This window comes from Rutilus rutilus (assembly GCF_951802725.1).
Source record: "Rutilus rutilus genome assembly, chromosome: 2".
NCBI lineage: Eukaryota > Metazoa > Chordata > Actinopteri > Cypriniformes > Leuciscidae > Rutilus > Rutilus rutilus.
This window is the reverse complement of record NC_140210.1, coordinates 15,566,982-16,095,156: the sequence shown is the minus strand read 5'-3', so window position 1 is coordinate 16,095,156 and position 528,175 is coordinate 15,566,982. Positions and strand designations below refer to the sequence as shown.

The window sequence follows — 528,175 nt, the reverse complement described above, 5'->3', positions numbered from 1 at the left end:
CTCATAACTTGGCTAAAAAAAAAACATGACTGTATTTTTGTGTATGTGCAATATCTGTATGTAGGCCCATGTATTTTTATTTTATTTTTATTGTTAACATGTTGGCCTATAGCCTAGCCTACATATTTAAGACAATTTCATTTTGTAGCTAACAGTTATCCAAGACCTAAGCTGGCATTTCAAGATATTTTTTTACTTGAGATGTGAACTTCTTGTTATCTTTATTGCTGTGATAGAAATAACATGCAAAATGTCATTTTATCAGTATATGTTTGGCCTCTTCTGAGGTCCAGAATTTACATATCTTAACCGCAGCAGCAGCATATCTGTCACAAACATATCTATTTGAATATAAATCACACATTTGTGTTCTTTCTTGCTTGCTTTTCTTTCTTTCTTTCTTTCTTTCTTTCTTTCTTTCTTTCTTTCTTTCTTTCTTTCTTTCTTTCTTTCTATTTTTGTGAAATCACAGGCTATACCTTTATCATCTCCAGAGCCTATGACATGAACAGAGCTGGGAATCATGGTGTGAATGCCATCTGATTCTGAAGACGTCCCCATGCGTGTCAGTGTCAGAAAAGGCCATCAAAGCAGTGGATTGTTTTCTTTCAAAAGGTTACATTTCCTAAATGAAGCCAAAAGCCCACCACATATGCCATATTTTGGGAGAAAGCTATAGAAGTAGGGATTGCAGCTGGAGAACGGAATGCCTGGCTGCTCTTGCCATATTGGACGTATTTGTTGATCGTTATTACTATTATTGTTTTAAAAGGAAAAGGGAAGCGCTTGTTCATCTGTTAATCTGCACAAATTCAAACCAGTCAGGTGTTGAAGATGGAGTCACAAGCGAGGATGCAGGCTTTCCCATTCCAATATCTGATTTCACATGGCTGTTCTGCATGAGAAAGATTTTCATTTGGAAAATGAAGCCAAATGGCCACCTTCACCTACCCCTGCGCTTATATTGCTGATGTCTCCAGTCTGCACCTTCAGTGTGTTATTCAAGTGTAACATTGCCCCATACTGTGCTATGATCAATATTTGAGCATACAATTATCATGGCATTGAAAGTTATAAGTCTATTTGGGTGCTATATACAAACATAATAGCTTTATTGCCGTGTAGGAACCAAGCTATAAAGATGGGGAATCCCTAATAAAAACAATCATATGAACGTTACACATATTGTACCAGATTGTACACTAAATAATGGGTTAATAACAAATGTAAATAATAAATACGTTTTTTTTTATCTTCAGATAAGGTTCTCTCTCTCTCTCTCTCTATTTTGTTTGTGCAGGCAATATAGAGCCTTTGATTCTGATCATTTATTATAAAGGGTGATGTCATTCGCCTGTTTGATTGTTTTCCTTTTTGAGGGTCCACTTAGAATATCAAGGCACAGTTTGACCCCAGCATGTCGCTACACGTCACATGATCTGGAACAAAACATTGAGTGAAGAAACCCATGTCCTCTTTGTGTGGTCTGGTGTTGTGCCAAGTGTTGACAGGTCTAGAACTGGCACTGTTTCCTGCTGAGGCTCGGGGTTCACTACTTCAGGAGACATTTTCACAGTTGTTGGCAGGTTAATACTTAGAATGCATCATGATAATAAATCACTCAATTAGATCATTTCCAATTTGATACAGATTTTGGCATAACACCAAACACGGCGTGTTGCCGAATAAGAAAAACCTCTTTTAAACAGATTTTCAGTATGAGGATTCTGTTTCTCCTGCTGACAATCACTTCTGCACAAGTTATTAACACACAGGCTATCCATGTTTAATAATAACACTCTAATAGGACAATAAAAAAGGATAGCACATCAATGTTCTCTGCATTTCTAACTAACAATACTGTTTAAATATGGGGATAAATGTGCATGTTAACTGATAATAACTGATAACTGATATTGTTAAATAAGCCCTATAGTTTTTGACAGCTCTGCAACCAAAGCTTTTCTTTATGAGGTAGTTATTATAACCAAGCAAATTCCAATTTCAGGTTTTTGGGAGATACAGATAAGATATGCAAAGTAATTAAGTAGGCCTAATATGTAAAGTAATTGCTTACCAAAAATATAGTCTGACGAAATACAGGTATTAGCTATAGGTGGATCCAAAAGGAGATCTCATCAAACTGCATATTTCTGTAAATATTTTATTTAGCCTACTTTTTTTAATTCTTTTTTTATGACAGTGTAGAAAAAAATCCTTGTATTTTGAGGAAACAAAGAGCGAGCTATTAAGAAACACGTAAAAAGTGTGTTTCTGCATAAACATTGAGGGTCAGAATTTCTTCTGTTGTTTTTGTTTTTAAATGTTTACTGATAAGACGCTTTTTGATTATGTAGATTGTTTTATGGGAGCTTGCGGGGAAAGCATTCGATTATTGGACTGCTATAACACCATTCACAGACCAAATGAGTTGAATGAAAACAGAGGCGTCATTAATGTTGTTGATTTTCTCTGTGTATTTGTTTACTTTTTATTTTAATTGTCCTCATTGACTCCCGCGTCTCGGTCAAAAGCGATTATTTCCGCTTCCAGCAGGGCAACAACCAAAATCCCCCTTACCAAAAACTCTCCGCGCTTTAATTAGCCCACTTTATTAATTAAACCAAGAAGGAGCCTGAAACACCACATTTTGTAATCCTATCACGTTAACACTGCATGAGCGGTGCAATGCTGCCAATCGAAATATTAACAGAGTCGGAATTTCAGACAAAAAAACTCTTTAGAATTTTGTTTTAATAAAAAAAAGTATTACTTAAATATTATTATTACTATTTTTTACATTTGCATAGGCCTAAATATATTTCCAAGCATATTTGAACGTTTTAGTTACAGAGCAATTATGCCTTGCAAATTTTTCATAGTAGCATAGTTTCTAAAATATGTTGTTACAGCCATTGTAAATTATATGGGACAGCCTTCATACTGTCAAAATATGCTATAAGACTTTTGAGAATCTTTCTAACGTTTCTTTTATTTTAGTGGTAGCTCTACCAGGGAACAATAACTGTATAGGCTATAATAAATTTTAGGCTGTTGTTGTTGCAATAATAATGATAATAATAATTCTGTAATTATACATTAAAAGGCTTACATGTAAAATGACATGGGCCTATGTATAGGCTATAGATTTTATTTCGTTTTTCAGGACTATTGTAGCTGCAATAAGATTAAGCGGAAACGGTGTCATTCGACTAATAAATCCATTAGAATAAAAATCACAGCGCAATTTTATCGTCCTTGATGTCTTAAGAATTATGCCTGTGGTTTGACCATCGTGGATACAAAACTTGGGAAATAAATTCTATGATTTTAAAGTCTATTATTAAATGGAAAAAAAAGGAAATGCTGTGGTCTCATGCATGTGTTAAAGGAGGCGATGTGAAGGGAGGAAGGGGAAGAAAGAGTGGACGTTGATGTAAGTTGATGTAGGACAAGCTTGGCCTTTGATCTTCGAGCGGAGAGTCGTGTGTAGCGATGCGGTTACATCGCCTCAGGTCACCGTGACAACAGACACCTGCACAGAAACAGCCAGAGCTTCACAACTCACACAGGGCAGTTCAAACTCTGCGTGGGCTTTATCCTCAAAATATCATTCTTTTATTTATGTGTTGCAAAATGAATACGGGCTTTCCGTCATGCGCGAAAAATGTTGTAATTAAATAATTGACCTCTGGGCCAAAATTATCTGAGACAAGCCACGGGCCACTCTGAATTAAATTAATAAGGTCTAAAGCTTCATTCATTATTCTGCCTTTAGCCCTCTATCAATGGAACATGGCTTTATGGGGCGCGATTAAATGAGCTACATTTGTTGTTTTCTGAGAAGAGGTCAGAGAGTGCTGAACGGCGCGTCCATCGCATTGTTCCGCGCTCAATTGTGTCTGTGTCGCCCATGAACCTAGAGACCTCGAATCATCGCCTGGCGTCATCCAGCGCGTGCGTTCACGTGCATTGTCGGTGCTATACGGGGGGAAAAAGCAAAAACATTCAGCAGAAGTCTTGTTAGGTTGACCAAATTATGCTTTAAACAGTCAAATCAATGCAACCAAAAGGCCTCACCGACTGAAACTTTTTTTGTTGTTTTGGCAGATAGCCTACATTTGTTTGGTAACACTTCTCACTCAGGATAGGCCAACTATAAAGCATTGTTTACACCTGCATTATTAATGCTTTATAGACCATTGGTGAATGTACATTCAAATAGCCAGTAGCCTAGCCAATGAAATGTAAAAAAATAAATAAATTATTATTCAAGCATAGGCTATATTTTCATATATTATATCTCATTGATTAAGTTATACATGGATTTTATAAATAAATAATTTAATAAATACATGTTTTATTAACTGAATATTGAAAAATATTGTAGGCTAACTGTTATTTGGCTTTCTCGCCGTAACCTAAAATTCACGCACATGTTTAGAGTGATTATTTTATTATTATTAGCTATTATTTAACTAATCATGGTCTGTATTTCACTTATTTATTGAACCCAAAATCACCTGACGCACTTAAAGGGATAGTTCACCCAAAAATGAAACTTCTGTCATCATTTAGGCCTACTCACCCTCAAGTTGTTCAAAACCTGTATGAAAAGGATTATTTTGAAACATATTCGCTACAGATTGACTTCCATAGTATGAAGGTAAAAAAAATATATACGAAAAAAAAAAAAAAACTACATATCTTCTTTGATGTTTCACATAAAGAAATGCATACAGGTTTGGTACAACTTGAGGGTGAGTAAATTATGAATGTTCATTTTTGGGTGAACTATCCCTTTAAGCGAGGGAGCGAAAGTTAAGTTTGAAAAGTATTAGGCCTACCAACAAATGATCAGATCTATGGGCCTACAACCACGCCACTGAAGAGCATCTGAAGAGGGGGAGCGGTTGTGTGTGTGTGTGTGTGTGTGAGTGAGAGAGAGAGAGAGAGGAAGAAAAAGAGAGAGTGAGAGAGAGAGAGAAAGAGGAAGAAAGAGGGCATGAGCGCACGGCTCTTTCTTGACTTTGCCCCATAATCGTTTCACGCTTCCTTCAGAGTCTCTTTTCCACCTAAAACGTTTAGTCTCACTCCAGTGAACAATTGCAACGGCGCAACAGGGAGCGGAAGAGTCACATTATTTCAAACTACCATTCGTCAAAACCACTGTTACAAAAAAAAAAGAAAAAAAAGAGAGAGCAGAGAGAACAGCAACAGAGGATATAGGAGAGGGAACTTTTTCTGTTCTCACCCCCCCCCCCGCTCATCCCTCTGTCCAACCTCTAGCCACGGCATGGACTTGGACCAAAAGGGTCCATCTCTGCGCATCGGACGGTCGGGTAGGGCCTTGTCTGTTTCTCCATTTCACTTGAACTATTGTTTGTTCAAAGTAGTCTACTAGGTCTCTGTTTAACAAAACTTTTTACAAATACAGCATTTGTGCACTTGCTAAACGAGCTAGATGTCTTTTATAAAACTGTTTTTGTTTTTGGGATTGATCCTTATATTGAGATGAATGTTGGTGGTCCATCTTTTGACACTTTTAACGTAAGAAAAAGAAAGAAAAAAGAAAGAACAACACGTTGTAATGGGTCTATAAATTCTACAAGCTTATTTTGGCCACACCTTTGCTGACTCTTTGATTTTGACAGCAATGTGTTTTGAGCTTGAAGTGTGCTGGGTTTGGGCCTATTTTTCTGGCCTACAGTCCAAAGAACATAATCAAAATTCAAAACCGTCAGGAATTTTAAAAACTAGGCCTACGCGAAAATGGATGACGTTTCCTGTCACACAATGGGGTTCTTGAAAGATGTTTGTTTCAATGGAAAATAAAAACGCTGAGGCTTGTGAATCCCTGCAGATGTTTTAATTATGACCCAGAAGCATAAATTATATTCAGCCCTTGGATTCAATAAGAAATATTTTTGTGTTTTCATAAACGTCCCTCGTTCACGCGTCACATTTAAAACTCCCAATGAAATGGCGCGTGCAGTTGAGATTTCTGCGTCAAATCTGTCGGTGTTGTTGCTGCTTACTTGGCTCAACGTGAGATTGAGCTTCACAAATGTAGCAGTAGTCAAAATTGATTGTTTACATGTAGAATGTGTTAGTATATTGGCTATATAGGCCTAAAGGGAATTTTTATAACAACGAGAAACAACACGTTCTGTCTTAAATAGACCTGTTTAAATGAGCTAAGGTGGTTCATCTCACCTGCGTCAAAACGGCTACGCCCAGATTTCCTTGAAGACTAAATCATATTATTATGAGACATCGGACATCCCAGTAGGCCTATATTTGGTTCTCGTGTTTTTATATGAGCATACAATTTTTATAGTAGGACTAGGCTACTGTTGTTAATTTGTTGTGTCAAAATATAGGCTACCTAGGCTATCTTTAAAACTTGCATTCGTCGAAAAGCAATGCTCAGCCTATATGCATTGTCATCCACCTGACGTTCTGAGGGTTTCCTTTCCTCAATGATAGCGCCCGGGAAATAACTTCATTTAACTCGAATAAAACTAAACAGTAATCTAAACTAAACCGAACAGAATACGAGTTTCTGTCAATGGTGTAAATCATTAATCGTCAACTTGGAGTGGACTGGAAGCTTGTCTTTGGCTTTGACTCTTGATAGGCTCTGAACTATTCAGAATTATTATTCAAATTTGTGCTCACCGACTTCTGAACACTTCTATATTTTTGTTTTAGTTTGTGTGTATTTTTTGTTTTTACTCTCTATTATGTAGTCTAGCCTATTTGGTTTTTTTTTTATAACCCAAGTGATTTCTTTAATAACCCGAATTCTAAATCATTTTGTCTTAAAAAACAATACTAGCCTATCTCAATAATGGATTATATTAATGATTTAGAAAAAAAAAAATGTTTTGAATCATGATAGAACTTTTATAAAAAAAATAAAAATAAAAAATAATTCCAAGATAGAGCCAAAAGCAAACTGTAGGCTACAAATTATTAGCTGTGTTTTAGATTTACCTGTTTTTATATTTAATTTGCGAAGTAGGCTATAGCAGAACATTTGGGCAACTGTTATAAGCAAGCATTTCCTCAAGAAAGACAGAATATGAGAGCATTTAATCACGTGAGTCACAGTTAAACACGGGGAAATTGAAAGACAAAAAGGAGCATAGGCATAGCCTACAATAATTCAAATTTATGCGACAAAATTAAATCTATAAATCATCATACATTTATAAAATAGGCCTACTTAATGTTTATTTGTGAGCTGCGTTTGTCTCTCAAAAACAAAACAGCGACACAAATATTTAAACATTAAAAAACGGAATACAAAATATCTGCAAATAGCGCTAATGCCTTTTTTAGCATTGCAAAAACGTCTATAATTTCACAAGTTTATAAGTGTGCTTGTGCATTTGCTGTGTGCGCGCGCGCTGTGTGTGTGTGTGTGTGTGTTTGCACGCGATGGAGCTTCTTCATAAGAGACCAAAGGTTCGCCCCCTCGTGGCACTTATGGCGCACCACGGAGGAATCTCTCCTTCACAGAATGCAGCGAATATGTGTGCTGAGCACATGCATTTTGAGCATGTAGGATTTCAGTGACTTAAAGATTACATTATTCTGACCACACAGGCAAATACATATAAGATAATTGTATCTTTGATCTCTAGAATAACAATGTGACTAGTCGCAGAATATGCACGCAAATTTTCCCCAAAGTGTTCTCAATCAAAACATTAAAATGGAGTTTTAAAAGAGTTAAGGTTTGGGTGTTCCTTTAAATATATAGGTGGGCAATGGAACATCTGAATGTAACACACTGAATAACATGATGTAACAAATTTATAAGGTTGTTTTATGTTTTGTCTTTTTGTATATAAATTAATAAAGGACGTAAATAAATAAATATACACAACGGTAATTATATATATATATAAAAAATCAATAGGTGTTGAAAATACTCCCAAGTTAATTCATTATAGGCTGACTGAATCAGTTAAATTCAAGTAGCCTATATGTTTTGTTCCTTTTTCGTTTTCATTATTGATCTAATAATGAAATTAATCTAAAATGAACGAATGAATGAAATAATATTGTTTTTTTTATATAATTAAAAGTGTATGACACTGATTACAATGATGCTAGACACCACGACAATTATAATCACTATTATTTAAAAACACACCACAGTTTCTAAGTCAACTAAACTTAACATGACTTAATATCAAGTGCTTACTAATCTGTTGTTAGGGCTGGTAATGAAAAATGATTTAGCATAGCGCAAAAGTCTGTGGAACAGCGCTCGTGTCCGTCAAACACGTAGGGAGATTTTTGTTGTTGTTGGAAGCACCAATAAACCTCATAAATAAAAACGAATAGATTTCATTGTGAATGCAGAATTGTTAAACCTTTAAAGTCGTTTTTTAAAATTAACAATATTAAAACTTTTGTCGAAGATACTAAACAGCAGTTGTACTGCACGTGCAAGTGGGACATCATTTATAATTTCTAATAATGTGAAATACAACAGAGTGAGAAAATATGTTCATTTATTTTTTATGTATCATTATCTTTTATATGCACATGTAGCTCAGTAAAATGCTGCAATACGTCAGTTGTCATAAGCATTTTAAAAAAAATGTTTTTTAACAAAGCTTATTCACAATTGAAAACATATTCTGACGCAATACCTAATTATTAACCATTTATTAATTGAATGACTGAAAAAAAGTGCAAACGGATATTTAAAAATTTAAATTTTATCACGTTCCTTAATTGAAATTAGACATGGGATCAGCGAAGCCAGAGAACCAACTTCGATTCAAGACTCCCTATTTGTCGGTGCACAATTGGGACAGCATGCCACTCTCATATTGGCTCGGTGTTAGCCAATCGGTGTCGTCTTTATCTGAGCGCGACTCAGGGCGATTGTGACGGCAGAGGTGCAGTGCTCGGATAGGTAGACTTCTCTTGATTGACAGTCTCGCTCGGGCTCGGTAGTAGATTCAGAGCGCTGTAGCTTTGGCGCTGTCCACAAGAGAGCAGGTTCTGAAACGCGCCGTGCGCTCGTGCAGTGTTTGCGCGGTACGGACTGGAGGCTCGACCACTGCTTCTCACACTGGAAGAACACCGTTCGGCGGACATCGATTGCGACGAGAGAGAAAAACTACACTACCGTACCAGTCATCTGAGACTTTCCGTGGATTTTTACGCGCGTCAAAACTTGATAAAGCCTGTTTCTTCTTCACGACATTTCTTGGACATTTTTTTTTTTTTTCAAGTTCAAATGCTTCGCGCAATGGCTATTTATCATTTTCTGTTTAACTTTGGCAAACATTTGGATTCGGGGTTCACACCAAGTACTTTTTAATTTCATGTGTCCACGGTCGTATGTCTATTGTTTGGGGATCTTCGTGCTGTCGGAGTAATCTGAATATTTTCTTTCTTTTTTTTTAAAAGAGAGTCTGAGGGCGCGATTTGAGCAATTAGAAGATCAAGATGCAAGGAAATCGCGTTTATGTGAAGATCCGTTAAACATGAAGTAAATGTTTGGGTTTCTCAGAAACCTCACCAGGATTTTACAGATCCCTGGAAGGGACGCGCTCTGACAGTGCGAGCCTCGGTCACAGTTCACGGGTCACGGTCAGTGGAGCGAGGATGTCAAGATAGAGCTTGGAAACGAGACTTCTACATTTTTATCTAAAGCTTAAGAAGACTGTTCGGACTAATATTAAAATTGGTACATGCCAGGACTTTTCTTGATATGCCATTTTGATGAATCCCTACAGATGTCTTGAGTTAGTTCACTCTGGATGTTGGGCCGCAGAAGCAGTTGTGTGACCCTGCAGGATTGTGCCCTGACCGCCTTTTTGCTTATTTTTGTAGACTGATTAATGACGGAAAAGATAAATGATTATTTATGAAATTATCATTTTTTATTCCCTCCTCGCAATTCACAAAAACTACTTTTACTCTTGACCTAATAGGCCTTAGGTCTTCAGGGTCAATTGTTTATTTTCCAACCAAAGTTTCTTTGGACTTCCAAACAGCTGAAACTGCGTTTTAAAAGAGACATTTCCGAGCAGAACGGACTGACTACAAACGCACAAACCTTTAAAAGAAAAAGTACAGGACATTAAAGACTTTTTGCTTCATTTTAACGGAAGGCCTGTCCTGCTAAACGATGGAAATCCACTGCAAACACGACCCGTTCGCAGCGATGCACAGTAAGTTCCCCGTAGTCTTTGACTAACTGCTTGTTTGAAATGTTTGATTTCTTTCAAAGTTCCCAGAATGTTTTTTTATTTTATTTATTTTTATTAAAGAAATAGGATAACAAAATACAGGCTACATTCTTAAAAATAACGGTTCTTTATTGGAATTAGTTCCATGACGAACCTTGGAATGTTTCCGTTCCACAAAACGTTCTTGAAAAGGTTCTTTCGATTTTTTAAATGTTCTTCACACTATGAAAAAAATATGGTTATTTGAAGAACTGATGACCTGAAGGTTCTTTGGGGAACCAAAAAAATGGTTCCCACCTTTTGAAACCTTTATTTTTAAGAGTGTACTCGGATTACATCTAAATGAAATCAAAGCATGTGCATTATAGCTGGTAAACTTTAATAAGGCAACTGTCTTAAATAAATGTGACGTTTTTTTGCTGTTTGGTCCGATTGTTTTGGCATTCTAAGAACCGGATTGCTTTGTTAGAGCTTTAGCCTGCTTGACACAATCCCTGGGGGACAGAGAGGGGGGAAGAGATCGCGGCCAAGGCCAGCAGCCAGCGGACACAAACTGAACTTGAACCGCAGCTGAGAATATGGCAAACAGGCTCCGTAACCTTTAAATACATTGCTTGAGGGTAGCTGTAAACAGGCCACTCGTGAGGTTAAAAACGAGAGCTGAAGTTGCTCACTGTGGCGGAGAGATGTGTGGTCACTCATTCGTGACATGGCGGACACCGGTGGTCCCCCAAGATACCAGCGTTGAGGGCCCCTTTTCTCTTTCCCTCCTCCTTATTTTTTATTCGTGTTGCAGCCATGCAGCGTACAACCCGCAAACAACAGCTTCATTTGAATAGTCTGCTACACATTTGACTTTATTATGAATTAGCATTTTCAGTGTGCAAGACTTTAATTTTTTTAATTTATTTTTTTATAATCATTAAATATATATTATTTATGAAAAATCAGCGTATATCTTCAATTTGTAAGAAAATATTTTCTGGAAACCGAAAATTGCAATGTCTTTGTTACCAAAACCAAGCTGCCAATCACATATTATGCACCCTGAAAATGCAATTGTGATCTCTCTCTCTCCTCCTGTTCCTCGCTCGCTCGCTCATTCTTTCTTTCTTTCTCTCCCTCTCATCGATGAATAAACCCGCAAAACTCAAATATGCGCGCACCCACCCACTCCTACACGCACACGCACGTCTATGTGAAATGACATCTATTGGCACGGTGAATGAAACGGTGGATTAGATGTATACACATTTCAGAAGCTAGAACGAATCACGTTTCCTCTCTGCCACAATATCTCAACACAATCCGCGGGGTAAAACGATTACACCGAAAATGTCAAACGGTGCGAGCCTTAAGAATGGACTGTGCCAAGAACCTGCGAGACTATTAGGAAAGAAACTCCAGTGACGTTGCAGAGACAGGAAGACGACTTTAGGATGTTTTAAACTCATAGACAACTTATCTTTCTCATGAATATTAATACGACTTTGCAGGTTTTAAATGATCATAAAAAAGTGTGAACTCTCGTACAATGTAAGTTACAATATTTAACACTCCCACTGGTGCAGTAAATTATATGTTACAGTTGTTATTAGGCCACTAGTTGGTCGTATAAATTGGTTACAGTTTTACCCTAAATTGCCACGAGCAATGAATGCGCATACTAGTCATATATTATGCTAGTGTATGAATTTTGCTAAATATTTCTAACAGTGTTTTATCTGTTTTCATTTAAACACGAATTAAATACTTATTTTAAATACGAATACATTTTCATTGTCTATCGAAAAAATGACGAATTCAGTCTTATTTAGGAGTGAAGCACTGAAGTTTGCTAAGATTTATTTATTTATTTTTTGCTGAAATTTCTGAAGTGTCACATTGTTTTGTTTCTGTGCTCTCGAGTTTCCCTTGGTTGTGTGATGTCGCTTATTAAAAAAAAACAGTATTCTTTTCTTTTTACAATTTTACATTTTAGGTAAATTATGCCAAAAATTCCTTATTAGAAAATAAAACAAAGAATAGGCTTCTAATCAGGCAGTGAGGCATTAATTACTAATAGGTTATGATAGCCTATGCTACGTGATTAATTTGAGTAAACTATGACAAAATATTAATAATCAACCTGTCGATAATAATATGATGTAGGCCTACATAGTCTAGACTAGAGTAATGAAATTGAAGATTGAATAATAATAATAAATAAAAAAAACATCTCTTTAAAACTTTTTTAATCCAGGAACCCAAAACGCTTAGGCTGCACTTTATACCCTATGTTTAAACGTATTTTTTTAATATAGCCTACAAGATAAATCAAACTCTTTTTTTTATTTTTAAAACGTAAATATCTGTGAATTTATTTCCAAATGCTGCATGCATTCATTCTCGAAACCAATGCATTTACCCTGCATGAATGAAGGTAGTCCCTTACTTGTTTCTTTCTTTCGTTCTTTTTTTTTTTCTTTTTTCTGTAGTGTGTTTGTTAAAGCACGCCTGATGTCACGTCGCTTTGCTGGCGTTTGGTTTAATCGTAGCGGCCGATAGCGGATCGTAATGGAGCAGCGTCTCTAATCGGGTTTATTTTCTGGATGGGGGAGCATGAATGTCTTTCAGCCGCTCTCGCCATTTCTAAACGGAACCTGCCTCGAAATCAATCAAAGCTCCAGGAACACTTCGATTTATAAGCCAGCAGTATTTGCTGAAGAAACGGGAGAAAAGTCTGGGTCAGATCACATCTGAATAGCTTGTTTCGTTTAATCCTTACTGCAGCCTTATTTCTCTGCGCTCTTATATTCAAACAAACACATATCTCATACACACTTAAACACCTGCTCAATGCATATATTACTATGTATAGTCATAACTATAGCCTAAGTAACTGGTTGCAGCTGAAAAAGTTTCCATCTTTTCTAACTAAAGTATTAGACATTCAACATAAACTGATCTAAAAACTCTCTGAGTTATGCATATTTAAAAACTTAAGGCCTTCCACAGGAAGAATCATTTTATACTCGACTTTCATATGTGTTTGTCTGATGTATTTCAATGTGTGTTTCTTTTGTAGAAGGACACATGTGATGCTGTTTATCACATTAAAACAGGGGATTAAGCAAAACATGTTTGTTTTTTTATAATTATACATTTGTTAATAAAAAAAAGTTTGCACACCTAATTTTTTAATGTACATCTTTAAAATCAATCGAGCTAGTTGACTACATTGTCACTTACGTTTTTAAATAAACTAACTGAGCGACAGAAGAAGAAAGAGAAAAGGAAACTGAAGCAAACTAGCATTGATGGAAACGAAATAGAAAAGAGGTCAAATGAAACTGAAATCAGACTTCCACAGACCTCTCAGAGGTCAAATCACTCAGTAAAGGAACTTCATCAAAAAGCAGCTCACTGCTTTGAGAGAATGAAAATGACACGTAGCTGGGTATTAATTTTCTTTTAGCTGAACTTATATATAGTTATGAGGACACAGGGCCAGTTAGGTCTTTTTGATATTGCCTGCCCGGATGTATTTAAGATCCATTACCCTGTAGCTCGGATTAACAGATCCCCCCCCCCCCAGTCCCTTTGTGTGTGAAAATGTGTGTTTGTGTGTTCCCCTTCTGAAGCAATCAGTATGTTAATATGACAGATTGACTGGATTACCACAAAGACTTCTGCACTGAAATGATGATAAGATACTGAATTCTAATGAATATATATATATACAGTACAAGAATGAAAGAAAGTCTAAGCCCATCATGGAGGTCCAGCCCACCACCCACTGTGCAAAAAAGACTCCACTACAATTATAGACAATATACAAAAACAAACTTGAGTGAGGAGGTCATGTGCAATTCTCTAGGTGACCACCAGGGGCAGATATGATAAAGAGGAGAGGAAGAGACTGCATAATGAATCGTAACCTTCAGGTCAAAGACACGCGTGCACACACGCCAGGGTGGGGCAGCAACACCTTTTGCCTGCAATGTGACAGCTTCTGTATTTAAGGATGATATGATTTGCTCAGTGTCCTTTTATTGCTGTCTGTGTCCGCAGGGCATGGAGGGGTGAATCAGCTGGGTGGGGTGTTTGTAAACGGGCGGCCCTTGCCTGACGTGGTGAGGCAGAGGATAGTGGAGTTGGCCCATCAGGGCGTACGTCCATGTGACATCTCCCGCCAGCTCCGGGTCAGCCACGGCTGCGTCAGCAAGATACTGGGCAGGTGAGTTCTGCTTATCATAAGAAAATGGCAAACAGAAGCATGTATATATATATAAAAAAACTCATATCACTAGAAAAATAGTACCAAAAATACCATGGTACTAACATATTTTCCTAGAGATTCTTTTATAGTACTTTGCATGTAACATTTTATAAAAGAAAAATGTATATAGCCATCATTCAGTATCATAGCACCACAGTATGTGTGTGATTTCTTGTTGGTCCTATATATTCACGCTGTTTCTATATCACATTTAAACATTGACAAATACACTATACCATTAAAAAGTTTGGGGTCAAGGACACATTAAATTGATCAATTGTGACATTTATAATGACGCAAAATATTTATTTAACATAAACGCTGTTCTTTTGAAATGTCTATTCCTCAAACAATCTTGAAATAATCACTCTTTCTAGAAAAATATTAAGCAGCACAACCGTTTTAAACATTGATAATAATAAGAAATGTTTCTTGAGCATCAAAAAGATGTATATAAAATGGAAAATAATCTATTATTATACCGTTTTACTGTATTTTTGATCAAATAAAGGCAGCCTTGATGAGCATAAGAGACTTGAACAAACAGTATAGAGTTTCACTTTATGAAACTCACTTCTCAAACTGTAAACACATTAGCATTTGAGCTGTACAATATCGTGGATGAGTCTTGCAACTATAAGCGAACATGTGACTAGACATGCTATAGAGCTCTCATGTGTCAGTATAGGGATGAAAAGAAATTATATGATTATTTCATATAACAATGTATTGGTGAATAATATGGATTAGTTCCCACAGATAGAGTTTGCCTAGTCCCAGACCGAAGAGGATTTTGAATGGAGAATCTCCATTGGCTGTGTCATTTTATCCAGAACTAGGCTTAATCATTGTCTGGGAAACCAGCTTAATGTCCTCTACTGCATTCAAACAGTGGAGCCAGTGTCTGTTTGTAGTCTTGCCTTTAAATGCTTTCCAACCCTCCTTCCAGTCTTTCATCAAGTCAACTTATACGTGATCCATAATAAATATCAATTTCTAAAATATCCGTACGCTGATGAATGCTGGCCGTACGGCTGATATTCTCTCTGCCGTTGGTTCAACTTGAGGCTGACTCAGCGCTTCCTTTCAAAGGAGACACGTTGAAATTCAGTAATTCTCAAATCTCGCACCGAAGCCAAAGTCAAAGCGCCGGCTTTTCTTTCTGTCTTTCTGGGACAAAAAAGAAAAGATTCATCACATTTTACATTTGCATCAAAATGACACCGGGCACCATACGTCTCCCGAGGAGGAAGGGGTGGCTGGAAGGACAGAGAAAGGGAGAGAGAGAGGAGGAAAGAGAGAAGGAGAGGGAGGAAGGGGTTAAGGGGGAGGACAGAATTTGAATGGATAAAGGTGTGGATTAGTGCTAGAGCCTTTAGCTATATCAAAAAAATGTGTTTCGCATTGTTCTCCTTTGCCTCAACCCTCTTCCCCCAGCCCCGGTCCAACTCACTCAACCGTTACTGCAGCGCTCTCTGTGTGTGTGTGTGTGTGTGTGTGTGTGTGTGTGTGTGTGTGTGGTAATATCTTCCCTCCCTCTTACTGCTCAGGCAGAAAACACACTAATATGTGGGCTGCAAGTGAGGTTTGAGTAAATAAGGCGTATGACTAACTCGGCTCTCTTGTAATGAGGGAATTTTCTGCACGCTCATTTTGATGAACGCTCATCATGGCTGTGCTGTATGCTTTATGTTTGTGTGTAAGGCATTAACTAAATCTAGCCACGCAAGATGAAGCAGAGCACCTAAAACCCCCTTTACCGTGGTAAAATTCTGTAATGCTTCATAAAACACTATATGAGACACCAATGTTCAATAATTGTATAATGTTAATAATCCAAGATCACATTCATTTATTAATATTAATCATCAGATTTAATGTAATTATTAATAAATAATTAATAATATCATATATCACTAATATCATAATATACACCTCAGTTCAAAAGTTTGAGGTATGACTTGTTTTATTTGTAATAAATTAATACTTTTATTGAGCAAGGATTGAATAATAAACCATTTACAATGTTACAAAATATTTTTATTTCAAATAAATGCTGTTGTTCTGAACTTTCTGTTCATCAAAGAATCAGAGTTTCCACAAAAATATTAAGCAGCACAACTGTTTTCAGCATTTATAATAATAAGAAATGTTAACCTAATAAGCGTATTAGAATATCACAATAATAATGCATTAATATGAATCATTTAAATAATGATTATTCACCAAAAGATCTAATTTTCAATATATTTAAATATTTTCAATAAATATAAAAATATATAATAATTTATTAATATTACTAATTTAAACCAATGATTATTCCACCATGATTTGCTTAAAGGGATAGTTAAAATTCTGTCATTAATTAGCCTACTCAACCTCATGTCGTTCCCGTAAGACTTTCGTTCATCTTCGAAACACAAATGAAGATCTTTCTGATGATATCTGAGAGCTTTTTGTCCCTCCGTTGACAAGTCTGCGCGACTACCGCTTTGATGGTTCAAAAAGTTATTAAAGAGTTTGTAAAACTAATCTATAAGAATTGAGCGGTTTAGTCCAAATTTTCTGATGAGACTCGAACGCTTAGGCTTATATTCACATATAAATCAACTCACACATCAGTTGTGGTAAACAGAAGCTCAAGCATAATCGCTTGACGTGCAAGAACCAATGATGTTCATTCCCGTGTGTTACGCAGCAGGTTCGAGCTTCCGCAAGAGTTTTGTTCTCGCACGTCAAGCAGGTTCGGTTGAGCTTCTGTTTATGTTCGCTGATCAATGTTTATATGCGAATAAAAGCCTAAATTCAATCTGTTCGTCATATAAACCGATCGTGTCTCTCCAGAAATTTTTGACTAAACCGCTCAATTCACACGGATTCGTTTTATGATCTCTTTATGAACTTTGTGGGAAGTGGTAGTTGCATAGCTGTCAAAAGAAGGACAGAAAGCTCATAGATTTCATCAAAAAGATCTTCATTTGTGTTCCCAAGATGAACTTAGTCTTAAGGGTTTGGAGTGACATAGAGTGAGTAAAAAAAATTTTTTTGGGTGAACTATCCCTTTAAATTTAGGCTGTTTACGCTTACCATAGATGCATTAATATAGAATGTGCGGACACAGGTGTGCATTTATCTGCATGGCTGTGAAGTGTCTCATCCAATCAGAATTTAGACCAGGGTGTATTTCAGAATTACCCGTGTGTATGGCTTAAATATTTCTTTATAGGCTGAACAGATTGATCATTTATTTCAGGTTTGTGAAATGTGTTGTTCTCGGTGTCTGTGTTACAAGTAACCTACCGTGCGCTGACCGCAAGGCATTATAGACCTACATTGCCAGATAAGCATATGTTCTAACTCTCTGTTTATCTTGCCTGGTGAAATACAACTCTCTATCTATTTGCTCCACAGGTACTATGAGACAGGCAGCATCAGACCAGGGGTGATCGGAGGCTCCAAACCAAAGGTTGCTACACCCAAAGTCGTCGACAAAATCGCTGATTACAAACGCCAAAACCCCACCATGTTTGCCTGGGAGATCCGAGACAGACTGCTGGCAGAGAGAGTGTGTGACAATGACAGCGTGCCCAGTGTCAGCTCAATCAACAGGTGTGTGCACTGTTAAAATATTTTCATTATTATCCATTCAACTTGACACAAAAATGTCCGTTTAAGTGTCAATTTGAATTTCTTCATCAGTAAGTTAATTAACTTTGATTTCCTTAAAATGCAAGGGAGTGACTTAAGATTTAACCCTTTAAGATTTGATTGGGTTGAAATTGTTTAAAGTGTGTTTTTCCGAATTTGTTTCTGCACTTTTCTAACATGCATAAAGCACGTTTGTGTACATATATTACTGTTCAAAACTTTGAGGTCAGTAAAATTAGCTTTTTTTGTGGAAATGAATACTTTTATTGAGCAAGGATGCATTAAACTGAACAAAATTAACAGTAAAAATGTTCTTTTGAACTTTATATTCATCAAAGAACCCTGATTTTATTTTATTTTATCACAGTTTCCACAAAACTATTAAGCAGCACAACTGTTTTCAACATGGATAATAATAAGACATTTTTCTTGAGCACCAATTTAGCAAATAAAAATGATTTTTGAGGGATCGTGTGACACTGAAGACTGGAGTAATGGTGTTGATCACAGGAACAAATTACATTTTAAAATATAATCAAATAGAAAACAATTATTTTAAATTGTAATCATATTTTACAATATTACTGGTTACTGTTTACAATATAACTGTTTTTGATCAAATAAATGCAGCTTTGGTGAGCATAAGACTTCTTTCAAAAACATTTAATAATTTCTTACTGACCCCAATGTATGTGTACAAACCATTACATTTTTGTGAACAAGTTGATCACTATAGAACAGGGATAGAGCAATGCATGGAAAAGAGATAGAAAGAATGGAGGGGGATAGAGAAAAACAACACGACTGACTGAGTTGGTGGAGTAAAAAGACACATATTCATGAGCAGTGTCTGGTTCAACAGCATGTGTACAATGACAATCTTTCTCAGAGAGAGAGAGAGAGAGAGAGAGAGAGCGCGAGAGAGAGAGAGAGAGAGAGAGAGAGAGAGAGAGAGAGAGAGAGGACGCAGAGGAGAGGGGAAAGGTGCTTTGCTTGAGCAGCCATGCAGGAAGTGTGAGACTCTGCTGCCATGTCAGCCTGCATGAGCCACTTCACACACACACACACACACACACACACACATCACGTGCTTGCATACTTATATTAAAGCATATACAGTACCCACACACCCCTACACATAGCGCCTTCCTTGCATGGTAAACCTCAAACACACCATAATGTCTAATTCCCGTTTGCTCTTTCTTTGCCGCAGGATCATTCGCACTAAAGTCCAGCAACCACCTGGCCAATCAGGAGCTATCTCTGCCCATAACTTAGGTAAGAGTCAACGTCACATTTACTTTTGTCATATTTCTCACAATGGATAACTTTAGTCCTTGGTAGGATTGAAATATATTTGGATTTTAAAAATAAATAGAAATGTAGCTTCTGGAAATAAAATTACCATTTTTTTTAAAATACTTTTATTCTGCAGCGACACATTCACTTGATTAAAAGTGACAGTAAATGCATTTAAAATGTTATAAAATAATCCTGGAATTTTTTTTTTTTTTATCACAGTTTCCGTAAAAACAATGTAAGCAGCACAACTGTTTTCAACATTTTCAACACTTTATTAGAATGATTTCTAGTGATTTCTAATGATTCAAGTGACTGAAAACTGGAATAATGGCTGCTGAAAATTCAGCTTTGCCATCACTGGAATACATTACATTTTAAAATATATATTTAAAATAGAAAAGAGTTTTTTTTAAATTGTAATAATATTTCACAATATTCCTGTACTTTTGATTAAATAAATGATCATAAGAATTAAGCATTAAAAATCCCCAAACTTTTGAACAGTAGTTTGCAGTAAGAAAGCAATAAAATGAATTTGGATAGCATAGACAATATGGTAAAATAAAGTTAAATTTGTCATATACCAAACTTATCTGGGCAAATCTGAGCACAATTTGAGACATTGTTGAAACGCCAGAGGAGATGCATGTGAGATCGTGTGAGAAGAAATCTGAGAATCAAACAACCTATTAGCAAAAGTATCAATTTACTCTCTACTTAATTTCATTTATTCCCTGAAGGTTTCACCATACCAGTAACCCTATGAAACTTATTTAGGCAGTGTAGTATACCAATCCCACAGACATTGAGGAGATTTTGAAACATTTACATTTAGATATACTCAATCTTCAACGTTTGATTACATCCTTGAATCCCTGACACTCAAAATGCCGCCTCCAAAAACCAAAGGGGAATCTCTAAAAACGGTCTGAGACCAGTTTAAGAGGAAAACTCCCGTCGGCAGTTAATAAACTATTGAACTGTGTTTGTCTCACTGTCAGTAATCTTCATAATCGCACACCTCCGCTTAATCTAAATTAATTTCACACGCACAACGCTCGCCAGTTCTCTGTCTCCTTCAGATTATGATGATAAATAGTTCTCATACTCAGGCGGAAAATTGAAATTTAGGGATTTTGAATATAAAGCGCTCGCTTCGGGTTTCCATTCCTTGACGTGAGGGGGAAAAAAAGTGCAAAAGAATAAGAGAATCAGATAATTGAAACGATAAATCAGGGGTAAAAAATGGATGGATATGCATTCATTACATTTTCCACCTGGTTAGCAAACGAGAGCGGCGGGCGAGCAAAGGCGTTTATCTTTTCTCCGCGCGATTTGTTTTTCTTTTTTCCCACCTTCTCCATTTTAGCACAGTCTGTTGGGATGTGGGATTAGCCTCATCTCTACACCTTAGTGTCCCCTTGGGGCCACTGTACTGTCACTCAGGCTGTACGTCAGCTGACAGGAAGTGAGATAAAGAGGAGAGAGAGAGAGAGAGAATGAAGGGTTGACAGAGAGAAGACTTTGTGGCCTCGTCCCTTACTGCCAAGACCTCACAGACAGCCAGACGTGTCGAAAAGCTGTTAGCTTGTTAGCATCTTATCCTTGGGCGGCGGCACGCTGCTAGAATAGAGTGACAGCAGTTTTTCGGTGAAAGGTCTTTAACAGGGAAACCGCTGGGCCAAGAACCACGAGAGGAAAAACAAAACTCAAAAACATACTACACGTCAACAAAAGACAATGGGCTGAGAGCTTTAACTAGGCAGAGGCTAGAATCACACAAAACCCTATTCTGTCCGGAGATATTTACACAGATACACACTTTCACATTACCTGGAAATCCAACCTATGATTAAAATGGACTAAAAATGGAAGATGCTACAGGTTACACCAGTTCAATACAAAATATTAAATGGATAATAGTTCATATTACAAATTCTGAGCGATTTATGTATAAGGGTTAATGACATGATGCTAATTTTCTTTTTGAACTAATAATATATTTTAATTTCAAATTTGGATATATTTTTGGCGCATAAAGTAAAAATGTTAGAGAGGTACTGTCCTGCTATTATAACAAAGAAAAAAAAAATTTATTTAAAGAATAGTTCACCCAAAATGTAAAAAAAAATGTCATTATTTATTTACCCTCGTGTCGTTCCAAACCTGTATGCATTTCTTTCTTCTGTGGAAAACAAGAAATATATTTTGAAGAATGTTGGACTCACAGGTTTTTAATATATGAAAAACTTTAAGTCATGTTGTGCAACCAAAAAAGTCATGTGGTGCAACCAACATACAGAAAAAAAGAAGAAAAAAAATTACATAGACGACACCTGCAGTTTAATAAATCCTAATAAATTAACTTTTTTATGACAAAGCAAGATTAGTTTGGGTTGTAAAATGCTATTAATTAAAAAATCTACAAAATTTGTTAGTATAATGAAAATAATGATTTATATATCATTATATCAAATATTCAATGTGCAAGCATTTTAAAATAGATTTTTCTTTATCACAGTATATTCTTTCCAATGTTAATGTCCTGTCAGCGCAATGAGCAGCACTTTGTTTTGGGACATTTGTGGTCTTCATAACCTCTCTGTAACTTTCTAGCCTCTACAGTGGCAGTGACCCAGGTATCCTCAGTAACCAGTGACACTGCAGGCTCCTCCTACTCTATCAGTGGAATTCTGGGAATTAGCTCACCTGCCGATGCAAGCAAGCGGAAGAGAGATGAAAGTAAGTCGATGTGTGCGCTTTGCTTTCGGGAGCAGAAAATCTACTCTAATATTAGCTTAAAGTGTTATTCATGCTGTTGCACTGAGCGAGTTTATTTCATGCAGGACACTAATGAGACATTATGTATACCAGCAATTACAGAACAAAAATTAAATTACACCATGTATTCTTTCTTTCTTTCTTTCTTTCTTTCTTTCTTTCTTTCTTTCTTTCTTTCTTTCTTTCTTTCTTTCTTTCTTTCTTTCTTTCTAATGCACAGCGTCATCTTAATGCACACACACACATACACATACACACAAGCACACACAGAGCACAGATGGAAGTTGCTGAACATTGACAGATGCATCAGAGTAGGTGGGGGATTGGACACCGCTGGCACGTCTTAGATAAACATCTCTATCCAGGGGAGGCACAGTGTGTGCATGTGGATGTGCATGTGTGTGTGTGTGTGTGTTTGCACACATGTGTCTATTAAAAAGCCATTGCTTGGCAGACCCCTGCAGTACATGAGGGAACTCCAGATGTCACCCACATACTCTCACACACAATATGACTTATGAAATACCAGACATCAACAATAGAAGATTCCTTTCTATTTAGTACACTTTCATTTAGCTGTTTAGTAATAATTTATATGTAAATATGTAGATTAAATGTTTTGACAAATGAGATACCTATCTATCTATCTATCTATCTATATCTAAAATATAATATAATATAATATAATATAATATAATATAATACAATAATCCTCAAGGTTAAATTAAGCAACTGCATAAACTATAGATGCAATGCAACTTTGTAGGCTGACTACTGGCTTAGCTGAACACACACACACACACACACACACACACACACACACACACGCACGCACACACACACACACACGCATCAACGTTCATCCAAGCTCCAATTAGGCCGACGTCTGCCACTTTAATTAATGCAACACATCACATCCAGCAGGGAGGGAGGGGCGACTAAATGAATTTGTGTGTTTAATTGACGTGGTGAAACTGCGGGTGGTCAGTGCTGTGATGTTTAGCAGTGTGTGTGAGTGTGTCTGCACGCTTGCTGCGAGGGGCGTTCTCATGGGTTTGCTGAAGGCATAAAGTAACATAAGCGATAGTTTTGGCAGGTAGTCGCCTACACTGCTTGCAAATTTTAAGTATAAGGCACATGTTAAGGAGCCTGGTCATGATTTTGCGAAATTGAGAAAGAGTATGATGGACAAAAATTGTGATTTACAGGTCTTTTACAAATTTATAGGACCAATATTTTGGTCACTTTTTCAAACCTCTTCACACACTTAGCACAACAGCAGTCTATGTGGGCTAAAACGTGGATTATTTATCATTGCTTTGGAACAAAATGCATTCAGTGACTACATCTTTCAAATGACATGAATACTTTTCTCACTACAAATGACTCTTTGACTCTCTGAGTCAGTTCTTTTTAGTGAATCAAAAGCTTACCAGTGTAAACGATTCCTGAAGCGAATGAGTCTCATGTGCTGGTTCTTTTTAGTGAATCAAAAGCATAGAGTGAGACCAGTGTAGACCACTTACTGCAACGAATGACTCTTATAAGCTTGTTCTTTTTAGTGAATCAAAAACATACTGCATGACAAGTGTAAACCGATTCCTAAAACAAATGAGTCATGTGAAATGGTTCTTTTTAGTGAATCAAAAACACAGCGCAACCAGAGTAGCTCAATTCCGAAAATGATTGATTTTTGTTAGCCGGTTGTTTTTTAAATTAATAGTTTTAATGAATAAAAGATGAGTTACTCATTTCAATCAGTCTCAATCACTGCTCTAATATACAGCATTATGAGAGAGAGAGAATTTCTTTCATATGTTTGCAAAATGGACATTATAACTGAAATATACCATAAATATATATATATATATATATGTAAAACTTAAAGCTTGTGAATCAGCGATGAATTGGGAAATTTCTTTCTTTCTTTCTTTTATTCAACTTTCAGAAAAACATGAATTGGGAAATTTCTATTGATACCCAGGCCTTTGAAAGCAAAAGCGAGAAATTAAATAAAGACATTTTTCATGTACTTCGGTAAATTGCGTCTATGTAATACTAGGAATTTCTATGCTGAGTGGTAATGCTTTCAAAAAGGGAGAGGGAGACAAAATACATGTTTAGTGAAGCAAGACACTATGATTTCCAGCTGCACACAAGCAGGAAAGGAAGTGGCAGAGGGTTTGGATGGCTTAGTGTGTGTGTGTGTATGTGTGTGTGTGTGTGTGTGTGTGTGTGCTTGAGGAAAGCCTACTGATGCCCTTTGACCCAAGGGAAGTGATCTGAAAGAGAGAACTTGACTCGTGGGGCCTCTAGAACAGAAGCATTGTGTCTGCCCATTCTCTAAGAACGGAGGAGGAATGGACGAGGGGAGGAGTGGAGGAAAGGAGAAATAGAATAAAGGAAGACAGGAGGCCTGTGGTACGGGGCACAGGGGTCGGACAATGTTCTCTTTGCCCCCTGAAACAATAAAGAAACCTTCCTTTAATGTAAAAACTTCAAAAAGTGAAAAAAAAAAAAAGTAAAATAGAAAAATTATACAAATTTATGGTTGTTATTCTGTTCAGTTTAACAAACCAAACCTGGATGTTTGCATCGGCAGTGGACGTCATCAGGACAGACATGATTTCCTCTGCCGTTTAATATGTTCACTTCTTGTCCAGTTTCATTTCAGTCATTTTTATCTCGTTCATTCTGTGGAATATTTTGAATGGAAGATAGGGGAAATTTTTAATAAGGTGGGGGGATTGTGAAAGAGAGGGGGAGTGAGAGAGAGGGAGGGAGGATAGGGGATAGATGATAACAGTGGGATTTGTTAAAGGTTGGTATCCTCCTTTCAGAGACTTATACTTTGATCTGTCAAGGTTGGCACACGGACACACACACACACACACACACACACACACACACACACACACACACACACACACACACACACACACACACACACACACACACACAAAGTGTATCAAGTGCATAAGAAATCAGCCAAACAATTTTCTCTGCCCCAAAAACCTTCAACCTCACCCCTGAGAGAAAGAGAGAGGAAGACAGAAAAAGACAGAGGGGGCACAACGGTGATCTCATTGTTGCTATTGTCTCTGCTTTTGAAGCAAGGAAGATGCCTCTCCTCCGTTCTCCTTCTGTGTGTGTGTGTGTGTGTGTGAATAGTGGGGTTAACCCTGAATGCAGCTGGGCTGTATTGTGTCTGGTTACAGAGAGTGGTTCCCTAAAGCAGGTTCAGAGGCTGAAAGACAAAAGGCCAGAGAACATCTGAATACCTAAGACCAATGATTCTGTTTGTGTGCGTGTGGGTTTGTGGGGTTTGAAACTTAACACTAGGAAGGTTGGTTAACCGTGATGCTGGTATAGTGTGTTTCTTTAAATTTGGTGAAAAATAGCTTTATTGGCGACTTCTCTTCTTTCTGTCTTTCTTTTGCTCTGATATGGCTGAGTGGACTTCCAGATGTGTTTGAAATTGCATTTCACACATGGTGGCTGACACTGTGAAAGAGTTACACGCATAACATACACGCAAACAGTCACAGATAAACACATATCTGTGTAATAATAATACTAAAAAAAGTCCATTACATTGTTTTGACACTCAATGGCTATGTTTTAAGATATGGATGTTTGTGGACTCCTGAAGCTCTAGAAGAAATAATAGGCACTGCAGTCACATTTACAGTTGTTCTGCAAATTTTTGCAGGTGAAATCCAGTCATTTCAATAGGAATCCATGTCCATTGGGAATTTCGCATGAGGTAAAAAGATTTCCTCATGCAGATTTTGTAATGGGTTCAAGCGGCCATATTGACCAGAAAGCTGCTTGGTTTGAATGTGACTTGTGTGTGAGCTGTGCTTCATACATCATGACACTTTTGACATTTTTTTTTGCTTTGTGAAATTCTGGTGAAAGTTATGATGAAAAAAATAAAAATATATAATATATATTATATGTGTGCTTTGCTTATTAAGTATGATATATATATATATATATATATATATCTTGAGTGCTGCTGTCACTGAATGAAAAGGGGATAATTTCATGTAAATTCATATAATTTGTAATAAGGCAAACGTTGTATGAAATTAGAATGCTAAATAAATGCATTTTCACTAGTGGTCTCAGATGTTTTAGTCCCTACTGATGCATAAATAAACAACCATGTGCACAAATATAAGCAAAGCACACAAACACTCCAGAGAGCTGCGGTTTACAAACAGCCCTTTTTTTTTAAACCAAGATCCAACCTTTCAGCCATCTTTTGTGTGTGTGTGTGTGTGTGTGTGTGCCATCAGTGGACAGTCTTTGAGAAGAGTGGAAAGCAATAAACCTGCTGAAATGGTGCCATCTCACAGACATGATTGATCAATTGAATTCTATCAGACACACTGACCGCTGGGATTAAGAGGGTCAAAACACTGGAGATCATACACTCTCTGTGTGTTCTGTGTGTGTGTGTGTGTGTGTGTGAGAGAGAGAGAGCATTTAAGTAAGTCCTGGCGTTGAGGTGTATTAGAGACACATGGGACCTTCACGCCATCAGCGAGTCAGTCACTTGCAGATCTTTCTTTTAAATAACCGCAGGCGGCAGTAAACTGGATCTGAATTCACATTCAAATGGATCGATTTCTGTGTTCAAATGAAGGAGGAAAAAGGAATGTTAGGATAGCGGCTTTGTCTGCCTGTAATTTTATCCTTCTATCCCTCCATCTCTCTCTCTCTCTCTCTCTCTCTCTCTCTCTCTCTCTCATTTTGTGGGGATTGCTCTGGCCTCTGACTCAAACTCCCTAGAATAACCTCTCAGAGGCATTTTGAAGAAATGAATTGGCTCTATATCAGGGATTTTCGTTTCTATTCTTCTTTTTTCATCCCCCTCTCTCTCTCTCTCTTTTCTCACCTTGTAATCATTTGAGGGCTGTAGCTTTCTCAGCTCTTATAATTGTCTCTTCAGAAACTCAACAGCCCAGTAATAACTGACTCACACGCTGCCTTAACACTCGCTCAGAGAGGACGACGCAAGTCCAGGAATCTGTATGTGTGCTTGAGTCTCTGTCTGTTGGTTTTTAGAAAAGTTCAAGTATCTTTATGATCATGATGACAAAGAGAAATAAATCACTATTATACATTTTTCCCCAGAATGTAATAAGGAACATAAGTCAGGCCCTGTATCTCCACTTCTCTACTATATAGCAGGCAAAAAACTGAAGTGAATTGAGTAGTATGATCATTTTCAACCAAATTGGCGGTGATCAAACTGGGGAAAGTAACTGAATGACTTACTATGGTAAGGCCATGGCGAAAGCGAATTATGCCATAGGTCACATGACAATGCTAACATGACGATTGGCGAATAGTATAGGCACATTTTTTAATGGTTGAAAAGTAAGTTCATATAGGTACATGTAGTACATACTACATAGAGTATACAATTTAGGATGCAGCTACAGAGTTTCAGATTCTCACGATTATGTTAAAACAAATGAGATTAAAATGGTTGACTTGTAAAATGGTTTACCATTATTTAAGTCAACAGTTAAAGGGATAGTTCACCCATTTACTCACCCTTTCTCATATGAAAAATATTGTTTCAACTATTTACACAAAATTAAATAATATTTTCACACTTTTTGCATAATTTAGCAAAATTACAGTTTGATTGGATACAATGCCAATAAAAATATTCGGTAACACTTTATTTTGATGGTCCCTTTTGAACATTCTGTTGACTATAAGTAACTTTGCAACTACATGGCAGCTTACTCTCATTAGAGTATTAGTAGACTGTCTGCTTAAAGTAGACTTGATTATGATTTCACTTTTTTAACTTTAGTGTTAGTGTGTAATGTTGATGTTTGAGCATAAACAACATCTTCCAAGTCATGATGCTCAAAGTTCAAAGCAAAGGGAGATATATTATTTTAAAGAAATTGCTTTTTAAGGACTACAACAAATGGCTGGTAGGGACTACACAACATTCCTCATGGGTTAGTGACATCACTAACCCTAAAATTTACATAAACCCCGCCCCCGGGAATGCGATTTATAGATTATCATGACAGAATATGCTAATCAATGATTAGAAGATAGTTAACTCCACATCAGCTACATAAATTTAAACATAAACAAAAAAGATTTAGACATTTTCAGAACACAAGCTGTTGTAGCTCCGCCCCCCATGCTGGGAGCAGCTGCTCATTTGCATTTAAAGGGACAGACACAAAAACGGTGCATTTTTGCTCACTCTTAAAAAGTGACAATTTTAACATGCTATATAAAAATATCTGTGGGGTATTTTGCGCTAAAACTTCATATACACACTCTGGGGACATCAAAGACTTATTTTAAATCTTGTGAAAAGAGCATTATACCACCCCTTTAATATCTGCTAACTCTTTATGATGCTCCCTCAAAAGACATTCTACTGACTATAGGTAACTTTACAAGTACATGTCAACTTATTCTAACCCTAACCCTACCAGTCTACTAATACTCTACTAACACTCTAAAATGAGAGTTAATAGACATAGGTGTAACGTTACTTATAGACAAAATAATGTGTTAAAGGGACTATCAAAATAAAGTGAAACCAAATATTCTGCTCAAGGTATGTGCTTACTTTCATTATGATGCGTTTTCTTCAAACACCATGTCTCATTTTTCATCTCAAGCATATTTTTTATTGACACTGTTGTTTCCTTGGCATACAATACTTTTTCTTTTTTAATAGGAGCAGAATTGTTGGGTGTGGTGGAAATGACGTCAAAACTAATGGAGAGCTGTAATATTTTAAATATTTACAGAAATTATTCAACTTTTGTTTAGATTATCATAGTTCTAAAAACGTTATAATATCGTTTATGATGAATTTTCATTTTTATTATATTATTAAAATTCTGGGCTGGGGACAAGACTCCAACAATAAAATCTAAACTTAAAAGCCATTTGAAAATTTGCAAAAATAAATGATAAAAGGATCCTTTTAAAGAAAAGTTTAAATCTATTGGTTTAAATAAAAATCAAACCCTGGCACATAAAAGTGCCTGAAGTTGAAGCACCCATATGTTAACATTATGAATTAACAATGAACAAAATAATGGTGAATTCATGTATAGAAACTTATTGTAAGTTGGTTTATTGTTCTTATTACATCCAAAACACGGGCTTGTGCTTAATATGCACTCTTATGTCCTCTAAATGTCCTACTTTTGTAAATTTTACTTTGTATATTATTACTACTTCATGAAATCTGTGTGAATCTCTTTCCAGCTCTACAGGATTCTCCTTTGGCGAATGGCCACGCCCATTCAGGGCGGGACTTCCTGCGGAAGCAGATGCGAGGAGAGCTCTTTACGCCGCAGCAGCTCGAGGTATTGGACCATGTCTTTGATCGACAGCCCTATCCTGACTTTTACCCCGTCCCTGACAGCATCAGCTACAAGCCCGCCCAGGTAAGGGCTGGGGGGTAGGGGCGTGTATCCTGCCACGGTGGTTGTGTGCACCTCCTCTGAAAACTCACGCTTGCCCTTGCCTGGCTGCCAATATTGCTTGACCCTGTCCCAACCCTGCTGTTGACCTATGCGCCCCCACACTGAAGCTAATGCTGACCTTTCACCTCTTTAAGCTAATTCTGGGGCCTTGACCCCGCTGGTGCTGATCTGTCCTCTATCGAGTTTTAGGGTGAGGTTAAGTCCCAGCAATGTGTAGAGGTTTAGGGTTAAGTAGCAAACACTTGTTTATTAGCTTGCAAAAGTTACTCACACACATGGAATTATGTTTCTATGTCCACATAAGATACATTCTGCAATTATTACTGTCAAAAAAAAATTTTTCATACTGTAAGATGAGGGTTTCATAAATGTTCAGGTTTGATTTTGTATATATTATAGTGAGCTTTTTGGCTTCTTTATTTTAACTGCTGTCCACGTCATTTTTAAACAGGCACTAGTGGCAAGCCTGGGTCACTCACATATTTGAGATAAAACATAACATAGATCATCACCCAAGCACCAAATCGCAGTATCAGAATGATTTCTGAAGGATCATGTGACTGAAGACTGAAGCAATGGCTGCTGAATTTTCAACTTTGCCATTACAGGAATAAATTACATTTTAAAAGTATATTCAAATAGAAAACCTTTAATACTATTTCACAATATTACTGTTTTTACTGTATATTTGATCAAATAAATGCAGCTTTAAAACATTTTTTCTTTTGACCGGTAGTGTATAATTGCAAATAAACTGGACAGCTACTGCACATTGAATGAAAAATAGCAGCTTTGACATTCTGAAAAGAGTGACCTAAGTTTAGAGCAACATGAGGGAGGGTACATGATGACAATAGTTGCAGTTTAAAGCAAATGATCTGCGAATAGTGTGACTTTACTGGACTGGCCAAATTGTGAATAGAATATTTGTGTCACAGCATTTTAGACAAACACTTTTTTTGGAGAGGGGAATCCCTTTGGATAAAAATGGGCCTGTTGTCTCCATTCTGGGCAATGCTGGGTTTGTGTAAATGCTAACACATAGCAGATAAGATGCAAAAGTACAGCTGCATGCACAAACAAACGATCACATTGCATAAAAACTGTCTACAAGAATAGTCAGTCAAAGATGTCAGTCAAAAGTCAAATGCTATCACCCCCACATTCATTCAGGCACACACACACAAGGCCAGTGTCAGAGTTCTATAGACTTGTCTGAAAGACCCCATAATTCCTCTGTCCATTTCACCACTGAGCGCTGAGGCTGGCAGGGTCAAAGGCTACTGAGCAGGGCATTAACCCTAGGGTCAATCCACATCCCCTGAGTGTGTGTGTGAGTCAGGTTTGTTGTGGCACAAACGATCAGACAAACTGAGAACTGGGAATTTGGAGCTGTCTCTTTTTTTGGAAATTAGATTGTACGAGAGAGGTATATGCTAAGTGGTCTTAGGTGATTGACTGGCAGGTTGTTTTCCCTCCGCTGACAGTCTAACCTGTGAATGTTGCTGAAGGAGAGAGAAATGATAGAGAGCTTGAATCTGTCGAGTGTGTTTGTGTCTACCAGAGGCAGGAAATGAACTTGGGACTTGATTTAGTTCTTTTCCCTGTAGCTGCTGTTTTGATTCGGTTACATAAGGGCTCAATTATATATAAAAACAATGGTTTGATTACACCATTCATATGTTTTTCTTAGATAAGGTAAAAGTGTGCTTCATGTAGTGACATCAAAATTAATGAATTTTATTTAATATGACCAAATCAACCGGATTACATTAAGTTACACCAGCGAAAGAAACTTTAAAGAGTCAAATCAGGTGCCTTAATGTAACGATAGCACAGTTTCACTTTTTACAGTGTTCTAACAAAACCTACAACAATCAAAGAACCTGAAAATAGATGATAAATCAGCATGTACAATCAATCCCTTTTATTCTCAAATAATCTCTTTATTCAGCACCTGTCTTTTTAAGTCAAATCATGATATTTGAATTTTCCCTGCTCTTTTAAAATAAGAGTACCATGAAAACGAACTGCAACTTTCAGAATTCAAACTTCAAGTCTTCAAGGTCTTATTCCAAACTTCTGCAACTTTCTGATGTCAGAAATCCAACATGTTAACCCTTTTTTTTAGATGTTGTAACTAAACCTCATGGTGGCACAGCATGTCTTTCAGCCATTTAGAAGTAGCAATATTCATCCATCCATCCACCCATCCATTCTGCAAGGACGACATATTTTTTAGGCCAACCCGGAAATAGCTTCACTCTGTTTCCTTTGACAAAAAGCAAATAGGATTTTCCCAGTGGCTTTTGGATTATTGAAGAAAACAACTTTGTGACCAACAAAAGTTCATCTTACATAGGTTGTTCATATAATCCTCACAAATGAACAAAGTTTTTATGAATTTTGAAGCCTAAATACAATCGCCAGAGGTAAAAAGCTACATTTAGTCTATTAATGAACTACACCATGGTCACATGACTTCAACGTCACCACCACTAAGCTTCTGAAAAATCTTTCAATCTAATGTAAAATCTGCAAGTTGGAAAGTTTGAGTTAGAATAGTTTCTAAGAGTATAAAATGCAAACAACATAAAGCGTAGCGTTAGTTCTGGCAGGTCACGTTAGTCAAGCTTGCATTAGCTGACTCTCAGCTGATCCACATCTTCCTATAGGAATATGACGCCTATCACCGTATACATATATAAGCTCCTTCAGTATCCTTCAGCAGCTATCGCATTTCTCAGGAGCTAATTACCCTCCTCCATCCCCAGCTCCTCCTCTCATCAGTCAGGATTTGGCATTCTGATTCCCCTTGAATCATAATAAATTTTCGAATTATGTTGTACTTTAAAATCTTGAATTAAATATATTTGCAAACATTCATGTTGGTTCTGTTCTGTTTACCCTAAGGGGGGTTATTGCTGCTCTCCCTGCTCTTATCTATGCTAGGCTGCATGGATGCGCAGGGAGTTCTCGCTCAGAGCAGAACCATACCGCCAATCCAAACTGTATGCTAATTGTCAATCATATTTGACGGTAGTGGTCCTGACAGAAATGCATCAAATGGTTATTTATATATGTGTAAATATACAGGACTGTAATAATGGCAAGAGAAAGCCATGTAGATGTGTTAAAAAAAGAATATAACTTAACAGTCACTACAGCAATAGTTCTCAACTGTGGCAAAGTTTATACGACGAGAGAGTCCATTAATTTCCAATTTACGACTAGGAAATTCATATTTACAATAATTCCAATACTACGTGAAGGCAGCATAATTCCTATGGCCAATTAGTAATTGGTCACATGATATTTATGGCTCAGATGATTGGCTCAAAAATCTGAATATGTGAGTGTCTATTCGCAAATCCTGTGCTCCATGTATTATACCTCCTTGGATCAAATAGAAGTCTTGTATACACAGCAAGAAAAAAAGTAAAGAAAAAAAAAGAAAAACCTATTTAATTAAAATGAGTTCTTCAGCAAAATATATGAAGCAAAATCCTTGACTATTTTTAACTTTATTATTACTAATTAAAAGTGGAAACCATTTACAATATGACCCCAACCCCCCCTTTAATATGTATCTAATATCCTTAGCAATCTGTTTGTTATATACTTTGTAAAGTCGATGTGGTATGAAAGCATCTGCTGTGATGGTAAACATAAAATGTTATGTTTCTCTTTTCTCTCCACCCATAAATTTACCCTCAAGCCGTATCTATAGTGATGAAATTTCTTTTTTCATCTTTCATCCTCCCCTCCCGCACCCTTTCTCCGCCTCTTTTACATTTTTTTTTTTCACTTCTCCTCTCATTTGCTCTCTCCATCTCTCAGTTTGTGATGCTGGAAGGACCATTAAGCACTGGCAGATCTATTAATTAGTGTCCTGCACTTCAAGGGGGAGCATATAAAACTGCACGCTCGTGAGAGTCTTTTCATTTGAATTTCCTCTTTCCTTCTCTTTATATTATGCCAAAGATACATCAACAGCCCAATAACCCTTACACTGAACTAATTACTCAGCTAGACCAAGAGACTAGAGAGATAAAGGCACTGGAAAATATTCATTTATAAAAACAAACTTTAGAGGTAAATAGTAAATATTAAGAGATCAGAGCAAAAATGCATGCAGTTGTGTGACTCAAGCCAAAGCATTTTCATTTTGGGGGCTTTTGCTTTTATATTATATGAAAGTAAAGTACAAGTTTAAAGGGATGGTTCGGAGTAAAATCAGCCTAGGGTCCTTTGCACCATGACCTCGAGCCAAACACCCCCCACCAGAAGCCTTTTTTCCCTTGGTCGAACATTATTTAAGTTAGAGCTTATTTAGAGATACTTAGAGGACTTAGTGCAGGCGCTAATGGACCCAAGGATGTATCTCGTAAATTACCCCACTAATAATGCCCGGAATGGTACCAAACTTCTACAGTAGTACAAATAGGTTCTGTACTCATAAAACGAGGCATTGGAAAGTTTGTAAGTACATCAGGAGTTTATTTAAATAACACTTGCCTGACGGCTCATGCTACCGCTAACCCGGATGTCGAGGTCACTTCCATTATTAGGGAAAAGCACGTAAAAGTCCTGGCAGAAAGCGATGCATAAGGATGTAGTGTAACGACGCGCATTTCCAGGAATGCACTAATATTTTGTTGGTAGTACCAGTTTGCAACAATTATTAGTTAACACTAAGCTGTCAACACTTCGGAAAAATTATAATTTGTCGTTACACTACATCCTACTTTTACACGACAACAACTTTTATTCCTTTTCGCAAAATTATGATTACAAGGGGCAGATTATGCAACTTGCTTGGTAGCTCATCTGGTACAGCATTGCACTCCTGTCCTGTGTAGAAGCAAGCTAAAATGGCATGGTTGCTTCAGCAATGCATTTTTATTTTACATTTTTGTTAACACTATCGGTTTAGGTATAGAGTAGGGTTTAGTGTAGGTGGCATGTTAGTTTCAAATGCAATCGAGCATTAATATTTTAGCGCCACTCACAGGACATTTCATTTCCTAACTGCTGCAATACAGTATGTAAAACAAGTAAAAAAAAAAAAAAAAAAAAAAAAATTGTTCACATCTGTTACCAATAAAACTGAACATGCTTTTAGCACCACTCATAGGACATTTCACTTTGAGAGTGTCTCGAAACCTGCTAGAAGTACGTGATATAATTTTGCAGAAATTTAGCCATAGGCACAAGCAGGTGCTCAGTCCCCTGCACCATAGCAGTTACTGAGCCATGATGTGTATAGGGCCTTTCGCACCGGGTTCTAGAAACTTAGTTCTAGGCACTAGCCACCAAGGTAGTTCCCCGAGAACTAAATGTTCCCCTAGAACCATTTTCCTGGTTGCATTCGCACCGCCAGTAGGAACTCTGAAGTGACGTAAGCCGCGCTTGTTGTTGTGACTTTTATTTTGATAGTGCAGAGGACATTTATTTTGACGGTGCTGAGAACGCCAGAGCCTGAGCACACAGGCTCCCATTCTCCATCTTCATTAGTTTACGATCTGTTTAACAGTCCTGTCTAATATGTTATTAGATAGAATTATTATACAAAGAAAGTAGATAGTATATGAAAAAGTATACCGGTAAGCGTTTGCAGTGTGGTTGATGCCCAATGTTGCTAGCTGAGCTCAAACACATATCATGTTTTGCTTGGTCACCTAAAAGTCGCGTTGGATTTTCTTCTTAGTGTAAAGGTTGAAATGTCATATATCACCGTTTTCTATGTTAGTAGAAGTTAGGAGTTAGTTTGTGGAGTAAATAGGCTATAGGCTATGATCTGTGTGTGTACACAGCTTCTTCTTTTTTTAAATTCGCATGTGTTCGGCCAATCAGCGTACACTTAAGTCACAGGTAGTTCCAACTGTGGTGGGTTAGACCCTACTCTGAAGTAGGAGCTAATTTAGTTCCCCAAAAGGCGTTCCTGGAACTAAAATCGTCCCCAGTTCCTGTGGTGCGAACACGCCAAAAAGCAGGTACTTCCGCCAATAGTTCTAGGAACTATTGGCGCTTTTCCACTGCATGGTACGGTACGGCTCGGTTCGGTACGGCACGCTTTGGCGCATTTCCACTGCATGGTATGGTACGGCTCGGTACGGTACGGCTCACTTATGGCGCATTTCCACTGCATGGTACGGTACGGTACGGCTCGCTCGTCGAGTATAAACTTTAAAAAAAAAGAAATGGCTGAATCGTGGTCAGTGGACGAGGTGCAGACGTTCCTCTCGTCAGTTGCCGAGGAGTGGATCGGGAAACACGGATTTAATATGATGTCATGGTAGTAGAGACGGCAACTATAACGATCACTTTGAAGCAGTACTAACTGCAGTGGAAAAGCAACCGAGCTAAAGCGAACCGAACCGTGCCGTACCGAGTCGAGTCGTACCACGCAGTGGAAAAGCGAAGCGAGCCGAACCGTTCCGCGCCGAGTCGAACCGTACCGAGCCGAGCCGTACCATGTAGTGGAAAAGCGCCATATGAGAAGGTTCCTTCGGAGCGAAAGCCCTTCATGTGGAGGACATGAGTGTCCCGATCCTATTCTCTCTATCATTTCACATACTCTTTCTACTGTAATTATAAAAAAAAGAAAACTTAAGTGTGCTCATGTAAAAATTGTTACTTAAAGGGATAGTTCACTTTGAAATTAATTTTTGATATGTTTTAGCTTACCTCAAGGGCATCCAAGATGTAGGTGTCTTTGTTTCCGCAGTAGTTTCAATTTTGATATTTTTAGGTCAAACCGTTCTTGTCTGTCAGTCATATAATGCAGGTCTACGGTCACTGTCTCAAAACACAAGCACAGAGTCCAAATTAAAACAATTCCCCATCGTCCAAATGAAACAATTCCCCATCATAAGTACACATTGATGGCCTAAGACACGAAACGAGCGGTTTGTGTGAGAAAACGAACAGTATTTATATCGTTTTATATCGTTGTTATCTCTTGAAAACAGCACACGTCCAAATGATCTGACGGCGCGGGCAGCTATAGATATATACATAGAAGTCGCCTTGGCTACTGCAGTTCATTGGAACGAAACCGTAGCCTAGCGACATCTAGTGTATACATCTATACCCGCCCGCGGGCAGGTATAGATGTATACACTAGATGTCGCCTTCGCTACTGCAGTTCATTGGAACGAAACCGTAGCCAAGGCGACATCTATGTATATATCTATACCCGCCCGCGCCGTCAGATCATTTGGACGTGTGCTGTTTTCAAGAGATAACAACGATATAAATACTGTTCGTTTTCTCACACAAACCGCTCCTTTCGTGTCTTAGGCCATCAATGTGTACTTATGATGGGGAATTGTTTAATTTGGACGATGGGGAATTGTTTTAATTTGGACTTTGTGCATGCTCTTTGAGACAGTGACCGTAGACCTGCATGAAATGACTGACAGACAAGAACGGTTTGACCTAAAAATATCCAAATTGAAACTACTGCGGAAACAAAGACACCTACATCTTGGATGCCCTTGAGGTAAGCTAAAACATATCAAAATTTATTTTCAAAGTGAACTATCCCTTTAAAATTACACACCGTCAACACTTGGTGAAAGTTTGTATAACTTTTTTTGCAAGGGCAAATTCACCCAAAAATAAACATTCTGTTGTCATTTACTCAAGTCTTTTCAAACCTGTATGACTTTCTTTGTTCAGCAAAACAAAAAAGATACGGTGCAATACAATGTTGTCCAATGTTGTTTTGGACCCCACTTTAATTTTATGGACAAAAACTGCTGAAACATTCTTCAAAATATCTTCTTTTGTGTTTCTCAAAAGAAATAAATGCATACAGGTTTGGAATGAGGGTGAGTAAATTATGACAGAATTTCCATTTTTGGAGGAATTGTGCCTTTAAATATAATATTTCTCCCAAAAGGTATGGAAACAACATGGTCTCAAATGAAGCATTTAAAATTGTGTGTGTGTGTCATACGTGCTGAGAGCCGCGACTCTTTGCTCCAGAGGAGCTCACCAATAAATGCCTCCCTGCCAGTCAGGCTCATTTAATACTGCATGCACTGCTAAATACCTCCCCCATCACTCTGTCTCAGTCCCACACACACATAGTGCAGTTTACAGGCTCTTCTAGGAGACAATGCGTACAAGCTGAGGGAAAAAATAGAGGAAGGGAGATAGAGGGAATGGAAGAGAGAAAGAGCATCTGAGAGGAAATACTATTATGTAAATGTGGCTGCGGGTTGGGGTGAAATTATTTTGGTGTCGCGCGATTAGGGGCCTCATCTGTTATTGATGTGCGCGAAGAGGAGAGCCATTACAGAGGGGCTGTGTCAAAAACGACCCCCGAGAAAACTGTGACCCCAGAGAGAAATCGTGAGAACAAGGAATACAGTTGAAATGGAATTCCAGAAAGTTTCAGAAAGGCTGTGCGCTTGTTATTTAGTCAAAATCAATAAAAGTTGTTTTTTTCTTCATTTTTCTTTCACCCTCTTTTTCTTTTCATCTCAATTTATTTTACAAACTCCATTCCTTGTTAACAGCCATTTTTTCCCAACCTTATCCTCTCTCTACGTCTGGCCTCGCTCCAATCTTTGCCCCAGCTGTGGTGTGTGTGTGCCACGTCTATATGTGAAATGTGTGTGTGCATCATGGTCGCTGATGGGTTGCGTAGCTTCAGAATTGACAACATTTACAGGCTAAAATGAGAATCATCCATCTTCACTAGGCTGCTGTCAGAGGTAGGGCCAAACTTCATAATCCCCAATTACTAGCGCTAACCTTCCCATCTACATACACACATGATGAGGGGGTGGGTGCGAGCTGCATAAATAGAGAGGAAATGCCTATCTCAGACTGAATGACTGAAACAGAGAGAAATAGACAGTGGGAAGGAGTCAGGGATGGAAAGAGAGAGAGAGAGGGGAAGTGGACAGCGTGAGCTGTGATTGGTGAGGTCACAGTCTACTGCCCTCGCCGTGGTGATGAGCACTGAGGTGTTTAAGGGGTCACTGGGATACACACATACATTCACACACAAACACAAACAAACATTCTGCTTACCCTGTGTATTAGATTGGAATTTAACAGCTGTGGTTTTCGGTTGTAATTCTAGTAAAGAATTATGGTTCCATTAACAATTATCTTAGGTCGTTTAGAGGAACCTCCCTCCCCCCAATAATCTGAGCTAACTGTATACTGAACAGAAAAACAGGAATTTTTGTTACATCACAATTGATGAAAGCAATGAACTGTGGTTTAGTGAAGAATCTCTTTGACTTTTTTCCTGAAGAAAATGACTGCAAATTTTAAACGTGTTTAAAGCCACAACCTCGAAATCAAATTATGTGGTTCCAGTATTTTGTCTTTTTATCCCAAATGGAATCAGTTCTGAAAAAGATTATTTCCAAACCCTAGTATAAGAGCACAAACTGTACGGTAACAGCAGGGGCAGGTGTATCATCAGGATTTTGTTGAAGTTTAATTCACACCTAATCAGGGTTATTAATAACCTCCTCCTGCACTAAAACAGAAGCGACATCCACTTCCCAAACTCTGCCATCAAACCGCATCCACACCTGAGTGACAAACCCCATTACCACCAATGGAGATAAATCACTGTGGGTGTGGGACAGAGATCATTGTAAGTAATTGGTCATGAAAGCACACAAGCGGGGTCAGTCTGAGGTCGGCCACATACATCACCTGAATCTGTGCCACCTCTACTCATTAGTGTCGACTATGTACCTGTGTGTCATTCACAAATTGTGAATCATATTTTGGATACATGCAAACAGCGAGCAGAACACACACACACACACACACACGCGCGCAAACACAAAGATGAGGGTTAACATACAAAGTAATTGCATGAAGTTGATTTTCTTCCATTATAGCCATCTAATAAAGTCTGTTTCCATAGACGTCTGATTACTCAGCTATGGCATCTCTGGCTGGTGGATTGGAGGAGATGAAGAACAGCTTGGCCAATCAGACAGGAGCAGAGTTGGGTTCCACTGTTGCGGGACCTCAATCGTATCCACTAGTGTCCGGTAAGCAAACTATGTAAAAAAAACAAAACAAAAAACAACGTAGGTTTCACTTCTGTCTTCTTTCCAGATGTTTTGCAACGCAACCCATCCCAGTCAGCATGTGACCAACCTTTAAAGCTGAAATGTGGTTGAAATAATGTCAGTTGTTGTTTCAATGTTGAAATAATGTTTAATGCTAAATGGTTGTAAAACGGTAACAGTATATTTAACACTTAATAAATCAACATTGAAATTTTAAGACATTGTAAAAGTAAAATGTTGAAACATCATCGCAATATGTTAATTTGATTTGTAAAATCGAAACAAACTTTAACAGTGGTTCAACCTTGATCCATGATGTTGATTTACAAGTGAATAAATGTTGAAATGCCAGCTGGGTTAAAGGGGTACTTGACTGCTGGCAAAATGGGCTTTCAATAAAACTTGGCTGCCTATACAATGGAAAGGCGGAAACTTTTTTGAAATCGGTGCTACCTGAAAAAAGGCTGTTGTCTTCCCTTTTGCCAAATAGGTAGAAAAACTTCAATGCTCATAATTCACTGGGCATGTTGCCATCCAAGGCCACTCCCACCAGTCTGCTATGGATACGCTCACCATAGTCAAATTCCGACCTGATTTAGTAGGAAATACTTCTTAGCAAACTTTTAGTCATAATGGTGCCAACTTGTATTGTTCCCAGATCCAAGAATTCAAAGAGTAAATGTTTACTTTTGGTTCCCAGTAAACAAGTAAATATTGTTCATTTACTGTACACATACTACCGACATTGTAACAATACAAAGCGGGTTGAAAATCTGGGAAGTTACACTTTCATAAAGGGCATACATCAAATTTGATCATCATTTCTACAACAAGTAGTAGTAACTACAAGTAATTTATGTTTATGTACATGATACATCTATAGCTGTGTTTAGAGGATAAATAAAAATAAATGCCATTTGAATGCAAACAAACTACAAGCAAAACAGATAAGGCTTAAATTAGTCAAAACATGTTTACTTAAACAATTAATTAAACAAGTGAGACTAGTTTATTTAATTAATTAATTCAATTGATTTAACATCCAAAAGTAAACATGCATGCATCATGGAAGAATTGTCTCTTTCTTTACTGAGTAATGAAAATTCCCACTATAGTGTCATTTTCACCACATCTCAAATATTAATTAATAGCATTTTGTGATGGAAATTATTATTATTTTTTATTATTTTTTGCATTTTGAAATTTAATGGCCAACACCTTTGAGACCTATTTCCACAATTAAACAATATTTTCACACAATTTGCATAATTAGAATTTTGAGTTTGAGTTTAAGTTTGGAAGTCTAGGATAAGGGTACAACGTTAAAATCTATATATAAAAGGACCTCGAAAAGTAGAAAAATGTCAAAGGTATGGTACGGCATTTCTAAAGCAGTGTTAATGCGACCTTTTTTATAGCAAAAAGAAAAGTAAAATAAAAATCAACCTCTGGGAAATAAATAAAAGCCAGATATGTACTACATTCCTTCCAGTCTGCTAACGGCTGAAGTGCTGATCTGAGATCCGAAAGGCTTTCCTGTTATAATAGCTGTGTTAAACATGAAGGAGAACCACCTGATTGTGGTTCAGCTTGCTGTGGGCAGCCCAGGGGTGAGATGAGTGTTATCAGACCTGTTAAACAGTGCTCAGTGATTCAGATTCAGACTCTATTTCCTAAGGGACAGAGGGAGTGGATGGAGACCTGTAATTACTATATACACGTCTCCTCCTCTCCCTTACTCGCTCACTCCATTTGGGAGAAAGGGAGCGCTAATTAAGAGCTGCTTGGACAGGAGCCCTAACGAGGGAATCATGGAATTGGGATTTGTGCACCATCTGACAAGGTAGAGCGAAACCTGTACATCTACACGGTGTGTGTGTATGAGCGTGTGTGTAGAAGGACAGAGAGCCAGAATGGATTACAAGCAGAGCTCGTCTCATAATGGACCATGTGAAAAGACTGGATTGAGTTCCTCATGTTTGCATAATGGCGCCCCCTATTGGCAGATCACAAATTAAATTATACTTTACATTTATGATGACTATAATTTTTTTAATCAATTTACAAATGATACAGTCATGCAAATACAATTAGACATGAATGAATGGTGGTTGTTTTTTTTCTGGGGGACTCAAACTTACATTGACCACATTAGCACCACTGCTCAATGTGTCACAGCATGTGAACTACCCACCAGACCCAGATTTGATCTCTTTTGGACAAGAACATTTTTTTTCCTGTCTACCCTCTTTCATTCTTCTCTCTTCTGACAATGTCTCTCAGAGGACGAGGCCTTGTCTGTTCTACCTCTGAAGAGTCCATCTCTCTCTCTGTCCCTCGCTGTTGCCCTGTCCACTGACCCAGAGTGGATTAGTATCCAGTCTTCACTAATGTCTTCCTGTCACCTAACATGGACAACTCCCTAACATGGCAACCAGCAGAACAGAGAGAGAGTGAGACTCTCTGTAACTGTGTAAGGTCTGGGCAAGGTTCATTTTCAATGGGGAAAGTGGTCACATATACATTTTAAATGTTAGAAACTTTTACATTTTTGCTGCTCATTATGTTTTCGGTACAGCAGGAGATGATAATCTTTTATGCGAAATGGAAATACTTGCATGAATTTTTTTACATTTACAGTTCAGTACACACTGTATTCGTTCGATACACATGCGTACCGAACAGAAAATGTTCGGTAAGAATACGTGTACCATTACACCCCTAATAAGCAGTCTCACTGCAATTCAGCCGAAGGCATGATATTCAGAAAAACAGAATAATTGTGATTGTGATATTGCTTTTATACAACAGGTAATATTTAGTAACTTGCATTTTAGAAACAATATTGCAAGTTACTTTGTTTTTGTTCGGTAAATTAAAATAGTTTCAAATGACGTTAAAGCAGAAGAACTAACCATTGTGCAACTCTGAGCAACACACAGTAGGTGTGTTTTTTGTTCCCGTTTGTGAATGAATCGGGCTGGATTCATGAAAATCTTTTTAAGAGAGAAGTTAAGAAATTCTAAGAAATTTGTCAGAATGTTCCGGATTTTATTTTAATCTTAAGAAGAAAATGACTTTGGTGTTGTAATGTACCTCTTATATGTGTTATTTAAAAATCCTTGATATTCAAAACAGCCCAATGAATTCAGTAAACATCTAACATTTAAGAAATTAAGACAGTAATATTCTAACTTTAAGAGGTTATTTACAATAATTGATTTAAAGAGTCTTCTTTCAGAAAAAGAAATGTTTTTTTAGAAAACAAAATATTATTTTATAACTATTCTTAAAGGTATAGCGGAGGATTTTCTTTTTCCGGGTGGATCATCAAGACTATTGGTCCTCCTAAGTGTCAATCATTCGTAAGGTTTACGTAAGGCCGTCGTACGTGCTCGTGCACACGATTCACATGATGGCGTGCGCTCAAAACACAGGTTGGGCTTCCCACTGATGCCTCAGTCGCGAAGTTTCTACTTGACAGGTAAAGTTTGGCATGCTATTTGGAGGAATCCATTTAAAATCACTGTTAGTAAAAGTTAATGTAAGCTATGATTAGCTCGTGCATGCTCTCTCGTGCACACGTTTAATAGGCGTTCCCTCTCGGGAGCAGGTAGAGTGTTGCGCGTGTGCATTTTTTCAAAAAGTGGAGAGGGCGGTTCTTTTCTAAAATTCAGGAAAATCCTCCGCTATACCTTCAAGTTAGAAAATATGAGGAAAATGGCTGTTAAGAATTTTCAGAATGTTTTGTAAATCCAGCCCCTGTTGAGTGAACGATTCAATGACTTATTCATAAAGACAGTTCCCTTGAGTCATTCTTGAATTAATCAGCGCTTTTCAACCTCACTCATAAAGACAGTCACTTGCAGCCACCTACCGACGTAATGATGTAACCAGCAGAAAAAGGTACTAACATGCAGGAAAACAGTTATTTAATTTCAGTGCTGTTGGAACTCTGCTTGAACAATCAGATTCGAGGACCGGAACTAACTGTTGTCTTTTTTTATATATTTTAAAAATGTATGCGTTTTCTTGACTGTTATGTGAACTGTGACAATGGCATTTTCAACACTCACATTTCATTCGCTTTATACCAGCAAACATAGAAACAGTAACTGACCAATGAGTTTATTTTATCCAAAGGTCACACACTCGTGTTGCGCAAAAACTGATGGGTATTTGAAATATTTCCCTGTCCACACTTTTCACCTCTTCCCATCCTAATGCTCCTTTTCCTCCATCCCTGAGTTATTCTCTACCTTGCCTCAATCTCTCTTATTCCTTCTCTCATCTTCTCTATCATGTTTTTTAAGCTCTGATAAAGTATTCAGTTTCCCTCCTCTGACTCTGTTCTCGCCTGCCTCCACCTCACAGGCCCTACAGCGGCTTAAATGGTGGCTGTGTTGAAGAGGATGGATGAACTGAGGGTGATGGTGTTTATTATGATGAATGGGCTGCAGTCTACAGATCAGCACCATGTGCAGACTGAGAGATGATTCACTCTGACAGCCATGTCATGTAGCCTAATACAGTTATACATCCATACAACAGAGAGAGAGAGCGAGAGAGAGAGAGAGAGAGAGAGAGAATTAAATTTAGAAACTGCCCAGTGATCATTGTGAAATGAACAAGTTAAATCTCTTGTTAATATTTTCAATAATACATCCTTGTTTGTTTTTTAATTAACTCTAATCAATAGTCTATATAGGGTATGTGAGTTAGTTACCTGTGCCTAAAGAGCTTCATTTTTTACCTTTCAATTTCACTGACGTGATTCTCTCTTTAGTTCCTCTCAGGCCTGAGGGTGACACGGGACATGTATTTTTTTTTTTACACTAACAGTAGAGACAACCAGACCCTGTCATACATCAGTGCATAATTATACCAGAGACCCTATTACTGGGGCAAAGGCAGATTTGTGATCTGACATAAAGTAAGATGGCTGTATTAATCGGGATGGTTATGTCGCTAGTTTACCAAGCTCATGAGATGTCACTTATCAGATTTAATAAGCTACAGCACAGATCCAAGTTTCATTCGCTTTGAAATGTGAACGCTTTCTATAACAGCTTTTAAATTGCACTAGTCTTTAATTGAAACTTTATTAATAAGAAAAATGGTCGTAAATTTATGCACAATTATTAAAATGCTCCAAAGAGTGCTGACGTACAGTCCAGCAGGTTATATTAATACGCCAATTTGTGGCGAAAAGTGCACTGTCTTTATGAGTGAGCCATTAAATGTGATTTAATCAACAGATTCGTTCAAAAAGCCAGATTCATTTAGGTACATCATTACTGTGTCAGAGACTAAGAACTGTCAATTCGGTTTAGGCTTCATTTGGAAATTTTTCAGTTGTGGAACAAAAATACACAAAGTAACGAAGTATTTCAGTATTAACTTTTAGTTTTTTGCACTGTTGCATAAAAGCAATATATTACTCATACTGTTGGTCTGATTACCAGCCATGCTGAGTGGTAACACTAGAATCAAAACCTTCGTTCCGTGAAGACAGACTGTTGTTTTCAAATGTTTTATGTATTTATTTATAAAAAGTATTCCTTTGCGTCACAACTAACAAGCGGATAAAAAGGTTAAAGACTAGTTAACTGAACAATTATAGGAGAAATTGCTTCATAAATGGTTGTGGTGATTGGAATGACTCACTGACAAGTTAGATCAATAAACTTCTTCCCCTATGGAGTTGATGCTAATCATGCTAGAAATGCTCTTTTTTCTATCTTTACAGGTCGTGACCTGGCCAGCACCACGCTCCCTGGTTACCCTCCTCATGTTCCTCCAACTGGGCAGGGTAGTTACTCCACACCCTCCCTCACAGGGATGGTACCTGGTGAGTCCTCAACCAATTTTTAACCGCACAAACTACTTACGGTTTGCTTAAAACAGTAATATTGTGAAATATTATTACAATTGAAAAATAACGGTTTTCTATTTTAATATATTTTAAAATGCAAGTTATTCCTGTGATGGCAAAGCTGAATTTTCAGCATCATTACTCTGGTCTTCAGTGTCACATGATCCTTCAGAAATCAATGCTGATTTGGTGCTCAGAAATTATCGGCACTCGGTTATTAATCATGACGAAAATGGTCGTTGTTGAAAACAGTTTAATCGTTTTTTGTGAAAATCATGATGCATTTTTTTTTTGGATTTTTTGATGAAAGAAAATTCAAAAGAACAGCATTTATATGAAAAAAAAAATGTAATTGAAATTTAAAGCATCCTTGCTGAATAAAATATTAATTTTACTTACAGCAAACTTTTGAATGGTAGTGCAAATCACGATTTCCACAAAAATATTAAGCAACAAAAACTTAAGCTTGTTAATTATTGAACTGTTAGTTATTGATATAGCATATTAGAATGATTTCTTAAGGATCATGTGACACTGAAGACTGAAGTAATGATGCATTTTAAAATATATTCAAATTTGAAATTGTAGTATTTCACAATAATACTTTTTTTATTGTATTTTGATCAAATAAATGTAGCCTTGGAGAGCATAAGAGACTCTTAACAACATTAACAAATCTTAATTATTCCAAACTTCTGATTGTAGTGTACAGACAGAGACGGTTTTCCCATCATAGTGGATTGAGTTCTTTAGGCATAATGCTGAAGAAGGGATTGATGACAAAACTAATAGATAGGCTAATTTTCATACATGTGCCACCCTCATTCTTTCTCTCTCACCCTCTCTCGCTCTTCCTGCTGTAGTCACTCTCCCAATACCCCCTTTTCACCTCTGCTTTATTTCAGTTGAGGTCCCAGTGGGAGGGGGTCTTGTCTTTGCCACTTCCTGTCTCCCCCCATCTGCCAGGTTGACAGCACTCCCAGGGGGTTATGGGATGGAGAAGGGTGGGGGGGGTTGTTGGGTGGCTGGCAGAGTGTGGGGCGGGTGGACTGGCTTTGAGTCTTCAGCAGGAGTGGCTGGACTATTAGACCCCAGTCACACAGCTGTCCCTTCTCAACATCAGTAATTTGTTTTTAATGAGAATCATCGCTGACCCTTGACTAATTCATTCATTCTCCTGGAGACTCCCTCGGCCTCCTTTCTTTTAGCTATTTTTTAATCCACAGGCCACTTCAGAATCACAGAAATACACACGGATTTTCTCACTATAGGATATTCATATTCACAAACACAAATGGCTTTGAATACTGTTCGCATAGATGCATGTGGCTTTAAATAATACTAACGTGAACAAATGTTTTCTTCATCTGACATAATTTGAAATTAACTGAAAAATTACTTTTTTTTGTATGTTTTCTTTTTAATGGTTAAGGGCTACCTGATTTTTTTGTGTTGTCATTGGAACACATTTAACAGTTTTGAATCGTATTTTTGGGTTGTTGTTATATATAATTTAGTCATTTCTGAATAGCACTAGAAAAAGTAGGAGAATTGTAGTCGAAATTGCTTGACACCCTGCAGTATTTCAGTTGTTGTGTCTCCTGTTGAAGGCTGCACCCTCTGGAGGTCACAATTTTTAGCTGCATGCGTCATTGAGGCTGCCTCATTTCAGAAAAATAACCATTACATTCTAAAGTACAAAATAAATTACAGCAATTTACGGCTCATTAGGAATGACAATCAATTTTATAATGGCTACTTTCCTGAAATGAAACATCCTCGATGACGTATGCACCGACAGAAGCAGTACTGCAGTAAAGTTGCAGTATTGGTTGTTAAATTATATTTTAAAACAGGTATAAATAATTAAATATATTGACATTTTTTATCTTAAAGTGACATTGTTTTATAGCTAAATTCAACCTATTAATTATTTCGGCATCAGCGTTAACAAAAAAAACAAAAAAAAAGTTGCCAGCTACCAGCAGGATTTTTTGGTCATTTTCACAAAAGTTTCATGGCCCCCAGAATATTTAGTTGTATGAATATCTGAATATGCAAAATCAAAAGAAAGAACATACCCTCTGCTTTTAAACAACAACAAAAAAACAGTTTTATTCTCTAACTTCTTGCATTACTTTTTTATCAACTCTTGAATGTGGGTAAGTTCAATAAAAAAAAAACATAATGAGCAAAAAAGAAAAGAAAATCGTTTTTGTCAAAGATTACGTCTGGATGGGATTCAGAACGATGATCAAAACATAGATGGAGTGGATCGAGTCCATCAACACCCCCAAAGTCTGTTTATTAAGTTTATTAAGTCTGTTCCATCTGTACCATCTCAGTGAGCTTTTATAAGGTTTTTACTCATGCGCAGCGGGGTGAATTTGTGTTTCAGTGTGGATGAGAAACTTTTATAACATGCGTGAAAACTCTAGAGTGGACAGAGTATTTTGAAACGAAGACGCCATTTTCAAATGTTTCCCGATTAATGTAGACGTAGCCTAAAACGATGACCGACAAAGAACTGAACAAAACAGGGAGTATATACACAAGGTGACTAAATGAGACTTGTAACTACAGTAATTAGATTAGATTAGATTAGATTCAACTTTATTGTCATTACACAAGTACAGGTACAAGGCAACGAAATGCAGTTTAGGTCTAACCAGAAGTGCAATAGCAGCAAGTGCAGGATATACAGTGGTTCATAAGTGCAGAACATGGATATGTACTGAATAAATATAGAGTTGAATACTATTATAAACAAAAATTTACAGATAGATTGTCCTATGAATATAATATACAGATAACTATTACTGTGAACAGAATTTACAGCTAGATATGTACTGAATATAATAATATACAGATGGCTATTACTATAAACAGAATGTTTACAGATAGATATGTACTGAATATAATATACAGATGGCTGTTACTATAAACATAATTTTACAGATAGATATGTACTATGAATATATATACAGATGGCTGTTACTATAAACAGAATGTGAGCATAATATACAGATGGATATTACTATAAACAGAATTTTACAAATAGATATATGTATAAGTTAGGCTAATGAGCAGTATAACAATGGATTTAAAGTAGTGCAAATAAAGTTTGGACAGAAGCTATCCGAGTGAGTGCAGTGGAAAGTAATTGCATATTACAGTTAAGGTACGATATTGCAATGTATATATAACAGTCGGTACTGTAAATAACAGTCGGCAGTGCAAATGAGCATATTCCAGTCAAGGTAGTAGTGCAAGATGCATATGTAAACAGTTGTTACTGTAATAACAGTCAGCAGTGCAAATGAACATTATAGTATTGCAAATAACAAAATGGAGGCAGGTGTGAGGAGGGAGAGGAGAGTCAATCAGTATATAAGGGGAGTGGGATCAATGAGGGTTAGAGTTTAATAAAGAGACAGCTCTGGGGAAAAAACTGTTCTTTAGTCTGCTGGTCCTGGTCCGGAGGCACCTGAAACGCCTGCCGGAAGGCAGGAGAGAAAACAGTCTGTGGGCTGGGTGAGAGGAGTCCTTAAGGATGCTGCGAGCTCGATGCAGACAGCGTTTCCTCTGGATGTGCTCGATGGCAGGTAGTGGAGTCCCAGTGATGCGCTGGGCGGTTTTCACCACCCGCTGCAGTGCCTTGCGCTCTGCAACAGAACAGCTCCCATACCACACTGTAGCACAGTTGGTCAGGATGCTTTCTATTGCACAGCGATAGAAGTTCACCAGGATAGTGGAGGAAAGCTGATTCTTCCTCAGTGTCCTCAGGAAGAAAAGGCGCTGGTGAGCCTTCTTGACCAGGCTGGAGGTGTTGGTTGTCCAGGTCATGTCCGCCGAGATGTGGGTCCCCAGGAACTTGAAACTGGAGACACGCTCAACAGCCATTCCATTGATGTGGATGGTGTCGTGTGTGCCTCTTGACACTTTCCTGAAGTCCACGATGAGCTCCTTCGTTTTGGTGGTGTTGAGGAGCTGGTTATTTTCGGTGCACCATGTGGCCAGGTGCTTGATCTCCTCCCTATAGGCAGTCTCATCGTTGTTGCTGATGAGACCAATCACCGTAGTGTCGTCCGCAAACTTGACGATGGAATTAGATCCGTACACAGGCTTGCAGTCGGAGGTGAAGAGGGAGTAGAGGAACGGGCTTAGCACACAGCCCTGTGGTACACCAGTGTTGAGTGTGATGGATGTGGAGCAGTTGGAGCCTGATCGAACATTCTGGGGTCTGTTGGTCAAGAAGTAGCAACCAATGGAACGAACAAGGGAATTAACAAGACCAACCCTCTACGCACACCTTGGCCAGACTGATATACTATTATATATATATATATATATATAAATAATTCCACCAAATCAGCTTATCTTTGTAAAAATGGCACAGCTTTTTAAATATCTGATATTTATTTATTGAAGAGGAATAACCCCTTGAGATGAGCCATCTCGTTTTCGAGGGGGTCCTCGAGTCCAGGTACAAAAATTGACATTGACCTTACAGCGGCAGTCAAATAAAACAAAAAACACATATACACAAATGAAACAGAAAACACAATATGATAATGGTAAGTGCAGAAATATATAATACATAACTCATACAAACAAGACATTCACTCATACAAGACTCTCTAAAGGTTGCTCACTCATCGCTCAACAGAGTAGACACATGTAATATGTAATATGTAATGTACCGAACACACATATAGACAACAGTAAACACGTATACACACATAAATGTAAAGGATTGATGCACCATGCTTAAAATAGGTTCCATTTAATCAATTTTAAGGATATCAACTCCATCAGTGGTAACCATTGTAAAGCAGTAGTGCAGTAGTGACCACCGATAATGCTACAGAATCTGCCCTGACCTGTGCCCTCAAACCAGCACAAAGATATAAAAAAAAAATTAAAAAAAATTAAATTTTTTTTAAAACAATTGCATGATTTCTGAAAATGTTGAGCTAGGGCATTTTTAAACATTGGAAAGGAAGTCAAAGAGCGAATTGAAATTGGAAGGTTATTCCATTCATACGGTGCTTTATGTTGAAATGCATATCTTCCTATTTCTTTATTGATTTGAGGAATGAGAAAATAGATTTGGTTATTGTGTCGCAAGTTATAAAATGAGCTAAATGGAATTAGATATTGTTTTAAATAGGAAGGATAGTCCATAAAAATACATTTAAAAATAAATTGTAACCAATGAAAATGCCTTCTATCTGGTAGGGTCAGCCAGGACAGTTGATGGTACATTTCACAATGGTGTGTTCTGTAGGGGCAGCGGAGGATAAATCTACACAGGCTATTGTAGACAGTGTTAAGAGACTGAAGGCAGGAAGCTGTAGTATTTTGGTATACAGTGTCGGCATAATCCAAGATTGGCAATAAAAGTTGAGAAACAATTCTTTTTCTGACGGGAAAATTAAAACAGTTAATTGATTGGTATAAGATTCTAAGTGAGCAGTTGAGCTTATTAGTTATATTATGTACATGAGTGGTAAAAGAAAGATCAGAGTCCAGCCAAAGGCCAAGATACTTGACCTGCCTAGTAGGTTTTATGAGAGTTTGATCAAGAAATTTAATTTTTAGTAAATTTTCAGATGAAGGATTGGGCTTTTTTTGAAAAAGCATCAAATATGATTTGGATTTGTTAAGTAGAAGCTTGTTGGACAATAGCCACCGCTGGACTGAATCAAAACCATTTTGTAATGTAGTGCTGATGTCATAAATATTAGGTTTGGAACAATAAATGACCGTGTCATCGGCATAAAGTTGGATATTGCATTCAGTGCAGCTACGCGGAAGATCATTGATAAATATATAGAATATAAAATATATAATATATATTTGATATAAAATATCTAAATCTACACTCTTAAAATCAGTCAATCAAGCATTATATTATGATATTATGATAATCAAGTATTATTTAATGATAGAACTCTAGTAATTAGAACTAAAACTTCATAAAAAAGTTGTCATTTTAACTTAATTTTATTATTTTTTTATTTTTTTAATTTAGGACTGGTGGTGGATCTTAAGATATTGTTGGTCATTCACTGTTTCTGTAAAAAAAAAATAGAATTAAAAGATAATAATTCTACTACTAATAATGACAATATACAACACATGAGCTGCTGGGTTCATGAATTTTAAATCACATTGTCAGTGTTTGTTGATTTGCTGAAATTAAAACAGGGCTGAGTGCCATCCAATGAGATTGCCGTTTGCGCATTACCGGAGAACCCGGCATATCTTCTGCTTGTTCTTAAAAGCTGAATAATTCCAGATGAAAATACAAACAAGAATATCGTTTACATGTAGCGCGTCGATTTTGCGTGGTATGTAAAACTCTCGCACTTTCTCTCTCTGCAAAATATTTACAGATCGCTTGACGGAGAGTGAAACTCTCAAGCGCTCAGTCAGTGTTCAGCGAGTGCAAATATATCTCTGCTAAACTCATACTTGATACTAGCCAATGGCTAATAATAGACATTCTTTCACTCGCCCAGAGTGAAATTTAATCGCATACGCGAGTGAGGGTTGAAGACTAAACTGAAGGGAAAAACAAGAAACACAGGCACATGAATGAAAACTTTTCTAGTGTAATATGTAAAAGAATGAAAAATTGTTCAATCGACTACTGTTCTCTTCCCAAATGTGGCTTACCAAGCTAAATTGTAACAAAAATTTGAAGGAAAAAAATTGCCATTTTCTCTCTCAATGTCTCATCAAAGTGTAGGTAACAAATGTGTGCTTGTTTAGCTTCAATATCAAGTGCAAGGTAACAAGTGATATAGTGGAAAATCTCTTGTGCAAAAAGACAAATAGACTGGTATAAAAAAACAAAAGGTCTACGATGAAGGATTGTTCAGCAACCCTTGTATCAACTCCCTGAACACAACAAAACAAACCCAAGCCAAAACAACAACATGTCTCTTGTCGTGTCTCCAGTCTGTCACACGGGTGTCTCTGTCGATGCTCTCCCCGGTTGCCACAGTGACTCGTAGGGTCTTGTCGGGTCCCCTCTCTTCAGAACAAGATCCGTAACCTTGTCTCGTATTTCCCTCCGACTGAATCCCCCATGTTTCCCCCACTTCTGACAAGCATTTATGACCTTGCAACCCATCTCTCTCGCTGGGGAGACCCCATCCCTATTTTCTTCTCCGTCCATAAGTCATCCCCCTCGCTTTCACGAGCATCTTCCCTAAACAACCTGACACGGTTTAGACGCTGTGGCGCAGAGTTGACAGAGGAGAGGTAACCATGCCAACGATCCCATCTAAGAGCGTGCTGAAGGTTAAGAGTAGGAACAAAGCTCCAGACATGTACTTTAGATAATCCCATTTCATTTACCTTCAACTATTTTTTTTTCCCCCGTCTTTATGACGTCACATTTTAATTACTTTAAAGGCAACATTCTCATAAATAATTTCATGTTCACAAATCCCTATTCTTTTATAAAATATACACAGTATGCGTGAACTTTCTAATTACATTCTAATATGCTGATTTGGCACTCAAGAAACATTTCTTATTATCAATGAGACAAACAATAGTTTCCGCAAAATATTTGTGTGGAAACTGTGATGCCTTTTTTTCAGGATTGTTTGATGAATAAAAAGTTCAAAAGAACATAATTTATTTGAAATTTTATTATTTTGTAACATTATACACGTTTACCTTCACTTTTGATCAGGTTAATGCGTCAATGCTGAATAAAAGTATTTATCTATAAATTATCTTACTAAGCCCTCATTTATGTCTCTTCATTCTCAGTAGAAACAATCTTATTAAACAAGTCTCTTAAATTAGATGAGATTTAGATAACTAACTAGCTATTTTACTCTACAGAAACAATACAAATTGTGATGTTGCTTTAAATATATATTAAACTTCACTTTAGTTGTGGTTAGTTGTAATAAATAGAAATTATGAAAACTTGCTCTCTAAATTGAAATTTATAATAAACAAAATGAAAATGTAATTATTTGCTCTCCATCAAATGGAAGCTAATTTCTAGCTGTTTCTAACATTTCTTGTAATTGTGACTTTATACAATCTAAAAAATAAAGATTTTTCTTCGTTTGAAGAACATTTCATAACCTAAAGAACCTTTTTTCCAGTATGAAGATCCTTTTTTTAAATGAAAAGTTCCCATGGATGTTAAAGGTTCTTCATGGAACCATAAGTACCTTTATTTTTAAGAGTGTCTTGTTAGCTTCCTTAAAACCCCCGTTAGCATTTTGCACAGCTTGTATTTAATCAGTTATTTTGAGTACATTGATATCGTTAAAATGATCGGAAAAAAAGAAAGATGATATTTTTTGGTAAAACTCCCTAGCAAAAAAAAAAAAAAAAAAACCTGTGCATGAATGTCTTGAATGCTTATTAACTGCTCTCAGATATGATAGATTTATATATTTCACCGCCTTTTTTTGGGGAAAATGGATTAGTAGTGCCTTTTCTTCTCTCCCTATATCTGCTGGATCCTCTTCCTCCACTTTCTCTCAGAGTGTATCGCTTATTTCTCCTCTCCTTCTCTTTCGTTCTGTTGCTTCCTCTCTTTCAGCAGGGGGGCTGACACACAGGGGAGGGGGGCACAAAACCAGCCAGGCAGAACCGACAGAGCGAGAGATGGAAGGAAAGAGAGAGCGAGAGAGTTGGGGCCTCTGATTTTGTGACAGCCAGCAAAGGGAAAGTGTTCCCCAGGGAAAGGGAGAACGAGGGAGATGGGAAAAGAGGGAGAGAAAGAGACATGGAGATAAAGGGAAAACTACACTGAAGCAATGGAGGAGAAAAACTGTCACAAATCGACACTTTCACCTAGCCAATTGGAACTTTTAGGCTCCTACACACTACGTAGGATGTAAAATCAACCTGCTGACTGAACAATTTTACATACATATCTAATATTTTTATTGTCTTTTCTTAAATTTCAGGAGGAGATTTCTCTGGCAGTCCATACTCCCATCCGCAGTATTCGACATACAATGATTCTTGGAGATTTGCAAACCCCAGTCTACTAGGTAAAAGCTGCTGAAAGCACAACCGTCTGTGGACAGTGATGGAGCAAACTTTCTCAGCCCATGCTTTTGTAATAATGTGCTTTAAAGGAATAATTCACCCAAAATGAAAATTCTGTCAATATTTACTCACCATCATATGGAAGCCGGTTTCTGCCTCAGAATAAGAAAATAAATGAAAAGGTAATTGAGACTATATCTACCAATGTAACTTTATATTTCAAATTACGACTTTCTCGTAATTGCAACTTTATATATCACAATGAGACTTAATATGTAACACTTCCTACTTTATATCTCACAGTTAAACTTTTAATGCAAATAAAATAATTGGCCCTCATCTGCAAATTCATCCTCCATTCTGCATATTTGAACTGCCGCCATCACTAGTTAGGAGTCACGCTAGAACCAATGGACATGAATTCGATTTCAGGGTTTCAGTTGAAAGGGAAGATTATCGGAAAATTTAACAACTTCAGTCTGTTCCGCACAGAAAGGTTATGTATAACTTATATACTATCATTCAAAATGTTGTGGTCAATATGATTTTTTTATTCATTTTGAAAAAAACTAATAGGCCTAGTTTTGTTTTTATTATATTGTTTTCATCAAGGATGCAAAAGGTGACTGTAAAGACGTATAATGTCACACAAAAAAGTAGCACAACTGTTTGCAACATTGATAATAATAAGAGATTTTTCTTGAGCTCCAAATCAGCATGACCCAGTCATTGTATATGGAAAAGATTCTATAGATAACAAAATACCTGTTTGGATGGACATGTGGGAGACAGAATTCTCATTTTTGGGTGAACTATTATTTTAAGTGGAAAATAAAATGCATTGGCTTAAAGGGATACTACACTTTTTTTTGGAAATAGGCTCATTTTACAACTCCCCCAGAATTAAACAGTTGAGTTTTACCGTTTTCGAATCCATTCAGCCGAACTCCGGGTCTGGCGGTACCACTTTTAGCATAGCTTAGCATAGATCATTGAATCGGACAAGACCATTAGCATCTCTCTCAAAAAAATGACCAAAGAGTTTCGATATTTTTCCTATTTAAAACTTGACTCTTCTGTAGTTACATCGTGTACTAAGACCGACGGAAAATGAAAAGTTGCGATTTTCTAGGCTGATATGGCTAGGAACTATACTCTCATTCCTGCGTAATAATCAAGAAACTTTGCTGCCTTACCATCAGTGCAGCAGGCGTAATGATATGACGCAGCGCCTGAAAATAGTCGACCCTATAGTCTACCGAGCTGGGGACTATTTTCAGGCGCTGCGTCATATCATTACGCCTGCTGCACTGATGGTAAGGCAGCAAAGTTTCTTGATTATTACGCAGGAATGAGAGTACGATGTAACTACAGAAGAGTCAGGTTTTAAATAGGAAAAATATCGAAACGCTTTGGTCATTTTTTTGAGAGAGATGCTAATGGTCTTGTCCGATTCAATGATCTATGCTAAGCTATGCTAAAAGTGGTACCGCCAGACCCGGAGATCGGCTGAATGGATTCGAAAACGGTAAAACTCAACTGTTTAACTCTGGGGGAGTTGTAAAATGAGCCTATTTCCAAAAAAAGTGGAGTATCCCTTTAAGAGTGCTTTATAAAGGATTCATTTATAGTCACATTTCTGAAATAACTGCATTTTCTGTGAACTATAAACTTATTGTTGTATGTGTGTGCACTTTCTTCTCAGTTTTCCAGCAGGAGTACGGTTCTTTACTGGGCTCGGAAAGAGCAGCTTCATCGGGTCTATTCTCCGGCCAAACCCCACAACCCACAGGTACCAAAACACCCATGCCATCAGAGGGGGATGTGATGTTTAAAACATTGTTGGGTTAGCATTCCATGCGTTTCTGTATGTATGGTGCACAGAATAAGTGTTTTAGAAGAACCTGCCCCGATCAGCAAAACCTCAGACTGACACATCTGTCAAGAGCAAGGTGAAGGTGCATAGGCTTAAAAACAGTAATATGTGTGTAAGAGAGAGCCATAGAGCTGACCTTAACGTTCCCAATGGACAAGGGGTTCCTTGGAGATTTCATGATTTTTTGCTTTGTGTGTCAAGAAAGAGACCCTGATTTGACAGAAGTTTGACAGTGTTTGTCTGAAGTGCTCCAAGGCAAAGTTTAGTGTCTGGGATATATCGTTTTATTGAAATCTCTGTTTTAATGCTCTCATCTTAGTAGTGAGACAAGGAAGAATTGTGAATCTACTTAAACTTACGGGGCACAAAAAAGTGCTGTAAATAATTGCAATAATCACAATGTTGCATAATATTGTTGTCAGCAAAATAATTGTGAATATAGTTTAAAAAAATATTTGAAATATATCCCTATAGTAGCTACAGTATGACATTGTGATATACCTCACACTCTCAAACCCGGTTTTACCACAACACAAAAGCTACTTAATCACACTGATATAATCTTCATTTCCAGGGAAGACAAACACACACATCCACCATATTTCTCCCAATTTCAAACTCTTTACCTCCGGCAATAAAGACTAAGCAGCGTCGTTGTCCCTGTACTCTGTTATACCCTTCACTCATGCCCGCCGTCTCCGTGTGGAATAAAGAAAAATAATTCCTGCTAAAACTAAATATGATACTAAAGACATTTCTGGGTCTAAGGGGTCCATCAGCACTTAATGCCAACACAGCCTGATCAAGAAGGATCATGTGTCTTATAGAGCAGAAATGGTCTTTTCCCAGCAGAAACTGAGCTGATGATGATGGTGTCATTTCAAATAAGTGGAAGGGTGACATGATTGTGAGGGACTGATAAATCAAAGTACCCTGGGCGGTAAATCCATCATCCTGTAATCATATAGATTCTTTGTATTGAATGCATTGCTTCTTATTTAGCATTTATTTTAATGTAATCTTTAACTGCTGTTGATTTCAGATCATTTTAACAGGAGTGCATGGTTAAAAATAAATGCACCGCCACAAAATTTGGTAAAAATGGTTGAAAATAATACATTTAACATGACTCGTTACACTATGGTTAAAAAAATTGGGGCCAGTATGTGTTTTTTAGCAAAGATGCATTAAATTGATCAAAAGTTAAAGTAAAGATGTGTATAATGCTACAAAAGATTTCTATTTCAGATAAATGTTGTTCTTTCCATTCATCAAAGAATCCTGGAAAAAGCTATACAGTTTCAAAAATGTATATACAGAACAACTGTTTTCATCAATGATAATAATGACAAACGTTACTCGAGTAAAGAATCAGCATATTACAATGATTTCTGATGGATCGTGTGACACTGAAAACTGAAGTGATAGCTGCTTCAGCTTTGCCATCATGGGAATACATTACAAACAGCTATTTTAAATTGTAATAATATTTCACAATATTATGGTTTTTACTGTATTTTCCATCAAACAAATGCAGCTTTCAAAAACATTAAAAGCACCAATAAATCTTACCTACCCCAAACTTTTGGTAGTGTACAGAAATATTTAAAGTGAGGTTTAATCTGATCATATAAACAGAGTTGCAAAACCTGGATTAAATTTAATTATTAGATGGGGACCATTTGTATATCAAATGACTGACAGTTTTTTTTTTTTCCATATCCCTTTTAGGATCTCCATACTACTATAGCGCAGCCACACGGGGACCAGGAACGGCAGCTACAGCAACTGCCACCGCCTACGACCGTCACTGACCAGCCGAGCAGAGGAGAAGAGGAATGGTGAAGGAGTGGGAGAAACAAAAACAAAAAAAAGAGGAGTGAGAATGGATTGATAACGCCCACATGAGACTGCCTACATATGGAAGAAAAGAAGTGGAGGAGAAGCAGGAAGGAGAATGGAGAAAGAAAAAAAGAAAGAAAGAAAGAAAGAAGAGGTGACAATGTTTTCCTGCCAATTACAATCAATGGTCCAATCAGTAGCTTCAGCTGATGTGTCTAATTTCTGTCCATTAGTGGAAAGTATACACCCATTCACCTGTATTCCTGTGGTCTCACCTCACACTAAGGGGCTGTTTACATGTCACCGTTTTCAACTAAAAACGGAAAACTTTTTATGCGTTTTGACCATTCATTTACTTCCGGGGGCCCGAATACGCAAGCTTTTGAAAACGATACCGTTATGGTCTCCATGTAAATTACAAAAACGTGAATTTGTGAAAATGGTGACGTCATGCGCATGCATATTACATGTTCAGACTATAGGTGCGTAGTGTTTCTTAAAGTGACATCGCCAACTACTGGCCTGGCCTGCATAATACAGCTTTTTAGTCATTTTCGCGGATCCGTGTGAACGGGGATTGTTTTGCCAACATTGTTGCCTCTACGCGAAAAACGCAAAGGAAAAATGTTTCCGTTTTTAGTACATTGTTGTCGTGTAAACGTAGTACCCTAAATCTGTTATTGCTTTTAATTTATCTTCTGTCATTAAAGCCTTGCTTATCCTATCGTCTTTGCATCTCTATGCAGTCTGTTCTTATAGAGATGATCAGGTGTTGGGAGTTGGTACCAGACAATCTACTAGTGGCAGCTTGAGATGACCTACGTGATTTTTGAGTCATTTCATCAACTGTGTGAATGTGGCACATCATAATCTGTCTTACTAAACTTGACTAGACGGTTTTACTAGTCCGCTAAAACCATGAATCATTTTGGAGAGAACCTAAAGTATCAAGTGAATGGAGATTTAATAGAGTTGGACAGATAACTCAGGTCGGAATATTGGCATTATTTACTTTAAAATTAGCCAGCGTGAAGGACAGACCCATTTCACCATTGATCATGGGATGCTTCCATTTGAAATAGGAGTGTAATTACAGTAGAGTTAGGAGAGATATTACTGAAAGATTCAGAAATTAGCCCTGATGCGTAAGCACAAGAATATTTGAGCCCTAAGTTCTAATCTAGGTACCATTCAAGCATAATGGACTTCTTGAATAAGATGGAAGTTTAGCATTAGTGCGATGCGACGCATATAAATGGGACTGTTTTGTGATTTCAGTCATTAAGTTGGAAAATAGCAGCATTAAAGCACTGTTGTCATGAATGAGAGCACTGTATTTTAAAGACTCCTCTCCTTCCTCAGTGTAGATAAATACTATTTACGTATGTACAGAATACCCTTATTCAACTGTACATTAGTAAGATTTATAGCTATTTATGATGGAGAGTAATATATATAATTGTGTGTAAAAGTTTACTGCAGACAAATGCTACAATGCTACTGCTAGCTAAAGATGTTGCCGTGGAATACGTAGCTGGTTCTCTTTTCAAACCCCTGATGTTTCATTCCAAACGCAAATCAGTTGCAATTAACAGAGCTTGCTGGTATTGAAGCGCTTGACAAACTTTTGTAAAGTCGCTACATTTTAGAAGGGGAACACCGTTAGCGATGCTAATGTCCCTAACAGGAAGTGATGTCATACTGTCTGACCATTCAAAACATCTCCTTAGCCTCCCCAAAGATACTCTTTAGCAGTGCAAATAGACACTCTTAAAAGCACAAAGTGGCAAATCTGTTATCCGGAAATGACCTTTTTTGTTCATGCTCTATGAGTGCATTTGTTTTTGAATATTCCCTTCATCCATACTGCGCCAAGACAATGCATGAGACCAAGGTGGAGGCCTTACCAAACTCTCTATGTAGCAACATTAATGCTGTACATTCTTCCCTATTTGTCTGTCTGAGATATCCTGTACATCTATCATTTACGATGACAAGAGCTTTTGATATCATTATTGACTAATATATTGATATCTAACTTTAGATTCTAGTAGACGAGCAAAGACAAAAAGTGTGCTTTATTTAGCTATTGTCTGTGATGAGTGTTCCCAGTTCTTGATTTCCTTGTTTTCTTCTTTTTTTTCAATACACTGTGCATTGCTGAGTAGCTTTCGAAAAAGGAGAACACTGTAGTTGTAGTAGTGAGTCGCAAGCACCAAAATTTTGATGTGAAGTAATAAGAAAAAAAAAAAAAGACAAACCTATGAATATATATATATAGAAGTTGATAGTTTTTATGTTTTTATGTTGTTGCTCTGGACTGTAAAGTAGTAATAGGATTTTTTTGTAGACCATAAGTTGCAAGTTATGCAACTCTAAAGAAACCCTTGATGCCGTTTACCACTAATGACTACTGGTGAACTTTGACCTTTTAAACTTTTAGTCTGAGGCATTATGAACCTGAAGTACACCAGCTGAAATCAAGGACAGTGCCTTTATTTTTCTACCGAGTCATCCAGAATGACCACGCGTCACTAAATTGCGAAGCTGTCTGCATGACATAATGAGATCAGAGCTTGACCAACCAATCAATCAACCGATGCCACTGCCCACAATTTTTAACAGTGTTTTTTTATATGCCAATTTTACAAACTAATTAAAACCCAGCAAACAAACTAGAGGAAAAGATGATACTCATATTATCTATTAAATATTCTAACAGCAAGTAAGATATGATTATCCATAAAAAAAAAAAACATTGTTCTATTATATACAATATTGTACTGACAAGTAATTTACACTAAAAACAGATTAAATGAGACAAACATTTTTAGTAAACTAATAGCAAAATCCACATATGAGACCCAAAAGCTGTTTTATTTTCTGATGACATAACAGGGTACACTCTTAGAAGAAAAGGTTCTATATAGAACTTTAAAGGGTTCTATCAAGCACATCATATATAGAACCTTTTAGGGGTTCTCATTATGGGATCATTTTATGGATTTAGTTTTAATTCATTCGTTTTTTATTTTAATTACATTTTATGAATTAAACAGCTTGTTAACATCCTTTTTCACTATAAAATGTTCTTAAATATTAACCTTTTTGGCATAAAAGGTTCTCTAAAATTGAGTCAAGAACCCTAGGGTTCTATATAGAACCTTTTTTCTAGGAATGTACAAGAGACTCCTGATGGCAACATGAATTTCTTTGTCTTAAAGTGAAAGTTCACACAAAAATGAAACTTCTGTCATCATTTACTCACCCTCATGTCGTTCCAAGTGTTTTTTTGAATATAACATTGGACCACTCTGACTTTCATTGTATGGACAATAAAAACACTGATGAATTTTTCAAAATATCTTTGGAAATGTAAATGCAGACGGGTTTAGAATGATGTGAGGGTGAACTATCACTTTAAGCACTGAGAATGAACGTTAGATGAATTATGAAGGGATTGCCGTGCCATTTATCGGACAATTTTTGTTTAAATAGTGGCTGTGTGTTTCTGTTGGCTTAAAGTAGAGAGATACAAAATTAAATACACACATGCAGTCCTTTTGTCCTTCGTCAGGTCATGAACACGCCACACATCTCCATCGACATGATCAAAACCTGCTGCACCAGCAAAATCGAAGAACACTCCTTTCTCTTTTCTCATCCCCTCTTATTTCAATTTCTTATTTGCACCCCACCCCCATTTTGCTCCCGTTTCCTCTCCGGTGCACCTTTAATCTCATTAGATCTTCCTAACCCCTTCCTCCAATGCCATCAGGATTAGAAATTCTACAAGTTAGCCGTTGATCACCTTTATAAAAATCCCCCATTTTCTCTGAGAAGATTAAATTGTAATTGTAATTTTGGTGGCAAGGAAATATCCCATCTTATCAATATCTTTAAAAATCACCTCACAATACTAGCAGTTCATTTATTTAAGCCTTTTATTACTGGTTTCCCGTTGCACATTTCAGTATAAGTTATAAATAGCATTCATAAAATGATCTTGGTTTTAGATTATTGGCATGCACGTTCATTTAAGTAATCTTATTTTTCTCATTCTCTCTCATTCTCATTCACACAAATGTGGCTAAATATATAACAGGCTTTCAAATATACCTTAAAAACAAAGTAGTTTGCTGTTTAAAATGACTCCAAATTGAAAATGTTTCCAAAGTAGAAGCTGAGCATCCTGAATGATACACATTTATCCAGTGAACCTGCCTTGTGGGAACATCCCTCAATCCCTCAAAGCTATTTCCGAAATAAACAAAAAATTTGTTAACAATCCTAAAACTGTAATACATTTGGTAATTGATTCTACAAGCGGTATGGCCAGATCAACATTAAAGGTTTCCCCCATTAATAAAAAAAGCAGACTTTTCAAAACAGAGGACTTGGTTATCACCTTATTGTGGCCTTCTGTGTACAATCGGAAGCTCCTTCTGTAATTACTTGCTAATAGTTTATTTCCCAATGGGTTCATAAGTATTTTTTACTCGGTTTTTGAAGTAAAGATAAAAGATTTTAAGAAAGTTTGAAACGTTTTGACGAATTTGATAACAGCAATCAGTTCAATTCAAAAGAAAAAGAAAAAGAAAAAGAAAAAAATCAGACCAATAACATATCTGTAGCATCCACCAAAGTTAGAGATGCCCGGTTTAAAAGTATTCTCTGGTGCAAAAAATGTCAAATTATGAAATAACCAACATGACAGAAAGATGAAGGCAACAGATATTTGCAATGAGTAAATGAATGAACTGCTTCTTTAAGAAATGTATATGTTTTTTATTGAATTTTCTAGTAGTAAAAAAACTCTTGGTGTTTTTCTCTGCGTGTCGTGTGTTGTCTTAATATTTGAATGTATTTACTGCGGAACAAAATTTGCCAAAGATATCATGCCACTTGATTTCAATCTTTTTGGTTCTTCATGACTTAGCTTATTTCTTCATTTTATTAAAGTCTGTCCACAAGCTGGAAATAAATGTGATTTGATATTGATTTTCTAATGGAATTATATTGTTATAGTTATATTATTATTTGTATTATTATGATTTTATTTGTTTGTTTTACTGTTGTTCAGGGTTATTCAATTGTCTGGCATTCCTCCTAATCCCTGATACAGGGTCATAGGCTACTCTGTGTATGTGCATATGAGTGAATGTTGTTTGTGAATTATCAATTTACGTATATTGTAATGTGAAACTAAGAAGTAATTATTTGTAAATATTGGCCATAATTTTATTGGTTCATCAGAATAAAAGTAATTTTTTAAGTTCACAGGTTGTATTAGTATTAATGAAAAAAGCTTGGCTTTCATGATATGGGTCTTTCCCCAGTTATGTAGTAGTTCACACATAGAGGGAAGTTGAAATGTATCAGATATATGTACAAGATATTGAATTGGGGTTGTTTGTGGTAAAGTGAATGAGTTGCGAATAATACAATTCCATTAATACGGAGTTTATTATCAAGGATGCAAGCATATCTCCTAATGATGTGTGTAGAAATGAACAATTTTAACCAGAAATAATAATAAAAAATGGGTAAACAGAAAAGCACTCTAGCAACTATTTAAAAAATGTCTTCTTTCTTTCAACAAGCAATGAAGTTATGTTGCTACAGACATGTAGGCTAAGTAGAACTATATGATACAGGTTTCATAAACCTAATTAAAGAAAAACGTTTTTAAAAAGGCAACAACTGCAGTGTTTCTACACAAAAGTTGAAATGAATCTACTTCCCTCTATAGAGATGCATAAAAACAACCTCCCCACTTTGTGCGAATGGAGCTTACCAGCGCTTCAATTTTGGCTGGTGGCCTGGTCCACGGGAGGTCTTAACGGGGTGATAATGGACCACAAACTGCAATACAACAACAACACGCCACACACACACGAAAAACAGCTTCAGCCCAGCTGGATACACACTCAGCACCAGCTGGGATTTGGTCGCGTGCCAGGTTACCATGTCTCTCACACACATTCAGTAACAGTTTTGGGTCACTGCCCGAATACCTAGTTTGCCAGGTTGGCATTTCGGTGCTTGGGTGCATTCCCAGATTAGAAGCACAGTGGCAAATTGTGATTTCTGCAGAGCTTGAGTCTCAGCCAGATAACATGATGAATGAGCACTTCAAAGCAGAGGAGTTCCTCAGGTGTGTACTTTTGTGACTCTGGATATTCTGGATAGTGGATCATTCTCTCCTAGCAGCCCTTTCTAAAGCTCATTAAAGCCATCCAGAAGTTACTTAGCCAAATGTGCAGTTGTGTCCCACAAAACCTTATACGTAACTCCCAAATTGATTCCCCAAACCAAGCCAATACACCTTTTCTGATTTCTTACAGATATTTGCTCAGGGATTACTTAAAATATAATGGGCATAATTACCAAAGCAATGTAGTACCACCAGCTGAACATCCCTGATGAAAAGACCAGCATGACAACATGGAGTCCTGGTGTGAGTCCAGGTTGCATGAATTCCATTTGAGATTCAAAAAGTTAAAAAATTCATTCATTCATTCAATAGCTATTTTATTAATGTGAATATCACATTAACACAATTTGGTCAAAACTCGATCGTAAAGACACTATCGCTTTATATAGCGGAGCACATCAGGTACAGTAAACAAACTGGAATGCAAGAGATTTGTTCTCGTGCCTCAAGCATACACGATTGAGCTTGTTCACCATATTTGATGTGCTCTATGTGTATATACGTTAATCAGTGTTTATATGTGAATAAAAGCCTATATTATAACTTTTATGATGTCTTTATGTACTTTTTGGTGCTTGAAAATTTGGGGTTGCATGGACTTTCAATGGATGGACTAAAATTATAAGATAATATTCAGACCACCAGCATGATTAGGAGTGTGATATTGCCTTGTGTTTTGAGTGAAGTGGTTGAGTAAATTATTCAATGACTCACTCACTCATTGCCACCTACTGGTGTAATGATGTAACATGCAAAAAGATCCCCAAATGCACCAACTGACAGTCAACAGCACAAACACAAACAGTGAAAAGTCCAAGTGATGTTGAACTGTATACAAGGACTTTTTAAATGACGCTTGGCCATCCAAAACTTTGCATTATGCAGTTGATAATTATATCACAGTTACGCAAATGACATGTGCATTTAAAGTGCTCGGCATGCTTTAGTAAATATGGAGGAGGAAAACATATGTGAATATTATATCCACATTTGTTAATTACATCCACACCACACTAGCCTTAATAAGACACAGGGAGCTTTAATTGAGAGCATACACCAATATGAAGATAAATATAATTCAGAGCTGAATTTTAGTCTACAAACTAAAACGAATCATCTGTGTTGGACAAATTTTCTTTCTCTTCATTAGACTGGCTTCTTCAAGCCTGATTAAATAAATAATCATGACATTTCTATTTTTCCTGTCTATTTTATTTGCTCTTGCTCTGCGAGAAGAGCGCAAGTGGGAGAGATAGCCATTAGAGGGCCAAGAAGCCATGCAAATTAACGTCACTCACAGAGCAGCTACTTCTGCGTGTGTGTGAGTGGAAATGGAGGGTGCTGGTAAGGTAATTGCAAGAGTCTTATTAAGACAGGAGTATAAAGCTGACGTGCAGGTGAAGACACTTGCAGGCACACACATCAACGTACACACACGCTTACACGAGGACGCACATGTGCTCTTCCCCTCATACACAAGCAACTTGAGTAACTTGATTACTAAGAGTTTCTTTTTCCTCTCACATTCACACATGATGGTCGTGAGTGGGCCTTAGGGGAGGCCAAGAGGTGAACAGTCCTTTTCAGGAAAGTGAACTCCCTACAGTAATAAGTTTAGAAAAGTACTAGCGCTTATTTAAAACTGTTAAATGTCCAAAGACGTTAGTGGTTATTAAAATGTCTGTTCATATGTTCGGCAATTATAAGAGATGGACATTTTCTAGTGAATTACAAAGGATTTGTGTTGAGGGCATGTAGCATGTTTGCAACACCAAGGTTGTGGGTTTAAATCCCAATGAGCACGTGTTGATGAAAACGTATAACTTGAACCCAATGGAAGTTATGGAAGCCTATTTCTACCTTAGAGAGAGAAAAAAACAATAAAAAAGTAACTGAGAAAGTTTTAAATCAGAAATAAAGTCACATTGTGAGATATAGTCTCATTTGAAGAGATAGTTCACCCAAAAAAGAAAATTCTGTCATCATTTACTCACCCTCATGCCGTTCCAAACCTGTATGACTTTCCTTTTTCTGCGGAACACAAAAGATGTTTTGAAGACTGCTGGTATTCCTCTAAGAGAAATAAATAAGAAATGATAAGAAATAAAGTCACAATACTATATATTACGTGATATAAAAGCACGGAGAAATAAAATCACAATTACCTTTTTATTAACTCTGCATTGAAACAAACTACAACAAATATAATTTTTTGAATTTTCTATTTGATCCAATAGCAAAAGATAAAATCCACAATTTCGATGACTTTCAAAAATAGGATAAAAATATAGAGCGCTTTAATAAGGTAGTCCGAAGAAAGAAAAGTTGTCAAATAAGCCGTATATACTCCCTCAACCGTTATATTAGAAACACTCACTCAGCAGCGTTAACTAGTTTTCTGAAATATAATGGCAAGGCTATATATTGCACAGTATGGTTTTATAAATGTATATAATTCTATATATCACATATAATTCTATATCACAGTGCACGTCAGGCCAACGTTGGGTTTTGAAATCAACCCAATTTTCATCTACAGTGAATCACATGATGCAAAAGCATGCATAAAACAGATATAAAACACAAGCATTTCTGCAGTTTCCATGTGTCTCTAAAGACATGGAAAATGTAGATCGTTTCAAACATCAGGCATTTGCTGATAGGATGTCAGGGGACACGGACTACCTTACAGTGTGCACTGTGATTTAATACTACATTACTCACATGAGTAGCCATTGAGTTCTTGCTATCGTCCTGCTTTCACACAACCGTTCACTCTTCTTTAACCTACCTCTCCATTCTCATTTCTTAAATGCACAACAGAGTAAAAGTTTAGTTCAAGTGTGTGAACATTTGTGTGCACATTAAAGGGTTAAAACAAATGTTGATCTAATCGTCTAACTAATGCCCCAGTGAGCTGTACAATTTCCTTGTCTTTTCCTACGCCTGTAAAACTGACACTCATGACGAGTTGGAAAAAAGAAAGGAGGAAAAAAGAGGAGAGAAGTGAGCTGACAGGCAAAAGACCCTCTCATCCAGCTGTCTGACCCCCCTCCTTACTCTCTCTCTCTCTCTCTCTCTCTCTCTCTCTCTCTCTCTCTCTCTCTTTCCCCGTCTCTCCCAGAGGGTTTGTCCTTCTGGTCTCGTCCATGATGAATGGACCTGTCTAAAGAAACTCATCCTAGACCCAATTAGAGACAGAGAGAGGAAGAGAGACAGGGAGAGAGAGAGAGGGGATGAGTGAGAGTAAGAAAGAGTGACAGCGAGACTGCGAGAGAGAGAAAGAATCCCAAACACAAGTAAGCTATTCAGGAAAGAACTGTATTATTTTAGTCTATGCTTACTTTCAAAGCAGGGTTTCTATAGTGTTTCATACACTGTACGAGACTGCTGGTCTGAATTCATTTAAACACACACATGTACAGACAAAAAAATAAAAAATAAACACACAACACACAACACAACAATGTACCAGTAACCAGTTTCTGAAAAAAATACTATAGTTACAGTTACTACAGCAGGGGGTTTAAACTTCTTGATGCCAAGGTCCCCCAGTTATTTATTTTTATGCATTGTTTGACAATGAAAATATATAACTCGTTTTACATTTTAGGAGGGGGATCACAAAAAGATCATCAGATTTTGGAAGTGTTCAAAAAATACTGCCTTACAAATAATTAATTAACAATTTAAGCTAAAACTTTAAATTTGACGGTCTCAAAAATACATTTAGTAAAACCTTTTGTTTAAGTAGTATATGTGTGTGTTTGTGTATATAATATATATATAGGATATATAATATTGCATTATTAGCAACATGAGAAAATTAAATGAAACATTTACTTTATTTAGCAATCATTTTACTTTTACCTCTAAATGTCCCAAGGGGGAATTTATGCCAAGTAGAGCTAACTTATGAGAACAATTTCCCCAAAATATAGCTAAATCACACTCCCACACACACACGTACGTTGTGTTTTCATGTTTTATGGGGGCCCTAACCCTTTCCATAGACCAGAGGTGTAAAGTCCAGGGATCAGAAAGTAAAAGTTCTGCCATATGTTTATTCCACCCAGGAACTCAGCCAGCTGATTACACTAATTAGTTCTATCTCCTGGCTGAAAAACTGTGATAATTAACAAATCCAGGTGATTGGAACAAAATACTGAGGAGGACTTTTACTTTCTGAACCTGGACTACACCTCTGCCATAGACATAATGATTTTTATACCGTACAAACTGCATATTCTATCCCCTTACACTAACCGTATCCCTAAACCTTCCCATCACAGAAAACCTTCTGCATTTTTACATTTTCAAACAATATCACAGTATGATTTATAAGCCGTTTTATTCATAGGGACCAAACATTCTCCCCACAAGGACAAGGATTTCGGATACTGCCATCTTTGTGGGTACATTTTATCCCCATAATGTAAGTCTTACAGCCCCCCCCCAGACACACACCTGAAAGAGCTACTGGGAGCATTTTGTACAGCAGTGAATAGAGGGCTTTTCCTTGATGCTTCTCAATTTCCTCTGGGCTTTTGTTGTTTTGGTGTGTTTGTTTCCTGCTTACAAGTGGAGAGAGTGTGTGAGTATTAGTGGTCTGTAGCTCAAAGGCACACACACACACACACACACACACACACACACACTCTTGAAAGAGGTCTTAGGACTTTAACCTTGTCGGTTTAAGCTGTAATGTAACTGACAAGAAGACAGCAGGAAGTATGTGTGTGTGTGTGTGTGTGTGTGTGTGTGTGTGTATGTGTGTGTGTGTGTGTGTGTGTGTGTGTGTGTGTGTGTGTGTGTGTGTGTGTGTGTGTGTGTGTGTGTGTGTGTGTGTGAGAGAGAGAGAGAGAGATACACAAGGGAAACTGAGAGAAAATTACTCACAGACTTGGAGGGGATTGAAAGTTAAGTCCTTCATTTTAAAAGATTTAAAAAGATTCCCCTGTTAAAACACAAGGATGCATACATAATCCATTAATACTGTTTTTACATTAAAGGTAAACAACAACAACAACAACTCTGGATACCACAAATTCACAGAAAAAGTAAAGGTGAAAAAAAATTATGGGATGGCATTTTGGTGCATAAAAAATAGGTTTTACTGTAAAATTGTTAAATTGTTTTTCCATTAAACTAATGAACATTTTACGGGCATATGGGAGAACTTCCACAATCACCTTCGGAGTGCAGCCACTAAACAGATACATCCAGTTAGAGCGCGATAAAGACCAGGACAGATGGAGAGAGAAAAGTGAAGATTAGGGAGAGAGCCAGACCGATAATGAAAAAGTGAAAATGGCGGAGCTCTGAAGGTAAAAAGGGAGGAAAAGTAAGACAAACGTCATTCAATGGATAGAGAGAATTATACAGATATAGAGTGGAGGCGAAAACAGAGAGAGAAAGATGAGAGGAATAGAAAACAGACCAAGAAGAGATGGAGGAGATGAATGTGGAAGTTAAATTTAAAGACAGTAAAGAGAAAGTGATCAGACACAGAAGAGAGGAGAAACAGACAGGAAGAGAGGGTAAGAATGAGAGTTGGAGGGGGTCAGATACAAGGAGGGAGAGAAAAAGAGAGAGAGGATAAAGAGAGGATGACAGCACAATTAGGGATTTTAATTCTCTGCATGACTGAGTAAGTCCAGTCTACATGATAATGAGCAGTTTCAATGTAATAAATCTTTATGATACATTGACACACACATACACCCACACTCTCTCTCTCTGCATGGCATCCACCAGATTTACGTTGATCATTTCTCTTTTCACAAATATTCGGTGCATTTTTACACAAAGTAAAAAGACTAGTTAAAACTTGTTGGAAGTTTCAGAAATAAGTGGCAGAAATGATCTGTTCTGGAACCCTTAAAGGGATAGTTCTAAATAGAATATTCAGTCATCCTTCTATCATCATGTTTTTCCAACTTGTATGACTTACTTTCTTCAGAACACTCTCCTGTGCACCATCCAGTTCTTCACACTCCAGTCCAGTAGGTGGCAGAAATGTACACCAATTTTATTTTATTTTTTTATGGTGTTTTTATGCACCAATTTAACCATTTCACCAGAAGTATGGAGGCCACCTCATCAAAATAATTTATTTATTTTTTACCAAAACAGATCCAAGTAAATTGGAAAACAATGTGCAACCAGCATGTACATTGTCGCTTACACTACTGGGTGTTCTATTTAGCATTAATGGGATAGTTCACCCTAATTTCTGTCATTAATTACACTGAAAAATTTATGTTTTGTCATTTTACTGCATTCACCCAACCAGCTATTCATTAAATGATCTCCATTTATGTTGTGCATAAGAGAGAAAGTCATATTGTTTTTTTTTTTATATTGAATGTGCACTTGTAGTGTACTTAAAGTAGTATTTAAAATAATGTAAAAGTATAGCAGATAATATAACAATAATAAAATAAAATGCAACTTAAATGTACTTAGACAAGAGACCACTACAGTAAAACATAGTCATATTTACTAAATGAAATGCGTTTTTTTACTCAAATATTACTTAAAGTTTATTGTAGCCTACAACTAAAAGTTGTAAACTCAACAACTGGTTATATTAGCTTATTGCTTTATTTAAAAGCAACGGCTGTGCACACTGCACAGTTCAGCAGCACAGTGATTATATATTTACTTATTAAGCTAAAGCAGGTGCTTGTGCAAACTAGCAGTAAACAATAAAAGATAAGTTAAAGGGATACTTCACCTCTGGGAAGATGAATGTGTATTTAAAATAGGTCATTTAAGTAGCAGAAATGTGAAGACATTTTTGATTTCTTTCTAGACTGAGAAAAGCCAGAAAATGTATTTTTGGCTTATGTGGATGAAAGACAACAACTCCCAGAATGCACTTGCTTCGCTGCCTTAGGAGGCCACGCCTACCGGTAAGAGTGCGCACTGCAGTTGAAAACAACAAAGCTAGCCTACGTGATGAGTTTGCGAGGGATTTAGAGATCGTCCAAAATGTCCGGGATTCGGCTTTTGCGTTCTACAGTCGCCATTCATTCATCATGTTTACTGTGGCGAGCAGGACGAGGCTGACGGCCGCGGGAGAACGGCTCGAGGCCGGTGGCGTCATAACTGAGACGCGCCGGGTCTCGCATCTCTCACGGAGGAGCGGGAATTTTTCTTAGCAATGGTAAAACGCACATCAACCGATCACTTGTTTAGCGTTCATGTAAACACTACATTCAAATTCACCAATCGGAATGAATTCAGTTAGATTGAAAGGTGTGCATGTGAACAATGAATGGCGACCGCAGAAAGCTAAAGCTGAATCCCGGACATTTTGAACGATCTCGCCCGCCGGACAAGTCCGGGAAAAGGAGGATGGTTACTTACTCAGCTTTCTCCTACTATTCAGCTTTCTCCACAGAACAAGAGCCTGCTAGCTTAGCTTCCACAGAAAGAAGGCTGACTGTGTGTACATTCTGTGAGTGAGATCCCTCCCTCTATGGGCGGGCTGAAAACATGCGGAACAACGCCATCTACTGGCTGTAGTCTTTAGCCTCTGTCCAGAAAATCCTCCGATGACGCAAAATGACGATTTTTGCGTCATCGGAGGATTTTTTCCAGACAAAAAATAAATAAATCTCTTGTCTCAGGGGGATATGAGGGTGGAAAGCACGGTAATTCGAAAATACTACAGGTTTTCTACTAATACAAAGCTTAATGCTAAATCCTGAAGTAACCCTTTAATTAAAAAATTCTTAATTTAATTATGTTATGCAATTTATTTAAAGATACACTATAGGGGCTTTCGCACCGGGTAACGTTAGTTCTAGGAACTTAGTTCAAGGAACTTGCCACCAGGGTGGCTCCTCGAGAACTAATGGTTCTCCTAGGAACGTTTTCCTGGTTGCATTCGCACCGCCAGTAGGAACGCTGTCGCTGAGGTCAGGTGACGTAAGCCGCGCTTGTTGTTCTGACTTTTATTTTGACGGCGCTGAGAACGCCAGAGCCTGAGCACACAGTGCTCGGATTCTCAGTGTTTACTGTGCGTTCACACCGCCGCCGGCGAGAGCGGCAAAATTCGCCGATGAATGGCTTCCAGCCACTTTGACGCTCTCGCCGGTGGCGGTGTGAACGCACAGTTACGATCTGTCCGCGTGCGTTCAGCCAATCAGCGTACACTAACGTCACGGATAGTTAGATTCTGTGAAGTAGGAGCAAAAAAAAAAAAAAAAAAGGAGGAGCTAAATTGGTTCCTCCAAAGGAGTTCTTAGAACTCGTTCCTATGAAAAGGTTCAACCGGTGCGAAAGTGGTTTAACTCTAGCGGTTAAAAAGAAAACTGCATGCATTTTGCGGAAGAACATTGTTTTGGTTGTGCTTCAGCTCCGACACCATATGACTGAGCGGATGAATATGACCCTTCACTATAGATAATACTCAACAATATAGGGGAGAGCGGGGCACAACCTAACGCTTTTTGACTTTCTCAGTTTGTGTAAATCTACTTATGGTTCAGAGTATTTATTTTTTCCCACATTAATTTCCCACATGTCTACTACAATTATGTGTTTTTGTTTTATTAATACAGTATATACTTTTTTCTTGATATACCCCGAAAGAATGGAAGTGAAATGTGACAACATGCCCCATAGGTGGGGTACATTGTAACATGTGAGGGGCACATTGTAACATAACATATGGCAGCTTAAAATGTTATCTGATCTAATAAAAAAAAAATACAAAACAAACTAAAATATTTTCTAAATAATATACAATTAAAAAACTTTTTCATATAAAATAATGGCAATTTTTAATAATTAAATATAAACTCATTTTTGAGTTTTGACTACAAACACATGAAAACACAGCTATACAACATAGTTCAAAACAAATAAATAATTAGTAATTTCTGAACATTGACACTCAGTCTTTATTCACCCTTTTCTCACGTTTTCTCAATAAAATTAATAAAAGTTTAGAATATAATAGCATATTTCTAATAGGGGCACATTGTAACGCAGTGTTACAACATGCCCCCGCCTGCACAACTGGGATTTAAACCCGGCTAGTGTCTTCTGCTAGTTAGCGAAACATTAACAACATAACAAAATAACATCTTGGAGATTAAAATATCAGATTTGTCTTATTTTAAATAAACACAAAAAATAGAGATGATAAATTTACTTAAGTAAGAAATTTACTTTTGCTATGGTTTAATAAATGTGTATGGATATCTTCCAAAAATAAAATAATTTTGGCGGATTTTTTTTTTTCTATATAGTGTTGATATGGCAACTAGTAAATAAACAAAGTTTCGTCATCCAAGCATGTGCGGAAGTATTTAAAACAAGCGTGTTACAACTAACCCCGCGTTAGGTTGTGCCCCGCGCTCCCCTACTCTGTTAGTGAGGTAGCTACATATGGCAATTTATGTGTTCATTAAAATATTTTGCTCACCTGTCGAGTAATAAAAACACCATCTAAGTGTTGCTTTGTCAACATTTCAAATCCTGGTGCCATCTCCGAAAAGCCAATTCAATGTTGATTGTCGTTTTAAAATGAGCTCAGTCGCGTTCTCTTCGTGCCGACAGGTCTAACATTACACTCCTCTGTTCGGCGTTTTTTTAATGGGTGAAGATTTAGCGTGCTTTATGTCAACCTTTCTTGCTCGTCGTGACTCGTGACAAATAACGTTATGCCACAAATAACCTATGGCGAATTCCAAACGTCGTTTTAGCAACGTTGAAGGGCACTTCGGGAAGAAGACACCATTTGTAGGGGAGTTCCAAAAGAAAAGTGAACTGAATCTGAATCCCTTCAGGAAGGGTCCCTTCACAAGTCCGTTAGCGAAAAGAACATGCGATGGTCACTTCAAGGAAGCAGTTTATATTCATGTGACCCAGGGTGACAAGTCCTTGTGATTCATTTTAAATCTAGATATGGCGGGAGATAACGTATTATAAACAGAATAATTCATGTTGTTTTGTTGTGATTTAGGCTATTACACACATTTTCGCCATGCATTTCATATTAAGCTTTTAAAAGTTTCATAGGTGGCCGTGGGCGTTTCTTCAACTAGGGGCACTTTTAGCCTTGTGAAGTTGAATAAAAAAAAACTTGTTCAAAAGTCACGTAACACAGTCTCATATGTTTAAATAATTTGTCTAGTTTTAAGGTCTGTAAGAGGACAAACTTAGATTACAAGAGAAATTGTTCATATTTTAAAATTTTTCCGACCTGCAATGAACAAAAGTCATTTCCACCACATCTCAATATGCTGTTATTTAAAAATAGAATAACTTATGCCACTCAAGAATTGTCTAAGATCATTTTTGTAACTAGTTTTACCAGTTTGTCCACAATGTACAATAATTATACATTTGTCAATTAGATAAATTAACTGCCCTAAAGGACCAAATGCTGAACTGTACACCTGTCACACTCTGAAATTTAATATTGGTTTGGGTAAGAGCTTATTAGAAAATAAATAACTTGAATTTTGATATTAAGTAGAGCATGATCTCATAAATTGTGGATACATTTTTAATGTGTGATGAGAACTTTTTAAATATATATAAAAAAAAATGTGTGTGGTGGTGATGGAAATGACAGGGTGTTGTGGAAATGACAGGGTGTTGTGGAAATGACAATGAATGAACGTGAATGTATAGAAACAGTAGAGATACTTATTAGAAAAATTCTATCACACTCATTAAACTCAATTCACAAAGTCATTAAACATAACCACACCTGTTTTTAGTGTAGTGCTGAGTTTAATGTATAAAACTGATTTGTCTCACAGATGAACGGTTACAGTGCATACTAAAATAAAAATAGATAAAAATTAAATAAATCAATATAAAAGTAATAGAAATAAAATAGAATAGAAATAAAAATAATATCATAATCCATCCATCCATCCATCTTCTTCTGCTTATCTGGGTCCGGGTCGCGGGGGCAGCAGTCTAAGCAGAGACGCCCAGACTTCCCTCTCCCTAGACACTTCCTCCAGCTCTTCCGGGGGAATACCAATGCGTTCCCAGGCCAGCCGGGAGACATAATCCCTTCAGCATGTCCTAGGTCTTCCCCGGGGTCTCCTCCCGGTGGGACGCGCCTGGAACACCTCCCCGGGAAGGCAACCAGGTATCTGGAACAGGTGCCCGAGCCACCTCAGCTGGCTCCTCTCGATGTGGAGGAGCAGCGGCTCTACTCTGAGCTCCTCCCGAGTGACCGAGCTCCTCACCCTATCTCTAAGGGAGCGCCCAGCCACCCTGCGGAGAAAGCTCATTTCGGCTGCCTGTATCCGGGATCTTGTCCTTTCGGTCATGACCCACAGCTCATGACCATAGGTGAGAGTAGGAACGTAAATTGACCGGTAAATCAAGAGCTTCGCCTTGCAGCTCAGCTCCTTCTTCACGACAACTGACCGGTACATCGACCACGTTACTGCAGAAGCTGCACCGATCCGTCTGTCAGTCTCCCGATCCATACTTCCCTCACTTGTGAACAAGACCCCAAGATACTTGAACTTCTCCACTTGAGGCAGGAACTCTCCACCAACCTGAAGCGGGCAAACCACCCTTTTCCGACTGAGAACCATGGCCTCGGACTTGGAGGTGCTGATTCTCATCCCAGCCACTTCACACTCGGCTGCAAACCGTCCAAGTGCATGCTGAAGTTCCTGGTCTGATGAGGCCAACACGACAACATCATCCGCAAAAAGCAGAGACGAAATCGTGTGTTCCCCAAACCGGACACCCTCCAGCCCCTGGCTGCGCCTAGAAATTCTGTCCATAAAAATTATGAACAGAATCGGTGACAAAGGGTAGCCCTGCCGGAGTCCAACATGCACCGGGAACAAGTCTGACTTACTGCCGGCAATGCAAACCAAGCTCCTTCTCCAGTCGTACAGGGACCAGACAGCCGTAAAGGGGCCCGGACCCCATACTCCCAGAGCACCCTCCACAGGATGCTGCGAGGGACACAGTCGAATGCCTTCTCCAAATCCACAAAGCACATGTGGATTGGTTGGTCAAACTCCCATGCACCCTCCAGCACCCTGGAGAGGGTATAGAGCTGGTTCAGTGTTCCACGACTGGGATGAAAAACCATACTGTTCCTCCTGAATCCCAGGCCGAATTCTCCTCTCCAGTACCCTGGCATAGGCTGAGAAGTGTGATCCCCCTGTAGTTGGAACACACCCTCTGGTCCCCTTTCTTGAAAAGAGGGACCACCACCCTAGTTTGGCAGTCCAGAGGTACTTCCCCCAACCGTCACACGATGTTGCAGAGGCGTGTCAGCCATGACAGCCCCGCAACATCCAGAGATTTGAGGTACTCAGAGCGGATCTCATCCACCCCCGGTGCCTTGCCACCGAGGAGCTTCTTGACTACCTCTGTGACTTCAGCTTGGGTGATGGACGAGTCCACCTCTGAGAGCCCTCGGCCTCTGCTTCCTCAATGGAAGACGTGTCGGTGGGATTGAGGAGATCCTCGAAGTATTCCTTCCATCGTCCGACGATATCCCCAGTTGAGGTCCACTGTAAACAGTGTTGGTAGGGCACTGCTTCCCCCTCCTGAGGCACCGGACGGTTTGCCAGAATCTCTTCGAGGCCAACCGATAGTCCTTCTCCATGGCCTCACCGAACTCCTACCAGGGGCATATAGCCACGGACAACATAGCTCCTAGGATAATTTGGGTACTCAAACCCCTCCACCACGATAAGGTAGCAGTTCAAGGAGGAGGGGGATATATATATATAATATCATAATATAAATATAAATATAAAAAGTATTGTAATACATTATAATATAAAAAGTATTACACAAATCTAATCTCGCAAACCATATTAATTGAATTCTAAATAAGAGTATTTTGCATACATGAAATGCTAAGTATTAAGGCAGAGCTAATCAGTGAAGCTATCTTCCATTTTTTCACAAGGTAGTAAAAAGTTTTTAAGGTGGTTTTATTGCTAGTTTGACAAAGAAAGAGGAATTTGTCCAAAATGATATGTATTTTAAAAAATATGACCAAAGAACATAATAGTGCCCATAGTCTAAGAATCACCCAGGTAAGAAATGTGTTTAATGCTTAACTTAAGAGCAGATCGGAACACACATTCACACACAGCATATTTTACTTCATTATGTAGGCCTACATTCATTTGTACGTATTTACACCAACAATAAGATATTCCTGCTTAGCTTTGTTGTGGTAACTTTCCATGTGAAGCTAATGAGGACATTATGTTGTCTTTCATTGCTCCCTTTGCCTGCATACCAAACGGCTTTATTATGACACGTGCCCTGCTCCCTCCAAAGTCCCCACGTCAAGGGCCCTGCCCTTCGCAGTGAGAGCACCATGCTAACTTCCGATTGGAATTTGCCATGATTCATGCCTCAAAGTAGCTGAGCAACTGTTCTCTATTTATGGATATGATGACAACAGGCACTAGCGAGTGAAGTTACACAAATTCCCATGAAAACCGTCCCCAGACCCCAGGTCTAAAATAAACACAATATGCTTACCATAGTGAATCAGGGTATGACAAAACATGTTTTGGAAGAATGAGTGATGATGCATTGACTCAAAATTTTAATTTGGTTAATTTTAAACAAAAAATTAAAAAGTTACATAGTGCACCTTTTCAGTTATGCAACGTATTAAGTGGAATATAGTTTAAATAAAGATCTTAGAAATTAAATGGTTTATGGCAATTGGTTTCCTCAAATGGTTTGAGTTTTCACAGAATTTCATGACACTTGCAAGTAGCCTACATTTAAAATATTTTTGATGTAATAATAAAAAGTAGGCTATACTTATCTTGATGTGTTGGCTAACATATTAAAGCACATGTAAAGTATATATAATTATAATTTTAGCTAAAGTATGTTACTAAATATTGCATTTAAAGTTAATGTTTTAAATATACTAAATTGCAACATGCAATTTTTAAATTATTTAAACATGACATACAAGCTGACATTACAGTATATTTTAGATTTCCACAAATGCTTGTCAGTAAATATATTTCAAAGACAAGAAGTAATTATGAAATTAAATATAAAGATATCGATATTATTGATTTGACTGCACTGACACTATTGGATGAGAACTGAACTGAGCTGGACGACAACATCCCTGTTTTCTGCAGAACTGCTTTATAGATGAAATGAACTAATTTAATAATTGATCTTTACAACAGAACTGAATCAATACTGAACTGACTTTAGCTAAACAATGGCACTGTTTTCTTTTAGAGCTGCTGTAAAACCGAATTGAACTCTGTTTGCATCATTGAATCATTTTCCTTTTCCCAGCTTTGAAATGATCTATTGTATAAAGCGCTAGGCTATATAAATAAAGGTGACTTGAGATGTACTGAAGTCTAACTTAAGTGGGTCAACAAATTCCTCTATAGATTATTAAACTGCAATTTTGATATAAATGTAATGTTCATGATTTAACTCTTTAAGCTAACCTGTAGTCTTTGTATGTCTAAAAAAGGCTTGACATCCCTTAAAAAGCAGTAAAGATGTCATTCTGTCTGTATCTTCAACTATAATTTTAAACCTTGCTCTAACAGCAGTGTTTTACATGTACAAAGATCATGTCATTGTCCTGCACTGCTGGCATATTTGCCAATAGTTTTCTCAGGCTGAAAAGACATTTCAGCATGAGAATCAAACTCTTCATTTGTTCCTCAACCACTGGAACCAGTCGTCCGTTAACAAAACAACACGGCGAATCATTTTTCCCATTGGAGACATCACACGCCGCCATCTACTGTACATGCCCATTAGCTCTGGGTTTCTGTGTGTGTGTGTGTGTGTGATGGAAACCCACATCTCTGGAATATGAAGTCCCCTAATGAACAGGCACCATCAATGGAAAGCAAAATTCGTTAAAACTGAAGGAGGTAATTGGAAAGTGAGCCGTCACAGTGCAGCCGCCTTCTGAATCTGTCAGATTCGTAATGAAGAGAAACATCACTGCCTTCGTTGACCCAAGAAAACACACAAAGACAAGCAGAGGAAGGGGTAAACACATGTTCACCTCATTATGTTTAGCTCCTCAATGGTGTATAAGTGAGAGTAATGAAGGAAAAGACCTGGGGTCATGTGTTAGCAGACACTTTAGGGTACATGCACTGACATGAAATCAAATTCACCTTTTTTTAAGCACACTATACAGTCCAAGATTACTTCGGGTTATGAAGTAATTAATAAAAAGATTTTTGTCTGTATAGGCTACCAAATAACATTCATATGAAGAAGAGCAGAGTGTATGGAGAAACAGAAAAACAGAAAGAGACGGCTTAAGGAGATGTGTGAGATGACAGCAAGCGTCTGTTCCCACAGCTGGCCCTTGCCCCGCCTCTATGAAACGCACAGCAGGAGTCATTATCAGTGGGGGGGTTAGTTCATCCCCATATTACCACCTTACCCCCCCCCATTAACCATCCACCTCCCCAGCAGCTCACACACTTCATCTGATGTTAACTATGTAAGCACTCATATCTGTCACACTAATAGCTATTGTTATGCTGATATGCACAGTAGGACTGACACACAGGTTGCTCCCACTTCAATCATAATAGAACAGTTAAAGCAAGATAATACATGATCTTACCAGCATGTGACATATTGGTTTTACAGACATAACATACAATGATGGGAGGGGTTTCAGCTATTCAACTTTATTGAATTAATATTAAACAAGCCGTTTGACAGGCTAAAGTGAGGTTTTCTTCTCAAAGCCTATTTTTTTCTTATTCACATATTTATTTTGTTGAGTAAATATGTTTTGGTTATAAGATAAGCATGGAATTGAACTTGACTTTAAAGTCAGAAAATGAAACTTCACCCTATCTATTTTCTTAGTGCATGACCTTGTGATTTTTAATTAAAACAACCCTATCTTCTAATCTAGTGAAACAACAGACAATCATTTAGTCCCTTAAATCCCGCCCCTTTCATACAATCGACCGAAAGCTCTCATTCAGATCTGCCTCCATTCAACCAACAACCAATGGATAAAAGAAAAAGTCCCCCACCCTATATTTAGTCTTATCATAATCCATTCCATGTACATGTGAGTCACAATACAGAAGAAAAGATCCACTGCTACATCTGTTACATTGTGACTTTAAGTTACATATATGCAAGGGAAGTGTAGTTTTTTTTGTGTGTGTGTAGTGTGATTTAGGTTCTTTTTAGGAGCCTTCTTATAAATAGTACTGTAATATGACAAATATATTTTACATTTAACTACAAATATTCCATTTTGCTTTCAGTCAATAAATCATTGTGTATTAAACTCAATAAAAAAAATAATTCAAAATATTTTCATTTAGGAAAATGTAATTTGCAAGACATAATTTAGCATGAATTTGAATACCAACAAACTTTTTATTTCACTTAGAGAAGAAAATAGACTTTTAAAGTTTTTGTTGCCGGGATAATGTAAATGTTAATAAAGCTGAACTGAGGAAAATGTCTGATGACAAATAATTTTAAATACATCGGATACAGTGAGACAGATATTAAAAAGATTTATTTAATTACAAGTCAGATTTTCATTATTACAAGGCAAACATGAACAAAATGACAGACATCTTGAAAAGGGTAACAGATTAGAAGCTTTACATATTAAAACAAATAAAACATGACGCTAACACTATATCATGGAGACGAACGCAAAAACAAATAAAAGACAAGACAGACATGTGCTGCCATAATGCTTTATGAGTATTGCTTATTGCTAAATTAGAAGGATGTATAAAGTATAAAGAGACAAAAATATTTTTTTTTGCATTTCTAGCAAGAGAAGATTATAAAATAATACTGCACTGCCTCCCACACGTAAATGATGAAAAATGATGGACATGTTCATCAACTGGAGGGTCATCTATAATGTACATCAAAAATACTCTGTCCAAATCCTCTGATTTAACTCAAGGTGGGCCCAAGGTGACATCACAGTGACATCAGATGTTAGTGGAGGACAGGATGTCCTCTACCAGGTGTTTATACACCCATGCGTCACCTTTGAGACGCTGTCGACGGATCCCGACCACCTCAGGCTTCTGCAGGATACAAACCTCCAGCTCGAACTGCATGGTCACCTTTCCAAAGTCTGACTGTGTGTGGCACTTCAGCGTAAACCTAACAGAAAAGAGGACATGATGGCATTTAACAACTATACCAAGTTAATCGTTTAGAGCAGCGGTTCTCAACCTATCAAGCGGTTTGACACAAAGACCTCCTGTTGTCCGACACAATTTCTGAAGGACGCTCCTACGTATGCGCTACAATATATTCAATATTTCAGCTGTAATTATGACAAATCTGCTCATTTATAAACTTTTTATAGATATATAGAATAATTAACATGCAATTATGTTCCGTATTATAGAACTATATGTTCTTCAATTAAAATAATAGTTATTGATGTGAAAAAATAAAATTGATTTCAGTTGATTTCATGATTTTTAAGAACATTCATTTAGATTAGAGTCAGATTTTGTTTTAAATATAATAATATCAGTTTATTAATTTAAATACTTTTAATTTATTCTGAAGCTTGCTGAGGCCCCCTGCATGAAAGCACCTGGTTTAGAGGAAAAACAAATTTGAATTGCCATTTCAGGAAACAATTGATATAAGAATTTAACTTACCCTTTCTGAACAAAGTCCACATTCTTCTCTGGTAAGATGCTGAGAATCTGATTGAGCACTTGTTCAGCATTAGTCTGACTGGTGAATGTCACATTGTATTGAGCCTGGAAAACATTAACAGTTATGAAATCAGATGTAGTTTGTAATCACTGGCATACATCTACATCTGCATTATGGAGAGAGTTCCTGCAATGAACACATGAACAAGGTGAGGACTTAAAGCAAATGTGACAGTTCAACAACTTTTATCATCATTTACCAAGGGCCCTGTTTACACCTGGCGTTAAGATGCGTTTTGGTCGGTCGGATCACAAGTAGACGAGGGAGACACATTCCCGTTTACACCTTGTATTTTAATCTGTCTCTTTTGTCCACTTTCAACCACTCCTGTTCGGATTTCTTCGAGGGTAGGGTCTATGGGCGGGTAAATGTATGGTGTGGACAAAATAACCGTGCACAATTTACATATGAAAATGCCCTGAGACGGCGGAAAAACATTTGGAGAGCAGCAGCTTTCGTTTCTGCTCTGATAGCCACAAGACCGTGCCAATCGCTGTGAAGTGTGTGTTCGAAATCAGGAATGGTGAGAGAACATTGTGCTTGGGACATTTTTAGTCTTCAAATCAAACTTTGGTATTCAGCCAACAAAAAGTGTAAATCCCATCAGGCTAGCGCTCTTCCCATAATGTTTCCGTATTAGGTCAGTAGGCAGTGAGTCTTTTGTGGCTGTTTGAACACATTCGACCACATGAGTGTCTATACTAAGAAAGAAATCCGGTCAATGCATTTTCGACTACCTCTGGAAGTGGTCGAAGTGGACAAGCTCAAAACATTCTATCCCCGTTTTACACCTGTACTTAGCATCGTCCACTTGTGATCCGATCAACCAAAACGCATCTTAATACCAGGTTTAAACAGGGCAAATGTCTTTTGAAACCATTTTTATTCCATTGACCACAAAATGTTTTCAAGTTCGTTCTATACAATGAAAGTGAATGGTCACCACATCTGTCAAGTCAAGTCACCTTTATTTATATAGTGCTTTATACAATACAGATTGTTTCAAAGCAGCTTTAAAGTGATAAGAGGAACTTAAAGGGTTAGTTCACCCAAAAATGAAAATTCTGTCAGTAATTACTCACCCTCATGTTGTTCCAACCCCGTAAGACCTTCGTTCATCTTCGGAACACAAATTAAGATATTTTTTATTAAATCTGAGAGCTGGATCACTCCTCCATAGGCTTCTAAGACATTATAACTTGCTGGCCCAGAAAATGCATTAAAGACATCGTTAATATAGTCCAAGTGACTACAGTGGCTCAATCTTAAGTTTATAAAGCGACGAGAATACTTTTTGTAAAAAAAAAAATAACAACTTTATTCCACTATTCATTCCACTATTCATTTCCTTCTCTCTGGGCCTCGAGGTTTTTTTCACGTAGTATAACTGCGCAGCGCATCTGTGTTATACGTCACACGTAGGCTCACTATTGGCCGACGCTGGTCATGTGTGTGATGCGTGTGACGTATAACACAGAAGCGCTGCGCAGTTATACTACATGAAAAGACTCGAGGCCCAGAGAGAAGGAAATAAATAGTGGAATAAAGTCGTTATTTCTGTTGTTTTTTTCCGCACAAAAAGTATTCTCGTCGCTTTATAAACTTAAGATTGAGCCACTGGAGTCACTTGGACTATATTAACCATGTCTTTAATGCATTTTCTGGGCCAGCAAGTTATAATGCCATAGAAGCCTATGGAGGAGTGATCCAGCTCTCAGATTTAATCAAAAATATCTTAATTTGTGTTCCGAAGATGAACGAAGGTCTTACGGGGTTGGACCAACATGAGGGTGAGTAATTACTGACAGATTTTTCATTTTTGGGTGAACTAACCGTTTAAGCAACAAAGATCGTTTTGGCTGTACAGCAGCTCTAGAAGAAAGTCATTGTCCAGTATAAGTAAGTTCAGCGTTGCTTCATTACCGTTGTAAAAATCATTAGTTTTAAATGATGGGCCGTTTACACAAAACTGCTTTCAACTGAAAACAGAAAACTTTTTATGCGTTCTGGCCGTTCATTTACATGACAACGGCGTTTTGGTGGCCTGAGAACGCAAACTTTGAAATGGGTTTCTCCGTGTAAACTTCAAACACGTGAACCTGTGAAAACGGTGACGGCATGCACGTGCGTATAACACGTTTAGTCTATAGGCATGTGCGTTTGAATGCATATGTGCGTGGGGGCGTAGTCTTTCTTTACAAAGTGACATTGCCAATTACTTGTCTGGCATGCATAATACAGTGTTTTTAATACAGCAAGATTTACAGTGAATATTGACCTAAAATTCTGTCTGTTCCTCACACAAAGCTATCTTATGGCTTCAAAAGAACATAAAAGATGTATGGGCTATTTTCTTTATGCTTTAAGGCAGTGGTTCTCAATCAGGGGACCAGGGTCCACTTTGATTTAAAATAAGCATTAAAATAAAAACAAAAAGCACTAAAATAAGCACACAAAACAAAAAAACAAAAAAACAAAAAAAAAACAAAAAAAAAATCAAGATATTTCTTATTGTAATTCAACCTTCAAAAAAAAAATCATGGGAACTTCGAATAATGTTGTGGAGAATTGCTTTATGTTTTTTTTTTTTAGTTTACAGGTTTAGGACGACATGAGGGTCATCACGTCTATTCCTGTTAAACACATTTGCCCCCAATTTCACAAACAAGTCTTAAACCTAGTCCCAGACTAAAATGCCTGTTTGAAAGCAACTTGCACTGACATATCTTAAAATAAGTCAGTGCCATTATTTTGTCTCAAGATGCACACCAGTATGTTTTTTTCTAGGACAAGTTTATAAAAGGTACTTAAATGGCTTAGATTAAACCAGGATTAGGCATTAGTTAAATTAAGCCCTGTCTGTGAAACCCTCAGTGATGTGGTGATTGTGAGAGGAGTCGCTGTTAAAGCTACTGGTTGCAGCAGAGTGATAAACATGCAAAATAATAATTCTAAATCTTTGGAATATGGAAAAACAAGGGAAATTTTAGGCAGTCAAAAGCACAAACACCACAATCTTAAAAAACTAAGCTCAAATGTGAAAACAAGACGAATAATACCTTAATTTTGCGTGGTCCGTCTCGAGTTCCTCTCTTCTTGTTGGGTGTGAGCATTGTAATGACTTTATCCAGGCCTCTCTCCAGACTGCCAAACACTTTTCCTCCCTTACGCTTCTGCCCACTGTCCACTTGACAGCCAGCCAGGTCCAGAGATCGAGACCTGGACACATAGGAAATGCCGTTTAGAACACAATTGCACATTTCTGTAGTTGTACAATTATTACAAAGCAATACAGCCAAGAGGCAATTACTGGAGAATGGGGCAGTTAAAATTATAAATGGCTCGACAGAATACTCCAAGAGTAAGTGCAGCAAGTCCTGCAATTTATTTCACATGCAAAGAGGTTATTGACATCAAGTCATAAAGGTAAAAAAAAAAAAAAAAAAAATTATATACATATATATATACACACTCCTTTTTGAAAAGTTTGTGGTCAGTAAGATAAAAAAAAAAAAAATAATAATAATTTGTTTTCAGCAAAGATACATTAAAACGATAAAAAGTGACTAAAGACTTTTACATTATAAAAAAAAAAAGAACATTTCTACATTTCTATACTTTCTAAAAGAATCCTGAAAAAAATGGTATCACGGGTTACACAAAATATTAAGCAGAACATCTGTTTTCAACATTGATAATGTGAAATGTTTGAGCATCAAATCAGCATATTAGAAATATTTTTGAAGAATAATGTGACTGAAGACTGGAGTAATGATGCTGAAAATTCAGCTTTGTCATCACAGGAATAAATGACATTTTAACATATAGCTTACTCAAATAGAAAAAGGTTATTTTAAATTGTAATATTACTATTTCTACTGTATTTTTGATCAAATAAATGTAGCCTTGGTGAGTATTAAAGGCTTCTTTTCAAAACAAAAAATCTTTGAACAATAGCATATATATATAGCTGTTATTGGCTAAAAAAAAAAAAAAACGTAATTTGACTTAAAAAAAAAAAAAAGTGTGCTTTTTAAAGGTAAAGTGTCAATGATTATCTAATTTAGATTTAATGAGATTTCCCCGTCCATTTACAATTGTTTTACTTTTTAGCTTCGAGCTACTTTTTGAGCTTCAGTGGCGGCTCGTCAGGGGAGGCACAGCCTACACAAAATTTTGAGGTGGAAAATGGGAGAAGGATGATTTAATGTTTCATGTCTCAGAATGTGAATTTCTTGTTTGTAATTCACCATTGTAATACTATAAAATATTACTGAAGTCGGAACCACCGCTGCTCTTTCCCAAACGTGCCGAATCTGCCGTTAGGAAAACTGTGCTAAGTCTAAGGAGAAGGGGAGGGGGAGGCAAATCCTTTTGCCTCTGTTGGTAACAAAAATTAGCCAATAATCATAATCAAGCATTTGACTTTCAGCATTTAGTGTTGATAAATATATATTTATATAGCAGAGTCTAGCCTCCCTTGGTAAAGAAACGTAAATTCTATATTAGTTTGAACTGCTCCAGCTGATAATTTTGCAGCTATGGAGAGTAGAGATATTGAATATTTGATCGCCAACAGATTTACCATTCGAGCCGCAGCTACAAATTAAAAATGAAGGAAGACCCTACGCTGAAGTTGGACGGTGCAATCAGCTTCATTTAATGCTCTTTTAACGTGGATATTTAAAAGGACATGAGGATTCTTTTATCAAGTGATAGGCTAGGTGAGTGAAATTATATTTATATTTTCTTGCTGTATGTATTCTGGATCCCCAGACAGCTACAATTAATGTGCCTCTATTTTAAAATCTATGAGCCGCCACTGGAAAGATTCGATTGTTTTTTTTTTTTTTAATGAAGGGTCAAAAAGGATAAAGAATGCAGATCTATTTATTTTCACAGCCTTTAGCCTTCTTTGCTCATATTTATGAGGGTGGCAATAATACTGACCAGGATTATGTACATATATATTTAAAAAGCCCTTTGTACACTGAAACTGTGAAATCTGCTTGGAATGGAAACTATTTTTATAATCCCTTTTGTTCACGGGGCATAAATTACACACTTCACCTTTAAATCCCACAGTCCTCCTCTCCACTGTTAATTTGACCCGTCTCACAAAATACAGAAAGTTCTCTACCTTCTCTCGGGGCTGAAAGCCAGTACATCCAGTTCTCCTTGTTGGCCGCTCTGCTGTTGGTCCATCTCTCTCCTGTGGGACACTTCTTTAGTGGCACTGCCCGGTCCTGCACACACACAAAGGATAAACACGTGTCACTAAATGCTACATGCTGCCGGAGCACTGGGAACAGCGACACGTACACCTGTCAGTATGCGCTTCGGGAGTTGTCTCGTACACACGGGCATGCACACATACACACACGCTTCGTCCCCAGTGTGCTCCTGTCTGTTCCAGTGCAGGAGGTGGTGTGTGACAGTAACGAGGTGGACACAGTGGATGTTGGGACATGAAGACTTTTCCCCAGGTACATTGCGCCCATACAGAGAGACACACACACACACACACTCCGGTCAAAGTGAATCAAACTAAAGATGCTAGATGAATGAAAAGCACACAACACACACACTCTTTTTAGGTGTATTCTTAGATACTCTAGATGCCAGATGCCACTGAAGCATCTGCAGTAGTCACGCTACTGTGCAAAATGACACCTAAAATGCATCATTTGCACAAAATGAGCATTTAAGCTTTATCAGAATACATTATTTTGAAATTATCCAGGTTTTGTCACTAGTGAAGAACCAGAGAACCCCAATTCACAGATAAATCACTTTTTTTTTTTAGCTTTCATTTTGCTGCAATAGTTCACAATATTACTGTTTTTACTGTATTTTTAATCAAATAAATGCAGCCTTGGCGAGCAAGTCTTTAAAAAATAAAATAATAATAATTTTACCAACCACAAATTGCTGAACAGTAGAGTATAATTTAGTACACAAGCAAAAAGAATTTAATTTAGACAAGTGTGCTCTTCAGCTATATAAAGACATACAGACAAAGACATTATTTCAACACAGGATTGCAAAACTTAGCATGTTTTCAGAAAAAAACTTCAAAAGTATACAAAAGTCCATCAGTTGGACAGTTTTGGTGCCATGATGTGTAATCGATTCATTACCCAGCTTACCTTTGTTCGTGTCACTGCTTGTGTAAGTGATGTTGTTGTTGGGTGTTGTAACAGTTCTGTTGGATTTGACCTTTCTGCTGCACATTGGAGTTCGGGGGGCAGGCAGAGCAAAAACATCTCCATCTGTGCCAGTCACCACATTCTCTTTATTTTCTTTGGTTCTACCACGCCTCTCTGACTTCTGTTGGCGGGTTCTTCCATGCCCTATGATGGGGGAGTAGTTTACTTCATTCCATTTCTTCTCTGATGTTTCAGAGGTGAACTTCTGAAGAAGACAAGAGTTTCCACATTAAAGAGGTCATGACATGAGAAATCAAATTAGCCTTGATCTTTTGACATAAAAGAGGCCTTTGTACGATTAAAACATCCTCATTATGAACAAAGCATTTATTTATTCAAACTCCAAAAACTCGTTTGGATATTGCAGAAATTGTGACGTCACACTGATGCATATGCATATGACTGCCTCCAGAGCAAGACATCGACGAATAGTTTTACATCATCAAAACAATATTATGAATTTTAATGTGTTGCAATTACAGTTTAGCATTGCTGTAAATTGTTAATAATAGATTCATAATGGATCTGGGCTGCTAATACAAAGGATGCAAGTTCATAAACATTTATTAGCCTGACCAAACCCACTCCAGTTCTATCTACATTGCAGTAATGTAGGAGGACTGTTTTTCCAATTGGCGCTCTGTAAAGTATGTCACTTTGGATACCAAAAAAAAAAGTATACTAAATAACAAGTAACAATATTACTAACAAGACAAGTTAGTCACGGTCAGAGAAAAGAAGATTGCGGAGAAATAAAAAGGATGTAAAAAAAAAGACAGGCCGAATAAGCAGCACTGGACAAGAGGGAAGAGCAGACAAATAAAGAGAACATGGAGGCTAACCATGCGTGGAGTGTTTGTGGTCTGTGTGTTCTTGGGCGTGAGAGGGGTCCAGGGATTCTCGTCATCGTAGCAATCAGTGGGGAGGACCATAGAGCCAAGCACCACTGGGTGAACACCATCATCATCCTCACTGAAGCGTAGACTCTGCTTCAGCTGAGACACAGATACACAAAATTAAACTCCTGTAAATGACTGCAACTACACAAGCATTTATACATCAAGCAACACCTGACTACAGTTGTAAGTCACAGTATGTGTTATAATAATTTATCTATACACATTTTTTTTTTTAAATACATGTGCCTTCATAATCTTTAATGAAAATAACTCCTCCTCCCTCTTAACATCTCATCTATTCTCTAATGATGTGTTTACTGGCGCTTGGGTGGGACAACCTGTCACTCACATGAGATCACAGCAATAGCAAACCACAACGATCCAATGATCCAATCAATTCCTGATGGACAAAATCAAGTCCTAGCCTACATTTTTTTGTTTTGTTCGAGAAGCCGTTTCACTCAGATATACATCACAACAGGGGAGAAAAGAATTAAACAAACACATCTATCACTCCCGTGTGACTTAATGAATCTGAAATACCCTTTCAAAAAAAGTACTGCAACATTTACCATCACTGCATTTTTTTTCTTTTTATTAATGTAGCGTGAACTGACCATTACGCAATCATAAAGCATCTAATAATAGCTTTAGCCTTCGACTGTGTGAATATGGAAGACTTACTTGTATGTCCTGTAAAGGAGAGTACATGGGCTCAAGCATGGGGCATTCTGCTCTCAGACGCACAGGGCGGCCGTGACGCTTTTTAGCCAGCAGTAAAAGGTAGGTGGCGGTCATGTGATCATACTTCCACTGAAGAAACAGACACAAAGTAAAGATTTGTCTTTTGTGTGATTGGTGTATAATTCTCTTGTTTAGAAGTCACATTTCAGCTGTTAAAAGGCGAGCAGCATTGGCTGATGCTCTGGAATCTACTGACATCTAGTGGTCATAGTAATAAATTCAATAAAGTCAAATGTCACTTTAATTCTCATTACTCAATAAGAATTTTACATTCTCTACAAATAAACTTTCTTCAGTCAGAGACAAACAGTCCATGTTTATAAAGTGACAGTTTGCAACAATTTGCTTGAATTATTATTCAAATTACATGTAGAGAGTACCATTCAAATGTTTGGGGTTGGGGATGTTTTACTTCCTTTTAAAAATAAAATAAATTAATGATTAATAATTGAAATTAATTTAATCATAATTTAATAATTTCACAACATTACAGTTTTACTGTATTTTTTATCAAATAAATGGATCCTTGGTGAGCATAAGAGACTTGAAAAAAATAAAAAAATTAATAATAATAATATTATATATATATATATATCCGACTCTAAACTTTTGAATGGTCTTTGCAGTTAGATCTATACAATAAATACAAAAACAAATAAATATTTATGACTTATAATATTAATAAATATTATATTAATTTTAAATAACAGGAAACATTTAGTAATATGTCTTGTTTCTCTACCTCTGACACAAGTTTGATTGTGCGATGTCTGGACCGTTTAAAAGCCACTGCCATTTCAGTGATACAGTCTTCATCTATATGACCCAACTAAAAAAAGAACAACATATAAAGGAAATTATGCACAATAATTTAGTAAGTTAAAAACCTGGTTGCTTGTTTTTCAAAAGTAAAATTATGTATGACTCTTATACAGTATTCTCTACTTTTATTAGTAGTGTTCATCCATAAAGAATCAAACACTGCTGATCAACAAACATCCTGAGTCACGTTTGCTTAATTCATCAAAAGGACTAAAAGTATTAAAGGTCATATTAATCTGTTAAAGCTTCAAAGGAACAAAATCAGATACAATTTATGGACAAGTAATCAATAAGAATGACAACAGCATTTATGCAAGTCTTACAAGAGCCATATTGGTATCACTTGACTAACTGGATATTGGAGGCATGAAATGCAACTATAAGCATGTTTATCTTACAGGATATTTACTGTGCCACTCCACTGGTGTGCTGTATCCCTTCATAACCCAGGGGTGATCAAGCAACTGTTTCACTGTCAAACGCCTCTTTGGATCAACCTGCAGGAAAATAGAATAAACTGCCATGAAATTGTACCGACTTCCTAAAACACATCAAACAGACATACAAACCATGCACAGTACCTGCATCATCTGGTTTAGAAGCAGAATGCTAGCAGGTGAAAGCCAGTCCGGGTTTCTGTATTTGCCTCTCTGTCAAAACACAAGCCAACATATGAGATCACTTACTTCACAAAATTAGTCTACTTTTATTTTAGTAGCCCAATAAATGCATGGATGAACAAAATGTAGTGGTGTAATTAAATGCTCACATGCAACAAACTTACTGTGATTTTTCTGTAGAGGACCATACAGTTGTCATCATCAAATGGTAGAAAACCACACAGTAGAGCGTAAAGCAATACACCCATACTCCACACATCAGCCTAAAGCATATACACACACACACAAGAAATAATTTCTTAAACTTATAATTTAATTTGTCATTCCTTTTAAATATGCTGAAACACATTTGCCACACTGACCTCGGAGCCGATGTAAGCCTTGCCCTGAATGAGCTCTGGGGCTGCGTATGCTGGACTGCCACAACAGGTCAGCAATTCAAAACCCAAACCACCCTAATTAAAAGTAAAATTCAAAACTTTTAAAATGCTACTAAAACAAGGGACGTGTTACTTTAAAAAAACAAAAAACAAGTTTAGGTAAAATATTAATGACATTAATTGATTTTGCAACATTGACACTATTGAATTGAACAATCAAGATTGAGCTAACTTGAGCTGAATAATGACATTATTGTATTCTGTTGAGCTGTTTTACAGCTAAAACTGGGGTAGTTTTATAATTGTTGAATTTTAACTTTGTTATTTACCCGTTTATTACTGTCAAGCTTCTTTGAGACAATCTGTATTGTATAACGTGCTTTATAAATAAATGTGACTTTATTAATAAATAAGTAATAAATAAACTTGAATTTATGGGGCATAATAGATGGATACACACCTTAGGCTTTGCACAAAGGCCGAAGTCAATGAGTTTCAGGTTATGATCTTCATCAATCAGCAGGTTTTCCTAAGGTCAATAAGAACAGTTATTGTACTCTATTAAAGTAATAAATTACTGCAAAATGAAAATACCGCCATCATATAGTATCATATATGATACCATCATATCACCCTCTATTGTTCCAAACCTGAATATCTATCAGTCAATTTTTTCACACCAAGCTATCACATGGCATTAAAAAAAGACCATGTTGATGGTGCTTTTAAAGGGATACTCCACTTTAAAATGAAAATTCTGTCGTCATCATATACTCACCCTCATGTTGTTTCAAACCTGTATGAATTTCTTTCTTCTGCTGAACAGAAAGGAAGATATTTAGAAGAATGTCAGTAACCAGACAGTTTCTGGTCTCATTGACTTCCATAGTAGGAAAAAAATATACTATGGAAGTCAATGAGACCAGAAACTGTCTGGTTACTGATATTCTTCCTTTCTGTTCAGCAGAAGAAAGAAATTCATAAAGGATCGAAAGAACATGAGGGTGAGTATATGATGACAGAATTTTCATTTTAAAGTGGAGTATCCTGAATTTCTCTTTTGCGTTCCACAGAATGAAGTCTTATGGGTTTGGAATGACATGAGGGTGAGTAAACTAAGACACTTTTCACTTTTTGAGAGATCGGTTCCTTTAAATGGGAGAACTCAGTACACACAAGATTAAGCTATTTAAGTCAAGTTCTCATCAACCAACTCACAGGTTTGAGGTCTCGGTGGGCATAGCCTTGGCTATGAACATAGGCCAACGCAGCGATGATCTGACGGAAAAACCCTCGGGTCTCTTCCTCTGGTAACCGGTCTTTAGCAATGATGTAATCAAACAGTTCTCCTCCAGGACAGTACTGACAAAGTGACAAGATACAAGCATCTAAACATATGAAGCATATTAATCAATTTCTGTTAAGCAGCAGAATCACGTTCAGCAAAACATACCTCAAGTACCATGTAGATCTTGCTTGATGTCTCAATGACATGGTAGAGACGACACACGTGTTGATGACTGAGGTTCTTCATAGCCTCTATCTCTATCTTTACTCTGGGAAGATCATCCTAGATCCAGAATACACACTTTAAATGCGTTTAATCTAAATGTAGAATAAATTAAGCAATATTCCCATTCTTCCTCCATAACCATAACATATTTATGCAAATGTTGTTTTATGGTAAGGCCAGCCTGGCCAGGATTAAGGAGAATATCTTACCCCTAGGTCTTTCTTCTCCATTATTTTGATGGCCACTTTCTCACCTGTAAGTATGTGTCTGCCAAGTTTGACTTTGGCAAACCCACCTGTGGGTTAAAAATAATAATAAATAAATAAAAACGGCTCTTGATTAAAGGTGATTTTACAACTTTCTCTAATAAACACAATCTCTGAAGCAATCAAGAACGTTTTCCATAAAAGCATAATCAAGGGGCATTACCTGAGCCAATGGTTTCATAAACCTCATAGTGCTTGAGAAGTTCAGAAGTGCTGTCTACAGGCATACTGATGACACTTAGACCTGCATTAATAACAGCACATTTTTATTCAGATATATTAAGGGGACACATTTGTTTAAGAAAACCGATTCAAATGGCACTCATCATGTTCACTTGATGACAATGATCACGCCAAGGTGTACAAAACACGATCAAACCACAAAGTGTAGCTTTTATATTAAATTTTAACTCATTTAATTACTATCTTTAGAGAGAATCGCATGTTTTTTTTATTATTTAATGCTCTCGATTAGTTTTCTAATGTGACAAACTGGCAATACAGCTCATATTCCTAAAGCTGCATTGATTCGCTTAACGTTACTCGTGAATCAGAGTAACGTACTGATGCATCAGCAAATTCCAACCCACATAAATGTGAAAAATTGAACATGTAAATACGTCAAACTAACACCAGATAATAAACTGAACTGATATAGAATCAGTCATGCAAAATTGCTTGTACTGACTGACATGTTGAACAACAAACTCACCAGCTGTGCTCCAATGATTCACTTTAAAATGCCGATAAAAGAGAGTTCAAAACAACAAAAAACGTATAATTTAAGGTTAAAAAGAGGCAATCGTTTAATATATTACTCAAGACTACAAATATAATGAGATGTAAAATTAAAAGTGCCAAAACATCTTTCAGTCGAACATGTTTTAAAATTTGAATTTCCCACTTGCTACGTCAGACGAGTTCCTGTTTCCGGTAGAGATAAAAGTCTCTTAGCTCGGGTGGAAGGTGGGTCCCCCGAATAACGCGAGTATATATTTATTTATTTATTTACTTAATGTAGCAATAAAACATGACATGTTATTGTAAATGATCTGCTAGCACTGTTTATTTTACGTTATTTTACGTTTTTTCGGAAGACTAGGGGCAGGGCTAGTTAGTTGTCACAATTGTTTTTACTCAATTTCATACACATTGACTTAACGTTACCCCATGCAGTTACGTTGTCACAATGAAATATATATATATAAAAAAAACTATGTCCTAATTTACTAAACAGGGAAGGCAAACATTTACAACTTTATCTATGGCCAAGGAGCTCTAAAATACCTGACTTAACAGAGCTTGCGTGCTTATAGGCTATATGATGTCATGTGATCATGATGTGCCGTGGCAATGTAAAAAAGAGACAATGCTGGTTATTGAGATTTAATATAATGTTTTATTAATATTTTATTTATTCATATAAAAAAGTTTCAGATAGCCAATGAACATGCTTTATGAATTTCTGAACTCCATATAAGTCGTATATCAATATTAAATATTAAACAAAATTAAAGGCAGGGTAGGTAGGATTTATTAAAAATTAAAGATCCAAATTTGTTAAAACTTTCTATATATATCAATACATAATTAAAATGTAAGAACTCTGAAAAAAAGAGTATAAAAATCAAGTGACTCTAGACCGTTTAATCTGTATTAAACACAGCTCATTATTTCGATTCGGGACGAATCAAAGGATTGGCTTAGGCGACTGTCACTCTCTCGCAACCATGGCAACCACCCTTTTGCCACACAGCACCTGCCCACTTGCGCGCGACCGTTTGATTTGAGGAGTGCGAGAGGCACGGAACCTGATCACACCTCCGTCCAGTAGATGGCGGTAATGCACTATGTTTGCAAGCTGCCAATAAAATCTATCGAAGAAGAAGAAGAAGGCACTGAACCTAGGAATACCAAAACAATGGCAGAGAAAGAGCAATCTAAATTTACAGTACCAGCATATGCAGTTAGTGAAGGCAAACCAGGCAAAAAAATGCCCCTTCCCCTCCGCTTGTCTCAGGTAAATAATGCGTCCTCTAGCTCAGCGGTCGGAGTCGCGCGTTCATGTGTTTTGGGGGCGTGGCTTTGGAAGAAGCACAGAAATGAGGCGGTGGAGTGAATGGAAATAATGAGATGTCTTTAAAACAGTCGTGAGAGGTCTACAGACACTCGATTTTGATACTTTCTTTTTCAGAGTACTTACATTTTAATTATGTATTGATATGTACATAAAGTTTAAACAAATTAGAAAAATAAAATTTTTAGACCATTTCTACCTACCCTGCCTTTAATATTAGGCTACTTTTGAAAAATAGTTCAAATTAAATCCTATCAGTAATCTAATAAAATTGTATTTATTTTACATGAAGTGTGCTGTCTCATGGGGGTTGCTGTGTTAAAGTCGGCATGAAATGAAATCCATCATATTTTCTAATGAAATGCATGTTATTGATCTCATCTGTGCATGTTTCATAAAAAATAAAAAAAAAGTTTTGATGTTGTATTGTTTAATTATATAATATCATAACTGGACTTCTTTCTGGTGACATATGCTGGATTTCTCTGTCTGCTTAAACCCTGCCATTTCAAGCTTGCATTTTATCTGTCTCCACTTTTGTGTGCAATGCCCACATCTTAAAACAACCGAAGCATCGAACCAAATCCCCGCCATATTTTTTTTCCAATAATCCCTTTACACTTGGATGTAGGCTACGCCACAATATAAAGAAAAGATCTTCAGTTTCATTGCAACGTTAAGATCACTTGACTAGCCAATCAGCCTACCATTCACTTTATTTGGGCAATCCCAATTAGACATTTTCACTCTCTGAATAAATCAGTCTCAGTTGACAGGGAATATCACAATCGCACTCTGACTGAAAACTTTTGCTTTCATGAGTTTGCATCTGCAGCTAAGCTTCAGTGGTAAATCCACTGACCCACATCAGTCAGCGCAACATAAATATAAATTCCTGGCTGTACCGTGGCATTGATGCAAATATATGTTGGCATTGATAAGTCTAATTAATAAAACAAACTTCTCCAGTTGTTTAGAAGTCATTTTAATGGGGGTGAATGCTGCATTACAAAGCTGGTTTTCATTGTTATAACCATTCATTCACTCACTGGTCAATCTTTCAATCATGCATTCATTTTTGCATGCATCCCACTATTTCCAATGTATACAGTATGTCTATGAATTACAGCATGCCCTATAAGAAGAGAGCGCATGACAGCTTTTTGGTATTCAGACACGTACTGGACTGGTAGGTAATTACTTGGCTATTAATTTAGTCATTTTTATATTTTCTCAAACTCAAATTTGTAATTTTCCACTCCTGTCACCTTTCAACCATTTTCTACAATAATTTGATCATTGTATGATTATGTGCGCAGTGTTTTGTGAAGACTAAAATATTTTAGGGGGAGGAATGACTAAAAAAGGTATAACTTGTCAATGAAAAATAAATCAATGGCACCAAAAATTATACTGTTATTTCTCCACAAAGATAATCTAATGATCCAAATACCACCCCTTATTAAGCTGTAAAGCATATGCAAAAGTCAATGTAAAGTCTTTTGAATGAATCTGCATTCACTCTGCAAAATCATTCATCCGTAGGCTTTGGTATATTTTTCTAAAAGAACATGTAACATTACTGGCAACTCAAGTAAAATATTGTTTGTATTAGTAAACATTTATAACCCAGGTGATTACTGCAGAAAGCTTTCATAACATTCTCTAATAGACACTAGGTATTGAGAAGAGAATACTGTATGTGCATAACATTGGTGAAGAAGCAAGAGAGAGCAATTATGAGAAAGATAGCAGAAAATGTTGGAAGATACTATGGAAAATCCCTGTCTATGCTTTCCTCATGAAGCAGAATAAATAACTGACAACCATAGTACAAAGACAGTTATAGTTTAGAATTACATTCAATACTAAATACTTACATACAAATACTGCAAAACAAGCTGTTTAGTACCCTGTTTAGAAATTCTGTTCTCAGTACATTTGTCATTTTAGGCTAATCCATTCAATATGTTTAAATGGCAGGTTTTATGTTTCTGTGTCTGTATGTGTGTGAGTGTATGTATTAGTTTATGCTTATTACTGGTATGACAGTGCCTTTGGACACTGCCTCAATATTAATGTTGTATATCTCAACAAGTTTATCTAAACCACATTTGAGTTATTCTGACAGGTTTCTTGCGATTTGGGGTGGGGGGCTACTCAATGTAACAGTCCAAATGTCAAAGGGCAGTGAGAGTGCGAAAGAGCTGGGTGAGGCAGAAGACTGAGGTTGTCAGTGCAGTGCATTGGCGAGCCAGGAGTTTAATACTCAGATCATGACAAGTCTTCCTTTCGCTAGCACTTCCCACAAGCTCTGCCGCCCGAGCAAAGTCTTGATAAGTTTTTGCAACATTTGCTAGTCCTGTAAGTGCTTGGACATGGCGCTCCCTGCATCGCTGGCAACTAGAGAAACATAAGCATACAATTGTCAGCTGTACCAGTGAGCGGAAGCTTTCAGACAACGATTGAAGTGTTTCCTCTGGCGTCTGCCCAACTCTGACCACACGCTGGCATCCAGCTAAAAGCCCCCGAGCCTCTGCATGTAATCGCCTTTTGTTCTCTGAAAAGTGAGCCACACAGGTATCCCTGGGGTGCTCGTGGACCCTATCTTGGTTCTTTATAGCACCAGCAAGAACACTTAAGATGGTATCCACATCCCTTTGCAAAGAAAGGAATCCTGTTGGTGGTAAGGGATACCGGCGAGTCAGCAGTGAAGTCATGATATCTCCATGGGGGTTCGTTAGGAAGCAGTTCGGAGCATCCAGGGGAGACAGAAGAGGACTGAGCTCTGTAGATGACAAAGCAGGCAGTACTAGATGAGGGAATGAGGGCAATGGAGAAGATGGAGAGAAAGATGCAGGGGATGCAGAGAGAGAGGAAGGAGGGACAGATGTCAGCACTGTATCCCCTGTTTCACCCTGGCTCGTTCTGCGGGAAAACTCGTAGACAGTGAGTTCATCATCGAAGCTGGCACTGTCAAGAACTCCACTGAAACAGTTGGTGTATACTGTCTGGCAGACCTCTAAAGGTGTCTCAGCACTCTCCATTACAGTGTCACAACCCATAGCCAGTACCGAGCTGCAGCTAAGGTCTTGTTTCTTATGTTGATTGGGGCTGGGCAAGGATTGTGGCTGGGCTATGGTAGGTTTGGAATGGCAGTTTGTGAAAACCCCACAGCTAGACGTAAAGTTTTGGGGAGTTGTGCTTGAGGGAGGGCAGCTATATTCTTGTAATCCACCGGACGTTACCACCCCCCAGGGTCCATTTAGGTTTTGTGTAGTAACCACTACAGATGAGGGGCTGACTTGGAGAGAGTTGTCTGCTTTGGAACACAAGGGGGATATGGCTAATACAGAAAACTCTTTAGGTTCAGTTTTGGCTTTATGCTGTCCACATGCTTGAGGACTAATATGGTTGACCTCTCTTATCTCCTCAATGACTTCAGTTACTTCTTCAGATACTATGGTAACCACTTTTACCTCTGTTACTTCAGGAGCACCTACATTTAATGTCACATCCTCAGTTACTTCTTTTGCTACCTCAACTTCATTTCTTTGTAGTTGTGTTTCTGAAAGTCTTCTCACATTGCCACTGCCATTAGAACTGGCAGTTAGCATTTCCTGGGAACGTGATAAGTAGAGAGGAAGGCTCTGGATCTTTCCCCGCAATGTTGAGGCAGAAAGTTGCCCAAGGATGCCAGATGAACAGGGCATAAGAAGGAATCTCTGGGCTGGTTCATAAGAAGGAACGCCAGAAGACAGTTCTTGGATGGAAGCGTTACAAGAATTGTCAGTTTCATCAGATTCTGGTCCTACGACTCGCTGGGAAAATAATTGTCTTGATGGGCAATGTGGTGCACCACTGCCAAAGTAGGCAGACATGCTTTGACTTCTTGTCCTTTCCGTGGGGTCCAATGAGCATTTTCCCATCCCAGATTCTAGATATACAGTATCATCATCCTTGTCTATATTAGGGCTTGTGGTGTATGATATACTCGGGAGATGGAAGTAGGGTAAACTTGATGGGGATATCTGGCCTAGTCTTGGCAGTGAACTGCTCTTTTGGGTCACTAATCTGGCCTGGGATGAATCCTCCATTTGTTTGGTTACATGGTCATCTCTTTGACCAAATAAAACACTGTTATCACACTTTCCTCCAGATATATCAGAGAACAAGTGGCCTCCAAACAGTCTCTCAACAAGACCTCCAACTGCACCCTCCTCCTCATCATCTCTGCCATGGTTACTGGAACTACCTTTGTCCTGTAGGTCCATGCGGGAGCGTACTGCTACTATAGTTGGCGATACTGAAGACATTAGCTCAGAGACTGATTTGAACTCCATGGAATCTGGTTCCATCTCTATAAGTTGCTGTTTCCGCTGATATGCTTTGTTTGAGTGTCCCACTTGTGTATCAGTAGGATTATCTGGTCCTGATCCATTGACTTTGGATAGGTTGATGGGTTTTGATTCCAGTGGTGATGGTTCTCCTTCAGAATCGGTCAGAGATGAGACTGTTGGACATGGACCTTGATCTGAGCATCCGCCATCAAAACATGCTATTTGTCCAGCACCATAGTTGACTGATATAGAACCATAGCTTGGTATGCTATTTCCATAGCTGTTATCTAATTGATCCTGTTCTGGGAATGATACCAGGGATGTGTAATTTGTTTCCATAAATGAGCGACGCTTTTTGGATCTTTTATTGAAATTTGAAAATTCATCTTGTGTAATCATTTTTCCTTCCTCCTTTTGTTTCTTCTCTAGATCCTCTGCTTCTTGTTCACTGACACAGATGCCAATCCCACCTAGGCTTATGGTGCTTGGCTTTGCAGAATTTTCTATAAAGAGAAATATCAGCAAATACACATGGTAAGTATTTGTTAGCAAAACTCTACATCACTATTTTGGATATGATTTCTTTCTTTTTTTTCGATGAGTGCAGATAACAAATTTTTCATATGATTAACTAACTTCTTTAACTTCTACAACATTTGTTATAATAATTTGAGAACATTTCATAGAGAATCTTCCCTACGTCATACCTCTTGTCATCGTACTTGAGGAGGGTTCTTCAGGGGATATGAATCTTTCCTGAGCGTCAAAGAACTCATCATCTGAACTGCTGTCTCCAAACCCTGGTGGAGGTTGAAAAATTGGCACTGTAACTGTCTGATTTACTTCCCTTCCTTCCCGATCCAGTTGTGTTTCTATAGGACCTGGAGGAGAGAGAGGTTGTGGAAGGCTACGGGCACTGTCAGGGGTCACATTGGAGCAGATATTGTAGTAGTGTCTAGTGTCTCCTTGTTCAAAGGTGAACACATAGTCTCCAGGAGGGGGTAGGGTGGTTCCAGGACATTTTGCAGGTGACCTCTTTTCATGTTTTTCAGTCTCTGGCCCCAACTCCTCACAGTCCTCCTCTTCACTGGCTGCAGGGGGACTAGGTAGACATTCAGCAATATTTGAGAGTGCAGCAAAGCAAAAGAATTGGTCAATATCAGACTCACAATGGGAATCAGCAGAGCACAGGTCACTTTGAGAATGGGAATCTTGTGTGAAACTGCTGTGCAGTTGCTGTGGAGACAATGCTGGTGAATAGCGGTCTTCACAGCAGTAAGAGTCTTTCACTGGTAAATGGCATGGGCGTCTGGTAGAGAAGTAGGTCATCAGGTCGTCCTCTTCTAGGGCATCTATAGAGTCACTGGACATGCTGGTCATGAAATGTGATTCAGTTTGGTATGAATCAGATGCTTCAGATGAAGGGTCATCCACAATGATGATACACTGAGGTTGTTCAGGCTTTTTCTCTTGCTCTTTGTCTTCCTTTTCTGTGCCTACTCTCTCATCATCTGTTTCTACTGTCTTTCCATTATTACCATGTTCATGAATGGTTTCTTTATCCTCTTCCTTTTCCTTCTTCTCAACCACCTCCTCTTCTTTGCCTCCTTCCTTCTCCACCTCTTCATCTTTTTCATTGTTACTTTGTGTTTTTTCAGTTCCCTCTGGTAGCTTATCTCTGGGTTTAACTGCTGTTTTGTTGCTTTTAGCAGTGCTAGCAACATGAGTAAGGAGAGCATCCACATCTGTGTCTGAGTCGTCAGAGTCACTGCCACAGTGTGACACATAACCTACACAAAGGCGGAAGCAGAGACAAAATTCTGATAAATCGCATTGTGAAAATATCCTTTTTCAAACATGCAAAAACAGTAATGTGGTCACATTTTGTCGGCCTATCATACCCCACTCTCCTACTCGCGGTTAGTTCCAGTCGTGTTTGTCACTAAACTGTAACCACCTTTTTTTTTTTCATAGTAATGACATAAATGTCATATTCCTTTTGATTTTATAGACACTAGTAAGATGCAAACAGTTTTCACTGTGAAAGAGTCTATCTAATATATCACAACTTGCTATTTTTAGAATGTTGTTATAGTATATAACCAGTGTGGAGTGGAAGTGGAGTTCTGGGAATTTGCCTGAAGCATGGAAGATTTTTTGTTTTCTGCATTAGACTAGAATTTGCATTGATAATGTTAGGATTGATAGTGTTATTTTTGTGGCTCTGTAGAAATGCCTTTAAAAAGATCTTGAAAATCCTACCACATTCTAAAATTCTGTTTTTAAAGTTAAAAATGTAATGTTTCACCAGAACAAAGAATTCAGCAAAACAGACAAATAGGTTGTATACCCTCCTCTGCTGATATGCGGTGGCTCTTTGAATTAGTTGACCAGGGGAACACGCAGATCTGGGGGTCCACAAATAGTTTGCAGTATCCAGCAACCAGACACAATAAATCTTTTGCTGCCACTGACTCCATCAGCAACGTTATTGGCTGAAGACAGGAAAAGTGTGACCAATGTGAAACAAAGTCAGAGCAGAGAGTACAAAGAAAGGTTTATACTGAGTGTACGTATATGTAGATGGAAGTACGAGTGCATGTTTATTGTTTACCTTTATATCCTGCAGGTAGATCTTGACCAGACTAACTCTGTCAGACTCGGGTAATAGTTCCACTCTGGTAATGCAGCTGAATTCAGTTAGTGTGGTCATGATGCTCAGTTTATGGTTGATCACCTGACTCACCCCATACTGAGCTCCCACCAACAAACTCACCATTGACTCTCTGTCCTGCAGCTAGTTAAATAGAGAAAGAGCGTACAGTATGTGATAAAGCATGTGATATATGGAATGGACAGCAGTGAGAAAACCAAATAAACCAAAAAGATAAACCAAAAGAGAAATATGTGACCATTTAATCTCTTCTTTTTTTTTTCTTCTTCACTCTCACCTGTTTTATTTAGAAATACAGGCAATTTGAATTAAAACAGAAAGGTAACATTTGTATGGAAAGGAATTAAATAATGGCCCACTTCAGGGCTCAACATATACTTTTTAAATACATGTATTTGTTTTTCTGTGACGTATTGAATAGTGCTGTTATTGATTTGGATCAAGAAGTTAAAGATATTTTTCTAAAGTGTATACAGCTGCATCAATAAAATGTAAAAATATACTACCATTCAAAAGTTTGGGGTCAGTAAGTTATTTTTTTTAAAGAAAAGAATCCATCAATGAGACATTACGTGTCGTTGACAATAAGTAAGGGTGCATAAAGCGACAGTCAATACTTATAAATTGTTACAAAAATTATATTTCGCCTAAATGCTGGTCTTTTGGACCTTTTTAATTCATTAAATGTATCACGGTTTCCACAAAAATATTAAGTCGCGCAACTATTTTCAACTGTAATAATAATAATAATAAGAAATGTTACTTGAGTCAGCATATTAGAACGATGTCTAAAGGATCATTTAACACTGAAAAAAATAACAGGGCATAATTCTGCTTTGCTATTTTTAAATATCTTAACATAGAAAACAGTTGAATTAAATTGTAATAATATTTCACAATTTTGCTGTCTTTAATTTATTTTTAATCAAGTAAATGCAGGCTTGCTGAGAATAAGAGACTTTCAAAAACCTGCAAAAAAAACCCAGCCCCAATCTTTTGAATGACAGTGTAGAGTAAATTACATTTTTTGTGGTGTAGGCAGTGAATCTAAACTACTTGTCCGACTGGTGGAAAATTGTATGACTGAAGAGAGCATGTGCAATGTAGGTCTCTGACTTTCCAAAATGGCATTTTGGTGCTGATGTGTGAGTGGTAGCAATGCGGATGAAAGATGTAAAGCCATTGCATGTGTAAATGCACGTGGGGTACATTTAATGGCAATTTTTTTTTTTTACAGCAGTTTAATGGATTTCATGTCTGAAAGTGGATATTAAGTGCATCTCTTACCATCATAGTTGCACTAAAAGCCTTTCCTCCGTAGGACTTGAGTTCAGACATCTCATTCAAGTAGTTCAGTCTAGCACGATTCACTGAGATCACCTATGAAAACACCCATGGGAAATAATGTAAATACACATTGTACTGTACTTCACTAACAAAGAATACCAAAATATTCATGTTTTGAGCACATCTACCATGGGAATGCTACATGATACATGGATATAGTATTATTCTGTAACATGGCATATGTCACGATACTATCTGAAACCATCATTGCTCTATGGCAGACAGTATGGGTTATGTTTTTATTTTATTTTAGAGTTACAGGTATACTTTATACTGTGTACATGATTTACATTTTTCCACTCAATGCTCAGGACAGAACACAAACACAGTATACACATGCACACACCTTTTGCTTTGGCTCCTGAGATAGAATCTTTTTCATGTGGTAACTGATGGCTTTCTTCAAGTCCTTCTCTCTCATGTTTCGCAGTAAGGTGTGGGACACAAAGCTTTCAATACCCCACTCCTTCCTTCAGACAGAAATAGTACAGACAGAATAGTGTGAATAGTTTTTGATGACCAAGGCAGCATTTATTTGATCAAAAATACAGAAAAACAATAAGTCAAGTCAAGTCAAGTCAAGTCAAGTTTATTTATATAGCGCTTTTCACAATACAGATTGTATCAAAGCAGCTTCACAGTATTAAATTAAAATAATACATCAATGTTTGTTTCTAGTGGAAAACGTCCACGTTTGGTAATGCTGATCAATAGTATTGTTGATTGATTAATTAAATGAATATCCCCAAATATCCCCAACTGAGCAAGCCAAAGGCAACAGTGGCAAGGAACCGAAAAACTCCATCAGGTGACCTAATGGAGAAAAAAGAAAACCTTGGGAGAACCCAGGCTCAGTCGGGGGCCAGTTCTCCTCTGGCGTTTATGAACTAGAGGTCAGATTTAACTGTAAGATTAAAAGTATTATATGAATGCCTGGCTGAAGAGATGCGTCTTTAATCTAGTTTTAAACTGGGAGAGCGAGTCTGAGCAACGAACAGTATCAGGAAGGCTATTCCAGAGTTTTGGAGCCAAATGTGAAAATGCTCTCCCTCCTTTGGTGGACCTAGAAATCCTAGGTATGACCAAAAGCCTTGAATTTAGTGATCTTAAAGAGCGCAATGGATTATAGGGCGATAGAAGATCCGTTAAATAGACTGGAGCTAAGCCATTTAGGGCTTTATAAGTCAGTAGCAATACCTTGTAATTAATACGGAACTTTATAGGTAACCAATGCAGTGATGATAAAATTGGTGTTATGATCATATTTTCATGATCTAGTAAGAACTCTAGCGGCGGCATTTTGGACTAACTGTAGCTTGTTTATTGAGGATGCAGGACAACCGGCTAATAAAGCATTACAGTAATCTAGTCTCGAGGTCATGATTGCATGAACTAATTTTTCTGCATCAGAAACTGATAGCATAGCAATGTTTCTAAGGTGGAAAAAGGCTGTTCTTAATAAATAACTGTAATGGTTATGTACTGTTATGTCTTGTTATAGTTTTTCATTCTGTTTGATCTGTTCCTGTTTGCCGGATCTCCTAGTTAGTTAATTAGTTTCCTAGTTGTTTGTTAATTAGTCCCACACACCTGTTCTGTTTCATCCTGATTACGTTTCCTCATGTTTACAAGCCCTGTGTTTCCTCTTCGTCCAGTATTGTTTATGTTAAGTCTAGTTGCTATTCTCATTCCTCCTACGTGCTCACATTGTTTATTAAAAGACTCTTTATTTAACTTGGATTTTGTGCGTGTTAGTCTGCACGTTACAATATTGTTAAATATTATTACTATTTAAAATAACAGCTTTCAATTTTATCATATTTTTCTCCAGTACTTTACATTACACCAATCTTCAGTCATATGATCCTTTAGAAATCATTATGCTGATTTGGTGCTCAAGAAAGATTTATTAAATTGGTTGTGGAAACATGATTAAAGACATTTTTTCTTAAATAGAATTATTTAATAGAATTTAAATTTTGATCAGTTACTGTAAATGCAGCTTTGCTAAATAAAAGTATTTATTTGGAAAAAAAAGAACATCTTACTGGCCCCACACCTTTGAATAGTAGTGTACTTGCTAAGGACGACAACTAGAAAATGCAGCAACAAGTTTTCATTTATTAGTTAAAATAGCATGGACACTCATGTGTTAGTGTGTGTGTACTCACATCATGGCCTTCAGAGGTGTTTTAAGAGATTGTCCACTGCTTGCTAGTTTTTCCTGTACAAGTAGAGCAGCCAGTCTGAGAGCTGTATTACATTTCATCTCCACTGCAAACCTTTCCTGCAATACATCACTCACACTCTACACAAATACACACACACTATTAAAAACAATCTAAAATCAATCTGTGGTGATATTATTATTATTATTTAAATGCCTGTAGATACACACAGACACAAACGCACACCTGTAAGTATAGATACTCAAAGGCCACAGGATCTTCTTTGAGCATGCTCTTAAAGTCTCTCGGTAGAAAACAGACACGAAACAGACACCTGTAGTCGTGAGTCTCCTGCTTTTCAGCCACCTGTCACATATACTCAGAGTGTTAGATGTATACTGTATGTGAGTGTAGAAAGAAGTAACTTAACTCTTTAAAGGAACATTTTCACCCAACATTTAAATTCTGTTATTATTTACTCATCCTTGTGGTGTTTTAAACCTGTATGACTTTGCTTTTGCTGTGGAACACAAAAGGTGATATGAAGAACATACTCTTTTTAATGTATGGAAAGTGAAAGGGGAAAAGGACTAAAAAAAAGAAAGAAAAAAAGACAGCTTTGTGTAAGAAAGTCATAATCACTGAAAATCTTTCGGACTGCTTTTATGAGTTTTAGATCTTGACTTTCACCCCGCATCCTTATTCACCTCTATTATGTATGGAGGTAAGTGGCCAGTATATTCTTCAAAAAATAGTTTTTGTTCCAGAGAAGAAAGGAAGTCCCACAGGTTTGTAACTACATGAGGATGAATAAATGATCATTTATTGATTTTTTTCTTGTGTTTGTGTGTGTACCTTTTGAATAATCTCTTCCTCGTGTAGTAGATATAGTTTGCTGATGCTGTATTGTTGCTCAAGTACCAGAGAGAAGTGTTCGATCCGGGTGATTGATAGTTTCTCCTTCAGAGTCATCACTATGTCCTAAACCGTGATACATTTTTTCAGGATTGTTGAATACAAAATTCTAAATTGCCCCAGTTTTTTTTTAAACATTTGGTCAATTTAATGCATACTTGCTTTAATTTAATCTTACTGACCCTAAACATTTGAATGGTAGTGTATATAGCATTTCCAAAAAGTCCCTAATACTGCGATTGGATCATGCATGAAATTATCTTGAAATTATCCAATAAACATCATAAAAAAAGCAACATAATGAATGCTGACTGAAAAATAAGGCATCACATAACAACAGACTACAGTAAATATGTCTAAAGTACCTTAACAGTGGTTTTAGATTCAAATTTAAAAGCCTTCGTTTGGCCATTCTCCAGATAGACCTTCAGAACATTGGGCAGGAACAGCAGAGAGTTACCCTGGGGGCCAAAGGTCAATATATGGTCAATATATTGTAGCAATGGCAAAACAACTGCCCTGTTTCAACAGTGTTTAAACAATTCTAGTTAAGCCAGGGAATATTATCAGTCTCATTATCACATTAAAAAAGATTAAGCACTCAAAAGGCTGCATACAACAAAGATAAAACAGCTTTATCACTGCCTTAGTCATGTGGTGTGCCTGATAATGGGTCATTTTAATTAGACGTTAATTAAAAAACATCTTAGGTCGAGGGAAATGAATAGACTCACGGCACTCCACCTAAAGGAACAATTCACTGAAAAATAATGACAGAATTTTTACTTTTAGGTTAACTGTGCTCTATCTATTTTAATGTGCTCTATCATAATCACAATTGCAGCTATACTATACACCATGTCAGCACAGTTACACAGAGATTATGATTAATGGTTAATTGAATAATTAATAAATAAATGCTAAATTATTGACTAAGGTTTTTCCCAAGACTGGGTAGACTGCCAAACCTCTCCCTCTCAATGCCTCTCTATTGTTCTACATCTTTTGTTCATATTCTCTCGCTCTTATTTTCTTTATCGCTTATTCACGTTATCTTTTTTTTTTTGTAAATTAGTGAATGTGAATACTAACATAGCATGAATGAACAGAATGTGTCAAACCTGTGAGTGACCATTGACCGCCACCTCCTCTGCAAACCTCACTTTAACAGGGTTTGACTTCAGCTTGGCTCTCTTCTCTGGAGTTATGAAGGACGACTTTGGCCCCTATGGCACAGCCATAATGACAATCAGCACAAATATGGATCTGTTTGAACTTCAGTGACATATTCTTTCAAAAAACATTCATTGCAGAATTTCACTGGCATTTGCATTGACTGTGACATTTACCTGTCACTAAGAAACATGTATTATTTCCAAACAGAGTGACATTAAAACATCCTGAGATCAAACCATCTGTATTTCCTCTTTATGACCCTTACAAAAAAAGGTACTGTGGTGGTACCATGCTACAGGAACAATCATGGGACTTTAATATATATCATGGGACTGAATGATTACCGTATTCAAAGAATGCGATGGAATTATCATGGAAATATCATTATACTTCTTGTGTGACCTAACTGAAATCGCATTAACAAAATAAACCAGGGGCTTTTCTCAAACTTTAGCCATTTACATTATAAGGCATGTTTTCCAAATGAAATGATTAGCTTTTATTTGTCATTGTACTACAGCTGACTTAAAGTATTAATTTATTAATTATAAAAGTGAATACATTTTTTTCAGTTAAACACAAATTAATTTGAATTGCACCATTCGGAATAAACATTCGGAATATTCTTGTTCCACTCCTTTGCAGCCCATGAATAATTGTATATTGTCACGATCTGTGTGTTTAGTTTAATTTTCTTGGACTTTTAGTTTGTTTCTCTTCAGTTACCTGTTCCCTTTGTTCTTGTTTCCTGCCAGCTATTAGTGGTCATGGACATTCATTAAAGGGATAGTTCACTTTGAAATTAATTTTTGATATGTTTTAGCTTACCTCAAGGGCATCCAAGATGTAGGTGTCTTTTTTTCCACAGTAGTTTCAATTTTGATATTTTTAGGTCAAACCGTTCTTGTCTGTCAGTCATATAATGCAGGTCGATGGTCACTGTCTCAAAACACAAGCACAGAGTCCAAATTAAAACAATTCCCCATCGTCCAAATTAAACAATTCCCCATCGTAAGTACACATTGATGGCCTAAGACAAGAAACGAGCGGTTTGTGTGAGAAAACGAACAGTATTTATATCATTGTTATCTCTTGAACACAGCACACGTCCAAATGATCTGACGGCGCGGGCGGGTATAGATATATACATAGATGTCGCCTTGGCTACGGTTTCGTTCCAATGAACTGCAGTAGCGAAGGCGACATCTATTTATATATCTATACCCGCCCGTGCCGTCAGATCATTTGGACGTGTGCTGTGTTCAAGAGATAACAACGATATAAATACTGTTCGTTTTTTCTCACACAAACCGCTCGTTTCGTGTCTTAGGCCATCAATGTGTACTTACGATGGGGAATTGTTTAATTTGGACGATGGGGAATTGTTTTAATTTGGACTCTGTGCTTGTGTTTTGAGACAGTGACCATCGACCTGCATTATATGACTGACAGACAAGAACGGTTTGACCTAAAAATATCAAAATTGAAACTACTGCGGAAAAAAAGACACCTACATCTTGGATGCCCTTGAGGTAAGCTAAAACATACCAAAATTTTATTTCAAAGTGAACTATCCCTTTAAATCATCTCACCTGTTTATTATTTAGTCATCATCACTGTGTATGTAAGCTCCTCTTTGTGCTCCATTCATTGTTCCGATATTGTCATGTCAACATGCTGTTTTCTTGCCTTATTCATTCCTGTGGTTTACCTGAGTTTGTTTTATTTAATAAATACTTTTGTTTTGGAACCATTTGCATCTTTGTCATCTTCATCGGACATATGCAGTATATACTCTGATGCTTTGTATTTAATAGGTTTACTGAAAACTGAAAGCATAATCAAATTAGAAAAAAATATTTAATAAATGAACACATAAGAGGTGGGAGATTTGTAGAATTTTTATTATTCTAATAGTTATTTATCAAAAAATACTTTTTTGGTCATTTCCGCCTGCTGCCATAATGCATAACAACACCGCATCCTCCTGCCATGCCCCAATCAGAAGAAACAGTTTGTGTGAGTCTCTAACTATATGCACACATACACTTACCACAGTATTTCTCAGGACAGTCAGTATTATGGTGTTCTGACATTCTCTATAAATAATTGAAAAAGAGTACAACAGAATTAGTGGTACCGATAGCTAGAGCCACCAGATGTCCCATTTGTTCCGAAGATGCATTTGGCACATGAAAATGATCTAAAATATTTGGTAAAACTGGACATCTGGGAGCCCAGATACAGCTGATTTTGTAGTTTCACATAGACACTCTTACATGTCGCGTACCTGATGATGTCAGCAGCTTGCTCAGTAGATAGATCATCAACAGCAACATTGTTTATTTTGAAAAGTTGGTCACCAGGGACAAGCTTTCCATCAGCAGGGCCTCCTATAAAAAACAGACAAACATACCATGACACTGTAGCTGTCAATCTGTTTACAAGATTGTCTTAATTATGCTGAAGAGAAGGAATGTTTGAGAAAGAGTGTTTATGTCATCCCGTTTGGCTGTGGGGTAACCAGATGGCATCAGCCATTCCAAGAGTAGGGTTTCCTGTAGACATTGCTCCATGTGCCAAACCAGTCAGCCAACATGTTGCTGTCATTGCAGGCAATACATGCACATGGCTGCTTGGCCACATTTCAACCTTAAACTTATGTTCAGAGAACATTTATACAATGAATCAGTTTTTAAATTGCTCTATTAAAGATGACAGTTTTTAAGGTAACACATTACAATAAGGTCTCATTTGTTATCATTAGTCAATGCATTAAAGAAATAGTCCATCCAGAAATGAAAATTCTGTCATCATACTCCCCCTCATGTCGTTTCAAACCTGTATGTCTTTCATTCTTCTTTGAAACACAAAAGAAGATATTTTGAAGAATGTGGGTAACTAAACAGTTTTGGTTTCCATTGACTTCCATTGTATGGACAATAAATCCAATGGGAACCAAAATGGTTTGGTTATCAACATTCTTCAAAATATATTATTTTGTGTTCAGCAGAAGAAGGAACTGCATTCAGGTTTGGAAAAACATGATGACAGAATTTTCATCTTTGGGTGGACTGTCCCTTAAACTAACATGAACTAACAATGAGCAATATATTTGTATAACTTTATATAAAAAAAGTTTATGTTCACAGTGCATGTTAACAGATAAAAAACATTTATCTTAAAAATGTACAATAGTAAATGTTTAGATTAACATTAGCTAATATTAATAAATGCTGTAGAAGTATTGTTTATTGTTAGTTTATGTTAACAAACGAAACCTTATTGTAAAGTATAACTATATACTATACTATATATATACTATATAAGGGATCATATACATATACACTAGTAGATTTATCTGCAAAATGCACTACAAACATGTTTTAGAGTCAAAAAATATTTCATAGTAATTTTTTAGGTAACTACCTTAAATATGATTTTTAACGATTTATTGTGATTTGACTCAAATATATTCTAATAATACATATATTACTGCAGTATCCTTTTTGCAGTAATGGAACCTTTTTTGTAGCTAATGCACTGTAACTGTTTTATCGATTTTCATGAAGGGCTTGTGTGCTGTATAATCAAAATTTTACTTCACAATGTAATTGACATCAGACCTGCTCCATCAAATGGCTCAACAGACCAAAGCTGCTTTTCTCAAAAGCATCGTAAGCCATTCGCACCAATGGTCTCTATGATCAACTTAGCTCATGATGCTTTTGAGAAATGCAGTCCTGGTCATCCACTTCTTATTACGATGACATCTTCATGGAGTCCATGGGCATTTTCCTGCCAGCAAGCTAATCTAGAAATGATCATTGTGGGATTATTCCAAAATAAAATCTAATGGATTCAAAAATCGCCAAAAAAGGATAATCTCGTTTCAGAACTGTATGGCCAACGGTCCCCTGCCTGTTACCCTGTGAGTGTTATTCATAAGAATTTGGAAGTCCCACAGTTGAGCTGTGGAGTTAACCAAGGCCACCTGGCTAATATCTAGTTCTTAGCTTCAGCGCTTTCATTATATGTGAAGTGGATAATAAAGAATTATGAAAGAGCCTTACTATTTGACCTGATGAATATTTTTAGAGATGATTGTGGGTGTAATGTACCTTCTGTCACGTCCAGCACCTGGGGTGGAGTGTGTGTTGATACAGTGAAGCCATGGGAGTTAAGGGTGGGGTCAAGTGGGATCTTAACAGTGACTCTAATTGGACAGCTCCTCTGATCCTGGGAGCCATTGTCAGCAACTTGCCCATCTTCTAACACACGCTCGCTATATACAGACAGAGAGGGAAATGGGTGATGCTATTCGAACACAATATACAAAAAAGAAATGTAAAAGTACTCGTCCACACAATTATTCTTAGATTAAAAGAGTGGTACCGGCTGATGGACTCTCTGGAGCGGCGAAGCCAGCGTCCCACCACCTGTTCTACTCTGCTGGTCCTGCGAGATGGTGAGCGACTGCGGTCCCGCTCCTCCATTTAGCTACACACAGGGTGAAAGGTCACCATTAGGCCACTATTTATTGCAAAGAAAATAAGGTAACAATTTCAGTGATATAAAAAATTAAATAAAAAATCACTCACATCTAACATTAACCAACATACAGAGAATACACAATGCGCATTTATTGTTGAATATGCATTTGCAAATTATCACACATTTTTTATGTTTTAAGACGTTTCACATATACATGTTTTAGAATATCCTCTTTAGCCAATCATAGTTCTCACTGACCTCATTGCATTACACTTTCCTCCCTATAGGATCAGAAAGAGATGTAACAGGGTTTCCCAAACTGGGGTTCGTGAGTTGATGGAAAAGCTAATATTTAAAACATAAAAATGTCAAATAAAATAAATTAATAATTTAAAAATAAAAACAATCAAAAGATTAAATATTTTAATTTGTTTATAAATCTGCATGTCATGTGACTGTTAACCAACATCAGAGAACATGGGACTGTGTTGTTAAAATATTTAAATAATAAGGGGGTACTTCAAGTATAGTATAAAAAGTATTATATTATATTATATTTATAATTCAATTTGATCATTTGTCATAGGCATAATATTAAAATAAATGTGGTCAGGTAATTTATATTTATATAATATATATATTTTATAATATATATGCGTCTTAAAGTTGGCATGAAACAGAAGTTGTGATCGTCTTTTCTTTCTCATGTAAGTGACAGGTTGTCCCACCCTCACTCCAGTAAACACATCACCAAAAAACAAAAGAGATGTCACTGCAAGAGGGAGGGAAAGTTAATTTATTTAAAGATTACGAGGGCACATTAATAATAATACAAATAAAAAAAAATGTGCACAGATAAATCATTTATATACATATACACTGTATTCCATTCCATTCCACTGTATTCCAAATTCCATAAAATAATAAAAAAAACATTTGTCAATTTTGATTTCATGTGACTTTAACTGCTAAATAATTTGTGTTCATAATAACTGCATTGTAACAGTAACATATCTTGTGTGTATAAAGCCAACATTGAAACCCCTCTTTAGGTGAATTAAGCTGAAGAAAAGAGCCAAACTTTTAGTACTGTGGTGGTGCACAATGACTGGTTGGTAAATTTCTCTATCCACTTTCTGAGAAGTGATAAAACTCAAAACGTATTCATGCTGTTTACAGTGGCCTTTAGGTTGAGCCTTGAGCATCTACTCTTATAATGGACATAGCTGTTGCAAGCAAAATGGCGTGTACAGCAGTACTAATAATGTGCGGTCAACCTCTCTTATAACGGTATGAAACCTTGTCTCTCTTTATGTTGTAGGCTAGGTTCTGTAAATTGTGGTGTTGTTGCAGAATATTTTTGACGTTTATGGTGCTTCTATATGGTGAGGTATTTCTCACTAGGGAATGTGAGAGACAATCTGGAGCCTCATGGTGAACAGAGAGAAGGCCAAACAATGGCAAAGAGACAAATTACATATTGCGACAAATAATAGACAGAGATCCCAGGAGATCATGAGTCATGGTCCCATTATGTTCTCAGATTTCACAGGATTTGGATCTGACTTTCCATTTATTTTGACTACTGTCAACATCGTTATCAATACTGTATACACCACATCAAAGTCGTTACAGACTGCGCAACATTTGCCCAGACCAGTGTTGCCAGATTGGAAATGTCCAAGTATCGTACCAGAAGCTCAAAATTATCGTATTTGGAAGAAAATTATCGTACACGAGTCAAACCTGATTAATTCGGTTCGGGAGTATAGATAAAAGCCCGCCCGCATTTACAATTTATTGGTTGGGTCCTTACATGCGCTTCGTGAGGCGCACTAGCACACACACGCAAGGTCTCTCGCTCCCTCTCTCTTCACGTTCTTCTCCCGGTAGACGTAGAATCCACAGCTAGATCAATGAGTATAGAAGCCCTATGATTACAATGAACGACCATCATTTGAAGTGTCACACAGTTCTGAAATTATCGTACATTATAGGATTTTTTGTCATTATTGATCGTACATCGTACAGAGGTCAAAATTATCGTACAAATACGATAATTATCGTACGTCTGGCAACACTGGCCCAGACTGTGCACAATAGTGACCGCCCACTTTTTCAACAGCCCTGTTTATGTTTCAATATTTTCAGGAGGATGTTTTTTCAAGCAAAAATATATTTGAAAATCTGAAAAATAGAAAGTTACAAGACTATTTTGTCACAGTTATGTCCAGCTTCTCTGTCTTGTTTAGTTTTAGTCTTAGTTTTCTTTGTAACCATTTGTCTGAGGGTACGTTTAGACAACAATGATGTACTAAAAAAAACAAAAAAGTTTTTCCTTGAGGTTTTTCATGTACAGATGACAACGTTGTCCAAAATGATCCCAGTTCACACAGATCCACGAAAACAATAAAAAGCTGTATTATGCAGGCCAGGCCAGTAGTTGGCGATGTTACTTTGTAAACAAACACTATGGGCCTATAGACTGAACACGAAATACGCATGTGCAAGACATCACCATTTTCACAAATTCACATTTTTGTTGTGTACATGGAGACGATAACAGTATCGTTTTCAAAAAATTGCACTTTGAATTTCAGTTCTCCTCTGATCTGCGTCATGTGTTAATTTTATGTCCTAGTGTTTATTAAAATTATATTGTCATTCTTTCTGCGTCATGCATCGTCTTTGGAATGCAGGGTGCGAGAAGTGGGAAGACAATAGCTGATGAAATGGGACACGAGAAGCGGAATAGCCCATCTTCTTTCAGCTATGTCTGGCAAACCTACATATGCGAACATAAAAGGAGCATACAGTTCCATCTCCGTATTTATATAGGATCTTTCCTTACCGATGCCAACCAGTGCATAACTAAACACAGGAAGAGCATATTGGTACTATTTCCACATTTGCAACACTATCGAGGCACTGGCTGATTAGGTGGGACGCTAGAAGCAAAATAGCTCTTCTTCTTCAGCTGTGTATGGCAACCCTTCGCATACAAATATTAAAAAAGCATATACATTTATCCCGGAATATACCTCCATAATCTAAATACTGGGAAGACAATGGCTGACGAAGCAGGACGCGAGAGGTGGAAGAAGAACCCATATTCCTCGGCTATGTCTCATTACACGAACTACAATTACAGGAGTATAACATTCTGCATTACTCCACAACAAGCAGCGGTAGATGAGGAAGTGGGGATGCGAAAGGCTGTATTGCCCATCTTCCTTACACGCATATAGTATTGAATGTATTTATACATAATACTGGGGAGATAATGATAAAGTGGGACACCAAAAGCCCATCTTCTTCAAAATATTACATCTCCACTTCACAACAGGTGGCAGATGATCAACAGACCCTTCACTTGACTTCTGGGTGGTCCTTGGCCAATGAAAACTGCTCTGGAGTCCAGACCGTCTGCCATCAGTCTGAAGATCTGGATATGCAAGACTAAGGGCCCTATATTATTAAAAATAAAAGGATTACAATGTAAAAGATTAATATTGTGTACATATATATATGGTGGAATCCGGCTTGTCCCGGTAGATGGTCTGCTTGTGCGCTTTCCTCGCGCACAACAGATCCGTTTGCTCTCTGGAGACGCGTTCAGTCTTTCCACTTGCAAATTCCGCCATGTAAATAGCGAATCCGCCATGGTGCGAGCGCAACTTGCTTTTTAAGGGAATGGGAAATTGATTGTTTTTTTTTGCACGTAACGCCCAAAACACACCCATTACTCATTAAGAGAATAGGGACAATCCTTTTAGACCATGAGCCGGGGGCGCCGACCATTTTTCCCGTCGTTAAACTAGCAAAAAAGGATTTGGACACGCCCTAACTGCACTTGCGCCATGCGCTTTAGACCATGCGCTTGGTTAGTTAAAAAAGGGCAAGTTCCTAATATGGATAAAGACATTCAGTGATTGCTGTAGCTGAATAACATGCAGATAGAGCCATTTTGACTGATTAAACATGAAGAGAATAAACACACCATTGCAACAGTATTATGGTTTATCTGTGTTCTTCAAGCCATCTCTGGTATTTTCATAAGGATAATGTATATGAAGAGTTCAGATGCAAAAGCCTCTAAGTGCCATCTGAAATTATCTTCTAGAATGATCATTTTTATCAAGCTCGTATATTTAAGTTCAGTAATTTACTAAACTTAAATATACAAGCTTGATAAAAAAGTATCATTCTAGAAGAAAATTTCAGATAGCACTTAGAGGCTTTTGCATCTGAACTCTTCATATTCATAATGCAATGCCAATCAACATAGCCTTTATCACTGTATATAATACTATACAATAATATAAGTTCTTTTAATTTCAATTTGACTGATATCTTAAAAAAATAATAATAATCCAAAGACAAGAGATGCGTGACGCAGAATGAATGAAACCCAGACTTTAATAAACACAGAGAACAATACTACAAAACACAACCCAAAAACATTAATGCAAGACAATGAACTAAAGGAACAGAGGGCTCAAATACACTGAGGATGATAATGAACAGGCGTGGACTAATCTGAAACCAACTAATGAAAAATACAAGCACAGGAAAACAGAAACAAAGAAAGCCACGACTAGAAACTAAACAAGACAATGAAACTAACCATGACCGTGAATACGTTTATTGCAAAATGTATGAATATTTAAGTAGTTTAAAGGCCAATTCACACTGCACTGACAGACGGAGACCAATGCCGACAATCACCGGATTACAGCACGTCACTTCTCAGACATTCTAAATCCAATTCAGTATGTTCAATCTGCGAAAACAAGCTCCAACAGACTCTGACTGTTGCTGTCTGTTGACGTGGTGTGAATTAGCCTGAAGAGTCTTCAGTAACCATTACATCATTTGCAATGGTTTAGTTTGTAAACATAATTTGGTGAAAATGCTGAATGCAATAACTTCAGAGCTTATGCTAGGAGTGTTCTAAATTATTTATAATGACTAAATCACTAAAAATCAATTTATGTATTGTGAAAATAATAACATTTCTACCTCCCTATAGAGCACAACTCAACTGCTTTGCTCTAGGCTAAGGTATTTTATTTAACAATTAAAGATTACTGGGGCAGATTTTCATTAGTGTCATGTGACAATTCTAATACCATTTGTTTAATAAGGTTACAGTTTTTTGTTTATCTAATCTCAGCTCAACTGAGGCCACAATAAAGCATCACATTTTAACTTGGAAAAAGTTACATACTGCTGCTGTAGCATTCATTGACAAGAATTAACACAGCTGATTAGATATAATTCATGGGGAATGTAACGATTCTGATTCTGACATACTTTTGAATTATTTTATATTTTCCCCCTGATCTTTACTTTTTTAAAATAATAAAATCATAATTTAGATGTGAGAGAGAGAGAGAGAGAGAGAGAGAGAGGGGGAGAGAGAGAGAGAGAGAGAGAAAGAGAGAGAAAAGGGAAGACTGAAATAGCAAAATATTATAATTTGCTCTCTGAAGAGTTTCCAAAGCAGTTTGTACCTCAGGCGGTTTGCATTATGGATAAAGAAAAACACCCCTTGACCATGATGCACCTGTCTTTTTTTTCCACTGTACTGCAACAAATCAGTTTGCAAATCATGAGCATTATTGTTTCCTGATTAAATATTGATAAGTTTAATAATAAATGATAATAACATATAAGTAGCTATTCTACCAAAGAACGTTGTTCACTAAAAAACTCTCTGTTTATTGTTTTAAATACAAAGGTGTGCCAGGTAGTCATCCATAGATCCCTTCCTTTAATTCTCTCTGTAAAGCTTAGTCACTTAAGGATACCAATCACCTCCCCTCTCTCACCCGGTCTTCAAGAGGATTAGCACAAAATGTTGTTGAGGTTTTCCTATACAAATCTCATTACCTTTTCAGCACTATTTAATATATTTTATTCATGATATGCTTCAGCAGCCTCTTGGTCAATGGGGATCTTCTAAACGTAAAGCCTCTTCTCACTGCAAAATCTCAAGATTACATTATATACTAAAGATAGAGTGATTCAATTTCTGTGAACTGCTAGATCACTAAACTGGATCCAGGAACTAAGTCTGTCTTGTAGCATTTAGATATAGGGGCCCATATTCAATGAATTTCACAATGAAACATTTCAGTTGACTGCTCTCTTTCTCTCTCTCTCTCTCTCTCTCTCTCTCTCTCTCTCTCTCTCTCTCTCTCTCTCTCTCTCGATTAGATTAGTGGCCTGTAGAGTGGGGTTTAATTCCCCCTTACGCCCATGTTCCCTCATAAAAAGGTCTGCTCATGCTCTCTCTGAGAGATAATGGCTGTACTCCATCATTAGCATGGGCAGCTAACGCTAATGGCTTGGTTTGACTATTTAACGTAAGAATTGTATACAATTCATTGACATTCACATGGGAGGATTACAGGCAGTGGACTATGTAACGTTAGCACTGAGCACAGCTAAATAGCTTAAAAATGTACACTTAGTCTATCAGGATCCTAGCTTGTAATAGATCTTTCAGCAGGCTAAAAGTACATACGCAGTTACATACATCAGATGTATCGCAACAAGTCTGTCTCTCAAAAATCACTTACAGACAGTGCTGATGGTAAGTATCATGATATGCTATACTGTACAGTATATAAGAACAAAATCAGGGGCTGGTTGCACCAGCTTTGCACAAGTTACAACTTGGCGTAAAGGGGTACTAAGATACAACTTATGCACTACTAAATATTTACGGAAGCCTCATACATCTGCAAGCAGCCATTATCGTGGCCAAGTGCAAAGAAGATGATAGGACATGACAACATGGCTGGGAGTGTCAGACCGACTGCAGCAAGGAGCAATTTAAGACATTTAAAGATGAATTTAGGCAAAATGGCTGAAAAATCATATATATTAACTAAAAATATGATTTAATGGATTATCACTTTCAACCAATAGGTGGCACAGTTAAAAAATTAATGTGATGTGGTCAGAGTGAGGTGACAATGACAAACCTTGAGACCAGTGTCAGTACAATAGGTTTTTAGCATTTTTGGAAATTTTGTTTTTTCCCTTCAAGGCATGGTGCCGATGACTCATACCGAGTTTCGTAACGATACGCTAATGCGTTCATAAAGAATAAATTTTTTATAACACAATACTGTATTGAAGTCAATGGCAATTTCATGTTTTGTTCTATTATAGAACAAATAATCTTGTGCGTCAACAAGAGGCACAATCCCACAATTTTTTTATGTGTCCTTAGAGTGAACCCATAGATGTGTGTGTCAAATTTGGTGAAAATATCTCATTTCTTTTTGGAGTTATATACATTTATATGTATAAACACATAAAAAATTACCCACACCTGACTTTGTTTGCATTTTATTTCCACTTACTATTTTGACATTTGGGCATTGCCATTTAGCCAGCAACCTATGTTTTCGAACTTCCTACGGTGGTTTTGTCTCGATCGGTCTAACGGTTTGAAGATATTGGCAAATGTTTTTTAAGCCCTAAATCACAACGCTACACAAACCGTAAGGAGAAACCCAGCATGTTTGGTATCGTTGGACTCAGCAAGGATTCAGGAATCTAAGGAGATGACTCCCGTGAAAATCAGTCATTCACACCCAGAGTTATAAGCATTAGAACATTTTACCACTAGGTGGCGATGGTTCGAAACTTCTCGGGCTCCACACGTACTGATGACCCATACCGAGTTTCATAACAATACGTTCATGTGTTCATAAAATACCGCATTTTGGTACAAAATTCAAAATGGCCGACGCCTAAAATGGTTGATATGGAAATCATCGGACATTGGATATCAGTCGACTCGACATGACGCCCTGAATCTAACTAGACCACTTTCGGGTTTTTTCATATCTCAGGACCAGTAGGTGTCGCTGTGCCGAAACGCAGCATGTAGCCTCAGGTCACGCTTGTGTTGTGATGACATGTACCAAGTTTGGTCTAAATACGATAAAGCGTTGAGGAGATACAGCCTTATGTCTGTTTTCACAAGCGCTACGTAAAATTAGTTTGCACGCTATTCAACAACGGTGTGACGAATCAACATGAATTCCATAATTTTTTGTCTGCATGGTCTGAAGATGATCTGGTAAAATTTTTGTGTTCGAAAAAGTAGGTTTTTCAGAGAATTCAAAATGGCGGACAAATTTTCATGATGAAAAATGATTTTCATATAATTTTATTTCTAGCCCTTACGGTTCAAAAGTTATTAGCATGAACATGAGTAAAACTTTGGACAGATGGTGGCGCTAGAAGTATTGAGTTAGAGACTCCAAATTTGCTATGGTGACAGTTCAGACTATCCTCTATCTGTGTTCCAAATTTCATAACTTTCCCGCAAGCTGCCATAGACTTCCATGGCGGAAGAAGAATAAGAAGAACGCCAACGATTTCAAGAAGTGCCTACGCACTTTCAGTGCTTGGCCCCTAATGAAATACCAGGACAACTTTGTATCTTATCCACCTCTAAAAGGTGCATTTTAGTACCTTAGTGTGGTAATATGTACCCTTAAGTACTACTTTTACGGGTAAATAAGATACAAAGATGTCCCTTTAAGGGCACTGCCCCAGTGACAAACTGTTGTACCACGATTTACCATGATGATTTACCAAGAGCTTACGACCTACTAGCTACGTTCTGCCTTGAACACATGGTGCAGCTTAAATAAAGTACATCTTGGGGGAGGTTGAAGGACTAAATATCCCCCACAACTGACTGCAAACTGGCAACTTCCTACGATTCAATTCCCGAAGACAAAATCAAGTCCTGCTCTAAAAAAAATTCTCGTTCCAGAAGCCGTTTCACTCAGATATACTTCACAATAAGGGAGAAAAGACTACCTAACCCTAACCCAACAATCCATTTCATGCACACTGTGCAATGCAAAATTCTAATTACGGGAAAACACCTGTAAAAAAATACAGAAGATTTCTTCATATTAACATTGGACCCATTGGACTTTTTAGAGTGTACATGCACAGAGAGTTACAGACAGTTGACCCTAAGGTTACTGACAAGTATTCTAATTGGATTAGGTTAGTAAAGGCTGGGACAAAGTGTAATTGCGTCACACACTGAGCCATATACACACATGTAAACACCTAACACTATGGATACATAGGTACACACAGACACAAATACACACTCTACACTTACCTTTAAGTCAGATAATATGTCGCCCCATTGAAGAGGAACTTTTCCTTGGACTGCATCACCAATTCTTCAAAGCATTCATTTGATCATTTTGGTCTACTCATTTTTTTTTTTTTAAGGACTTTTCAGTGCCTCAGTCTGTTAAATTGACAGCTAAAATTAAATAAATGTCTTTATTTCATTGGCAAGCTCAGAATACATATATGCAGTGTAAGGGATTTTGAAGTTTTTGTCCAATCCATTTGCACTGCATCTATATGGATGTTTTGGACCTGAACATTCGGAGGTTAATATGAGCAAAGAGAAAGATTCAGAAGTCTTTTTTCATCAGTAATGAATTCCAGAGACTGCAGGTGCTTTGTTTTCTTCTTGATCCATTGGTCCTCTGCATCAGACATGGACTCTTCTTTGTTGCCATGGTGGGTGCTCCAAGGGGTCCTCAGCTCTATCAAAAAGACACATATGTTATCTGATGTTGTTGTTTTTAATCTCACAATGAGAAACGATTCCTGCGTAACTGACCAAAGAAGACAACTCTCACAGTATTATAATTCACTGCCACTATTGCATCATTCTTATTCTTTCTCAACTTGAAGAAAAAATGAACAGTTTATAGATTAGCCGTCATGGTAACATATCTACACATCATGTTTTTTTGTCTGTGTGATGAGCAGGGTCGATTTTGCTTGGAGTGAGGAGTGTTTTATCTGTGGTCAGTTACGCCTGAGACATTTCCCATAGTATGCAATGTTGGGGAAAGTTACTTTTAAAAGTACTCCCTAAAAGATTTACTAATCACATTACTTAGTTACTTTTTAAGGAAAGTAATGTGTTACTTTACTTTTGAGTTACTTTTCCTGATCTGTGCTGGATCTGCTTGTTTGATTTTAAATACCAATTAAGTTCTATTTTTGGCAAATATAAAGCCCTTATGCAACAAAAGTGAAATTAATAAGCCTCAGGCTGAAGGAAATGCAAATTCACTCCTGTACAGTAGAGTGCGCAGCTCAAACAAAACTTTCAGCTGTGCTGTCATTCTGGATTGCAAAGGAATAGGGCGCAGAATTGGGTAAAGTAATTTTTGCTTATTAGTATGGTTGAAATGAATAATCAAAGGTCAGCAGCAAATTGGTTAATAAAGTGAGATTAAATACATAAAGTACTGTATATTTGTGAAATTCATCACTTATTGTAGGTTTGCATTTCACTGTTTTTATTCATTTCTGTTAATTTCACTGATATAATTCATTGAAAAAGTAACTCAGATATTTAGTGTGTTACTTTACCAGATACTTTAAAAATGTAGTCTGACGTAACTCGCTTTACTTGTAATGCGTTACCCCCAACACTGGTAGTATACCTCACTCTTTTAGTAGAGAACAGTGGTTAAGTAGCCTAATGTTTTGTCATGAAAATGAGAATTTTGAACCTGGATTTCTGTTCTGGAAATGTATGCAAATTAGTGCATATTTAATTAGATGATCCCTTATTTGCATATTTGAACATAACATTTTACAAAACCAAAAATATTTGCATTTCTTAACCAGTCAACTGGAAGTGTGGTAATATCTATTATTTATTATTTTTATTAATTTTTTTTTACCCTATCCACCTGTTCAATCATATGCTAAAAGGGAAATTAGACATTACCAAAAGGGCCTTACTAAAGATCTGGCAAGGAGGTACCAATTAAATGAATAGTCACATTAGGTTGCAGTAGCCTATGTTTGATGTTCAAAGCTGTTGTACCACAAAGGTTTGTTTAATTGAAAGAGCTCTCTCAATGAAAAGCATTTTTTTTTCTTGTTTAAATGAGGAATGATATTGTAACAACAGTATTTCTTTGTGTATTGTATTGTGTTTCTTTTACTCCATTTTATTTATTTCCTACAACTGTATTATATAAGTGCATAATGTTTTGCCAATACTGCAATCATCTAATATGCTAATCAACTGTCTGGTTACCTGGTTACTGTGTTCAGCAGAAGAAAGAAATTCATACTGGCTTGAAACAACTTGCCTCAACACATCTTATCTACCTTTATCAAACCATAAAACTCAGTCTGGCCGTTAATTCATCTCAGCCTGAAATGGCCTGTCCACAGACCCTGCATCTCATTTTAGCTTTTGCCTAAAGCATTTGCATTGCATTCAAGGAATATTTTTATACTTTTTAGTTCATGTATATTTCCTGGAAATCAAAACCATGACCTTGGCATTGCTGGTAACATTCTCTTATTTATTTTTTGAGCAACAACAATGGTTTTCCACTAATCTTCCATGTGACGTGTTTGATGTACACGGAGTAGCTCATTCCTGTCATTTAAACATTAGAGAGCACGGTGCTAGCAACGCCAATGTCTTGGGTTAAATTCCTAGAAAATGCATAAACTGATAAAATGCAAAGTCTCTTTTGATAAAAGCATTTACCAAATATAATTATAAATGGAAATGGAAATATAAATAGCCACCTGAACAAACTGATTCACTAAAATGAACCTAATTTATTTGAAGCATAAAAGTTCCTTCATAGCATTTTACGTCTTTTACGTAACGAAATATTTAGTTAAAGGTGTGGTAAGCAATTTCTGAGAAACGCTGTTGAAAGTGGATCGGATCGAGCACCACAACACACTTGGCATAGACATTACAAAAGAGAAAAGGACAGAGGAATATCACTGGGGGGAAAATGGTTGTGATAAGGCAAGAGTTTTAGACCCCCCCTTAATATTAGAAAAGCTTTGGAAGACCTAAGCGGGAAGGCTTGAAAACGGACGCCAAGGTTGCATTGTTTCTGCTCCATGCGTGAGTAACATTGGTTTTGCTATATATTTCACAGAACCAAATTATGCAGTTGCTGTAATGTTATCTATAGTAACAAGACAGTTTTGAATGTTATTGTTTGTCTTGAGCTGGTGTGCTGCTGGTGACTAACAATGAACTAACAACAAACTCTTGCTTGTATATACTCTTGTGTACTGAATGTTCATTTTTTGTTCTTCCTTGTCGTTCATTCGCCATTTTTGGTTTATTTTTCACTAAGCGTTATTTTGCTTTGCTTCAGCCAAAGAGACGTCCTTGCATTGGGAGTTTGTGTATCTTGGGGGTGGAGCTAATGAAAGGAGGAATGTGTGTGTTTGGGTTGATTTAAAATATCAACAGTGTTTCTCAGAAATCGATTACCGCAACTTTAAATGCTGTTGTTCGTTACTGTTTTCCTTTTTTGTATGCTGTTCCCTGCTCCAGTTTGCAATTTAGCAACCCCTGTGTAATATCCCCCTATTTAAGTAGAGCATGTGCTGTTAAGCCATTTTGACTATAATGATCTATTTTGAGTTATGGGAAGCTTATAGAGAAGCAGTTACAAAGTAGCTTCCTTAACACTCATAAAGTGACAATGGAAGTCTGAGGAGGAAATTAAGAGAGAGAAAGAGAGACAGAACCATCAGGGCTGTCGGAGTCCCCTCTGAACATTTTCATCTCCTAGCTATTGAATAATTAATGTATCCCAGTAAAAACAGAGAACACAGCTCTCTTTCTCCCTCTCACTCGCTTGTTCTCTGCTTTTGTTAGTTTATCCTTCTCTCAGCTATTTTTCTCCCAAAAACCCCAGCCTGCCTTATCAGAATCTTTCAGTGCCATTATTTTGTTTTAGTTTTTTTGCCATTACTGTGTCTTTCTCAAACGAAAGATTTTAAACAATGCAATACAAATGGACGTTGAACAATGAGAATAGTTACAATGGATGAATTAAAAAGACTGAATCCATGAAATGTTTATCATTTTTTTCTTCTAATTTTTTTTTTAAATAAAAAAATTGTATAGCACTGTAGAACGGTAATGGTTTTGATTGATTTGTTCACTATATGGGTTGTTTGAGCAGATGTATATTTATGAAGTTCCCAGCACTGCATGCATCCTTCAAGCTCTCCTTAAACACTTTAGTAATCCTATCATTGCCCTTAAACACTTCTTTCAGACTTGCAGAGAGAGAGAGAGAGAGAGGGGGAGAGAGAGAGAGAGAGAGAGAGAGAGAGAGAGAGAGAGAGAGAGAGAGAGAGAGAGAGAGAGAGAGAGAGAGAGAGAGAGAGAACCACAGAGTGCACAGCTTTAATAATGTATCTTAATGCTGCCTCGCCACTCACACACACACAGGCACAACAAAACAAAAAGACAGTGAAAGAGTGGCAGAGCAGCATGATCTGACCACTGCATGTGGTGATCGGGGGTTATAAGTAAAGGGTGAATGGAAGAGGATTGAGAAAATGAGAAAAAGATGTAGGCTATAGATAGAAGGGAAAAGAATGAGATAGAGAAAGCTTGGAAGATGATAAGGGTGAAGGAAGAGAAAGAGATGCTAAATAAGAACATAGAAAGACGAACTGGGGAAGTTGCATGTGACTGTGTGTGCATTATTTGTTCTTTGGATCTTGGCTTCTGGGAGTCTTAGCACGAGGGGAGAGATGTGTCTTAGAACAGGAAATGCATCATCTTTTCTTTTCCCTATAAAGAGCTTTAGTTACGTGTCATCTCAATGTTTAGTTTGACTAGGTTTATTGTTTTATACATGTGCTTTCCACTTGTGCTTTATATACGGAATTGTTAACATAACAATTGTTTACATAAAATGACATACATTATATAGTTACACTCACTAACAATGTGGTGCTTTACAATGCAATTATTAACATGTAATTATTATTCCAGGGTCAATTATTTTAAGGTTAATAATTTAAGAGTGTCAACGATAAAGGACAAATCTTTTTTAAAGATTGTACCAAATTTACTAACATTTAACCAAGTTTTTGTAATTATTCTCTTCATATTTATTTTGGCTTCATAAAATGTAAAAAAACCTTTGTTCCAGTATCAAGAAAAGTTTCACTTTAATGACATAAAAATGTCAAGTGGTTCAACCATCAAGTATAAAACAATAACATATTGTCCTTTAATACATGTGCATGTACAAATCTTAATCAAAATGTTTTAAAATAAGTTTTTCAAGGTAAAACTTTTTTACAAATATCACAAAGTATTAATTCATAAATATCATTAGATTTTTGGGGGGTTGCACCAGATGATATTTTTACAACCTGGACTAAAATTGCCTTTTTATAAAAAGTTAAATTATTTAATAATCTGAGAGTCAAGTTTTAGTCCAGATGAAGATGATTCAAAAAGGTTACAGAACAAAGTATGTATTATTAAAACAAACTCAAGTAATCCAATTGCTAGTGCAGTGGTGATGGCAAAATAACGAACAGCTGTGATGATTGAATAAGAGTCCATGGAAACTTAGGAATGGCGAGAAACTAGAACAAAGAAACTAACGATAAACAAATCACCCCCTATACCCTCAAATAGGGCGTTATTTGAAGGGACAGCCATTTGTAGTGGTGTCCGAAACCATAGTGGACGTTATTGAGTGCACTTATTCAATCCCACATTGCACTGCAATAACGAGAGTACAACAAATGTAAGCTCAACGGCTGTCCGAATCCACTCACTCCTTTTCATTCACTCCTTCAAGTGAACAGTATTAGTGGACTAACCTAGGGAATAGTGAATGAGGGTTTAGGGGGCGATTTCAGATTTAGCCTAAAAGCATGAAAGTGAAACAGAACAGAACATAATTGTGACAGACAGACAGTCATGAGGGTCTGCAGGGGACCTCTCTATATGATATCATTTTTTTGTTTTATGTTTTCTTCTGTGTGTTTTTTGGAATAATATTTTATCAATAATTTAATAATTATTAATAAAAAATGATGCCAAACTACTTAATAAGGTTTCGTTTTTAATACTTTCCTTGTTTTCATGAGGCTTTTTTCTTAATTATGATGTATGGATTTTCTACAACTAAAAAATAGTATGTCAGTAAGATTGTTAAGATTGACTAGCTATATGCATTAAATTAGCATATAAGCATTTCCTGAAGCATTTCCTATTTTGTAAATATCAATGAAAATTGAGAGAAATTGTTGGTAGGAAAAACATACTGCAATCTAAGATCACTATATTGACATCAGAATAAAGGGCTAACTAAACTCTATGTCAGGGGTCTTCCGCCTTGTTCAGAGCAATGACCGCATGGTGGATAGAGCATACATAATGTATAAAGTGTTGCATTTGAAGCCCATAATAAAATGTGTATAGTTTCACGCCAATGTATTTATATACTTTGATAGCAAGTCCATTAGAGTCACATAATATATATATATAAGCAACCCATATACAGAAGAGAGACAAATTAAAAGAAAGTTCATGGGCTATGTTGTGCATTTTGCTGGGATTGTGTAGGACCGACTGAACCCATAGAGGGAAGGGTCACTGCAAATCAATACAAAGCTGTTCTGAGCAATCACCTTTATCCTATGATGAAACATATCTATTCTAATGGGAGTGGTCTCTTTCAGGATGACAATGCCCCCATAGGGTGCAAGGGGTCACTGAATGGTTTGACGAGTAAACAATTATGTGAATCACATTGTATATCCTTCTCAGTAACCAAATCTCAACCTGATGTACTAGACAACGCTCTCCACCACCATCATCAAAACACCAAATGAGGAAATATCTTTTGGAATAATGGTATTCCAACCCTCAGAGGCATCACATGGTGGCCCAACATATAAGACATTTGATATTATATAATAGGTTTTCTAAAGTTTTTGGAAGTAGTCTCTTATGCTCACCAAGGCTGTATTTATTTGATCATAAAATACATCAAAACAGTAATTTTATGAAATATTACAATTATGTAATGCTAGATTTTCAGCTGCCAAATGTTACTCCAGTCTTCAGTGTCACACGATCCTTCAGAAATCATTCTAAAATTCTGATTTTGTGCTCAAGAAACAGTTCTGATTATTATCAATGCTGCTTAATATTTTTGTGGAAACCTTGATATAATATTTTCAGGATTCTTTGAATAGAAAGAAATAGAAATAGAAAAATGAAAAATAAATTCTTTCAAATATAACATTTTTGAACAGTAGTGTAAATATATGACATACTAATATGACTTATTTTACTTTTATGAGGGACAATGAAACATTTAGCTGAACTTTAGCTTTTTAATTTGAGCTTATTTGGTTGTTGTTATCAGTTGATATTTTTGCATATACACAAAACCTATTCTTGTGGTTTACACGCAGTAAATTCTGATGAAATCAATATTGAATATAAATAGACAATGTCTCTACCTCTCCCCAAATAATAATTTAAGGCCAAATACCGGTAATTAAAGTCAGTGTCTTTGGATGGATGTGAGATTTTCCTTTTGCATGCACAAATGTGTGTGCTACATTTGGTGTCTGTAACCAGAGCTGTCATTTGCCCTGGGGGCTTCAGTCACTTTTATATGCGTAATCAGATCAGTTCCTGTTGGAGATCTCCCGCTCCAAGAGCCACTTAAATGAATATTGGCACAAATCCCCCAATTTCAGCTGTTAGCTGCTTGTAAAATGCTGCTTCATGCCCGAAAGACAGATGTGCTATGAAGTGTGTGTTATCATAGGGCAAAGATCACAGTTGCATCAGATGTTTTAAGCATTATTTTATGTGCATGTGCCTATTATTTGGTCTTACTGAGCATATCAGCACTAGATTATTAGGTTTTAAATAAGTGACAGACATCTAAGCACGGTCTGTTTTGGTAAGTTTACAATTACAAGGCATCAAGAATTCACAGTATTCAGCTGCTCCTAAAAATAACAGCATAAATGAATTATGGCCCTTTCTGAAGCCTGCCGGATCTCATGTCTGATTTCTGCCCTTGTTTTCACTATAATTTTTATTATTATAACAGTGTTGTGTAATGTTTGCAACAAAATGGTAAAAATAAATCAAGTAGCCTACATCAATCAAATGAATGAAGTTTTAGAAAATGTGCTGCGGATCTTGGACAATATTGTATACTAATTGTAGCCTGATGCCTGTCAACTGCCAAATTCCCTGAATCATCCAGACACTACACTATATGAATTGGGCACCTTTTGGCTTGCTGTAACTAATGATATATATATATATATATATATATATTTTTTTTTACAAGCCCCATTTCTCAAAGGAAGTGCTGAATTCATTTCTCTAATAAACAAGGTTATCTGGCATTCCCTGAAAATGCTGTGAGAAGATAGGCTAATGTAATAATATTGCCTGTGGTGCAGAATCTCTGTATCAGACGACTAGAAAAGACAAATAGTTATGCTATTACTATGTTATTATAGTAATAAAACATGTTTTCTTGGTCAGACATGAGCAACAAATAAGCGCCTACAAAAAGGCATATGTAAAAAAAAAAAAATTTTTGTTATGCAATCAAACATACACAAGTTTCTCTATAAACGCTGATGATAGAGCGATTGAATCTGTCATTCATTTACGTTAATTCCCTTTAATCTGTCTAATTCACCTCGTCCAGTCAGAGACGCGCCTTCATCTTCACATCACAACGTTTGCGAACAATATTTATATGGTGTGCAATCACTCACCTTACATGAAGAGTAACATTTTCACGAACTATCAATCGCCTTGCGAAGAGTCATTGGGCCGGTAAATAAATAAAGTGAAGACGGGTTAGTCCGATGGAGTTTCACAGGCGCACTTCAGTTGAACCGTTTAATCTGCTTTCAGCGCCTGATCAGTCTCTCTCTCTCTCTCTCTCTCTCCCTCTCTCTCTCTTTCTCTCTCAGACAGACTGCACCATTTAAACCTAAAATAAACGCATATATCTACTTTTTGAAGGTTATAAGCATCATGCCATTGTTCGTTCTCTTATTATTGTCGAAGCATCGGTAAAAAAAATAAAAAAATAATTAACGATTTTTTTTTTATAGAATTACACTTTCATTTAATTTATTGTTTAATATAATTATAGGCCTATTATTTTTTAGTTTATTAACAACAACAACACACACACACACACACACACACACTTCTCTGCATATCTTCAGACGAAAACAAGATATCTGACAAAACAAATGAAGATATTTTACAAACCAACTGCCAGGGACGTGCTCAAAAGTAAAAATCGATCACTATAATTAATTGATATAATTCACATTCAAAATATAAATGCACAATATAAATCCATTGTATGTTTTTTTTCTTTTGTGTGTGTGTGTTCAGTTAAGTTACTGAAGACAAAACAATAGAGTTCTGGCCTTTCCCCCCCAAATCCATAGACCTATAACTTAAATACATTATTCTTAACTATTTTACTTACTCAGTGTAACGTTACTTTTTTTTAGGCAAACAGTCTTGACTATCGCTGTGGTGTGTCTGATTCCATCATTTTCTATGCCCAAAACTAAACCTCACCCCTCAGATTTAAAAGTTGTTGTGATGTAGTGCAATGTATGGCATACATACAGGCCACCAGGTGGCGCTAGTCTGTCTGAAGCCCTAGCGAGATGAAGAGAGGCAGACATGAAATCGTGTGAGAGAAGAGAGCTGTCATGAAGTACAGCTGGGGGATTTAAAGGGACTAGACTGCGTGCCCACGATCACACTTCACTGAGGTATTTCTAATCTATACAGCGAACAGAGCACAGATGTGTTATGCGCACATAAGTAGCTTCATCTTGTTATTATTGGCTCAGAGAAGAACTTTGACAACGACACTAGTTGACATTTAATATAGTCACTCTAGCAGCTAATGAGCTAACTGTAAATAAACCTATCTGAGTACAGTAAACAATATAGTTTGAACGATAAAAATCATAACGCAGGGGGTTTACACTTCCTGCGACTTCATGCGACGAGATTGTATATGTATATTTCACCTTTGTCTAGCTCGTCTTTTTCTGGTTTATGTTTTATCAGCAGATTATGGGAGTGGGCCTGCATTAAAACTCATTCTACTAGACGTTTGTAAATGACAGTCACAGGCTTGCTGCATTGTGCAGTCATATTGAATTAAGTGGTAAATAGGGCTGATTTAATGGCACAAATATGATTTAATGGTAAATTTCTTCAGAAATGAAGTATGCTGTAAATACACCCTGCTTGAGGATATCTGTAGGTTTGACTGGCAGTGATGAAATCCTAGTCAGGTGGACCAAAATCATTGTATGAAAATAATTAGAATGGCTATACAGTCAGTCATATGCATGTAAGCCGTTAACACCCAAACTAGGTTGAACACAATATTTGTGCGTGTTTTACTGCATGATCAATATTGTGAGGGGGACGTCTAGTTGCAACACAGTGTGCTCTGCAGGTAGACCCTCTGGGAGGCTGGAGGGAGAGGTCAGGATGGCAGGTGTTGGGGAAAGTGCCCTGGCTAACCCTGCCTGTAAGATCATGACCTTCAGACCTACCATGGAGGAGTTTATGGACTTCAACCAATACCTGGTGTACATGGAGTCTCAGGGAGCACATCGTGCTGGTCTGGCCAAGGTTGGTATGCTTGTATGTTTATGTATGTGATGATGGATAGTGAAAAGCTCACAGCTCTAATATATAATAATTATAATAATATAGTAAAAATAATATATATATACAGTACTGTGCAAAAGTCTTAGGCTTGTTAATATCCCCACCCCAAAAATGTCCCCAAAAATGGTTTTAAGTCAGTTATTTATATCTTTTGCTGTAGTGTGTCTGTAGGAAATACCAGTTTACATTTCCAAACATTCTTTTTGCCATTAATTGTAATAATCCAGTGAGATTTCTGTATGCACAAGGAGTCTGACAACAGCCGGTATGATCTGATCTCACCATCATCGAGTCCGTCTGTGATTACATGAAGAAACAGAAACAACTGAGACAGACTAAATCCAGAAGAACTGCGGGAACGTCTCTGAGATGCTTGAAGAAACCTTCCTGCCTTTTTCTGTTTCTTCATGTAATCACAGACGGACTCGATGATGGTGAGATCAGATCATACCGGCTGTTGTCAGATTCCTTGTGCATACACAAATCTCACTGGATTATTACAATTAATGGCAAAAAGAATGTTTGGAAATGTAAACTGGTATTTCCTACTGGCACACTACAGCAAAAGTGACGGACTTAAAACCATTTTTGGGGACATTTTTGGGGTGGGGATATTAACATGCCTAAGACTTTTGCACAGTACTATATATATATATATATGAAGAGTTCAGATGCAAAAGCCTCTAAGTGCCATCTGAAATTTTCTTCTAGAATGATCATTTTTATCAAGCTCGTATATTTAAATGCAGTAATTTCACTTAGGCCTAAATGGCAATGCAAATTACCTATTTATTGTCATTTAAGTGAAATTACTGAACTTAAATATACAAGCTTGATAAAAATGATCATTCTAGAAGAAAATTTCAGATGGCACTTAGAGGCTTTTGCATCTGAACTCTTCTTAAATATATATATATATATATATATATATATATATATATATATATACAGTCAACCCAATAATTATTATTCAGACACCAGATGTAAGTTTTGATATTTTTTTTTTACTAGTGAGTGCAAGACACTATAGGCTAGTTCATTTATGTAAGCAAAATAAAGTAAACTGTGACATATTATACCTAAAGATTCTTCATACAGTGGACTACCAGTAAAATGTATAAAAAAAAAGGTTTTCTTTAATTGCTAATGCGACCTTTTTACACCACAGACTGAAAAAGATTAAGCATTGCTTGGTAATTGGTTGACCTAAATTGGTATCATCTAATTGTGTACTTAAATTAAACAGCTGACAGCTATTCAACCCAATTCATTTGTGAGGCAGTCTAATAGAAGGATGAGCCAAAACCAGTGAAATATCAAATGATTTGATAACTCTGAGTTCTTGTCATATTTTATTACCATTTTCTAAACTATAGCAAATAAACTGTGATAATGTGAGAAATGTTGAAGGTTTGGTTTGACTATATATATATATATATATATGTATGTGTGTGTGTGTGTGTGTGTGTGTGTGTGTGTGTGTGTGTGTGTGTGTGTGCGCGTGTGTGCATGCATTTTCGCCTAATTCTTACATTAGATCTTAATTATTTCCACAGGTAATTCCACCCAAGGGCTGGAAGCCACGTCGCAATTACGATGATATTGATGATTTTGTCATCCAAGCACCTATTCAGCAGATGGTAGCTGGCCAATCAGGACTCTTCACCCAGTACAACATCCAGAAGAAACCACTCACTGTGCAAGAATTCCGTAGACTGGCCAACAGTGACATGTAAGTGACAAACACAAAAATGCACATCCGGTTCAAAGTAGCATACTGTTATTCTACTCTTTTAAACACAGTAGGTGCATGCAGTATATATTCTTTGCAGAGTATGCACATTCTGTCAGTTTCTTTTTAAAGTGGTCAGCCATAACCTACATTTAGATATAAGGCAGGTTGTTGTGTCATGAAATGGCATACAGTTTACAAACACCTCAAATTTGGTTCCTTGTTTTATTTATTGTTATGTGCTGGACTTCTAATGCACTCTGTAATGAGTTTTCTTTTAAATTATGGATTGACCTATATTCGTTAAGGCCATCTGGAGATGTGTGATTTACCTACTCAGGTACTGCACACCTCGCTACCTGAACTATGAAGACCTGGAGAGGAAATACTGGAAGAATCTCACTTTTGTCTCGCCCATCTATGGTGCTGATGTGAGCGGCACGCTCTATGATGAGGTGAGGGTGCAGGTGGAGAACAGTTCTTGTCCACTGAACGTCCAGCGTAACATGTGAATGGCATATGTGTTATAACAAAGGATAACAGTGTTTTTGACTGGTTGCAGTTAAAAAAAGGATTTCAGAAATATGTACTGGTACTTTGCCACTAAATCCCTACAACCGCTATTATTACTAAATCACACTACAATAGTCTATTTTGCTCTTACTACTGTTATTTTTATAGAATTCATTTAACAACATTATTAACAAGAAAAAGAGAAAATTGTTTTTAAGGTAATTTTTTTTTCTTTTTTTCTGACTGTTTACTTGGATGATTACCAAAAAGCAAGTTTTAGCAACTTTTCGCAATAGTGTGTTTAATTGAGAAATAGTTGAAAGCCTCATGCCGTTGTGTTGATTTAATGTGTTACTATTATTATAAATATTTAAAATGGGAGTGTGCTCATGGAATATTGTTTGCTATTCATTCAGTTCATTCAGTTATTCTTTTGCTGTCATTGAAATTATTATTGAGTATTGTGAAATTTCACTGCTTTGAAATATACCATGAATGATTACCATAATGAATTACCAGGATATTTACATGGTATTTTAATATAAATCTGAGGTATACACATACAAATATAAAAAAAATCGGAAATTAACATCTATAAAAATGAATATCCAAAAAGTATGGGTAGTACCATGTTACTTTCTTATTTGTGCTGTATACTGGTAAGGAGTTGACCTACTGTTACTGCCCCTCTTATCTCAGGACATTGAAGAATGGAACATCGGGCACTTGAACTCAATCTTGGACGTAATCGAGGAGGACTGTGGTGTGTCCATTCAGGGAGTAAACACGCCCTATCTGTACTTTGGCATGTGGAAGACCAGCTTCTCCTGGCACACGGAGGACATGGACCTCTACAGCATTAACTACCTGCACTTTGGCGAGCCCAAATCCTGGTAGGGCTCGCTGTGGTTTTCTGTGTTTCTTCAGCATGCATAGATCTGTTTGGACTTTTTTCTTCTTGTACCTCTCCTGAGGACCAGGAATTTTCCCATTTCTTAATAAATAAATACATAAATTTCACAGGTATGCCATCCCTCCAGAACACGGGAAGAGATTAGAGCGTCTTGCTATAGGTAAAAACTTTAAAGTAGAACTATAAAGTTGTCTTTTAAAGGAATGTGCTGCATATATACACTGTGTTGTACTGGGTGTGATAAATGTGTCTTTGTCCTTAGGTTTCTTTCCTAACAGCTTTAAAAGCTGTGAGGCGTTCCTGAGACACAAGATGACACTGATATCCCCCTCTGTACTAAAGAAATACAGCATACCATTTGATAAGGCAATCCACAGTCTTTTAGAATCAATTTACAACTATTTTAGTTTTAGGATAATTTTGCTGCGTCTCAGTTCTCCTTGTATGTCTTCACAATAAACTGATATATGTTTATAGATAACACAGGAAGCAGGGGAGTTTATGATCACATTTCCCTATGGTTACCACGCTGGCTTCAACCACGGCTTCAACTGTGCCGAATCCACCAATTTTGCCAGTCTCCGGTGGATTAATTATGGAAAAGTTGCTACGCAGGTACTAAGAAGCACATAATAACAGCTGTTGCTGATGAAAATCTGGCAACTTCATGGTACTGTTCCTTCATCTTCAGCCAGTGAACATTTCACACTTTACTTTTGTGTCCTCTTGCAGTGTACATGCAGTAAGGACATGGTGAAGATCTCCATGGATCCGTTTGTCAGACGATTCCAGCCGGAACGCTATCAGGCTTGGACACAAGGGAAAGACTCATGCTCATTGGATCACACCCTGGCCACACCCAGCACCACACCAGAGCTGCAGAGCTGGCTTCAGAGACGTCGCAGGAAAGCACCCTCCACCACAAGGTATTATCAGGGTTTCAACAAGGGCTAGCTAGTATTAATGTATACTGTCGTCTTCTATGGTCAGGTCAACTACAACAGTTTGAGCCAAAAATAAGTCTGTTAATAGTCGGCATGAAACGGAGGTTGCCAAGGTCTTTTCTTCCCTATTGAAACGAGTGAAATGGAATTCGGCTTCTGGAATTAGTAAAAAAATGTATGTGATTGAATCTATGTAAGTTGGGCGTTGCAAACTAAATGGAGGCAGATCTGAATGCTAGTTTGCAGTCAGTTGTGGATTTTTATTCCCACGCTCCTCCGAGACATACTGTACGTCATGAAGAGAGCAGATGCCATTTTGAGGGGGAGGGGAGGTTAACATTTTTGATAAAAAATGATGAATGAATTAAAAAAAATTAATGATGTGCATGGATAAATTATTTATAAGGCATCAGCTACTTGCACTAAGTGCTAATAGCATTAGATAATATTTTTATATTTAAAGGTATAGCGGAGGATTTTCTTTTTCCGGGTGGATCATCAAGACTATTGGTCCTCCTAAGTGTCAATCATTCTGGTGATACGTTTACGTAAGGCCGTCGTATGTGCTCGTGCACACGATTCACACGATGGCGTGCGCTCAAAACACAGGTTAGGCTTCCCACTGATGCCTCAGTCGCGAAGTTTCTACTTGACAGGCAAAGTTTGGCATGCTATTTGGAGAAATCCATTTAAAATCACTGCTAGTAAAAGTTAATGTAAGCTATGATTAGCTCCTGCATGCTCTCTCGTGCACACGTTTTAATAGGCGTTCCCTCTCGGGAGCAGGTAGAGTGTTGCGCATGTGCATTTTTTCAAAAAGTGGAGAGGGCGGTTCTTTTCTAAAATTCTGGAAAATCCTCCGCTATACCTTTAAACTTATATTTAATTTTAAAATTGATATTTAATATGTAGCAAAAATTTAATAGAGATTGTCAAACTGTTTAAAGATTTGTGAGAGATTTAGAGCACAGAAGTTTCTGTCAAATAATTTAATTGTATGAAAAGACAATCTTGGACAGCATGTGAATCTTTCTTTTTTTTTTGTATCTTTAATGCAGAGGTCAATCACTATAAAGATTTGTTTATGGTTATTTACTGACAGGCTCAGTTAACAATCTTGGACAGCATGTGAATTAGTTTTTTTTTTGTATTTTTTTTGTATCAAGTCTCCATTTTCCACGCACATGCTCCAAACGACTGAAGACTGTGGACACCGCACCAGTGAAGGGAGGAAGTCGGAGGAGTAGAGGGGCAGCTTTAACATCAAAAGACAATGAAGAGGAAGACCCAGTGAAACGCCAAAAAGAATCGCAGTTCCCAACTGAATTAAAAGGCTAGTATCTCTTATTATTTTTGTAAGTTCACAATATATTCCACAAATACACAAAGCCTAGCAGTTTGCATTTGTTCTCTGATTTAGAAATACATGTAGATAAATGTGCATTTTTATTTTCTGTGGCATTGACTCTTGAATATAATCTGTGATCTGTTAACAGTCACATTAAGGACAGATACCGTTTGTGTTCGACAGTATCAGTATCGGACAGCATTTTATTTCAGTCCTAGTTATCACAACACCACGTTTTTACAGAATGCAAATGAACATTTGTGATCTCTGTTTCATCAGATTCTCTTCTGTTACAGGCATGTCAAAAAAAATAAACAAAATGCTCTAAATGAATTGATTTCTTCTTAAAATTAAATGTACACTACCGTTCAAAAGTTTGGGGTCAGTAAGATAATACTGATATTGATCAAAAGTGACAGTAAAGTTATTTATAATATCACAAAAGATTTATATTTCAAATGCTTTTCTTTTGAACTTTCTATCCATCGAAGATTTCTGAAAAATAAAGTATCACAGTTTCAACATTGATAATAATAAGAAATGTTACTTCATCACCAAATCAGCATATTAAAATAATTTCTGAAGGATCATGTGACACTGAAGACTGGAGTAATGGCTGCTGAAATTTCAGTTTTGCCATCATCAAAATAGAAAAGAGTTTTTTTACTGTATTTTTGATCAAATAAATGCAGCCTTGGTGAACACAAGAGACTTACTTTAAAAACATTAGAAAAATCTCCAAACTTTTTAACAGTAGTGTGCGTTCAAAACCTACATGTCTGTGTATATCTCAAAAAAACTGTTTTATTGTTTCATGACACTTGTTTTGTCTTTTTAGGGCTCACTGGTGCATGTCGACAAATGTGTGTTGTTAAAGTAACAAGAGTGGAGAGTGACTTGCTGGCCCACTCTACCTCACAAGTCAAAGATGCTTCACCTGAACGACTCTCGACTTCTCCACTCACCTCCACATCCAGTCAGAGTAACCCTGATCCAGGTCATGCAAGCTCCCAGACGTCTGTACATTTGGATGAAGGTCAAGTAACCACAAACACAGTCTCCACCGCAAAGCCTGGATCTGAACCAACCTCAGAGAGTGACATCCTTGTGGATGTGACTCTGGACTCAGAAAGAACTGCTGAAAGTCCTAATCAAACAGACTGTGAATCTGTCTCAGGAATAAGTGCACCTTCTGTTCCTGTGACCCATTCACAGAGACGTAGCTCTACTGGTGCTGCGGTTTTATTTTCGGAAAGTGATTCCCAACAGGCTAAAATTGAAATGGAAGAGACGGTCGCCGATATCTTGTCTGAGAGCAGCATCGATTACGGCACATCAGCACTTTACAAGGAGCAAAGCTCGATCCGTCTACACTCTACTCTTCAGGATTCAGAAACCTTGGAGAACAGAACAAACTTTGAAATCCAGACTGCCCCTTTTTGTGAAATGCCTCTTCTAATGCCTGAGCTCACAGATGAGAGAGTCAATCCTCACTCTCTCGCACCGGAAATGCCCTCGCTGACTCTCGCTGTACGACCCGACGCCGCAAATCACCGACCTCACAGTCCGAGCAGTACTGTACCTGTTCTCCTTCTGGAAAAATCACACGCACTTCCTGTTATAACAGGTGATGTGGGGACTTGTTCTGAAAAAGCTTGTCCCAGTTGGCCAATTGTACCCCAAGAAGGTGTGAGCCAATTGTTCAATAACTCAATCTCAGACACCTTTATAGCAAAACCAGCATCTCCTTCTTTGGTGTCACAGTGGGAGCCACCAGAGGAGTCCAAACAGGAAGGACATAAACACACATGCCCATCCACTCAACATGAGTCAATTTCGCAGTTTAAAATCACTACTCACAGTATTTTACAACGTCCTACAGTAGCAGACATGGATTTTATAGATGCCTGCAACTCTAATAACTCAGCAGAAGGAGGGGACAAACAAACTTCTATGTCTCTTGAAGAGCAGTCCAGCTCTCTCACATCCTCCCATGGCCCCTTCGTGGAGTCCAAACCCTTCACCATTTGGAAAAACCTCAGCTCCCAGAATCCTGCAGTGCTAATTGAGAGCTTGCAGCCCGAGTTGGTAATGGGTCTTACCACAGGTGTAAACAGTCTCACAGAATATTCCCATGACTCTCTGCCCTACACCATGTGGTCTGAATCAGGGTGCCAACAAGAAAAGTTCCCAGATTCTCCAAACTCGTCACCATGCACCCAGACCTGGACCAACCTGGAGCCCATTCCCATGCAGTGCTCTGGTGCAGACATTGCTCTAAACACCCCTATAGATCTCAAGCAGCAGAACGTCGAGATGGTACCAGCTGTAGCTTGTGTGCTCGGTGAGCAGACAGGCTCTCAGGAAACTCAGGAGGAAGAGTTTAAAGGGCAGGAGTATTACGAAGGTGTGAAGTCAGAGCATGATGGGTCTGTGAGCGACTCTGATTCGTGTGAATCGGGAGATAAGGGTGCGGACAGCAGCAGTGAATCCAGTGAGGAGAATGCCATGAGTGACCCTGAGTATGTGGAAACGGGCCTGGAGCCAGGGGAAGTCTGTACAGTGAGTTCTGGTGCTACACCATGACAAGCAGTACATCCTGTATTCTTCAGTATTTTGTTCTGAGCTTCTGTCCCAAACAACATCGACCACAGTGACAAGACATTTTGCTAACTTTTGTTGTTGTTTGTGTATATTTTATTATTTATGTTATACAGTAGTTAATATTTGTATATATATATATATAGTCAACATTTGAAGTGGATCAAAACTTTTCATCAAAGTTATACATGAATTTTGAACAATACCTGTTCTTGTCTTAGGACAACTTTGAACTTTTTTGATCCACTTCAATTGTTGACTACTAATATATGTGTAATATTATATATATATATTTATTTATTTATTTTTTGGAAACTTATATATTTTCAGAATACTCTCGACCCCTTACATTGCTAAAATGCAATGTAAGTCTTTACTGTGTCTTTTGAGCAATGTAATGCATCCTTGCTAATTTATTAAAAGTATTAATTTTATTGACCCCAAACTTTTGAATGGTAATTTATATTAATTTGCTGTGAATCCAGTGATTTTGTTTTTGTTTTTGTGAGAACGTTTTCTCATACATCAGAACACTTATTTAATTACTGTTCACACCTTCATGCCTTGCAAACAAAGCTTTACAGTGCCAAAGCATTAATGGTAACACTTTACAATAAGGTTTCATTATTTAACATGAACTATGAATGAACAATACTTCTACAGCATTTATTAATCTTAGTTCATTTTAACTTCAACATTTACTAATACATCATTACAATCAGAAGTAGTATTTGTTAACATTAGTTAATGCACTGTGAACTAACATGAACAATTTATATTAATGAATACTGTAACAAATGTGTTGCTCATTGTTAGTTCATGTTAGTTGATACATTTACTAATGTTAACTTTATTGTAAAGTGTTACCGCATTAATAAATGTGCACATACTGTATATACACATGCACAATAAAGGTAGCAACAATGTTTTCGGGAAAAGTGTATGGTCTCTTTCACTGACCTCCTCTTTGTCTCTCTCTTTTTTGCTCTCATAGTATCACATGCAAACTGTTAAGAAGACTACCAAGAGTTGGCGTCACCCCCTCAGAAAGCCCACTGCAAGAGCAGTTCCCAGTGCTGTGAAACAGCAGGCTGCCAGTGATGAGGGTGGATGTTTAACCACTTTTACTTTATTATGAGCAAAAAATAGCTTACAATTATGAATGAAAAAAATAAGAAAAGTAACAAAAATGTTATTCTGATTTGTAACATATTGTAATGGTTTTAAAAGTGTAAGTACCATTTATTAAACTGCTTGTTGTCATAGGACAGAATTACACTAATAATGCGTTGTTGCATTCTGTTTGTGGTATTTTTAATGATTAATCTATGTACACAAGGCAAGCAGACTGATGTATTGGCTGTTGTGTCCCGCTGCTTTTCAGCATCTCACTCCGTGCATGCATTGCACTTTAAAAAAGCTGTGTCAAGTTAAAGAATTAGAATACTAAATGAAATTTTCAGCCCTAGAGTAAATATTTATTTGTGTGTGTGTGTCTCAGAGACTGTAGAGGAGTGTGAAACTAAAGAAGAGGAGCCAGAAACTGAGGAATGGGCAAAGCCTTTAGTGCATCTGTGGCAACAGAGAAAAGCTCATCTTCAATATGAACGAGAATACAACACAGCTGCAGCTCAAACTCCTCCTCACTGTGCTGTCTGCACCCTTTTCATGCCATACTATCAGGTAACTTATGGAGACAGAAACTAGGTACTAATCTGGTTGTGTATATGTGCTATGTGATGCAAAAAACATTTATTTCAAACTCTTGTTTTTTTCTCACAGCCTGAGAATTTAGAGGAAAGAAGGCATGATGTCTTGATGAATCCTGCCACAGAGTCTCAGGGGTCGTGTTCACAGGTGGCAGGCTTGAGATCGCGACCTCTGATCCCTGAAATTTGCTTTGCATACCAGGAGGGCCCATGCCCTTCGAACACACTACTGGAGGAGGATGGATCCAGTCCTCTTGTGGCCTGCAACAGTTGCTGTGTTCAAGTTCATGCCAGTACGTCACTGAGATCACGTAACAACACAATTAACAACTGAAAAAGCCCCAAATATCATGATCCTCTGGCAAGGGAAACCTGGACTTTATAAAATATAATTAATTATTAAATAATATAAAACCATTTAGGGTCTGTAATTTTTTTAATCTTTTTTTTAAAGAAGTCTCTGGTGTTCAAAATACAGTAAAAACAGCAATATTGTGAAATATTACAATTTAAAATAACTGTTTTCTATTTTAATATATATATATATATATATATATATATATATATATATATATATATATATATATATATATATATATATATATATATATATAAAATTATTCCTGAGATGCAACTGAATTTTTAGCAGCCATCATTCCAGTCTTCAGTGTCACATGATCCTTCAGAAATCCTTCTATTTGCTGATTTAGTTCTCAAGAAACAGCTGTGCTGCTTAATATTTTTGTGATGATATATTAATGTTTTAAGGATTCTTTGATGAAAGAAAGTAAAAAAGAGCATGTTTTTGACATAGCAATGTTCTGTATTAATGTAATAGTCTTTACTGCCTCTTCTGAACAGTTTACTCCATCCTTGCTGAATAAAAGTATTAATTTCTTTAAAAAAAAATTAATGGTAGCTTTTATAATTTATTTAATTTGAAAGTTATAAATATTAAATTATGAAATATTAATTTTGTGTATAAAGACCCATTCATACCATGCATACTATATTAATTTTTCATTCATTTATATTAGTTTTATTTGATTTTAATCATGATTAAAAAACTGCTATTTATTAAATTAAATAATTGGCTTTAATATAGCTAATTTATTATATTATCTATAACTCTACTTTGTATTAAATTGATGTTTATATTTTTCTGCTCACTTCTAGAGTAATGTTAGATATATAAACTGTAAGAGAAACATTTTTTACTTCAATTCCATTTTTTTTGTACCATGCTTTAGGGCTGTTAGTAGAATAAAGTAATTGAATTCATCTCATGATCTAATTTCTGACATTTTTGAAAGCAGAATTATGTACGTGTGTTAAATAAATGATTGTGTTAAATTTAATAATTAATATCTTAAGCATACACATTAACTTTGACAACCTTAAAAAATGCATGTTGTAAAAAAAAATAGTTTGGCATAGTAGAGAATGTAAACGTTTGATTGGTCCATAGGTTGCTACGGTGTTTCTATTCATGATGTTGGCCCAGTGTGGACATGTGACCGATGTGTGAGCGGAGACCTGGCAGCTGTAAGTAATCATGCAGCCAGTCAACATTTACTGTATCAGTATCATTTATTGACTACTTGTATGTTTTGCTTGCCTTTGTTAAATTATGGCTGATATCTTATATCTGTTTTGTGTGTGTTTTATACCAGGGATGCTGTTTGTGTAACCTGAGGGGAGGTGCATTAAAGAGAACCTCAGATGACAGGTAAGCTCCCTTATTCAGATCCCTTAATACTAATATAGTGTTGTATTAAATACTAAACAGAGCAGAAGACTCAGTATGCTTTTTACACACATCCTCCAGTATTTAAAATATACATTATAAGCAAATACGAGTTCAGCAAAGCCAGTGTTCTTAGATATTAGTGTATGAGTCAAACGGCTCATGAATTATACATGTTGTAGGTGGGCCCATGTGATGTGTGCGGTGGGTCTCCCTGAGGTGAAGTTCATAGATGTGGTGAAGAGAGCTCCTATTGACATCAGTGCCATACCTGTACAGAGATATAAACTGGTGAGTAATAAACACACACACTTTTGTTTGACTATTAGTGAGGACATTGCATAGACTTCCATTGATCAGGTTAATGATATTTCAGGTTATCACCTAACCAACCCCTATCCGTAAACCTACCAATCACAGAAACATGTGCAAAACACTAGATTTAAATAAAAACATGTTTTGGCCAATTTATAAGCCTTTTTAAACTAGTGAGGACCAGTAAAATGTCCTCACTAGTCGTTTGTCATAATATTTCACTATATGAGTGAGGACATTTAGCTCTCACAAGTATTTCTAACCTGTACACTAGAGGTTGAACGACTTTTATTAAAAGTTGACATTTATGTGATTAAAGTCGAGTCGACGTTGACCTGTCGCTGATAACGTCATTAATGAACAAATAAGCCAGAACCATGGCAATGGCATATGACACAGTGCTGCCCACAAGGCTATTGCTTCTACATAACAACTTATTTTTATCAGTTATTTTGTCATTGGGCCGTTATATTTCTCAATGATTCAGCTTGTTTTAAATCGGACACAGATAAAGTAGCACAGTAAAGATTACATTTATATGAATGCATTAGTGCATGTGTGGGTTTTAGTTACTAAGAAATATATGCAAGAACTTTTCAGTTTCTAAGCTATTTTATTGATTAATCACAGAACAGTGTTGACAATACATTTCTGCGCTACTGAATGTTTCTGTGTGCGCGTGATGTGTGCAGTGCATTAGTTTAAAACGGTGATTAACTTACGTGTGCAATAAGCTGTTTAAAACGACCAATTTTGAGCATCCAGATGTTATAATCAAACATATCTTGTGGAGTGCTCATAGACAGTAGAAACAGCTAAATAAAGTGCAAATGGGTCTTAATGGCCCATAAGAGCTCATGAGAAATGTAATGTCTCTTGGAGGAACATTTCTAATCTAGAAAATTAGTGTAGAACTAAAGCTAAAATGAATATTGGCAACTTTAGGTAACTTACGTAACCCTGGTTCTCTGATAACAGAAGTGAGGTATCTCACAATGGGAAACACCTCTGGCGTGATTAATCCTTGAAGCACCAATTACACCATGTCTGTTAGTTGGCAGACCAATCATGACAGTGATGCGGGAGTCCCGCCTCCCTAGTATATATCGCTGCTAGCGGTCCCCACTTCATTCTCAGCATATCTCTTCTCCATGCAACTGCAAGGAGGGAAGTGTGGTGAGATACTTCACTTCTGTTATCAGAGAAACTGGGGTTACATTGGAGCTTTACATTAAAGGGGACATATCATGTCAAATGCACTTTTTTAGCCCTTAAATGCATTTTGTTGTATATTTGGAGTGTTTAGAAGTACACAAAATATGAAATTATTCTCTTCAGGTGCTTCGTTGATATCTTTATATTCTGTTTTGGTCATATTTTTCAACCTGTTCCGATTTTTCTGTTATCTATGACGTTTTTTGAACTATTACGTCACAGTATTTGCAGCGGAACTGCCAAATAAGGACATTGACTTCCGGCCAAACACTTCGAGCAATCCGCCATTTTTATTTCTCGCTGCAATTTTGTAGTCCAAGCTAAAGGATGCAGAAGTTACGAGAGGGTAACTTAAGTTAAAATGTTCGGTTGTTGGATGTAGTAACCCACACGCTTCATTACACCGTCTAATGTAGATAAACTGCCGCGCTTGTGACAAGGGCGCATGTTTAACTGAAAGAACGAGCAGAGAGAGAGAGAGACCCGGTCGCGCGTGCACTCTCTCTCTCTCTCTTCAGAGCCAGGCGAAAGTGTAAACAAGACATCACCGTCTCCAAACTAGACGCTGTCTTGCTCTCTCTCCCTCGCACATATTAATCAAAATAAATCGACACGGTGGTAAAAGGTCGGAAGACCAAAGTTTCATGTGTAAATACAGTACACACCAGTGCGATACATCCATATGAAGACGTTGTTCTACAGGTTCGTCGTCTTCATTTTCATCTCGCTCCTGCTCCGACTCTGGCTCGAACATGTAAGGCTGGCTGGACAAGTCTTCCCTTGTTGACATTTTGTTAATAACGTGTGAATAAAAAGTTTCTGTGCCGCTAGATAATCGTATCTCTGCTATCAAACTACAAAAATGGCCGAACGGGGTGGAGTTGAACCTCTGCAACCTGGAGAGGGGGCGGGGTATGAAGTGTCTCAATTGCACCAAAACGAGTTGCTCTCAGACGCACATCAGAAAAGGGGTAGAAAAGAGGCCTGTGGAGCTATAATAATGAAGAATTCAGACCCAAGCATTGCAGTTCCGCTTTATATAGACTACAAATGTATGATTTATATGTAAAAAGGAACAATTTAAAAGCATGATATGTCTCCTTTAATACTATCTATTAGGGCTGCACAATTAATCGCACTGAAACCGCACGCGATTTGGCAAAGGCTGTGATTATTTTATGCGCAGCTTGTCGGTGCAGTGCGGCTGATCGGTAGTAAATGCTGCTCCATCTGAACACCAGAGGGTGCTCTCGTGCAGACATGCCAAATATGCCCCGCCACAGAAGTAGATAACGCCAGTCATTCCAGGAAATCCCTATCGCTGTAGCTGAATAAACAGGAGATTGAAATGCTTTGATTGATTAAACATGACCAATAAACACACAACTGCCTTATTCTGTGTAAGAAGCCACATCATCTCACAGAAGGCTGCTCAACTGTCGTTATGGAGTGAGTTTGGAGTAAAAGCATGTTGTTAAATGTTGTCTTTTGTTGGACAAGAGGTTATTAAATGCTTCTCATGTTTGGAAAGCTGTTTGACGCGTGTTGCTTTTTCAAATGCACACTATAAGTGATTTAAACTCACAGTGCTTTCAGATGGAGCAGCGTTTACAGAGCCGCACATCAATGACAAGCCGCACATACAAAATAATCGCAGCATTTGCGATTTCAAAATCGCGATAAGCCATCTCGATTTAAGTGCGATTACATGGAAATTGCGATTAATCGTGCAGCCCTACTATCTACAGGCTCAAAAGGGGGCTGAGATAGTGCATTAAGGATCACAGACAGATCCCACAGCGGAATAGGTGAAACATTGAAACCCTGTTCAAGTGCCGTGCACCTCTCGAGCAGGTGTTGACCTGTGATGTTCCTGTCAATCCCCACATGGCACGCAGAAATTGCGGCAAGATAAACTTTAAGTTGAAAAGGCTCTGTCCTTATCCAAAAGTTCCTGCAGAAAATATAACACATCCGCAACATAACTGAGAAAAGTAACAATGTGTCTGTGCACACAATCACTCAAACACATTCCATTTCTGATCATATGCAGAGCGCGTTGAAGCCGCTCTCACATTCTGAATAATCTCAATCACCCTTGAAGGCAACCTCCATCCTTCTTGCATAAGTCGCTCTGTTGACGCATATTTGTCACTGCAGCACTGAAAAGGGATTTCAGCTCCACAGGGGCATCAAGGAACTCCCTCTCCGACAAGCCTAACAGACCCAATCCAGGGCTCTTTCACCCACCACGGCCAAGCCTACTTCTCCCCTATAGATGAGCGCAGCAGGTTGAGATCTGTAATGACACAGATCTCTTCCCACAACACTGAATCTGGTGACCCAGCATCAATCTGCCTCCCCATCTCCACCATGAGTTCAGCTTGATATTCTGTGAGCAGTGAGGTGGCATTCAAGGCTCTCACAACCAGGGCAGAGCAGTAATACATTTTTTAAAGAGAGGCAGACAGCACGACGATTGGGGGGTGGAGGTGACTTGCCACACTTGCTATTACTTGGTTGGACATCCCACACGTCCAGCCAGGAGAAACCTTTAAATGGCACCCTATGTGAGAAGGGTTTGTCCCAGAAATGTCCCATCTCTGCGACGCATGCTGGGATGGCTGGAATCCCCTGTTTGACCCGGGAAGTGCGCGACTGCAGCCTCTTCCCGTCATATAAATCCATCTCCGCGCCCTGGCCTTCTTGCTTCTTGCCTTCGATGGCCAGTCGAATGAGTGTTTAGCAGCCGCTCTCCTACACATCTCAATAAGATACAATTCTCCTGGTATGGGGAGGGGGACTCATCCATAATAATAATAATAATAATATGTTTATTTTCTATAGCGCCTTTCAAGAACCCAAGGTCGCTTCACAATGCAATACAAATAGCAAACAAACAGCAAGCAAACAGATACAAAGGCCATCTGCTTATAACAGACAAACAATTGACATGAATCAAAGAAAAACATATTGTACTATTTATCAAAATATACAATTACGACAAAGTATGTAGCAAATAGAACTGAGAAAACAGTGTTGAGGATACTTATTTATTGGGCAAGCTTGAAGATATGAGTTTTAAGTTGTTTTTTGAAGGTCCGGATGTTGTCGGTCGCACGAAGATTCGGGGGCAGCTTATTCCATAGCTTAGGGCCAACAACACTAAAAGCCCTACCGCCCACCGTAGAGAGTCTGACCCGGGGTACCACGAGTAGGTTTTCAGTGCTAGACCTAAGGGCCCGAGTTGGAACATATGGCTGTACAAAATCAACAAGGTATTTGGGTGCCGGGCCATGTAAGGTTTTATATATTAGGACTAACAGTTTGAATTGGATGCGGTTTATGACAGGAAGCCAGTGCAGTTGGTGAAGGATAGGAGTGATATGGGCAGATTTTTTATTATATGTGAGGGCTCGTGCAGCAGAGTTTTGTACCATTTGAAGGCGGTGTATTGCTTTGGTGGGTAGTTCGCTGTATAATGAATTACAGAAGTCCAATCTGGAAGTGATGAAAGCATGAATAACAGTTTCCGCATCTATAAAGGTAAGAGAGGGGCGAATACGAACAATATTCCGCAGGTGAAAGAAGCATGATTTGACAGTCTGACTAATGTGTGAGTGAAAGCAGAGCGTGGGGTCGAACAAAACTTGTTTTTTAGTTGACGTGTAAACTATCCATGGCACAGCTGGGCCTAGGAGAAAGATTAGGAGGGAGGATAACATCCTCTTCCAAGAGACGAGCAATCGCCTCATCATCATCCTCTTTGTCCCCCGCAAAGGGGTCTGATTCAAAGAGGGGAAGGAAGTTCAGGAGAGATCTCATCCATCAACTCTCTCCAGCTGCACCGGGGCTGAGGAGCATCCTCATCTAACTCCGGGGGAGGCGCAGAAAGACTCCGGTCCCCTTTAAGGACTCATACACGATGCTCTAAAACCCTTGATGGGAAATGAGAGTGGTGCAGGCAGCACTCGGGATTAGCGAGCACAGCCTGTTCGTGTCTTACTCCCAAACACGCTATGCACATAGGGTGAGAGTTCTTAGAAGTAATCATAGACCCGCACAAATGGGCAAGAGGGATCTTTCCCTTTCACTGTGCTGCTGGATGGGCTTGCAGTCGACATAATCGATAATCATAATCGAGATCCAAACACCAGGGAATTAGCAAGTTCACACAATGTGCCTCTCGATATCGGATCTTATCTGCAATTATTCTCGTAATGCGGCAGGATCTGCCAATCCTTCACACCACTTAACGTGAGGGAATAACTGAGAAAAACCTTTCCGGAAATCTGCTGAGAATATCTTCCAAAATAAGATCTTCAAGGGGAAGAGAACAAGAATGAAGTGGGGACCGCTAACAGCGATATATATTAGGGAGGCGGGACTCCCGCATCACTGTCGTGATTGGTCTGTCAACTGATAGACGTGGTGTAATGGGTGCTTCCAGGATTGGTCACACCCTGGGCATTTCCCATAGAGAGATACCGAACAAATGTTTGAAAGAGAATACTTTACTCTCTCGTTCTTTAGTTTTACTTTCCTCTACAGTTTCTGAGACATACACAAATAAATATATACTCTAGGGTTGTCAATTTAACATGTTAATTTAGTATGATTAAGTATTTATCTTGACACAGCTTCTTAAAAGTCATCTCTGTATGGTGTGAAGTCCCATTAGTTGGTGTTAGTTAATGCTTTAACATTTAACTAACAATGAGCAATACATTTGCTACAGTATTTATACATTTTGATAACGTTAGTTAAAGGTGCCATGTGTAAAAAAAAATCAATTCATACTCCACATTCCATACCAGATGGGGGCAGTATACCTCCAGAAAGTGTGTCTACTCTATGAATATGACATCTTCAAGCTACTCCCCTTCACCTTTACCAGTGAATATGTTCATATTCGTTTTGTTCATATTACATTTTTATCGTTAGTTTGAATTACATTAATTTGACAGACAGCATTCGCTGATGTTGACCAACGTAACCAGAGCTGCCAACTATCACGCATTCACCGTGAGACACACGCAATTGACACTTTTCACACACTCTCACGACACACATCAATTTTCTCGCGCACAGAAAAATCCCGAAGCAAAGAGGACATGGAGACCGACAGACTAGACAGAGCAGGTTAGTTATGATATAAAAAAAATTTCAGCTCTCAGATTCTGTCAATTTTATTACGCAATTCAAACAATAAATACCGTTTTGGCGCTTGTAAATGTTACGTGACAGATCCCTAGCGCACGTGAACCGATCATCTCTAGTAGCTAATAGTAAAAAACACGAACACTGTTGAAAGATACAGTAGGCTACAACTTACCGAAATGTATTCCTCATACATAATATCTACCAATCAGTGTTTTTTATCAGCGTGAAGAGGTCAATAACATAGCTGGAGAACAATTATGTCAGATTTACCTCAGGAAAGCCGTTTAATAAACATAATATAGGTTGTTATAATAAACAGAAATGTTGCAAGTTCGGAGTCGAACCTCATTTCTTTCATGGCCATTAGTTGTCTCCAGCGATGGAAAGCAGTGCCAATGTTTACTCTGGTTCTGTTCCTTTTTTTATCAGATTTTATTTGCGATTCCGAGCGCGTTTTATCCCTGCAGCGGGTGGGTGTGGTGGTGGTAAGGGTCTCTTGCCAAGGGCTTCAGCCATTCTTCCGCTCTCTTCCCTGAACTGAAATGTAGTAGTGGGCTGTATTTTCCACACGATTGACATCAGGTTCAAGTACGTCCACAAGCCGTGCGAGTTATTCGTGTATTGCAGTTGGGCTGGTGGTGGTTATGTTGCTCGCATACCGCCTCCCATGGCCGAAACTGGTATTACAACACCTGTCGGGCCGTGGCTAGTAATGCTATTGCTAATTCAGGTTGATATCTCTGCAGCACTATAACTTGTCATTTTTTTAATGACATCATCGCCCTTATTTCTTCTCATTCTTTTGATGCGTGTAGCTCATTTTTGGGATATTTTTACCTAAATTTTTACACATGGCACCTTTAAATGGTTAGTTCACCCAAAAATGAAAATTCTGTCAGTAATTACTCACCCTCATGTTGTTCCAACCCCGTAAGACCTTCGTTCATCTTCGGAACACAAATTAAGATATTTTTGATTAAATCTGAGAGCTGGATCACTCCTCCATAGGCTTCTAAGACATTATAACTTGCTGGCCCAGAAAATGTATTAAAGACATCGTTAATATAGTCCAAGTGACTCCAGTGGCTCAGTCTTAAGTTTATAAAGCGACGAGAATACTTTTTGTGCGCAAAAACAAACAAAAATAACGACTTTATTCCACTTTTCATTTCCTTCTCTCTGGGCCTCGAGTCTTTTCACGTAGTGTTTAAACGTAACGTCGCTTTATAAATTTAAGATTGAGCCACTGGAGTCACTTGGACTATATTAACGATGTCTTTAATACATTTTCTGGGCCAGCAAGTTATAATGTCTTAGAAGCCTATGGAGGAGTGATCCAGCTCTCAGATTTAATCAAAAATATCTTAATTTGTGTTCCGAAGATGAACGAAGGTCTTACGGGGTTGGAACAACATGAGGGTGAGTAATTACTGACAGAATTTTCATTTTTGGGTGAACTAACCCTTTAACGCAAATACAACTGTTCATTGGTAGTTCATGTTAGCTCAGGTCCATTTAATAATATTGACAGATACAACTTTTAATTTTAATAATGTAATAGTAAATCTGAGGATCTAGGATCGCCTAGACACGACCACAACGCATGATGTAGTCAGCCGGATACGGGCCGTATCCTTTTTCCACCATTGTTGCCTTTGGCTTGGCTTGCTTAGTTGGGGACATTAAATTTTACATTTAATTTAATATTCAACAATAATATTAGTCTGCCTGCATTGACACTATTATACAAGAACTGAACTGAGCTGGACGATGACATCGCGGTTTACTCCAGAGCGGCTATATATATAAATGAACTAAATAACTTTTTTTAAACAAAAATGAAACATCACTGAACTTACTTAAGCTGGACTGTGACGCTATTTTCTTCTGGAAACAAACTTTTTTGCATTATTTTCCTGTTATCTCTGTAAAGCTGCTTTGAAACAATCTGTATTGTGAAAAGTGCTATATAAATAAATGTGACTTGACTTGACTAAATGTTGAAATTAACATTACCAGGCTGTTACTAAGATTAATAAATGCTTTAGAAGTATTGTTCATTGTCATTACATGTTAACTAATGTAGTTATCTAATGGTAACCAATGAAACCTTATTGAAAGTGTTACCTGAATGTATCTTACACACACTGCTCTTTCAATGATTCGATGAGTCTTGGCATTCTTTAATGTGTTATGTTATGTGTTCTCTCTCGTTCTCTCTCTTCTCTTTCTTTCTCTTTGTAGAAGTGTATATATTGCCGTAACAGGATACAAAAGCTATCTGGAGCATGTATTCAGTGCTCATGTGGCCGTTGCCCCACCTCTTTCCATGTCACCTGTGCACACGCTGCTGGAGTGCCCATGGAGCCTGATGATTGGCCATATGTGGTTTTTATCACCTGTCACAGACACCAGTCACGGAGCTCCAGTGCTGTGAGTACACTCACAGCCGCAATACTTCCGGGCAATTCAGAGAATATCTAAAATTTCAAGTTAAAAATAAGATGTCAAATGTTCTACTTTATTTTTCTCCTATCGGTATGTACATACATATGATTTATTTTATTTTATTATTAATATCATGAATTTGTATAGTTTATGGTATAGTGTTTAGTTCACCCAAAAATGAAAATTCTGTTATCCATTGCTCACCCTCATGTAATTCCATGTATACTTTTGTTCATGTTCGAACTAGAAATAAGATATTTTTTTAATAAAACCTCCATTAACAGTCCATGTAACCAAAACGTTGATGCTTCAAAAACTTCATAAAGACATGTAAATGGAATCTACATGAATCGAGCGTCTAATCCAAGTGTTCTGAAGGCATGACAACTTTATTTGATGGATAGATTTTATTTAGGTTTTTAGTTTACTCGCATATAAACATTGATCAACACACATACATAGAGCACATTAAATATGATAAAGCTCACACGTGCTTGATTGACACACGTGAACCAATGAAGTTTATTCTTGCGTGTGTTCAAGCTTCTGCAAGAACCAGTGAGATTTATTCTTGCGGTTATAAGTACGGTTGAGCTCTTCCATTTATAAATATATATTTTTTTATAAATAAATTAATTCATACAGAAAAAACTGTCACATAATTGACCCTTTAACATCAAGATTTTTTTTGTCCCCTCAGAAATTGAAAGTTAGCAGAAGTGAATTAGAAGTGGGCCAGACAGTGATCTCCAAACACAAGAATCTTCGTTACTACAGCTCACGTGTTACCCAGGTCACGGCCCAAACATTCTATGAAGTCATGTTTGATGATGGCTCATTCAGCAATGATACATTCCCTGAAGACATTGTAGTGAGTGTTTCTATCACTGCTAGCCAGTAGTTGTTCTAATGAATAATCTGTGGCATGTTTTCATTGAACTGATGAATGCAAACTTAAATATACAAAATATAAGCTTACAAAGTTGTCAGCCTCTTATTTTTCACAGAAAATTCTCATGCGTTGGTAAGAATGAGCCCAATATTTCTAGTTTTTAATCCCGGCGTCTGAGTGGAATCTATTCTCTTTCACCCTGCAGAGCAGAGATTGTACCCAGCTTGGACCTCCTGAAGTGGGGGAGGCTGTTCAGGTGAAGTGGCCTGATGGACTTTTTTATGGAGCCAAGTACCTTGGCTCTAACACTTCATATATGTACCAGGTACACACACACATATACTCTCACACGTATTCTCTCAAGTACTGCTGCTTTACTACAGTACCTCTCTAATCATTCATGGTATATCCTGTGTTCTTGTAGGTGGAATTTGAAGATGGATCCCAAGTATTGGCGAAGAGAGAGGACATTTATACACTGGATGAAGACCTGCCCAAAAAAGTCAAAGGTCGTTTGGTGAGTTCTCACTTACTGAACTCTTTCTTGAAAGGGTCACTTTTTTAATTCTGTCAAAATTGAATCACACGCATGTTGTTTCAAACCCACAAGACTTCTGTTCATCTTCAGAACACATCAAGAACTGGATTAAACCTCTCGATTTATATGGATTACTTTTATGGATGATATCCTTTTTGAAGCTTGAACATTTTTGGACTTTCAATGGGTGGACAAAAATGATGAAAAAAATATAAAAAATATTGTCCTGTTCTGTTTTTCTTCATGAATGATGTTTTGATGTGTTTGTTTCACCCCTTTACAGTCCACGGCATCCAGCATGCGTTTCCAAGATGCATTCTTTACCACACAAGGTGAAAGGAAAAGGCGACGCACTCCAAATTCTCGGTTCCAGACGGATTATATCGCCCATATCAGCCCTCGAACCTTCGCCAGGATCTCAGAAACGCACAGCAAAGCCAACTAAAAGATGAATGGAATTAAAAGAGCCCTTGAATTACAAGGGGCTGTTTTCAGTTGGGCTTGAAGATTGTACGTCAGTGAGATCATGATTTTTAAACGTGGCAGAAATACTGTGGTCTCATAAGTCAGGGACAAGAATGTTTTTCTAAATTAGAAGTTTTTCCTGTTATATTTCAGAGGTTTTTCTTGCCTCAAATGGTATTCTGTAGCATCGTAATCATGTAATTTCCTCCCCAACACTGCTGAGACTAATTTCACCCGCATGCTTGGTTTGTAAATGATTTGTCTTGTCATGCACCATTCCATCACTGAAACATTTAGCGTTGAGCTTAAAATGGTATAAATGGCAAATAAAAAAAAGAAGAAGTTGCTACTGATGTCCAGCAAAGCACATGTCACCTTTTAATTATAATCATGATTTCTTTATTTATTTGGGGGTTAATTCTTTCTTTTCTATGTGGTGCTTACAGCTGTTGACAAAAATTAAAGATGTTTGATTTGTGGTCTGTGCCTTGACCTCAGTTGATTAAATGCTTCACACTTTGCTTTAAAAAAAAATTATATAGCTGATACATAGATAGGGATTTATACAAATTTATTAAATATAACTTGCAAGAGCAACAGAAACATAAATGGTAGTTTTAAACAATCACAATCTGATCTTAACCAGTTCAAAGACAGAAGTGGAACCAGGACCACAATTTTAGTTATTGATGGTAAAAAAAAAAAAAAAGTATGGCTGAAAATCTCACCTTATTTAACGCAGTAAGGTGTAACGTTAGTTGAACTTGATCAAGAGTGAGCACGAGCGCTGCGAGATCTTACACACAAAACATACGGAGTGACAAAAATGTAATACTTTTTTAAAAGGCGCAGCACATATTCATATAAACTTTAAATAAAATAAATAAATAAATAAAAAATCGTAAAAAAGAAAAAAAAAGTTTTCTTACGAAATGGTACATTGCTTAGCAAACCTGGATTCTCTCGTGTGCTCAAATGCTGTGTGATGGATGCCTGTTTTGTGCGAATCAATCATTCTTTTGAGACGGATCTTTTAAATGATTCGGTTGAACAGGTGAACAAAACCAAAATCTGTCCGAACGGTTTTCGAGTCAACAATTTGCTGAATCATTGAACCGGGAAATTTTTTCCACCAATGAGTGAGTTGATACCGCAGTGAACCGAGGCATGGAATGATGATAAAAAATACTTTAATAGCCAAAATAGCGTAAATGTTACAAATGACTCTTAATTATGAAAATAATTGGGGGTTTTTGAGCGCAAACTTTTGAAGCTAAGGGAGTTTTTAATGTAAATGCAAACTATACTATTTGCGCTGATATTTGTTTTATATTCTGGAGCATGCTAGCTACAAACTGCAGTTATGTGTCTTCACATAGTTTTATTGAAAAGTGTATGATCATATACTGTTATATTACACAATTTTACGTCCTGTCCTGTCTTAAAAGAATCACTGAATGATTTGAGTCGGTTCTTCGAAATCGTTCAAATGAATCGATTTGCAGCAATGTGTGGCGCTTTCCATCTGCCCTGCTGTCATCTGAAGCGGAAGTGGTGAAAAGTACACTTCGTTGCTAAGTAACTATAAACAGCCCAGTAGAAGATAATAACCGCCACTCAGTTGTCCCGTTTTGAAGAAATAAAAATATAAACATGCCTTCGCTTTACATGAATGCTTGGCAGCAGCTAACTTAGTTTGCAATTGACTAACGTTAGCATTTCATTCTCTGGGACTTGTAAACACGTTTTGTAAGTATTGCTGCTGTCTTGAAAGTCAGTGCGCCGTTTATAGTTTGCTAACGAGCGGATATATATATAAAGTTATATATATATATATATATATATATATATATATATATATATATATATATATATATATATATATATATATATATATATTTAAATATTAAAACTCCTGAAGATATGCTTAACGTTATATACATATGACGAAATAAACTACAAGATTTTGGCTAATGTTGCTCTATAATTTGGCACAAAGTAAAAAAAAAAAAAAAACACCAGCACGAGACAACCAGCACTAACGTTAAGACACGTTAACGTTACTTAGCAACACTATCTAATCATTTTATTGTACAGTTGTATTATGGCAGTTCACTGCGATTCTCACTAACATGCTGTTGTCTTGACTGTATTTAAAAGAGTTTACTGTCCACTGTCCAGGAATCACTCCGAGGAGAAGGAATTGAAACTTTTTGGGAAGAACACAAAACAAGAGGAAAGTTTGGTCATGCACTCTTTTCAGAAAGGCACCTCCAGGAGCCAGGCAGGGCCAGAGCAAGATCATGGCAAACAGAAGCTGTCTTCTTTACCTGTGTCCACTAATGCACCTGGTTCTCTGGCACCTGTTGATGTGGAGCAGCTGAGGGCTAGACTTATCTCAGTGCCCAGACGTCCACAGACGAACGCTGATGCTCTGGTATTCCCTCACAGAACTAAGGCTCAGGAGAGACACCTGACCTCAAAAAGACCAGCACAAGTTGAGATGTTGGTAAGAGCAATACCATCAAATGAGGACTCAGTACAAATCGTTTGTTTGTTTGTTTTTCCATTCATTCTTTTAATTCTTTTTGGCTGTCAAAATTGGGTCGATGAAGTGACAAATCTAAAATGAATGTTAAAATGAAGTTCACGTAAACTGTAAAAATTTTTTATCGTCGGTTAAACTTAAAAAAAAAGTAAGTAATCTGGTTGCCTTAAAAAATTGGATTTAATTGAAATAAAAAATTTAAGTTAATACAATGTAGGAGATTGGTTTAGCCTAATCAACAGAAACTCAAAATATTGTCATCTGAACCACATAAATTATTTAAAAGGTGATTTGACAAAAGCAAAAATGTTGTGATAACAAATTTTTGACAGTGCACTTGAATACACCTATGATGGGCATGTTTTTAAAGGGGTGGTTGATTATTATGATTTCACTTTTTTAACTTTAGTTAGTGTGTAATGTTGCTGTTTGAGCATAAACAACATCTGCAAAGTTACAACGCTCAAAGTTCAAAGCAAAAAAAATTTGCTTTTAGAGAAATTGCTTTTTAAGGACTACAAACGGCTGGTATGGACTACATGACATTCCTCCCGGGTTAGTGACATCACCAACCCTAGAATTTACATAAACCCCGCCCCCGGAACACGATTTATAGATTATCAAGACAGAATATGCTAATCAATGACTAGAAGATAACTACACATTAAGCTACATAAATTCATCAACCAACCATTCAGAAATGTCCTGTTGCATTCTACATGTTGTCACTTCTTCTCGAGTCTCTCCATCATTGTCTGACTCCGGTTTGAACATAAAAGGCATTTTACGGTTTTGAAATTTTCAGTGCATGTCTGTGTGAGTGCAAGCTGTTGAAGCTCCGCCCCCTGTGCTGGGAGCAGCAGCACATTTGCATTTAAAGGAACAGACACAAAACGGTGCGTTTTTGAGCGCCTTCGAACCTATTTCAGGGAGTGCGTTCTCGAGACACCAGGCACTGTTTTGTGCGGATGGGCGGCTGGAGCGCGTTAAGGATTTTCCTGGTAGAACAGTGTTGTGTTAGTAAAGTAGTGGTCCCTAAGTTAATAACTAATGATCTTCGCAACGGAAGTGAATCAATCAATCAAAACTAACTTTAGCTGGACAATAAATGTATCCTAGAGCTGTTGTAAAGCCTAAACAGTCTGTTACGGTAATTTCCTATAAATTAAGCTGCTTTGAAACAATCCATATTGTTAAAAGCGCTATAAATGTAGGTGACTTACATTGACTTAATACTATTTTTATGAAAATGTAAGATTAGTTCAGGTTTTAAATATGGTGTGATTCCCCAAAAAAAGAAATAAACTTTAAAAATATTCATTAATCACAGATGTGGACACTCATATGCATTCAAATTAAATACATTATTACTTGATGGTTAATAAAGCATGACATTTTTAGAGTCATTAAATTTATCTTTTTTTGAAGATTGTACGCACATTTTTCAGTGCAATGGAACCAACATGAGTTCAAAGAGTATATTTCTATGAACATGCATTTTGAACTAGATATTTAAAATATTTTTCCTTTTCTTAATCAATGTTACTGTTGTATGTCGTTGACTCAAATATTAATAAACAAATAAAAGTACAGTGGTAATAAAAAACAACCGTCATACTCATTCGTGTTACCTGCATGATCTGTATTTTACCCTAGCCAATTCTGAAGAGACGCAGTGAAAGTATGAAACTGGAGAACATCCAAAGGTTCAACTCGAGCCCTAAGATGCCTTTTTCATCGGATGAGGTCCAGTCCGTTGGCAGGGCCTTGGAGATAGGACCCTCTGCGCTACAGCTGCCCAGAATTCCTGACCATGTCAAAGATAGAAAGGTCTGGCCACTCTACTCATAAACAACTCTGGCAGATGCCTCTTGTGGCATTAGTAAAAAATGACGTGCTTTTTATGTGATGATTTCAGGTGCAGTTGACGCAGGGCTCACCCATGATCCCATCCCCTCCTAAAAGAACAAAGAGCTCATCTAGAAGTTGTCCTGTTACAGTTTCACCTCTGAGCTACACCCTCTCTCCACCGCTTTTCAACTCAGTAGAGGAAGTAATTCGTGCTAAATTTCACACCCCACCCGACATCGTTCAAACCATCCGGAATAACCCTCACTTGGGATTCCTCTATGTGACGTCTACAGCACCTAAATCATCCATCAAATTTGACACATACAACCTCAAGTAAGAAAACCCATTTTTGCAATTATGTAGAAGTGTGGTTGTACACTATTGTTCAAAAGTTTGGGGTCAGTAAGATTTATTTAAAGAAATTAATCATTTTAAATGTATTAAAAGTACATTTTTTATTTCAAATAAATGTTGTTCTTTTGAACTTCGTATTCATCGAGGTATCCTGGAAAAATGTACTATGGATTTTTATAAAAATATTAACTGTTTTTAACATTGATAATAATAAGAAATGTTACTTGAGCACCAAATCAGCATTTTCTGATGGATCATGTGACACTGAAGTCTGGAGTAATGGCTTCTGAAAATTCAGCTTTACCATTACAAGAATAAATTACATTTTAAAATATATTCAAATATATTTTGCTTAAATTCATAATTTAAGTTCAGCTCAAACCGTTTCACAAATTTCATCAAATAAAGGTTAATATTCAGCAACTTTTCATTTGTATTCTAAATAATGTGTGACATCACATGATCACTATCAATGAAAAAGTAAAGTATGGAAAGAATACACATGAACTGTTAACTGTGTGTTAAACCATATCTTTGTCTCTGAATACTCCAAATATTCTTTCAACAGAATTGCAATGTTTGACAATGTCAACAAGTCAGACTACTATACGGTCAGTACTCATGCAGTGATGCACTACTGTGGGTCTGAGGTGGACTATTTGTCCTTAGAACGCTGGGAGCAGGAATACCAATATCACCGGAAGCTTTTGCGCATCCCTGTGTTTGCCCTCTTCCTAAAGTGGAAGGCTTTTCGTGTGTGGCGTAACAATGTGCGCTATAAGAAAATCAGCAAATGCAGACGCTCATTGCAAGAGCATCTCTTCGTTCTTAATGAGGTTTGCCAAAGATTTTTGTATGTGAATTTATATAGATATGGCTTTTAGAAAAGTTGATTTGTTCAAAAAAACTTACTGTACTTGCAACGAGGTTTCTTGCAGAATGCATCACCTTCTTTATACAAAGACAGCAAAAAGTATGGTGAAAATGATCATGTCTGTATTTCAGTCTCTGCGACCAGCATTGCTTGACATCAGGGAAATGTGTTACCACATCAGTGACATGCCTCTGTGTCGGCTAGAGAAAGACCACACATACACACTTGAGGAGTTTCAGAGTGCACAATACAAACAGCTGGAGGAGGTGAGAGAGACTTGAGTTTGCATGCGTTTTGGGTTTTGCAACAATTCCAAATTTTTCTTAGTGTGAAGAACTTTTAAAATCGTTTGTGCAATGGAAAGGTTAAGGATTTTCATGAAAGCATAGATGCCAATAAAGATCGTTTTTTTTTTAAGAGTGTATTATGTTTGCTGTACAGTGGGAAGTGTCTTTTTTCTGTCATTTATGATATGTTATTTTTGTGGATATGTGTTCTAGGTGTCCTCCCGTCTTGAAAAGTTCAGGAAGCTGGCAATGGAAGTGGCAAGAAGTGCCTGTCGAAATGCTTTGAAAGAGTTTGGACACACACCGGACTACGGCAACTTGGAGACTGGTGACAATTTTATCCAGACACACAAGCAATTATGTGTCAAAAAGCTGGTATATTGTGAATTTGAGTGTGTGTTTTTTCTTACATGCATGTATCAGACGGTAAAGAAGAGTTAGCAGCACCTGATTTTGGATTGTTCTTTGAAGACACACCTGAGAAGATGAGTTACACGCAACAAGCAAACAAGAGATACTACTGCCAACGTCTTACTTGGTTAGTCAACATTTCTGTAATGGAAGCGGGAGGAAACAGGCAGAAGTGAGGATCTATATGCAGAGATTTTAATGAAGTGGGAAAGTAAACAAACAACAAGGAACAATGCTGTCATTATTTATCTTCATCAAAATGTGCTTTTATTTTTGATGTGTACCAATTAAAGTATGTATATATATATATATACAGTCAAACCAAAAATTATTCAGACACAAGATATCATTTTTTATTTTTTTTTTACTAGTGGGTGCAGGACACTATAGTTCATTTTTGAAAGTGAAGATAGCAAAATAAAGTAAACTGTGACATATTATACCCAAAAATTCTTCATACAGTGGACTACCAGTAAAATTTATAAAAATTTGGGACCTAAAATTATTCAGACCATGTTTTGCTTAAGTGCTTTTTTCTTTAATTGCTAATGCGACCTTTTTACACAACAGACTGAACAAAATTAAGCATTGCTTGGTAATTGGTTGACCTAAATTGGTATCATCTAAATGTGTACTTAAATTTGACAGCTGACGGCTATTCGAAATATTAAATAAATAAATAAATAAATAAATGTATTCAGTTCTTTCACAATGACAGTTCATAGTGACCCCTCTGTCAAGCTACAAAAAACTAATTTTATTGGTGAACTGTCGAATATTTTTCTTGGTCTCCATAGTTTCATCAGAATGGCCGATTATCTGATTGTGAACACCACACACGTGCTTGTTGTCAACTCGGTCAGTAAGCTACTGAGCGTGTTTCAGGAGCAAAACACACACACCCCTTCATTCGCCCTTATCCAGAGCTGGGCAGGTAGCGAGACCAGCCATGATCCTGAAATAAAGGTTAGTATACTTGTGTGTTTATGTGATACAGGGAAATATTTTAACTTGTTTTGTTAGTTTTTTTTAAAAGTGAAATATGTTTGTATCTCTGTGATTCTTTAAAGGGATACTTCACCGATTAGCATTAAGCTTTGTATCAGTAGAAACCCGGTAGTATTTTCGAATGACCGTGCTTCCCTCCCTCATGTCCCCCTGAGACGAGAGATTTCTGTATTGTGTGTCTGGAAAAAACCTCAGATGACGCAAAAATCGTCATTTTGCGTCATCGGAGGCTTTTTTGGTCAGAGGCTAGAGACTTCAGCCAGTAGTAGGAGCTAGTTCCGCATGTTTTCAACCCGCCCATAGGGGGTGGGATCTCAGGATAAAATGGCGTCTTTTTAGTATCTGACTTTTTAGTCAACTAGTAGCCTAGTTGTATAATTTCTTCCAATACTGCCATCTGTAACCAGTAGGCGTGGCTTGGGAGTGGCCTCGTAGGGCAGCGAAGCAAGTGCATTCTGGGAGTTCATCCTCATGAGCCAAAAATAAATTTTCTCGCTTTTCTCAGTCTAGAATAGGGTGACCATATTTTAGTTTTCAGAAAACAGGACGGGGGCGTGGTTGATGGGCGGGGGCGTGGTCTGGGAGGCGTGGTTAATGGGTTGGGGGCGTGGTTGGGGTGAATGCATAAAAAAATACTTGACAAATGCATTCACAACCTTGCAACTATGTTTTTGTACTTTAATACATAAAGTAATACATCCTTTCCATTCAATGTTTGGACCGAAACAATAGAATAGGCCTAGTATTAAATTTTTTTTAATACTTTTCATGGTCATAGGTTAAAAATCTACCACTAAAATAAAAAATCTACTACACTATTTCAGTAAAAAAAAAAAAAAAAAATTCTATCCTCCTGATGTTCTCTTGTAGCCTATAATTTCTTTATGTGGGCTTCTAGATCGCTAGCACCTTTATTTGACACTGACACGTACGTGCCAGCTTTGCAGTTCAAGCATTCTGCTTTACACGGATCCCAACCGAAACGAAAACACGGGAATTTTCTCTGTAAATCATCTGTAAATTTACATTTGGGGTTTTTTTTACGCTGTTAGCTACTTACATATAAACTGAAGCGTCGACCGTCGAGTCCTGGTCAAGTCTAAATTGAAATTCTGTGTCTGTGAACGTAAAGTCCGCCTACTTTGATTTGATTAATCATTTCAAATATTCTGACATTGAAGAGCAGTGAGACAGACCAATGAGGCTGAGATGAACAGTGAACACACACACACACAGGCCCCTATGCACAGGCCTCTGTATTCTGACGTGCTCTCTCTGCTTGCCGCTGCGGATTGAATTTGAGGAACGCGCTGATTATAACAAGACTCATATGTTTCATATGTTTTGTGTGCAAAGGCAAGCATGTATTTAAAGTACACGCTTAATGGCCCAATGAAAAATAATGAAAACCAGGACATTTTCACCACTTTACAAAAAACAGACAGGACGGCCAGGACAGGACGTGAAAACAGGACATGTCCTGGGAAAACAGGACGGTTGGTCACCCTAGTCTAGAAGGCACCAACTTCTAAAATAATTTCACATTTCTACTACATAAATGACCCAATTTAAATACACATTAATCTTTCCAGCGGTGAAATATTCCTTTAACTACAGTCACTTTTATTTAGGGCTTGATCAAAAAAAAATTTAAACTAACAGATCAAACTGATTAAAACTCTCTTTATTTTCAAATATGAAAATGGATCATACAAATATTAATATGACTTTAAATATTATAATAATGTCAAGAAATACAGTATATCAATATTTATTTAAATAAATATCACATGTGAACTGTTTTATTGTGCAGAATTTTCAACCAAGCTTTAATGCATTTTAATTTATTTTCAGTTTTTAATTTAAATTTTTAGTTTTTTTTTTTTATTTATTTTTCATTTAGTTGTTTAAAAAAAAAAAAGTAATTTCCACCACTGAATATTATTAACACACAATGCATACCCTAAGATGTGGTGGAAATAACATTTTGTGGTGTTCATGTTCATACTGTTTCAGAAAAAATAAATGATTGGACAATGTTAATGGACAAACCTGCTGAACACCACCTAGTGAGCCAGGACTCACTATTTAAAAAGGCTTCTAAAACAGTCAAGTCATGTTTATATTTAAATGTAGGGTTTTGCACCAGTTTCTGTGAGGGTTATGTAGGGGTCAGGTTAGGCGATAGAAATCATTAACCTGATGTAAAAACATTGGAAGTCTAAGATGTCCTCACTAATCTAGTGAAACAAACGTGTGTGTGTGTTACAGGTCACAGCAGAGCAAAACGTCATTGCTCCCCACCAGCCAATGTTCATAGCTGAGCTGATGCTGGACACACACTCCTTATCATACCAGCCCTCCATTGATGACTTCCAGGTTTGTGTTTTTAGGCACACTATCAGTTTTTGTGTGTTGCAAACATTGCAGCATGCCCAGTATGTGTATATGTGAACACTGCATACAGTATGTTTATGCTTGCCATGTGTTTGTGTGTACATCAGGAGTGTGTAGCAGAAATTACTGGGCGGTTTGAGAACACAGCATTGTCTTTGGATACTCTGGTGCAAGACACCTACTTTGATGCTTTTACTCAACCAATTATCAACAAAAAGGTTAAACAAGACCAACATTTACCTCTTCAATGTATAGTACACGCTCTTTTATAATCTGACCCTGGCTGATGTGTGTCTGCACATGTGTATGCGTGGTGTTTCAGGTTGAGGAGAAGACATGTGGGGATGGCCCTAGTCTTGCAGAAATCCTGGAAGATGACACTTATCTGCAGAACATCTTCCTCAATATTAAGGTTTTTATTTTATTCTAATATGACTATGACCTAAATGCAGTAAGAAATAAACAGTTTTCATGCACCATTTTAAATTAAGTTAAAATTGAGAGTTTTCCAAAGGAAGATTAAAGTATATATATACCAGTATTTAAATGTTTTTTATACAAGTTATAGAAATCATTTATTGGTTTCTTTAATATCGTGTTGATAAGAGCCACCATTTGGTAGTTCTAAAGAATAGCACCCAACAATGCCATTACTGTAAACAACAGTGTTCTCAGGTAATGTAACTTACTTATTTAAATGTTTTTCTGTCATGATAGTTTAGCATGTTTATGATATGATTGCATGCAAAGGACCTATCAGTCTTTTCCATCTAGAGTTTCATGACTAAACTAGTCATTGTTTGCATAAATTTACATACTTGAGGACATTTGGGAATTTGTACATAATAACCGCTGTTCTCAAATGAGAAATAATCTGTGTTAAGGTTAAAGGAACGGTTGACCCAAAAATGATCAATTCATTTTTGGGTCAACCGTTCCTTTAACCTTAACACAGATTATTTCTCATTTGAGAACAGCGGTTATTATGTACAAATTCCCAATGTTTACTCACCCTCATGTTGTTCCAATCCCACAAGACTTCCGGTGGAAAACAAATGAAGATGTTTTTTACCTTCTCTCATAATTTTTGTCCATCCATTGAAAGTCTACACTACCAAAATGTTCATGTTTCTAATAGTACAAAAACTAAATAACCAATAGAAATCTGCACACTCTTGTTTATTTTCATATTTTTCTTTTTAATCCTGCATCTGTTGAAGATAATTTGGATGTGCATACTTTCCTCCTCTTTTTCTAGAAGTGCAAAATGACATCGTAAAAGTAATCCAAATGAATCGAGCAGTTTAATCCAAGTCTTCTGCACATATATACGCTATAGAGTGCATCAAATATGGCAAACAGAAGCTCCACCATGCTTAATGCTTGAGATCAATCCAAGAAAGAACAATTGAGATTTCGTGTTTATCATGAACTTTAAAATTATGTGTTCATATTCATAACTGTCTCTATTTGTGAAAATGTTTTATGTTTCTTCCCCTGTCAGAAATCTATTCAGATTGCATTTGATACCGCTAATGTGTATGCTCGTACATTTGAGCCATTCAGACTGTTTTACAAAGAGAATGAAGACCTGGACCTCGAGGCTCTCAAAGAGCAAGACCATGGTACATCATCATCATCATCATCATCATCATCATGATCTACAACACTCCTGATTGTCAAAATCATGATTGTCTCACACTTCTTATGTTGTGTACGTGTGTCTGATGCAGAAGTTGCATTTTTTGGGGACAGTCTGGATAAATATCATCGAGAGCATAAAGAGGCTTTAGCCATCAAACAGAAAAGACCCCTGGGAATTCTGCTGGTGGATACTACACAACTGAAGGACAAACTTATACCATCCCCTCTGCACTGCATAGAGGTAACACACTGACAGAAACACACACATTGAAATAGAAAATACAGAAATAGAAATTGACTTCTCCTGTAATATTTGCATTCCCACTGTTTGACCTAGTGGGACCAAACCATTTACCCCAACACAGTTGGCAATAGGGCACATAAATGCACAGATTGCCCACCTCATTTTGAACCTCTTTCTTCAGGCCATTAATGACATCCTACCTCGGCTAGCAAAGAAAAAGATGGATGACATCATTGCAGAAGCTCGGGATGCCCAGTTCAAACTGGACTTCGTTCCAACAGTAACCAACGAATACGTCAACTCCCTTAACTTCCTGGAGGAAGTTCAGAAGAGGGTAAGAATCAAAAGAGAACCATGACCCATCAAGAAGTTTTGTAGTGATTTAAACAATCATTCTTTCAATCTATTGAGTATCAGACATTAGACGGCTGTTTGTTCAGATGTATTTAATTTTTGTTTTGATATTTTTTGTCTTTTTGTCTTTTTTCTTTTAGATTGAGGTGCTGGAAAAGGAGACTGTGACTGTCTGTGAGATGTACAAGTTGATTGAGAGTTACTCTGTCCCCACCCCTCCTGAGGATATTGCAGTGTATGCCACATTGCCGTCAATTGTAACTGCCATAAAGAACACCATCGACAAAGCGGTGGGAGAGCGGGACTCTTATGTGGACAAATTTTGCCAACACCTCCAGCAAGATATCAACCAACTTAACAAAAATGTGCTGGCAGTGAAAGAGCAAGCTGAGGTGAAAGAAAGGAGAGAGAAAGAAATAGTGATAGTATATCAGAATAATGTGCTGAAGTCATTTATAATAAGTAAATATACTCTACAGTTTAAAATTTTGGGGTCATTAAGATTTTTTTTTGTGAAAGAAATGAATACTTTTATGCAGAAAAGATTAACTTGAACAATAGTGACAGTAATTACTGTCAGATTGTTACAAAAGATTTCTATAAAAAAAAAAAAAAGCTGTTCTTTAGAACTTTATATTCATAAAAGAATCCTGAAAAAATGTTAAACGGTTTCTGTTAAAAAATATTACAAATATTAAGCAACCTTAAAAATATTAAGCAGCACAGCACAACATTGATAATCATGTTTCTTGCAATCATGCAAAGACTGGAGTAATTGCTGCTGAGAATTCAGCTTTGCCATCACAGGAATAAATTACATTTTAAAATGTAGAAAAGTTATTTTAAATCAATATTTCAGAATATTACTGTTTTTACTGTATTCTTTGATTGAATAAATGCAGCCTGGTTGAGCATAAACATGAAAAAAAACAATCATGCTGACACCATACTGACCAGTAGTGTATTTCCAACTTTAACATGGTACTGAACTGGTAATGTGAAATACTGAAACCCTGCTGAATCACTCACAGCCTGTTTTTGTGTATGTTGGATGGATTTTGTCTCTTCAGAACCATCAGCTCCTTGACATTGATGCAGATCGCTCTAATATACGCAGGCTGCTGGGAGATATTCAGATCTCTATCAATGAGTTGCAGGCTCAAGCCTTCAAATATAAAACCTACCAGAAGAACTTTAAGGTCAGTGTGTCTCTCTGTCCAGCAGAGGGCGCATTTTCTGTATTTATTCTCTGCACATTTTGTTTTGAGTTTGTCTGTCATCTGATCATTATGAGTTATATATATATAAAAAAAACAACTGTATTTGTTTATGCAGGTGGAGGTGACTAAATATAACGCTTTAGAGGGACTGACTGCTGAAGTGAAGCTGAAGCAGCTACTCTGGGACTCTCTGGAAGAATGGGAAAATCTAGAGAACAGCTGGTTGCAGGTCATTTTTTACTTTTGAAATATTTGACTTTTTCCTTTCACTGAAATCCACTTAAGGGTAGTCAAGACACACAAAGCTCCTTACAATTAAACCCCCCCCCCCCAGAAAAAGGTGGAAGGCCAGTTCCTCAGTACTGTGGAGCATGGATACAGCAACTAAAGAGTTACTGAGATACACAGTCATGCTTGTCATAATTATGGCCTTAAACAAGGCATTTTATACTAGACAACTTCAGATGAAGTGTCCCTGCAAATGGTGTGCTGGAAGCCATTTTGAATGAAAGTGTCCTTTAAATGTCAAATGGTCAATTATCTCTTTGATACAGAATAAGTTTGATGAGCTGGACCCAGAATTGCTGAGCAGGCAGGTGATTAAGTTTGGCAAATATGTCAGCCAGATGGAAAAAGGACTGCCACCAAACAATGTGGTTCCCTGCCTCAAAGAGAATGTGGAGAGTATGCGAGAAAAGGTGGGTCAGGTTGGCACTAATTCCAGTGTGTCATTGCTCTTTAACTGTCTCCTCGTTTGAAGTTGACTGCTGTATTTTGCTTTGGCCCATGGAAAAAAGTCTAAACCCCATAACAAAGTGTTTTTCCAGTGTTCTTTGATGAACAGTTCAAAAGAACAGCATGTATTTGAAATGGAAAGAGTCTGTAACATTATAAATGTCTACTGTCACTTTTGATCAATTTAGTGCAATCTTTCTGAATAGAAGCAGGATGCTTCTGAACACAGAACGTTAAATAAACAGATGCATACACTAAATTTTTTCACTACATTTTTAGTTCTATTAAACAGGACGTAGTGAATGTAAAAATGTAGTGAAAAAATGTAGTGTATGTATGCATCTGTTTATTTAACGTTCTGTGTTTGCGTAGTTGCCAGTGATCACAGACCTGCGTAACCCATGTCTGAAAGCTCATCATTGGGAAATGCTGGAGGAAATTGTGGAAGCCAAACTACTGGAAGAGCCACTGACTCTCGCCCTCCTGCAAGAACTCAACATCTTCAACTTTGGACCACAAATACAGGAGGTGAGAGAAACACTGAGGCTCTCAAAACCTACTGATCTACCACTTGTGGGCATCATAGACGCATTCCAAATTTCCATTACATGTTATCTTGGTATGCAGCTCACTAGGTTTTGAAGTGCAACCTGACAGGAAGGAGTAAATCAGTGTATAGTTGCTAAAGATTCTTCTTTTAACCTTTATGAATCCTCTTAAACTCTCAGGTGTCAGCACAAGCCTCAGGAGAAGCATCTCTGGAGAACATTCTGAGAAAGGTGATGGCTATGTTTATAATTCTTAATTTATAAAAACACCATTTATACATGTCCTTATATTCATCTTCACACACACTTACTTTTGATAGATTGAGAAATCCTGGAAGACGACAGAGTTTGTGGTGCTTTCTCATCGGGACTCCAAGGATGTGTTTATCCTCGGAGGAACTGACGATATTCAGGTAGGAATGTATTGGATCCATCGTTCAGAGTTTTCAGATTGTTAAAACATTAGATTTATGTGTAATTATCATTAAACCTAACTTTTCCTCGCTTATTAGTAATATTTGTATTCTGTTTGTGTGAATGTAAATTTTGCAGGTGCTTCTTGATGACAGTATAGTCAATATCGCCACAGTTGCTTCATCACGTTACGCAGGCTCCATCAAGGCCAGAGTAGACAAGTTGCAGAAACAGCTCTTACTTTTCAGCCAGACCTTGGTAATCAGAGTGGTGATCATCAAAAACATTGTTTTTTGTTTTGTTTTGTTTTGGATTAATCAAACATTCTCTATCTCTCTTCTACTGTGTTTCTAGGATGAGTGGTTGGTATGTCAGAGAAGCTGGCTTTATCTTGAGAGTATTTTCAGTGCTCCTGACATCCAGAGGCAGTTACCTGCTCAGTCTAAGTCGTTCCTGCAAGTGGACAAGTCCTGGAAAGAGATTATGAGGGAGGTCAACCGCATGCCCAATGCCCTTCGTGCTGCCACACAGGGTTAGGCTCAGGAAACACACATTAAGCATAGGCAATCTAATATCTACAACTCAAGCGTTAGATTAACACATTTACATTCAAAATTCTTGTCCAGTGTCAAAAAGTTTGTATCTGCAAAATGGTTCACTATCTAAATGAAAGCTGTAGTTGAAATGCAACAATGAAAAATGGTATAAATTATAAATGACTTTCACCAGTGTTGCCCTCTACTCTGTCTCTCCAGGGAATTTGGATATTTTCCAGAAAAATAATTCACTCCTGGAGGAGATACAGAAATGCCTGGAGGATTACTTGGAGTCCAAGAGAGTTATCTTCCCAAGGTGTCTATGCGCACTCACATACGCACAGCAGTTTCTCATCAGAATGCTGATTTCTCTTGATGCCGTGTCATGACTTTACTAATTTCTCTTGGTGGCTCAGGTTCTACTTCCTGTCTAATGATGAACTGTTGGAGATTTTGTCTCAGACGCGAAACCCTCAGGCTGTGCAGCCTCATCTGAGAAAGTGTTTTGATGCAATATCACAGCTGGAGTTCGGCCTGCTTACCCCTACTACACCTGGAGAGGGCGAGACTGGCGAAAAAATACAATACAATAACGACATCTTAGCCATGGTGTCACCTGAGGGAGAAAAGGTCAAGTCTTACATTTTTTTTTTTTTTTTTTTTTTACATTTTTTTTGTTCAGTGATTTATAAAACGACAAAGGATAGAAATATATATGTGTGTGTCTGTGCTATAGGTGGCACTGGGGAAAGGGCTGAAGGCTCGTGGAAATGTAGAGGACTGGTTGGGAAAGGTGGAGGAGGCCATGTTCTCCTCTCTTAGGAGACTCAGTAAGGCTGCAATTGCTGACTACCTGAGCAAAGCCAGAGTAGAGTGGGTTGTGGCCGGGCATCCCTCACAGGTTTGTGCTCGCCTTGGTGAGATTGCTTGTGTGTGTCTCTGAGTGTATGAGCGATTCTCACCTGTGATTTTCTGCAGGTGGTGTTGACCATCTCCCAGCTCATGTGGTGCAGAGACATGGACAACTGTCTAGAGGGAGACCATGACCACTATCATGCATTACAAGAATTTGAGCTCACCAACTTTGAGGTGACAACATATTGCTTTCATTGACCAAATTATGTATCTTTGTATGAATGTGTTAGTTACTTTGAAGTTCCCTCGCAAGTAATTTACAGTTTAGGTGAATATATTTGTGGTATATTCATGTGGTTTTTACATACGTCTGTGTGTCTGTCTGTTTTATCTTTTGTTGTTTGCATAAACAGAGACTGAATTCTCTTGCTGCTCTGGTCCGTGGGAATTTGCCTAGTCTTCATCGGAACATCATCACAGCTCTCATCACCTTAGATGTGCATGCCAGAGACATTGTTACAGAGCTTGTCAAAGAGAAGGTTTGTCTATTTGCTTCGTCTTGTCACAGGGAAGGAGAAAACGTGGCCTGTTTGCAATAGATCAGTCATTCTGCTCTGTTTTAGAAGTCAGTAAGCTTATTTATTTTATTATTTAATTAATTTTAACCCTGTTGTCCGTGCCCATCAGAACAGACCTGTAGTTGTATCAGAACAGACTGCGACCAATCAGTTGAGAACCACTGCCATACATAATATGCCAATTATTTACCTATTATGTCTGATAGTTCAAGAGGTTATTGCGTATGTGTTTATGTGTTTGTAGGTGGACTCCAGCGATAATTTCGAGTGGCAGAGGCAGTTGCGGTATTATTGGGATGTGGACTTGGATAATTGTGTGGCTCGGATGGCTCTCTCTCAGTATGTCTATGGATATGAATATTTGGGAGCGTGTCCTCGTCTGGTGATAACGCCACTGACGGTACATATATTCACTTTTTTATGAAGGGGAACAATTATTTTCATCCCATTTATGATGATTTTATACATACTGTATGCTGTATATATGTTTTGAGTTTTGCCCAAGTATATCAAATATTGTAAATAAATTGGCAATTTGAACAATGATGGCTTTAACTTCATTTCAGTGAAATCAAGATTAAAAACAAAAGTAGCTGTAAAAAAATGCACATATTAATTATAGATGCACACTGTAAATGTAGTTATCAAACAACAAATAAAGCTCTGATGGAATTAAAAATCTATTTAGATTTTTTGCCGCTACATTTTAAATATTAAAATGGTGGCATTTATGCCCTCATGGCCAATATCAGTTTGCGTCTTTTCACGTCATAAGAAATACAAGTTTAACAAATACATTTATATTTTTATTGTGTGTGCGAACTGCATATATGTTTACTTTTTTCATTTTAGGATCGATGTTACCTCTGCCTAATGGGAGCGCTGCAGCTGGATCTAGGGGGAGCTCCTGCAGGTCCAGCTGGCACAGGCAAAACTGAGACCACTAAAGACCTTGCGAAAGCTCTGGCAATCCAATGTGTGGTCTTTAATTGCTCAGATGGACTCGACTATAAGGTACTAATCTGTCTCTCTTACAGTTCAACTTTTATTTTCTTTTTTTCCTCATCAATTTGTTAAGGAGCTCGACAACCAGTATGACCTAGAGATGCTTGTTTTTCTGTCAAATTAGAGTGAATTCATTCATTGCATTTGTCAATAGGAGGCAGCAGAGCTCCAACTGAAGTTCTCTGTACGTTACATAAAAACAACTGTAGACATCTTTCTGAGAGCTTTACCCAGCAGGCTGTCCTTATTTATGGCCAGTGTTTAGTGTTTGCTGGGGGAGTCATATGTCATAAAGACGTTAAAGATTCTGACTAGGCCTTAAAAACAGTCATAGTCTTCATTGTTCACTGTTTGTCTTGTTTTATTCTGTCACCGGAACATTAATTTAGCATATAGCTCTTTCTGTAGATCATTCCTTTCCCTGGGGGTTTGCTGGGCTGGGGATTGTTATTGCTGTAGTTCAGTACATGGGTGGCATGTAGGGCTGTCACTTTTGTGAAAAAATCCTGTTCGATTTTTGAGACGTGTTCATTGAATCGATTGTAAAATTGATTTTCCATGTCTAAAGACGTTTCCATTTTAAACGCCAAATATGGGCAAATCCACGGACAACTAACAGGCATTAGGAAGAACGTATTTCTGATTTTCTACAGTCTTTTGGGGAAATTCCTTATGTCCATCCAAATCATTACCTAGAATAAGGTACACCATCAACAGGAATTCTGTGGCATACAACAATTTGAACCATTTTCAACCATGAGAGACTGCTGCTTGCTCCTGTCTCTCTCAATATGGTGATCGGTGTAGGTTTTGTGAGTGCTACTGATCCAGACAACATGAAAGGCTTGTAGAAAGAAGACTGAGTTGATAAAGATGAAGAATCTAAGACAGGGTGAACAGATGCAACACCAACACATCTGGATTGATCAGAGGGATTACTCTGTTTCCTATAAAATGATCTTGCTAAAGACAGTAGAAACAAACACGCATTTTACCACTATAATGGTGGGCAGACTTGTGTTTTTTCATACAGTGTTGAGCAAAGATCATTGCCATTATAATCACTGAAGCTGTCAATTACAATGCGAGGTACACAAGCTGCACTCTTGTGAAAACTCCCATTATAATCAATGAAGCTGTGCACTGAATCTCTTATTGCCATCATGTTTATACTTTGTTGGAGCACTGAAGATAGCAATGTGCTGAAACGTTTGCTTGCTGGTGTCTATTTGTTTTTAACTCACATCAATATACTTTGTTGGTTATAATGAAAGGATTCGCAAGACAGGCATGATTTTTGGGCAATAATCTTGAAATAGCCAAACATAAGCTGATTAATCAACCTTGCCAAATTGGCGCTGCAGCGTATATATCATAGTCATTGCACTTACAGCAATTGCTTACGGTTTAACTCTTATGCATTACCTTTAAGGTGAACATATGTAAATGTAATATGTAAATATTCACTCTGTGACAGTGTTATGGTACAAATAGTATGAGTTTTTAACTATTTGTTTATTAATTACTTTAGCTTTGTCGTATTGTAATGCTATGTACTACTATATTTTCATTCTAAGTGCTTAGGGGGTTCAGTATTCAGCTTGCTACAAGTGTTACATGGCATTTGTGTGTTCAGATGATGGGGACGTTCTTCAGTGGTTTGGCTCAGTCAGGTGCCTGGTGCTGCTTTGATGAGTTCAATCGCATCAACATCGAGGTACTGTCAGTCATCGCTCAACAACTCATCACTATCAGAAATGCCAAGGCAGCCAAGGTAAAGCACATACACACTCACATATGCATGTATAGTATCATATGCTCACAAACAAGTAATTATACTGGAATTTTGTGCAACTGCATGTGTCTGGATTGTGATTATTTTCTGCAGCTAACTCATTTCACGTTTGAGGGAAGAGAGATAAAATTGGTGATGACGTGTGCTGCCTTCATCACTATGAACCCCGGTTACGCTGGCAGAACCGAACTCCCTGACAACCTGAAAGCCCTTTTCCGACCCATAGCCATGATGGTGCCCAACTATGCTCTTATCGCTGAGGTGTGTGATTAAACCACCTGATCTGATCCCAGTAATGATGATAAACCACACTAGGTGGAGAGGTCAGAGATTGCACTGCTCACCTAATGTGTGTACTCATTAAAAGCTTTTCTCTGTTCATGTGTGTGCGTTAAGGCTAATTCACACTGCACTGACAGACCAATGGAAACAGACACATTCTTCTGGATTTGTTGGATCAGAGTGTCATCAGTCTGAGTCTGTTGCCATTGTTCAGCACTTGTTTTCGCAGATTAAACATTGTCGGGTAGTGGAATGTTCGATAAGTGATGTGCTGTAATCTGGTGATTGTCTGCTTCATTCGACGTCTGTTGGTGCAGTGAGAATTAGCCTTTCCTGAGAGGAAACTGGTGTCTTACCACTGTGATTTCCTGTTTGTAAATTTCCACAATTCATTGTTTAGAAAATGTACTTTTAACTTCAATACACACTTTATTCCCTGTGTAAAATGATGAAATGATGAAGTAATTTGGGGCATTTAGAGCAGAGGTGCCTAAACCTTTAACTGCAAAGGCCAAAAATCATATTTGATCAAGTGCTTTAGACCAAAAGTAAATGTTGCATTATATCTGACTTAAAATCACTTATATACTCTAGATTTCAACTGAAAAATAAAACTGTACCAATATCAATAGCATTTCCCCCCTCCATCCCTTTAACCTGAAAACATCTCTCTCTCCTTGTAGGTGATCCTGTACTCTGAGGGCTTTGAGTCTAGTAAGACTCTTGCTAGGAAGATGACTCAGATGTACAAGCTCTGCAGTGAGCAGCTCTCTCAGCAGGATCACTATGACTTTGGCATGAGAGCTGTCAAATCTGTGCTGGTCATGGCAGGGTGAGGCATTCAGGGTTGATCTCTGCTCTTTTTCTACAGCACAAACACATTTTCACATTACTCAATGAGTCAATCTCACACACTACCGTTCAAAAGTTTGGGGCTGGTACAATTTATTATAAAAAAATTTTTATGTCCAAGGTTGCATTTATTTAATCAAATTTTTTTTTTATTGTGAAAAATTGTTATAACTTAATATAACTGTTTTCTATTTTCATATAATTTAAAATGTACTTTATTCCTGTGATGGCAAAGCCATCGCTCCAGCCCGAGGTCAGTGTCACATGATTCTTCAGAAATCAATAATTGCGCTGCTTAATATTTTTGTGGAAACCATGACACATTTTTTCAGGATTAAAAAAATAAATAATATATATATATATATATATATATAAAAGATATATTGAAAGGTTAAAAGAACAACATTATTTGAAATAGAAATCTTTTGTAACTTTAAATTAATCAAAAGTGACAGAAAAGACATGTACTGTATAATGATCTTTCAACAATGAATGTTACATAAATAGCGTAAATCAGTCTTGGAAAGTGTTTGTTTAGGGCTTTTCTAGGCCACTCTTGTCTTCTCACATTTTTATTGTCTTTGTTTTATAAACAAGTCAGCCTTTGATTGAGAATTAATTTGCACATGCTCAGTCTCAGTTAGTGATGTGTTTGGGGTAAAGGCCAATAAAATACAGCTATGCAAGAAACCTCTAAGCAGATCATGGCCAACAGGAAGTCTTCAGTGTGTGTGTGTTTGTGTGTGTGTGTGTGTGTGTTAACCTCATGTCACCACTGGCACATTTTATTAGCACTCAGGTTTTATGTGCAGTATAAATTCACATCCTTGTCCCTTTATTACACTGTGTTCTTCAGTGGTGCAGAATGTCTGTCTTTAAATCAATTTGATTTAGGCTACTAAACTATTTACAAGAATATATGAACAGCTATAGGCGAGAGTGTTTAAAAATTTAGAGTAAATTTGAGCACCATATTCTGTGTAAATTACTGATATGGAATTAATACAGGCTGTTTAATAGCTTGGATGTCTTTTATGATTCCCACAGTACTAATTGGTGCTTATCAAGGCATGAATGACACCTTGAATCATGTGTCTTGTTGAGGAGAGGTGTGAATTGATCATTAAAACATTAAATTGTGTGAAAAAATTCCCTAAGCCAGGAAGCAGCCACATAGCAACCATCTAGAAATGACCTAGCAACCACCCTAGCAAAACCTCCTACAACATCCTAATATTGTAGCGGGCAAGCACCACTTACCTCATATTTTCCACCCTAGCAACCACATAGCAATGCACTAAAAGCACTCACAGAGCACTCACAGAGCATTGCTTCCATTTTCTTCAGAAAATGTAAAAATCTTGTTTCATTTGTGAATGCCATCTATAATAAGATCTATCGTGTGATGTCCTGTGTGCATGCAGTGTAAAAATACTGAGAGAATCCAATGTTTTTGTGCTGCAAGTTGTGTATTCCTGCTCACATTTTCTGAACAACTGTTAATATGTTATTTATTATGTGTGGTGTTCAGGTCATTAAAAAGAGAAAACCCTCAGTTGAGTGAGGATGTTGTGCTGATCAGAGCTCTGCGAGATTCGAACCTTCCCAAGTTCCTCAAAGATGATGCAGTGCTTTTCAGGTGACCACAGGTTTTTAATATCGCATGTGAAAAAAAAGGTAGTAAAAACAGTAATATTTAAAAATAATATTGTGATATTATTTATTTTTTTTCATTGATGACAAAGCGGAATTTTCTGCAGCCTTTACTACAGACATCCGAGTTACACGATCCTTCAGAAATCATTCTAATATACTGATTTGTTGCTCAAGTAGTTATTTTTTATAATCAACGTTAAAAACATTTTTGTTGCATAATATTTTTGTGTGTATTATTTTCAGGATTCTTTGATGGAAAAAAAAGTTCAAAAGATCTGCATTTATCTGAAGTAGAGATCTTTTGAAACATTATTAATGAGAGAATAAGTGAGGAAGGACATAACAGAAATCTTTGGACATTTTTTGGTTCCCATGATGAAAACAGGGTTTTTTGAAAATGTAAAATGCAGAATGTTTTATTTAAATCCTAAAACACAAAAACCTACATACACACAGAGAGAGATAGATGGTTATTGACCATGGCACCCACCATGAGGGGGAGCCACCATTACGTAGAATAAAATCGCTTTTTCTATCTCACGTGAGTGTACATTATTTAAGTCATATTTGTCAGAAGTACCATTAATTTCTTTAGATATAAAGTAAACAAATAAAAATAAAATAAAAACTTTTAGTAATTCAGTGAAATTAAGTGTGACTTTAAAGTCCAAGGACTTCTCGGGGCCACTATATTTGTGTGTGAATACCCACTCTTTTTTCCCTTAGTGGCATCCTGTCAGACCTCTTCCCTGGTGTCGCCATCCCAGAGCATGACTACGGTGTCCTGCAGTCTACCATTCACTCATCTATGTGCCAACGCTCCCTCCAGCCCCTCCCATGCATCATAAGTAAGGTCATTCAGCTGTACGAGACCATGCTGGTCCGCCATGGGGTAATGCTCGTGGGGCCTGCCGGGAGTGGCAAGACTACTGTCTATCGTGTGCTGGCAGACACCTTGGATACCCTGCATCACGCTGGCCACCAAAATCCCTTCTACCGCCCTGTTAAGACCTATGTGCTCAACCCAAAGTCAGTGAGCATGGGCGAGCTTTACGGGGAGGTGAACCCGCTGACGCTGGAATGGCGGGATGGTCTGATGGCGCTTTCTGTGCGGGCAGCAGTTCAGGACTTCAGTGATGACCACAAATGGGTGATCAGTGATGGCCCGGTGGATGCACTGTGGATTGAGAATATGAACACAGTCCTGGATGATAATAAGATGCTCTGCTTGGCCAACAGTGAAAGGATTAAGCTCACACCTTCCATACACATGTTGTTTGAGGTGAGATGCGCAAATGTGCACATATTCCCCGTTTGTTAAATTCCACATGCATTTCCCGCTTTTAACTAGAGGCTAGTCATGTATGCTTACATGCCACGCTTTTCTCAATCAGGTTCAAGACCTGGCAGTGGCGTCTCCTGCCACAGTAAGCCGTTGCGGGATGGTGTACATTGACCCAGAGGAGCTTAAGTGGATGCCGTATGTTCAAACGTGGCTTTCAGGTTTAGCCGAGAAGGTGAAGCCATTAAAACTCTCTGAGGACTCACAAAGCAGAGTGTTAACATTGTTTTACTGTCACGGAAGCATTAGAAAGAGTCTTAATTAATAGTTTTATAGGCAAACCTTAATGAGGTTGAACTTATTGGGCCCTTATTTTGCACCCAGCACAATTGACTTTGTACACCGACGCATGTATCATTCCTATTTTGCACCTGACGCACAACGGACTTTTCCCTCCACAGATGCACGTCGGTAAATTAGGGAATGAACTTGCGCTCCCGGGGGCGGTTCAGTGCTATTTTGCAGTTCCAGAAAACAATTTAGCCACAGACCAAGAAAAACCTAGTCTAAAGTCAGTGGCGTGTTTTCAGTGGCTCGTTCAGAAGCTATTTTAAGGGCGCATGCTTGGCCATAATGTAGCGTGTGCACAACGCTCATACACTTTGCTTCTCTCATCTACACAGATGCAGCAGTTGCCATTTTTGCAAACCATACATAATATTACACATGAGGGAAATCATTGTGGTGTCCATGAAGATGTGAAAAAATAGGCATAAATCTAGCTTACACATTTACCCAAATTATCATACGCCTGTTTAACCGAAGCTTATTTGGGTGGGTTTCTCCCATCCCCATACAATGTCACTTTTCTGTCTTTTACGGCCCTGACGAGAACGTCGGTCTCCTCGGCTGTGAACCGCTCCTGGCGTGCGCCGTTATAAGCAATCCGCCATGGAACAAACGCGCCTGCTCTTAAAGGGAATGTGAGATGATGCTCTGATTAGTTTATTTCACGTTACGCCCAAACCACACCTATGAGTAATGTAGCTACTTCAGACCAACCCATTTTAGATTTGCGTCGGGCGCAAGAGTAATTTATTCCGCCAGTATAATAGCAACAGCGCCCAAGATCCGCCCACAAAGGATCTACTTGCGCTTCGCGTTTGATACTTGCGTTTCAGATCGTTAAAATAGGGCCCAGAATGTCTTTTAGTTTGTTTTTGGAACTGTAGACCCATTACCATCTGGAAAATGTGTGTGTTTCTTTTTCTTTTTTAGATTACAGAGCCTGTACGTGGATATCTGATGGAGCTGTTTCAAAAATATGTGGAGAAGGGCCTGCAGTTTGTTTCAAAGCACTGTGTTCAGGCCATTGGACAGGTGGACATTAGTAAAGTCACAACCCTCTGCTGCCTATTGGAAGCGTTACTGTTCAGCAATGGAGCCCCTAACCTCAATATGGTATTTATGCATCATAGCTATCACCAAAATGAATCATTAACATATTTTAGAAAGATTCTACAGGACGTCTAATTGATAATGTGGTTAAAGACAAAAAAGAAAACCTAGTAGATCTACACTACCCATCTAAACTACTGTGCAAAGTAGTTCAAGGTTTGTTTGTTTTTGAAAGAAAGAAATTAATAATTGTGTTTAGCCAGGATGCATTAAATTGATAATAAAATATAATTAAAGCTGCAAGCAGAATTTATCGGGGTTCAAGCAATTAAGGCCTTTAAGCACAAAAGCATCAAAAGTTATTAAATTTTATTTAGCAAGCATGTAACCACTGACATAATAGATGGAAAAGACCATTTACAGCCAATACAGGCAATGTACCATAGGAAATATATGGTTTTAAAGCTTTTGGCCAGTTATAGCGCCACCTATGGTCCGATCTCCATGAAACTCTGCATGCTTCCTCACCATGTTATGACACATATGCTCATCGATGTTTGTGACATTCTGAGTTTTCCTTTAGGATTTATAGGCTTTTGAGTGTATTTTGTCACGCCCCTTTTCTAAATGACCCTGTTACAGCCACCCAAATGCAAAAATTCAACTTTTTTCCGATAACTATTGATCTAGAGAGTTCAGAGAATTGTCCTAGACTGGTCTGGTTCCGATCGGGCAAAAAACCAGGGACTAGTTCGCAAAAGTAGGTTTTGGACAAAATTTGACATAGCAGAATTTTTTTCCGCCTTGAGCCAGGGATCACAGTGGTGTAAGACACTTGCATCTAGGACAAACGGTCTAAGAGTTATGAGCGCTTTTGTACTTTTGGTTGCTGTAGCGCCACCTATGGGCCAATCGGGGTCATACTCTGATAGGTTCTCCCCAAATTGAGGCCTACCATCTGGCCAGGTTTCAAGTCTCTAGGCCTTACGGTTTGGCCTGCACGATGCGTTTTACAAATCCTTACAATTACAATAGGGTTTCAGCATTTCATGCTTGAACCCCAAATTAATACTTGCTTATAAAGCAAAAATAAAATAATTAATAGTAAAATGTTATAATGTTACAAAAGACATTTAGTAATGGCTGCTGGAAATTCAGCTTTGCCGTCATAGGAATAATAACATTGTACTTTAAATTATGACAGAGACCCCTAGCTAAAATATAAAGGCTATGTACAAAGTCCCATTTATACTATGTGAGCAAAAAAAGTGTTATAATATAAAGACGTGTTATTTGCTAAATTAAATGTGTTTTATACGGTTATTGTATTGAAGTCTTAGCAAATAATAAATAAATAAAAACATTATTTGGAAAGTACTTGCATGAAGTTGACTTATCTTTTTTTACCCACTAGTAATGTTTAATTAATAAACCTGAAGAGAAATTCTGATTTATTTGTAACTGAGATATGTTCTTTTCTATTCCATTAGGCATTAAAATAAATTCACATTTACACTTCTCTCTGAATGTTTGGTTTCTCGCCTTTGAGAAAAATGCGGAAATATAAGGGTTCAGAGAGGAGTGGGAACTTGAGTTGTAAGTTAAATACCACGAATCAAAACCCTGGACTGGCACAGTTCAAAACATTCAGACCCCAAAACTGCTGTACACTCGTAACACTCTCATATAGACATTCAGTAGTGTCTCATATCAATTTCAGTAGAAATTGCAGTGTGGTGATATCCAACTGTTTAATTTATGTGCTTTTTGTGAATGTATTTGTAGGAGTCCAGCAAGTTGAGCAATATGTTATGTCAGACGTTTGTGTTCTGCTACCTGTGGGCAGTGGGCGGTAATTTGATTGACAGCCACTGGGACACATTCGACACCTTCATCAGGCAGCAGTTTGAGGACAACAGTGATACAAAGGTAAAGGAATAAATGTCAAATGCAATGTAATGCATAGGAACATTTCATATACTCTGAAATAATCTCAGATCACTTTGATTAACCTGTGAAGTATGCTTACATTTATGGAAATTTATCAGTGAGCAAATCTGGGAATTTCTATTTTATTGCCTTAATTTATGACAATCATATTAGCTTTCTAATAGTATTTTGTTCAGGAAAATACCATTATGTGCTACAAGATTTGGATGAACATGTTTAGTTTTTTACAGATCTGCAGCCATAATGTTTTCATAATTTTACATAATTCAAAAGGTAATAATTTTTTTTCTCTAGTCCCATCTGAATGTATTCTCAATGGCCATACAGTAGCTATTCCTGTTAAACAACTGATGTGGAACATTGAAGACACTGCAAACCTCCTCTGGGCTTTGACCCTGAAAAGAGCACACTGACCTGACTGATAGGTCATTGTAAATTATATATAGCACCTGACTGGTTCAATTATTTTTATATAGACAGCTGTGTCTTGTCTCGTGTGTCTGTCACATTCATAAATGTGACCTCAGGAATATTTAATGGGAAATAGATTGAAGAAAAACAATATGCCCCAGACATTTGTATAAGGATTAAGGGAAGGTGTGTTTATTTCAGAAGGTCGGAATGCAGTGGAGAGTGTCATTATTAGTATTCCACAGAGCAAGACAGAATGATCCAGGGAGGGGGGGAGGGGCGAGCAGAAGAAAAGGAAGTGGTTAATTTGAAATGAATAAGGGTACTAGAACCTGCCCTTATAATACAGACTCCCGAAACACATTCTTTTTCTTTTTTCTTGCTATTACTGTTATACTTATTTGAACAAACCCCCTTATAATTATTAAATTGAAGCATCTAAGCCTACCTACAGCATCCATCCATCCATCCATCCATCCAAATTGACAAAAATTGGTTGTTGCATCCTTAAAACTGTTTCTCACACACAACTATTGAAAAAACCTGAAATACAGTGCACAAACCATATGGACTACTTTTATTGTGTTTTATGTTGTTGTTTTAGGAACTTGACCTGTCCCCATTTACTTTCATTTCATGAAAAAGAGCATTTTAAATGTAATACATAATTCAGTGAACTCTCTCTCTCTCTCTCTCTCTCTCTCAATAACAGTTGCCCAGTGGATGTGATTTGTGGAGCGTATATATGAACTTTGCTACTACATGTTTGGAGCCATGGGAGAGGATCATTCCCCCCTTTAGTTATAACAGTGAGTTGCCCTTCTTTGAGATGCTGGTACCCACCACAGACACGGTGAGGTATGGATACCTGATGGAAAAACTGCTGTCTGTTAATCACTCTGTCCTCTTTACTGGCATCACTGGAGTGGGAAAGGTAAGACGGGCATATGTTTAATGTGATGTAAGAGTGTGTGAAGCAGTTTAAAGTTTTATGTTTCGTCACTAGAAACTGCTTACTAGGCTTATTGTGTGTTTTAGTCTGTTGTGGCACGGGCATTGTTGAACAGTGTCCAGGAAAAGGCAGGTTATGTCCCCGTCTACATCAACTTCTCAGCCCAAACTTCATCAGCCAGAACCCAAGAGATCATTGAGTCAAAACTGGAAAAGAAGAAAAAGAATTTACTTGGTAAGGGGAATTTAGATACAATTATGGGTGGTGTGTAAACTGCCATACTGAAAATCATCTGTGTTTATGTATCTCAGGTGCTCCTGCTAATAAAAAGATTGTGGTGTTTGTGGATGATCTGAACATGCCAAAGTTGGACAGTTATGGCTCTCAGCCCCCTATAGAGCTACTCAGACAGTTCCAGGACTTTCATGGTTTCTATGACAGAGAAAAGTTCTTCTGGAAGGAGATACACGTAAGCAACCCAGACACTTACACACAGAAAATGGAAACATGACACATGAGAAATATTAACAGATTTGTCCTTGTTTGACTTTACTGGCCTGGCATGGGAATTGAAAATAATTTCTTATTCAAAACCGGTTTTGTTTAAAAGGAAAAATAAATAAAAATAAACAGTGTAGTTTGAATGAAGTTCAAATTTCTGTTTTGTTCGATTCTTGAAGGTCAGAATTCTTCATGAGAACGCTGGACATAACACTAAAAAGCTCCCACAGTATTACCACAAAACAAACATACAGCACAGCCACTGTAGTCTAATTTGTGAACTCTCATGAGCCACTTTTTTTAATGAATCTTGCTCACAAATCCATCACAGTCTCATGACTCACTTGGACACCTTGAATTGATCAGAATGGATCTTGACTAAGTTTTTGTAATGTCAAAACAAACTCTTATGTGTACTTAAGTCTCTGCTATGTGTATTTAATGAGATTTAAATCTGTCTAATTACTAATTGTACTAATTGATTTTGGAGGTTTATTGTAAATACATATTATAATTGTTTACTAGAACCAGAATTGTTACCTTTCTTAAGATTCCCATCCCTAATCCTGGGCAACTGCTGTGAGACCAGCAGTTTGCGCAGAATCCTCAGGAACCACAATCCAATTTTATCAAGTGCTTTAATCGTTAAGCATTTTCTCACTCTCTGCCTTCTCTCTATCGGGATAGAAAAAATTTTATGTTGTAATGTTTATTATATAATGAGCGGCACTAATTCTTGATGTTTGAAGTTGCTGCTCTCATTTGATTGTTGTCTCACCTCGGGAATGATGCTTAATTATGTATTTTTCACACACCAGCATCAAGTAAACCCTCTGCTTGTTGAACACACACACTCATACACTTGTACAAACAAAGATAAAAGTGCATAATATAAACAAGGACAATTATGCGATTTGGCAAGGTTACAGAGAAATATGGTGATCTGAGACATTGCAGTCGACCTTAATACTCATCAATCTCAAATATGAGTTACAATAAAATAAAAGACAGAAATATGACAAGAGGAAAGAACCCGCTGAGGTTTAAAAGGATGATTTGTGGTACTCAATTTAGCTTTGACCTTGGAGAAACTGATTTGGGTTAGTGTAGCTCTTTGGTTGCTGAATATGACACTGCTTTGACACAGCAACATTTCCTGAATGATTTTTCTGTCATTTGATAAGAAATTGGTCATTAAGTTTCTAGCTGTCAAAAGGCTCTTTTAATTTGGGTTGTAATCAATATTACATTAATTTCTTCTAGTAAAGGTTTGATGAGATTAGTGGAAGTGTCAAAAAAGTTAAATGATGTCCCTTGGATATTTTTTCATACGCACTTATTCACCATCTTCTGTCTCCTTCTCCTCCCTAAAGGATATGACTATAGCCGCAGCCTGTGCACCACCTGGTGGAGGTCGTAACCCTGTGACTCCTCGTTTCATCCGCCACTTCAGCATGCTGTGCCTCCCAACGCCCTCTGAGCACAGCCTCAAACAGATTTTTAAGGTCAGACATATGGTAGCACTCATTTTGAATGAACAGTTTTCTTTTATAAAGTCAACATGAAATCAAAATTGACCTATTTACTTTTTTTTTAAAGTTCTTAAGTTCTTTTTTTTAAGCACATTATTCCAAATAAACGTATCAAAAATCAATAACTTGCTCTGCATCTAAAACAACTTTCCTTTTTAGTTGACATTATGATTTCCAACCACCTGGCTCCAATCTGTATGTAACATCCAGTCTTGTCCCTCTGGATAAAATCAAGTCCTGCTCTATTTTATTTAATTTTTCTCATTGAATAACCTGTTTCATTCAGAAATATGTCACATATACAGTATGCATGACAGTCAATGGGTAGCCAGCACTGTTTCATGTTGACTTTAAAGCTGTTGCATGCTGTGCCAGTCTGTTGACTTAGAAAAGGCAATGATCTTGAGCCAACTTAAGCTGTGTTCCCAAACCTGGTGAGCTGCCTACCTAGACAGCATATTAAAGCTGAAAGTATACTTCACTTGTATTTACAACTGTTTGAAAAGGTAGGCAACATTATTAGTATTCTAAGATACCAATACCATGTGTTGGCCAAAATTTAAGGCAGAATTTCATATCCTTCTCAGATAAGTCAGTACCAGAATGCATTGCGACAATATTTTTCTTTTTCTTCAAGATGATGGATGAGTTGAGAGAAATGTATTGTATTCAACACTGAATAATAATGCTAAAAAAAAAATTTCAATTAACTTGGAACTGTTTTTCCAAATATTTATTGTGTTACAGTTACTACCTTTCAACAACAAATACAAGACATTTCTGAGCCTTTTGTTTTTAAGAACACGTCAAGTTTTGTTCTTTTCCATGATGTTGCAAGTCAATCTAGCTGTTTTTGAATTCATATTATGTGAACATTCCTTAAGAATCCCTTAAGCGTCTGAATTGTGTTCAGTAGGCATGAGCCTTAACCTGCAAAATTGGGCTTCCTCATTAAGACAACCCACCGACTAGATGAGTTTTAAAATATGCAGTTTTCCATATCTCTAGCTTCCTATATAGAAAGTTGACTGCAGAGTAGCTCATTAGGAAATGGAGCTGTCCATGGTTCTGAAGCCACAGCCTGAGAGCTGGAGTTGTCCATGGTTTTGAACTGACAGTCTAAGCGCATTAACTGGTCAATGCTGGAGCTGTCCATAGTTGGTATAGGTCTTCAGACAAACTCTACGCTTAGAAATATTACTATCATAAACTCTATGCTTGCTGCGCACACTGACTTCTGTTCTTATATGTGCATGTTTGTAGGCAATTTTAGAGGGTTTCCTCACTGAATTTCCCACAGCAGTGAAGCAGGCAGCTGACAACATTGTGGATGCTGCTGTTGAGATCTACCATCGTATGAGTGTAGACCTGCTGCCTACACCAGCAAAATCTCACTACGTTTTCAACCTTAGAGACCTCTCTAAATGTGTGCAAGGTAAGAGACACAGACAAGTGTACAACACATATCTTCAGAGACACTTTAGACATTTGCAAAGAATTTACCAAGGCTGCCATTTATTTACAGTACAGGTCAAAAGTTTGGAAACATTACGTTTTTTTAATATTTTTGAAAGAAGTCTCTAATGCTTATCAAGGCTGCGTTTATTTGATCAAAAATACAGAAAAAAAAACAGTAATATTGTGAAATATTATTACAACTTAAAATAATAGTTTTCTATTTGAATGTACTTTAAAAAATAATTTATTCCTGTGATGCAAAGCTGAATTTTCAGCATCATTACTCCAGTCTTCAGTGTCACATGTGACATCCAGTCTATCACATGATCCTTTAGAAATCATTCTAATATTCTGATTTATTATGAGTGATGGAAACAGTTCTGCTGCCTAATATATTTGATGAATAAAAGGTTAAAAAGAACTGCATATATTCAAAATAAAAAAATATTTTCTAATAGTATAAATCTTCTTTACTATCACTTTTTATCAATTTAACACATCCTTGCTGAATAAAAGTATTGATTTATTTAAAAAAATATATAAAAAAAATTACTGACCCCAAATTACTGACCAGTAGTGTATACTGTTGTTATATTACAAAAGATTTCTATTTTTAAAACATTTGCTTCTTTTTTTAAATTTATTTATTTTTTTTTTTTACTTTTTATTCATCAAAGTATCCTAAAAAAGTATCACAAGTTATGAAAAAATATTAAGCAGCAGAACTGTTTCCAACTTTGATAATGAATCATCATATTAGAATGATTTCTAAAGGATCATGTGATAGACTATAATAAATTGAAGGGTGGTGCTACAGTGAGAACAGAGGCTATGGCAGGATTGGGCAAGCAAGCAGAGTCCTGACCGGGGGTTACAGGCCAGGATACGCAGTGGGATGGGCTAGAGTTTTAAAGGAGGAGCGAAAACTGCGTAGTGTAGGGGACTGTTTTATATGGAGTGGGAGTTTATTCCAATGAAGGGGAGCCAGGAGGGAGAAGGAACGGAAACAGGATTGGACACAGGGCGAGGGTGGGACCGAGAGGAACAGCAGAGATTGAGAACGTAAGGGACAGGAGGGAACATAGTAGGTGATAAGTGCAGCCAGACAGGGTGGGGCAAGACCATGGAGGGATTGGTAGACTAGGGTAAGGAATTTAATTAAGCAGCGAAAGTAAACAGGAAGCCAGTGTAGCTGGTGGAGAAGAGGGGAGGTATGAGAGGAGAGGGGGAGGTTGAATATAATACGGGCAGAGGCGTTTTGAATTTGCTGTAGTGGTGTGAAGGCATAGGAGGGAAGGCCAAGAAGGAGTGAGTTGCAGTAATCAAGGCGGGTGAAGATGAGGGCATGAACCAGGAGTTTAGTGGCAGAGAAAGAGATGGAGGGGCTTGTTTTGCGGTTGTTGAATAGGTGGAATCGACAGGTGCGTGTAGTGGCCGAGATATGATCAGCAAGGGAAAGGGCAGTGTCAAAGATGACTCTGAGGTTGCGAACAGAGTTAACCAGAATAAGGGACAGGGGAGGAAATGAGATGGTGGGGGTGGGAGAGGGAGGGGGAGGGGGAGGGAGAGGGAGGGGAAGAAAGGGAGGGTAAAAAATGGATTTCGGTTTTTGATGGGTTGATAAGGAGGTATTGGCGCGCCATCCAAGATTGGATTGCAGTCAAACAAGCAGTAATACGGGCAGAGAGGTCAGGAGTGAAGGAAGGGAAGGAAATACAATCTGGGTGTCATCAGCAAAGAAATGGTGGGGGAAATTAAATGAAGAAATTAGAGCTTTAAGAGGTGAGGTGTACAGAGAGAATAACAAGGGTCCAAGGACAGAGCCCTGGGGAACACCAACAGTCAGAGGGGAGGGAGGAGAAGTGAAGCTGTTGAAAGCAACAGCAGAGGTGCGGGAAGATGGGTATGAGTGCAGCCAGCTAAGGGGTGTTCCAGAAATGCAGAGGTTGGAAAGGGTGGAGAAGAGAATGGGTTGATTGACTGTGTCAAAGGCAGAGGAGAGATCAAGGAGAATGAGAATTGAAGAGAGGCCAGCATGAGAGGAGTTGGCCAGATGATTCTGGACAGTGAGGAGAGCAGTCTCCGTGGAATGGGAAGGACGGAAACCAGATTGTAATTGGGGGTAGAGGGAGTTGACGGATATGTATTGTGATAGGCGTATGTGAACTAGATGCTTAAGAAGTTTTGAAAAATATGGAAGAAGAGACATTGGGCGGTTGTTGGCAGGGCAGGCAGATTGGGCGGTAGTTGGCAGGGCAGGCAGGGTCGAGAGTTTATTTTTTTTTAGCAGTTTATAACAGTAACAATTTATAAATTGCACACAAATCACAATGCATCCATAACTCATAGCCTTTTTGTCCAGAGTATTTGGCAACTTGAGTCTAGTGCTTAAATACACCAAGGGCTTGTAAAGAGCTTCTTTTGCTTTTGAGCTTCCAAATGGCCAATAAAAATGCTCTTTCGTAATTTGACAGGAGACTTGGGGGCCGCTAAAATGTTCTTTTATCCTTTAGGACCCATCCAGGTGCTGAATTGTAGGCTTGTATAAATACTGACAATGTAAACTAAAACCAATCAGCACAACCACCATTATGTTTTTATGTGTGTTTTTATTAACAAAAGGTCACAGACAAGTTCATCTATTACTGTTCATTGATCTGTAGACACAGAATTGATTCTTTACCAGAAGTCATTCTTATAAAATGAAAGACATAATGAAGAATCATTATTTATGTTAAAGAAAATCATATAAATTCTCTGCCTGTGTATGTGTGTTTCTGTATAGGTATGTTGCAGTGTGAGCCAACTACAGTGAGAGATCAAACCCAGATCTTCCGTTTGTTCTGTCACGAGTGCCAACGTGTCTTCCACGATCGACTCATCAACAACGAGGACAAGAGCTATTTCAATACTATGATCTCTGAGATGGCCAGTAAGTCTCTGACCCTTGAATCCTTTTCACTGTTAATCTCTTAGTCCAGTTTAGTCCAGACAACTTTGAAAGCATATATTCTTAATGGAATATTGCAATACAATATACGTTGAAATGTCTTTCAGTAGGTGGGTAGAGAGGTGGCCACAAAGTCGAAAAACATTATTTTAATTTTAATAGCTGCGTCATGATGTATAAAAGCTGTTTTATTGCATATGCTGATATAATAAAACGCTAATTGTAATTCATACTTATAGTTCAACTCTTAATACCTTAAAATAGCTTGAATGTAACTCTTGACCCTTGCCTCATTTAGTATATGCGGTTCTATGAATATGCAAATTAGCCCTGCCTCCACTCACCTTGGTTTAACAGGTAGTTTGTGATGTCAATAACACCAGCGATCTCAAACCACGTTTTTGAGACTGTCTTTGAGAAAATACTCTGAGAAAATACCCAGCAATGGTGTTGACTTATGAATTTGCACATGGTTTGTCTTAAAGCATATTAAAAACACCACATAGTCATATAAACAACTTTAAAAGGAAAACTTCTTAACTTCATAACTTCTTAGAAAGAGGCAAGTAGGTCAGATTAAAACAATGTTATAATCCTTCTCATTTTGCAGTGTGACTTATCAGAATGTTCTATTTATGTTTGTTTTGCCCCCAATCTGTCACCCTTTACCTAAAACTTTAGTACCCTGAACTGCTCCTTTTGTCCAACAGGTAAACATTTCAGCATAAACATAGAGCCAATGTACTTTGTGAACCAGCCCATCATTTTTGGAGATTTTATAAAGGTAAAAGTACTTTTTTGGATTGTTCTGACCATTTTGCATCTGTCAGTGGAATGCTTTAAGTGTGTTTACATTTTACTGTTTTAAACTGCAGTATTTAGCTAGTTAGAGCAATAGTCATCTTTCTGATTAGGGTCCTTTTTTGATTTAATGATGTTTAGATAGTATTTTCTTATTAAATTACTGAATGCATATTGTGCAGGTTGGAGCAGACAAGGCTGACCGTGTCTATGAGGATCTAACGGACATAAAAAAGATTAGCCAGGTGCTGCAGGACTACCTGGATGACTACAACACAACCTTTGCCAAGGAAACCAAGCTTGTGTTCTTCCAAGATGCCATTGAACACGTGTCTCGGTAAGCAAGCAGCTTGCCTTTTCATCTGGTGATCACAAAAGAAGGTGTTCAGATGACCCCGCCATTCAGCCTGGGCATCGTGATCAGTTTACTAATAGAATGTTTTTTATCAACCACCCAGTTGACCTTCTTTTCTTACCATACATCTCTCCCCCTGTCAACAGAATCGCCCGCATGATTCGGCAAGAACGTGGCAATGCCCTGTTGGTTGGTGTGGGGGGCACAGGAAAGCAATCTCTAACACGTCTGGCTGCTCACATGTGTGGTTACCGCTGCTTTCAGATTGAGTTGTGCCGTGGTTATACTTACGAGAGCTTCCACGAAGATCTGCGTAAACTTTACAGAATGGCAGGTGTGGAAGGCCAGGACATGGTCTTCCTCTTTACAGACACGCAGGTACAATCAAAGAATCTGTTTTTAAATTTTAATCTGCTATTATAATTCTATACGATTTTGTACAAATAACAACTATAACAACTATAACACTAAAAACTAAAATCAGCCATTTTAAATGCTACAAGTAAACGTATGCATCACAATATGATAATAAACTGTATGGATATTTATTTTGAGATTTGCTAAAGGTTACATTTAACTTTTAAATGATTAGTGTTTTTAAATATTAACTGGAATGACTGCAAAGGCATTCTGAATATAAAAACAGGGGAAATTATCATGTACATGTACAATCACAATAAATATCCAATATTGGCCGACATGTGTCCAATATTGTCCAATTTACTTTGAAAATGTATGTAAAATCAGCCTATAATTGATATGTTACCAATATTGTGCATGCATATTGTTAGTCCCAAACGCTAAAGGTGATGATACACAGGGCAACTTTTTCGGCAATGTTGCTGGGCAATGTTGCCGTCAACGGGCAACCAGGTGAGACACAGGGCTCACGACCGGTCTAAAGTATCCAGATAGAAATTCTCAATGGGAAAGTGCCCAAGCAACATTGCCTGGCAACATTGCTCAGAAAAGTTGCCCTGTGTATCATCACTTTTACTGTACAGGAAAATATGAGATATAAATGTTAGCTTATTTTGAATTTGTGTCCCACAAAAGCATCTGCATCCATGACATTTCATCTCCATTCTGTCCTTTCAACAGGGGCAACAGCTATTGTCTGTATGTTTTCAATGTCAGTTCAATGCCAGTTTACAAATTTCTTTTTATGAGTTTTTTTTGTTGTTGATTGATTGATGTGAGTTAAAATAAGGGTCTAGGAATTGGAATGCTTGCCCCAGTCTAACCCAAAACCGCACCTCTCCAACAGCCTCCTGTGTCCAATTCAAAAGTTATGATTTATTGATATCCTGATATGAATCTGGATGCAGAGAGGTTGTCTCCGAGCTGTAGAGTAGACAGTAGGTCATCTATTATGCCTCCGGGCCCTCTGCCAGTACTGTAAAGTACTGTCTTGCCTCATGAAAGCAGAGAATGCTACTGCTTTGTGATTCAGCATTCAGGTTTGGCAGCAGTAATGACCCCCTAAATTATTTCATGTGCTGTTCCTAACGAGACAGACACAGACTGGTGCTATAGACATGAGATATATGTTGTGAAGTGTGCGTGTGTGTGCTTGTGTGCCCATCTGTACAGTTATTTACTAATGGGAATAAGAATCTTTGATTGTATAGGCTGTTTTAAATGTCATTTATTTGAGTGTTTTGATAGACTTAAGGGAGTAAACTTAAGGGAGAGTCACACAGTCGAAACATAGTTTTTCAAACTTGCCCTTAGAGTGTGTGTGACCTTCCAGGTTAAATTCTATATCTGAAATGCCAACGAGTGTGTGTGTGTGTGTGTGTGTGTGTGTGTGTGTGTGTGTGTGTGTGTATGCAGACCAAAGTGTGATAGGTTTGAGTGAGGAACAGAATGAAAATTAAGTAATCATTCACTGAAAATGTTCCTCTCTGATTAATTATCTAATTTAAAAATTAACGTATTCAAACTCAGTCCTTCAAGACATGCCAGATTTTAAATCAATGATGCCAAATGGCATTAATTCTTAAAAGTGATGCATCAGAATGTTTAAATCTTTGTTGGCCGAATGATATTGTTTGACCATGCGATTTTGTTTTCTGCAATCTGCTTCAGATTGTGGTGGAAGAGTTCCTGGAGGACATTAATAACATGCTGAACTCTGGTGAAGTACCAAACCTCTTTGAGAAGGATGAACTAAAACAGGTGCTGGCTGCCATTAGCCCCAAGGCCAAAGAAGCTGGCATTTCTGAAGGAAACAGGGATGAGGTATGTGATACAAGTTACAACCAATAACCATCCAATCTCACAGCATGACCTTAAACAAAACATCGTGCAAATCGTCACTATTTATTCTCAGCTGGTCTACTGTTCTGTTTAGAGGTCAGTTGTCTAATCTCTGTTTATGTCTTTGTGTCTCAAGGTCTTCCAATTCTTTATCTCTCGTGTTCGTGAGAAGTTGCATATAGTGCTGTGCATGAGCCCTGTGGGCGACTCCTTCCGGTCACGTTGCCGCATGTTCCCTTCGCTAGTTAACTGCTGCACCATCGACTGGTTTGTACAGGTGAGAATCCGCCTCTTCCCTTTTATCACTGCCTTATCCTTTCAGACAGAATCTTACTTTTACTTCTTCAAACAAAAATTACTGAGCAGTGAATAAATGTAACAACTTCACCTCTAAACTGCTGTGCCTGTGAAAACCCTGTGTTCTATTCAGATTCCACCTGCAACCACACTTAACCAGCTGCTGTATGTGCTGGAATAGTACTTCACTGTGCATATTTAAATTAAGTTTGCACACGTTTCCTCATGTTTCATAGAGAGGAAACATGGGTGTACTAAAAAGAATAACGATGACTCAATTTAAATATGCACAGGCACATCACATACAGTAATGGCTTATTACAGATAGTGCCTTATTTACAAAAATCAGTGCTAATTACAAAAAGCTGGTGGTAAGCAGACTTTCAAACGGGTCGCAATAACGTCATGCAAATAGCGTTCGGCACTAATGGTGCGTTCAAGTCCTCCTGGGAAGTTCATAGGGGGAAGCCATGTTTACGACAGCAGGTGCGTTCAAGTCACTTTCTTCGGAGTAAGATGGCGGTGTACTTACTCTTAATTAATTAGACAAAAATACAGTAGGTTCTTAAACTTTAGTTCTAGAAGATGAAGAACAAAGAAATGTGCATCAGGTGTGTTTTGCTTTTTTATGTTTTTAATTAATTTATGAAGCCACTGCAAACTTTATTGTTATATATTATATTGTTATATTATAATGCTATCATAATCTGTGCAGGCAATTAGCTTACTTCACTGTAAATAGAAAAGCCTGACAATATCACTGCCAAATACAGTACCTTTAAGTATTGTGGTAGTCCGCTATGTTTCTCACTGACATGCCTCATAGAACTTGTAATGATCGGGGCTTAAAGAAAATCCACCTCAACTACTGTTCAAGCATTTTTTAAACAATTGTTCTTAAAAAAAATAATCATAGAAACCTATTTTTAGATCGCTATATTTATGACACTGTTAGTTTTAGAAAGAGACCAAACAGAATAATTTATTAACTCAAAATTATGTGTTGCAAGAAATTCTACAAATATGCCTTCAAATGCTCTGACTAGTCTTGGTGGACACAAGGATTATGAGCACATCTATTCTCCAGGGCCAATCTGTCCAGTAATAGCATGGAACATTGATAAGGGAAATTGCTACCCCAGTCCCTACACATATTAAAGAGTCACTTTTGCCAGACAGGCAGCAGCATACTATGATGATAAGGAGCTGTCATCCTTATACTTTTATGCTTTAAAAAGACTACTTATGCATTTCGTCCTCACTCATCCCTACACTTCAGTTCAGTTTTCACACAGTTTTTGCTGGTTTTGGTTCAGGCCCTGAGAGAGAGAGAGAGAGAGAGAGAGAGAAGCTGGGGAGTTGGAAAATGAGTAAATGAAAGTCAAAGATTGTGCTATTTTAAGCTAAATTAATAGACCTTAGTCAGATTATTGAATTTGGTTCAACCAGACTTTCAACCATATTGAATTTAACGCAGATAAAAACGAGGCTGTGACTTACAATGGGTAGTCTGCTACCCTGACTAGGCTATAAAGGGTTTTATACAACAGTTAGTTCTCATCCTTGAATCTTGATTGGCTGAGTGGCGTTTCAAGAGTGAGTAACTCCAAATCTTTATAGTTTATGCATGAATATATTATGAATAAATGCATGAATAGAATGCATGGGGGAATGGTGGGGGAATCAAAATCCACAATCGCAAATAAATTGTCATATTTTAAAATGAATGGGTTTATAAAACTGCGATTGATCTAGGAGGTTGAATGGAAAAACCAATACATATTTTGCAGCAATCTCTAAAATAAATATTTGTAAAAAAAAAAATTATGATTGGCTATATGGACATGTAAAATGCATAAACTTATTTTATAAATGTTTATAAACATACACCACGATCACATATAATATTTTAATAGAATAAGTTTAGATTTAATTTTGAATAAATTTTTGTCATTTTCTGAACACTTAAAGAAGACCTATTATGCTTTTTTACATTTTTACATTTTGAACTTGTTGCTGTGAAAAATGTTGTCTATATTAGTTATAAAGCACTAAGTCCACTCCTAAGGGAGTTATTCTTTATATCAGTAAGCACTGTTCTGAACTCCCTGAAATGCCTCGATTGTAGTCTTGAGTTTTCTTCCGTGAACGTAAACGTCACAAAAACATATTCCTCATTTAAATAATTCCTGCCCAAGGCATATGCAAAAAAGGGGCGGGGCCTGGTTGAGTTGCTTTAGTAGTGTGTTGAAACTTGTGTTTATGGTAAGAGGCTTGACATTTCAGAACCATGCTGTAAATGGGTTAACCAATCACAACACACTGGTCCAGCTGATGTTGAGCTTTTCAGAAGGAGGGGCTTTATGGAGCCAGCATTACTGACAGTAACAGACTGGGAGGAATGGTGCTGCAACAATGTAAAATATGTGAAAATTTTGTTTTGTTTTTTGTTTTTTTTGAACATTCAAGCATGAAAACCTATTCTAGTAGACGCCAAAAACAAAATCAAGACTTTGTAAAAGGGCATAATATGGCCTCTTTAATATTAGCATTTTCTTTAGATTTCGTGGACACTAATGGTACTTATTTATAGAATGAAGCAGAGACAGAAATCTGATTCTAAAAAAGGGAGGGGGCTTCACACACATACAGATGCTCTGGCCCCATCATTCAATATCTTTTTGTCTCCATTCATTTGTTTCATTCTGTTATCTAATGAGACACATGTTGACTGACCTCTGTGGGCTGTTGCGTACCACGAGGTGTTCTGCTAATTACTGTAAAGTGCGTGTAGTGCGTTTGCATCTAGTGTCGATTTTATATGTTGTGTTGTCTGATGTAGTGTTGTGATTGTGGGTGTGATGAATGACTCAGCGCTGGCCAACTGCAGCTGCTCATTAGCGTTAAGCTGCAAGCCCATACGGCTGTTCACCCTCCTTTTATTTGCTTATTTGTTTGCGTGTTTGTTTACTTGTGTATAAACACACGCTCACACTCGCCCCACATATTTCAAGGTGAAAGCTTGCTGGATGAAATGAAAGAATACTTTAGTATAGTATCTTCAGTGCGACCTGCATGATATTTTTGTACTTGGTTTGTGGAAGCTAATATATTACCATACATAAAAAAGTCATAAAAAGGAAATGAACATTTAAAGGAATATTGCATCCAAAAACGAAAAAAACAACAACTGTTATATGCAATTCACTCCGTGAAATGTTAGAAAATGTAACTGACTGCCACAAATATATTCTTTCTTTCCATGTTTATTTTTCAGTGGCCTCGTGAGGCTTTGCTTTCTGTGTCCCAGACCTTCTTTCAGAATGTGGATTTTGGCAGTGAGGAGATGAAGCAGTGTTTTTCAGAGATGTGTGTAGAGATCCATGTTAGTGTGACTGACATGGCAGAACGTTTTTACTCTGAACTGCGCAGACACTACTACACCACGCCCACCTCCTATTTAGAGCTCATTAACCTATACCTGAGCATGCTGGGAGAAAAGAGACAACAGCTGCAGGCGGTGAGGAGGCGAAGCTATGGATGAGCAATGCAAGATGCATAAATATTTGATGTTGTTTCATCATTACTTAAAATTGTGAACTTATAACACTATTTTAAAATAAATTTCAAGACAAAAGGTTATCTTTTAAAATATTTAATTCATGGATGTTGCAACTTGATAATTTTTTAGAGTAAAGGCCACATCTAAGCTAGACAAAGAACGAAATGTTTGGAATGTAACATGTATTTGTTTGCATAGGCACGAGATCGCGTGAAAAATGGTCTTACTAAATTGCTGGAGACAAACGAAGTAGTTGATAAGATGAAGCAAGACCTCTCTGCACTGGAGCCCGTGCTTGAACAGAAATCGATTGATGTCAGTGCTCTGATGGAGAAGCTTGCTGTGGACCAAGAGAGCGCTGACCAGGTGTGTGTATTAATAATAATACAACCATTCTGCCTCTCTCTACACAGGATCTCTCAATTACCTGTATATTAATTCTATTTTTTTCCACTTGAAATGTTGTCCACTTTGAAAATCCCCAAACAAATTATTGCTTTTTTATTTTTCATACGTACTCAATAATACCCGTAAAAGTATATATTCTAACAGTTAACATTTGCTTTTATTGACCTCATTACTTGTAGGTGCGTAGGGTTGTGAAGGAGGATGAAGCTTTAGCTAAGGTAAAGGCAGAGGAGACTCAGGCCATCGCGGAAGATGCACAGCGTGATCTGGATGAGGCTCTGCCTGCACTCGACAGTGCCAATAAGGCCCTGAATTCCCTGGATAAAGCTGACATATCAGAGATCCGTGTCTTCACCAAACCACCAGACCTTGTCATGACTGTAATGGAGGCGGTGTGCATTCTGCTCAACAACAAGTGAGTTTTATCTTTATATTATATTGTATTATATTTAGTTTTGCAGGATGGAGTCCTAAAACCCAGAAATGAGTTAACAGTAGCTATGTTTCAACCCAAAGGTGCGAATTTAACCTTTGCGCATAATTAAAATATAGCATAAAAAGTTTGCAGATAAAGTACCTTTTCCATCTCGTGTTTCATTCAAAAACACTGATTCACCCAATAACAAATCAAGTCTTGATGAATGAGACTGACTCCATTAAAATAATGTTTTATTTTGTTCAAATTTGTTCAAACAAATCTTTTAAATAGACCAGTGTTTCCCAACCCTTTTTCAGTCACGGCACCCTTTGAAAATTGTCAAAACTTTTTGGCACCATACACTAGTGTTGTCACAATACTACTTTGATACGATACCTTGAAATGTATCCATTTTCAATACCACAGGGAAGAACCACCTACTGTCATATAGATATTTTTTATCGAATTTTTTTGAAAGTCTAGGAATCAGTCATGTCAATTTATAATGAAATCATGCGCAACCCCCGCAATTCAAAGCTGAAAACTTACGATTTGCATTATTATTATAAATTTGTGTGCGTTATTTGTTGTTATTAGAGACATCCAAGATTGATGGTACATACTTTTTTTTTTTTTACACATTTTTGTAATTTGAAAATGTTACGGTTAGGGTTAGGGTTATTTTTACACGGCACCCTGGTTGGGAAACGCTGAAATAGACTAAAGCAATTACCATTTTGTCAGAACCTCTAGTTTGCATGTTATTTTGTTTGGTTGTCTGATGTTTTTTTTCTTCAGAATTGTGGGAGAATCACAATCTCCATTTTTACACAAAAAAAAATTGGATTCTCAATTTATCCAGAATTGTGCAGCTCTAGTATTTAATAAAACACAGTTGGTTATGCCTTAAGTGAAAGTAGACAGTTAGGAGAAAATGGTTGTGTCTATTTGCATCCGTCCTTTAGTTCTTAAAGTGACAGTTTAGCCTAATAAACTTGCTGCTGAGTCCATAATGTTAATTCAAACAACAAAAGAAAAAGAGGAAGTCACTCGCTGCTCTTGACTGAGTAACTTTAGTAGCTTTAATAAGGATTTAGAAAAGAAAGACTATGCACTGTTATTTTACATTTGATTACTTTATTCAAATTCTGTAGGTAGTATTTTCCTGAAAACTGCTGTTAGACCTATCTGACAAACTTTATTTCATTTGAATATTTGTTCTATTGCATTTGTTCTTATTTTTGTCTCTTATTTACTGACCGTTAAATTTCAATTGACTAAATCTAGACTAAAACTAAAATAATTCAGATGACTAAAGACTATGATTAAAACTAAATGAAATTAACATTGGTTCAAGCAACCAAAATCTTAACTTCCTGGGAAATTGCCGTAAAATATCTGTAATAAAAATGGAAGTTGCTGCAGTCTGGGAAGCCACTGTGGCTCTTTTTTCCTACATTGTAAATGACTGGACCCACAGAGAAAGCAGATGAAACCCTTAAATGTGGTCGTGTTATCTTGTGTTTCGAGGTGAATAACATGTTGTGTTTATACTTGTGATCGTGCAAACTGTTCTCACTTTCCAACTTGTATCTTAAACAAAAGTTAAAAGTGTTAATGGAAGCTTAGTGAGGGTGGCGCTGAAGTCATTTTATTGAATTTTTTGAACCAACAGCCTTTTGCTGAGGGAGCCAGCAACCAACTTACAGGTTGGCCTACAAAAATGTAATTCCTGCAGATTTATAGAACATTTTTTTTTTGATATAGCCTAGGTCTTCATCTCAATTGAGTATACAGGATTTTAAACATATTTATTAATAGTACTAGCATTTCTGCAGGGGTAAATCTTAAATGATGAAAAAAATGACTGCATTCACATTTAACCCCATGTAGAATCATATTTAATCCGAGATAATATGGTTGTGATCAGACACCTGTCCTGCCAGGCTTGCAGAGTAAAGAAAAAGCACTGAACTACCATTGCATTGAGCATGTGATAGATAACAAGACAAGACTTATCTAAAGAAGCAGGAATGATTTGGACATTTACCTTTACAGTAGTCCACTATTTCTGGTATTTCATTTCATCAGGTTCGTGAAGTTTTGATATTAAATCCTTTTAGGTATCTAATCTAGCTGCAGAAAAAAAACATGCCCTCACACATTATAAACCCCCTCTGGCTTTTAGATCCTCCACAGTGTGACTCAGTTTATGCTGGTCATGTTAACATCAGATACTCTGACTGTGCAGCATCTGTGCTCTTTTCATTCAATCATCAATCTTATCCCTCTCCAATCTCCTTACTTTCAGCATCATTATCATCATCTGCAGCTGAGATACTCATTTTTAACCAATTTAATGGGTGTTTTAAAATGTCATAACACTGACTGAACAGTCTGTGTTTCTGTCCCTTCTCATTCCTCTCTCTCCGCTGTTCTTTTATCATTCTAATTGTTCAATTTGCTCATGATATTAAACCTCTGCTGTATCTAAGTGGCAGATTAGTGGAGTTTAAACTCAACATGAAATCAAAATTGACCCCATTTACTTTCTTAATACATGTTCCTTCCTGGTCTTACTGTGAATTATTCATCTATATTTTTCAACCCCTCACTTTCAACCACCTGTCATATAGACCACTTTTTATGATACATTTAATTTACAATTGATAAAATCAGGCCATACTTTACTCAACTCGACTTGCATTAAATATCCTGTTTCACTTGGAGATATTTAACTTCATGGGATTAAAATGTGTTGTGAACAGCATTTCGTAATGACTTGTAATATTACTTTCAAAACAGTGTGCAGTTCATTTGCTGTTTTATATGAGACTTTTAATTGCTCTAGATTAACATTTTATATGTACAGTATGAGTTTAAAATATTAACTCCAGTACATAATTAGACACCTTACTCTCTCTATTGCCTGATTTTTTTTCTTTTTTTTCTCAGGTGTTAAATATTTATGAATTCATTTCATGTGATTTGCTTTGGTGCGGCTGGAAATCACCTGCATTAAATCAACTGCTATTCTAATCGCCTTTGTTTTATATTTCCAGCTGCGTACTCGTCCAGCTGGTGTTAAATCTAATAATATAATTAAGGGTTGATGGAATGGATGTGGGGGTGTTGTAATATGTTGAACATTCAGATATACCGGTCATAATCATTTGTCAAAAGAAAAGAACAAAATACACTTGAAAACGTCTTGAGTCTTTTAGGATTTGAACACTTTACTGTACATCTACTTTACCTTTCTTCACGAAACAGGACATTCATCATTTTATTAAGTTATTACAAATAAGGCCGTTTTCTGAATCACAGTACCTCTATTTTTATTTTGGCAATATATATTCTATTTCCTAGCTACCTAATTCTACATTTCATAGTGACAAACTGGCTATACATGCTTTGAGTCAAAGACACCTATTGATTTAGTTGCTACAGTAGCTGTAGTCTACATGTCCTTTCATTCCCTTGTTTCCCTCCAACTAGGACAGACTGGGCCAGTGCAAAGCAGGTCCTGGGTGAGGGCAACTTCCTGAAAAAGCTGATGGACTATGAAAAGGACAATATCAAACCTCAGATTCTTCAGAAGCTTCAGAAATACATTAACAATCCAGACTTTGTACCTGAAAAGGTAGAAAAAGTGTCCAAGGCCTGCAAGTCCATGTGTATGTGGGTAAGAGCCATGGATCTGTACTCAAGAGTTGTGAAGGAGGTTGGACCCAAACGTGAAAAACTGGCTACTGCTCAGGCGAGTCTAGTTTGTGTGTGTGTGTGTGTGTGTGTGTTAAATGAGAACATGATAAAGATACAGGGTTAATTTATAATGCATTATGAGTATCATTTACATTGTTCCATTATGATTTTCACTGTGTATTGTTTGCTGTGATTATTAATCTGATTTGTTTTTATCAGGCCGAGTTGGACGTAACAATGTCCACCTTGAAAGAAAAGCAAGAGAAACTACAAGATGTGGAGAACCAAATCAAAATTTTGCAGGAGCAGTTTGAGTCCAGTGTGGCTGAAAAAGAGACGTTAGGTGAGATCGAAAAAGAGAGAGATGAAGAGACAGATAGTGTATATAAACTTTATAATTATTTAAATTATTTAAATGTGTCACTGAGGGCACTAAATGACAGGAAGCAAGAAATTGTGTCGGGGCCAAATAAAGGGATTTAGAAAAAACAATATAATAGAATCAAAATTGAAAGAAGGCTTTTTTGCGGATAACTGTACAAAGTCGAGTGAATTAGATTTACATGTATTACAAATAAGGACATCATTATATTATTATCCTGCAGGGATGACACAATTGGCCAAAATCCCAAAACTAGCAACCATTTTAGCATTCTCGGTCCCATCAATGGGTTTTTAGTTAAATGCCTGAAATACGGTCTGTAGTTAAAGACAAGCTTAAGATATTTTCACAAAAAAGCTTTTACTTGTCTTTAAAAAGTCAGTTGATAACAAGTAGCTAAATCAGACTACAGAGTCAGTTGTTGGAGACATAAAGCAACATCACAACAAACAGGAAAACTCATCTACTCATCTACTACACAAGGCTTTCACAGTTTCACAATTCACAAAAATTGAAAGAGTTGTTGGAAGTGATGGTGAACTCATATGACCGTGGTGTAGTTCCTTTATAGCCTATATTTAGATTTTTGCTTCTGCCGATTGTATTCAGGCTTCAAAATTCAAGAGTTGTTATTTTCTGCAATAATCCAAAAGCCAGTCTTATGGGGTTTCTGTCGAGGGAACCAGGGTGATTCTGACTTCTGAGTTGCCCTACAAAAATACATCATCAATTCAGTGCTTTATATACGCTGTAGGTCCAGTAATAGTGGAATTTTGTGCATGTACAAAACTACACATTTTCATGTCGACTAGTCAGGTTGTTTGACATTTCTAGTTTATCAGTCTTAATGGAAGCCTGGACCAGTTCAAATGGATTTCTTAAAGGAACATAACACGCATTCTTGTTTTCAAAAACACATGGCACAACAAATTGCAGGGGTCTCCAGACACATTTAAAAAAATAGTGAACTATTTTTAAGGTGCCACACAGGATAGGTTGCTTTCCATTTTCATGTGTCATATGAATTTGTGTGTATGTTAATGCATGTTTGTATGTGGGTTGTAGCTAAAACCAGGGCTCTGACTGAAGCACGCCTGGGTCGGTCGGGAAAGTTAACATCTGCTCTGGGAGACGAGCAGGTGCGATGGCAGGAATGCATTACTCTGTTTGAGCAGGAGATCCACAACGTCATTGGAAATGTGTTCATCGCTGCAGCTTGCGTGGCTTATTATGGAGCCTTCACCTCCCATTACAGACAACTGGTAGTATATTAGATCACAACCTTTTCTTACTCCATAACATACCTTGATTATGTAATGCCACTGAGAATATAAGATTTTCTAGAATGTCTTTAAAGTCAAGCCTGTCGTATCTCCTTTCTCTTGACCTATGTCAGTCGCCCACCATACCAAACTATGACACATTAAAACAGAATTTCCCCTTCAGCTTACTGAACACTAACACTTGTTTCTGGGAAATGCGTATGTGTTTAATAAACATTTTTCTTTTTCCTGTAGCTAATAGATCACTGGATCACACGCTGTCAACAGTTAGAGATTCCTATCAGTGACAACTTTAGTATTATCAGCATTCTAGGAGATCCCTACGAGATCCGACAGTGGAATGCCGAAGGGTTGCCGCGGGATAATGTCTCCACAGAGAATGGAATACTTGTGATGCGGGGACGCCGCTGGCCACTCATGATTGACCCTCAAGATCAGGTGACCTCTAACATTTCCAAACCTTCCATCAGTGCTCTGTGTTCCAATACAGTACCTTGTTAATTTATTAGCAAGGCAAGTCACAAGAACAAATTCTAATTTAATAATGACATGTCATTTTAAATGGTACAAAACAGTATAGTTTCTAGACTACAATACCTCACATAAACATTAAGGCCCGGTTTCACAAATAACAAATAACATAAATGTGCCTTAGAAAAAAAAAAAAAACATTACTGGTGTACATCTTGAGACAAAACAATGACACTGACATATTTTAAGATACGTCAGCGCAAGTTGTTTTTAGTTAACACAGCTCAAACATGCATTTTAGTCTGGGACTAGGCTTAAACCTTGTCTGTGAAACCGGGGGTAAAACTCTTCATGAAAGGTTTAAGAAGGATCAGTGTATTCAAAAGCAGCTTATTTTTAGGTCAAAAGGAAGTTAATAAGTTATTTTTCTGGCAGGCAAAACAGCTGCCACACACTGTTTCAGGATGATCATTATAGTTTACCCCATGCAAACTTGATGGTGACATCAACATTTATGATAGCCCAACCACAGACTTTACCCACTGCTGTGGCCAAGGAAATGCTACTGCGGTCTCATGACCTGCATGGATAGGCTCAGGAGGAGCTACTTCCCTCAAGCACTCTGAATTCTTAATGAGGACACTGCCAAGGACTGCTTGATATCATAAACTCTCACATGACACCATACGCTACAGTACAGTACACTACAGTACATTCCATTACTATACGACAATTACTATGCATCTTTTGCGCATTTACAGGGTCCCCGCGAATCCTTAAAAAGTCTTAAAAGGTCTTAAATGAGATTTTTTAAATTTAAGGCCATAAAAAGTCTTAAAAATAAAAATAAAAAAAGTCTTATTTTTACTTATGAAAGGTCTTAAATTTTAGATGACACTTTGACTTAGACTTATCTAAATGCTTTCGAAATTAAAACTAGGCTATCTAATTAGCGTAGGCCTACGTATTTTTTTATTTTTATTCTATCTTTGTGGATTTGCTTGTTCACGTGACAATTCGCGTCACTTACGGCAGCTTATTAGCCTACATCTGTCTCCTGCACGCGAGAGGAGAGAAGAAAACGAGTAAATGTCAGTTCAATTGCAAGTTCATTCTTTATGTGCTTAGGAGTGTGCGATATTGTCTATGAACTATGATGATATTGTAATCATTGTTTTAACTATGTACGAGGCACTGCGAGTGTGAGCTGACATCGCGTTGGTCTCTCATGCTTGCTTTCACTGCGTGATGTGCAGTTATAGATGTCCCAAATTAGTTTTTGTCTTATATTTATATAACCATCCTACATCAAACACTACCACGTTTTTCTAATGTAATTGAAAAGGCTTTGCTCATTGGTAATTTGCATTATTTCAAGTAGACACCCTATAGATTTGCAGTATAAAGTGTATATACTTTATTTGTCTGTTTATATTTGTACAGATAGTGTTCCTTTCTGTCTTATTTTATATTCATGCTTATTTTGTTTCATATTCATTTATTCTTACAGGCGAAGTACAGTATGCACATTTCTGCAGCATTAGCGTCATCAAATGGATTTGCAAAAATGTCTGCGTTCATAAGTTATCAGAATGCTCCTTCTGTCTGCTATCAAATAGACCCACCCTAAATTCACACTGTTTACACTTTTTGGGGACCCATAAATCAGGGTTCCTGCAAGTCTTAAAAAGGTCTTAAAAAGTCGAACTTTGCCCGTACAGAAATTAAGGTCTTGTTTTTGTAAAATGAATTAAAAAGTAATGGATATCTTTTTTAAGTTGTATTGTCAATCTCTAAAGTTTTGCTAATACAACTCATTGTGTTTCTCCCTAAACATTTACATTTAGAGAACATATTGATATATTGTTTTCCCATTAATTTATTCCTTACATTTTCTTTACTTGGTCTTAAAAAGGTCTTTTAAAAGTCATAAAACCTGCAGAAACCTCTGCATATTAAGCATATCAACCTCTACATAATAGATTGGATAGGTAAAGTATTTTAACTTTGGAAAATTTTAAGTTAGGGGTCGGTAAGATTTTTCTATTGATTTGAAAGAAGACTGCATTTATGTAATCAAAATACAGTAAAACAATAATATTGTTAAATGTTATTACAATTTAAAATAACTGTTTTCTATTTTCATGTATTTTAAAATGCAATTTATTTCTGTGATTGCAAAGCTGAATTTTCAGAAGCCATTTCTCCAGTCACATGATCCTGAAGAATTCGTTAGAATATGCTGATTTGGTGCACAAGTAACATTTATTATTATTATCACAGTTGAAAACAGTTTTGCTGCTTAATATTTTAGTGGAAACTAATCATTTTTTTCAAGATTTTTTTTAAGTACAAAATAACATAATTTATTTAAAATAGAAATTATTTGTAACATTATATCTTTACTGTCACTTGCATCCTTGTAGAATAAAAGTTCTGAAAAATTGTACTGATCCCAAACATCAGTGTATAACAGTAGTGTGTTTAAACTGACTTTTAAAACTTCACAGTATTTGCACTACATGCATTATGAGTCAAATGAAAGACATTTATGATTGGATCAGTGTAGCACAGACAGGTCATTTGAAATGGTGTACTGTGAATGTAAAGAGTTTAGTCTAGTTGTATCCATATTTTCAATCTATTCCATGAAAGTCTTAGGTTTAGGGACAAATGGAAGTAATATGGTGTTAAACTCACACTGACTTGTTGAAAGATGCTTGCGGAATAATTCTTGACACCTCAATAGATCTATTCCCATTGGATTCCCATTTTGCATTTCATATCCTCTCTGTGACATAAATGAACACGTCAGGTGAAGGACATCTTTAATAGATGAGTGTTGTTGAATTGGTTGGAGATGTTGTCAAACTGGTACGAAGTACAGCCTTCAAAATCCAAATAGGAAAACAACCAGACTCTCTGCATTACCATACAAATATCTTTCTCCCATTCCACCCTCTCCATTTTCATTACTGTCCTCCGGTTTCAGCACACTTGGCTGTCGTTCTCCTTTTTTTCTCTGCTCTTTCTTGTCGTTTGTGTTTTGCTCTCTCTCCATCCAGCTGTCTCTCTTGGGAGAATTTGTCTTCTAGAGAGACTGAAACAGACATTCAAACATCAGTCTGTCTCGCATTTATATACACACAAATACCATGACACAAACACTCTACACTCAACTCAGCTCCACTCTGCTTAGTGGCACTGATGGCATGATGCTTAGATTCCACATACACACTTCTATATAGCAGTACATTACTTTCTTCATTTCAGCAGAATCTACTTCTGCCCAGATTTTTACAAAGGGTCAATTGCCACATCCTTTCCATCTGATAAAGATAGTTTTCTAAAGATAGTATCTCTCTTTTTCTCTCTATGTGTCTCTCTGTCTCTCACACAAATATACTCATGCACACACATACGTACACACACACACATGATGATTAAAAAAAATTATTTTATGTCATATCGCTTTATGTCATCATCTTTATATTATGGTCAATGATGTGAAGCTATCTATTAAAGTATTTAAATTAATAGATTATGTTTTTTTTATTTTTTTTTTATTAAAATACATTAACAATGCAATTAATACATACAATGCATATGCCTATTCTCAGATGCCTAAACATATTCATATAATATGCTTATATATTTTGGGGCATACAACTGTCTTAATGTCATAATGAATAAAAAAAAGTCTCATTAAAAGAAATTCTTAAATAATTTGGCATCATTTTTTAATATATTATTATGATCTGGCATAAATGCATAAAGTTTTTGGGGAATCACACTACATGACATTATACAACTTTACAACCTACATTTTCTATGTTTTCATTTTGTATCTAGGCAAACCGTTGGATACGATCTAAAGAGGCAAAGAACGGTCTAAAGGTGATCAAGCTAACTGACGCAGGCTTCCTCCGAACACTTGAGAACTCCATCCGGCTGGGCATGCCTGTACTTCTGGAGGAGGTAACCCTTCTTTCACCTTTGACACTTTTTAGTCAAACTTAAATACAAATTCACTACTGAAAAAAAGCTAATAAATATTTTCAATTATGAATTACAGTTGTGAGGAAGTGATAACACTTCCAAACTGATCTGATCGGCTTTGAATGGTTTAATTCAGTCTTAAATGAGTGATTCTGTAGTGTGTTTATTAGTTCTTACTCTTGCCAGATGGGATTTATCTGATGAATCTAGTTTCAGTCATCTTTGTTTTCACTTCGGACTACTGAAACGTATGGTTTCCCTCTATTTTAGGCCAGTTTGTACCAAAAAGAGATCTAAAATGAAAATGAATGCTGAATCCTGCTGGAAAATGAAGGAAGCATGAAGTGCTCTGAAAATGTCCTGGTAGACGGCTGCGTTGACTGGATTTAATAAAGCACGGTGGACCAAAGTCCTCTTTTCTGATGAGAGCAAATTTTGCATCTCATTTGGAAACCAAGGTCCCAGAGTCTGGAGGAAGAATGGAGAGGCACACAATCCAAGATGCTTGAAGTCCAGTGTGAAGTTTCCACAGTCTGTGTTGGTTTGGGGAGCCATGTCATCGGCTGGTGTTGGTCCACTGTGCTGTCCACTCAACGCAGCCGTCTACCAGGACATTTTCAGAGCACTTCATGCTTCCTTCAGCAGACAGGCTTTATGGAGATGCTGACTTCATTTTCCAGCAGGATTTGCACCTGCCCACACTGCCAAAAGAACCAAAACCTGGTTCAATGACCATGGTATTACTGTGTAATTACTGTGTGATTTCATGTAATATTCAGATTTTCTGAGATTTTGATTTTGTGGGTTTCATAAGCTGTAAGCCATAATCATCAAAATTATAACAAATAAAGGCTTGAAATATCTCACTTTGCATGTAATGAGTCTATACAGTATAATGTATTAGTTTCACCTGTTAAGTTGAATTCTTGAAATAAATAAATGATGATATTCTAATTTTATGACCAGCAATTGTAATCTTAACTGCAAAATGATGAAATATCATGCATTTCACTTATGTCTGTGTGTGTGTTTGCAGCTAAAAGAAACTCTAGACCCTGCTCTGGAACCCATTCTTCTGAAGCAGACGTTTGTGATAGGTGGCAGAACATTGATCCGACTGGGAGATTCTGACATTGACTATGATAAAAATTTCCGTTTCTACATGACCACCAAAATGGCCAATCCCCACTATCTTCCTGAGGTGTGTGTGTGTGTGTGTGTGAGGAAATACATAAAATTATATTTACAAGAAACAAGAAACGTTTTTTTTTTTTATATATATTTGCATTTAATTTAATTATTATTATTATTATTATTATTATTATTTAATTAAAATATTTGTTGTATGGTGGACCTCTCAGTCACATGGATTCATTGGCTACTGGAAGAGACAATGATAATTCATTCTTCCATGCAAATGTCTGACCCCTACAGTTTTTTGTTTGTTTGTTTGTTTGTTTCATGTAATTATTGTATGTTTCATTAGCAGCTCATTGTTTATTTTATAAACAATGAGGGGGGATTTAGAAAGGGGATTCTGGGGTCGAGGTTGACACCTGTTTAAGGTCAACTGGATTTGGCACTGTAGCAAAGTGGACATGGCTGGCACCAGCCCTTCACATATCTGTGGTTTTGCCACCACCTTGTGCACCAATCCCTCTCTGGCTCCATGCCATATCATCTCTCGCTGTATAATTCTGGGGTGGATGCGGATCAGCGCCCACCTGCCAAAAGACAATGCTCTAGCAATCATAACAGACAGGACCACGGGCAACAGCGCTTGCAGCAGGCAGAGAGCACACCACCAGATATGGTTGCCTGTCAAACGGGGCTGTGCCGTTGTAAGCTTCAGCATTAGAGACAGGACAGACCTGTCATCTCAGCTTAAATAAGGGAGATGAGCTATGCTGAAAGACCAGTCTGGACTAAAGAAACATTCTCACAGACAGACAGCAAATACAAAACACACATGTGCCTCCAGAGGATTTTTAGAGAGGAAAGGGACAACAGCAGCATCTCTTGGGGGATTCATTTAGCAGATAATGTCAATCATTATTTACATGCCCCTAAAGAATATATGTTTAGATTGTGCTATTTATTCAATTACATTTTTCATGACCATGTCCACCTTTCTCTGAGCCATCATCACATCATCAACATCTAAATTAGAAAAAGTTGTTTATTTAGCTTGCTTTCAATTAATATTGAGACTGTACAAGTTAGGATATGACCCCTTTAAGCTACACATTCATAATCGTTTTGTAACCAATTTTCCATGTCAGGTGTGCATCAAAGTGACTATCATAAACTTTACTGTTACCAAGTCTGGACTGGAAGATCAAATCCTCAGGTAATCCCCTGCTTTTACTATTCAGATTCAAAATGAACACCCGGGACACATGATGTTGTTGTAAATTGTAAACTTTATGAGAAACTTTTTTGTTTTTTGAAAAAAAAAAAGTGCCTTTTTTTTTTGCTATAAAGAAAAACTTAACAAAGTTTAATAAATAAATCCTAAATTTGAATCCTCCAAAGGTTTACATATTCACCTAAAAGACAGCAGCTGAATCAGTGTTTTTTCTTTTTCTAAAAGCAAGAAGCAATAGAATAATATAGTAGCATAAGAGGCTAACTAGCTCACAGTATTAGAGTTAAAAAGAAATTCACTTTGGCCTCTTTTCACCTTCTACTACCATCCATCTTAGGTGTTCCAGTCAAAACTGACCAACCAAGACACATTTACAACTGCATTGGGTGCATTTGTAATTCATGACATAAGATGTCTAACAAAAAATATGATTTGATGTTGATTAACTCTTGCCAATGCTCACTATGTAAAATATTGGTTGACTTTGTAGTGATCATTTATTTCTGTCTGTGCCCAGTGATGTAGTCCGTCTAGAGCGTCCTGACTTGGAAGAACAGAGAAGCCAGCTGATAATTCGCATCAATACAGACCGAAACCAACTGAAAGCTATTGAGGACCGAATCCTTAAACTGCTCTTCACCTCTGAGGGCAACATCCTCGACAATGTGGATCTTATAAAAACTTTACAAGAGTCAAAGGTCAGTGGTTTGCGGTCAGAAATGTAAAGAGAGGGAATGACATTTGTGCAGAGTAGTGGACAAAAGCAATTTAATGATTATGTAGAAAAGCAAGTTATGGAATTTAAACTGGTTACTCTAAACTGACTTATAAAACTACATTTCAAAGGTTTGGGGTTGGAATTGTTTTTTTTATCTTATGCTCACCAAGGCAACATTGACATTTACATTGATTTATTTTTAGTGTCTTAACTCTTTTGGTTGCCACTGTTTGTTGAATAAGTGTCATTAAAACTCCCCCCACTATGCTAATAAATGCTTTATATAAAAAGGAGATAATTTCAAATTCCACACTCAACTAAAAAGAAAATAGCCTCATTTGATAGCAGTTACGTGTTTATTTGAGTGCTGACACATATTTTAATCCTTAGCTTTTCCTCTGTGGTTTTGTTTTAGTACACTTAATTTTTAGCAAATTCCCTCAAAATAGTATGTTTGTGCCACTGCCAACTATGAGCAAGCACGTCACTGCCTGTCATTCTTTCGATACCCACAGAGTTATGAAGGCCTGAATGGGAGGAACTGATGGATAGATAGATAGATAGATAGATAGATAGATAGATAGATAGATAGATAGATAGATAGATAGATAGATAGATAGATGAATGATAGGTTGGGCCGGCAATGAACGAAATGTCTGTCTTAAAGACAAAAGCTCTGTCTCCCTCTGACACCTTTGCTACAGTCTCATGTATCTCTGCGACACTTATAATGCTGTCAATGTGGACGGCTTTACAGCTCCTTTTGCATTTTAAGAGCTCTTTACAAACACATCAAGCTTTCAAATCATTACATTTGTCTCTGTTTGGAATATAACACTTATACTTGACATAGAGCAGATTAGCTGACAATTTATCCTCTTTTCTCTTGTACAGGTGACATCTCAGGCCATTAAGTCTCGGCTGTTGGAGGCAGAGACGACAGAGGAGATGATCAATGCAGCCAGAGAGAAATATCGCCCTGTTGCCACACGTGGCTCCATCATGTACTTTGTCATTGCCAGCCTGTCTGAGATTGACCCAATGTACCAATTCTCCCTAAAGTACTTTAAACAGGTAATTTCCTTTAAGAGTAATCATTCTATAATATTTTTTTCAGGATGTAATATATCAAAAATAATATTTTTATATTATACTACCGGTTTGGGGGTCGGTAAGATTTTTTAAATTCTCTCTTTAAGTCTCTTATACTCACCAAGGCTGAATTTATTTGATCAGAAATACAATAAAAAGCTAACGAGTAATATTGTGAAATATTATTACAATTTTAAATAGCTCTTTTCTGGTTTTAAAATGTAATTTATTACATTTTGTCAATTTATCTTTTAGCAGCCATTATTTCAGTTTTCAATGTCACATGATACTTTAGAAATCATTCTAATATGCTGATTTCTTATTATTGCTCTGTTGAAAACGTTTCAGGTTACAAATCTAACCATGGTTCTCTGAGAAGGGGAATGAGACACTGTGTATTAGATCGACGCTGTGTGGAACGGCATCAGTGTGACAAGATGTCTAAAGCACGTGTATACACAAGACAATTTCATTGGCCGACGACAGTCCATGGCATCACTACACTAGCCTGTATGTAAAAGAGGACACCTGCAATAGTGTCATCAACTTTTTTTGTCTGAAGGAGAGGTGCAGGGAAGCCCAAGGCATGGCAATGAGACGCAGTTCCTCGTTCCCCTTCTCAGGGAACCATGGTTACATTCATTACCTGTGACATTCCCTTTCGAAGTCAACATTGCGTCTTGGATCGACGCTATGGGGAACAAATACCCACTCCGCCAGGCTGAGGGAATGCCAGCCTTATTAGCTGTACCTATGCACAACCACAAGGGGCATAGCATTATTGACTCTATGGACTTGTTTAGCTGGAGTCAGAAGCGTCAACCACACAGGGTACAGCCTAAGACTCATAGACCGTCAAGTGGTAATATTCCCTTCGACCATTACCCAAGCTCATATGCCTTCCTTGTGGGCCCAGCCTTAGCCACCTGTGGCCCAGAAGCAGATCTCGAATGTTTAGCTACATCAGCTTCTTTAACTTGATACAGCTATTTGGGAATACTGGCCCAGGGAGACCATTTTATACACTACCCTGGCCTAGCCTACCACTACCAATAGAGGGAGCAAACATGGGGGTTTTCATTTAGAATAACTATTCACCCTCCTTGCTACATATCATTTTAACCTCTAGGAAGCCTCAATGGAGCTTCAGCTCTACTACCCCAGAACAATCGGAAGAAAGTGCTCATTCTACATGACCAGTTGAGGTTCCAGCAGGGAGTGGAGGACCCTACTTTAAAACCCAGACAGTAGGGGAGGGTTCTACTCTACACTCAACTCTGAAGAACAGCTTGCCTAAGGGAGCCTGGTGAACGCTAGCTACGGAATTTGACACTGCTATCCTTCAAAGAGAGGAGCCATCCTACTTAAATATCCCTCTTGGTGGAGGCAGCTTAACACTCTCATCTAGGACCTGCTATACCTAGTGCTAATTTAGATTAGCACTAGCCCTAGTAGAGCAACAAGAAATTCACTATTCTATTCTCAAGCCCTGTGCCAAATGTGTGCATGTGAAATAAACAAGGCTGGCAACACCTAGGTGCTCAACTTTCATCCCTCAAGAGAGTCAAGCTTAGGTGGAGCTTCTCACCGCGACCACATCACAAAGCATTCTTTCAACTCCCTTGAGAGCTGAACGTGATCAGTTCAAAGCCAGATTTTTATCACCACAGTCTGCTACCATCATGGACTGTCGTCGACCAATGAAATCGTCGTGTGTATACACGTGCCTCAGACACCGGTTACACCAATGCCATTCCTCATAGCGTACATCCAAGGTGCAGTGTTGAGTTCCACTTTGAAAGGGAACAGTTTTGCTGCTTAATATTTTTGTGGAAACATCTTTGCAGAATTCTTTGATGAATAGAAAGTTCAAAATAACAATTTATTTAAAATATAAATCTTTTGTAATAAATAGAAATCTTCAGTCTTTACTGTCATATTTGATAAATTTTTGAACAGTAGTGTGTGTGTTTGTATATATATATAGATATAGCTATATTATCCAAAGCGACTTCCAGTGCATTTAAGGTATACATTTTGACATTTCACGTATTCCCTGGAAATTTCTTCACAGTTGTTCAACAATACTATTGAGTCAGCAGAGAAGCACAGAGATTTGAGTGTGAGACTACAGATCCTGTTGGATCAGACTCTGCTAAGTGCCTACACGAACGTGTCCCGTGGCCTTTTTGAGCAACACAAGGCCATCTACAGCTTCATGCTGTGTGTGGAGATCATGATGCAGAGGGGAGAGATCTCCCAGCAGGAGTGGCAGTTCTTTCTGAGAGGGGCTGGAGGCATGGAGAAGGTCAGAGATGTGGAAAGGGCATATGAGAGAGAGAAAGAAAGAACACCTGTGTGTGTGTGTGTGTGTGTGTGTGTGTGTGCTTATGTATGTGTGTTCTTATTATAATTCTGTAGTTGGCTATTATCCTTCTACAAGTCATGAATGAGATTTAAATTGTGTTAATTGTTAGATTGGAGAGCTGTGTTCTATTTTTTTCCCTTTTCTCAGGGGCCTGCGCTATATGCCCCCATCAAAAAGGCATTTCTTTCACAGCGCACTGTTATATTGTTTTAGTGTGTTGAAACAGTGCTTTTTTTGCATGTATTCTAGTAAACAGAGACAGAGTCCACTTCTGTTCTGTTGCTAAGGCAAGCATCTCTGTTGCTAGAGATATATACACAACCCTTAGTATTAAACTTGATATCTCATCCTGTCGTTATTTACAAACTTCTTAGTATAGGATGTTAATAGTGTTTAGAAAGTGCGAAAAATGGAGAAAAGTCATTTGGGGAGAGAAATAAGAGAAATGAGATTCCAAGTGAAATCATCCAATATACTGTTTCTAGTTCATTTTCTTAATTTTGGCTGGTTTTATATTTCAGTCTACTCCAATGTTTGCCAATTTTCATTCTCAAATTAATTGCTTGATCAAAGTCTCAAACCTTAATTCATGCTATTTGATAGTTTTTGACATGTCAGTATGATGAAATATTACTCTCAGCCCTATGCACAAATACACAGATACTTTCCTACATGCATAACACTCCCCTTTCCCACTGCAGGGATTGCCAGAGAAGCCAGAAGTGCCATGGTTGTCTGATTTTGCCTGGGAGACTTGTTGTAATTTAGAAGACCGACTACCCTGCTTTAATGGCATTAAAAAAGAGATGATATCCACACCTATCTCTGTCAAACTAGGTATGTTTTTTAATTTTCCATAAAATGTCACTGGCTCATACTGTACTTCTATAATTTCTTGAAAAGCATCAATCACAAAATAGAAATCATACAGTAATTCTTATCCTAACACTATTTTTCCCTCTCTGTAGGGCAACTGGAGGTAACAGTAAACCCGAAGCAGTGGGACGGGTATGTTACTGACCTTCCTCCTTTCTCAGAAGACATACCCTCTGAGAAACAGCCACAGGTTAGAGGTCACTGGAACCAGCGGCTTGGGGCCTTCCAGAAACTCATCCTCATAAAGAGTTTTATGGAGGAGAAGGTAAAATAATAATAAAAAAAAATAAAACAATGTGATTTGATATGAATTGTAATTACTGTAATGTTCAAACTGTTGCAGTACATTTACTTAAACTGTTTAGACTGTTTCCAACACAGAAAAAATATATTTTTCTTGCAATTCTGAGTTTATTCCAAGTTACAATTTTGAGTTAAAATCTCACAATTCAGACTTACTTTCTCAGTATTGCAAATTCATTACACACAATTCTGACTATAAACTATATTCAAAACTATAAAAGTTTATATCTGCAATTTTGACTGACTTTTTTCAGAATTTTTCTCAGATTTGTTCTATTGAATAAAAGTATAAAAAATAAAAGTCTTACTGACAACAAAGGTAATTACAGCCTTTTGTGTCACTATTCTGACTTTATTTCTCACAATTCCAAGTTTACATCTAACAATTTTGAGTTATTTTCTCACAATTTATTTCTCAGAATTGCAAGTTCAGAACAACATAGAGGGCCCTATTTTAACGATCTGAAACGCAAGTGTCAAAGCGCAAAGCGCAAGTAACTTTGTGGGCGGGTCTTGGCGCTGTTGCTATTTTCTCGGCGGGATAAATGACTCTTGCGCCTGGCGCAAATCTAAAAGGGGTTGGTCTGAAGTAGCTTCATTATTCATAGGTGTGGTTTGGGCGTAACGTGAAATAAACCAATCAGAGCGACATCTCACATTCCCTTTAAGAGCAGGCGCGCTTGTTCTAAAGCGAATTCCTATTATAACGGCGGATTTGCCAGACGCATGACAGGAGCGGTTCACAGCCGAGGAGACCGACGTTGCCGTCAGGGACGTTGGGGATGGAGAAACACACCCAAATTAACTTCGGTTAAACAGGTGTATGATAATTTGGGTAAATGTGTAAGCTAGATGTATGCTTTTATAATAAACTGTCTGTCTATCTATCTATCTATCTATCTATATATATATCTATATATCTATCTATATATCTATCTATCTATCTTTCGTAATAATGTATGATTTGCAAAAATGATAACTACTGCGTCTGTGTGTAGATGAGAGAATCAAAGTGTATGCGCATTGTGCACACGCTACATTGATTAAGGCCAAGCATGCGCCCTTAAAATAGCATATTAATAACATGCGCAACGCGCCACTGACTTTAAACTGTTTTTTTTTCGGTTAGTGGCGCAATTGTTTTCTAAACCTGTAAAATAGCATGAGGGAACGTTTGCGCCGGAACACGCCTCCTCTTTGCGCTGAACCGCCCCGGGGAGCGCAAGTGTATTTCTTAGTTAACCGACGTGCTTCTGTGGAGGGAAAAGTCCGCTTTGCGCGGGTGCAAAATAGGAATGATACATGCGTCGCTGTACAAAGTCAATTGCGCTGGGTGCAAGATAGGGCCCATTATATCTCAGGAGAGACTCTTCTCTATGAAATTACAACTTCACTATATTTATTCACAGTTACATACACTACATTAGTGTACATAATACCACATTGGATTTATTTCCTTTGATATTAAAGCTGTGATTTGTTAGCGTGTGTCCCCACAAGAATAGTACTAATGTCCCCACAAAATGAAGAAAGTTTTCTGTGAGGGATGTGTTTAGGGGTAGGATTAGGAGATAGAATATACAGTTTGTTCTACATAAAAATTATGTCTATGGATCATGGCTATGGAAAGTCCCCATAAAACATGAAAACTGTGTGTGTGTGTGTACCTGGTAAACCCTATGTTATGAAGACCAAATGTTGACATTTGACATTGCTCCCCATGAAAACAGCTTGTAAATCACCTGCTAAAGACCTGGAGGCAGCTGCCCATGATACTGTAGTTGTAAGGGGGCTACATGCTCAACATGAGTTTCCTTACCTAGGAGATCGCGAGTGCTCAGAAGCTGTGTCAAGGACTGTGCATGGAACCCAAATGGGGAAAGTGCACTCATTCTAACAGCCTCAAGGTTTTGTAGTAGGAGGCTCCCTTGGATATTGCCATGGTGTGGGCTTCCCCAATTTGCATAAGATTCGGTGCTCCATTAAATGCCCATTCCTATTAAATAGAAAGGGAGCAAGTACACCTCATGAGCCATAGAATGCATTGCAATGACCATGTGAATGGACGCCTGATTAGAGTAAAGCAGTCTAGCTTCACAAGGCGTAAGGGAACTGCCTACTTCAGGGAGGCAGCTTCAACCTAAAAACATTGCTGTGGTTCAGAGATGGGCTGCCTGTTTAGAGCCCAAACTCTGGGGAAGGCAGCCCTAGCTTCACAAGACATGAGGGAGCTGCCTACTTAATGAACCCAAATTAGTGGTGGCAACTCAACCCAAAAAGTATTGCCAAGGTTTGCGAACGGACCACTTACACAAAGCCCTGAACTGGGGGAGGCAACCACAAATTCACGAGACATAAGGAATCTGCCTGCCTCTTTAAACACTCTAGTGGGAGGCAGCTCAAGCCCTAAGGCAGCTCAAGCTACTACTTCAAGACCTAAGGAAGCTGCCTGCTTATAAAGTCTTCCAGATCTTTTAGGAGGTGCGCTTGGTAGGCCTGCAACACAGAGCCGCACCAGCCTGACCTGCAGAGGTCCTGTAGTCACAGGACCTCTCCACCTCAGCATGAAGGTCCGGGAGAAATGGAAGACTCACAGGAGCTGCATGTTTATGGTCAGACAAAAAAACGCTCATCAAGACGCCCGCAAGCGATCTGCGGCGTTTCCTTAATAACTTCCATAACTTCTAGCAGCTCCTCGTATGCGGGGCAGGCAGGCTGAGAGGGCTTCAACTGTGTATCATCGCCCTCATCAGCCACATCCTGCTCTTCTTGGCTGGAAGCCAAAAGTGCGCTGTCTGCTAAATTGGATGACTCTTTCAGAGAAAATACATCCGCGCCTAGCAGATCGCTCAAGTGAGCTGCAGGGGAACGAGAGAGAGACAAATTCCTCCTCCAGCTCAACCTGTCTCCGCTGGGCCTTGGCTGCAGCAGGTCCCAAAGCACAGGGTACAGACGCCTGTCCTAATTCCTTCGAGAAAAGGCACAGGCGTGAACTGAGCTTTTTCATGGAAAAGCCCTTGCAATTCATGCATTCTGCTCCCTCGAGAACAGAACACACATGATCCTCTCTGAGACAAATTATGCACAAGCCGTGTGTATCGCCTGGTGTCAGATAACGCTGAAACTGCGGTAGACACTTCCTGAAAAGCGTAGAAACACGTTCAAAACAAACAGTCTCCTGAAGACAGAAAGCTGATGACATCTAATACAGGTGCTCTTTTATACTCATGGTCACACCTGTGGTGACATCACAGATTGTCGTTGGTCAATGACATTGTCTTGTTTTAACGTGTGCTTCAGACGCTCGATGGTGTTTTTAGCCCCCAATGGCTCCTTAGAGGCAGCTAACCCTAACCTCAACCTTAAACCTACCCATCCCCTCGCTGCCTGGAAGGCGCCGTTGGGGGCTAAAAACACCAAACACCGCTTCAGACACCAGTCATGCTGAGGCGTTTCCCAAAGTGTCCTTTAGAGTGGTGATTCCCAACCCTTAGTCCATGAAGCCCACCTCCTTACATATAAGAATACCGTCGGGCGGTATCCCCCCCCCCCCCCCCCCATAGAAAAAAACCAGTGAGCTTGCTGGTACAGTATTTTCTCTGCTCTCCGCTTTGTGTCTGTGTTCAGCGTGTCCTATCTCTGGCCTCTGTTAACGTACTGTTTACAGACTTCGTAATATTTCAACACAAATGACATTTGGGGAAATAATTGCAGTGCATTTTGAATGCAAGTCTGTAACAGAGATCGACCAAAAAAAAAAAAAAGGAACTAGCCGGTTCTGATTGATGGTCAGTTGACCTGTGCTTCTCTGCTACTGACAACTCTTCACCTGGAGCTCTAATGAGGAAAACAGCACATGTATGCAGATGTACAGTAGCTACAGTTAATGGCGATTGGTTGGTTTTAAAAAAGTAGTTTGAAGCATACACACCTTTTACTGCGTTATTATTGTACTCTAGCCCTGTGGAGACTGAGACACAGTCGTCATTGATCTTTTCATATTTGCCGCACCTGTCACGGCTGGTGTGAGCAAGTTTGCGTCTTTTGTGTCATAAAAATGTGATCGGCAAGCTGAGACCACGCATATAATCAAAGGAAGTACTGTTATTATCAACTGGTTCAGATCAGTGACCAATCATTTGGTACCCTGGAAATCCAGGAGTTTACTCTGGCGTCGAGTAATGATGCTCATTAAATATGCCCATGTATCTGAGCTGCACCAATCACATCGGGTTATCTGATATAGGTGGGCCAGAGGCCAGCTAAACAGATGACGACAGCGCTGTGACATCGAAGTCATTAGTAAACATTGCAAGATGGCTATGGATGAACACCAGTTGTTTGACCGCTACAATGAACAAGTTAGACATGGCTTTTTATCTATAAGAGGAACAGAAGACGGCGCTCGAATCCTTCCTTTGCAAGAAGGACATTTTTGCAGTTTTGCCGACCGGATACGGCAAGAGTCTAATCTACCAGTTAGCTCTGCTGGTAGCTAAGTGTATGGGGCTTATTGTTGTGATTGGTCATAGTGTTATCCAATTGCGTGCAGTGAGATTTTCAAATGCATGCTTGGTGCCGCCCCTCCAGCTGGGCGATTTTCATTAGTCGATGCCAGACCCTTAATCTTTCAGATTTGGGTCTGGATTTCCAGGCTAATCATTTGGAGCATTCCTAGAAACTATACCTATGAAAAGGTTTTTCGTACATATTTGACCTCAAAGCATATAAGGCCGGAAGTGTGAATTTGGCCTATGATAGGAATACCAGTGTGTGTGTGTGTGTGTGTGTGTGTGTGTGTATGTGTTACGGTGCCTGTGTGTGTGTCAAGTTTCATGTGAGTCTCCGTGAGTTATGTGTCATTATCAGCTGTATAAATAAATATGATATCATTGTATCATTGTATTTCAAGTCTCTGACTCTATGTGTTCCAGGTTGTGTTTGCAGTGACTCAGTTTGTTATCATTGGTTTGGGACAACAATTTGTGGAGAATCCCCCAGTGGATCTTTCAACCCTGTACACAGACATGTCCCCAACCATTCCCCTGGTCTTCATTCTAAGCACGGGCTCAGATCCAATGGGAGCATTTCAGCGGTTTGTCAACGAGAGAAGATACCAGCATCGGTACTGTGCACTTTTTTGTGACATTTATACACTCTGTTTACTCACTAACTTCCTAGTTGTGGCACAAGTGGCACATATAAGTACATAACTTACATGAATGAATACTACATGTGTTGATTATATCCATACCGAATGTGTTACATGTTTCAGATGGCTTACAAACAGATTTCCTTTAAAAAAAACTTCAGTATGTGATACTTATGAAGATAATTTCTCTGCTGTCCTTTTCCTGCAAGAAATGCTTACGCTCTTTATATTGTGCTTAAAACTGAGGTACCACAGTGATCAGCGTTTGGACTTTCATTCTTCTTCATCTATACTACTTCAAAACCCATGCTTTTTTTAGCACTGCTGTACTGATGACATTCAGAAGTACACATCATGTCCTCCTCCTCTGTGTGTGCCTCGTCAACATATCAGCTTTAATTGTGACAAGTTCCTCTTCCTCTCAGCCATGACATCCCTCACCAAATTCCTCTCTGTCTCATTCAGAGGTCACATAGTCATTGCCTCCTGGTATGTATCATTACATTGTGTCAGCCTGGGTGACATGCTCTTCCTTAAGGACCACATTATGATAGCAGCGGTCTTACTTGACCACTGGTTTATTCAGCTGCGGTTTACTCTCACAACCCATGTTCTGTTGATTTTATAGCTAGATGTCTGGAATTACTTTCTTTTTTGCCAACCAGTATCTGCTATACTTCTGCTATATTCCTAGAGTGGGTCCAAAATCCTATCTCTCAAATGGTTTTTAACCCTCTGTAATTTTTTCACGTCACGCCTCTGCTCAGATCATTTTACCAGCTGCCAGAATACATTGCTACCATACAATGTCCTGTCCTCCTATTACTTTCAGTCTTGTATTAAATCTTAAACCTGAGCCTGGATGTTACCATCGGATGCATCCGTTTGCCAGCTATGAGAACAGTTGATTCATTAGCCATTTTCTATCAAAGCCATAAGGACCACATTTTCAAAAGGTTCATCTACTCTCACGGACCTGTACTAGTTTTGGACAGCCATATTTTAAATAAAGCATGTTATATTTTGTAGCTTATTCTGGCCAAGAACTACCCATTTAAGCATGAAAAAAACTGTGTTACTTTTATATAGAATTACAATTACAAGTTGTTTTTACTCACGGATATTTGACCTCAATGGACTGGAAAGAATAAATGAACCGGAGAAGATTTCTATGTCAAAGAAGGCTGAGCCCCAGAGAACATCTACCTATTAGGCATTGCCGCAGGCCAGTGGTCGTTCAAAGGTGTTTATTAGCTGGAACAAACTTTTCAGGGAAGTTCATGTTCACAAGCTATTTCAAACTCCTGAAACAAACTTCAAATGAACTTTGTTTTGGTCAGATTTTATTTGTTATGTTCTTTGATTCCACTTGAAGTATGGTGGGGTTTTCAGTGTTCCTTTTGTGTTAATGTGACATTTAGGCATGGGTGTATTTGAAATAGGTGTAGTAAAAATAATAGATCAGACAAAATTTGACAAATCCAGCACTTATGATAAACACGACAAATCAAGACTTTTGCCGTCATTGTGGTTCCCTTTCGAGAGCGGTAACTCTACATTGTGTAGCAACGCTGCAGGAACTCCTCCCTTCTCCACTTTCATTTAAATCTTATGGGCTAGCGCCAGCTTGAAACAGCTGGCCAATTGTCGCAAAGTATGCAAATACTGACAGGCTCGCGGGCAGTATTAAATGCATGAGCATGACAGTTGTGTCAGAATCGACCTGCCCGACGAACATGAGTTCTGCGTCGCCTACCTGGGCCTCGCCCACCGAGGCGGCGTTCACGGACTCCACGTGCGTCCACTGCCCCGAGCTGCCGGTGCGAGCCCTATGAACCAGGAGGGATATGGTTCGTGCTATAACGGGGACGAGGTCCACTGCCCTGGGTCTGGAGCCACCGTCATCCATCTTCATCACACTCACCTGTCATTTCACAGACGCAAGCTTTCCAGCCCTCGTTGAGATCTCACTCTTCCTCGGCACCTCGCCCCGCTCAGGGACCGGTTAGACAGCCCGCCGCGGGGCCCCACCCCACACCGGAGGTTCGCCGCATGCAGTGAATGGGGCCTGGGTGAAAGCGTCAGGGTCATCTCGATTCTGAGTCGAGAAGCCTGCGTTGCGACAAAGTCAGCGCGCCATCCTTGGCTACCAAGCCTGACGGATTTGGTCAAGAGGAGGAGAGAGTTCGCTGGTGGGCCCGCCCCCAAGCACCGTGTTCTTCATCATGTCCCCTATGTTCCTGCAGGCAACAAATGCAATGTTTGTGTAAATGCTGTGTCTGTTTGTGTGAGTTTCACAATAAAAACACGTATTCTTCACAAAAAGAGCTTTTTCCTCCTCTAACACCCAACACTGTGTCACTCGCCCTGCCCCAGAGCAGTGCAGAGTCGCAGCCCATAACTATAATGGCCTCTCAAGGGCGAGAGAGTGCCAATATTCCCCCGTCTTGCACGACACCGCTCGTGCCCGATCGGCTGCCAGCCTATCCTCCACGAGTCATTTCCCTGCCAGTGCTTCTAGCCTCGCTGGGGCGTGGCTCCAATCAAAACACGTCGCCAGTGGCAACGGCGGCCGTAGAACTTTCACCGTGGCTACTGGGAATGCGCATTTTAAATTATATAGATGATTGACTGATTTTAGCTCACTCAAGGGATGTGCTAATCAGTCACATGGAAACGCTGCTTCGCCATCTGGATACACTGGGGCTGCGTGTGAATGTGCAGAAGAGCTTGTTTATTCCGAGTCAGACTATAACATATCTGGGCGTGTGTTTCGACTTGGTGTGATACACACCATATGCGAAAGCCAGGCTTTACGCGTTCCCTCCGGTGAAGATTATGCCTATGGTGTTATGCAAAAGGGAGGAGAGAGCGTCAGTGATCCTCGTGGCCCCGAACTGGATGAACCAGCCCTGGTTTGCGGACCTCAGAGAGATAATGTTGGCTCCCCAATGGCAAATCCCCCTCAGGAAGGACCTGCTGTCTCTGGCGAACGGCACGATATGGCACCCCAGCCCAGAGCTGTGGAACCTTCATGTGTGGCCGCTTCAGGGACCTTAAATGAGCGAGACACTCTGCCTTCACGAGTGCTGGACACACTCGCGGAGGAGTGCTCGCCTTCTACTAGGCGTCTTTACGCTCTAAAATGGGGAGTTTTTGTGTGAGGAGATTGTGTCCTTCATGGCCTCTAGTTTTGAGGGCTCTCTCTCTACCGCTGTTCGAGCCCCTAGCTTTGATTGCTGGTAAGGAGCTCTCCCTAAAAAAGGCTTTGGTCCTTGCTCTCGCCTCTGTGAAGCGCATTAAAGACTTACACTCATTCTCGGTGAACGACGATTGTATCTGTTTCGGACCCGGCGACGGCAGCATTATTCTCCAGCCGAGACGGGGCTACATGCCTAAGTCGCTCTCTACACCGTTCAAAGCACAGGTTGTCCCTGCCCGCTTTATCTGCTGAGCCTTCATCCTCACGTGACGCTGACACTCAGAGTGCTGTTTGCCCTGTCAGGGCTTTGCAAATGTCGAACCAGCTTTTTGTGTGCTTTGGTTGATGTACTAAGGGACGTGCTGTCTCAAAACAGAGACTTTCTTACTGGATTGTGGATGCTATCGCATTAGCTTACGGATACCAGGGGAAAGATTGTCCCCTCAACATCAGAGCTCATTCAACGAGGGCGGTTACCTCTTCGTGGGCATGGTCTAGAGGTATGTCTATCCAGGATTTATGTCATGCTGCTGGCTGGTCTTCTCAGAACACCTTCGCCAGATTTTACAAGCTGGATGTATATGCTGTTGACTCTGTGTATATGGCTACTAGTGTTTAATACAGCTGTCAACGCTACCGCCGTTGACACTGTGTTTAAACCTCATGCTTGAAAGCTTATTGCTTTCTTTGCGTTTGGATATGCACATTTTGATAGGGTGGGAGCTGATGAGCTGTCCGCCTATCAGATGCGAGCACTCCTTGCGGTGCGGCTATTGGCTGACTGTCTGTCTCTTCCGTGGCTGGTGTAGCTTGACCCCGTTTCTCCAGGCTTATCTTCCCGCAGCGTTGCTACGCAATGTAGAGTTACCGCTCTCGAAAAGGAACGTCTCCGGTTACTATCGAAACCTCGGTTCCCTGAGAAGCGGGAACGAGACATTGCGTTAGCCGCCATGTTCGCTGTTTGATCAGCTGTGCAAGTGTTCAGTCTTGATTCTGATGCAATTATCGCGCCCATGCATTTTATAGGGATGCATTTAATTTCCCCGTCTCTCAGGGAACCGAGGTTACGATAGTAACCAGAGACGTTTTCTTGTATTGCAGCCTGAAATCTATCTCGCTGGGTCAGGGTCAGGGTCCTATAGCAGAGAAGCTGATTATGGAAGCTTTGGAGATTGGTGGCTGGATCTTCCTTCAAAACTGCCACCTTGCTGTGTCTTGGATGCTGGCAATGGAGGAGCTCATCAAAACCTTCTCTGAACCTGGTTAGTTTGTGTATGAGTGAGGTTTTGAATCAGAACAAAGTCCTTTAAGGCAGGAATCTTCATCATTGATCCCTGCAGTCCCTAGGGGTCATTTAATGTGTAATATCAAAATTTGTGTAAAAAAACAAACAAACAGACAAATCTTAAGTTTAAAAGCTGAAGTTCAACTACACTACTGGTCAAAGAGCAAAAAAGTAATAATATGAAATATATTGCAAATGAATTTTATTTTTATTTTTATTTTTTCAAATGTAATTTATTCATGAGATGGCAGAGCTCTATTTTAAGCCATTACTTCAGTCTTCTGTGTCACATGATCGTTCAGAATTCATTCTAAAATTCCGATTTGGTGCTCAGGAATATTATTATTTATTATTTATTATTATTACTATTATTATTATCAATTAAAAACAGTTATGTTCCTTAATATTTTTGTTTAAACTAATAAAAATGTTGTTTTTTTTACACTGTTACAAAAAATATTTTTTTAAATAGCCTTAATATAAAATATATTTATTTTAAAAATATTTATGTTACTGACCCCAAAATTTTGAATGGTAGTGTACTGTATATGTTTGATTGTCTTTCCTGCATTAAAACATATTAAGTAAATGTTAAAAATAAGTGGGCCTGAAATGTTCGAAGACCCCTGCTTAAAGAATTAAAGGCAGATCTGTGACCTATCTCTCGCTTTTAGTGCTTTTTTTAGTACAACAAAACTTTATGAATATTATATATAAACACTTGATATGTGGTCGCTATAATTTCTCCAGAACCACTGAAGCTGAAACTGTTAAATTAGTATGATCTTCCAAATAAATATGTCAAATGAATGACTCGATTTATAAAGTAACACTTACCTATGTTTATATTTGTGTCTGTGTACATGTTTGTATGGTTCAGTGAAAATAGTATTGTTCTTTTTTGTTCATACTCACCTGTTTTGTACCTGCTTCGACCTTATGTACAGATTATGTGTTGAACATCTGAATCCATTATGAAGCAATTTTTGTTGGCCTGTTTTATGTTGTCCTGTTCTTGTATGGCCTTTGCAGACACAGTTATTCATGAGGACTTCAGACTGTTCCTTAGTTCCATGCCTACCAATGTGTTTCCTGTCACTGTATTACAAAACTCTGTCAAGGTAACACAAGGACACAAACTTACATACATACATCCATACATAAAAGCTTTATAAAAAAAATCACTGATAGTTCATACACGAGTAAAAAAAATTCAGGAAAGTATGCACATGCCTTTATATCATTTTTTTAATCTTTCGGAGATGAAAACATGCATCAATGTTGAGAGAAGTTTCATGCGTCAGTGGCATCCATATGCTGATGACATGCACATATTTTTACCTTTACACATCATTCATCCTTCCAGCACTTGGATGCTGCATCTGCATGTATATGAAATTAAAATTTTAGTCACACTAACGCAGTCACACACTCCTGCAAGAAGAAGATAACACTTCACAAGGAGGAGCGCTTTCATATTTTATTAACTCTTTACCTAATACATTAACACCCCTGTGCTAACGTCCCTATCAGTTAAACCCCAGCTTTACTTAAATCACTGGAACCAATAGTAGTTTATAAGACCATAAACAATATTTCATTATAATGAAAGTGCAGTGACATGGATGTCTTTAAGTGGTCAGACTGTTTAGAGTTTGTAACTTAGTTTTATTAATTTTAGAAGTTCTATTTTGTCTTTGGCTCTAATTTTTGTTTTGTTGCTAATATGTTTGTGTTGCCAGGAAACTAATGAGCCTTTGTTAATGTGATGGTAGGTTACTAACGAGCCCCCAAAGGGTCTCCGTGCCAATGTGAGACGCGCCTTTACAGAGATCAGCAGTACGTTCTTTGAGGAACACACCCTTGGCAGGAAATGGAGGAAGATCATTTTTGGAGTGTGTTTTTTCCACGCCATCATTCAGGTCAGGGCTCAAGGGTTGAAAATTCTGTTTCTATTTCATTTGAAGCCTCAAGAGATTGTAAATTTAAAAGCATGAATGCAGTTTTTATGATTAAATAAAAATTATTAGATGGAAACTTTTCTCTTGTGCAGCTTATATGGTAAATTTGCTTTGGAGTAACTTTAAATTGTTTCTCTTTGTGAGGTTAAGTTTACATTTTTTATGTCTATGATTTTTATGAACAGCCGAAAACCACTTACCTAGTAGGTGGTGGAAAATATACTTTATAAGCTATGTGTCTGATGCAAATATTCTTAAAAACATACAGTGTGTATATATATATATATATATATATATATATATATATAGAGAGAGAGAGAGAGAGAGAGAGAGAGAGAGAGAGAGAGAGAGAGAGAGAGAGAGAGACTTTTGGTTTTATATTCAAGGTCTATATTTAAAATTCTTTTTTTATCAAACATAGAGTAAAAACATTAATGTTGTGAAGTATTATTACAGTTATATATTAATATTTTTATTCCTATGATAGCTAAGCTGAATTTTCAGTAGTCATTACTTGTCTGTGTTGATCCTTCACATGATCCTTCAGAAATCATACTAATATCATTCTAATTAGTAAGATTAAATATTCTTCTAAATTCAATTCAATTCAATGTTGAAAATGTTTGTGCTGCTTATTTTTTTTTTTTGTGTAAACGGACACTTTTGAAGATAGAAAAAAATCAAAAGGTAGAAAATTCAAAAGTACACCATTTATTTGATACAGAAATCATTTGTTAAATTTGACTTTAATCTAGGTGACAAATGTTCATAACATTTTCTATGAAGACCTTGCTTATAAATAAGCATAAATGGAGCTATAATTCATTATAAGTATTACTAATTTATACATATATTTATAAAGACTTAAGACCTATACTGTGCTACAAGAACAGTTATAGTTACATTTCTAATATTTTTATAATTACTTATAAGTCATGCATTTGCTTTTTCAATGGACATGCTCATAATCCATTATCCACTGATTTTCAATGCACATTTGAATTCATAATCAATTACACACTGATTTATATTTATTAATTAGTCAGTCGTATGGTTCCATGAACGTATTTATAAAGAGGCAACCTGCATTGCTGTATATTGTTATTATATTATATGACATTTTAGTAATTCAGATTTTTGACAGATATTTCTGTCAAATAAGTGAATATTGTTATTAATAGCCGTGTTGTGTTCTTAAAAATACGTATTATGAGTAGGGCTGTCACTTTATGTTCGAAAATCGATTGTACAATCGATCGGACCAACCAACGCAAGTTTCGAAAACGAAAATAGGGAATCGATTTTAACGGTCTTTTCTCGGAGCGCGTCCAGCTCGTCAAGATACGCCCGCAGCGAACGCGTGTCACACAGCAACTGCAGGCTCTGACAAACACACATAACAGCAAATTATACAAAACTATGAATTCTGCCGGTATGCAGACAGTCTCATTCATACAGATACAGATTCGGGCTACGGTCTACGTTCGCCTACGTTCATTTATGCTATGGCAGTCCACTCTGCTTATTGTTTTTCGAGAATGTTGCACTCCTGTTTGTCATTGTGCACAAAACTTCACGCCAATAAATCATCAGGAATATTGCTGACTTGTGCGCGTCTAAGCGCCCTCTTTACGTTCGTCCTAATGCCTGTTAGTTGTTCGTGGATTTCCCCATATTTGGCGTTTAAAATGGAAACGTCTGTAGACATGGAAAATCGATTCTACAATCGATTCAGTGAACACTTATGTCTAAAAAATCGAACAGGATTTTTTCACAAAAGTGACAGCCCTAATTATGAGTGATAATACAGTTACTAACCTCCATAAATGCATCATTGGTGGCTTTAAGTAAAGTGAAAACATATAAGATGCAATTTTCCTAAAGCAAATGTTAAGAAATCATGAAGATTTGCTCATTATACATTTAAGTTGTTTACTTGTAAATGTAACTAATGACCAATAATTCCTGTAATAATATAATGGGGGAAAAAACAGACACCATTAATACAAACAGTTGAAAAAAAAATGTTGTTTAATGTTACATACTAGCATGAATTACCATTCATGACCTCTAATGTAAACATTAGACATTAAAGACATAATTGATAACTAACTGGACAGCAAACAAGTGTCTCTGGATCTATTTTATATTTGAACATTTATAAATCAGTGTATTATGCAAATGCATGACTTAATTGTAACGAATTCACTGGAGGCAAGTTGAGATGAGGACCCAAACGCAAATTTAATTATCAAACATATAACAAACACAAAACAAAAGCATGACCAGGCATGGAAACCTCTAAACTAAAACAGGAACACAAAACCAAGACTAGAAAACAAGAAACCAGATCTGAGACATAGAACAAACAATACTCGACAAGGACACAGGGCAAACATGAGGGCTTAAATACATAGAATAAACAGTGATCAGACGATTAACCAATGACAAGACACATGGCAGGATCACATGACAAACAGGGAATCGCATTACAAGACACAGAAACATGACAATGACAAGAAACAAAACCCAAACCGTGACAACAGTATAAGTAATTATACAAATAATTGTATAATAACTGTATACTATAACTGAACTATAACTGTTCTTATAATGCAGTATAGGTCTTAATGAGTCTTTATAAATATATTTATAGAATAGTAATACTTTATTTTTGTAAAAAAAAATATATATATATATATTTATATATGTATATATATATTTATAAGCATATTCTTCATTGAAAGTGTTACCCAATTGTTTGAAATAAAATGGCCAATTATTTGCAGTACAATAGATGTTCAGGATTGCTTTACTTATTCACATCCTCTAAATCCTTCTCTTCTGTCTATATGTGATTTCCTTTGTGTGTTTATGCATTCATGTGTGTATAGGAGAGGAAGAAATTTGGTCCTCTGGGCTGGAACATCCGTTATGAATTCAATGACAGCGACAGAGAGTGTGCTCTTCTCAACCAAAGCCTCTACTGCCATAAAGGACATATACCCTGGGATGCTCTTATATATATCACAGGTGTGTTTATTGCAGAAATATTTATAGCATCAGTCATTAGCCCCTTTCACATAGCAATCCCGGAAAAATCACCGTAAAATTACCAGAATGCCTTTTCCGATAAAATACACACACTGGTAAACTGTGATCATCGAAAATGATCTTTAAACACTGATCCTTAATCCACCTAGATAAGAAGCGCTTTAGTTTCAACGCATTCTGACCTTGTACATGCTCATACCGGTAATCATACCAGTACTGGTAATTTACCGGTAAAATGTTTTTGTTTCTATGTGTTTGTCTGTTAAATAAATTAAATAAATATCAATATTTGTGTAATATTATTGACAGTTTTCAAAAAATCTTTTGGATTCTTTCACAAAAAATTTCAAAATGTATTAGAATTGTTACAAATGCATTTCTCATATCTAGGCATCATTTTACAGACCATCAGCTGGTGACAATAAATTTCATCAAATTTGGTGCAGCTGATGGTGTGCGGGGACTATGAGAGAGTGTTCCAGTAATTTTGTTATGAGAGGCTTTGGGAAAGACTCATTAAGGAAGCTTCACACAATGTCAAATTGTCTCATTCATTTTTGGCAAGGTGTCAGTCAGTCATGCAACAAATTGAAATGTGGTATGTTTGTTTTATTGTCTCTGTAGGTGAGATTACGTATGGAGGCAGGGTGACGGATGCCTGGGATCAGCGATGCTTGCGCACCATACTCAAGAGTTTCTTCTCCCCAGCCACATTAGAGGACGGCTATACCTACTCTAAATCAGGTATACACAAATACACACGTTTACTTTGATAAATGGGGAAATTCCATTGACTTTTGTTGTTTTTATATACAGCTTGTTCTAAATACTATAATCTTACCCTAACCCCAACAGAAAACATTCTGAACATTTCTGGGCACTTTGTCCCCAAAGAAAGTTTTGTCAGATTTCGCTCACTTCTGGGTACAAATTTGCCCCCAAAATATGGTTAAGTAGGTACACACACACACACACACACACACACACACAGACAGACACACAGACACTCTCTCTTAATTGGTAAATAATACAGACATAGATTCAGCTTCACTCTTTAAATTCCATCTGGTATTCAGACTTGCAAATTACATAAATTAAAGGGAGTAGTGTATTTTTCCAACGCTGAAATACTTTGTAATGTCCCAGTTTTAATGTGCTGAGACGACTATAATCACAAGTACTGGTATATTGACTTCCCCAATGGTCACCTTTGGTAAAATGGACTTTTAAGATATTTCAGTTAAATGTTTACTGGCTAGGTAGCTTTGTTACTGGCTAGGTAGGACGGAATATATGTCTCACGCTCAAGCGCATGCATAAAGCTTGCCGCAAAGCACTGGCAAAAGTAACCTAATGATTATGAATGTGTCAGGGAAAAAAATAGCAAGGAGACATTTTAATTGTTTATTAATAAACTAGTGTTTTCTGAGTCATTGTTGACTGCAAAGATGAAGTTGATATTGTTGATGTTCGGTGTCCCATTGCGGTTGGAAAACTGTGACTGGAAAATCTTTAGGTGGAGATGTATGCATCTATGCTAACCAACATTGGTGCAAGTCTGCGATTCTGAGGGAACATGTGTGAGTCCCAAAATTGAATTGTTGTTGCTATCGCTTCACCCCTTTTACTTGCCCCGGGAGTTTCCACAAATATTCATCTCTGTTGTATACATCCACCCAAAGGCTAATGTAAAATAAATACATCTGACATCTTATGTAAAACAGTGTATCGTTTGCAAAGCATCTCTCCTGACGCACCTAACATTGTGATGGGAGACTTTAATCATTGTAAAATGGAGAAATCACTGGAGAAATCACATCAGCCATTTTGATCAATATGTGGATTGTCCTACCAGATGTGGAAAATATCTGAAACTTTGTTATGGGTATATAAGTCGTCCTTGAGAAGCCCCTCTGGGCCTGTCTGACCATCATATTGTTTATCTGGCCCCTGTTTATAAACCTGTCCTGAAAAGGGAAAAAACAGAGAAAAGATTAGTTCCTGTGTGGTCTGATGACTCAGTTCAAGAGCTAATGGGATGCTTTGAATGTATTGATTGAGAATTGTTTAAATTTAGATGATCTTACAGAGACTGTGACTAATTATATTGCATTTTGTTAAGATTTGGTCTTTCAAAAGAAACCTTGTATAGTATTTCCGAATAACAAGCCTTGGATCACTAAACATGTTAAAAATGTGATTAATCATCTAAGGCAGTGGTCGCCAACCCGCCGACTGGTAGATCTTTATCACTGTCCCGGTAGCTCCTGAAAATAACAGAAAAATAAGTACAAAAACACGTTATCAAGGCTCGAAATGGCGACCATTGAATCTGTTCAACCTCAAAATTTATTTGGGAGCATTTGTGAGAGTACAAATAATTGTTGTGGTGCAAACTTTTTTCTAGAGATGCACCGGTTTGTGCTCCAAACACATGATCGGCAACTGGACGGTTTTTAGTTTAATTTTGGCTGATCTCTATTCCAGACTTGCACACAAACTGTCTTGCTATCGTTTCCCGAAATTGTATTTGTGTGAAAATATGACACGCTAAGGAATATTTATTTTAAACAAGGTGATAGTATTCGGTACAGAGAGGCCCCAGAAGTGAGGTGAAATTAGCAAAATTGTGGTAAAAGGAAAAAGAAGAAACTGTTTGCAAAGGGGAAATCTCATGTAGCCTGCGATGGAGTGAAGTCCATAATTGGAACTAAACAGAAGACAAAAAGCATTACTTTAGGATGTAAACTCGATTACGAATTACGCAGATGATTTTAACAAATTTTATTCACGTTTTGATACTCATGATTTTACATCTGAATTATCTGATTATTGTGGGAAATCAGCGACTCTGGACACTCCTTTTAAATTTCAAATCTGCAGAGCTTATGTACATAGTTGTTTAGGAAGAGTCCAGGCCCTGATCACATTGGTGACAGACTGTTGAGGACTTGTGCAGAGTAGCTTTCAGAGATTTATTCATTTATTTTTAATAAATCATTGCAACTTTCTGAAGTCGCTTGTATTTGAGAAGATTCTATAGTAGTGCCAATTCCAAAAAAAAAGAAATCCTCTTTGACAGCACCTCACGTCACAAGATCAGCTTTTTGTTCATCTTCTCACCGGAACACGCAACTGCAGTGGAGTTGCTTGCGCGTTCACAAACGCAGCTTGTGATTCGGGCCGCTGAAGAGGTGCTTTTCTATGGCTAGCAACTTCTATGTTGGGCTTGTTCCAACGGTGACATGTCAACGGTCTGAAGAAAAATGATTCAGTGTAATTGCGGTTCGATGCATTTGATGATAAACAAAAATTCGAGGCAAACACCGACATTATTAGAGGGAAAGCATTTCAGCACATGTATTTTCTGAGGAAACTTTGAGCTGTTTCTTTTATAAAAATGTTTTACACCTGTTTTTTAGTGAATCTGTCTCAAGTTTTTCTATTATTTGTTGGTATGGCAATCTTAATGTAAAGAATAGGAGTAAGTTGAGTAGTATATTTATGATGTTCAGCAAGATAGTGGGGAATGACTTAAGGACTATCACACAGGGTGACTAGGAAAGGTCAGTTAGTCCTTTCCGATGTCACCCATTCATTGTGTACTAAATTTCAACTGCTTCCTTCAGGCCGGAGATTTAAATTCCCTTTGTGGAAATCAAATAGATATAAGAATTCCTTTATTCCTTCTGCAATCATGTTTTTAAATGACTTTATTATTTAAATGAATAATACATGTGTGTTATTTTGTGTGTGTTGTGTTGCTGTTTGTGTATGTACTGTATACTGCTATCTACATTAAAAAAAAATTGCCTTCAAGGACAATAAAGTTAAAGTTAAGTTTGCATACTGTTCATACAAAGCCGTTGAGAGTGGAAAAGCATGAGGGGAGGGTGGAGTGTTACGTTTGTGAAACCTTTTTATATGTTTTGTTTAATTCCACTACTTCCATGGTAGTGCCAGTAGATCATTACACACTTCAACTTTAAATAACAAAGGCTCTCTTTCCTTTTGTGCAGGGATTTATTTTGCTCCTGATTCAGACAGCTTGACTGAGTATAAGAATTATATTGATGATCTGCCTCTTATTGATGATCCAGAAGTCTTTGGCATGCATGAAAACGCTAATCTGGCCTTCCAGGTAACTCTCACCTCTTCTTGCTGTACACAAAATAACAAAAAATCTTGAGATGAAGAGCACATCTTTAGATAAAGAGCACCTGCTACTTGACATATATCACACACATTGGTCTCCTTTCCATCTTTGAAAACAGAGGCAGGAGACAATGACACTAATCTGCACCATTCTGGAAGTCCAGCCTCGCTCCTCAGCAGCTGGTGGAGGGAAGAGCAATGATGAGTTGGTCCATGAGCTGGCTGACACCATCTTAGCAAAGATCCCTGGTTAGTCTCAAACCCCGGTATCTCCCTGCACACAAGTCTACTGTAACTTCATCGGTTTTATAATGAGTTTTTTTAACCTGTCTGTGTGTGTGTCTCTGTGGATGATGTTTGTGCATCTGAGCAGAGAAATTAGATATGGATGCAGCAGTGGAGAGTCTGTTCTTGCAAGATTCGAATGGTAGAGTTAACTCCCTAACCACTGTGCTTGGTCAGGAAGTAGACCGCTTTAACTTCCTGTTGCGTGTGCTGAAGGTAAGAGACCGGTTTTGTTACAGTTTTTTGATTGTAAACCACATGATGAATTGATTACAGCTGCTAATCAAACAAGAATGAATAAATGAATGATCACACTAATTTTACCACTCTTAATTGTTTGTATTTGTGTGTGCATGCATTTCCTGCAGACTTCGCTATGTACTCTGCAGAAGGCTATAGCAGGTCTAGTGGTGATGTCAGAAGAAATTGAGAAGATTTATAACAGTTTCCTGAATAACCAAGTTCCTGTTCACTGGTCTAATGCTGCTTACCCATCTCTCAAACCTCTCGGCAGCTGGGTTAGAGATCTCACCCTGCGCACAGCATTTGTAGAGGTATGTCTATGTCACCAGCATTTCCCATTAATTACCTAGATGTGGCAGCCCAATCATTTATCCAGCCACAGTTTCATCAAGAACTGAAAATATTTTACACTTTTCATAATAACAAAAAAGATGTCTAACAATGCAATGCATTTGCATTTGCATTTGGCAATGCATCTGTCAGTCAACTAAAATCGAAATTGCATATGGCTTAGTCCAATTATCAAACCACAAAAGGCTATTATTATTATAATCTGTTTTCAGCATCTCAGAGCGGCTCGGTTCATAGTAAATGCTGCGACATCCATCTCTGTGTGTGATGTGAGTTTACTGTAGTTGTGTGCCAAGTTCACTTAAATATTTTACATTTGCATAATTTACAAAAAATTTGTGCAAATATTTATAGAAGTGTACTTGATTTTTTAATGAGAAGCATTTATAAACTAAACACAAAAGCTTAAAGGTCTCCCTGCAGTTTTTCCAACACATAAAAAGCTCAAGGTTTTAACTCTTGCAAAAGAAGAAATCAAAAAATAAGTATTGTAATTTTACTTCTGTAGTTTAAAGTAAAATTATTAATATAATTATTTTTAAATGTCATTTTTATTTTTACTGTGTAGTTATATTACAATAATATAATATTTCTGACTTAGAATTATTATTATTATGATTATATATTCAAATTGTTCGGCTTCCTACATTTTGAGTGTACTGAATCTACTTTAAAGTCCAGGTACAAATCAAGTCAATGCCATTTGCATGGCATTTGCAATGCATCATGCATTTTAATACATGGCTCACAGGCTTTGAAGCCAATCTGCAAATCCGTACTATCGTATTTCAGAAAGGCAAGACCTTAAAAATAGTCTTAGGTTTAAGATTCCACTCACATGCATGTGTGCAGACACACACACACTTTTTTGTAAAATTTTGTATTCAGGAGGTTCACTCTCATTGTCATGGACAATTTCCTCAGGGTTGGGGATTCCAGTAAAGGCCAGTGATATATGAGCTGTGTGCTGTTGTTATTATAGTTCATGAATGGAGCCAGAGGGGCTCACAGCTATTCTGAACCACAATCAAAGAGGCTACATAAACAACTACAATTTCTTTCTGTATATCCTCACCTCACTGTCTAGCACACTCATATGGTGATTGCTCTCTTGCACGGGTTGATGGGCACACCAAACGGTTATCTCTGACTGGATGTGCTGTTCCGTGTGGCTGGTCTGAGTGCTCTTGTTATATAACACACAGACACACACGATAAGCTCATGTTAATATGGATGAATTTAAAAAAAAAATTGTGTTTCTGAACTCGGCGAACAGGCTCAGCATATGTAACTGGACTAGTTTAAATTTCAGCAGTGAAGAGAGAAATTTTCCTCTACATCAGCATGAATAGACTGAGGTACACTACATAATATAAGCCCACCATCATTTATGAGAGAGAAAATTTAAAGGGATAGTTCACTCAAAAATGAAAATTATGTCATAATTTACTCACCCTCAAGTTGTTCCAAACCTGTAGGAGTTCTTTCTTCTGTTAAACACAAAAGATATTTAAAGAATGTTGGTAACCAGACAGTTGACGGCATACCATTGACTTCCATACTATATTTTTTCCTACTATGAAAGTTCAACAGAAGAAAGAAACTCATACAGGTTTGGAACAACTTGAAGGTGAGTAAATGATGACAGAATTTTCATTTTTGGGTGAATTATCCCTTTAAAGGAGAACTCCGGTAAATTTTAACATTGAGCTCATTTTTTTGTCGAAGTCCACAGTAGTCGATTGTCGAACTCATACGATCCAATATTCACGCGCGTGAACTTGACAATCGACTACTGTGGACTTCGACCGAAAACAGGAAGTAAATACAGGTATGTGCGCTGGCTGAATTAACATCACTTTTATTCATATCTTTCACATCTACTGCAGTCAGATTCACCGTGTTCACTCTGAAGGAATCACTCACATGGCTGGTGCACTTGTAATGACACATCAAGGATGTTAAGAGGCTAAAAGCAGGTTTAAAACTTGCCCCATTGAAGTCAACAGGGTGCAAATTTTAAAAAGAGGATAACACGGTGTTATCTCCTTTAATTACCCATTGCTGTTATTCTCCTCAGAAATATACAGTTCTTACAAAAACGTAAATTCTGTCATCATTTTCTCTCTGTCATATCGTTCCAAACACATACACTACCATTCAAAAGTTTGTGGTCGGTAAGTTTTTTTGAAAATTATTTTAAACCTACACTGTGTACACTAAGTACACTACTTAGATATGGAGTTGTACAGTACATACACTAACCTACACTAAGATTTACTCCCATCTAGCGGTGAAATTGTATATGACTACCAACTAAATATTACTTTCTAGCTCCTCCCATTCCGAAGGCGTTTTAACTCCTATGGTGGCCGTATTATTTCAAATCTGCCAGCAAACGCGAGCAAATCTCCCTCTCGCATTCGTCATGGTGCCACTGCGTGTAAAAACGTGAAAGGCGAAGCTTGTATGTCCCTCTTTGTCTAATGTATTTTCAAGATGGATGTGCAATATGGCTTCCGCCATTCGAGCGACTCGCTCGTATGTATTCTAAATGGCAGATTATACACTTACGAGAATACTTAATTAGTTGGTTGAAGTGATTACACATTAATGAGAACGTATAATTTTTAAATAACAATGTGTTTTTTGCTAAAAATCAACTTAAAATATTACACAGTGTAGCTTTGTCTATTAAAGGTGCTCTAAGCGATGCTGGGTGACGTCACTTCTTGTTGACGTTCGAAGTATAGTCAAACAAAACGGAGACCTCCTCATCCCTTCCCTCAGGTGCTTCCTAAAACAGTCATGAACCATTTAGAAAAAACAAACTGGATTTACCCACCTGTCCAGGAAAAACAGAGCCACCTGCATGTCGGATTGGAAGCCCTTCTGCCGGCCGAGTACTCGCCACCTTTTGAACACTTTTCCGATGTAAATTCGGGACTTCGCGTTCCTTCTCCTTTTCCCTATTCTTTGTTTTTGTTCATCGGAACGTCGTCTCTTTGGTCGTGTGTCAGCCATATCAAAATTCTCAAGAATATACAATTTTAACGTTAGTCGTTGTCTAGGACATCTCTCCTCAAGCTAACTTACCTCTTCATGCTTCTCTCTCCTCCACTCCCCACACACCCCCCTTCATGTGCACCCGCATTAACCCCCCAACCCCCACCCCCAAATCATTCTTGTCGGTTATTGGCTGGAACACTGTTTGTTATGTTTCGTGCCAAGGCTGGGCCAGTTTGTTTTTCTTGCCGTTTGTGGAGCCTGGGCTGTCTACAGAGACCGTGTTTTTTTTACAGTGTGTTCAGGGGACAGGCATAGCGGATTGTGATGAGATGTTTGCTGGATGTGACAAAAAAAGTTTTGGCCTAAAAAATGTGTGACATCGCTTAGAGCACCTTTAAGGTCACCAAGGCTGCATTCATTTGAACAATAAAAACAGTAATATTTTGATAGTTCTATTTTTGTGGAAACTAAATTTTTTTAACGGTTCTTTGATTAAAAGAACAGCATTTATTTACAACAGAAACAATTTGTAACATTACAAATGTCTTTACTGTTACTTTTGATCAATTTAATGAAGTCTTGCTAAATAAACATTCATTTAAATGTTTTTTAAAACAAAAAACTTTTTGAAACCTAAACTTTTTGAATGGTTGTGTACAATTTATTTATTTTTCATTTGTGAAACATAAAAGGAGATATTTAACAGAATGTCCAAGCTGCTCTTTTCCACATAATGGATGTACATGGGAAATGGGGCTGTCAAAAAGGACTATGAGTAAACTAGTCTACATATGACTCGTGCTATACTAAATGCCTTCCAGAATGATATGATGAAAAGCAAGGGAAGAAGGAGGTAAAGAAGAACATGCATGCACACATATCTCATTGACATTCTTGTCTAATTTCTTGTGAAGCAGTAAGTTGGAGGTTTGGAGGGTGAATGAGATTTGAGAGCTAAGCCAGAAGGCAAGATTTTCACTGAATAAATAGAATTCAAATTTTTTTCTCACACAAAACTTTTTTGGGGGGAAATGAGGTAAACCATTTCTCTACAAAGACTATGGCACACTAATATAAACATTTATTATTTATCAGCTTAGGAATATCCTGATATCATCCCCAAGCTGTATGATTTTAGGGTCTTTGTTAAGGTTATGTATGTAGTTGTGTCCATCAACTAGAACCTTCAACCCTCTAGTTACTGATTTTTTCACATGCTCTGAAATAGAAATGATCCAAGACTGTCTGCTTTACCTTTGAGCTGACTTTGTTTGCCCTCAGGGATTTTTGTTTTGTTTTACTTTGAATGACCTTTGTTCTTTCCATTTTGAATTCACAAGATTGTAAAGTACCATTGTTTGTGTGTGTGGTTGTGTAAACAGAGTTGGATCACAAGGGGTCAGCCCAAGTCTTTTTGGATTTCTGGATTATTTTTCCCTCAAGGATTCCTCACAGGTATGAAACAAGTTTGCATTAATACCTGCTCTGGAAAATAAAATAAATCCCAAACAGATTTAGGCCCTAGAAAATAGGTGGAATCAAAACGTATGTATACAGGATTTTTCAAATGTAATTTGAAACACCTTTGTTCAATAAAGAGTTGGTTCTGTCTCACAGGTGCACTGCAGAATCATGCACGTAAATACAACCTGCCCATTGATGAGCTGAATTTTCGTTTCAACGTGGTACCAGTGTACAGAGACCAGACTCTTGTCACTGAAGCTCTGAAAAGCCTTGAGCCAGGGAAGGAACTTGACATGGACAAAGCGGTCAGCTTGGAAACAAGCAAGGATACTTGCAGAGATATTTTTGAATATGATTACAACAAAAACTTTAGATATATACTGTAAACATGAACATCCCATGATCAAGGGATATCATTTTTATGTTTCGCTGAGGTCGTTTTTTAAGCGCAAATAACAGTCATAACTTGTTAATGATTTTCCTCTTTGAATGACACTGCCGTTCAGACGTTTGGGTTTGGCTTATGTTCACCAAGGCTGCATTTATTTGATCAAAATAATTAAATAATTGTAATGTTGTAAAATATAATGATTTTTGTAGAAACTGTGATACAGGATTTTTTTCAGGATTATTTGATGAATAGAAAGTTTAAAAGAACAGCATTTATTTGAAATTTTTGCAACATCATAAATGTCTCTACTTTCACTTTTGATGAATTGATTGCATCCTTGTGGAACAAAAGTATTAATGGCTTTCAAAAAACACAGAATAGGTGTTGTCCTATATTTCGAAGGAGAACAAGAGAAATTTGAGCCTTTCAGTAGTTTTTCAAAGTGCATTTTTATTTTATTTTATTTTATTTCAAAAGATCAAGGAAAAAATGTTGTCATGGTTAAATCTCACATCATTAATGTTTTCAATATGTTATGGTCTGCCTTTGTAGCTTCCTTCCGTGGAAGATGGTGTGTTGGTTCATGGGATGTACATGGATGCTTGTCGCTGGGATGACATAAACATGGTTATTGAAGACGCGCTGTCAAGGGTGATGAACTCCGTGCTGCCTGTGGTGCATTTTGAACCTCAGCAAAACTATGTTCCTGAGTCCACCTTCTACGAGGCACCTCTGTACAAGACCTCTGCTCGTGCTGGAACTCTATCAACCACAGGTCAGTTTATGAGTCTTGTGAAGTTTAAACGGTTATCCAGTTCCTGCCACAGAGTCAAATAAAAATAAGTTAATTGTAACTTTAAATCTCACAATTGTGACTTTAAACTTCAGTTCACAATTACCTTTCTTTACAATGTAGGTACTTAGCCCACAATTATCTTTTTTTTTATTCTGAGGCAGAAACATTCATCCATATATTTACCTCCAGTGGGCTACTGTAAAAAAACAACAACAAAAAAACACATTACTTAAAAAAATCCGGTTTAAACCATTAGTATCAGAATTTAGCTTTGAAATCTTATCTTATTTATGATATTTTTTTACTTTTTTTTCTGTTATTAAATTGTATGTTTTTGTTCTGTCTATTAGGACACTCCACAAATTTTGTGGTAACTGTGATGTTGCCATCCAATCGGCCCAGTGACTATTGGATCTCAAAAGCCTCTGCACTACTCTGCCAACTCAATGAATAAGCAAAGCTTTACTTCGTGAATTTAGATCATTTCTCAACAGAGCTTTTAGTGTTTTTGAGCACAAGTAACAGTAAAAAATAAAACATTAAACATTAAAAATGATTTATAAATCAAAATGACCTGTAATGTTGATTTTCTCTTCCCTTCCCCTCTAAAATTAATAAATGCACCTACAATACATTTATAGTAGTAGAAATACTAGTTGTAAGTGAAACAAAACTAGGTAAACATAACACAGCCACATACATAATATCCAGAAAGTGCGAATTAAATGCCAAGAAGTACATATGCAAAATACATGGATTCACCTAGAACTTTAAATTGCTTTATTTATTTATTTTAATTAATATTTTCTAACTAAATTACTTATATCCACAGTGTTTACATAGTATTTTTACATAATACAACAGAGCACAGGGTCAGAATGAAGTGACAAAATAATGACACTCATTATGTGGACAAACTGGACACAAATAAAAGATTTGAACACTAATAACTGTAATATTTATTTATACAAAAATGTCAAAATGATGACAGTTACAGAGCTTATTAATTCTACAGTTAACATAGGTTATTGTTGCTTTGATAAAGAAAATGTTTGCTAAAATGTATGAATTATATTACAGTTCAGTGATAACTTTTCATTCTAACAATATTGAATTATGTCAAAAATATTACTAAAGCCAAGAAATGAAAAGAAACCTATTTCCAATGCGATTATGGGATTGGTTGTTTATATTTCACATAAACTTCACAGACATAGCTGTGTCTAAAAGTGTTGTCACACTGAAAACACATCTTTACAAAAACCAACCCTCAGGTGCTCAGTCCAAATACAGTATATAAAGACATACAATATCACCCAAACAGCTTGTCCAAGGGTCTGTATGTTTGTTCGAAAAGTTCAAAAATACATAACTTTGACAAGTTTTTTTTTTATCTTAATTATTGTAACAATAGTTCACGTTGATCTCAAAACGATGAGAAGAGGAAGGACTCGACTTTGGTGGTAGACACTTCTCACACTTAATCGCGTGTTTTTTTATATCATATTTATATCTTTAAAAACAAAAAAAGAAAATGCAACGCTATTGCAATTATGTGAAGTCTTTCGAGACTGCCTCAATGAAGTTTGGCGCGGACATGAGAATGGTAAAGGTGCAGATGATGGAAAAAAGTGAAAACGCCACCAGACAGAGCCGATCCACGACTGCTGCCGCAAATTTCCACTCGCTGCAGATTGCCTCTGCCTCATCCTGGTCACGGAATCGCTGAGCTATGTACATCACTTCCGCCAGGATGTGATGGATCTCCTGTTCGCCTGAAAACACCCTCACTGCCTCCCGCTGTTCTTCGTTTGGCGACCCGCCGACTCGACCAACGCTGCAAGACATGCCGGAGTCGCTGCTGGGTGGGCAGCAAGCGTTGTCAATGGAGTGGTAGCCGAAGTACAGGTTCATGTGACCGTTGGTGGTTGAGTTGGTAGAGGACGGCTGACCGGGCATCACCCCCATCTGAATGCTGCTGGCGCTGGCATGGTGTGCTGGAGAGTGGTCATATTTGTTGTTGGCTTTGCGTTCCTCGCCTGGCTTCTTCATGCGCAAGAACCAGGCGCACCAGTTGAGCAGGATCACACGCACCTAAGAAGAACAGGAAGAATCTGTTAAAGATGAAGCACTCAGATGTGTGAACAAGACATTCCTCTCTTTATTATGATGATATGCTGTATGAAATCAGTATATTTCATTAGATTATGGGAGAAAGTATCCACTAAAGGTTCGTGTGTTTAAAAATTCAGATGCTTCAAGCGGCAGGTGTGTCCCACTGGACATGAACCAAATAAGAAACACCAGACAGCTTTTCTTCTCATAAGAGTAGCTGAGGATACATTAAAGTTTAATACAAACAGACCTCATTACCTCTCCAGTGGGAGATCACAATGCCAACTGCACTAGAGTCATTCTACAACTCAACCACATAGTCTGTATATTCAGATTTTCTCCGATTTTTGCCTGATGCAATTTTTTCATTTGGATTTTTGTGAATGCAGCTCTAGTTGCTTGAACAGAAAGCCATATTTTAATTTAAACATTGCATAAGTCCTGTTAGTTTGTATTGTTCCAAAAGTAAAAAAAAAAAAATGTTGAAGAGATTTAATGACTTTAGGGTGGATGAAAAAGCCTAAAGGAATTGAATAAATGATTTTTGTACAGATTTTTGCCTCAATTTGGTGTCTGGAAGAGTCAGTGCTAGTTGGTGAAATTCAAAGCTAGTCTGTGGAATTTGGGCTGTCGATGCTGACAGATTTTTCAGAAAATCATGTTGTGTATGATGGGCAGAGACTCAGACACAGATTGTTTTTTTAGCTTCACACTTTGATTCCGTCTACTCAGAAGATATCAAACATGATTTGAGCTGATTTAATAACATATGATGTTTTCATTTGTAATGTGATTCCTAGCAACGAGGCGCCTGTTTTCTGCATGAGTTTGTGTCCGGAGTGCCTTGAACGTCTAGCAGTTTGTGATCCTCACAAGTTGTATGATGCCCAGTTTTTCCTCTATTTACAAAGTCTGCAATTGTATGATGCCTAATGTAAAATCTGTTCAGATTTTAAAAGTTGTGCAATGTATTCCAGCCTTAGCTCTAGATATCCACTTGTGTGGAGTGAGCGGACGTTGCCAATACATTCTCTGTGGGAGTTGAGAAACACACTCACCCAGTAAATTGAGGGAATGACAAGAAGAGCATCAAAAAGTTGAGGAATACTCAACTTTGTGCAAAAGTTTGCAAAATAAACTTTATTTATATGAGGTGAAAAATGCCAGTTACTTTGAGTGGTGATGTTTGCAAGTTCATTGCATTTTTCTTACTGTAAAATTTGTTTTATTTTTTGTTTAAAATTCCAAGACACACTGTGGCAGAATGGCTAAAAAGCGCATGGCCTCAATTTTAAAAGGTTTAACTTCTTAACACAGTGTCTTAAAAACATCATGCACAAAAAGCAGTGAGATGTCAGAAAACAAGCAGGGACGCCCCCCATGCAAACATCCTTAACCTGTTAGCATTGTCTACTACCAAGGTCAACTAAACAGGTCTATTCCTCTAAAGGGAGGCAATATGCCTACTTAAAACCCATCTGTTGTTGTGGAGGGAGGCAAACTAAGAAGACGGAATTCAAATAATTTGAATGCTGAAAGGGATAGATGCGAGCTGAATATGACTTCCTCCATGACTTCATCTCGGTGTGAAGTTCTGGAATAAACGGAAGGCTCATTGGAGCGGGGCGGTTATGACCTGACAGGAACCTCTTGTTAAGTCTGCCACAAGCAACTTCCTGTCTTTCGCGCCCCTTCACACCTCCAACACTCCTCATGTGGGGCTGGCAGGCTGAGTGGGCTCACTACAAGTGATATCCTCGCCCTCCTCAACCACATCCGCCTCATCCTGGCTGGATGGTGCCAGAAACATGCTATCTGCTGGATCAAAAGATTCAAGAGACTGTACATCCTGATCCAGCAGATCAATCAAGCCAGTGACTGAGGAACGCGAGAGAGCCATACCTTTCTCAAACTCCTCAGCCACCTCAACTCACGATCCCCACAACTTCAGTCTCTGCTGTGCCACGGCTACCACGGAGCCGTCTCTTGAAAATAGGGCCATGCGCAAACAGAGCTTAATCAATGTGAATTTTTCACAATGGGCACATTCAGATCCTTTGAGAACCAAACGCGCATGCTCCTCACCCAAACACATAACGCAATGTGTGTCCTTAGGTGTCAAAACATGAGCTAATAAAAACAAACGGCTCCTGAAGACAAAAAAGCTGATGACGTGCATTACATGCGCCCTCTTATTCTCACGGGCGCTCCGGTAATGATGTCATTGACTGTCATTTGCTTCAGACACTGATGATGCAGTGTTGAAGTCCACTTTGAAAGGGAACTACTCAATTGAAAGAGTTTTCACTCACCCATCTTGGCATCTTTCCCCCTTGCGGATCATGATGATGAAACTGCAGAACGAGGACAGTGACAACAACTGACAAGCCCACAATCATCATGGTGCTGGCGAAGTACTGAGCTACAGAGCCAAAGAAGACACAACCATTTCAATCGGCAAGATGCTGTCTAAAACAACATAAACGAAGAAGTAGTTCTTCATGAGATTTAGTACAATTTCCAATTTGAATGAAGCCTTTAACTTACCTATGAGAGGAACTGAGTCAGAGGTGGCCGGCATGATCTCAGCCACCAGCAGCATGAAGACCGTTAATGACAAGAGGACAGTTATACCTGTCAGACAGGAAAGTGGAAAAAGTAAGTGTAAAATAAAATAATGTCATTCCTTCATACATAAAAGTGCACAATTATGCATGTTTGGTCATTATGATAAAAAAGATAAAGCTATCTTACCCAGTGATATCTTCTCTCCAGAATCAGCTGGCAGCAGGAAAACGAGCAGAGCCAGGCCAGAAATGAGCACACAAGGAATGAGCAGATTCAGACCATAGTACAATGTTCGCCTGCGCATTGTTACTGTAAATGTCACGTCAGGGTAAGGCTCCTTACAGCACTCATAATACAGCTCATTACGCTTCCCAGGGACCCCTGACAAAACACAAAGGAATGCAATCAGGTTTATGTCGTACAACAGTAGGCATTTTCCACAAATACAGTACATTCTGGTGTCCCATTACTTTTTATGAAGCTGTAAAGGCACAAATCCAATGTTTTTTTGTTGTGAGAACTATTAGATCTTTTCTAACAGACAATAGCATGAAAAGTGGCTGGTTTAAGCTTTTTTTTCTTCAAAATGTTGACATATTTATTCACAATTACGAGAAAGTCATTATGATCATTTTTTTCAATATAATGAGGTGCTAAGTCATAATTAGTTTCATAATTAGACTTACAGTATGGTATTTTTTACTGAAATTTGGCAGAAAAAGGCTTCCATACCCTACTGAATGATAGCTTAATTTACTCTACATTTGCAACCCTGATACTCCTCCTGCCATTTTATTTCATACATTTTGCCTGTTAAATTCAGATGTTTATTTAAAAATGTATTTCAAGATCATGATTTTGAACCACATTTTAAAATAAAATGTAAACAGTTCATACAAAAAAACAGCTCATACGATATTTTGTTTGATATCCTGAGGATGATCAACATTTAATTAAAAAAAGAAAAAAAAAGTATATTTAAAAAGGCAGCCAACAGAGTGGTTTAAGGTAAAAGCTAAGGCAGGACTTCAAAGTGACTCATCTACAACATAAATGAGATAAAGGCCTTTTAAAAAAAATAGAGGCTGTCAGCTAAGACGAGCACATTTGTTACAGGACAAAATCACAGACAGGATCTTCATGACCTTTTAAAGTGCATAACCGAAAAAAGTCCCAAAACTGTTTGTTGTTTTTGCTAAATCTAAAGCAAACACAAGAATCAGCCATTGTTTATTCTGTTTCTTGTCCTTGAACTTGGTGGTCACAAAACGGATATTTGCTTTCCTTTTCCCTAATTTCTGCAATGCAATCCACTTAATCCTACAGTGGTCTCCAAAATACAGATCAAATTCAATAATTCTGTGCTTAATAGTCAAACAAGGCTAACCCAAAATTTAATGATATAAAACAGAGTGATGTCATCTATAATATACCTTAAAAGTCAACCCAAACTCAAAAATTCATGAAATAAGCCTTATTTCTACCAGTTGCAAGACTAAAGAAAAACAATGACATGACATGTTGCAAATGAGACAGCCTTGATCTGTCCGGGTCAGACAGCCCTCCTCTCCAATTGATTAAAAATTAAATCAAAATTGTAATTAATCAAACTAGGCAGCGGATGAAGAGCTTTCATCAGGATTTCACGCTGGTCAGAATTGTTATGGCACTCAGAGACAATCACATCAAAGCAAATGGCTGGTTTGAGTCATGTAACTGATTACAAAAGTCATACCTGAGTGATGTGGTTTGTGTGTTTGAAGGGGGAGGGAACTTCCATTTACAATGGTAGTTATGCAAATGTATCAGATAAATGGAAAAACAGGAAAAACAACCTAGAACATAACACATATAAAGATGTAGAAAGATTCTTGTTATTTATCATAGATGTTTACACTTTTGTGCAACAGAGTGATCAGTAGATTGCGGCTGTGTTTGCAAATTTGTGGCTCCCTGTGGTGTTAAAGATGCCCATTCACAGACTGCCGTGTCACTGCACAACCTTGGCACCCAACTGGCCATTGGTGCCAGCCAGAATCAGTGCCAAAGCACTGCCAACTACCATCAGTACCCCATCTGTCAAACAGACCCTGGGTCACATTGGCAATGAAAGCATAAAAATGAAAGACTGAGACAGAAACAGAGAGATTAAACATCCAAACACGACCAGATTATGAGATTAGAAAACCTGCGCCATGCACGCAAACATTCATTTCTAATATTAATATTTCTAATATTAGTTCAAAACATCCTTTGATGTTGCACAATTACACGAATTTCACACATATAAAATTGTTATTTTATCCTGTTATAAAGAAATGCCACATATAAAAGTAAATTACTTTGTTGTGGTCAGCAGGATGTTAAAATTCTGTCTGTGTTGTCTTAATCCATAAGAATAACAGAAGAAATGCTCTCATGAGGGTATGAGAGTCAAGACATTCTCTAAATTATCCATGAAGTGTGCCATTTGGGACAAGGCCACAGTGATACGAACGATGGTGCCGGTTTTTCCGATGGTTTTTCGATGACAGCATGGCAACTATGCTAACATCAAAGGAATGCGTGAGCATGTATATGTGGAGGCATCGACACTTAAGGGTCTGGTCCTGCCATCCAAGCCCCTTAAAACAACTTCACACCACAGATCTCGCTCTCCGGTCCACAAAACAAACTGCTGCCGCAGTCGGTAGATTCTTTCTTTTAGGAGACAAAATAACTTTATTTGTTGTGCACTTTGGTCTTTAAAACTTCAGACAGCTATATTAAACACTGCATGAAAGGTAATATTTGAAAAGACATAATAGGGGCATGTAGCCATATATGGAATTTAGCCATATCTAGACTTGTGGATGGCTCTTAAAAAGCACCATATTATGTGCCTTTTCACAAGATGTAAAATAAGTCTCTGATGTCCCCAGAGTGTGTATGTGAAGTTTTAGCTCAAAATACCCAACAGATAATTGTTGACAGCATGTTTAAATTGTCACTTTTTGGGGCTCAGAAAAACGCGCTGTTCCCTTTAAATGCAAATGAGCTGCTGCTGCTGCTGGCACAGAGGGCGGAGCCTCACAAGCTTGCGCTCTGTGGACAATCTCATCTCATCTCACGGAATGATAATATCAAAACAGAAACTCTCAGTAACGTTAGGTGTTCATTTCGACCCGGAGTCGGACAATAATGCCTACAGAGTCAGAGAATATATGCTGTATGGAGATCGAACAGGTATAGTTTAGTTTAATTACGGTTATAACGTATTTGTCATTTGATTTTATCCACTATTAAAACAAGCCTGCTGTAGTGGACCCCATCCGAATGATGGCCAAAAATATACTGATGAGTTCAATGAAGTTTATTGTACATCACACATAAGATGAAGCGTCAGATCTGGGGGCGCTCTGCCTCCGGGTTGGGGTTGCGGCTGGGCCTGGGGGGCTTGGGTCCTGGTTGGGGTGCCGCCGGGAGTATGGGTTGGTGCAGGCGCTTGGGCCTGCTGACACAAGCTTGTGGAGGGTGCCCCTTCCCTGTTTTAAAGCACCCCTGTTTTAAAGCACCGCAGAACAACACACACCAACACTACATTTGAGCGGGTGGGGTGAAGCATGGTTTTTTTTTTTTTTTTTTTTTTTTTTACACCCCTGCTCTCTGTTCTCTGTCCGGAGCCAGGGGCTGTGAGGATGAGCTGGCCGCCCAGTCGGGGTCGGGGCTGGTGGTCTTCTCTACTGCTGCGGGGCCCGGGGTGGTCTTCCTGTCCCCGCGCCGGAGCGAAGGGGGTTGGTGCCTGGATCTAGGAGTATAGAGTGCATATGGGGGGTGCGAGTGTGGGTACCGTGTCCATTTTTGTGTGTCTACATGTGGAGTGAGGGTGTGAATATTCGTTTGCGTGTATGAGGGTGGGATGTATGCTTGTGTATACGTGTGCTTGTTCGTCTATGTCTATGTGTCAGGTCGGGCCTTAGACTCCACCTCACTCATCATCTCAGTCGACCCCCACCCCACCACCATGCCCTGCCGGTGGAGGATGCCGCCGGAGCATTGGTGGTTTCTCGCGCCGGGGCAGGATGCTCGGGCGAGCGCTGGCCCACTATCGGCGGTCGCTTGGCGGGGCCTGGCCCCGCTGGCTTTGCTGGGCCCCGGTTGGGGGGTGGGGGGCCCTTGGATCTCCGGGCCCAGGGCCCGGTCTACCCTGGTGTGGTCGGCTGCCGGTGGAGCCTGCGGGCTTGCCGTCACGGCAACCTGGGGCGTCTATACTGTGGCTGTCGGAGGTCCCGCCTTCGGGTTCTCCTCTGCCCTTTTCTGGTTGGGGGCCGCGGTTGTCCCTGCGGTGGTTCTCCTGGGGGTCCCGTGCCCTGGGGGGCCTCCGGATGTTTGGGGTCCGGGTCTTTTCCATGCCTGCTGTATGCCTTGCGGGATGGAGCTGTTGTTTCCCACACACACTATTAAATATTTACATGGAGGAACCTTATGAACACAAGCACGCTCATATATTCAGTTGTACACTCAAGCATTCACATTGGTGTAAAAACAGGTGCTCACAGACATACATCGTCTTGATTTGCTGTTGCTTCAAAACTTATTTTGTAATATTAGTTACGTGTGATGCTCAATAATATTTAACAATTAGAATTTAGTGTGATTCATACAGATGTTGGTTGTTGCTGCAGTTTTTCTGATGTTGTGTCTTCTGTTTTTTTTGTTTGTTTTTTGTTTGTTTTTTTGTCAGCAGGTATCGAAGTAAAAAAAAATTTTCGTCTTCTCTGTCTTCTTTCTCTCTCTTGTTCTCTCTGTCATTTGGTCTTGTCTGTTATAGTATGATTAAATAAAAGGGTATATAAAACTACCTTCAATTAATTAATTAAATAAATAAAGAAATAAAGAAAAATAGGCAGTGAATGATGATAGCATAGCTACACATACGTACTGTCATGTGTTATCTGTGCTACTGACAGGCCAAAAAAAAAAAAAAAAGATGAAGCGTCAGTTTTACTCCAGAAAACCACTAAGAGCTGAATAAACACTGTATAAGAAGTGCGTATTAAAGTCTTATTCATAAACTCTCTCTCTCACTCCCTTTCATTATCATCAACATAGACAGCGAAGTACACAAAACACTTGTTACTACTAACAGTAAACAAATATATATACACCTTAATAAACTGGCAAACTTTATATCTGTAAAACGACTCGATGAGCTGTCATAAAGTGTGCACTCTCACTTTAATTTCTACCGTGAACAGTAAGGTTAGGCCTATCACTCAGGAGACTGTAAGCTGGATCACAAACAGTTGGTACAGATCCATCCTCGAGTAACAACGAGAGTAAATGAAGATAGCAATGTTCATTCTTACATCCAACAACAAAACACCTCAATCACTTAGAAGACATTCTTGTCTACAGCTGCTGACTGTGAACTGATGAAACAATGCAGACTGTATACAGCTCATTTAGGGCGGGTCTACGCTAAAACTGCAGTGTCAGTCAACAGTCGTGGGAGGAGCTTGTCTTGTGCAAAAGTACGTCACATTGCCCTGAATCAGAGAACAGGTTGTTCTGAGACAGTGCTTATGATTTATGGGGATTTTTTAAAAAAAGCACTGGGTGGATTTTTATCATTATAGGGTGGTTGTGTACACACACTGCCAACACACATTTATGTTCAAACGCCATGTAAAAGTGTATTTTGCATAATAGGTGCCCTTTAAATTATGTTTTTAATTCCTGAATTAATCAGTTGATTCAGTGATTCACTCATAAAGACAGCCATTTGTTAACACCTACTGCAGAAAGAGTCGCAGAAAAGATTCAACCACTAATCCACAGAATGTACATGCAAATAAAAACTGTAAAATGTGATATGATAAGTAAACCAAGGCAACTGATGGTTTTACATTATTAAGTTATGAGATTCGACTTGATCAAGTCAATTTAAAGGGGACATATCATGAAAATCTGACTTTTTTGTGTTTTAAGTGCTATAATCGGGTCCCTGGTGCATCTACCAACCCAGAAAACGTGAAAAGTGGCAATCCAGTAACTTTGTGTTGGTAAGCCTTTCTCTGCAAGCATGTAAAAAAATAAGCCGATCAGATTTCGTTCCCCTTCTGACGTAGGAAGGGGATCTTATTATAATATTACGGCCCCTTAATCTGCACGTTTCCACTCACGGCGCCATCATTTGGTTTTGCAAGCGACAACAGTGTAACCAGTTCTGATGCAATGGCAAAAGTTTGAGTAAAACATGCAAACTGTTCTGTCGTTGGCTGCACAAACGAGCACAGAACACTATTTGACCAAAAAATTCACAGCTGTCTTATAAAGACCCCATGGAACTGTCAACTTGTGTAAAAGTTAAACATGACGGTACATGCAAGTCGATGAAATGAATCATTGTAACCTCCACATCAACTACATAAATGTATCCACTAACCATTCAGAAACGTCCAGGTACGTCTAAAAGTGGCAACCTCTTGTAAGGCTGCACGCCGCTACTGGCTATTTCTGAGACTGGATGAGTGAGATTATTTGTGTGTTTTGTTATTGTATCCGAATTTAGCTCGGGGAGCAGCAGCTCATTTGCATTTAAAGGGACACACACAAAACCGGCGTGTTTTTGCTCACACCCAAAAAGGGGCAAATTTGACAAGCTTTGCAAATTTTGAGATAAAATTTCACAGACACATTCTGGGGACACCATACATTTATATTACATCTTGTGAAAAGGGGTATAATATGTCACCTTTAATATAATTTAAGTTGAAATTACTTGTACAACCAAGTTGATTGTACTTAGAAATTTAAGGCAGCAGCTGAACTTAAGTTCTTAAGTTCAAATAGGTGGAATGTTTTCTGACTAAAGCCGCGTTTCCACCGAAATTACCCGGAACAATTTGTCCCAGGAACTTTTTTCCCAGGAACTTTTTTTGCCCCAGACCGGTTGCTTTCTGCGTTTACACCGCGGTCTAAAGTACCGGGAAGGTAAACTGCGCGCAACTGCTCCTCCCAGTCTGCGACGGACAGTAATCGAGCGCCACATTTATAATAAGTATGGAGGAGATTCAAACTGTGCTGCAGTTATGTATTGATTTACTAACGAGGTAATTAACAAAACGGCAGAAAATAGACGAGCACTGATACTAAATAAATGATGCTTATAAAATTAGACAACGTATGTTATCAGTTATTGTGAGATGCCTGGGATGAACGCGCAAAAAAAATTCCTCTTCCGCAAATACGCTTTATAAAGCCTGAACCCCATCTATCAATCATAAACAGTGACAGTCTTGTAAATAGTTGTTTGTTACTAACCTTAAAGCGCTATTTCAATCCTGTTATAGTAAATTTGGAACATGGTTTGGAGTGCCTTGCAATAGATGACTATAATTTATTTGATTAAAAATAACCCCATGCTTTAAACATTTCTCGGTGCTAATCCTGTTACACTCATTAGTATCAAAAATATATAGCAAATATGGCTTTTTTTTTTTTACTTGTGCTAAGAACAATGGGTCTCATTTAAGCATGCATAAGCACAAATTTGTGCGTGAAATGTGCATACAAATGTGTTGTTAATTAGCTGATTATTTTGTGAAAACTTCTCCAGTGAGTATAGCTTAGGCTACATATGAAATAGCCCACATAATTATTAATTAATTAGACCCAATGTCTTTTTGTTTGTTATGATATTTCTTAAACATAGTTTTTAGTTTAATTGAGGCCAATGTGTAAACATAATGACTTAATAATAAAAGCTGTGGCAGAAAAGAGACGAGCACTGATAAAGCGTGTTCAGAAAGCTTGTAATGCTAACGTTAGATATAAAATTAGTATGTTATCAGCTATTGCGGACATTGACCGTGAGATGGCTGGGACGAACGAGCAGAAAGTTTCCTCTTCCACAAATACGCTTAATAAAGCCTGAAACTCGTCGCCAGTCCAGCAGTTTTTTAATTAAATTCCATATTTGCAGCAGACAACTCTTACTGCATGAAGCCACGACACGAACCGCAATAGATTTTTTAAAAAGGGAGGTTAAAAATAAATAAAATGCTGCTTCATTTAGACCCTGGTTCCTGCGGTGTAAACACATCGAGTACCAGCCCAAAGTTCCTAGTTCCTGGGGAAAGTTCCTGCGGTGGAAACGCGGCTTATATAACTGTCGGACTACATAATTTGGAACAACACCCTTCCAATCCAATTCAAGGACTGAAACTAACTGTTGAAATATTTAAATATGAAAATGACAATTTACAAGTTTCCTGGGACTCTTACCCACTAAATCCCACTCTCCATTGGGGATGTATGTAGAGATGTCCACTGACTGCATCTGTAGGTCCAGCAACCATCCGTTATGAGTCCATGAGCCAAACTTGAGGTCACATTTCTGTATATCGAATGGGAACCAGCGCACATCTATGTAACATGTACTCTTCAGAATACCTGCGTGGTTACACACAAACATACATACTGCAGCATATAAAAAAAAAATCAATAATGGCAATAAAGAAACTCATGCTGGATTGTAAATGAATGTTGAAATTATCTTAAATATTACACTATATATCACAATTGTTAAACCTACAAAACGAACTGTAGACAAACTAACATACTAACTAACTCAAAGTAAAAATTAAACTATAGTAGTATATCAATGATACTAAAATAACACTTGTTCCCTTTCTAATGGGAACTTGCAATGCGTCCTCTAGAGCAGTGGTTCTCAACTCCAGTCCTCGGGACCCACTGCTCTGCACATTTTGTATGTCTCTCTTATCTGACACACTCAGTTCAGTTCATGGAGTCTCCCCCTATTGAGCTGATGATCTGATTCAGGTGTGTTAAATAAGGGAGACATACAAAATGTGCAGAGCAGTGGGTCCCGAGGACTGGAGTTGAGAACCACTGCTCTAGAGGGCACTATGGGCAATGCCTCCAGTATGACCGGTGTCTGAAGCACATATATGTGACAATTGCATTGCCTGGAGACAGCCTATGATGTCATCACGGTGCAACCGTGAGTATAAAAGGGCACCTGAGGAACACATCATTCTCTTCTGTCTTTAGGGGCTGTTTGTTGTGAGGTACTAAGCGACCTAGATATAAACTAGTGAGAAGTACTTCAGGAATTGTGTCAATCCGTGTCCTCAGTTTTTGACACCAAATGACACACATGACTTATGCATGGTTTATTTGGCGTCGCTGAGGCGACGAGGAGACTGAGATCGTGGGCTCCCTCAGGTTGGTAATCAATGTTGAGTGTGTATGTCAGAAGGCATGCATTCAGCATGGCAGAGTGGGTATTTGTTCCCCATATTTTCCTCTAGAAGACGCAGTGCGAGTTCCCATTCGAAAGGGAAACGAGACACTGCGTCTTGTTGCCATGCTTCTGGGATGCCAGCTAATTCTCCTTCTGACAAAGAAGCGGATGACGTGTTCCTCAGGTGCCCTTTTATACTCACGGCCGCACTGATAATGATGTCATAGGCTGTCGCCGACCAGTACAATTGTCGCGTTTATATGCGTGCTTCAGACACCTGTCATGCCGGAGGCATTCCCTATAGTTACTGATGTAACCCTCGTTCCCTGAAGTAGGGAACGGGAGACGTAACATTGACATGGCGACGTAATTGGGATCACTTCAGGGAGCCGTATCATCTTCGAGTGTCTACATAACGAGCCAATGACCGTTGGTGTGCATAAATCGTGTCACGCGCCCCGCCCCGCAGCGCGGGTATAAACAGGAAACGGGTGCACGCACACATTGTTTTTCGCTGAGGAGACGGGATAGTGACGGCCGTACAGCTATAGTCAGCAACAGTGGCGACAGAACGTTATGTCTCCTGTTCCCTCCTTCAGGGAATGAGGGTTACATCAGTAACCGAGACATTCCCTTTCAATCGCTCACGTTCGACGTAACGTCGATGTGACAATGTAATTGGGTTCCCATGGAAAACGCCACGGTTGCTGCCACATCCAGCGCCCTACTTAAGACTCTCAGACCCCCAACTGGCTGGGGTGGAAGATCTGCGCAGAGAGAGTTCAAACTGCTGTTCCGTTATATGGAACTCTTGGATAACACAGGGAAAGCATGCCTTTCCGGGGGAGAGGGACGCTGCGGAAGCCACATCCTGCCCGAAGGGAGGTACCATATGGAGAATACGCATATGGACTGGCCGGTTAGGGGCAGTGCAACATATGGAATGTCACTGGGGTGGCTCCAGCCTGAGAAGGGGGAGAAGGCACTTGTATCCGTTCCAAGTGGAAGGGAGTGGCGCAGCAAGCCGACAGTAGAGCGGAACGTTTTAGGTGTCGCCCAGCCCGCAGTTCTACAGATGTCTGTCAGCGAGGCGCCGTTTGCCAGCGCCCAAGAAGAAGCGACACCCCGAGTGGAGTGGGCTTTCAACCCGGGCGGGCAGGGCACGCCTTGGACTTCGTAAGCCAAGGCGATGGCATCCACTATCCAGTGGGCCATCCTCTGTTTGGAGACAGCCTTTCCCTTCTGCTGGCCTCCGTAACAGACAAAAAGGTTATCTGAGGTCCTGAGGCTTTGCGTTCTGTCCACGTACAGACACAGAGCACGAACGGGACAGAGAAAAGCTAGGGCTGGGTCTGCCTCCTCCGAAGGCAGCGCTTGCAGGTTCATCACCTGGGCCTGGAAGGGAGTGGTAGGAACCTTGGGTACATATCCGGGCCGGGGTCTCAGGATCATGTGAGAGTTATCCGGGCCGAATTCTAGGCACGATTCGTCAACCGAAAATGCATGCAGGTCCCCTATCCTCTTGATGGAGGCCAATGCAACCAGGAGAACTTTCTTACAGGACAGGATTTTTAACTCAGCTGATTATAAGGGCTCGACCCCGGGCCAGGGTCTCAGGATCATGTGAGAGTTATCCGGGCCGAATTCTAGGCACGATTCGTCGACCGAAAATGCATGCAGGTCCCCTATGCTCTTGATGGAGGCCAATGCAACCAGGAGAACTTTCTTACAGGACTTTTTAACTCAGCTGATTGTAAGGGCTCAAAGGGCGTTCTCTGAAGTGCCGAAAGGACCAGAGACAAATCCCAAGAGGGTATAGAGAGCGGGCGAGGCAGATTTAGTCTCCTCGTCCCCCTCAGCAACCTGACGATCAGGTTGTGCTTTCCCAATGACTTACCTTCAGCTGCATCGTGATGTGCGGTAATCGCGGCAAAATACACTTTGAGGGTGGAGGGAAACAGCCTTCACTCCATCCCTTCTTGTAGGAAGGAAAGCACGGCTCTGATCGAGCAAGTTCGGTGGTTCTCCTCGTGAGAAGAACACCAGTCAACAAACAGGTTCCACTTCAATGCATAGAGGCGCCTCGTAGAGGGGGCTCTAGTGGAAGTGATGTGGTCACCTAGAACCTCCGCGTCCCGTCCAGAAACCAGACATGGAGTTTCCAGAGGTCCAGACATGAGTGCCATAGGGTGCCCCATCTCTGAGAGAGCAGGTCCTCTCTCAGAGGAATGGGCCAGGGAGGGGCTGTTGCGAGGAGCACTAGTTCCGGGAACCAGGTCCGGTTGGGCTAATACGGCGCAACAAGCAAGACCTGCTCCTCGTCCTCCCTGACTTTGCATAGGGTCTGTGAAAGAAGGCTCACTGGGGGAAACGCATATTTGCAAAGACCCCGGGGCCAGCTGTGTGCCTGTGCATCCATTCCGAGGGTCCCCTCGGTCAGGGAGTAAAACAGCTGGCAGTGCGACGTGTCCGGGGCAGCAAACAGATCTACCTGTGTGGTCCCGAAGTGCCTCCAAATCAGCTGGACCACCTGGGGGTGGAGTCGCCATTCTCCCGGTAGCACCTGCTTGCCGTTAGAGCTTGTCAGCTGCACGGTTAAACAGGCCCGGAATGTAAACGGCACGAAGCGACCTCAGATGCTTCTGACTCCAGAGGAGGAGATGGCGGGCGAGTTGTGACATGCGGCGGGAGCGTAGACCGTACGGACCAGTACATGCTTGCCTAGTAGGGGCGTTTTGAAGCGGCCCAGCGCAAGATGTACTGCTAACAACTCGAGGCAGTTGATGTGCCAATGCAGTTGAGGCCCCGTCCACAGACCTGAAGCTGCATGCCCGTTGTATGTGGCCCCCCAGTCGGTGGCAGAGGCATCCGTGATGACCACAGAATGCCTGGACACTTGTTCTAGGGGAAACCCTGCCCACAGGAATGAAGGGTCCGACCACAAGCTGAGAGTTTGGCGACAGTGCGGGGTCACTTGGACCCGGCACGAGCTGCTCTGCCATGCCCATCTTGGGACTCGATCGTTGAGCCAGTGTTGGAGCGGCCTCATATGAAGCAATCCGAGCGGCGTTACTGCGGCTGCAGATATCATATGCCCCAGGAGCCTCTGAAACAGTTTCAGTGGTGCCGCTGTTCTGCTTCTGAGCGAACTGACGCAGTTCAACACTGACTGGACACGGGCCTCTGTGAGGCGCGCTGTCATGTTGATCGAATCCAACTCCATACCGAGAAAAGAGATCCTCTGCCCGGGGGTGAGTTTGCTCTTTTCCTAGTTGACCCGAAGCCCTAAGTGGCTGAGGTGACTGAGCACCATGTCCCTGTGTTCGCACAACTGCTTTCTCGACTGGGCCAGGATAAGCCAGTCGTCGAGGTAGTTGAGAATACGAACACCACGCTCGCATATGGGAGCAATGGCCGCCTCCATGACTTTCATGAAGACACGGGGCGACAGGGCCAGCCCGAAGGGTAAGACTTTGTACTGATATGCCCGTCCCTTGAACACAAAGTGAAGAAACGGTCTGTGTCGAGGGAGAATCAAGACATGAAAGTACGCGTCCTTCAGGTCAATCGCTGCAAACCAATCTTGGGGACGGATGCATTTGAAAATGCGTTTCTGCGTAAGCATCTTGAACGGCAGCCTGTGAAGGACCGGTTCAGGACACGCAGGTCCAAGATTGGTCGTAACCCACCGCCTTTCTTGGATACAATGAAGTACGGACTGTAGAAGCCCGTCTTCATAACGGCTGGAGGGACCGGCTCGATCGCGTCCTTCGCCAGTAGGACTGCGATCTCTGCCCTGAGCACAAGGGCATTGTCCGCCAGAACACGGGTGAACAGAATGCCCCTGAACGCTGGGGGACACCGGGCGAACTGAATCGCATAGCCGAGTCTGATAGTACGGATGAGCCAGCAAGACGGGCTGGGAAGTGCTAGCCAGGCTCCCAGACACCGTGCAAGCGGGACCAACGGCACCACAGTGTGGGGCAGCGCGGCGGAATGCCCGGGGGCCAGTGGCGGAACAGAAACAAAAGGAAACAAAAGATTCTCCGCCCTGCCCCCCACCGGGGAAAGCCTTCGCCATCTCCTGAAGAGCAGTCTGATCCACCTCTGGATCTCCCATCTCAGGGTCGTTTGCACCTGCGCTTGCCTCCTGGTTTGGCAGCAGCCTGGACGGGTGGGGTCGACTTCCTGCGGCTTCCTCCACGCTGAGCCTTAGGTGGTTGCTGCTGCTTAGCGGGAGCGGAGGAGGCCGCAGGAGGTCGACCTCGGCGACGAGCAGACGAAGATTTCAGAAGACAAAAAAGATTTCACGCACACCAATGGTCATTGGCTCGTTCTTTAGACACTCGAAGATGATAGGGCTCCCTGAAGTGATCCCAATTACGACGTCACGTCGGCGTTACGTTGAACGTGACTGACTGAAAGGGAACCTAAGACATTTTAAATGAAATTAACTTAACATTTTAAATGAAATGATAGCAAAGGTAATCTAAATGTAGAAACAGAAAATGGGCACACAATTAAATATCCAATATTACCCAATACCGATAAAAATAAATAAATAATCGAATATCTGCCAATGATCAAAATGTTACCGATTTACTGTGCATACCTAACTTAAATCTGTCAGACTAATATTTGACCTTATTTGTGTGTTTGGATAATTAAAAGTGGTAAGGATAATTCATACCTGGTGGTATGTACTGACAGGCACCTGATGCATTAACCAGGACATTCGTATGGAAGGTAGCATCAAACCTCTCATCAGCACTGCAGAGAAGAGTGTGAGGAAAAAAATACAGATTAAACTAATCAAAATATTTTTGCATGACTGGAATTGTTCCTGAAATGTTAGCTGCCCTGTAATCTGAATAAAATTACACACAGGTTAAACAATCAAATGCCAGTTATTGCCTTCATACTATGCGATGGGTCATTATGCAACTTAAAATAATTTCTATGAGCTCTCTGTAGAATAATATATGTATCCTTGTCCTTTTGCTTTTCTCCTACCTACCAGAAGAATAATATTCCTTTGATTAAAATGTCCAATTCAATTGGCATTGTGGTTACTAGGAGGCAGTCCAGCAGTTGTATTATTCAAAAACCTATTCATAATTAATACCAAAGCACTATTAGCAATATGATTAAGAAATTAAATTCAGGTAAAATTGATAATACCTTCATAAAATAATGTCATAAATCATCTGTGACATTTAGGGCTTATTAGAATGTAAGAGGCACACAATATGATTCTAAATATGTCATAGTAATTATACACGTCCTGATCTTTTATTTGGCACATAAGTCAAATTAATTAGTATTTGGATAGAGTCTGTACAGGTTGTAATCAATCAATCAATCAAATTTATTTCAGGAATACATGGCCTCTCGGCCCATAGTTCCACAAAGTCACAATAGCATGACGGATGCTCTTTTCTTCATTCCATGATATATATATATACAATGCCTCGACTCACAAACCTGTGACACATCGATACAAACATCACCAACAAGTGTGAGATCACCCAAATATTTCTTACGCAGATCCATGTACAAAGAACAATCATACAAGAAATGCTTCTCGTCTTCAATCACAGAGGTATTAGTTAGATTACAATAATTGCAGATTCTCTGTCATTGATATATTACTCAGTCTACCTCTTTCTCTAGCTAAACAGTGCCCTGAGCATCTGAACAAGAACAGAGATCATACCAGCTGTATGTTATGTATTGATGCAATGTAGCTCTCCTGTACCACCAGGGACTTGCATTGTGAATATATATTCAACTTCTTATTTTCTAAAACTGATGTGTACCATGCATTTTTGAGCTTTTTCTCTCAATCGTTGATTCAGGATAGATGTGAATGGTCTTATATCACCTACACTTTGAGCCTCCCAGGCACTAGAGAAACCATAGAAATACAATAGAACTCGAATGCCGGAAACCCATGTTTTTCTACCTACTTCTTCTAACTGAAAAAGCATATTATAACATTTTCTTGGATACTGATAATTAGACATGGACACTAATTTTATCCAATACATGATACACCTTTTCATATAGGTAGTAGACCCTGTTTCACCCAAAACAGCTACATTGCTCACACCTGTACTGATACACAGGAGTTTTTTTTTTACAGAAGGATAACTGAACATTCTCAATACACTCCACTGGCTCAAAGCCCCATATCTCAGACCCATACTACAATATGGGTGCAACCATGTGGTCAAACAAATACAATGCTTGGTTACAGCTACTTTTATGCTTACAAACAAACCTTAATAAAGAAAGCATTGCCTTCTTACCTTGGTTTTCTAAGTGTTGTCGAGTTTTACACCATGACAATTTTGGTGTAACCACATACCCAGATATTTATAAGCATTAACCACTTCAATCTACTCACCAGCAAAATACAATTTTTCATTCTTATTTAAAAAGGCCCCTCTTCTAAAAACCATAACTTTCGTTTTACACAAATTCACTCTCAGACCGTAAAGGTTACAGAATATTTCGAGCTGTTCAATTTCCTTCTTCAATCCACCAATTGTATCTGACACATTAGCCATATCATCAGCATACAATAAGGTCTGCACTTCTGTGATACTTTCAATCTAAATACCTTACCCTTACAGTTTTCAGTACACTAAAAACTTTTCCACCAATACCATTCCTAATGAGAGTAAAGTACAGGAGACTATGCTGGATGCTATCAAAAGCTTTGCTGAAATCAATAAATATACAGTACATCCTTTTGGCTTCGTAATATATTTCTGAACGACAAAAATATTATCCATTGTGGAATAACCTGACCTGTAACCTGCTTGTTCTTCATAAAACATATTATTTACTTCTACAAAGGCTACTAGTCTCCTGTTCAAAATCTTTGTAAACATTTTACCAAGTACATTAAGCAATGAGATTCCTCTATAATTTTCAACATTGTTTCTATCACCACTCTTATATAATGGGCAAATCACGGCCTTACACCAAGCCTCAGGGAAGTCACCTGTGTCTAATATTTTGTTATATAGAGAGAGCATGATAGGACATAACATATGTGATGCTGCTTTCATCATCTCAATAATAATGCCATCTGGACCAGGGGCTTTGCCATTGCTCATTGACATAATAGTTTTAAACATTTCACCATAGGTAATGTTGCTGTCCAAAACTTCAACTTGATAAAAAATCAGAACAGACGAGATAATCTTGTCTTTTATGGCATTCCGGAATCGGATCGGGAAACATGGGAAGAGAGTGAGAAGAAGGTGCAGGACCATGTTAACAAATATTTTGATCTGGACAGAGCCAAAAGCGATGTGGGACTCCCGATCGAACGTGCTCACTGGGTTGGGAAGAGATGATCTGGGAGAGCGCGACCGGTGGTTGTCCGTTTCACCAGGTGGAAGGATAAGGATGAGATTTTACAGAAGGCATGACAGAAAACACGAGAATGGCGTGAACGAAGCAACAGTGAAGATGATCGATCTAATGGCCAAATTCAGGTGTCAGAGGACTTAAGTATTCGAGTGCGTGAGATACGGAGAAAGCTGGTTACTTGTATGCAAACTCTTCATCTAAATCAACCTAACACAAGGATGTCGCTTCGTTTTGATAAACTTTTTGTGGACAGTAGAGTTTTCACTTATGACACAGAGTCAGAGTCTGTGATTAAAATTGGACTGAATAATGAAGACACATTTGACACTTGTGCAAGGTAGGATGACTGGCTCGGCCCAGATGAATTTACTATGATCTCATGGAATGTTCAAGGGTTAAAGACAAAAGTCAATAACAGTGAGTTAATGGATACCTCCTGGGGGAAATCTATCATCTGTTTGACTGAAGTGTGGTCAAAAGATGAGTCTGAGTTCTGTCACTTATTGGCTGGTTACACAGGTTTTTGTCTCATGCATAAGCATGTTGCAGCTTTTGGACGTAACATTGGAGGTATATGTACATGATTCTATTGTGAAACATTTTTCTCAAATCTGTAAACAAGCAACTGACTGTATATTTTTTCCTGAGAGATCCAGTTCATATAGAAATAGAGAAGAGAAAAATGGCATCAATTATCTGGAAAATGACATTTTTAGCGTGCTAGATCAAGTAGTAGAAGATGTACAACTAATTATTACAGGAGATTTTAATACTAGAACTGGCAATGAATGTGACTACAGTGAGTGTGATGATTCTGAATATATAGCATGTGGTATAGATATTACACTAATGATTATTTTGAATGGAATCGAAAATCAGAAGATAAGGTTGTCAATACTTTTGGTCGCTGTCTTTTGGATATGTGTCGTACTTTAAATATACACTTTGTAAATGAAAAAGTTGGAAAAGATACGGATGGTGTCGTTACATTTGTGTCTACAGCTGGATGCAGTGTGATTGACTACTTCATCATATCTAGTGAACTCTTTGCACATGTTAGGGATTTTTAGATTTTACAGCTGGATATTTCTGATCACTTTCCATTATTGTATACTATGAGAGTAAATAGGGTTGATTCAAGGATTAAAATGAAGAATGACAGTCTTGCTAGACCCTGGATAAGATTTAAATCAGGAACTGATGGCGAGAGGCAATTTCTGCAAAGACTATCTTATTTATTGAATGGATTTTTTTTTGTAATAACTGTACAGGTTGTACGTGTGTGTGTATGTGAGTGGACGGATGTGGGGGCATAATGTGTGAAAACACATATGCATGATGTATGTGTATGTGTGTGTGTGTGTGTGTGTGTGTGTGTGTGTGTGTGTGTGTGTGTGTGTGTGTGTGTGTGTGTGTGTGTGTGTGTGTGTGTGTGTGTGTGTGTGTGTGTGTGTGTGTGTGTGTGTGTGTGTGTGTGTGCTCAAATGTGCATTTTATGCGTTATGCATGCTATACATTTATATGAATACTTTATTTTGTTGGTCCCCTTTAGACATTCTGTTGACTTTAAGTAATGCTGCACCTACATGTCAACCAACTCTAAGTATTTGTTGAGTATTAGTAGACTGTTAGTGGTAGGGTTAGGTTAATACGGGGTTAAGGTTAGTAGAATTAATTAATTAATTCCTTATGTCGTTCCAAACCCGTAAGACCTTCGTTGATCTGCAGAACACACATTTTTGATGAAATCCAAGAGCTTTTTGACTTAATTTTTGGGTGAACTAACCCTTTAAAACTATAATGACAGTTAATTGACATGTAGGTGAAACATTACTTATAGTTAACAATGTCTAAAGGGGACCATCAAAATAAAGTGTTACCGAAAATGTAAGCACTATGTGCCATTACATCAGATAGCCACTTTTATGTATGTGTATATGTATGTGTGTGTGTAACTAATAAAAATGACAAAAGCACATATAAAATTACTAAAACTTTAACTAAAATGAAAATGAAAATATAAAAATAAAAGCTAATTCTAAATATTAATAAATACTAAATGTTTACATTATGAATTTTCCATTTTAATTGTTTCTGTTTAGCTTTAATTTATATCTATTACAGTTTTAGTAATTTTAGTATTTAAACTTAAAAAGGTTTTCATCTTATATTTATATTTTATCTTATATCACATTTATTTTTCATAGTTTTAGACACTCTTTTTTTTCCGACACTCAAAAAGTTGTTTTCAGTCTTTTACTTTTTCTGCACACTTAGGGCCCTATTTTAACGATCTGAAACGCAAGTATCAATCGCGAAACGCAAGTAACTTTGTGGCCGGATCTCGCGCCCCACGCAAATCTAAAATGGGTTGGTCTGAAGTAGCTACATTACTCAGGTGTGGTTTGGGTGTAATGTGAAATAAACCAATCAGAGCATCATCTCACATTCCCTTTAAGAGCAGGCGTGCTTGTTCCATGGCGGATGGCTATTATAACGGCAGATCTGGAGGCGCACGCCAGGAGTGGTTCACAGCCGAGGAGACCAACGTTCTCGTCAGGGCCGTAAAAGACAGAGAAGTCACATTGTATGGGGATGGAAGAAACCCACCCAAATTAGCTTCAGTTAAACAGGCGTATAATAATTTTGGTAAATGTGTAAGCTAGATGTATGCCTATTTTTTTCACATCTTCATGGACACCACAATGATTTCCCTTGTGTGGAATATTTTTCCTTGAAATTATCTATGGTTTGCAAAAATGGCAACTGCTGCGTCTGTGTAGATGAGAGAAGCAAAGTGTATGTGCGTTGTGCACACGCTACATTATGGCCAAGCATGCACCCTTAAAATAGCATCTGAACGCACCACTGAAAACGCGCCACTGCCTTTAGACTAGGTTTTTCCTGGTCTGTGGCGGAATTGTTTTCTGGAACTGCAAAATAGCACCAGGGAACGTTTGCGCCGGAACACGCCTCCTCTTTTCGCTGAACCACCCCGGGAGCGCAAGTTCATTCCCTAATTTACCGACGTGCGTCTGTGGAGGGAAAAGTCCGCTGTGCGTCAGGTGCAAAATAGGAATGATACATGCGTCGGTGTACAAAGTCAATTGCGCTGGGTGCAAGATATGGCCCTTACTCTTAAAATATTTGGCTTCGAGTTAAAATACAAATACCATTATGTAACATAAAACAAGATGCAAGATACTGCCCACTTGGGATATTATGCTCGTGGCATTCCTTTCAGTCTTAAAACTTGTCTTAAAAGTCTTCTTTTCAAAGTCAGAGGAAAAAATCTCATACAAAGTTTCATACTGTGAGATTATAACTTGTCTCTGCTCTTTGCTGTCGGACATCATGAATGACCTTTCAGCAGCATTGCCAAGATAATATTGTCTCTAATCCTTTCCATTTCTCAGAAAGCTGTCCTTTTTTTATGGTGGTTTGGCAGATTGCAGCCTCCGATACTAAATGGAGGCTGTCTGGTTAACAGCTATGAGTAGATGGTTTTAAAAAAAAAAAAGCAATACCTCACATTATGAAAGAATCATTCTTTTGACAGCAATTAGCCTACAAATGATCACTTTGCCATACAAATCACTTGTCATGCTCACAATGATGCTTTGCTTAACATTTGCAATACAAAATAGGAGAATCTTTTGTACACCCCTCCCTTCTCTCCAAAAACTGTACTCATCCAGAGTGAGTAAAAGGGCTGGCAAAATCACTCTGGACCCCTCACATCCAGGCCACTTCCTCTTTGAACTCTTGCTGTCTGGTCGGTCCTACAGAGCTCTGAGCACCAGAATAGCCAGATCTACCTCATTAACAGTTAAATGCCCCCACTGGGCAATAAACGTGCAATCCACAAAACTATTTATACTGTACTTATATGTATTTAGCATCCCATACCTCTTATTCACATTCCCTTTCATTTGTATATAACATACCTGTACATACATCTATTGTCTATTTTGTAGCTGTCATTCTGTCTGTGCAATGGATTCTGTCTGTGCTCTGTCACCAAGACAAATTCCTTGTATGTGTAAGCATACTTGGCAATAAGGATCATTCTGATTCTTGTAAAAGAGTAACTGGTAACACTTTACAATAAGGTTTCATTTGTTAACATTAGTTAATGTATTAACTAACATGAACTAACAATGAGCAATACATTTGTTACAGTATTTATTAATCTTCTTTAATGTTAGTTAATAATGGATTAGTTTTGAGATCTCTTTATACATTTTTTGGGTGAACTATCCCTTTAAAGTCACAATAAAATTAAAATGGGCAATTCTTTTTTTGTAGTATTTTATGTAGGAATTATTTATTATAAATGATTTATCCGTGCACATCATTATTTTAAAATAACTTCCCTTTCTGCCCTTCTGTTCTCTGATTTGTTGTGAGGAAGGGACAACCTGTCACTGACATGAGATCACATCAATAGCAAACCACAACGATCCAATCAATTCCCAATGGACAAAATCGAGTTCCGCCCTACATTTTGTCTTGTTTGGAAGCTGGTTCACTCGGATATACTGTATATCACAATAGGGAAGAAAAGACTATTGAGACTTCCGTTAATGCTGACTTTAAAGAATGAATGCTCTTTTGTCAATGAGTTAGTAGCTGACGTCATAAAATCTGTTTTAGTGTTGAAGTGGACAACAGGTGGTTCATTGTTAAGCTGAGAAAAGAAGAATCTCTATGACCATATCCTCTTGCCTGACTGTGATAAGGTGAAGATGACAACTTTCCATTGTGCACAGAAACATTCTCCATCAATCTTCCTGCTAAAACAATGCATTGTTTTTCTGTGAAATAACACTGTCACATACTAAACAATTAGTAATCCAAGTGACTTTAAGTAATCCAATCTATTATAAAACAAATAACGGAATAAATAGATGATCACACGTGCATTAGCTTCTGTTCTGCACATTTACTTTATATTGCTTAATTGCCACATATTTCTCCAGTTTAATGCACCCCACATCATCTAAATGCATCCTGCCTTCTCTTTAGAGGTTTATCCTCATTTGACTCTTTCTCAGAGTCAGTCAGCAAAGTCAGAATCTCTTTTGTGTGTTATCTTAATATATTCATCTTAAAATGACATGTTTTAGCTGATGTCTTCTGCCAAGAGGATCATTGTAATTGGCTGAGTGATATAAGTGGCCATGAGCGATATTTTAAGGTATGCATGATCTGTCAGAATTTGGATGATGTTGCTCTTTACATAATTTCCTTAAACAGAAAGTAAGTTATAATACAGTTTTAGGAAGAGGTGATACCTGTCAAGCCTCAACAAGAGAAATTTGCATAATGCAGATTTATGAAGCCGGGCCATAGAGAAGGCAATTACTGCTGTCAGTCACTCACACAAAACCCAGCTCCCCTTTCTCTATATCATACAGACACATTTAGTTGCCAATCTAATTATCTATAACAAATGTGGTAAATTAAAACCAAATTATTATAGAGACTATGACGTTATTGTTATAGTGGTATTATTAATATGGTGGAAATAAACTGTTTTCAGAGCACATGGGACCAACCCAGACCAGCATAGTAATGGACATGCTACCGCTGGAGGTCCACTTCCCTGCAAATTTTATATTCATCCTGTTTCAGCTTGTGATTTCAAAGCGTTCTTGAAGAACTTGATAAGCAGATTCAACCTTAACTGTTGTTGGGTTTTAAGTAGGACTGTGTGTTCTCCTGTGGCCTGGTTGCTTGGTAAAGGAGTCACATTGGTCAGAATGCCATGCATCTTACGCTCTTCTTTTTCCGCCCTTTCCAATTTCTGGATTGGAGTTCTAAGCAGGGCTGAAAGCTCCCCGTAAATAAGTACCTCCTTAGGGTCGATAATAGGTAGATGTAATTATGGTGGGCAGTCCGCATTATTTCCCTTTATTCCATTTACCTCCCTCTCCAACTATGGTTGGAGCTTGAAATATGGACTGTATCCCCTTGGGATGGGTGCTATTATTTATGATGCCTGATGTTAAGGGTTGTCATGGGCAGAACCCTAGTATTCCATGCCCCTCTTTTATCGCCTTCTCCAGTATACTGGAGTTTCAAGTAGGGCTAATGGCTTCCTTCCATTCATATTCTTCCTTAGTGGTGATACAAGGTAAATGAAAGGCAGTCCGCAGAGCTTCCCTCCATTCCATTTATCTCCCTCCCCAACCACTGTTGGGCTTCACAAAGGGATGCACACTCCCTATGGGTGGCTTGGTAGTATGAGTCATGATAATTGGAACACTAGGCGTCCCACACTTCTGTTTTCTGCCCTCTCTGATTATTCAGAATTTAAGTATGGCTATAATCTTCCCTTTAAGATAAGACAAGTTCTTCCTTAGGGTCAATATAGGTGGATGGAGTTATAATGTGCAGTCAGCGCAGTGTCCTGTTATTCCATTTACCTCTCTCCCCAACTTGCGTTTGAAGTAGGGACATATGCTCCCTTTTACATATAATACTTTCCATTGCCTCCCTCTCTTATGATTTGTTTGTGGTTGGGATATATGCTCCCGCTTGGACAGTGCTGAGACTAAGGTTGTAACTATGGGCAGAATAGAGTTGGACTTAGCGTTTTTCAGTACTCTCCGCTTCGAGGTACTGACTGCTAGTATGCTCCCTTGGTAGACTGCTCCCTATGAGGCTCTCAGGCATAGCATAACATAGCTGAGGCTTGGTTGTGTATTCCCCTTATAGCATTGTTTCCACGGTTTCAGCCTAAGACCTGTCTTGTTCAAAGGTTTTCCCCAAACACTTGTGGATACTGGCTTGGGGAGCTGAGCCACTGTGCATCTCTTGCACATGTCACATAAGCTTTGCCCTTAGGTGCTGACATGCTCTTCAGAATCCGTAGTGTCACTTAGGTGCTAAGCCCACTCTGTTTGTGTGTACTCTAAGCCTAGTGGGGCAGACATTTCTTCAGCATGGCGTAGTGGGTGTTGTGTTCCCCATGGCATCAACACCAAGACACAGCATTGAAGTTCCACTTTGAAAGAGAATGTCTGAGGTTGGCGTTTGTTTACACATGCTCAGACACTGGTCGAGCTGATGCCGTTCCCAAAAGTGTCAACACCAAGATGCAGCATCTCGTTCTCCTTCTCAGGGAACCCAAGCCATTTCCTTGTGAATGCACCTTGCCACAGTTTATCCAGTATTTCTGAAATGTTTATGCAGGATGTTCAGTCAAATATGCTTTTTCATTCATACAAACAAGAGGCTTTGGTAAACTTGCCATTTAACTTATAATCCAGCTGGATATCCAGTTAACACAAAAGATACTTATCTCTTATTCATCTTACCATCAGTTTTTTGCGTTTTGATTGGAAATCTGCAAAATTCTGAATGGATTTAACCCTGTCAAACATCACACACGCATATAAACAGCAGCTTCTTTCACTGTTCCTCTGATATGTTATTCAAGTTAGATTTTTTTGCCCTTATCAATCTCTTTTCTTTTACCACTTTCAATGATTCAAGCTAGTGAAAGATTTGTAGTGAAGCACCAACAGTTTTTTTATTACTTTGTCTTTCAAGCCCAGCTTTTTTTTGTCACTAATAAATTCATCCAGCTGCAATCTGCTCTATAAATGTGTTGCACACAAAATCTGGCACACAATATGTAGTTGCAGGTCTGCAACAAAATGAAAGCTCATTTTTAATTATTGTTGCACTCAGTCCAAATATAATAAGCCCTGATCATTTCACAGGCATACACTTATAAAACAGCCATGCAGTCGGATGATCTAAACTAGGAAAGCAAAGTAAATGAGGTTATTGTAAATCTCTTTATTAAGACAACGCTCATGAACACAGTCCCAAGTCCTTTACTGACTATACTGTGATGTAAAAAGGCCCATAAAAACAAAATGAGGCCCTGTTTAAAAAAAAAAAAAAAAAAAAAACGACTATAATATAATGAAATACTTATTATCTAAATAGTGCTTGGAATATTTTTAGAATTTTTATTTGGTCAAATTACACAGATATTTTCAAATGATCAACAATAGAGACTAAAGGGCAACACTGAACAATTATAAATTTGAAGTAAACATGCATTCCTGCTGAATACCACAAATGACTGTGATGGAAGAACAGAAAAGAAAGGAGTGGAAGTTTTGTAATCAGTGCAGTCCATTATATAAAGAGAGGGTGGTGGTAGGGAAAGTGAAGCTGACCTCTAAGCTCTGTCTAAATAATACATAACACTGCATCTGTCCTCTCTCAGTGCACACAAACATGGCCAATGTACAAACTCATAGCGTGTTTTACATCACAGATGAGGGGGCAATAAGTGTGAAGTGAGAGGGTGTTTACACTGGGGTTTACACTGGACTGCTAAGCATAATACATTCATATGTTATGTATGTAAAGTACATCGGCACACATTGTAGAGTCGCCATTTGTTCTGGGTCCCACTTTAATTTCTATGTAGTAACATTTAATTGTTTGATAAATAATTTGATACAATGCACTTACTGTGTAAATACATGTTTTTACATTCTACTTGTATTAAAAAAATTGGAAACACTATTTTACAGTGTCCTCGTTACACGTTACATGTCGTTACTGTAGTAATAGCTATAATTATGCAAAAATTCAACTAACCCTAAATCCAACTCCGATCCTAACCCTATACATGTAGTTAATTATTATTACTTAAATGTATACTAGCACTGTAACATGGACACCTTACCTTCATGTAATTGCAGCTGTAATTAATATCTGTGATTACATCAATAATTACACTGTTGACCCTTTCCTTACACCTTAGCCAACCCTTAAACCTAACCATACCATGAAACATATCCCTAAATATATAACGTAATAAATAATATAAACCCGTATTCCACCTCAATAGCAGCAAAAGTGTTTTGCAATACAACATGAACACAATTAGTACATTTTACCTAACATTTTTTGGATGCAAGACACCCTAATATATAGTGTGACTGAATGAAAAGGTCTATTTTACCCAGACTTTTTGCTGACATACACATGTGTAGTAGTCTGAGAAAAAATATGGACCTTTTCGTTCAGATGTGCTTTCTGTCTGTCTGTTCATCTATCTTAGTTAGAAGAAATAAAAAGTTTTAAACTGAATCTCTTTTATTGTTCGTTTCTTTTCAGAAGTGTGAGATTGCCATCATCAGGAGTTGATGAGCTATGGATAAGCAGCTTAATGGTGGGTGCAAATCTCTTCTCACATCACTAACTTCTCTGTCTGTGTTCTTCTCTTTTCTTTTCTCTATCTATTCCATTCCGTGCCTATTCGGGCCAGTAGTTACAGATGTGGTTTCATTTTCCACTTTGGGGCTGATAACGGCCACTCTTCGGAATGTAATACAAATGCATCAGTCATTGCCTTGTTAACGAAATAATATACAGACGATATGAGATGTAAATGGTGTCTGCATTAAGGAGGTTGATCAGATATTTACGGTCAGACAACCGTGCAGAGAATTCAAAAATACAACTGGAAATACAACTGGGACCATTCTTAGAACTGTTTGGCCCGACGGTGGAAGTGATATTGTTCACAAGCTGTTTTATTGACCTCTTTCCGCGGTTGAAACAGATTGAGTGATTACATGAGTCATGATACAGATTTCGGTAAGTTGTACTGTATCTTTCAACATACCTTCTGATGTTCATGCATGTTTTTCTAGATGTAATTTGTATTGAAGTGGAAGAAAACACTTGCGCTCTGTGCAGCTGCTTGAACTGAGGCTTTACAGTGATCTGTTTAAGAGCGTCAAAACGCCATTTATTTTTGGAATTTTGTGATAAAATTTATATAATTTGAAAGTTGAGACTTTCTTTCTTATCAGAAGTAACAAAGCTCTTTGTGATTATTGGATGGGAGGCGCTACAAATAATGTTTAATGTAGGGAAAAAAATGTAGATCAGACAACCCTGGCTTGAACTACGGGTGATTCAAAGGGTCAAATAAAGCCTCCATTAACATCGTTATTTTATAACTGTTATAGCGGTCGTGTTAACTTGCCCTAAATTCAACACAAGAGAGATTTTCTTCACACACAGTATGAGTTGCAATCTGACATGTTTTTCCGCACCCTTTTGATTGACAGGATATAATCGGCACTGATAATTGGCTGTTTTTAAACAATCGGCCCATGCCCGATAGCGAAAATAATAGCTTTAATCGGCCAATACAGATTAGTGGCCGATACATCGGTGCATCTCTAATATATATATATATATACACATATACATATACATATACATATACATATACATATACATATACATATACATATACATATACATATACATATACATAGCCTACACATACACACACACAGTATCAGTCAAAAGTTTGGAAACATTACGCTTTTTAATGTTTTTGAGAGAAATCTCTTATGCTCATCAAACCTGCATTCATTTGATCAAAAATGCAGAAAAAAACTGTAATATTGTGATTTTTTTTTACAATTTAAAATAATGGTTTTCTTTGAATAAATATAATTTATGAATTTTTTTCTGCCATTACTCCAGTCTGATGAAATAATTTAAAATAATTAATAATTCAATTATTGTTTTAAAATAATGTATTTTAAATATTTAAAATAATTAACTTCGTTATTTTAATATTATGATCAAGCCTTTCTCGATGTAAAGATTTGAATGGTTCTGCTGTTGTTGGCTGGTGGATTTGTAGTAGTTTGTGAGTTAAATATATTTAAAAAGGAATATATATATATATATATATATATATATATATATATATATATATATATATATATATATATATATACACACACGTGTTTTTTTTTAATTGCCTCTGGTGTCCCCTACTGCCTATTTGCGACATGTTTGTGTAAATTGATGTTTCACTGCTTTTCTTCACTGCCTGAGATTTCAACTGTAAGAGCAACTAGACTTAAGTATGATGTTGCATCACAGATCAGGTCAGACTTGAAACAGATGGCGACTGAAATCTACTGTGTGTAACACAAGTTGTCAAAGTTGATATTGTGGCTTAATATATGGTCAGACACTTGCATGTGTCATTATATTATTAACATTCTTCCAAAATCAAGCTCTAAAGGAGTTACAAGGTTTTTGACCAGCAAATGTCAGACATATGTTTTGTCCATCATTATAACGGCCGTAACTGAGGCAGTAAGTGTATCGCAAACTTACAGGTTATAAAGTTTATTGTAGCTATGTAAACACTCCGTTGTTTCTATCATTTGGCCAAAATCACGTTATAAAAAATGAAGTGCTTTGCATAGGCTATATAAGACATGTATTGGTGACTCGATGACAAATGCTAGGCTAATACACTCTTCTTAGCTTATCATAACATAAAACATTAGCCTTTATATATAGTCATTCTTGACAAACAAACAGTTCTTCATTTACCCTTGCATTGAAAACAAGCATAATGTCAAAAATCAAGATTGAGGCGGGTGGAGTTAAGAGGTTTACAGACAGTTTGACGATCCAATGGAGTTACGAGGTTTATTCTCAAGCTTTTTTAATACTTTTCATTGGTTAAATATTTGCAAAACCCACAGACAGAGGTAAAGGGTGACCAGTAGTAATGATTTATGAAGATTTTTTTTTTTTTTACAAAATATGGTGATACAAGGTTTCTGACTTACAGTGACGATATGTGATGTTTCACAGCACCAAACATAGTCTTTCTGTGCAGTTTTGCAGAATTTGCAGAATAAAGAAACAGTTCATTCAGTAATGAAAATTCTGTCATCATTTACTCATCCTCCAAACCGGTATGATTTTTTTCTCAGGTAGAACACAGAGTTTATAAAAAAAAAGAAGAAGAAGTTTTTCCTGAAAAGTAGCGGTTTTGGACATGCAAGGTTTCTTCCCGACAGCAACGATATAAAGATCATTACCTGTGTCAGGATGCATCAAGAAAGTTAATGCTACTTAATGACTACTTACCATTAAAAAACAAAACAGCACCATATCCATAGTTCTGAGGCACATTAAAATGTTGCATCTACAAGCTTGATAAACCTCTGTTTCCTCCAAATTTGTTTTGGCTTTCTCCTGTTGGAGTGAGATCAGAGCTCATGTATTATGAAATACACTTTCTCTGTCCCCGTCGGCCACAATTCAACACAGCAGAAGTACAAATTTACTCTGAGTCACTTCATGTGTATTGATTGATCAAACTGAAATTTAATTGTGTTTGCACATTCCATTTACTTATTGCATATTCCTGAGCCAAGCCTTTGCCCCCAAAATGCTTATTGCTTACACCACTATTTTTCAACATTTTTGATCACATCCAATATACATGAACCCATGCTAATGTATGTTTCTTGGCAACCGAAAATAGTTTTCTTCTTGCCTAAGATTTTATTCTAACCACTTAAGTGATTAGTGTCTATGATCATTTTTATGTTGCTGTGGTCTAATAAAAGCAATAAGCCACTTTTTGCATATGTTGTGTGTGTGTGTGTAGATGGTAAAATCACTTAACAGCCTTTTGTGGCTTATTGTGTTGTTAGGCTAAGGCAGTTTATTAAGCATGTTTAAGAAGAAACAGAGTATTTTAGGCTAAAAGAAAACAGAAAAATGTAAATGTGACTGTGTTCCGTTACCTGTTATAGAGCAAAATATCAGGTGTCCAGATCTGATTGGATGGGAAACGCAGGGTCTGAACACCAGGGTAGTTATCAGGGTTCCAGCTCAAATAGACATCCGTCCATCCCTGAACACACAAAACATACATCAGATTCAGCAACATTAAAATGTTTGATGGCTAAAGAGACAAACATATTACACACACAGCCAGTAAACACAATAACACAATCACACAGCTGGGGTCTGCCAAGGGTGCACACATGTACATTTACCACTGGGAAATGAAGAGAGAACATACAACACAGAGCAAAGGCACATAAATATACAATTCTCTAAGTTGAATATGACATAATGTGCTTAAACAGTCTCTACCAGCCACTTAAATGCCAATAATTTAAGTTGAATAAGGTCATTGTGAGTCAACCTCTTTAGTATGAGTAATGTGTGTTGACATCTTCTTGCATAAGCTCCACCTGATTTCTCTTCCGAGGTGTAGATGGTCCTCGGCTATATTTCTCTAGCCTATAAAGTTGCCTCTCTGCTGTATTATAGTGTAGGTTCATATGTGGTGCCACAGCAGATTTTAGAGTAATATAATCTTTTTTTAATCTTTTTTTTTTTTAGCAGCACACTACCAGTCTTTCTCAAAAGCAATAGGAAGCACACTACTATGTTATTAAAGTCACCATGAAATAAAATGGAATATTGCTGCGCATATATATATATATATATATATATATGGTAACACTTTACAACAGGGCATGAATAATCATGTACTAATACCTGAATTAATAGTTACTTCAACATGAACTCATGATTAGTGAACTAATCATGAACCAATGATGAGCGATCCAGGAGTCATAATGATTCATGCATGAATAACAGCAGCCTTAAACATGTTAGTACATGTTTGATAGTTAATGCATTAATTAATGTTTAGGGATAAACTAAATCAATCAGGCTCCATATGAATACAAAATAAATATTTTGACTTTGAAATACATTTAAACAATTTATTAGTCATAATTTAGGCTAAACTGTTGACATCAGCAGCTTCATCATAAACATTAGATTAGTTTGTCATTCATTTCACTGATCCTCCTTATCAAATACTAAATAGACATAATTTATCTTAAAAGGTCCTAACAGGCTGCTGTTATTCATGCATGAATCATTATGACTCCTGTCGTAGTTCCCTCCCACTTGCAGTGACATCTCTTCCCTAATGCATTTAGTGGCATGAGGGTGGAACAACCTGTCATTCACATGAGAGCACCACAATGATCCAATCAATTCCCTATGGGCACAATTAAGTCTCTTCCTAAATTTTTTCTTGTTCAAAAAGCGATTTCACTGGGATATACATCACAATAAGGAAGACTATGGTCAACTGACAAAAGGCAAACTAACAGTATAGGCTGAAATCAGACTTGCTGCATTGATAATTAGAACAAATGTTTCCATTGTTTGTTAATGATCCTCATTAGGGAAAATGTAAAAATAGTTCATTCAGAGTTTAAAGTTAGCCACAATTGTTTTACTCATCCACAAAGCTGTGTGGAATTATGAATATTTAATTATACTTAAACACAAACACAGCTTTAAAATCTATAATTAGCTGCGCTTCCACTGTCGAGCCAAAAGCGAGCGTGCATGCCAGGGCCAGTCGCGCTTCCACTGTCACTTCCAAGGCTTGCTCTGGCTTGAAAGGTTGAAACGCTTCAACAGAAACTAACCCTACCCGATACCCTAACAGGCAGCTTTCGCAACCAACTTCCTTTCATCACGCCCATTCAGCAACCTGCAGATACCCACACTTATCTTGTGGGTGCTCCAAAGTGGGCCAACTGGGTCTTGAGAAGTGGTCATGAACAAAGGTGGAGTTTTTCCTGAGTCGGGACAGGGTCAGGGCTGTTTTCCCATGTTATCATATCAGGCTACCAGCAAACATAAACATTTAAAACAATTCTCAGCTCAAAACTCACTTTCAGATTCAGCGAGTGTTTCAATTGAGATCCGATAGGAATTCTGATCACTATATGAGGCAGAAATATATGTATACGTGATTATATGGCTACTTATGCTAACCATTGCGATAATAAATACATATGATTATGGAAAATATCAGAGATTGCTTGAAGAACTTGACAAATCATGTATGATTATAATTGTGTTTTATTTGGTTTCATGGTTCATCTGTCTTTTCCCTGTGCCTTTGTTGATACCGGACTTATGGATCCGCATATGTCATAATTACATACACTGCGGTTAACTCATTAAACTCTTTCCCCGCCACTGACCGTGGGCATTGGAAAAGAAGCAATTTCTGGCTTTCCGTGATTTCACTGTTATGTGGTAGGGGGCGCTATGACACATCTTCTGAAAGAGTGCTGAATCTCCTGATCAGAACACTGGCAAAGAAGAAGCAGAAACTATCGATAGCATATATAAGCAGATGCATATGTAAAATAACGTGATCCTCAACATTAAACGGCATATAAATCAAAACTGCCTAATGTTACTGAATGAAATGTCGACCCAGGACGAGCTATAAGACTGTGCAAGCATTAGCAGTGTTGATGAACTCGATCTACTTCATCTATGTTTTGATCATTGTTCTGAATCCAATCTAGACATAGTCTTTAACAAAAACACGATTTTCTAAGCTTTTTGCTCAAAATGTTGCTTTTTTTAAAAACTTACCCACATTCAAGTGTTAATAAAAAGCGAATGCATGAAGCTTGAATAAAAGTTTTTTTTAGTTTGTTTGTTTAAAAGCAGAGGGGTCTGTTCTTCCTTTTGATATACTGCATGTTCAGATATTCATACAACAAAATATTCTGGGGGCCATGCAACTTTAGTGAAAATGACCAAAAATGTTGGCGCTGGCTGGCAACTTCTTTCAAAGATGCTGGTGGGGAAAGAGTTAATCGCATAACTCCTGTTTTCTGTCCATGAGCTCCCTCTTTTGCTCTGGCTGAAAGGATAACAGTATAGTGAAATGGGAGAGTTCGCTCAAACATCCAATGCTCATTTTTTCAAAAGAAATGTGATGTAAACATATGCTGTTATATCACAATTTTTCTAAATGTGTAAGCCTTTGGACTTAAAAGTACGGTGGCCCAGTAGTGCACAACAAAATTTAAAAGGCAAACATAAGTTCACAACACAACAAAATTAATCCACAACACAACGGAAATGAGCCACAACACAACGGAAAATGTACAACACAACGGAAATAAGCCACATCATTTTAATTAATACAAATTATACGTTTTAACAACTTGGAGGAATTGGCAGACGTTCCCTTAGGCATCATGCGCATCATTCCAGCCCTCTTTCCGTTGTGCTGCGGCATTATTTGGTTGTGTTGTGGCTTATTTCCATTGTGTTGTAGCTTATTTATGGTGGCCGAGAGAGCTCAACGCGCTGCAAATTAAGAAAACATCTCCATCAGTTTTACAACACATGTGCTCCAAATACTCACAACCGAATACAGAAACGCGCTGCAAAAGTTCACAACACCACCAAATACAGAAACGCGCTGCAAATAGAACAGAACACACCGGAAATGTTTACAGGGGACCCCAATAAGTGACGAACCCAGCTGGGACAAGATATTTTTAATATTCTCTCATTATTTTTTCCATTGAATGTCTACATAATCAATGACGTTTGTTCTGACATGTCAAGCATGCATGTTTGAGACAGAATATTGAAATAATATATCTTAAATATCTTCATTTGGGTTCTAACGATGAATGAAAGATAAATGGGTATGAAGCAACATGAGGGTTACTCCCTCTCTAAAATATTTTATTATTTTGGTAGAAGACCCTAAACACTTTCCAAAAAAAAGAAAAAAGAAGTGTGTTAGGCACAACTATTATACATTTCATTTGTCCCTCTTTATATCTTGCATTGCCACTTTTCAGGTTCACAGATTACCATCATTATAAAACAACCTTTCAGCTATTTCTGATCATTTGTTTGTGTGTTTTCACTGATGTACAATTAATTCGGTAACACTTACTTACAATAAGGTTCATTAGTTAACATTAGTTAGTGCATTAAGCAGCATGAACTAACAATGACCAATACATTTGTTACTGTATTAGTTAATCTTTGTTAATGTTAGTTAATACAAATACAACTGTTCATTGTTTGTTTATGTTAGTTCACAGTGCATTAACTAATGTTAACTAATACAACCTTTGATTTTAATAATGTATTAGTAAATGTTGAAATTAATATTAACTAAGATCAATAAATGCTTTAGAAGTATTGTTCATTCTTAGTTCCTGTTAACTTTAGGTAACTAAAAGGTAGGTAACTAATGTTAACTAATGAACCTTATTGTAAAGTGTTACCATTAATTCAGTACAAACAATAGGAAGAAATGATGTTTGTTTCATCCTCACAGATCAGATCAGTCAGGAGGAATGAGGAGTTTCTGTCCCACACATCTCTCTGTGGCTCAGGTGTCCCAGTGTGCTTTAGTGAGCGTATTCCCCGGGGCGCTGCCTCTCTCTGCGGACACACTGGCTTGCTCGGCACTGACATCATGATGGGATCAGGGAATGTGCGCTGCACATATTTTATATACTGAAACTAACACATACTTTGAACATACTATTTCTCCATGTCCAAGAAAAGAACAGATCCACTTTGTTCCCAATGTCACGTGCAGTTTCATGTTTTTAAGCAACACTAAAGAATTTATAACCAAAAAAGATGAGTACATATGAACCAGTTTTATATTTGTATGGCTTGTGCTGATATTTTTATTCTAATCATCTTATTTTAAAATGTTTAAATAACTTAAAATATTTATATAGTTTAGTATAATATTATGTGTCTATATTGTACATATGTACGGTGAGGAGGAAAGTTTGAGTGGCCAAAGATTCTCCAAGGATCACATATGGAGAACTGCAGAGTTTAGTTGAGTCTTGGGGCCAAAAAGCCTAGAAAAATTATACTCAAACAACCCCTACATAACCACATGTTGTTTGGGAGGCTTTCAAGAAAAATCATCCTAACTCATCCAAAAACAAATTCCAGCATTTTCAGTTGTTAGACAAGACTGGAACTTCAAAAGGGACCGGATTCTATGGTCAGATTCAAAAAATCTTGCAAAAAGGAGGTTGCAAAAAGTATTTAATAAAACGGTGCCAATAATTCTGCCCATTTCACTGTTTGAATGAAAGATCAAAAGGATAAACAATGCAGATTTATTTTTACAGACATCTTTGATCATATTTATTTAACGTCAAATAATCTTTTTTAAAGCTTTAGTTCACCCAAAAATGAAAATTCTATCATTATTTACTCACTCTCATGTTGTCCAAACCCATAAGACTTCCGTTCACCTTCGGAACACCCATTTTTGAAGATGAACGAAGGTCTTACGGGTTTAGAACAACATGAGGGTGAGTAATTTATGACAAATTATTTTTTTATTTTTTCATTTTTGGGTGAACTAACCCTTCAAGTCAATATATGGGTGATCATCTGTGCAAGATCTGTCTCTAAATCAATTTAGCACTTTGGAAAGCAACTGGTCTGGATGTTGGGTTCATAATCAGAGCAGCTCCTTAGTGGAAAATTTCTTATCCAGCTTAATTTCACGGTTAAGTGCTCAGTTGGCTAAAATCATGCATTATGGCTGATGAGGTCAATAAAGGTGAATTAGAGCCAAGGAATGTTTCAGACAGATAGAAACACCTTTCAACAACTAAAACTCACTGTTGGTATCAGCCATTTGGAGCCATTTGTGAGCATTTACACATTATGAACGTGTCTTTCATGAAATTTCACACTTGCCTGCTTTTAAGCTGATTATGTGTTTACCAAATATATTTAATATGCTTACATTTTGCACGTTTAGTGGGCCTGGACATTTTCGCAATTAATTTGGTTTGTAATGTTTCTCATCATGGAAGCTTTCACTCAAATAAATAAATAATATCCAGATGAGGTTTGCAAAACTCTACTATATTCAAGTTCTGACATCATTGCTCATCTTAAAGCACTCTTGGGTGCTGAAAACAGTTTAACAACCTTATGGAAATGTTCATATGTTTTTTTATGATGTTCATTTAAATCATGCAGTGAAATGAATAAACATAATTAATGTATGCAGCTGTGTCTATAATATAATATAATATATTTTTTAATTTCTTCTGAGTTTTGCTCAGAAATATTGTAGAACTGTATTGTTTAAAGTGAAACAAAATATATGCTACAAAAAAGGGGAAGTCTGAAGGAGCGCACCAGAGGATGGCAGCCTTGAACAGATCGTTCCAAATGCAAACAGCTTAATGTAAATTATCAAGTCAGAAAGGCCATTATAAGTCAAGCTCCCAGACATAGACCTGCTCCTGCTCCTGCTCTGCTCCAAGCTGTTATTTTAGTTGTAAATCTGCCTGATGTGACCAAGGGATGTGACATTAAACCTAGAAGCCATTGAAATGTCATTATCTTGTTGCTCTGAAGTCTGAAACTTTTGTTAGCGTGACCTGCCATGCAACTGGAACAACCTATTTAAATTTCAAATAATTCTGCTGTTGTTTTTGCTTTCCAGGGTGATGTCTGAACAATGAGGACTTGAGGAAGATGTGCCGCTGAGCGGCATAACTGAGCAGGACAGGAAAACATTTGAATTCTCTCTTGTGAAATTAGCATCACCATTCGAGACGCAAGTCTTACCTAAGCATCATCCTAATATACATCTCTTTCCTTTGACCCCCCATTCCCCGTTCCTTCTCTCTCTTATGCTGAGATCACCTGAAATTCACCCAAAAATCTATATGGTTTTATGTGAACATTTATCATACAACACTATACATGTTTGGTATCATTTGGAATGTCTCAGTGCGACTGGTACAAAGGTCTCATTCTCCACAGAAGTAAACCAAAAGGTAATAAAGTTTTTAAGAGTTTAAAGATAACTTGCTTACAGAGGAGGGTGTGTCTTCCAGGCAAATGGCATCCTGCTCTCAAAAGGTGTAAACTCTGAATGCAAATTCCCATTGTTAGCAAATGTTTCCATGTGAAAGAAGTTTCTGTCTCGGTCTGGGTATTTAAAGAAAGTGCACAAGCGATTTGTAATGAGATCGGCCCATAATGCCGAGTGTCTCTCAGACACTCAGCATCATGTATTTCTTGAGTCAGGTACATCTTTTACTCTTTATCTCTGAGCATTTGATGTTATTGTATTGATTATCTTTGAACTGATTATGAAATTGGCATGATACATTGACCTGACATAATAAATTGTTACATTTGATTTTATTCTGAATTACTGTGAAATTATTTGTTTCCGCAAATCTGCGTTCAGGGTTAAGTACATACTAGATCCCATTTTAGATGGAGCGTGAGGCACATCTGGTGGGATTCAAGATTCCTGACTAACTGCTTGACTTTGTTATGCAGTCGCAAATAAGGGGCTAGATACAAATACTATTGGGGTAATAGCAGCGTTTGGAGCGGCATTATCTTAATGTATTAGCCATAACCTCTGGTTATTGTTTGGGCTTTAACTAAGTTGTTATATGGGTGACTGTAGGGGGCTACATGGGTACTTTTTAACAGTAGCAAGCGTGTTGCGGCATTGTTAAACTGCTTAAGCCATAATCTCTGGTTATCGATCAGACTGGCGAGTTTGTGATTGTGAGATCCGCGTAATATTCACGGCTGGCACTGTAGATTCCTAATGAACGGGTAAAATATAAAGTAAAGACTTAATTAGAATAATCAAATGTATTGCTAAACTATTATATAAATGACCAATAACTAAATTTGAGGTCGTGATAAAATGGAGTCAGATAAAAGCTGAATTGGAATTAAATTACTTTGCCACCCGGAAAAGACAGTAACACGCAGTAAAACTTCACCCGCTTATCGGAAACTGTTGTTGGACCGATTGGGCAGGCCTTACAGTAGTGAATGAGGGAATGAGGGAGAGAAATCATATTGTTCAATTGTCCAGACAAAATACAGTAAAATAAAAAAAAAATTAGCATGATTTGAGATAATGAAGCAATGCTATTTATTATAATGTGATCAGATTTTATCATCCCAGGCTCATTGAAAAAAAAAAAAACATGCCTGTGGCAACATTACTGTTTACAGCATTACAACATAAATTATATGTTGCTTCTTGCATGTTTCACAACACGTATGCAATGTAAAATACGTGTAGTCATGCAATTTGGTAAAGTGGATGGTTTTGAAGCCTTATTGTACAAGGAACTGTGCAAAAAGTCTGCCCATGTGATCATAATTTGAGCAAAAAGAAATAAAAGTTGTAGTTTTACTGCCACTAGTATTAATTTCAGATGGAAACTGACGTGAATTGCATTGCATGGTATAAGACATTTTGAGTTTTGCAAAAATGTAGACAGAGGCACATTTTTTTCAATGAGCCTATGTAGGATTTTATTTCTGATTGTTATTGAAATGTAATCTTGACAAATAGTCAAAACAAATGTGGTCATCCCCAAAAGTAGCTGTGACACTTGGTAAATAGTAAGGAAATACTGTAGTTGCCTGGGACGTTACCGAAATGGCCGCCAAGTTGTAGTTTCCTTAAAGGGACTTTTGACCACACACACTTACTCATACATGCACAATGCATGAGTACAAAAGGAAAGTAAGTAGAAACTCACCAGCTGTAACCAGGCGTTGGTTATTAATACCTGATTTTTTTCATCCTGGGGCAGAGAAAAAGGAGAGAAAAAGAGATTCAGTATCAAATGAGGACATAAATGAAGGATTACTTCAAATTGAACAAATCTCCTTTCTGCTTCTATAATCCCAACCCTTTTTATGAACAAAGACTTTTATTCCTTTTTTGGCCTCTGTGTATCATTCGCTCTCTATCTCTCTCTTTCTCACACACACAAATGCAGACTTTCCCTTATGGAGCATTTGAGATAAGGCCAAAAAAAAACCCAGCTATGACACTCAATGAATAGGAGCAATCAAACCTTAAAGCAGTTTCACAATGTGACAATCACCATTACAATACAGATCTCATAGTAAACCTCTTGGGATTTAAAGCTTCACTTCAACATGCATTGATCGGTGTCAGAATCTTTCTGTGTTTATTTGAGCTGAAGAACATTCATGTTGGTTTCATTCAGAGAAGTGTCAGCTCTGATTTCCTCACATTTCATTCAGTTTGGACCAGGGATGATCTACAGTGTCATCAATTTCTCATATTTTTACCCTTAGATATCCTTGTTTCTGGCTTCATCTATAGTTCAATAAGTAACTGACCGATAAGAACAGACAGGTTCAAGTGTCAGCACAGTTTATGCACAATATCAGAGATATAGAATAAATAAGATTTAAAAAAAAAAAAAAAGATATCTGATTTAAGCGAGTTTATAGAGTGAGTTTCACTAACAAAAAAGTACTGTGGTATTGCCATGTAGGCCTGTATATTATTAGTGGATTTTGGATTTTGTCACAATAGTACTGTATTGGATTAGGCTACCATGTAAATATTATAGTATATCAATATGTTAATCATACAGTACTACGGTATGTATCAAAGTACCATTGTATTAACGTCTGATATCACAAACCATGGTGTGATATTAAGACTATAGGGATCTCAATATGTCTTACATTACACATTACATTTAAAAGTTTGGGGGTCAATATGAATTTTTTTAAAGATTTTTTTTTTTTTTTAGCAAGGATACATATTAAACTGATTGACACACTTTACACAAAAAATCCATAAAAAAAAAAAAAAAACCTGTTCTTCTGAACTTTCTATTCAAGAAAGAAAGTTTTCCACAAAAAGAAATTAAGCTGCACAACTATTTTTAACATTGATAAAAAAAAAGAACGGGGCAACACTTCACAATGAGGTTTCATTTGTTAACATTAGCTCTGTCATGACAACTCTCAGAGATTTGCATGGTAATGGTAATGAATATTGGCAGAGCTGCTGCAAGTACTGAGACTTGCTACTGCCAATACATTCACAGACTTGGTGCTGTGAGCATGTAAGACATGTCGCTGCTGCAGCACATTTAACATTCACTAAATAACCCCCATAGCAGATCTATACAGGTGGAGCTGTGGAAGGTGGAGAGTTTCTGAAAGTGCGCTGCAAACAGAAAACGCTACCAAAATGTTGTGCCGCAGCTTATTGGCTGCTGATGCAAAAGTAACCAATCAGCTGCACTAGATAACAATGAGATCATAACCAAATTGAGTTAAAGATCCTATCAGCCTGCACCATCTAGAGTTTCATGCCAGAACTTGGTATTTCTGTCATGACAGCTCTGGGAGAGATTGGCATGAAAATAAAGATTGGCGTGGTAATGGAAATGGTAATGTTAATATATTTGGTCATGAGAAAAGTGCATAGCCCTCCACTCCCCAAATATTTTGTCCAGATTATTTACAGGCTGTACCCCCAATGCCAAATAATGCTGCACAGTTGCACAGCTTTTCCCATCCGCTCTAGATTTGGAGTATAGTGCACAGTTGTGCAACAGCTGAAACAGTGGCACAGGGTAAATGGGAGAGATAGATAATTCAAGCCAATATATGTGTACTGCTGAGTGAGAAAACAAGCCGCTGCATAGACAGACATGAATGAACATAGACAGGACGAGATAGGACAAACACTCCCCAAACAAGCAGATCCACCCCAAGAACCATAAGACTGCATGTTTTAATATCTATGTGTGTCTGGGCTACCGTGCCGGATTAACACTAGTGGCCTATGACTATGTGTGCCTGGGCTACCATGCCGATTGGCTTAGTCCAATAAATGCTCACTATGTGTTCTCATTAACAATATATATTGTAAGCTGATAGAGATAAGAAACCCAGCAACCACCTGAGCAAGTATCATAATTAAATAATTTGATGTATCATTGACATAATCCTTATACTCTTATTGATAAGTGAAAAAGCTGTTGAGACGTTAAAGAAAGTTACAGCTAAACATGGTAAACCTGTTAACAGCACGAATGGTTATTTCACTTTAACCTTTTCTCATATCCGTAGCTTAGACGGCGTATCCTTAGCAATGACATACAATAGACCGCTTGCTGCTGCATAAACACAATTGCATAAACGCTGCAACTTATATGCTTATAATCACGCCACAAACTGTTAAACATAAAATTTTATAAGAAATAAGAAAATAATAAGAAAACTATGCAATATGCGAGATATGGAGTAAAAGAGTGTTCACTTATCTTAGATTTTGATTTCAGATACTTTTTTGAAAGCGCTCTGCAGACTGCTAACAGCAACACTACCAGTATTTGAATGTTGAGCCGCAGCTGATTGGTTGCTGTTGCATCAGCTGCGGCTCAACATTCAAATACCATGTTATTTTAGTTAACATGAGCTAATGAACAATACTTCTACAGCATAGAGCATGTTCATTTATTAACATTAACAAAAAAATGCTGTAAGAATATATTGTTAGTTAGTTAGTTAATGCTTAAACAAATGTTAGCAAATGAGACCGTATTGTAAAGTGTTTGACTGGAGTAATGGCAGCTTATCAGAGGAATAAATAAAATAAATAAATATTAAAATAAAAACAGATAATTATGGCAACAGTTAAAATATAATATTTTACAATAATACTGTTTTAATGTATTTTTTGATTAAATAAATTCAGCCATTTGAAGTAAAGTACTGCTGAAAAGGAAGTTGACAAACAGTTTTGTTGCTGTTGATCTTGAATTTTAGTTTAAATCTTTCCTTTAAGGCTCTCATGATTACTCATGCTGAAGAGGAACCTGTGCTTGCTTTCTGTCTCCAGTCCCTCTGTCAATGAGTTTTCTGTTTAATGCGCAAAAGATGTCTGTTTTGGCAACTATAGTGGACGCATTAACCATTTGGTTCCTATGACATTCCAGCATTAACAGAGACGGTTATTAAAATACACCAACTCAAACATGTTTTTTAAAAAATGGGTTTTTAAATTGTGGTTCAGAAGATGATAAATGCTTGTGTATCTGCAAAAAAAAAAAAAAAAAATTTTTTTTTTAAATTTGCATATAAACTACATACATTTCTAAGTATTTATACATATGTTTACACAGGCTGAAGATTAGTATTTGTGCTGCATTTTTCAAAGGCATTTATGTCCACCACAGTTTTCTTTTGGACTTTTTTTTTCTCAGAATTGCGAGTTATGAACTCGCTATTGCGAGAAATAAAGCCAGAATTTTACGATATAAATTTGCAAATGCAAGAAATAAAGTAAAAATTGCACTATATAAACTCACAATTGCGAGAATTTATTTCTCACAATTCTAAAATAAAAAGTTGCAATTGCCTAAAGATTTGTATTCCGTGGCAGAAAATAAGCTTCCATGGATATCCCTGTTTATTTGTCAGAAAAAGTAGGCTACTTTTGTTAAAACAGGTTTTGTTTATAGTACTTTTTTGGTGTTGTTGTTGTTGATTTTATTAAGTTTATTTATTTTTGTGCTTATAGGAAAATTAATCCTGGAACCTGTAATTATTTCAAGGCTATTTGATGTTTGAATAAAAAACCTATTTGACCAAAAAAAAAAAAAAAAAAAAAAAAAACCAGATTGAATTTTTGTATTCCTGCACACAGTCAGATCAACAGAAATCAAAATTGGCAAATTGAAGTTCTTGGCAAAAGGGAACGCCATAGCCCCTTTTCTTTTCCTCTGTTTTCTTTAGTCATATAGCACAAATTGTTCAGTGTTTTGTACTTGTTTCTCCTTCATAGACAGACACATTTCATGAAAAGCCCATCTCCCTTTAAAGTAGAAAAACTTGCACCATCACAAGAAATTTTAACTGTCAATTTTTCAGTCACTCGACCTTTCTAGATATTATTATAATAATTTCCTATAGTGCAGTGATGATATCCAAGGAAGTTATTTCATTTTGGAAAAGTCTATTTTTATTATAGATAATTTTATTTTTTTAGCAATGGGGGAAAGAGTATACAGTGTATCTTTAAATACATTTATTATAAGTAGTTCAAATAAATTATCACACTTTTTTATTTTTTGTTTAGAATTTTTAAGCATGCCTCAATTTTAGGGCCACTGAATGTCATGTATTTCTACTATTTTTGTTCATGATGTTGATTCTCACTCTTGGAAACAACGCTTTGTTGTTTTTTACCTTCTTTTTCTTTATTATTAAATTACTATTCTTGTCCTGTCTGCTGAAACTCTGTCACTTGAAAGAATTAATGCCTCTTGCTCTTGGGTTCAGCGAGTAAAAGACTCTTTGTTAAGCCATCTTTATATAAGGTCCCCACACAAGGTTAGTCATTTCTCTATATATCCTGTCAAAACCTGAGAGCGAGAGAGAGAGAGAGAGAGAGAGAGAGAGAGAGAGAGAGAGAGAGAGAGAGAGGTACACCCTAAAATTTACACCCGTAAACATGACACATCAGTTGCCTGTTTGATCTTTTGTTTTGTTTTTCTCTGCTGAGTATCTATCATTTACTTTTTTTCTTGTTCTCGCTCTGTCTCTTCTTATTTTCCTTCCTTCTGTCTCTTCCTTTGTCATACTAAAGTCCCTGTTGTTTTCTGCTCCTGCAGAAGAAAGTGAACACAACGTGTTGTCTGTGAAGGATAAACTGAGGGCTTGTGACATGCAATCAACGTCAGACAGGGTGGATGATAAGAGTGTTATAAGAGCGCCAGCACCATCCTGACCAGAATTTCATCTGTACGGCTCTTGTCTCACAGAGCCAGACTTTTAACTAGTGACACATTATAAGTACTAACTGCTTTCTCAAATTGAATTAAATTGACAACATAGGTTTTGTTTTTGTTACAATTAATCCTTTTTTAAATTAAAGTTGACCATAAAATCTTCTTCTTTTTTTTAAAGTTGAGTATCAGTTACTAAAAAAAAAAAAAAAAAATTCCTTTTGACATTGAAAATGTCGTTTGACTATGGTTGTTGTATTGTTGTCTTTTATAATTGTGTTTTGTGTGAACACTCAGTTGTGGATGATTATGAGTGTCCTTCTGGTGAACTGTTGAATTAAAGAAATTTCGGCAGCCCATATTTACAGTCATGTTTTGGACCGTATTTACTTTTAATAAATCCTTTCTCAGTCAGTGCAATTGGGTGTTAATTGCGAGCGTAAGAGGAGCTAAACACACAGCACTAGCAGGAACAAACAATCTGATTGGTCCACGGATTTTATAAAACATCGATTCAGATTTTAAACTTCAGGCACATCACATGCAAGAAATATGGTTTGCTATCCAGTACAGTAGGAGAAGACAATGCTTCTAAAGAGTTGATGGCCATTAAACAAGAAGAAGAAGGAGTGTAATTGGGTTACAGACTAATTAGTTCCCTTTCGATACGGTTCACTGGCATTGTGTGAGAGATTTTCTCTCTTTCGCTATGGGGAAACTCTGTTTTCTCAGAATACTAAAGCCTGATGGTTCACGTCTGTGAATTTCACAGGCAAATGGCCTTTCATTTCGCCAGAATGGGTGGAGCCGACTGCCTACACAAGTCGCATTGAAACGGCCATCTAGTCAGATTTACTCTCCTTCAGCGCGAAGACACATCTCCTTGCTGACTCTGAAGAAGAGAAAGAAGCCTCTACTCGCCATCAAGAACGCCTCAACGCCTCACAGCTGACTCGCCGCTTCTCCCCTGCGGCTTTCCACTGACAACTGAGCATTTTCACGGCGCCTGCCGCGAAAAAAGAGCAAATTTCACACCGTAAGCCATATAAAGAGCAAATTTCAGGGCGAAACCCAAATCACATGTGTGGCTCATGCAGGGCTGCCCTGCATCCCTCGGACAAGCACTCTGAGTTCACCAGCTGTCTGGGCCACGCCCACGCAGAGGCAGACCTCACAGAGACCAGTTGCTCGCACTGCAAGGTAGATGAGTCTCGCACTGCTGCGCTCACGGGCCGTTTTCCCCATAGAAAGCAATCCCATCTCGCATGCTCTCCCATTCTCTTACCATCTCGAGCCAAGACGGAAGAAAAGCGAACTCATGTTGGCCCAGAGCCTGCGGGACTCACTCTCCCCACAGCGTGCTTATTCGCCAGCGCTCTTCATCTGCGATGACCAACGCCCCTTTTCTGGCACGAGCGGCATGGTTTCGCGGAGGAAAAGGGGTATACGAAGCTTCCACCACCGGAAGAAGCTGTCGCCGCACATCTGTGCTCGCCCACGACCCTTGACTGGAAGATCAAGGCTTCCCATCCGTGCAGGATGACATCTGTGCTCGCAGGCAGAGTGCTTGGCGCAAGCGGCCTTGGGTTCTATTTTAAGAAGACATGGTGTTTCCTTCCATTTTTATGCTGACGACACCCAAATATATTTACCTATCGAGAGTCTGCATTAACTTCTCTTTAATTGTGTTTAGACGAGGTTAAATCTTGGCTTGGCATTTGGCTTGGACTAATTGTTCCGCATTTGTCAATGAGAGCATATGACGTATTTTATGCCACAGGAGAGGTGAGTGACAGAAGAGGAGAAATGACCTATCTCGGTCTTACTCGTGGCACCACTCTGGCAGAACCAGCCGTGGTTCCCAGGAATGGTCCAGATGCTCCCTTTGAGAAGGGACCTCCTTTCCCAAGCGAAAGGGTCAATCTGGCATCCCCAACCCTGAGTTGTGGAGCCTCCACCTATGGCCTCTCGACGGGAACTTCCAAGCCTCCCCTGGAAGGTCATGAGCACAATCTCGGAAGCTAGGGCACCTTCTAACAGGAGCCCGGCTTATAGACCCCATTTCCTGTGAGATCGAGTCCATTCTCTCTTTTCTTCAGGAGCTGTTGGATGGTGGACGCATTCAGTCCACGCTCAAAGTATACAGTATGTTTACAGTATGTTTACAGTTTTCTGGACATTCTAAGTCCTTGACTCTAGTAGCCTGCCTGGGGCCCTCCTCACTGAGTGCCCCTGGGCTCCGGCTTCACAGGACAGCGTTATGCAGCCGTTCCCATAGCAAGATAGAGAAAATCTCTCACACAATGCAACTGAAACCTTTTCGAAAGGGAACTCTGTGGATACTGACGTAACCATGGTTCCCTGAGATGACGGGAACGAGCACTGCGTATCATGTCATGCTACTGCGCATATGCGCAAGTCGGCACTGTCGATTCTCTGCTCCAGTCAAGAAAATCTGACTAGATGGCCGTTTCAGTGCGACTTATATAGGCAGTCGGCCCTGCCCATTCTGGCGGGCTGAAAGGCCATTTGTCTGTGAAATTCACAGACGTGAACCAATCAGGATTCAGTATTCTGAGAAAACAGAGTTTCTCCATAGCGAGAGAGAGAAAATCTGTCATGCAATGCTCGTTCCTGTTATCTCAGGGAACCGATGTTACGTCAGTAACCGGAGCGTTTCACTGTATTACATAAAGAAAATAAGCTTTTAATAATAAGTCAAATCATTAATTGTACTTTTGTGCAATTTTGTACTTTAAGGTACATGGGAAATTTTATGAGTGTAGATTTTATGAGGAGTGCTAGCTAGATGATTTCTTCAACGATGCATCGAACTATGGTAGTGAAGCAGCGAGTTAAGTCATTGTACGGGAAACGCACCCCATGTCTGCTTTACTGCAACTGCTTTTGGATAATGCAAATGTCTAACGCAATTCTGTGAATGAACACTTCTACAGTACTTAGAGGAAATGAGACACATGAAAACCTGCCTGTGGTAATGAGCAGTGACAGACTATTGTGATCGTATAGATAAGGAGGCGAGTGAATGTTTTCGCTCTGTGAACCGATTAATTGAATCTTTCATATGGAAAAGCTGTGGAATGAACACACATTGCAGATGACAGGAGATTATCCATAAGTCTGGAGGATCTTTAAATGGAGAATATAATAATGTGTTACTTGATTTGATAAAAAGAGGATGTGACTAATAATATGCACTTGATATGAGGTGGAAGTGAACAATGGAGCGGAACTATGGAGAATTGGAGCTACTGTTCTAGGCCATATTCATCTACACCCTCTCTCTATCTCTCTCTTACTCTCTCACTCTCTATAAACCCAGAGTATGTGAGTAAAGCGTGTATGATTTTTGCCTGGAGCGAGGAGCATTTTGGACATTTTTAGTGTTCTCGCTCATTCCAAGATTGTACCAATCATGAGCTTAACACATTAGCGGCCCATAATACGATTAGAAGTCAGCAAGAATTCCCCATGTGTTAATGTCAGAGCTGTAGCCCAGTGGGCTGTGCACATGCTCGGACATCTTGCGTGATTGCACTTTTGTGCAGGTGACCCTGAAATCTTGTCCAGCTTAGGTCATTTCTTGATATCACCCTTTTATTCCCCCTTTTAATAAAGTAAAAAAAGAAAAATATATATATTGAAAACAACTTTAATGTACTAAAGGTTCAGTCACATTAGCTGAATTTTAGTGAAATTTCACAGGCAAAAAAAGGGTCATTGTCAGACTGTTTTTGTAAAGGTAGAGTAACTGGAAGTAACTGACACCGGAAAGCCTTGCACATAAAAATGCCCGCGCCCACTTTTAGGTTATATATATGGTGGATAGAGCTAACTCAAAGCGAGGTTTCTTTCACCATTGTTCAGTAAGCTAGCTTGGAGTGGGAAATGGAAAAATTGGAGTGGATGGTTTACAGAATGCTTTGGTCTTTCCATGAGTGCAGGTTCCCATGTAAAAGAGAGAGAGTGGTACTGGCTGTCTTGTGGTTTGAGGACAGCAGACGGTGAGTGAGAGAAGCCTGTACAGCATGGAGACTGGAGGACAGAAGGATGGAGGTCACAGAGAGGTTACTGTTTCTCTGGCCAGACGGTGAGTGTGAGAGTTTCCTACCCTCAACTAAACCTCCCCTCTGACACTGCTGTTTGTGTTTCCAGAATTCACCTTAGGTGTTTGCTGAACCATTATGAGGACATGTAACGTAAGTTCTGCCAGGAAGACTCAATCGTTACGTCACTTATTACCTTCACATCTAACCAATCATGTTCTAATACTTGCAGTATAAAAGATCGGTACTTACACATGTCTGAGTTCGCAGATGCTGACCCAAACAATTACCTCCACCCTCCCCACCACCACCAGGATGGTCCCTTCCCATACCTCCCGGGGGGTTGGCTGCGCCCCTGCCTTCGTCTTCAGGCAGGAAATGCAGATTCCGCTACCCTCAGATTACGCGTTATGGACAGGGCCTACTACGCCAAAGAACTTTATAAATATTTGCTTGCTGGGCTGTTAATAAATATATGCTATTGTTACATCATTTTATCTTCCGAGTCTTTCTGGTAGAACTGTTGTTAATGCTCTTACAACATAAGTAAACCGGGCCAGTGCTCCAGGAGATTTAAAAGCAGAAATGTGAACACTTACATAAATTATTCAGTAAAAAGCTGTTTATTATTTGAGCTGTACATTGCCTAAAATTGTCATTTTTGAAGTGGGGACACTATTCTTGCTTGATTCTGGTTATGAGTTACCGACTTCCGTTTGTAATGTAAACAGCCTATTTCTGATTTCCTATTTCTGGTGAGTGCATAATACAAATGATCGGCATTATATGGTCATGATATTAGGCAGTTATCAATTCACTCAGACTCATGCTAACATGTATGATGCTTAATTGTTGAAACTGTGTGTTTTATTTTTTATTGTTAAGTTTATTGCCTGACCCCATGCACTTTGATTGTTAGTGTCTTACCATAAAAAAAAATTTCCTTAAAAAAAAAAAAAAAAGATGAAGGACTAGTCAAAATATTTTTAACCAAATAACCAAAACAAATAGTGTTCCAACCAATCACCGACAGGGGGTGGGTGTTGTGAGGTTTTGTGCTCGTGCACGGCTGCACGTGAAGTCGGAGCTGAAGAAGAAGCTGGCTCAAAACCTCACAACACCCTCCCCCTGTCGGTGATTGGTTGGAACACTATTTGTTTTGGTTTTGAGTGGTTGGTGAAACCAATTGTTTTTGTGTGCAGATCTCAGAGCCTAGGCTGCCTACAGAGACGTGTTTTTTTGACGGCATGCTTATGGGGCGGGCAGCTAGCGGATTGTTAGGAAAGATTAGATGAATGTGATAAAAAAAAAAATTGGGCCTGAAATCACTGATACAACCTTTAAACTCGATTCTAGAACATTAACTAGGCTTCCAATCTCCCATCAGCCAACATTAATTTCAAACTACTGTATTGTCTCCTAAAACTACAAGCTGTTTCCATTTAAGCCACTTCTGATACATTTGCGTAACGTTTTTATTGCACATGATCATAAAATTCTATGCCATGCTGTAATGTAATGGACACTGCATTACAAATCAAAAAGAGGCCTTTTCAATGCCAAGAACTTTTCAGCTTTTGTTTCTCACAGTCCACCTATCCTCACACTCATAACCCTCCCGGCACTGCGGTGATGTAGAATGGTGTGGCAGCTGCCACCCCCAGCCCCCCTTAGCTGATTGAGAACAACTCATGCGTTCACGGTTTCACAGCATCCCAGTCATAGCTTATGGGCCTCTCGCCATCTGGGGCCGCGCAAGAGCCACGCCACGGCAGCCATGATTTAACACACAGGATAAACAGATATTTCATAATTCACACAGTGAGATGGGTGAAGGAGATAGATTTCAGCCAGATGACGGGTCCTTTGGGACAGCGGAAATGGGACAGTCAGGCATGCATACTTTTATTTTCTTTAATTTAAAAAGAAAGTGGATAAAATATTAAAAGCAATATTCAAATTCAAAGAAAATTTGTCAAATAGTGTTAGCAAAACTAAACAAACAGCTATTATTTTTACCATTCTTTTTAGTGCCTCTATTCATAGAAATGATGCACTTTAAATCTGATAATTGCTCAGCATATACATTTAATGGTCATAACTCAAACTATTTTGCAGGATAATCTGTTATGCAAACATGTTGCACTCATCTTCCAGGATGATAAAGCTAAATTGCATGCTGTTAAATTCAAGACTCTTGTAAATGCAAGGGTGGTGTTCAGTGCCTTCAATGGCCTTACATATCAGCAGATTTAAACATCATTAATCCTTTAAGGGAAAATCTGAAGCGCAGAGTACAGTATGTATTTTTACAAACATTGTATACAGTTTAGGTTTAATATGCTGAGAAGAGCTGGATTAACTATATGCCCATTTGGGCCTCACTAAATCAAAGAGGCTATGATGCAAGGCTGTATACTGAAAATGTTTTCAAAAAGTGGGAGATGCAGCGCAATGGCCAAAGACTGAACTAAAATAGTTCTGAAGACAAAATGTACCCCATCTTCTAAATAAGCCCTTGATATCAATCTATTGTTCTTTTTCGAGGGAACATCAATGCTGCTTAATTTGCGTTGATGCTATGGAATGCGTTTACAATGACGAAGCTCTGATGAGCTTTGATGATGAAGAAGACTTTGTCTCTGCACCTTATGGTTCAGGCCAGGCCAAAGTGAATCAGATCATGGAGCTCGCAGATGGAGCTGTTAGAAGAGCCTGAGACAGGCCCTATAGACTCTGAAGGTCCCACTCTGGACTTGGAAGCTCTCTCTGCGATTTCTTCAGGTCTAGATGATGACCTGCCATCTGGGGAGTCTAGCTTCAAGGAGCAAGATGAAGAGGGGGGTTACAAGTTGAGTGCGACTGGTGAGCAGCCCCCGTATTCGAAATGTTATGAGTAGTTGCTCCAAGTTGTAACTCGAGCGGTGGCTAAATTGAACATCAAAACTGTCGAACGTCTCTCCTTGGGTTCTGAAAACTATAGAGAAAGGTTACAGAATTCAGGTTTCGTCCTCTGCGTCTCAGTGGCATGCTCGGTGAAGCCAGAGCAGATTGTGTTGCTTACGCAGGAATTAAAGTGTCTCTTTGACAAAGGGGTCATACAGAATGTTCCTCTCTCAAAAAGGACGGGGGGTTGCATCAAATTCTCGATCTTCGTCTCTTGAACTGCAATCTGTGGACTTACAGGTTCAAAGTGCTGATGTTGAAGCTTATCGTGTCTTAAATCCAATCCGAGGATTGGTTTGTCACGCTAGACTTAAAGGATGCATATTTCCACATAGAAATATTGCCTGTGCTCTGGATGTTCCTGAGGTTCGCTTTCGGGGCGATGTTTACCAGTATCGGGTTCTTCCCTTTGGCCTAGCCTTGTCTCCTCGTACCTTCACCAAGTGCAGGTGCAGCTCTGGCTCCCTTGTAACTCCAAGGCATCAGTTTACTAAATCGACATCAATGACTGGCTAAAATTGGCTAAAGCTGTGTGCACACTGTGCGATTTTGGCCACGATTTAGCCGTCTGTTTGGCCATCATATTTTACCTCCAACAATTTTCTTTGTAGCCACCATTTCAATCCTGGGCCTTGCCCATGAACTGGTCAAGATGATATTGCACCCTTGGCCAGATTACGTCCTGAGGGTGCCTTCATCATCATTTCATCCTGTTGTTCTCCAAGCCTTCTACCCTCCACTGTTTGAAACTCAGGAGCAGGAGAGGCTTAATACATTATGTCCAGTTCGGGCTCTTAGGATATATGTCCCATGGTGGCGTGGGCATTGTGATCCAATAGAATAAACGCAATGACGCAGAGTTCACGTTCCCTCGAAAAGGAACATCTCAGGGTTATGTATGTAACCCGATTCCCTGAGATGGGAACATGACGCTGCGTCACATTGCCATTCTTCAAGTATAACTGCGTGGCTTCTTCAGACAAATGAACCTGGTGATGCGCTTGTGCAGGTGCCTTTTAAAGACTTAGTCACGCTGTATGCAGTGTCACCTGACTTCGTCCCTGGCCAATGGCACTGGCGCATATTACGCGTGATTCAGACACTGGCTCATGCTAAAGGCATTCCCATAGCATCAATGCAGTGACATAGCATCTCGTTCCCATCTTAGGGAATGGGGTAAAAAATATAACCCTGAGACATTTTCCATGTATTTTTTCATTTACTTTGGTGTCCACCAAAGGTGTCACGCGGTTGGCGTATTTTTCCAATTGTTTTCAATGGGAACACCGCATTTTTAAAACGCCAAGAGCGTAACGAGGCACTGAGCGTCTTTTTCATGCTGAAGCGATGATCGCTTTGTGTTTTTTACCGGTCGCCGAGAGTTGAAGAATGTTCAACTTTGGGTAAAAACGTAACGCTCATCACACCGACCAACAGTCACATTCTGCTTGTTCAACGTCAACAGATGACAACAACAACCATAATAACGGAACAAAATTATTTAAATGATAATACTTTATACTTTATAATCTATCACCATTTTTATATAGAAACAACACAGAAACAAACAATCTGTGAAATTAAATACTAGTAACACTTTCGCGGATATTTCACGAGTTCACATCTACATATAATTATTACGGTAAAGGTTATGCATATTTGGCGTGCTGTCCGGGAGGAGGGCTCCTAAGCTCGGAATTTCTGCCCGAACCCAGAGTACTCCCCCCATTGGTGAGAGTAAATGGAACTTGAAGTGAGGAGATGGAACTAAAAGTGAGGAGATGGGGTGGAGGTGGGATGCTGAATAAACTGTCAAGGAACAGAGGAGGGTTCTGCTGTTATTTATATTGTCCTGAGTTGATTACTGATTGATCTCCACTTGTGCTAATTGGGTTAATTATCTGCACCTGCTCCTCCCGAACCTTGTTAATAAAACATCATTCCGTATTATAGCAGGAAAATCGTTTCAGCTGAAAAAACCGCTACGCTGCCAAACTGCTGTCAAGCGCCCACAGCTAGGCGTTTTCTGCAGAGCGCCTAGCGTTTTCAGCTGGCTAAAAACGCTTTGGTGGACACACAGCCTTATTCATTAATGGAAAAAAGAACTGTGATGTCCGCACACTGAATTAACAGCTTAAAACAACTTTAATTGAAAGTGCAACGTTTTGACAGTCAGGTCTTCATCAAGCACCATCAGGTGCGGACATCATGCTTTTTTTCATAATTGTTTTTTTTTGTTGTCCTGCACCTGAGCCCAATTAAGGTGTGTGGGATGTGCACATCTTTTTTGTACTTTTGATTCTCCATCTTATTCATTGCCCACATATTTATGATATATATATTTATGCAGTCAAGTGCAACAGCTACTGAGCCAAAAAGTTATCTTATTAATGTTTCATGTGGATCTTTTCATGCTCAGGGACTCCCGCTGTGATGAAACATCAACATATGTATCCGTCTGGCATATAAAAAGGAAAAGAAAAAAAAGAAAAATGAAATTGTGCCTGTGAGAAAATAAACTTTTCACCTGGATTCACAAAACATAAAACAATAAAACATAAAATTCTTCTTAACTGTTTTTTTCCTTCATATTTTCGACCCCCCCCAAAAAAAGTGCTAGATTTAAGATATTTAATGAATTTATTGGTTTGTTTCAAATTAATTATTGTAAATTAATATACATATAATACAAATTGCTACAACTAGGGTTGAGCACTAGCATCACAAAGTGACAGGATCCATAATGTAAACAATGATCGGTCATAATAATGTGTGTGATTCAATTTGAAATCTACAAAAGCAAGTTAATTAAGGACCTTGTTTTTCATTTTTATATTATTTTCTCCCGTGTAATACCTGTTTTGTTCTCTCAAAATTCGAAGAAGAAAAAATTATAACCACTTAAGTTATGAAAACCCTAGTTTTAATATCCTTACAAATATAACAATAGGGATTTTCTTAAATTAAAGGGTTTAGTATTGTACTGAGTATTGGGACTTGGTTGCCTTCAGAAGTACAAATAAATTATGTAAATTATTAAGAGCCTGGTGAAAGGAAAACAACATCTGCTAAGGAGCAGAAAACAAACATTTTCATTAACAGCACAGTTCCCAAGTGAAGCGGTCTACTCGTAAGTCCAAGCGGGTCAAAATATTAAAACCAGCCCTATAAAAAGGGTGTTAATTGTTAGTTTTGTATGGACTATGGACTTTGTATGCACTTTGAAGCAAAAAAAACAAAAACAAAAACAAAAACAAACCAGAAGGCTCTTGATGTTTACAGTAAATGATCAAAATAAAAAAAGTCTACTTTTGGACATTTAAGCCACAAATAAAATATATTTCATTTCCATTAGATAAACCAAGTGACACATGCACACAAATTATGAAAAATATCTAACTTAACATTTCTGCCCATCTTTTAACCAACTGTTTTCAAGGTGATTTTTTGTGGATATATAAAGTCAGATCCTCTCAGGGGTGTAAGTGTAGTTCATCACATTAACTATGGACATGCTTCACAAAAGTTTGATATCCACATAGTGTCCAAATACAATCAGAAAATGTATTGAGTCTTAGTTTTAAATAAATCTATTGTTTTATAATTCTAACAAACTCCTTTTTTGTTTGATATTTTGCTGCATAATGCATATACTGTAATTTGGAGTCCATGTCCTTTGTAAACACAAAACACAATTACATCATAAATCATCTTTATGGGTGTAGAGACCATGTGTGTTCCACCACATGTAAGCTACCATCAAATACCATTTTTGAACCAGGACAGTCCTGGGATATGGTAGAATGGAGGTCAATTATGTACTGTGGTGGACCTACAGATAAGAGTTTGAAACATACTGGTAATGGGTGTGAATATTGTTTATTCAGGGATTTTTGTCATTTGTTTGTTCTTCATAGATACATCCTTTACCCCATTTCAATTCAAGGCTTTTCAAGGACAGTCTTACACTTTTTTATTTGATTTTGATGCCGAAACCTAGCACAGTGACCTTCATCGTACTCCATGTACAGTCTTATCAATCAAACTGAAATCAATGGATGCAGTAGTGAAGAGATTGATCCAACTGCAAATCACCACTTAAAACACTAGGAAGCGGAATACGCATGGTGTGATACAAACCAGCCTCATGAAAGAAAAATCACATAAAAGAGAAGCAGACGCAGAAACTCACCACGTCTATGATCTGAAGCAGCGTGAGTCCCAGCTCCACCACTATGGGTGAAGAATCATTGAGCACAGGCCTTTCCAGTCTGTTATAGTTGTTCATCAATTCCTTATACAACTTGCGCTGATATTCCCCTTGTAACGACTCTATAGAAAGAAAGAAAGAAAGATTTCAGCAAGAGTGAATGCACAAGAGATGGTTTGGAGTTAAATTTTTAATTGATCTTTAGATTTGATTTCCACAGGCTCTGATAGGCAACTCAGTAACACAGAGACTAATTCCCTCAGGGACATTGCAGTTGTCCTGTAGATAAAAAACACATGGAGGGGACAGTCTGAGAGAAGACTGCAGCAAATCAGCAGTATAAAATATCCACACTCCTTCCACACTCCTTCACAAAGATAGACTAAAGTCTCCTGATGTGTACAAATGGGATTTGCTCAAATGTAAAAAACACGATGAGATGGAGAGATGAAACGGAAAATTTCAAGAAACTAATGTATGACATAATATTAGCAGTCCAGGATAATTCAATGTGGATAACTGAATTTTCTTGGAACATCTGTGATGATGTCTATGTTTAGATTCAGTATGGTTACGCTGTTATATAAGCAGAACTTCCTTCATAAATCAAAGGAACCCATTCACATTGTAAGAGGCATCATTCACACTCTCCTGACTCACAATGCATATGAGGAAATTAAAAGGAGCGTATGTTCTGTGGATCTGTGCATGAGATTGTAGCTGTGACAGAGAGAGATTATATGCAGCTCACATAAAATCTGTTTAGCATCAAGTTTTTAATCAATGCACTGATTGTTAAACACGCAAGAATGCTTTGTCTTTAATCTCTGGGTAGACCTAAAATATCACTGTTGTTATTAAAAATGTATTCATGTTCTTTATTAATTAAATAGAAACAAATGTCCTTATTTTGTCCAAAAAGATAATGTTAAATCAGTGGCTTGTTCATTTAAGAAAGTGTATTGGTTAAAACGGCTCGTATCAATTAGAAGCCTTTAGTTGTTATAGTTTTTATTACTTTTTAATGTTGCAATATACGTTTTTTTTCTCTTTTTTTTCTGATCCTCTCTAAACGCTGGCCTTAATTATAATACATGTGGCATTTTTGCAAAGTAATGTCAATGTTTACTTAATGTTTAATTTCAATGTGCACAGTAAGTTTATTGCTGACTACTACTATACTTTATCCCAAATGCTATTGGAATTCAAACTGAAAGCTACCTAAAAGTTCAACTTTAAATAAATTAATAAACATCAAATAAGTTTTTTAAATAATCTAGAATTAAATAATTAACTTACACAGTGAACATAAATCTCGTGACTTGCTGTCACAAAGGTCAGAATGTCAGTAATGAGTGACTCAAGTTCTAATCTTCAAGGAATGTGCTTTTTTAATAAACCAAGTATTTGCATTATCAGTAAATAGCAGCAATAACTGGCTTCTACCCAGCTAACAATTTTTGGTTCCCATAACGTTAGTTTTTGGTACCCAGAACATTCTCAGAATGTTAGTTTATGGTTCCCAGAACGTTATTTTTTATGGTAACCACCCAGCAACGTTCTGGGAACGTTATTTTATTGTTACATAAAAATAAAACCAAAAAAGAACGTTCCCCTAACATAAGTATTTGGTTCCCCAAAAAATAACCAAAAAATAACATTAGGGGAATGTTCTGTGTTAACTGGGTAGCAGGTAAAGAGACTTTTTTTCATAGGTAGACCACTTCTATTGTCCATTCAGGCAGGTTTAGCAGCCACAACTAAACGGGCAGAGAAGTTTAACAAATATTTTTAAGTTTAGTAGATATCTCCCACTTTAGGACACAATTTAATTTCATTAAGAGTGCATGATCTTAATTACCACTATACCATATAAATTCTTGTGGTCTTTTGTTCTGGTATTTCTAACAGCTGATACTTGCAACTTTATACTTTACAAGAGACCTTGTAACCCAAAGGTTGTGGGTTCGATTCTCAATACCGGCAGGAAACGACTAAGGTGCCTTTGAGCAAGGCAACCAGAAAGCTCCCCGGGCGCCGCAGTGAATGGCTGCCCGCTGCTCCGCCTGTGTGTTCACTACTCAAATTCCGAGTATTGGTTACCATACTTTGTCTTCATGTCACTTCAAAAAATGGGACTTCAATCTCTTGCTTTTTTGTCTGAATCAACCCGTACAGAACAGTGATAGCTACTGGATACATGACATGCCAAGCAGCAGGATACAGGCTGGGCTTGTAAACGCTCAAGCAAAAAAATCCTAATTGAAAGTTGCTTTGAAAGTTTCTAAAAGATTGTTTCGGTAATAGTGTCACACACGCATACACACACACACACGGAACACAGCATGGAGCACTGACAATAAAGAAAGTAACAGAGGGTTTAACACTATGATACTAAAGGATTACAGCCCATGACAAGAATGATTGACACTCTTAACAAGGTCCCTACAGAGAGGAAATGATAGATTCTCTTTTGTTCTCTTATATAATCAGAGTAATCTAAGCCATTTTTGCACTTGTTATTTCTGCAATTTACGATGATTTCGTCCAACTCTTAGACTGACAAATATCACTGGAATCTTTCTCTACCATTTAAACTGGTACTTACTATAGGGTTAGGAATAGGGTTTGGTTTAGGGCTAGTTGTATATAATTATGCATAAATTATAGCTATTACTATAGTAACTGCATGTAACATTTAACAATGATGCTGTAAAATAAATAGTGTTACCGAAAATGTATTATACTTTAAATTTATATTAAATGCAATTAACTGAACTTTAGAGTGCTGTTTCACCGACTTGAGTAGACCTAAAGTACATCTTTAAATGTAATTTCTACATTTTTACTTCTATTGTCTTTGAAATACGGTTAAAGCGCACTGCAGAATGCACTGACAATGGTAAACTAACATTTTTTAACAACATTTTCTCTATTGAAACTTGTCTGTCATGTATTTAAACATATTTGTAGTTACACATTTGTATTAATGAGGTTGCAGTTTAGTACATGTAAAATATTTTATATTTAAAGCTGCAGTCCTCTTTGTCGCCATCTCTGTTCGAAATCTGCTATTGCAGTTATTCGCAGAATTATCAACTTTACGTGGGTTGTGCCTCGGCAGGGCACAGCGCACACAGCAACAATCCAATGTTTTGAGGAGAATGTGCGGCTGTCAGTCACCGCGCCGGTGTGGATACTGTCATTCGGAATCACAGATTATGCTTTTTGGAAGTATGACCAACATAAGAATTTTCACCGGAAAATGTCATCTGAACAAGTAAGTAACATCCATTTTTGTTCTGACCAACTAAGGGAAAAAAAGCATTGCAGATTTGCAGTAAATCGTGTTGATTAAATCTAACAATATCATATCACGTCAAACCGTGCAAATTATACTTTGTTCTCAAATTGTTAATGTTAACAAAATCAGCATTGCGTGATTACATTTAATGCCCTTCCGATATTTATCCTTGATTTCGCATGGCCCGGTTGCAGTCTCTTTTTTTTTCTCATTTTACAACAGGTGAATCTCCAGTTGTCACTGGTGATTGTCATTTGAACCTTTCTGGATCCACCATCAAACTGATAAGTTTAATTATAATTATATCAAGTGCTGTGAGAAAAGGCTATAAATCTCCACCTCCAACATCCTCACACGCAATATAGCCTACTAGCCGAGACACCTTCTTTATGTGTACAGATGTGACGCAATGATACAAAGACATGCTCGAATTTCCTGCGGAAATCCACCAGTACCAGTGGAATTAAAAACATTATTACAAGCTTACCGTTTTAAATCGCGCTAAGGCAAGCAGATAGTGTTGAACACTGGCTGGTTATGTACTTGCTCAAAAATTTAACCCAGAAAAGTTAAATCATTTAAAAAATCATTTGAAGCATGACAAAATATTATTGAAATGTAATGATTTAAAATGTCCTTTGAAGTAAAACTTTCAATTTGATATTATTACAAAGTTAAATTTTTAGAAATGTACTTGAGTGTATTCAGAAATAAAGTCATGAAAGTGTACTCGCTAAGAGAGTGGCCTTTTATTTAATTTTTTTATTATTATCTGCAAGTGCAGTTTTTTTTTTATATATACATTGAAGTACAAGCACACTTTTTTTCATAAAGGACATAATATAATGGAATATCCAAAATATGACTGAGATCACATGAAAACCCTGATTTGAAATTAACAATCTGCACAGATGGACCACTGGTGATCATCACCATAATGTGTGCCGGTTAGAAATGCTGTCCAACTTGATGTAACGTGCCAAAACACTCCCAGTTGCTTTCCAACAACTGCACAAACTAAAAAGCATGACTAAAAGCAAATAAAAACTTACTGGCTTTACATCTCAAAAACCATTGGCTTAGAACAACGTGATGTTTTGTTTGGTCTAAAATATTATCTTGTTAACTCTATGTTTGTTCGCGTAATATATATATATATATTTTATTTTTTTCATCTGTGTGAATAATATGTGAACACTCTGACAGTTCTAGAATGTATGATTTAAAATTATATTTCTGAAACAATGTTTTTATAAACACTAAAATGGAGGAACAAAGACAGAATCTAGTGAAGCTTAATAATAGATACGTTGGACTTGTTCAACTGTATCCACTTAATTGGCCAGAAAGAAAATGAAAGCAATATTTGCCTTAATATGTAGATTGCTGATCCACATGAGAAGTGAGATTTGTCTGATTTGTCTGCTCTTCTTTCACTCCTCCCCTGACTGCAGCCATCTACTCTCATTTACACTGAATGTGAGGCATTTGGCATCTCAAATGAGTCTAGTGTTGGACTTGCTTGTGAAATGTACACATCAGAGCTGAGCAGAGGTGTTCCAGATTACCCTAATTCATCCTAATGGAATAAGTGTTTGGCCCTCAGGCACATATCAGCCTGAGGGCAGATGCAGTATCTGGTGAATGTGATTAAAATACATATTTAAGGCATGGAGAAGACTGTCTAATGATGGAAACCAAGAAAGAGATACCGTGGCTATTGTGTTCCAGACCAACACTATTCTGGTCACATCTATAGCGCATAAGTCTTTAAATCACGTTCGTTAAATTTCATTACTTATTTAAATCCTTTTTCCCACTGGTCAGCACAATCTCATTTCAATGTATGTGCTGTCACTGATTAACCCTCTATTGCCTTGGGGAAACAAACCCATTTTATTAACTTTGTAAGCATTCTTAATAAATCCACCCATCCATCCATTCAATAAACTAGTTCTAATAATTTGTCAAGTAGTTTTTAGAATTTTGACATCAACAAATTATTTTAACATTGCTTCCATAATGTGTGCATTAGAATCTAATAATTTTACTAGAAAATTATGAATCTTACATAAAAAACCATTTGGTAAAAAAAGTAGACAAAAGACCATTACTTACAAACACAAATCACAAAGGAGGTGGGTAAATAAATAAGCTGAGAAACAGATGCTGTGAAACACAATGTGGGGCAGAGTGATATTACATATTTAAACAGACTGGAACAAGTATATGCCACTTCAGCTTGCCTGGGAAACAAGTGCTCACTGAACTTTTCCTCACACCTCACTTGAGTGCTAGCATTCGATGCTTAACCCCATAACAACAGTCAAGGAGATTCCAGAGGGAGATGGGTGGCTTTGAGATCAGCAAGCTCACAGAGAGTCTGGACCTGACAGTGATGGTGTGATGGGTGATTTTTTGAACTTCATGCAAATGCTGAAACATAATAGCGAAGAGAGCATAATGGAAGCATTGTGACCGCGAGACTGTTCACAAAAGAGAAAGCTGGGCATAAAGTGAAAAGAAATGGAAGAGAAAAAGAGAACTAAGAATAGTGAGAGAGTGTGTTAGTGCAGTGGTCTTGACTGGTTTTGCTTTAGTATTTTACATTGCCCATCAAGTGGTTTGTTACAAAACTAAGTACAAAACTAAACAAAAATGCTGTTAAAAATCAAACTGTATTATTATTTTTATAACAATGTATTAGTATTATTACAACAATAATATTATGTAATTATAATAACAATTATTTTTATGATTAAATATAATATAAATGTTTTATTATTCATTTTGTTTGTTTGTTTACTTGTATATTTAAGAGGCACACACACATATGCCGTTTTGTAAGGAAACCTGTATTTAATAGATTTTTTTTTTTTTTTTTTTTTTTACTTTACAAAGGTTTGTTAATGTTTTTTTGTGGATGAGGGGATGTAAAGTAATGTTTCCTTGTTTAAATGTTTGACTCTGTGATGGCCAGGATTTATGCCACTCATGATTCTTATACATTTATCTTTGCATTGATCTATAAATGAAAAGACATTACTAAACTGGTTTGTTTTAATTTCTTTATTTGTAATTGTACTGAGTCAGTGCACAGGCTTAGTTATTTCATTTGGCTTAAGGTTAAAACATTAAAACAAGTTAAAAATCCTCTTTGGATAAAATGTAATTTTAAAAACAACTAAAATTGTTAAAATAATAATAATTTAAATTAAGATGAAATGATTAGTACCTGGTGTGTTGTGGGAATGGACCAGTACCAAAAAGAAGTGTACCGACTTTGATGTATTAGAGGGGTATTGTGATTGTGACTTTTGTCTTATAGCATTCGGTTTGCATTAACTAAAAGTGTATCCATGGCTCTAAATTTAGTTAAATGTATTGTGTTAATTGCAGGGTTTGTGTTGTTACTGTTGTGAGAGTTTGTATGGTTTTGTTTCCCCCTTTTTTGTTTTAATGGTGCTGGCCACCCCCTATAAATTCAGTGTGTGTCTTGTCAAATGAGTTTCTTGTTACTTATTACACATTTTTGGGTCTTTACCCACCAGTTAAGAACCACTGTATTAGAGGAAAAGAGAAGGATGCAAGTCAGAAAGGACAATATAAGAGAGAGAGAGAAAGAAATGGAAAAATACAGATGTTGTTTTCTTCTTTCTCTGATTACATCTTCTGCTGTAAAGCACCAGACGCAGATGTTCTTTGCGTGTGTATGAGTGTTTGCTTACTCATAGTCCAGGCCTTTTATGGGGATTTATCTAAGTATGATTATGGCCGCACAAGTTAGATCAAAATCAGAAACGCTGTAAATTCGGCTTAATCTTCTGGTACACTTGTATGTGAAAAATTACCCATTTTATTACTCTTCTTCTCCACTGAGGATAAAGAGCAAATCATTTTACATGGAAGCCTGATCAGGAACAAGATATTCTTTGACTCAAACATCAAATCATCCGGTCTAATAACACATCAGGTTGCACCTCATGTGTTTGGAAAAAAGTGAGTGAAAAAAAGAGAGAGAGAAAGAGAAAATCCCTGTGGAATAAATGGGTCATCTCACTCTCTGTAGGATTGTGATATAGTCCAGATTAGTGATGAATGTCTGGCTTTAAAAGCTGAATGGCTATCACACCACTCTTTTCCTGATGAAAAACAAGATATAGAGGGGGGACAGGGCTAAACAAAGCACACTTTCCCTATAAATTAATTCACTAATGCCAGTACTGGGCTAAAATGGGAAGAGCAGAGAGAATAGGGGTGAAGAGAAAAACCCTGGAAAGTGACTAATCCTTTGTAGAGGCTATCCTATAAGCCTCGGCATAGATGGCATGGTGTTCTCAATGCGTAGCAGAAAAGTCCGGAGTCCAAACATTAGCTCTCTTTGAGTGGTATGCAGTCGTGCTGTTGGTAAAGTGGGTGCTCACGGCTACGGTAAGAACCGTGTGTTTCCCGCCATCCACACCTTTTCCTAACTGATTGCTACACCTGTAAATATACCTAACACCCAGTGACGTGTTACACCCAGTGCAACACTAAGCTGCAAAGCTAATCTTAGTGAAATCTTCTTCTCTTGAGCTTAGGACACCTGTGGTCAAACCATCTAGTCAGGACCTCATCTGTGACACTTCGACTTCCATCAAAAGGCAGATCTTCGTTACAGGCCGTTCCAGCTGACCCGTTTTTGTTTTCAGCTGCACTGAGCGGATGAAGCCTTTCTTGTCAGGGTACGTCTGCATACTTTTTCCCATCAGCCAGGACCCTCGTGGAGCGACAGGATCCATTATGACCACAATGTCTCCAACGGAAAAGCTTCTTTTTGGTCTCATCCACTTCTGTCTCTCCTGGAGTAGCAGTAAGTATTCCCTCACCCAGCGTTTCCAAAAGAGATCAGATAGGAACTGCACCTGCCTCCATCTTCTCTTCAGATACAGGTCATCCTTACATAAGAGCCCAGGAGGGAGGTGTGGCTTTGACTTTAAGAGCAGGATGAGGGTGGGTGTAAGTGCTTTGAGGTCATTTGCATCATCAGAGGCCTTTGTGATGGGACGACTATTGAGAATGGCTTCAACTTCACAAAGAATGGTATGAAAACCTTCATCATCCAGTGTTTGGAGTCTGAGCGTGGAAGAGAGGACCCTTTTCGCAAGACAGATAGGACGCTCCCAAACCCCTCCATGGTGAGACCCGGCTGGAGGGTTAAAGGACCATGTCAGACCACTCTGCAGTAAGGCATGCTGAATCTAACTCAGCAATGGCTTCCCTTAACTCCCGCTCAGCTCCTATGAAGTTGGTGCCGTTGTCTGATGTCAAGTGTGACACCTGACCTCTGCGACACATGAAACGGCGAATGGCATTTATACATGAGTCAGTGTCTAAAGCATAAGCAACTTCGAGATGAACTGCCCTACTCGCCATGCAAGTAAAGAGGACGCAGTAGCGCTTTGCTCTACACCGACCTTTCTTCACCTCCACTTGCCCAAAGTAGTCGACGCCCACATTTGTAAAAGCAGGTAAGTCTGGCACAATTCTCTCTACTGGTAGGTCGGCATTTTCAGTTCCCCCATCTTTCCTTGGAGGCGGCGACAAACTACTTACTTAGAGATGACCGTCCTGCAAGCAGAATTGGCACGAGAATTGGCAGAATTGGCACCAATATTGCTTCCTAAAAAAGAGAGCATGTGATTTCTACCTGCGTGACCCAGCTGTTGATGGATATACTTCAAGTCGGGTTTGGACACACGTTGCTCTTTGGAAAGAATGACAGGATGTTTTTCAACTTCAGGCATAGCAGCCCTACTAAGCCTTCCTCTGACCCGCAGCAATCCGTCCTCCAACACTGGGTCCAGCTTGTAGAGGTCGCTGTTACATTTGACAGATCCTCCATCTTTCAAAACAGCAATCTCATCAAAAAACCTCTCTTGCTGGAAAAAGCAGATGATGGCACCTTCTGCCCTCTCAAGGTCACCTGTTGTCAGTGACTGTCCACAAAGTGCCAATTTTTCCCTTTGCATCTCGACATAAAGATAGTCATTTCTTCGGCCTCCACTATCATGGCCAATACTTTCATACGCTTCAAGAACCTTTCTCCTTTGGGACAAGGTTAGAAGCACATCTCTGAGTCTGAGCATCCATGCCACAGATGTTCTCAGCTTCTTAAAATCTGAAAAGTAGCTTAAAAACACTTCTGTTGCATTCAGTGGACTGTGGGAGACAAAGGCATTCACCAGTGGGTCTTTCTTCACCTCAGGATCATCCACAGGGATCAAAAGTTGTTCCATGATGGTCTTAGGCCATTCCTCTTCCCCCCCTCAAGAGAAATTCTGGTCCCTTCAGCCACCGTTTGCATGCAAGGAATTCTTCAGCACTTAGACCCCTGGATGCCTCATCTGCTGGATTCAGTCTTGTGCCAATGTGTCTCCACTGTACAACATCCGTTTCATTTCTAATTACAGCCACCCTATTGGCCACAAACGTATGAAACCTCCTGGTCTCATTTTCAATATACTTTAAAACAGTTGTGCTGTCTGTCCAGAATACTGATGGGTGTAAATCCAGCTGCAACTCCCTCTTCAGCATCTTGTCCACCCGGACAGCCAGGACAGCAGCAGTCAGCTCAAGACGAGGAATTGTTGTTTGCTTTAAAGAAGCAACCCTGGCCTTGTCCAAGATAAAAGCAACACTGACATGGTTTCTCTCAATCTCCATCCTGAGATATGATGCAGTTCCGTAGCCATACTCACTGGCATCGGAGTAGTGATGCAACTGCAGGTGAGTAGGTGTTCCAAAGTCTTTTGGCTTGATGCACCGGTCCACTGTGAGCTCAGTGATATGTTGGAGATTAGCCAGCCATTTGGACCACTGCTCTGAGAAAACACGAGGTATGTTGGCATCCCAGCCGATGTTAAGCCTGCACATCTCCTGCAGCATCCTTTTTAACAGGCAAAGTAAATGGTGCAAGAAAACCCAAAGGGTCATATATGGACGACACCACAGACAATACGTGCTGTATGTGGGCGCTCTACTATGGCTATCCTAAAGGTCAGAACGTCTGCATCTATGCACCAATGAAGACCAAGAGCTGTTTCGACAGGACTTGCCTTTTGATCCAGGTTTAGCCCCCCGGTGATCTTGGAGCTCTTTGGCTAAGGAATACTAGCCAAGACTTCACTGCTGTTACTTGTCCACTTCAACAGGCGGAATCCTCCCTTCGCACAGGCTTCAGTCAATTCATGCACCATTTTTATGGCTTTGGCCTATGATGACACAGATTTTAAACAATCATCCATGAAGACATTTTAGAGTATTGTGTTCAGAACACTAGGTTCAAAGTTGTATGTGTAGTCTCGTACAATTCTTCGCAGTGCATAATTCGCACAACTGGGTGAAGACACAGCCCCAGAGACGTGAACTCTCATCCTGTATTGCATGAAAGCTTGTCTTGTATCACCATCAGGATACCACAAGAAGCGTAAAAAGTCTGTGCGCTCCGGAGACACCCTCACCTGATGGAACATGGCTTGGATGTTTGCCATCAGTGCTACACATTCCTGTCTAAACCTGGTAAGTACGCCAAGTAAGGTGCTTGTAAGGTAAGGCCCCTGTAACAGCTGTGAATTCAATGAAATGCCTTTGAACACAGCAGCACAGTCAAAAACAACTCTAAGGGTTTTCTTTTTTAGATGGTATACCCCATGATGGGGAATATACCACACCTTGTAATCAGCTCACTTCAACTGCTGATGTGGTACAAGCTCAGCATAACCCTTTTCAATGACTTCAGAGAGGAAAGCTGTATACTCTTGATGATAATCTTTATTCCTCTTGAACTTCCTATGAAGACACTGCTCTGCGATGCTGCGATTATTTGGCAAGAAGACATCTTCAGCCTTAAAAGGCAAGTCAAAGCAGTAGTGTCCTTCATCAAGCTGAATTGAAGACTCTATTATTTGCATGAACTTTTGATCCTCTCTGGAAAGGCACACATTGTCTAATTTTTCATTAAAATCCTGATTGTATTGGGCAACCAATAAGTCTTGTAGCTTGGTGACTGAGATCCTTTTGGCAGTGACAGCAGGATGACTCATCTTGCCTTTGCGCGGCTCACCACCTCTCAGCGGACCATTCACGACCCACCCCAGTAGAGTCCTAACAGCATATGGTCCTTTGCCTTGGCTATTTATTATTTCCCATGGTTCCATGAGCTTCAGTGCATTGGTGCCTATCAGCAACTCCACCTCTGCCTCAAAACTGGGAACTCTAATGCCTTTAAGGTATTTCCATCCCTCTAGGTCCTGTTGAGTGAGAATGTTATTTCTGCTCACAGGCATGGTCCACTGAGTATAGACTTCAGGTAAGTCCAGGAAGTTTTCTTCATTCAAGCCAGAAACCTCGAGACCACTTAGCAAGAATGGTTTACAGACCTCTCTTGGCCAAGAGTACGAAGAAGAATGCTAGTTCGGACCCCTGAAAGATTAGGTTTTCTCATGAGATGTTGGGTACAGAAAGAAGCTGAACTCCCAGGGTCTAGAAAGGCATAGGTGTTCACAATGGTGCTCCCGGACTTGGCCTTCACCTGTACAGGCACAATAGAGAGAACACATTCATCACTTCCGGCCCCAGTATGGCCATATGTCTCCAATGACACGAATACATTATTGACTGACACTTCCTGTATTTTAGATTCAGTGTGTAGGACAGTTGGATGTTTGTGTTTACATATAAATATATATATATATATATATATATATATATATATATATATATATATATATATATATATATATTGTATAAATATGTTGTTATGATGTTAAATATTTGCTATTTTAAATGTTTGTTTATACTAAGTACTCGACTATAAGTACAGTACTCGTTAATACTAAGATTGACTATTTTTGACTGTCAAAATGCCGGCGAACACAGCTAGAGTGAGTTGTTCAAAATCTTTCTTTTTAGTAAACTCTGTGTACACAAACAATGTTCTCAATGCTCGAGTTCAAGTGTAGAGCCCCTGATGATACTTCGAGCAAAGTTTCATGTTGTGTCGAGCCTTCTTAGTGTTTTAAAAATAGCGATTTTTGATGCTATCATAGTAGTTCCCCAAGCACTCCCATTCAAAAGGCAATTTAACTGAAAACGAAAATACGGTCAAACTTAAAAGTGGCGTTTCCATTCTAATTATGCTTTTAAACTAAAATTTGCCTCAGGTAGATAAACAAAAAGACCTTAGGTTGCATTTTGGCGAGAGTTACCCTTTAAGAAAATCAGACCTGTCCTATGCTGACTGACTGCAGCAGTGCTTTTTTCTATATGCAGCATTACACCTTTAAAAATGATTAAGATGATGATGATGCATGTGGTCTTCAAGTTAGACCTTAATGGCTCATGTTAGTCCTCTCTTTTTCTCACTCTTCTAGCTGCCAATTGCTGCCTGCATTAAGTGATGATTGCATACCGAAAAGTAACTAGATGTGCACAAAGAGGTACAAAATGCTTTTGCCAAATATTTTCCATCAATATGCCACTATAGTGGAATGCCAAAAATGATCTATATTAGGAGAAATGTCTTAAATAATTACATCTAGGGCTGCTCTATTATGGCAAAAATCATAATCATAATTATTTGGTCAATATTTTGTGATGAATGCATACAGAACAGTCACTGGATGTGCACAAAGAGGTAAAAAATGCCTCTGCCTAATCTTTTCCTTTAATATACCACTATAGTGGAAGGTTTTTCCCAACTCCATCCCCTGCAAAGTGTGTGTGCGCGTGTGCATGTGTGTGCGTGCGAGCGAATGTATTCTCTCACACACCTAGACTTTTGTTTGTTTGAATAAAGTCTGGTCAACAATCCAATGTATTTTGCAGAAAAACTGTTTGCTTACAAGTCTTCTGGAAGACTTGATCATTAGATATATTGGTGCGGGATTCGAACCGAACTTAGATTCCTGCTTATTAGTTTCAGACCAGTCTTTAAAGATTTACATGAACAGGATTGAGCAGCCCTAGTAAATGCAGTTGTGCTCAAGGATACTTTGTACTGTAAACAGCAGGTGTGTGAACTACTGTATATGGCTAAAAACATTAAATTATGTTTTATTAACAAAGTTTGGGAGGAACACGTTCAAATTATCTATCCAATCATCACATAATTCCAATAATCATGCCATCCCAATCATCAGGTCATTCCAAACAGCTGTCAACAATCAGTAATCAACATGTCTACCCAATCAGCATGAGTGGAGGCCTATATATACGCCATCGCCTGGTTACTTTCCTAACCAGAAATATGGGAGGAGTACTCTGGGTTTGGGACAAAATACTGAGCTCGGAGCCCTCTCCTCTGACCTCATGCCAAATACGTATACTGCTTTACTCTATCTGATTATTTTACATTTACATTTATTCATTTAGCTGACGCTTTTATCCAAAGCGACTTACAATTGCTATATATATGTCAGAGGTCGCACGCCTCTGGAGCAACTAGGGGTTAAGTGTCTTGCTCAGGGACACATTGGTGTCTCACAGTGGATTCGAACCCGGGTCTCTCACACCAAAGGCATTTGTCTTATCCATTGCGCCACACCACCCCTATTTGTAAGTGTAAAATAACAGGTTTAGATCGTTTTCCAGTAATTTCTATAAATATAAATATTAATTCCATGTCATATGCTCTTATTGTAAGCCCGCACTCAATCGGCCCAATGGAGGCATCCGGCCAGCGGGGAAGGTCTCTGCATGTGACTGTCTTTTCTCGTGGCAGAGTATTCTTGATTAAATTAAATACATTTTCTTATAAGTATTTTCTCGTTATTTCATCTGACTCCATAAATGAAAAACATCTGCTAACAATGGGAATTTACATTCAGAGTTGACACCTTTTGGGAGTAGGAGACCATTTGTCTAGAGACCCACCCTCCTCTGTGTGCCAGTTACCTCAACTCTTAAAAAAACCTTATTACCTTTTATTTTACTTCTTTGGGAATGAGACCTTTGTACCAGTTGCACTGAGACATTTCAAACGATACCAAACATGTGTAATACTGTATGATAATTATTCACATTATAGATTCTTGGGTGAATTTTGGTGATCTCAGCATGAAGGATGGGGGAAGAAGGGAAGAAATGTAGATTAGGATTGCTTAAGTGAGACTTGAATGATGGTGCTAGTTTCACAAGAGAGAGTTCAAATGTTAATTTCCAGAAAGGTCCTTTGTCCTCTCAGGGAGTGGTCGTTCCTCAAGTAGACTGCCTGGCATTTATCTAATTTCTCAAGTCTTACATTAGAAGAAAGGTTTTTAAATAGAACCATAGGGTTCTTAGTTCCTTAAAATTGAGCCATTTATGCCAAAAGGTTCTTTATAAGGAGAAATGTCTTAATTAATTGCATGATGACTCAGTTTAGGTTCCTCAAATAACCTTTTAGTGAACTGTTTTGAAAGCAGTGGTTCTCAAACTTTTTTGGATCAGAGCCAATCACTGCGTCTATGTTCCAACATCTATTGGAAGAGCTTCCCAGACGTGTGGAAGCAAAGGGAAGGATTAATGCATTTTTGACATGATTTTGAAAGTAAATATTGATACAATCAGTGGGGTACGTTACTGACATTATGATGAGGCCTGGCTCACTCAGACCAGCCATTTCCACTACATGATACTGATGCAAAACATATGACTCCCATCTCTCTTTAATTTGCATGTTGACCATTTTCTCTCAGCCAAATAGTGTAAGCTGCTGGTATATGGGATTTTAAGGTCATGGTATAAATTCTAACCCTCCATGACAGCTGGGAGAGTGGTATGAATATTATCTGAATGTTGGTTAAAATTACATTTCTGCCAATATAAGGAAAATACCAATGCCATTAACAACAAAGCAGTAAAACGTAATTTGTATATTCCTGCTTTTAAATGCATTGGTTCTCACACATGCACAGCGTTTCACAGTGTCACAAAAAAAAAAAAAAAGACATACAGATTTGACATGTGGTTAAGGACAACACACTTATGACCTATACGTTAGGTTTAGGGTCGGGTTTTTCTAAAAAATCTGTTTGAATTCACACAACATTGCCCACAATTGTATTATTAAAGATTAGACATGAGTGGTCCAAGAATCCAGGGGCCCTTGTCTGCAAATGTTTTACCTTTTAAAGAAATCTGCAGTCAGCATTATAATATTACCATAATTGGCACAGAGCTGACCAGAGTCATAAATTGAAGTCATTACTTAAAGCATTTGGTGAGAGAAACCTCTGTAAATAGTTTTAGGGCAATCCCAGACCTTAAATGGTTATAAGTAAAACCCACACACACACTGAATGTCCAGACAAAATCAATCTAAGAGTTTTAATCATGCTTTGGCTTTAAGGCAAATAAAAGGACACCAAGGGACCTCTTTCATGTCTCAGGAACAGAATGTGTTGCTTATCCAAAAAGTCATCATGACACAAACCAAGTTCTGTAGGCACTACATGTTTTTAGACAGGTTACTATTTAGAGGAACAGTTCCAATGCTAATGTGTGAGAGAGGTGGATTATACAAAGTTTCGTTCCTAAAATTTGTTAGGCTGAGTGGTGTTCCAAAAGTGCTGATATACAGTCAATCGGACATTTCACTGTTTATATAAGTCTGCTTTTCTGTGTTTACAAAAAAAGGTTGATGCTTTGGTTTCTTTTGGAACAAATTTCTGCCTCAGCAAAGGAATATACATACCAACTCGCCAATTTTTGTCTGAAACGTGAGTTAATCAATGTTAAATGCCACTCAGGCATAATATCACTCGCGCATAAAAGATTTATTGAGCAAGGCGTTAATTGAAAGTATCAAAAGGAAGTCAAACATAGAGACATACACTTGATGCGCGCGCATATACTCATGCACTGAGCTAACCTATAATAGCCTACCCTGAAATTATAGGTTAAAAATCCTTTATGTTTCCTTAAGGATGTTTAACTATATTTTTATCAGTATTCATGCTTCAGTGCGATCATGCCAGATGTTATGGGGTATTACGAGATCGAGGTGCTGCAAGGCAAATCGCACACAGACACTCAAGCAGTACATAAAAACAAACATAAATACTCATATTTGTATACAGTGAAATGATCCATACTAGCTCTAATTCAGTAAGTCTAAGTAATTATTTTGTCATACTTTAGCTGCGTACTATTCAGGATAAGTTACACTTTAAAACAAATCAAAGCAACTCATCTAGATACGATGCACCTTTGCGGAGTTCACTTTTACTATTACAAATCAATCAAGTAAATTGTGTTACGCACATTACTTAAGTTAGAAAAACAGCAGCACCTACCTTTAATACAAAATGACGTCCATATAAAAAATCCAAGGTGAAGAATTCCAAAATGTCTTTGATTCTGCATCATTCCTTTAATTGGAAGTTGTCCTCATTCACACTAGCCGACGAAACTTTAGTCTGTCAGCATCCGAGCTGTGTGCTTAGGTGGAACACTTGCGCGCGCCCGCCTCTCACTCTCTCTCTCTCTCTTTCTCTTTCTCTCTCTCGCTCCCATTTGCTTTTAATTTCTCAAACACACTCACTGACCGCAATGCAAGATCAGTGTGTCTATAATCGGCATGTTATCCTTATAAACTGTGACCCATAAACTGTTTTTTTTCTTTGGTTAATCAATCTCAGCCAAGTCTAATCACTATGCATTACAATATAAACAGTTTGCATGATTGCGCGCGCTCCTACATTATGCGTAAAGACGCCATCTGGACACGCGCTATCCGCAGAAATCACTCTATCGCTTGCTGTTGTTAATATGCTGCAAGCACGATATGATGCTTGTAAAATCTGCATTTAAAGTATTGAATCCGAGGGGAGATTTAAACGCCTCTTATTGGGCAATGTTCTTAATGGATCATTATTTGGTTCAGTTAGGATTTATAAATATGAGTTTGCCGCCCGAGCGCATCATCAGATGTTTGTGATCGGTGCACTAAATCTGAAGTAGGTATTACATTCCTCTCGTTAATTTATTTTAGAGGTTAAAGACGTTACCTAATTATCGGAAGGTCGATATTTTCGGTGATTTAATTCATGATTCCTGTCACTATTGTGCCATATGAGCAAAGCACTTAAAGCCATATTGTTCCCGAGGGAATGTCCCTGAAGTCAAATGTGTGTAGACTGTTGCAGTTAGGATAGCTCAGACCAGGGTTACTTTTCACACTTTCTACTTCAGTGAATAGTTTTCAGGGTATGGTTCATTTAAAAAAAAAGTATTGACAGTATTGACTGCAAAAATCTTTTTCATATTTTCAATTAAAATCAATTCACATTTATTTATAGCACTTTTAACAATACATATCGTTTCAAAGCAGCTTTACAGAAAATGCATGTGTCTACATTACAATTTAGTGTCTACATTAGAGGTGAATGTATTCAAGTAATGTATTTCAGAAATGTGATATACAAATCACACAGTTAGCTACAAATCACACAGTTAGCTAACATCATGTATTATTTAATAACAAATAATAATTAGTTACATTTATAGCCTATAGCGCTTTTCTCGGCACTCAAAGCACTTTACATGGAAGGGGGGAATCTCTTCAACCACCACCAATTTGCAGCATCCACCAGGATTTAGGCAGAAACAATGAGCTCATTGAAGTAATTATTACAAGTTACAGATATATTTATAAATGTATATTTATAAATATATATGTTATAGACAAGATATATAGAAATTTAGCATTGGTGCATGTTGATTCAGAGTTGGCGTCATCTGAAGTCCTCACAGGAGTTGGAGTCGTCTCTTCACAGGTGTTGGGGCATCTGAAGCCTTTGTAAGAGGCTGGATCCAAACTGGAGCTGACATAGTCTCTAGGTAGCTCGAGCTGGGCATCCCGAGATAAAATAGAAAAGCAAATGGAAAGTAAGTAGCGTAGCTGCTGTTCCTAACATTTCAAGCAACAATAATCATGTGCATTTCATCTGATATAACTGAAGTACAAGGTTATGAGGTGCATTGTGTGAATTTTTTAAGTTAGATTTAAATTGGGATAGTGTCTCTGAACCCCAAACATCATCAGGAAGGCTATTCCAGAGTTTAGAAACCAAATACAAAAATGCTCTCCCTTCTTTAGTGGTCTTAGGACATCCTAGGTTATACTAAAAGTCCAGAGGTTTGTGACCTTAAAGAGGGTGATGGATTGTAGGGCGATCGAAGATCAATTAAATACACATTTAGGACCATTTAATTATATAAAATTATGAGAAATAAAACAAGATTTTGACTCTGATATCAGTTACATATTTATAGCAAAATAAGTTTATCTTCTTTCTGCTTTCATACAGAACTGTGATTAAAGTGGCAATGTGATTTCATTGTGTTCAACTGTTTAGCCAACTGCTATTTTAAAAGAGATGATATTTTAATTAAAATCTTGTATCTACTCTCTGTCAACAAATGAAATGCAATGGTAACAATTCATGTCAAGTTTGTCAATAAAAATTAACCAACAGCATCATATTATATAATGCTTAAAGGGATAGTTCGCCCAAAAATGATATTTAAGCCATGATTTACTCACCCTCAAGCCGTTCGAGATGCATATGTCAATCTTTTTTCAGACGAACACATTTTCAGTTATTTTAGAAAATGTCTTAGATCTTTCAGTGGTTATAATGTGAAGCGATGGGGTCCAGCTGCTTCAAGACCGAAAATGTGCATGCATCCTTCACAAAAGTAATCCATCCGGCTTCTGGTGGCGGTCGGCGCGCATTCATGGAGATGGAAGCGTCGTGACGTAGAACGAACGTGACAGCGCCGCCAGAGAGCAGAGCAAAACAAAACTCTACGTTCGTTCTACGTCACGACGCTTCCATCTCCATGAACGCGCGCCGACCGCCACCGGAAGCCAGTTATTTTAGTTTATAAAGTTTTAAATATGTATATTTTTACGACAAAACCGCATGGATTACCCTCAGAAGGCCTTCGTTTATCCCCCTGGAGCCGGATGGATTACTTTTGTGAAGGATGCATGCACATTTTCGGTCTTGAAGCAGCTGGACCCCATTGCTTCACATTATAACCACTGAAAGATCTAAGACATTTTCTAAAATAACTGAAAATGTGTTCGTCTGAAAAAAGATTGACATATGCATCTCGAACGGCTTGAGGGTGAGTATATCATCGCTTAAATATCATTTTTGGGGCGAACTATCCCTTTAACTGTTCATCAGTTAAAATACAATGTAGGCACGATATGGCCTTGAGGCCATACTGTGCCAACATTGGGCCCACCATGAAATGTAATAATGTTTGTTGTTTTACTTTAATGCTAAATGGTATTGTTGGCACAGTGTTGTTAGCCGATAATCCAATCAATGGGTTATATATTCATTTTTCTGGAGTGTGGATGAATTCACAATATAAGGCATCCAATACATTCTCTATCCAATAAATGGATAGAGAATACCAGTACAAAATGATTATCATTCAAATCAATTTGAACACTTTATTATGCTTGGTGTTAAATTATGGGAAAATTTAACTGGCCCTTGGAGCACATATGGTTTTACAGTGTACTGCACTTTGCAGCCGCATGAATTGCAAACAGAATCATCACACACTGGTGCCCCGGCAGACGTTCGTTCTCACACAGGACTATGAATGAGAGAGCAGGGAATTGAATCTGACAGTCCCCAAAACCCCATCGGTGGCAGACACCGGTATGTGACCTCTCCCTCTTCTCTCCTTCTCACGACATCCACAAGCTTTGCACAACTGTCTCTCAGCATCAGACGAGAGCAGAGAGCAGTTGGGGAAAACAGACAAGCCTCATGCACTGTCAGCTTGACTCAGAGAACTAACTTTTATTCTATGAAAATGAGACAGTTTTAACTTAGCAAAACAATAAACACATTATTCTCATTGCGCTCTCTTCTTCTTGGAGTCAGAAGTCATTTCCTTACTGGCATATAGCCTACAGCCATGGAAATCTTGCGTTCAGCTAAATACAAGTATCATATATTAAAACATAGCCTTTGGCCATGATAGAGGTTACGAAAATGTGATGTGAGAAGTTCTCACTGGAGATATTGAAAAATTATCACACTTTCCTTTGGATTGAAAATGTGGATTTATTTGAATCCTTTAGAGCCTGTTCTACTAACATTTTCTACACATTCATCAAGGAAACAAATTATTTTTATTTGTGCTAAATCTAGTCTTTAGAATCATCCCGCTTTCACAAAAATGTTTTAATGTGTATTATAAGATTTAATTATTAATTTAATTATGTATTATAAGAACATTTTATAAATGCTACAAATGTTTGTAAATAATTAAATCCACATACTAGAATGTAATATTACAAAAAAAGAAAGAGCAGAAATTAGATAACATAAGCTTATAAAGTCCAAAAAGAAAGAGAGAGAGAGGTGTGATCGGAAGCATTCCAGGCACAGATTTATATTAAATTACCCTTATAACCCATCAGAAGACCCTGGACACACTATCAAGGCTTCCATATCTTTCTCCCTATCTTTTATTCTTTCACCTTTCATCATATGAGAAAGAATATGAGTGTCCAGAAGATTGGAGTTAAAGCTCCAGAGATTGGAGGGCAGAAGGCGAGGAAAAAACATTGAAAAAGAGACAAACAGAATCTAACTTTTGTGACTGACCCGCAATCAAATTTTTTTTTATAACTTGCACTGTTGCATTTCATTTGTCAAAAGCTTACTTTATGAATGATGCAGTCCAGAATTTTTATAAAGACGTAGCACAGTTGAGAGTATAAATGTGTGTTAATACAAACTGACATGATGTTGCTTCAGATTAAATGAGCATGCTACTTTTAGCAGATGACACTGGGTCCTTTTTAGCTACTGTATCATGTTACCATGGCACACTTTCTGCCTGTATAAATCATCAGTATATACAGATAGATGGAAATAAATTAGTTTTTGATTTCCTGAAAATACAAACCTGAGACACTTATAGGCAACCTTGAAGACATTGCACATTATAAATGGACATTAACTTGCATATATCAGTTAATTAAGTGATTGATCACACCAGAACACATCAAGGACAGGAATGAGAGGAGAAGATTAGCTTTAACCCTTTCTGAAAGAGAGTTGCAGTGTAGTTTTAACTCAGTAAAAACATTAATTTTTTTATTTTTTAACAGATATATGTATTATGTAAGTCAACGCTCTTTCACAAGTAATGTTGGTCATAAAGATGAATGTCATTTCCATCCAATGTCATTACAGTAGGATATGCTGCCATCTGTTGGCAAACAATGCCTTAATTTTTTTTTTTTTTTTTAAATAGATATCATCTTAACACATTTAATGAATGGTTATGCTCTTCTCAATTTTGCAATTTCATCTGAATGTCAACATTTATATTATATGTATAGGCTATATATATATATATATATATATATATATATACAGTAGGTATACGGAAAAGTATTCAGACCCCCTTAAATGTTTCACTCTTTGTTATATTGCAGCCATTTGCTAAAATCATTTAAGTTCATTTTCTTTCCTCATTATTGTACACACAGCTCCCCATATTGACAGAAAAACACAGAATTGTTGACATTTTTGCACATTTATTAAAAAAGAAAAACTGAAATATCACATGGTCCTAAGTATTCAGACCCTTTGCTCAGTATTTAGTAGAAGCACCCTTTTGATCTAATACAGCCATGAGTCTTTTTGGGAAAGATGCAACAAGTTTTTCACACCTGGATTTTTGTATCCTCTGCCATTCCTCCTTGCAGATCCTCTCCAGTTCTGTCAGGTTGGATGGTAAATGTTGGTGGACGGCCATTTTCAGGTCTCTCCAGAGATGCTCAATTGGGTTTAAGTCAGGGCTCTGGCTGGGCCATTCAAGAACAGTCACAGAGTTGTTGTGAAGCCACTCCTTCGTTATTTTAGCTGTGTGCTTAGGGTCATTGTCTTGTTGGAAGGTAAACCTTCGGCCCAGTCTGAGGTCCAGAGCACTCTGGAGAAGGTTTTCATCCAGGATATCCCTGTACTTGGCCGCATTCATCTTTCCCTCGATTGCAACGTCCTGTCCCTGCAGCTGAAAAACACCCCCACAGCATGATGCTGCCACCACCATGCTTCACTGTTGAGACTGTATTGGACAGGTGATGAGCAGTGCCTGGTTTTCTCCACACATACCGCTTAGAATTAAGGCCAAAAAGTTCTATCTTGGTCTCATCAGACCAGAGAATCTTATTTATCACCATCTTGGAGTCCTTTAGGTGTGCTTTCATGTGTCTTGCACTGAGGAGAGGCTTCTGTCGGGCCACTCTGCCATAAAGCCCAGACTGGTGGATGGCTGCAGTGATGGTTGACTTACTACAACTTTCTCCCATCTCCCGACTGCATCTCTGGAGCTCAGCCACAGTGATCTTTGGGTTCTTCTTTACCTCTCTCACCAAGGCTCGTCTGCCCCGATAGCTCAGTTTGGCCGGATGGCCAGCTCTAGGAAGGGTTCTGGTCGTCCCAAATGTCTTCCATTTAAGGATTATAGAGAGGCTACTGTGCTCTTAGGAACCTTAAGTGCAGCAGAAATTTTTTTGTAACCTTGGCCAGATCTGTGCCTTGCCATAATGCTGTCTCTGAGCTCTTCAGGCAGTTCCTTTGACCTCATGATTCTCATTTGCTCTGACATGCACTGTGAGCTGTAAGGTCTTATATAGACAGGTGTGTGGCTTTCCTAATCAAGTCCAATCAGTATAATCAAACACAGCTGGACTCAAATGAAGGTGTAGAACCATCTCAAGGATGATCGGAAGAAATGGACAGCACCTGAGTTAAATATATGAGTGTCACAGCAAAGGGTCTGAATACTTGTGATATTTCAGTTTTTCTTTTTTAATAAATGTGGAAAAATGTCAACAATTCTGTGTTTTTCTGTCAATGTGGGGTGCTGTGTGTACAATAATGAGGAAAAAAATGAACTTAAATGATTTTAGCAAATGGCTGCAATATAACAAAAAGTGAAAAATGTAAGGGGGTCTGAATACTTTCCGTACCCACTGTATATACATGTAGTGAAAATATATAATTAGACACCCCTTGGGGGAAAGAAAATGTGACAAAAGGTCCCAAATGGCATGTAGTTTATAATTTTACATTTTAATACTTATTGTAATTCACTGGGTTATTATTCAGTAATTCCTGGGTTATTATTCAGTAATTCCATTATGTGCATTTCAGACATCACACGATTCATTAAAATATATAGGCTAACTGTGTGACATGAATCAATTTTAATTTAGATTTATTTATTTTTTTATTAATTTTAATTTTAATTGTGTGTGTGTGTGTGTGTGTGTGTTGAATCATTCTTTTTTGTGTGTGTGTGTTTAGCCGGTGCTATGACAACTGAATTAGCAAATGTTTCTATTTGTGTCCCTTAATAACACTTTGGCTGATGCTTCATCATCCTGCACACGCTAAATTATTTAAATGTGTACATTGTGTCCTCATCTCACCCTACAAACAGTCAAATACAACCAAACCATTTAATAATATTTATACCTTAAATTTTGTGCAAAATACTGTTTTTCTAAGGACTAAAGCATACGTATTCATTCATAACAGATTCATTCTTACCATTGTAAAATAAAGTTGTGAGAGTGGATTGTAAAGTAGGTTAGGAAAACTTGTTAGGATGTTATGAGGATTCTGATTTGAGACTGCCACAAGCAGTGCTGTCACACCACATAACATCTCCTCTACTGAATTATACAGGAAGAGATGAAGTCAGACTATTTAAAACCTCAGCTTGTCCGTTTTAGGTTTGTTTCAATTAAAGGAGAGGTCCATTAAGCATTTGTGTCCATTTTGTCATTAAATTATTTTATAGCTGAATGTTGTAGCATTTCCTAAATTTGCATCATGCTTTATTCAAATATTATATCCAGAAGAGCTGAATTTAATGGTAAATAAATACTTTAAAATAATCAACTATGATTTGAGTATATTATGTCCTATTTTGGTCACCTTCAACATCTCATTATGGGATATCTTTCTGGGATGCCCTGGCCTTTGCATACACAATCTGTTGCACAGGCATACATCTCTTTAAGTCTCTAAATTTCTCTTATCCCATCATGAAGTTTATCTTTGGTTCAGTTACATTCAGTATATGGCCACTCATCTCCCTCAGAAGACCATGTTACAACCATAATGTAGTTTTACATATTAGTACAACATAGTATGCTGCGTTGGCTGTAGGCTCTGTCACAAACTGCTGAGACGCGAAGGTAAAGGATCCAAATGCAGTTTACTAAACAGAGTAATCCAAAGACGTGATCCAAATCCAGGCAAGGGTCATACACAGGCAGCCAGTCCATACAAACAAATCCAGAGGGTGAGAAAGGAACATGAAAACCAGGGCACAGGCAGATATCAAAAACCAGGAACAAGGGAAAAACAATGGAAAACGCTCAGAATTGCAGATGAAACAAACAACAAGACTTTGCAGATAATGAATGAGTGTACATGGTTTAAACAGGCTGAGACTAACAAGTAATGACACAGGTGGATGCAATCAGGGATGAGTCCGGGCAGTGAGTTATGGGAAATGTAGTTGTGAGGGAATCACGATAGTCTGATATGGAGTGCCCTCTGGTGGCTCTCAAGGGCAATCCAGCTGATGACCATTACATAGCCCCCCCACCCCCCCCCCCCCCCCCCCTCAAAGGAGCGGCTTCCAGACGCTCCTAAAATTCTCCAGGAGGGGGCGGGATTGAGGGCCAGGTTCATCGAATGGGAGAGGACCTGGAGACTGAGGCGGTGCAGGCGGCCATCTTGTCCGAAGAGCCGGGCCTGACGTGAAGCAAGCAGCTCAGACTCTGCGGACCTGACGTGAAGCAAGCAGCTCAGGAGCTCAGGCTCGGCAGGCCTGACGTGAAGCAAGCAGCTCAACAAAAGGGCAGAGTCAATATAATAGAGAAGTATTTTCAGGCATGAGGTAATTAAGAAGCTCATTAAGTCCATGGCGAAAAATGTCCTTTAAAACAGCATCATTAAAGTCCACCCCATTGCAAAGCTCACAAAACTCTTTAACATAATCCTCAATCGGACGGTTATCTTGGCAGAGGCAGAAGAGACAAACAGCAGGGACCATGTCAGGCGAAGTCTTCTGTCACAAACTGCTCTGAGTCGTGAAGGTAAAGGATCCAAATGTAGTTTATTAAACAGAGTGTAACCAAAGACCAAATCCAGGCAAGGGTCATAGTATACACAGGCAGGCAGTCCATACAAACAAACAAATCCAGAGGGTGAGAAAGGAACGGGAAAAACAATGGAAAACACTCAGAATTGCAGATGTAACAAATAACAAGACTTCACAGATAATGAATGAGTGTACATGGTTTAAATAGGCTCATTCGAAATGTAGTTGTGTAGAAATGTAGTTGTGAGGGAATCACGATATTCTGATGTGGAGTGCCTTCTGGTGGCTCTCAAGGGCACACCGGCTGATGACCGTTACACCTATGTTGGCTTGAACATAAAAGAAAGTATTTTTATGACATGCATTAGAATGATATTTATAATAGTCAAAAATGAATATTTTAGCATAGAGAACAGCTTGTGATTTGCAAGAGCACGTGCATGGGACCTCAAGAGAATGCACCAACAGCTCATACTTTGAAAAGAAAGAGATGCCACAACAGTGAAATTCAGTCTACCGCTTACACATTATCGGTTGCTATTGTCAATGATTACAGAGCCCAGATGTGGCTTGAAAACATATCTGAGGAATTCACATGCTCTAGAAATGGAAATTTTTGATGCTATGTTAATATCACTCACAGGCGAGGTGCTTTGAGATTAAAGCCTGACTATAAAGAAGCCAAAATACACTGCCAGCAACACCTTGCAGCACTGTACATTTGAATAATTTCTCTTTGATGCAATACAAAAGCAGCATTCAGTAATCTAGATATTAAATACAATCTTCATGAATACAAAAGGCAACATGCATTCATTTGACTTCTGTGATCATATTTTGAAAGCCACTAATAAAAGTCATTGGAGAGGCAGGGTGTGTACTGATAAATCATGAACAGTAAGATTTAATGTTGACTTCAATGTGACATCAGAATAATAAATAGAAAAACAATAGATGCTTTTAAGAGGAACTAACAATATCCAAGATGCCAATATCTGCTTTTGAATAACACTTTTCTCATAAATGTAAACTGAACTTTGTTCATCTAGTCTTCTAAAAAAAACAAGTTTGGTCCCTAAACATTAAACCTTAAGCATTATTTTAATTCATTTAAAGGTAAGATAGGTCATTTTTGTGTGATGTCTGCGCGAGCAGGGAGTGCGGAGGTATAAAAATACATATGCTGACAGACAGGACAGGACGAACATTTTATGGTCATATGCGTTCCACAGAATATATATATATATATATATATATATATTCTGTGGTATATATATATATATATATATATATATAAACATTTAGACCACTTAACTTAGTGATTGCTATCAGGATGTGAAAAGACTTTCAAACAGCATAACAAAAAATGTTTCTGGAACAAATCGTCTACCCCACCTTTAAGGCATTGTTTCCCAACCCTGTTCCTGAAGGATATATTTCTGGTCACGGAGTGCCTACTAACGAGCTGAATCAGTTGTGCTTGATTAGGAAGAGTCTGAAAATGTGTAGTGTTGGTTTGCCTCCAGGAACAGAGTTGGGAAACACTGATTAAGGGATGCAAATAACACTGATTTACTCAAAATCTGCTATGCAAAATGCCAGGCAATTCTGAACCAGAGAAATGTTTCTGATGTGACAATATGGAGTAAAAGACATTAGAAAACAGGTCACTGACAAGAGTATTTATTAATTGTTTTTGCACAATTAAATATTCAAACAACATAAGACTATGATACAACAACAATGACCAGAAATAAAGGATGGTGTCATAATCCAGTCCTTGCTAATAAACAACTAGTTGTGATCAGTTAATCCAGCAACAGTATCCATAAAGATCTAGGGCCTTGTGTGTAACACTTGGCGTAGACTTTATCCCAAAAAGTAAGCGTGAGTGCAAATGACAGATATTAAGATTTATAAAACCATATGTGCCAGTGCAAAGTTATTTTTATAAATCCCAAATGGTGGAAGATTGTACATACACACACGTGCGTTTTGTATTATGCATGGCCTCATCTGAATAAAATGTACATATGCATAATGCCATCCAAAGGCATGATACTACTGCATTTAACAGTACTAAAAACTAGGAAAATAGATTATAGACTTTACAGTAAATATCACATGTGCTAATAAGAGAGATACTATTATAATTGATTATACTTACTAAAAGAAAAAGTTATCATCCAGACTTATAGGAAAACTTTATATTATTAGTAAAAAGGGCCCATTTCATATGAAGTGTCTTTAACAACTATGTAACATTTAAATGAATAATTTGTTACAATGCAGTTATTGTGCACATACATCGTATCTTAAACTCCTGCATGTAATTGCATCTGTAATTAATTCTGTAATTACATTTAGAATTACATTGTTGACACTTTCCTTCCACCTTAACCAGCCCTTAAACCTAACCATACCTCTAAACCTTACCCTAACCTTACCTGTATGTGTTTGCATTACAACATGAAAACAATAACTACATGGTACCTAACATTTATTATTATTATTGATGATGATGATGTTGTAAGCATAGTAGTTAAAGACACCTAATACAAAATGTGAGCAGTAAGATTAATATACGTTTAAGCCTGGATGGTGATCATTTCTGATTTAAACTCCATACAGATTGCATTTTAATTCCAAAAGTGGTGGATTAAATTAAAAAGCAGTGCAAATAGGTTTGTTACAGTAAAATATCACGTACACAGACACATTAAACCTGTAAAAATATTTGGTAAATTATTTGTAAAAATAAATGAATCTGAAAGCAAAATGAGAAGCCTAAGACACGTGATTTCACCTCATATATCACAATAAAGTCAAATTATTGAAGATCTTTAAAACCATGATCCCCTCAAAGTGATTATACACAGATCCAAACCCCTCCAACTGTATCAGCTGCCTCGTAGTTATATGTTTAATGGGAAGAAGATTCCTAAACTTCATTTCAGCTGAGTTTTGCTATTTTCAGTCTAACTATTAAACAGCATCTAGGAGGGAGAGAGAGAAGCTGAATTTGCAGCGGATTACAGATGTGGCTAGGTCAGAAAAGGACTTTTAGAAGGATTACTGTAGTGTTGTGGGAACTACATATATTTCAAACGGGTAATAAGAATGCTGTTTTGAGAAAAAGAGATTTGGTAGGCTGAAATCTTTCGGGTTTTTTACGATGAGCTGAGGTACATCCGCACAGCCGGGTAGAAGATGAGGATTGTCCCAAGCACAGAAACTGTGAGAAAGGCCCATAGGAAGATCCGGTCCAACACCTGAGCCACAAACTTCCAGTCCTGAACGACCTGAGAAACAAACAGACCCAAATACCCTAAATACACAGTATAAAGCAAGCACTTATTATCAATAATTTGATAATTGATTTGAGTGGTACCTCTCTGATGAAGTGTTCCTTCTTGATGTGTCTGGAAATGTAGTGCACTGAGTTAGTGGCTTTCTCCAACAGGGCAATCCAGGCCTGGTTATCATCTTCCTTCAACCCCCCTCGTCCACCTCCGGCACTCTTCTGTTGCCCTTTTTTCATCCCTCGTTTTGGCTCTGGGCTCCTTAGCTCGATGTCTGGGTACTGATACCGATCAGAGTGCCCCCTCATGCAGAGCAGTCTGGGTAATCTCTGGAGGAAAAGACTCTTAACCCATGGTGCCATGGGATGGTATGTGGCAGAAGAACGGTGATGGACATTGATGACAAAGACAGTTACAATGATTGAGAATGTGACGAAGATCATGATAAAAAGCAGATACTCTCCTATCAGAGGAATGACTTTAGAGGAAGATGGGATGATCTCTTCAATGACGAGAAGAAACACAGTGAGAGACACAAGGACGGATGTGGAGAGGGAAAGTTTTTCTCCTTCATCTGAGGGAAGGTAGAAGACCAGCACGGTAAGAAATGACAGGCCGAGACATGGGATGATGAGAAAGAGTGTGTAAAAGAGAGGGAGACGCTTCATTATGAACGAATATGTGACGAAGGGATAGGAGTAAATGCCGTCATGCCGACTGCCCCTCTGGCCGGTGGCATTCAGTATTTCCCATTCGCCATTGTCAAAGAAGTCTTTACGGTCTACGTATGCATCTACCAGGGTCAAGTCCACCATAGTGCCATCGTATGTCCATGATCCAAACTTCATTGAGCAGTTCTGCCTGTCGAAGGGGAAAAAGGTGACATCCATGGTACAGGCGGATTTATAGCTGGCAGGAGGAGTCCACATGATGGTACCATTAGACCTTACAATGGCTTTGGTCATTAGAGACCCTTCAAACCGGCCATCAGCACTAAAAGAGATGGAGAGATGGAGAGAGAGAGAGACAGACAGAGAGAGAGAGAGAGAGAGAGAGAGAGAGAGAGAGAGAGAGAGAGAGAGAGAGAGAGAGAGAGAGAGAGAGAGAGAGAGAGAGAGAGAGAGAGAGAGAGAGAGAGAGAGAGAGAGAGAGAGAGAGAGAGAGAGAGAGAGAGAGAGAGAGAGAGAGAGAGAGAGAGAGAGAGAGACATGATATTAGCAACTACATTTCAAAAATTTTTATGAAAATGTGAGTAGTTATTGCCCATGCAAATGTCAATGCTGCAATGCTCAGAGGTTCTGGACATTGCAGTAACACTTTATATTAAGTATATATACAGTAATAAAGTATGTACAAATCATTTGCATACTATTAATTTATAGTTTATTAATAGTTTATATATTGTAGTATCTACATTATTGATATATTAATTGGCTATATACAAATAGTGTACTATTCATTCATTGTCACTGTATTACCAAAATTATTATTGTTTAATTAGCTCATAAATAGTTAAATAATGTTTTAAATGCTTTATAAATAACTTAACCATATATAAATGTTTAGTATTGCAAACCATAGTTTAAAGGGAGTTGTTAATTGTTATCAGGAGTAAATAGTTCTCATATTATATTAGGTCAGAAAATGTCATTAATTAACCTTTATTGGACATTAATTGCATTCATATTAAGTGTTTAAGTGTACTTTATAGGGACTTTCCATAGAAATAAAGATTTGTATATTGTACAAACTGTATATTCTATCTCTAACCCTAACTGATGTATTTTAACAACTTGATCTCATGAGTATTTGTTTGTATTTTTTTTACCACACGTATTTACTTACATTCGCATAAACATAAAAACATAGTGTAGTGACAATTTACAGCATACAATACATACAATACATCCCTTAAGGTACAAGGTTAAGGGATCATAGTGAAGGGGTTGGATTCTGGAATCCACTGTCGCTTCAATACATATCCTTTGAGTGATTTGTTTTTGAGAGAAGCACCCAACACATGTTAAAACATATATTTACTGTTCTAGCTGACCCTAACAGCCTAGGTCACTCAGGCTCGTCTCATACGTGACCAATTCTTAGTTCAAGCATTTACTTACATTTTTATCTTCAATCACTAGAGAATAATGACAAATATTGTCTGAACCTCTTACTGAGAGAAAGTACATCTCATCAGTAATGTTTTAAGAAAGTTTCCTGATCGGAGCTAGAGCTCGACCAACTCTAACCTTGAAGAAGCGGTGCCTGTGGGTGTGCGTGTTTGTCAGTACCCTTTTTATTATAGGACCTGATGTTCGTGAGGTGAGCAACTGGCCCCCAGGGGAGATGAAATGACCATCTGACAGACAAACTGGAGCCTAGAAACTCGGATTTGTGACCTCAGGGATCCTGGGTGCCATCCAGATAATCAATGGAGATACGCTTCTGACTAAAAGCCCATATGTGGAAGTTTATCTGTCTTAACCAATCAGAATCATTCAACCTGACATGATGATGTAGTTTAGTGACCTGTGTTAGAGTATAATTGCTGCTGTATTGAGTGTGTACGCAGAGCGACCCACAAACTCCTTGCTGAGTGTGAAGCTGACTTCTGCTGATGAAACAGCAAACTATTCTTCAGTAAAATTTTCTTCAGTTGATAGCAACTCTGACTCCTGGTCTTATCATATCTGGTCCTGGGTCTTAACTGTAAGTTCTCCAACAATAGCTTAATGTATTTGCAAACATTTTAAGGAACACTTAATACTAATGCAATTAATGTCCAATAAAGGTTGGTTTCACCCTCTGAGGTCGGCAAACGCGTCGGCGCGTTTTGCTGCATTTTCTTCACATTGTAGCGCAATAAACTTAAATTACTACGTCATTTGTGGTCATACAGAAAAAAGAAATATGAAAAAGCAATCTGTGAGATGTCTTCTTTTGTATGTGTCCACTTACAATCAAATCAAAACATTGTGCTTTTGTAAAATAAAGAAAATAAACAGGGTGTGCTTTCTGCCTCTCTGTCTCGGTGAACTTTTTTTTCTTGAGCATGCCTATAAACTGAAACAAAACTCAGAGAATACTTGTCACATTTATGAGCCATATATCTTTATAAACATTTAAGTGTGTACTTTTAAATGATCGGATTCAAACTGAAAACAAATATTCTCTGTTTAAGTAATTTGTATAAAACCAACAAGATGTCCATATTCTCAAACGCTTGCTCATTATTTTTAATTTGTCCACGCCCACGCGCGCAAAAGAGATTGGCATGCAAATCGTCCACATGGAACGCGAACGCGCTCATTACCTCAAACACAAAGCACCAAACTTCATAAGTCTCAGCTTTTCGTCGAGTTTGACAGAGACGAAAGAGAGACCGTGAGCTTACATTGGATTTACCTCGGAAGAAGAAGAACGCGATTTGAAGACAAGAAAGATGTAAGGTAAGAAATTCTTAATTATATTAGTTAAATGTTATTGTTGCATAAACTTCACATTGCAGTTGAACTGTTGCTAGATATATGGTGAAAATTATAATATTTAGACCCGTGTCTAAATACTGTTACTGTTAAATACTGTGTTTGTGGATATCTGCTCAAACGTAGATATGTATAATATGGTAACCATAATGTTTCATATTTTGGAGCGCGCTGTGCGTTTGAATGTTTCATATTCAAAACGCGCTGTACGTTTGAAAAGCAAAACGCACCAAACATTAGGCTTCATGTTTTTACTCCAATCTCATTTAATATCATCATAATGAATGGAAACATTTGAAGCAACATATGATAATCAATATATTTTTCTCTAGCATAGTTGTTACTGAAGTGATCCTTTTGAAAGATTTATAGGCTGCTATAGGTTATTGTTATTATTATTTTATGCAGCACTACCCGTAGCCTATGCCTACAAGGCACAACAAACCTGGTGTTCATTATATATTGTTGGAAACATTTGTGTGTGTATTCTGTGAATTTTAAAAAGCAATTTTAACCAGAAAAATCTAAAATCTATTCCCCAAATCGTGCAGCCCTATATTTTCTCTTGATATGAGCATAGTCACAGTTTTTAGGTTTTTTTTTTTTGGTTTAGTTTTTTTTTTTTTACAGGGACCAGATGCCACTGATGAGTCCTGCTGACTTCAACATTCACATGAGTCTCTGTACATGAACATGGTAAAGTGAAAATCAAACACCTTGGAAATGAAAGGTATGTACAATGTTTTTAGGAATGGCACAGGTCTTCAATGTGTGCTTTTTTGTCATTTGTTGTGTATCTTTGGATTATGTTGTGTTGTAAATAAATCCAAACAATCAAAAAGCCATTCTTTTTTTAAATCTCCTCATTCTTTGTGCAAGGTTGCTCAGAATGATAGGGCCTGATAGCTCCTAATAGGCCCATTAGGGGAGGGTCTTTGTCTTTCTCAGGTGTGAAAAGCCATCAATATTCAGGATGTGTTAACGCCTCTTCGCATAAAGCTTTCTTACACAAAACACGTTGTACAAATTTTAAATCAATATATCGTCTTATCTGAATGAGCAGTCAGGATGATTTTCACATAGTTTTGGAGCAAATATTCTAGGTCATTCTACGTCATACAATTTTCAAAAGTCTTGTGAAGAAATAATCAGTATGGGTTTCATGACCTTATTTCAGTGAAATTTTTTTATTTTTTATTTTCACAAACCACGCATAAATGTAATTATCTCAAAACCACAAACTTTTACATACATGCTGCTGACATATTATTGTAGCAGAGTTTGTGCTGAATACAGTGTAATCAGACTTTAGGCATGAAAATGTCACAAGTAACAGAAATACAGTGGGTACGGAAAGTATTCAGACCCCCTTAAATTTTTCACTCTTTGTTATATTGCAGCCATTTGCTAAAATCATTTAAGTTCATTTTTTTTCCTCATTATTGTACACACAGCACCCCATGTTGACAGAAAAACACAGAATTGTTGACATTTTTGCACATTTATTAAAAAAGAAAAACTGAAATATCACATGGTCCTAAGTATTCAGACCCTTTGCTGTGACACTCATATATTTAACTCAGGTGCTGTCCATTTCTTCTGATCATCCTTGAGATGGTTCTACACCTTCATGGTTCTCATTGGACTTGATTAGGAAAGCCACACATCTGTCTATATAAGACCTTACAGCTCACAGTGCATGTCAAAGCAAATGAGAATCATGAGGTCAAAGGAACTGCCTGAAGAGCTCAGAGACAGAATTGTGGCAAGGCACAGATCTGGCCAAGGTTACAAAAAAAATTCTGCTGCACTTAAGGTTCATAAGAGCACAGTGGCCTCCATAATCCTTAAATGGAAGACGTTTGGGACGACCAGAACCCTTCCTAGAGCTGGCCGTCCGGCCAAACTGAGCTATCGGGGCACCCAAAGATCACTGTGGCTGAGCTCCAGAGATGCAGTCGGGAGAAGGGAGAAAGTTGTAGTAAGTCAACCATCACTGCAGCCATCCACCAGTCGGGGCTTTATGGCAGAGTGGCCTGACGGAAGCCTCTCCTCAGTGCAAGACACATTCAACCGGATGGGCTGAATGAGTCTTGAAGGACTCCAAGATGGTGATAAATAAGATTCCCTGGTCTGATGAGACCAAGATAGAACTTTTTGGCCTTAATTCTAAGCGGTATGTGTGGAGAAAACCAGGCACTGCTCATCACCTGTCTAATACAGACTCAACAGTGAAGCATGGTGGTGGCAGCATCATGCTGTGGGGGTGTTTTTCAGCTGCAGGGACAGGACGACTGGTTGCAATCGAGGGAAAGATGAATGCGGCCAAGTACAGGGATATCCTGGATGAAAACCTTCTCCAGAGTGCTCTGGACCTCAGACTGGGCCGAAGGTTCACCTTCCAACAAGACAATGACCCTAAGCACAGCTAAAATAACGAAGGAGTGGCTTCACAACAACTTCGTGACTGTTCTTGAATGGCCCAGCCAGAGCCCTGACTTAAACCCAATTGAGCATCTCTGGAGAGACCTGAAAATGGCCGTCCACCAACGTTTACCATCCAACCTGACAGAACTGGAGAGGATCTGCAAGGAGGAATGGCAGAGGATACCCAAATCCAGGTGTGAAAAACTTGTTGCATCTTTCCCAAAAAGACTCATGGCTGTATTAGATCAAAAGGGTGCTTCTACTAAATACTGAGCAAAGGGTCTGAATACTTAGGACCATGTGATATTTCAGTTTTTCTTTTTTAATAAATGTGCAAAAATGTCAACAATTCTGTGTTTTTCTGTCAATGTGGGGTGCTGTGTGTACAATAATGAGGAAAAAAATGAACTTAAATGATTTTAGCAAATAGCTACAATATAACAAAGAGTGAAAAATTTAAGGGGGTCTGAATACTTTCCGTACCCACTGTAAGCACAAATGTCAGAGCATGTCAGAACACCCCCAGGGCCAGAAAACACCTTAGACCCCAGAGTTTTTTTTTTTTTTCATGACTTAATCTAAAGTGAGAACTATTTATGGTTAATAAGTTGTTAAAGCATAAAAAACATCATCTAACTCTTTAAATATGAGCAAATTAAACAATATTAATTTTGTTAATTTCAGTGACCGAATGAAGAACTCACTATAGATACTACAATATATAAACTATGAATTAACAATAAAATAATAGTTTACAAAATATTTGTAAGTACTTTATTATTATATACATATTATAAAATGTTACCGATATGGCTAAGATTTTGTGAGTTACATTGCTACTGTATGCTGCTGCTAGGGTATTCTAAATGGGTTAGTAAATTAGATTATTGTGCATGTATCTGGAAAGAACAATAATGGTGTCAGATGGAGCAGTTACAAAAATATTTCAATTAATAAATAAATAAAATTGTCAATTTCCATTCCATTTCTACTCTTCTAATAAGTATTTGCATTTTTTGCCTATCTGAATGTTATATATCATTAGACATGATGTTATGGTGTCCTGGAAGGTCCCGAGGAGATACTTTCATAAAAACTTCATAAAATTGTCTGACGCAGTGTTTCTCAACCTTTTGTTTCTCAACCATCTTTATTATTTTTTAATACATAAATAAACAATGTCATTTTATTGTTTCTATTTAATAATTAAAATGTATTATGAATAAAATAGTTACACATATAAAATATAGAAAATTCCTGCTTTTTAATTTAGCTGGATATTGGCAATATTTGCTCTCCTGGTACAGTTTTTCTATGTCTGCTATGCTTGAAATAAACTCTTCCAGCCTCAGATACAACTACAGTTTTTAGATGTTGTTCACGGGCAGCCAGTGAAGACCATAGGCTGACATTATGCACATTTGTTGCAAATCTACGCAGGAAGTAAGCCTGGAATCACTGACGACCTGTTTCAGGCAGTTCAGAATCGGTTCTTTCTTTCAGGAGACACTAGCTCCATTTATTGTGCCTTTTGATCTTTCTTAAAAACTATATAAGACACTAAATGAAAGGTAATATCAGAAAAAGCATAACAGGGTGCTTTAAATACAAATTGAGTGTCATCTAAAACAAGCACACAAAAACTGTCCGATTGTAGTCCAAGTAACATTGGATGAAGCCAAGACACAACTGCATTATCTAATATGAGCACCTGTATGACATTATATACGTATAAGAGGTCATAAAAAGACTTACTTCTCATAAAGAACGATGTCTGGTAGCCAGATAGATTCTGAGGGCACTCTGATGGATGTGATTCCACCATAATCTTCTGGATTCCAACGAAGCTTAGCATCTGTCCACTCCTACAAGAAATTAATTAAGCATGAATCAAGAAGGTATTTTGGGACATACTTAAAAATGAAAGCCAAATTTCTTTGGGTTACCTGCCACAACCAGACGTTTGTAGTCATTAGTTGGTTCTTTTCATCCTGAAGACAGAAATTAAGAAAATACACAATGAAAGGTGAAAAAACGTTGATAGTTGTGCGTTAAAATGCGTTTACACCATACATGAGCTTGAACCACATAACATGTTTTAAATGAACCTGAATGCACCATTTCTCTCAAAGCCTCAAAATCTATCACTATTGACCTACTTGTGTAATTCAGAGGATTAACTCAACTGTGCTATTTATATATGCAGCTCAAAAGATAGTATTTTATGTCTTTTGTTTCATTAAATTGAAATTCAGACCCTGAATAGGAACCAATATACTGAGACACATCTGTTAAATAAGAATGGTGTGAAAATCAATTGTTCCCACAGTGTTCAGTGTTTCACCAGCCAGAAAATGTATACTGTCAAGGTGAGTGCTGAATATCATGCTGATTACAAGATATGACCATCAGGTGGCTCTGCAGGACAAATATATATATAAGATGTGCCTGAATCCTAAAAAAAACCTTGCTGCCTCACTGCTCACACTAAACAGGCTTCCAGCAAAGCACCATATTGTCACGCTGATTATAAAGAATATTGATAATACTTCACAATGAAGCAATAAAGATAAAATTACTTCATGCACCTCATGTTGCAATTGTGAAATTGTAAGTAGGCACATCTCAAGAGGACTTGAATACAGCAATGTGAGGAAGCTTTTGTTTTGCTCTTGTGAAATGAAAGAATTATATTCCCATTATAATCACTGTACAGGGTTCATTTGAAAACATATTATAACTTTCAGAATTCAAAACTCCCTCCCCTAATGAAACAACAAAAAGGAATGAAATCCAATGCTACATGTTAGAAATCTAAAACTTTAACCACATTTATATATCAAAATCCCTATTTAGTGTTCAGACACTTGTACTACCTAGTCATGATGATGAAATAAGAAGAACATAGTATAGATAGACAATAGAAATAATTGTAAATAAGTAATCAAATGTAACTGTAATAACAACTTGTCTCTACAATAAAGATCAACTGATCACCAAGAACGGTGTTTGCCTTTCTCTGATTCCTGTGAAGTATGCAAAGGCAATTAATATTTCATAGGTAAAAGATTAAACATTTACACATCATGTAGCCTAGATTTATTAACCCCACACACTATTAAGTTGAGCCAGTCTCTAGTGTTGCATGCAAACATGCTCATACAGTAAGACATAATTACTCACACACTTTCTGTACAGTGCATTATTGCGTGATTTATGGATTTATGGAATGTTGCACTGACTCAGACTTGTGATTTGATTTAACGTGGGCAACTGGAAGTAGCTTAAAGGGACAGTTCACATAAAAGTGAAAATTCTGTGATTATTTACTTTCATTGTTCCTAACCTGTATTCTGTTCAAATAATTATCTGAAGAATCTTTTTTCAGCTCTTGCCACACAGTGACAGATCATTCATAGTGACCAGAGCGCTTCTTCTCAAAGCATCTTACACCTTCTCAACTGGCTTTACTCTCTGCTTATTCACAATGGTAAAATGAATGGATAATAAATGTCTGAATGCATCCACATAAAACAAATGATTGCTAATATGTTTGAAAGAAAAGCATAGTTAGGTTTTCTAGGGCTAATCAACATAATTATGTAATAATTATAAAATAATATTTTCTAACAGAATTATTCACAACCGTCCATTATACAGTCTGGGTTTTTGCATTAGGTATAGACGCACATGTTAAAATATTTCAAATCCGATCCGAAAATTCTGCATAACCACATGCACATTTTCCACAAGACACATGGCAGAGGCAGCACTGATTTTGCATGCTGACAAGCCATAGAGGAGACAGAGGCTAGCTGTGACAAAGGGAAGATGTTACAAGGCTACCATCTAAGAAATTTTAAGGTTATGAGTCAAAAGTCCAGTTATACAAATGGTTGTTTTCAAACACTGAGCGTAGCGTTAGTTCTGGCAGGTCACGTTAGTCAAGCTCGCATCAGCTGGCTCTCAGCTGATCCATGTCTACCTATAGGTAGACCAACCAATTGTTTTGTACGCTGTACAAAATGGATTTATAAACAGGTAAGATTTAAAACATTAATCTCAATTCAATATGTCCCCCTAATTATGTGGTAAAAAAAAAAAAAAAAAAAAAAAAAAATTCGGTGTAATAAGTATACAATGATATACATTAGTATCCCTTAAATGTCACTCTTAATAGTCTTATTTGAACTTGATCGTTTGTCTTTGGCTGAAAGCCACCTGCTGCGAACATTTCTAAGCGGAAGCTTTACGTTTATTTCAAGTAAGTGAGATCAAATATGTCAACTCAAAACAACATTTTGTGCCCAGTTATTTCCCAGACGTAGTTTTGGTATTGAGGTCAAAGTTAACTTGCCTTGCGTTCGCTATAAACAGTGGGCGATGGTCACACAAGACGACTCGGCAGATTTGAAGTGTTTCCCCCATATTGTAGTGACCATCCATCAATTAAGTTTCACTCAGGACTTTTGTAAAAGCCAAAATATAACCACACCTCAGATTTGGTCCTCTTAAAAGGCTGAAAAATCTCCTGAGCACGGTCACTGCCTTCCGCCATTCCTTCTCGAATTAAAAACAACAACAACATTTCGCGCTGCGCCTGCGACTGTTGCTGGCTTATTACTGTATGCTAATTGTCAATCGTCTTTGACGATAGTGGTCCTGACAGAATTTGTGGTCCTAATTTTCCAAATTACTGCTGCATTGTGTTCTTGATTTAAAATACAAACAGATCTCTGTATCAGTCTTTGTTTATATACTACAGAAGTAACAGTTATAGCCTACTACGTTATCATCAATTTAATATCCAAACAAACGATATTAAATATGTTATATTAAAGGGATAGTTTATCCCAAAATTTGTATTCTATTTATTTACTCACCCTCATGTCATTCCAAACCTGTATGTAAAACCTGTACTTTTTTTTTTCTTCTTCCACAGGTTTGGAACAATATTTGTAAAAAAATGTCTGTTTTTTTGTCCATACAATGGAAGTACCACCCTCTTTGAAGGTGAATAAAATGATTAGGCCTAAAGAATTTTCATTTTTGTGTGAACTATCCCTTTAATACTATACTGTTTTATATTAATAGTATTAATAGATTCATTTTAACCTCTATTTATATTCGACCACAACGATCTATTTATATTATGTCTCCTGGTTTCTTTTTTAAAAGGGTTCTGCATAACCATTGACACAAATGATCATCTTCAAATTGGCAAATTGGTAAAGCATTTATGGAACTATTGTGTTGTGGTATGGCATGATAAAAGTGCGTCTAGTAATATTACACACACACTAGCATTTTCAATCAGGTTCTTGAATACTCAGCATCATCAGGATCAATACACGGGTCAAAAGAGGAAAAAAGGAAAACAGAGAGATAGGATCATTTAGATAACGCAAAGTCATGATGATGTGTTGAGTAAATAGAGTCTAGAAACTATGATCTGAGTTGCCATTCTCATATCCGGCCTAAACTAATCAGTTGAGAGAGAGAACAGGCTGGTCCAATTAAATTTGCGACTGACTTCAGCATTGTCTTATTTCAAAGTGAAACAGAATATTAAATCAGAAAAAAATAGTGGAATGCCATTCCAAGACAAATAATTTTTTTGTGGTTTAACTTGAACGTATTAATTGTTCACCACAAGACTAGTAATGTGCGGGTCCATTTTAGTATAGAGTCCAATTTAATTTTATACTGACTTGCCTGTGTTTGACTATGTGCAATTGCCTCTGGGTAAACAATAATAGGCAATAATAGACAGAAACAGTCTGTCTCAGCCTTGGTTTCATGTTTCATCTGGAACATTTAAGTTCCCTTTCGTTCAGTCACTACGAGTTACGTCACTGAATGACGAAATGGGGGTTTCGCTTAGAATCTTTTTCGCTTTATCAACTTCGAGTTCTTTACAAAACGAGCCAATGGCAAAACAATGCCATGGGGCTGCGGAATTTGCATAGCGCAACTCCACCCCACCGTGTGGGTATAAAAGGAGCAGCGCGGCAATCTCGCATTATGTTTTTGCTTCGGAGCCGAGTGTTTCTTCACTTCTCTCCACTGCAAGCTGTCTACGAGTTCTAAATATACGAGACGAGCGACTCTTTAGTGGTGTTGGTGTCACGGCGTGTTCCAGCGAGATCTCATTCCTGCTGCTGGTCTGTGCAGTGATCTGCCAACAGTGTGTGTTTTCTCCCTGGGAGCTTCAGCACTGCTGTTGAGTTTTATCCTCTCTAAAAGAGCTGCACGCGGCACGTCTTTTTAAAGATGCTCGCCCGTGTATTTCTGGGTGCGGCAGACAGATTCATTTTGCTGATGGGCACGAATGCTGCCTGGCGTGTTTGGGCTTAAATCACGCTCAGGCAGCATTCGCGGATGAGTCATGTTCTCATTGCGGGAACATAACCATCACCATCGATCATGTTGTGATCGAGACTCAATGACCTCCTTAGAGGTAGAGTCCCCTCTGCCACACCCCAATTTATTCTCTCCACGAGAGGGGATACTTTGGCTGAAGTAGAACAACCCGACGAATTCCACATTGCAACCCATGAGGCTTCCCGATGAGGTCGCTGGCCAGTCTTCTGGCGGGCCGAGCGTTTCATTCGGCGCCCCGATGTCATGTCTATCACCGCATCACAAGATGGGCTTGAGTCATCTGGAGATGAAGACTCGGCTGTGCTGCCTCCTTCGGGGGTGCCAACTTTGCCCGAGTCTGATCCAGAACTGACTGCCATGCTTTCCCGGGCATCTGCGAGCATCAGGCTTTGTGTGGAACCTTCTGCCATGTCCCAAGCTCTCAAAGCTTGATGATTGGTTTTTGGGGGTGGCACGTGCTGACACCCGTCAGCACCCGCCCCCAATTCCTTTCTTCCCGGAAGGTCATGAGATTGTGGAAGTCTCCTTTGACTTTTCGCAACCGCTTAACGGCCTCTTCCGCCTTCTCTGCACTTGATGAGTCCGTGGCCAAAGGGTACACTGGGGTCCCCCCGCTGGAGCGTTCTATGGCGATGTAACTGTGTCCCCACAGCGCCTCCACCTGGCGTGGCGACCCTAAGCACCCCTCCAAAACCGGTGGGTCAGCATGACCTTGCTGTCAGGTTCCTGAGGGGGGCAAGGAGACTAAATCCTCCTCGTTCTCCTCTTATACCCTCTTGGGACCTCGCAGTGGTCTTATCGGCCATGCAGAGAGCTCCCTTTGAGCCACTGTGATCAGTGGAGCTTAAGTTCCTGTCTATGAAGACAGTGCTCCTGGTCGCTTTGGCCTCCATCAAGAGAGTAGGGGAACTGCAGGCATTTTCGGTTGACGAAGCGTGCCTAGAATTCGGCCCGGCTAACTCTCACGTGATCTTGAGACCCCGGCCTGGATACGTGACCAAGGTTCCCACCACTCCTTTCAGAGATCAGGTGGTGAACCTGCAAGCGCTGCCCTCGGAGGAGGCAGACCCAGCCTTGGCACTGCTCTGTCCAGTACACACCCTCCATGCTTACGTAGACAGAACGCAGTGTTTCAGGACCTCAGACCAGCTCTTTGTCAGTTATGGTGGGAAGCTGAAGGGAAAGGCTCTCTCCAAGCAAAGGTTGTCTCACTGGATACTGGACACCATTGTCTTGGCTTACCAGACGCAGGGTCGACCATGCCCCTTAGGGGTGAAGGCACACTCCACCCGGAGTGTGGCTTCCTCCTGGGCTTTAGTGCATGGCGCCTCGCTAACAGACATCTGTAGAGCTGCAGGCGGGGCGACACCCAACACTTTCACGAGATTCTATAATCTCCACGTAGAGCCAGCGTCCTCTCATGTACTCGCTTCCACCAGCCAGTAAGTAGGACCTGCTCGGTGTCATCGCTTGCTGCGCCATTCCGCTCCATGGACTGGATACGTGCACTATTCACTCAGATGAGTTCCTCCTGCACTGGTGATGCCGTCACCAGAGTGCATGCCTGGTTGGTCAGCCCTCGTGATTGGCTAGGTGCCTCCATGTGCATGGCTCCCTCGTTGGGCAACCCCCACATGTGTATTTCCACGGTAAGTCTCCACCGAGCACATGTTTTCCCTCTGCAAGACCTTTTGCCATCTCGAGATTGAAACATTCCACCCTGCGGGCTGGATACCTCTGAGTTTTCCATATGCATCCCGCACTCTGGTCATATGTGTGTTCTAAGTCCTCCCTACGGGTAGGCGCTGTGTTATATATTCCACCTGGCATATGCCACCCAGTGTACCATGGTATTATTGCGTTAAGCCTAGCCCTTCATGCTAGTCTCACAACAGGGAGCTCAGACTTGCGCAGGGAACTGGAAGACAGCCGCCGTGGCGTGATTGAATTGGGACCCACATTTCGTCATTCACTGACGTAACTCGTAGTGACTGAACGAAAGGAGGGAACGGAGACGTTATTTTCCCCTGCCACAACCGCTGTACCGCTAGAATAGCCGGGAATTCCCTCCTCAGGGAACGAGGGTTACATACGTAACCGAGACATTCTTTTTTTTCGAACAGACGAGCAGAGTTTTCGGACAGCAAAGCAGCTAATAGCATTTGGACAACTGATATTAAGTCGTTATTGTCATTCTATGTTTTATAATTTAATATAAACTTATATAAACTTTAACAATTTGATCAAGCTTTTAAAATGTAATCAAATGAAAAGATAATTAATTAAAGGCAGGGTAGGTAGGTTTTTTCGAAAAAACTTTTCCCCAAATTTGTTTAAACTGTCTTTATATACCAATACATAATTAAAATGTAAGTACTCTGAAAAGGAGAGTATAAAATTCGAGTGTCTGTAGTCCTCGCAGGGCTGCAATAAACACAGCTACTTATTTCCATTCGGAACGAATGAAATTATTGGCTGGGCGACTGTCACTCTCCCTCGCTACCATGGCTACCACCCCTGCTGCTACAGGAGCTGCCCACATGCGTGCACCCGTTTGACTCGAGGAGGGGAAGAGGCACTGAAGCTAGGAAGAATCACAATTATGGCAGAGAAAGAGCAGTCAAAATTCCCAGTACCTGCATATACAGTCAGCGAAGGTAATGGGAAGACGTGTATCAATGCAACCTGTTTTTAGCTTTGCCTTATGTTACTAGCTCGTTACCGAATCATATTTTAAACTTTACCAGTATCGATATGCTAGCTTGATAGTGAGTACTAACAGCCATGTTAGTTGTTTATATTCATAATGATAAAGTTAGGTATTTTATTACATGTGATTCAGACATGATGTCACTACATGCACTGCGCTCCTCTCCGCTCGGCGCTGGCAAACGCATCTGTGGCAAGGGGGGCGTGATCTAGCGAAGTCTGTGACGGGAGAAAGGATCGGGAGACAGGTGTGGCGTAAGTGGGTCAAGTGCAAATGACAAACACCTGTGTCTTGTTTCAGTGATTGGCGTGAAGAGATCGCACATAAGGGACGGGGAAACCTCATTCATGGAGAGAGACACGCAGAGATCTGTGGGCTGATAGTGATAGTGAGAGTGCAAGTGCGGGAAGCGCGAGGACGCGATCGCTGATTACATTGGACTTTGGACTTTGCTCTTTGCTGCTGTGTGCGCAACTTTTTTTTCTTTCTTTTTTTTTATAAATAAACACGCCCACAGCTCCCCAAGCCGACCCTGTCCTCTTCCTTCCTTGAATTTAAATTTGAATTTTGTTACAGTGTCCTCCAGCTGAGCGGTCGGCATCGCGCGTTCATGTGTTTTGGGGGCGTGGCTTTGGAAGGAGCCCAGAAGGGAGGGGGTGGGAGTGAATGGAATAAGTAGCTGTGTTTATTGCAGCCCTGCGAGGACTACAGACACTCGATTTTTATACTCTCTTTTTCAGAGTACTTACATTTTAATTATGTATTGGAATATAAAGACAGTTTAAACTAATTTGGGGAAAAGTTTTTTCGAAAAAACTTGCCTACCCCACCTTTAACAACAAAACATTGCATTTTTATTTTTTGGCAAATAAGATGCAGCACAACAGAACTTTATAAATTTAAAACATGGATGAAAAAATAGATTGGTTGTATGATATTTCTTAGAAATAATAATATTTTGACGGTTTGTCATGAAGATCTCAGTTTTAGTTTCAGTGTGTTTATTCAACGGTAGTTTTCCTCAAATGAATCGGTGAAAATCTTGTGAAGTGACTCTCAAAGCAGCTCTGGAGATAAAGTTCATGCGTTCATGTCTTCATATATTGAGACGGCAGACGCTGAAAACACTGGTCGTCACAAGTGTGTAAGCTTATGTATCAGACTAAACCGCACCGTTCATTCACATTGAGACACACAGAAATCACTCATTAGTGACATGCACTGACTGGCAGTTGTTGCGTTAATTTGTACTGCGTGATAGGCTGTGAGATGAATCCACATCAAGTAAAAAAGTCCAGAGCTTATCATCGTTATCGACGTAAATTTTAACGCAATCTCGATATGATATTGTTATCATCAAGCCCTTTGTGTGTGCTATTTGTTCATGCATTTTGAGACTTAGTTGAAGATCAGATTTTACAGTGGAAATGTGTGTGTGTCTCACCACATCCACCAGCTGGGAGATCTTCAAACCGAAGCGAACGGTAATCGTGTCGTTGGCGTGAAGGACAGGTCTCACCCACTTCTGATAGCCCCGAAAAAGATTCCTCAACAAAGTGTCCTCCATCTCAGCCAATGAGACAAATTCTTCAGGAGCTAGAACGAGGGTGGAACAATATGAGAACAATTTAGGAAAAACTAATGACATTAAAGCCTCAAGTGGCATGTGGTGATAAGGTATAGTATAATCTAAAGCTGCCATGCTAATTTTCAGTGCTGTATAGGCCTATACATAAACATATCTGTCTGGTTATGTGGGAAGTAGGTCCACATTTGATATGCCATCTTGAGGAATGACACATTCAATACAGACACACTCCCCCACGAGTGTTAGATGAGCACAGAGTAATGAAGTGACAGCTGGACCAGGCTCCTCAGAGTTCCTTCTGCTGACGCAACCATTGCCATGATATGATGACCTCAGACAAGAGCACTACAGAGAGCGTCAGGAGAACAAGATGGGGATGGGCTTTTTTTTTTCATTTTGAGTACTACTGATAAGTCTCAAAAATAAGGGGGGGACAGGCTGTGTCTGTCATGGCGATAATGAAATTATTTTAATTAAATCACTGTTACGAAAACTAATGATGACAAATAAAAAATAAGACATGAAAATGTGTCTATAGAAATATTAAAATATAATTAGAAAAATAACACTACAAGATTATCAATAATGCATCAATGTTTTTAAACATTTTGAAAGAAACATCTAAAAGGAATAGCTGAGGAGAATAGGTGAAGCTAAAGAGTGAATGAACACCAGTAAACTGAAGCCAGTTCTATATGACATTAATCAGATATTATAGATACACAACGTAAACGTAACATTACAACTTGTATCTGCACAAAACTATGCAAATGCAGGTGAACTAAGTTAAGTGCTAACCATAATGTGTAACTCCTGTTGTGGATACGCTCTTCCTGTAACAATGCGCTAAAACACAGCAACTAAACCACAAAGAATTTACAACATTCAATCTATAGTGTTGTCATTATAATGTTATGTATGGCAGATTGGCGAAAGTACACCTGGCAGCAGCCTGCAGAACAGGACGAGGTTAAACCTGGGGTGGGGCTGCACATGTTGCTCTGCCCCATACCTACTCTGATTCGCTTGTATATGTGTATACGTGGTATGTGGTCATAGGCGTCGATTTCGGTGGGGACGGTGGGGATGATGGGGACGCGTACTCACCAGATTTCGTCATGAGTCATTTTGTACCCACCAGTTTTTTTGTAGATTTTTTTGACCGGTTTCAGTGGTTATGAGGAGCAATATGAGAGAGAAATTTGGTGATTGTTGTTTAGCTACATTAAACCACGTAAAGCTTTTTCACGTTAGGACTTATATATAAAGCCCATGAGAACCGTGGGGAGTCAACCCACAGCCGCTCCGCTGCCCTGCTGAAAATCTGAAGCAGAAACGCTTAATGTCAGATAACGTCCATAATAATTGGACTTTGGGTTAGATTTTTTGACAGTTTTCAGTGGTTATGAGGAGCAATATGAGATGAATTTGGTAATCATTGTTTAGGTACATTAAACCACGTCATGTCATATTGTCAACATGGTAGGCTACTTATGAAGCAGAATAGTGGGTCATATGTCTAAAGCTTTTTGAAAACTTAAGGCTTTCTTCTCAATAAAAACGAGTCGGACATCATCACATTTTTGTATACATTTTTATTTATTTACATTAGTAAGCTACAGGACATCGTCTTTCAAAACATGACCTGCGCGAAAGAGAGAAAAAATTAATGCGTCTCTGTCCCCAGCACATTTAAACCAAACTGACGCCCATGTATGTGGTTTAAATCTATATGAACTGGAAAAGATGCTCAGTTTCACAAGCCATCATTATAACGCACAGAAGTAAAAAATATTATCCAGTATCTTGCAGTCACAGATCTGCACTACATTTCCCATCACTCTCCTTGGTTCCTACCTGCACGTCGTTCATGATCACTCACACCGGCACCTCATCATCACCTCTATAAATGCACACTCTTCACTCCAGCTCATGGTTCGATCTCGTTTACACATAGTGGACTACTCTCCCTGTCTCCAGCAATCTCCCTGTCTCCAGCTATCTGTCTGTCTCTAGCGTCTCGTCCTTCCACAGTGTCTCCATTCCCACCTTTGTTCATCTGCCTAGTCACCCCCGGTATCAACCATCATCCTCACCCTCTGTTGTTTTCAAGAAAACTCACTGTTCTTTCAGGTCCACTATCGTCAAATATGATTGGCATTTGCGTACATTTAGGATTGGCGGTATGGTTCTGTTCTGGGTAAGAACTCCCTGCGCATCCATGCAGCCTAGCATGAATAAGATGCTTTGGCTAAGAGGCCCTGATGCCAGGATTGTCAGGCCTCTGAGGGCAGGCCCCTCTGGGGAGAAGTTGTTCACACATCATACAGAGTCCATTTCTCTTCTGTGCCCTCAGGGGACTGTTTTACCAACCCTGCCAACCTTGGTGCTTTGGGGCGCAGCAGTTTCCAGGGAGTTCAGGTCTCAGTGTCCGCCCAAAGATGTTGGGGCACTGAGAGACTCGTGCCCTTCAAGGAGGACTTTAGAGAAGCCAGGTCGGTTGTTCCCTGCTGGCCATCCGCTTCAGGGCGCCGAGCTGACTACTCGAAATCTACCAAAGACCAGTCTCGAGAGGCTGGTTCCCTTAGTAGACCATCTGGCAGCATGGAAACCTCTGCCAAATGTGTCACAATAGGTCGTGCAGACCGTAGAAAGAGGCTACTGAATTCAGTTTTGTTCTCGTCCACCTTGGTTCAACTGGGTCCTACTCACAGTGGTAGGCCCTGAGCAGGCTCTGGTATTGAAACGGGAAGAAAAAGCTCTTTTGGGTAAGGAGGCGATAGAGCATGTTCCTCCACCCAAAAGAAAATCCAGGTTTTACAACTGGTATTTTATAGTTCCAAAAAAGAATTGGGGGATTGTGTCCGATTTTAGATCTATGGCTATGCTTGTTAAATCGTACACTAAAAACGTACAGTTCAAAATGTTGACTTTAAAACTAATCGTGACTCAAATATGAGGACTGGTTTGTCACGATAAATCTCAAGGACGCATACTTCCATGTATTCATACTTCCATAACACAGGAAGTTCTTCAGGTTTGCTTTCGGAAGTGAAGAGTACCAGTATCGGGTTCTTCCTTTCGGCCTAGCCTTGCACCCCACACTTTCACAAAATGCGTGGATGCAGCTCTGGCTCCTCTGTGACTCCAGGGCATTTGTGTATTGAATTACATTGACGAAAGGTTAATTCAGGCTCAACTGGAGCAGTTGGCGATTCGGCATCGAGAAGTCGTCCTCACCCACATGAAGGAATTGGGGTTAAGGCTCAATGTCAAGTGTGCTTTATCCATCAAGGAGGGTCAGCACAGGGTCTTTGGAAGGGTCATCATCTCTCTTGGCACATAAATTGCCTGGAGATGATGGCTGTCTTTCTACCTTTGAAACACTTACTCACAGACCTGAGGGGCCATCATGTGTTTGTCCGGACAGCCAACCAACACATCGGTTGCCTTCTACATAAATCACCAGGGGGGTCTGCAGTCGTGCCTACTTTACAAACTGGCACACCAGATCCTGAGAGCAGTCTACATCCCTGGTCACCTGAACCTGAGGCCCGGGGAATGGAGACTCCACCCCAAGGTGGTGGGGTTGATATGCAGGGAGTTCAGCCAGGAGGAAGTGAATCTATTTTCATCTTAGGAAACGACACACTGTCAGTTCTGATTCTCACTAACATTTTTATAAAGCTTTTAAAAGTTGCTTTTATCTGCTAAATTCTTTCCTTTATCATGTTGAGTCAAAAAAAGAAAAGAACACTCACAATAAGCAATGGTATGTGCTACTCATGTACTCAAGTAAATAAATTTGTCTGCACTATTTTAGACATGGACATATGTTTTCTGTATAACAAAAAATGAAATGGGATACTACTTTTAAATTAAAATTTAACCTGTAGTTCCAAGAACTTCAAGAAAAATCATGCATGCACTCACTGAGAGTTCACAATTCCATTATACATTGTAATTCTTAATTCTATTTTCGGTAATTATAAAAAGAATAGTTTCAGTCCTGGATGCTGATTGGTTAACAGCATAATTTGAAACAACTGTTCAACTCTCTATAATGTCAATAATGTATATTTAAATGTATGTATGTTTGTACACATATACATGCAGTAGTCAACATTTGAAGTGGATCAAAACCTTTCATCAAAGTTATACATGATTTTTGAACAATACCCGTTCTTGTCTTAGGACAACTTTGATGAACTTTTTTGATCCACTTCAAATGTTGACTACTGGATACATATATACATACATGTATGTATATATGCATACATGCACAGGCACGCACGCCTGGTGCCTCCAACATTAGTGCCACACGATTCTCCACCACCTTAAAGGCATTTTTTACAGGATGTAAATTGTTGCTGAACAACCAGCATTACTTCCTTCCTCATCATTGCCATCTGTCATGCCCTGCATGTCAAAAAGGTTTTTCTGCCTGACTATAGGAAGCCATTTTGTTTTTTTGTCCCCCCCCCCCTCCTTGCAAAAGCAAGTATATGAAATGACATCATAAATAAAGACTGTACGCAGGGCATGCCATTTCTTCAGGGTTTACGACTCGACCAACTAGGGAGTGGACAGGGATGTGTAAATCAAAAGACAAGAAATGGGAGGAGGGTGATAGAGAGAGTGTGAAAAACAGACTGTGTGTTTGTACATGCATGTTGAAGTGTATAGATGTTATTTTAGCCCGTTTAACGTATTTCAGTGTAAGAACAGGTTCAAGTTTTGTGAGAAAAGGGTTATGCGTGAGTCTTTTTTCTATTTATTTGTGTTAACCCTTGTGCATCCTTGAGGACATTTTTGGCTTTTTCAGTTTTGTTTTTTTGATCACTTTGCCTGTGTTAATGCTAACTGCATAAAATTTGGCACAGGTGTGTATTTTTATTGGAATTTTACTATTTCATCATCATTTTCTTTAAAAAATCAATTTTGCACTAGTTACACAAAATACTTCCTCTCAGGACCTTAAGGACAAAAATGTCCCCATTGAAACCCATTAAAACTGCATTTTTTAATCCCTGTGCCGTTTAACTATAAAATGATGCAATCTTTTTTAATAGGCTTTCATTCTGTTGGCAAGGCTTCAAAATTGACATTTTTACCATTTTTTATCAGATGGTGCCATTTTTTCAGGTTAGGCCTATAAAGCAAATACTCGCTTTATTCCTGTTTTCTGCTTCGGCATATTATAGAGCCAACTGGATAAATTATGCAACGATAATTGTGTGGGTTTGTTGGTATGGATGTCTAAGTGTGGTTGGTATGTGTGTTATAAAAAAAAAATGTGTTTGTGTGCATGTGTGTGCTTGTAATATTTGAGAGAGAAAAACTCAACTGCAAATCGAAAATTCAATCACTGTGTTCACCAGTGGAGTTTTGCTGGCATCCAATGGGGAAAGTCTGGTACTGCGCCCAAACAAAATCTTACTGAAAGCTCATTTTTTGAGATATCATCCTCAAATTCGGAACACAACCTGTTTAGATTTATGGCTTTGAATTTATATCAGTTTTAGACTTCCAAATGTTTCATAAAATATATATTTTATATAAAATATTGATTATAATGTTCATAAATATTTTTCATAAACTTAAACTTCTATAACATTTTTTTGGTTGCACTTTTTTTCAATTTTTTCACTTCAACAACAATCTGCCAAGGGTCTTCTTTAAAATGAGACCAAACTTAAGTATTTGCTCCCAAGCATAACATTTTTATGAGAGTTTTTTGACTTGGACATTTTTGTCCCTTTTGGACCTATGAGTAAGTTTTTTTTTATTTTTATGTTAACTGCATTAATTTTGGCACAGGTGTCTATTTTTATTGTAATTTTACTATTTCACCCCCATTTCATTTAAAAAAAAAAAAAATGTTGCACTAGTTACACAAAATACTTATATATATTTTATATAAAATATTGATTATAATGTTCATAAATATTTTTCATAAACTTAAACTTCTATAAAAAAAATTTGGTTGCACGTTTTTCACTTTTTTCACTTCAACAACAATCTGCCAAGGGTCTTCTTTAAAATGAGACCAAACTTAAGTATTTGCTCCCAAGCATAACATTTTTATGAGAGTTTTTTGACTTGGACATTTTTGTCCCTTTTGGACCTATGAGTAAGTTTTTGTTTTTTTGTTACTGTTAACTGCATGAATTTTGAGCTATTATAGAGCCAGTTGGATAAATTATGCAATGATAATTGTGTGGGTGTGTTGGTATGGATGTCAGAGTGTGGTTGGTATGCGTGTTATAAAAAAAAAAAAAGTGTTTGTGTGCATGTGTGTGTTTGTAGTATTGAGAGAGAAAAACTCAACTGCAAATAACAAAGCCAATCACTGTGTGACCAGAGGAGTTTTGCTGGGATCCAATGGGGACAGTTTGGTACTGCGCCCAAACAAAATCTTACTGAAAGCTCATTTTTTGAGATATCAACCTCAAATTTGGAACACAACTTATTTAGATTTATGGCTTTGATTTTCTAGCCGTTTTAGAGTTCAACTTGTTTCATAAAATATATATTTTATATAAAATAATATTCATAAATAATTTTCATAAACTTAAACCTATATAACTTTTTTTTGGATTTACTTATAAAAAAAAATTAACTTCAGCAATAATCTGGCAAGGGTATTCTTTAAAATGATACCAAAGTTAAGTCTGTGCTCCCAAGCTTCAACTTTTTATGACCGTTTTTTGACATGGACATTTTTGTCCTCTTTGGACCTATGAGTAACTTTTTTAAATTGATGCACAAGGGTTAATGAGTTCCTCTTTTTTCTCTAGAGATGTAAGATTACTGTCCAGTAGGGCTGCATGATATATCGAAATATCGCGAATGTATATATCGCGATAAGCATATCGCAACGGCTTGCAATAACTGGGGTCATGAACAAAAGATAAAGAGAAAATCACTTTTGTAGCTTTAAAAAGAATCTGTAGCCTATACTCTTATTAAACTAAAAACTATATTCTGAAAACTAAGCAGTGATTTATTTTTACATTTGATTATTCAGTTTCTGTTGTTAAATAAACCTAATGTAGGATAACCTGAAACCCTAAACCCTGTAGTTTACACTGATGTTAAAATAACAGTTCTTATGCCACAGTAAAACACTGATGTTCACTTTCAGAAGCTGTAGGGATGTTTTCTTGTCACAAAAAGAATGTGAAACATGCATGTAGGTTATATAATTTTAAAGATATTTTAAAGATAATTTAAGTTTATTTTAAGCATTATCGTATCGCACATCGAATATCACATTATTTAATTAGTTATCGCATATCGCAATTTTCTTCAATATCGTGTGCAGCCCTACTGTCTATTGCATCAGGACGTTAAAAGCCACTTCAATGCACTCAAGACAAGCTTCAATTCATAGAACATCATTACACAAAGAGCAAAAACACACTCTCGCTATGAATAACCTTCTCAGTCCAAGGACATTGGCATTCATCTGTTGCAACATTGTGTAGACTCTTCAGGGAAAATGATTCCTTCTTACAGTATGAAATAAAAAATCATGAAAGAAATTGATTTATTTGCATATTTATGTGAACAAAGTTCACAGACATGACCTCATTACTCATTGGCTGCAAATGTGAACAGACGACCTCTTCTCCTCCCCTACAGCAAGCCATCTGGTCAAAGCAAGATTTTAAGGGTGAAAGGTAGTTTGGGTTCATTTTAGGGCTGAGTCAAAAGACAAGAGTCAAAATAAATCATTTTCATTGCGCTACAGTCAACTCATCCTGCTTTGACTTCTTTGGGGACCAATTTCGTAAAGGTACAGAAGAAATTAACAAAATAACCAGCCATGTTAAAATTAAAAAGTTACTCAACAATAACTCCTTTTTGGAATTGTTGTATAAAAAAAAAAGTTAAATCACACTTGCAATCAAGCTGTTATACTGGATAACAGCATGGGAATATTATTCAGAGTCAGCATATGGCCATGCTTATATTCAGAGCAACAGCAAGATTACAAATGTAATATTGCCTATACAGGCCTTGCCTTGTGTTACAGATAAATTTCCGTTTGAGCAGAACTGCAATTCTGTGAATCAATGAATGCCAAGTTTGACAGCAATTTCCCCTTAATTAAAAACATTTCTCTCATAAAAAAAATTATAAAAAAAAAAAAAAAAAATGAACAGAGTGGAAGAGAAAAGCTGTTGTCAAGTATATCTCCTGAGTGCTGCTGACCGATAAATTAACATCCAGTCCAGCAGCTCCATTTTCAGATTAAAGCTGCGGATGAAGGCACTCATTGCCTCCACATTGATAAGAACCCCACATCTTCACTTTTACACTCTGCCAAACCCAGACAAAACACATTTTCTTGCATTAGTGCTACATCAATGTGTTGGTTGTCTGTTAAAATTATTCTTTTATGCTTCAAAGCTGGTTCAAAATAAAGAGTGGGGTTTGGGAAACCAGTAAAAGTGTATGGTTGTATATGACTTTGAACAGGTCACACACAACACCTACACTCAGTGACCCAATTGAGGGCGCTAGAAGTCAAGCAATAAACGTAAATTAAGCATGGGACAGATATCTTTTGCATCATTCAAGGTTGAATGCACAAGATAAAACGGCTGGTAATGCTTGACTGCTCTGGCTTCATTCTGATCATTTATGAATTGTCTAAATTAACATTTTAAGTCACATATTATGATGGAACCGAAAGCACTTACATAATTTCAATAATTCTTATAAAATACACAAAACTGAGGAACGTCATATACAGAGAAACGCAGGAAAACTCTTAGATCGTCTGCAGTAGATTACTCACCCTCTATCGTTGCATAGGCTACAGCCATTACGAGCAAAAGACCGGAGATTTGTAACTGCATGCTGTCTTTCCCGGCTTCAGTTCCTTCGTGCAATGGAATTATTTCATGCTGTTTGAATTGTGAGTCCCTGTCATCATCGACAAAGGGGGGTATACATATGCTGTCCTTTATTCATACGGCCGGACACCGGGCCGTTTTGTTAAACGATCAGACGTACTGCAACCTGCAGTGTGATGAAGTTATAAATTAATCATCAACGGAGTGTTTTTTAGCCTGCTCCATCTGAGGCGAACAACAGAGGAAGACGCTCTCTATCTCCCCCAGTCGGCGTTTACGTGATGTCGAGAAAGATGCCATTCATTGGAGCAGCTGCAGCGGAGCAGGGTGAAATGAGCGCTCGAGAAGGGGAGGGGATAAACAAACCAAAGTCTTCGAAACGAAAATGTAGGCTACTTTATGTAAAGACATGATTAAAGACGTGGTTCTCAACTGTTATTTGCTTAATCAGGAGTCAGAATTTACAGTATGCGTGACTTGACACACACTGTAAAAAGGTAATCAAAAACTGTCCTTAAACAAAAACTAACTTATACATAATCAGGCCCGACAACATTATTAATGTGAAATATTCTGCAAAGGAAAAATTAGATAATTTATATTAATAAAATTACATTTTATGAATTTTAATTATCAAGCTAGTATCATAATCAAATTTTTTTTAAATTAATTATTATTGTATTTTATAGTAGCATTTGTTTTTACCAACTGTTCGATATAGTCTACGTCTAGCTTTTTACTTCTGGTGATTATTTAGGCTTCAAAATTCAAAAGTTGTGTTCATTTGTGAAGATTGTTGATCAGAACATGTAAGAATCATAAACTTGTTTATCACAGAGCTTACTGCTTAAAATCTAAAAGCCAATGGAAAATTAGTTTTTGTTAAGGGGACCAGGGTGATGGGTGATGCTAACAAAAATATGCCATCATTGCAGCAGTCTGTTGGGGTCAAGGTTTTGGCCCTGGTATATACCCTTTTACAGCCCACGTGATCAAATAGTTGCGCGCGCATTTTGGCAACGGAAGTGCTGTTCCCCACTGGCTCTAACGTGTTAGCAACTCCAAAAGTTTATCAAAACGGTTTCCCAGCATCAAAATGTCTGGTAGTTGCGTTTACGGTTGCACTAGTCGATACCCATAAGAAATTTTACCATGATGTACTACATACCATGGTATACCATAGTAGTACCATGGTAGTACCATGGTACCTTACATATAACCATGGTACATACTATATAGTACTTCAGATATTATCATGGTACCATGGTACATTGCATGGTACTGTAGATGTTACTATGGTACATAGTATGGTACCTCAGATTTACCATGGTACCTTCCATGGTACATACCATAGTACCTCAGATATAACCATGGTACATACTTTATAGTACTCCAGATATTATCATGGTACCATGATAATATCTGAAGTACTATATACTGTATACTGTTACTATGGTACATAGTATGGTACCTCAGATTTACCATGGTACATGCCCAGTACCTCAGATATAACCATGGTACATTCTGCCGTACAGATATTATTACCATGGTACATACTACCTCAGATATAACCATGGTACCTCAAAAATTACCATGGTACTTTGCATGGTCGCATGGTACAGACTACAGACATCTTTTTACTTTAAGCCCGGGGTAAGAGGAATTAACACGTTAGGCTTATACTTTAGCAAAAATAAAAATAACTAATGAATAATAACAACAAATATTATAACAAATATTTTTTATTTTATTTTAATTATTATTGTGAGTGACTGCAGTAGTGTGGGTAGGCCATTTGGTCTATGAACGAGTCATAGATCTCCAAAATCAGTTTTAAATTCATAATTTAATATTAATGAGATTTTTATTTAAGTAATGTTCTAATTCTAGATGTTTGTAAATGCTGCATGATTTTGACGTGGTTTAATCAATGGCCGTGCGCGTGAACTTTGAACTTTCATGTCGCTTTCAAACACTGGAGCGGCCGCGGCGCAGAGTTGCCATGGAAACGGCGCTGGACCACTGCGACTGGTAAGCAGGAAGTTTCCCTCTCTCGCTGTTGTTTTCACTACTTTCAAGTGATATTAGTGTCTAAAATCACAAGAATAATACACACAACTGTTCTTGACACTTCTCTTACTTGTACAGTAATTGATACGCTTCTGTTGAATATTTACTTTTATAGACATGGTTTTGTGTCAAAAAGTCCGTTAGCATCTCAACCGTTTTCAGCAGAGGTAACGTTAACTTAAACTAACGTTAAGTTAACGTTAACTCGGTTGAGCTTTTGTTTATGAAAGTTTGGGCTTTTAATCACCTCTTATGTGTATATGTTTTCCTTGGAAGTGAGCTAATTTATTTTACACAAAGTAACTTTAAACATAACGTATGTAATCGGTGACGTCACTTACATTTAGTGAGAAAATTGTTTGAAACTACGTTAGCTCAGTGGTAATAAACATGTTTAATATTTGCAAATATTGATAAAAAAAAATGTTCTGTGATTTCAGCAGCAACAAAATAACCCATAACAGAGGGAAAGCTCCACGACTTCAACATTTCTAAAAAAAGATGCTGCTGGAGAAGTAGGAAATACTGGTAGGAAATCCAAAACTAAAGAATTAATTATTGATTTTAGGAAACAGAGCCCCCCCTCTTCCCCTCACTATCATTGATGGCCAACCTATTGAGATAGTACAAGAATACAAGTACCTTGGCACAATTGATAGTAAGCTATGTTTTGAATCACACACTGTATACTATTTATTTAATTGTCAGAGCATTTAATTTATAATCAGTCCTCTTCTATCATGCCAACAAAGACATCGACAGCATGGCAGCATTTTTTTTTTAAATAGTCAATGGGGAAAAAGTCAAATGCAAATTTATATTTGATATGATATTGCGCAGGTGCACGTGATGCAACGCTGTCAGAAATTTCAGGACTTCAGTCGACCAAGATTTTCTTTTGTTGATTACAGCCCTATTGTTTTGTCTGTCTGTCTTCTTGTTGGTTTCTTGTGAGTAGGCTAACATACATTCTTCTGTGCTTTTTAAATGCTGTATGCAGTCTTCCAGAACACAGCTGCCTGTGGATGACCGTTCTGTCTGTCTGGTAAGTCATATTCACTAATAACAGAAGTATACTATAAAGTGGGACCAGGGAACTTCTGCAAATAGAAATCTGAGATAAATAGGAAGATAACAAAATTATTTTAGTTGTGCCCTTTGAACCCCAACACGACTATTTCATAACAAGCTTTTGGTAATATGACCCAATGTGATACCAATTTATGTTCTTAGGATATTCCACAGGCAATCAGGGACCGCTGCAACAAGGTCACACCAGCCATATATATAAACGATCTGATGGCATCTCACAGTGTGACTGGGCTTGGGGTCATCATGCAACGGGGAGACACGACCATCACTCCCCACTGAAGATGTTAAAAAGATTGTTGGTAAGTATTTGTTCTTCAGTGACAGTCAGTAATGTACCGTCCGTAAAGAGTGACAAATGCCTGCCGCACAGTGTAGTGTTGTATCATTTCACAACATTAGAAAACATTAGAAAACATTGAGTGAGCCATACAGACTTAAGAAATTAAGGTAACCAGGTATTTTGCAAAGCAGGCGTGGGTATGTGTTGCCCTTACTGTTACTCTTTCACTCTCAATAGTTTGTCATTGTATCTGTAATATCTGTGTATGTATATGTACAGTGGCGTCATGCCCATTCAAAGTGAGGGGGCATGTGCCCCCTCAGATTTTTCCTCCCTGATAATTTTTTTGTCACAACTATAACGACTCAAATGTATTCTTCTGGATGTGTAATAAATCGGTCAGCATCAGCCCGCCCGCCCCTTTTTCCTAATATGGTGTCTGTGTATATCAAATCGTAGCGCTCTAGAATCTTTGCTGTGTATGTTCAAGCAACTCACTCGTCTCGCACGTTGAGCTGGCAATGTTTTACAGATGGTCTTGAAGTGGTAAGTGGGCAAAGCAACAAATCGGCATTGAATTAGTTATCGGATGATATTAAAAGGTAGTGGGATTATTTGTGGTTGACCTGGAAATTTTTACTTGATCAAAAAGGTATGGATGCATTTGATATTAGCTGCGAATTCAGAGCATTAACTTAAGTTGTGTCAGTGTAACGTTATTGATAGCTAGCCTAGTCTAACCGTAAACTAGGCTAACGTTACTGCCATACAAAGCCATAGTAAATATTAAAATAACTTAATTTCAGAGCACCACAAAGTCAGACCTCAGCACCTTTATGTACCTTTAATGTAAGATCGTTCTTAGGTCACATACCAATTTAAAATCATAACATAAAAACTGCAATGGTACTGTTTTTAAAATCATGTGTAGTAGGCCTAAGTGTACAGTAAGTGTGTGTGTGTAAACATGCTTTAATGAAGTAGACTTCAAAAGCTTTTGAATTTGAGCTTACAGTTCTTTCATCAACCTGTCTTTTACATAAACTTACAAAATAGATACTTTAACTTAGTCCTCAGATAGAGGAGGGTTGCTGCTAGCTCCGTTAAGGTATTTCTGTCCCTCCCAAACTGCATTGAAATGGTATGTTTAGCAGCCAGAATTTAAACATTTTCAGGGGGAGAAACCCCCTGACCCCTCCTAACATGATCCATATCACCCGTCAGAAAACAATTGCAACGTCTCAGATTGTGCCCCCCCAGAATTTTGGCTTGCATGACGCCCCTGTATATGTACCTGTTTGTACTTAATGTCTATGCATCTATCTGTAACGTGTCTGTTCCCCTTTCCTTCCCTTCTTTTCTCTCTTTAGGTGAAGTTAAATCTGTCTTCCCAGAAAAGTCGGATGCTGAAATTAAGGGATTCATTCCCCAGAAGTTGTCAAATGCGGCCAAGATCATAAAAAAAAAAAAAATGGGAAAAACAATTTTTAGTTTACTGTCTTTTTATTTGCCTGAGGCCCTGAGCTAAATATTTAAATTCATGTACATTTGACAGTTGTAGTTATGGTACAAATACCATGGTACACGTCCCATTGTACTATTAAAAATACCATGGTTTATGTACCATGGTGCCATCAATATACCATGGTACATGCACCATGGTACATACCATGGTACACGTCCCATTGTACTATTAAAAATACCATGGTTTATGTACCATGGTGCCATCAATATACCATGGTGCATGTACCATGGTACTGTCAAAAATACCGGGGTACTAGTACCATGGTATTTGTACCATGGTACAAATACCATGGTAAAATTTCTTATGGGATATTCCACCAAGGGGCTTAAGTTTTATAGGATTCCGACAGGATCACGGCCGTTTCAGAAGAACCGGTGGCGCCTGTGGCTGCAGGCGATTAAACGTGTTGATTGGAGCGAGGATATAATAAAAAATGCTCGCGTCTGCAGCGACACGCTGCTGATTCTCGCCATACTTCCGTTGCCAATATGCGCGCGCATACGTTGCTACGTCATCATTGTGTACAAACAGTAAAAGGGCCCTGTTAGCCCCTGCTGGTAGAAAGCATGTATACAACTGGAGGGAAGAATAGGGTGATTCTAGTGGTTCTCAACGGGGTGTTCAGAGAACAACGGGGGCGTTGGAATCAAGATTTTTGAAAGGGTGGCGTTCAGGTGTTCATGTTCATGTTCACGAGTTTACACCAAAGATCCAGGCAAGACAAGATTAAACTACTTGCAAAATAATTGCCCACAACATTCCAAAATATGCCAGTTTAATGCGACATGTAAGCTATGTATCGTTTATTTTAATAATATAATAATCAATATACTCTTTCTTTCGCTATTTCTCTCGGTCTCACTGTCAAAGTAACCATGGCAACGGATAGCATAACCACCTAAAATGGCAGCGTCTTACCGGAATGCAACGCTGCGTGAAAAGATCGTGACGTAATACAGTCGGCATCTAGTCATAGTTGGGGGCGTGGCGAGGGTGGAGTCGGCGTGGGGGAAAACACTGCGAACATCGTGTGTATTTGAATGACAAAAATGTGGTATACGCTCTATGCACGAATACTGCTGACGTATTTCCGGTAGAATCTCAGCCAGCGTCTTTACTTCCGCATAGCACGTTCTATGGCGAAGTGTACTAGCACCAAAACTTTCTTAAAATTAATTTTCTCAGAAACGGAGACAACGATTTTAGAAACTGATTCGCTAGTCGGATTTCGCATGATATGAGAGAATATTCACTCTCAAAGTTGTCAATGTAGCTCGAAATATATAATTTAAAGCCCTTCTCTTTCTTACTCTTAGGTGTGACAGCTAACTGCCTCACAATATTGTTAACATCATTCATAACATCGTTAACCGCTGGAAGTTCTTGTAAACAGCGAGTGTAATTTACCATTATCTCCACCGAATGCAAAAACGATTTCCGACGCAGCACCAGATGTAACTGAGCGGGCTGAGACAAAACGCGGAAGCGATCGTGCATAGAGCCTATTGCGAGTCATTGACGCCTGCCGACCGGCAACGGTACAATGTAAAATTAACTGCAATAGGTTATGATAGCCCTTATTTAATTAAAAACTGGGTCAATGACCCAACCAAATGGCCGGAGGTGTCGTTTCCAGATATATTTATCTGGTTGAATCTCCAGGTAAGACATCATGGCAGCTGTAGCAGTAACTTTCGTATATGTTGCATACTATAACTCCATAAAACCTTGTCACTTACCAATTGTACGTATGCTTCACTCCAAACTATTAATCCTTCTGTAAAACGGTGATCAGTAGAGTACGAAGTTGCCGAGGGACTGTGCTGACAGTTATCCCTAAAGTCCTCTAGTAACTCACAGACTGCAGTCTACTCCATAGGTTCAAGGCTCGCGTCATGAGCCTTCAGCTGATAATGCTAATGTGAATGAGACATCCCTCCTGTAACTAACATTATAGGAATCTTGTAGTATTTTGGGACAAAATATTATAGTAATCCTATAGTATTTTGGGACATACTATAGAAGTACTATAGAGGTATTACAGAACATCACATAAGTATTATACACTACTATAGAAATCTTATAGGATTACAGGAATTCACATCATGACGGGGCGTTCCCGGGGGCGTTCCCAGACCAACCGTCTGAAGTCGGAAGTTCATTTGTTGCCCCTACGAGTTTATATTTTAACAAGATTTTCAAATGGATAAAGAAAAAATAAACTGCCCAAATTTTTTTAAATGTTGGCTTTATTAAACTTTATATTTTATGTTTATGTGAATAAACAGTCTTATATGTCTATTTATTTTTAATATAGGCCTACTATTTGTCGGTTGAAAACATCTCAACTTTTCAGAATGCCGCATGCGCACAGCATCTCATCTCAACAGGTCATGTGACAAAAACCAACCAATCAGCTTCTGCCTTTCCATAACAACATTGAAAGCTTGGCCGAACAGCTGATCATTGCTGTACAGGGCGGGTTTTTATTTCTCATCTCCATAAATATATCTAGTAGTAACGCTAATGCAAGGGCTAGAAATCAAATAATCCTTTGCTGATACTTCCTCGTCATCATGTCATGAGTGTCTGCTTTTCTAATCACTGTGGCCGATTCTTTTGTATTTGTGATCCAGACTCGCTGACCTGCTTTTAGCTCCGGTCTCACAGTAGCTTTGTGTCTGTGATTAAAGTCAACTGTCTGTGTGTGTTTCAGTTGTTTGTCCTTGTCTGCAAAGGCTTTCCTGTTTGGCCATTGAGGTTTGAGTTGAACAGGTGAGACTGGCAATGGTGAGCGCAGTCTCCTGCCCATCAGGAGTTCTGCTGGCGATGGTCCGTGATGCAGCGGTGTGACTCTGTAGGCCAACAGAGCCCTGTATGGGTCAGCATTTTTCTTCAATAGGCCCTTGACAGTCTTCATAGCCCTCTCTGCCTCTCCATTGCTCTGTGCAAAGTATGGGCTGCTGGTCACATGTCTGAAATCATAGTCCGTGGCAAATGAGGAGAAAGTGCCTGAAGAAAACTGAGGGCCATTATCAGTTATTAGTACTTCAGGAACCCCATGTCTAGCAAAAAATGGATTTAAGCCATTGATAACTCCTGCTGATGTGGTTATTGGGGTTTTAATTACTTCAATGTATCGAGAATAGTAGTCTACTAACAATAAGTAAGAGTCATTTTCCCAATAAAACATATCAGCTCCTACTTTCTGCCAGGGCCGCTGTGGCAGCTCTGAGGGTATCATTGGTTCTGGGTGAAGTGGTTGGTTTTTAGCACACACCTCACACTGGGCCACCATTCTTATGATTTAAGCACCCAGTCCCAGCCACCACAGTGACTGCTGGGCCCTCAGCCTGCATTTGGTTGTCCCCATATGTCCCTCGTGTAGTCTGGACAGCATTTCCTTCTGTAATGTCTCTGGTATAACAATCCGTTGTCCTTTCATCAGAAGGTCACCATTCATGTGTAGCATACTGTGGTGGACCCAATAGGGTTTCAGTTGCTGGGACAGCTCTTCTTGCCGTGGCCTCCCTCTCTTGCACTATGACATCAGCTGGCTACAGATAGAATCCCGCTGTTGGTGCTCAGTTATCTGTTGAAGTTTAGACTGGGGTGCAGGTAAGTTTTCGCGTATCATATTGATGAAGACCTGCACTTCCCCTTCCAGTTGTGCCTCTTCTTCGGTCAGTGGCCGTCTCACCGGGGCCCTGGAGAGTGTGTCTGCTGTGATGAGAGCTTTCCCTGGCACGTAAATTATCTTGTACGTGAACCTCAGCAGTCTGAGACGGAATCGCTGAACTCTGGGAGGTACAGTAAGTCATCCAACGCTTTTGTCCCCAACAAGGCCAGTAGTGGTTTATGGTCTGTCTCTATCGTGAATGGTAGGCCTATGAGGTATGAACTCAACCTTTCACATGCCCAGGTGATGGCCAATGCCTCCTTTTCAACCTGGGCATAACGTTGCTCTGTTTCAGAAAGGCTTCAAAAAACGCCTAACATCTACTGTATTCTGTGGGATGGGCATGTCTGTGATAGCTCTGATTTTCCCGGGGTCAGGTTCAATGGCTCCCGCCCTGATTTTGTGCCCCACAAACAGGACTTCAGGCTGTGCAAAGGTGCACTTTTCATTTAGTGTTAGACCCGCCTCCTGGAGACGTGTCAAAACAGCTGTGAGCCATTCATCGTGTTGGGCCCTATTCTCTCCACATATGAGGATATCATCTGCATGGCATATCACTCCGCTTAGCCCCTCTAAGAGCTGGGACATGCGTCTCTGGAAGTGTTCTTGCCCTGAGTTAATTCCGAAAGGCAGAACATTAAAACAAAATCGGCCAAAGGGGGTGATAAATGTTGTGACCTCCCTGCTCTCCTGTGCTAAGGGTATCTGCCAAAACCTACAACGTGCATCCAGCTTTGTGAACACCAGTGCACCATTCAGCTGGGCTAATGATTGGTCCACTGAGGGTAATATGTGTCTTTCTCTGCAAACTCCCTCATTGAGTTTGGTCAGATCAACGCAGATTCTTATCTTACCATTGGGTTTTGGGACCACTACTATTCCTGCACACCAATCAGTGGGTTTCTCTATCTTTGAGATGACCCCCATCTCCTCCATTCTTTCCAGCTCTTCCTTGACTTTGTCAGTTAAGGGGATTGGTACGCGGCGAGGGGTGGTCAGAGCATAAGGGATGGCGTCCTCATTCAGGCGGATTTGGTAATCACCTTCAAGTCTCCCTAATCCACTGAACACCTTTGGAAACCTCTTTTTGAAGACCTCCCCTGAATCTGCTTTCTCTCCCTGTTCTTCAACTGCATCCAATCGCTCAATGAGGTGCAGTTCTGTAAGTGCTGGTAAGCCCAGCAGTGGCCTGGCTAGGTTATCAATGACAAATACAGACTGAGTGGCCTTTTTATCTTTACTTTCTAGTCTACTCTGTATCTGTCCTACCACAGGCAGTATCTTGTTATTTGGGCCATACAGTCTTTTTGAGGTGTGAAGTAGAGGACCATCTCTACTACACTTATATAATTTTGTGGGTATTGTGGTCACTGCTGCTCCTGTGTCTAATTTAAAAGAAACAACTTCCCCATTAATTTTGATGTCTGAGTACCAACCAGCACAGTCTGCCTTCACCTCACCCAGGAAAAGGCTGTCCTGGTAGAGTTGCTCCTCCTCATCTGCCATCTCATGCACAGGCTGCTTGGATTTGCAGACAGCAGCAAAGTGTCCTCTTCTGTGACATTTCCTGCATTCAGCCTCCTTGGCCGGGCAATCTTTCCAACTATGAAATGGCACTCTCCCACATTTATGGCACATCCCTGATGTTCCAGTAGCATTATGTTTTGCTCTTCGTTCAGAATTCCAATCTTTCCTTCGAGCAGGCGAAAGCACGTGCACTTCATTACTGGGCCCGCTGTGTGCGTGATTTCTCGCGCCACGCAGAACCACTTGCTGCTGTTTTACAGTTTCACTTTGTCTTACTAAGTTCGTAGCTTTAGACAGAGTCAGATTTGAATCTAACTGTAGCTTTTCGGAAAGTCTGATGTCTCTTATGCTCACTACTATGCGATCACGTATCAGTTCATCTTTGAGAGTCCTGAACTTGCAATATTCCGCCAATTTGTGAACTGCAGTAACAAAGCACTCAGCCGTTTCCCCAGGCTCTTGTTTTTGCATGTTAAACCTAGCCTTCTCGAAAATGACGTTGTGTTCTCCAATGAAATGTTTATCGAAACAGTAATTTACTTTCTCGTAGATTACCTTAACCTTTTCTTGTATCGCCGACGCATGTAAGATATCCTCTGCCTCATCTCCCATGGAATATATCAATGTGTTCACCTGGAATGCCTCATCCTTTTTATCCAAACCAGATGCTACTCTGTACCTTTCGAATCGTCTAATCCATTTGGGCCAATTTTGGATGTCTCTGCAGTCAAACTTCTCTGGAAGGCTAATGCGAAATGCATCTCCAACGGCGTAAGCTGCAGAGGGTGGTCCCGCGCGTTCTCTCTCTTCTCTGGACATTTTACTTGAGCTGGCGTGTTGATTTACCTCCAAATAGCGGTGATTTCCCTGAAAAGTTCCTTATACTGTTGACTATACTTTCATGTCGAAGGCTGAGTTGGTTTTAACATTAAACACTTCTGACACCATGTCGTAATTTGTACTATAAATGAACACAGACAACGGCATGTCTTTAGCCTGCTGGCATATTTACTGAACTGTTTCCATGACAACACGCAGATACATTTCTACGGCCCCAGGTACGGGGCATCCCGAGGGTCATACTACAATCCCTATATAGTGTATGGCATTTGAGTGCACTATAACTGCAAGGAGTGAACAAAATGAAGTGAGTGAATTCGGACGCTGACGTTTACACTGTGCGTCGGAGCTGGACCTGTCGCAGAAACGGCTTCGTCACACATAGTGATCCTTTTATCTTACATGTTACTTACTTTTTAAAATAATATTAACAACAATAACAATCGTAATAGCTGTGTCCGAAACCGCTCCCTATCCACTATATAGTGCACTATATCGGGTGTCGGCCATTTTGTAGTAGTGTCCGAATTCTGAGTGAACGACATCATTCCCTACATTCGTTCACTACTTTTACCCACAATCCTCTCTGAATTTGAGTATACATTTGATGTACACTTGCTGAAGCACTATTTCCCACAATCCAATGCAGAGCGCTTTGGAACGTTGCTGCAATACATCAACGCGTTCGCCATATTGCTGAGGGCAAGACTGCGCTGTAAACAAAGGCAAAGTAAACGGGTGAGCTGTGTTTTTTCTGGATAAAAACAAAAATAGTTTACATTTATAAACTGATTTCAGTGGTTTGTACGTGGTGTACAAAAAGTTCCATCTCTAGTTATTTCAAATCTCGATAGTTAGACTTATAAAATGTTTTTTTTAATAAGGAATTGTCAAAGCTCATGCTTGTCATTTATTTGGCTTTTTATTCTTGGATAAGAATTGTGAAGACCCCCATACTGAGATATAATTTAATTTTCACATTAAATGAAATAAAGTTTTCTTATTGTGGAAAAAGCATTTTCTGTCCCTATTTAAGCTTTTCTTGTGCTTACAGTGCAATGCAAATAGTAAATATAAGATCAAGTAAGAAGTGATAGTAAATAGTCAATAAATAAACAAACAGTATACAGCAAATAAAAAAGGAATGAATTGTATAATTATATAATAGTTAATATAATTATAATTATAATAATATAATAATTATATATAATAATAATATATTGATAATAGCATATAGTTGATGTATAATACTATAATAATAGCAATAGAATATGAAATATCAATTACAGTATATAGACAATAAATATAATAAGTGTAAAAATAGTGTATAGTGAATAAATAGTGACTAGTGAATAGTACAATCATTTAACAGCATAACTATAATATATTGATAATAGCAAGTGGTATAATATAATAATATAGACAATAATAAAAAGAGCAAATTAAATAGTGACTAGTACCCGAAACGAGTACTTGTCATAAAAGTCGGTTTTAAGAAAATATAGATGAATATTTAGATTTCAGGGAATTTACTTTATAATATAAAATATAATATAAGCTAAAACTATAATTTAAATCATGTCAACTCATGTCTCAACTTTCACAGTTAAGTTAACTAGAGACATCCCTAGCGATTTTAATCTGACTGACTCCGGTGGCCAACTAACGTTACTATTACTAATTATATAATGACCAAATACAACCAGAAACAAATGTTCAGTCTTGCTTGTGAAAGGTAATTCCCAGAGACCTGTTTTCAATTGTGCGGCGATTTGTACAGCCCCAAGCAGCACACGTCATTTTTCTCAATTCCCGTTATGAAAGTTGCCCTCTGCAATATGGCGGTGCTGTTGACGTATGATCCAGCGGCCAATAGGGCGCCGCATCTATGTATTTATTATGTCTATGGTGGAAATACGAGGCGCGGCCCTTAAAATAGTCCCAATATAAACACTTTATAGGTGTACCTTAGTGATTCGGGATAAGACAAAAACTGGAAAATGGATTCATGATGTACTCGCACATTACTGTTGTACATTTTAAATACAAAAAGTTATGGATTTAATAATAAAAACAATAATAATGATAATAATAATAACAAGAAAATAAGGACGTGAATAATACACATTATTATTATTAAAACAGAATAATAATCAGCATACATTCAATAAAGACATTTAGCCCTTTTTGGTGGCGGGGGCGGTAAGGGACCTGGATAATGGATAGAGGGCACTGGCCCAAAAAAGGTTGAGAACCACTGTTCTATAGCCTCGTTCAGACTGTCATTCTGAATCCGTTTCTTTGAGCATATCCGATTAAAATACAATCATATTTGACAAGTGTGAGCATAAAAAAAATTCATATGAAATGTGATTTTTAACTCTGTTTTGAGCTACATTCAAAAGTGATTTGAAATCCCCATTATAAAACCTTGAAGGAACTAACAGCAAATTAGTCTTCCGGGTTCTGACGTTGTAACGGTGCGGAGAGACGAGGCGGAGAGAGAATCCACATGCCTGCACGACTTTAATAGCAAAATGTAAAAACATCGATAATCCACATGAGAAGACAGGAACATCCAGGAACTCCCAACCAAATACACAAACACGATCCAACAATGACTAGCAAAACACAACTGAAAAGCACAAGCTTAAATACACAGATGGGTATATAATGTATTTCAACATAAAAGTCCTTACAAAACACAAAACACAGAACCAGGACCGTGACATAGCCCCCCTCAAAGGAGCGGCTACCGGACGTTCCAAAAACAGTCTGGGAGGGAGGTGGAGTGGAGGCAGAATGAGGGAGGGATGGATGGAGGGCCAGGCCACTGAAGTAGTGGTCTGGGAAATAGGAATTGAGGTAGAGCAGGTGGCCAGGGTGGAGATGGCAAATCAGGTGACCACCACGGCAGATCAGATGGAGCCAAAGCCCACCAAGCCAGAGCAGACAGAGACTGAGGGATAATGGACCATGGTGGAGCCCATGGATCGACAGGCCAAGGTGGAGTCCAGGGCTCGGAGGTCCGAGGTGGAGCTAAGAGATCGACACACCAGGGCGGAGCTGGAGACCTGGAAGCCCAAGGCAACAGAGGGCTGAGTGGAGCCAGTGGTTACAGGGCAGAAGAACTGGATGGCATAAGAGGAGGGAGTGGGAGTCTGGGTGGGAGCATCAGCAATGAAGGAGACTTGGTGCTGGGAGCCGAAACAGACTTGGAGCTGGGCAGGACCAGCGGTGATGAAACAGACTTGGAACTGGGCAGAACTAGTGGTGACGAAGGAGACTTGGACCTGGGTGGGAACAGCAACTAAGGAAACTTGGAGCTGGGTGGTACCAGCGGCGACAAAGGATACTTGGATCTGGGCAGGATCAGTGGGGACAACGTACTTGGAGAACAGGTCCTTTCCCATTCCTCAAATAACACAATAAGGATTGAGCTCTGCACACTCCACTCCACTCCCTCATACTCCATTGAAATACCCACTGGAATGGACATCGGTGCAAGGACATCAGGTGTAAGCTCCAGGAAGTATATAAGAGTCGGCTCATGCACCTGGCCAGACATAGCTCTCCGTGGCTCTATATATCTACAAACGGAAGAAAAGAAGAAACAGGTGGATCGAATGAATCAAACAATGAAAAACAATGGAAACTGCAAAGGAAGGAAACAGAAAGGGAAAACAGGAAACAATGAAAAACCAATTACGAGTCCAACTTAAACTAAACTCAGACATAATGTGACAATACCACCCTATATTGAATTACTATTGTTATGCTTTTATAAGTATAAAATGGAAGTGTAAAAACATTTTTACTTGTCTGCTGCTTATCCTGTCGCAGCTCATGATCATTGGTGAAAGATGCCTACATTTAAATGTAACGGTCTTGAGAGCCACCAGAAGGAGGGCTATTATCACTCCCTCACAAACTACATTTCTCATTGCCCGGACTGATCATCACTGATTGCATTCACCTGTGTCTCATTACCCTGTTATTCTCTGCCTATTTATACCATGTTCACTCACTGTGAAGTTTTGTATGTTGTTGCACTGCATTGCCGAGCGGTTTCCCTGGTTTCATGTCTCTTGGTTTTTGGATTTTTTGCCTCTGACCCCTGCCTGTTTTGTTTGTTTGTTCATTTGTTCATTTTCCCTGGTTTCATGTCTCTTGGTTTTTGGAATTTTTGCCTGTTCCGTGGGTTACTCTTTTGCCTCTGACCCCTGCCTGTTTGTTTGTTTGTTTGTTTGTTTGTTTGTTTGTTTGTTTGGATGGCCTACCTGTGTTTTGACCTATTGCCTGTATATTGGATTATGTGTCTGGATTGCCCCTTAATTAAAGCTGCATTTGGATCTCAACCTTCGTGTCTCGGAGAAATTTGTAACAAAACTGTAGTATTATCTATATTTGTATCTTGTATCTTGTATATTATTGTATATTTATCTTGAATATTGTATACTATTTAGCTCATCATGTTGTATTCAGTAAACTATTATTTTATATTCTGCCATCAAGACAGGCTACATTTACATCTACCCTTATAATGCGATTATGGCAGCACTTTGAATAAATTGAAGCTAATGCAACCAGAATACTGTGATTATGTTAATATGATCATGCTCATAGTTAGAAGAACCCTACCCGCCTTACAATATGCCCTGACAAAGTGTGCTTGTGCTAGTGCTGCAGATTAAATAAGTGTGACTTTCATCCACAGCTTTGAAAATATGCTGAAACAGAAAAAGACACTTTATTTTTCATTTGCTAATACAGTAGGAGTGTTTAGCACTATAGTAACTTTAGAATCGGGGGCCCAGTCAGGATTTGTATTATTATTAATATGGTCTGCCTGAAAAATAAATCTAAGACACGGCCAAACACTTAATATCCGTGTAATGAAATAAGAGATTAGCCTGCCAGCTGGTCAAAGATATGAAAACAAGATAGCATGCTAACACTAGAAACTTCAACTGATTAATGAAACAATCAAGGTATGGAATAATAATGTTATATAAGGGATTGTAAATGCACAAGAGAAAATATTTTTCCAAGACATGCAACACAAGAACACAAAGGAAACTGTACTGTAATATTATCAGATTGCTAATCTATACATGACCAAAGACAAACACAGGGTAAAAGTAAAAGAAAATAAAGTAAAGGAGAAGGAGAGTAAGACTGTGAGAAAGAAAAGAGTGCAAAGAGACGTGTTTAAAGGAGCATGCTGGGTAAATCTCCCATAACTAATTAAGACTCTCCACTGATCAGATCAACAGAGACCAGCAGGGATCCTGTTACACACTTAAACCTTTACTGCATGCATGCTTGTGTGAATGTGTACATGTGTGTGTAAAAGAGTTTATGTGTTTCCCTGCTGGGCCACGAGGGAGCCCCAAACTGATGGGCACTGGCAAACCAAATCACACATCACCATAAAGCAACTAAGAAAAGGAGGTTCTGAATTTTGATGTGTGAAATGTGGGTCTAATTCAGCATGAAAAGCTCATCAAACAGCAAGAGAATCCAGCACCTGATCTCTCCAACACACTCTGCCAAGCTCATGCTCACATACAGAACAATACACAGCAGAAGTTCAGCTACTCCCATTCATCTATAAATCTGTTATTTCTTTGTTTAACCAGAACAGGTATCATTTGTAACATTCAACACACTGAACTTAACTAAATGACAGAAGAGAGAGAACGAGAAAGCTTTGTGTGTGCACAATGTAAGACTGGAGAAACTTGAAGAGCTGGAAAAGAGGGCTACTCTCTGAGAAAACAAAGGAAATAAACATTTGATCTCTCTTGCTATATTACCATCCCCATTCAAGACACGATCACACTTGAGTTGATCACCTTCCAATTTACACATCATTCCCTTCACCCATCCCTACCTGAATTTACCCAAAAATCTATATGTTTTAATGTGAACAGTTATCAATACAGTATTATACATGTTTGGTCTCATTTGAAATGTCTCAGTGGGACTGGTAGGTCTCATTTCCACAGAAGTAAACCAAAATGGTAATAAGGTGTGGAGAGTTTAGAGATATCTTGTTAACTGCTGTGGTTGTGCCCCCATGTAAATTAACCTTTGTCCCCAGTAAGTCTGGGACGGTGATTAATGCAAATTCCCCCTGTGAACTCATGTTTACATTTGGTTTCTGATTTTCAGGTTTCTGCCTTGGTCTGAGTAGTTAGGGAGATGCTGAAGAAGGCTTAGGGCGATTTGTAGCTCAAATTATCCCGTGATGCTGAGAGTGGCCAAGACTCTCAACATCATTTATTTTCTAATGCTATAGGTTCGCATCTTTTCTCTTTATTCCAGAGCATTTGATGTTTTGTATTATTATCATTGAACTGATTATGAAATTGGCATGATACATTTACCAGACATAATAAATTGTTACATTCGATTTTATTACGATTGACTCTGAAATTGTTTTCCCAAGTAGATTAAACGGATTCGTATGTTAACACAAGTTTTGCGTCAGATTAGTGACGACTAATATCCGGCACTAATTTAAGTGTACGTGTTTTGCAAAGACAAGTGAATTTCCATTTAGGGCAGCAAAAGTGCTGCTTGCTTGAACAACCTAACTCTGGGTGTGTATTACCTCTGATTTAATTTAATGTTACTTTAGATAAGTGTACGTGGGAAACCATGGCATGACCAATCCAAAGCTATTATAAGACAAGTAAAGTTGGTTGACTTATATCTGTAGTAGTGGCCATACCTCTACTGAAGTAAACGTTACATTAAATTCAAGTGTATATCACGGGCGCTATACCAAAGTATCTTTGATTGTGTAAGCGTGAATGCGACCGATCTCAGGTATATAGCAATTACCTCTGTTTAGTGACCGAAGCTGGCGAGATTGGGATTGTGAGACCCACGTTAAACAAGGCGTGAGGACCTCTGAGCGACATAGCTTCCTAATATGAATGGGTAAAATATAAGTAAAGAGTTAAATAGAACAATGTATTGCTTAACTATTGTATAATTTAACTTAAATTCGAGGTTGTGATAAAATGGAGTCAGATATAAAATGGAGTCAGATAAAAGGTTAAATGGAATTAAATTACTTTGCCACGCGGAAAGACAGTAACACGCAGAGACCTTCACCCATTCTGGCGGAAAACCCCATTTGGACTGATAAACGGGCTTACAACTTCAGTCGGTTTAAAATATTTATGCCTCACAAAAGACTTGCTTTCAACAAGAGAGACTGAGAAAGGGAAAGAGAGACTGGCCAGAGCTCTAGCTGAGACAGCACTTCAGCAGTTCATCTCTTCTAGCCAATGCTAACACACAGCTGAGGAAAATGCAGCACACATGCAAGTAGAGGACAATGAATAACTATATGGAGGAGACATAAGCTGAGTCCCAATTCAGAGGCTGCATCCTTCAAAGGGCGCATTCGAAGGTCAATTGCGTCACCGCGGCGCGACAGAGGCTATCCCAATCCAAATGCGTCCTTTGTTTCCCATGAAATTAAGAATACAACAGATGGATCCTTAGCTTTCTATCTATCTAATGTTTAATCTAATGTAAATATCTAATTATACAAATGTAAACAATAAAAAAAAAAACCTTTAAAGTGGTTCAAATGTTGACATACAGTATCTTACTGAGATGTGATTATATATAGTTTATATTCTTTATTATATATAGAAATGGACCATGGTGAACACATTTAGACAGTTTGTTTTGTTTTCAGATAGTTTGATATAACTTTCAAAAAAGACAAACATTACAACAATTACATACAAACATTACTGCTGCTCATCAATAGCAGCTGTCATAGTTGCTAGGTGACAAGAACAATCCCCTGTAGGCTAGACCAGTGGTTTTCAATCCTGGTCCTGGGGACCCACAGCTCTGCACATTTTATATGTCTCCTTTATCTGACACACCCAGTTAAGTTCATAGAGCTCTTTCCTAATGAGCTGATTATCTGAATCAGGTGTGTTACGTGAGGGAGACGTACAAACTGTGCAGAGCTGTGGGTCCCCAGGACCAGGATTGAAAACCACTGGGCTAGACTATCCCATTTAAGCTCACTCTGACTATCGTGGCCTTCAAAGGATGCAGCCTCTCAAGTCTGAGTCCTTCAAAGGATGCAGCCTCTGAATTGGGACACAGCTTTAGATCCGTAAGATGCTTAAATTATTTAAGCGTCACTAAGTACTTCTTCAAAAGAAGAACATGCACAGAGAGTGCAATCTTTAGATTTAGTTTTGAGAACTGGATCAGTCTTGAACAACAATGAAAATACCAGACTCAAAAAACTATTTGGTCACAAATCTTGCATCATTACTCTCAATAACAGTGCCAATTACTTGCAATGAATATGCCAATGAGAGTGTACTAAACTGAGGGCCAGTTATTAATATGTTCATACAGTTATTTTGATGTAATAGTTAATTCACTGTTGTTATTTAGTCTGGCAGTCACTTGCCTATTGTTAGGACCCAGATGGTGCTAAGGTATGATGCAGTTTAGTTCACGAGTTCACACTTACATCAAATTAAACAGAGTAATTTACAGGCTGATTTATACTTTTGCGTCGGACCTATGCTGGAGCCTCTACTCTGTAGGCTACACGTTGGTTTTCATTTACACTTCTGCATCGTTGTCCGTTGACGTGCAATTACACATGCAGAGGGAGCATGTGAAACCCGAGGGAGGGGTTCTAGTAGACCAATCACAGCGCTTGCAGTCTGCGTAGAATTGACACGTTGTTACATTTTTGGAGAGGTTTACGAAGAGGTACACTGAAGGGTACGCGTGCTACACACAGCCTACGATGTAGCTACGGCGTGAGTTCGACGCAGAAGTATAAATTGGGCTTAAAGATTATGCGTATTTGGCGTGCTGTCCAGGGGAGGGCTCCGGGCTCAGAATTTTGGCCCGAACCCAGAGCATTCCCCCCAGTTGTTGTAAGAGTAGAAGTGAGGAGGGGTGGTGGAGGGATGCTGTTAAACTGTCAACAAACGGAGGTAAGTCTGCTGTATACCTCTTAACTCATTGATTGGGTTGATTAACTGAATGTGCTCCACTCGTGTTTAATTAGGTTTGATTATCTGAATGTGCTCCACAGGTGTTTAGGTTTAATTATCTGAACGTGCTCCTCTTGATCTTTGTTAATAAAACATAATTTTGAGATACAAGCACTGTTATATTATTATTAGTGCAAGACGGACCTAACGGTGATGATAACGCCAGTTCATCCGCGAAGCAGCAATATTGAGTAATCGTATGTGTGCTTGCATCAAATAGTAAGTTGATCTCTTTAATTATACTGTGTATTTACACAAAACCCCTTGTGTAATAATAAACCTTGTTGAAATTTCTATATCCAGTTGTCAGTCTTCAGTCTTATAAAGTCATCATGATAGAACAACCAACCTAAAATGGAATATGCAACAAAGTTTGCTGCTGTGGCTCAATAATAATGTCTTATTATTAGCGCACAAGTTGTTTGCACCAGTTATATTATACGTTTATGATGCTTTTGAGCTTTAAAGATCAGTCCCAAGTGGAATTGTAAGTAGATTCTTCAACGATTTCCGTTCTTTGTTTCTCAGAAGAAAGAAAAACAAAGAGTTTTGAAATAACATGTTTGATAAATGATGAAATAATATACATTTTTGGGTGAACTATCACTTTAACTCTATATTGTTACATATGGATGAGTTTCTTCACTGTTGCTTCAAGCCTTATAATGCTTTCCAAAATGAAAAGAAGACAATTTTAGTTAAAGCACAGATCACCACATTTCCTAATTTCTGCACAACCAATTAAATATATAGGCTAATTATCAAGGCTGGAGTCGATTCTTATAAACTTGGCCTGCAGGGCAGCAGACAGTTGTCTTCACCACAGTCCATCCTCACAACAGTCCATCCTCACATGAGCTTAAATGAGCTTAAAGGGGTGGTTGATTATGATTTTACTTTTTTTTTACCTTTAGTTAGTGTGTAATATTGCTGTTTGAGCATAAACAACATCTGCAAAGTTATGAAGCTCAAAGTTCAAAGCAACGGAAGATATTTGCTTTTAAAGAAATGGCTTTTTAAGGACTACAACAAATGGTTGGTAGGGACTACACGACATTCCTCCTGGGTTAGTGACATCACCAACCCTAGAATTTACATAAACCCCGCCCCCAGGAACACGATTTATAGATTATCATGACCTTATATGCTAATCAATGACTGGAAGATAACTACACATAAGCTACCTAAATAAATTAATCAACTAACCATTCAGAAATGCCCTATTGCATTCTACATGTCTCTTCTTCTTGAGTCTCTCCATCATTGTCTGACTCTGGTTTGAACATAAAAGGCTGAAAGATTTAGAAATTTTCAGTGCATGTCTGTGTGAGGTAAAAGGACACAAGCTGTTGTAGCTTCACCCTCTGTGAAGAGAGCAGCAGCTAATTTGCATTTAAAGGGACACACACAAAAACGGTGCGTTTTTGCTCACCCTCAAAAAGTGACAATTTTAACATGCTATATAAAAATATCTGTGGGGTATTATGAGCTAAAACTTCACATACACACTCTGGGGACATCAAAGACTTGTTTTACATCTTTAGCAAGAGAGAGAGAGAGAGAGAGAGAGAGAGAGAGAGAGAGAGAGAGAGAGAGAGAGAGAGAGAGAGAGACCAATTAAGCCAGAGAAGCAAGAAGACTTATATACACGTCATCCCCCTCAACTCACTTTATTGTCACTACAGCATTTACAGGTAAATAATGTGTGAAAATCTTAGGTGCATAGTCCAGACATTATATGTGTGTGTATATTGTATGTATTGTTTCTTGTATATTGTGCAATGTACACATACTATAAAATATACATAAACAATATACCCAAACAGTGCTGACAGTGGAATCGATGAATATACAATCCACATTTATTATACATTTATGAAATGTCAATGAGAGCTCAAATGGCTAATGATGGAGAGCAGCTGATGAGAAGTTGGGGTCAGGATAACTGATGTGAGAACGCCTGTCATAATGCATTAGATTTCACAGAGTGTGTGCACATACATATGCTGTGGCAAGATGCAGCAAGTGGGTGAGAAAAGAGTGACACACAGGGGTGAAGGTTTGTGTTGTGGATGAATGAGTGTGTCATACAGAGTGCAGACACAGTTAGAAGAGATAAAAAAAGAAAAACAATTCTGTCATCATTTACTCACCCTCATGTTCCAAACATGAACACAAAATATATATATATTTTTTTTTGCCCATACAATGAAAGTCATTGAGGTCCAATGTTGCTTGGACCCCAGTGGTGTTCACTGTATGGACAAATACAGTCAAAACATTGTACAAAATATCTAATTTTGTATTCCACAGAAGACAATAAGTAATCCAAGTTTAGAACAACATGAGGGTGCGTATGGAGGGTGAACTACGTTAGTGGAATGGGTCTTGATGCATTCATACTGCGGAAGTGTACAAGACCTTTTAGAAAGAAATACTAAAACACAAAGCAGATTAACAACTTTACTCTTTGAGAGTAAATGTTTAAATACCTAAAGCATTTAGCATAATCTAAGTTTGTATGTTTTCTGCTAATACAGCTGGTGTTTTACTGCCTAGCCAGCTGTGATTGTGTTCATATAAAGGCAGGTGAAAAGGAGGGAAAGCCCTCCAAAGAGACCTGAGCACAGTGTGTGTGCACTGGAGGATGAAGGGATGTGTATTCTGGCAAGGGATGCATTGACACTTGTGGGTATCATGCTGCTGTCTAGAAAGGTTTGGTTCAATCTCAGAACGATAGCAGAAATGATAGAAGTCTTCTATTGATTGATTGAACTTTATTGTCCAGGCTGTTTTCACAGAGCAGAAATTTTTCTTTGACACTGTAACATACATTCACTACTTAAAAAAACACATCACACATCAACAGCACAAATGCAAAAAATGATATAGTTAAACACTGTAAGAAAGAAAAATTAAAAATATTAACAGCCGTTCTAAACTGAATTGCGGTCTTAAACTGAAACTTTACTATCTTTGATGGAGATATTCATGCTCTTAACACTAGAAGTCCCAGAGAGCAGCCATTTGGCTTTTCTACCTATAAAACCCGCAGGACAGCCGATGGGCTGGAAGGCTTTAGGCTAATATCCTTAATCAGCTGTTAACAGTTGCTTTTGTTATGTAAACGATGTGGGGCCATGCAGAGCCACTTCAAGGAAACTTGTGTTTCACTATGCCATCTTAGGGAGAAATCAACAGAAATGTTTTTTTTTTTCTTTGTTGCTGAGATTTATTGATAAAAACAGTACAAAATAAAATAAAAAAGAAACCAACCATTTGTACACATATTTACAAATAATATTAAAAAGTGAGTGAGTACATTCCAGCAATCACTCACAATCCTGGCACTGCCATGGTATCTCCCGTCTGCATTTACCACATGTGTATCTGTAGCAGTGAACACATCGCACCGTGGCATGATTGTTCTTGCATTGGTGTTTGACCTGACACATGGCTCTTTTTCCAGGGCTAGGTGTGGAGGGTTGTGTCCGAAGCAATTGTTCTTTTCTTGCCTTCTTCGCACACATATGAGAGTTAAGGCCAATTTATACTTCTGCGTCGAGTGTACGCCGTAGTGTACGTCGTAGGGTACGCACGTAGGCGACGCCGTCGTGAGCATTTATACTTCTGCGAATGTCTGTGTTGCTCTGCAGTTACACCGCCGAAACGCTAGTTGGCGCGGGTGGGTTTTAATGTTCCAGTTCCACTGTGTTTACATTCCTCGCGGCTGTTTTGAGTTTAGGTTTCTACGAGCAATGGCGACTGAAGGAGTCATACAGATGGCTGTATTTCCGCACTTCTTCAAGCAATCTCTCGGTCACTTGGTCTGTTTCCATGGCTCTTCACTGATCTTCGGAATTTAAAAATGGCGGGCGGGCGGTGCAGAGTGCAGAAGATCATTCCGGAAATGCGTAGGAGGAAACGCGATGCTATCCAGCCGACCAATCACAGATCTTGCGGTCCGCGTCGCCGCGACGCGTAGTTACATTTTTGAGGAGGTGCGCGTCAGGGTACGGCGAAGGGTACGACGTATGGTACACGTCAATGCGTATGCTACGCCGTACCTTCTACGCGAACCCGACGCAGAAGTATAAATTGGCCTTTAGCCAACTCTCTTGCAAGCTCCATCAGGAAGTCCACCCGTCTTTCCTGCCTTCCGGTGCATGCTTGATACAGCACATGTGCATTCAGTGCTGCCATGTCAATCATGTTATAGAACACGGCAACTGGCCAGCGCCGTGTCCCTGTGCGGACAGTGTACTCCCGCACCATCTGGTCCATCACATCCATGCCGCACTTTGAGGTGTTGTAAAGGGTGACAGTGTTTGGCTTCCTTTTGGTGGTATTATCAGTCTGAACCACGCTGTGCACGCTGCTAAGAATGTAGACGGTCTTCTTCCGTTTGGCCGCATACGCCGTCAGCGTAGCAGCAGTGGTTGAAAACACCTAATAAATAAGATAAATTGTTATTTTCATAGCACTTTTACACACAATGACACAATGACACACTTGTGTTGATTCTAAAAATTAGAAACACAAACATAGAACCACAAAAGACCTGCAACATACCTGAGTGGTGAATTCATTGCGATCTGTGTGTCTAGCGGATTGAGGGATTTCCCGGCGAATCTTGTTGACTGTGCCGAGGATTGTGGTTTTCCGGCTAAGAAGTTTATGCGCAAGTGACAGCGATGTGAAGAAATTGTCCGTGGTAACATTTCTGCCCTTGTCTAGGAATGGTTCCATCAGCCTCATCACTACATTTTCAGACAGTCTCTCTCCACTGGGACGACTAGGGTCCTTGCCAAGATATGGGAGGACATTACAAATGTACTTGGATTTTAGGTCGCAAGCCACCCAAAACTTGATCCCAAACTTGTCAGGTTTAGTTGCAATATACTGCAGGAAACAGCAGCGAGTCTTTGATGGGAAAAGCTGTTCATCAACGGTGATATGTAGACCAGGGTTGTAGGACGTGATGCAATTGGTGACAAATGATCCCCACACACTGGAAATTGCAGCAAACTTATCAGTCTTTGCTCGATCACTCTGGGTGGATCTGTCATCAAAGCGTAGGTGTAGCATGATGTCTTGGAAGCGGTTTCGCGGCATTGTTCCAATGATATGTGGGTTTCCCAGGTTTGCTGACCAGCAGTCACGTAGTGATGGAACCTTGGTAAGCCCCCGCAAGATGACAATTGCAATAAATGCCATTAGTTCAGGGAGGGCCATGAACCAATGAACATGCTCCGTTTCCTGTGCATGTTGAATAGTCCATTCTTGAATGCTATGAAGCATGTCAAGAGTGATGAAACACAGGAAGCTCTGAAGGCGAATCGAGATACTTTTCCTGGCCTTAGCCGTTGGCTCTCCATCTGCAGCGTACGCTTTTATTGGGGTGAAAGGGAGACGCGTCCCCACCTGTTCTTCACGCCACACTGTGCCATCTTTCGCTGTCTCTGTCAGGTCAGTCCCCAAACAGGCTCTCTTTTTTGGTTGAGGAGCAGTCTCCTCATCTGCAGTGTGAACAAATTCAAATTGTGAGCAATGGAAAAGTCAAATGATATCACAAATGCATGCATAGATACTAATAATAATTCCAGTATCTCCTTCTCTGTATCGGAATAATGTCTGAAATATCTTCCTAAATAAAAAGATACAACTAAAGCAAAGAAACAACTAATAATGTTTTGCACTTCAGATGGCAGTGAATGTCTGCTAAGTAGTACAAACAAAAAAGTGGACAATACAAAAAAGGCAGGGTAAATATTTATGTCACTCCACTCTGCTTTTTTGGTGTTTTCCACTTACTGGTTTGAAATGAAATAGGAAATAATATGAAATAAAACTTAACCTGAAGACAGATCAGACAGCTCTGAGTCCGAATCCAGCTGAAGTTCTATGTCTTCTCCATCTGAGTCACAAGGGTTTACTTCACTCAGGATCATTTCCAAGGCCTGCCGAGTGGTGAGTCTTGTCTGCATTTTCTTTTCTTGGAGAGGAGGTTCGTACACCACAGAATTCTTGAGGGCACTGAAGTAGTAGGCTATGTGCAGTGAGATTTTACCCACCTCAGCACAAAAGGAATTACTTCTCATTTGAGAGCAAGCTGCATGCAATTAGATGTGCTAATTCATACCTGTTTACACCTGGGCAAGACCCTACATGCCAATGTGAGACTTGGTCAATCAAGTTCTCTGCTTTTAGCAGCCCTCCCTCCCCCACACATACAAACAAGCCACCAGCAACCATTCACACACACACCCCCAACCCCCCTGCAGATTGCTCAGGTAATGACCACATTTACACATGAATTGATGCTAATGATAGCCAAAAGACTAACCAGTTAGCATCCACTTGGCTAAAGGAGGGTTACAAAACTCTGGGACTTCTAGTGTTAAGCACAAAATCAACTGTAGATAATTCATAAATGGAATCTATGCTAAAAGATTTTTGAAACAATTGAGCTTTTGGCATGATGAAAGTAAAATCCTTAATGTAAGAATTAGTGATTGCTGTAAGCATAATCCAACTCTTTGAGGGCTGCTGAGAATAGGGAGGATGAGAATGAAAGAATCCTATCCAAAAACACCTTGTGTGGCGTGATAGGAAATATCTCACTATTGGATGCAGGGTGAGACTGCTGCAGGAGTACAAACTGGATGCAAAATTAGGACAATTACAATTTATTATCCATAGAATGTAATCATAAGGCATTTGGAATCAATGGCACATGCCTATAAGCCAATTCAGCTTCTTAAATCACTCAATGTTTTAGATTAACATTTAGAATTAATTTTTTTAGAATATGTTTTTTTATACACTCACCTAAAGGATTATTAGGAACACCTGTTCAATTTCTCATTAATGCAATTATCTAATCAACCAATCACATGGCAGTTGCTTTAATGCATTTAGGGGTGTGGTCCTGGTCAAGACAATCTCCTGAACTCCAAACTGAATGTCAGAATGGGAAAGAAAGGTGATTTAAGCAATTTTGAGCGTGGCATGGTAGTTGGTGCCAGACGGGCCAGTCTGAGTATTTCACAATCTGCTCAGTTACTGGGATTTTTACACTCTAAAAACTCCTGGGTTATTTCTTCAACCCATTTTCTGGGTTATTTGTGTTGGGTTAAAATTATGGGTTATTTTTTCAGAGAGTAACCATTTTCTGGGTTATAGGGCTAAAATTTTGACCCAATTCATGGGTTGTTTGGGTTTCTGGGTTATTTTTCAAAGAGTAACCCATGTTCTGGGTTATAGGGTTGGCTTTCTCTCTCTCTCTCTCGCCCGCAGTTGTTCTGGAATTTTCTCACAACAGTCGTTTGAAATAACCGTCGCTTTCGCGCTCGATCCGTTTTGGCCTGTGCTTCATCGGTGCAACTTCATCTATATTCAAGGTAAGAGAGTATTTTCAGTGTTGATGTAATGTAAACTTTTCTGTGTCCATGTCCGTTGCTAGTTTATCACCATTTGCTAAAAAAAATACGTTGAGACTAGCGTTAGCCGTGGTAATTCTGTGGTTGGCATGTAGCCGCGGCTATCACGACAACATCTAGGACAACTCGAGGTAACGTTATCACACACCGGACGCGATTTTGAACACGGTCCTGAGCCGTTGCTGGGTGTCGCATAGATATATACACTATTTATGTATATATCTATGGGTGTCGCGGACAGACGCCGGATGGCGCCGCCGGTGTGTGTACACTCATAGAGGATAATGTGTTCGAATTTTAAAGACGCGGCACTGGGCTTCGCGTCCGGTGTGTGAGCCCCTTGAGAGACTGCACGTCCGGTGAGTGATACCTCGAGTTGTCCTAGACGCGACGCGACGCTTCTCGTCCGGTGTGCAAACCCCATAGCCGCGGCTACAGAGCGACGAGGCAACACAATAGTTGAGTTATGTTTTCCAGCTGCGCCGTGCTTATCATATTATACAGTGCTCTACTGGCTGAAGTAGTGAGAGTTAAAGAAGCGGGTCAAGTCTTCAAATTGTTGCTAACCTCTATATTGCTATGTTTTCTCCAGGTCATCTTGAATGGACAGTTTTGTCGCTGATAAGCTAACTGAGTGGCAGCTGTCTGAGCTGAGAGAGAATTTTAGAGGTGAGCATTTTACTCTTATTGCCCTTATATCATCTCTCTATACCTACATTTTTTTTTAATAAGACTTAAATGTGTCAGTGCAAGATTTTGTTGTGCCTTGTCTTTAAGCTGTTATGCATAAGAATGGGCAAGATATTCACCTTTGCATTAATGTCATTACACTTTTTAATGAAAGAAAAGATGTCATTCACACAAAATGGGTAACGTTAATGCTGCAAAAGAACCACATTAGTTAACTAGCAATTTGGGCCACTAATAAAAAAAAATTAAAAAAAAGCCACTGCATTCCCTTAAAAGTGATTATTTGTTAGCTTGATAATGAAAGAGTGTCTGGTGAGTGGTTCACAATTGTCAACTTATTAAATATACTCATGTTGTCTTGTTTTCTGTCTTTCAGATGAAGACATAGATGAGGAGGCATTTCTTCTCTTTGATGAGGACACTAAAATCTTGTCCCCAAAGTTGTCCCCAGGCTTAAATTCCTGAGGCTCTTCTGAGAATTGTTGTTTATTTTTCTATTTTTTATTTCTAATATTGTTATTACAGTGTGACCTAAAATAAATAGGAAAATAAACATGTCCAAGTGTGTGTTTTTTCATATAGATTTTAATTTAATGCAATAAAAATGTAAAAGTGCTTGAAGTGTGTAATATAATGTAAAACAAAGTTTTATTTTCTGAAATAAGGCATACTGGGATAGTGAGGTTAAGTTAGGTTATTTTTGACCCAACTCCTGGGTTAAAAAAGGATCAACTAATTTTTGGGTTATTTCTACCCAGATGTTGGGTTTTTTAAACCCAACATTTGGGTCAGGTATTTAACCCAGAATTTGGGTCAAAAAGCATAACCCAATTTTCTGAGTTGAAATAACCCATAAATTAGTTGGTCCCTTTTTAACCCAGGAGTTGGGTCAAAAATAACCCATTATGGGTTATTTTCGACCCAGGAGTTTTTAGAGTGTACGCACAACCATTTCTAGGGTTTACAAAGAATGGTGTGAAAAGGGAAAAACATCCAGTATGCGGCAGTCCTGTGGGTGAAAATGCCTTGTTGATGCTAGAGGTCAGAGGAGAATGGGCAGACTGATTCAAGCTGATAGAAGAGCAACTTTGACTGAAATAACCACTCGTTACAACCGAGGTATGAATATATATAAACTTTATATATATATAAACTTTCAACAAGGTTTATTAAACACAAAAGGCAAATAGGGCGTAGTAGTGCACGTGAGACAAACAACAACCAACAATAAACTCAGGAGACAGCAGAAACAGACTCAAAAAAGATAATTAATCAAACACAGCTGATAACAAGGACCTAATAATGACTGTAATCATTGTAACTAAAGAGTGGTGGGAAATTCAAACAAAGGGATACATGTGACTAATGAAAACAAACTAAAAGTCCATGAAAATTGAAACTAAATGAACACAAGTGTGACATTATGCCCCCTCCAAAAAGGCACAACCTCGAGCCACAACAACAAATAAGGGAGGGAAGGTGGGAGCTCTGGAGGTGGGTGAGGAGGTGGCAAAGGGATGGCAAGAGGATCCCTTGCCAGGCGAAGGGATAGTGATAGAAGGCGGTGGAGGAATGGTGACAGACGGACGACGGCAAAGCCCCGGTGGCGATGATGGATGATGCCTGCTGACACAGACCCAGAGCACAGCAGGGATGTCAGCGCACGGTGGAGTTGAGGGAGGGAGGAGCCATGATGTAGCTGACGACATCCTGGTGATGACCGACGAAGAGGAAGCTGATAGACCTAAACGACATCACTGGCACTGGAGACCTAGGCAAAGCCGTGGTGACGAGCGTCTGAGGCGGAGCCAGAGTGCTCGAGGACTGAGGTGGAGCTGGTGTGACAGAGGACAGAGGCAGAGCTGGTGGGAAGGAGGTACCCGTTGTAGCTGTAGGGATGGAGGGACTGAGCACAGAGGAAGGCTCGCAAGTCCGTGGCAGAAGTAGAGTGACGACTGACCAAGGTGGAGACGAAGGAGCCCAGAGAAGCCATATGGCCGATGGTTTCCGGTGGAGCCGAGGGAGGGAGGAGCCAGGGTAGAGCCGATGTGTCGACACGCCGAGGTGGAGCGATGGGCATAGAGGCTGGAGGCGGAGACAGGGGATCCACTGTGCGAGATGGAGCTGGTGGCCTGAAGACATTTGGCTGGACAGTGGGAAGGTCCATGGGGGAAGCAAAAGAAAAATCAAACAAAGGAAAAACGCAATAAAATACTGTTAGGGTCAGTTCTTCTGTCTCGTAATGTGGTAAATAGAAACTCCCACGACGAAGAATAATTCAAGGAACCAGGTTTTAATATCAAATACTCATAGAAATTGGATTAACGCGGGGGAAACACACATTTACATTGACAAGAACCAACAATAAACTGAAAGAGACAGGTGGTATAAATACACAGGGAACTTAACAACAGACAGCTGAACATAATCTGTAACCAAGGAGATTAACTAGCAGGTGATCAAGACTGATATGAAGTACATGAAACAAACACACAGGAATGAAATGAACACAAGACACAATGAAACTGTTACAGAAATCAAGGCACAAGATAACATTACAAACTTAAAGTCTCAAATGCAAAATAACACATCACAAACATCCTGTAGGGCAGTGTCAGGATGAATTAATTGGAAACTGAATTACTGAAACAGCACTGACGTTGCTGTGGGACGTGGCCAACTGAATGGAGTTGAAAGGAAGCCGATTCTTCCATTTTGCCCAGCCCTGGTATTTAGTTTCTAAAATAATTCAGTTTTATAATTTGCACAAACCTGGTCATTTAGTAAGCTGGAAATGCAGTTCATGTTTCGATATAATATGATAAGTAGATGTTAAGCAGTTAAGGCTATAAACTGGTACTAGTACTGTTGTTAATTCAACTGGGGGGTGACTGAAAGAACTTCATTAAATCCTTTAGCTTTAGATTGAGACTAATAGTACTGTACATTACTTTAGGCCAGTGGTCCTCTGTTCTGGTTTGTTTTATATAAATATTAAGTTAAACATATTAATATTCATATATAAATATTAAGTTAAAGGATGCCTGCCGGGCAGCATATCATGTGGTGACCGTTGCACTACCGCAGACCTATACATTGTACAAAAGGAATCAGCTTTGCTGGGCAGAGACCTCTTTACAATTATGTGATGATTTGGTCAGTACAGCCCAGTGTGCGCATCCTGTCTCGTCTGTAACTGCAAGTTCCGTAAACAGACTGGGATGTGCAAGAGGATTTGTGCATCATGTCAAAATTCAGCCTGAGGTTCAGCCCGTTCAGCAGAAACTGAGGTGGTTACATTTCAAAATCTGCGATGTGGAGTCCAAGGAATTACAGAAGCTTGTACAACAGGATGTAATTGAGCCTGTGGATGCACCTGAGTGGGTCTCCCCGATAGTGGTTACCAGAAAAAAAGACGGGGGGATTCGGCCTAATAAATTCGGCCTAATAAAGCCATCGTAGTGGACAGTTTTCCTCTTCCACATAGGGAGGAGATGTTCGCAAACGTGTGGAGCAACAGTGTTTTCCACATTATACCTCCAATGCGCTTACCATCAGGTTGTGTTGCATGCGGACAGTTATAACTTTAATGCGTTTATCATGCACGATGGGTTATTTCGTTTTAAAAGGGTTCCATATGGACTGGCCTCAGCTCCAAGCTGATTCCAGAGGATGATGTCTGAAATCCTTTTAAAGGTCAGTCTGATCTTCACTTTACAATTAATTATACATTATGAATTATTCATGTTAATTATGAACCTGTATATAGTTCTACCAGAAAGACTCGGGAGATAAAATGATATAATAAGAGTAAATTTATTAATAGCTCAGCAAGCATAGTCTTTGGCGTAGGCCCCGTCCTTAGCAAGCAATGCGAGGGTAACGGAATCTGCAAATCCCGCCTGAAGATGAAGGCAGGGGCGCAGCCGACCCCCTGGAGGTAAAGGAAGGGACCATCCTGGTGGTGGTGGGGAGGATGGAGGGAAAGGACCATCTTGGAGGTGGTTGGGGAGGATGGAGGTAATTGGCGCCGTCAGTATCTGCGAACTCAGACGGATGTAAGTACCATTCTTTTATACTGAGAGTGTTAACACATGATTGGTTAGAAGTGAGTTAATTCATGACGCGCTGATTGAGTCTTCCTGGCAGAACTTAACGCTAAGCTTACATTTCTTAGTAGTCCTCTGGCAGGTATGACAAATTATAGTAGTTACTGATTAGCTAATAGTGAACTACCACATTCAACTGAGCGCTTTTACTTACTAATTCAGTGTTTCTTGTTAGTTAATAGTAGTTACTAGAATGTTAATAGTGCTTTACTCTGGAAAAGATTAAATATTCAATTAGAGGATCCCATAAATTTTCATATGTATGGCAACCCTTATTATCCTATTTTTCTGCCATAAATGTACTTCCTGGGGAGTAGTGGGACTTTCATTGGTATCATAATTTTTTTATTTTATACACACCTCTCTATATGACAAACTTGTGGCTTTTGAAGCTCTGGCACAAATGCTCCAGGTATTTACATGTGTAGATATGTAGGGCTTGTGTTTATTGTTGTATCACTGTTACGCTTTTTATTGTGGTGTCCAACTGTTTTTTATTTATTTATTTATTTATTTATTTATTTATTTTTATTTGTAATATTATAATTTTTATTGTTTATCTTTTATAATATTGTATCAGTATTGCGATTACTACTATTATTATAATTTTCATCTTTTGTGTAATCACCTTTAATGAACATCATGTAAGGCAGATTGTTCTGGGTTGGTTGGGGAGGGTTTGAAAATGTAAAAAATACCATCTCTGTACGAATGATAGCATTTGTTCTTGAAATAAAATATATATATATAAAAAAAAAAAAAATAGTGCTTTACTCATTTGTTCCTGTGTGGTTATTCATTAATGACGGAACAGCATTCTAAAGTGTTAAATGTAAAAATGCATCTCACCTGGCACCTGCACTCGCTCCAAGCGGAACACAGGAGTCCAGTGAATTGTCATTGTTTGGCTCTGGGAATACAGAACCAGCAGAGGGTGAACAACCTGCTGTAGTTGCACGGCCTGTTCGGAGTAGGTGTGCGCCTGCATGGATTATGTGATGGAAAATGTAAAATTTAATGCATTACTATACCCATATGTGTCTATGGTGTAAAGTGTATAAAGAAAAATAACGTTATAGCTGTTCTGTGAATATTGTGCAAGTATTGTCTGTGAGGGTTAAATTGAGTGTTTAGTACACACACACACACAAAAAAGATATGTTGGCGTTAATTAACTTTTGTATGTCAACAGGTTCCACATAACTGGGTTACATTAAACAAAAATAATTTGTTCATGTAACTTCATCATGGAATTAAGTCATTTTAAACAACCCATTCAAGTAATCTCAAAGTGAATTTTTATAGGCACCCTGACATGATTCAGATATTCATTCATCCATTAAGATTTAATTTATTTTAGTGACACTAAATTGAACTGATAGACTATAACTAGCTATTTGCTATATTATTAAATGCTATGATTTACATGCTCCTTCACCCAACACTGTTGAAAGAAATTGAATTAGCCCACAGCCTAACCAAATGCTCCACTCTTCTCTACAATGGTAACCCACTGTAATTTAAATGGTTCAAATAATTCCAATGTAATTGAACATTAAACACAATTACTGTCAGGATCCTGCTCTTACTGTCTTGTCTGTTTTGTCATTGTTTAATGTTTCCTTGTTGGTTTTGTGTTTGAGCACTATACTGTCTTTGTTTGTGTTTGCCATGTGCTCCTCTTGTCCTGCCTCCTTGTTTTCTGTTACCACGCCCCCTTGTTTAGTTCTCGTCTTGCCCTCATTTCACTAATTGTGCTCACCTGATCCTCATGTGCTTTGGTCCCTTTCATTAATTGTGCTCACCTGATCCTTATGTGATCTAGTCCCTTTATATTGTGCTTCTTTTCCTCTTGTCTTTGCTGGTTCGTTTTTGGTGTGTTGTCTGTGTTCTATGTGTGTATTAAGTTTCCACAGAAATTGACAGCTTCTGGAGATTGTTTGGAGTTAGCGTCATTCCGGTTCTCGTTTGGCTTCCACTCAACATTATTCACACCACTTATCCTCTCCGTTGTTTTATGTTCTGGTCGCCCGCCTCTTAAACGTGGTGTTTTGAGTATCCTCATCTGTATAAACTTTCCATAATAAACTGTTTGCTCTCTGTTCATTCTGCGCCTGGGTTCTCTCTCTCTGAAGCGTGACAATTACACACTATCAAGTCTTCCCCTTTTCTATTTTTCTAAAAAAAAAAACACACATAAAATAACACTTAATTTTAACATTTATTCTCTCTTAATTCAACCATATGCAAAGCATACTAGGAACTAAAAAGCACCGCCCAGTTTCAGTTAATGCAACACAAATCATTCATGTAATCCAACACAAACAGATTAAGTAAATGTAAATTTTACATATAGGCTATTTAAGCAGATTGAACACAATCAAATTAAGTTAGGACAAAATGTATAGCAATTGTTTTGCTTAAGCTCATTTTAATTAAGCAATTTGAACAAGCAGCAAAAATCATTGTGACTATTTGTTCTACAAGGTTCTGATTTCAATTCACACTAAAATGTAAGAAATAACTACTAATTTGTGCCTTTACTTTTACTAGCAGGTTATTAACAGTTAAATTAGTCAGAAGTGTCATTATTAAATGACTTTGTGGATTGTGTGTGCGTGCAACTGATTGTAAGTATCTTTGAGTCATTATTGATAACTATATTGCTTAGAGACATTAAGGATATTTTGTATATTGTTTCTGTTTACAGAACCACACATACACGGAAGTTGCACAATAAATCCTCTTGAAGTAGGCTACAGACTTGTGTGAGATGTAATGTTTTAACCGGACATCCTGTAGCTGTTCAATTCATCCGAATCAGTGAGATAGCTGAAGCCCTATTCGCACTGGAATAGTATTACCCGGTGACCTCTAGTCATATGTAATAATAGGGGTTATGCGCAACATTCTTCCGGGTTCTACAAAACGGGCTTAACAACTTCCGGCCATCAGCTACTGAGGTAAACACAGCGTAGTAATGGCGACCTTCTAAAGTCGGTGTTGCGGAGGTTGTCTGTGATCTTAATCCCGTGCGAATCGCCCATGTCTGTCATTTGTAAAGTAAAAATTCCCCCGCAAATGACCTACCATATTTCGCAGAACACCGAGGTCCTGTGATAATATTAGTCCCGTGCGAATCGGCATCTCTGTGATTTGGGGGGGGGTCGTATATAATTTTTTTAAGGTTTTTGTTTCCTGTGCGCTTTTTTATCCATCTATCGCGAAGAATGGAGGCTGCGTTGGAGTGTTTTGATAGTATTTTGGGTGCTGGGTCATATCGCTAAACACCATACAACTATAAAATTTGCAGAAAGAGAAAGCTGAAAACCATCAGAAGAGCAAAAATAAAAAGAATGATTAGATGGAGATGAAAACATAGCAGCATGCGGGTAAGGAACATTCTTCTGTTTATGTTATATCATACAGCTAGACCTATAACAACAAGACATGTCCAAGCAATAGCCTATATTAACATCATATAAGTCAGTAAATTCGAGTAATATCACAGGCTTCGCTAGCCTAACGTTGTCATTCTAGTCATAATATGAATATATCAGAATATACAGGGGGGAGTAGGCTACTTTGGGTTCGGACCAAATACCGAGCCCGGAGACCTCTCCTCAGACGGCACGCCAAATATGCATTTATTCTATCTGACTTATTTGTAAGTGTGAACTCGTGAAATCTCAATTCTCCAGCGGCAGTCATCTTTGTTGAAAACTAATTCAACACAAGCGCTCTTTGGTGACGTGGATGGTTATGTTACTGTTGATCATCTGTCCATCATCATATAAAGCCCGCCCTGACAATTTGATTGGTCCGAACAGCTCTGGTTCGAGCATAATTGTTCCACAACGGATCAAGTCCAGACCGAACTTCCCGACCTAAAAATTTTGTGGGCGGGGCTAAGTTCGGCTGGCATCCAGGCTAAGGCTTCGCTTATCCCGTCCGAATGCACCACACAAAATTCAGATGTGGGTGGGTAATTTCTAAATCACACGTGGTCCCCAGATAATACTAATCCCGTGCGAATAGGGCTTTAGAAAGCAGCCATTTTTTACAATGACAATGTAACGGTCACCAGCTGGAGTGCCCTTGAGAGCCACCAGAGGGCACTCCACACCAGACTATTATCACTCCCTCACAAACTACATTTCCCATAACTCACTGCCCGGACTCATCATCACTAATTGCATTCACCTGTGACTCATTACCCTGTTAGTCTCAGCCTATTTATACCATGTTCACTCATTCACTCACTGCAAAGTTTTGTATGTTGTTGCACTGCATTTCCCAGCATTTTCCCTGGTTTCATGTCTCTTGGTTGTTGGATTTTTTGCCTCTGACCCCTGCCTGGTTTGTTTGTTTGTTTGTTTGTTTGTTTGTTTGTTTGTTTGTTTGTTTGTTTGGACGGCCTACCTGTGTTTTGACCCATTGCCTGTTTATTGGATTACGTGTCTGGATTGCCCCTTAATTAAAGCTGCATTTGGATCTCAACCTTCGTGTCTCGGAGCAGTTCGTAACAGACAACATGGCACATTTACTACATCCAAATTTCATTCATAGCCTACTACACACATTCATACTATATAGAACATACTTTTTAGCGGTTGTGAAGTAATTACTTGTTCAAAATAAGTACCTACTCAAGAGCGATTTCGGACTCAGCCAACGCTTCTCTGCTATTAACAGAAATTTCTGGCTTTCACTGTTATACGGTAGGGGGTGCTATTAGGCATCTTCTGAAAGAGTACTGAATCTCCTGATCAAAACACAGTCGTAGAAGAAGCAGAAACAAGTGATATCATATGTAAGCATATGCATATTTAAAATAACGCGATCATCAACATTAAACAGCATATAAATCAAAATTGCCTATGTTAAAAAAAGAAATGTCGACCCCGACAAGCAATTGGACTGTGCAAGCTTTGGGGGTGTTGATGGAATCGATCTACTCCATCTATGTTTTGATCATCGTTCTTAATCCCATCCCATCCATTTGTTTAAAAGCAGAGGGTATGTTCTATATTGCATATTCAGATATTTAAACAAAATATTCTAGGGGCCATGAAACTTTTGTGAAAATGATCAAAAATGCTGGAGGTGGCTCGCAACTTTTTTCAAAAACGCTAGAGGGGAAAGATAGAGAGAGGGGTGAGTGGTGTTCTGAGTAAGCCGCTAGAGGGAGCCCTCGTATGTAAGATATTAAGCGATGACATAAAAGTGAGAAGTGAAGTAGGTGACCAGTGAGTGAATAATAAAAAGACACGTTGAGTTCCAGTCACTGAGTTTATACGTTTTATTTCAAGGCACTCAACAGTCCACTTCTCAGGGCATGTGGCAGAGTGGTGGGGCGCCAGGACCTGAAAATGAGAACCACTGCTTTACACAAAGTGGGGTGACAAGGAACAACGTGAACTGTACGAACAGAAAAAAAACCAAGGAGAATGTGCATTGCTTATACAGACACAGTCTGTGGAGAGATGTGTAATCTGCACTGCATGAAGAGACGATTTTCTGCTCCAGTTGCTGCAAAGGCACAGAGCGCAGTGGTGTGGCTGCTTTCACGACACGCGCTCTGCACCGCCACACCACGACTAGTGTCCCATACAGAGGACACTCACATATGGCCTCTTACCCGCTCACACACTGGAGATTGTCAATGCAAGATGTTCACACTCAAACTGCTTTAGTAACTGTACAAGCATATGCAAGTATTTAAAATGACAGATTTTATAATTTGTCATTTTTTTTTCTTCTTTCCAATAGACAACAGCTGTAGGCACCAGCCTCAGAGTACATCTATAATTATTTCTAATACACTGAGGATATTTACTGATGTAACAGTGATTAGTCATAGGATAAGTATGTCTTGATTCAGAACACTATAGGATTAGGTAACCAATGGTTAAAGGTCAATGAATACGCTTATACCATGTTTCTACTAAGTTTTAATGAAAGTGTCACGCATGTACATCTTGAACTTTTAAAATAAAACATTATGAGCAACTATGAAAGCATATTTCCGCCTTACTGTGTATATGTATATGTGGTTGTGTGTATATTATATACATAACCACATATACATAAGGCGAAAAAAAATAAATATAGGCTACTGTGTATATGTGTGTGTGTGTATACAATAAGTCTTTTTTGCTCACCAGTTGCATTTAATTGATAAAGCTATGCAGTAAAATACAGTAAAACCCATAATATTGTGAAATATGATCACATTTTTTTTTTCTATTTTAATATATAAAAAAATAAAATAAATGATACCTGTGATGGCAAAGTTGATTGCCAATAGCCATTACTCCAGTTTTCAATGTCACATGATCTTTCAGAAATCATTCTAATATGCTGATTTGGTGCTCAAGAAACATTTCTAATTGTTATCAGTGTTGAAAACAGTGTTCAGCATATTGTGTGAGAAGTCCTTGTTCAATACAAAGTTCAAAAGAACAGTTCAAAAACAGTTCGAAATGTAAGTCTTTACTGTTAATCCATCCTTGCTGAATAAAAGTATTAATTTATTTGCTTTGATGACAAAAAATAAACCAAAAAAACGGATACTTTGTGCTTGCATTAGTATGCACTATTCAGTCCTCTGTGTTCCAGAGGCACACAGTTTCACAGATTCTCTAATGAGCAAACGACTGCATTGAAATTTGCTGTAAATCATAAAACCCTTTTAAAGGGCTCAGTTTGCGATTATGCAGGAGAAGTGAACAATAGTGGAGAGTTGAAAATTAATACTAAAAGGTATTTCAAAGACATGACAGATAAAGTAAAACCATTGCAGAAACTGTGAAAAAGTACCAAACAATTTCCAAGCGTTTAGAAACCCCACTGAGCCCTGTTGATACAACTGTCAGGAAATGTAACATGAAACAACAAATGCTGCATAGAAAAGGCCAACCTTCAAAACGTAAAAAAAACTTGTGAGAGACACAGCCACAGATGATCGTTTTGAAGGAACTACAAAGTTCAGATCAGACTGAAGTTGCACCAGTAAACCACATAAAGCTCTCTGCATAACACAAGGCTTTACTCACTAGGCTAAAGATCCATGTGACAGTAAATCACATGGTGTTTGTCAAAAAGCTTAATAATGACCTGGTTGCTAGATGTAAAAGATTAGGTAATCAGGTGAGAGTCTTTTAAAGCTTTTACATTTTTTGGGCAAAAAATAAAATAAAATCTATGAGCAAAGTACAGTCAATAATTGTGTAAGGATTCTTTAGGGCAGCTTCTCATCATCAGGGACTGTGTATCTTATTAGGCAGAATGGATCGTTCTCAAAATCAATCAGTCAGCTGAGTTTCATTATCCAATATTTGCACATATTGCGTACCTATGCTGTTTAAAAGTTTGGGTTTACATTTTTGATGGTTTTGAAAGTCTCCTATGCTCACTAAGGCTGCATTTTTTTGTTCAAAAATGTAGCAAATTTATTTTTTACAAATAAAAACGTTTTTTATTTGAATATATTTTATATTTTAATTAATACAAATTATTAAAATTTTTTATAATTATTATTTATTTAAAAATTATTTAAAAATAATCATTTCTATTTGGGCAAAGTTGCGGTCGCGGCTCTCTTTTCTGGCTAGAGAGAGAGAGTCACCTCAGCCGCTCCCCGTGCTAGTCCTTTTGCAATGTACAAGGCTGCAACGGCTAGCGCTGAGGGTGATATTAGGGCAACAATGGGAATGTTTCCACTGGGTTAATCTCCACAGCCTCCCGTTCCTTGTCACGCATGTGGCGCCTGGTGGAGTTCTCGGATGAGTTTGACATTGCGTCACATGGCGCCCCTGATTTCTCATTCAGGGCACCAGATGAGGATGGGCATCTTCCTTCTGTCGAGGAAGACTCGGCTGGGCTTCCACCCTCGGGTGCAGTGGCCAAGTTTGAGTATTTTCCTCAAAAGCATCGGCTGGAGTGGAATCCTGCGCCATGTCCTGAGCACTCTTGGTTGGATGATTGGTATCTGGGCTCAGAGTGCAACTCACGGCCGCACCGCACCCCACGACCTATCTTCCCGGAAGTGCATAAGGAGCTCACAAATTTGTGGAAGGCACCAGCCTGTCAAAAATCTTTGGTTCCCTTTTGTTTTTGTTTTTGTTTCCCTTTTGTTTTTGGTACCCAAATTTTCAATGAAAGAGCAGCCTCTGCACTCCCTGGGTCACACAGCCTGGCTAGCACTTCCCAACCCGTTGCGCTGTCCCTGTCCTGTTTGTGGAAATTGTGGTCCTATTGGAGAAGCCCGTCCCTGCAGTCGAGATGAAGAAGGGTTTCTACAGCCCTTATCTCATTGTATCAAAGAAAGGCAGTGGGTTACGTCCAATCATGCCAACAGGATTGGTTTGCAGCGACAGACATGAAGGATGCGTACTTTAATGTCTCGATCTTACCTCAACACAGATCACTTCTTCGGTTTGCCTTCGAGTGTCAGGCACATTAGTACAAGGTCCTCCTTTTTGGGCTGTCCCTGTCACCTTGTGTCTACACTGAAGTCTCAGAGGCTGCCCTTGCCCCGCATCCGTATTCTTAATTATCTTGAGGACTGTCTGATTCTAGCTCACTCTTGAGATTCTTGCTGGCAGTGTTGCTGGCCCTGCAGAGGTTTTGAACGTTGATCCAGGGCAAGCATGTGTTGCGATGTCTCAATTTGCCACTATAGACACTATCACACAGGCTATAGCCCCCTCCACAAGGTGGGCCTATGCTTTGAAGTGGTCTGTTCACTAATTGGTGTGCTTCCAGAGGGGAAGACCCACAGAGATGCGCAGTCAGGTCAGAGCTTTCCTTCCTGCAGGAGAGGTAGGAGGGTCGGCTGTACCCTTCTACCTTGAAAGTGTATGTGGCCACCATAGTTTCACATCACAACACAGTGGATGGTAAGTCTTTAGAGAAGCATGTCCTAATCATTAGGTTCCTCAGTGGTGCCAGGAAGTTGAATCCTCCTAGACCACACATGATTCCCTTTCTGTAGTCTTTCTGGGCCTGCAGAGCTCCTTTTCAGCTGCTGGAGTCAGTCGAGCTTAGGGCCCTCTCATTGAAGACGGTGCTCACTTCCATCAAGAGGATTGGGGACCTGGGGATTGGGGCATGCATTCTCTGTCAACAAAACGTGCCTTGAGCTCCGTCAGGTATACTCTCTTATGATCCTGAGACCCCAGCCGGGCTATGTGCCCAAACATCCTACTACCCCTTTTAGGGATCAAGTGGTGAACTTGCAAGTGCTGCCTTGACATGAGGCAGACCTTTCCATATCATTTGGACAGGAAGCTCAGAGCAGCTCTTTGTCTAGTTTGAGGGACAGCAGAATAGGGAAGGCTGTCTCCAAACAGAGGTTGGCCCACTCAATCGTGGATGCTATTGCCTTGGCATATCAGTTACAGGGGAATGTGCTGTGACCCTTCGAAATTTGAGCACACTCCACAAGGAATCTTGCCTCCTTCTGTACTTTAGCCAAGGGCACCTCTCCAACAGACATCTTCAGAGTGGCGGGCTGGGTAACACCTAATACCTTCACGTGATTCTTCGATCTCTGGGTTGAGCCAGTGTTGTCCCGTGTGTTTTCAGGTACGAGCAGGTAAGCTGCGGGCAACTGGCCGGGTGCTCCACTTCCACACATTGCCTTTCCCCTCCCTCGGGCGATAACGTGTGCTCTTTTGTCTATGTTAGTTCCCCAAACCAGCGTACCCTGGATGTATCTTACCATCAGCACCCTTCAGCAATCGAATGCCTTTTTCAGGTCAATCCGTATTATGTAGTGAATCCCTGACGGTAATCCCATATGATGTATTGTCCATGATATGATTTCCCTGAAGGTAAACCCTTGTCTTCCCATATGAATAGGCAGAGCTCCGTCTCTGCCATCAGTCACTGAGTTTGTACTACTTCCTCTATATTCATGTAGCACCTACCGCAGGAAATTCTTTCCACGTGTGGTACTTCCCGGGAGGTACTTCCATATGATGTATTCTCTACATATTAACCTTCCCTAGGGAAGGATTGTGGTCTCATTAGTGTTCCTTCTCCAATCTGTGAGTAAGAGTGCTTCCTCTGCGCACTAGTCTACAAACAGCTTTGATTGTTTTTTTAAAAGAAGAAGAAGAAAAACAGAAAAGGTCAATGAAGCAACCTATTCCCATTGTAAGTACTGTCTTTTTGGTCCCAGAGTGAAATGAAGGACTACACATCTTACGTGGGGCATTGGGTAGGTTACGATGTTGCGAGTGCACTTATTACCCGGCACGCAGAAGCTTGCCAACATCTGCATCACCAGAACTTCATAACTCAGTTCAGCTGTTATGGCGCTTTCCATAGGGACCCCTAGAGTCAGTCTTTGACACCACAATGAAGTGACTGACAGATAGGGAAGGTCTTGGTTACTGTTATAACCTCCACTCTCTGATGGAGGAAAGAGATGTGGTGTCCCTCCTGCCACAACGCTGGACCCCTAGTGTCAGTCTTCGACACCACGTCTTGTTCCCTCCATCAGGGAACGAAGGTTATAACAGTAACCGTTCACCTAGCTAATGTTTTTGTCACATTCTGCTACTGAGATGCCTTCTCAGGAAGGCAGCTTGGAAGTATCTTTTACTGCTTATGATATCCTACTATCCTGATATCACATTCACTGACTGGACAGCGAGGCAGTAAATTAGCTGCCTTGGTTCATGATTTAGCCATGATTTAAAAAAATACACAAATATGAAAAACTACAAGTGAAGGAAGTGAATTAAGTCCTATGACTAATGTACTAACATAAAATTATTTGTTCCACATTAAAATAAGTACTTTTGACTTCCAAATGCTAAAAATATGACTGAGAGAAATATTTTAATGAAGAATCTGTAATTCAGTAAAGTAAGACAGTAAACTAAGAATCTGAATACTTTTGCGTGTTTCTTGCACCACACTTTGCACCATGTTTTTTTCTGCATTTAGACTTGTTAGGTGTTCTGAATGTTACACATGCAGTGATGCATACTGTACACGGTTCTGAGACGCGCACACACACACACACACATGCGTGCACACACACACACACACACACACACACACACACAGAGACAGCTGCAGGGCACAGTAAGAGGGCTAGAAGGATTAGAAAGATAGGGTGTTTGAGGGAGTTACTTTCATTAGATTCACCCTGTGGGCAGATGAATTGTGCTGCATAACTCCTCAAAAAAGTTTGGTGTTTGTCTCATTGTGTTAGTGTGCGTAGGGGGAGCTGAGTAAGGCCTCTGTGGCTGAACTTTGTAAACGTCAATAATTCTTTGATTTAGCTATCAGTAGCATTGGGACTTGTTCAGTATAAATAGACATGGAAGCTCTATCATATAAGAAGACTGTTTGCAAGAACGCTAATCTTGTAGTTACCAATACATTTTTTAAATTTGCTCTTTGTTACGTTATGTAATGTGGCCATTTGTGGGTCCAGTGTGATCTCCCATGTGGGCCACAGAAGGTTTTTGTGTGTAGCCCAACTTGGCCCCACTATTAGCACCAATTTGGGACCCAAGTGAGTGAGTGTGCACTTTAGTCCTTTTTCATTCATGGTATTTATTTAGTAGTTGTGTTGATTACTCTTGTTTATCTTTTTGTAAATAAAAATAATTGTATTACATTTGTGTCTTCTTAGTGTGGATAATGCAGTTTACATCATTTGATGTATTCAACAATCATCTTTGATTGTTATTTTACTGTTAAGGTGAAATTCCTTAGCTGGTGCACTGAGGTTAAAGGAGTAAGAGGTCATCTGGCACTCTCACAGTCACCTTAAAGGACATGACGAAAACTCATAATAATTTGGTGTAACTCCTACATTACTGGTCTTGTGTGAGGTTAATTTAAACTTCTACAATCACTAACCATCCACATGGGCCATTAGTGCTTAGTTTCGTCTATGTTTACAGTGTGTCTTACAAAAAGATGGTCCACAGTTATAAACTCACAAGTCTCAATTAATGCTCCGCACAGCATTTCAACATCAGCATGCAGCTGGTCACTATAAATTTGTTTTAAATTAAAATTTGTTTTAGAGCACTGATAAGACAGAATTAGGACATTAGAGATATACACCCATGGCCTAGATATTTTTGTTCGGATAGAGATACAGGTATGTACATACTATTTTCAAAATAACCTGAGGACTGTATTTTATTTTTCATTACTTTGAATTTTAGGGAATTTGGGTTTCATGGGGCCTTTTAAACAGTGACTGTTGTGAAGAGAAGACTATACCTTCTGGAAAGCAGAGTGACAATCATTCCACAGCATGATGCAGTTTTGTTTATTCACCCCTGACCTTTTCTAATGCCAGTTTCTCTTCAGAAAATTATTGGAATCATTATTCTAACTTCTATTAAATCTTTATTTTTTGCTGTTCTGATTTCTTCTTCACTAATATTTTAGTCTAAGTCTGTTTTTAAAGAAATTTTTCTGCTAACTATTATGTGACAGCTTTGAGACTAGCTTATCTCTGTATTCACATAAGGATACCACTGTCAAGTTCTTAAACTCCTGCCTGACTGCAGCATCGACTAATATCTCTGTAAAACTGCTTTGAAACAATCTACATTGTTAAAAGCGCTGTATAAATGAAGATGACTTGACTTCATATTGACAGAACAAAATGATGGCCCCTTTACACCTGCTTTAAAAAGAAAGCTTTATTAAAATGCCAATCACATGCACAATAGTCACATAAAAGACTGACCTGCAGTGCAGTCATGTAATAAATCACAAGGGATGCTCTGTCTCACACCACAGGTTATTCAGACAGACACAACACAGTAAGTTTAGAGCCCTATAATCATAAAGGCGCGCTGCTGAGCCTTGGTCACTGTAAATGGAATTTAAAAGGCTGTTAGTCTGTTAGAGCGGTGCAAGGGGCATGTGACTCAGCATTAACGTGCTGCTAATGAACAAAGTGCTCGATGGCCAGATCAAAGGACTCTGACTGTGAGAGAGCAATGAGCACAATACTTATTGCCAGAGCTGAGCTGCACTGGTTTATCAGCAGGGGGAGGACTAGATAAAACTGAGACTGACAGAGAGAGAAATACAGACCTTCTCTCTAATGGAGCACAGGAGCAGGGGTACAGGAGGCTGTGAAATCATGTTTGTGCATTTTTTCTTCCAGGGTCAAGTGTGTGCTGACTGATTAATAGCTTTTCACATCAAATATATGTGAGATTTGCATTATTTGTACAAATAGCTGATATATGAGTATGCCAGGACTAAAATGGCCATTTAGGATTTTTTTTTTTTTCTCAAAATGTATAATAAAATCATATTAATTTGTATTAAACATTAGTGAAGCGACATGTAAAAAGAAGTTTGTTTTGATAAAAAAAAAACATGTAAACATGAAAGCAACTACATTTTATAATACAATATAAAAATGATATATTATAATAAACTGTCACAGTTTCCAGCTAGTCACCACCTCTTCACTACATTTCCCATCATCCTCCCTGGCCCTCACCTTGCACTTCCTAATCATTATAAAGCTACATGCAAAAAGGTGGTAAAGTTTGTTTTGATTAAAAATATGTACATGAAGAAATATGTACATGAAGGCAGCTAGAGACAAAATGGCTAAAATATATAATAAAACATGAATTATATATTTCTTTGTATTAAATATTGGTAAAGCTATGTGTAACAGTGGTAAATAAAACTCATGTGAATTTAAAGGCAGCTATGGCAAGTGGCCTAAAATAAAAACTAGAATAAAATAAATTAAAATATATAATAAAAGTCATACATTTTTATAAACACTTCAATTATATATATTAAATATTGGTGAAGCAATTGGCCTTTGTCTTTTGTCTCAAAATATCTGAGATTCAGCGGTTCTCATTTAAAACAAATATTTAATGTTACTCAAATGACCTCAAATTTGACCTCTTGAATCATGACAATTCAACAGTGTATAATAACAAAGAGGCAGTTTGGAAAGTAAGGGCATTTAATGTAAGTGCCCTCAAGTAAAGGACATTATCCTCCTGTGGTCCTTTAGATCCCCCTGTAATTTGAACAAAAACATAAATGTAACAACTCTAGCATCACAGCTGTTTAAATGCTCTAATAGCAGCATAACACCATAATTAAAAAGCTTTGTGATAAATAACCTCTCATAAATAAGCTTTCATGCTAGTAAAACAAAAGTTGCTGTGTGGCTTGGACAAACATAATCTAACAGAAGCTCTACTAGCACACTAGAATGAATTATTGAGTGATTGGCTCTTCCCTTTACTTCCAGTTGACTTGACTGAGATGCGTGTGAGTGAATGTGCACACAAGTTTGCATGAGCATTTACTCTCTTCCTCATTTATTTTTGGTGACCGTCGTCAGATATGTATGGCACTATGATATGTATGTTTTAGGTTTCCAATCTAACCTGAATAGAGACAAGAGTGACAAATTTAGTAGAATGAATGACATCTGTATGTGTCTGTGCCATCTGATTTGTGCTTGTGTGTGTTGGACTGTGAACTCTTTACACTAAACACACAAGAGGCTCCAGCAGATGAACCATCCAAAAATCACACCTGGGGCCCTTTTATACTTCATGTGTGCCAATAGCTAATATTCTCTTACTGTGTAATTTTTCGGAAATTACTTCAGTGATGAGCACACTGCTTTTAAAAAGAGTGCTCACATTGATTTATCTATAAAACATATCCTTGTTAAAGCCTTCTGAGAGATCCATTAGACATTTAAAAGCTCTTTATCCCTCCATTGTGCCTCTATGTGTGTGTGGAAAACAACAAACAGCTTTGCTTTATATGCCTGTTAGAAAAAGAAGAAAGAAAATAACAGCATAAACACAAAAGACAGTGGGGGTACAAGGAACACCCGGTGAACAGGTGACATTAAAAAGTTTGAGTTTTTATTTCCACTGTTTGAGAACAACCCTACACAAGGGCAAATACATAGATCAGTGCAGCATTTAGTGTTCTGTGAGTTAAAATGAGGTGATGTCCTTGAAAGACCAGCAGTGACAAGATAATAACCAAGCAAGTCAGTCAAGCTTAGGAAATGATTCTGCATGCCTGATCAAAACAGGAAAGAGAGAGGATTTTATGATGTAGTTTGAAGAGAAAGAGAGACAGAGTGAGTGAAACGCCTCATTGCTAATGTAAATGACAGGCTGTCCTTAGAGATCCCTAAAACTCTATTTCTGACTTATGTGCCACCTCTTGAGAATATCACAGATACAAACAAAAGTTTAAAATGGGGATTATCAAAGAAACTACAGTTCTTACTTAGCGAAAACCTTTTTGGTGGAGAAATGTTTTATTGTTCAAATATTTCAGCTACTTGATTCCCTACCTATCAGTGGAAACTGTATCTACAAAATTCAGAGAGGGATACAGCTGTGTGCTTTTCTCTGTGGTGAGAAGTGATGGGGTGACAATGAAGCCTATTATTAGTGGACTGAAAAGGGTGTGAAAGCATCTGCTCTCACCAATAGAAAGTAACAATCATTTTTTAAAATCGGTGTGATAGTATTCAACACCATGTTGAGCAACTCTAAATGTATGATACAATAGCTGAGGTATAATGTATTTAAACATTTTTACATTTACTTAGCTATATAAATGGGGACATTCTATAGACATTTATTGTTTTTATATCCAACAAAACCATAACAGGAAACTTTCTGCAATTTTACATTTATATAACTTTATCTGCCATTTTTTACAAATGAGGACGTTCCCAACAGGTGGTTTTGATATTGTCTCCAAAATATGGTTAACTAGGTACACATTTGTTTTTATATCTTTGTGGGGCTTTCTATCAACTTCCATTGTTGTAATACTAAGATAATGATATTGTTCTATCCCCCAACCCATGCAGAAATGTTTTTGCGTATTTAAATATTAATTTAAACATTTATTAATTATGTTTATCCATTTATTACCATCAACTGGTCCCCACAATAAAGCTAATTTCAGGTTTTACTATTCTTGTGGGGACCACAATGTAGGTTAAACCTGTACACATACTTTTACCTATCTATCTAAATGAGGACATTCCACAGACTTGAAGCAAAAATTAGTTTATTTATGAATCATTTAACCTTTAAGGACATCCCTTTCGACAGATTTAGCTAATTTCTTGGGAAAATTTTGTCTCTGAAGCATAGCTGAGTAACATACAGTTCCTTTGGCAGACACACAAATAGGTCAGTCCACCATGAACCAACTAGACAGCAGCAGAATCTGTGTTTGAGTTATGAAGGTACGCTGTTGCTGTAGGAAGCACTATGATTGGGATCTCTGGTGTAGAATGTCATACTATGATCACTAGCCTTGAGTTTGGCATTAATAAGAATCCCTGGTCTCTTACTATGAGATGGTACAATTTAATAATCTAGACCGAGGACTATGTAAAAACACAGCAGGTGGTCAGTCATATAGATAACTTTCACTTCATACACTCAAAAAAATAAATTGTTGAATGAACATGATTTAATCGTAGCACCCATTATGCATCTAATCAAATCAAGTAAACTTGGAAAGCTTTGAATATTTTATTTGAACACAATATTGATTTGTAGATTAAACATGATTTTAATATGTCAATGCAACTTCTCTACAACTAATTGAATCAAAATGTTTGTATTGTGTTAGACTAATCAAATTTATTCTCATTCACTCAAAGCACTTCCATTCAACAAAATTCTGCCTTGTTACATCAACTAGTTAATGTCTTGTTCATGTATGGTTTTGGTAGTTTAATGAATATCTATCTTTTTGTTTCAATTAGATTTGTTTTAGATGACGGCACTAAAGCCCAATTTATACTTCTGTGTCGAACTCACGCCGTAGCTACGTCGTAGGCTGTGTGTAGCGCGCGTACCCTTCGGCGTACCCTGACGTGCACCTCTCCAAAAATGTAACAACGCGTCAACTCTACGCGGATGCAAGCGCTGTGATTGGTCTGCTAGGATCGCTCCCTGGGGTTTCACATGCTCCCTCTGCATGTGTAATTGCGCGTCAACGTGGACAGCGATGCAGAAGTACAAATGAAAACCAACGCGTAGTCTATAGCGTAGAGGCTCCGTCGTAGGTCCGACGCAGAAGTATAAATCAGCCTTAAGCATGACATTAGTAATCTATAAAAAAAAGTACAGAAAACATGCAAACAATTAAAAAAATATATTTTATTTTATTTGAGCTCAGGTTCAAACAGTATATCAGTCCAAATAACAGAGCACAAGCCTGTGCAATGCTACTCATTTCACTGAGGACTTCCACATCTTCAATTATGACACCAATGTCTACTGGGTAATTGTCAGACAGCGCTCCCCCACAGTTTGCTCCAAGGTACTTTATGACTCAATGTCTGAATCCTGTGGGACGAAATACATGAAAGATCACAAACAAAAATTAGCTCAAATATTGATCACAAGAATTGCACATTATACACTCACTGGCCGCTTTATTAGGTACACATGTTAAAGGGATACTCCACTTTTTTCGGAAATATGCTCATTTTACAACTCCCCCAGAGTTAAACAGTTGAGTTTTACCGTTTTAGAATCCATTCAGCCGATCCCCGGGTCTGACGGTACCACTTTTAGCATAGCTTAGCATAGATCATTGATTCTGATGAGTCCAGTAGCATTTCTTTCAAAATGACCAAAGAGTTTCAATATTTTTCCTATTTAAAACTTGACTCTTCTGTAGTTAAACCGTGTACTAAGATCGACGGAAAATGAAAAGTTGCGCTTTTCTAAGCCTATATGACTAGGAACTACTCTCATTCCGGCGTAATAATCAAGGAACTGTGCGGCTGTACCATGAGTGCAGCAGGCGTAATGATATGACGCAGCGCCTGAAAATAGGTCTAATAGGTTAGACAAACTTAGTCCCGGTCACGTTGGAAGAAGTTACCGAGCTGGGGACTATTTTCAGGCGCTGCGTCATATCACTACGCCTGCTGCACTCATGGTACAGCCGCACAGTTCCTTGATTATTACGCCGGAATGAGAGTAGTTCCTAGTCATATAGGCTTAGAAAAGCGCAACTTTTCATTTTCCGTCGATCTTAGTACACGGTTTAACTACAGAAGAGTCAAGTTTTAAATAGGAAAAATATTGAAACTCTTTGGTCATTTTGAAAGAAATGCTACTGGACTCGTCTGAATCAATGATCTATGCTAAGCTATGCTAAAAGTGGTACCGTCAGACCCGGAGTTCGGCTGAATGGATTCTAAAACGGTAAAACTCAACTGTTTAACTCTGGGGGAGTTGTAAAATGAGCATATTTCCGAAAAAAGTGGAGTATCCCTTTAAGTAAACGTCAATCCGATACAGGAAAATTTATTCTACATTTACAAGGTTATAATTTCTCAGGTTTTAAGTTGAAACTGTCAGAAAGGTGATAATTCTACTATGTTTATTATTGAGGTCACAGTGGGTGCTGGGCTGTCATTGCAGTGCATTATATTATAAGATTGTTATAATTTATTTGGCCACCATATTTAAAATGAATGAGGTGGCTAAAACATTAGAACCATCTTAGAATATAATGCACTGCAATAAAACAAAAGCATGCATGTACAGTTTCTGATGCCATTTCATGTAAATTAAGCCCCAAGAGAGCTCAACCGATATGAAAAAAAAAAAAATTTGACTTAGTGCATCAACCAATTCACATAAGAACTTTGTCATGGTGTACCCTCAGTTTCCTATAAATTAACAATTTGTCCAGCTCAGTTATTTGACAAAGTTATGTGTTCTCTTATGTCACATATAGGAATACTCATATACTATTTAAGTCTCTAGGTGTTTTGCCAGCCATTTCCTGTTCTGCAATTTTTCTTTATGGTCATGTGCTAGTGATTATTGGCCGCTGTCCTTGGTTCTGAATGGCTGCCTTCAAAAAAGTGACTCAAGTGTTTGCTTCACTATAAAAGCAGACAAAGTCACTCTCTCCTGCAAACATCACCTTCACCATGCCCTAATATTTGAGCTGTCAAAAAAAGAACACAAACTACAGGAACCTCAGTTCCTGCTGGCTCAGTGTGTGTGTGTGTGTGTGTGTGTGGAACACATACACAATACGCTTGGAGAAGGAGGCTTTGCTATTGGATTACTGGCTGCTGTTGCAGTGACAAAAGCTTCAAATTCCATATATAGTGACTAGCCTGGACCATGGAGACCAAGGCACACCACTACAAAGAGCCCAAAAACAACTACAACAATAACAAGGGTAACAATAATATGACAACAGCACAATGTTGCCTGACTAATCCGGGAAGGACGGAAATGCAGTATTTTCAGGCATGCATGACCTCGGAATTTAAGGACTGCAAAAAGAGAGGATTGCAGGAAGGTAAACGTGCATTTTATTTAAAGATCTTATGTGCTCTCATGCTGAGCCACACACATCCAGTTTGGTAAGCAACCAAAGGAATAAATGACAAAAGGAGAGTAATACAAATGCAAAAACATGCAAATGCACAAACAAATGTTAATTTTAGATATGGCATCACATCCACAGTAATCTGTATAATGATTCAGATGAAAACACAGAAAGGAAGAGGGTGTGTGAGAAATGGGGTTTTGATGAGCACTCTTACTTTTAAACTATCAAGAAAATTAACTTGATGTTCATCCACTTGAGTAAGCAATTCTCTAATTGTCCATGTCACATTTTCTCCAAAGTCGTCTAAATGAATAAATACATTTATTATGATCACTGAATGAAAACACAGATCTTGGACTATTATGTGTCCCAAATTCCACTCTAGACCTATGTGAAGGACAACCACTGTGATTTTTTTTTTATTCTGTGTGACTGTGTAAAGTGTATTGCATTTTGTTTTGTGTGGGAGCAAGTGCCAGACAAAGCACTTCACTTATACCCCAAGTGTTATTTGTATCATGCTTTAAAGTGTGTCCTCAAGGTATGATTTTCCACACACATACACAGGGGCAGATATGGTGCATTTTCCCCTTGACAGCCCTCTAATGCTCAAACAAACAAACCCGAAGTAATTTTCCATTAGTCTGTGATTTTCATAAAACCTATGATAAAGTGCATCTGCTCCCTGTAACCATATATCAATAATGAGCAGTTTTATGATCTTTAGTGTAATGCTAATTCCAGCCAAATCTTGGTAATTAGCTATTTTCCCTGCATCAGTGTGAATGCATATTCTTCTTTGGAATTAATGCATTACATGAGCTTTTGGAGCCACAGCCAAATGTTGGCATATACCAAAGACACTGTTGCGGTCTGTATGCTTGAGTCGATATTGATTCAAGACATTCTGCTGATATTAAGAAAAGAAGAAAATACAATGCAGAGAGTCTTTCTATAGTGTTTCTACCCTATTACATTTGCCATATCTTTGTTCTCTCTCAAAAGATAGTCCTGTAGGAAGACATACCATTTTTTAAAATCATTCTCATGCAGTAATTTAAACATGGAATTATGAGTGAATTGCTGATTAGGATAGCTACATTAAATACAATTTCTGAAAAATAATTAATTTATGATTCATCTAATGCTATATTTTCACAATTTGTTTAGAGCTTCTCTATTGCTCTAAAGTCATTTGCGTACGTTCCATTTAAATTGCAAAAATTGTACAGGATTATGACGTGCTAGAATTAAATCAGATATTCTGAAGCTGCTTTTACACTTAGGAAATGATTATAAAAATCTGCTACTTCAAAAGGCCTAATACTACTAAAACCAATCATAAAACCAGAGGCACTTACAACTTCTGCTATAGCAGCCAAACCAAGATAAGCATGTTCGTTTCACAGACATACGCTACATTTCCCAGTCATACACCGCATCACACTCATTGCTTGCTGAGTTCAACACACAGGCAGTAAGACAGAGAGATGATAGTGTGTACAACAAAAAAAAATAACTTATTTTATTTGAAAGACATCTGTTTAAAAAAAATGTTTTACAAAAGTGTCAGAAGCTGACAAGTGGAAGTGGATTTTTTTCATTTAAATGTTGTTATTAAAGAAGGGATTATGTCCCTGATGGAGCAAGAGAGAGAGCATGAGTGTAAGAGAGGGAGGAAAAGCAGTCATTTTAATAGCCTGCACAGCACTAAAAACAGTTATGGATTTAGACATCATGGCCAATACATCTGCTTCAAATGAAAAACTAAAAACTTCACCATGCAGTATCATAGGGATGAGACACACTGAGAAAAAAAAAAAAAGATTAATAAATCTCATTCTAAACACAAATTATTTGGCATAAATGGGACCTGATTAGTCGTTTTTATTCTGGAATGCAGCCATGCTACGACTCACAGCTATTTAGAGATAACCCATATTCTTGACTAATTTCATCCCATAGTCACACAGCTCACTGTTTATCCTCAGATATTTTGGTGAACTAATCTACACAACACATTTCTTTGTGTTTAAACTAGATTTCCTCTATTCCCCCTGGCAAGGAAAACATCACTGTCTGTTGCAGATTTTCCTGAGTGACTGTTGAGTAGTTGTTTGAGACAAGATGGACTTGTTGTTTGGCATAAAACACGACATATGATGTGTGTGTAATCAGAAATTGCAAGTGGAATGTGGAATTGTGAGTAGTGGACACAGAGCACCAATCAGTCTGATTAGTCTTCTTATGGACATTGCAGTGCTTCAAGATGGAAGGTGATTAGAAAGGCAAAAAAAAAGCAGTCTTTAAGTCTTCAATTGATTAGTGGCAGAGAGAAAAACAGAACACCTGATTAGCTATTTTCTTTTTGCGCAAGGAAACCATCGTTTTAAAAGAGCTTTGTTGTAGTGACAGAAAACAATTAAATATGGAGCATGTCAGTGACTCAGATAACTGTTGGATAAAACAGGTAAGCTGGCATCTGTGTTTCATAGTTAATTACGAGAAGAAGCCAATTAGAGGTTGTAGGAAAAGCCCCAGAGTTCCCAGCACACACACCAGCACAAAGACCCAAAGGAAGATGCGGTCAATCACCATGGCAACATACTTCCAATCATCCTCCACCTAAGAGAGAAAGGGCAGACAATAAATAGAGAAAAAAATAAGAGATCCGGAAGGTTAATGAAATGAAAGAAAAGAGAGGTTAGAGGTAACGAGGAAAGAAAATGAGAGAAAGAAGCAAAAGGAGAACACGTGAAAGCAAGGTAAATAAATAGAGGAGAAAATGGCAACGTGAGGATGAGAATGAGTGAAAAGCTGGCCTACTGTCTGTCCAGAATGCTTTACTAAATACAAGGGGATAAGTTCAATTATATCGTGCTACTATAAGCGGTGCTGCGCAAAACATTTTACCTCCGTATATTTAGGCACTGGGTGCTTTACAATGCAAATGTGATTCAGCAGTGAGGCTCTGAGGCAAGAGTGAAGATGAAGGATTAAGTGGTGAGACTTTCCATATCAAAGTGTGATGTCTCTGTTGAGGGATCTAAAGCACTTATTGTCAGTGAAGCACTCAGTAAACATTTCCACTGAGAGCAGAGGAGTCTGTAAGCTTATACTTGATGTCTGTGATGTATAACCTGTCCTTCTGAGGATATTACAACCAAAACATGGTATGATATTGGAATTTGAGTCAGACACTAAGTGGGAGCCTTCTTCCAATGGGCAATGAGGATCTTTATTATAAAGACATTATGATATCTGAATGGACAAGTGGATGGAACAATGGCACTGCATGCATTATCATGTGAGTAAAGGTACAGTAAAGCATTCAATTGCTGTTCCCAGGGGGAAACAAAGTACAACACATTGACTATTGGAAATCTCACTTGAAATGTATGCCTGAAAAGCCACCAGGTGGCTACACTGTAACAAATTGCTGTAGTTTTTACAGCAAAATCGTACAGAATATTACTGTTTAAACATTTTACAAGATGTAGCTGTATATGTATTATGGGTCAAACACCGTTTTATGAAGCAACGCGAGCGCTTTGTGCAAAAAAACAGAATTTGACGCAGCAGACGTTGATGCGTGAACGTGCATCAGAGATTAATATTTTGTAAATAAAGTGGTAAGGTTTGTTTTTGTAAATTATGTTAAGCACTCGTGTCGCTTCATAAAATTGAGGTTAAACCACTGGAGTCACTGGATTATTTTAAGTTTTTGCTAACTTTTTGGGGTTTGAAAGTGGTAGTTGCATAGGTTGTCAATGGAGGGACAGAAAGCTCTCAGATTTCCTCAAAAATATCTTCATTTGTGTTCTGAAGTTGAACGAAAGTCTAACGGGTTTGGAACAGCATGATAGTGAGTAATTAATGACATAATTTACATTTTTGGGTGAACGACCCCTTTAATAGAATATAAGCTCAAACAACAGAATTTGTGGCATACTGTTGATTAAAGCATTTTTATTTTAATCTTTTTCTTTAAGAAAAATCTGTGTTACAGTGAGTTTCAAAAGGAGTCAAAATTATTTTTTGGAGTACCAAAATGCCCCAAATTTTGAATTTGACCTTAATTTCTATTGAAAGTTAAAGTTCTGGTCAGAATATGACTTAAAAAAAAATGTTTTGTGATACTATGTAATTTTTATAATAAGGTTTTAACAGTTTAACAGAATGAAAATGTTATTTTTCCAGTAAAAGCCTTGCAACGCCTTGCTGCCAGTTTTAATATTTACTTGCAACACCCTTGATTTGGTTTTTATTCATTTTTAAATTTATATTCAGATAGTGTTCATCCTAATGCATTTAAATCAATGCATTACAGTTTACTGTTAAAATTATTCTTTACAGCATTTTCTATCTTAAACTTTAACAACATCATCTTGGATTTTGGGATACTTACAGGATTTTATTGGCAACTTTAGTTGACATGTAAATACTGTACTTTAGTGAAATTACAAAAAAAAAATGCTGTAAAATATATTTACAGGATTTTATTGCCAGCTTTTAAAATTAAAATTTTACAGTTAAATTACAAAATGTTGCTGTAAAGTAAACTATAAGTTTAATTCAAGGTTACTGTTTTTGTAAAAACACCTACAAATTACTGTATTTTACATACAACAATTAACTGTAAAATGCTTTGCAATATTATTCTGTAATCTATTTTACAGTTTTACAACTTTTTTGCCAGTAAATTTCTGTCAATTCTACGGTACATTTTTTCACAGTGTACATCCACCTGGCAGGAATACAAATACTGCTGTATACATCATTCCCACCGTTCATAGAGGCTCTTCACTTAGAGTGGGGTTGTGATGTGTTGAACATCGTCCCCCTGCTTCTGGGACAGTCATTATGTATTCATAGTTATATATAGTTGCTCTACTCTGTGCAATACATTGACTAAAGAACAAATATCTAGCAAATATAGAACAGGAATAAATACGACAGCTTGGAAACAGCCATCCCACGAGTTGAATGACTGTGCAAACCCTCGGGCTGTTGACAAGCCAAGAGATAGCTTCCACAATTCAGTGAGAAAGACGTTGCTTGGACTGCGCTGTACAATGAGCCGGAATGGCAAAACAGACAAAGATTTGATCTAACAATTGAAAAGGTCTTAGACATATTGATGGATAGTTTAAGGCGCCTCACATTTCTCAAGGGGAACCCCACAGATTTCCATATGACATGCTGAAAGTTTTTCTAGACTTTCAGAGTTAAATAAAAGGGAAAAATTGAGAAAAAAAATAAAGACTATTTGTAGAGGCTTCGCCATTATGAGGTCTAGAAACAACACTGAGCCCACAAACTGACTTCAAAGCCCACAGCTCTGGATAGGGATGCAGAACTTCCCCTTTTGCTTGGGTGAGCAGAACTGTAGCAAATAGGAAACACTAAGGGCCAGATTTACTTACAGCTTGTGCCAGCGCAAACCCTCTTTTGGCCTTAAAAAAACTAATGTCAGGATTTACTAAAGACACGCAGTGAAATATTAGCGCTGAAAAGGCGTGGACAGTTATTTTGCGGCTGACCTTATTGCATATGCATTTGTAGGAGTTTCCCTTTCAGGCGCAAAATTTATGGGAGGAGAGTGTTTAAATGAATCATGAAAGATGATTTACTAAGGTTTGCGATCGTCAATGTACTGGTGTTTACGCCATTATTAACCGCCCAAAAAAAGCACGCCTTAAACCTGGTTGGTCATTATGGAAATGATCCGGCTGCGTCTGTGTTCTTTAATTTGCACGTCGTCAGTAGATCACGGCCAGAACTTTCCACTCTCATCTGCGCTGTTTTGGAATTGCGCTCTTATGCTAATTTGCCCTGTTTAGTAAATCTGCCCCTAAGGCTGTCCTACTAGAAGGTTAATGATGTCAGCATGCCATGTTTTCCCTCCATGTTACTATGTCACTCCCACCATCCTGTCAGCAGGATATACACAGACGCCTGGACAAAATAGAGCACTGAACAGGAAGCCTAATTTGACTACTACTATCATAGGGGTCATCAGCTCAAGCGGGCGCAAAAGTCTAGTTTGCTGCCCAGCTTACACTAATGTGATAGTTGTGAAACACAACTCTCTGTTGTGACAGAAAAGCTCTATTGCAAGTGGAGTCAAGTTACATGACAAGGAATCTTATATGTTGGCAGGGGAATACAATTTTGGCAGTGTGTTTATCCAACACTTTCATTATTTCATAGTCAATGTGTTGTACAGAGTGTATTGACTGAATAGGAACCTCTTTTACCTCTTTGGCTTTGTTGCGGCTCCTCATGTTCTCAGCAATGTACTTCACACTCTCAATAGCCTGTTTGATCTCTGGTGACACGACAGAGAAAGCCACAACTGTGTTAATAGCCTGTGGACTCAACTGACGACTCACTTTCCCACAATCCCCCTCGGTTGCCTCTTTCATTGGGTGACAAGGACATCCCCCTTTCTTTCCTTCTAATGCTGCTTTCCCTTCTCCAAATTCCAAAGAGTTCACCGCTCCCTGTTGGGATCCACTATTTTTCCTCTTCTTTCCCTCTCCACCTCGTCCCGCTCCAGTCCCAGACGAGCTCCCGCTCTCTAGTCCTCCTTTTCCAGAGGACTCCGATAGATCGAGAGGCCGGCGCATGAGCATGATACGGGGTAAAGCTCGGAGGAAGACAGTACGTACCCAGCTAGGCATAGTGTGGGTCATAGGGGTGCGATAGTGCACATTCAATACAAAGACAGTGATGACAATAGAGAGGGTGACGAAAATCATGGTGAAAAGAAGGTACTCGCCTATCAGAGGGATCACAAGTGAGGTGGAGGGGATGGTTTCTGTTATGACAAGAAGGAACACAGTGAGAGAGAGGAGTACAGAGATGCACAATGTCACTTTCTCGCCACAGTCTGATGGAAGGTAGAAGACGAGTACTGTTAGAAATGAGATGAGGAGGCAGGGGATGATAAGGTTAATAGTGTAGAAGAGGGGCAGTCGGCGTATGTAAAAACTGTAGGTTATGTCTGGGTAGATCTCTTCACAGCAGTTGTACTTGATATCATGCTTATAACCTGGTGCATCAATGATCTCCCACTCTCCACTCTCCCAAAAGTCTTTAAGGTTGACCTTTGAGCCAATGAGAACCAGGTCAATCTTTGCCTTGTCATAGGTCCAGGAACCAAACTTCATTGAGCAGTTCTGATAGTCAAACGGGAAGTAAGTGATGTCCATAGGGCAGGATGATTTGAAGATTGCAGGAGGGACCCAGGTGATGGTTCCATCATATTTCAACAGAGCTTTGGTTTTGTCTTCCACCAAGAAGTCCCCAACAGCACTGTGTCAGAAAAATTATATTTTTATTTTATTTAACCAGTAAACAATTAGCTCTGTTGATGCTCATTTCGCTCCAAAAGAAATTAAGAATTTGACAATATCCCCCAAATTACTAAATTTCTAAAATTGTAATATTAAATGTATACAAGTTGCATGTTAAGTTGGAACACTTGACTCACTTGTTGTAAAGTACAATGTCAGGCCTCCAGATTTTATTTGATGGAACTCTGATGAACTCAATTCCATCAAACTCTACTGGTAACCACTTCAGCTTGTAGTCATTCCATATCTATAACAAAATCACAAAAGATTAAATCTGGCATTTACACTGGTATGTGTTCCTCAGTCATCTGTGCCCTGTCATAGTCTTTAAAAGTCTTTAAGTGTATTTTTGCGTGTGCACATCGCTCCATCTGCAAGGGGAAAAAAATGCTTTTTCTGTTCGAGCAGGTATATTGTCTATTACCGTTTACTATCAGATGTGTATACAGAGCTGTAAATGTTTGCATAGCTGTGAATTTGTGCTCATTTTTGGTGCACATCGTTGTTCTCTGGCATGTCTGTGTAGAGATATCTTATTAAGACTGCTTATCTCGCTGTGTTGATACCGAGATACTGCTATCAGGCGTTGTACAATACTAAAGGGTTTAATACAAGCACACACATACACACATTCTTAGAAAAATTTGCAATAATCCAAAAATGCTAATTTAAGCAGTAAGTTCAGCAGTCATGCAGGAGCATCTTGTACTTACTATTGCAGAATTTAAACATAACCAGATATTTCCAAAGAAACCTTATTACTAATAAGATGCAATATTCATATTCATATTTTCATTAAAGCTATTTTTATGAATTCATATAGTGCATCATAAATAATTAACAAAACTTTGCTGACTGTGAAATTACCTTTCAGAACAGTAGTTTATTATTATTCAGCTAATTATTAAAAACAAAGTAAATTGTTTGATCTAGTTAGACTAAACAGTTTTTGCACATATTTTACCATCTTTTTAACCTCTTTCTTTCCAGTCGTTTTGGAGATAACAACTGTGCCAAAGTACCTCTCAGTTTTCAATTATTTACATAACAGATATACCTTCTCATCTGTTCCATCTATACATCTACTTTATTATTCTTTCCCCACATTATTAAATCCCATCCTACTGAATGTTTACAGTATGCTATACACATTTGCTTGTCACAGTACATTCTTACCGTCAATGAGACAAAAACGAGTTGCACAAGGTGCAACAGTACATGCTGCACACATACATCACTTACATGTCTCAGCCAAAGGTTTGTTTCCATGATCTGATTGACTTCATCCTTTAGACAGGAAGACACAGGCAGAGACAAAGACGAAGAAGAAAGAAGAAAGACAGCCATGCTCTATTATTTAGAATGGAACATGTTCAACAAAATCAATACAGTTCTTGTCTAATGGGAAAGGGAGATCTGACAAGATCTTAGCAAAGGGTTTTGGAGGGCTTCTTTCATTAGTTATTTCATCTTCTATCTTAAAGTGCATACTCATCACAGTACCCTCAAAAGTGATAATAGCTTCTGCATATTCACTAGAAAACATCTGCAAAAAAAACAAAAAGAAAAAAAACCTTGTTGAGCAGAAATCCTTAATCCTGTGAGTGAGTATAATCTATAATCCAGGATACTGTTGCATAGAATGGTGGGTTATGGCTTCTTAATCTGTCAGGTGTGTGAAGCAAGAATAAAGGTGTGATGATTATCTTGGCCGCTTTCCCCTGGTGAAGTGGAAATTTAATCCAGGAGTTATAAGAGGCATGCTGATTTTGTATGACGCGACGGAAAGCACAGAGTCTGCACTACTTCCTGTAACAGCGGAGCACAAAGGCTTTTAACTCAATTGCACTTTCTGACCACAGTAAATGAAACAAAAAGCCCTCACAACAACTGAAAACAGCACAGAATTTCACCTAACAGAAAGCAATCTGTGAAGAAAACAACCTTGCTATATCCTAGAAAAAAAATCCTATATTGAGCTTTATTAAGAGGTCAAAAGTGCTTGCATTTGATTGAGCTTTAGTTTACACAACTAATTTAATTGGACAAGAATCTTCTAGTGTTTTGACGCAAATGTCTCAGCTTTGCTTGATTCTCTTTTTTCTATAATGCTTAACAATATGCTGATTTGTAATTGGATGTCTTAGAGGGTTCCTTCTTTAGATAAATATTAACTAAATATGCACAAATATATAAAAAGTCTGTCCAGTCCAATACTGATCAGGTGATCTTACATACCAAAATACTGAACTTTAATACTGACTAATAACCAATATATTATGTAGTGCTAGTAATACTGACCACAGTTCAGGTGAGAGTTACATCTTATCACAAATGTCTGAACAAAAATCAGGTTAAATGTTTTGAGACCATGGACACTTTCTCTTACCACTTTAACAAGCTGTGAGATGGAGACCTCAAACTCCACAGTGACAGGGTCAGACACATTTTCGACTGGCCGAATGAATTGATTATACCTCCTGAATAAACGACGAAACAGCCTGTCTTCTCCTTTAGATGATAAACAATCTGCACAAACAAACGCATACAGAGATAAACACACATACAGGAACAGAAATCTACTTCAGTATGCAGTGCACTGGGTGGGACCCAGGGACAGACTTCATTCATTATACAGTGGATGGTGAAAGAGAAACTACAGAGTATGAGGCACATACAGTATAACATTCGGAATTCGGGAAAGTAATACTTTACGTATACGTATACGTATACGTATACGATTACGTTTACGTTTACTACATGTAAAGTGGTTGACTGATATGAGTTTTTACAACCAAAGCAAATCACACACACACACACACAACCTTATTAATAGGCCAAGGCCCCAAGCACAGTTGTCAGCTATTGTCAGTAATCCAAAATAGGCAAATAATTTTGTACTTGTTTATGCCTTTGAAAATTGTGTTGTTTTTGTTTTTGACTGTCCCCTCACTCTGTTTCTTGTTTTATATTTCGAATGTGTGTTTTTTGTAAGAATGTGAGTGTTTACTCTGGTTGCTTTTAGCATATTCCTTGGGGTCAGAGCCAAAGTCTGGACCAGACACTATGGGTCCAAATATAGCTCTCAAGGTTAGAGGTCATCATCAGCGATCACCAAAGAGACCAGGTGTAATCAAGTGGAAAATGGAACCACTTTAAAATAGTGCACTCTGATGGACCTAGACAAGTCTGAAGTAACACTGACGAACACACAACGAGTCAAGAACAGGGTAGGGTCGCACTTGAATGTAGGTATTTACTTAAATCTATTTATTTCGCCTCAACTTTTTCCTTTTCTATTGAAATATGATATATATTTTATATATACAAAAAAGTATTTGAACACTCTGCTATTTTGCAAGTTCTCCCACTTGGAAATCATGGAGGGGTCTGAAATTGTCATCGTAGGTGCATGTCCACTGTGAGAGACATAATCAAAAAAAAAAAAAAAATCCAGAAATCACAATGTATGATTTTTTAACTATTTATTTGTATGATACAGCTGCAAATAAGTATTTGAACACCTGTCTATCAGCTAGAATTCTGACCCTTTAAAATGTCCACCTCCACTCCATTTATTATCCTAAATTAGATGCACCTGTTTGAGGTTGTTAGCTGCATAAAGACACCTGTCCACCCCATACAATCAGTAAGAATCCAACTACTAACATGGCCAAGACCAAAGAGCTGTCCAAAGACACTAGAGACAAAATTGTACACCTCCACAAGGCTGGAAAGGGCTATGGGGAAATTGCCAAGCAGCTTGGTGAAAAAAGGTCCACTGTTGGAGCAATCATTCGAAAATGGAAGAAGCTAAACATGACTGTCAATCTCCCTCGGACTGGGGCTCCATGCAAGATCTCACCTCGTGGGGTCTCAATGATCCTAAGAAAGGTGAGAAATCAGCCCAGAACTACACGGGAGGAGCTGGTCAATGACCTGAAAAGAGCTGGGACCACCGTTTCCAAGGTTACTGTTGGTAATACACTAAGACGTCATGGTTTGAAATCATGAATGGCACGGAAGGTTCCCCTGCTTAAATCAGCACATGTCAAGGCCCTTCTTAAGTTTGCCAATGACCATTTGGATGATCCAGAGGAGTCATGGGAGAAAGTCATGTGGTCAGATGAGACCAAAATAGAACTTTTTGGTCATAATTCCACTAAACGTGTTTGGAGGAAGAAGAATGATGAGTGCCATCCCAAGAACACCATCCCTACTGTGAAGCATGGGGGTGGTAGCACCATGCTTTGGGGGTGTGCACATGGGACAGGGCGACTGCACTGTATTAAGGAGAGGATGACCGGGGTCATTTATTCCAAGATTTTGGGGAACAACCTCCTTCCCTCAGTTAGAGCATTGAAGATGGGTCGAGGCTGGGTCTTCCAACATGACAATGACCCGAAGCACACAGCCAGGATAACCAAGGAGTGGCTCTGTAAGAAGCATATCAAGGTTCTGGCGTGGCCTAGCCATATATATATATATATTTTTTATAATTATAGTTAAATATATAATAAGATATAGGAACTATATCTCAAATGATAATAGGAAATAAATAAATATTAAAAATATTTATAAAATAAATACATTTATAAATAAATAAATGTATAAATTATTATTTTATAATACATTTATTTAATTAGCTTTTTTGTCGACAGGGTGAAATGCACCGTTTAGAGACACTAAAACTAATTATTAACATCTTTCCTAAAACATAAATGAGTGTGAAGGTCAATATTATAATATACAGTCTATAAATGAAGTCTGTTCTGTCCAGTATCTGTTTTAATTCAATCACTCTGCCATTATATTCTTACTGTTATAGCTTTAAATATTTAGTAAATATAGTAAATATTTAGTCCATACATGGGGTTACATTTCAGCTAAATGTAATGATGCAGTTATGTTCAAATATTCAATAGTGTGTAAATTGTAACTTGGTGCTAAAAAAGGTCTGAAATAAGCTTTTCAATACAACCGTAAAGCTGTTTTCTTAAAACAGTGGCTTCCATGTATTGTAGCAACAAATTAACTTTTAAGATTTATATTAAATAATGGATTAGCAGTGATATAAAATAAATTGACTTTGCAAACACTCCTTTGCAGTAATCACTTCTGTAAACCTAGCAAAAATGGAATAGGACTGAATGCAGTGAGCCTTATAGAAAAGCCATATGTTGTGAACTTTAAACACCCAAACACACTCATGTACACTCAGAGATTTCAGTGCTGCTGTCTCGTGTGTATGGCTCTTGTTTTAGTTTCCTCTTCTAATTACTTCAACTAGTTAACTCTCCAATGGCACCCTCTGTTAATGGGGTTAGCCAAGGATAGCAAGACCTTGCTTCCATTAATTAAATGGACTTAACCCTCACTGAAATGCATAAGATACAAAGCAGAGTATTGAAGTTTAGAGTTAGTTTTCTGAACCCCATCAAGCTTAAGATAACCCTTTTAAATTAAAGTAGAGCAGTGTCTGCATGGACCATACAATATTTTAAAGTTGAACTCTTATGCAGACCCTGGTGGGAAACTTAAAAGGATAGTTCACCAATAAATTAAAATTCTGTCATGATTTACTCACCCTCATGCCATTCCAAACCTGTATGACTTTATTTATTCTGAAGAACACAAAATAGAAGATTGTTATCAAAGAATGTTGGTTACCACTGACTTCCAATGTATATATATATATATATATACATATATATATATATATCTCCTTCATACAGTCATAAGTCATACAGGTTTGGAAAAAATGAGGATGAAAAGATGTTCACTTTTTATACCATTGATCAGTGCCCTTGGTGAATTTTGAGGATTTTGAAATTTTCTTCTAGAATGATCATTTTTATCAAGCTCGTATATTTAAGTTCAGTAATTTCACTTAAATGACAATTAATAGGTAATCTTCAATGCCATTTAAGTGAAATTACTGAACTTAAATATACGAGCTTGATAAACATTATCATTCTAGAAGAAAATTTCCGATGGCACTCTTATGTATGTATGTATGTATGTATGTGTGTGTGTTTGTGTGTGTGTGTGTGTGTGTGTGTGTGTGTGTGTGTGTGTGTGTGTGTGTGTGTGTGTGTGTGTGTGCATAACAGGATGAATCTATATTTTATGTCCAAGAGACTATTTACGAAATCTGGCAATTATATCAAATTTATTCCATTTCAGACCCCAATTCACATAAAAAATTAAGAATGGAGCAGAAATGACATACATTATCATAATTGCAAGAAAGCCATCAGTGGCCACAATGAGGATTACAGTTCATAACAGTTAAGCCCAACATTTGACTTGGTCCACTGGATTCAGCACTGAAGCCCATTAAAATTGCAATTACATACGAAAAAGCCACAGGTATGAGTCACCGTGGAATTTATTCCCTCTTTACTGAAATTAGTTAAAGCTGCAGTCTGTAACTATTTTTGGGTTAAAAATGATCCAAAATAAATTGAGCAAGTACATAACCAGCCAGTGTTCAAAACTATCTGCTTGCCTTAGCTCAGTGGTTCTCAATTCCAGTCCTCGGGACCCCTTGCTCTGCACATTTTGTATGTCTCTCTTATCTGACACACTCAGTTCAGTTCATGGAGTCTCTCCTAATGAGCTGATGATCTGGTTCAGGTGTGTTAAATAAGGGAGACATACAAAATGTGAAGAGCAGCGGGTCCCGGGGACTGGAATTGAGAACCACTGCCTTAGCTGGTCATACTTCCAAAAAGTAGAATCTGTGATTCCGAATGACAGTACCCACACCAGCGCGGTGACTGACAGCCACACATTCCCCTCAAAACATTAATTCATCTGTGCCATGCCGAGGCACAACTCACGTAATGTTGATAATTCCGCGAATAACTTCAATAGCAGATTTCGAACAGAGATGGCGACAAAGAGGAAAAACTACAGACTGCAGCTTTAATTGTTTTATTTTTTTTGCTAAAAGATATTTTATATATATATATTTTTTTTTTTGTGTAATATATAAAATATATATATATATATATATATATATATATATATATATATATATATATATATATATATATATATATATATATATATATATATATATCAAAATTAAACTACATAGTAAGATAGATTTATAGAAACATTTTAGAAAAACTTGGAAATAACGGCTGTTTGGTCAAAATTATGGTTTGATCAAAATTACCCTTATGCCATTTTCGAGCAAATACATGTATTTCAAGATATCTTGAATATCATAAAAACGCTAAAAAATATATATATTGATAAATATAAAATTTTGCCAAACCAAAATACTTGAATTTTCCAGAAACTGGTTTGATGGAGATCAAAGAAACACACATGCAGCGGTAATGAAGAGTGTTCATTTGGTTGGAAAGACTGAAGAGTCATCTGTGATTAATATAAAGCCATGTCACTCCTGAACTGCTGCTGAGTACATATGCCCTCATTTAGAAGTAATGAGTGAGAGAAAGCAAATGAGAGAAACACTCCTCTCTGCTCTTTCCCTCAAAGTGAGTAGGACACTAAGTGTGTTTCTCTGTCAGTGGAGGAAAAGCATTACAGATAGAATCAGACAGGTGAGCTGTCCTTGTTGCCCAGAGACTTGAGCCTGCAGTAGCATACACACGCCTGTTCCCCACAGCAGACTGTGTGTTTCTGTATGTGTGTGTGAGGTGCTGTCAGGACATGCGTCACTATCTGTGGTGCGTGTGTGTGTGTGTGTGTGTGTGTCTGCGCTGTGTAGCTTATATCTGGAACAAAGAGTTTGTGACTAATTCCGAACGCAGGAGGAATGACACTAAGCCACATGGAAATATTCACATTTCAAGCACTGTCATCCATTCTTTAAAAAGTTAAATTTTCTGCTGGTCTCAAAGATAAACTTGGAGCGATCATCTTCTATTATAATTTCTTCTTCTCTCAGTTCACCCTACATATGAATTGAAGCGTTACCTCTGATCACACTGAACCATATAGAATTGTGCAAATGCAGGGTCCTGGGGCTCCAAGACCCTTGACACCGTATATAAATAAACCAGCCTCAGGAAGGCAGAAGAAACAGAGGTGGCAAAGCTGGTATGAGAAAGAAAGAAAAAGAATGAGAAACGATTCAAAATGTCTTTACACCCATCCTCGAGATGAGGTGATTTTCTCTTTTCTTTTGTTTACTTTCTTTTGCCTTTTTCTCCTCGTTTGGAGCAGAGGGGTTTACCTCCTACAATTTCTCTCCCTGCTGGAACCTCATTGATTTTTCTCTTCAGTACCAAAACACAGATGTGAAGAGCATTTGAGTGGATCAAAAAGCAATCCTCCCCTAAGGATGTTCCTCATCAGCAGTGGAGGAGCCAGGATTTTTTCATAGGGGTGGCCAGGCAGGGGGCAGCAACGAGTCTGGGGTGGCACAGAAATTTTCATTATTTCAACATAAAAATGAGTTTGACTATAATGTACTCGACTGTTTTACTGCCTACAACACAACTGAATACAGTTCATCTGTGCTTGATTGTAATTGAGATAGCAGTGAATTGAGGAAGTAGTGGCCTGATGTGTGGCATGATTTGTCTCAAGGTTAACATTTTGAACTTGAGCTGCGTAATTGACTGGTTCAGCTGACTTAGATTCAAAATGGGCCCCCCATCCTTCTTTGGAACGATGAAATAACGGCTGTAGAAACCTGTTTCTCTGTTGAGGGGTGGTACACGCTCTATATCCCCGTTCCCCAACAAAGCTTTTGCCTCTTGTTCAATGGACAGATCCTGCTCGGGCCCTACCACTGTGGGCAAGACCCCCATAAATCTGGGCGGGCGAGACCCGAACTGAATAGTGTAACCCTTTTCGACAGTGTGTAGGACCCAACAAGATATATTTGGCAAAAGCTTCCACGCTGTCAAAATATCTACTAAGGGAACCAGTCTCTCGAGACTGGCCTCTGGTGTTGCTCAAGTAACCAATTCGGTGCCCTGAAGTGGCGAACCCGTAGGGAACAACGGAACTGGTCACTCTGGGACCCTCCAAAGAGGGGGAGAGCATCCCAGCACCGCTACGTTTCCGGGCGGACACTGAAATGTGAGCTCGCTGGAGACGGCTGCGCCCCGAAGCACACGAGGTGGCAGGGTTGGCAGAACGGTCCCCTGGGGGCACAGAAGGGAAATGGGCACCATATAATGAGTTGTTGACCACTTCCCCCTGGAGGGGACAGGACCTCTTTCCCACAGCCTTCATGGAGATAATAAGAGTCCTCAGATCCGTTTTACCCTGTGAAGGCTGCGTTTAAGAGTGCCAACATGACCCCAATTCTTTCTGTGGTGAGGGGGGTGCTCGGGTGGCGATGCTCTGTTTTTGTGTGGCACGTGTGAGGAGCTGGCAGATATTTGGGGCTGCTCCCGCTAAGCAGCGCCTGAGACCTGAGAGCGGCGGGGGAGAGGTTTCTGGAATGCCGCTACCTGTTTGCTAGCCTCCTGAAACCTCTAGAAGACTGTGTTGACAGCGTATCCATATGACAGGAGCATCCATTAGAAAACTCTTATCTTTCTCTTTAATGCTGCTAAGGTTTAGCCAAATATATTTGGCATTTCCTTGATGGCACAGAGCGCCACTCTCTCACTGCGTCCAGGCTCATACTCTTAGGATGAACGCTGAACTATGAACTCATACTCTCTGCTGGCCAGTCAATGTTCAACCTGGCAACAAAGTCACAACCTCCATAATCTCCTCATATGCAGGAGTGTGAGGTGGCGAGTCCTCAGCATCTCCTGCATCCATGCTTACAACATCCAATTCCTCAGAGCTGGATAACTGGAACACCGGTGCCTCACTCGGGGCAGAAGAAACCGCAGCGCGTGCTTCCAAACCCTGAGATAAGGCACTGCTAGATCCATTTGTGATGCCCACGACCTGAATAGCCACCGCGAGGAACGCAAACCTGAGTGCCCTCCTCAAAGAGTGCCAGGTGGCAGTGGAGCATCCGTAATGGTAGTAAATCACAATGCTCACATTTATATATGCTTGAGTGACAGACAATACCAAATAAGACAAATGAATTTACGGATAGTGATTAATGAAGACACAGAAGCTAGTGTTGCACTGTTTGGGTATGCTTTATAGTTTCCTAGTCGTGGCCACCTCTGACGTCTCGTCACATGATTGGACTGATTTCAGACGTGCTTCATGACACAAAACCGTAAAGCATTCCCACAGCATCATTCTCAAGGCAGCATTAGTTTCCTATGAAAAACTTGGATATATGAGGTACTGTAGTTTTTCAAAATAATATTCAAAACTTTTCTAGAATTTTCTAGTCATGTAAATTACTCTTTGGTCATTTTTATAATGAATATACATTTTCTAGTTATATACCAAACTCTGATCAGGTAGAAATAAAAAGATATATTTAAAAAATTCTTCATCCTTATCCAGTAAATCACAAACAAAATTGAAAAATCTTGAGGTCTTTGAATATTGTTGTGTACAAATGGTGGGCCACAGAATCAAATTGTCACCTATAGTGTGGTATAAGTAAGATACATTACATGCCGAGCCTGAGTTTTTTCCCGTCAAGGTCGCTCTTCCAGAGCCTCGGCCTGACATGGCCGCCCTTCCACAGTACTCAAACAAGCTCTGGATGATACAGCACTGATCATCATGGCCACGGCTATTTTGTGTGTGTGGGCAGCACACACATCAACTCCATCCCATGACCCCTCAGCCAAGATGGCCACCACCATTCCAGAGCTCCCGAACAAGATGGCCACCACTACACCTGTGTCTTCGTACAAGATGGCAGCCTCTACGCCTGTGTCTTCGGACAAGATGGCAGCCTCTACGCCTGTGTCTTCGGACAAAATGGCTGCCTCTACGCCTATGCCTTTGGACAAGATGGCCGCCTCTACACCTTTGTCTTTGGACAAGATGGCCATCCCATCCCGTCCCGCCCCCTTGTCCGTCTCCGCTCTGCCTCCCTCCTGGACTTCTCTATGTTAGGAGCGTCTGGAAGACTAGGAGGTGGGCTATGTAACAGTCACCAGCTGGACTGCCCCTGAGAGCCACCAGAGGGCACTCCAAATCAGACTATTGTCATTCCCTCACATCCTCAATTATCCATAATATTTTGCCCAGACTAATCAGCCATGATCACATCCACCTGTATGTCATTACCTTGTTTAGCTCACTCCATATAAGCCTGGTTTTCTCATTCATTCTCTGCAAAGTCTTGCATGTGTCTCACTGCATTTCTGAGAGTGTTTGTATCCTGTTCCTCACGTGTCCTGGTTCTCTTGATTCTCTGCCTGTTCCCTCGATTTCTCTCTTTGCCTCAGCCCTGATCTATTATTGTTTGGATTTTTTTTGTTTGTGTATGACCCTTGCCTGTTATCTGGATTACGTCTTTGGATTACCCTGTTCAATAAATACTGCATTTGGATCCTCAACCTTTGTGTCTCAGAGCAGTGCGTGACAGATAGTAAGAAGGGCTGAGTTACAGCCAGAGGCCCGGAAGTCCACTGCAGAAACAGGATGAAGAGTGACCAAGGTGGGGCAGGAGGGACGAGGGTGTCCGGTGAAGCCTAAGCAATGTCAGACCATGGCGAGGCTGAGGGAGCACAGAGCCAAGGTGAAACCGATGGGCTGACAGGCCAAGGTGGAGTCATGGGCCTGGAGGCCTGAGGCCAAGCCAAGGGATCCGTCTCGTAGAGCTTAGCTGGTGGAGAGGAGACCTGAGGCGGAGCTGGAGAGGTAGCGGGAGTCTTTGGCGGAGTGGAGGCGAGGAGCTGCACGACACCAGCAGAGCCGGTGAGTCCTGGGGACTGGACAGAGCCAGTGGTGATGACAGGGACAATGGGGTGGGCAGGTGATGGGGTGGGAGTGGAAAATCTAAAAGATTCAGGGGACTAGACGGAACCAGCCTTGATGATGAGGACAGCGGAACAGATAGGATACAGGATGGGACTGGGTCATCTAATATTGTCACAAGGCAGTGCTAAGTTGTATTTAAGTTTAAAATCAGTGCTGTCTTAAGTCAAGCAGATGGTAAAGAGAATTCTTGCAAAACTAAGGACTCAAGGACTTCTTTTCAAAACAAACTGCCAACGAGGTATTTGTTTCACTTGTTTAATGTATTGGTCATTTTGTATCTCATTTACTTTCAGACTACACATTGTTTAATCTGCTAATGTGCTTATACTATGTTCATTTACATATGTTCTCATGGCAAAAACAAGACGAGCCAAAAAAATTAAACGCCCATTTGAAGGAACCGACCTGTGTCTGTGTTGTTGTGAAGAGAGATACATGTTTAGAACCACTGAATTAAAGGAATTTTAATGGAATTTTCATTACTGCATTTCAAATAAAACAAATTCTAAAATTTTCACACGAATATTTACAAACATTGTATGCATAATTCTAAGATTTATTGTACATTTCAACATTTACAGTATATTGTGTATAAATGGAACAATATAGGAACAATATGGATACACTGTATAAATGTGTGTGTGTTAAAGGATTAGTTCACCCCAAAATGAAAATTTCCTAATAATTTACTCACCCCAATGCCATCCAAGATATCCATGTCTTTCTTTCCTCAGTGGGAGAGAAATTATGTTTGAGGAAAACATTTCTGGATTTTTCTTCTAACAATGGACTTCATTGGTTACCATAGTTTTTAAGTCCAAATCAATGCAGTTTCAAAAGTCTTTGAAGTGTTTAAACAGGCTGTACGCGATCACAGCTGAAGAAGAGGTTGTTATCTAGCGAAACGATAGGTCATTTTCAAAAAAAATATATAATCTATAGACTTTTTACCTTCAATAGTTCGGACTGAGCTTATCAACAAACGGACAGGGGACTACATCATCAAGTTGAAAGGTCACGCCGGCAGAAGAACCGCCCCACTGTTTACAATGCGACCATACGTAGGAGGATAGTTCAAATAGTATTGTTTGCTATTATATATATAGTAATAGTATTCAGTGAATATGAACTTCCCTAATGAATATTCATTAGGGAATATTCACTAATGAATATTCATGAGTCTTCCCCTACCATCCTGTGGGAAAAAAATATCGCTTGCCGACGCCGGCGTGACCTTTCAACGTGATGACGTAGTTCCCTGTCCGTTTGTTGATCAGCTCAATCCGAACTATTGAAGGTAAAAAGTCTATAAATTATATATTTTTTTTTTAAATGACCTATCGTTTCGCTAGATAACAACCTCTTCTTTAGCTGTGATTGCGTACAGCCCATTTAAACACTTCAAAGACTTTTGAAACTGCATTGATTTGGACTTAAAAACGATGGTAACCAATTATATTATTATATATATTATTAGTCCATTGTTAGATGAATAATCCAGAAATGTTTTCCTCAAAAAACATAATTTCTCTCCCACTGAGGAAAGAAAGACATGGATATCTTGGATGGCATTGGGGTGAGTAAATTATTAGGAAATTTTCATTTTGGGGTGAACTAATCCTTTAATAAACATTCATTCTTTTAGTCCTTTAGTAACTAGTCCAGTAACTCAGATCATGATTTACTAGAGTACATTATTTTACAAGTTCTTTACTATTGTAAGTTAATTAAAAAAAAAAGGCATTTTTGCTTATACCTACAAATATCCATTGGGTTAATTTGCTAAACTATTTGCAATGAACTTGCCCGACTCTGAAACCTGTAATAAAAGATTCTAATAAATCAAAAAATACAAATATACTCACTGATGATAATGAGTGGATAAGTTCATGACTATTCCACAGAAAATCTTTGGCATATAGTGATATGTACTAGCCTATATTAGTAACTCCCTACAGCACTCTCCAAAACTTTATATTTGTGGATATCTCCAGAGAAACCTTTCCTACAGCCACTCTTGTGCCTTTCTCCAAACTCTATCTCTCTGTCTGTCTCTTCTCTCCTTCTCACTTCATACAGTGGCCTTGTAACCAGTCCAGCATGGAGGGAATGCTTGCAGCGAGAATGACATACAGCTGGAGTTGAACACGAGTTCATCCTCAGACAGCTCTTCTCTTCTAAGCTAACAACAGCAAAAGGAATTTAACGATGTGAAAACTCAACAGGATGAAAGAACAAAGCAGTATGTGTCCTCTGAGTCTTTGCCTATTTCTAAGTTTATCCCCTCAGTGTGTGACTCACTCTTGAGTGACATGGATGCATGCAGTGACAAAAAGTGAAGCCTCTTGTTTCTTATTTTACAGTAGATCCAGATTTACCACATAAACCAAACAAGATGGGAGAGAAACTAACAGCAGACACTTAATCCAATGGCAAAAACTGGTGAACACGACCAAACGTGGACATGTTGCAAACTTAAGGTAAACAGCTTTCTCTGAGCCGAGAAGACTTAAATATTTCAAAGCTCTGACGCACAAGCGGATGTTGACGAAAGTGAAAAGCGAACTGATTAACCTGCATTTCATTATAGCAATATGCCACTGGGCTCACCTACCGGTTTCATTCAGCCGATAAAAGGCTTTAAAGCGATTAAACAAAATTGTGCTATCGTTGTCTAAAACAGCCGTGGGATCCCGCAGTTATGTCTCCCGAGTGAGACGAATATGCACCCGAAACTCCGCGTTCCGCGCGCACGCCAGCAGCGTGAAGAATGAATTTGACTATATTAAAATGTTAAGCTTTGGCATAAATCTATAAGATACAAATCCAAATACCTAACCTTTTGATACATACGAATTAAGTACACGCTGATTACTAATTAACATGCATAAACGACTTTAGCACCTGGTCATTTTTTGCATTAACTAAACCATGTTAAAGGGATGATTTACCCAAAATTTCTGTCATAACTTATTCACCATGCTGTTTAAACCCTTTCTGACTTACTTTCTTCCGTGGGATACAAAAGGGAGTGTTAGGCAGAATGGCAACTAGAAGCGAGCAATTAGGCTGCCATTCACTTTCGTTGCACCTTTGTCCACATATAGCCTAAATGATAACCGAGTCTGTCATTCTACCTCTTTTTGTTTTCCACGGAAGAAATTCAGTCATACAGGTTTAAAAAAAAATAAAAAAAAAAAATACAAAAACATGTAAATGATGCACGATTTTTCCTTTTGGGCGAACCATTCTTAAAAAATAAAATAAAATAAAAAACATCATGGGAACTGAGAAAATGTTCTACGTTCTCACCAAGTTTATTTAAAGACATTACTATATAGTTCACGAGTGACAGCATATAGCCAAGGCTAATACTTTTTTCGCTTGATGACCGTGAGGTCAGTGGGCACAAAAGATGCAGAGCAAGTACACTTTTCCGAAGTTATCGCAATCATAAAATGTATTAATAAACTGAATACAGTGGAACTTACCTTGCGTGATCAGGGCAATTAAAATAAAAAACAAAGTCACTCTCCCCGCAGAATTCATCGAGCTTCGCAGTTAGGAAGTCCGTCTCCCTTTCCAAAAGAAATCAATAAATTCGTGAATGAATCGAGTAGGAACAAACTGTAAAAAGGATGTTCTGTTTATGTGGCTGAGTTGTGCTTTTCGCGAGCAGAAAGCGCGTGAGGTGGATTTGATTTCGTCCCTCCCCCTGGGCGCGTGCATCCTTCCACACGTCTTCAAGTGTCATTAATGAGACGCGCAATCACAGAGTCGTTTATACAGCCATTTAAAGAGGTAATTCATGCAAATATGGTAATTATGTGATCATTTACTCATCGCGACGTCGTTCACGTCCTGCAAGATTGTCTGTAGAAAACAAAAGGACACATTTTGGAAAAATACAGGCTTCGTTAGTTCGTTTGCATTGCCAATGAATGGTCACTGAAGACACACAGCCTTAAAAAAAAGATGCAAAATCACCGTAAAAGTATACAGTCCATGTACAATAACTGTCTTTTAAATCCATACTATAGCTTTGTGTGATAAAAGGCAAGTCGAAACATTTAGATCGGTTATGTAAACTCCCTCAAGCCGATTCATTGATAAATTCCAAATCAAGAACCATTCCATAAACACTTAAATCTTATCAACGTGCCATATTTTTCACGACTTAAATTTGAGTTATTATGGCTACAGGAAACTTTATTTGGGCCACTTGAAATACCGTACTTTGTGTCTTTTTTGTGTCTTTTTTATTATTATTATTTTATTTTTTGAGACCTGACATCTTCAGTCATCATTTATAGTTAATGCATTAAAAAAAAAAACGAATTCTTCAAAATTTCTCCTGTGTTCCACACAAGAAAAAGTAAAACATATTTGGAACAAGACTGTAGTCATGACAGAATGACTTTAAAGGTTGTTTTACTTCATGATATATAAATGTGAAATGCACTCAGTTACATCTTTGCGAAGTAACAACCAATTGCATTAACAATATACACTGTACTACTTATAAAATAGAACTCTTCCAACATAGTCATATCACCCTAAGCAGAACATTTGAGAGAAACATGTCCGAGGTTTATTTCCTTTAATTGCAAAAGGGAAGAGACTTTCTGAGTTGCATAAAGTTTTAAAAGCAGAGCAGTCGATAAAGAGTTCATGGCTGGTGGAACTCAGCAGGTGACTAAGCCTCTAGAATATTGATTTAATTTAGCCCCGCTCATAAAAAGCCTTGAGTGTTTATGAAAAGGTGTTTTAAATCTCACTTTAATTATACAGAGCAAACAAAAACACATCCCAGGGAGCAGAAAGATCAAGGTCTTTCATATGTGTGATGATAAAATCATCTAAATTCATATTTAACTTTTAACGTATGCACGCATGTATAGGCCAAAGGGACGCACATGGCTCAGCAGCTGTTGTTGTGCTATTATTGTTTTCCCAACAAACGGCTGTGTTTATCTGTGTATGTTTGCTGTGATGATAATGGGAGAGGGACACTCTGATGTTTCACTGATGTGCACGAGGAAAGAGACCGTAAAACTACAAGCATCATGTGCAAATGGCTAGAAAATAGACAGAGAGAGAGAGAGATATTTGACCTTATTTAAAGCCTTTGTATAATGACAGGATAAACAAAATATGTTAATTTCATCCATTTCATCAAGTGCTAATAGCAGCATACATTTTCACAAAATATATGATAATGTATAAATTATCTTGTCAAATATAATGCTTATCTGTATTATTCAGGTTGTTGTCTTTATTTTATTGCTTCTTGGTGGATGTTTCAGTTTATTGGGCTATATGCTGTGGCTATATTGGGCTAAAAAGTGAAATCCTGTTTCTACCTCATTTTGTGTGCATGTAGGGGAACAGTCTGTCTTGATCTCTCTCTCTCTCTCTCTCTCTCTCTCTCTCTCTCTCTCTCTCTCTCTCTCTCTCTCTCTCTCTCTGAGTGTGCATACGCTAGAGGGAGCAGGTGCTGCAATTCAGAGCCTGAGCCCTGTATAAATTTTTGCATAATTAGTTAAATCAAGGGTTTTAGTTTTTTCCTTCGCACACGTATTTTCATTTCAGTTAAAGGGGTCATATAATGGTACATGCACTTTTACAAGTTGATTGTACTGAAATGTGTGTTGGCAGAGCCTGTACACAACCATCATATAATGATGAAAATCCATCCAGTGTTTTTTTTTTTAAATCTCCTTATATGTTTTCCCCGTCTCAAATCGAGCCGTCTGACCGTGTGATGTCACACGGTCGGACGCCCCTCCCACGATTGTTAATTGACAGCAGCGTTTCAACACAGACCCGCCCTGCGCGAGCTGTCATCATAGTCCGTCATTGTTGATACGCTGGAGCAGAATGGCGTCTAAGCGATTGTGGTGTTCTGTTCTTGGGGGTAATAAGTCATTTTGATGTTCCTAAATCCGAACCACTGAAGACGCAGTGGCTGAGTTTTGTTTTTGAAGGGAATATTCCCCACGATCAACGTCAATGTTTTCATGTTTGCGCGAATAATTTCTCACCAGACTGCTTTATAAACGAGGGTCAGTATAAAGCTGGTTTTGCTAAGAAGCTGCTCCTGAAAAAAGGATCGGTACCAACTATTCGTGTTCCTGCTGCACCTCCAGAAGAAGTGAGTGTAACGTTTTATTAACCTTTATATTAATCTTTGCAAATCGCTAGCACGCTTCACGATGAATGCGGCTAAGGTTTACACTCAGGGTACATTACGGCATGTTTTCTATGTACGACGTTCTCAATATAATTCATAATCCCACGTTTATAATGAACAACGCGTTATGGTTATTGTGTTATTACAAACTGTGTACGCAGGTGTTAAAGTTAACGTGGTAACACTACACTAAGCTTACTTTAATTGTCGAAATTCTACGGATGAATTGCCGTCATCTTGTTCCGGGTCCGACTCCAGTTCAAATTGATACGGTTGGTTGCACAGATGTGTCCTCAGAGACTCCCGCTGCCATTCTTTCTCCAAAATATACCCTCAACTGTTGTCAAGGCAACACTCCATGTGTGTTGTCAAAACGCCCCTCTGGGGTGAGCAAAGCTCATTATCATTTAAAGAGACATGCACTTAAATGGCGTGCTGAAAACAGAGCTGTTTTTGACCAGGTAAAATTTGTGTTTTCTTATAATACTAATGAGAATTTTTAATTAAAGTATATTACAAACTTTTCATTTAGACCCTAAAGAATCATATTAACTTGTACAAAAATGGCATTATATGACCCCTTTAAATAAATCAGTTCAAATTCAGTTTAGGTAATTATCTCAGCAAAATGTATAGAACTAGTAAACTGAAAATGAAACAGTCATAGGCAGCAGCAGCAGCAACAAAATCATGGTTTTGAAATGAGAAAATAGGAGAGAAAATGTGTGTTGGTACGGATTCATTGTGTGTACGCATCCAGGATAGTCGATATTTATTTTGTACTATATGGGAGAATTAGACCATTTTATGACTACAGCACTGCCGCTGTCCATGGTGCTAAACACTGATTTGTGGTCTAAGCCTGGCCTATTAAGCTTTCCCTGTTTTTGAAGGAAAATGTAGGTGTCTGTAAACATAAACTGACTTATTAGGTTGATACTTTGAGGTTGGCAGATACTGTTGATACTTTGTAGCTTTTTGCTTTTATGATTCTTAAAATATTTGCAGCTCTTTGCCTTTAATTAGACAAGAAAGTGAGTGGTGACTGGAATTTTTTGGAGAGAGAGAGAGAAACGTGATCAAGACATGACTCCAGCCTGCATCTCCAGGAGCACTGTAGCTCTAATGTCAAAAATGACAACAAAAATCTAATTTCATATGCAAACGCAGTATATAGTTTATCATGATGTGTGAAGTGTTTAAATAAGAGACTTTTAATCCGGTCCTGAGGCTTTTTGCCACTAAAGGACAAACTTTCAATGTACTGATGTTATTGTTAAATGGAAAATCCACCCGAAAATAAAAATTCCAAACCTCTTGGTAACCAAACTGTATCTGGGTCAAACTGACTTCCATTTATGGACAAAAAAAAAACAATGGAAGTCAATGGAACCAAAACTGTTTACCCAAATTCTTCAAAATATTATTTTGTGTTCCACAGAAGAAAGAAAGTCATACAGTTTTGTAAGGACATGAGGGTGAGTAAACGATGACAGTTTTTATTGTATTGTATTGTATTGTATTGTATTGTATTGTATTTATTTATTTATTTATTTATTTATTTATTTATTTATTTATTTATTTATTTATTTATTTATTTATTTATTTATTTATTTTTGTGGTGGTGGTATCCAAACTAAAATTATAAAAATAAAATAAAATACAAAAAATGATGTAGCCCAGTGGTAAATTTGGGTATTATAGTGTAGTAGAAACAGGGTAGGTTATGATTAATCTCTTACTCAAAAATGAGTCCCATGACTATTAAAAAAATAAATAAACGTTTATTTACTTTAAATAGATAATAGGAAGCACTGATTTATAAAGGAGATCAATATTTGTGATTTTATTTCATGACACTGATTAAAATTACAGTTTAAAGTTATTTAGCTAAATAATATTATCAGAGGTTTTATGCAGTAAGTGTTTTATTACTCTATTTTTATTGTTTTCATGTTATTATTTTTTATTGGTCATTTGAGTATTAACGCTGTATAGTCAGTGTTTGAGAAGGGATACACGTGACCGGAGGAGGAACCATGAGAGAGGGTGCGGGAAGTTTTTCTCTCTCTTCTCGTCGGACTGGGGATGAGCACAGGTCGCTGGCGCGTTTGAGAAAATATTAACGCTAGAAAGAGTGAGTAAAGCTGTTGAAACTGAATTGGGTGTTCAGATACGAGGATCGCAGACTCTGGGTGTTTTTTGAGCGAGAAACGGAGCCGGAGACCCGTCGGACGGAGCGGGAGAGAAGCAGCGGAAGCGTGATCGGAGGTAGCCGAGATAGCTATAGCTAGCCATGGTGTGCGCTCATGTTGGCGGACATGTTGGTGAATCGCGCTGCACGTGAGCATCCGGACCGAATTTCCACGCTCTCAATGTGTTGCAAGTGTTTGTTCAGCGCACTCAATGTTTTGCAAGACCAACACAGGCCTGCAGCGTGTTTTTCCCTCGTTCAAAGCAGTACTGTGAGTAAACTGAAACGTGTGTGAATGTGTATGTGTGAGTGGGCCCACCATTGCATTTGCTAAGACTTGTTTCAGGACACGTGGCAACGTTTTTTGTTTATTGTAAAGTTTTCTGTGTAATTTCAATTGTTAGGAAAGAGATAATAACTTTTAGATCAGTTATTCTGGTGTAACAAGTGTGATTGAAACTATTGAGGTTTCTAGCTAAATTTAACGAGGCTATCAGTTGAGTATTTGGGAATTTTTTGGTTATTTATTTTGTATATTCGTTGATATTTTGTTTTGGGGAAAACTTTTATATTCTAGTTGCCAAATTCGTTTATGTAAATAAACCAGGGCATTAACCCTTTGTTTTGCTAAACTAAAAACTATCTCTGGGTCTCATTATTTTAAATATTTTATTGTCAAAAGGTTCTACAACTTATTAGAAACTTATTAGGTGCACCTTCGTGGTATCCACCTGAACTACACCGAACCCAAGCACCCACCATTCTCATGTAAGTTACGCTCAGAGTGGCTGTCCGGGTGCTACATAAATAAAATGGAGGCACCGCTGGGATAAATTTAGTTCCAAAGTAGGTTTAAATCAGATTTAACTTTAGTTTGACCCAGAGATTTAAATAGTTTGTTTAAAAAATTTGTTTTGAACCAAAAGCTGGCTAGCTGTTAACATACATGTAAAACCATATTAAAGAGAATCTATGGTGAAGATTTTAACACTACAAAAGTAGAGTTCTAGTAACCATTGTAAGTTAAGAAAACGCAAATTAAGCTTTATTTGTGTTAAAATTTAGTTCTGACAAGTGATCACTGTAAGCGCACAACCCGTGGGGATGGCTCAGTTGAAGAACTGGTGTTTTGGAGAAGGCATAGACCCGGTGAAAGCCTTGCTAGTTAAAGATGTACCTCCGGAAACTGAAGTTGGTTTCATTGAAGAAACAATGCAGACTATAAAAGCACTTGGGAGAGTCAAGGTGAGAGGAAGAATGTATGATCCACAGTCTCAAAGTTTGACCGTGCTATGTGAGTGCAGGGAGAAGGTGAATACAGACGCCATTCCTCTTGATGTTGTTCCGGAGGGGTTTGCTATGACCTGGAGAATCTTTGGACCTTCTAGGCAGGATGAAGAACCCCAAGCTCAGGCCGCCTGTGATGGTCAAAATGTGCTGCTGCCAGATTCCAGTCTTCTCTCCCCACTTCAAGCATCCACTCCTGAAGCTATCATTCGAGCAGTTGGTGAGGTCCTGCAAATGACAAGCAAGCCCACACATGGTGACAACAATCTTTACAGAAGACTGCGCACTTTCTCAGGGGTCACGCCCACACCCCTGGGAGAAGAACAGTTGGAAAACTGGGTTGAACAAGCCAGACTTATGATTGAAGAATATGATCGCCCTGAAAGAGAAAAGAAAATGAGAATAATGGAAAGTGTAAAGGGTCCTGCACTCGAAATCCTCCAAGCTGTCCGTTTCAACAACCCATCTGCAACTTCTATGGACTACATTGACATTCTCGAGACCACCTTTGGCAACCCCGAGAGCGGTGAAGAACTTTACTTTGCCTTCAGAATGTTGTGTCAACACCCCAACGAGAAACTCTCTGAGTTCCTGAGACGCCTTGAGAGAGTCCTAAATAAAGTTGTCCAAAAGGGTGGACTCCAGTCATCGGCAGCAGACAAAGCACGTCTTGACCAACTCATTAAAGGGGCCATCAGGTCTGACATGATGATACTAAATCTCGGATTGAGAGACCGTCGAGACAGTCCTCCTACTTTTCTGGAGCTGATGAATGAGATACGCCTGGAGGAGGAGCATGAAGCTTCACGTCGCAGACTCCATCCACCCAAAGCCGTCTACGCCAAAAGTGCTACTGTTACCTCTGACACAGAGTTAAACGAGTTGAAAGCCGAAATACACCAACTCCGAGCACAAGTAAGTGAACTCTCTACTCCCGCCGCCATGTCAAGTCACCTTTCGACGAGCACACTGCTTTCTGTCACTCCGGCGGCAGAGAACGCAGAAGACAAGAACGTGCAGGCTTTAAAGAAAGAGGTTGTCAAGCTCCGAAAACAAGTCTCTGTCATGTCAGTCAAGCCAAAGTACAGTCTTGCTACTGAGCCTTGCCCACAAGAGACCCAGTCAAGACCCTGGCAGCCAAGACCTTCTACAGCGAGAGACCCAAGTGATTTCTTCTGCTATCGCTGCGGTGAAGACGGCCATTTTGCCAACAAGTGCACTTCTCCCGAGAACTATCCCAAAGTTATTCAGAAACTGCTGCAAGCTCAAAGAAAGTCCAAGCAGAACCGCCATTCTGATAACGAAACCAGAACCAAGACCACAAATACAAGTGTCAAGAGAAGTGCGGTAAACGTACAGAGCAACAGTTTGCCTGATGGACTCGTGGGACCACCATCTACTGCTCTTGTCAGGATTAATGGCAACCCCTGTACAGCGCTGATGGACAGCGGATCTCAAGTTACCATCATCTTCGACAGCTGGTATGCCAAACACCTATCACACATCCACTTAAACTCTGTGACCGGCCTAGCCATCTGGGGCCTAAGTGAGTCAGAGAGCAGTTACCCGTACAAAGGTTACATCCAGGTTGGGTTGGAGCTGCCACAAAAGTCTAAGTCCAACAAAGTCAAGTCTGTCCCTGTCCTGGCCCTGGTATGCCCCGATCCACGTTGCTCCGAGACTATACCTGTCCTGATCGGCACAAACGTCAGGGGGGTTCAGCCTTTCAAGTCCAGAGCAAAGAAAAGAAGACCTGGAGAACGTCAACTCAGTGAAAATCCAAGCTCAAGAGAAAAGACAGTTACCCGTTCATGCGGGGATGACCAAAAAAGGCAACAAAGACTTGCCAGTGGCTGAAGTTAAGTGGTCTGGGCCTGGTCCTCTCAGCATTCCTCCTGGCACTGAATACGTTGCCATCTGCAAAATTAAAGAAAAACAAGACATCGGAGACAGCATACTCATCATTGAACGAGCCCACTCACCTGCTCTTCCTCCAAGTGTACTTGTCCAGCCAACTGTGTTGTTCTCCAAGATGCTAGATCCAAACAACTTCCTGGTGCTCCTGCGTAATGAGTCTCTAAAGCAAACTGCCATTCCAATGGGCACCGTGATCGCTCACCTTCACGTCGCTGACATTGTGACAGATGCACCAAACGCTAAAGTCGAATCTGTTCCAGCTATGGATCCTTCTTTGTTTGACTTCAGTGAGTCACCCATCAGCAAAGAGTGGAAAGAGAGGCTGAGTCACAAGCTTGCCAAACACTCCCATGTGTTCTCCATTGAAGAGTGGGATGTCGGTTTGGCTAAAGGGGTAGAACATCACATCCGCCTGAATGATAACACTCCCTTCAGAGAGAGATCTCGACGTATTGCCCCTGCTGATTTGGATGACCTTCGGCGTCACCTGCAAGGTTTGTTGGCGGCTGGGATCATAAAGGAATCAAGAAGTCCATATGCTTCACCGATTGTCCTTGCACGTAAAAAGAATGGTCAACTTCGTATGTGCATCGACTACCGCACCCTGAACCGGAGAACTACCCCAGATCAATACACTGTACCACGTATCGACGACGCTCTCGATTGCTTGTCCGGCAGTAAGTGGTTTTCAGTGTTGGATTTGCGCAGTGGCTATTATCAAATCCCAATGGCAGAGGAGGACAAAGAAAAAACGGCTTTCATCTGTCCTTTGGGGTTCTTCCAATTTGAGCGGATGCCGCAGGGGATCACCGGGGCCCCTGCGACCTTCCAACGGCTCATGGAGAAGGCCGTCGGCGACATGCACATGCTTGAAGTCATCGTCTATCTAGATGACCTCATTGTTTTTGGTAAGACTCTGGGAGAGCATGAGCAAAGACTCCTCAAAGTCATCGCTCGTCTTGAAGAAGCTGGACTCAAGTTGTCCCTCGACAAGTGCCAGTTCTGTCGCTCGCAAGTCACCTATGTTGGGCACATAGTCTCTGAGAACGGCATCGCTACAGACCCAGACAAAGTTGAAGCAGTGACACGGTGGACGCACCCAACCGACCTTCCCTCTCTGCAGTCATTCCTGGGGTTCTGCGGCTACTACCGCAGGTTTATAAAAAACTACTCCATCATCGTCCGACCACTTACAGAGCTGTGCAAAGGGTATCCTCCCACCCAAAAGAATCGAAAGTCTGCCTCTTCATCAGACAAGACCTACTATAAAGTCAATGAGCCTTTTGATGACCGGTGGGACCAGTCATGTTCAGAGGCATTCCAAAAGATCATCCACTGCCTCACAAATGCACCAGTGCTGGCATTTTCCGACCCCACCAAGCCTTACATACTTCACATTGATGCCAGTTATCATGGGCTTGGCGCTGTACTCAACCAAGAGTACCCCGAGGGTTTGAGACCTGTGGCGTTCGCCAGTCGCAAGCTGAGTGCATCCGAAAAGAACTATCCAGTGCACCAGCTCGAATTTTTGGCACTTAAGTGGGCAGTGGTAGACAAGTTCCACGACTACTTATATGGAGCACAGTTTACCGTGAGAACTGATAACAACCCCCTAACTTATATTCTCACGACTGCCAAACTCAATGCGACAGGTCACCGCTGGCTCTCAGCACTCGCCACGTACCAATTTACACTGCAGTACAGGCCTGGCAGCAGCAACATCGACGCCGATGCCCTGTCACGCAACCCTCTTCCAACCACAGAAGAAGGCTGGCAAAACGTACCGACTGAAAGTGTTCAAGCTCTGTGTAAGCAGATCAAGTGCTGTGAAACTCTGACAGAGTCCACAACTATTGCTGAGTCACTCGGAGTGTCACCTGATGGTATACCAGAGTGTTTCGTCTCCCCAGTTCGGTTGGATCTCGGATCTTTGAGTCAGCTCAGTCACAAAGACCTGGTCACCGCTCAAGATGTTGATTCCACTATCGCTCCAGTCAAACAGTCACTTCATGGTGGTCCGTCATTCACCAGCCCCGACAATCCAACTTCTGTTCTGTTGAACAAAGAAGCAAGCAAGCTGTTCATTCAAAACAATCTGCTCTACAGAAAGGTTGAGAAACATGGAACTGAGGTAAAGCAGCTGGTACTGCCCAGAGAGTATGTCCCGATGGTCCTGAGATCTCTGCATGATGAGTCTGGTCACTTGGGCATGGACAAGACCATCGAACTTATCAGAAATCGGTTCTATTGGCCGAAGATGGGAGTTGAGGTTGAGCAGTACATCAAAAACTGCGGCAGATGCATCACTCGCAAAGCCCTTCCTCAGAGAGCTGCTCCCTTAAAACAGATCACCAGCCAAGGCCCTCTAGACCTCGTCTGTATCGATTTTCTGTCACTTGAGCCAGACTCCCAAGGTTTCGCCAACATCCTTGTAGTGACAGACCATTTTACTCGATACGCCCAAGCTTTTCCAGCCAAAGATCAGAAGGCGGTCACTGTTGCCAAGATACTGTCTGAGCGCTACTTTGTACACTACGGACTCCCTGCCCGCATACATTCGGATCAAGGCCGCGATTTTGAAAGCAAACTGATCCAAGACCTTCTGATGACTGTCAAGGAGATGAAAGTGCGGAAGTTTAAACGTGATGTGGAGGATTACCAGAGAGGACAAGTATATCGCTGGAACCAACCACGCTTTTCTCGTAATTACCATCATGCTTACCGCTTATCAGACCGTCAACCCCGTTCCCGTCAACCTAAGGTGTCCTTTAACCTTACATCCAGCGAAGATGAGGGTCGTTCCATGGAATCTGAGTCTGATCATTTTTTGGAGGACGATTGGCCGAGACTTCAGTCAAACCATCGAGGTCCAAGAAGACACGCCGTGGCCGCCGAGGCAGAGGAACGTCCTCGTCCACCAACACTGCGCACGTTACCGAGGAGGAAATATCCTCGGTGATTAACCTTTCTGATACGCCTCTTTCCAACGAGCAACTATGTGTACTGTCTAAGGGTATGTCTTTTGCACCCACTTATAACTCCAGCCTATTCAATACTAGAGTGGATTTATTCCGCTTTTATCGGAATTTACATTTAAAGACCTTTTATCATAAGTCAAGAAACAATTACGGTGGATCCATGACGATTGTCAACCCTTATTTTACTCCTGACAGCACACTTGATAACTCTGTTGATCCTGTGAGTACTCCCAATATTGATTTGTATCCGCTATTTAGACCTAAATCCTTATTTACGCCTGTGGTATCTAATCCATCTCTTGTTGCCTTTTGTAAGAAAGTAGATTATGATGTACAAAAATTATTTGATACTCGGTCCAGACCCATACAAAAATCGAATTTGACAATTAGTGAACGTAAGGCTCTTAAGGAGCTATCTACGATTGAAGATATTATTATTCGCCCTGCTGATAAGGGTGGGGCCGTAGTGGTCTTGTCGAAAGACAGATACATCCTAGAAGCGACAAGACAATTGGAAACCAAGCATTACGAAAGATTAACCAGTAATCCTTTGTCTGAATTGACCGTTGTCTTCCATAACATCTTAACCCATGCAAAAAATTCAGAATGGATTACTGAGAGCGAAATGAAATATATGATTGTTGAACATCCATCCTTGGCTACTTTTTACTTACTTCCTAAAGTTCACAAACCCCCTTTTGACAACCCTCCTGGGCGACCCATTATCTCGGGCAATGGTACACTTACTGAACCAGCATCCAAGTTTGTTGATTTCTTTATTAAGCCTTTTGTGAGGACTCTTCCATCTTTCATTGAGGATACTGTGGATGTTTTAAACAGCTTGTCTAATTTAGGCAATGTTGGGTCCCAATACTTAATTAGTATGGATATAGAGTCCTTATACACCAACATTGACCATGAGGAGGGGTTACACGCCTTGAAACACTTTATTTCTGATAGAGATGACATCAGACCTCCTTCTCATTTCATTGTACAACTCACTGAGTTTATTATTCATAACAATATTTTTGTGTTTATCGACAAACTGTATAAACAAAAGATTGGGGTTCCAATGGGATGTTGCTTCTCACCCAATTATGCTTGTCTTTATTTGGGGCTATGGGAGAAGTTATATGTTCTTAATCCAACTAATCCTTTTCATCATTGCATAACATGGTATGGTCGCTACATTGATGATTTATTGTTTATTTTTAAGGGTACTGACACTCAGGTTTGTGAGTTTCACAAATACCTTAACTCCGTAAATAACAATATTAAATTGTCTTTGGAATACTCCAAAACCAGCATTGATTTTTTAGACCTGACCATCTCTATTGACCCAGAAGGGAAGTTACATACCACGATTTTCAGAAAAAAGACCTCTAGAAATACTATCCTTAGGGCCGACTCATTTCATCCTCCATATCTCATTGATAATGTACCCTTTGGCCAATTTCAGCGGTTACGCCGCATATGTGATGATAATGTTGACTTTGAAAAACAGGCAGAAATTATGTCGGAACGTTTTATTAAAAGAAATTACAAACCAGTTATCGTCGCTCGTGCACGTTCCAGAGCTCAATCCCTGAATCGTTCTGATACTTTGATTAAGAAGGAACGTAAAACGGAGACTCTATCCCGCCCCTTTTTTGTTACACAGTATAGTAGGGAGGCTAGACAGATAAAACAGATAATTCAGGATAATTGGGCCATTATTAACTCTGACCCTGTCCTTCAACAGGTCTTTCCACAACCACCTATGTTTTCTTACAAAAGAGCTCCAACTATTCGCGACAAGTTGGTACATAGTTATCTTCCCTCTGAGAAGAAGGAGAGTTGGCTTTCGAGACCTATTGGATTATATCGTTGTATGAACTGCCCTCATTGTAGGAATATTATCCCTGCTAAAACTTTTGTGGATTTTAGATCTAACAGAACATATAAGATAAAAGACTTTATAAACTGTAATACTACATTTGTGATATACCGTCTATCTTGCCCATGTAAGGATGTGTTTTATGTAGGTCGCACTAAAAGACGTCTACGTGATCGTCTAGCAGAGCATAAATATGCTATTCGTGTCAGTAGCCCTGAATATCAAATGGCCCAACATTTTCTGCATGTGCACAACAAGAATGATTCCTTATTAGTTATAGAGGCCTTGGAACATGTGAGACCTTTGGTTAGAGGTGGTGATAGGATTCGCAAACTCAACCAGCGTGAGTCTTTCTGGATACATCAATTGGATGCGCTTCGGTATCCCGGTCTGAATGATGACATAGAGTTTAAATGTTTTTTATGATATTTTCTCTGCCTATACATTGGATGTGCCTTGGATGTATGTATGTGTATGTGTATGCATGTGTATGTTTATATGTGTATGTGTATGTATGTGTGTATGTATGTGTGTATGTGTATGTGTATATATATGTATATGTGTATATATGTGTATATATGTATGTATATATATGTGTATGTATATATATATATATATATATGTATGTATGTATGTATGTATGTATGTATGTATGTATGTATGTGTGTATGTATGTGTGTATGTATATATGTATGTATATGTGTATGTATGTGTGTGGATGTGTGTATATGTGTGTATATATATGTATATATATATATATGTGTATATGTGTGTATATGTGTGTGTATATGTGTATGTATATGTATGTGTATGTGTATGTGTATGTATGTATATATGTATGTATATGTATGTGTATATGTATATATATGTATATATGTGTGTGTGTATATGTATGTATATGTGTATATATATGTGTATATATGTGTATATGTGTGTATGTGTGTATATATATATATATATATATATATATATATATATATCTTTTTTTTTTTTTTTTTTTTTTTTTTTTTTTTTTTTTTTTTCTTCTTATGATCCATATTGTGTTTTTTGGTTTTCGCTGAGTGATATTGTTTTTTTGAGATATATAGCATGTTTCTTTGTTTGGTTCACCTACTGTGTTACTTTCATTACCCTGTAGACCTGATTGTCTCATTGGGATAATTGATTACATTGGGCCTCATTAGGTTAATTCAATTATCTTGGTTTAGGGGTGGGTCTTTACTTGCTTATAAATTGTTGTCATTGTCATTCTCTGTATGAATTTGCCCTGAAGAAGACCATGTTGGTCGAAACATGTTGGCATTTTTAATGGTTTAAGCCACTATTTTTAAAGGCTTTTTAACTTTTTTCCTTCTCCTCCTTGGATTTTTTTGAGTGCCTGGGACCTGTTTTACTGTCTGAGCGCTACTTTGTACACTACGGACTCCCTGCCCGCATACATTCGGATCAAGGCCGCGATTTTGAAAGCAAACTGATCCAAGACCTTCTGATGATGTTGGGTATACGCAAGTCAAGAACATCGCCTTACCACCCTCAGGGAGATCCGCAACCAGAAAGATTTAACCGTACACTATTGTCAATGCTTGGCACCCTTGATCCAAAGCAAAAACAAAAATGGAGTCAAAAGATCAGTCAGTTGGTCCACGCCTATAACTGTTCTCAAAACGATGCAACTGGTTATTCGCCCTACCTGCTAATGTTCGGCAGAGAAGCTCGCTTACCGGTAGACATCTGTTTTGGCGTGACTGAGGACAACCAAAAGACAAAGTCCTACCATCAGTATGTTGCTAAGCTCAAGCAAGATCTCCAAAGAGCCTACAGTCTTGCAACAGAATCGTCAGACAAGAACCACCAAAGAAACAAAAAAGCACACGACAAGCACGTCAAAGAACAAGTCCTTGACAAAGGCGACAGGGTGCTACTGAGAAACTTTGGGGTCACAGGCAAGCACAAATTGAAATGCAAGTGGCGATCCTCACCATATATTGTTATGGAGAAGCTACCCAACTTACCTGTCTACAAGATCAAGCCAGAGAGAGGCATGGGAGCAGAAAAGACTATTCATCGTAATCACCTGTTACCCATTGGTTATCTGGTGAGACTCCCTGTTGACGAAAGGGAAGTGGGGCCACAACGAAGACCTGTGACCAGAGCATTTCAGCAAAATACAAAAGAACCGGTACAGACAAACAACCACGATGAAGACGTGTCCTCAGAGTTAGAGTACGACGAAGTATACCTGCCAAGACCCGTTGAGTTAGACTGGGACAAGTTGCTGACATGCCCAGAACTGTCCACAAAGCAATCCAAGCCAGTCGTCACTGAACCTGAAAGACAAGCTCACGACCCGGCAGAGATAGAGCCAGTGGTCAATGATCTTCCAAATCTGTCTCCCAACGCTGATCCAGAAGTCAACGTTCTAGAAGAGGGAGCAGACGTCAACCCCTATCCAGACACTCAAGCTGAGATTGAACAAGTTGAGCGTTCAAAAAGAGTCACCCGTCCAGTGGTCAAGCTAAGCTACGATGAACTCGGCAAGCCCTGTGAATACCCTGTGACAGTCCTAAGCCGTGGAGTGTTGGTGGGAAGTGGACTCTACGGAGATTCCAGAAGCAGTCTATGTCAAACTTTCTGGTGCCACCCCATGGCGTTGTGTTTCACTTGTTCAAATCTGGCCTCTACCCTTGACATTAAAACTATTAGAGTACTCTAAGGTTTATTTTGATGAGGACATCAAAACTGTCTAGAAGGGGGAGGATGTAGCCCAGTGGTAAATTTGGGTATTATAGTGTAGTAGAAACAGGGTAGGTTATGATTAATCTCTTACTCAAAAATGAGTCCCATGACTATTAAAAAAATAAATAAACGTTTATTTACTTTAAATAGATAATAGGAAGCACTGATTTATAAAGGAGATCAATATTTGTGATTTTATTTCATGACACTGATTAAAATTACAGTTTAAAGTTATTTAGCTAAATAATATTATCAGAGGTTTTATGCAGTAAGTGTTTTATTACTCTATTTTTATTGTTTTCATGTTATTATTTTTTATTGGTCATTTGAGTATTAACGCTGTATAGTCAGTGTTTGAGAAGGGATACACGTGACCGGAGGAGGAACCATGAGAGAGGGTGCGGGAAGTTTTTCTCTCTCTTCTCGTCGGACTGGGGATGAGCACAGGTCGCTGGCGCGTTTGAGAAAATATTAACGCTAGAAAGAGTGAGTAAAGCTGTTGAAACTGAATTGGGTGTTCAGATACGAGGATCGCAGACTCTGGGTGTTTTTTGAGCGAGAAACGGAGCCGGAGACCCGTCGGACGGAGCGGGAGAGAAGCAGCGGAAGCGTGATCGGAGGTAGCCGAGATAGCTATAGCTAGCCATGGTGTGCGCTCATGTTGGCGGACATGTTGGTGAATCGCGCTGCACGTGAGCATCCGGACCGAATTTCCACGCTCTCAATGTGTTGCAAGTGTTTGTTCAGCGCACTCAATGTTTTGCAAGACCAACACAGGCCTGCAGCGTGTTTTTCCCTCGTTCAAAGCAGTACTGTGAGTAAACTGAAACGTGTGTGAATGTGTATGTGTGAGTGGGCCCACCATTGCATTTGCTAAGACTTGTTTCAGGACACGTGGCAACGTTTTTTGTTTATTGTAAAGTTTTCTGTGTAATTTCAATTGTTAGGAAAGAGATAATAACTTTTAGATCAGTTATTCTGGTGTAACAAGTGTGATTGAAACTATTGAGGTTTCTAGCTAAATTTAACGAGGCTATCAGTTGAGTATTTGGGAATTTTTTGGTTATTTATTTTGTATATTCGTTGATATTTTGTTTTGGGGAAAACTTTTATATTCTAGTTGCCAAATTCGTTTATGTAAATAAACCAGGGCATTAACCCTTTGTTTTGCTAAACTAAAAACTATCTCTGGGTCTCATTATTTTAAATATTTTATTGTCAAAAGGTTCTACAACTTATTAGAAACTTATTAGGTGCACCTTCGTGGTATCCACCTGAACTACACCGAACCCAAGCACCCACCATTCTCATGTAAGTAACGCTCAGAGTGGCTGTCCGGGTGCTACAATAATATTAGATTAAAAACTAACTGAAAGCAACTAACTGAAAGTTGAAGTTGAAGTACTAAAATTACTAAAACTAAAACTGACCTAAAAGTAAAATTAAATCTAAAAATAAGTGTAAAAAATAAACTAAAAAATGTGAACTAAAATTAAAATCAAGCTGAAAATATCTAAATAAAAGCTCATTTGAAATAATAAATAAATACTATAATAATATATGTGACCCTGGACCACAAAACCAGTCACATGGGTAAAAAAATTTAAATTGAGATTCATACATCATCCGAAAAAGCTGAATAAATAAGCTTTCCATTGATGTATGGTTTGTTAGGATATATTTGGTCGAGATATAACTATTTGAAAATCTGGAATCTGAGGGTGCAAAAAAATCAAACCATTGAGAAAATCGTCTTTAAAGTTATCAATTTATGTTCGATTGTGCTGCATTCACTCACAAAAATAAATGTTTTATATATTTACGGTTGGAAATGTACAAATTATCTTCAAGGAACATGATCTTTACTTAATATCCTAATGATTTTTGGCATAAAAGAAAAATCGATAATTTTGACCCATACAATGTATTGTTGGCTAGTGCCACAAATATACCCGTGCGACTTATGACTGGTTTTGTGATCCAGGGTCACATATATATACTAAATAATACTATATTAACATTGGAGTTTAAGAAGTTGGTTTACAATTTGTATGAAATCTTTACAATCTGTCAAAGTGAACTAAATCTACAACATTTTCATCCTTTGCCAATAGGATTCAGAAGTGGATTCATGGGTGATGTGTCCATCATAAATCAGCAGTGGAACTAGTATCGCACTATGATTTTTTTCTCTTTTCCTCCTTTCCTTTTTTCTCCATCTTTAATTCATGGCTTCCTAAAAGCAAGACTTGGTGACTTACAGAGCCATTAATGTCTCACTCTTTTCTCGTCTCTCCCTATCCTTCTCTCTCGAATCTGCGTGTTTGCTTTTCCTGTCTCTCCAGTCCCCACCCACCATGCCATATCCCAAACACTCCTTTAAAAGCCTCTTCTATCTTTGGAACAGAATTGCCATCTTCTATAGTGCATATTAAAAATAGAAAAAATAAAGTTGCATTCCTCAATAGGACTTTTATGGCCTTGTAAATTATTCACCTCACACATCTACAATACCTAGACGATTATACCTGAGTGCTTTTATTCTTCACTACTAGCAGGAATATCTGGAATCACGATTATCCATTATGGGTGCATCGCTGGCCTGGTGTTGGGTAGAAATCCAGACAAAGCAGAGACCATCATCACAGCCTCAGACATACCCACAAAACCAAATGCTCCTGTCAAGATCTTGGTAAATAAAGACAAAAATCTTTATGACTCAGAAAGACAAAAATCTTGACTCAGAACCAACATTGTTACCAGTTACTGACTGATATTGTGCTGTTTTCTTTTCCAAGGCTATACATTCACACTGTCAGTGTTTGGAATTGACTGCCATAAGTGACCCTGGACCACAAAACCAGTCACAAGTCGCACAGGTATATTTGTGGCAATAGCCAACAATACATTATACGGGTCAAAATTATCGATTTTTCTATTATGCCAAAAATCATTATGATATTAAGGATCAGGATTAAGGACTGAGGATTAGGATCATGTTCCATGAAGATATTTAGTAAATTTCCTACTGTAAATATATGAAAACAATATTTTTGTGAGTGGATGCAGCAAAATGCAGCATAAATGGACAACTTTAAAAGCGATTTTTCTCAATGTTTAGATTTTTTTGCACCCTCAGATTCCTGATTTTCAAATAGTTGTATAACGGCCAAATATTACCCTATCCTAACAAACCATACATCAATGGAAAGCTTATTTATTCAGCTTTTATATTATGTATAAATCTCACATTTTTAATTGACCCTTGTAAATGGTTTTGTGGTCCAGGGTCACATATGTAATATAACAGGTGACTCTTAAACAGTGTTGGGCAGTAATGCGTCACTAGTAACATGTTTTACCATTGTAACTATCAATGTAACTAATTACTAATAATATTTCAGTAATAATATTACAGTTACCATCCATAAAATAGCTCATTACAACATGACTGTCAGGCGTGGCTGTATTGAAAGCGCACAACGAAGGAGTAGAGCAACAAAATAGGCTTTATTATAATCCACCAACTAAAACCGTAGCAGGTGAATTATAGCTACAATTAGCATCAACATGAAAATGTATGAGATTAATACTACGCTTTTACTCAAAACTCACTGTAAACCACCATCGAGTTTGTAATATGATGAACTTACATAGGGTACTTCTTAAATGAAAGGCTGCATCCTAGTAAGGCTACATCTGCCACATCATCAAGCGCCGCTGAAGGCCAACTCAATTCAAAGAATCCTTGGAAGGCGGCCTTCATTTCGTGCCCTTCATTCAGCTAATTTTGAAGGATGCATCAAGTGTATCCTTAGTGTCCTTAAATCATCCGCAATCCTTTCCACACATTCCAATTCACGAAAAAGAGCTGATGGAAAACTATTAGGCACTGAGCTTGTCTAAGTTCATTATGAAATGTAAGACAAAAATAATGCTTTCGGAGATGAAGGCATGTTACATGTTATCTTTTGTTTTGGTGTAAATTAATCACTTAACACTAAACTACCAATAATGTAAGCCACTGGGAGACCGCAGATGGTTGTCATTCACTGTATTGCATTGATAGAAAGCCAGTTAATATAACGATTTTTAATACAAAGTATTTTTCCAAGTTTTAATAGTACTTTCATGCAGTAGCGGTTTTTGGCACGGGCGAACCGGGCAGTCGCTCGGGGCGGCATTTTTTCATGACACATGGGGGGCGGCACGAGCAGTAACTTTTTTTTTTTTTAATCCTCTGCGCTGCGAAGCGTTTTTCTATTATCTATCATTTCACTGTGTGGGGAATTGGCAAATTGGCGCCTCTGCTTGCTGAGAAGGTGCCGTGCACAGAAGCTGTGTGAGAAGGGGAAAGGGGATGGGGGCGCGGGGGACAGTTCATCTCTGGGTCTCTCCCAAATGGAACGGACAAGGGGGGGAACAGGGGATCCACTGTATAGAGCAATACTCTAATGGAATTAGTGGGCTAAAGTCAGTCACAGTCGACTTTCTTCCAAATAACGCACATTTCATTCATAATATTATAAATACAGGCCTATAATTCCTGCACATTTTTGTTTTTCTGAATTGGGTGAAATGGCTAATAAAAATAGGTAATACAAAACGATTATGTGGTCACCAAGGTGAATTGGTTTAGTCTTGACTTCTGGTCGTGAGTGACAGTGTTGGGGGGATGGGAAATCTGTTGATTGTCCAGTGCCAAATAAACACAGAGATGGACAGGAAAAGGTCAAAGCCATCAGGTGCACAATTTAGAAAAAATCTCGCCCAGGGTCTAAATCAATGTAGAACCGCCACTGCTTTCATGCAGTGACCGTGGGGGCGGGAACGTGTGATGCAGCCATGCAAACTTACTAATCAGTCTCATTCTATAATTTAATGCTGAGGAGGACTCTTAGGACTCTTAGCACTCCTAGTGAGGCTGTCCCCAGTCCAGTACAGTCCTATTTTTATCACTGATAACATATATCTCCACAGTGATATAATTTTTTTTAAAGCTTCTTATATTAAGTATAAAGCTAATTTATATTACATATTATCTGTATATATTTATATTCATTATTCATTCATTAATTGTAAAAATTGCTGATGTGTAATGGACTGAAAATATAATTATACAATTAATAAATAATTTAAACGTTGCATCATTTGAATATCCATTCTGATTGGTTTAGTACTGAGAGGAGCCATGCTGTTATTCTGCTCTAAAGGCTTATTTGCACCGCACCGACAGACATCAACAGACACTACATCAGGTTTTGTCGGTTCAATGTGTTTCCCCTGTCTGAGTCTGTTGGCGTCTGTCTGAGCTTGTTTTCACCGAATGAACATGCTGAATACTTAATAGAACATCATTACACTACAAATACTGAGGCACACAAAGACAAATACAATATTGCAGCTACATAACACAGTGACTCAGAGTCTATTGCCCCAAGTATCGCCAGTCTTTAACCAGCTTACAGGAAGCACAGAGGCCACCATGACTTTTACTGGCTGTGACAGTCAAGGGATGAAGTAGATTTCCTCTTTCTGTCCCCTTTTTCTACCTCTCACTCACTTTTTTTTTTCTTGCCATGGGCTACCAGAGTGAACCTAATCACCATAAAGGGTTTATGGATAGTGAAGAATATGTAATATTCACATGGTCTGGCAGTTAATTGATTGGTTGTAACCTGAGATTGTCTTTTCTGAAATAATATATCAATGACAGGTCATTCCAGGATCTTTAGGAATAGTTGGGATACTTCATGCCAATTCTGTCATCATTTGCAACCTCATGTCCTTCCTACCTATGGATTATTTCTTTTAATTTATTATTCTGTGAAACTATATAAGATATAGGAATAAGATATTTTGAGAAATGTCTGTGTTTTTTCATCGATACAATAGAGGTCGATGGAATCCAAAACTGGTTACCAACATGCTTCAAAGTACTTTATTGTGCAGAACACAAGAGAAGATCATGATGAAAATACAAATGATGAAATAATTTTGGGGTGAATTATAGATTTAGAAGAAGTGAGAGATTATACTGTATGTGCAAAACACTACATGGGCATTTATTAAACTTCAAACATTTATATTTTACATAACTTTTTTATTGAAACATACAATTTTTGTTATATAATAATTCATGGCAAATATATAAAATGTATTTATGCACCATAGAAAGTTATGCATGATTTCCAATCAACGTGTAGTTGCCAAAAAATGCAAAAAGTGTGAGAATTGTCATTTATGAAACATGTATTATGAATACATATGTGTATTTATGATACATAAAATTCTAGATATGAAGTTGGCGTTAGCAAGAAAAAGTCAGCCACAGAGTCAGCCATTTTATTGGAAAAATGTTTAAAATGTTATTCCCATCAAAAGATGACATTAAATACAATACATCATTCTAGATGTACTGGAAATTACATGAAAAATGTATGCAAAAAAATGAAAAGACGATGCATGCATGTCCACTGTTGAACAATGTTAGAGCACTAATTAAATAAATGTGTCATGACATTTAAATGGAGACAGGAGTCATTTTGAATTTATGTAATTCTTCCTGAAATAAAATAACATTTATTTTAATCAAGCAAAAATACAGCAAAAAGGGAGCAATTATCTAATCAAAGCATGCCCATAAATTTGACCTTGTGTAGGCTTATACACTAGAGTTCTAACAGAGTGTTAAGGAGTCATTATGTGCTTGTTTGGACAGCTGCATGGTTAGTGTTAACAGTAAACGTCACTGCACTCTCTTATTTTTAATCTTCAATGACAGCAAGAGTGATCAAACGAAAGCAGAGCTAGTCTCTCCATAAGCCTCTGGGGATGTGCGACCTTAAGACAATATTTAATGAGAGATATCTGGGAGAGGCTCACAAGCTAATGAAATTATGTGTATATTTCTGTATGTGTGTGTGTGTGTGTGTGTGTGTGTGTGTCTGTGTGTCTGTGTGGCAGTCGCTCCTCGGATTACCCCATTCTACTAGGTACTTATAGTTTACTTTGTCATATGCTTTCTTCATTTTTCCTCTCTTTCTCATTCTCTCTCTCTCACTCCATCAACATTTTAAGATGGGCAGTTTTCCAGGAGTAAAATCAGAGCAAAACAGCAGGCAAAGAGCTGTCTGGCAATGCTGCAGAAGTCTGGTTTGGCTGAAGGGCCAAGCAGTTTGCACTGATAATTCTGGCAAAACAAGCCCAGAAATGCCACATTCTAAACCAAAGCAAACATTCTAGAATAATCTGAAGAGCTCTGGAGGCTTTGTGAACTTTTATACACTTAGTGAGAGTATTTAATTCCTAAAAAAAAATATTTTCAATCAATCAATCAAATTAGGAGTGCTAAAAATCAAATTGGGTAATAAAACAATCTAATTGAGTAAATAAATTGAGAAAAAAAAAAGAAAAAAAAGATCCCTCCATCTCCCCAACAACACAAGCACAATTCCTACTATGTTTGGATTATAAACTCCATTTGAGTATAAATCTGTATTATTATTATTATTATTATTATTATTATGAATGTCGCTCATGGTTTATATTTAATTCAAGATTCACTAGGACCAACAAACACATCCCTCCTTCCTCCACTCTTCAGAATGCACCAGTGCATATGTGAGAATCTGACAGTAAATATGAGAGATGTCGATATCTCAGCACACTAAGCAATGGATGGGCATTTTTGCTGATCAGCAGCATTGCAGACAACAATGGCTGTCTCTGCTGAGGCAATGAAGTTTCCACCATGTTAAATCTTCCCCCCGACATCATTGCTATGGGCAGCTTAAAATATATGTGCAAATAAAAAAATTATATATAAATAGATCAGGCAGGCCATACAAATTATGGTCTCTCGATAAATGGCATATATAATGGATTTTTTTTTTTTTTCTTACTTTACTGCCGCAATATTCTCATGCAGCTCTATTGTCTCCTTATTTTAAAATAATTTAGAGTCAGTCAAATTAAGATCCGCTTAAGTGCAGATTTACCACAAGAACAACTTCTTGTGTGCCTATTCTAGATGTTATAAATATCTGACAGAGAGTTAAGCAATACAATGTTTTATGCCCACTCTGGGAAGTGGGTGTAATTTGTTGACATGACAGACTATATGATACAGATGAGTTGAGAAGAGGACATTCCATTAGGTCTTATATGTTTTATGTTGTCATTCAACCACTCACAATGAGATAAGCTGATGAAAAGATGAATGCAGGCATCCGAACAGACCGTAAATGAAGACAGTGTGTCTCTGTTTATATGTGCAGACACACAACATAGTACTGTACATAAAGGCTTCCTCATGCTCATTTACACACTGGAGATGAATACTTTGTGGATTTTACAGATGGAAAAAGACGTATAAACAACCAAAGTCATTCACGCACACAGATTGAGAAAATAAGAGAAAAGATCCCCCAATTTTCACTTAGATGGTTAACTTGTCTAGCATGCTGCCTGATGGCAGGGATCCCAGTCTCACATTCCCGCAAATTCAATGATCATTAGCAATTTGGGTCGTTTTTCCTAGTACAGTAAGACAGTTTTCGGTAACAAAGGTTACATTCCAGATAGCATCACTGCTCAGGGCACACTGAGTAGCTCATCAACCTCAATTTGTAGGTGCATTTCAGTTAGAAACATCAGCTATTCCAGGAACTCAGACCTTGAAAATATCCCATAAATCCATTCATATTCTAAGTGCTTTAATCCCATAAAGCCTATTGTTTCATAACTGATATGTAAAATTCTGAGGCCTCTAAATTATCAACATGATCACTTTGCTGGAAAAAAAAGAGGTCATGGTACATGTCTTTTTGCTGTGAAATATTTAATGATTTTCATAAAGTAACCAAGCATTTTAATATAATCTAAGACATCTCTTTTTGTCAAGGTTATGGACTCTTATTTTGATATTCTTTTTTATTTCCCCCTTAGTTCCTGTTTCTGTGCTCTGTTTAGTTTTGGTTTCCTTGTTTCTGATTATGTCCCTGTTTGTTTCTATGGTTACTTATACTTATCAGCTGTGTCTTATTTAGTTCATTGTTATTTCCTTAGTATTTCCTAAGTCCTGAGTCCTGAGTTTGGTATTGTCTTGTGTTTATTCATACAAGCTGTTACACTGCCTTTGTTTACTCCTGTGATTCCTGGATAATTGTGTTTCATTTGATTAACATACTATAGTTAATCCCCTCCTCTGCTCATCCTTGCGTTATAAGTACGTTACAGAATACAGGGCCCTCAAAATGAGTACAGTATAGATAAGTGCTGGACTCACCAGAGGTGCCCCTCATTCTCCTTGAATGGAAGACATCAGTGGAGTACTAGTGATGGGTACTATGGCACAGCGGTTCCTCTCTCATCTGCGAGAGGAGAAGCCTGTTAGTGCCGTGTATCCCACACATCATGAGCCCGAGCCTGCCACCTAGGTTGTCCCGGAGTTGAAATGCATTCCCCAGTCCCTCATAGAGCCAGGAGCAGGTGCCTTATTCCAGTTCCAGATCCAGTTACCAGTTACCTCCCGAGTCCCCACCCTCAAAGGCGCCCTTTCTCTCTGTAGTTGCATCCAGAGACCTTCCTTTTCCGATGTTCCCGCCCAACATCCTGGTCCCATCTCCTCGGCTGGTTACGTCCAGCCTCCTGGATCCGTCGGCTCCGCTGGTGTTGTCCTGTTCCTCGTCTCTGCCCCCGTCGCTAACACTGTGCGGCTCTTCGACTCCGTCTCGGGCTTCCTGACCACCAGTTCGGCATAAGGTTGAGTTCCCAGTTTCACCTCGGACCTCCAGGCCCATGTCTCAACCTCGACCTGTCAGCCCGTCGGCTCTGTGTTCCCTCATCTCCGCTGTGGTCCGTCAGCCCTAGGACTCCTCCGGGCGGTGTTTGGTGTTTTTAGCCCCCAACGGCGCCTTCCAGGCAGCGAGGGGATGGGTAGGTTTAAGGTTGAGGTTAGGGTTAGCTGCCTGGAAGGAGCCATTGGGGGCTAAAAACACCATCGAGCCCTCCGGACTCCCTCAGCCCTCCGGCTCAGCCTTAGTCAGTCGTCGTTCTGCCTCCGCCACTGACTTCCGGGTCTCTGACTGCACCTCAACCCTCCACCCCTTCTGCTTCACTGGGCTTCTCCTTCCCCCCGGCTTTCCCGTCGTCCTCACACCCTCCGTCGTCGCCCTGGTCTACCGAGCCCCCGTCTCTTCCTTCTTCTGCTCATACTTGCCAAATATGTTACAATATATTGGGAGATATAGGCCCTGTTTACACCTGATATTAAGATGCGTTTTGGTCGATCGAAACACAAGTGGACAACACTAAATACAGATGTAAACGAGGTCTAAAACGTTTCGAATTTGTCCACTTTCGACCACTTCCAGAGGTAGTCGAAAACACATTCGGCGTTGCATGTGGCTGAATGTGTTCGAACAGCCACAAAAGACCGCTTACTCTTAATACTTACTTAATGCATAAACATTATTGGAAGTGCGCTAGCCTGACAGAATTTACACTATGTTGGCTGGAGACCAAAGTTTAGTTTGGAGATGAAAAACGTACCAAGCTAAATTTTCTCTCACCATTCCTGTTTTCTCACACACTCACAGCGTTTGGCATGGTCTTGTGGCTTCAGAGCAGAAACGAAAGCTGATGCTCTCCGTATGTTTTCCCGTCGTCTCCGTGCGCGTTCATATGTTAATTGTGCAAGCTTATTTTGTCCATTAGATCGAACCTGCCCATAGACCCTCTCCTCTAAGAAATCAGGACAGAAGCGGTTGAAAGTGGACAAAAGAGATTAAAACACCAGGTACGGGTATGTCTCTCCCTTGTTTACTTCCGATCTGAGCGCATCTTAATACTAGGTGTAAACAGGGCCATAGAGTGACAAGTTCTGATATTTATTGTCATTCATGTAAGCAGTCTGCTATACTGTTTTAAAGATCTCATTAATTTGCATTATCAGCTATGAGAATTTCATCTGACTTTTTTGGCCATATAAATATCAACAACTGCAGCAAATTGCATATTTTTGCTTAGTTTGGGCCTCTAAATAAAACTTTTTCCTCCTCGAGTATGATCTCCATATTCTTCTATTTCATACTATATGTGCAATAAAGCCTGATGTATAAAATGTAATACTCAACAAAAAATACATATGCAATCTTTTTTTAAAGATTTCTTTTATATATTGTCTATTTCATTTAAAAAACAGGGTTACAGGGTTAAACTGATTTATTTTTATTTTTGAGGAATATTGTGTACATAGAATTATAAACTGTGTATGAAGGTGCCGAAATTAAACAAATATTAAAAAAATTCATACACCCACCGGTGTATGTATCATATAATATATAACCCTCTCGATTCAAAGATGGGACATAAAAGTAGAATGTGCATTAAGAGAATGAACACAACAGAAAAAAGTAACACTGAAAGAAATGAAGGACATTTTTTTTTTATTGTAATATTTTTATAATTACAATACTTAGTTTGAAAAGTCTATTGTTCATAATGTTGTGGTGGTGAAGTGCTTTTCGATCACAGCATGAAACTTTCTTTTAAGGCAATTAAAATGCGATTCATTTCCAGAATACCACTCACAGCCATTAATCAAACAATATTGAGTGAACTACAGTTTGTGTGTCAATGCGTTTGTGTCAAGCAAGGAGGAGAAAAACATCTTAGAAAATTAGTCCTTGTATTAAGGTCTCTGATAATCATCCTGCTCTTGAAACCCTGTAAACCTTCTTTGATAGAAGTGAATGTGTGCCTTGAAAAAATATAAAAGTGAACACTACATAAAACATATAAATATTATAGTTATACAACAATTTGGCTGCAAAGATTTCGACTGAGTGGCACTGACAGCTGTCATAAGATGCTATTATTGTTCAAATGAGAAATTCTTTACTAAAGAGACAGGATCATTGGTTTATAGCTTTGAGAGTGGAGTGGGCAAAGTTTGTCATGTGGCAAATGGGAGGAATTCACTAACAAGGAATTGAACCAGCTGATGGGTTCATTTTCATCAAGGAATTATTCAAATCAGGTAATGGCTTATTTTCTGGCTTATTATAGCACTCTACTCCAATTAATCATCATTTGATAATTTACTGCTATTACGTTCAATAGAAAACGCAAACAAATATCTGTTTTACATAAAATTGTGTTTACAACTTGCTTTCTAAGGTCGATAACCGCACAACGTTAATTGTACCAGGCACACAGCGCTCATTTTTTAATACTCATTCTATAAGAAGCCTAATCATTTGCATAGAAAGGTGGTTAGCACAGAAAACAATACATCTGAATGCAAAATGCTATTTTGTACCAGCTTAAACTGGATTGCAGGTGGTTTGTGAATAAAGATTCATGTTTGCGCTGAAACACCATAGCTAAGTGGTGCAACAGTTTAGTGAATTCGCCCCACAATGGTTATGTTCTGCTGAACAATAATGTGGATTTGTGTTTGTGATATGTCAAAACTCGGTCAACAGTTCTGTCCAAAAGTCACAGGATCATTCAGCAGATATTTTAGAAATCCCCATATCTGCAAAAGGAAGACAAAGGAAAGAGAAGAACACCATGGGAAAAGGAAGGGAGGAAAAAAAAAGAAGCAGATGCATCAGTAAACATCAGAAAACTTTTCCACATTGAAGGTGACCCTATTGTTAAATGCATATGAAGTTTACAAAACTCTGGAAGGCATTGGCCTCCAAACACTCCTCTATCATGAATTAAAGAGAAGGAGTAGAGAAAGAAATATGTGACTCACACTTCCTCTGCCACGGGGGTGTTGTAGCTCTGAAAGAGAGGCTGAACAAAGAGTCCGAGTGTGCCGACGACACACACCAGGATAAAAATCCAGAGGAAGAGCCGGTCGATCACCATGGCTACATACTTCCAGTCCTCAATGATCTGCATGACACATACAAGCAAAAACACATTCATTTCAACTACATATATGCATAGTCATGGGGGGGAATTAGGGAATTAGGGATGAGCTTAACCCTGAGTGGTTTAATAAGCTCTGAACGTGTTTTAGCACAATATTTTCATGCCTGGTGTTTTGTTCCACACTTCAGACGTAGTATAGGGATGGGAATTGTAAAGAATTAACTTTTTTTAATGGTTCCATTAATGATTCTTTTGGTATTTGTAAGGGATAAATATTTCATTCATTAATTTCATTAATAAATATTTATAAACACATTATTGTACAAGGTGTTTACACAGACTTTTTAAAAACGGTCTAGTCTTTTGGGAGGTAGCATAAATGCTGTCAAACAACTGGCACATTAAACAACAATACTAAAGAAACAAAATGTGACAAAAGATTTAATTCATTAATTATTATTATTATAAACAGCAATAATCAAGAGAATATATAAAAATGTAGAGCAATAATCTGACATTAATTTGATCTCAAACTGATTAATTAGAGGAAGTTATTGAAGTAATATAAGCAGAAGTTACTATTACCTGTGTGACATCATTAACAAAAGTAATAATTAACATGGTTTGAACAACTAATTTGAGCAAATGTAGATTAGTTACTGTACTTAAGTATCTTTTTGGCAAATTTGTAGTTTGAGTTGCTATCAAAGATATTAACTTTAACATTTTTGAATAAGTAGGCTCTATAGAGCTGGTAAGTCCCGCCCATCCGTAAAACCCCAAGTGGACCTCTATAGGTTGAAAAATCTGTCAATGCAAGTGAATGTGAGAAAATAATTATTTTCTGGTCCCGTTTGAATTGTGCCATGAATGTGAACATATGTTGTCTGTGAATTTTTTATATGATTTTTCATGTTACGAGTTTGACAGTATATTGTATGATTCTTTGGCTAGCAGTTGTGGAAAAGACATAATGGGAAAGCCTATGTGACGTCACCCCATAACACATTTTCCCTCCACTTGTCAAATCACGGTGCTAATGCTGCGATAACCTATGGAGACAGATCGAGATGCCTGTGTGTTTTGTACCCAAATGTCACCATTCAAACATAATGGGCTGTTCTTTCTTCAGAGTTGTAGTCCACAAAGTGCTCTCACACAAAGTCTAACCGTATCAAACTTCTACCCGCTAAATTGTAGCATTCTTAACACGAAAAATTATATTAAAAATTCACAGACAACATATGTTCACATTCATGGCAAAATTTAAACGGGACCAGAAAATAATCATTTTCTCACATTCACTTGCATTGACGATTTTTCAACCTAGAGGTCCAGTGGGGTTAGCGGAAGGGGCGGGACTTACCAGCTCTATTATATACTCTTTACTCCAGTACATTCGTTACATTATGCAAGAAGGCACCTAACTTTTTCTGCAGCAGTTTATTTCTGCTACAAAAGAAGCGATATCACCATCTATAGGGCATTGAAGTTACTATACCGTGTGCGTTTTGCCCTTTCTCACCCAAACTTGTCAACAAGGCTACTTTACGCAAATGTCAGTTCATTTGCACTTAGTTGTGAATCGCAGGTGTTTCATACATGTGATGCATGGAGATACATGGCTGCAGCTGGTTATGAGTCCGAAACCAGCACATCTGGTGCAAATAGGTTTTGACAATTTAATTTTACTAAATGTTTTATTTATCCGTTATATTGAAGAAACCTTTTTAAAGAATATTGGTTTAATTATGACCTTTTTAAGCACTCAAGCTTAACTGAGACTTGAGTGTTTGTAGACTTTTAAGAGGCTGTTGTGTCAATTGCAATATTGAAATGTTCAGTTTTATTTTGACTTTAGATAATAAACGTGATTGCTCTCCTTATAAATCAAATGTTTCTTGTTTTTCATTGGCATGTGTTTTAAGTGTTGACTAGTGCATCTTTGAGCCTACATTCAGTAGGCCTACGAGTAAAAATACTTAAAGCACTGTTAAAATCATTCAATAGCCTAAGTCATGTTAGAATTGGTAACTTGTAATGGAGTCATTTTCGCTGTAAGGTATCTGTACTCTTACTCAAGTATGTTTTTTTAGGTACTCTTTACACCTCTGAGAAAAGTACACCTGGTTGTTCTGTCTAATTAAAATTTGCAAACTACAAGCAATCAATTAATTTAGGGGGCTTTCACACTGGGCACGTTTGCTGTGGTCTGAATACGAGTGTAATAGAAGACAGAAAGCAGGTCAATATATAGTTTTGTTTTTTTTTATTATTAATTTGGTGCTATTCTGCAGAAAACAGTGAATCTGCTGTGTGTGCGTCACATAACACCGTGTCCTCCAAAGTCCTAACCAGACGCGATGCGATAAGATTCCAGCAACAAGCAATTTGCCTGTCCACACCTACCCGATCTCACGGCAATTCGTATGAATTTTATGAGGTGGCTAATTCGTATGAATTCATACGACCTCACTCATACTCGTATTTTTGCTAAATTATACATATTTTACGAGTTGCCCAATTCGTATGAATTCGTACGAATGACCTACCCCTGACCCCGCCCCTAAACCTAACCATCACGTGGGTTTAGACAAATCATACAAATTATGCACCTTTTAATCACTCCTACGAATTCATATGAATTGGTCTTGAGATAGCGTTGTCCACACCAGATGCTACGCGACTACGAGATGCGTCAAAATCAATCAAACCTCACAGCCAATCAGAACAGCATGTGGGTGGGCTCTCGTGGCAAGTGCACAGCACCAGAGTGTAATCTTGACGGCACTCGCAAGAAAATGGATAAGTACGGTAGCCTACATAATCAAATTAACAAATATTATACAATTTCAACATTACTTATAAATACATACTGAGTACCTAAAACAATCTTTGTCAAAGAATACACTTGTATGTTCACAGTTTAACCGTTCCATTTGTTTAATTTCAAGATCTGAGGTGAATTATCCATTGTTGCTTTTACGGCTACAAAGCTGGGATCACTAAATTATATTCAAAGTCACATTACATGCTTTTAACCTTAAATAAAGCACATAAACAGCAGCCTACCTGAGATTATCATTGCCACACTTTTTGTTTGTTGATCCAGCCGCAACCTCGCAGAAAATAGAAAATAGAATCGTCGCCTGTTGCCGTCGCAACTGGTTAGGACAAAAACTCTGATTAACATGGAAAAGATACCGTTTATCGCGTGTCGCGGCATCGCGTCTTGTGTAGTTAGGAAACATCACTGTCATCCCCTACATGTGCTTTGATGAACTAAGGATGTCTACAGATAGTCTTAGGTTAGATACTCCGGTGCCCTCCTGGGTCCGCAAGACAGCATTCACATAACAAATTTTTCATGCGAACAGTCCCCTGATTCAAACTAAACTGCCAGTGTGAAAGCACCCTCAATAAGTCAATAAATCAATAAACTCAAAACCCTTCTCACCCCTTCATCATCATCCTCAATCTTCATATGTTCAGCAACGAACCTCACACCTTCGATGGCCTCATCCACATCTGGGTCGTGTCTGACTTTAACTCTCTGCCTGAAGCCTGACCCCTCAGGAAGGTCGCCGACCCTCCATGCCCCACACACACGTCCAGGGTCATCACTTAAGAAGAATGAGTCTCCATCCAACTTTATGCCCTTTGCATCAGTGGAAAACGATTTCTGCTGGTGTTTCCTTCTAAACCTCTCCCGTACATTTGACCTTCCCGGTCGTCGCATTAGAAGGAAAGCAGGAAGCTTATGAAGGAACACACGCTTGACCCACGCGGGCATATGGTGGGTTGATGGAGAACGGTGGTGCACGTTGAGCACACACACACTCGTCACAATTGAAAATGTGACCAGCACCATCGTAAACATCAGATACTTCCCTATTAATGGAACAGCCAGTGATGTTGGTGGAACGATCTTCGAAATCAGGAGCAGAAACACAGTAAGAGCCAGAAGAACTGAAATACAAAGTGTCATCTTCTCCCCACAGTCTGAAGGAAGGTAGAAAACCAGAATTGCAAGAGAAGTGATGAGGATGCATGGAATGATGAGGTTAATCGTGTAGAAGAGAGGCTTGCGCCTTATCACAAAGTCGTATGTGACATCCAGGTATGTGAGATCACTGGGGTCTTCGTTTTTTCTGCCAGGGAGCGACACAATATCCCATTCGCCGCTGGGTGTGTAGTCATCACGACTGGCAAAATCAGACGTCAAGACAAGATCGAGTTCTGTGCGGTCGTAGGTCCAGGAACGAAATTTAAGCGTGCAGTTCTGTTGATCAAAGGGGAAGTTACGGACTTCAATCGCACAGGCGCTCTTGTAGATGGCAGGAGGGAGCCAGAAAATGTCACCGGTGTTGGAGACAACTGCATTGCAGTAAAATGATACTTCATACACGCCATCTGCACTGCAAAAGAACAAAATATACATTCTAAATATAGATAAAGTGTATACTGTGTAAAAAGCATTAAGTATGTTACAGTGGCAAAATGCATTCACAGGCAGAGGGATTTTCAAACTTGTTGATGCCAACCATTGCCAAATATGAATATTCCCTTGCGAGGGACCCCCTTCTTAAGAAAAAAAACAATGGCAGCAATTTATTTTTATAAATAAAGACCTTATACTGTGTGAAAAATATTTAATCTAAATATTGGTTAAATTCTAAATTAAGTTAATCTTTTAAAAGTTCAAAATTCAGAGAATTCAGAGAATATTTATATGGTATTAAAGGTGCTCTAAGCGATGTCACACGTTTTTTAGGCTGAACATTTTTTTGTCACATACAGCAAACATCTCCTCACTATCCGCTAGCTGCCTGTCCCCTGAACACACTGTAAAAAAAACGGTCTCTGTAGACAGCCCAGGCTCCACAAACGGCAACAAAAACAAACTGGCCCAGCCTGGACCACGAAACATAACAAACAGTATTCCGGCCAATAACCGACAAGAATGATTTGGGGGTGGGGTTGGGGGGATAGTGCGCGTGTACATGAAAGGGGGTGTGGGGAGTGGAGGAGAGAGAAGCATGAAGAGGGACGTTAGCTAGAGGAGAGATGTCCTATACAACGACAACGACTAACCTTAGAATTATATTCGCTTGAATTTTGATATGACCGACACACATTTAAGAAATGCGCGTTTATGACTGTTTCAGGAAGCACGGATGGGAGGGGGAGGGGACGGGATGAGGAGGAAGGAGGGTCGAGCTAGCCTCTGTTTTGTTTGACAATACTTCGAATGTCAACAAGAAGTGACATCACCCAACATCGCTTAGAGCACCTTTAAGTTTACGTATTAAGTTAGCGCATGTTTTTATGCCCACTATTAGAGTATTATTTTTTAATTATAGCTGTCAATCCAATAACATTTGTGATGAAACTGTAGTAATATAAAATTTGGTGTGTTAAAAATTATTTAATTAATATCACAAGTGTATAAAATAAGAAGTTTACTTTGTTTGCCCTAATCATTTTGTAAGCATCTTTATATTTTTGCTCTCAAATTTTCCCATGCACTTCCTTGCAGCCCCTAGTTTGAAAAACCCATGCATATGAACGTAGAGAACGCCTCCTCGTCACACACAGTTCCTGATTAATATGCATTAATTAACAGATCTTTAATCCAGGATCTCTCTTTTTCTCTGTGTCCTTTGAAAATTATTAGTGTACAGCTTTTTAATTAAAATTAGCATAGAAACACAATGCTTATTTTAGCAAAGGATTACATGAACCAGTGTCTCTTTACATGAGGGAATGCCTCTTAAGCAAATTAGTCTCATCCCACCCAATTTTCCCATTTAAGCAATGAACATGTGCAAGTGCATCCTCCATTTTTATCAACTAAAATGAGTTGAGTAGGGGTGTAACCTCGGCATCCTGGCCAAATTTGCCCAGTGGCCTCTGTCCATCATGGCCTCCTAATCATCCCCATATATATATATATACTAATTGGCTTCATCACTCTGTCTCCTCTCCACCAATAAGCTGGTGTGTGTTGGGCGTTCTGGCGCACTATGGCTGCTGTCGCATCATCCAGGTGGATGCTGCACATTGGTGGTTGTTGAGAAGATTCCCCCTTCTATGTAAAGTGCTTTGAGTGCAGAGAAAAGCGCTATATAAATGTAATGAATTATTATTATTATTCATTCTTTTGATCTTTGCCAAGAGCGAAGACGTGAACGACCTGAAAGAACAGCAACAAGGGAAGGCAACTGCTTTTGCTTTTGGCAACTCTTTAGCATAATTAGCCAGTCTCTTGGAACAGTGACAGCTTGCTTGTTGTATTGAGTTTGTCACTAAACAGTGACTGCATCAAAGCGTCAAAACATCCCAAAAGTTTACACGGCTTAAGGCTGGGAACAACTGTGAACACACAGAGGTACTAATAACTCTTTCCAAATCTACTACTCCAAGCTATTACTAATCAAACATCAATTCATCAGATGTTGTGATATGCATTAGAGAAATGACTATTACAATATATAACTATACTGAATGTAAGTATACAGTATATCAGTGCTTAGCAATGAGAATGGCCCGCATCGTATGTGATCGCTTTCCAGCAAAAGTGCTTTAATTGTGTAGTTATTTTATAATTTTCAGCATGCATATTTTTCATTGTAAAGAAAATAATACATAAATCATTATTTAAATTGATATTTTATATATAATTATATATAATTTATAATAATATCAATATTTTTATATAAATATAAATAAAATCAACCGCAACAAACATCTTCTGAACTAGGTATCCAACAGAAAAAATCTTTAATGTTGTGCTCATACTATTGTTCAAAAAGTTTGGGGTCAGTAAGATTTTTTTTCTCTTTATTGAGCAAGGATGCATTACATTAAATTGATCAAAAGTGACAGTAAAGACTTTTACATTGTTACTATATATATATATATATATATATATATATATATATATATATATATATATATATATATATATATATATATATTTCAAATAAATGCTGTTCTTTTGAACTTTCTTTTCATCAAAGAAACCTGAAAAGAAAAATTCATTATGGTTTCCACAAAAATATTAAGCAGCACAACTGTTTTCAACATTGATTATACTAAGAAATGTTTCATGAGCAGCAAATCAGCATATTAGAATGATTTCTGAAGGACCATGTGACACTGAAGACTGGAGTAACGGCTACTGAAAATTCAGCTTTGTCATCACAGGGATAAATTACATTTTAAAATATATTAAATACAGTCCATTTCAAATGTAATAATATTTCACAATTGTACTTTTTTAAACTATTTTTTACTATTATTATTATTTTACTGTATTTATAATGCAGCCTTGGTGAGCATAAGAGACTTTCAAAAACATTAAATAATCTTATCGGCCCCAAACGTTTAAATGGAAGTCGATATATACAGTACACAGTATGCTACTGGTCACAGTTATGGCATACTTGTTATAGAGTACTATATCAGGGAGCCAGATGTGCTGCGATGGTATTCGTAGTTTTTTGATGCCATCATACTCATTCGGATCCCACACCAGTCTGTAGTCATTCCACTCCTACAAAAAAAGTAGAATGTGGTTGAAAATGCTGTTGAAAAAAATGCTAAATGCATTCACTCGGTTAAACAGGATTTTCCATCATGCAACAGAAATGACCTAAAAGTGAACTACAATTTAATTTCAACTCACATCTGCTACGTGCTATGTTTGCACTCATGTATGGGACAGCTCATTTGACTGTGTTTTATAACACTGTCCCGATGAGTGCACAGGCATAGAGAGTGAGCTTACCTGCGTCAGCCACACATTCGTTGTCATGATTTGTTCCCTCTCATTCTGTAAAAAGAACAGAACATTGAATTTGTTTGTATTAGAGCTTTCACCTTCATACAGTTGACTGATGACAAACATGATGCAGGGCAACAGCTCACTGCTTGATGTAGACTACACTATATAATGCAGTTAAAATGCCCTTAAAATTCAAGATATTGGGGCAACCCCTGTCAAATATATCAAATTATATAGTTAAGCAGTATCACATGACATGATTAACAAGTATCACATGAGTGCTGTCTTTGTCCTGAATAGCATGTGCAAATGTGATATTGATTTAATACAACAGTTCAATAAATTAGAAGTTAATATTGTGTTATATTTTAGACACAATATAGTCTGTTTTTGCTAAATTTTGCAAATGAAAATACCTATAAATTACAGCAGAACTGTTGTGCGTCTTTGAGCAACACACAGTGGTGTTTCATTACTGAATGAATCTGTGTTTTCAACGAATCGGGTGAACCAATGATTCAATGGCCCATTCATAAAGACAGCCATTTATGAACGAATCAAATTAATGAATGGCTCAATGACTTATTCATTTAGGCATTTACTGACACCTACTGGCAGTTTTAGTTTCTTATTAAGGGTATCGTTTCATTAAAATGTTTTAATTCATATTAATCAATTCATTATTTTATATTATCCCTATTAATAAAAAATAAAGGGACCTCATCATCACCCTCATTACTGCCACTACTAAAGCACACACTTCACCACAGTTCACTGTCCGGTCTCGTTTGTATGAAGAGGACTACTTACCTTACCTTACCTTACCTTACCTCTCCAGCGATCTATCTCCAACCTCTACTCCAGCGTCATTCCCCAGCGTCTTGTCTCCATTCTCCTCCGTGTGATTCTCCTAGTGTCTCGTCCTTCCTCCGTGTCTCTAAAGACTCCAGCGATCCTGCATTCCATCATTCCACGCCTTCATTGATCCATCAACATTCCTGTAAGAAGATACATTCCATTCACTGCCAGCATCCCACTCTCCGATTCATCATTGCACTTCTTACTCACCTGCTTCCACCCGCTTAGTTGTTGTCCAAATAAACTTCATGTTTGCTTAATCTCTGTCTTGTGAGTCTGATTCCGTAACAGAAGACAACATCATGAGCTCACCGGAACCGCTCCAAGGCAATCCTGATCCCATCACACCAGCCGTCACCACCGCATCAGTCACCACTTCCGACATCACCACCGATTGATCGCGATCGCCAGCCCTATGGCCAAACCAGTGCCCTACTCTGGTCTGGCGGAAGATTGCAACGGATTTCTCCTGCAATGTTCGTTGACCCTGGAGATGCAGTTGCATCTCTTTACCAACGACTGGGCTAAGATTGCGTTCATCATTTCCCTTCTGAGGGGGCGAGCGCTCCAATGGGCTGATACTCTCTGGACGCAATCCAACGCAGTAACCCAGTCTCTTAATGATTTCGTCACTCACTTTCGTGAAGTTTTCGGCAAACCTGTGGGAGATTCATCAATAGGTGAGCAACTTTATCATCTCAGTCTTGTGGCCGCCAGTGGCTGGAATGAGCGCTCGCTCCTCACCACCTATCGGCAAGAACTGGATCCCCGAGTGCGGCTGCATCTCGCTGCATATGACAATGCCATCAGTTTAGAACGTTTCATCATACTGTCCATCCGTTTCACCACCCTTATGCAGTCGTGTCTTGAAGAACACCAGGGTCAAACACCATCTATCTTCCTCCACCAGCCAGAGCACCTCAGCACTCCAGAATCAGGCCACGAGCCAATGCAAGTCGACTCTACCCGGCTACCGTTTATTGAACCGCAGAGGCGGCTGACCCAGGGGCTCTGCCTATATTGTGGTGCTGGGGGGCATATCATCACCGAGGTACTCCCGGTGAATTCCACCTCCATCGAAAGCACTGTCGAGAAGCAGTCAGTCGACATCCCAAACGGTTATGCCCCCTTCAGCGACGTTTTCTGCCCACAGAGAGACTCTCAGCTGCCTCCACACCTGGCATCGGACTGCGTCATCGACCTGATTCCGGGTGAGCCAGTGCCCCACGGAAATATCTATTCCCTCTCACTTCCCAAGCAGAAGGCCATGGAGGAGTATGTAGAAGAGGCCCTCCAAAAAGGCTACATCCACCCTTCTGCGTCCCTTGCTGCTTAGAGTTTCTTCTTCGTGGCCAAGAAGGACGGAGGCTTGCGGCCCTGTTTTGATTACCATGCCCTCAACAAAATCATCATACAATTTTTATATCCTCTTCCCTCGTCCCAGCGGAGCTCGAACACCTCCGCGGAGCCACGGTGTTTACCAAGTTGGACCTCCGCAGCGCGTACAACCTCATCCGGATACGTGAGGGGGACGAGTGGAAGACCGCCTTTGTGAACCCTACTGGACACTATGAGTATTTGGTTATGCCATGTGATCTAGTAAACGCCCCCTCCGTTTTCCAGGACTTCATGCATGTGGTGCTCTGGGAGTTTCTTCACCGATACGTCCTCATCTACATAGATGACATCCTCATCCTCATCCCCTGAAACGCCTGAGGGAATTACAGCTCTTCCTCAAAGCCGAGAAGTGTTCCTTCCACCAACCCTCAGTGCAGTTCCTTGGCTATAACATCAGTGACAAAAGAATCCAGATGGTCGAGGGGAAGGTGGAAGCCATCCAGAGCTGGCCCACACCATTAACCATTAAATAACTCCAATGCTTCCTTGGCTTCGCAAACTTTTACAGACGATTCATCTTCGGCTACAGTTCCATCACCAGCCTACTCACCAGTCTCCTGCAGAACAAGCCCAAGTCTCTGTCCCGGTCACCAGCTGCCAACGAAGACTTCCAACGACTGAAAAAGACATTCACCAGCGCACCGCTCCTCATCCATCCAGACCCAGAGCAAACTTTTGTCGTGGAAGTGCTTTCCCTGCAGCAGGGGACACCAGCCAAACTCCATCAATGCACCTTCTACTCCAAAAAACCCAGGCGGAGAGGAACTACGATGTCGGCAACCAAGAAATCCTCGCCATCAAACTAGTCCTAGAGGAATGGAGGTATTAGTTGGAGGGTGCTCAACACACCTTCACAATCATCACTTATCATAAGAACGTCAAGTACTTAAAAGAAGCCAAGAGACTCAATCCTCAATCTTGTTCTTTACCCGATTTAATTTCTCCATTTCCTATATTCCAGGTTCAAAGAATGTGAAGGCTGACGCTCTTTCCTGTCTGTATGCTCCAGAAGAGGTCAGTGAAGAACCCGAGCCCATCCTGCCACCCGAGCTGATCGTGAGTCCCATCCAGTGGTCTTCAGACTCCATCACCTCCTCCAATGCCTCCAACGCCGCTCCGCCGGGGAGTCCCCTCGGACATCAGTATGTCAACAGAGCACAACACACACCCCTGATTCACTCTGCACATACATCCTTGGGCTTTGGCCACCCAGGGGCCAATAACATCCTCTCGCTGCTAAGAGATCGCTTTTGGTGGCCTAACATGGCTAGGGATGTGAGAAGGTTCGTCCAAGGATCCGCAGACTGTGCCATGGCCAAAGACTCCTCACCACCTACCATCTGGCAAGCTTCTACCACTGCCCGTTCCCAACCGGCCATCGTCACACCTAGGAGTGGACTTCATGTCTGACCTCCCACCTTCTGATGGTAACACATGCATCCTGGTGATAATTGACCAATTCTCCAAATCCTGTAGTCTTCTCCCCTCAAAGGACTACCCACAGCAATTGAAACAGCAGAACTCCTCTGCATTCACGTCTTCAGAACATTGTTTCAGACCGTGGACCGCAGTTTATATCCAGGGTATGGAAAGTGTTCTTCTCTCTCCTAGTTGTGACAGTAAGCCTATCGCCCAGGTACCATCTGCAGTCAAATGGGCAGACCGAGAGAAAGATTCAGGAAATTGGTAATTTCCTACGAACCTTCTGCCAGGGCCACCAGAACTCTTGGAACTACTGTTACAGATCTGCCAGGCTCTCTCACCAGCCAATCACGGCCGCTCCCTCACCTGAGTTCTGATCACATACACCTGCACCTCATCATCACCCTCATCACTGCCACAACTAAAGCACACACAGTTCACTGTCCGGTCTCGTTTGTATGAAGAGGACTACTTGCCTTACCTTGCAACAACCTACCTGACAGTGATCTATCTCCATCCTCTACTCCAGCGTCTTGTCTCCATTCTCCTCCGTGTGATTCTCCCAGTGTCTTGTCCTTCCTCTGTGTCTCCAAAGTCTCCAGCGATCCTGCATTCCACGCCTTCATCGACCAATCAACATTCCTGTAAGAATATGCATTACATTCACTGCCAGCATCCCACTCTCCGATTCATCATTGCACTTCTTACTCACCTGCTTCCAGTTCACCCGCTTAGTTGTTGTCCAAATAAACTTCCTGTTTGTTTAATCTCTGTCTTGTGAGTCTGATTCTGTAACAATAGTTCACCCAAAAATTTAAATTCCGTCATCATTTACTCACCCTCAGGTGTTTCAAACCTCTATGACCAAACTGTTTTGGTTTCCATTGGTTGCAATTGACTTCAATTGTATGAACAATAACAAAAATACTGAGACATCTCAAATAAATTTATTTTACTGACCCTAAACTTTTATGTTCAAGCAGATAAAATATTTATTTCTAAAGCTACTTTTTATAATGTCTATTTTATGCTTTTCTCATTTAACACAATAACTTTAAATATTCTTTTGGGGACAATTTCTAAGCTGAATGCAAATTTGATGTGATTAATTTGCAATTAACTAGATTAATTAATCGGCACGCACATCATGTAATATAATTACAAATTTTAATCACTTGACAGTCCTAGTTTGTATGCAATAGTGAAAAAGGAACAGAAAATTATTTCTGGCATGACAACTCTCGGAGTGTTTGGCATGGTAATGGGAATGACAATGTTTAAATCTTTGGTCTTGGCAGAATAGATCTGCTGCGGTGCTGCTTTTATTGCCGCTGCTGCTGCAGAGCAAGTACGGGACTTGCTACTGCCAATTCATAAACGACACGCTGCTGTGAGCAAGTAAGACATGCTGCTGCTGCTGCTGCTGTACATGAATTACCTGTAGCAGATCTATACAGGTGGAGCTGGGCAAGGTGGAGGGTTTCTGAAAGCATGCTGCACTGCTAAGGCAAATGCTAACCAAGTGTTGTATTTTAAAGTCCCCGTGAACCGGAAGTTCCAAACGACTTTTCTCCAGTGTTGTGACGTCTTTCCAAGTGAAACGGAATATTGAACAGAGGGCAGGGTTTTACTTTAACGCTCCTCCTCTCCATCTCTGCTCATAGCAGACTAACGGTTTGACAGGAGTGGTTAAGCGTTTTCAACCCAAGCCGTCAAACTGACGTCATCATAAAAGGAACGCCATTCCAGACCGGAAGCAACTTTTCAGATTTTGATTAAAGATTACCACGGCAAACAATGTTTTTGTGTGTGTATTAACTTGAACAGATTAATTGTTCACCACAAGACTAGTAATATGCGCAATTTTGATTTCATGTCGACTTTAAGGTTGATACAGCAGGCTACTGATACAGTTGGCTACTGATATAGCAGGAACCAATCAGCTGTGCACTATAGATAATGATTTGATTGCAAGCAGGTTGAGCTATTGGCCTGTGCCATCTAGAGTTTCATGACATAAATTTGTTTGGATATGATGAGGACATGACACAATCCAGACTCAAACCTGTATCACCCGTGTGAGCACTAACACTGTTCTAATCAGACATGAACGTGGCAGAGTTCCAGCGTCCGCATAAAGAGTGGAAGTCAGTCTGAATATAATTTCTGTTTAATATACAGCTGTCTGAAGCACAGAGTTAAACAAATGAGCAGAACAAATTTTGCAGTGGGCGGAGATACAGAATGTAACCGGACGAATATAGAAACAAATTGTTGTGTTGCTTGTCACTTTGTGGCATTATGCCTGGTTAGAGCACAGTGTCAAAGTGAATTTAACTGTCACTCTGAATGTACCTGAAGTCTCTAATGTGTCAAGGGCATTCTTCTGTTGCACCATGGATGTAATGCAATTGTGTGCTTGTGACATGAACATTGAATGCTTCAAAAAGCAAGAACATTTTATAATATTTATTTAAATTTGTAATACATTTGTAATATTTAAATTCATATTTATCTACACTTTTTAGTTGCTCTGGATACTACTGTATGCTAAATGTCTAAAATATTAACTACATACACTACCGTTTAAAAGTTTGGAGTCAGTAGTTTTTTGCTCTAATATTTTGGTGTGTGTGTGTGTGTGTGTGTGTGTGTGAAACACTTACCACACTAATGAGCTGTGCGAGAGAGACTTTGATGCCAATAGTGACCTGCTGACTCTTATTGACCGCAGGCCGGATAAGCTTATTGTAGCGCTCAGGACCAAGCAGAAAATCTACCAGCCTTTCCTCAGCATCAGCAGCAAGAGACACTAACAGACACACACACACACACACACACACAAACACACGCAGACAGATTCACATGAGGGAAAAAAAGAAATGTTTGAAGATCAATAAATGGCAAATTGGTCATGTCATGACTAATCAAACTTTCCTTGACCAAAGATTGTAAGACCATTTACTGAAAACAAACAGCAAAAACAGATCATTCTGAAATCCTTGAATTTCTGACATCTGACTTCAGCAGTCTGAGCAGCACGTTATTGTGTTAAATTGACTATTTATAAATTACTTTAAATAAACTAAATTATGACTGCTTTGCCAAAAAAATTATAGGAAAAAGAATTATAAATGGATCACAAATAAAAAAATTGCTGTTCTAGCTTTGAATCTAATATCTGTTTGCCAAAACCTTGTTTTTTAACCTTGCTTAAAATTGTTTCATTAAATGTCAGATATTCATCGAAAGACATTAAAGTCACAAAGCAGTGATACATCTCTACATTTTTTTTTTTTTTCAAATATAGTTCTTGAGTTTTTGAGAATATCATGAAAAGGTCAAAAATGTCTGCTAAGCTGCATGTAATCTGCTTTCACTGCAGAGCAAAAAACAAACATGTCAGAATAATTTTACTATGCATCTTATCCCATCATAACTCATAAGCCCACCAATGCTGTGAAGGGAGTGTGCCAATGACATGGCAAAACAATGACTTGCCAAGACTGTAGCAAAAAAAAAAAATAAAATACACACACACACACACAAACACATGTCATTTCCTCCCCACTGCATGTGGGATAAAGGACTCAACTGACTCTACTCCTCCTCCCAAAACAGAACACTGACACACAAACACACACACACCTAGTTCCCGTCATGAATCCAAGATTGTGTCAGACTCGATTGGTATGATCCATTCCACACCAGAAGAGACACACACACACACACACACAGACCTTTGAGCTTTTGAGGCTATGCTGAGCCTTAGTCATTTTGGATGGCTTGTCTCCTTAAGCAACACAAAGTCCAGATCCACTTATCAGTTTTGTGTTTGTTTTTTGTGTAACTCAGTCTTCAAGGAAGATATTCCCATGCAAAAGCCATTGATGACTCTGGAAGGACAATCAATGAATGAGTATATGTGTGTCTGACCTATTACCTCTAATCTTAGACCCATCTGTGACCACCATTTCCAGGCGTTGGCCAATGCGTCATAAGACAGAAAAAACATCTGCAGAAGCATCTGATTCAAAGCCTAATATACATTTTATTGATTCTATTTGTCAGTCTTTCAATGTCTATATGAGCTGCAGTGGATTAAAATGCAGTAATCAGTACCCAAAACCACTTATAAAAATATGAGCATGTTTATAAATAAACAAGACTTCAATATTTTACAATTTACATTACATTTTAGACACACTATTGTCTGTTCCGAACAAAGCCTAGGTAGATACAAACTTTTCCATGTACTATACCATTTGGTCAGTAAGATTTTTTCTAAAGAAATGAATACTTTTTATTCATAATATTTTTATTCAGCAAGGATTAAATTAAATTTAATAAAAGTGTCAGTAAAGACATTTATAATTACACAAAAGATTTCTATTTTAAATAAATGTGAACTTTCTATTCATCCGAAAATCCCAAAATGTATCATGGTTTCCACAAAAATATTAAGCTGCACAACCATTTTCACCGTATAATAATCTCTTGTCATCTGATTAAATCTTGGTTAAGTTGAAGTACAGATGAACACAACCCGCTGCAGGGATTTCACACTCAGTGCTGCAAAGGAAGGATCCAATTGGCTGCTCCTGCCACTCTTTCTAAAACCGCAGGGCTTTTCCAGGTTTTGAAGCCGAGACCTCTCGCACCCAAAGTGAGAATCAGACCAACGAGCCTGGAGGCTAGACGGTCCTTTGTGATGTCACTGCAAATTTAATGAAGCTCATCTGACGTCAAGATTACGAAAGTCTTATTGCTCATAGAAAAGTTATTTTAAAAGGGTTTTTTTTTTTTGTATTCATCAAATAAATGTAGCATTAGTTATCATAAGAGAAAACATTAAAAAATCTTACCGAACCCAAAATTTTGAATGGTAGTTTAAATACATGTGATATTTTGTTCCTGAATTAATCAGTGTTTTTGAATTAATCATGTTCCTATAAAATTCGGCCCATTTCACCACCAGGCGTAACAATAGTGTAACGCTTAAAAACTGTAGCAAAACAATCTCCACCATCTTCACAGACAAAGGCAAGCAGACTGATACAAACAATGAAAACTCCCAGAGTTGTTGGACTGTACATCAAAACTCTTGGAACGCCACTCAGCTAATCAAATTCAAAGACTGAAACTAAATGCTGTTAATATCGTGTCACCAACTTCTAATAGTGGTTGAGAAAAACACACACACACACACACACACACACATGGGGGTGCTGATATATTTTTGTATTATTAATTGCTAAGTAATGTAGTGTACTTATTGTGTTTAAGTTGTTTTGCAAAACACTTTTGCTGCTATCGAGGTGAGACATGGGTAAGGTTAGGAATATGTTTCATGGTATGGTATAGGTTTAAGGATGTGTTAAGGGATAAGCTCAACAGTGTAATTATTGATGTAATTACAGATATTAATTACAGCTGTAATTACATGCAGGTATTTTTTTTTAAATACAGTACAATGTAAAAACATGTATACTAGTGCTGTCAATCGATTTAAAAAAAAAACGAATTAATAGTACATTTTTCTGTAATTAATTGTGTTTAATTGCACATAACATTAAAGGTTTTAATATAATTTTTATATTGTAATACTTTCACATTGAATCTCCAAAATAATGTAGAATGTCATATATTTCCTCATGTCTTGTCTGGACTTTTGTTGAATTTCCTGTCCTAGTGCCATGTTTGTAGTTCATTGTAGTTTTTCATGTTGATTAGGATCCCAGGTGTTTCTCGTTTCCTCATTACCCTGTTAAGCCTGTTTGCACCTGTGTATATATATATATAGCCCTTGTGTTTCTATTGCGCTTTGCTTGTTTCATGGTGGATCGTTTTCGTGTTTTGGGTCAGATGTTCCTGTCTATTCATGTGAAGTTTTGTAATTAAAAACGTGCATGCAAGTGGATTCTCTCTCTGCCTCATCTCTCAGCATTCGTAACATAGAAACAACATTTTAAACAAACATAAAATACAGCATACAGAAAGGCTGTGTAAAAGAGATACATCAACATAAGCAACAACTTGTGAAAGAGATGATAATTAAAGATGAAATGAATCGTATAGATGTAATTTACACTATATGTGTGTGTTTGTGTCTATTCGTTGAGCTGTAATTTATGTGAACTGCCTGTGTAGAGGTTGTGTGCTTTTGTCATGCTTGCTCTTGTTAATGGATGTTAGTGGGGGTTAAGTGCTCTCATCCCTCACATTATGGGTCTTCTCCTACAGTATAGTAATAATATTACACAGGCATAACCATAACTACTACATAAACACACACACACAAAAATATATAGCATGTTCTTTGCATCTTAGAAATTGATTTTACATCTATACTGTTTATTCAAAGTTTCGGCAGTAATTCCATGACAAATTTCTTGATATTATGGTTACTGTTCTGTACCTTTGCTTTTTGGTTCATATTACATATTCATTTTATCTTATGTTGTATGTGTTTTTTAGTTTTTTTTTCAATGTGCAGATGTAATTGAATGAAGATAGCAAATAAATCCAAATTACATGCTATCTTTATTAAATTATGTATGCACATCGATCTTAATCCTGTATCAACGGAACTGCTACATATAACAGTAACATATACGGTTGATCATTTGAAAATACAGATGTTGTACATAAATCTTTCTGTCTTGCTGTGGGCACATGTCACAAAGACTTGAACCATAATTTTTTTAATGTAAAATAAACAGAATGCTTGTTATAAAATTCATCTAAATCCATGCCTCTACAGAACTGCAGTGAAAAAGTCTAAATCAGTTTTAAATCAGACTCTTTTAAAAGTTTTGTGATGTTTGATTTAATTTAGCCAGGTAAAAAGATTAAACTATTTATTTCTTAATGTATTATTTATTGTACATGTGCACTCTACTTTGTGTTATATAACCCATGGGATTCTTTTTTATTTTTATTTTTTTTAAGCTACAAGAGTTTGGGAAAGGGAATGCTGTTATAACATATCTCTTCCATTTACCTCTATTTTTACTTAATTTACTTCAACTTATATGAAAAGGATCTATGGACATATGGACTACCTAAAAAGTAATCATTTAGCCCAAAAAATGTCTTAACTTCAAAACAATATCTACACATGCAGGCTCTTTAAATGTTTGTATATAATGACACATTTGTCTGTGTGTGTGTATGTGTATTTGACAAAATCAAACTCATTCCGTATGTTGTTCAAAGGTTAAATATAAAAAATCCAACCTATATGGTTTTCTTCTTGGGATCAGGGGCCTTCAAGCTCCAAAAATGACAAAAAGCCCTGTTAAAGCATCAAAAGTATACAACTCATGCACTATATCCAAGGTCTTCTGAAGCAGTGTAAAAAACTACTTATCACCTTGTTAAGTTTCAGAAACATGGAAACAAAAAGAATAGTATTTGACCTACTTAATGAACAAATAAATAAACTTAATCAACAAGTCTCTCACTATGCACGTGTCCCACATGAACTCATGCATCCATTAGGAGAGAGAGAGAGAGGGAGAGGGAGAGTGAGAGAGAGGGAGAGAGAGAGAGAGAGAGAGAGAGAGAGAGAGAGAGAGAGAGAGAGAGAGAGAGAGAGAGAGAGAGAGAGAGAGAGAGAGAGAGAGAGAGGGGTGGGGGGGCACAAAGGATGAAGAAAACCACCTTGTTACCAATGTCTGTAATAAAAAGTATTCCATGCTTAGTTCATGTGCTGTCGTTACTAATATTCTGAATATATATAAAGACAAACCATAGCCCTATATAAAAAGAAGTGTTATTAAAAAACAAGTAGCCTATGCCATAGCTTCTTACTTGTCACGCACAGCCAAAATAGACAGGGACATAAAAACCACTTTGATGCCATCATGGAGCCCGTTACTCTCTCTCTTTCTCTCTTCCTCTCTTTCTCTTCTGTCCCGGGTGAAGGTTCACAGTGATGTCCAGTCCACGGCCACTATCACCCTCCAGAGTCCTCCGTCCTCTCCAGGACAGGTGCTGTCGTATTTTTAACGCTATATTCTCTGTGCTCCAGGCTTTGCTCTTCCTCTCTCAGTGTTCAGCAGCCGTCTCCCAATCATCGACAGATGTTTTGCTCGCGTTAATACAATGTATTCCAGTTCGCCGAGAGAAGCGCGAGCCCGTCCACAGACTCCAGTCAGATTACGCGCGCTTACATTTGAAGCACGCTTGAGCCATTCATCAAGTCAGCACGCATGTCTTAACAAGAAAGAAACATCGTTGTTGCATTTGTAAACGTGTTTACCGAAAACACGAAAATAACCGACAGTAGACACCGGCTCCAACTTTTAAGAGATGAAGAGCAGGAACACAATGATGAGACTGTTCAATCTCCCAGACACGTCTGCTTTTATCCTTTTCTGCTTCTTTAACTCTCAAACTTCGGTACCGTCAATATTTTTATACTATTGTAGCAGGCTATTGTGTATTCCTGGCTGAGTGATCTTCGGATGCAGTGCAAGGATCTGTGAGAACAGATACATTCTCATATGGGGCATCGCTCCGGGAGAACCACGTGACGAACCGCGCCGTTTCCCGTTCGAGGTGCAGGAAACGGTTGATAACAGGTAATTTATTAAACAGTTAATATATTAATTTAAAGATTTTCACTTTACCCTATCTATCTATCTATCTATCTATCTATCTATCTATCTATCTATCTGTTTTATTATAAAAATGTCTTTCTTTTCTTACATTTGTTTAACTGATAGATATGCCCAAGTGTCTTTTTTTTAAGGGATACCACAACATAAATGTTTTTAGACAGTATTTAGAGGTCATCTTTCATCTCAGTCCAACAAAAAAATCAACTGTATCAGCACTACTATCTCCCTTGTCTGTCATTTGTTCACCCACAATTTTAAATGGTAATTTGTGTTGTTCCAAACCTATAAGACTTTAGTTCATTCTTGAAACACAAATGAAGATATTTTTAATGAAACCTGGAAGATTTATGTCCCTCTATTGAAAGCCCATTCTACTAAAACATTCTTAGAAACGTTCACAAAGGCATTGTGAACTAAATTATTATTAATCAATATGATTATTAGTAGCTGCAAGAATATTTCATATATTCCTATATCAGTAATTGGTTCACCCAAAAAAGGTGGTTCATTCACCTTTGAAACACAAATGAACATATTTTTAATGAAACCTGTGAGATGTTACGGTATGGACTTTTTATATTATGTTTTGTTTACCTTTGTTCCTGTTTCTCTGCTCCATTTAGTTTTGGTTTCCTTGATTATTTATTATCTCCTCGTTTGTTTCTGTGGTTAATTATCATCTGTCAGTCATTGTGTTCATCTTGTATTTAAACTTATGTTCAGTCCCTTGTCGGTTCTCGTCTAGTGGTTTGCGATTTCTCCTATTTCCCTGTTCCTGAGTGTTATGAAGTTTAAAGCAGCACTCAGTAGCTTCGGGATTTCTTCGCTGTATTCTCGCTTTTTGCCCGCAGGTTTCTCTCTAGAGCTCCCCCCACAGCTTCAGAATAGATATTTGACAACACTGTTGTAAAAACTCGTTGGTGATTCTCAGACACCAGAGGCTAGTAGATCAACGACATCAAAGCAGATGGGACATTCTTTAAAACGTCCTCTTCATTCAGGTTCGGACAGCGTGAGGGAGCGCAATAATGACAGCATTTTAGCAGATTTCTTTTGGCCGTAAAGCAGTTGTTTACATCGCGAGACCTGATATCACGTGATACTTCCTGACGCGGCGGCCCGCCGCCCCAAAGTTGCAAGTGCGTATTTTCCACTCACGGGCACCAGGGGGGTGCGAAACGACCACCATTCAACCCGAAATAAGTATTATAACCATTCCAATGACTCCGAAGCTGTTCAGTTAAGGTAAAAAAGTTACTTAGTTCACCTTTAAATAAATACTATTCTGAGTTCTTATTCCTTCTCACCATGCGTGCTGCAGACCAGACTGTTTCAAGAGACTTCTGTCCCATCTTTAAAAGTCCTTTCCACCCAAACGTTGCTGCTTCAGAACATTCAAGTCATTGTAAACATAATCAATATGAATCAAGCGGTCTAATTCAAATCTTTCATTTTTGGGGTGAACTAAAGAATTTAAGTTATTTAAGAAAATTGTAAGTATTCCTTATCCTTCCATTAGCTGCTGACTTACACATACCTGTCACAAAAAAAAATGTGCTCCCTTTCTCTTTGACCTTTGATCCAGAGAAATCACAAAAAGGACTCAAACCAAATCTTCCATTATCTTCTGAAAGATTCTACTTCTTTCTGTGACACCAATTATGGTTCTGGCTCACTTCTCTAGGTGAGAGATAACCTGACCTGTGGTCTAGTGGTATAGTTTTCAATTATCATACAAGGACATAAGGGTTCAAATCCCTTTCTATATAGTTTAGTTACAAAGTGCTCACAAAGGGCTGTAAAGGAGCAGCATTTTGATAACTTGTTTTGCATAGCAGGAAAAAAGTTTCACATCACACTAGGGTTGATATAGATGTCAGAATATTCAGTTTAAAGCAAATGATCTGAGGAATGTGCAACTCGATTTGACTGCATACATGTGAATGGTGATTTCTGCCTCAACATTTTACAAATATGCCTTTCTTTTAGGTATACCGTATAAATTCAAAATCTACTTGACTGAGGGGCATGTCTCAGATATCTTCCGTTTGAATGGGCATGGCTGCAGATTTCTGCAGATGCCTGCTCTTTCTCTCTCACACGCACACAAATACTAGAAGAGACAGTAAAAGGCTAGCTTCTGCTTTCCACAACTGCAGTAGGTTACCTGCCAACTGTTAAAAGCAGAATCATGTTCACAGCATAGAAAAGCTGCACACTGCACACACACACTTTCACATATCCTGTACAATAAATTCAAATTTATTATGTTTCATTGGGTCACTGAACACTCAAATTTGAGACATTCATTTCAGTGGGAGATCTACTAACGTCATGTTAGTGTTGAGAAAGCAAACATATTTAATGCTGTGAAACTGCACAGGAACTGACATTTTTGGCATCTAATCCATAAACATGCATGGGATCATAGCCCAGTTTAAAATTGGCATCCTTCAAGAGGATTTCTATGACGCTTTTTCTTTAAGAGTAGTATGATGCTATTTTGTGAGTAGTTAATACTTAGAGTTATTTAAAACCAAAAATAAAAACAGCTTAAGTACACAGAGATTCATCAGTTTATTTACACGCTCAAATAATTGTGTGACATAAAAAAACATTTTAACAATATGATAACTCTTTATGATAAAGTTCATTTTATTAACATTATTACACGGCTCTGTGGAATACTTGATTCTGATTGGTCAATCTCACCATCCAGTGGTATGTTATTCCCTGATAACGACCGCTAAAAACACAGGCTCATCCAGGCATCTGTCAATGTAGTTGGCACTATAGGATTGCTTGGAACGGGTTTTCCTCACAGAAGTTTTGCATTTGCTGAGCTAATAAAATATTAAAACTCAGTCAAATCAATATTTTGTGTACAGTTATTTAATTAGGCCTATGTCATCCAGTATCGCAGACTCGCTCTCTCTTGTTTCATACAAACGCAGCTGCTGCCATTTTGCGACTATTGTTTTTTGCACTGTAATGGATTATAAGATAACGAACAGATACTTAAACAGTTTAATATCAGATCAATATCTCTTATCCCCATAATTACTTATGTGGCAAAATGCCGTGTAATAAGTGGTATGGCTGTACCATATCCCTTAAATGTCTGTCTAGTTTGAACTTGCCACTTGCTAGCAACTGCTTTCTCTGCAGAAGCTTTGCGTTTAAATCTAATGAACTATTTTGTCACAGTTTGTTTTCATTAGTCACATGTTTTCCTTTGTTCAGTTTTCCCGCCACTCCTTTGTTACCATGGTCACCATCATTATGAGTTCACTTGGTTCAGCTGTGTTTGATTAATCATCCTCATCTGTGTTTGCTGTAAGTTGGTCCCTCACATCCATTCTCTGTCTGATCAACGTTATGTGTACGTGTGTTTTGCTCAGCCTGTTTACCTGTCTTCTGGATTATTATAAAAACACTGTATTAGAAATTATCTTCTTCCTGCAACCCCCTGTGACATATTTCAAGATCACTATTTCATGTCTAATTATTTACTTATGTGGCAAGTAGCCATGTAATAAGCGGGATAATGTACATCCAGCCGGTTGTTATTCCAGAATAAACCCCTTCAGGCTGATGCAAGATCGACCTGTCAGGGTTTATTCTGCGATAACAACACTAAAAAAATTCTAACCTCCCTAACTCTACATTTTCTAGTGACTGATAACATCTAAATTTTTCAATTGGTCCAAGTGAAATTCTGTAAATTATAACATGAAATTTACAGAATTTCACTTGGGCCAATTGAAAAATTTAGATGTTATCAGTCACTAGAACATTTTGAGTTAGGGAGGTTAGAAATTTTTTACAGTGAACCAGCAGGATGTACATTATCTCTTACTTAATAGTGCATGAACTAAATTCATTTTTACAAAATGTATTGATAAATATTCTATTTTTCATTGTTAATTCATGTTTGTTTATGATATAGGTGAATTTGTTCATGTATTAATGTTACTTGTCATGTAAAATGCATATTTATAAATTATCATTAATAATAATAATAATAAATACATGCTGTGAAAGTATTGTGGGTGTGCTTGATTTGCCAGAATGTGCACTTACAGTGTAGCTATACAAGCACTTGGACTTAATATGTGACCCTGGATCACAAAACCAGTCACGAGTCACACGGGTATATTTGTGGCAAAAGCCAACAATACATTGTATGGGGCAAAATTATCGATTTTTCTTTTATGCCAAAAATCATTAGGATATTAAGTAAAGATAATGTTCCATGAAGATATTTAGTAAATTTCCTACCGTAAATATATAAAACATTTATTTTTGTGAGTGAATGCAGCACAATCGTGAACATAAATGGACAACTTTAAAGGCGATTTTCTCAATGTTTCGATTTGTTTTTTTTGCATCCTTAGATTCCAGATTTTCAAATAGTTGTATCTTGGCCAAATATTGTTCTATCCTAACAAACAATACATCAATGGATAGCTTATTTGTTCAGCTTTCAGATTATGTATACATCTCATTATAAAAAAATATATATACACATTTTTTACCCATGTGACTGGTTTTGTGGTCCTGGGTCACATATGGGTTGGGTTAGGTTCAGTTTTATTCTTACTGTCCAAGAAATCTTCTTGAAGAAAATTCCTACAAAAGCTGTTAACATTATCAGTTTACCAAACATCCTCATTCCACTGCACCTCATGTACTATAATTATCCATTGATACGTTTTTGCAATGACTCAAATCAAAGGCTTGGATGCCATATTAGGTGTAGGGTGGTTTATAACAGAGAAGTGTTGTGTAAATTGTGCTCAGACACACACCTCTCATTTACAGGATGATGGAGATTCCAATCTGTCATAATGGACTTAGATCACCTCTCGCCTTGTGTGGCCCGCAGTAAAAGAGATTGACGGGCATTATAAAGGTGTGTGAGAGACAGATTTCTGTAATATCTTGGGGAGCGGTACAGATTTTGAAACAGGACCAGGGATGAATCATTAGATGTGCCACTTTTATTCTATTTCTGGTAGACAAACACCTGGCGAGAGGTGAGATTACAGTTCTGATCCATGATCATCCACATCCAACCCCTCTGGCAACCACTTTTCACAACATTTCTCTGTCATTGATATACAGTAAGTGTGTATTGTGTTCATGATCAGTTCAGTATTGATTCAGTTCCATGCAATAACTCTGTAAAGATCATCAAATATGGAATGAGTTCAGTTCACCTATAAAGCATCTCTGTAGAAAATGGTGATGTCATAGCTCAGTTCAGTTCAGTGGCAAGGAACCCAAACTCTATTGATGACAATAGAGAAAAAACCTTAGGAGAAACCTCAGGCTCAGAGGACTTGTCTGGTTCTTGTGGTCTTTGCTGTGGATCTGTTTCGATGGCTGTCATATTGAAGGGGTCTTCACAGGGGATATGTCTCTAGGGCACGTCTAGTTATCATGGTCTCCGGTGACATTCAGGGCTGTTGTGGTCATCACTAGGTGCAGGTCCACCATCTGATCTGGACGGCTCCGGCGGACTCCGGTAATCTTGGGATAAGGATGAATTAGAGAGACTAATATAAGCATAGATGCCAATCTTCTTATGATGTAACAACATCGGGTGTTATGGGAAGTGTTCCTGGTTCCGGTTGATCTAATTTATGCAGCCTAATAATCATTTAACAGATCTGAATGATAGAAATGTGATAGTGTGTTATGTGTATGCTGAGATGGGGTCTTTAATCTAGATTTAAACTGAGAGAGTGTGTTTGCCTTCCAGACAATGCTAGGAAGACTGTTCCAAAGTTTGGGTGCTAAATAGGAAAAGGATCTACCGCCTGCAGTTGATTTTGATATTCAAGGTATTATTAACTGGCCAGAATTTTGAGACAGCAGTAAACATGAAGGACTATGATGCAAAAGGGGGTCACTCAATTACCGAGGAGTTAAACCATTTAGAGCTTTGTAATCAGTAATCAGCAGGATTTTAAATTGTATACAATGTTTAATAGGGAGCCAATGCAGTGTTGGCAGAACCAGGCTAATATGGTCACACTGCATTTTGGACCAGCTGGAGTTTGTTTATTGAGCATGCAGGGCAACGACCCAGTAAAGCATTACAGTAATCTAGCCTTGAGGTTATGAACACATGAAAGAACTTTTCTGCATCTGACATTGGGTCTCATTGGGACTTCGACATCGTACTTGCGAGTTTACACAGAAGACCGGTGTTTTGTCCTGCGACTATTCCTTAACCGGAACCGAACAATGTACAAGGCTCACATTCAAAGCAGTTTCTAAAGCCTTTGCATTCTCATTACCCTCGATTAAAGTTTGGATGCATGTCTCTAATTTTGAAATCTTCTCTGTCTGATTAACTATTTCCCTGCATTTATCACTATTTAATCCCTCACCACTGACAGAGAATTCTAAACATACGCTAAACATGCAGGCAGTGCAAGAAACAACTAATTGTTTATAATTGTTGATTGATATCGACTTAGCACAGTTGTTTGATGGACTCGTAAAAGATGGAGCACAAGAGAGACAAGAAACGGGGGAAAAACGGATTCCAAGACAACTGGCTAACGAAATGCAAATGCATTGTCTTAGCGATAACAATTTATAATAAAAACTATTTAAAAAAGATAGCAATGTCAGATGAATGTGATATTGTATCATATCAGATATGTGGTGATGATTAAGTTATACCTAGCTATTTAAACCACAAGGAATGGTAGTAAAATAGAGATTTAAAACAAGGTCTACATAGCTACAAATGCAAACCACTCAGCAAGAGGCAGAGAGGCTGACGCTTCAGTATTCTGGAAGATAGGTTTCCCCATAGCATCAGCTACTAACACAGCCGCGTTTCCATTACAGTTTTGCGCAAACCTTTTGCTATATTTTCTAAATGTCAATAAAAAAATATTGCGAAATGACGACGTTTCCATTAACCGATGTTAATGCGACTGAAACATAATTTTTTCCTCTTGCGATAAGTCATTCCAACAATTATGGCAACGAATGTTGGTAGGTGTGTGTATTTCCCAGCCATCGCACTAGCCATTATTTTTTGCATGTTATCCCAGCATTAATGGCATGGAAAGCCCCTTATACTTGGGAGCGGCTGCGAATGAGGTGTTTCTGGGTGTTTCTCCCTCATATCTGCTTTCAGGTCTTGATGGTGGCATTCCAGTATTCCCTAATGCTTTTGTCTTTTATGAGTTAAATAAAGAACTCTGTCTCGTCACATGCACAAAAACTGTTTCCATTGCAGTTTTGCAAAATATTCCTATTTTCAAACTGCCTGAAAAACCACCTCATGCATAAAAACTTTTTTGCGATATGTGTGAGTTTTTGCGAAATTGACGTGTTTCCATTGGGCGTATTTTCAATTCGCAATTTCAAAAGGAAGCGAGGAGAGGAAACAAGGATGCAAAAATAAGAATTGAGAAGCACCTCATGAGTGAGGATACACAGGTGTATTCTTCCCTCACATTTTAAGGGGGTGGAGCTAAGATGACCAGCTACACTAGCTCAGTTTTGCTTTAGAACAGCATGACTATGCTGGTCAACCAGCCAGGGGTGCGTTTCCTAAAGCCAACTATGGTCGCAAGTTCCGTCATTACCAATAGAGTTCAATGGAAATTGCAATCATAGTTGGCCAGCGATGCGTTTGGGAAACGCACCCCAGACCAGCACTATACCAACACTATACAAGCTCTAACTAGCATAAACCAGCCTGGACCAACATTTATGCTGGATATTTCATCAGGGCAGACCGATAACTTCTACACCCTGATTGGTCAGCTGACACCTGCAGTCCTATAAAACACTTATCCCATCAGCCTTGTTGCTTGCTTTCTGTGTTTGCCTTCAATATCATTAATTAGCATTTGTAGTGTATTAGTGATTTTGAGTGATTTGAAAGTGTTTTGCGTGATTGCTTGAGTGTTTGTTTGAAAGATAGTTTGTGTGATTGAAGGGGCATAACACCTTAAAGATGAAGTGTGATAATTTTGTGCCAGCAAACAGAATTGTAATCGATTAGCATCTGATAGCCAAATGCCAATTATTTTAAAGGGGTGGTTGATTATGATTTCACTTTTCTAACTTTAGTTAGTGTGTAATGTTGCTGTTTGAGCATAAACAACATCTGTAAAGTTACAATGCTCAAAGTTCAAAGCAAAGGAAGATATTTGCTTTTAAAGAAAAGGACTACAACAAACGGCTGGTTGGGACTACACGACATTCCTCCCGGGTTAGTGACATCACTAACCCTAGAATTTACATAAACCCCGCCCCCGGGAACACACAGTCCATGTTGAGAAGAGGAAAAGTTGTTGTATAAGAGTACATTTGTGAGTCAGCTCAAACTTTAGCATCCATCTTTTCACATGCAATAGAAAGTCACTCTGTGTGCATCTCACAACAGTTCCTATATGAGCGATTTATAGATTTATCATGACAGAATATCTTAATTGAAGATAGTTAACTCCACATCAGCAACATAAATTCATCAACTAACCATTCAGAGACGTCCTGTTGCATTCTACATGTTGTCACTTCTTCTTGAGTCTCTCCATCTTTGTCTGTCTCCGTTTTAACATTAAAGGCAGAACAGTTTCTGTCATTTTAGCATGTCTGCTTGAGGTAATAGCAGCTGCTAACACACATGAGCTCTTGAAACCCTGCCCTCTGCAGCAGCTCATTTGCATTTAAAGGGCCAGGCACAAAACGGTGCGTTTTTGCAAACCCTCAAAAAGTGACAACTTTAACTTGCTATATAAAAATATCTGTGGGGTATTTTGCGCTAAAACTTCACATACACACTCTGGGGACATCATAGATATATTTTACATCTTGTGAAAAGGGCATTTTACCACCCCTTTAACAATAAAAAATATATATTGCCATCTCAGATGCATGATTTATGATCATTAGAGTCTATTTATCATCCTGACTAATTTGAGGTAACTTTTTTGGTTAAGAGTTGATAGAATTTTGGTAAAATATTTGCATGAGTTTAAGGCAGCATTACTGTACCTGTATGCCTAAATGGGAAATGTTTAAAACTTGTTAAAAAAAAAAAAACAGTTGTTTTTTGCAATTTTGTTTGGTGCCAAAGTGTCGCAGAAATCACACACTTCTAACACACTGCTAGTGTGTTTTTCCCTTGTTGAATGTGATTCTGCTGGTTCAGCTGTATTATTTCAAGAAAGTGGCAGCAAAATCAAAAGGTCAGAGACAGTGGAAAGCTTTAGCCCTGACCTTTGCTCTCCCAGAGGTCAAAGTCCATTTCAGGGGTAGCAGAGCAATTTAGAGGTGAGGAGAGGATAACTGGGACTGTCTCTGACAACGTCTGTCATACACACACATATGCAAATGTGCATACACCCCCAAGGTATGTTCTGTCATGGCAATGCCAGCTTTGGCACTGCTTTGCTTTACATTTGACTATACAGTAGTAGCAATTCATTTTACTCAGAGGGACATTTTACTACTGTAGACACTGGGCCGGGGTGTGTTTGATTTGACAGAATTACCCTAATCTCCTGATTTTTATCCAATTCTCACAGATTTTGTTCACCCTTAAAGGGATACTACACTTTTTTTGGAAAATAGGCTCATCAGTTAAGTTTTACCGTTTTCGAATCCATTCAGCCGAACTCCGGGTCTGGCGGTACCGCTTTTAGCATAGCTTAGCATAGATCATTGAATCGGACAAGACCATTAGCATCTCTCTCAAAAAAATGACCAAAGAGTTTCGATATTTTTCCTATTTAAAACTTGACTCTTCTGTAGTTACATCGTGTACTAAGACCGACGGAAAATGAAAAGTTGCGATTTTCTAGGCTGATATGTCTAGGAACTATACTCTCATTCCTGCGTAATAATCAAGAAACTTTGCTGCCGTACCATGAGTCCAGCAGGCGTAATGATATGATGGAGCGCCTGAAAATAGTCCCCAGCTTCCAACGTGACCGGGACTAAGTTTGTCTAACCTATTAGACGTATTTTCAGGCGCTGCGTCATATCATTACGCCTGCTGCACTCATGGTACGGCAGCAAAGTTTCTTGATTAGCCTATTTCCAAAAAAAGTGGCGTATCCCTTTAACAGAAAGTACCTGATTATCATGCCTACAGGTAACCTTCTCTCCTACAAACTTGACTTTTTGATAACAATTTGTGTGCCATGAAAAACAAAACTCCAAATAAAAATAACAAATATTATTTATAAAAAATATATATACATCTTTAAATGCAAGAAATGGAATATTTGCCCATGTCTGTTGTCAGCTCAGGGGTGCGTTTCCCAAAAGAATCGTTAGCCAACTATGGTTGCAAATTCTGTTGATTTGTGTTGGTAACGACGAACTTGCAACCATAGTTGGCTTTGGGAAACGCACCCCAGGCTAGTTGTTTATGAAGGGCTGGAAACCGTGCTGGACACTTTCTTGTGGCACCATCAGAGTTGCCATGACATAATTTCACTGTGGATCCAGAGTAATTAATTGCATCTAAATTATGACTCAGGTGATTGGCTCTGGAACTGGGTGCCCCTGAGGAAAGATGGCAGCAAGTAGGTTGCCTACTGCGCCAGTTGAGCAACTGTCACTGAGATGAATGGGAACCATAACATATCGCATTCTCCACATATTAAAGACCTCCTGCAGGGCTAAAAAAAAAAAAACAGTAGTATGTATTAGCAGTGTGCAGAGAACAGGACACAAATACAACATCCTGCCTTCTAACATACCATGTGGTCTGCAGGGTGCATTATGGGATAGAAACCTAAGCTGCCTGTTCCTTTAGAACAGGTAATAAAAGCATTCAAATTTCAACCTGCCGACAAAATGGCCATTGGAGAAACTAACAAAAGCCTGTGTATAAGCTTTAGCCACCACAGCCTCCCCCTGTGATTGTGCATGTAGGGTTTTAAGCCTTGCAGTGGAGTCACTCAAGCAAGCACATTTGAATTCTAATACAATGAATTGATTGAATCAGTAAGTGGGTCGTTTATAGTGCCACGTGGATCAGTAACTTAAGGGTGTCTGCGATTGTCGCGTGTATGTTCTGTTTTGATTTAGGGTACGTTTACACGACAACTATATGCTTAAAACGGAGACATTTTTCCTCTGAGTTTTCCGCATACAGACGACACCATTGTCAAATCGATCCTCATTCACACGGATCTGCGAAAATGACTAAAACATTTTACATTACAGTAATTTACATTACAGTTAATCATTTTTCATTTAATCATTTAACAGACACTTTTATCCAAGGCGACTTACAAATGAGGAGAGCAATAGAAGCAATTAAACTAACAATAGTACAACAATATGCAAATGCTGTGACCCTTCCCAATTTAGTCTAATGCAGTATATGTAAAAACATTTTTTTAAATAGATATAGAATAGGAGAGAAAAAGAAAAGAAAGTGTTAGTGTTAATGGATCAAGTGTTGCCGAAAAAGATGCGCCTTCAGCCGTTTCTTGAAAACGGTTGAGTTTGGCAGGTCATTCCACCGGCAGGGAACAGTCAAGGTAAAGGTCCGTTAAAGTGATTTTGTGCCTCTTTGAGATGACACCACGATGCAACGTTCACTTGCAGAACGCAAGCTTCTGGATGGCACGTAAGTCTGGAGTAATGAGTTTAGGTAAAAGGGAGCAGAGCCAGTGGATGTTCTGTAGGCAAGCATCAGTGCCTTGAATTCAATGCGAGCGGCAACTGGCAACCAGTGCAATTTTGTGAGGAGAGGTGTAACGTGTGTCTCTTCGGCTTGTTAAAGACCACTCTAGCTGCACCTTTCTGCAGAAAATGCTGTATTCTGCTGCCAGGCCATTAGATGGCGATGAAACACTATAGATTGAACACGTAATACGCATGTGCATGAAACCTGTTTACAAAAGTTTGCGTTTTCAGGCACCCAAAAACACTGTTGTCGTATAAATGAATTGTACAAAAAAAATTTGTACATTTGGAGTGCTGTCAGTACAGAGAACAACGACAAAAATCTGTGTTTCCTACACCGTGTTATCCTCGTTTTAAAATTTGCACCCTGTTGACTTCAATGGGCCAAGTTTTAAACCTGCTTTTAGTCTCTTAACATCCTTGATGTGTCATTACAAGTGCACAGGTCATGTGAGTGATTCCTTCGGGGTGAATGCGAGTGAATCTGACTGCAGTAGATGTGAAAGAAATATATAAAAAATGATGTTTATTCAGCCAGCGCAAATACCTGTGTTTACATCCTGTTTTCGGTCGAAGTCCAAAGTAGTCGATTGTCGAGTTCACGCGCATAGGTTTAGTACCTATGATCACGCGCGTGAACTCGACAATCGACTACTGTGGACTTCGACCGAAAACAGGATGTAAATACAGGTATTTGCGCTGGCTGAATAAACATCATTTTTATTAATATCTTTCACATCTACTGCAGTCAGATTCACCCGCGTTCACTCCGAAGGAATCACTCACATGAAAAATCTAGTTCAAAACATATGACATATTCTAAAAAAAGTACTATTTGTATTCATGTTTGCTTCATATGGTTTTTAAAAGCTTTCATGACATTTTCAAGAAAGGTTTAATGACTGATGTGGTGTAACCGTCAAATGAAACATTATAACACATTTCCTTATACCTTGAATACATGTGATTATACACATTTTAATCCTTGTTTAAAATATATATATATTATATTATTTTTCAAATGTGTTTTTTTTTAATTAATTGATTTGTATCATGAATTATTAATTAATCATTCAATTTAGGAGTCGTCGCATCGGTCACCATGATTTTGCCAAGCATGTTCCTGTCCGAAAATGTAGAACTTGCCTCTATCATTTCTCTTTTGTTTTGTTCTGCATGTTCGTTACACAACATGATTTCAAATATTAATACAGTACAGCAGTTTTGTTAAAAAATTAGATCTTAGAAATAATACAAAATATTACACGTAACGTTTTCTTTTCAAGAATTTCATTCTTTTGATAAGTTTTTTTCTACATGAGATTGACAGTTCAATCAAAATTAAGAACATCGTAAAAGAGGTGCATTCAAGACATTGTATGTATTGGGATTTCCGAATAAATTAGAAGACAGGACAAAAACAAATGAATCACATCATTGAGATTCATGACCTGAATAATACATACACACTTTCACTTTTTCTAAGTTCATGTCGCTAAGCTGTACTGTGCCTCTCAGTGCAACATCCTTCTAGTGGTTAAGCACAGCTGAGCTGTAGATTATGGAGCTCCTTCACAGAAACCAGTGGCCAGGGGATTATGAGTGAGCTGATCAAAGTAAGGCTTTCAAATCGAATCCAAAGCACACGATTAAAGGTTATTACACATTTCCCTTCCCTCCTCGTCCACCAAATACCCAGTTCTGTTGAGAATGTCTTTGCCATTTTTTGTCTCTTGCACAGTCCCCAATTTATTAGTTTACTTCAGCATTTAGCTAAGCCATGTGTTCCGTCTTTATCTCCTCATTAAAAACAGAACAACAACAGAAAAGCAGATACATATGCCCCTGTTGCCCTAGTGTCATTTCACAATAACGTTGCTCTCTTCGCGCCTCATTGGCTCACCACTGGGAATCTGTGTTAATTTGTTGTCTCCTCTTGCCCAGTGGGGACGGATGGAATGTGGCAAATGTAAATGCACTGTTGTGGAGTTGAGTTGAGTCAAATGTCAAGCTCAGCTGCACAGCCACATGCTCTGTGAGTATGCAGCATCTGTGCACATGGCACTCTGTGGTTAATTTGATTATTCTAGAGACAGTGAGCACTGTGGGAGACAGAGAAACAGAAGTCACACAAAACCATGCACGATTTTAGGCTGAAGAGGATAAAACATTGTTGGATAAGATGGTTTTAGATCCTGAAGCAAAGAAAGTGACTTTGTGATTTCAGACTTCGGATTCAGACTGTATTCATACAAACATATGTACTAATTTAAGTTTAATTTACTTTGCAAAGCCTACTTTAAAGGAGCTGTATGTAAGAAATGTATTTCAATTAATCATAAAATGGCCCTGATATGTCACTAGACATTAAGAAATCATGTTCATTTCAAATACTTATATCACTGACAACAGTAGTCCGGCCAGGATATTGTCATTTAAAAAGTGAAGTTGCAGCCCTCAACTGATGTTGATGTTGTCATGTTGTGTTTTGGCCTGAAGCGCCACCCTCCACCTATCTACCAATCACGAAGTCAGTAGTGTTTCGGCATCCGGGTTGCCAGCTCAGCTCTAGTTACCACAGCTGCAGCTACAAACGTTCCTCTTGGATCCTGCAGCCTATCTGGCAACCTCGAGTCAGGGGAGAAGGGGAGGGGATACACCGCTCTACAGTAATTTGAAAGTGATTGCAGTACCAGTTTTGGCCACAATCTTACATACGGCTCCTTTAAATTAAAATGAGCCACACTAACTGTGAAGGTTTGTCTGAAATGATTGGGGACATTTCCGGGTTTCTCAGAAGCAGAATAAGTTTAGTTGGGTAAACTTCTATAGTGGTGAGCTGTTTCCATTTGCTCAAATAGCTAAATATTTTAAAAAGACATACAAAACAGGAAAAAAATATTGATTATGTTGGTCTGAAGATAGAAAAATCAGCCATTGTATTTCTGTAATTTACAGCACAAAATAAAGTGTTATAAATGTACATTTAAATTTCTTTTTTAAATGAACATAAAAAACTATGTACGATATACGATGTTAATAACTGTGGAAACATGGCATCACAGTGTTTGATAAGGGTCCATTGAGATTCTTCAGACAACATGCAGAGATAGGTGCTATTCACAGCCAGGAACAGCAAAAGATCTGACAGACATTCCCATATTTTATTCTTATTAATGTTTTCATTTTTGCAATAAATACGCTCTGCCACCATTTACTCTCATATCCAGATAATATCCAGTTATTATTTATCCATATTCCATTTACATCCAACCTCATAAATGTGCCTCCATTAGTCAGATGGAAATATGGCCAAATCCATCCTACTTTTCTTGCATTACATACAAAAATTCCAGTGTCTCTTTGCATTTATGCAGGGGATTTTTGTTTGTTTGTGCGTGTTTGTTTTGTTTTTGTCATTATTGTTACTCTTCTTGGCCTAGCTAAATATTACAAATCTTTAACTGCTATACAGAATTTCTTCATAAAAATTCTGGCTAATCACTCCAGAATCCAACATGGGCTTCTCCTGTGTCTCCAATCCGTTCCAAACGGATTGCTGTCCATCTCCACGGTTTCTTTGCACATTTAAGCTTTTTCGCCATCGGACACTTACCCGATCAGCATTAAGTGTCTAACCCTACTTTTGAAATGGGTAATTTCATGAGGAACAGCTCAAATGTTCTGACTCCATCCTAAAAAGGTTTATCTCTTGATTGATTGACCAATTCAGGCTAACACATCTGACACCCCACATATGGCTATCTGTCTGCTTTTAAGATCTCAAAATAGGTTTGAAACTGATCCAACAACACAGTGCACCTCCAACCAACCCTCCACTGGTCATTTTCAGTATGATATGATGATTTATGTCTTTGTCTTCACATTTTGCTTTTAACACAATGTCCTTTGACATCATGGCTGTATTTTTAATGATGCAACACATGGCCCCCATTTTTAGTTGTCTTAGACACACGAGTAAAGTAATACAGGAGTTTGTAGCGTGCTTAGTCTGCTAAGAATGTACATAACATGTCTATTAAGTTTGTTTTCTACCAACAGATTTATGAAGTTCATTTGAAAGTGAAAGGGAAAATGATAGGAATAGGTCACTTTCACGGGTGGCTGCTATAACAGCTGATATAAATATCTACAGAAAGAGAAAAAAGACTTTTCACAGAATACATTAATAAAATGTACTCCATATACTTAATATGAACTTTTTTTCATATTAAAACCTGGTTAAAAACTTGTTTACACATAAATCCTGGCTGATTATGTATAGTATACATGAGAAAAGAAAACGAACAAACACTTCCATTGCACACAAACACACTTCAGAAAAGTATAGACTATTTAACCAGTGAAATCAGTCTGAGCATTTACTATTAGGACAGAGCCAATTAAGAAGAGATTTAGTCCCCTTGAACAAACCTTGCTAGTCTCATAAGCTGATTTGTATTCATGAGAGGCACTCATAACTCATAAATTCATCTGATCAAGAATTAATTTGATTCAAAAGCTGTTACAGGGTACTCCATGTTAAGCAATTAAATCTTTGAATTGATCTTCATTTCAAACACCTTTAAAAGGTTTCAACTTGAGCAAACATTTGATTCAATCAAACATTTTTTATTGACGGAGTATACACACACACACACACATGTGTATGTATATATATAGAGAGAGAGAGAGAGAGCGCTAAAGAGCTTGAAAAGGGACATTTAAGACTACAGACTCTCTATCTCATTCATTTTGATGTGTAATCCCTTTAGCTCTTATATTAGTGCTGAATATGATAGCACCCTTCTGCACTTATCATTCCCCATTCACTGATGTGCATGCGGGTTTCATATCCAATTCACTGCACTGCACTGCACTGGAAATAACCATATTTTTTACTTAGCTAGTGTCAACATTTGCCCTCTAGAAAATCAAAAATGCTGAAAGAGAAACCAGGGCGAGAGAAAAAGAGATGTAATCAAGAAACTGTCTTGACTCAGGGAAAGTGGTCTCTATATCGCAAATCGCTTTGTGTGGTGGTACGTTCCATTGAATATGAAGTATGTCACAGCTACCTGATCTTAACAGAGTTAAGCTTCTGTTACATCAGAGATATGCAGATATGCTCTGTCACATGGACACTCTGTTTAGTTCATTTTTTTTTTTTTTCACTCTGTCTGCTTTGTTCCCATTTGCCTGTGTTTTCACTTGTCTCCTAGGTTACTCATCACCCTCTTGTTTGTTACCATAGTTACTCATTAGTTCCCTTGTTTGCTTCACCTGTGTTAATCTTATATGCCTGTGTCTCAGTTCTCATTTGTTGGTTGCCGTTAAAATCTACGCTGAGTTTGGTTATGGTTAATCCTTTGTTAATAAAGTCTTTTGCATTTATCTTCTTCATCTTGCTGTCTACATTCAACATGACTGCTAAAACATGACCCTACAACAGTGGTTCTCATATATGTTTATATACGAATATATACCAACTGTATGCTCTTCAATGAAAACCACTGCTTTACAGTTTGTTGAATTAAAATGTCATAAATGTCAAGATAGAAAATGTTCAGAAAGTTGAACTGAACATGATTTTCATATTTATGGCTCTATTAATAATGTACAAGTTGAGTCTTAGGGCCAAGAAGTTACTCAGGAAGTTGCTATGGCTCAACGGATAATCAAACAAACCTCCACTGAGTGACTTCTGGCATGTAATGTGAGGTCATGACTTTAAGTTACTTTATTTACTAGTTTTGGCAGGCCATCAGATGACCTTTGCCCTTTTGCAAGTTGCAACGTTAGAAAAGTATCTAAGAAGATGCCAACTAGGCTTTTTTTATACTACAACCAGAATTGCTTGTGAGTCATATAGCTATTCAAAAAGCGGTATCCACATTTTGTGATTATAAAAAAAATAAAAAATTAAAGCTTACAGGCAGCTTATGCTAGCAAATAGCAATATATTTACTGTTATTATTTTGCTAGATATAAACTATTTACTTACAGATCTATAGTAGAAATGTCAAAACAAACCCAGCTAACAATTTTTGGTACCCAGAACATTCTCAGATTGTTAGTTTATGGTTCCCAGAACGTTATTTTTTATGGTAACCACCCAGCAACGTTCTGGGAACGTTATTTCACTGTTACATAAAAAAATTACCAAAAAATAACATTAGGGGAACGTTTTGTGTTAACTGGGAAGATCCCTGAAAGAAAACAGATGAAAAATTAAGTGTTGAATTAGCTTGTATTGCTAACAACATTTGTTTCCATATTATTTGAATGCAGTTTACTTGGTGGCAAAAGAAATTGAACTGAATGATTATTGATATTTTTCTCAAAACTGTTATACAAAAAGTGCAGAATATTTTGGGATGTGTGTTATAGGATACTCCACCGAAAAAAAGAAATCCTCTCATTATTTCTCACCCTCATGCTATCCCAGATGTATATAACCTTATTTCTAAAGATGAACACAAATTCGCACAAATCCATCTCTGTGAGTATATAAAAAGTGGATAGACCCCCTCAAAGTTGACGCTTCAAATACCACACAAAACGCTTCACATATTTATTTTAATTTCAATATTAACTTGTGTTTACATCGTTCAAATAGCACACTTGGCCACCTATAGAGAAACTGGCAGTCAGGCAACAGACAACAGACTGTTGGCAACAGACCAATCCTGAGTGGCGACATCACTACATGCACTCTACCACTGCTGAGAATTCTGGTCCCAGAGCGGTTTGTAATAGTGCCGTGCCGTAGCAACTTCTAGCAAGCTCAAGTGGAAATAAAACTGGAATCGTTCCTTACTGTGCATAATATCGTTCGGCCAGACGGTGGAAAAGCGGCTTATGATTCATCAACTAGGGTGTATGGATTACAATCGTGTTCATTTTGTGTGGTTTTTGAATCGTCAACTTTGAGGGCCCATGCACTTGACTTGCATTATATGGACTCACGGAGATAGATTATTTTTCAAAAATCATCTGAAGAAAGAAAGTCATATCTGGGAAAGCATGAAGGTGAGTAAATGATGAGAAAACTATAGCCTAATTTCTGAGTGGAGTATCCCTTTAACATTACTCGGCTCAGAGTCGTGCTTTCAAACAAATCACCATTTTACTTGAGATAACACCCAAAAATAGCACAAAGTCCAATGGGATTTGTCTGGTATGGGGCATTTTGGTACAGGCTAGTCATCACAGACCAGTGCAGCATTATATAATTGAAAATGTTGAATCAGCCTACCAATGTCTCCTTCTTGACTGACACATGAGGTCTATGAAGCCCTTAGGTGGGGTTAGATTTAATTAGCATCCATCTCTGCTCTCTGTCTCTTATCCTCTGGAGTCAGAGCACTCATACTCGCTCATTCAAAGCAATGACCAGCCCTTTTGTTTCTGGACTGTGAACCATCTCGCAGTCTGCCTTTGCCTGAAGAGAGAGGCCTGTGTTCTTATTGCCTATTCACTTCAGCTCAAACCAGCAACAGCCACCAAATCATTGAGTACATCTTACATCCTACTGGATATATCAATACAGAACATCCATTGTATTCAGTGTCAAATGTGAAATAGAACACATTATTGAACAAGCAATTTCATATCTTTATCTTAAACAAGATTTTAAGCTTTTAATCTTTACTACTGCATCAAGTACTGCATTAGGTGGTTTTCCTTTTATTCTCATTCTGAAGGTTAACACAAAACATATACTAAATATGTCAAGTGTAACAGTTGTGTTTAGTTTCACTGTGTTTTGGCTCTGTTTTGTTCCTGTTTCCTGTCAGTGGGCCTCATTCATGGAACTTTTGTAAATATTTTATGTGAACTCTCAATAATTTGCGCATAAAACGGACCTTCCTGAAAACTCTCCTCCAGATTCACAAATGCTTCGTAAACATCAGATTTAATAGAATCGCATCTTAAAATAGATTTTTTTTACAAAGCTAAATAATTCATATATAAAATAATGCATAAATAATTCATAAATATTTGTTTTTAAGGGGTTGCACCAAAAGTGTTTGTGGTGCACCAAAAGAGTTTTTCAAATATTCAGAAGCAGTGAAGTAGGTTTCTTTTTTTTTCTTTCTTTTTTTTTGGAAGAAATAATAATAGATTATTCCAAAATAATGAGACTATTTTCTTCATTGTGATATCAGGGCAGTTTTTGAGTATGTACTTTAAAAAAATGTTTTATTAATATAGAAATGAAAAATGTACTAATTAAATTAGAGATATCAAATTCACTGTTTGTATGAAGCAGAATTATTATTATTAATATTGCATTTTTAATTATAAAGGGAAAAAAAGGACAATAAATGAGCATCATGACACAAATGCTCCCAGGCGCCTAATATATGTTAATTTTCCAGTGTTTCACTGATGTCACTGCACAGTCTGTCCCAGTGTCTGTTTCATGGCTGTCTGATTTTGGGGGACAGATTGCATAACAAGCATGATGCGCCTTCCGGGTTTTCAGTCGAGGAGCTTTTAATCATCTCAAAAGCTCAGTCAATTAAACTAAGTCATTCTAGCCCCCAGACTATCCAAACTGGCCCTATACTTTACCCACCTAACACACACACACACACACACATACACGCACAGCTTTTTCTCACCCAGTACCCGCTGCTGTCTCCTCATGGCTTCCGCCTCAAGGGCAGAGAGGAACTAATGGCAAACAGAAAGATATTGAGAAAGGGGAAAGGTTGGTTCAATCAAGCAAGATTCTTCAGACTCATGCACCAGAAAAGTCATTCTTCATTAAGACAAAGCTGAGAGCTTGCAGCATAAAACCAGAATGATTAATACCATCCAAAAAGTTATTGGAACTCCAATTAAAAAAGCTCAAGAGATTAATTTTACTAACAATAAGCATAAAGTTAAACAACTGTGTAACTCACACTTACCAACAATTATTCAAACAGATAAAGAGACAGAGCAGAAGGCAAAACCGTAGGTATAGAAGAGCTTAATGTTTCAATAATTTCCGCCATAAATACAGATATCCTCCATTCTCTAAATAACTTAATTGTACACTTTCACCATGTTTTACTTGAAATCCTTGAATCCATGTAAAGGCGTTCTAGAACGTGCCTTGCAGCTGTGCCATAACGTCTCAGTAAATAATGGTACTGATGGATCATTCACGTTACAATGTCGCCCTCTAGTGGCTATTCAAACATTATCATTACAAAATTGTGTAGCGCAGGTGCAATAAATGTCTGCAGCCAGACCCTTTGGAATCTTTGAGTGGAATTGCGTCTGTTTCACTAACAAAATCTAAACTGTTAATAATTTTGAGGGGAGAAAACTCCTTAAGGTTAGGTCAGGTGGCTAACATAGTGCTCTGAACACTGTTCTCTGTGAATTAAGGAAATTTGAACTTAAAGGGATAGTTCACTTTGAAATTAATTTTTGATATGTTTTAGCTTACCTCAAGGGCATCCAAGATGTAGATGTCTTTGTTTCCGCAGTAGTTTCAATTTTGATATTTTTAGGTCAAACCGTTCTTGTCTGTCAGTCATATAATGCAGGTCTATGGTCACTGGCTCAAAGCACAGAGTCCAAATGAAAACAATTCCCCATCGTCCAAATGAAACAATTCCCCATCATAAGTACACATTGATGGCCTAAGACACGAAACGAGCGGTTTGTGTGAGAAAACGAACAGTATTTATATCGTTGTTATCTCTTGAAAACAGCACACGTCCAAATGATCTGACGGCGCGGGCGGGTATAGATATATACATAGATGTCGCCTTGGCTACTGCAGTTCATTGGAACGAAACCGTAGCCAAGCGACATCTAGTGTATATAGCGGGCGGGTATAGATGTATACACTAGATGTCGCCTTCGCTACTGCAGTTCATTGGAACGAAACCGTAGCGAAGGCGACATCTATGTATATATCTATACCCGCCCGCGCCGTCAGATCATTTGGACGTGTGCTGTTTTCAAGAGGTAACAACGATTATAGAGCCTAGAACAGATAGAACGAAATCGTGTGCTGTGGATATAGTTATCTTTATAGTTATCGTTCTTGGTGTGAACGGGCCTTTAATCTGAATATGAATAAACCCTCAGTTTTCTCTGGACCTCCATGAAGTTAATTTGGTTTTTCTCCAGTGAGTAGATGAATTTCTAAACCTATTGAGCTGTCTGCACAAACAAGCCTATGAGAAATATCACACAAGTAGCCGTGCGAAATAAATATGAAACGGAGTGTCTTTAAAAATTTTAATTTTTTTTTAAACTTACTTTGTGTGGAACTACTTCCTTCCACCACGGATTCAAAACTCAAGTTGACAGTTTAACTGTTTAGCCCAAGCTTCCATTACTAATTCTAAAACGTCACTTTAGCAACGAAGAAACACTGAGTTGCTTCATTGAAGCTTATTGTATCATGTGGAGTAGAGCATTATGAGAGAGAGATCGACCAAACTGCATTACCAGCAGCTGATATTCTTCAGGTCAATCCTCTTAATCACAAAATCAGTTTGATTGTCTGAGGAAAGCAATATCTTTATCTCTGTCCTTTTAACAGTTAAGGGGATGTCCCATGACAGTGCTTGTCAATGCATTTGTAAGTTGCTTCCTATTGTTTACAACCTTGTTTCAGTCCCTTTCAATATAAAAATCTTTGCTACTGGCTTACTCATAAAGACAGTCTTTGCTGCAATAATGTTATACATTAGTGTATATTAGCATTAGTTTAATGAAGTAACTTTCACTGAAGTTGAAATCATAATCACTAACGGAATAATGTTTAAACACATATCTCTACATAAGAGCCAGCGGCAAATTCCCGAAGGACTGGCTGAGATAAAACTGTTCTCGGCGGGTACATGAGCGCTGAATGGCCGCTGACAGTCTGGAGCTCAATCTCCGATAACGTCTGAACAAATTGATGTTTGATTATATATGTTGCATTTGAGGTCTAAATACATTCTTGCCTAAAAAAACGACATAGAGGCTGAATTCGAAGGCCGATTGCGTCACCGCAGCGCAACGAAGGCTGTCCCAATTCGAATGCTCCTTCAAATGCAGCCTACATGCGGCCTTTGTTTCCTCTGAAATGAAGGATACAACAGATGGATCCTTCGCTGCCTTGCCTACCCCACAATTCATTGCGCGCCAATGACGGCAGGATTTAGTTTTTTGAAAGAAATTGCCGCATTACATTTTTAAAAATAAGTATTGGGTTTCAACTTATCTAATGTCTAAATATATACCGATACAAATCGAGAAAAAAAAACCTTTAAAGTTGTTCGAATGTCGACTTACTAAGATGCGATTATATATGTAGTTTATACTCTTTATTATCTTTCAAAAAAGTCCAGTACAAATGCTACAGTCTCTCAACAACGGCAGCTGTCACAGTTGATAGGCGACAAAAACAATCCTCCGTCCCATCTAACAACGCTCAGTCCGACCAGGTTCCTCATGTAACTTACTTAAGCTGGACTAAGACGCTGTTTTCTTCTAGATCTGCCGAAACAAACTTTGTTTTCCTCTTATCACTATAAAGCTACTTTGAAACAATCAGTATTATAAAAAAGGCTAAATAAATTTTAGCTAAATAAAGCGAATATTTAATTACTACAATAGTCATTTCTATCTAGAAATGACATCTAAAGTGGAAACCGTTGGTCAAATGATCATTTACACGTCACAAACTGACCACCAACCGCAAATTTCAGGCGCCATCTTTATTATTTTAGCTCGACTTTTACTGAATAGAAAGCACAGGATTGTGGGATATCAAAGGCAGTGAAGGATATGCTACAGAGACATGAAGTGAAGCTAACATTGGATTTGGACGTGCCTTCCTACCTTCCTACCTACCTTCCTACCCTTGTCTGTACATCTAGATGGCTGCGTACTTGTCACTCTGAGCAGCTGTTGACATCAGTAATGACAGGTAAGAGACGTTCGACACTTTACTGTTAGATGTTTTCCTCACTGATGTAGATTGATTATTTCACCTAATCTAGCTTTCTAATAAACCTGTACTTGTATACAATGATCGTTGGTGAAACCCAAAACAAGGGTTGCCTATGCAATGGTTGTTTTATTTTTATTGTATTCAGTTCTGTACAGCACTTCGGTCAGCCTTGGTTGTTTTTAAATGTGCTTTATAAATAAATATTGTATTGTATTGTATTGTTGGTGAATTGCTTATGTTCCTCTATTGCAAGTTGCTTTGGATAAAATCACCTGCTAAATGTATAAATGTACATGTACACTTAGACAAGTTTGCTGTTCTAAAGTCTTTGACACTCTATTCATAACTGGTAGGTATTGGCCCTTGAAATAGGTTGTAGTTCAATATCATGTTAAAAACTGTGTTGAATCCAGAATAAGCAGACCACTCTTTTATCTGGCCTTCTGCAAATCAAGCTCACAGACATTACAGAGATTAAAGAGTTGATTCAAAAAATAAAATCACATCATTTACTCACCCTCATGTCAGTCCAAACCTATATGACTTTATTTCTTCTGATGAACACAAAAGAAGATATTTTAAAGAATGTTTCAACCGTGTGTTCAAATTCTTCTAAACAAAATTAAGACCACAGTGCACATACTATGGACAGGGAAAAAAAACAGTAAGATCTTGGCTTTTGTCTTGATGCATATTGCATACATATTAAAATACAGTCAGACACAAAACAAGGACAACTTGAATAAAATTTATATTTTTATTATTTTCTCACCCATGCAACAACACTGAATGATTATATTTGAGCCTCTGATGCTGTTTTTTCACATTGTGATTGTTTTAGTTTACTTTCAGTTTAATGTTTTATACTTTTAATTTTTCAGTACATTTTGTTTTTATTTTAGTTTTAATAAGGATTTGTTTTGATTATTAATGCACAAGTTCGTTACTGAGCGTCTGCTTTATTAAGCTCTGCTTTATGAAGTTTAGATTACTGAACCTGTTATGAATTGTAATTGTATTTAAATCAGTTTCACTGTTCTACTCAATATATACATGATCATGTAACTAAATTTAGAAACTATTTCAGAAGTTATTTACCACACACACACAAGCATTTAAGCTTACTTAAGTTCATTTTAGAAGGCAACTGAAATTACATTTATTTCAATTTGATTGACTGAACGCTGTTAGAAGTGTGCTGATAATTCTGGTGTTGTTGCCACTGTCACAAGACTGTAATCTTCTGCCAGGAACATCAGGCCAATCTGCTACTGTCCAGGTGGTTTGTCTTCGTCTGGCATCACAGCTGAGATCCACTGGGGTAACCCCATATGGTCCACCGGTTCACTATGGGTAACCCTACCAGTAGTTCTGAAGTACCAGTGGCATAGCTCTCAGCATCATTGATGCACACAAGCCCTTACAGCACGTAAACCTGCAAACCATGTGAGGGACCCTATCCTAACTGTTTAAAAGCAACCGCATATCTTTCAACCACTCAAAATGTCCTGACAACCACTTAGCAATGCATGAAAAACCACAACGAAAAGTCCAGCAACCGCACAGCAAAACACTAACAACTGCTCAGGAAACCTAGGCAAAAGCATGTCAACAGGAACCACCCAAAACATCCTGGCAACCACATAGCAATGCGTTAAAAACAGCTTAAAACAACCCACTGTGGGTGGATCTAACACCACAATCACAAAAAGCATCCTAACAATCTCACTGCAGTGTGCTAAAAATGCACAATGGCTAAGTCAAAAGAAAAGATATCATCGCCCTTCACAAACAAGGAACAGAATACAAAAAGATAGCGAAGGCACTACATGTTCCTAGAGACACCATTGGAAGCATAGTTCACAAGTTCAAAGTTGAAGGAACAGTGGTTAAACTACCTGGACGGGTCAGAAAAAAGAAGCCATCTAACGGCTGGAACCAGATTTCTGAGAAGGCAGGTTTGGTGGCAAGAACTCCAAGATGTACACCACTACTGACCCAAAAGCACAAGAAAAGTGATCAAAATCATGTAAATAACCTACAGAAGTTTTGGGATTCTGTTCTGGGGAGCAATGAAACAAATCTGGATTTTTTTTTAGGCCCTATGGATCAGTGGTATGTCTGGAGAAAGAAGAATGAAGCATATGATGAAAAGAACACTGTCTACAATTAAGTATAGTGGTGATGCTCTGGGTCTGCTTTGCATCCGCTGGCACTGGAACCTGCATGTGGAAGGTAAGATGGATTCATTGAAGTATCAGAAAATCCCAGGAGAAAACATGTTGTGAGTGAGGAAGCATAAGCTTGTGCGCCATTGGAGCTTCCAACAGGACAACGATCCCAAGCATACCTCAAATTCCACCAAGGATAGGTTGCAGAAGTTCTGGAAGATTCTACCGTGGCCATCAGTCACCTGACTTAAATCGAAGACTCATAAAAATAATCTCTGATGGGATTTGAAGGCGGCGGTTGCAGCATGTAACCCCAAGAATGTTACTGAACCAGAAGCCGTTGCTCACGAGAAATGGGTTAAGATTCCTCAGAAACGCTGCCAGAAGCTGGTGTCAGGTTACACATCTCTTTTGCAGCAGATCATAACAGCAAAAGGGAGTTCCTCTAAGTACTAAAAATGCTTGCCATGAAGGGGTTGAATAATTTTGAGACTGCAGAAGTCATTTTCAATTGAATTTGGGGAAACCACTTGAAACATTTGTTGAGCCATTTCAATTATTTTGTTCATTGCAAACAGCTGAAAGTCAATACATTTTGCTAATAAACCTGATTTGCAATGGGGGGATGAATAATTTAAATTACAACTGAAGCCTATATACACACACACCTCAAAAATAAACTACATACACCACTCAATATTCAGCAACTACATATGGTATTGTCTAATTGCAAAGTTAAACTTAGTAATGTCAGAGTTCCAGCATGTAATGACAATACTACACACAGAAGCAGAAAACCCTTCTCTGTCTTCTATTTATTTTGCACATATACCTCCAAGCTTAAGTGAACATCACATTTCTGCTAGATTTTGCCCCTCCAAAAAGTGCCCAAAACATTAGAACTAAAGGTACATCAACAAAAGCTAATTAACACTGATGTTTACAGAGAGCATAGTAGTTGTAGATTGATTCAAGAGACAAAACTAAATTAGAATAAATAGGAAATGACATTAATTCACAGTCAGACAGGCAGTTTGTGTAGCATGTATGAAGGGAGGGTACAGGGTTGGGTTTCTGTGCTCTGTATAGTAAAGTGGTTGAAGGGTTTTGCTCATGGTTCAAGCTTAGTGGTCCGTTTCCTCTCAGGCCTTGCAGAGAGCCACAGCAGAGAAACGCACCTCCCCTTTCTCCCGCTCAGTAAACTCGCGGCACACCCTTGCTGCATCCTAGAGAGATGAAATGGGAAAATTACTCGTTTTAAATGCTCTAAATCTACAGTTTTGACCGTAATTAGTTCATAAGAGAAAATGTGATTACAGTTGTCATCAAGTACAATAGGCCATTCCCAGGAAAATGTGTCCTTACCATGACAAAGCTTTCCGGTTTTGTAGGTCCATGGCTCACAGGTCCATCAATTCTGCCATCTGATGTGAAAAAACACCCACTTTTTCATCTGACATTTTAAAAGGACTTTATACTTAAATGAAAGTTGTTAGCCAATGAAACAGACACAACAACACAATACATGTCATCCACTTACCCAGCTCATAAAGCTGACCATTTACATTGACAAATGTAATGAAATGGAAGTTGACGTCGTCTGCCTCTGGCTGTTATAAGAGATAAGAAAAATATTAAAAAAAGTCATTACTTAGTACTTGTATATGTGCTATATTGTCAGTTGTTTTGTCTTACCCGACACTCTCCTTCGTTAGCAACTGCATCATGAGTTTCCTGGATGTCCTGAATAAAATTGTAACTACATTAACTTCATTTTAAAAACACAAATCAAGCCTGAATGCATTTTAATTAAAGTCAGTATGAAACAGAAGATGCAATAGACTTTTCTTCTCTATTGTGGCGTATATTCGAGTGCAACTCGGTTGTGGTTTGTTATTGCGGTGATCTCATGCGAGTGACAGATTGTCCGACACTCACGCCAGAACACACATTATCAGAGAGAGGAGATGTTGCAAGAGGGAGTGGAAGATATTTTGATTAAAAATTACAAGGGCACATGAATAAATAAATTAAAAAAAAAAAAAAAAAAAAAGTGCACATGTAAATTCTTTATAATAGATACTGCAATATTCCATAAATAAGAATGATCTATTTTGATTCCATAGTGACTAAACAAAGAAAACATGGAATAATACAATAGTACCATCTACTGGTGGTACTGAATACTGCACAAAAATGAAAATGGTCACATGAACTTTGTGATATTTCTGACATTAGTCTTGCTTTTTGGCAAATCACGTTTTGTGTGGCTCAACTTTCAATGAATGCTTACAATACCTTATTTTGTTCAAGTTCTTTGGCTCTTTCTGCAGCAGACATCCCTGAGGTGGCTTTGAGAAACTTCTTCAGTGTAGAGTTATTGTCTAAAGATGGTAGGGAGAAGATACAAAATACAAAAAATGTTAAGTCTTGAATCTGCCTCTCTCCCTAACAACCTAAACTGTGCCATATGACTGATTTATAATATTTGTATAAACGGTTTTAGCTTTAATGATGCATATGAAATTTGTTGCACTTTGGATTAACCTGGTTAAGGATTCTAAACATCTTTGGTTTGATTTATTTAGCCAGTCAAATTTTCAAAAGATAAATTAAATGTAATATTTTTTAAATCAACAAGGCCATCAGCTCTACTCTGCATCAATAAGCATTGTGTATGAGCAGATGTTCATGGCACCACTGACCAAAATCAATACTGTCCTGGTTGTTGGCCACAGCATGTACCAATCCCACAGTTCCACAGGAGTTGACCACAGTTTGTTTCAGAAAATAAACACATTTAGTGTCATCAACAGACTGTTTGGAACGAAAGTCCTCATGCTAAAAGAAAGAAGAGGATGTGGGTTAAACAGTTATAAGTAGATGATTCATTCTGTGAGTTTAAGTGTTAAATTAAACTAAAGTGACAACTTTCATTTCTTTTCTATAATAAAACTATTAAGATTGAGCAACACAAATTGTCTTAAGGATTACACGTGAGAAATGACCACGCCCGCGTTTAATGTAATGCATTGTGTGCGCGCTCATCATGTGCGTGCGTCCGTACGTACGTACCTGTTGCGTTAAAGGGAAGAGCAGCATCATGGCACAGCAGGGTGATGGCACCCCTGACAAAGACTCATCCTCCAGACCCAAAACATCCACAAAACGCCAACTCGAGCCCACACCCAACTTACTCAATACCTAGATACAGAAAAAAGGTTTACAAAAATCACAACGCGAGACCCGTTATTTCCATATAAAATAAAGCGGTCGAAAATATTCCAAGTTTGTAATGGGGTGGGTTTCATTGTCGATTGTTTATAAACGACAAACTGAACTGTGATATCATGCAAAATTAAAAATCATTGCGTAAAGCATGCATATTTAGAAATTCTTCGTGTTATTGTTTTCGTGCATAGGTGATGTGTGTAAGCCCACGCCCTTTCATTTCAGATTCGGGTCCATGACAGTTCAGCCCCAGACGCCACAGACAGTCTCATCATCATCATCATCATCTCATCTTATGACTCAGCAAACGTACCTTATTCAGCATCTGAAACCAATACAAACGCACAAATATGTCGGCCACAATCATACCAGAGAAAGCGAAAGCATGCACGACAAACAGATTGGCTAGCGTGGCTAAATCATGACATAGCGTTAAACCTCCGGGTTTATTTCCATCGGTTTCCACTCCATGATCGCAGACGTTCGTGGGTGTCACTCCTCAAGAGTTCTGAAAGGCGTCGCCCGAGAAAACACAAACCCTGCTGGGGGAGCACGAGGATCATATATGCGACCGGTCATATTCCATTCACACAGACCGGAGGGGTGTCCGCTCAGATACTCGTGCTATTTATGTACTACTGGCACACATATTTACACCGGCAGTGAAACTTTTCTGTATATTTAGTGTGTCTAAAAAAAGGCAACGCCACACGAAAGAGAGAAAAACGGAAAAAGTTGGTTCAGATTCTCCAGCAATAGGTCGGTCCGCCATCGGTCGATTCTGGAAGCTACCAGTGTTTTCCAGCTCTGATGAATCATTTGATTAAAAACCGAAACAATTAAATTTTACTGTAGATTATTTTAAAAAGTGGAAAAATGTATTAAGTGCACTTAATGACTCAAGCTGCGTAAATCAGAACCAAAAGACTATAATTTTAACTCTGCTCTATTCACAACACTCCATTTGACCTGAGTGGATCAGCTGAAATAACAACTGATGACTTGCACTTTCTGGTATGTTTTAAATATGTCAATTTGAAGTGGGTTTATAGGCCTATACTGTCAAGCATGTTTTTGTCTATGAAATTCAGTTTACACACTTAAAGTAGGCCTATGAGTTACATAATTAATAAAGGCTATAGCCCTGTAAACTGGCATCATCATGTTGCCCCTTTTACAGTATTTCATCCAAAAATGTAATTTCTGGCTATTTGCTCACCCTCATATTGTTCCAAACCCATACAATTTTCTTTCTTTAGTGGACAAGAAAAGTTGACTTTTGAAAAAAGAAAAAAAAATCCTACCCTCTCTTGAAAGAGAATGAGGACTGAATGACAAAAAAGACAAAAGAACACCATAAAAGCATAAACTTGATTGAGTTGCACTCACTGATCTATATAGAATGACATTCTATATAGTCATATATGTCATTATATAGATCAGTGGTTGCACTTAAAATTATTTAAGTCCCCAGAGACTAATAATGTAAGCTTTTCTAAAGATACAGAGTTTTGTTTTTTGTTTCTAAAATTCATCAACAGTTTAATGGCAAATTAAAAGTGATAATGCCAATATATGTAATAATGCTTTTGAGGACTTTTTGTAATACAACTAAATTGTTCAACACATTTTCAACGCTGCTGTTTTTAAGTCACTTAGTTATTATATGGTATGGTACAAAATTGTGTTAAAACTCAATGAGGCCTTTGGAAATTCAATAACAAAACTTGACTGAATGCTTGATTTAACTGAATTGTGCTGTTTCAACATACATTTAGCCCATGCATGAGCTAAAGATGAGTAGCAAATATGGCCAAGTCAAAAGAGCTCTCACAAAAGTTAACAAATTGTTTTATTACATTAGAAAGTCTATGGCTACAAGAAGATTTACAAAACACTAAGGGGCGGTTTCCCAGACAGGGTTTAAAATAAGCCAGGAGTAGGCCTTAATCTAGAATAGTTAATCGTGTCTTAAAAAATGGCTTTCTGTAACACAGATTAAGTACAGATTAGTTACACCTGGACTATGGAGTCCTAAACTAAAATAAGATTAATTTAAAACCAACTGTGCTAATCTGAATTAGCATGACATGAGGTTGCCTATAAAACATGGAATGAATCAAGAAAATCTTAAAATTGCATGGAACTGCAAATCCAAGGAAAATAATGCCATCAGAGAAAGACTGCAATCAAAAAAAAAAAAAAAAATTACTAAGCAAGTTAAATAAACTGCACACATCAGCTGTGGAATAAAAGAAAAGCCTGGAAATCTGTTTGTAATTATATATATATATATATATATATATATATATATATATATATATATATATATATATATATATGTAATCAACCATATAGCCTACTAAAAGAAAATAAATGGTTTTCATTTCAAATTAATTATTCAAATAATCCTTCAAATTCAACTAATGCTTCTTGAATATTCCTGTGATTTACATACAAAACTTAATATAACTTTTCTTTGCACACTTGGTGTTCAATGTTGGTAGTCTAGAAGCAACACTTCACCAAAATGGTCACCCCCCAAAAATACAAAAATAACAGAAACTTTTAAATACCAACATAATAGAGCATTAAACATTAACAAGTCTCTCCATTTTCTCATCTTGCTAAAATAAATGCATAAAATATCACTTTCTCCCCCAATTCAGCCCTGTGCAAAGCATGATGGGAAGTGAAAGTCCTGTATGATTGGGTTACTAGATTGAAAAATATTTCAAAATGAAAACATCAAGTGAAGTCAAAGAGTGACCATTTCAAGTCAGTTTAACATGAACCAATCACATTTAAACTAGAAACCCAATATTATGGTGTTAAAACAAAACAAAATGTTTAAATAAAGTGAACAGCGTAAATATATATATAGCCTATGAAGAGTTCAGATGTCTCTGCGCCCAAGTAGCAGTGCTTCACCTGTGCTTCACCCCAATATAGTCCCAAGTCAATATCTGCCTATAGGAAATCGCCTAGTCTTAATCTGCATTGCTATTTGTACTCGTTGTGAATACGCAGGCCACAAGAAGTAATTCATTTTTTTGTTTTTGTTTTGTTTTTATCACTTATACTCATGACATGCTAGCTGGCAACAAAGGATTCCATTCATTATGCTAAGCTAAGCTAGCAGTGGCGCTTCCAAACTAAAACAATGCATGCACTGAGACAAAAATGCGTTTGCCCACCTATCTAAATGTAGGAAAGACGGTGAATAAGCCCTATTTAAAAAAACGGTGGAGTGTTATATATATAATATATGAGCTTGATAAAAATTATCATTCTAGAAGAAAATTTCAGATGGCACTTAGAGGCTTTTGCATCTGAACTCTTCATATATATATATATATATATATATATATATATACAGTATATATATATATATCCAAGTAATACATGTGTCTTTGAAACACAATGCTAATCTGAAGTTAAACCTGCCTCCTGTATTTAATTTAAGCCTAAATTTAAGCCTAGCTTTAGTCTTCCTCCATGGAAATCAGTTTATTAAACTCTGGACTAAACTAAAGCTAGGACTATTTAAAGCCATTACAAAGAAAGCAGATTTCTGTTAGTCTTGTTTAAAGGGCCATTTTAGTCTAGGACTAGGCTTAATCTCTGTCCGGGGAAACCGCCACTAAAAGTAGAGACACAGCTGGCAGCCTTATTCATAAGTTTAAATTTTGTTGTACCAGAAAACCTTTGAGGGTGTTGAAGAAAAAGCACAACATCATTAAGGGGAATAAAATGTTTGACCAGAGCAACTGAGAAAAACCCTTAATTTACTGCTAAGGACTTACAAGAGGACCTGATGAAAGGAGGGTGAAAAACATTTCAATGCAGATTATATAAGAAGAACACTAGACACGCATGGCCTTCATGTTGGTACATCTTGCCAAATAGCACTCTTGACCAAGAAGAACATAAATGGCCGACTTGAATTTGTTAAAATTAATTTAGATAGACCTGTGGAGTTCTGGAAAAATGTTTAATGGAGTGATTTTTGGACCCATGGATCAGCGTTATGTCTGGTGCAAAAAAAGGCAAAGCTCATGAGCAGAAGAACACCTTCTGGTCAAAATTGGAGATGGTCCAGTCTTGTTATGGGGGTACTTTGCTGTTGCAGGAAGTGGAAATCTTGACTGTATGAAGAGCATCATGAATTCTTTAAAGTATCAAGCCATTTTGGAAAAGATGGTGATGCCTTTGGCGCAGAGACTGAAGCTTGATGATGGACTTTCCTGCAGGACAGCTATCCCAAAATATACATCCAAATCTGCTTAAGCCTGGTTCAGGGATCAGTCGTAGAATGTTCTTGAGTGGCCTCTACAGTCTTTATATTTAAATCTCATTGAAAATATTTGGTGGAATTTGAAGAAAGCAGTGGTAACGTGAAAACCAAAGATTATCAGTGATCTGGAAGCTTTTTCAAGTGAGGAATGGGCCAAGATTGCAGTAGAGAGGTGACAGAAGCTTCTAAGCACTTACAGGCAGCATTTATTGGAGGTTATAAAGAATAAATGTTTCTGCACAAAATTGGACTTTTGCGGGTTGAATCATTTTGTGCATGAATGTTTAGAGCCAATTTGATTTGGTGTTTTTCTTTTTTAATCAACTTTACATTTTTAGAATCACTCAAATGTGTATTAATAAACATTCTATAATATTTTACTGATCCATTTGTCAAATTGTTTTCATAAAATCTTGTTCTCTGCAGTAAAATGTCTTGCAGGTCAAGGGGTTTTTGAATCATTTTGATAGCAACTGTTTATTTCAAGCTTTCAGAAGTGATTTATTCACTGAAAATCTTCTGAAATCTGAAAAGTTTTATAGGCTACTTTTATTATGCTTTTTTGTGTCCTTTTTGAAAGCTCCAATCCCCAATTTACTGTAATTGCATGTAATTGTCTATCAAATTATTGATTTGGCACAGTAGGCCTAACCTAAAAAATAAAATAAAAAATCAACAATAATAATAATAAAACCAGAACAATAATGTCATTCAAGCAATAAAATATTTCAGGTGAATATTAACTGTACTGTGATTACAGACAATTTCATCTAAAGTGATGGTAAAAACAGGAGAATTTTTTTTTAACTGCTACATAAAGGCTGTACGTTTTAATTCCTTGCCAAGGCCCTCTAGAACACAATGCAGTTGCATTTATGCTTGGGATTGAAATTTGATCAGCAAGTCTTGCATGCATCCATGTGGAAATCAACAATGAGTTACTTTCCAAATAAATGTTAGATTAGTGTAATGTGACACCCATCTTTGTGTGTTTGATTAGTCTTAATATGTTGCTTGGCAAATAGTTTTTTCTCTGTTTGTCTTATACAATGAGAGCACCTGGACGTTTGTTGACCAACAGGGTGGGGGACCATCATCACGTCAGATTTCACAAACCATATAGCCTCCTGGATGGCAAAAGTTGGTGTTTATAAGTGTTTAATAAATGCTTACATTCTATGTTCTCATGACATGTAATGCCTGCTCCAGAAGTGATTCGTTGCTTTCGTGTGCACAGATGTTGAAATAGCCTATAAGACGAAAGCAAAAACACCACTACCCATAAGTCCCAGCGATTGGCTTTTTTGCCAAGGTGTGGCTCAACACATCGTAGTCAAGTTTAATCCTCCTCCTTCTTCATTTCTCATTCCTGCTGCTGCTTCGGTCTGTACTGCAGTCATCTCATTTTAAACTGAAACTCTTTTCACGGTAAGTGAGTTCACAGGCAGGACCTATACCTGTCTGCAAACATTCCGACATGTTTCTTAACCACTGCTTTTAATTATTTCATAATCACATTATGTATTTGATAATATTCACATGTTAATGTTTGTTACTGAACTATTTTGTCGTTTATTTCTTTAGCTTCGAGCACTTTGAAGTAGGCTACGCAAATCTCAAACATGGTAAGTTATCTGTTTAGGCTATTGTTGTAATAAAAGTCTATAACATTCGTATCACCTTCGCTATTAAGTTTCAACACCTTTATTTCTGAAGATATTCAATATTCTGTTGTATAAACTATAAACTTCCGACAGTTTATGTCGACGCCCATCCATTTAAGTCCATTTACTCGTGTTGTATTACTTACAGAGTAGCCTAAAACGATGCTTCCTCATTATCCAACAATATAGGCGACACATTTTACATTAGTAGCCTAAGTTGTTTTTGTTCTGGAAACCGTATCTAACTATCTACTACAACTTTTTTCTTTCCACAAACAAGTGCTGTTAGAAAGAAACAAAAATGTAAACGAGAGCTACTATGACTCATTCGTGTGGGCTAAACGACCCAATGGGCGTTCCTGTCTGTCTCTCTCTCAGTTTCTCCTCTCTTCTATCCTCTCTCCTCTGTTTCCTAATTCACCCTTGTTCAGCTGAGTTAAAGTAAACTGATAGATTGTTTCCTACGACGTGGAGCGTAATAATAATATTTACTCAGTAATGTAATGTTTAGATACTATGTTATTATCTTGGTTTTTGAACGTCATACTTTACCTTACTTACAATATGAACATTACCAGAATATAATGTTGTCATCACTTACCCTAATGTTATTCCAAACGTGTATGAGTTTCTTTCTTCTGTTGAACACAAATTAAGGTATTTAAAAAAATGTTGGTAACATGACAGTTGACAGCACCTATTGAATTCCATAGTAGGAAAAAAAAATACTATGGAAGTCAGTGAGTGCAGTGAACTGTCTGTTTACCAACATTTAAAAACTATCCCTTTAATATCAGGTGTGCACACACTCACAGTGAGAGCTGCAGTTGCTTTGTAAATTAGTTATTTCCAGCTGTTAAAAGGAGACTAGAAAACACTCGGGCTCTAGATGCTGTTGGTAAATGAATATTGCTTTCATTTCCATATATTTGGATGTCAAATTTGTTCACTCTATTGTATGGAGAGAGGCTGAGTAACATGACACTAATTGACAGCAGTGTACTGAGTACTGGGACAAAAAAAGGCCACAGAACTGAAAAAAGAAGAAACGTTTATGCTTAAGGAATTGGAATAATCCGTTTAACAATTTAAGAGCTATTTACAGCTATATTTTGGTGCAATGCCCATCTTATATTTTGTAAAAGGCTTAATATAAATTAGCATTCACTTCAATGAATGGAAACTACAGGATGGTTTCCACCTGACTTTCAGCTCCATCTATTGAATTGTCACCACAGTCATATGGAATCTCGTTTACAAAAAAACAAACATATTTTGCACATCACTTATGTATTAAATGCAGTACCCATTATGTGAAATTAAAATTGTTTGAAATTTTAAATTAAATAAAGTAAAATTATCTTAAGTTATGTTGTCGTGCTTGTGAAATGTAAAAAACAACAATAAAACAAATCAGACAATTTTTAAATAATAAATTATTTTCAAGTGAAATATCAAAAAGGGAATCTTCAGGGTGAAGGCAGATCGACAAATGTTGTGGTGAATATCTGAGCGTTGACAAAAGTATGGACACAGGTGTGAAATTTGATTTAAAATAAAAAAAAGGTACATTTGATGTCAGGAAAGATTGCTATCCCGTGTCTCAAGAATCTGCAAGTTCTTCCTTAAATGCTTGTTTTGCACAGAATAAATCTGTAACGCATGATGTTGCTATCACACATCGGTAGCTGGCGCTCCACATTCTTAGATAACCACAGAAAGCATTCAAGCCTGCGTTATTCAGCACATTCCTTTATTCCATTAACAATATGGCTCGAGACGAACAATACACATCCTCTCCGAAACAACGAAATGTAATTTCGTTTATCTAATAAAAAAAAAAGCTGTGAGTAGTAATTGGCAACAGCTGTGTGATAGACAGCAGCTGATTTAGACTTGCCAGTTTATACATAATAAGCATGTTCACATTGATTATCGGACAATGTCTGGGAACTTAGCTGCTTTTGGCCTCGTATCATAGCCTTGGCGCATACCGTCTATGGCTGCATCCAAAATTACATGCTTTTGAATAACAAATTACTTTACGACCACTAAAAAGTATGTTTTATATAATATGAATATGAAGTATAGATGTATGTATATCTGGATGTACTACAATCGTCATGTGACCTACCAGTGACAGTTGCGTTGCTTCACTACCATTAACAAATCCACTCGTGTGGCCTCATGGGATAGTAAAGTGTCCATTGTGTCCACTCTTCAGAATCTCACTGGAAGTAGTTAAGTCATACGGGTACTTTTCAACTATTTTTTTTTTTTTTTTTTTATGAATACTGTGAATTTGGACATGCTACTCTTTTCACATACTGATTTTTCCTATATATTAGGGAAGTATGAGATTTCAGGATGCAGCCTATGTCTTGTAGGATTAAATGGGAGTAAACCAATAACTACATAGAAGAAAAGCCATAATAAATGGATTTGCAGTATGTTCTGAGCTTCCAATGATACAGTGAGGTTTAGAAAAAGGCTTTAGAGTGTAATTGTGTGCCTTGTTTTGTCAGTAGTGTGGTTGTCACCCTGGGGGCTTAACTGAGATATGAACAAACCAGTGTGCCACGGTTGGAGTGTTGTCTTCTTTCAAGTTTATTATGTAAATGATTTAAAAAGTATGTGATTTACCCAAAAGATCATGTGATCAGCAAGATCTTTGGTTACATCAGCTGATGTTTGAAGGCCGTTTCTGGGATCTTGCATAACTTCCTCAATTTGAGTGGGCAATAACATCTGTCTTAGGTCACAAACATAATACAGATCTTAACTTTACTTTTTGAATGTATAAAACAATGTCAAATTAATTTATAGACTGTGGTATTGTATGAATCATTTGTATGTCCACATCCAGTATTCTGGTGTCATTCCCTTGCCTCCCCCCACACATAGCCTACTTTTTGTGGTAGACGCTCAAAGTTTCCATGTGGAAAACCACTGCATGTAAAAGTTAAATGCACAGACAGACCTTCGTCTGCAGAGGAAATAAGGGTGTGGTCATGATTCATAGATTACTGAAGTTCCTGAAGTGAAATAAATACATACTACAGAAAAGAGAACATGCAACTAAAATGTTGTGTTTCTAATTGTTTTAGGCTGGCAGAGGAACAGTGAAGCCCCACAGTGGATTCAATGCCAATAACGATGCTGAGGTTCTCTACAAGGCCATGAAAGGAATTGGTGAGTTTGACTAACATATTAAATGCCAATTTGACACATTAAAGATCAGTACACCTTCAAATGAATGACTATAATGGAATAACATAGTATTAGAACCAGTATAACTGCAAATTAGAATCTGTAATGCCGTAAAAGAGGAGAGATTTTACACATTTAGTGTCATTTATTATTATTTGGCTAATCAAGGCTGCATTTGTATTTAGACATTAATTAATAAGTTTTGCTTGCTTAATCAGTTTATTTGTTTCTCATAAATGAATACTAAGAGAATGTTACATCTGGGTTTAAGAGATGGGTATCAGTCTTCTCATTATGTCGAAGAATAAAGTAATGGTAATCAACGTTATTATTATTATTTTTACTCAGGCACCGACGAGGATGCTATTCTCAAGCTGGTGACAGCACGCAGTAATGCACAGCGCCAAGAAATCAAAGCTGCATTCAAAACTCTGCATGGAAAGGTACAGTATCAGCATTAGCATAAATTATGTTTTAAAATTAAAATAGCACTGGGCATCTTAGTGTTTTATTTGAATAGATGCTGGTTTTATATATATATTTAAATCTTTTTATATCTTTATATCTTTTTTTTGTCCATCTCTGTTCAGGATTTGGTGGATAATTTGAAGTCCGAGCTCACTGGGAAGTTTGAGTCTCTGATAGTAGCTCTGATGACTCCTCCCATCATGTTTGATGTCACATCTCTGCGGAATGCTATTAAGGTACATATCAATAATTATTGGGAGGTCAATCATTTTAAGAATTCTAATATTCATGATTGTTGACATTAACACTTGCAAAATACACTGTCATACAATTTCATTATATTTTATAGAGAGATGTATATCTGTACCTTGCATTTGTTTTAGGGAGCAGGCACAGATGAGAAAGTGTTGATTGAGATCTTGGCATCTAGATCAGCCAATGAAATCAACGAGATCAAAAGTTTATACAAGCAAGGTAACTGTGTTTGTGTGGGTTATGTATTCTACGTCTTTGACTTACGTCTTAGTTATTTATACTTTTATTATACATATTATTATTAATTGCCATTATTATTTATTATTAATTGCCAGTTGTGCAATATGTGCTGCTGAATGCCACTGTCTTTAGTCTTGATGATGTCTATATGTGCATTATAGAGCATAAAGTTGAACTGGAGAAAGATGTGACTGGTGACACTGCAGGTCATTTCGAGAGGATGCTGGTTGTTTTGCTACAAGTACGCAGTCTATTAAAAATCTTTTTAAAAATGAAAATACAAGATGTCAATTAACAATAATTTATCTGTATATGAAAATAATTATTATAAAGTAAGACTGGAAATTCAACCCACTGTAAAAAGCCATAGGCTTAAAGGGATAGTTCACTCAAAAATGAAAATTGTCATCATTTACTCACCCTCAAGTTGTTTCAAATCTGTATGAATTTCTTTCTTCTGCTGGACACAAAAAAAAAGACAGTTTGAAGAATGTTGGTAACCAAACGGTTGATGGACCCCATTGACTTCCATGGTGAAAAAATACAATTCTTCACACTATAATCTTTTGTGTTCAGCAAAAGAAAGAAATTCATACAGGTTTTGAACAAATTAAAGGTGAGTAAATGATGACAGACTTTTTCATTTTTGGGTGAATTATCCCTTTAAATGTGGTTGTTTTGTCTTAGTATTACAATTAATTTATTTGCTATTAAATGATTTATCCATAGGCCAGCAGACAGCAGGGTATACAAGAGAACCTCATCCAAAGTGATGCTCAGGTAAGTTTGTTTATGTAAGTTTTGTTGCTATTAAGTGTAGTGCAACTGAGTGTGTTTGCACGACAATGATGTACCAAAAAACGGAAAAGATTTTCCTTTGCTTTTTTTGCGTACAGACAACAACATTGTAAAAACGATCCCCGTTCAGGCCGCCAAAACACTGTTGTCGTGTTAATGAACTGCCAAAACGCATAAGAGGTTTTTCCCGTTTTTAGTCGAAAAAAGTGTCATGTAAACAACACCTAAATATTTACCAAAATTGTCTTTCTCTAATAAAAGTTTGGATGTTTACTAAGCATCTTTTGATTTGATGTAAAATGAGGTGAAATGCTGCCATCTAATGCTCGTAGTGTGTATTATCAGTTTGTCAGTGTGAAGTTTAAAAACTGTTTGTGTGTAGGCTCTGTTTGCCGCAGGAGAAAAGAAGTGTGGAACTGATGAAGGCCAGTTCGTCACTATCCTGGGAAACCGTAGTAGTGCTCACCTTAGGAAAGGTCAGTTCAACACATGCACAGAGTTAATGAAATCGTTATGTTTGTTTTTGTATATTCATTAGTTTTCTGTCAATCTGCAGTGTTCGAGGAGTATAGAAAGCTCTCAGGGTATGAGATAGAGGAGAGCATCCAGAGAGAGACCTCAGGAACTCTCCAAGAAGTACTCCTGGCTGTTGGTAAGACACACACACACACACACACACACACACACAGACAGAGATATGGATCTCAATTAAAGTTCCTATTAGAAAGTGCAAAGTAACATTTTCCTTATTTTATATTATTTTACTATAGAGGGGAAGTTAAAAAGTCTGGGGAGGGGCCATACCTTACAGTTTGTCTATAAAATCATATATCAGGGGACAGAATAGTTCCTATAACTTAAGAATCACCCATATACAGCACTCAGAATCATGGGGGTTTTTCTCTCTGTGTGGCTGTTTTGTCTCTTAACACTCTCTTCTGTGTCTCATCAGTGAAGTGTGCCCGCAGCTTACCGGGGTATTTTGCGGAGAGCCTTTACAAAGCCATGAAGGTATGTTTCAATATTTGTGAATAATAAGAATGATTCTGTTCTGCAACACAACTTGTCTCTGGGTTGATATTTATCTCTTTGATTAGAACATAAAAAAAGAAAAGAAAAAGAAAAGTTGTGTGTTTGTGTTTTTATTTTTATTTTTGTATAATTTTTTTTTTATTGCAGGTTTAGTTTTAATTATTTTAGTACATCAGGTTAAACTAAATGAAAAATGTAGTGTTGACGACAAGCTGAAAAGAAATGTTTAATTTTTTTAATATTATATTATATTGTTTTGCTTTTTTTTTTATTTTTAAGGTAACAAAATGATTTTACTTACTATATTAACCTTCAAAGAACGTACCTGTTGCTGTAATTCTCGTTTCATCCTGTAGGGGGCAGGCACCGATGACCAGACATTGATCAGGATCATGGTTTGCCGCAGTGAGGTGGACATGCTGGACATACGTGTTGAATTCCACAAGAAGTTTGCAACCTCCCTGCACAAAATGATTAATGTATGCTCATGCATGCAGGCGTACACCTTCTAACATTTTCTTGTTCACCCAGATCAGTGAAATGTAAACTTTCACATCTTTTTCTGTTACTGCAGGGTGATACCGCAGGTGACTGCCGTAAAGCCCTTCTGCTGCTGTGTGGCGGTGATGATGCATAAGCCCGGCCGCCCTCTCTGCCTGGGTCAGATCCCATGACTCCCATCTCAGGGGCAGCTCTGTGGGACGAGGGCTCAGTCAGTCCCCTTCTGAACCCAATTCAGGACCAATTACAAAAGCATGACATTCCAAAATCAATAGAAGGATCTCTTGTCCAACTGTGAAGATGCTCTGCATAGCACAGAATTACCTAATTCAAATGAGCGGATTTTGGCATTCATATTTCTTGAAATGTGTAAAAGATTTATAGTAAGAAATAATTTTAGTAGAAGCTAAAAAAAAATCTTTACCATAATCAAAGAAAAATGTATAAACTTTTCTCTGATTGATTTGGCCTTAAAAACTTGAAATCTGTTACAGAAAAAGAAAGTCCTACTACTTTCTTTTGAAAGATGAAGATGCAAGCCTTTTAAAGTTTATTATGAAAATGTCTATTAACCCAGCACTATTATAAAGAAGACCAAATATTCAGGTGTACTCAATGAAGCAATATTTTCTATGTATTCAACCATTTTTCACTTATTTATTGTTTGTATGCTCACTAACTACCTTGACATGTCAGTTTATAGTAATAGAGTAACCATTAGTCTCATAATTGCCATTATTAGCAAGTTTAAGCTTTTTTGTCTATGTTTTAAACTAGATTTGTGGTAGTGAGAGGAGAGGTTAACTGAGATGTTTATTTCATAAATGTAACACTTTTAGATTAAGCATACTGACCGTGATTAGCACAGTGATGTAGAATTACCCTCAGCAAATGAAGATTAGCAAAAAGTTTGTCCTCTTTAAAGTTAACGATCATTAAAAGCTGAAGAAAATGGTGCTACTACTAAAATGTTTTAATATTCATTGCCATAATGTAACTCATGAAATAAAAGCAAACAGACAATCTCCTGTGTGACTGACCTGAGCTGTTTTGTCTATAGTCAGAATCTGCATGATATGACCTACTGAAAAAATATTACCTACTTTTTTTTTTTTTATGCATTAAACTCTCCGAAAAAAGGTACAAAAGTTGTTGCCGGGGCAGTGCATTTTCACTTTTGAACATTATTTGTCCCTAAAGGGTCAATAATAGTAGGCCTATACCATAAAGGTACACATTAGTACCTAAAGTGTACATTATTAGTACCTAAAAGGTACATTTTAGTAATATTTGAAAGGGGCACCACCCCTGTGACTGCTCTTTAAACCTTTTTTTTTTTTTTTTTTTTTTTGAGAGTGTATAATTCTGGTACAACAATCCTTTTTGAACTAGAAAGAATATCTGAGTATATTAAACAATATCTTAAGTTAAGATTAAAACGTGCTGTTCAGGTGCACAAAATAGAGATTTAAAATTGATGTTAAATTCAAATAGGCTAAAACTTTATTATTTGATGCTGTAGGCTGCGTTGTAGCAGTGATAATTGAACGTTTGTTAAAGCATGAAAAAAAAAACTGATTTCATTTCTTATACCATGAATTAGTGTGCTTCAGTATTGTCCACAAGGAGGCGATATAGTCAAAAAATGAGCTGACAGAATGCAGCTTACTGAGTGAAATAATTAAGGAATTAGATGATTAATGCTTAACAGTTTGCCGCTACATACATGTAGTTATTTAAATTAACTGGTTTTATGATTACTGTTTTTCTCGTTAGAAAACAAAATATGCTCTAATAATGATTTTGTTGTTGCGCAAGTTTATACTAGTGAAGTAATCATATAATGCCATATCTTTACCCCCTGGCTAGGTAGATACATTTCCATTAAAATTGACATTTGGCTTGTAATTCTTCTCAGCATATTGGGGAACGTCCTGCAAGTGCAGACAAGCTTTATTCACACCTGTCTTCAAAGAAACTGGGGTGATACACGTAATTATTTAGTTCTTCTGGTTATATGTTTGCTTCAGAGTTTGTCCACAGAATAAGTTTCATGGTTTTGATCCTCTTTATGTGTCAGACAATATTAGAGAGGAGCCAATGTGACTTCAGAGCAGGATATCGGCCAATAGGACTGTCTGAATTCAGGGGTGGGACTGTCAGGCCACCTCAAGCAACACAAAGGAACAATGAATATTAAACCAAGCCCACCAAACAATATGTGTATGAGTGAGTGAATGAAAGAGAGAAGTCGCATGATAAGATTAAGATTAAGATTAAGCCTGAAAATATGAAAAATCTATTACAGACACAGAAAGTCCTACTCATTTCTTTTTAAAGGTGAAAGTGCAATCCTTATAAAGTTTATCATAAAAATATCTAACCCAGCACTGTTATAAAGAAGCCCAAAGATTCAGGTTTAAGCAATATTTCATATATTCAATAATTGTACAAAAAAACATTTCAGTTTACACTTTCTGAAAAAAAAAAAGGTTCTAGAACCTTAAAGGCTTCTTTCGGGATGTACCTTTTAGGGGTTCTCATCATTTTATGGATTTAGTTTTAATTTATAAATTGTATTTTAATTACGTATCATGAATTAAGTGGCACGTAAACATACTTTATTACTGGAAATTTTTTTGTAAATGACCCATTAATCATGAAAGTATATGACATTTAAGACATTTCTTCTTATATAAAACCTTTTTGCCATATAGGGTTCTTTAAAATTCAATTGTCAAGAACCCATAAGGCTCTATGTAGAATTTTTTTTTAATAAGAGTGTACAGCAATAGTAACCAGTCTCATAAAACATTTAGCCTTTATATTTGTGGAAACCTTAGTTGTGCCTGCATGCGTGTGTTTGTTTGCACAAGGATAAACCCCTCCCTTTACGGAAATTGTACGACTTTGATCTCTCAGCTCTTCCGGAGCCCAGGTGCAACAGTAGTCATGTTAGAACATGATCTTTGAATGGAAGAGATATTCTACCAGTGAACACACACACACACACACACACCTATTTGCAAAAAAATGTGTGTGCAAAGAGTCTTTTCCATTCCAGTGAATGCCTGGGTCTGTTTGAGCTGCAACTTGAATAGACTTGAACGTTCCCTTCACACACACGCACAGTCGCACACACACACCTACTGAACTGCATTTGATACTGTGAGAGGTGCACTGTGTTCCTGTCTGACTGTTTGTTCATTTGGTTTGAAGAGATTATAGATTTTATCCAAATGTTATAAGAGTCTATACCTGTATTATGTACAGCTTTAAGATTCACCTGAATATTTAATTCATGGCCTCCGACTTCTTGCAATGTAAAACTTCTTCCTTGTCCTTCCTTATAAATGGCAAACCCATTTTATTATTATTATATATAATATTATTATTATTGAAACAAATAAAATGTAACTCCAACGTCTGTATTTGAAAAATTAAAACAATTGATAATGTTCCGTAATAGTTTCAGTTTGATTAATTGTTTTTCAAAAATTCTTAAAAGTTTAAAACATTAACCACCAGATTTAATGGTTTAACTACCTAAATTCAGAATAAAATGCTGAAATAAATGCACCCTTGATGAGAGACTTTTTTCAAAAATATTGAAATCTTATCGCCCCATGAACTTTTGAACTATGAACTGTCACTGGCAGACGGATAATTCCAAAACCTCTGGTCTTGACTGTATGATGACATTGATGTAATCTTTGACCAATTAACCGTGTAAACATTACGTATGTGTGTGTTGGAGTGGAATGTGGTCTGATCACACAAACTGTAAAGTCTGCACGGTATAAATATTGTTTTGGGTGTGTGTGTGTGTGTGAAAAAGATATAGAGGAAGACGACAATAACTCTTATCAGATTTTAGGTATTTCTTATTGGTTGTGGACATGATATGATCCATAATATCAGCCAATCAAAAACATGCTCACGTGTTCTTGTGTTAAGCTATGTGTGGGCCAGTAGTCACAAAATGTTTGTTCTTGGGTCATTCTAATAAATGTATTCATATTAGACTTTTGTTAAATTTATATTAATGTAGCCTACATTTATTAAGTATAAAGCCTGGGTTACTTTACTGCCTAAGTTTGAGCCCTCTATCTTGGACAGACTGTTTATCTTTATCTGTTTACCAAATATTATACATTTGTAGATCAAATGTTCTTTCTAAACTAAATATAAAAAATTCTAAATATGCCCAAATCAAGTCCTGACCCACATTTTATCATTTATCATTTTGTCTGGTCCTCTCTAGTCCTTCATTGCCGTCGCTCCTCCTTTTATGCCTCCAAAGAAGCTCCTCCGTGAGAGATACGAGATCAGTGCAGCGCGCAGGTGGCGCTCCTTATCAATCGTTCTCACATCTATCGGCCTCGCCCTGCTTGCCACACGACATTACTGTAAGATACTATTTTATTAGCCTGGGTGCCAGCCCGAACCCCGCCCACAATATTTTTTGGTCGGGAAGTTCGGTCTGGACTCGCTCCGTTGAGGAGCTATTATGCCCGAACAAAAATTGTTCGGACCAATCAAATTGTCAGGGCGGGCTTTATACGATGATGGACAGATGAGCAATGCAACGTAATCGTCCACGTCACCAAAGCGCTTGATTTGAATTAGTTTACAACAAAGACGACTGCTGCTGGAGAATTGAGATTTCACGAGTTCACATTTACAAATAAGTCAGATAGAATAAATGCGTTTATAAGATTTCACACAAATAAGTCGATAGAATAAATGCGTATATGACGTGCTGTCCGAGGAGAGGGCTGTGGGCTCGGTAGCCATGCTCCCCCGTATTCCTGGTTGTGAGAGAACAAGACAAGAGTGAGGATTCGGGGTGGTGGAGGGATGCTGAAAAACTGTCAAGGAGTGTTAGGTAAGTTTACAGAGTGAATATGCTTCCTCATGCTGATAGATAGGGTAACGTTAGACATGGTATTGTTTGATGACAAGTTTATATTGGATTGATTATTTGTACGTGCTCCTCCCGAACTTTGTTTATGAAACATCATGTGTAGATTCCGCCATCGCGTCTGTTATATCGACAGCGCATTCATTTTAAAAGAGGAACAGAGAGCCGCGACATTTTGTTGGTTGAAAATATGAATGAAGAACATGCGTCATTTACTCCGTTGCTCTGATTGGTTGTAGGTCTATCCAATTGAGTGCAGAGTTTTTTTTTTTCCTGGTTTGGTTGAGACACGCCCCATAATCAAATCTCTATGGAAAAGTATCAGACTCACATTCTGACTAGAATTGAGTATGACGACGTCAGGCTACTATTTTATATCATTTTATATAAAAGTCAAGTCATAATATAAAAGTCCTTTAATATAAGTCAATAGGAAGTAAATGTGTACAAGATGATGTGCTTTCCACAGATCCTCTTTCAATCCAGTGTTGTAAACCTGTGCTGCCTTACACTTTGTCTACACTTTGTTTACTCTTACACTTGTTCACACATGCACCACGGCACACATGCTTGACCACCCGGATTTGAGGATTTATGTTCAGTTTTTGTGTGTGTCTGTCTGAGTAGCCATGGGAAAATATAATAAAAGAAAAAGTGTTGCTGATAGAGGAAATGTCATGGACGATCATGTGACAGAGCAATAATTTGGCCTTTAGGTGAGAAGAATGAGTTTCATTATGGGTTTAGTTTTATAATTTTGAGTGTTTCGTACTTCACTGAATGGAACATTTCATGAGATCTTTTGTAGGACAGGAAAGTGTGTGTGTGTGTGTGTGTGTGTGTGTGCGTGTGCGTGTGTGTAATCCTGGTAAACTCTAGGTTATGGTAGTAGATTATATTACAGAGAGTAATGCCTGAAATCCTTGTCCTTGTGGGGACATTTTTGTTCACCATAAGGAAAACAGCTTATAAATCATACTAAGTGATGTTTTTTTTTTTTTTTTTTTATGTAAAAATGTAGACATTTTTTCGTGAGGGTTGTGTTTAGGGGTAGGACTAGGGTTAGGAGATAGAGTTTGTTCAGTATAAAAAAACGTGAAAACCCAACATGTTTCAATATATACTTTTTTCTGCTGTTATTTTGGTTATGGTACACCACCTTTCAAAGGTTTGGTGTCGGTACAGTCTCTTTTAAAAACAAGTGTTCCACTTGTATCCACTCATTCAGATGTATTCTTCAGAGATGAGAGAACGTGTCTGTGCTTCTCTGTCCATTCACCCCTGCCTAGAGGCTTTGTTGGATTCTTACGGCACATCTCAGCTAGCGGCTCTCTCTCCCAAACTTCCAGATGAGTGCAAGAGAGTTGCCCCTGGGCGCTTCAACGAGCAACTGAATGAGTTTGACGTTGTATTGCATGATGCAGCTGACATTTGGGGTTCCAGATGAGGGTGAATTATTGATCATAACATCGGGGGATGGGCTAATACCTTCCGACTGTGAGGGCTCAGCTGGACTCCCAAACTTCGGGTGAGATGGCCCATCCCGAGTTCGATGCTGAGTTGGCTGCCATGCTTGCCTGGTCCTCCGCGAGTGGAATTCCCACCCTGTCCCGAGCGTTCGTGGTTGGATGATTTGTTTCCAAGCTTGGAGCGCCACACACAGCCGTGCTCCGTCCTAGCTCCTTTCTTCTTGGAAGATCATGAAGGGCTCACAAGACGTGGAGGGCACTTCTTACTGACCGTTCCCACCTGGTAGGCTCTTCCATCCTCACTAACCTCGATGGTGGAGCAGCCAGGGGGTACATGGAGATTCCTCAGGTGGGGTGTGCAATTGCGGTGCATTTATGCCTGTAAAACACCGGCTCAATCATCCTGGACTTCCATCCAGGGCCTGTAAGTTAACGAAGGAATTCGAGTCACAATCTGGCACTCGCTCCCAGACTTCTGGAACCTCTGTGTCACCCACGAAGTTGCACAGTCAGGTCAGTGCCTAGAGAAGCGGTTGTCCACTTCTACCCTCAAAGTGTACATGGCTGAAATAGCGCACACGTGGTGCGTGTCAGGTCCATAGGGACCCAATGGGTGCCCAAAGTTCCCAATTCTCCGTTCAGGGACCAAGTGGTGAACCTGCAAGTACTCCCTCATAATGAGGGAGACCCAGCCCTGTCTCTGCAGTGCCCAGTGTGCACTTTGTGCATATACTGTACCTGGGTTGCACGCAGAGCTTAAGAAGATCTGATCAGCAATTTGTCTACTTCAGGGGTCAGCAGAAGGGGAAGATTGTCTCCAAAACAAAGAATGGTCCACTGGATAGTGGACGCCATTCATCTGGCTTATCTTGTCCCTCACCCTACCAGAGGCATTGCTGCCTCTTCAGCCCTGGCAAATGGTGCAACATCTTTGCAGGGTCTTGTAAACTCTTTATAGAAACAGTTTTGTCCCAAACAGATAAAGATCGGACAAATGGTCAGTTTTAGTGCTTGCACGAGCACCCTCCCCCTCCACGAGGTGGAAAAGTGTGCCTTTTCATCTCAGAGAAGTTCCCCAGGTTTGGTGAACCCAGAACACCTATACCACCTAGCACTCAGCAAATTCAGCAGAGGAATTCCCTACCAGGCCCATTACACCTGATATGCCCCTTTAAGGTGAGCCTTTGTAATCTGGCTAGTACTCCATATGCAGTGGTTCCCTAACGGCGACCCCATTTGATGTATTCTTCCACTGTTTTGTTTCCCTATCTGTCTCCCTCGTCAGGTGGAGCCCACCACAGGGACACTTCCCTATGTAGTACTCCCCATCAGGTGAGTCTTTAGGATGTCTTTTCCACATACTAACCTTCTCCTTCAGGTAGGATGGGGTCTCCTCAGTGTTCCTTTCTCAGCAGAGAAAAGAGGACACTTCCCAAACTTAAACAACCAGGGCTGCATTTCCCAAAAGCATCATAAGCCTAAGTTGATCGTAGAGGCCATTGGTGGCAATTGTTCTACGATCAACTTAGGCTTGCAATGCTTTTGGGAAACTCAGCCCAGGTGTACTCAGCCGTAAAAGTACACTTTTTAAGCAGAAAGGGCCCTATGACTAGAGTGACCTCTCCCAAGAGGTAAGGGGGTCCCCTTGTTAGGGAGACCTGAGGTTGTTTTTCCTGGGTACTGGAAGGTTGCGAGACAGCATAGCTGCACTTATCATTTTGGCATGTGAAAGCCTGCCAGCATCTACACCGCCAGCTCTCGTGACTCAGTTCTGTACTTGTGGCATTTAGGGTGCTTTCACATCTGTAGTTCGGTTCGTTTGGTCCGGACCAAGAGCGAAAAATTATACTTTGTAGCATTTTTCAGGCGTTTTGGTTCCTTTTCACACCACACTGATCGCTCTGGTCCGAATCAGTTTATGAGTTGATAAAACGAACCAAAATGCAGTCACGTGACAACATCCACATCACTCGTTGGCCAGATGTGTCTTGAACGCATTTCCATAACTGCACTTCGATTGGTCAGAATTAACGTGCGGGAAAATTCCAACAGAACTCCCGGAAGTAAACAAAGAGGTGGAAAATCCTCTTCGAGGAGGTCTCGGTACGCTTGTTTGGTCCGCTTTTGGTGTGCACCCGAGTGCGACTGCCGCATTCACACCTGCCCAAACGATCCCCAATGGGGAAAACAAACTCTAGTGCGATTCAACCGAACTAAATGAGGCAGGTGTGCAAACAACCTTAGTATAGGGACCCCAAATGTCTCTCATCCGACACAACATCAAAGTGAGCTACAGAAAGGAAACATCTCAGTTACTAATGTAACCTCCATTCCCTGATGGAGGGAACGAGCGTTGTGTCCTTCCTACCACACCTCTGAACTGCCCGCTGAAATGGCCGGAAGACTGTCTCGGCTCCTCAACACGAACCTGAATGAGTGGATGCAAGCCACTCATTATACCCATATAATGGGGGAGTGGCACGCGTATTCCACTCATCAATTCTCACTGGCCTTTTCTGAAGTATCAGAGATTTTTGGGGCTCCCAAGTGCAACCCCTACATCTCTCATTCAGCAAATTTCTATTTAAATATATTTTAAAATGTAATTCATTCCTGTAATGGCAAAACTGAACAGCCATTACTCCAGTCTTCAGTGTCACATGGTCCTTCAGAAATCATTCTAATATGCAGATTTGGTGATCAAGAAACATGTCTTGTTATTATCAATGTACAGTGCTTTTTATTTTTGTGGAAAACGTGATACATTTCAGGATTCTAATTTATTTATTTTTAAATAGAAATCTTTAGTAAAAATGTACAAATCTTTAATGTCAATTCTGATCATTTTAATTCATTCTTCCTGAATAAAAATAGTTATTATTATTTTGAATCTTACAGACCCCAAACATTTGAACAGTAGTGTATATTTTAGTTTTCACATCTGTGAGTAGTTTATGAAGTATATCGTTGCAAACCCCCTTTTCCTGTCAAGAGGAAC

At 38.3% G+C, this 528,175-nt stretch overlaps 11 protein-coding genes and 1 long non-coding RNA gene across 20 annotated transcripts; 5 read left to right on the top strand and 7 right to left on the bottom strand.

Annotated features, from left to right (window-relative positions):
* Positions 1-4,933: 4,933 nt before the first annotated feature.
* Positions 4,934-59,134, top strand: pax5 (paired box 5). Of its 4 annotated transcripts, none has more exons than XM_084401534.1 (11): positions 4,934-5,342; positions 14,280-14,445; positions 17,899-18,096; positions 19,349-19,413; positions 22,054-22,179; positions 29,494-29,594; positions 39,625-39,754; positions 45,525-45,626; positions 54,608-54,694; positions 56,398-56,484; positions 58,300-59,134. In XM_084401534.1, exons 1-11 carry the CDS (start codon positions 5,297-5,299, stop codon positions 58,380-58,382), a joined length of 1,191 nt encoding a protein of 396 aa, XP_084257660.1. In that variant the 5' UTR covers positions 4,934-5,296; the 3' UTR covers positions 58,383-59,134. The 4 variants fall into 4 exon arrangements, with proteins under 4 accessions (XP_084257660.1, XP_084257658.1, XP_084257661.1 ...); XM_084401532.1 differs by having other exon boundaries at positions 29,494-29,675; XM_084401535.1 differs by lacking the exon at positions 4,934-5,342 and adding an exon at positions 8,990-10,208.
* Positions 59,135-81,151: 22,017 nt separating this feature from the next.
* On the bottom strand, positions 81,152-94,744 carry melk (maternal embryonic leucine zipper kinase). Of its 2 annotated transcripts, XR_014625708.1 has the most exons (19): positions 94,520-94,732; positions 93,971-94,051; positions 93,751-93,836; positions 93,482-93,598; positions 93,247-93,390; positions 92,489-92,557; positions 92,011-92,103; positions 91,813-91,911; positions 91,610-91,678; positions 91,427-91,525; positions 90,949-91,035; positions 90,147-90,275; positions 89,406-89,558; positions 88,504-88,768; positions 87,677-87,829; positions 87,495-87,600; positions 85,414-85,573; positions 82,295-82,398; positions 81,152-81,781 (listed from the first exon to the last, which is right to left on the bottom strand). XR_014625708.1 is itself a non-coding variant. In XM_084393014.1 (18 exons), the coding sequence occupies exons 2-18, from the start codon at positions 94,032-94,034 to the stop codon at positions 81,604-81,606; spliced, it is 2,022 nt and encodes a 673-aa protein (XP_084249140.1). In that variant the 5' UTR covers positions 94,035-94,051; positions 94,520-94,744; the 3' UTR covers positions 81,152-81,603. The 2 variants fall into 2 exon arrangements, 1 of the variants encoding a protein (XP_084249140.1); XM_084393014.1 differs by lacking the exon at positions 87,677-87,829 and having other exon boundaries at positions 94,520-94,744.
* Positions 94,745-96,850: 2,106 nt separating this feature from the next.
* On the bottom strand, positions 96,851-130,851 carry frmpd1a (FERM and PDZ domain containing 1a). 2 transcript variants are annotated; one of them, XM_084402294.1, is made up of 17 exons: positions 130,663-130,851; positions 122,171-122,612; positions 112,900-113,004; positions 112,626-112,789; positions 110,795-110,897; positions 110,558-110,603; positions 108,450-108,554; positions 107,694-107,789; positions 107,269-107,394; positions 106,660-106,779; positions 106,417-106,553; positions 104,592-104,715; positions 104,186-104,278; positions 102,839-103,021; positions 102,575-102,719; positions 100,932-102,014; positions 96,851-100,727 (listed from the first exon to the last, which is right to left on the bottom strand). In XM_084402294.1, exons 3-17 carry the CDS (start codon positions 112,998-113,000, stop codon positions 98,065-98,067), a joined length of 5,289 nt encoding a protein of 1,762 aa, XP_084258420.1. In that variant the 5' UTR covers positions 113,001-113,004; positions 122,171-122,612; positions 130,663-130,851; the 3' UTR covers positions 96,851-98,064. The 2 variants fall into 2 exon arrangements, with proteins under 2 accessions (XP_084258420.1, XP_084258421.1); XM_084402295.1 differs by lacking the exons at positions 106,660-106,779; positions 107,269-107,394; positions 107,694-107,789; ... (5 more) ...; positions 122,171-122,612; positions 130,663-130,851 and having other exon boundaries at positions 104,592-104,711; positions 106,417-106,494.
* A 727-nt stretch (positions 130,852-131,578) lies between these two features.
* Positions 131,579-155,632, top strand: kdm4c (lysine (K)-specific demethylase 4C). Of its 4 annotated transcripts, none has more exons than XM_084395114.1 (22): positions 131,579-131,691; positions 132,393-132,571; positions 134,167-134,342; positions 134,683-134,797; positions 135,555-135,748; positions 135,879-135,928; positions 136,031-136,134; positions 136,246-136,383; positions 136,501-136,694; positions 137,879-138,045; positions 138,899-140,622; positions 141,656-141,767; positions 142,163-142,344; positions 142,444-142,663; positions 143,839-143,915; positions 144,044-144,099; positions 144,300-144,408; positions 153,055-153,243; positions 153,959-154,129; positions 154,356-154,475; positions 154,575-154,667; positions 154,972-155,632. In XM_084395114.1, exons 2-22 carry the CDS (start codon positions 132,428-132,430, stop codon positions 155,131-155,133), a joined length of 4,497 nt encoding a protein of 1,498 aa, XP_084251240.1. In that variant the 5' UTR covers positions 131,579-131,691; positions 132,393-132,427; the 3' UTR covers positions 155,134-155,632. The 4 variants fall into 4 exon arrangements, with proteins under 4 accessions (XP_084251240.1, XP_084251241.1, XP_084251242.1 ...); XM_084395116.1 differs by having other exon boundaries at positions 131,596-131,691; positions 134,651-134,797; XM_084395115.1 differs by lacking the exon at positions 153,959-154,129.
* Positions 155,633-157,401: 1,769 nt separating this feature from the next.
* dnah6 (dynein, axonemal, heavy chain 6) lies at positions 157,402-241,618 on the top strand (the record flags this gene model as incomplete). The annotated part of the gene is made up of 78 exons (XM_084397639.1): positions 157,402-157,662; positions 159,358-159,531; positions 159,620-159,885; positions 160,475-160,742; positions 160,912-161,046; positions 161,281-161,395; positions 161,491-161,605; positions 162,276-162,444; positions 164,758-164,865; positions 164,991-165,101; positions 165,206-165,295; positions 166,388-166,508; positions 166,617-166,768; positions 166,953-167,105; positions 167,266-167,517; positions 168,196-168,324; positions 168,461-168,574; positions 168,900-169,043; positions 169,453-169,608; positions 169,809-169,859; positions 169,949-170,041; positions 170,181-170,300; positions 170,397-170,574; positions 170,798-170,894; positions 170,995-171,208; positions 171,315-171,479; positions 171,557-171,667; positions 171,847-171,972; positions 172,256-172,411; positions 172,864-173,025; positions 174,653-174,790; positions 174,905-175,072; positions 175,777-175,925; positions 177,477-177,584; positions 178,328-178,883; positions 178,996-179,118; positions 180,162-180,344; positions 182,067-182,210; positions 183,355-183,576; positions 183,681-183,828; positions 183,906-184,063; positions 185,469-185,600; positions 186,891-187,062; positions 189,871-190,017; positions 190,746-190,819; positions 191,019-191,173; positions 191,338-191,569; positions 193,283-193,435; positions 193,590-193,730; positions 197,028-197,270; positions 197,511-197,678; positions 197,900-198,135; positions 201,637-201,898; positions 202,063-202,186; positions 203,291-203,487; positions 203,743-203,946; positions 207,832-207,957; positions 209,015-209,179; positions 210,261-210,328; positions 210,864-211,044; positions 211,959-212,138; positions 214,231-214,464; positions 215,226-215,361; positions 215,493-215,665; positions 220,638-220,828; positions 225,159-225,319; positions 226,375-226,463; positions 227,118-227,264; positions 230,198-230,336; positions 230,982-231,101; positions 234,377-234,498; positions 234,632-234,761; positions 234,886-235,013; positions 235,166-235,351; positions 239,784-239,856; positions 240,019-240,170; positions 240,809-241,031; positions 241,403-241,618. 78 exons carry the CDS (start codon positions 157,402-157,404, stop codon positions 241,504-241,506), a joined length of 12,471 nt encoding a protein of 4,156 aa, XP_084253765.1. The 3' UTR covers positions 241,507-241,618.
* A 712-nt stretch (positions 241,619-242,330) lies between these two features.
* On the bottom strand, positions 242,331-316,657 carry chrna8 (cholinergic receptor, nicotinic, alpha 8). Its single transcript, XM_084403041.1, has 10 exons — positions 316,524-316,657; positions 299,886-300,025; positions 283,653-283,697; positions 274,998-275,107; positions 259,679-259,758; positions 254,004-254,171; positions 245,922-246,116; positions 245,715-245,801; positions 245,480-245,589; positions 242,331-243,146 (listed from the first exon to the last, which is right to left on the bottom strand). Exons 1-10 carry the CDS (start codon positions 316,594-316,596, stop codon positions 242,604-242,606), a joined length of 1,551 nt encoding a protein of 516 aa, XP_084259167.1. The 5' UTR covers positions 316,597-316,657; the 3' UTR covers positions 242,331-242,603.
* A 10,412-nt stretch (positions 316,658-327,069) lies between these two features.
* Positions 327,070-354,424, bottom strand: chrnb3a (cholinergic receptor nicotinic beta 3 subunit a). Its single transcript, XM_084402097.1, has 6 exons — positions 354,107-354,424; positions 345,154-345,305; positions 336,562-336,606; positions 336,371-336,480; positions 328,793-329,696; positions 327,070-328,703 (listed from the first exon to the last, which is right to left on the bottom strand). Exons 1-6 carry the CDS (start codon positions 354,165-354,167, stop codon positions 328,572-328,574), a joined length of 1,404 nt encoding a protein of 467 aa, XP_084258223.1. The 5' UTR covers positions 354,168-354,424; the 3' UTR covers positions 327,070-328,571.
* A 1,526-nt stretch (positions 354,425-355,950) lies between these two features.
* Positions 355,951-359,083, top strand: LOC311281594. Its single transcript, XR_014625825.1, has 5 exons — positions 355,951-356,195; positions 356,675-356,762; positions 357,235-357,279; positions 357,468-357,625; positions 358,977-359,083. It is a non-coding gene; the product is annotated as an uncharacterized lncRNA (long non-coding RNA).
* Positions 359,084-407,382: 48,299 nt separating this feature from the next.
* chrna6 (cholinergic receptor, nicotinic, alpha 6) lies at positions 407,383-428,871 on the bottom strand. The gene is made up of 6 exons (XM_084402890.1): positions 428,596-428,871; positions 415,641-415,780; positions 414,494-414,538; positions 413,389-413,498; positions 412,151-413,210; positions 407,383-408,515 (listed from the first exon to the last, which is right to left on the bottom strand). Exons 1-6 carry the CDS (start codon positions 428,651-428,653, stop codon positions 408,390-408,392), a joined length of 1,539 nt encoding a protein of 512 aa, XP_084259016.1. The 5' UTR covers positions 428,654-428,871; the 3' UTR covers positions 407,383-408,389.
* Positions 428,872-455,806: 26,935 nt separating this feature from the next.
* chrnb5a (cholinergic receptor, nicotinic, beta 5a) lies at positions 455,807-477,114 on the bottom strand. The gene is made up of 7 exons (XM_084393068.1): positions 476,459-477,114; positions 471,310-471,455; positions 464,969-465,013; positions 464,625-464,734; positions 460,634-461,594; positions 457,055-457,197; positions 455,807-456,829 (listed from the first exon to the last, which is right to left on the bottom strand). The coding sequence occupies exons 1-7, from the start codon at positions 476,511-476,513 to the stop codon at positions 456,814-456,816; spliced, it is 1,476 nt and encodes a 491-aa protein (XP_084249194.1). The 5' UTR covers positions 476,514-477,114; the 3' UTR covers positions 455,807-456,813.
* Positions 477,115-503,884: 26,770 nt separating this feature from the next.
* uchl1 (ubiquitin carboxyl-terminal esterase L1 (ubiquitin thiolesterase)) lies at positions 503,885-506,901 on the bottom strand. The gene is made up of 9 exons (XM_084402891.1): positions 506,758-506,901; positions 506,633-506,644; positions 506,164-506,292; positions 505,794-505,929; positions 505,387-505,472; positions 504,784-504,831; positions 504,629-504,698; positions 504,454-504,512; positions 503,885-504,314 (listed from the first exon to the last, which is right to left on the bottom strand). Exons 1-9 carry the CDS (start codon positions 506,788-506,790, stop codon positions 504,231-504,233), a joined length of 657 nt encoding a protein of 218 aa, XP_084259017.1. The 5' UTR covers positions 506,791-506,901; the 3' UTR covers positions 503,885-504,230.
* Positions 506,902-511,922: 5,021 nt separating this feature from the next.
* On the top strand, positions 511,923-519,809 carry anxa5b (annexin A5b). The gene is made up of 13 exons (XM_084397567.1): positions 511,923-512,044; positions 512,201-512,241; positions 515,388-515,472; positions 515,839-515,933; positions 516,081-516,194; positions 516,342-516,432; positions 516,615-516,694; positions 517,183-517,233; positions 517,634-517,727; positions 517,808-517,903; positions 518,204-518,262; positions 518,640-518,762; positions 518,858-519,809. Exons 2-13 carry the CDS (start codon positions 512,239-512,241, stop codon positions 518,918-518,920), a joined length of 954 nt encoding a protein of 317 aa, XP_084253693.1. The 5' UTR covers positions 511,923-512,044; positions 512,201-512,238; the 3' UTR covers positions 518,921-519,809.
* The last annotated feature ends 8,366 nt before the right edge of the window (positions 519,810-528,175 follow it).

Excerpts from the sequence above, each read along its gene's own strand:
- pax5 (XM_084401532.1), top strand. The coding sequence starts at position 5,297 with ATGGACTTGGACCAAAAGGGTCCATCTCTGCGCATCGGACGGTCGG. Across the intron at positions 19,414-22,053 it reads TATCTCTGCCCATAACTTAG|CCTCTACAGTGGCAGTGACC; the intron begins GTAAGAGTCAAC and ends GTAACTTTCTAG. Across the intron at positions 39,755-45,524 it reads ATCGTATCCACTAGTGTCCG|GTCGTGACCTGGCCAGCACC; the intron begins GTAAGCAAACTA and ends CTATCTTTACAG.
- melk (XM_084393014.1), bottom strand. The coding sequence starts at position 94,034 with ATGCCTGTAGACAGCACTTCTGAACTTCTCAAGCACTATGAGGTTTAT. Across the intron at positions 93,837-93,970 it reads TTATGAAACCATTGGCTCAG|GTGGGTTTGCCAAAGTCAAA; the intron begins GTAATGCCCCTT and ends TTTAACCCACAG. Across the intron at positions 82,399-85,413 it reads ACGGACCACGCAAAATTAAG|GCTCAATACAATGTGACATT; the intron begins GTATTATTCGTC and ends AATGTTTTCCAG.
- frmpd1a (XM_084402294.1), bottom strand. The coding sequence starts at position 113,000 with ATGGAGGAGCGGGACCGCAGTCGCTCACCATCTCGCAGGACCAGCAGA. Across the intron at positions 110,604-110,794 it reads CAAGCTGCTGACATCATCAG|AGAATGTCAGAACACCATAA; the intron begins GTACGCGACATG and ends AATTATTTATAG. Across the intron at positions 106,554-106,659 it reads TTGAGTATCTATACTTACAG|AGTGTGAGTGATGTATTGCA; the intron begins GTGTGCGTTTGT and ends GTATTTGTGTAG.
- kdm4c (XM_084395114.1), top strand. The coding sequence starts at position 132,428 with ATGGCAGGTGTTGGGGAAAGTGCCCTGGCTAACCCTGCCTGTAAGATC. Across the intron at positions 136,135-136,245 it reads ACAGCATACCATTTGATAAG|ATAACACAGGAAGCAGGGGA; the intron begins GCAATCCACAGT and ends ATATGTTTATAG. Across the intron at positions 154,476-154,574 it reads ACACTTCATATATGTACCAG|GTGGAATTTGAAGATGGATC; the intron begins GTACACACACAC and ends GTGTTCTTGTAG.
- chrna8 (XM_084403041.1), bottom strand. The coding sequence starts at position 316,596 with ATGATGCAGAATCAAAGACATTTTGGAATTCTTCACCTTGGATTTTTT. Across the intron at positions 254,172-259,678 it reads CTGTCAGTACATACCACCAG|GTATTCTGAAGAGTACATGT; the intron begins GTATGAATTATC and ends GTAACCACGCAG. Across the intron at positions 243,147-245,479 it reads GGGGAAAGATGCCAAGATGG|GTGCGTGTGATCCTGCTCAA; the intron begins GTGAGTGAAAAC and ends TGTTCTTCTTAG.
- chrnb3a (XM_084402097.1), bottom strand. The coding sequence starts at position 354,167 with ATGCAGTTACAAATCTCCGGTCTTTTGCTCGTAATGGCTGTAGCCTAT. Across the intron at positions 329,697-336,370 it reads GACATCGTTCTTTATGAGAA|TGCTGATGGCCGGTTTGAAG; the intron begins GTAAGTCTTTTT and ends CATCTCTTTTAG. Across the intron at positions 328,704-328,792 it reads AGGAACACTTCATCAGAGAG|GTCGTTCAGGACTGGAAGTT; the intron begins GTACCACTCAAA and ends TTTGTTTCTCAG.
- chrna6 (XM_084402890.1), bottom strand. The coding sequence starts at position 428,653 with ATGAATTCTGCGGGGAGAGTGACTTTGTTTTTTATTTTAATTGCCCTG. Across the intron at positions 414,539-415,640 it reads TCTCACAGCTTGTTAAAGTG|GATGAAGTCAATCAGATCAT; the intron begins GTAAGAGAAAGT and ends TCCTGTCTAAAG. Across the intron at positions 413,211-413,388 it reads GACATTGTACTTTACAACAA|TGCTGTTGGGGACTTCTTGG; the intron begins GTGAGTCAAGTG and ends TTTCTGACACAG.
- chrnb5a (XM_084393068.1), bottom strand. The coding sequence starts at position 476,513 with ATGATGGCATCAAAGTGGTTTTTATGTCCCTGTCTATTTTGGCTGTGC. Across the intron at positions 465,014-471,309 it reads TCGCACAGCTCATTAGTGTG|AATGAGAGGGAACAAATCAT; the intron begins GTAAGTGTTTCA and ends TTCTTTTTACAG. Across the intron at positions 464,735-464,968 it reads CGAATGTGTGGCTGACGCAG|GAGTGGAATGACTACAGACT; the intron begins GTAAGCTCACTC and ends CTTTTTTTGTAG.
- uchl1 (XM_084402891.1), bottom strand. The coding sequence starts at position 506,790 with ATGGAGTGGAAACCGATGGAAATAAACCCGGAG. Across the intron at positions 504,832-505,386 it reads AAGAACTTGAACAAAATAAG|GACATCCAGGAAACTCATGA; the intron begins GTATTGTAAGCA and ends AATTTTATTCAG. Across the intron at positions 504,315-504,453 it reads AACCGGAAAGCTTTGTCATG|GATGCAGCAAGGGTGTGCCG; the intron begins GTAAGGACACAT and ends TCATCTCTCTAG.
- anxa5b (XM_084397567.1), top strand. Across the intron at positions 515,473-515,838 it reads CAAGGCCATGAAAGGAATTG|GCACCGACGAGGATGCTATT; the intron begins GTGAGTTTGACT and ends ATTTTTACTCAG. Across the intron at positions 517,904-518,203 it reads AGAAGTACTCCTGGCTGTTG|TGAAGTGTGCCCGCAGCTTA; the intron begins GTAAGACACACA and ends GTGTCTCATCAG.